The following is a 526,121-nucleotide window of genomic DNA, read 5'->3' as shown; positions in this document are numbered from 1 at the left end:
AGCTCTGACAGTGTTGGCGCCAATGAAGAGGTCCTTGATGTCACCGATGGGCTCTACCACCAAGAAAACTATAACTGTCTTGTGATTACGATGGTGACGATCACGAATTACCCTTTTTTTTTTTTTTTGGCTGCCTTGGGTCTTCGTGGCTGTGCGCGGGCTTTCTCTAGTTGCAGTGAGTGGGGTCTACTCTTCGTTGTGGTGCATGGGCTTCTTATTGTGGTGGCTCCTCTTGTTGCGGAGCACGGACTATAGGCACGTGGGCTTCAGTAGTTGCAGCACATGGGCTCAGTAGTTGTGGCGCACGGGCTTAGTTGCTCCGCGGCATGTAGGATCTTCCCAGACCAGGGATCAAACCTGTGTCCCCTGCATTGGCAGGCAGATTCTTAACCACTGAGCCACCAGGGAAGTCCCAATCACAAGTTAACTTTTATTTACTGAGCCCTTTTGATGTGCCAGGCACTGTGCTAAACGCTTGACCTACTAATATTAATACACACCCCCTAAGTAGGTGATGGTATTAAACCCGTTTTCAACAAGGAAACTGAGGCTCAGAGAGGTTTGGATGCTTGCCCGATGTTAAACAGCTAGGTTGGGACTTTAACCCAAGTTTGGGGGGGCTCTTCGATATACCTGGCCTCAGGTGCCCTGCAGTTCCTCTGGTTCTGGGCCTGAGAGGGTCTGGATATGCTGGAGGGAGGGGCTGAGCCCTGCTCTGTCACAGTCCTTGGGCACCACACCATGGAGCAGGCCCTGTCGCCTGCCCGTCTCCCAGGCTCCTTTCTTTAGAAATCTCCGTGACCCATGACCTCCTTCCTATCGGCAAGGGCAACCCTGTTTCCTCCATCTGCCTCCTATTAAGGCTCTGTCGCTCAGAGCCTCTCATTTCAGCTCTGAACCTTCTCTTTATTCCCTGCCACTGCCTCTCACTGCCCTGTCAGCCGAGCCGCTTCCTGATGCCCAACTCCAGGGTTCTTAGCAGGCTGGGGTGTGGGGGCTGGGGCCAAGCACCCAGTGCTCAGACCCTGGCAGCGTCTCTCCCTGCCTCCTTCTCCTGGGGCAGTTTGGGAGTCACTCTGACTATCCAATGCACAGAGGGGGATAACCTTCATATATAAAGAACTGTTAAAATCAACAAGAAGAAGGCAAAAACACTAAGAGAAAAATGGGCAAAGGACATACACAGGCAAGTCAGAAAGGATGAAAAACTACTGTCAACAAACATAAGGAGAGAAGTTTGGCCTCTCTAGCCCGACACCAACAGTGATAATAGCTGACATATAAGACTTACCATGTGCTTGACTCTTCCCTATAGCAGCTCAGCAAAGCAAGTTACAGAACAGTAGGTACTCTCTGATCCCACTTAGGAAAAAGTGGTGTGTGTGTGTGCGCGGGCATGTGTGTGTATGCATTCGCTCGTGGGCAGGAGTAATTCTTGACGACCCTGTGCTGAGATATGAGTGGTGGTTGTTTCTGGGTGCTGGGATCTGGAGAACTTTGATCTTCTTTGTGCTTCTCTGTGTCTTCTACCTTCTTACCAATGAATGTGTCTTACTTGAGACTGAATCAGCCAGAGGCAGGGGATCAGGCCCTGCACACTTTTACACCTGGGGTTGAAGGTAAGGCCGTGAACACCAGGCAAGGTCCATCCACAAAACCTTTTCTCCTCCCAACTCCACCTTCCCAGCACACAGGGCTTCCTGAATCCCCCACCCCTGGGCACCCCCCCACACTGCCCTCCCAAGTCCTTGGGTACCTCAGGGCCCAGTCTGATCGTATGAATGATACATTGATGACAGCAGCAGCCTTTGGTGGAGTGCGTCCTGTGCCTTGTGAATCAGATTAGAAGCTCAGCACGGATGTCTCATCAACTGGTCATAACGCTCCAGGAAGGAAGTGACAGCAGGATTCCCGTGTCATAGTCTGGGAGACCGAGGCTCAGAGAGAGAACTGACCAGCTCCAGGGCAGCTGGCTAGCGAGGGGCCTCCGGGACTCGATCCCGAGCCCTTAAGGGCTCCCTGGGCCCCGGCTCAGGACACCTGGCCCTGCCCGGCCACGGTCCCCTGCTTCCCTCCCTCACCGGTTCACACACTCACACAGATTCTCACACACCCACATGTGCTTGTGACACCGCATTCACACTCAGAAGACATTCTCACACGCAGACGCTCACTTGCTCACACAATTATGCACACTCATTCATACACACACACGCTCAGGGCAGGGGCTGCAGGAGGGGTGGTGTCACGGCCCCGGCCCGGCACCCCGCCTTCCTGGTGCCCCCTGTCCAGGAGGGGCAGCTGGCAGCAAGGTCTGTCCCTTATAAGGCCCTGGAGAGAGAAATTGAGTAAAAGGCCCCCCCTTTTATTTCTCTCTCTCTCTTTTTTTTTGATTTGGTAGAGTTTCCATAAAGTGAGATATTTGGAAAACGCAGCAATCTGCCGCAAGGAATATGCTTCCCCCGCTCCTCGGTGGAGCCTCCAGCTTCAGGCCTGGCAGCGGGAGCAGCAGGCGGCCTGGGCGGACTCCTCCAGTGCCGTCTTGGGGCCACCGCCCTGGGCTTCCTTCTGTCTGAGCCCCTCCTCCTCAGGCCGGCCTCCCTCCCTCTCCTTCCCCCTCCCCCACACCTGACCCCACCCTGGCCCCTGACCCTCAAGACCCCAGGAGGCCTGGCCTGCTTGGCCCTGTTTGGCCACCGTCCCCATGCTGAAGGGCCTGGCCCTCTGTGGGCTCAGGGAGGAGCTAAGGGACCAGGGGACCGGGATCCGGAGTGGGTGGCAGGGCCTCAGCTGGGCCAGGGAAAGACTTTCCTGTCCCCTCCCTCATTCCATTTGCTCTCCAGCACCCAGGAGCATTTTGGAGACCCTGACACCCAGGGACATCTCTGCTCCCAGTGGCCTGCCCTGCTCCTCCCCTGCCACCTGCGCCCTCCAGGAAACCTGGCCCTGCTGGCCAGAGTCCCCTGCTCCAAGGGCAGCCTCCTCCCTGACTTATCCCCCCACCCCATTCCACACCCAGACACTGCCAGGTGGTCCCGACGCTTGGCCAGGTGTGGGGCCTGTGAGAGCCAGTTATGGGCTGGGTCAGGCCCTGGTGAAGCCTCAGGTGGGCAGCCCAGAGCCTCAGAGGGGAAGATGAGGGATCCTCCCTTTCTCTGCCATCCTTGTGTGCCCACATCAGAGGCCCCACCTGACCCCCATCCTCTTCCAGATGAGGTGGGTCCTTAGGGATTCACCCAGGAGAACAGGGTGAGAAGGTGCTTACAGCCTGTCTTGGTCAGCTCGGGCTGCCGTACAAAGTACTGTAGGTTAGGTGGCTTCAACAACAGATATTTATTTCTCACAGTTCTGGAGGCTGGGAAATTCAAGATCAAGATGCCAGTAAGGTAGGTTTCATTCCAAAACCTCTTCTCTGGGCTTGCAGGTGGCCACCATCTCCCCATGCACTCACATGACCACATCCTGGTCTTATAAGGGCACTAATCCCATCACGGGTGCTCCACCCTCATGACCTCATCTAACCTAACTCCTTTCAGTGGGCCCACCTCCTAATACCATCACATTGGCGGTTAGGGCTTCAACATATGAATTTGCAGGTTGGGGAACACAAACATTCAATTCACACAGAGGCCCTCAGGCCCCTCGCCTCAAGACAGGAGGGAGTCTGGGGCCTGGGCTCTGGCCTGGCCCTCTCTCAGCCTCACTGCCTCACTGGCACAGGAAGGTGGTGATTGCAAGGCTCACCTAGATCCCTCCCCACTCCAGAAGTCAGGGAGGGGTCCTACTGAGAGTGACGCTTAGCTTCACGTGGGGGAACCATCCCAGGTCTCTCCCTGGCACAGCCTCTCCACCTAAATACTGATCAGCCTGCCTATGCCTTTCCCATCCCTGGCAAGCAGGTTTGTGTGATCTTGGACCCGGCCTTGCCCTCTCTGAGTCTTGGTCTATCTCACTGCCAGATGGGTTCGGAAGGGTGCCCAGGAGGTCCAAGCCTGCCCCATCTCTGGCTGGTCTGTGAGCCCAGAGTACTGATCCCAGACTCCCCATCTGACCCCTGCTGGCACCCACGTGGCATCAGTCCCCAGCAGGCCGGCCCAGAGGCAGAGCTCATGGGAGGGGACCACTGGGTCCCCTCCAGCCGCTGCAGCTTGGCCCAGGCAGGCTCTGCCAAGGATAGGCTCGGGGGTGGGGGTCGGGGGGGGGCAAGGCTCAGAGCCCTTGGGGATGGAGGGGGGCAGAGGTGGGCGCAGGACGGGTCCTTTGTGCTCTGGGGAAGCCCCCTATTCCACCCCCCCGGCCCTGCTTGGCAAAGCTGACGGCAGGAAGAATCCCGTCGGCCACCCGTCAGGGAGACAGAGTGGGCCCGTTCAAGGAGGGGAGCCGGGAAATTTGATCATTAAGAAACCCTCCTGGCTGTCTGGGGGAATTTAATTAAATTGCTGGAGAGGGCTGTGAGAGAGAGCCACATCTGGAACCAATATGTAGGCTTTGATTTTTTTTCCCTCCTCTCTCTCTCTCTCTTTCTCTCTCATTCCCTCCCTCCCTCTTCCCATCTCACCGCTGTAAAAGGGAACACAGGAGAGCCCTAGAGTACTGGTTCCTCTGGGACACGATTCCTGGCAGACAGAGACAGAGGGAAACCAGAGGCAATGAAACCATGGTGGAGGCCCAGACAGAGGCAGGAGAGGAGCTGGCTGAACGCTGAGACAGAGGCAGGGACGGGAGAGCCAGGAAAGAAGAGGTGGGGTGGGTGGCCGGGTGGTGCCCTGGGATTTGGCCTCAGAAGCGTCAGCAGTGACAGGAGGTAAAGGTCTACTTCACAGACCAAGACAGTAAGTCCCAGAAAATCCCAGAAAACAACATGCCAGGCCAAGGGTCCCTCAGGTAGCCAGCACTTATCAAGCCCCCGCCCTGCTTGAAACACATTGTGGCTGAATCCTCCCGACACCCCTGAGGTGTAGGTACAGATGAGAGGGAAGTGACTTCCCCAAGGTCACAGAGCACATGAGTGGCGGTGCCGTGGTTTGATCCCAGGCCTGTCTGATACTGTCTAGATGTGCTGCCTGGGTCACTGTGATGGTAATCGCTTCGCTGGGCAGTCAGTGCTGGGCCCAGGTCTAGGCTCTGGGGAGAAACAGTCAGTCTCTCCGGGCCTGAGTTGGCTAAGAGAGGAGGTATAGACAGAGGCCTTGGGGTCTCTCTCTTGCCCCTGTGGAACAGGACCCTCCAGAACCCAGGCTGCAGCCTGGAGCTGGGTCAGAGCGGGTGCTCATGGGCACGGGGACGGGTGGGCGGCTTCCCAGCCTTGAGCCCCATGGCTGAGCCATCTGACGCTGGCCTAGTCCCCTTTAAGCCAGACTCCTGCATGTTAGCAATCCTGCCCCTGGTCTCCAAGCTTACTGCCCCCCACCTCCCCCAGGTCCCAGAGTCCCCAGGCCCCAAAAGGCCCCCAAGGCTCTTGCCAGCCAGGGCTGTAGGGGAGGAAAAGGGTCTCCACTCTGGGGTGACCACTTCTGGGCTAATTCCCTTCCTCCCCTAAAACCCAACACCTGCCCTGCAGCCTGTGCAGCCTGGGGGCCCTTCTCTGATCCCTCTTCCCCCGCCCGCCCCCCCGCCCCCCCCAAGATGGCTGAAGTTTAGCCCCGAGTTCCATATCCATCTTCACTCTTCCTCTGTAGGGCAGGAGCCAGCTCCAACGTGGTCCGCAGCTTAACCCCAGGTCTAGCCCAGAGCAGGCAGAGGAAGGAGCATGGCGCCTATTTGTGGAATGGTTATCTCATGACCTTGGTACCTGCGGAGCAGTTGAAAAATGTAATTCAAGCTCTTGGCTTGGAGAGGAAAGTGAGACACAGCAGGATCAAAGAGGATGCTTGGAACAGGTAAGGTTGGAGGCTCTGGGCATCCTTTGCACATGCTGGGTCTCCTGCCTGGCCACCCCTAGACTCTGTCTCCTGTCACCTGCTAAATCCTGCTCAAGCTTGAAGAGTCAGCTTCCTTAGGGAAGCCCTCCCTGATGCCCCTCCCCCAGCCCTCTCCCCCGTGGAGCCCGGACCTGCTTACTTCTCTGTTGAGATTGGCTTACTGACTTCTCTGCAGGACTGGGCTGTCTGGGTCACCACTCTATCCCCAGTGCCCCAGCCGGCTCCCAGCACTGGAAGGCATTCAATTAAAAAAACGTGTTGATAGAGGTACTAAGCCCTGCGTTTGGGTGCACCAGCCTGTGAGCTGGGGTGGGCTGGGGGAGGGGGGACAGGCCAGCTCCTGCCCTCAGGCTCTGCTCTAGGTTTGGGGGAGCAGTAGTGGTGGTGACAGTGGCCGCTGCTCTAAGTGGATGCGCTCTGCGGGCTGGACACCGGGCAGATGCTAGGGAGACCCAGCAGCACCTTCTTGCAGCCGCCAGGTGTGCATGTAATTATCCTCCCATCGAACAGATAAGTAAATGAAGCCTTAGGGAAACTGGGGAGATGGGGGAGGTTGGAAAGTGACCAAGTTGGGACCGGAACTCGGTCCTGTCTGGGGCGGTCACGTCAGTTCTGTCACTGGCATAACCACAGAGCCATCTGTCCTCGTGGGGCAGGGAAAAAAGGACCCCAAGGGGCCAGCACTGAGCAGCAGAGGCAGCTGGGGTGGAGGCGGGACGGGAAAGCCGAGGACCGAGGACCAGAGGCCAAAGGGCTGTACTAAGATCTGGGTGATCAGACGGGGTGAGGGCGCGGGCACACAATGCAGCGATCAAGGCCCCGCTAAGCGGGGGCAGCGGGAAGAGACGGTGGCCGCCAAAGCAGCCGGACTGCAGGGCCATCCACAAGCCCTGCTAATCCGAAACAAACCAAGAGGGAGACTCGGCGTCCCACTTGGAGGCCCTGACAGGGTGATGATGTACAGAGTTTTAAATAAATGTATCTCATTAGGGACGCGTTGTCTGGCAAGAAAACAATGATGCTCTTCCCCCCTCCCTGCCTCCCGTCCCTCCCCCCATAAGAAAAAAAGGAGAAAAAGGAGGAAAAAAAAAATCCAACGCTATAGCTAAGAAGGAAATTGCATTAATACAGATTGTTTTATTTAAAAAACCTTGACCTCCACTTCAAAAAAAGTCATTAGACATTCTCCTTCTCAAAGGCCGCCGGAGCGATTACAGGGAGGCCTGTTCATTTCTCAATGACTTACTGTTCCTGGCTGCTTGGGGAAATGTGTGAGGAATGGGGAGTAATTTAAGGCTCCCTGCAGAAAGGTGTGTAAATCTTTGCATGTCTAAAGAAACTTTACCAGACCGCTAAGTCAGAGGAAAAGAAAACTGGAAGAGTCCCCCACCGCCCCTCCTTTTTTTCCGTTTCTTTCCTTTGGAACTCTGATCTCTTTGATCGTAAAAATGGTCATATTTCACCCCCAAAATATCAACAATCAACGAACTAAGGAAGTGGGGGCCCTTGGAGAGTTTCACCGCCGATTAGGCCCTTGGTTTAATTATTTAACGCCTGCCCGGATTGTGCAGGCTGTGAACACACTCTCCTGGCGAGGGTTCAAGCACGAGTTATAAATAATAATAACGATTAGATCCCCAATTAAGCCGGTGAGCGGAAAGCCTCAGCCCTGTCCTTCAGCCCCACCTTGTCCTCAGCCACCACGGGGGCCCCATCGTGCACAGGCCCTCACCCCCATGCTGAGTGCCAAGAAGAGCCTCGTGTAGTTCCACTCTGCTCTCTGCAGAATAATCACAGCAAGATGTTTCAGGGCCCGTGAGGGAGTGAGGGCAGGGCCCGAGGGCTCTGGAAGCCTTTGTGAAGGCTGGGGGCTGCCCTAGGCCTAGGCCTGTGCCCCTTGCCCTCGCATCCTTCCCTTGACTCCTGGGGAAGGCAGGGTGGGAGCGGGTAGGGGCAGTTCACCAAAAGAGAATTCTGGAGATCTGTGGGGTGGGGTGCGTCCCAAGTTTGGTCCTTTCCCCTCTGAGCCTCAGTTTGTCCACCTGTAACAGAAAAGAATTCTCCAACAAGGGCCAGCCTGGGAGTCACGTTGGTCCCAAGAGCCCAAAGCTCATGACTTGGAAGATGTCTTTGTTGGAACAGAGTGCCCGGCCCACCGGAGTTGAGCCTGTGGTGCTCCAGCTGCCGAGGTTGGACAGCAGCATGTCCTCGGAGAGTCCCACTAGGTCTATGGCCTGGTGCTCACCCAAAATGCCTCAGTATATAGTAGGTGCTCAATAAATCACTGTGGAATGAGTTGTTCAGGACTGTTTCCCATTGGTCCATCTCCCTGTGAAGCCTACAGCAACCCCCCACCCAGGGCAGCAGAGGGGTTGTCGTGGGTCCAGAGTGTAAGTCACATGGGCACCACGCCGTACCGTACACTGGGAGCCCTGCACACAGTAGGCCCTTAATAGGAGCTTGTCTTTGGCCCCAGACCCAGATCCAGGCCTGTCCCAGCCCTGGGGCATCCTCGGGCCCCCAGAACCATCTGAATGTCATTGTGGCACTGGCCCAGGCATAGTGCACCGTGCCAGCCAGGTGTGTCCTGGGCTGTAGGGAATCTGACCACCAGCCATTCAACCAGCCGTTCACTTTCGAAATAACCATATATGGAGCCCTACTGTGTGCTGGGTCAGGGCCTGCATCACTTCTCCTTTCTTCTCCTTTGCGGGCTCTGAGGACACAATGGTGAAAAGGATAAAGCAAGCAGTTTACAGACGGGAAGCTGAGGCTCAGAGAGGGAAGTACATGACCCAGAGTCACACAGCAGGTCCACAGCAGGCCGGCCTTGTATCCAGCCAAGTCTTCCCATTTAGGAGAGGTTCTCTCTGCTCTCTTGACTTTATCAAAGCCTTTTCTCACGCTCATAGGTGCTGTTTATTGAATATTTTCCACATGCCGGGCTCGTGCTGGGATTTTTATTTACACAGATCATTTCATTTGATTCTCACAACAGCCCTGTGAGATAGGTGTCGTTGTTACCTGCAATTTACAGATGAGGAAACTAAAACCCTGAGAGGTTAAGTGACCTGATCAATGTCACGCTGCTGGAAAATGTCCAACACAGGGCCACTGCATCAAAAAGATTTAAAATAAAACAGGAAAATGAAAAAGTCACGTGAAAGGAGAGGAAGCGAGGAGTTAATACACTGACTTGCCACCTGGACAGATAGAGTTCTTGTGATTATGTCTTAACGTTAGCCCTGGGGTTCCTGGTGGCCAAGGCAGAAAGGGAAATGCAATGGGCTGTCCAAGTCTCATTATTTGGTCTTTTTTTTTTTTTTTTTTTTTTTTTTTAGGAGAGACCATAATTCTTCAAGAGAAACAAATGACTTCCTAGCCCTAAATTCTCATGGGATAACTTGTTGTGATGGTTAGGAACCTGACGAACTTACCAGGAGACAGCTTAAGCTCTCTGAGTCTCGGTTTCCCCCTCCTCTCACGGTAGTTGTATGGATGCTACAAAACAATATGGTTCGGTACATCACCTGGTTTACCGTAAGCCTCATTGAATATTAGCCCCCGTCATTATGGAGCACATCTTTATCTTCGGATTTGCAGGTAGAGCAGAAACATTTTTCAAAGGGGTATAATATTTCAACCCTTGCCAAGAGCTGAGACCCAGTCACTTCAGCAGGATATCCTGGCTAGGAGGTCCTCAGGAAGGAAACTGAGGCTGGGAAAATTTTGGGCAGTGAGCTGAGGGAGAGAACCAGATGTTTTGCCCCGTTGGGCTTGACTCCACTTCCCACAGGGTGGACCGGGGTCTGGGGTGAGCAGGGAGCCCTGCTGTGATAGCAGCCTGACACAATATTTACAGAACCCTGTGATCTGTCACGGTCACGCCTGGTCACATCTGAGTCACATCGTCCTGCAGTGTTTATGATTCCGCAGACGTGCAGCAGTGAACAGAATTTGGCCTGTGAGCCTCTGTGTGCTGTCCCTGCTAAACCATCTCCTTCAGAAGAGACTCTTGGGTTTGGGGCTAAGGGGGCTGATCAGGTGAACAGAAAAGCTGCAGGATGCCATGTCATCCTTGGTCTTTGTTTTCCCATCCATGAAATGGGCTTGGTCCTTTAGTGACTGACAGTCAAGTGTCTTGCAGAGGTTGTTACAGCAAAAGAATGGCCTGATTATGACTCCATAAGAAACAGAACCATTCCACTAGAAAAATGGGTAGTGACTATAAACAGACATTTTGCAAATAAGAAATACTAGTAGCCCTCAAAGTAATAACCTATATGGGAAAAGAATCTGAAAAAGAATGGATATGTATATGTATAACTGAATCACTTTGCCGTACACCTGAAGCTAACATAACAGTGTAAATCAACTATGCTCCAATTTAAAATAAAAATTAAATTTTAAAAACTTAAAAATAAGTAAGCATTAAATATTCCCATTCAGTGATTAATTCAAGGTATGCAGATTAAAAGAAGGAAATTCCTTTAGAAATTGAAAATAAATTATTATTATTAACCCTCTTCCGCTGTCTGAGGGCAGTATGATGCTAAGGAGAAAATGGGCAGAAACCCAGAGACATTGACAACAGGATACAGAGAAGACTCAAGGGCCTGTTCTTGATGCCCAGCAGTGGTGATGGGAGCAGCAAGGAAATGAGTACATGCTACCCAGTGGCTTCCTGAAGTTCCCGGTCCAGGGCATCGAGGAGCTGGAAGTAACAGTGTTGCTGATGTGCGACAGATCGTACCGCGCTGAGAGTGTTCAGTGTTTCCTCCAACCACTACAGAGCTGTCCCGGAAGGGAAAGCCAGCTGGCCATCAGAGTCACCCATCCCAGCATGAGGCCGTGCAGCAAAGAAAGTGAAGAGACAGCTCACGTGCACATTTTATTCATGTTAAATCAAACCATAAAGACTGTGCCGTCAATAAAGAAAATCAATCAAATAGCTCATGCACTTCTGGGGTAGAAATTGATACAACTTTTTGGGAGGCTACATAGCAATATTATCAAAAGTCTTAAATCTTTCTCGGTATCTTTGACTCAGTCCGTTAGTTGTCTATTTGCTGCTGTAACAAATGATCACAAACGTAGTGTTTGTAACAGTACAAAGGCATCACCTTACCTTTGCGGAGAACAGAAGTCCCGGGCTAAAATCAAGATTCTGCAGGGCTGCATTTCTTTCTGGAGGCTCTAGGGAAGAATCTGTTTTCTTGCCTTTTCCAACGTCTAGAGGCTACACACATTCCTTAGTTCATGGCTGCTTTCCTCCACTTTCAAAGACAGCACTGCCCAGTCAAGTCTCTTATATTGCGTTACTCCAGCACTGACCTTCCCATCTCTCTTCCAATTTGAAGAACCCTTGTGATTACATTGGGTCACTCAGATAATCTAAAATGTTCTCCCCGGGACTTCCCTGGTGGTCCAGTGGTAAAGAATCCGCCTCCCAATGCAGGGGACTCAGGTTGGATCTCTGGTCGGGGAACTAAGATCCCACATGCCGTGGGGCAACTAAGCCCACGCGCCACAACTACTGAGCTCACGCGCCTAAACCAGAGAGCCCTAGCGCCGCAAACTACAGAGCCCACGCGCTCTGGAACCCTTGCGCCACAACTGGAGAAGAGAAAACCCACACGCCACAACTAGAGAGAAGCCCATGGGCAGCAGCGAAGTCCCGACGGAGCCAAAACTAATAAATAAAATAAATATCTAAAAAAATGTTCTCCCTATTTTAAGGTCACCTGATAGGTAACCTTATTCCATCTGCTACCTTAATTCCACTTTGCCATATCCACAAGTTCCAGGGATTATAATATGAACCTCTTTGGGAGGTTATTATCTGCCTACCACATCCAGATATACCTATTTCTAGGTATTTATTATCAAGAAAATAACTATGGGATGGGGCTTCCCTGGTGGCGCAGTGGTTGGGAGTCCGCCTGCCGATGCAGGGGACATGGGTTCGTGCCCCGGTCCGGGAAGATCCCACATGCCGCAGAGCAGCTAGGCCCGTGAGCCATGGCCGCTGAGCCTGCGCGTCCGGAGCCGCAACGGGAGGGGCCACAACAGTGAGAGGCCGGCGTACCGCAAAAAAAAAAAAAAAAAAAAGAAAGAAAGAAAAGAAAATGACTATGGATATATATTAATAGGGAATAATGTATCACTAGGCTTTCATTAAAAATAGTGGTGGACAAGGCTAATGACACAGTGTGCATGTTATTAAAAAGTTAGTACAACATAGTTTGACTTTTATAACACATATAACTATCTCTCTCTATCTAGAATATAGATAAAAGCTAGAGAGATATACTCTAAATTTATTTTTTGCTCACTCTTTTTTCTTGTCTTATTGCTTCTTCTAGGTCTTCAATTCAATATTGAATAAATAGGATGATTATCATCAATCTCTTTCATTAAACCAACATATATATATATAATACCTACTGTGTCTCAGAAATCTCTGGGAGTGGGATATATGTGTTTTTATTTTATTAATTTTATTTATGTTTTCTAAAATCTCCTAAGTATATTACTTCTGTAATAAGGGAAGTTAACTTTTTTTTTTTTTCCTTCAATCATGCAAGTTTTTGAGACTGGGGCAAATATGCAGTTTTACTCGTGGTCAGGCCCAGGATCCAACCTCCAACAGAGGCACCAATTAAGGATCAGCTACTTCCTCATGGACTCCTCTTTGGAGAGCAGGGGCCTTCTCTGTTCCCTTCCCCTCCTCCCCAGCCCCACTGCCTAGAGCAGGGCCTGGCTCAATAACCACTCATTGAACAGAGAAGTTCCAAGGGATCCTATGCTCCCTTCATTCCTTGCTCTGGGTTAGCATCGTAGGATTTATCTAAATCACCATGGAAGTTATTTATTGTTTAGCTGTATCCCTTTCAGGTAATGAGTTCCATCCTTCCCAGGTTAACTGGAGTTTCCTTGGGTGCGTTCCAGGCTGCGTCAGTCCTGGAGCCCTTGCTCAAGGGCTGAGCTTTGGAACAGCAGTCTACGCCTCTTGGCCCACCCTGCCATCCCCGTACCACCCCGGCCACCAGCCCCAGGACTGGCAAGGGTAGTAACAACCTGACAACAACAGAATTGATATTGCCGAGTTCACAAGGATCCTTTTGAATTGGCCCTTTTATTATACAGATGATGGATCAGACTCAGAGAGGACCAGCACGTGACCTCTTCAAGGCCACACAGCTAGTAAATGGCAGTGAACAGATTCAAATTCATGTGTCCCCCGCCCACTCCCCCAGCTCTAGAGTCTGAGTTTGCCATCACTGCCCTCCACTGCTTCTTGGAATAAATGTTTTAAAAATGGTAACTGTTAACACCAATTGAGTGCTCGCCAGGTATCAGGTGCCCCCCATATATCAACCTACGCAATCCTCCTAAGAGCCCATTTTACAGTTGAGGCAACTGAGAGGCAAGTAGATTGCTAAGGTCCACAGCTAGGAAGTGCAGGGTCTGCATTTGAACCCAGATGATGTCCAGGCCCTTCCCAGCTCTGCAAGCTGATGCCAACAGTGTTCTGTGTTCTAGGCCACAGGCCCAGGATTTCACCTGTGATGGAATCCCCATAGTGCCCAGGAGGTAGGTACTTCATTAGACCCCTTCTACAAGGGAGGAGCTGGGGCTCAGAAAGGGAAGGTGACAGGTTTGAGGTCACACAGCAGTGTATGGCAGACCAGACCTGGCACATGGTCCTCGACACCAATGCTGTTCTGAACGCTGGGCTGTGTTTTTCCTGGGATAAGTACCCCCACCCTTGGCTGGCTGGGTGCTCCAGCAGCGGGGAGGCCCTTCTAGACAGTTCCTAGAGCCCAGTCACTGCCCCACCCTGATCAGTCCCTTAGAAAGTCATTCAGCCACTATATTGTGGGCAGTGCTGGGAACCCCCTGGTGCCACCTCCTTTGCCAATCTTTCTCACTGGACACTCGTTGGGGCAACTTTCCGAAGAAGAAGGACCTCATCATCTCATCACCTCCAAATCCTCAACCTACCCACGCATGTGCCTCTCTGGATTGCTGTGGCTAATGCCACCTTGGGAGACACTCAGCCTCATCTTGGGGGTGATTCCTTTCTGGGAAGAACTCTCACTCACGCAGAACCTGGGCTGCTGGTCTGCAGGTTTTCAGGGGGGGTGTGCAGGGTGCGTTTGCTGTGCGTGAGAGGGGAACGGAGATTCTGAAGGCCTTCGTCCTGTGGGCTTATCTTTGTTGTTATAACATTATGGCTTTACAATGGTGGCAGGGACTTCAGAGGGCCAGGCCTCCAAGCAGCCTTCCTGGGGAAAGAACTGTAGCATCTGGAGGGCTTACAGTCTCAGCTTCACCACCGGGGGCATCTTTTCTGTGCTTTCCTTGCAAAACAAAAACAAGAGCAGAGACTCAGGCTGTCCTCTCTCTTTCCCTGTCACCCATCTGTCAGTCTGGCTGTCAGTCTGGCTGTCTATCTACACTCTGGGTGTAAACTAGGAATTCTGGGGGGAAACTCTTTCCTCCCGGTTTGGTTTTCCTTGGGGAGGGCCTGGGGCATTCTGGTGGTGGGCTCCGAGGTGTATGTGTTGGTGGGGGGAATGCATACACCCCAGAAGCTTGAGGACGTGCTGCTTTCTGGGGGAGAGTACCTGGGGCCAGGTGGAGTGAACAAGGCGGACCCAGGACTCTCCTCCGTTAAATCAGGGACGGCGTTGGGGTGCATGGGGGGTGAGAATGGAGTTGGGAGTTCCAGACCTTCCCTGGCAACTGTCTCAGAGTCGCTCCCCCATCCTCTGCGGAGGAATTTGTAAATGGAAGCGGGGCTGCTAATCCCTCCACTATCACCTCCCCAGAAACTTGTTGGGGGATTAAAAAAAAAGACACACACACCCAAACACTGAACTTTCCCATTCCTCAAAATATGGGTGGGGAGGGTGAAAGGAGGACACCCCTTGTTCTCCCCCTCCAGGCCGCCAGCCTCCAGCCTGGCTCAGGCGGGACCCCCTCCCTCCCCGCAGCCGGAGCGATGGGGGCGGGCGAGGCGAGGAGGAGGGAGGCAGGGGGCGAGGTCTGCTTCAAGAAGGGGCGTGTGGCCGGAGGAGCTCCCGTTTGAGCAACTTGGGAGCGCGAGGCGGCAGAGGAGGGGAGGGAAGAAAGTTGGTTTCCCCCGACGTCAGCGCCGGGCGGGCCGCGGCGGCCGCGGAGCCAGGAGGCGGCCGGGAGCGGGGCCGAGCGCGGGGCGGCCGGGGCGCGCTCGCTCCGACCCGCGCCTGCCACCCCCGCCTCGGACCCGCGCCCGCCACCGCCGCCGGCGACCCCGGGGCGGCCCGCGGGCATGGACAGCGCGGCCGGCGCCGCTTTCGCCCCGGACAAGCCGGCGCTGGGCCCGGGGCCGCCGCCGCCGCCGCCGCCGCCGCCGCCGCCAGCGCTGGGCCCCGGCGACTGCGCCCAGGCGCGCAAGAACTTCACGGTCAGCCACCTCCTGGACCTGGAAGAGGTGGCGGCGGCCGGGCGGCTAGCGCCGCGCCCCGCGGCCAGAGCAGAGGCGCGGGAGGGCGCGGCGCGCGAGCCGTCCGGGGGCAGCAGCGGCAGCGAAGCGGCGCCGCAGGACGGTGAGTGCGCGGGGCCGGGCCGGGGGTTCGGGCGGGGCTGCCAAGGGCCGTGGGAACTGAAATACGGGGGTGCGGGGGCTGGAGGGATGCGAGGCCAGAGGTTCGTGGGTCCAAAGGGGCGAGCACGGGGCAGGCGACGGATGCGGGGCGCTGGCTCAGCCGCACCCCAGCCTGGGAAGGAGGCGCCGCGGCAGGACCTCCGGGGGTGCGGGCGCCGGGCACTGCAGCCCGAGTGATGGCTTGGCCCGCCGCCGCCGCCGCAGCCCTCGTTGAGGCTGTATGTCGCGATGGGGCGGGCTGCGGGACGGGAACTCTCGACTGGCGGAGGGCACTGCCTTTTGGCCAGAGCCATCTCCAGTCGTTGGAAGCACGGGGAGCTGTGTGCCGTGTGTCCTACCCCGGAGGCAGCCCTGGAGGCCCCACTCCCAAAGAGCCTGAGACGCGGGTGCGATTACTGCTGGGGAAACCGAGGCTTCCGGGGGCAAAGTGACCTGGTCGCACAGCTGAGTTTCAAACTCTGCCCCCTTCTCTAGCTCCAGCATACCAATCCAGCGACTACTAGGCTTTTGTAAGATGGACTTCCTGGCTGGGGTACCGATGCCTGCCCCCCCTCTACCTCCAGTTTGCCCCACTAGCAGCTCCCTAGGGGGAATGCCCCAGCCCTGAAGAGCTAGCTAGGCCTCTCTTCCCCTGCCGAGGTTAAAGGTCATCAGGAAAGGGCTTTAAAAACAAACAACCCACCCAAGTGGCTTTTTTCAAAAAGTCACAGAGGATTGCTGGGCCCTGAGCCCTTGGTAGGAAGGGGGGTGTGGCTAGGGCAGGAGAAGATGAAGATAAAGCAAAGATCCCGGCCCTGGAGAGTTTCCTGGAGGGAGCGGAGGACGGGAGTCCCCATAGCTCACCCAAGCCCTGAAAAGGACGTGGGGTCGTCGGAGACCACTGCCGACTTGCTCCCCTAGCTCTGGGGAGCAGGCTGCCCTGCTGGAGGCTCTGGGCCCCTAAGAGTCACCCACCTGATTCCAGCAGCCTTCCCACCTGTCCCCAGGGACCCCGCCCCCCACTTCCCGCACCAGCCCCTGGGTCAGGGGAGCTCTGGATGGCTGCGTGCCCGGCTTTTCAGATGAGAGGAGGTGCAGGGAAAACGGAGGTGACGGCATCCTCATTGGAAAGCTTGTCCGGGAGCCTGTGCGGTCGTGTGGTACACCTGACACACACCTGACTTTCATAGTGCACCTCAGAGAGCGCCCAGCTGGTGCCATCTTTCCCAGTGGCATCCGCCTCCCTCCAGCCACAGCGGCTGGCATCTGTTCACCTGCCCAGGTGATCAGGAAGTGGGTAGACCCACTCCTGGGAGTTGGGGTTTCCCTAGTGGAAAAGTGGAAGGAAGGTGTCTGGTTTGGCCCAAGGGTAAAGTGGGGTGCCCTCTGGTGAGGGGGCGGGGCCGGCCAGCCTGGGTTCGTGTGAGCACCTCGGGTCTCTGCTGGCTCTGAGCTGGCCTCCCCACAGGGCAGAGGAGAGGTCTTTGGTTTTGCCTTGATGAATGAGGGGCCCTGAGGGTTGGGGAGAGAAGGAAGGAGGCAGGGCGTTTTGTACTCAAGTGCCGGCTGGGGTGGGTGCCCGCTCCGGTCCTAGCGCCTGGCCGTGGGGACGGACCGGGGGGAGGTCTTGCTTCTCCTGGACACAGCATAAAAGGGCTCTGAATGGCGGGTTCTCCTGGGGAGTCCCAGAACAGCGGGGGTCACAAGTACCTGGACAGGGCCACTGGCAGTCCCCAGACAGCTGAGTGGGCAGCAGGCCTCTGCAGCAGCCCCCTGGGGTCAGGCCACCCTCACTGAGAGCCCAGGAGCCCTTTCTCTGAGGAGGGGCTTCTGCACACGGGGAATTCCCAGGTACTGAGAACAGAGGACACCTTGGGTGTGGCATCAGGTGGGACGGGGTTGGGGGCCCCTGATGCCCTCAATTGGTCTGCTTCCAGAGGTGGGGATCGCCTTTCTCATCTGTGAGGGACAAGGGGCCGTAGGCAGAATTGGGGCCAGGCTCAAGGGACGCCCCCACCCCCAAGCTTCTGGCCCTGAGCCCTTTGGGCGATTTGCTCCAGGCCTCTGCAAATGGAAGGCAACGTGGACAATATGGAGAGTTCCTGAAGCTCTAAAATCCAGCTTAAAGGAGTCTCTTGTTTGGGTTTATATCTTTCCTACTCATTTTTGGTGTTAAAACACCCTTTCTTTTATGAAAAAGGGGTAATAGCTGGAGACTGTTTTATTTTAATGTCCTTACTTGGCAAAATTAAAAGGAGGTAACCCTATACTCATTCCTCAGACTGAAACAAATCACTAGGCCATGAAATCCAAATGTTTTATGTCGAGTCAAGCAGCTCCGCAAGGCCAACTGGGCTCATTCCAGGGGTGCCCGCTGCCAGGAGGTGGGGGGCAGGGGTGGGGGCACTCTGAGGCAGCCCCCGTGCCTGGGAGAATCCCTTGACTTGCTTGCTAGGTCTCGGCCTGCAGACAGAAAGTGGATGGAGGAGAGGACTGTGTCCCACTCTCCTTCCTTCCTTCCCTCCTCCCTCAAGCAGGTCCCCCCACCACTGCCGCTGGACTCCCAAGTCCTGAAGTCTCCAAAGCCGGGGGAGAGGGGACCTGTCGTCCCCACATCCTGGTGAGCCCCGCCTGCATCACTGGACCCCTTTACAAAGCCGGCAACCAAACCTCGGGGTGCTGGGACTCTGGACCCCAGGCTGGCAGGCTTGGGTCCTGGGCTGTGGCTTCGTCCTCCAGTCCTGGACCCACAGGGAACCCTGGCCCCTCAGTGAAGATTCGGACATACTCAGAAGTGGCTTTTCCTGTGGCTTCTGGAGCTATTTCCAGGTCCAAAGAAAGCGACTGACACCAAACAGAGATGGGGTGCGCCTTGTTAGAAAAATGAAGGTTAATGGGGAAACTGAGGAGTTGGAAAATTGATATATTTTCAACGTGCCCGGATAGCAGTCTCAAAGTTTTTTGAATATATTTTTCCATCTTTTGTTTTCACCAAGTCATCAGTAGATGTAGCCTATTTTTGCCAATGATTCCCCAGGACCAGACTCCCCCTGGAACTGACCGGGAAGACTGTGGCTTCGCCGGTGACTCAGAGCAAATCGGGGTCTCGGGTTCCTCCCAAATCAAACGCTGAGGTCTGGGCCGGGGCACTGAGCTATGCCAAGCACGTTAGGAAAATAAACTCTCATTTGCTGCCTTTGCACTGACTTACAACAAAAGAAACCGCATTAATAACTGAGATTTTCTTTAAAGCATTCCCTCCTGTGGGCAGGGTAGAAACAGGGATGTGGACACACTGAAAATAAACGAAACCCCTGGAGCCGGGCAGGGGTGAGGCCCCCAGCCTGGAGAGGCTGCCTGGCCCGGGTTCGGCTGGGACGTGTTACAGAAAATGCCAGGACCAAGTGGGTCCACTTCCCGGAGATTCAGGACAGTGGGGCGCTTGGAGCCTGAGGGCACAAGGCTGAGCCGGGGTGGGCTGGGACCCTGGCCAGGGGGCTTGCGCTCCCCTCGCGGAGCTGGTCCCTGAGCCACACCTGTTGATGGGTGACAGGAGGCCAAGGATGAGCCTGGTTTGGGTGGGGACCTCTACCTCCCCCTTGCCAGTGGTGGAAGGCAGGGCTGAGTGGGGGGCCTGAAGGGGCCACTGAGTCTGAGAGACGGGCCGAACGGCCTTCAATTTTTGGATTTTTCTTGTGGTCAAATACCCCTAACATATGATTTACCATTCTAACCATTTTGTAAGTGTACAGTTCAGTGGTGTTAAGTGCATCCACGTCACCGTATGACCATCCCCACCATCCATCTCCAAAATGATTTCATCTTCCCCAACTGAAACTTTGCCCCCATTAAACCCTAACTCCCTGTTTTCCCTCCCCCAGCCCTTGGCAATCACCATTCTGTTGTCTGTCTCTATGCATTTGACTCCTCTGGGGACCTCATATATGTGGAATCACACAGTACTTACCCTTCCGTGTCTGGCTTATTTCACGTAGCATATAATGTTCTCAAGATTCGTCCATGTCATAGAAGGTGTTAGAATGTCCTTCCTTTTTAAGGTTGAGTAATATTTACTGTGTTGAACAATGTCCCACATTCTGTTTACCCGTTCATCTGTCGGTGGACACTTGGGTTGCTTCTGCCATTTGGTGGTTGTGGGTAATACTGCTAGGGGCATGGGTGTGCAAAATATCTCTTCAGGTCCCTGCTTTCAGTTCTTTGGGGCATATATACAGGAGTGGAATTGCTGGGTCGCATGGTAATTCTATGTTGAATTTTTTGAGAACTGCCATACTGTTTTCCGTATCTGACTTTAAAAAAAAAATATATATATATATATATTATTTATTTATTTGGCTGCATCAGGTCTTAGCTGCTGCACACGAGATCTTTGCTGCAGCACGCGGGGTCTTTCGTTGCAGCGTGCAGGCTTCTCTCTAGTTGTGGTACGCGGGCTCCAGAGCGCGCGGCTCAGTAGTTGCAGTGCACGGGCTTAGTCGCCCCGCGTCATGTAGGATCTTAGGCCCCCGACCAGGGATTGAACCTGTATCCCCTGCATTGGAAGGCAGATTCTCAAACACTGGACCACCAGGGAGGTCCCCTATATCTGACTTTTTAACTGGCCTCCTTCTAACTGGCTCCGAAAGGTGGCAGCGGCAGCCTCGGGGGCCTTGGAGGAAGGAGACGGAGGGGGCCGGCCTGTGAAACAGGAGCAGGGCTGGTGAGGGATAAAGACAAAAGGGTTTCTTCAGAACCAGGCCTTTTAAAGATAAGCCTGCTTTCCTTCCCTCCTCCCTTCTCCCCTCCCCTCCTTTCCCTCCATCCATTTCCTTGGGGGAGGGGTGGCGAGGGGGGACAGAGCCATCTGCTGTGAATGAGCCTTGGATGGGGGGGTCAGGACACCCAGCATCGGGTCCTGGCTTTTGCTGCCATCTCCGTGTGTGACCTCGGGCCTGTCACATCCCTTCTCTGGGCCTCGGTTCCCCACCTGGACAATGGGAGGGGGCACACAGATGTCTGTGGGGCTGCCCCTGTCTCTCATCTTGATGTCATTCGGGCTGAGAAATTGCCCCGCGATGGGCCCGTCTCCCCAAGAAGGCGGAGTCTCTGAGGACTGGGTCCTGGCTGGGCCTGGACCCCCAGACAGGTGAGGGATCCCACAGCACATGCCCAGGAGCAGGGAGACAGGAGTGGTGAGAGCTGAGGAACCAGGCCTAGAAGCTGAGAGCCCAGGGGGTTCAGTCTGAGCATGGCTGGGTTTACCAGGGTAGCTGGTGGGAGTGGGGGCAACGGTCTACATCTCTGGCTTTTTGTCAGAGGGAGCGCTCTTGCTATTTCGTTCATTGTCTGTGGTTGCAGGGTGGTCTTGCTCCTCTATAGATCATCTAGGTGGCGCTTGGGGGCCTGGCACAGGGGCTTCAGACCAGCTGGCACCCCCATGAGGGCCCTTCCCTGTGAGCAGGAGCTCAACAGGGCAGGAGCTGTCACTGTTCCCTTCCAGAAGACTCCAGAAAAGTGACTTTGGAGCAGAAGTGATAATGCCTGCTGGCACGCCACCCTTGAGGCCTAGAAAGTACCCTGAGGCTCAGTGTTGCCATCTGTGAAATGGGAATGCTGGACAGCAATGTTCCTTACAGGGTGGACCCTCAGTGGCTGTGGGAGACCATGTCTGGCACATAGTAGGTGCTAAATAAAGGGCCTCCATGGAGATGCTCACAGCAGCCCTGTGAGTCAGGCAGGGCTAGTGATTGCCAGTCCTATTTTGGGGAGGCCCAGAGAGGCAAATCAACCTGCCTACCTGCCTAAGGTCTCCCACCTGGGACCGGAGGGGTGGGATTTGTTTTTGGATTGCAAGTCCAAGCTTCTGTCTCCTGCAGAGCTCAGCATTTGGGCTGGAGAAATGGGAGAGGGGCAGCCCCATCTAGTTGCTGGGGAGACGCAAGCTAAGGTTTGTTTGGGGATCTAACGGGGGCAGGGAGGCCTTGAGGGCTGGCACAGAGTGGGGCTATTGGGATGGACTCAGTGCCGTGTTAGGTTTCTAAGTGGATAGAGACAGGAAGGAAGGGTTTTCAGTGGCTTGTCCTGGGCAGGGATGCGAGGTCAACCTGGACGAGGCAAAACTTGGGAGGCCTTCCTGGTTTGCCAGACCCAAAGGACAGTGGCTAACCTCAAGTGGAAGAGAACCTTGGGAGTGATTTAAGGGGGAGCCAGTGCGTCCCTGAACACAGCCTCCAAATGGGGCATCAGTGTTGGAACCCAACCAGGGTACTGCCTACTGCCCTGGGGTTAGAGACCATGGGAGTGGAGTTGAAGGGATGAGCCATTGATGGGACGTGGTGAGAGTGACCAGTTGCTTCCTCTTTGCTGGCCGGGGCCCCATACCCCTTACACCACATCGTCTTCACACCAAATGTGGAAGTGGGTCCTTTTATTATCCCCATCTTTTTTTTTTTCCTTTTGCAGTACGCGGGCCTCTCACTGTTGTGGCCTCTCCTGTTGCGGAGCACAGACTCCGGATGCGCAGGCCCAGCAGCCATGGCTCACGGGCCCAGCCGCTCCGCGGCATGTGGGATCTTCCCAGACCGGGGCACGAACCTGCGTCCCCTGCATCGGCAGGCGGACCCTCAACCACTGCGCCACCAGGGAAGCCCTATTATCCCCATCCTATGGAGAGGGAAGGTGAGGCTCAGAGAAGCTGAGCAGTTGCCAAGTTCACACGAATGAATACGGGCTTCCAGCCCAGGCCTGTCCCGAAGCCCCCACCCTCTACCGCTGGCTGAAGCCATCCCCGGAGCCCCCAGAATGCTGGGTGGTCTGGCCAGGGATGCCCACTCCCAGGCTGGTGTGGGCTGCATTCAGGGGGCCGTGAGGCAGCCAAGGCAGCCACGTCCTCAGCAGCCTGGCCTGGGTCACAGGTGTATGGGAGACGGGTCAGGCCTGGCAGCGTGGGGACTGTCTGGCTTGGGAGGTTTGGGAAGGAGTGAGAACAAGTGGAGGTCTTCTACCCGCTCCTGCCTAGAAACGTCCAGAATGGCCTCCTGGACACGGGAGAGCTGCGGAGGGTCCCTGACTCTGAGGAACAGCCATAGGACAGGCCCCCTTTCCCAGTCCACCCCTGGCTTCCATATGCATTCATTCATTCATTTATTCACTCATTCATTCAACAGTCATTTTCTGAGCACCAAATATGTGTCAGGACTTGACCTCCAACCACCTGCCCAGACTTTCAGATTTCAAGCCCCAGTGAAAATTTCCAGGCACTTCGAAGAACTGGCATAGAGTGGGCAGTTTTAAAAGTTGCCAAGAAAAGCCGTTTACTCACAACAACTACCATCTTGTTGCCCCTATCCGTTTATCCAAGAAAGAACCTTTCAGCATCTTTGTTTTTCTTTCATCTTTTTTTAACAATACACTTGTTTATTTAATTTATGTATTATTTTTGGCTGCGTTGGATCTTTGTTGCTGTGCGCGGGCTTTCTCTAGTTGCAGCAAGCAGGGCTTCTCTAGTTGCGGAGCACGGGGTCTAGACGTGCAGGCTTCAGTAGTTGTGGCACGCGTGCTCAGTAGTTGTGGTGCACGGGCTTACTTGCTGCAAGGCATGTGGGATCTTCCCGGAGCAGGGCTCGAACCCGTGTCCCCTGCATTGGCAGGCGGATTCTTAACCACTGTGACACCAGAGAAGCCCAAAAGAACCTTTCAGCATCTTAATCTCGGAGTAAAGAATGTTCCTCAAAACGGACTTAATTTGGCTTAACAAAAAAACTTGCGAATTGCCCCTATTTTTCTCATTTTGCGGTAGGTCGGTGAAAACTCTGTCATGGGCTGGCATTTGGGAACCACATGGTGGACTGGCTTTCCCAGGCTCACAGACACGGAGACATGCACAGCCCACCCCTCCCCCCATCCCCCCCCCCCCCCCAATACACACGATCCCCGCCCCACCATACACAAAGCTGCTCACTCACACACAAACCTACCCTCACACCCCGGCCTGAGGGCTCCAGCCTGGCCCAAATGATCAGGTCCAGGCTGTTAATGGCCAGCATGGCCTCAGGCCGCCGGTGGTTAGATGAGAAGCCTGACCGCACCGGGATGGGCCAAGGGTTAAGTGCCTTTTGCGAGGTGGTGAGTAGGAAAGCGCCGTGGGAGCTTCCTGTTTAGACAGAGTTGGGGAAAGTTATCTCGGCAAACGCCCATGCTGAGCCGACACAGGGAGACAGGGTGCCGGGCAGCCCCCAGGGGCTGGAGGCATGTGGCAGGGCACTCTCCGCCCTCCCCGCCCGGAGGGAGCAGAGTGGCTGCCAGGAAGAGGCCGTGCCTCCCTGGGATTTGGGGCGTCTCCAGATGTCCTGGGAATGAAGGTCGCTACCTCAATGACCCTGATGCTCGCGCTGCCCCCGCCAGTCAGGCCCCCTCGCCCTGTGTCCCTTCCACATCTGGGAAGCTGCTTGCTCCCAGCCTGGCTCCAAGGGGCCACCGTGATGACAGGATGCTGTCCACATGGGGCCCTTTACGGCTAATGATATCTTTTATTGCGTCCTAAAAATGAAGCAGGTTCTGGAAGACATTACTTTCGGTCGTTCTTTGTGATCCCTTCTGCTTTCCTGTGTGTGGGAGGGGCAGCCGGGACCTTCTGGTTTGGGGGGCAGTGGAGACCTTAGAAGGACGCTGGGTGACGAGTTAGAGAGAAGCCAAGAAGCTGGGACCTGGTGGCCCGAGAGGTGGACAGGGACTGCTGGGGGGATTGTGGTCTTTGGAGAAGGTCCTGGGGTGGGGGGCAGTGAGATCAGGAGGCCCAGAGGCTGCAAGACCTGGAAGCTTCTACAGAGGCCTTTCCTCCCAGAGCTGAGCAAACACCTCTGTGCTTAAGAACTGACAAGGGAAGATGTGTCACCTCCTGTGACATCGCTGCCCAGAAGGCACTAGGGCCCTGGACAAGGAGTTAGGACACTGGGGCTTGCCCAGCCCTACAGCTCGGGACACGCCCTGACCCTGGTCTGTGCCTTAGCGTCCCCATCTGAGGGGGTCGGACCATCTGTTTGTCAACAAACAGTGGTCCCAGGAATCACTGCATTCGAATCACCGTGGGAGCTGGTTAAATGCATGTTCCCAGGACCCAGCCCATGGAATGACACCCTCTGGAGCCCGGGCCTGGACCTCTGCATTTAGCAGGGCCCCAAGCGATTTTTATGTGCATTAAAACGTGAGCACTGCCGTGCTCTCAGAGGCTCCTTCCAGGGCTAACGCTGCCCCTCTGTTGTCTTCCTCAGTTTGCCTGAGTGGAAAATGGTCCTCTTGTGGGAGGATGGAGAGGCCAGGTGGAGCTGCCAGGGAAGCCGGGAATCATTTGGAAGCACCTGGAAGGGTGCGGTATGTGGGGGGAGGGTGCTGTTCCCCAGAGCAGCGTCCCCAGAGACCAGATTACGCTGGAAGCCGCACTGCTGGGTCTAGGAGAGCACAGTCACTGTTGACGGTCTGCCAGCACTCATCGGGCACCTACTGGGTACCAGCCCAAGACCACCCAAAGAGCTGGCATTGCCACGGGGGAAGATCTGTCTCTCTCTCTCTCAAGCATCCTGACTCCCTCTAGCTGCCAGGGTGACAGGGTGAGGTGGGGTGGTCAGAAGCCTCACTGCTGAGCTGGGGGTCTCTGTCACTCATCACTGGAAAAGCCCCCTCCCATTGTCCTGCCTGCCTCCTACTCTTTCCTCCTCTCCACTCACCCTGCCTCTCACAACCCTGAAGGCTCCCCTAGCAGTGGTCCCCTGGGGTAGGACATCCACAGCCCCAGGAGGGCGGCCACCTTGCCCCAGGTTTTGTCCACAGTCCCCGATCCCGCCTCCTTGCCTGTCCTCCCCGACCAGTGGCCTCCCGCTCCTGGCCGCCCCTGTTGCCCCGGGTGCAGCCGTTTACACACCAGAGATGGCGTTATTAAAAATGACATTTAACCAGAGCTGGAATTACCACGCGGATGGCTGCAAACCTCGGAATCAAAGCCGGAGCCGCCAGGCGCGCCTGGCAGGGGCCTCGCGGCCTCCTTTCGCCGCCAGAGCTCTGCGCCGGCCTCCCATATAAAGCCCCTGCAGAATGCCAAGGTCTTGAAAGCCCGTGCACCTCCTTTCATTAGACTAACAAATAACACGTAACAGAAAACATCTGTGAACAGCAGCCCCTAATGCTCTCAAGATGGTGCCGCGGGCAGCCGGTCCAGCCAGTGGGCAGCCGGGCCGCCCGGGGTTCAGGTTCTGGCCGCCCCCACCCGAGACGGTGAGGACCCTCGGGAGAGCCTGGCACCCCTCCCCTTCTCTCCCGCACCTCCCCCTGGCACCCTGTGGACCTGGGGGCCTCCTTCTCCACCTCTCCATCTTCCTCCAGCTCAGTCTTCAGCCCTCTCTTCTTGCGGATGAGAACCAGTAATCCGAGGGTCTGTTTGCATGGAGATAGTGCCCTGGACAGGGCATCACAGCCGTCCACTCGACGGAGGGGGAGGGGGGGCCTTGACCAGTCGTGTGACCTTGGCAAGTGTCTTCTTTTTTCTGAGCACCTCGTTTGTCATATGAGGAGAAGAATCGTGCCTCCTTGCAGGGTGGTTTTAAGAATTTAGGGGAGGGACTTCCCTGGTGGCGCAGTGGTTAGGAGTCCCCCTGCCAATGCAGGGGACACGGGTTTGATCCATGGTCTGGGAGGATCCCACATGGGGCGGAGCAACTAGGCCCGTGCGCCACAACTACTGAGCCTGTGCTCTAGAGCCCACAAGCCACAGCTACTGAGCCCGCACACCTAGAGCCCGTGCTCCGCAACAAGAGAAGCCGCCGCAATGAGAAGCCCACGCACCAGCAACGAAGAGTAGCCCTGGCTTGCTGCAACTAGAGAAAGCCAGCGCGCAGCAACGAAGACCCAATGCAGCCAAAAAATAAATGAAAAACAAACAAACAAAAAAACCCAAAACAAACAAACAAACAGAATTTAGGGGAGTGATGGAAGCTGAGTAGCTAATCACATAAGAAGCTCAGAAAATGTGCCCGCTATCATGATTATAGTTGGGAAACTGAGGCTCAGAGCAGTTACGTGACCCGCCCATGGTTCCACAGTGGGTGGAGAAGCGAGGTTTGGAGCCTCGGAGTTTACACCCTTTACACGGCCCCGTGAAACACGGAGTGAGGAGCCAGTTGTCGTGCTGAGTGAGGCGGACGTTCAGAAATGCACCTGCCACGGCCCCTGCCCTCAGGGAATGTCCAGTCGGTAGCTGATGGCAGAGGATGAACTCACCTTTGAGAGAGAGCAGGTTGGCCCTGTCCTCACTGAGGCCAGGCGCCCCCGCCCCAGCACTCCCGCCACTAACCCCGTGGGCTAGGAAGCCACAGGGGCCTCCAGATGTGACATCCTCCCTGCGTGGCAGGAGACTGGATGCCTCCCCAGGATCTAAAGCACCATCCCCACAGCCCAAACCGGGAGGAGGAAGGACTGCATCCCAGACTAGGGAGGAAAGTCCAGGAAAACATCCCAGAAGTGGGAGAAAAGACAAACTGGCCCTTTGTTCCCTGTTTCCCTCATGAAGAAGCTAGAGAAAACAGGCCTTTTCCCCTTCCCCCAAGAGACTGTATGTGAAACACCATGCCTCCCTGTGCCCCTCCGAGAGATGCCTTGCTACTTGGTTCCATCCATTAATTCACCCGTTCACTCGTCCATTCATTCATTCCCCATTCACTCATTCCTTCATTTGGTGCACATGCGTGCTGTTTGAGGCATCAGTGGGCAGGCAAGACGTGGTCCTTAACCAGGGAGCAGAGCACGGAGGCAGCTCCCTGACGCCCAGCTCTTCACCTCTGTCTGGCCCCGAGCTCAGTGCTTCACAAGCAGCCTCACGCTGTGTCCTCTCAGCAGCCTTTTGAGGCAGGTGCAGTATCATCCCCATCTTACGGATGAGGAAACTGAGGCTCAGAAAGGCAAAGTGACTTGCCCAAGGTCACCCAGGAAATACACTATGATCCCCAGAGCCCAGGTACAGCGCTGGCCACCCCATGCTGGGCTCCCAGATGGCCAAGCAGCCGCAGTGTCCTCTTGCTGGAAGCATCCCAGGCCCTGCCAAGGAGGGACTGTGCCACCCATCTCCTTGGTTCTCACCCCAAACCTCCATAGTGCCTGAGCAAGGTGCCACTCTTCCAGGGACACCGCTGTGCAGAGCCTGACCCATAGCTGACCCAGGCGGGAGGGCTCTGGGCTGTGCTGTGACTCGGGGGCTGGGGCTGGGGAGGGACCCCAGCCTTTGGGAATCTCGTATTTCCGAGAGACATCATGTTCTTATTGGAAGGCCAGCCTCTCCTGCAGAGCTGGCTGCCCTGCCACCTCACCCCGAGGCGAGGAGAGTGTCAGGGCTCGAAGTGGGAAATTGCTGGAGACAAGAAGTAAAAACGAACTACTCTGGTTTCACTGGGTGGGAAAAAAGAAAAGGCAAAGATCTAAAGTGGCTGAAAGTGGGACCGTTATTTGAAGAAAATGGTTGCTGTTGCAGAGGATTCAAGGTGGGGGCAGATCAGAGCTCCAAGGGGGGAAAATGGGGAAGGCTTCCCTCCATCCTTCTTTCCACAAATATTTGTTGAGCATCTACTCCGTACCAGACCGAGGGCTGGATCTTGGGGTCCCATCAGGAAATAAGGGGGTGTGGTCTCCCTACCATGAAGGAGGTAGGAACAGATAATGGGGCCCCCTATCTGGCCTGGAGGTTCAGGGGAGGCTTCCTGGAGGAAGTGGATTTTCAGAAGGGACCCAAAGGGATGAGTGAAGTTAGCCAGAAGAAGAGGTTAGGAAGGATGCTCCAGGTGGAGGGAACAGCAGATGCAGAGGCTCAGAGGTGAGGAGATTGGCTGTTCCAGGAGCAGAGGGCAGGGGAGGGAGCCCGGTGGAGAAGACCAACGAGCAAGGCCTACTTCAAGATTTGCAATTTTGGGGCTTCCCTGGTGACGCAGTGGTTGAGAGTCCGCCTGCCGATGCAGGGGACACGGGTTCGTGCCCCGGTCCGGGAGGATCCCACATGCCGCGGAGCGGCTGCGCCCGTGAGCCATGGCCGCTGAGCCTGCGCGTCCGGAGCCTGTGCTCCGCAACGGGAGAGGCCACAACAGTGAGATGCCCGTGTACCGCAAAAAAAAAAAAAAAAAAAAGAAAGATTTGCAATTTTTGTGTTAGGCGGGGTGGGAATGCTTTCTGTGCGCCTGTGGGCGTTTGGAGTGCCCAGGGCACCCAGGCCCTCCCCGGTAGCACTCTTACTGAGTGGGTGTTCTGTGTCCTGTGGGAAGTGAATGGCTGACTTGGGAACAGCTCTTGTGTCCTGGCTGCTCAGAGCCTCCTGGGTGCCCCATCTCCAAAGGAGCAGATCAAAAGCCTGAACTGTCTGCTCCCGCCCAGCTGCTGTGAGATCTGACATCCCAAGTCAGAGAGGGGTGGGTCCAGGAGCCGTGCAGAACCCGACGCAGGGCGGGTCCCCATGCCCAACATGGGGCTCGCAGATCCGTCTGTGGGATGGCTCTACCCAAGACATGGACCCAACACTAGGGCTTTGTGCCATAGGTGCACAACGACTCTGACATGGCAGTTTCCTTAGCAGACCCATTAGCGAGATGAAGAAGGTCGCCCCGGCTGTCTGACGGCAAATCCTGCCTCCCAGGGGGAGTGGAGGGAGTTTGGGGTGCTTGTGGCTGAGTCGAGGGCTGGGTGACCGGGCTGTGCTGAGTGGCATTGGGGTGTGTTCATCTTCATCACTGTCGTCATCCCCGAGATCCCAACAGTCAGGACCATTTATTGTGCACCTACTACGTGCTCAACCCTCTGTGTAAATCGTCTCATTAATTCCTCCCAGATACTCTAGGAGGTAGGCAGTCTTACGGCCCCATTTTCCAGATGAGGAAGCTGAGGCCCAGAAGGGTGGGCTATATATGGAGGACACGGGGGCTCCAGGCCTTAGGCCCTTGTTTTTGGCGTGTTCCCCACCCCTGCTGGCCCGGAGCCCCTGGCTGTGCTCACTCTGACCTCGCCCAGCCTCTCCGGGTTTGTTTAGAAAGGGATGGGTGAGAGAGGTGATAACGTGGGGCACAGGGTTGCTGGACAGAAACCAGAGCTGCTCCTTGACCCAGGCAGGCAGGCCAGGACCCTGGGACAGGGACGGCCCCCATTTTTCCCATGCAGCTCGATGGTGACACAGGCATAGAAGTGGAGAGCTGGTTCCAGAGTCCCAGTGGGTCCCCCGCCTTCTCAGGGGCAGGATGTGCTGCTGGTGGGGACCCAGCTTAGCTGTGAGATTCCAGCTCCATCCACACCGCCACTTCCTGGATGATCTTGAGAAAGTGTCTTGTTTCTCTGAGCCTCAAATTTCTCATCTGCAAAATGGGCACATCGCTAGTACCTGAGGCCTGGGTCGTTCAGAAGAGTTGATAAAGTCAAGCAGGTAGGGCTCAGCTCTAGGCCCACCTGGCCTCAGGTAGGTACACAGTAAACACCAATCTGTTTTCTCTTTCACTCTCCCTGACACTTGGGAGGAGGAGGCAGATGCCCGGTTTGGACTGTCAAGCCCCTTTCACAGATGGAAAAACCGAGGAGGGAAAGGTTTCCCATGGTCCCACAGGAAGAGGAGCTGAGATTAGGAACAGAGTTCTTGGCCCCGGAAGCTGACCCCAGTGGCCTTTGCTTGTTCCTAACTATGCTTCCCAGAAAGGAGCCAAGCTATCCGACACACACACAGGACCAAGACCCCTCTGCCCCTGCCCAGCCCTGCCTGGTGACCAAGGGTGCCCTCTGTGGAAGGATGGTGAGTTTGCTGCAGCCCCAGCCTGGCTGGAACTGACCCCTGCTCCCGTGTGGCATGAGCATCTTGCTTTATTTTCCACGGCATAAATTTAACCATGTATAATTTCATGACAAATACCGTCTATAAAACACAACACAACTATTTTTATGATGTGGCGTTTGAGGTTAAAAATTCAAATTAGAGATTAATTGCAACTTCTAGAAGGTCTGTGGATAAGATGGCTTGGGGAAGAAGGCTGAGATATTCAGATATGCTCCCTCAGGCAGATGGGTTCTCATCACATGTCTAGAACACGCACACACACACACACACACACACACACACACGCACACACGCACGGTTGCACTCAACTGATCTCTGGCTTGAGCAAAGCTGGTTTAGACACGGTGTTTGCACTCGTAGGAAAGCTGGTCTCGATGCTGGCTCCTTTCTCGGCCCAGGACTCTGATGTCCCAAGTGTCCATCAGAAGCAGGTTACATGATAATCAAACAGCCCTGGGGTTTGTGGAGGCGGATGGCAGGGGGAAACTGACAGAACTTGGGGCGCCAAGAAAAGAAGCGAATGTATTGGGTTGACCTCCACTGGGTGCCAGCTCTCAGATTCTCCCTAAACCCTCCCCTTCCTCCACCCCGTAAAACCAAAACCAGATGGAAATCTCAGTGAATAGTGGGTCTGCGGACAGGGCAGACAGCGTGGGATGGAGCCCTGATCAGAGAGGAGGGAGGCAAGCTGGGTGAGCCCCATTCCAAGGAGGCCAGGGGCAGGGTGTGTCCCCTTTGGCACCCACAGGCCAGATCTCAGCCTGCACAGAAGAACGTCGGGGCTCTGGAGAGCTCCGAGGCAGCTTCTTGGGCTCCGTGGGGATGGTGGCAAATGTTCGCTGCTTTCTTAAAACCAGAACAGCAGAGGTTGGGAGAGTGGGGCTGCCCTCTGCACTGCAGATTTTCCTCCCCCCACCTTCCCATGGGTCCTGGCAGAGGGGCAGCAGCTCCAGGGAGTCGGTAGCCAAGGGTGGGAGTCCAGTGGCCCACTAATGCTCCCAAGGCCCCCAGGGAGAGGGGGGCCAGAGTGAGGCCAGCGAGTCCGACCGACCCCAGCTGGCTCCCTGGGGCCAGGGGCTTCCCCCTTCTGAGCCTCAGTTTCTTCATCTGTAAAGTGGGGATAATGGCGAGTGAACTGTGAGGGTGCAGACAGGCAGCAGTACTTTCACATAGTAGTGGCACAGGGCCAGCCGCTGCTGTTATCATTACTGCCATTGCTATTATTAGCAACTCACAGGTGGGTCCCTGCGAGAGGGCAGGCCGAGGACCCAGGCACACCTCTGGCAGCTGCTGGTCCCCAGGGTCCGTCATCTCCCCAGCATGAGGATGGGAACTGTCCCCACCCACACTAGCTCTCCTGCTGCCTCCACCCCCAGCCCCACCCTGGGGCGGGCAGTGTGAGTGGGGCTTGTTTATTCCCGTTGTCTGTTGGCATGTTCAGGGTGAGATGGAGGGGAGGGGTGCAGACAGTGTCTCCACCCCTCTCGCAGCAGCAGCTGTATCCATCCTGGAGGACTGCTCGGGTGTCTTCAGCGCTACCCAGTCTTGGGCACAGCAGACGAAGAGAAGGCTCTGTCACTAGAGCAGGGTCAGGAACAGCCCAGGGGAGGGGCTTCCAGCTCCGTCGTGGAGGCCTCAGACCATTGCCTCCCTCCCTCCCCACCGCTCCCCCCCGCTGTCCCGGTGCCTGCCTTGCCACCTTTATTGTCACTTCTTTGGTTGAAGTCACTGTCCACAGGGAGCCCTTGCCGGGACCCCCTTCATAGCAGTAGCACATCATTTCACTGAAGAGGCCCCCACTAATCCCAGGGTGTACATGCTAACCCCTCATCTTTACAAAAGGCTATCAAAATGTCCATTTTGGGGACTTCCCTGGCAGTCCAGTGGTTAAGACTCCCCGCTTCCCCTGCAGGGAGCACAGGTTTGATCCCTGGTCGGGGAACTAAGATCCTGCATGCCACGTGATGGGACCAAAAAAAAAAATCTTACGGGTGAGAAACAGAGGCTCCTCCACTCCACATGTATTTCCTGAGCTCATACTATGTGCGGGCACTGGGCAGACATCCACCCATCACCCCTTAGGAGCTTCCAAGTAACAGGAGACAGGCAATTAACTGATAATTGCAGTACTGGTAAATTCCAAGTTGAGAAGCACAGGGCCTCTGGGGCTCAGAGACACGAGTCACCATCCCAAGGCTGCACAGCCGTCAGCACCTGGCAGAGGTGGGATCAAACCCCAGAGCCCTTCCATCCTAACTGTCCCCACGACGACACAATGCTGTGGCTAATGGGAGCCCCTCTGAACAGGCTGCAAAGACCTTCATCCCAAATCATTTGGGAGAGGGACCCACGACCAGCCCAAGTGGCAGGGGCGAGGCTGGGAGCAGAGGAGAGATTATACACATCCCTCTGGTGCTGTATTCTCCGCAAACTTGGGGGTAGGGATTCCCCGAGTCGGGGGCACAGTACTCTAGTTCTGCCAGAGTCCGTGTATACGTGCGGCTTGGGCAGTGTTCTAGTCGGGCTTGTTACCTACGACGGATAGAAAACCGGCCCCAAGTGGCTTAAGCAGAACTAAGATAATGTGTGCGAAACTAAAACATCCAGGGTGGGACTTCAGGCGCCGCTCGATCCAGGGCTTAAACAATCGAGCAGCCCAAGTCTCTCTACCGGAATCTTGCCGTACCACATCGGGTCCCTGCCCACCTCTGAGCCAATCACAGCGGCCGCAGAGAAGCTCCGTGCTGATTGGCCAGAAGTGGACTGTGTGTTGGGGGGGGGGGGGCGGTGCTTCATTCGAATCCCCTTGGACCAGAAATGGAGGGAGGTTGCCTCCGAAGCGCTGCTTCTGGACACAGCAGAGCTCACATTTATAAGGAAGAGTTCCCTAAACAGGGCTAGCCCTGCTTTATGTCCTGCACATGTATTATCCACTGAATGTCTTGCTGCCCCCCATTAAGTAGCAGTGTCCCTCTCCCATTCCGTCAAACACTCCATGGCTGATACACTTTATCCACAGCCAAGAGCGTGGAGGACTTTAGGTGTCCAGTTGACGTGCCATCATGTGCGGTCAACATGTCGTTACCCTTCTGCTCGTAGTTTGGAGGCAATAAGAAATTGTATTTCAGGTGTCCCAAAGGTCAGCCTTTGAAAAGCTCCTGGGCCTTAGGCAATAGGGGCCTAGAGGCTAAACTGAGCTGGGCTGTGAGTCATTCATTCGTTCATCCAGTGCCGGGCACCACTATCAACACAGAGAACCCTGGAGAGGGATGGAGGGAAACAGGCTGGTGCAGTCCAAGTGAGTTTAGTTCATGACAGTGAAGCAGCTGGGGAGGCAGATGAGCCCCTGAGCCTTGCTGGGGCTGTGAGGGGAGAGTTCCTTACAGGGTGTGGTGCCTAAGGTGAGAGGTGAAGAGTAGGTTGGGCTTCGTGACAAGGTGGGAAAAGTATTCCAGCCAGAGGGAACAGCACGTGCAAAGACAGAAATGACAGAGTGCGGCTGGTGCGACATTTGTGGTGGGGTAGGGGACCCAGCTGAGCCCAGGGGAGGGGCAGTGGATCCTAAGTCTGGGATCTAGACTCCAGTCCAGCGTGTTGGCCCTTCTCTGGGTCAGGACTAGGGTGAAGGGGATGAGGCACTAAGGGTGCAAACCGTAAGGAAGTGCTCACTGCTGGGGCCGTGCAAGTGCTGGGGGGCATCTGAGACCGCGCCTCCCTCCCTTTGGCTCCCTCGATGGCAGGGCCACCTCAGAAAGCGGTGTCTACTCATCAGGAGCCTTGGAATTTGTCTTCACAATCAGCTGTCCCTCCTCCACCCTGGGCCCCCTCCCTTCCGAAAAAACTCCACCTTCCTGATTTTTTAAGTAGGGGGATTGGTGGGTCTGGTTGGGGGCCAGCGGTGGGGGGCCAGGGCAGAATACTAATGAAATCAGAGGCACCCAGGTGGGGGCCAGGCCCCGGGTAGAGGAGAATTAAGCGAATACACCCAGCCTGCTGCAGGCTTTTTACCATATTTGATTGGTGCCGGCTGAGGGACAGCCCCCTGCGGTGCAGCCCCCGCCCCCCGCAGAGGGGGATGGGAGGATGTAATGGGGAGTGGGAGAGGGGTTGCTCGTTCAGTCCTTGGAGCCTGAGACATGGGCTACATTTGGCCTTCAGGGATGCTTCATGGAAGGGAAGGGGCAAAGATGGCTGGCAGGAGCTTGGCCTGTACAGCCCGTCCCCTCCCGCTAGGCGAGGTGTACAGAGGCCGAACGAGTGCATGTCAGCCGCAGCGACGCTTGTGGGTTCTCTGCCTTGACCGCTTTCCAGGTATCACCCCGTGGAATCCCCACACAATCCATGAGTGAAGTGCTATACAGACAGGGAAACTGAGGCACGAAGCAGCACAGTGACTTGCCAGGGTCACAGAATCAGCAGCCTGACTCACAGCCCCTTTTGGTCACTGTACCTGAGTCCACGCAGTCATGATAAGAACCCGGTGGGGATGGCTACTCTCATTATGCGCACATGAGATTTGGGGAGCGGAAAGGTAGCATGGCCCAGGAACCAGGAAGTAAGAGCAGATAGTCACACTCTAGCTCAGATCCCAGCTGGGCAAAGCTTGGGCAAGGGCACCAAACCCTCTGCACCTGTTTCTCCTTCTGTAAAGCAAGTTAATGACAGAATCCCCTCTGCGTGGATGAGAAAGGCTTTGAGGACTGGAAGTGTCCCATGATGTGAAAGGGGGTTGTCTGAAGAGCCACCCTGTACCCAGACTTTGTGGTATCGGCACTGACCATGAGCTGCCCACCTCAGTGTCTGTCCCTGTCTCTGGAGCTTCCTCCCCCCTCCCCAAACACGTTTAATAGCACGTCCATCTCACATTTTCTCCAAGAAGCACCATCAATGTCAGGACAAGGTCTATTTGATTCTGAAGGGGAAAGGCCAGGAGGATTCCCTGGGTCCACATTTCTGTCACTCTTTCTACCTCTGTTCAGTTATACTACGTCCAAAGAGGCACCTGAGAGCTCATGGCCTAGTAGGGCTTGAGATAGAGGACCAAGCCCAGAAGCCAGTGTGAGGAGGTAGAATCAGACATGTGCACAAGGGGTTCTGGGCATCAGGGGAGGGCTTTTCAAGTGGGGTTTTGTAGGATGAGTAGGGGTCCATTGTTTACCAGCTCATGCCACCCCACCCCACTGCCTGTGTGACTTTGGGCCTAGCATCCCTACCTTCTCATTCATAGGATGGAATGGAGAGTGCCTACTGTGCTAAGACTTCCCATAAGTTACGGGTAAGTAGGGTTGCAGAGGAAAGAGGTGAAGGATGCATGAGGCCAGGAATGCTCCGTGTGTTGGTTTTTAAGATGCCCCTGGCTTAGGCGTGCTGGTCGCGTGGCACAAGGAGACACTCCTGTGCTCCTTAACACACTCCCATCTCCTTTCCAAAGCCCTCCTCTTTCCAGCTTTCCTGCCATCTCCGCCCCCGCCCTGCCACTCTTCTCTGAGCACCCAAGGCACTCACGTGCTGAGTAACGAGCCTGCCCCCCCAGCTTGCTGGAGGAGCTCGGGCAAGTCCTCCTCCCTGACGCTTGGCTCCATCTGTAAAAGAGGTGTAAACAGTAGTGCTTGTTGCCGGGGTGACGCATCTGGCTCAATGCCCTGCGCACAGGCATCACTCAGCACGTGCTTGCAGGATCCATCATTATTTCCCGTTCTCCCTCCTTGTACAATTCACTGTGCTTGGTTACCTGAGTTATCACCTGTGACAACCCTGGAGGTAGACCTCCATTTTGCAGATGAAGAAACTCCTTTTGGCTCATTTTGGCTAAGTGGCCTGTTGCTGGGACTTGACTCTAGGCCTGTCTAATAAGCAAATATCACGCACTCGGCATTGTCAGTGGTTCTCAACCCTGACTACAGGGCAGCATGACCTGGAGAGCAGTCAGTGAATGCGATGTCCAGGCCCCACCCAAAACCTGTTGAGTCAGACTCTGGAACATGGAAGGGTGGAGCTTGGCATTCTATTTTTAAAAGCTCCACCTACCCCCCCACCCCCACCCAGTGATTGCACTGAGCAGCTAGGGCTGAGGACCCAGGTTCCACCTTGCCACCTCCATCCCTCCCACCTTAGTCCCCATCCTCGGGGGGTGGGAGGTGAGGCGGGGTAGGGGGGCTGCTAATGACCATCACCACAATACTGGTTTCCAGATCCAAAACAGGCTGTACACCATGATGCCAGCTCTGACAAAAGACGCCTGCACATGGTTAAGGACGGGAGGAAATAGGCAAAACTGAGACCACTTCTGAGAATTTCCTGGTGGTCCAGTGGTTAGGACTCGGCACTTTCACGGAAGGGTCTTGGGTTCATTCCCTGGTTGGGGAACTAAGATCCCGCAAGCTGGGCTTCCCTGGTGTCGCAGTGGTTAAGAATCCGCCTGCCAATTCAGGGGACACGGGTTCGAGCCCTGGTCCGGGAAGAGCCCACGTGCTGCGGAGCAACTAAGCCCGTGCGCCACAAGTACTGAGGCTGCGTGCCACAACTACTGAAGCCCGCGCACCTAGAGCCCGCGCTCTGCAACAAGAGAAGGTGGAATGCTTCTCATTCCAACGCAATGAGAAGTCCACGCACCAATTAGAGAAAGCCCGCGTGCAGCAACGAAGACCCAACGCAGCCAAGAATAAATAAATAAATTTTAAAAAAAAGAAGAAGATCCTACAAGCTGTGTGGCACGGCCAAAACAAAAAAACAAAAACAAAAACAGACCATTTCCCTTAGATGGGCTAGAAATCATAGTAGTGTTCTAGCACCGGCTGGTGCTGGCTCATGAGAACCAACTGTTAAATTTCCAGAATTTTAAAAAAAAATTTATTTATTTTTGGCTGCGTTGTGTCTTCGTTGCTGCATGCGGGCTTTCTCTAGTTGCGGTGAGTGGGGCTACTCTTCGTTGCGGTGTGCGGGCTTCTCATTGCGGTGGCTTGTCTCATTGTGGAGCACGGGCTTCAATAGTTGTGGCACGAGGGCTTAGTTGCTCTGCGGCATGTGGAATCTTCCCGGACCAGGGCTCGAACCCATGTCCCCTGCGCTGGCAGGCGGATTCTTAACCACTGCGCCACTAGGGAAGCCCTCAATTTCCAGAATTTTGGAAGCTGGCTGTCAAATACAGATGCTAGCAAAGTTAAATTATATCAACTTACAATTACACAAATTATATTTAAAACAAAGGCAATATATACTCCAAACTTACCTCTCTCTAGTGATTTTACTACATTTTACTATTACTTATGTTCTTGGGATTATATGTATCTGGATAGTGGAAACACTATATACTGGTGTGCCTCTGCACACCCTAACTGATGTCACAGCGTAGCTAGAAATTGACCATGGTGGAAGTATCTATACCCCAGAAATTGGCAAACACTATAAATTAGGGTCCCCTTTCCCAGAGGTCCAGTTGTTAAAACATTTACTAGAACACCATAGGCTATATATTAATTTTTTATTTTCTCTTTTTCCCTTTTAAGTAGATTTTATTTTTAAGGGCAATTTCAAGTTCATACAATATTGAGCAGGAAGTACAGAGAGTTTCCACGTACCCCTTGCCCCCATCATACATACACACCCTCCCCACTATCAACATTCCCCCGCCAGAGTGGTCTGTTTGTTACAATCCATGAACCTAAATCGACACGTCATTATCACCCAAAATCCATAGGGTTTGGACAAATAGATAATGACAGATATTCACCATTATAGTATCACGCAGAAAAGTTTCACTGCCCTAATAATCTTCTGTGCTCTACCCATTCATCCCTCCCCACCCCCCATGCCCCCAACTCCTGGCAACCACTTATCTTTTCACTGTCTGCATAGTTTTGCCTTTTCCACAATCATACAGTACGGAGCCTTCGGAGACTGGCTTCTTTCACTTAGTAATATGCATTTAACCTTCCTTCATATCTTCTCATGGCTTTACAGTTCATTTCTTTTTATCGTTGAATAACATTCCATCGTCTGGATGTGCCACTGTTTACGTGCCCGTTCACCTACTGAAGGTGAATGGTTGCTTCCAAGTTTTGGCAATTATGAATAAAGCTGCTGTAAACATCTATGTGTAGCTTTTTGTGTGGACGTTAAGTTTTCAACTCCTTTAGGCAAATACCAAGAAGTATGCTTGCTGGATTGTATGGGAAGAGTTGGTTTCGTTTCGTAAGAAACCGCTGAACCGTTTTCTTACAGTGTACGTATCATTTTGCATTCCCACCAGCAACGAATAAGAGTTCCTGTTGCTCCACGTCCTTGCCAGAACTAGATATTGTCAGTCTTCTAGATTTTGGCTATTTTAGTAGGTGTGTAATGGTATCTCACTGTTGCTTTCATTTGCATTTTCCCTAATGACCTGTCATGTGGAGCATCTTTTCATATGCTTATTTGCCATCTGTATATCTTCTTTGGTGAGGTGTCTGTTAAGATCTCTAGCCAATTTTTTAATCGGGTTGTTTATAATTTAATTTTGCAAAAGAGCTTTGTCACGGTAGATAGTCTTTAAAAAAATGTCCCCTTGGGCTTCCCTGGTGGCGCAGTGGTTGAGAGTCCACCTGCCGATGCGGGGGGCGCGGGTTCGTGCCCCGATCCGGGAGGATCCCACATGCCATGCCGCGGAGCGGCTGGGCCCGTGAGCCATGGCCGCTGAGCCTGCGCGTCCGGAGCCTCTGTTCTGCAACGGGAGAGGCCGCAACGGTGAGAGGCCCGCGTACCGCAAAAAAAAAAAAAAAAAAAGTTCCCTTGTGGCAAAACCTAGCAATGTGGTATTTCCGTGCAGGAGGTAGAATATTGTCCCTATTTTTTCTTTCTAGTTTTATTGAGATATAATTGACATGCAGCACTGCATAAGTTTAAGGTGTACAGCATAATGGTTTGACTTACATACATCATGAAACGATTATCACAGTAAGTTTAATGAACATCCATCATCTCATATAGATGCAAAATTAAAGAAATGGAAGAATAATTTTTTCTTGTGATGAGAACTCTTAGAATTTACTCTCTCAACTTTCATATATAACATACAGCAGTGGGTTTTTTTTTGGGGGGGGTTATTTTTTTTTGCGGTACGCGGGCCTCTCACTGCTGTGGCCTCTCCCATTGCGGAGCACAGGCTCCGGACGCGCAGGCTCAGTGGCCATGGCTCACGGGCCCAGCTGCCCTGCGGCATGTGGGATCCTCCCAGACCGGGGCATGAACCCGTGTCCCCTGCATCGGCAGGCGGACTCTCAACCACTGAGCCACCAGGGAAGCCCCCAGCAGTGTTTTTAAATGTTGAAGGAGGCTGGATAATTCTTCCTGCACCACCAAGTCCCTGGACAAGGGTTTGCCTCTTGGCAACACCAGATTGCTACTCATTAATTTCCTTAAAGAGGCAGAACTAACTTAGGTCTCTTCAGATGTACTCTCGTGACCTATGTGGAGCTTCCCAAAATGAACATGTTGGGGACAAGGGGTGGTGAGATGGTGGCACATGTGACGCTGTTTGCTGTGTCCCTTAAGGTGGAAAGAGCCCTGATCAGTGAGTGAAGCCCACGTCCCCTACCTGGCTCTAGCCAGAACTCTCTCTGTGCCCTTGAACAAGTCACGCCTCCTCTCTGGGCTCCATCTTCCAGATGTGTAGAATGAGCACATCGGAACCAGGGGCAGGATTGGCAAATAGTTGCCTCCTTGTCAGAATCCCCTTCCTGAGCCCCTGGCAGACAATACTAATCAACCGGCGCCCCTCAGAATCCTCCTTAACACAGTGTTCCAAGCAGCTATTACCAGGCTATTATTCTGAGTGATGGGGGGGATGGAGCGGGGGGGGGGGGGGGGTAATGATGCTGTGAGCCAGCCGTGGTCTAAGCACTCTCTAAAGTCCCTCGCGACTCTGACCCTGTGCTGGGTGCTGCCTGGGAGGAGGTGAGCACAGACTTACCCATGCTTGGCAGAGAACTTCCCAACAGGAGGTAGTATGTTTCAGTAGTTAGGAGCTCAGGTGCTGCAATCTGGTGCATCCGGTTGTGGGTGAGTCCCAGTTCCTCCGCCAGTAGGATGTGTGACCTTAGAGAAGTTACTAGACCTCTCAGATCCTGTGTCTTCCTCTGTCTGGTGGGTTGATGATACCTGCTTCCTAAGGTTGCAGGTGTGAGGATTCCACAAAGTCACGCGTGTAAAGTGCCTGGCCCATAGGGGGCTCCGTGGAGGGCAGCTGCGGGAGCCCCTTTCAGATCTTGATAACCCTTGTGGTGTCTGCACGTGGCTGTGTGGTCAAGCAAAGCCCTCGGGGCTGGGCCAGGCCTTTGGCCTGGAAGCTTCAGTGTCTCATGGGCCTCATGGAGATCAGGGCTGCTCTAGAAGTTCCAGGATTCCCTCCCCCACCGCCAGCCCTGGAGTGTGGACAGAGTGCCTGCAATCAGCACTCCCTGCAGAAGTTTCTGACTCACGGGGAGCGAGGGGGAAGGAAAGACAAGGAGACTGAGTTGTGTGCCCAGAAATTGCCACAAGCCCTCTCTAGGAACTGAAGAAACTGTCTCTGTAGGGAGAAGGGATGCAGAAGTGACAGCTGCCTTGTAGAACCGGCTTCCCTTCAAATTCAGTCACTTGCTCCAGGCTCCGCTTGAGCAGTGTGCTTCTTTGGTTTAGTTTTCACACATCAGAGCCAGTGTCAGTCCTGGCCAGTGGCCTGGCCTTCACCCCCTCCCGAGCCCGCCGGGGGAAGGGGCCGGTCTCACCATGATCGGGGGCTGAGAGCTGGGAGCTGGGTCAGGAGCCCCCAGTTTGCTTGAGCCGCCCCTTCCTGCACCGTGCTGCTCTTCCCCAGACCCCCACCTCCCAGTCGGCAACCTTTACTGTGCGACTTGGCTGGTAAGTAAAAATACTCCTTTCCCCGTTGGTTTCCAGTGCCTGGGCATGTCCATAGAGGCCATTACAGAGCTTATTACCTTCGGCCTGGGAATTTTAAAAGTGTGGTTTTGTTCTAAAACCCAGGATTCCTGACAGCCCGAGTTAATAAGCCCCCCAGGTGAATTCAGAGGGTATGAATGGGAAGGTTCTGAACAGGACTCCTCCGCTGTAATATAAGCATCTCAGAAGAAGCCTCTTCTTTCGGTTTAAGGCTGAGTGTGGCACTTGTGATGTGGGCCCCTGTCCTTATGAAGTCCCCTCCGAGGAGGGGTAGGCTAAAACTTAACCCGGACCCGACACAGTCCTTGCAATTTGCAAGTATACATGCTTAGCCCTTAGGGGCTAAAGGCTGTGGTTAAAATAAACAAACAAAGAAAGTAACAAAGAAAGAAAGAAAGTAACAAGAAAGACAAAACCCACCTGGGCTCACCAACCCACTTTAGCTCCCTCAGACCAATAACCCTTCATTCTGGTATGCGGACTGTTCCTAAAGATCATAGCCCCCTTTAGAAGTAGAGCACGTCGTACAGCCTTGAATAATAAAAAGGAGTTTCTACCACAGAGCAGCTCTCTCTGGATCAAGAGTAAACCTGGGGCTTCCCTGGTGGCGCAGCGGTTGAGAGTCCGCCTGCCGATGCAGGGGACACGGGTTCGTGTCCCGGTCCGGGAAGATCCCACATGCCGCGGAGCGGCTGGGCCCGTGAGCCATGGCCGCTGAGCCTGCACGTCCGGAGCCTGTGCTCCGCAGCGGGAGAGGTCACAATACTGAGAGGCCCGCGTACCGCAAAAAAAAAAAAAAAAAAAAAAGAGTAGGCCTGGAGTTTACCCTCTAGATTCAGGGTTTGATGTGGGGTGCGACTGGGAATCAGCAGCCATCTTGGAACCTTTGGAAGGGAAAGCATCCGCCCAGATCCCTGGGAGTCCCTTGGAAGCCTCACTGCCCCCAAGTGCCTGGGTCGGAGGACCTCAGCTAAGGGGACCAGGGGTGCAGATGAGGAGAGGTTCTCCGAGAAAAGGAGGGGAGGGGCGCCCCAGACGAAGGCGTGTGTTGCTGTCAGCTTTGGGAGGCCTTGGGTCCCAGGTGTGTGGATCTGCCTGGGGGCTGGGGTCCAACAGTGCAGCTGAACGCCAGCTCTGCTGTTGCCTTCTCGCTGTGCGATCTTGGGCGAGGGACCTCTGCAGCCTCAGTTTCCCCGAGTGTGAAATGGGAACCGGAGTTGGTAGCAGCCATCGCATAGGGTACCTGTCGCATAGGGTTATTATGCGGAGACGCGCCGGGCAGTGCCCAGCCCAACCCTGAGCCAGTGGTACGCGCCGGGTAAACAGGAACTACCTCTGTTACTAACTGGCGTTGGATTTCCTAGAACTTGGCTTCCCAGTTTGGGAAAGGCCAGTGCTAGCTCCAGCGCGGGACCTAGCGGAGCCTGGGGGAGGGGTGGGCTGGGGAAGGAGGCAGCTGGAAGGCGGAATGGAGGGTGGGCACTGCGCCCCCGCCTCCACCCGCCGCGCGCCCACCCCTCCGACCGCGCCCACCCTCCCGCGCGGGCGGCCGCCTCTCACTCGCGCTGAGCGGCTTGGCGGCGGCGGGCGCGGGCCGCGCGGGGCTGGGCGCGCCGATCTATTAACGTCTGTGTGTCTGGGCCGCGGGTCTGCGGCGAGGCAGGCGCCAGAGGCTCGCCTGGAACCAGATGTGCCGCGGCGCCGCTCTGGCCGCCACCGGCGCGGCGCGCTCGCACGCACGGGCTGGAGCGCACATGGCCAGGCGGGGCGGGCGGCGGCTGGCGCGCCGCGCCGGGCACCCCCGGGGTTCCGGGGCCGACCCCAGACCCGCGGGTGCGGAAAAGCGCCCACCCCCGCCCACTAGCCAGCGCCGACAGTGCCCCGCCAGTATGGGAAAGTGGCCCCGGCACGCTGGGCTCCCGCGGGTGGGGTCCCCCGAGGGCAGGATCCCTCTCGGAAAGCCCAGCCCCTCCACGCCCCCTACAAGGGCCGGGGACTCTTCCAGCCTCGCCCCCGAGTTTGTTTTCTTAAGTTTGTGTGTAAGATTTTTTAAAGTTCTGAGTCAGAGCTTCCCCTAAGATGAGGAGCTCGGGCCATACCGAGAAATGCCAGAATGGGGGGAGGGGAGCAGGAAATAGGGCAAAGGAAAAGTAGGGGTTGGCCGCTTTTTAACGCCTGGGTTCGGAAGGGGGCTTTTCACCCACGGCGGGTGAAATACAAGGATTTCATTGAGGCTTGTCCCAGCCTGGCCCCAGATCTGCGTCAACCACGGGATGGTCCCCAGCCCTGGTTGTGGGGCAGCCGCTTGCCCCACCTCACGCCGCGGCAGCCTTGGGGTGCTCTGCTTTCCCCTCTGGGCCTCCCCCGGGGTCCTGTAAAGGGAGCAACGGGAGCTGGGCCCCCAGAGCTCCCCGGTCTCAGTGCCTGGACTCTCAGCAGGAGAGGTTAGGAAGAAGGGGGGTGGGGGCATGGAAAGGGGACGGTTTAGTACCACTAGATGGAGGCGGAATTGAGAGCAGAAGGAAGGCAGAGGGCAGGGCGGTGCTGTCGGGCTGGGCCAGCCCTTTCTGGCTGCAGCGGAGGGGGCCTCACGCAGGGCCTTTGCGTTGGGGGCGGTTCCCTGGGTTTGCAGCTCTGCCCCGTGTTTTCTAGAAGAGTGTCTCATAGAAAACCTCTGAAGATTTGTGGAAAGACTGGGTTTTCCCAGCCCTGCCAGCCTTCCTTGTTCTGGAAATGAGGAGCTGAGATGCTGAGTGGGGGGAGAGGAGGTCAGCCTCGTAAACATCAGACACTGAAAGACTAGTCTCCCCTAGACGCCTGCGCCGTCCCCAGGGGCTCAGGATGGAGAGGGCTCAGCCCTGGGCGGCCAGAGCTCTGGCCCTTTGTCAGTGCTGCGATGGATGCACCCTCTGACATCGCTGGCATCCTATGGGGACCATCACCCGCCCTCTTGAGGAGGAAACTGAGGCCCAGAGAGGAGCAGTGACAGGCTCGAGGTCACAGGGCTGGCAAGTGGAGGAGGTGGGATTCCAACCCAGGCTGTTGGGCTCTGGAGACAAAACTGGGCTTGGGATCAAATTCCCTCAGCGTTTGGGGGCTCAAGGAAGAGGGAGGGTGGTGGCCCCAGTTGGAGAGGGGATCAGGGTAGCCTGGCGCCTGCCCCTCCAGTCCAGTCCAGCCATCCATTTCCTTCCAAGCAGTCTCAGCGGTTGTGGCTCCAGCCCAGGCTCCCCCCCTCCCCTCCCCCTCCCCCACCCGCCTCTCCCCTTCCTCCCCCCCCAGGGGTAGAATGATGCCCCCATTCCTCTGGCCTTGAGCACCAGGCTGAAGCCTTTCCCTTCCAGAGGGGATTTCTCTGGCTCATGTTCTGACCCCTAAATTAAAAAAAAAAAAAAAAAAAAAGTAAGTAAATATATTTCTGCAGATAAGAGGGTCAGGGAAGTGGGAAAGCTTGTAACAGTTCACCCAGTCTATAGTGCATGGAGGTCTTCACATGTTTGGATGGACAGAGAATTGAAATTACCTCCCCATTGGGACCCAAGTTCCGTTCAGTCAACCATATATGTATTTGTTCAGTATTTATTGAACACCTACTATGTGCCAGGCACTGATACTAAAGAGGCGAGTTCAGTCTGTGACTGTGGCAGGGCTTCCTGCCTGATCCAGCCCAGCTTCTCCAGAAGCATCCGTGAAGGACGGATTCCTCGGGTACATTCGGGACAGCTCTGGGGAAAAAGTGTCCTACAAGCTGTTGTTTAGGAGCAAGGCTTCAGTGCATCCTTGATCCTCTTAATAGTCAGAGTGTCCGCTCAACAGATACAAACATGAGGTTTAGAGAGGTTAAGGAACTTGCCAGTAGGTGGCACAGCCACTATATGGCAAGTCTGGGACTCAAACCTAGACCCATCTGACTCCAAGTAAATGTACCAGTGGCTAAGGTGGTACAGCACTTACCGTGTCCCAGTCACTCTTTTAAGAACCTTACATATGGTAACTCATTTAATCCCCACAAAAACCCTATAAGGGAGATATCATGAGCTCCATTTTCTAGATGGGAAAACAGAAGCACAGAAAAGGAGTAACTTTCTCAGGATCACACAGCAGTGACGCTGGGCTATGAACCCGGGAAAGTTAACTCCGGAGTCTGGTGTGTAACACTGTGCTGGGTGAATCACCTCTTATGCTTTTGTTGGGGAGCCTGTTCTGACTGACCTGGTGCTGAGAAAGAACCCAGAACGTCCTGGCACGGGGGGGGGGTGTGTGTGGCTGTAAGACCTTCCACTGAAGCAGCTGGGGTTTGGGTGGAGGTTAAGTGAGCATCCACCACACGCTCAGCCCTGGTCCATGCCACCCACAGCAAGAAACACTTTATCTGAACTGTCACATTGAATCTGCTCCGTGAAGTGGTGAGATAATACCGGTCACCCACATAATAGCTAATGTTACTTGAGCACTTACTAGGTGCCAGACATTGCCTAAGCACTTTAGGTACTGCCAGCCCCATTTGCAGTGAGGAAACCCAGTCTCGGAAAGGTGAAGCCACTTGTCCAGAGAGCTCATGTAGCTGGTGTGTGGTGAAGCCAGGACTTGAATGCGGCTATTTCCAGGAAAGAGAGGTACAATTGAGCAGGTTATCCACTGCATAGCTATAGGGGGCACCAGTCACACTGTAGTCTATAGGGATGCCGCCATGGAATTGTGCAGTGCGCAACCTGCTCAACCAAACATGCTGTCCCTGGGTGTGTCTGATCTTAATGCCGCATCCAAAAAAGGAAATGATATTCGTGCACACTGCAAGTGGACTCATGTGTGAACTGCATACATGTGGACATGGGTCCAAAAGTCTGCCAAAAATTTAATAGATATGCTGGCATGGTGGGGTTTAGGGATGATTTTTCTCCTTTCAAATGTCCTTCAGTAAGTCAGACAGAGAAAAACAAATATCGTATATTTAACGCATATATGTGGAATCTAGAAAGATGGTACAGATGAACCGGTTTGCAAGGCAGAAATAGAGACGCAGTTGTAGAGGTCAAACGTATAGACACCAAGGGGGGAAAGAGGGGGGTGGTGGTGGTGGGATGAATTGGGCGATTGGGATGACATGTATCCACTAAATTGTATAAAATGGATAACTAATGAGAACCTGCTTCTTAAAAAAAATAATAAATAAAAATTTTAAAAAGTCCTTCAGTGCTGGGCTTTGTTGTTCTTCCCCGTCCTTTAAAAGGAAAAAGAAGAAGAAAAATTAGAATATCTAGAGCAGCTCTATCTGATACAACTTTCTGTAATGAGGAAGATACTCCCTATCTGTGCTTTTCGGTCTGGCAGCCACTGGCCACAGTGGCTATTACTGAGTCCTTGAAGTGTGCCTGGTGTGACCAAGGAACAGGATTTATGTTTTTGTTTCACTTTAATCTATGTAAATTTGACTTTAGATAGCTGCATGGACCAGTGTAGAGCTAGCTGGTGGATCGGCACTTTTCATGTCGAGTCATGACATCCTCTGTTTGCTGCACTGAAGCCTGTGGTTCCTAACCTTGCAGACTCTCAGCTGACCCTGGGCCTGCTGGATCGGAATCCCTGGAGATGGGATGGGAACGTCCCCTTTTTTTTTTTTTTTTTTTTAGTGGCCGCACTGCGTGGGATGTGGGATCTTAGCTCCTGACCGGGGATCGAACCCGCACCCCCTGCAGTGGAAGTACGGAGTACCAACCACCGGACCGCCAGGAAAGTCCCACAATGTCCCTTTTTAATGAGCTTCCTAGGGAGTCTTGAAGCAAAGGGCCAGTGGTCACCCTTTGAGAAATCTGGAAGATCTGGTATCAGCCCCTCCCCTGGAGGCCACTGGAGTGGTGAGGGGACAGGGCAGGCTCCCAAAATCATAGGAGAGGCATTGGAAAAGCTGCCTCCAAACATTAACAAGGTGGCCCTGGGGAAGAGTCCCCTGTGCTGTCCCTCGCTTGGAGCATAAACCGGGGGACCCACAGGGAAAGGGATTATGACTCGTTGCAATAGAGAATTTTCTGGAGTCAGGGTTGACTGTCGTCTGAGGGTGTGACTGGAACCAGTTAGAGATGTCACAGATGGCTCTGTGCCCAGGCTCTGGGTGCACCCTGCCGGTGAGGCTGGTGGGGGCCGGGAACACAGACAGGCGCCCACCCCGCTGACACACAGCAGGGGATAGTTCCTTCAGCCTTGAAGGCACCAGGGTCCATGAGCCTGTGGGGGTGGGTGGGCAGAACACTCAGATTTGCTCAAGTAGAACAGAGGGGCCAGCTAAGCCACAGGAAATTGGAGTGGTCTCTGCACCCAGTCACCAGCCCTCATCCTGACTCCCAGCAAGTGCTGGTTGTGGGCTGTGAGAGGTCCGGAGCTCTTAAATGGAAGAAAGAAAACCCACAGTGGGTCCTTAGCAGCAACTTCATCCTGGTCTGGAAATGATTAATGAGGGCAGCTTCCACTGCCAGATGCCAGCCTCTTAGGGGACAGACAGACTGGACATAAGCTCCCGCTTCATCACTGCCTGGCTGTGTGACCTGAGTCAGCTACTTCACCTCTCTGAACCTCACTGGCCCCGACTGAGAGCAAGGCTTACCAACAGCGCCTTCTGCATTGGAGAAGGCAGGGCTTTGTAACCCAGTGCCAGGCACACAATAAAAGTTCAGTAAATGGAAGCCAAAAAAAACGGTGGGAAGTGGGGGTCCTGTCCTCACCACATGCCCACACTGTGGTGAGCAGGGCAGCAGAAACACTAAGACAGCCTGGAGCTTCTCTGAGCTGAACCTCAAACTCACATCTTCCAGCGTGCCTGGAACTCAGATGGGTCATAAAAACCTGCGGTGATGCTTTAAAGGTCAGCCTCTCTGGGAGTTACAGCATCAACCCAGAGCTGGGGTCAGGGGAGGTCCCGCCAACCTCGGAAGAGGGGCCGATGGGCACTGCCTTTATCTCAGCTGCTATCTGTGGGGAGCTGTGCAAGGGACCCCAAGGTGAAACAGGGGCAAAGGGACAGGTTCTCCTGGGGCACAAAAGCTGACTCTCCATCAAACTGACTTTTTAGTGTGGCAGTCTGTGCACACGATTCAGAAAGTCTGTGAACCACCGCCCCCCCCCCCCCCCCCCCCCCCAGCCAACAAAGTTACATGCAGACTTCTGTGTGCACCTGTGTTTTTCTGGGGAAGGGTCCATAGCGTTCCTCAGATTCCTCAAGGGGTTCGTGACTGAAATGGAGGGAGAACCAATGAGTCACGGCCTAGGTTTCATTTTGGAAAAGTAATAGTGAGGGGACTTCCCTGGCGGTCCAGTGGTTAAGACTCCACACTTCCACTGCAAGGGGCACGGGCTTGATCCCTGGTCGGGGAACTAAGATCCCGCATGCCGTGCAGTGTGGCCACAAAAAAAAAGAAAGAAAAGTAATAGGGTAGTGGGCATCTGTGCGGCCCACCGCGTTTAACGTGTTCTTGGGAAAGCCCTGGACTGTTCCATCCTCTGTGTCAGCTTGAGAGGGAGGCATAGATACTGTACTTGCCCCAGTGCACAGATGGTGAGACCGAGGGCCCAAGAAGGGAACTCTCTTGACTGAGGACACACAGGGTAACGTTTTCCTCAAGCTCAGGTGCCCAGGAGAGGCAACCATTGGCTCTCTTGCTGGGCTGCTGGTTTGCCCCGCCCCCTGCCAACCGTGCCCAATTGCTGGGTCAGGGATGCGCTCCTGCACGCCCCTCCCCAGGGAACCCCGAAACAGAGAGAGAGCAGGAAGGAGAAAAATGTGTGTTCTCAGGGGGTTGGACGTCAGTGGACAGAACTTGGGGTCCCACTGCCTTGCTGGGAGCCCTTGGCTAAGCCGCTGCCGCTCCTCATGGCTCAGTTTCCCCATCGGCAAAAATGAGGGGCTTTGGGGACTTCCCTGGTGGTCCAGTGGTTAAGACTCTGCACTTCCACTGCAGGGGGCACGGCTCGATCCTTGGTTGGGGAAGTAAGATCCCCGCATGCCACGCAGCGCGGCCAAAAATAATAATAGTAATAAAAAAATTTTTTGTTTTTAAGTGAGGGTCTTTGACAGATAATCTGTAAGGATCCTTCAGGACTGAGTCCTGGGAAGACAAGCATAAGAGGCTTGAGATCCCCAGAGCCATCTGCAGCTTTGTTTCAGAACCAAGCCACACGAAATCGGACCTTCTCTGCGCCCGACCCCCAGCCCTCGCCCTGACTCCCAGCAGGTGCTGGCGGTGGGCTTGGAGAGGCCCAGGAGCTCAGAGCTGGGAGAGGAAACCCCACACTGAGCCCTGAGCAGCAACTTCACCCTGGTCTGGAAATGGTTAATGAACTTTCCTCCAGATACCAGCCCCTTATTAAAATGTAGGTTTTACAATAAATCTGGCATTTGGCCACCAACCTTAGATTAAAACCAGACGGGACAGACACTAGCCCCCTTCTTAGGCCAAATTTTAAGCAAAGGGCTGCTCTTCCTCCAGATTGGTTCCCGGGCTCCCAATCCCCTGTACCCCCATTCCAGCCCTGTGCCCCCACTTTCTGGAGCTCGGTTTGCGGGTGTCGGGAACAGAGAAGACAGGGCTGACCACAGATGTGAACTTCTGGGTCCTGGAATGCTGAGGTGGGAGGTGATCAGGCCCCGGACCCAGAGGTTTTGGGGGCAGCAGGGGAGGTTCCGGGGACTCCAGAGCCTTTGAGATGGTCAGGGGTATCTGGCTTTTGACCTCCCACCCTTCTCTGTGCCTAAGAATAGGACACACATGTTCTCTGCCTGGTAGCTTCATCCCTTTTTCCCTGCTTGGGCCCAATAATCACATTTTTCAAAGGCTCCTGGGTCTCTGAAGAAGTTTTGGCCTCATGCATCCCCTTGTGGTGGCCCCCACGTGGAGATATTCTGTCCGGAGAACCGCCCCCCCCTTGTGGCAGCTGTCTTACTGAGCATTTCCCCAAAGACCCTGACCCAGAGTGGCTTTGGGGCTTCCCAGGCAGCACTGAGCCACTATCTGGGCCTTAGAGACTCTATCCTCCCCACTCCCGGTCACATCCCCACCAAGCGTTCCGGGGATCTCCTTTCCTTGCTCTTCTCAGCCAATCCCAGTATTTCTCTCTACCCCCTCCCTTTTTTTCTGTGTTCTTCTTGTATGACGACTTTATTGAGATTTCATTCACATAACATACAATTCACCCATTTAAAGCATACAATCCAGTGATTTCTAGTGTGTTCCAGTTGTACGACCATCACCACAATCGATTTTAGAACATTTTCATCACCCCAGAAGTAAACCCTGCACCCTTTAGTCCTCACCCCCTCGCCCCACCCCCATCACCCTCCCCCGGTCCCTGGCAACCACTAATCTACTTTCTGTCTCTATAGATTTGCCTATTCCGGACAGTTCATATGAGTGGAATTGCACATCAGGTGCCCTTTTGTCAATGGCGCCGTCTTCTTTCACTCAGCGTAATGTTTTCAGGGGTCATCCATGGTGTGGCATGGATTAGGGCTTCGTTCCTGTTTGCAGTCGAATAATATTCCATTGTATGGATATTTGGGGTACCCACTCATCAGCTGACGGGCATTTGGGTTGTTTCGACTTCTGGGTTCTTATGAGTATTGCTGCTCTGAGCATTCATTCGTATCCAAGTTTTTGTGTGGACATATGTTTTCATTTCTCTTGAGTATACAACTGGGAGTGGAATTGCTGGGTCACATGCTAACTCTATTTTTAACATTTTGAGGAACTGCCAGGCTGTTTTCCAAAGTGGCTGCATCACTTTTCGTTCCTATCAGCAGTGCCTGGGGGTTCTGATCTCTCCACATTCTTTCCACCACTTGTTATTATTTGCCTTTTGATTCTAGACATCCTAGTAGGTGTGAAGTTGTATCTCGCAGTGATTTTGCTTTGCATCTCCCTGATGGCTAATAATGATTGAGCATCTTTTCATATGCTTGTTGGTCATTTGTATATCTTCTTTGGAGAAATGTCTATTCAGATCATTTGCTCATTTTTAAATTGGACTGTTTGTCTTTTTATTGTTGAGTTACAAGAGTTCTTGACATTTTCTAAATACAAGTCTCTTATCAAATATATGATTTGTAAATAGTTTTTCCCATTCTGTGGGCTGTCTTTTTACTTTCTTGATGGTGTTCACAAAAGTTTTAAATCTGAAGAAGTCCGATTTCTCTTTTTTTTGTTGTTTAATTGTTTGTGCTTTTTCTGTCATATCCAAGAAACCATTGTCTGGCCCTTTTGAGGGTAAAGGGAACTGGCTTTGGAAGTTGAGACTTTCATCCCTTTTTTGGAATGAGGGCTTCCTTCATCTATATAGTCATTCATTCAGAAATATTTCTGAAAACAAACTACTTGCCCAGTCCTGGGGATACAGCAGTGACAAGGCAAACCCAGCCCCCACCTTCCTAGAGCTTAGAATGGAATGGAAGAGACAAGCATGAAGCAGAAAACCAAAACAGAAGAAGGACTTAATTACAGATGTACTGGGGAGGGAGGAGGGCCCGGGAGCCTGTAACAAGGAGATCTGTCCTGGTCTGAGGGCTGGGAAAGACCCCTCCAGGACAGGGCATTTAGTCTTGAGATTAAAGGCCGGGAAACATTAGCCAGGCAAAAGGGGTGCAGTGCTCTAGGCCAGGAACAGCATGTGCAAAGGCCCTGAGGTGGCGGGAACTCTTGCTCTCCGGTAAGGCAAATCACCTTGGCACACTGGCCCCTCCACTGAGGTCTCTTGGGGGGGTCCAGTGGCCTGAGGGAAGTGTGTGCAGCATGCCACGTCCTTAGTGCGTGTACGGAAGAGGTTCTAGACCCCAGAGAGACCCAGATGCATTGCGGCTCCCTCCAGGACCCTGCTGAGGGTTCGAGAGGACATGCAGGGGCCTCCTCCGGCCTCCTCCAGACTCCAGGGTTAGCCCAAGCCTGCAGAGGCCTCCTCATAGCCATGCTGGTTACTGGCCTCGGGCTGGGAGGGGGTGGGGGACGCAGCAGTCCCGGGCTGAGGTGGCCCGTGACCCTGGGTTGTTACGTGCTGTCTGAGGCCTGTGAGATCATGGGGACATGGATAGGGCCCCAGGGGACCCTCTCTGACTCCCTGGGCCCCGCTGTGTCTTCCTTCCTCACCTTCCTTCCTGAGACATTTTCTCCTTCTCTAGACTGGTAGCTATGAAAATGTATCAGCACCTTGGGTTTTTGTTCAAAATGAGTGAGATGAAACATCCTTGGAGGGGCAGCTGGACAGTGGGTGCTGGTGGCTGACTCCCCTCCCGCACTGCCCCAAGCCCCTCCCTCCTACCCTGTGACACATGCTGTCATGACTCAGCCCTGGCCAGGTCGCTATGGCTCCATAAGGAAGAACCTGGACCCTGGAGACAGGCTGGGACCGGGGCAGACTCTGAAGTCTTCCCGCGCTCTTTCAGGGCCTCCTCATTTGTCTGGTCACCTCTTCATTTATTCACTCGCTCAACAAATATTTGTGGAGAGTTTACCCTGGGCCAGGCCCTGTGACAGGTCCCAGAGAGACAGAAAGCAGTGAGTTCCAGTCCCTGCCAGACAAATGACCCTACATATACGCTGCAACGTGACAGAGCTATGATGGGGGGTCTGGGATGGCTTCCTGGAGGAGGCGGCATTCTGCTGAGACCTGAAGGTGAGCTAGGGAGGCAGAGAGAAGTCGCAAGCCCACGAACGGAGCGGGCAGAGGTCCTCAGGGGAGAGGATGTGCATGTCCAATGTAAATCCTGACCTCAGGGAGGCTGCGAACCTGGGACAGCAGCTCTGAGACCACCCCAGCCCCCCTGACCTGCCACTGCCCACCCAGGGGGCCTGAGGGGCCCCATCCAGTGGACAGAGCCCCAAAACCCTCAAGACAAAGACCCCATCCTTCTGTCATGTTCACCATCAGTTTGTCCAGGGCTGGGCTGGAGGCTGGAGCTATCTCCTCCCTCGGTTCTCTCTGCCAAGTGGGGAGAGAAGAAAGGACCTGGGGTTGGCAGGGGGAGGATTCTCACTCGTTGTGTGACCCTGGGTAGGTCCTAGCCCCGCTCTGGGCCTCTCTCCCTCTTCTCCTCTGTGAGGCAGAGGCATCCCTGCCGCCCATCTTGAGGTTGCTGGGGCCTCCAGGGAGGTGATACTGGGAAGTCCACCTGTGTGATCTCACCCCACTTTGTGCCTTAGCCCTGGTCCCTGAGTGTCCTGGACTGAGGCCGGCCTGTCCAAACATGAAAGCAGCTCTTAGCTCCTTGTTTGAGTTTCCGGCTGGGGCAGAGCTGGCCTCCTGGGGAAGCTCCCCGGAAGCCCAGGCGCCCTTCTCCAGATGGCTGCAGGCTCCATGCTGCTTCTCCTTCCTCCTCCCTTCTGTCCAGCCTTCCTTTCTTCCTTACAATGTGGGTGACGCACTTGGTGCCAGGTGTGACCCTGGCTCTGCCCTCACGGGTCTCACATGCCCCACCCCCTCAACGCTACCCGACCCTGCATGCTGTTGACAGACCCCTGCCCTGTGTGCCGGGGACTCCAGCACAGATCCCAGCTCTAGAGACGCTCCTTAAGCCCCCCTCTTCTTGGCTGATCCATTCACCCTAAGCCCCTGGAGAGACCCCCAGAATCTCACTGCATGAAGACCTGGGGGTACTCTTAGGGCTGGCCGCCCATGCCAAACTGGTTAAAAGCCTGGGCTCCATGCCAATCCGCAGGTTTAAGTCCCAGCTCCAGCCTTGACTGGCCACGTGGATTTGGCAGGTTGCTTAACCCCGTGCCTCAGTTTCCTCGTCTGTAAAATCAGGCTAGGAGCACGCAGGTCTGACGGTTGTGAAGGTTCGATGAGGTGGTTCCTGTTACTTCCATTTCTCAGCGCAATTCCTGAGGCTGGGACAGAATAAAGCCTTCATCCACCGCCACGCTGCTGGTGCGCCAGGGCCAACCTAAGGTCCTAAACCAGGACCCCCGGCTCCTTTACCGCCTGTACTGCCTCTCACTTCCTATCTGAGGAGGTGAGATTCTCCCCCAAGTCTCTCCTGGTGGCATTTGAGCCAGGGATGCTGCCTCGCAGAAGCTAGGGACACCGTTTCCAGAATTCCTGTCGGAGCCCTTCTCTCAGGGGTCTTTCAAAGGAACCCAGGTCTCTACCAAGAGACCCGGGTGTTTGGGGAGGGGGGCAGCCTCTCTGTGCCCCCCACCTCCACTTCCTTCCTCAGACTTTTCTGGCTGTAAATACTTCTGCAGCTTCGAAGCTCCTTTGACCAAGGCCCAGTGTTAATTTGTTAAATCCACGTCAAGGTCCTGGGGACGCGTTGTTTATTTTTGTGAACGTGTTGGCAGAGATCACATTTGGGGTGGGGGGAGGCTGCTTATTCGGTCAGAATAAATGCTAATTAATAAAAGTTATTTATTTGGGTTGGAGCTTGCCGTGGCCCCAGGGTCAGGCACAAACTGACTATTTGAAGCAAAAACAAACAGAGAGTGTCTCTCAACAGCTTGAGAAAGGCAGAAACGAAGAGGCCGGATTTATTTGTCTTAGGAAGAATTTGCAGTTAATTCCCTCCAGACTATTTAGACCCTTAAATTACACGGAATAAGAAAAACCATGGGTGCAGGAGAGGGAGCCAGGAACACTTGATCATTTGGCCGAGAGCAGAGTTTTCAAATGTCTTTGGCCTGAAGTCAGCCAAGTAAATTGTATGTGTGAAATAATTTAATGGCAGAAAACTGTGCGCCAGTCACTTCTTTTTCACTGTAATGTAATACGGGAGAGAGCATGGCTGGCCTCCCCTACGTGAGGCTGTTTTGCTCTACCCTGATCCCCGCCCCTCACAATAGCCGCTAAACAGCCCACGTAAATGGAGGTGGTTTCAGGCTTTATTTTCAATCCCAGAGGAAAGCAGAACTTTTACGGAACAAAAGGAAACTTTGGGCACAGCCCTGACTTGGACGGAGCTGGTCCCAGTACTCGCTGGCCTGAGGCTTCAAGAGTATTTATTTTCCAAACGCTTTAAGCTCAAGCGTGGAACCCCCAGAGGACACACGCCTACCACAATCCACTTCTCAGGGGGTGATTCAGGAACTCATGGTAACGAGTATCCAGCACATCTGCTGGGAAGCAGAGTCCAGCCTGAGAGCCCTGGCTGAGTCCAAGCTGTGGGTTCGAGTCCTGGGTCACCTCCAAGACGCTGCGTGAATCTTCCTGAACCTCGGCTGCCTCTCCTCAGCCTCTGCCCACAGCAGGGACTGGAACCATCTTTCTACTGTGGGCGGGGCTGAGGGAGAAAGATCTTTGTCTTCAGGCGGGAAGAGGGTTGCACACAAGGAAGAATGCCAAGAGCAGCGAACATATATCAAGCGATTACTACGCTCTTGGCACTGAGTTAAATTCAGCTCCTCCAGGAACTTTGTGTGACCTTGGGCAAGCTGCTGTCCCTCAGGGCTCCCAGAGGTGAGGTCTTCCTCCCGGGGGCTATAGGGTGGAGACTCGGGGGCATTTCCGCACCAGTGAGATGACATGATCCATGGTGTCTCCCAGGGCTGGGGCGGAGAGTGTGACAGACCCCCGCATCACCTTCCCTGGGAACCGCGGGAGGCGGCCCCCTCGGAGGCTGGCTCACAACCCGGGCCACCTGAGCCTTCCCACAGACACGGACTCCAGTCCCCGCTGTGTGATCTTGGGTGAACCTCTCAGTTTCCCAGTGTGTGAAATGGGCCAGTGCCTCATAGGGCAGATGCCAGGATCCAGTGGATGGAAGCAGACAGAGCGCTTGGCATCCCTCCTGCCCAAACCAACTTCTTCTTTTTTTTTTTTTTGCGGCATGTGGGCCTCTCACTGTTGTGGCCTCTCCCGTTGCGGAGCACAGGCTCCGGACGCGCAGGCACAGCGGCCATGGCTCACGGGCCTAGCTGCTCTGCGGCATGTGGGATCTTCCTGGACTGGGGCACGAACCCGTGTTCCCTGCATCGGCAGGGGGACTCTCAACCACTGCGCCACCGGGGAAGCCCTTTTTTTTTTTTTTTAAAGATTTAATTTTAATTTTAATTTTTGGCTGCATTGGGTCTTCATTGCTGCGCATGGGCCTTCTTTGGTCGAGCAGGGGCTTCTGTTGCGGAGCAACAGGCTCCAGGCGTGTGGGCTCAGTAGTTGTGGCACGCAGGCTCAGCAGTTGTGGCATGCAGCCTATAGAGCGCAGGCTCAGGAGTTGTGGCGTGCGGTCCCAGTTTCTCCGTGGCACGTGGGATCTTCCCGGACCAGGGATCAAACCCGTGTCCCCTGCGTTGGCAGGCAGACTTCTATCCACTGCGCCACCAGGGAAGCCCCCAAACCAACTTTTGTTGAGCGCATCCCATCATAGCTGCCTTGATGGGAACCCCCAGGGAGATGTGACTCCAGACAAGTGGAGACTAGCTGGTATCAGGGGTGGCGAGAGTCTGGGATTGTTGGGAGGGGTGTTAAGCGCCCTTGTGTGAGGGTTTCAGCTCCAAGGCACCACGCAGTTTGGCCAAAGAGCAGAGTTGTTCCTTCCGGCGCCCGCTTGGAGGGGGCCGAGGCTGCAAAGTGATTTTCATTTCAACACCCTCAGTTTTGAATTGCTAAATTTCCTGAAAAATTCTCCTTTTTTGGCTGAAATGCCTCCTGCATTGGGTTTGTGCCCAAGAAGCGTTGCCTGAAGGGGGGCGGAAATCGGCTCGCAATGGCTGGTGTTCCAGAAGCTTCTGTCCGCTCTCAGGCTCTTGACCACACAGGTTTTCAGCGCTCAGCCCTTGTTATTTCAGTTTAAGGTTTCTTCCAGCTCAAGGGGGTGGGGAGCCGGGGGTGGAGAGACGTTCACCGGCACCAGACATTCTCATCCATCTTCACCTTTTCTTGGAGGAAAGGGGTGAGGAGTGAAGACTGAAGCGGGTCCAGGAGAAGAGGCCAGCTCGCCCGGGGCCGCTCCGTGTTCCCTGCCATTGCCTAGCCCACCCCCAGATGTGTCCCACGTTTGCAGTACTTCCCAAAGGGGAAACGTACTGGCCCTCCCTCCAAACCAGGGCCTCCCTCTCTCTCAGCACCATGGACACGGTGAACCAGAGAATTCCCTGACGCGGGGCCTTCCTTGTGCATCGAAGCGTACTCAGCAGCGTCCCCAGCCTCTGCCTCGATCCTAGGAGCACCCCCTCTCCCAGTCCATCAGAACCGTCTCCGGACATTGCCAGATGTCCCCTGGAGGCTACATTGCCCTCTGTTGAGAACCACTGGTCCAAACCAAGTAAGGTCATTTTTTTCCCGGCATCCTGCCTGATTCCTGCCTGACAACCCCCCACCCTACCCCCGATGCAATTACTTACCAGGCTCATGGAACAATTTAGCCTCCGATCAAATCAGCCGGTTGCTCAAGAGTCAATAAACCCTGCTAAGCTGGGAGCTCATTCAAAAGCCAGGATTGAGTGCTATCCGTGGCTGGGCCTGGAATGTGCTAGATGCTCAGCTGAACGACTCCTCAGCATCGTGTGAAGAACGTAGCACGTATAAAGGGAATGTGTAACTGGGGAAGCAAAAACACAAGGTGTGGCCCCAAATCCAAAAGGTTCACAATGCGTCCTGTTGGCCCAGCTGTGGGCAAAACTGACCTTCCTATCCACCGCTGCCGGGAAGCGTTATGGGGGATTTGGCCACTTCTAGCATTTTACTCACTGGCCAAGCAATCCCACTTCTAGGAATCTGTCCCAAATATTCACTGGCAAAAATAGAAAATCATGTTTGCACGAGGTTATTAATTGTGGCATTCTTTAATTGCAAAAGATTGGAAACACACTACGTGCCCATCCACAGGGCTCTGGTTTTAGTTGACTAAACCACGGTACATTCGCACAGCCGAGTGGTACAGAGCTGTGAGAAGGTGCATGCAGGACTTCTCTGCACTGGATGGAGGAATCCCTGGGATGTATTGCTCAGTGGGAAAAAAGGGAGATACACAACGGTACATGGTCTGCTATCTTTCAATAGAAGAGGGGGAGAAAATATTATACTTGAAAAAAATATTTGCAAAAAGCAATGCTGGGGACTTCCCTCGTGATCCAGTGAGTAAGACTCCACACTCCCAGTGCTGGGGGCCTGGGTTCGATCCCTGCTCTGGGAACTAGACCGCGCATGCATGCCACAGCTAAGAGTCCACACGCTGCAACCTAGAAGTCCACATGCCATAACCAAAGATCCCGCATGCAGCAGCTAAGACCCGGCACAGCCAATATAAATAATAAATAAATAAATAAAAAGTATATTTTTCTAAAAAGCAATGCTGGAAGGATAGAGCAAAGGCTAATTTAAAAATTGTTCTGGGGCTTCCCTGGTGGCGCAGTGGTTGCGAGTCCGCCTGCCGATGCAGGGGACGCGGGTTCGTGCCCCGGTCGGGGAGGATCCCACATGCCGCGGAGCGGCTGGGCCCGTGAGCCATGGCCGCTTAGCCTGCGCGTCCGGAGCCTGTGCTCCGCAACGGGAGAAGCCACAACAGTGAAAGGCCCGCGTACAGCATAAAAAAAAAAAAAAAAAAAAAAAAAAAAAAAAATTGTTCTGATATGCGGAGGGAGAGAACAAGAGGGAAAATATAATATGGAAATTAATGCAAATAAAGAGGGCTGGGTTTGTTGGGCCAGGTGGAGTGATCTCTGGAGCAAATTAAATAGGAAGAGGCAAGCTTCAGTTTGGGGACTTCCCTGGTGGTCCAGTGGGTAAGAATGCAAGCTCCCAATGCAGGGGGCTTGGGTTCAATCCCTGGTCGGGGAACTAGATCCCGCACGCACGCAGCAACTAAGACCTGGTGCGGCCTAAATAAATAAATAAATATTTTTAAAAAAGAGAGAGAGAGAGAGAGAGACAAGCTGCAGCACCAGTGTATTCAGCGTGGTCTCATGCTTGTAAATTTTTTTAAATACACATTTGTAACTTTGTAAATCTTGGGGAGCAGAGTCGGGAGAAGGGAGTAGTTTGTTTTACTTTGTGCTTGAATCTGTTACTGCGACAAGCAGTGACGTTATTTGGTTATTAAAATATACTTTTTTTTCCTTACATGAAATCTCCAGATTTTTAAAAAATTAAAATTAATATTTATTTATGTTTCTCTCTTACTTTTGAATTTTGAGGTAAAGTGTGCATACAATAGTGTAGAAATCTTAAGTGGACCCTTCACTGAGGGTTTTTTTCTTCTTCATTTTTTTTGTTTTCTTTTTTTTTTTATACAGCAGGTTCTTATTAGTTATCTATTTTATACATATTAGTGTATATATGTCAATCCCAATTTCCCAATTCATCCCGCCACCCCCCGCCCCACTTTCCCCCCTTGGTGTCCATACGTTTGTTCTCTACATCTGTGTCTCTGTTTCTGCCCTGCAAACCGGTTCATCTGTACCATTTTTCTAGGTTCCACATATATGTGTTAATATACAATACTTGTTTTTCTCTTTCTGACTTACTTTACTCTGTATGACAGTCTCTAGGTCCATCCACATCTCTACAAGTGACCCAACTTAGTTCCTTTTTATGGCCGAGTAGTATTCCATTGTATATATGTATCACATCTTTTTTATCCATTCGTCTGTCAGTGGACATTTAGGTTGCTTCCATCACCTGGATATTGTAAACAGTGCTGCAGTGAACATTGGGGTGCGTGTGTCTTTCTGAATTACGGTTTTCTCTGGGTATATGCCCAGTAGTGGGATTGCTGGGTCATATGGTAATTTTATTTTTAGTTTTTTAAGGAACCTCCATACTGTTCTCCATAGTGGCTGTATCAACTTACATTCCCACCAACAGTGCAAGAGGGCTCCCTTTTCTCCACACCCTCTCCAGCCATTGTTGTTTGTAGATTTTCTGATGATGCCCATTCTAACCCATGTGAGGTGACACCTCATTGATGTTTTGATTTGCATTTCTCTAATAATTAGTGATGTTGAGCAGCTTTTCATGTGCCTCTTGGTCATCTGTATGTCTTCTTTGGAGAGATGCCTATTTAGGTTTTCTGCCCATTGTTTGATTGTGTTGTTTGTTTTTATAATATTGAGCTGCATGAGCTGTTTATATATTTTGGAGATGAATCCTTTGTCCGTTGATTCATTTGCAAATATTTTCTCCCATTTGGAAACAACAAACAAGTCTTTTCGTCTTGTTTGTAGTTTCCTTTGCTTTGCAAAAGCTTTTAAGTTTCATTAGGTCCCATTTGTTTATTTTTGTTTTTATTTCCATTACTCTGGGAGGTGGATCAAAAAAGATCTTGCTGTGATTTATATCAAAGAGTGTTCTTCCTATGTTTTCCTCTAAGAGTTTTATAGTGTCTGGTCTTACATTTAGGTCTTTAATCCATTTTGAGTTTATTTTTGTGTGTGGTGTTAGGGAGTGTTCTAATTTCATTCTTTTACATGTAGCTGTCCAGTTTTCCCAGCACCACTTATTGAAGAGACTGTCTTGTCTTCATTGTATATCCTTGCCTCCTTTGTCATAGATTAGTCGACCATAGGTGCGTGGGTTTACCTCTGGGCTTTCGATCCTGTTCCATTGATCTATATTTCTGTTTTTGTGCCAGTACCATATTGTCTTGATTATTGTAGCTTTGTATTATAATCTGAAGTCAGGGAGTCTGATTCCTCCAGCTCCGTTTTTTTCCCTCAAGACTGCTTTGGCTATTCGGGGTCTATTGTGTCTCCGTACAAATTTTAAGGATCCAGATTTTTTAATGTTTGATTAAATATTCTTTTTTTTTTGAAGTATAGTTGATTTACAATGTTGTGTTAATTTCTGGTGCACAGCAAAGTGATTCAGTTAAATATATATATATTCTTTTTCATATTCTTTTCCATTATTGTTTATTACAAGATATTGAATATAGTTCCCTGTGCTATATAGTAAGACCTTGCTATTTATCCATAAAATATACATTTTTTATTAAGGTACACCAGACCCTGAACTGGACACGGTTGGTCCTAAGTGCTGGGTGAGTGCAGTGGAGGAGAGGGGATTCCATGTGGACTCAGGTGGTCAGGGAGGGCTCCCTGGAGGAGTGAACAATGAGCTAGACCCTGCAGGAGGAAGGGTCAGCAGTTCAGCCCTTGGGTAAAATTGAAATGTGGAAATAAATAGTAGCTGAACATCCCCCCTCCCTTCTCCCTCTGTAAATAGGGCATGAAGAGCACCTGTCTATAGGATTCCTGTGAGCATCCATTGACCTGTGGGTGCCTGCAGTGGACCCTTGGAACTGTGACTCTCACTGCTCATTTTTAATATATTAATATTAATATAATTCAACAACAAATACCCATGGAGGGTTTACCATGCCCCAGAGCCTGAGCTAGGAGCCGAGGACACGTAGATATCTCCAGCGGCCCCGCCCCGCCCCCCCCAACCAGGTCAGTTGTCCCTCATGGCGTGGGTGCTTGTCCCCGGGCTCCACAGGATGGGGACCTGGCTGCTTTTGTTCACCATTATGTCCCCAGGGCCCTAACCCTGTGCCTGCCACCCAGTAGGTACTCAGTAAATGTGTTGCAGAATGGATGGATGGATGGATGGATGGATGGATGAAGGAATGGATGAAGGAGTGAATTAAAGGGAGCTGCTCCTGTTCTCGGGCTGCACCATCCATCAGCAGAGGGAGACACAGGTAAAAGGTTCAGAGCACATCGCTGAGCTGGTGCCTGAGTCGTGATCATCACGGCAGCTCCGGGCTGGGGGCCCTGCGGGCACTCACTGCGCGCTGTCCGCCGCCCCGCTGACCCTCGGGCCCCTCCGCAGGTGAGTGTCCCAGCCCCGGGCGCGGCGGCGCCGCCAAGCGGAAGAAGAAGCAGCGGCGGAACCGCACCACGTTCAACAGCAGCCAGCTGCAGGCGCTGGAGCGCGTGTTCGAGCGCACGCACTACCCCGACGCCTTCGTGCGGGAGGAGCTAGCCCGGCGCGTCAACCTCAGCGAGGCGCGTGTCCAGGTGAGTGCTGCCCATCCGTGGGCCCCCCGGGGGAGCGTGCAGCCACCACTCACCCAGGGTTAAGGAGTTGCCAAGGTGAGGTGTTTCAGAGCAGGACCATCTGAGGCCAGGAGGGCTGAGGTTCAAATCCAAGCCCTGCCACTGACCAGCTGTGTGACCTTGAGCAAGTTACTCAGCCTCTCTGTGCCTTAGGTACCTCCCTGTAAAATGAGGATCACGTGGGTCTGTTTTATAGGGTTCTTACGAGAATGAAAGAAGTTGATATCTTTGTAGCTTAGAGCAGTGCCTGGCACATGGGGTTTGGATAAATAAAAGTCGTTTTAAAGTGTTCAGTGCTGGGCTTCCCTGGTGGCGCAGTGGTTGAGAGTCCGCCTGCCGATGCAGGGGACACGGGTTTGTGCCCCGGTCCGGGAAGATCCCACATGCCGCGGAGCAGCTGGGCCCGTGAGCCATGGCCGCTGAGCCTGCGCGTCCGGAGCCTGTGCTCCGCAACGGGAGAGGCCACAGCAGTGAGAGGCCCGCGTACGACAAAAAAAAAAAAAAAAAAGTGTTCAGTGCTTGTTCCGTGCCAGCCCTGAGCTGAGTGCCCAGCGTGCACCTCTCGCATTACAACCTCACAGCAGCTAAATGCTCATCTATTCATTCTTTCATTCATCCACTTGCACATTCTCCAACACATACTTACCCAGCGGCAGGCACCATTTATCACCCCCATTTTACAGATGAGAAAATTGAGGCTCAGAGGGGTGAAGCTGCCAGTGCAGGGTGGGTGGCAGAACAGGCACATACTAGGTGCAAAAGGACTTGGGTCCCCTCAGCAGCCCGCTCACCCCTCCTTCCTGCCCCCAGGTCTGGTTTCAGAACCGCCGGGCCAAGTTCCGCCGAAACGAGCGGGCCATGCTGGCCAACCGCTCAGCTTCGCTGCTCAAGTCCTACAGCCAGGAAGCCGCCATCGAGCAGCCTGTGGCTCCCCGGCCCACTGCCCTGAGCCCCGATTATCTCTCCTGGACGGCTTCATCCCCCTACAGGTGAGAGCGGGAACCCTTTTGGGTCGGGAGGGCGCGAGCAACCAGGGGACCCCGTGGGGTGTTTTAGGGCCCAGACTCCTTTGAGGATCTGAAGAGAGCTGGGAAAGTTGCCCAGGTGCCCCGTGGACCTGGGGGGCACCAAGGGGTATGTGGGCAAGCGTGTAAGCGTGTGGAGGGGCGAGAAAATGAGGCCTGTTTGGAAGAAGTGGAGAAGCCACGTCATCCTGAGGGAGCTGAAATCCTGCGGATTCCTAGGCTGGCACAAGCGCCCCAGCACCCTTCGCCAACCATCCCGGAGAGAGGCCGGGGGGCCGAGGGAGTGGTTCCCTGTCCCAGGGGCCTGGCTGGGCCCCAGAGTCAAAGTCTGGGGCAGTTTTGTCCCGGTCAAAGCTGGGGAAAGGTGGCAGGGCAGGAAGGGAGAGGAAGGAGGTGCTGGCAAGTTGGGTTTCTGCACCCCACAACTCCAGGGAGTGCCATCCACCCCTGAGTCTGTGCGAGCAGCTCTGCTGGAGCCGTGGTCTCATGAGAGGCAAGAGCCGGTGGGTCGTGGGATCTGAGTCCTAGCGATGCCCACGCTAGCCTCACAGCTCTCCCAGCTCCCCGCCTGCCATGCTCTTACCTGGGGCGGGCGAACCTCCAAGAGGCCTCCTTCCATAGAGGTGTGCGTTCATCCCAGCCTCATCCTGCTGTGTGCCAGGCCTAGGGCAGGCGCTAGGGGTGAACAGGAGCTTCCGCTCTCAGGAAGCTCCTGGTCCAGCGAGGAAGGACCACAAGCCTATGGGGGCAGCTCCATGTCCTTGGGCTGACTGTGGGCACTTCTGCCTCTTCCCCCCAGTCTTGTAACCCCAGGGGAAGGCTTCCCAGCCGAGTGAGCTGAGGAGGGGAGGCAGGAGGACCAGAGGCTGGGGTCCAAGACTGGCCGCCAGAGGTGGCCAGCCCCCGGCGGTCTTCCAGCCACAGCAATATGTCCTTGTGTCTTATGTCACCCCCAGCACGGTGCCGCCATACAGCCCAGGAGGCTCAGGCCCTGCGACCCCGGGGGTCAACATGGCCAACAGCATCGCCAGCCTCCGTCTCAAGGCCAAGGAGTTCAGCCTGCATCACAGCCAGGTGCCCACGGTGAACTGACAGCCAGCCCCACCCGGACCCCGCTGCCTCCCCGGCTGCCTCCCCGGCTGCCTCCCCGGGCAGGCTGGGTGGGCTCTCCTGGCCCCTCTTCAGCCCGGACTTCTGAGCCCAAGAGGCTGCTGAGATGCCCAGAGCCTGGCTCAGCCCTTCATCCACGGCCGCTGGAGACTGCGGCCCCTGACCCTGGAGGTGTTGGGCTGGAAGGTTGGAGCAGCGGCTCACCAAGGACCTCACTTACTTTGTGTATTAAAGCCAAAAAGCTGTTGTCTTTAAGAAATAAAAAAAAAAATTTTAAGCCCCAAAAGACTGCGGGAGGGCGGACAAGGGCAGCAAACCAATGAAGGGACGGCCTTTTGGGGCCAGCTGCCCTCGTCTGTGTGCCTCTTTCTGCAGGAAGTCCTCCATCACCCTGTAGAGCCCCAGGGGTGGGGAGCCGGGTAGGAAGACAGAGACCTGCCCTGGAACCCCTGACACCCGGGTGTTTGGGAGAAACCCTGATGTGTGACCCTGGCCAGGACCCGAACCCTCTCTGTGCAGGGAGTGTCTCCCCCGCCCGATGGCAGGAGCAGAGGGTGTGTGGAGGCAGACGCTAGAATTAAATCCCTTGCTGCTGGGCATGCAGAAGCTGGGGGTCCCCTGGGCATTTGACTGTGGGGGACCCGAGCAGATGGCCCAGAATGTCGGGGTGCAGAGTGGAGGACCCAGGTGGGCTCACAGGACAGGCGGGTGGTCCTAACAGACAGGGCCACCAGAGACCTTCTTCCAAGTCCTCCAACCTGCCGTTTCAGAGATGGTCACTGGGGGTGACAGAGGACACATGTGCCACCAGCACTGACATCACTTATGAGGAGTGTGCAGAAAACTGGGGGGTGAGGGGAATGGTCTGAAGCCAGCCCTCTCCACCTGGCCCCGTGCCGCGCCTGCTGATGGGCGCACCCTCCAGGGAAGTTAAGAGATAATTTCTGGGAATTCCCTGGTGATCCATCCGGTGGTTAGGACTCGCTGCTTTCACTGCCAGGGCCCGAATTCCATCCCTGGTTGGGGAACTAATATCCCAAAAGCCATGCGGCCGGAAAAAATAAAATATAATAAAGCGATCATTTCTGCAACCAGCCCCCAGGAAGTAAGACAACACTTCCTGACCCCCAGAGGGCGCAAAGATGCTAGGCCCCTCCGGCGGGGCGGCCCTCACAGTGACACAGCCATCACACCTCTGGACTCCATGGACGGACCCCGTTTCTCTAGTCTGCCCCACCCACACCACATCAAAGCCCCCCAAAGGGCCAGCGTCTCCCCCCCACCAGCCACAGGCTGCATCTTCTGGGTGACCTTGAATAGGTCAAAGCCACGTGACAATCCTAACATGAGGGATGGTCCCCATTTTTGTTTTAGAAGGTGTAACTAACCCCTGAGTGAGGTGAGGACCCTCCCCATCTGTCCCAATTGACCCCCAGAGATTCTTCCCCATCCTCCATCGGGAATTCCACCGTGAAAACACACTTCTGGGCTTCCCTGGTGGCGCAGTGGTTAAGAATCCACCCGCCAATGCAGGGGACACGGGTTCGAGCCCTGGTCCGGGAAGATCCCACATGCCGCGGAGCAACTAAGCCCGTGCGCCACAACTACTGAGCCTGAGCTCTAGAGCCCGCAAGCCACAACTACTGAGCCCGTGTGCTGCAACTTCTGAAGCCCGCGCACCTAGAGCCTGCGCCCCGCAACAAGAGAAGCCACCGCAATGAGAAGCCCACGCACCGCAACAAAGAGTAGCCCCGGCTCGCCGCAACTAGAGAAAGCCCGCGTGCAGCAACGAAGACCCAATGCAGCCAATAAACAAATAAATAAGAAAACAAAACAAACAAGAAAACACGGTTCTTGTGGGGTGAGCTTTGTCCCCTTCAGATGGGCCAACAGGCCCTGGGGACCATCGCCGTGTGACTTCCCTGTGGCTGGGCAGTTGGGACTCTGGTCCTTGGGGTGGGGGGGAATGATGAGGTGAGGCACAGGCTCCAGGTGAAGGCGTGGGGAGGCGGCATTCTGCTGATATGTGGAGCTGGCTCTGCCGGCCTGACTACAGCGGCCAGAGCAAAGGGTTGGCCTGTGCCCTGTACTGTGTGTGTGTATGGCGGGGGAAGGGGGAAGGGGTGGGTACAGCCAGAGCTGTGTTTTCTTGCTCAGTTTGGCCTCTGCCTTGGGTAAGTGATTTCTGGGCTTCTATTTGCCATTCATTCACTGAACAAATATTATGAAATACTATATGTGTGCAGGGCCCTACACTGGGCCCTGAGGAGAAAGCAGAGAATTGACACGGGGTCCCTGGATTCAGAGGCCACACCAAGCCCAAGGAGCCCCAAACCTAGTCTAAGGCATCCAGGCAGGCTTCCTGGAGGAAGTGTCCTGGAAGGATGAAGAGTCCACCAGACAAAGAGGGGAGCGAGAACAGTGTTTCTGGCTAAGGGAACAGCATGTGTAAAGGCCCTGGGGTAGGCCAGAAGCTGCCTCTTTGGGCCAGTGGGGACAGTTCTGGGCCTGGATCTCCTGCAGGATGAAGATGGAGAGAAGCAGGGACAGCTCACGTGGGGCTTGTGTGGCCAGATCTAAAGTCTGGATGTCGGGACTTCCCTGGCGGTCCAGTGGTTGGGACTCTATGCTTCCACTGCAGGGGACATGGGTTCTATCCCTGGTGGGGGAACTAAGATTCCACGTGCTGCATGGCACAGCCAAAAAAATTGTTTCTTAAATTAAAAAATAAAGTTTGGATGTCACCCTGGCAGTGAGGAGCCATGGAGGGGATTTGCTTGGTGGAGGGACCCGCCCCTTGGACCCTGTTGGAAGCAGAGAGACCCCTGCGGAGGCTGGGCTGGATGTCCAGGCAGGAGAAGTGGCAGCCTAGACCAGATGGGGACAGAGTGGGCAATCTGGGAGGTGTCCCAGACACAGCAGGGACAGGGGTTGATGACTAGGTGTTGGGCTGGGGAACAAGGGGTTGCCCAGGGGGCCAGGACTTGGCTTAAGCACGTGGATGCCTGGGAGGAAGAGACCCTGGCAATAGGACCCACCTGGTAGAGGGGTTGGGAAGATGCTGGCCTGCCCTTCCACCCAGACAAGCACTGGGGCCGTCCTGGTCTGAGCAGGGTCCTCCCTCACAAGGAGCTGACACGCACCCCAAGGATTTGCACCAGCGAAGGGCCAGCCCACAGGGCCCAGAGCTGTGCCCTCACGGGCAGCCGGGAAGAGCGGCCTTTTTGTGAGCACGTGGACAAGCCCAGCCAGGCCCTGGGCAGTACCCCAGAACCCAGATGGAGGTGCATCTGGTCTTTCTATTTTCAGTCCAGAGGGAGGGGCCATGAAGCATCGCCAGGTTGGGGCTGCCTGCAGCAGAGATGGGGTCACACTGGCCGGGGGCTCCCACTAGGGCCTGGAAGGTGGGTCCCAAGAACACCAGCTTCAGAAAAAGCCATGGGCCCGGTTCCCATAGAGGCGCTGGCCCCGCCATCGGGCCACAAGGATGTCAATGTCACTTCCTCTCAAGCGCTCAAGAAAAAACAGACTGGCCTAATCATTTACACATGCTGCTCTGGGGAGCTGAGGGAGGGGCCACAGCGGCCCTCCTTGTGAAAGAAAATATATTCCAACATTGCTGTCACGACTGTAGCCCTAATTGCAGGGCTGTGTAGGCAGCTTCCTGGGCACCCGTCCCGGGATATAATTTTCCATGAGGATAAGGTACCCGAGGCCCCGTCCCGAGCTGGGAGAACTTGGAATCCTTCTCCCTCTGATTCCCTTTCCCCTTTTGGCCAAGCAAGCATGGGACAGGGCACTGAATGTATCTGCTTCTGTTTTTTTGTTTGAAATAAAGAAACTTGAGTCAAGAGAAAGAGAGAGAAATTGAAGGAAAGGCAGTCTGGCTCTTGCAAAACCCAAAACCTGAGAAATTAAGACCAGAGTTTTACCTTGGGCAAGGTACTTCTCCGGGCCTCAGTTTTCTCCTCTGTAACATGGGGTGATAACAGAAGCCACCTCACAGGGTTGTTGGCAGAGTTACCCTCCGTAAATGAGCGCTGTGGTGTATACGGTGGAAAAACACAGAGCAAGCGGTGGAGTTTGGGGAATTCAAAATACTCCCTGTTCTGGGGTGAAATTGCACATCCCCTCCTCAGAGAACCTGGCTCCTCCCCTTGTCCCTTCCAAGCCCACACTCCTTGGGCACCAGCTGGGGACAAAAGCTCCTGCACCTCTGCTGCCTGCCACTGGAGGGCGCTGTGGGGCCCCCGCCAGACACAGAGCTGGGAGAACAAGGGCCCTCTCCCACACAGCTCGCCAGAGACGGCCGCAGGTTCCTGAGCCAAAGACAAAGAAACAAGCAAATCCCAAATCACCAGCAGGGGTCACAGCATAAAAATCAGCACAAGCCTTTTGGGAAATGTACCAACAGCCACGACAACGTTGCATGCTTTCACCCAGTAATTCTACCTCTAAGCCACACTTCAAAAAATAATCCACAGTGGGGTGGGGGGTGGAAACAACGTGTGCCAGGATGGATGTTTATCATATATTTTCATAGATGCAGTGTAAAAATTCTGGGAAGACCCAAAGCAAGTTGTAAATACTTTAAATTTAATAATGGCTCACAATCCGCTTGTCTCTATGTTTTCTGTAATGAGACTAATAACCTCCTAGGGAAGCAGAACAAGCAGGCCCATGTGATCATCTCAACTACAAGAGAAGCTCTTTGAAATGAAAAAAACGTGCTTTCTTCCCTTTTATGTCCCCCTTGGTGCCTCAGTGAGAGCTGGACTTGTCTTTTCCATACCTATTGGTAAGTGAGTCCCCCATCCAAAGCTCTCCTCTCTGCTCCTGTTATCCCACCATTAGTCCTTCAGGTCTTGAAGCTTTGTGGTCATCAGGAATTCCCTTCTCTATTGCAAGGGCTGGAAAGAGCATGTTTGAGAACTTCTTAAGCTCTTAGTTCACACCTTAGAAGAAGTGGGAATGGATCAAGCTTGGGATATGAGGAGTCAGGAGTGGGCACCTTGAAACTGGAAGGTGCACTTGATAAAGTGGTGTGGATGACGTAATTCTAAGATGGTCCCATGATTCCCCCCCCCAGGGAGACACGCACTTTGTAATCCCCTCTCCTTGGGTAGGGGTGGAACCTCTGACTTGCTTCTAACCAATAGCATATGGTGAGGATGAAGGGATTTAGCAGATGTGATTAAGGTCCCTAATCAGTGGACTTTGACTAATCCGAAGGGAGATTATCCTTGGTGGGCCTAACTTAACCAGGTGAAACCTTTAAAAGAGAGTCCAGGTCTTCCCTGAAAGAGATCCGGAGCAGAGAGATGCATTCCCACCAGCCTTGAGAAACAAACAGCTGTGCTGTGACCTGCCTGTGGAGGAGGTGGCCCCCAGCAGCCAAGGGCCTCATTCTTACCACCACCAAAAGGAACCCAATCCTGCCTGCAATCTGAATGAGCTCAGAATAGGATACTGAGCTCCAGATGAGACATCAGCTGAGGACTCCTTGACTGCAGCCTGTGAGACCCTTAGCAGAGAACCCAGTTAAGCTGTACCCAGACTCCTGACCTATAGAAACCGTAAGACCATAAATAGGTGTTGTTTTCTCTCTTCCTTTTTTTCTTTTTTGGCTGCACCGAGCAGCTTGCAGGATCTTAGTCCCCTGACCAGAAAACCAGGGATGGAACCCATGCCACCTGATGTAGAAGCACAGAGTCCTAACCACTGGACCGCCAGGGAATTCCCTGGGTGTTGTTTTCCGCTGCTACGTTCGTGGCAACTTGTTATCCAGTGTAGAAAACCAATGCAGATGGAGATGGAGCTTGGAAGTCCTCTTGAGCTTGGCCCCCCTCTTGCCCACAGCACACCCAAAGAACCTCGGGACCCATGACAGAGACTTGACGCCTCTGCTCAAACTATCTGCCATCTTATCACTTTCCAGGCCATTCTGCATAAGCCAACAGATTAGTTGCCCTAAAACGCAGCTTTGGGACTTCCATGGTGGCGCTGTGGTTAAGAATCTGCCTGTCAATGCAGGGGAGACAGGTTCGAGCCCTGGTCTGGGAAGATCCCACATGCTGCGGAGCAACTAAGCCAGTGCGCCACAACTACTGAGCCTGCGCTCTAGAGCCCACGAGCCACAACTACTGAGCCTGTGTGCCACAGCTACTGAAGCCCATGTGCCTAGAGCCCGTGCTCTGCAACAAGAAAAGCCACTGCAATGAGAAGCCCGCACACCGCAATGAAGAGCGGCCCCCTCTCGCCACAACTAGAGAAAGCCCGTGCGCAGCAACGAAGGCCCAAGGCAGCCAAAAATAAAAATAAATTAAAAAACAAACAAAAAAACACAGCCTTGATCATGTCCCTCTCCTGCCTAAAGCCTTCTGGGGCTCCCCAAGGCCCTCCCAACAAAGTACCATCACCCAGGCCAGGTGTTTGAGGTCCTAGCATCCACCCCTTAAACCCGCCTTGTCCCCGACTCCAGATTATTCAGACAATCCTGACAACTCAGTCCCCTCGTCCTACTGTCCCCCGGCAGCAACATCCTGCCCACCCAGTCCCGCTCTGCCAGTGAAAATGTATTCCCCAGAGGGTTACAATGTAGTGTCAACTTTTTTAAAAAAGCAAGTTAAATTCTAGACAGAAGATGCATTGGCATGTCTGGGGAGATGTGTGTTGCTTGAAAAAGCAACGTTGTAATTTTATATTTGGAAAATGAAAAGAAAAACCCTATTATTTTCATAATTCAAACTTTAAAAAGTGAAGCTACTCAACATGTTCTTGGCGGGCACACATGCCAAGAGAAGCAACCACTGTCTCATGAGTGGTCACACGGCAGGATCTCCAGGGAGGAGAGGTAATATATAAAATATAAATATTATATATTTAATATGCATAGATATATACATATTATGTATATTGCATATAATTTGTATGTGTATTTAATATGCATAGTTTAAAAATCTGGAAAGTCATAAACCATAGCGTGAACACTTGTTTTCTCAGGAACGTGGGATTGTGGGTGGTCTCGATTCTTTATATACACACTTGTAAATTTCCCTACTTGGGTTCTAAAAATTGACAAAACTTTTTAGAACTCTATCCAAATTGGAACCATCTTTTTGGAGAACAGTGTATACCACAAGTCTTAAAAACAGGCATGCCTTTTGGACCAGTAATTTTACTTCTAGTAACGTACCTGAAAATAATAGATCTGCACTGAGATTTATGTACAAAGGTGCCCATGAAAGCATTGCTTTTGCTGATGCAGACTGGAAAATTAATTATCCAACAATAAGGGCAGATTAAATAAATGATGAGGGTATCCGGGATGATGGAGTGCCAGGGAGCAGTTAAAATTCATGGTATTGACCATCAAAAGCCCTGGGAGGAAGTGCAGATGTATTATTAGGGAAAATCTCAAGTGATGATAAAAAGGCCAGGCTGTGAGACCCTGAGCACAGATGCCACCCACATCTGTGACACACCGACGACATCTCCCCAAAGACTCGATCCATATTTTTTGTTGTGGAATTCCATCCTGGATAGAAACAGTTCGGAATCCCTATCTCTACACTATGTGTACACACACACACACACACATACATTTTACACATCATTCATTCACTTAATAGAAACGCCTTAGAAGCCAGGTGCTCTTCCAAGACCTGGGGACACAGGCACAGCAAGAATAACACAGACCCAAATCCCTGTCCCCCTGGAGTGCACATTCTAGAGGGAGAGATGGAGAGTGAAGGAGGTGCGGGAAGATGGCACGGGGCCTTGCCAGCCAGGACTGGGTAGGGGGAAGCCACCGGAGGACTGGCACACAGAAGCCTCTGGCCCTGGGTGGGGAGTAGACGGTGGGGGCCAAGGGTGGATGGTGGATGCAGGTATCCAGTTGGGAGCTGTTGCAATGACCTGGAGCGTGACCAGGACAACTGCATGGTGAGGATACAGGAAGCTTTTATTTTCTTCTTTGAGCTTTTCTATAGTTTCTAAACCTCTGATAGTGACCATTACTTGTGGGTACCTGTAATTAACAGTTTAAAATCTCATCCACCTTTCAGCTTCCAATTCAAAGGATGCCTCTCCAGGGAATCCTGCCTGGGTTCCCAGCCACCCGGACACACACCCCTGTTCTGTGACTGCCCAAGGCCCAGCGCACCTGGAATAAGAAGGGGTCCATCTTTCCGCCCTAGCCAGCCTGGAAGCCCATTCCTGAGGCCAATGGCCTCCCAGGGACACACACAGAAACCCCAGGAGCCCTTAATTCTGTGGGAATTAAGGGGGTCCCCAGGTTCTGTCCCTGCCTCCAGGACTAAAACCAGGCCCCTTTGTCCTCTCATCTTTGCCTGTTCCTCCAAGTCTGTCACATACCAGGGAGGCTCTTGGAAGCCTGGAGACAAGGAATCCATTAAACGAGGGAGCCCCAGTGGTTCCCCAGAGGGGCCCTCATAGGAGACTGGGGAGCCCAGGTGGACAGGGCACACCAGCCATCACCTGTCTTGGCCTTCCTCCTTAGAAGTGTGTGTACTCAGGACTTCCCTGATGGTGCAGTGGTTAAGAATCCACCTGCCAATGCAGTGGACAGGGGTTCGAGCCCTGGTCCGGGAAGATCCCACGTGCTGTGGAGCAACTAACCCCGTGCGCCACAGCTACTGAGCCTGTGCTCTAGAGCCCACGCGCCACAACTACTGAGCCCGCGTGCCACAACTACTGAAGCCCGCGCACCTAGAGCCCGTGCTCCGCAAAAAGAGAAGCCACCGCAATGAGAAGCCCGCGCATCACAACAAAGAATAGCTCCCACTCGCCGCAACTAGAGAAAGCCCGCGTGTAGCAACGAAGACCCCACGCAGCCAAAAATAAAGTTTATTAAAAAAAAAAAAAAAAAAAAAAAAAGGGCTTCCCTGGTGGCGCAGTGGTTGAGAGTCCGCCTGCCGATGCAGGGGACACGGGTTCGTGCCCCGGTCCGGGAGGATCCCACATGCCGCGGAGCGGCTGGGCCCGTGAGCCATGGCCGCTGAGCTTGTGCGTCCGGAGCCTGTGCTCCACAACGGGAGAGGCCACAGCAGGGAGAGGCCAGCGCACAGCAAAAAAAAAAAAAAAAAGTGTGTGTACCCGGGTGGGGGTGAAAGGTTCTATAGCATTAGGACCAAACTGGCAACATTTCGAGGAGAGGGCCCCTAACTCACAGACCAGGGCCCTGACCCTGGGGTCTGTGTGATACCCCAGGCTGGCTCTGGGCTTTCCTGATCACTCAGAGCCCAGAAGAAGTTGCCCCCAGCCGCCAGGCTCCAGTCAGGGGCAGCTCCGGTTTCCCAAGCCTGGGCTGGGCCTCAAAGTCCTTGCCTGCCCCCAGGGCTGTGGTTCCGGAGCCCCCAGGCTGCTGCTCAGCACTGCCCTGCCCCCCAGCACTGCCCACACTTCGCACCACCCACAGCCCAGGGTCAGGAGGAGGCAGCCCAAGAGGGCGCCCCGCATCTGGGTGGGGTGCGATCGAGGCGAAGTCAGAGGAACTCACCGGCGCCCAGGATGGCCTGGGGCGGGGTGTGGGTGGGGCTTCTGGCCAGGCCAGCCCACCAGCATCGCCTCACCTGCTGTGCTCACTTTGCCGCTGCCCAAGAAAGGGGCGCTGTGGTTCAGCCCCAGGGGCAGCTGCTCCGGGAAGCCGCCCCCAGCCCTTCCCCATCCTGGAGGGTTCCGGGTCTACCCTGGAAACATCGCCCGGCCCCTGCCCGCTGCCCCTCCCTGCCGTCAGGCTGCGCCTGCGTCTTCCCGGCCCCTCCAGAAACTGGAGGGACGGCTGGGCACTGTCTGCGTCAGTTTGGGAACAAGAGCCAGTGCCCAGCTGTCAGCCTCACCATGCTGCCTTCCATGTGGCTTCTCGGAAGTCCTCTTGGGACACAGACCCACGTCACTAACCCCTCGCCCACTTCTCCTCACCCTGGCTCTGAACCCACCCCACAAGGCCCCGAGGCCTTGAATGAGCCCCTTTCCGCCCACCCCGCCTCCCACACGCCCCCCGCCACTTCCCAGGCACAAGACCCCAGGGGGCTGAGCTCTGCTCATCTTTCCTCAGCTGGATTGGACACGCCCCCAAAGCCGCTCTGACTTACGCCCATGGCAGGCGAGCTGTCACGTCGCCTAGGAAGCCCCGCCCCAGCAGGGGTTAGAGGCCCTCCTCGTGCTCCCATTGCCCACCCCCCTTTAGGGCACTGAGTACTTGGAGTTGTCACTGTCTGATGTCCTGCCGTCCCCCCACCCTGTTTGCGGCTCAGCGTCTGAGGGGTCCCGGGGGCCGGGGCAGGGAGTGAATGAGGGGCCAGTGCACAAGGGGCTGCTGTCTCTGCAGTTCCGAGGAGCTGCCCCCTCCCTCGGTCCCAGGGTCACATGGTCCCTGTGGGTATCGGATGCCCTCCTCACCCGGGTCTGAGCTGGGCACTTTGCCCTCTCGGTCCCTCTTTCCCTGGTCCAGGAAGAGCCCACAGTCCGGGAAGGGAAAGTATTAAAACACAAGCACACACCCTGGGTCTACTCCTCTTTTATCGCATCCCAGCTCAGGGATGTTGGGCAAGTTACAGCTCCTTCCTGAGCCTTACTTTCCTCATCAAAAAGCAGAAATACCTCCTTCCTGGGGTGGAGGATCAAGTGGAAAAAAAATTGTGAACACCGTACTCAGCCGATGCTTAGCAAACAGCGGACACTGAATACAGGGACATGCGCTTTCTGTTTCCAGATGTGCAGCTGCTGCCCCAGAACAGAGGCTCATCTCACCACCAGGAAGCAATGCTACCCATCCCACCTCCTAGCACAGCCGGGCAGGGGGGCCGACTCGGATTTCTAGTGAGGCCTGGGGAACCCTGGGTCCCCAGTGAGGCCCCCACTAGGCAGACCCATCAGTCCGCGGGGGCAGAAGCTCGGGGGCTGCAGGGCTGTGAGAGGAGGCCATGCCCTGGTGCGAGGGGGGCTTCCCTAGATCCTGGAGGAAAAGGGCAGCGCTGGGGAGGGGGTCTGGGGAAAGGCAGGACCGCACAATGGTTAGAGCAGTTTGGGGGAGCCAGACAGGCGGGGTTCAGAGCTGATCCCACACTGCAGGGAGTCCACCTTGAGCCTCGGTTTCCTCATGTGTAAAAATGGGCTTGACTGACCGTCTTACTGGCCCACGGCAGGAGGCGGGAGGGTGTCTCCCAGCAGCCTGCTTGCTTTCTGCATGATTCAGCACGCTCGTCTGGGTGGGTTTGTGTGTTTGCCAGAGACTGTGTCTTGTCAGTTTCGCCCCAGACACAGACCCGCAAGAGTGTCGGGCGAGCCGGGTCCCCAGCCAGCCTGGGCGGTGGTGGATGCCAGGAACCAGCCGCCAGGGGGCCAAGCTGGTCAGACACTTCATTAATGACTAAAGCTACATGCTCTTAACAGCAAGAGTCCAGGAGAGACACATGACTCCCGGCAGGGATGCACATTTGCGGTTTGCAAGCCTCGCAAATACCGAAGGAGTCAAAATTTCCTTTTAGCGGTTGGCCCTTCAAAGCCCGTTGTCCTTGAATGACAGCCCTTCGGAGCAACTAAAGCCTCGGGAAGAGAAGGCCGACCCTACTGTGGGCCCTTCCCATCGGCACCTGTGCCCAAGACAGAAGGATGCAGCAAAGGAATGTGTCACAGGGAAGCGTCAACAGGGCACTTCTCCCACCGGGAGAGAAACTCCCACCCTGCCGGTCCTGGGCCCTCCCCTAGAGGGAACTGGCAGTGGGCCCCAGGCCCGGCCATTGCTGGGACTCACAGAAACTTTCTAAAAACGCAGATGCCCAGGCTCCCCTCTAGACCAGCTAAATCAGCATCTCTGGGGTGGAGGTGAGAAGTCCTTATTTATTACAGCCCTGGATTCAGAGGGTCATCAGGTTCAGAAACCTGAAATGAGTCTCTGCTCACCCTTCCCAGACTTGGGGAGGAAGAGGGAGGGATACTTTTCATGCTCTGTTCTTTAAGTGGAAGGATCTTCTATCAGTCGTGACAACCGGTCTCTAAACAGTTCCACTCGGTGGCTTCACCCAGGAATCCAGCTGGTTGCCAGGATACCAGGCCCCGGGGCCTATCACAATCTCAGAGGGGCACCTGGTCTCCCGGTGGCTCGTGGCCAGGGGTCTGGCGGCCCAGGAAGTGTCAGCGGCTGGTCACAGGTGGCGAGCTGCTTCCCAGACGATCTGCAGGGCCATGGAGGCGCAGGGAAGCTGGGCCAGGGTGTAGGCCAGAGAGCGGGTGGGCGCCCGCAGCTTCCCCAGGTAGGCCACGGTGTGCACCATGCGGCCCAGGAAGACGACCAGGAAGTGCACCCAGGCAACGAAGGGGTCAGGCCCCAAGAAGGAGTAGACGAAGCCCAGGAACAGGAAGGGGTAGATGGTCTCCATGTCATTCCGGTGGGCTCTGGGAAGGCAAGGGGGTGCAGTCAGCCAGGAGTCGGCTTTGAGAATGTCCTGGAAGCTGAGACCCTCTGCCCCGAAAGGCCCCACACCCCTGGGGACCATCTCGGGGGTGCCAGACTCACGTCCGTCATGGCCAAGACAAGGAGATACCCCAGAGGCAGGGGCGACGGTGACTCCAAGCTTGTGCCGGTGAGCAGCTCAGAAAGTGAACCCTGTTAGCAGACTGGGAGCCACGAAGGGCTGCTGCCTGGTTTTCTTACCAACCCCAGGGCTCGCCAAGACGCAGCCCCTGCCATGGTCTCCCCTATGTTCCCCTCTGGCCTTGGACACCAGGCAGGAACAGTGGGGCTCAGTGGGGTTGAGTGAAAGCTGGGGTGGAGCCTAGGTCTGCCTCCAGCCCCTGCTCTTTTATTTATTCTTTTTAAATTTTGGCCACGCCGCGCAGCTTGCAGGATCTCAGTTCCCTGACCAGGAATTGAACCCGGGCCACAGTAGTGAAAGCACCAAGTCTTAACCACTAGACCGCCAGGAAGCTCCCCAGCCCGTGCTCTTTACCACCAAGGCAGGGCTTTTCTGAGGCCGTCCTCCTTCCAAATGCAGGTTCCTGGGCCCTCCCCAGCGGGATGGGCTGAGAACACGCATCTGAAATCCACGCCTGGCTCTGTCTTCTTCTGCCCCTAAATCTAAGCAAACCCTTCCTCCTCTCAGGGATAATAAGGACAACTTGCACTCACTGGAGCCAGCCAATCGCCGGACAGCGGCGAAGCTGTTTCATCCGCCCTATCCTGTTTCTTCCTTTGTTTAAAATATCAAGTGTGTGCGGGCTTCCCTGGTGGCGCAGTGGTTGAGAGTCCGCCTGCCGATGCAGGGGACACGGGTTCGTGCCCCGGTCTGGGAAGATCCCACATGCCGTGGAGCGGCTGGGCCCGTGAGCCATGGCCGCTGAGCCTGCGCGTCCGGAGCGTGTGCTCCGCAACGGGAGAGGCCACAACGGTGAGAGGCCCGCGTACCGCAAAAAAAAAAAAAAAAAAAAAAAATCAAGTGTGTGAGTATATGGGGGGGGGAGGGGCGGCTGTGTATAACCCTGCCATAAGGCCCTGAGGTGGGAATGAGCATTGCGTGTTCAAGCCTCAGAAAAGTGACCCAAGTGGCTGGAGTGTGGCACGTAAGAGGGAGGGGGACAGGATAAGAGGGGGAGAGGGGCCTCATGAAGCAGGGTAAGGGGTCTGGAATTCAATCTGAGTGTACAAAAGCTCCCATAAACCCAGCAGGGCCTGGATCTTAGGTCAAACTCAGGACACAGCAGTTGGTGTCTCTGTCCCCATATCCTGGAGCCAACATGAGTCTTCCTTCTCCTTTACTCCCAAAGCTTGACTTTGGGACACAGCCCCAGGGAAAGCAAGTCTACAGCAGGGCAGGTCTCACCAGCTGGGGGAAATACTGCTGGATGCCCACGTGAGAGAAGCAGGCCGTGGCCGGATCTTGGTTACAGCGATGAAGAGGGGTAAGCTGAGGACTGGGGCCATTTCAATTCCTCGATCGAGCAAGTCCCTTACCTTACTGGGGAAGAGGCAGCAACTGTTGCTCTTCTAAGTCATGCTATTCATCCCCATGCTATGGAGATACATCTGTGTACACCAACATCCCCTAACATGCTATGAGACAGACACCTCGGAAAACCTATTTTACGTTAAGTCAGGGTGTCCTAGAAGGTGGTCTTCCTCCCACAGGTTGACTCATGAGATGGTACCAGTTGGGAGTATTTTTGTCATGTTGTATATTTCTCGGCAAGTTTCAGGAAAAGCGTAACTAGCGCCTGAAGCCCATTCAATGAGACACTTCTCCTTAAAGTATGTATTTATATTCTAAGAGTGAGTCACTTTTTAGAAAGCTGTTAAGAGGATCGTCGGCCAAACCCCACAGCACGGGTGAGGGAAAGAAGTCGGGGGACACCAGGCAGAGAAGAGGAATAAAGATGGGAGGGGCAGCCCTCCCTCCAGGCTCCAGCAACTGGGACTAGAGGATTCAGAGGTCACCTTTGAGGGAGGAGAGGTGGCTGGGAGCTGAGAAAGCCCCTCAGCCCCTGGGGTGCCCAGTCCCCACGGAAACTGCCATGGGGCCCCCACAAAGCCACAAGTGGTGCCGAGGACAGGCGTGATGCCAAGAAAACTCATTCCTCTCCTCCCCGCCACCCCTACCCCAGCATCCGAATTGAGAGACATGGAGGGAGTCACGTACCAGAGAGATGCTTGGGCAAAATGTGTCATTCCACTAATGACCAGTTTTTTAAGGTAAAAACCACTCAGAGCAAATTCCCGCTAGACTGGACTTGCATGACTCCCTGCAGCATCAGGCCTGCCTCTCCCGTGAACAGACACTGCAACACCGGCTGCCTTTTATTGCATCAGATGACAGGACTGCGGAGAGAGCCCTACAGTTCCCCCCAGGCCTCCTGGGCAGGGACAGCTGCTGGCAGCCCCGCTAGCTCTCTCCTCTTCCCTCCCCAGGCTCTCCATCTGCACAGGTGATTTCCTTGAATTCAGGTTTGATATGAGGTGAAGCCTGCTTAGCTTTAAAGGCAGGTTATAAAATAGAGTTAAACCGCCTTCTTGAAAGGAGAGCAGAGCCCATATCGATGGCCTGGGCTCAGTGGCAGCTTACCCGTCACGAGCGATGCGGCCTTGGCAAACCCGCTTCTTCCTCTATAGATGCTAGTACCGCCCTTGGAAGCCTATTGGGAGGCAGAGCGGGTCGGTTCCTATAAAGTGCTTAGAACACTGCCTGGCACGGAGTAGTTTTGCCCCAACTTAGCTGCCATCTTCTTTGTCATTGTCACCATCACCACCAGCCCTGTCCCGGGCATGATTGCTAAAGTTAATTTCAGCTCTTGGTTTTGCCAGAATCCCAGCGCCCTCAGACGCCCAGACCAAATTAATAAACGTTTTACGGTGCGAGGCTAGCAGCCTCGCACCTCCCCAAGGGTGCTCGTTAGACCCCTGGCCTCGGGCAAGTCTCTGTCTCTGGACCTCTGTTCACCATCCACAAAATAATGTGTTTGGATGGGGTCTTAAAGGACTTCTAGGGCTGAGATTGTGTGACCCCATCTCCTGACAAACCAGTTCACTCAGATTAAGTCTCCACACCACACTCCAAATAATCAGAAATATCTCAGAGTTTGGGTCAAGTGTTCGTCTTCCTTCCTCGGGACCACGCAGAGACACACGTCCCCGCCGGCCCCAGTGAAGGTGCATGTTCCCATAAACTCAGAATCTGGCCCAAACCTACGTTGCCGGGAGACTTCGACAGGAATCACTAAAAGGACGTGGCTGGGTTTCATCATCTTCCTTGAGACCTGGTTCCTGACCCTCTCCCAGAGCTGGTCTCACATTTGGGCCCCAGCCTGTTCTAATCTGCAAGGCAGATCTGTGCTCCAAGAACTGAGACCAAAGTGCTTTCCTGTTTGTGCAGAAGGCGGCCCTGGTTGCACTAAAACCTCTGGTCTAATATTTAACTCACTTTTGCTTCCAGGGCGTCTCCTGTCAGGTTCCAGCCAGTTCTCCGGTAGCGGATGGCAGGATGTGTGATTCTCTGCACCCCCGAGGTTCCATGATGTTATGTAAAGTGAGCAGGAGCCCGGGGGCCCCAGGAACCCCCAGGTCCGGCATAGTAAGCCCCGGTAAATGACAGTACATGGAAGGTCATCAACAACACTCACCAAATGAATATGACATTATTAGCTAAGAGGTGCTCAAAGGGTGCTGAACTGGGCACTATTTACAATAGCCAGGTGATGGAAGCAACCTAAATGCCCATCGACAGACGAATGGATAAAGAAGATGTGGCACATATATACAATGGAATATTACTCAGCCATAAAAAGGAATGAAATTGGGTCATTTGTAGAGACGTGGATGGATCTAGAGACTGTCATACAGAGTGAAGTAAGTCAGAAAGAGAAAAACAAATATTGTGTATTAACGCATATAGGTGGAACCTAGAAAAATGGTACAGATGAACCGGTTGGCAAGGCAGAAATAGAGACACAGATGTAGAGAACAAACGTATGGGCACCAAGGTGGGGAAAGCGGCAGGGGGGTGGGGGTGGTGGATGAATTGGGTGATAGAGATTGACATGTATACACTAATATGTATAAAATGGATAACTAACAAGAACCTGCTGTATAAAAAATAAATAAAATAGGGCTTCCCTGGTGGCGCAGTGGTCGAGAGTCCGCCTGCCGATGCAGGGGACGCAGGTTCGTGCACTGGTCCGGGAGGATACCACATGCCGCGGAGCGGCTGGGCCCGTGAGCCATGGCTGCTGAGCCTGCGCATCCGGAGCCTGTGCTCCGCAACGGGAGAGGCCACAACAGTGAGAGGCCTGCATACCACAAAAATAAATAAATAAATAAAATTCAGGGACTTCCCTGGTGGCAGAGTGGTTAAGAATCTGCCTGCCAATGCGGGGACACGGGTTTGAGCCCTGGTCCGAGAAGATCCCACATGCTGCGGAGCAGCTAAGCCTGTGCGCCACAACTACTGAGCCCACGCGCCTAGAGCCCGTGCTCTGCAACAAGAGAAGCCACAGCAATGAGAAGCCCGCGCACCGCATCGAAGAGCAGCCCCCTCTCGCTGCAACTAGAGAAAGCCCGCGCGCAGCAATGAAGACCCAACGCAGCCGTAAATAAATAAATAGATAGATAGATAGAATCCGCCTGCCAATGCAGGGGACACAGGTTCGAGCCCTGGTCCAGGAAGATTCCACATGCCGCGGAGCAGCTAAGCCCGCGTGCCTAAAGCCCGTGCTCCGCCACAAGAGAAGCCACTGCGATGAGAAGCCCGCGCACCGCAAGGAAGAGTAGCGCCCGCTCACCGCAACTAGAGAAAGCCCGCGCGCAGCAACGAGGACCCAACACAGCCAAAAATAATAATAATAATAAATAAATTAATTTAAAAAATAAAAGAAAAGTGTTGAATTGGGGAATTCCCTGGTGCTCCCACCCATTTCTGCCGGTGATCCATGGGAATGTGACAAGAACTAGGTGAGGGCTTGTGTCTGTCTCACTCCTGTCCAGCTACCCATCCTCCCCACACCCATCCCACGCCTGCTGACAACCCCCATCCCCTGGGAGTGCTTCTTCCTGGCTCTCCAGCCCACTGGTGTAAAACTGCAGAGAGGAAACTGCTAAAATACCCACCACTGAGACTGGCTACGTGAAATTAACCTTTAGTCTCTGACGGAATCTTACACAGCCTTTATTTATTTATGTATTTATGGCCCCACATGTGGCTTGTGGATCTCAGTTCCCTGATGAGGGATTGAACCTGGGCCACGTCAGTGAAAGCGCTGAGTCCCAGGCACTGCACCGCCAGGGAACTCCCTCTGCATCCCTTTTGTAAGAATCACTTTTCGAGTAGTATTTACTGACATGGAAAGTGCTCATGAAATAATTAACTGAAAAAAAAATCAGAACGCCCAGCTGGGTGTACCATGCACACCTAGTGTTATGAAAAATATTTAGACGACAAAGAGGAGATAGATGAACATGTTAACAGTGACAAGAATTGTGAGTGGTTTTCCCCTTTTTGCTCTATGTATTTTCAGTATTAACCAAATTGTTTGCAATGAATAGTTCTGAGTTTCATAATAAGAAAAATTGCTTTAGATTGACTGGGGGATGCTAAGCATATGAAAAAATGTTCAACTTCACTCAGAAATGCGAAGTAGGGAATTCCCTGGCAGTCCAGTGGTTTGGACTCCGTGCTCTCACTGCTGAGGGCCTGAGTTCGATCCCCGGTCAGGGAACTAAAATCCCATAAGGCGCACAGCACAGCCAAAAAAAAAAAAAAAAAAATGCAAAGTAAAATTGAAATGTGATGTACATTTTCACCCCTCATGTTGGCAAGGATCCACCCAAAAGCGGATACAGAGTTAGCAGGGTCGGAGACGCATCTCACGCACCAGCTGCGGGACTAGATTTGTGCACCATTCGACGGTATTTCTTACCATTTGATTGCAGCCTGCAGTTTTGCTCACACTGACGCACAAAGGAAAATGAAAGAAGTTTTGATGCACTCTGTTTATAACACAGAAAGACTTAGAACAGCCTAAGTGCCATCGGAGGGAAAGTGGTTGGATCAGCTACGGACCATCTATTTAATAGAGAAATGGTGTAACTGCTACAGTACCGATGTAACGAACGAGGCCCCTCTGTGGGCTGATATGAAACAATTTCTGTTATGTGAAAAAAGGACAGTATAAATCAGTGGGTAAAGAGTGATCCTTTGGGGGGTAAAAGGGAAAAAGCATAGCGTGTGTGTAGTAAATGCAGGAAAAGTGTCTCGGAGAAGATGCGTGAGACATTGGTAACAGCACTGGCCCCTGGTGAGCAGATCTGGGCAGGACCTGCAGGTCAGAGCGGGGAGAGAGACTGAAATTGCACTGAATATCCTTTTCTAACTTTGTCGTCCTGAGCCACGAGCACATATTACTCTTCCACGAGTAACTAGAACTTAAATTAATGAATAAATGAAAACAGTCTAAGAGGATCTGGAAGGCAGAAGACCTAGGCCCCCTGGGCATCCTCCAAGCCCCCGTGTTCAGAAGAGGGCCCGAAAGGACAGGCCATGATCAGGCTGAGGGCCAGTGGTACTTGCCTGAGACAACGTTCCACATCTGGGTCGCTCCGGCAATACTGGAGGCCTCCGTGTCTCTGAGCATCCTCGGGGTTGGCAAAAGCCTGGAATACATCAGCAGAGAATTACTGTTCATGAGATGGACGGCCCAGTCGACTAGGTCCGCGGCGATGCAGGCAGGCACATACGTGTCCATTCACCAGCATCCATGAACTCTTACTGCGTGCGAAGTGCTGGAGACTCACCGTGAACAAGGCTGCTGTGGACTAAATGTTTCTGTCCCTGCAAATTTCCTATGTTGAAGCCTAACCCCCAGTGTGATGCCTTTAAGGAGGCAGTTAGGTCATAAGGGTGGGGCTCTCTTGAATGAGATTAGCACTCTTATAAGAGACCCCAGAGAGCTGCCTCACCCCTTTGCCAAGTGAGGACACAGCAAGAAGATAGCCATCTATGGACAAGAAAGTAGGCCCTCATCAGACACCACCTCTGCCGGTTCCTTGACCTCGGACTTCCCAGCTTCCAGAACCGTGAGAAATAAATTTTTGTGGCTGATAAGCCACCCAGTCTCTGGCATTTTGTTGTATAGCAGCCGGAAAAGACTAAGAAAAAGGCCCTCCTATCTCTGCTCTTGTGAAGCCCACAGTGTAATGAGGGAATTGCCAATGAACAGGGAAGACCAGGTGGTGAGTGCTGAGAAAACAGAAGACTGGGTTTGCTTTGAGAATGTTCACAGGAGACCCAACCAAGGCTTGGGGATCAGAGAAGGCTTCTCTGAGGCAGTGACAGTAAAGCTGAGGCTTGAAGGATGCATCAACCTTAACCAGAAGAAGGGAGGGTTATAGCAATAGCATACGGAACAGCATGTGCAAAGGCCCTGGGGTCAGAAGAAGAGCATGTATGAAGAATGAAAACCCAGCATGGCTGGAGCATAGACAGCAAGGGACAGAGTTCCAAGATAAAGTTGCAGGGGTCAGCAGGGGTCCTGGAGGCAGGAGCCTAAGAATTTAAACTTTGAACTAAGAGCAATGAGAGGGTCTTGACAGGTCCCGGTGAGAAACTCAGCTCCACACCGACTAACTGCAGGTTCTGAACTTCCCTGGGTCTCAGCTTCCTCATCTGTGAATTCCAGATCAAAGGAGCTTCATCTACCACAGGAAGAGCAAAGGAGAGAAGTGGAGACGCCCCAGCACAGCGCCAGGAGGGCGCTCGCTCGGTGAATTGTCAGTGCAAAAGAGGGACTTGAGGTCACACTCAGGTCATTGGAGGTCACACCCATGGCTCTTGCTGCACTGTCCCCTGCGGGCATCCAGCCAGCCAGCCCCACCAGCCCCACAGCAAACCTGAATCTCTGTAGCACATTTCCTAAATTGTCTATCCTGATGCTTCTGATTCATGAGCCCTTGAGATATCTGTTCCAAGTGCTGGGGTTTTTTTTTTGTCCTGCCTGGTGGGTCTGCCCCTGCTCCAGCCCAGAGGTGAATGCAGCGCTTGTCACCATCAGGATTCCCCAACGCCCAGAATTCTTCTCTGCTGGCCCTTAAGTCATGGAATCACCAATTCTGATGGCCCTGCAGAGTCCGTGGGCCCGTGACACCTTTCTCAGGGTCTCGGCATTCAGTGGGCAGCTGTCTTGGGTGTCCACAGTCCATGGGTTTGCTCACCCCGGAAGACAGCATGAATACAAGTTGGCCTGGCCAGGAGCCAGCGGCAGAGCAGACAGGGATAGAGCGCCAGCGTCAGAAGCGTAAGCACTGCCTCTAGCTGGGTCCAGGGTCGGGCCTCGGGATGCGCTCCCACCAAGAGATCTCTGGCCTGTCGTGTCAATTCCAACTGTTAATAAGTAATGAAGACTTAACACTGGTGGGGCATTTGCTCCGTGCCAGGAGCTGTATTCTCCTGGCACTGCTGTGACCATCCTCAGTTTACAAATGAGGAAATCAAGCTCTCAGACTTGCCCATGGTCCCGAGGCTAATGGGTGGAGGAGCCAGAGCCGGCATCCGTCACCTCCACAGGCATCCGTCACCTCCCCACGGTGTGGCTCCCCCAGCTCCTCCCTGACTGACTGAATGAGAGGGAAATTTGTAGTGTAGGGAGAACCGGAGACAGCCCAAGGGGAGGTTTCCTTCTGTCACTCCCTACTGACCCGGTAGACAGGCACCCCAACAGGTTTGCCTCTTCCTTCCCTAATTCACATTAAAAGAAAAGCTCTGGGCCCCGCACGGCCCTGGTGAGAACCCCATCCCCGCCATGGCAGGGAGTGGGCTCTGGAGCTGGGCACCTGGGCTCCAACCCCGCGTGTGGCCTTCACAAGAGGATGTCTCCTCTCTGAGTTCAGGGTCCTCACTGGATGACAAGCTGAATACGCCCCCACCCCGACTCCCCCTGCCCCCGGGCGGTGGTGGGGGATTAAACGCTCCACGGAAGGACTCAATGGGTGAACGCGGCTGTCCCACTTGGTGCCTGTATCTTGCAATCCCAGGATGGGCCGGGGCAGGGAGAAGTCAGCACGATCCGTGTGCCTCTGCTTTGGGAAGTTCGTTCACCCGGGGAGCTAGGCCTGCCTTCGGTCCTGCCCGTACCTGCTAAGCCCTGCTGCTGAGCAACCTTCCTCTCCCCCGTGTCCACCCCCGGCACGGCACGACGTGGGCGCCGGCCTTGCCTCGCCTCGGAACTGGACGAAGGGGCACGGTCGGAAACAGCTCCTCTCTGAAATACCTGGGGGGATGATCAGAGGTACCCCTGGGCTTCTCTTTGTCTAACAGGACGGCTGCTGCCACTTCCCTGGCCCTGGCTGCCCCGCGGGCTAGCGGCCGCCCTGGAACAGGTCCACCCGCCCCCTTGCTCCCCACCCCCCGCCCCGCCCGCCCCCACCGGCTCAGATCTTGGCGTCTTTATTGCTGTTTTGGCTCCAGGATTCGGATTGGCGGATCGGTGGGGGAAATTCCTCCCCGAGAACTTCAGCGCAGCCTGGCTGAGACCTGGCCTCTGGAGGGAGGCTGCGGTGGGTTTGGGAGCGACCTTGCCGGGCGAGTTGGGAATTTCCACTTAAAGGCTTCTCTGGCCTCCTGTTCTGCCGGTTCCCACCCCACCCAAACATCAGATCTCCGGTGCGGGAAGCCGCCAGGTCGGACGGAGGCTGAATGCTGCCTCACTCCACCCTCTGGGACCTGCTTCTCTCTGAGCCGCCGGCCTAGCTCAGTGGGACTCGTGGAGTCCTGCTGTGCCGAGAACTCACCTGGTGGCACAGCAAATGGTAAATGCTCTTAAAACAGAGGAAAAGGAGGTGCGGGCCCCGCTGAAACCAAGGGCCGCAGAGAAGCCATCCCAAAGGGCTGGGAGAGGTACCTGGTCCCGAGCCCGCTCGCTCAAACTCTGGCCCCGAAAACATCTGGGCCAAGGGTCCCGTCCCCAACCTTCCCGGCGGTGGGAGAAGGGAGCGCACGCGGGGCTGGGGTCCCCGAGGGCGGCACGTACCTTCTTCCGAAGCCTCACTTGGCCCGTGATGATGGCCACCACGTACATCTTGATGACCAGCAGCGTGCTGCAGAGCAGGAAGGCCGGGAGCACCCGGCCACTCATCAGCTCCAGGCCGGGGGGAGGCATCTCGGCGGTGGCAGCAGTGGCGGCGGCAGCTCCGGGAGAGACAGCGAGCGGCTGCGAGCTCGGGCGCGTGGCTCTGTCTCCGAGAGCAGGGAGGGGCGGGGAGAGCACGCGGGAGGCTTGTCTGCACTCGGCACCCGCCCACCTCCCAGCAGCCTGCGACTTCTGCCCCCAGATGCTGGGAGAAGCAGAGAGCCGGGGGGGCTCCCGATCGGGCCCCCGGCCCCGCCCCACCCCTCCCTGGCAAATCCTTAAACACTTTCTAATCCGTTTCCTCAATCTGTCAAGTAGGGGGTGGATGGCAGTGCCTGTCTTCAGGGCGTGCAGCAAAGCCAGGAGCCTGGCAGGACTTCCACAGGTGACAGAGTCACTGATCTGTGGCCACCGCCCTGAGGGTCAGGGTGTGAGAACCAAGCTATCTGTCCCCACGTTCAGCCTGGACGCTTGAGCCACAGCCAGACCTACAATGGCGTGACTTTGCTGAATTGTGCTCCTCCTACCCCCACCCTTAAAGATGTCCACATCCCGGTCTCCAGAGCCTGTGAATATGTTACAGAACGTGGCACAGGGCCTTTGCAAGGGCTGAGTAAATGTCTTAAAATGGAGAGATTATCCTGGATTCTCTGTGAATGCCGTTGAATCAGAAGGGTCCTCCTAAGAGAGAGGTGGTAGAATTAGGGGGAGAAAAGATGTGAAGACAGCAGAGGTCAGAGAGGAGAGAAGATGCTACACTGCTAGCCTTGAAGGTGAAAGGAAGGTGCACCATAAAACACAGGTGGCCTCTAGGAGCCGGACAAGACAAGGAGACAAATTCTCCTCCGGAACCAGCCTTGTGGACACCTCGACTTTAGCCACCGAAATCGATTTTGGACTTCTGGCCTCCAGAGCTGTGAGATGGCAGATGTGTGTTGTTTTATGCCACTAAAATTTGTGTTCATTTGTTACAGCAACTGTGGGAAACTAGCACGGTGGTCTACTGTCTTTTTCAAGGCAAATGGTTTCATTGTTCATCACAGGAACTTCCCAAAAGAACCAGTTCTTCGATAGAAAGCATCAACAGCTTGCGACCCCTGTGAATCCCCTGCTTCAAAATCCTCACCCTGTTGTGCCCTCCCCTCCCCTTGGCCCCCTTCCCCACGTTTGGGGTGGGACCTCGGTAGAGGCAGGGATCTTATCCCTTTCGTTTTGCCAACACGGCTTGCTCCTGCTTGTGGGGGCACCCTGGGGAAGCGGGGAAGAGGGAAAACTCGGCTTCCGGTGCCCACTCCAAACTTGGACCTGCCCGGAGGGACAGCAGTGTCAGTCTTGTTACCTGAAAACTGGGTTCGAGCCGAAAGACACACGAGCCAAAGATGGGGAGAAGGAAGGATTTATTACTCGCAGCAAGTAAGGCGGACACCGGGGAGCTTTCCCAAAGCAGTGTCTGTTAACAGCAAAAGCGGGGAAGTTTTAAGCTAAGGGTATATGCGTATTCACAGAGGGGCTTGAGCAGAGGAGAATTCAGCGCAGAATTGGGGCAGAAGTCAACCGCATCCAAGCTTTAGGTGATTGAAGTCAGGAGGGTCAGAAAATGTTAGAGTCACCGTCCCCTAGGTTTCAGTAGATCTGGTGGTCGGCGCCTGAGGGGGGTGTTTAAATTCTGCAAAACATCTCGGGAAAGTGCTTCAGGCTTTTGAAGCATCACTGAAACAGAACCAGGAGTTGTAACAACTGCTAAATTATCTTTGTTATTGTTATTCCTCCCGCCTGATAGCAGTTTGTTTTTTTGTTCCCTTAAGCTCCTTATTACTGAGATCTGTTCAAGGACTAGCATTGTGGCCACAGCTTAGATCACAAAATGGCTTAGGCCAAAACGGCTTCTCTTACGTCAAAAAACTATACCTGGTTCTTTTCCTCCGGGCACCCCCTACCTTAACTGCTTACAGCCTGGCTTGTGCCCCAAAGCAGCAGAGACCAAGGAAAGACCTGGCCAGAGGGCAAAGACACTTGCTGTGAACTCTAGAGCCAGACTCAGCTGGCGTCAAACCCAGAGCCAGCCCTCAGTGGCAGCTGTGTGGCTTTGGGCAAGCAACTTCCCTCTCTGAACCCACTTCTTCTACTGTCAAATGCAGCCGACAGTCAGTCACTCCCCACAGCAGCTGTGGGAACTAGGAAGAATCACATCTCATTATCAGGCACCTGGCACATAGTCGGCCCTTCATCTGCAGAAGGCTCTGAGCCTCAGTTTCCCCTTCCTCAAAACGGGAATAATGATGCCTACCTAGCAGGGTTGCCAGGAGGGAGACTCTTGGAAACCCTCCGCCGCTGAGGCTGGGGGCAGTAGGTTGGGTGTGGGGGACGTGAGGTGAAGGATGGCTTCTTGTCCATTTATATGTGCCAAGCCTTCCTTTATCTGGACAAAAGATGAGCTTGTAAACCGATACCCGTGTCTCTGTAGCATGGGGCTGCCGGGCTGGGTTGTCCCAGCCCCATGAGATAAATGGTAGGTCACGATCACGGACGAACATAGAAGGCATTGGATGTCCTGAAACGTGTTTTATCTCTGACACTAGATTGGGAGGGACTGTGCTGGCTTGCTCCTTGCCGATGTTTTTGTCTGAGAACAGAGGACTCCCGCTTCTCTTGCCCCCAACTCAGGGGAACCACTGCAGGGGGCTGTCTTCCTTGTCAAAAAGCTCAGTTGCGGGGCTGGGATCTCTGCACCACCCCCAGAATCGTGGACCAGAGACAACCGAGAGGGGACGCTTGTGTTCATCCCTCCTTGGACCAGGGGGCGTGCTCTGCTCTGTTTGGTCTTCTAAAACAGCAAGATAGAAACCTCACCAGCAGAGGCTGGGAAAACCAGTATGGGCAAGGAGCAGATGATTACCTACTGTTACCCACAGCGGAAAATAAGAGGGACTTTGTAGGGAGGCCCTTCTGACCCGTGTGTGTGACTTTGTGATAGGAATCTTTTCTTCATCGTCTGCTGAAATGAACCAGCTAAGCCAGGGCCCGGTAAGGATAACAAACCCTTCTCTGATCTTCCGCCAAGAATTTCCCTACAGCCTTCCTCAGTCAGTGGAGCGTCCCTTGTTGTTTTTGGTGGAGATGGTGACGGTGATGTTACCTTTCTCTGAGCTCCAGTAACGTTCTTTGCATGTAAAATGGGATCGGTGCCCCCACCCCTGCCCTGCCTTGCAGGGCAGGGGCGGGGACAGTGTCGGGGATGGGAGTGCTCACTGTGGGCCTGGCCCCAAGGCCCCCAGAAAATACACTGGTGCCTGCACAGAAATGACGGCAAGAGAGGGAATTCCCTGGTGGTCCAGTGGTTAGGACTCCGAGCTTTCACTACTTAGGGCTCCGGTTCAATCCCTGGTTAGGGAACTAAGATCCAGCAAGCCAAGAGGTGTGGCCAAATTAAAAAAAAAAAAATTTAAAAAAAGAAAGAGGACAAGAGAAGGCCCTGAGACCACCCCGGGAGGAGGCCTCCTGGACGTTGGAAATGTTTTATGTCTTGACCCGGGTGATAGTTACACAGGTGGATATATACATAAAAATTCACCGAGCTGTATAATCAAAATGTGTTACTATACTGTATTTAAAAAAAAACCCACAAATTTCTCCCGTCCCAATTCTACCACCCTGAGCAGAGAGCAGCAGCCATGTCTCAGCCTTCTTCCAGCTCACCCTCCTCTGCATTTCCTGAGGATCAGAGACCCGGCTCTGCATGCTGTTTAATTGTCTGTGACTTCAGAGGAGGCTTAGAGAGAGGAGGAAGTTGCTCCACCTCGCCACCACCGGTTTCCTGACCTCAGTGAATACTGCTGGGACGCTCTCCAGCCAGGGATGAGGAAAACGCGGTGATAAAATCACTGTCACTGAAGTGACCTTTTAGGTAGATTTGTGTTGTAGGCATCACCACGGATCAAGCCTCCTCAGAGAAGCAATGTTTGGAAATGTGGTATTTGGTTCTATGGGAGAGGCAATGGAGATGAGTGAGTGCTTTCTGATGGCTCTGCAGACCTCCTGGATCAGAGGTCCACCAGGGGGGGAACCCTGGGCTCCCCTTGGAATGAGCATTCAAGGAAGGAACTGTTGTTTTTGTCCCGCCACCTCAGCTCTCCTTTCTACCTTCCTGTGGGAAGTCACAAACTTCCTTTCCTTTCCTTGCCCCCCGATTGCCTGTAACCCTGGTGGGGCAGCCCAGACTACTGCCTCTTCTTAGTGTGGGGCAGCCATGTGACACAGACCAGCCAATCACAATGTTCCTGACATCTGGGCACTGCGATTGGTCCAAGCAGAGCCAATCAGAGAACTTCCCTGGGAGTTTATGTTCTGACAACTGATGGAGAAATCCCTCTAGGCTCCAGGACGGGGACCCTGGCCTCTGCTGTTTGCCTGAAGCAGTGTGCAAGCCATTTCCCTCTCCCCGCATAGAGGAGGCTGTATTCTCAAGGATAACAAAGAGGCCTGAATCTTGGACTCACCCAGGGCCCAGGAGTTCTAGGCATTTCCTTTTTAGCTTCAAACAAAACATCAGTCAAATCACATTCCTCCTCTGCTCCAAACTCTGCAGTGCTCCCATCTCACTCAGAGCAAAAGCCAGAGTTTGGCCCAACGGCCCATGGCCCTATCCCATCTGGTCCCCATCTGGTTTTCTTCGGAACTCCTCTTCTCCTTCCCTCCTCATTCATTCAGCCCAGTCACCACGCCCTCCTTGCTGGTCCTCAAACATGCCAGGACCAACTGTCCTTTCTCGGATCCCTCTGCCTGGAATTCTCTTCCCAGCCATCCACTGGGTTGACAACTCATCCTCAAGTCTTTACTCAAATCTCAGCTTCCTGATGCGGCCCAACCCTGATCACCTTAAATCAGTTCTGCATCCTGTCCCCAACCCCCAGCCTCCGATGCCGCTTTCCCTGCCTTCACTTTCTCTTTTCTTTCCATAGCACATATCACTCACTGAACACGTCATATAATTTATTTAGCATCCTTACTAATGCCTGGCTTTCCGGGGCCGGGGTCTCTTTTGTTTACCGATGGACCACAAGCACTGGTCCCATGCCTGACATAGAGACGCAAACTGTAATTTGTTGAATTGAACTGAATTAAGCTCATTTGACTTGGATTTCTTTTTTGTAACCCGAAGAGTCTAGCCCAAGATGAGTAAAAAGCTCCAGAGTTGGTTTTGTATTCTGACTGCCGCCTGCTTACGTCTTGGAATTCCCCTGGGGGACCCTTGGCTGTCTCTCCTGCTGACGAGCGGAGAGCCAGGGAAGAGGACTCTGTGTCTCTGAGTGGCACTGGCTTGCCAGGCAGGTTGGGACCAGAACAAGGTAACTGGGGCATTGCCCCAGGGTACCTGCCTTGATCACCATTCAGTTAGGGACTGGAAAAGAAAGGCATGATTTTAAATTTGGTTAGTTTACATGTTAAACAGCAACGGACACTCACCCAGCAGTGTAGAAAACACAGAAGCTGACATTTATTGACAAGGATAAATGGTTAAGACTGGAAGCTGCCCATCAGTGAACCAGGCTGATTTGAGGCTTCTTGCCAAAGCTGTCTGCCTGGGCTCCCAAGCCCAGCCTGACCCTGAAACCCATTCCTGAGGCAGCCAAGACTCCCTTCAGGGATGATGCCATCCCACTAAGGACAGTAGTCACGTGGGATGATGGCCCCAAGGTTCGTTGGGGCATTGCCCTCATACCCAACACTGGCCTAATCACAGACGCCATGGTATTCAGTCCTGAGGAGAGATGACTGTTAGACCCCATTTTAGAGATGCGGAGCCTGGTGGGGAAACTCCCTGGCGGTCCAGTGGTTAGGTCTCCGCGCCTCCATTGCAGGGGGGTGTGGGTTCGATCCCTGGTCGGGGGAACTACGAATTCCACGTGCTGTGTTGGCACGGGCCAAAAGAAAAAAAAACACAAACAAACAAAAAGGAATGACATACTGATACCGGCTACATGTGGATGAACCTGAAAAACATCAAGCTAAGAGAAAGAAGCCACTCACAAAAATCCATCTATCGTATGATTCTATTTATATGAAATGTCCGGAATAGGCAAATCCATAGACACAGAAAGCAGATTGACGGCGGCCAGGGTGTAGGCGGAGGGGGGAATGGCAGTGATGGCTTGAGGCATACAGGGTTTCCTTTGGGGAAGATGACAAAGTTTTAGAGAGGGTTGGTGGTGATGTTTGCACAACAGTATGAATGTACTTGATGCCACTGAACTGCACGTTTTAAGATGGCTAGTTTTACGTTAAAAAGAAAAAGAAAAGCCAGGGCAGCTGTCTCGTTCACGGCTATGTTTACACACCTAACGGGGTGTCTGCATAAAGCTGTGCTGGGTGAATATTTGTCAAAAGTTGGACCACCTGAATGTGCGTGTGAGATGCTGGTGAATTCTGGGGCTAGCTGTGGTGCCCGTCCTCTCCTCCCTTCTCAGGGGAAGAGAAACACCCTTCTGGCCATTCCAAGCTCTGACGAAGCGTGGCCCTTGATGGAACCCATCTGCTCGCCGCTCCTCGGCCTCTGGGTCTCAGATCCTGTTACTGGTGAGCGGAGCTGCGGTCAGGCAGGAGTATTTCCTGGATACAGTTTGGGGACATGACACAAACAACAGGAGAGGCAGATGGGGGAGGAGGGAGAGGAGGAACGTCTGTCTCAGCACAAATCCCTGCCAAGGCATTTCCAGGGAAGCAGCAGTCACCCCAAGTGTGACTCTAGGCAGAGGCTCCGGGATCAGCGAGGGCCAAGACCCTCCTTCCCCGGGCTGCCCGCACATCAAGCGGCACAAGCAACCTCGCTCTCACACGCACGCCACCCACTGACGCTGTTTCCGGTGTCTTGCTCTCAGACACATCAGGAACCCATTTCCTAGGAGGCCCTTGGAGGGGAGCTCTTGCATTCCTGGGATCGTGTTCAGCGTGGGATGGCTCCGGGGACAGCTGGCTGAGGTTTTCAAAGTCAAGTACAACGGGACCCCCTCCCACTTCTTCAGCAGCCTCCAGGACCCAAACCTTCCTCTGCTCCACAAAAAACACCACCCCCTTTCCCTCGCTGCCTTTGTCACCATGACAGTATTTTACGACTGCAGGTTTTTAAACTACTCATCCAAATACACCAGATGCCGAAAGGGGGCGAAGTGGGAACTTCTTCCTTTAGCTCTGATGCAAGGGTCGGCTCTGCAGCTCCCTGTAGATCCATCTCAGCTAGAACCCTGCCAGTCTGGGGAACTCACTACCTTCCAGTACTAATAACAATAGCAACAACAGCTGTACCTGTAAACTTGCCTTGTTTTATCTTTAGCATCTCACCCTGTATTAGGGAGCATTGCCAGCCCCGTTTCTTAGGTGGGAAAATTGGCTCAGGGCTACAAATGACCTTCTCTATGGTCACAGATGTGGGCAGAGGTGGAGCTGCCCGAAAACAGAGCCCATGCCTTAGCCCCCAGGCAGAGCTGAGGTTTGAACTGAAGCCAGCCATCCCCTTCTTGCACAACTCTCCTTGTTTAAAATTCCTACCTTATGCTAGATCTGCCCTCTGGGGCCACAGAGAATACTCGCGTTCCCTTCTTTTCCCCACTGCCTTTCAGAAATTGGAGGATACGCAGGGTCCACGCCAAATCCCCTCTTCCAGGTGAAACAACGGCTGCCCTGTCAGCTCATCCTTGGAGCCCATGTTTTCCAGCCGCCACGACCCAGTTCGGAAAGGTCCCTCTTAGAGGGGCCATCACCCCCTGTGCCGCTGAGCCAGCTCAGACCAGAGTGGGAAATTCACCCCTCACTGCTACAAACACGGGAAGCGCTGTGACTCCAAGTAGGTCTGGCTGCACAGTTTGCGGGGGCCCAGTGCAAAATGACAACGCAAAGCCCCTTGATCAGACGTTGTTACGCTTTTCAATACAGCCGTGAATGAGACAGCCACCCTTTTTAACGTAAATGAGACGGCTTTTCTTTTAACGTAAAACTAGCCATCTTAAGTGTACAATTCAGTGGCACCAAGTACATTCATATTGTCGTGCAACCGTCACCACCAACCCTCTCTAAAACTTTGTCATCTTCCCCAAAGGAAACGCTGTATGCATCAGACTTTAAGAGCATCAACCTGAGCCTGTGTGACTGCATGAAGCTGGCCCTGGTTCTGAGCTCAGGGTGACGTAGCTGAGGAAGAAGGCATGTCCTCATGAAAGCCAGAGAAAGGATAACATCAGAACTTGATAGGGCCTTTCAGGATGCCAACATCTCATGATAATTAAAATTCATAACAATAAATTCATAACAACCCGTTGAGGTAGGTACTGTGTATTCCCATTTTTACAGATGAGAAAAGTGAGGTATGGACCATCTGAGTAACTTACCCTAAGAGCTAATGAGAGGGACTTCTCTGGTGGTGCAGTGGATAAGACTCAGTGCTCCCAATGCAGGGGGCCCAGTTTCGATCCCTGGTCAGGGAACTAGATCCCACATGCATGCCGTAACTAAGAGTTCACAGGCCACAACTAAGGAGCCCTGGAGCCGCAACTAAGTAGCCCTCCTGTGGCAACTAAGACCTGGCACAACCAAAAATAAATAAATAAATAATGTAATTTTTTAAAAAGAGCTAATGAGAGGTCTCACAACACTCTTTTGGGGGTAATTACTCATAACACCATGACCTCCGATTATCATAGAGGATTCCTGAGGTTCAAGGGCCAAAAAACAACCATAGTAATGAGAACACAAGTGGAGGATTCAAATCCCGAACCACGCAGTTGCAGAGCTCCTGCTCTAATTCCCTTTGCAGTCCAGCCTCTAACAAAGACAGAGGTAACATGTCTGTAGTGTGTTGAATAGTGTCCCCACAAAAGATGTCCGAGTCCTAACCCACCTGTGAATGTGACCTTACTTGGAAATAGGGTCTGTATTAGCCAGGGTTTTCCAGAGAAAAACAAAATCAAAAACAGAATCAATCAAATCCTATTGATCTGATTGAGAGAGAGATTATATGACTATATAGATATAATCTATCTATATATAATCTATATAGAGAGAGATTGTCTATCTATCTATCCATCTAGAGGGATTTTTCTTTATGAGAAATTAGTTCATATGATTATAGAGGCTGAGAAGTCCCACGGCCTGCCATCTGCAAGATGGAGACTCGGGAAAGCGGGTGGTGTAGTTCAGTCCAAGCCCAAAGGCCTGAGAACCAGGGGAGTCAATGGTGAAAATCTCAGTCCAAGGGCTGGGGGAGATTAGTGAGGCAGTGAGGCAGGAAAAATGGGGTGAATTCCTCCTTCCTCTGTCTTTGATTCTATTCAAGCCCTGAGGACTGGATGAAGCCCACCTACGCAATTCAAATGCTAATCTCATTCGGAAACGGTGTCACAGATCCACTGAGAAATCATGTTTACTCTGGGCCCCCAGTGGCTAGCCAAGTTGACACATAAAATTAAGACATACAGGCTCTTTGCATATGTAATTAAGTCAAGGATCTTGAAATGAGATCAGCTTGGATTTAAGGTGGACTCTGAATCCAATGGCTGGTGTCCTTATAAGAAAACAGGGAGGGAGATTCAGACTCAGAGGGAAAGGCCAATCTCTGCGTCTCTGGTGGACGCAGAGATTGTAGTGGTGTGGCCACAAGCCAAGGAACGCCAAGGGCTGCCAGTGACACCAGAAGCTGGGAGAGAGGCCTGGAAGAGATTCCCCCAGAGGGAACCAACCCTGCCAACACCTGGATTTCAGACCTCTGGCTTCCAGAACTATGAGAGAATAAAATTCTCTTGTTTAAGCCACCCAGTTGGTGGTAATTTGTCACAGAAGCCCCAGGAAACTAATAAAATGCCTTTCTGTGTTTTAAAAAGTGTTTGCATGTCCACAGGACACGTGTAACTGCTGGTTGGATCTCCAGAGTGTGCTTACTTCATATAATCCAGCCCAAAACTAAAGATTTATTTAACTGGTACTGCCAACCTGAAAATAAATCTACAGACATCTTCCTGGACCCCCAAAGACCCAAGGACTGTGGATGAGAAGTGCTGTCCCTGTTCAACGCCTTGTTTACAGACAAGGAGCCAGAGACGGGAGGTGACTTCCTTCCCTTATGGTTAAAGAAGAGTGAGAAAGGTCCAAGGTCACCACAACTGCAAGCCACATATGTAATTTAAATTTTTCTAATAGCTGTGTTAAAAACAATAAAATGAAACAATGAAATTAATTTCAACAATTCTTTGAGTTCCCTGAGGACACTAACAAATCACCAGAAACTTGGTGACTTAACAGAAATTTATTCTCTTACGGTCCTGGAGGCAAGAAATCTGAAACCAAGGTGTCAGCAGGGCTGAGCTCCCCACCACACCCTCAAGGAGAGAATCTGCTCCTTGCGCCTTCCAGCTTCTGGTGTCTGCTGGCATTCCTTGGCTTGTGGCAGCATCACTCCGGTCTCTGTCTTCATGACCATGACCGACCTGCCTTCTCCTCCCCTTCTCTGTGTGTCTATGTCACACCTCCCTCTTTCTCCCACTTATGAGGATACATGTGATTACATTTAGGGTTTACCTAGATAATCCAGGATAATCTCCTCATCTCGAGATCTTTAACTGAATCAGAATTGCAAAGAAAGACACCTTTTCCATTACAGTAACATTTACAGGTTCCAGGGGTCAGGACTTGATATCTCTGGGGGGCATTGTTCAGTCTATGATAATAATGTATTTTACTTAACCCACTAGATCCAAAATATCATCATTTTAACATCATTAATATTTTAAAATTATTAATTAGATATTTAACTTTTTTTCATATTAGGTCTTCAAAATTAGCTATGAATTCTACACTCATGGCACATCTCAGTTTGGAGCTACACATTTCAGGAGCTCAAGGACTGTATCTGGCTTGAGACTTGCCATATGGACGGTGCATAAGGAGATTCACTTTATCTCTACATAAAGTGTTCTAGAACTTGTCTTTCTGGTTTTTTATTTCTTTAAGGCACGTGGTACAAAGGTCACAGATGTGATTAGAATCTCGGGTGAAACTTGAGCCTTTCAGTTCAGACCCGAAGACCTGTGAATCAAGCTGTCGAAGCTGCCTGTGAGGTATGTGCCCAAATCTGGGGATGATTTCAAGCAAGCTGGACTTAAAATTTAACTCTGAAAACCCCAATTTATTACCAAGAGAACAGCAAAAATCCACTTCCTATCTGTGATAATAATGCCAACCCACGGGTTGAGCTTTAGTTTGAAAAGTGCTGATTTTCTGTGACCACTTCATATGTTAAATCCTCTTATCCTACTTTGGAGAAAGTAAAACTGAGGCCTGGAGATGCCAAGTAACCTGCCACCAGGGCTCAGCGGCTGAGGATCAGGAAGGAGCACAGGTCTGAGCCAGTGCTGGTCACTGTTGGGCACTGCTGCTTCCTCTCTGAGCAACATACTTCCCCTCTCCAAGCCTCGCTTTCCCCATCTCTAAAATGGGCGTGAGAACAGACCTTCCTCTGAGGATTACTGAGGCAATCCAGGTAGCATGTAGCATTGTGACTGGCATTAAATATAAACTGTCACTGCTGCTGGTGGTGTTCATATTGGTTTATTCAACTGAGCCAGTCTAATTCCAGAGTCAGAGCCCAGGGGCCGGGGATGTGTGTGTGAAGGGCTACCTGCTCTCCAGTTGTCAGTCCAGTGGGGGTCGAGACTGGTGTTAAACTAATGACCTTACAACAGGATAAGAACCATGCATAATGATGTGTGTGTACCAGGTGAAGAAGAAAACAGGTGGTCGGGGTTGGGGAGCCTTGGGGGTTTGCTGGATTGCCCAGGAAACTGATTGACTGGTTGGAAGCCAGGGGGTGTACTTGACAAGCCCAGAATGCGGGCCTTCACTGAGCCCCTGCAAGGGGTCCTTCCCACCTCCCCTCCACACACACACACACACACACACACACACACACACACACACACACACACACACACACACACGTAGAGACATCTCCCCCAGGGAGGCAGTCCCAGGCAATTCCTGAGGTAGGGCCACCATGGCCATAGCTGATTGGACGGCAGAGAGCACCTGACCACCGGCAGCCAATGGGAAGCTAGCCAACAGCCAATGAAATCCGCTGCTGGGGTAGCTCCGCTCAAACAGGTGCTTCCCAGGTGTGAACAGAAGATACCGAGAGAGATGGAAAGGTGGGCATGGTGCAGGAGCCCAGACCACTGAGAGGAATCTGAACTCAGCGCCCGAGGAGTGGGACGCAAGCAGCAGGAACAGATCAAAGAACGTTGACAACCAGGCCCCTCCATGAATCTGCTTCGGGTCCTGTCCAGCCCTGGGATCCTGGGAAACCTGTGTTTCCGTGTCCCGCCTGAGAAGTTCCCCTTGTACCGCAGCATCCTCACCATAAGTCCCTCTATCCCAGAATCCTCAGTGCGGCTCTGCCCTAGCAACGAGAAAACAACCTACCACCAACCCAAGCTAGTTAGCACTGTTCGGCCACCTGCTCTACTGGGCGCCGGTGTCCACGGGAAGCCAAGGCCCCACAGAAGCCCATTTCAGATCCCGCTTGTCCTCTGGGTATAGTAGGGTAAGACGACATTTTCTACGTAAGCCTCTCACTGCTTCCCTGCCCACCACCCGACCCTAACTCCTCCACCGTGAAGGCCTCCCTGCTCTCACCTCGTCCCAAGAGTCAGATCCTCCCTAACACGGAAGAGCACAGAATTGACCCAGGCCAGCCTCTCGTAGCCAGCAGCCCCCTCCTCACTGCATTTTTCCTGCCAGGCCGTTCTCTGGGCAAGATTCTGGCCATGTGGACCCATCAAAGGCCACTAGGGCCACTAGGGTTCAACAGTGTGTCACTGTTAAGCATGCTGGCAGCAGCAGCTGAGAGATGAGACCGACCAGCAATGTGGGAGGGGGTGAGACCCCAGGGATAAACAGACACAATTTGGCTCCGAGACAAGAGTAAGACCTGGCAAAGAGAAAAGGCTCCTCCCTCCCGGACAGGGCAGCTGAGAGACAGAGCTTCAGCTTGGGCTGGGAACACAAGCAGGGCAGTAAACTAAGTGACAAAATAATAATCATTATATAACAAGATTAACAATAATAAGAGCTAACTTTATTTTTATTTATTTTTTTAATTTTAAATTTAATTTTATTTTTTTATACAGCAGGTTCTTATTAGTTATCCATTTTATACACATCAGTGTATACATGTCAATCCCAATCTCCCAATTCAGCACACCACCATCCCCCCACACACACCCCCGCGCTGCTTTCCCCCTTGGTTTCCATATGTTCGTTTGTTCCCTACATCTGTGTCTCAATTTCTGCCCTGCAAACCGGTTCATCTGTACCATTTTTCTAGGTTCCACATACATGCGTTAATATACGATATTTGTTTTTCTCTTTCTGACTTACTTTACTCTGTAGGACAGTTTCTAGATCCGTCCACGAATAAGAGCTAACTTTAGCTGCCAGATACTGTGCCCAGTATTAGTCCACTGTCTTCCTTGTCCCCATTTTAGAGATGAGGAAGTTGAGGTTCAGAGGAGTGAAGTGATTAGATCAATTTCCATGCTAAACCACAGTGATATATACACATCACTGCATTGGTGTATGTGAAAAAGACTCTTCAAGGAGCCCAGGGGGGAGCAAAGGACTTGGCTGAGAAGAGGCTGATACCCACACGAAGCTGATCTTCCACGGGCCCAGCTGGATCCTCTGACCTTCCCCCCAATCTCCAGTTTCCAATCTGGACTGTGTGTCTCAGAACTGCAGGCAGGTAGCACATGTGCTATTATCGACTGCTCAGCCCAGAGCACTGAGGGGTGGTGTTCCAGAAGCTTCTGAGTTTGGAGCCAGGAAAGGACCAGAAATGTCCCTTGCTGCCTCCACTCCCATTGTCCCCGCAGCCAGGGACCCAGGCTTTCTCCGTTTTAAACCACCTTGGGAGGCCTTGCCCCTCCTGTCTCATCATGAGCGATGCCCTCCAGCCCTGGGAATGACACAGTTTTGGCGCTAAGGGAAAAATTGCAGCTTCCTCCTGGCCAGAGGCCATTCTGCACCCAGTTGTCTGTCATTCCCCAGCTGTGTACGGAGCTGGTGAAAATGCTGGCCTGTGACCAGAATGCCAGACCAGCCATCATGGGAACCAGGGACACGTAAAGCGCAAGAACAGTGTTTTTTTTTTTTTTTTTTGGCTGTGCCACGTGGCTTATGAGATACTAGTTCCCCAACCCGAGATCGAACCTGGGCCCTCGGCAGTGAGAGCGTGGAGTCCTAACCACTGGAACCCCGGTGAATTCCCAAGAACAGTCATTTTTTTTTTTTTAATTTATATTTTTGGCCGTGCCACAAGGCTTGTGGGATCTAAGTTCCCCGAACAGGGATTGAACCCGTGTCCCCTGAATTGGAAGCACGGAGTCTTAACCACTGGGCCGCCAGGGAAGTACCCCCAAAAGCAGTCACTTCTGAAGTTTGCAGAATTAAAGTGGGAGACCGGGGTGCACAGCAGAGGTTCCTTGCTCCCTCATTCATTCATTGATTCGTCCATTCAGCCCCTGAACCCTGAGTGCTTAAGTGTGCCAGGAACTGTGCCGGGTGCAGGGGACACAGGGGTCATGTCAGAGGCGCCCCAACATTGGGAGGGGTTTGGGGCTCTCTCCAAGGCAGACGCTCGACCCAGTGACCTCTCTCCAACCCAGGCCTGGAGTTCCTCTGAGCCAGCCTCAGCCCTTCGTCCTGCCTCTCACCCTGGCCCCAGACCCCTCTGCCTGAGCTCCCAGGCGATGACTTGGGTGACATCACACCGGAGGCCCTGGCCGGCCTGCAATCCCAGGGGCTTCCAGCTCCGGCTTTCTGGCTTTATCCTCCCCCTCCTCAAGCATGGCTCAGGCAGGGACAGGACCTGGAATGTGGTAAGGCTCTCCATTTTTACACAATTGTTTTCTTCACTCAAACCACAGGCCTTGTAAGGGAGGCCCCCTCCCCTGCCTCGCAGCCCAGTGACTGTCAGGGTTCAGACATTGGGTAAATAAAGAGCCTCTCCTCTGCTGGGGGTCAAGGCCAGTCCTCAGGAAAGTGCCACAGTGGAGGAAAGCCTCCACTCCAGAGACGCGCTCTGCCCGGCACTGCAGGGACCTCCTCCCTCCCTCCGTCCTCCTCCTCCTCTCTTCTCCCCCTCCCTTCTCCTCCTTTTCCTGTTCCGCAGCCAGCAAAGTGATCTCAAATCCAACCCGTTAGCAGTGGGACATATGATTTTTCCTAAGGGTAGCTGTATTTCTGCAAAAGAAAACCTGAATAGATGAATAGATCATTCACTCATTCATTCTTCATTCATCCATGGAGTGGCAGTGGGACTATTAACACCGTGGGTTTGGGAGTCATCCTGCAGGTGTGTCCAGCTCCACTGCTTGCTACCTTTGCAATCGCGGACCAGTGGCATCCCCGTCGTGCCTCCATTCCCTTATCTGGGGTGTGGTGAGGACTCAGGGGATGGTGCAGGAAGGGTGCCCGGGGCAAGGTGATGATTCGTCTTGGTGCTGAGCACAGAGGGAGCTGTCACTTCCCTGAGGGCACTAGGAGCCTTTGGGAAGTCTCAGGCAGGTTGGCGACTGCTCAGGTCCCTGGCTGCTGGGAAGGAGGGGGTGCCAGAGGAGAGGGGACACGTGAGAAGGCAGGTGCTACTGCCCGGATGAGAGGTGACACGGCCTGAGAAAGATATGGCACAAGGACTGGCAGGCCTCAGCGACAGGCTGGCTGTTAGGTGTTAGAGAGAGAACGTCGGCAGAAGTCAGAAGGGTGGTTACCTCTGTGTGCAGGGGGTGTATTGACTGTGATGGGACACAAGGGAATTCCCTGGGTGCTGAGAAATTTCCATGTCTCCATCTGGGTGGCAGTTAAAAATTTTTTTAACTTAGGGATGTCTACATAGGTTAAATTTTTTTTTCTTTTTGAGCTGTCGCTTAAGATTTGTGTATTTTACTTAGGTAAATGGTACCTCAATAAAAAAAATCAAGGGAATTCCTTGGTGGTCCAGTGGTTAGGACTCAGCGCCTTCACTGCTGGGGCCCGGGTTCAATCCCTGGTTGGGGAACTAAGATCCCGCAAGCTGCGTGGCGTGACCAAAAAAAAAAAAAAATTTTTTTTTTTAAATAAAAAAACAGAATAAAATCCCAATGCCCAGGTCTCTGACTTGAATAGCTTGAATAGCTGGGTAGATGGGGATGTCATTTACTGACATGGGAAGCCTGGAAGAAATACTGACTTGAGAGAAAAGATCAAGAACTTGGTTTTGCATTTAAGTTGTTCTCAATGCTTTCCCTGGTATAAACAATGCCAAGATGAATGTCGGTGTCCATTCAGGTAAATTCCTACAAGTGGGATTTCTGGATCCAAGTGTACAAGCATGTCTTTAAGACTTTTGACTCTCATTGTCAATAAGGCTTTATCAATTTGCGTTCCCTCCCACATTCATTCATTCGTTCATTCATTCCATCGCTGAGCACCATCTCTGTGCCAGGCCCTGTCCTGGGTACTAGGGACACAGTGGCAAACCAGACAGGGAGATTGCTGCCACCCGCTTCCTGGAGCGCCCAGTCTGGGGTGGGGGGCAATGTAGGAAGAGGGACCCTCTTGTTCAGAGAGGTCTATTCAACCCTAAAGGGGTGAAACACTTGCCCAGAATGCTGGCCCGAAACCAGCTATTTTTAGTGACATTTTTTTCCCTCTGTAGTCAGAGAAAGATATATTAGACAGCCAGAGCGACCAGAGCTCTAGAGGAAAAGCGCTCCAGAGGGGGAAAAGCATTCCAGAAAAGGGCACAGAATGTGCGAAGGTCCTGCACTGAGGAGTGCAGGACAGGGCTGCAGGGCCAGGCAGGAGGTTAGAGCTTCATCCCAAGAGCGATGGGAACCACAGGAGGATTGCTTTTTTAAATAAATTTATTTATTTTATTTATTTACTTTTAGCTACGTTGGGTCTTCGTTGCTGTGTGCGGGCTTTCTCTGGTTGCAGCGAGTGGGGGCTACTCTACGTTGTGGTGTGCGGGCTTCTCGTTGCCGTGGCTTCTCTTGTTGCAGAGCACAGGCTCTAGGCACGCGGGCTTCAGTAGTTGTGGCATGCGGGCTCAGTAGTTGTGGCTCGCGGGCTCTAGAGCACAGGCTCAGCGGTTGTGGCGCACGGGCTTAGTTGCTTCGCGGCATGTGGGATCTTCCCGGACCAGAGATCGAACCCTTGTCCCCTGCATTGACAGGAGGATTCTTAACCACTGCGCCACCAGGGAAGCCCTGTTTCTGTAATTTTAAAATATATTAATATATCTAAATAATATATACTTAGATATATAATACATTATATAATATATATTTTAAAATATGTATTTAAATATACACACACATATTACAGAGGCTTTTTATTTTATTAAAAAAAAAAAACACCTCTCCAGTCCAAAAACTGCTGGGTGGCGGCCCAAGGCTCCCTACCCGCCTCGGTTAGACCCTTCACTCGGTTGCTCAGGGCCTTTCAAAGCCTATGCGAGGTCTGAGGTGGGGGAGAGGTGCCCACCAGAGAAATTAGAAACCCCGCAGGGAGGGGGCCCCGAGCTGTGCGCCCCCCTGGCCGTGAGCTCGGGTTTCGGCCCAGAGACCCGTCTGGCCGGTTGTGCGTGTCCTTTTCTCTCCACTTTGGCGTCCCACCTGCGCTGCCCTTGCGATGTCCCCGACTGGGACCCCCTGGCGCGGCCGGATGCCGCCCATCGCATAGGCGTTGATGTGCGCGCACACCCGGAGCCTCTGGCGGCTGGGGTGAGTTCCCCAACCCGGGGGCCTCCGGCTGCAGCCGAGCCGGCTCAGCGGGAACTCGGAGCACGATTTGGAGCAAGGTGGGCGCCAGCACAGGGCCCGGGATGGGACGGGAGGGAGGCGCGGGGTCAGCAAAGCCAGCCGGAGAGCAGGTGCTTCAGCGTCTAGGCGCTCAGAGTCGGTCAGACGTGGGTTCAAATTCTGACTCCTCCAGGCTCAAGTAGGTGGACGCGGGCGAGGTATGACATCACCTACCACCTCTCCTCTGGGAATGTGGGTAGTAGCCCCTGCCTGGCTGTTCTGAGGACCGGGTGATTGCTGTTGGCATATACTTCCCTCAGGAGCCTGGCCCGTTCAACGTCTCACATGGTTTAGCAATTTCCATTCATTTTGGTTCAATTCAAAGTCTGGCTTCCAATGACAACCAAAGGCAAGGCTTAATCCTTCATTAACTCTTGAATTAGAAACAACAAATGGACCAACAAAAAACCCTGAAGGACATTATTGAGACAATTGGGGCAATTTGAATGTGGAAGAAATGACCGATAGATAGATAACGCCGTGTTGAAATTAAATTGAGTAAGATGTGGTTTATTGTGGTTTTACAGGCATTGTCCTCAACCTTAGGAGACTGTTGATGAAGAGTTTAGGGCTGGAGTTCAATGATGGCTGCAAAGTGCTTTCAGATGGGTCAGGAAAAGAAAAGAAAGAGGAGGCCAATGGGCGAGTGTTCACACTTGCTGGATCCAGGTGAGCAAATGTGGGCTTTCATCGTAGCATTCTTTTTACTTATCTGAAAGTTTAAAACAGTTTTTTTTTCCAAACTGAAATGCTATCAACTTTCTAAGAAAGAGGGTCTTGCTTTCTTGTTGCATTAGGAGAAGTGTTGAGAACTTTCTCCCTCTCTCTTCCTCCGTATCGCTCCAAGGTCCCCGACTAAGGTGTGCTGTTGTGTGTCAAACAGATGTTTTGGGCCAGCCAGGGAGCCTCACCACTCTTCTTAATGCTGTTCCCAGGGAGAAGTGCTACTAGCACACTTTCAGAACCCCTGTCCCCATCCTCGCTGGGCTGGTACATCCTGGACATTAGTCCCGAATCGTGTCAGTTTGGCCATTGCAGCCACACCCCCAAGCAAAGGCCCTTTGACCAGAACAATAAATAACTCCACCTAATTTGGACTTCACCAAACCAACTTCGTTTAGTCTAGAGTCAAGCTTCTCAATATATGGGACAACGGTCACACACAACCTTTAAAAGAATGGCAGAGCCATAGGACATGACAAAAACTGGTTAGATCCCACATGCTGTGGAGCAACTAAGCCCGTGCGCCACAACTCCTGAGCCTGCACTCTAGAGCTCGCGAGCCACAACTACTGAGCCCGCGTGCCACAGCTACTGAAGCCCGTGCGCCTAAGAGCCTGTGCTCTGCAACAAGAGAAGCCATCGCAACGAAGAGTAGCCCCCGCTCAATGCAACTTAGAGAAAGCCCGTGCGCAACAACGAAGACCCAATGCACCCAGAACAAAACAAAACAAAACAAAACAAAACTGGTTAGAACCAGCTAGATCCAAGATGGTGGAAGATTTGACTTCCAGTGCCTTGAGCCTTGTTATATACTCATTGTAATACATTAGCATCTGCTAAGTGACACACCCACTAGCGCCATGACAGTTCCAAGGCCAACCATCAAAGATCAAAAGTGGGCGGTGGCCCATCCTGGAAATCTCCGCCCCCTTCCCCCAAATAATTGGAATAATCCTCCCACTCATTAGCCTATGAAATCACCCAGCTCATGAAAACTAACCACGCCATATTTCAGAGCCTCTCGCCTTCTGAGATGGCCCACACTCTGTCTGTGGAGAGTGTTTCTCTCTTAATAAGTCCACTTCTTACCTCTCACTTTGTCTCTCACTGAATTCTTTCTGTGAGGAGACATCAAGAACCTGAGCTTCATCAAGTCCTGAAACCAGGTGTGTGATCTCAATTTAGAGACTGTGGCTTCAAGTCCCAATCTGGGCTTAGGCACTTGGCTTCCAGTCCCTATCTGAGGCGCATGGTTTCACTTTGAGACTCTGAAAATGACAAAATTCCCCTGAAAACACACACATTTTAGACGTCTTGTCAAGGAGCTGACAGAAGCTGTGATGTCCATCCACTGGCCCTAGAATTAAAATTTGAATGGGCTAGACAGAAACAGGAAACGACCTAAATGTCCATCAACTGGCAAATGGAGAGACAAGATGCGACATATCCTTATAATGGAGCACTGCTCGGTAATAAAAATGAGGTAGCTACAGATACATGCTATGACATGGATGAACCTCAAAAGTATGCTCAGGAAGAGAACTCGGACACAAGAGGCCACATATTGTATGGTCTATTTATATGAAATGTCCAGAAAAGGCAAAGCTACGGACAGAAAGAAGATTAGTGGTTTCCTGGGGCAAGGACAGGCGCTGACGTTCAATGTGCACAAGGGTTCATAATGGGACGATGAAATGTTGGAAAACTGATTTATGGTGATGGTTGCCTACCTTGGTAAACGTACTAAAAACCACTCCATTGCATACATGAAAAGGGTGAACAATCCGGTATGCAAATATGCCTCAGTAATGCTGTTTTGGAATGTCACTGGGCTGGAACATACTGACAACGGTTTTGGGGTCTCAGACACACAGGGCCCCATCATTCTTACTTGTGTGATCTTATCCCTGCCTCCATCTCCTTTGCCCTCTAGTCCTTACCACATATTGTTCTGCCCCAGCTGGGCTGTTTATCCTCAGGGGAGGGAGGGGCAGTGTGTGTCTTGCGCACACCGCATCCCAGGGCCTGCTCTAGGAAGCTGCTCTCCAAATATTTGTCTAATGAGTGAAAGAAGGAAGGGATGGTGTCATCCTCTCCTTGGGAAAGTGGCAGGGTTCCTAGAAGCTCCTTTTTTTTTTTTAACTTTTAGGGTTTTTTAGTTTTTTTTTTTTAAACAATTCGGTCTTGTTTATTCTTCTTCTTCTTTTTTTTTTTTTAATTTTTAGTTTTTGACCACAGCATGCAACATGTGGGATCTTAGTTCCCTGACCAGGGATTGAACCTGCGCCCCCTGCATTGGAAGCAAGGAGTCTTAACCACTGGACCTCCAGGGAAGTCCCTCTAGCTGCTCCTTTTATAGGGTCATCAAATATCTCACCATTATCCTTTCCCGTGGCTGGGTACGTGGGAATATCTTTACCCCTCAGGAGAGCATTAAATTCTGTTCATCATGTTGCAGTTTTTTTTAATTTAATTTTATTTATTTATTTATTTATGGCTGTGTTGGGTCCTTGTTTCTGTGCGAGGGCTTTCTCTAGTTGCGGCAAGTGGGGGCCACTCTTCATCGCGGTGCGCGGGCCTCTCACTATCACGGCCTCTCTTGCTGCAGAGCACAGGCTCCAGACGCGCAGGTTCAGTAACTGTGGCTCACGGGCCTAGTTGCTCCGCGGCATGTGGGATCTTCCCAGACCAGGGCTCGAACCCGTGTCCCCTGCATGGGCAGGCAGACTCTCGACCACTGCGCCACCAGGAAAGCCCTCATGTTGCAGTTTGAAACCTTGTCCTTGTTCCCTGGAATTGCTTACTTTAGAGTGATTCGGGTGTTAGGGTCTAATGCTTCTACCATTTACCAAAGGCTTACTATGTGCCGGGGGCTTCACGTGTGTAATCGCATCCAACCCTTGCAATAGTCCTGTGGGCCAGGTGTTATTATTTCCCCTAGTTTGCAGATCAGAAAACTGAGGCCCAGAAAGGTTAAGGCAGTCACCCAAGGTTACACAGCTGGTCAGAAGCAGTGTCAGGATGTGAACTCAGGGCCTTCAAAGTCCAGGCACTTGAAACTAAACATACCTCTGGGTCGTTCAATGGAATGGTATCAGTCAGACCCGGGGGTGGGAACCGGAGTTTCCCTGAACCCCTTGTTGACATCTGTTTTAAGGCCTAAGAACTGCATCTTGGGTGATTTTAAGGACTAGAAAATAGATACTTTATTAACACCAGTGAATGGTTTGCTACTTCAAATAGGGGTCCTTTTGTTACTTGGATGCTGTTTTTTTTACCTCTACCCGTCTCTCATGGTCTCAAAGTCTCTGCCTCTGCTTCTCGCAAAATTTCTTCCTTGTTTCAAGTTGCTCGGGTGAGCCCGTTTCTCCCTTTCTAATCCTGCGTGCTCGCCCCATCTAGTGGTAATACTTGGGAATTACACTATCCTCCTCCTGAGAAGCCGCAGGGTGAGGCAAGGTTTGGGGGAAGGAATGCCTTGAGCCCTTCTGTCCAGGACAAAAATAGCAACAGTCTTCAGGTTACCAGAGGCCAGGTTCTCCAGATGCGTTCTAGCTACCTCTCTGGAGGCCACCTTAACTCTTTTATTTAATTATAAACTATTTAATCAAAAGAAACAATATAACATCCCAGATTGAATAGATGTTACATTTTGCTGTATTTCCTTCAGCTCTCTTTAATAAAAGTACCTTTAATAAAAGTAGAGCTCTAAGGCTTCCCTCGTGGCGCAGTGGTTGAGAGTCCGCCTGCCGATGCAGGGGACGCGGGTTCGTGACCCGGTCCGGGAAGATCCCACATGCCGTGGAGCGGCTAGGCCCGTGAGCCATGGCCGCTGAGCCTGCGCGTCTGGAGCCTGCGCTCCGCAACGGGAGAGGCCACAACAGTGAGAGGCCCGCGTACCGCAAAAAAAAAAAGTAGAGCTCTAATCCCATCCCTTTGGCCTTCCTCCCCAAAAGTCATCTCCATGCCAAAACTGAAGTGTATCAATTCCTTGTTATGTTTTGTTTTTTTTTTAACTACACATGTTATGTATCCGCATACAATGTGCATTTTTAAAAATATTTATTTATTTATTTTGGCTGCTCCAGGTCTTAGTTGTGGCACACGGGATCTTAGTTGTGGCATGCATGTGGGATCTAGTTCCCCGACCAGGGATCGAACCCAGGCCCCCTGCACTGGGAGCGAGGAGTCTTACCCACTGGACCACTAGGGAAGTCCCACAATGTGCATTTTAAATATGTGAACAGAAGGAATTCCCCGGCAGTCCAGTGGTTAGGACTCCATGCTTTCACTGCCAGGGCTCAGGTTCAGGGAACCAAGATCCTGCAAGCTGTGTGACATGGCCAAAAAGAAAACAAAACAAAAAAACAAATAATATGTAAACACATAAATGGTATACTGTACATCTCGTTTGGCTACTTTTTCTTTTTCACTCAATTCTGGTTCATGAGACTTATTGACATTGATACACATAGTTCTAGTGAATCCATTTTTATCTTCTGTATAATATTCCATTTTAGGACTAAACAGTGGTTTGTTTATCCATTCCTCTGGTGATGGAAAATTAGCTTTGATTCCAATTTTTAATACTACAAATAGCACCTCAACAAACATCCTTGAATGTGTCTCCTTGTATACATGGGTCCTTCTAGGAGTGGGCTTTGCCATGAATGGGTTACAGGTGGGCAGACGGAAAGGGCCCAAGGCAGCCAGGGCCCTGGGCTCAGTCACCTTGTCCAGTAGCCCCTCCACTAACACCAGTGGGCTGTACCCATACTTTCATTTTCTTCACGCATCATAATGTGATAAAGGCTTGAAGATGGAATTTCTGGGTCACAGGGCATGTACATCTTCAACTTTGCCAGGTATTGCCAAATTGGTCTTGTTTTCAATGTCACTTTAAGTGACATCAGGGGACCCTTGTTCACCCAAAAGATCTGGGTGATTGCCATTTCCTGGGTATGTAGCTTAGGACTGGAGCGCGTGCAGCCATCTGCTTACGTCACAGATATGTATTGACATCTGCTGTGCCACGAGTAATAACATCCCTGTCTCTGACCCAGGAAGCTCATGTCTTTGATAGCCTCTGTGAAACCGGCAGGCTAACTTGTGAACTTGCAAGCAGGGCAAAACCTGAGACACTTCACCATTCTTCACGAGACGATCCCCTTTCCACCATGTACAAAGCACTATCACAAACCTGAAGGGCTCAAAGAGAAGGGTCCCCTTGGCCTGTTTTGAAGGGTATGATGGTTAATTTTATCCACCAGCTTGACTGGGTCATGGGGTGTCCATACATTTGGTTAAATGTTATATCTGGGTGTGTCTTCGAGGGTGTTTCTGGATGAAATCAACATTTTTTTTTTTTTTTTTTTTTTTTTTGCGGTACGCGGGCCTCTCACTGCTGTGGCCTCTCCCGTTGCGGAGCACAGGCTCCGGATGCGCAGGCTCAGCGGCCATGGCTCACAGGCCCAGCCGCTCCACGGCATGTGGGATCCTCCCAGACCGGGGCACAAACCCGTGTCCCCTGCATCGGCAGGCGGACTCTCAACCACTGCACCACCAGGGGAGCCCTTTTTTACTTTTTTTTATTTAGCCACACTGTGAAGCTTCAGGGGTCTTAGTCCCATGACCAGGGATCAAACTTGGGCCCTGGCAGTGAAAGCGCTGAGTCCTAACCACTGGACCACCAGGGAATTCCCAAGATCAACATTTAAATTTGTAAACTGAGTAAAGCAGATTGCCCTTCCCAATATGGGTGGGCCTCATGCAGTCCATTGAAGGTCTGAATAGAATAAAAGGCTGAGTAGGAAAGAAATCTCTCTGCCTCACTGATTTCAAGGTGTGACACTGGACTTCTCCTGTCCTAGAACTCAGACTCAGACTGGAGCTATACCTTTAGTTCTTCTGACTTTAGATGTCTCAGCCTCCATAATCATGTGAGCCAATTCCTTATAATAAATCTCTCTCTCTCTCTCTCTCTCTCTCTCTCTCTATATATATATATATATATATATATATATATATATAGTACATCCTATTGGTCCATTTCTCCGGAGAACCCTGACTACTACAAGGGGCTCACAGTTAAGAAAGGAACTTCCCAACACACCGTTTTTTTTTCTTAATAGCATTTATTACCATCTGGTGATCACAGCAGTGTTTTTTGTTTTTTGTGGTTTTTTTGGCTGTGTTGGGTCTTCCTTGTTTCGTGCGGGCTTTCTCTAGTTGCAGTGAGCGGGGCTACTCTTTGTTGCGGCCCGTGGGCTTCTCATTGTGGTGGCTTTTCTTGTTGCGGAGCACAGGTTCTAGGCTCACGGGCTTCAGTAGTTGTGGCACGCGGGGCTCAGTAGTTGTGGTGCACGGGCTTAGTTGCTCCGCGGCACGTGGGATCTTCCCAGAACCAGGGATCGAACCTGTGTCCCCTGCATTGGCAGGCGGATTCTTAACCACCGTGCCACCGGGGAAGTCCCCACAGCAGAGCAGTGGTTTTGTTTCTTTGCTTATTATCCATCCACCACAGCCCCATGAGAAGAGGTCCCTGGTCTGTCTTGTTCACCCTTACACAGAGCCTGGCATATGGGTGATGCTCAAAGAATCCTGGTTGAGTGATTGAACAAATTTAGTTATTGGAACCAGGGCTGAGCAGGGTTGTTGGGCAGTGAGAATGGCGTAGCAGGCATGGAGACTTTGTGCTTTTTTGTTTGTTTCTGTTATTTTTGTTGTTTTTTGTTTGTTTTGTTTTGGCTGCACCGCATGGCATGTGGGTTCTTAGTTCCCCGACCAGGGATCGAACCCGTGCCCCTGCAGTGGGAGCACAGAGTCTTAACCACTGGACCACCAAGGGAGTCCCTGGAGACTTTGTACTTGGAGGAGGGTGGGAGATAAGATTGCCTACTCTGCAGATTCTGAGCATTTATGATGTCCCTACAAGTAGTCATCGCAGAGTTGCCCACACTAGTGGAGGGAGGGGAGTCGTGGTGCTCAAAAGCCAACACAGGGGAGGTGGATGTGTATTAAGTTCCCTTTGTGGGAGCGGCCCTTTCCTCATCCCATAGTTACAGTGGGGGCAGCCATGTTCATGCCAGGGGATGCTGCCCCCACTCCAGGCCACAGCTGATTGGCTCAAGGAGCTGATTGGCTCAAGGATTGGCCCAGGCTGGGCCAATCAAATCCCTTCCCTGGGAGTTTGGAATTGGGGCTGAGAGCCAGCAGGGAGAAAAAAAAGAGTGAGTACTTGGTCTCTGTGGGTGTCTGGACCCAGACACATAAAGCCAGGTGCTGTGTAGAGAAGAATGGAGCAGGTCCACACAGGGGAGGTGATGAGAGAGAAGGAGGGAGAGAGGCAGGCACTCTGGACCTGACTCAGGTCCTTCCTCAAGTGCCTGCGGGCACTTGCACGTGGGCCCTGTGAGACACCCCCCCCCATCCCCCCAGGCCTGATAACCCAGTTCCTTTTGCTGCTTAATCCAGTTCTGGTGTTTTCTTTTTCAACATTTATTTAAATTTTTTTCTTTTTTAATATTTATTTATTTGGCTGTGCCAGGTCTCGGTTGCAGCATGCAGGATCTTCTTTGCTTCACGCAGGATCTTTTAGTTGAGGTAGGCGGGAAGTTTTTAGTTGCGGCACATGGGATATAGTTCCCTGACCAGGGATCGAACCCGGGTCCCCTGCATTGGGAGCATGGAGACTTAGCCACCGGACCACCAGGGAAGTCCCTGGTGTTTTCTTTAGCTTGAAACCCACAGTCTCTATGGATGCAATGCGTTAACTGCCTTCTCCAACCTTGGGTGTATGATCCATCTGGGAGGCAGATTTCTTTCCCCTTTGTGTTTTGCCTATGAAGTGGGTTGGCAGCCCTGAGCCCACGCCCATCGAGAGGTCAAAGAGGGTGGCTAGGTCCCAGGGGGAAAAGAAGCCAGCTTTGGGTTAAACACGTTCCTCAGAGAAGCCAGTTCAGTCATTCCTGAGCCCAGCTCCTGGCCATCCATTTGTGATTGACTTGGGGACTGGAGGTGATATTTGTTTAAGGAACAACAGTGAGAGACCTGAGTGGTGTGTAAAAGCGCACAGAACAGGAAACCTTTTCAGGAGGTTTTTCAACAGCAACAGTAACAACACCTTGGGGTGTTTCCCAACAATAATGCATTTACAAAGAATTCTCCATGGGGCAGCTGGTCAGTCTCAGGTGATGTTGGTAGAACTTGGAGGGATTGTAAAAGTGAAATGGAAGAATATTAACACCCCCCCCGACAGCTCTGATGACATTGGATGGTAATTGCTGAAACCCCTTCCCAGGCGCCACCCCCGGCCAGATGGGCGCCCTGTTGGGCGGCACCAAGTCTCTCTTACTCATTGTAAATCCCCAGGTGGACAGATACAGTGCCTGACACAGAGGAAGCCTTGGACTGCTAGAAGATGGAAGAGTGCATTTCCAACACAAGTAGAACCGACAAAGGTCATCCAGGAGTTCAAGGAGAGAACTTTCCAGAAGTCTTGCATCCCATACCAACTGCCCCCTTCCTACCTCCTAGGTTCCCAACATGTCCTGAATGTCCGTCTCACTGCACTCACCTCCCACACTGTGACCACATGTCTACTCATTCGTCTTCCCTGAGCCCTCCGCTAAGGTGCCCCTACACTCATCTCGTCAAGTGACCCTCAGGGCAACCTTATAAGGCAGGGACTATCGTTAGGGCCAGTCTACAAATGAGGAACCAGGGCCTAGAGAGCGTGAGTAACCTGCCCAGGGTCATATGCGTGGTCACAGCAGAGGCAGAATTTGAACCCACGCAGTTTGTTTCCTGCCTGTTGGAGGAGAGAGGCAGGTCAGTGGGGGAAGAGCTCAGGTGGGGCCTCTGAAGGGCCCGAGTGCCCATCCTGACTCCACCACTTTCTACTCGTGTGACAAGTTCCCTGGGCACATTATTTAACCTCTCTGGATATTAACCTGTAAAATAAAGATCTGCCACTTCACTGGGTTGCCTTAGAATTAAATGAGATAATGACACTAGTCCACCCAGAACCTGATCCTTAGCAAGCACTTAATAAATAAAACAATACATAATAATGTGATTTTAAAAACATATGCTAGTCTATAAAAAGTGTCCGAATCTGCAGTGATAGAAAGCAAATCTGTGGTCGATGGACAGGGGAGGGGGCGTCAGGGGAGAGGTGAGGATTACAAGATGGCAAGAGGAATCTTCTGGGGGGTGATGGCTATGTTCACTACCCTGATTGTGAGGATACTTTTGTGAGTGTATAAATATGTCGAAACTTAACAAATTGTACACTTTTTTTATCAATTAATTACTTGATGGCTGGGTCGGGTCTTCGTTGCTGCACGCGGGCTTTCTCTAGTTGCGGTGAGCAGGGGCTACTCTTTGTTGCAGTGCGCGGGCTTCTCATTGTAGTGGCTTCTCTTTTTGCGGAGCACGGGCTCTAGGTGCACGGGCTTCAGTAGTTGTGGCACGTGGCCTCAGTAATTGTGGCTCGTGGGCTCAGTAGTTGTGGCACACGGGCTTAGGTGCTCCACGGTATGTGGGATCTTCCCGGACCAGGGCTCGAACCCGTGTGCCCTGCATTGGCAGGCAGATTCTTAACCACTGTGACACCAGGGAAGCCCTGTACACTTTAAATGTGTGCATTTTGTTGTATGTCAAACTTACCTCAATAAAGCTGTTTGAAGGCATATGTAATATTCTATAGCCATTAGGGTTTCATAGAAATAAAGTGTGTATCCCTGTATAAACGATAACAAGAAGAACACCAAATACCATGTGCCCCAGCAGAGCCCCTCTGTATAAAATAGACACTGATAAGACTTAGATGAGAACAGGTCTTCGGGCTGACAGTTGGCTTTTTATTTTTATTTATTTATTTTTGACTGTGTTGGGTCTTCATTGTTGTGCACAGGCTTTCTCTAGTTGCAGCGAGCAGGGGCTACTCTTTGTTGCGGTGTGCTGGCTTCTCAGTGCAGTGGCTTCTCTTGTTGCGGAGCACAGGCTCTAGGCGCATGGGCTTCAGTAGTTGCAGCACGTGGGCTCAGTAGTTGTGGTGCATGGGCTTAGTTGCTTCACGGCATATGGGATCTTCCCAGATCAGGGACTGAACCCCTGTCCCCTGCATTGGCAGGCGGATTCTTAACCACTGTGTCACCAGGGAAGTCCGACAGTTGGTTTTTTATATAATCTAGGGGTTTGAACTTCTGTTGTCATTTTTTTCTGGAGGTCACAGAGGTAGTGAGAGCAGGATATGAACCCATGTCTCTGAGTCCTCAGACCAGCAGCTCACCGGTACCCTCTAGTGCTTCGCTCGGTGAGAGTAGGTCTCTCCAGCCTTGAGCAGTTTCCCATTCTATCAGCGTGGTCACACCTCTAGTTACAGTCAACTCCGAAACTTCCCTGGAAACAGGTGTGGACCAGGGGGCGCTGTCTCTGGTCCTGAAAATCTCTGCCCACCTCGAACCAAAGGGCAGAGCCCTATCTGCAGCTCCCTTCCAAGACCTTCCTGGTTGGTCTTTCAAGTTATGACGGCCTTAAGGAGTCAAGTTGGTGGTTTTGAATGTTTTTTATTAACAATTTAAACACTGTAGGTGATGTTCCAAGAGAGAAATGATAGAAAGAGTAAAGGGGAAGGGGATAATGTAGGGACAAGAGGATGGGTGGGAGGTGAGGTGACCAGCCTCCCAGAGACAGTGATGCAAGACGGCAGCTACCAGGGGCTTTGGATAATTTTTTTTTTTGCGGTACGCGGGCCTCTCACTGTTGTGGCCTCTCCCATCGCGGAGCACAGGCTCCGGACGCGCAGGCTCAGCGGCCATGGCTCACGGGCCCAGCCGCTCCGCGGCATGTGGGATCCTCCCGGTCCGGGGCACGAACCCGTGTCCCCTGCATTGGCAGGCGGACTCTCAACCACTGCGCCACCAGGGAAGCCCGGGCTTTGGACAATTTTTGAAAACAAAATGTGGATATAAATACCCAGAAGCACTCCCTTTTGTAAGATTTATAACAAAAATTAATATGAATGGAGTTAATAGTACTAATGGAGTGGTCACCCAGTAGCTAAATCAGCAGAATTCATGTAGCATCAAACTTGTCCAAAGACAGCTTCCGCTCCTAACGTTGCCTAAAGAAAATATGAAACTCCCTCAGCTGCCGGAAGGACAGTATTACAGCAATTAATAAAAAAGATAAACCACAGGCTCTCCACCACCCGCCTCCCAATCCGATTTCTTCATTTTCCACAGCAGCAAATTTTCTAGGTACGTCTTGCAGATCTCAGAGTACTGGAAGTTCCCATTCAAAGGCAATTTCTCTTAAGATGTGCTAAATGAACTAGTTTTTATCTTAAGATACTCACTGGTACTGGAAATATATAAGTTGTTTTACACTTTTTAAAACTTTCTTAAAAGAGGGGAAATGGGGCACAATGCAGTGTCAGGATCATTATGTAGTTGGGGGGCACTTGCGGGGGCCCATTTATATCCATTCCTGGGGCTCAGATATGTTTGGGTTGTCCAGAGAGCTCTTTGTGAGGGGTTTTGAGGCCCTCTACTCTTGTGGTCATCTTCCCACCCTCCATAAATTCCAGTGGCCAACTTTAAGATAAGTGACCAAATGACAAATCAGGAAATAGTCACATTTTCAAGGAAACAAAATGTCATTTGAGTATGTACAACAGCGCAAACTGGGGGGGTTACCCAGGCACAACACCCTTGCCCATGGCTGGTTGATACAAGGTCAAGATACCAGACCCAGGTGGGGCCCATCAGCTTCTCTCTCCGAGGGCAGTGCCGGAGCAACAGGGCCCCAGAGCTCCTGCCATCGAGGCCTCCACACCCCACCTCTGGGATCCTCTCTCCCAAGTCGGGGTTGCTCAGCGTTTTTTACATTTCCATGGGCCACCCTGGGTTCTTCTAAGAAGCCCAAGCCAGCCAGTGTCAGTCTATTGTTTGGAAGCAAAGAACCTCATCTGATAAAACAGTTGGTAACAGAGAGGGGGAGACAGGCCGCAGAAGCTCAGGACTTGATTACTGAACCCACATGGCGGATGCTGCAGGAGGCACCTCCTTCCCCGATCTCCATCTTCCAGGAGAGGGGAGCCCCAGAGCCCGCAGTGACAAAACAGAGAAGCAAGTGTCACCCAGACTCCCCTCAGGACCACATGCCCACCGAGGGGAAGAGCTCCAGGACCCTGAGAAGCTGAGGCCAAGACCCCTTCCACCACCAGCACCAGGATAGGGCTGAGTCCTGACAAAACTGGAAAGTCGAAAGCAGTTGCAAATGTCAATATCTTGCCTCCGAGACTCCCAGGCCTTTCTGTGAAGCATCGTCCGGAAAAATCTCCTACAGCAACCAAAGGGCCAGGACCTCTGGAGAGTTGAGTTCAGACATGGAGTCTATGGACGCTAAACCACATCGTGGTTTGATCCCATTTTTCCCGGTCTTTGCTAGAGAAAAAGTGGGATGAGGACAGCTGAGCAGAGGGCACTGGGGGCATCCGGAGGACGTGGCAGCGCTGGAACTCCAGACCCTCAGAAATGGCTCCACAGCTGTGCCTGCCCCACAGAGCAAAGTTCTGCATCTCCCCCGTCCCCCAGCCTGAGGCTGCTCTCCCCATCCTCCCTTCAACCTCAGCACAGCCCTGCTGGATCTCAGTAGGAAAGAGGAGCCACCTCCAGAAGGTACTGTGGGAATCTGCTATTTTAGATAATCAGGCAATCTAGGGGGATGTAAGAGCTATAGATTTTGTGTGTGTGTGTGTGTGGTACGCGGGCCTCTCACTGCTGTGGCCTCTCCCGCTGCGGAGCACAGGCTCCGGACGCGCAGGTTCAGCGGCCATGGTTCACGGGCCCAGCCGCTCTGTGGCACGTGGGATCTTCCCGGACCGGGGCACGAACCCGTGTCCCCTGCATTGGCAGGCAGACTCTCAACCACTGCACCACCAGGGAAGCCCGAGAGCTACAGATTTTGAAGGTTATCTGACCAAGGAGGGCAGGCAGAACTGAGGACGGTGGGGACACGCTGGAGACTCTGCATTGGGGGGCCAGCTCGGGAGACCTGGCGGCCGGGGGTCAGGCAGCTTTGTGGGCTGATTAATGCAAACCTGGACCAAACACAGGCTCTGTCACATGACATCAAAGGGCATAAGTAGGGTAGGCGCCCCAGACTGCAGGATGCATACCCTGGGTACCACAGTCTTTCCAAGGAGTCCTAAGCATGAATAATGGCAAGGGAATCAATTTCTAGATCCTCAACTTCCACTGTACTCTCTCCTAAAATTGATTTGCCTCCGTTTCTCAACCTGCCCTTCCCTCATTGTACAGAAGGAAGAGCCAGCTTTCGGCCACCCCATCTCTGATACCAGACAAGAAATTGAAGCTGCAGGTATCAACGAAGGCTCCTTCAACCAAGGATGCCACCACTGACATACTGATTACTTATCAAAAAAATTAAAACATTCATATTCATGTTATGTTGGCAATTGTGGCTTAATGATTATTACAAGGATGACTCAAGCAAGAAGAAAAATTTCAATATTCAGAGGGTTAGAATCAGAGGAACTTAATTTTTTTTTTTTAATTTTTAGTTGTGTTGGGTCTTTGTTGCTGCGTGCAGGCTTTCTTTAGTTGTGGCGAGCAGGGGGCTACTCTTCATTGCGGTGTGTGGGTTTCTCATTGCGGTGGCTTCTCGTTGCGGAGCACGGGCTCTAGGTGCGCGGGTTTCAGTAGCTGCAGCATGCAGGCTCAGTAGTTGTAGCACGCGGGCCCTAGAGCGCACGGGCTTCAGTAGTTGCAGCGCGCGGGCTCTAGGGCGCCCAGGCTTCAGTAGTTGTGGCTCGCGGGCTTAGTTGCTCTGCGGCATGTGGGATCTTCCCGGACTAGGGATCAAACCCGTGTCCCCTGCATTGGCAGGTGGATTCTTAACCACTGTGCCACCAGTGAAGTCCCGGAACTTAACATTTTAAAAAAGGTTTTAGTTGTGGTAAAGTACACATAAAACTTGCCATCTTAACCGTGTTTAAATGTACAGTTCAGTAGTGTTAAGTACATTCGCATCGTTGTACCTCCAACATCCAAAACTCTTTTCAGCTTGCAAAATTGAAACTCTACACCCAGTAAACATGAACTCCCCACGGCCCCTCCCCCAGCCCCTGGCAACCAGCATTCTGCTGTCCGTCTCTGTGAATTCGCCTACTCTAGGGACCTCATATGAGTGGAGCCATACAGTATTTGTCTTATGGCTTATGTCACTCGGCATAATGTTCAGAGAAACCCTCATACACTTGAAAATTTCAGTGTGTATTTCTACTTTTGTTGCAGACACATATGATAGGTAATCAGTAAAAGCGTGTTTTAACACTTAATAATTGTTTTCATGGATACAGAATAATTTGCCCATTTCACATCCACTGCGTTCAACCATCTGAGCATTTCTGCCCATCAAGTGCAGTTTATACACTTCCACAAACCAACTTCAGTTTAGAGGAAGTAAAGTTTACGTGGCTATGGTTTTTACAGTATCGCCGAAGGTCAGATAGTAGCACATACAAAACCGCCTTTTTTTAACAAAAGAAACCTTTTATTTGAGAATGGTTTTAGATTTATAGAAAATTTGCAAAGATAGTACAGACAGTTTCCATATAGCCCACACTCAATTTTTCATGTTATTAACGTCTTGGCGTAAAGGGCTCAATTCCCTCACACCTAATCACCTCCCAGAGGCCCCACCTCCTAACACCATCACATCAGGAGTCAGGCTTCAGCATATGAATTTGGGGAGTGAGAACATACAGTCCATAGCAGCATTGCTGGCCCCCAGATCAAAGTCCATCCTCCTGGAGAACGTTCTATACTTGAACATTAAATGCATATTTATGGAGTGCCTGCTGTGTATGTGGCACAGTTCTAGGAATTAGAGATACTGAACACAGTAGACAAGGCCCCAGTCCTCCTGAAGCTCTCAGGCCGGCAGGAGAGATGGACAATAGACAGGGAAACCAACAGGGTGACAACAGAGTAGGTGACCGGGTGGGAGGAAGAAGGGCTACTTTAGATAGGTTGGGTGGGCTTCAAGCTGAGGCCTGAACATTCTTAGCAAGCGTTCAGGCAGAGATGGAAGCGATCTAAATGTCCATTGACAGATGAACGGATAAAGAAGATGTGGTATACACACACACACACACACACACACACACACACACACACACACACACACACTGGAATACTACGCAGCCATAAAAAAGAATGGAATAATGCCATTTGCAGCAACGTGGTTGGACCTAGAGATGATCATACTAAGTGAAGTAAGTCAAACAGAGAAAGACAAATGCCATATGACATCACGTATGCGTGGAATCTAAAAAAAAGGTTACAAAATGAACTTATTTACAAAATAGATTCACAGACATAGAAAGCAAACTTATGGTTACCAAAGGGGAAAGAAGGGGGAGGGAGGGGTACATTAGGAGTTTGGGATTAACATATACACACTACTATATATAAAATAAACGACGAGGACCTACTGTGTGGCACAGGGAACTGTATTCAGTATCTTGTAATAACCTATAATGGAAAAGAATCTGAAAATTTATATGTGTAACTGAATCACTTTGCTGTACACCTAAAAGCTAATGCAACATTGTAAATCAACTACACTTCAATTAAAAGGAAAAGGAGTCGAGGCAGGAGAATAGGATGGGAAAAGGTCCAAGAGGAAGGTAGGAGCACAGCACATAGGGCTTTGAGGTCAGAGTGAAAAGGGTAGATTTTTTCCTAAGGACTTTAGGAGCCATTGACAGGTTCAAAGCAAGACCAACGCGATCCAGTCTGCTGTGAAAAGACCACCTGTCTCTGTTGTGGGGAGAACGGATCAGGGAGGACCAGGGTGGATGCAGAGGACTCCCTGGGGGCTGCTGTGGTCATCCATGTGATAGGTGATGGTGGCTTGGATTAGGGGGTGGCCAAGGAGAGGAAGACAGCTGAAGAGTTCTTGAGTGTGTTTTGGAGATGGGGCCGGCAGCCTGTTGATGGGTCAGAAGTGGAGGCTGAGGGAAAAAGGAATACAGGACAAGCAGCTGATGGAGGATGGTTCCACTTCCTGAGATAGGGACCTTGGGGGAGGAACACATTTGGAGCAAACAGTCCAGACTTCGGCTTTGACCGTGTAGGTGCTGAGACGTCTGGTCAACAGCCAAGTGGAGATGTCCAATGTGGAGCCAGATGCAGGGGCTGGAGAGAGAAAGTCATCCGGGGCCCTCTCACTCAGGGAGAGAGGACAGAGAGCGAGGGGGTCTAGAACGGAGACTTGGGGTCAATCAGGGTTGCGGAGGGCGTGACAGGGAAGACGTGGCAACCAAAGAGGCTAACACTGGAGAGGTAGGAGGCCGTCTAGCCAGGGGACTGAGCTCCAGGTCAATACACGAGTCCTTCCCCGGCAGCTGAGAATCCAGAAGGGAGGCGTCAACTCCTTACAGTAAATTCAGAGTGTGGACACGAAGGCTGAAGAACAAATGCTTGCTGGGCGGGCTCTGCTTTGGGGTAAGGGGGCTCACACTTTTAAAAAAAATTTTTGCTCAAATAAATAAAAATTTTTGCTCACACATCCCTTTGCACGTTTTTAGATTAACATATATTAACATAGAAACTTCTCATTATAAGTTTAAGTGGTTGCAAAAGACGCAATTTCCTGTCTATTGTAAGCATGGACATTTTAGGGTAACATTGTTACGCTGTTCTTCTAGGTCTGCACAATGGAATCTGAACGCCATAGCAGCCTTACCTGCCATCATCCATTTATAAAATGCATGAACAAGTCAATGTTTACAATCAGTTTTCGGTACTTCAACTCACACTTCTCCCATCAGATGTCACCCTAATGAAGTGTACTTTCTGCCTAAAAGTCGCTTATCAATCATTCTACCTTATTTCTCTGCAACAAAGGTATGTATATAGTACAAATTAAAACTTCATATAAAAGTTTTTTCTGGTGACCACAAAGCTCTAAGTGTTCAAATATTTCTTTTGGATTGCTGTGTATTAGTACACGGTCAATCAAACCAACATAAATGGGTTACAATTTTTTTCATAAATAATTATTAAACCAAGAATTAAGATTTTATGGAAAATCTATTAATGAGATGGATGGGGTTCTCTCCCTTTTCTTTTTCCATTTACTTCGTGTATCCACTGGGGAAAATTACTGAGTGATTTTTCTTCTTTCCAGGGGGCCAGAGGTAAGACAGGGGAGGTGAGAAAGGAAACTGCAGGAAGCTGGGCCACTGGGGTCTTGCTCAGGGAGGAAAGAGGAAAGAGGCTACGTTTCCACTGTAGAGCACAGGGAACCATATTCAATATCTGGTAATAACCTATAATGAAAAGAATCTGAAAGACGGAATCACTTTGCTGTACACCTGAAACTAACAAAACCTTGTAAGTCAACTATACTTTAATTAAAAAGAAAGAAAGAAAGAAAGAAAGAGAAAGAAAGGAAGGAAGAAAGAAAGAAAGAAAGAAAGAAAGAAAGAAAAAGAAAGGAAGAAAGGAAGAAAGAAAGAAAGAAAGAAAGGAAGGAAGAAAGGAAGAAAGAAAGAAAGAAAGAAAGAAAGAAAGGAAGGAAGGAAGAAAGAAAGAGAAAGAAAGAAAAGAAAGAGGCTGAGTTTGTAGGATTGGCACCTTTACAGTGATCTATCCCACATGTCCTTGTGAAGTCTTCACCTATCTCCAGGTGTTCACATATCCCAGGGTGAAGGTGGCCGGCTTAAGACAGGGTAAGGCTCACCACAAGGGCTGCCACCCTACCTCCAGAAAGTTGGGGCTCAAAGCACCTCTCCAGGGATGCCTGACAAGCTTTCTCCACCAGGGCTGGTGTGAGCAGGTAGCCTGGCTGCCAGGCCCTCGTTATCTGTTGAACCTAATCGGGTTTCCTGCTGGCTCTGGGACAGAGGCCGCCTCGGGCATGCAGTTGGTCAAGTCCAGCGCGTCCCCTGGGGTGCAGCTGTGAGGGATGGAGGAGCACCTCTGTGGCCTCCAGGGGATTTGCAACACGGGCTGGGGCGGGTGTGCGGAGAGCTGGAGGTTGAGACCATCAAAGTTACAGAAACTGGTTCATTCCTTTTGTTCCTAGCGGAGTGGTTCTGGACATGTGACCTCACTTCTCTGGGTCTCAGTTTCCCTATCTGTAAAGTGGGGATCACAACAGTCTCTTCCTCTTGAAGCTGTTGGGCATACCAATGGGCTGATGCATATAGAGTCCTTACCGCTGCAGACAGTAAGAGGTCAGGAAGACCTCTTACTGTGACTGTCACCGCTTTTTTTTTTTTTTTTATTGCTGTACGCGGGCCTCTCACTGCTGTGGCCTCTCCCATTGTGGAGCTCAGGCTCCGGACGCGCAGGCTCAGCGGCCACGGCTCACAGGCCCAGCCGCTCCGCGGCATGTGGGATCTTCCCGGACCGGGGCACAAACCCGTGTCCCCTGCATCGGCAGGCGGACTCTCAACCACTGTGCCACCAGGGAAGCCCAACGTGGACCATTTTTAAAGTCTTTAATGAATTTGTTACAACATTGCTTCTGTTTTGCGTTTTGGTTTTTTGGCTGCAAGGCATGTGGGATCTTAGCTCCCCGACCAGGGATCAAACCCGCACTCCCTGCATTGGAAGGCAAAGTTTTTAACCACTGGACCACCAGGGAAGTACCAGGAGAGACTGTTTAGACCACTAGTGTTTGAAAGGAAACGTTTGTGTCTTTAAGGATTGTACATGGTGCTGGAAGGAATCGATGGCATTTGGATCTGGAATTACAAAAGCTCAGTAACTGGTATTTATGACTCTAAAGATAACACAGGGCTTCCCTGGCGGCGCAGTGGTTGAGAGCCCGCCTGCCGATACAGGGGACAGGGGTTCGTGCCCCGGTCCGGGAAGATCCCACGTGCCGCGGAGCGGCTGGGCCCGTGAGCCATGGCCGCTGAGCCTGCGAGTCCGGAGCCTGTGCTCCGCAGCCGGAGAGGCCACAACAGTGAGAGGCCCACATACCGCAGAAAAAAAAAAAAAGATAACACAAAATACAACGTCCTGCAATAAATGAGAAGGGTGGCACTGAACAATGGAAGTTCATCAGAGTCCTCACCATCCCCCATGCCCACCCTCCTCCTGTTCCTTCCCCAACAGGACCCTCGCCTCCCCAGCCACAGCGGCGCATCCCCCCACAACCCATTCTCAGATTCCTTTCCCTCCCTCCTGCTGCCCCTGCTCCAGTTCAGGCCACTGTCTTCTCTCCTGAAATACTGCCCAGCCTTGGACCCAGTCTCCCTGCCACAGTGCTGGCCTCTCCAACCCCAATACAGGGCCAGAGTGGTCTGAACCATCACTGCCCAAAGCCCCCCTGGGGCTCCCTTCTGGTCCCAGGATAAAGCATGGCGCAAAAGGCCTTGATGATTTGGCCCCTGGCTGCCATTCCAGTCTCTCCTGTCTTCACGATCCAGCTGCCTGAGCACCTGGGGCTCCCTGTGTGCCCAGCTCCCACTTACCACCAGCCACAGCGCGTACTACCCCCTGCCTGGAGCGTTCACGCAGACCACCTTCACCTCTCCCCTCCTCACTTGCCCCAATCCCCTTGGGTAATCTTTACCCATTCTTCAGGTCAAAACTGAGACATGGAGGAGGAGAGCCTTCCCCGACCCGCCCATTGGGTGAGGTGCCCCCCTCTGTGCATCTCACATCACAGCACTGACCGTGCTGGTCATAAACTGTCCGTTTGCCCATTTGCCTCCCTCACTAGACTGACAACTCTGTGAGGGCAGAGACGGTGCCTGTCCTATGCCCTGCTTTATTTATTTATTTATTTTAAAAATGTTTTTGGCTGTGCTGTGGCATGCAGGATCTTAGCTCCCTGACCAGGGACGGAACCCGTGCCCCTGCAGTGCAAGCGAGGAGTCCTAACCCTGGACCGCCAGGGAATTCCCCTGTGCCCTGCTTTATCCTCAGCATGCGGCACTGGATCGGACACAGCCAGTGTTTGTTAAACATTTGTTGATACACTGGCTGATGAGTGAACTCAACCAACTTTGGCAAAGCCTGGGCCAGCGTTACCTGGACAAACCCAGCAGCCATCGTGATCTTTGATCTGACCGTGTCATTCCCCGTGTGAAACCTTCTGTGGCTCCCTATTGCCCCCCAGGCAGAGGCCTTCCCCTCCCAGTCTCTGCCTAGCACTCCATCCTCGTTCTCACCAGCCTCCACCATGTGAAATACTTTCAATTCCCCAAACTGCACATCCTGCATACCCTGTTCTCTGCATAGAACACCCTACTACTCAATTTCTGCTTGTCTAACTCCTTTAATTCTCAGTTCAGACTGACAGCGTTACCTGCTCCATGGCCTCGGTGCTTCTCTGACCGCTCACTATTGGCCCTTGCCCACTGACTGCCTCCCCCAGAGCCTAGAAGCTCGAGGCGGGGGCGGGCAACCCCATCTCCTTCCCTGCTGTCTCCCAGCATCCAGCAAGGGGCCTGCCTTGTAGCATGCTCAGTGAAAGAATGCGCTTCTGGGTTTGACCACGTCTGCCTCGGTGTAGCCCCAGTGTTCAGCCTGGGGCCAGGCGCCCAGGGCACCCTGCAACTGTTTCAGGAAGGCAGGCAGGGTGGGGAGACTTGAGAAACGCTCACGATAGCTCCCGGGGAAGTGAAGGGAGGGATGACAAAGCAAAGTGTGAAGGATCTGATAAGCTCTTAAGAAAAAGAAACCGTAAAAGGTAGCCGTGCGTTTCACCTGAAGCTGAGCGTCACCGCCCCTTTCCGTGGCTCTCACAAAGATGGTGGCGCAGAGCCACGCCCCTCGCCAACAAGGCCTTCCCACGGTGGGGGGTGGGGGGCTGCGGGCGGAGGTGACGCATGGATCGGAAGTCCGTCCTCAAGCTCGGCCGCCCGGGCGGCCCTAGCAGCGTCTGTGGCTGGCCGCGAGCTGGGCGATGCATCCGGCTGGGCTGTTCTGGGTCGCCGCGGCGCTGCGGCTGCTGCTGGCGGCACACGTGGCGGCGGCGTTCGAGCCTATCAGCTTGGGCATCGCCGTCGGGGCCGCGTCGGCCCTCACCGGCTACCTGTCGTACAGGGACCTGTACTGCCGCTTCGCCGAGTGCTGCCGAGAGCAGCCGCTCAACGCGTCGGGTATGGCGGGTCTGCCCCGGAGGGGCTCGAGGGGCGCGGGGTCAGCCCCCGGCACCCCGCGCTTACCCTGAGGTGGGGTGGGAAGGAGGAGGGGTGGGGTCTCGGCCCGGACTCCAGCCTCGGAAGCCGTGTCTTCGGAGACAGATTCTCCGGATCGTGGGGCTCTGCCCAAGTTCCTTTCTAAAAGCTTGGATTCCTTGGGATGACAGTAAGAAGAAACCGAAAGCAGCAGCCCTTCGGCGCCATGTCACCCCTGTTAAGTAGTTTTCAGATGTGCAGCGTCTGCCCAGAAAGCCCACATTTGGCCCTCGGTTTTCTTACAAGCCGGAAGGGGTGGCTGGGGAAATAGCAAGCAGCTGAGTGAAGAGAGGGCCAATCCTTGGATGAACGAACACATTTAGTTTCCTTTTCTAGTCCATTTCCTTGGAAGTGGCGTCGTGTGACTGCAGCCCGTGTGGTTCTGCCTCAGCGCTAACCCTGGGGTTTGGCAGAGACCCTGCTGGACCGCTTGCTAACCTGTGCCTCTCGCTTTGGCCAGCTGGGGAGAGCGCTGCTTTTCTGGTGCACGTTTAATGTGTATTTTTCTCTCTTGTTCCCGGGCTGGCTTCTGCAGCCCTCAAGCTGAATTTGGAGGAGAAGCTCTTTGGGCAGCATCTGGCCACAGAGGTGATTCTCAAGGCGCTGACTGGCTTCAAGAACAACAAAAATCCCAAGAAACCACTGACTCTTTCCTTACACGGCTGGGCCGGCACGGGCAAGAATCTTGTCAGCCAAATTGCGGCTGAAAACCTTCACCCAAAAGGTCTCAAGAGCAACTTTGTCCACCTGTTTGTGTCGACCCTGCACTTCCCTCACGAGCAGCACATAAAACTGTACCAGGCAAGGAATTCTGTTATCCCATCCCCTGGCCTCTCGGACCCGTCAGGGCGACCTGCTCCCTGACTCCGGCCTCCGCTTCTTTCCTTTGCACTCCAGTAGCCCCAGGCCCCTGCACACTTCCCCCACCCTGGCAACCCTTTGCCATTTGCAGAACTCTCCTGCAACTTTTTTTTCTCGCTGATTCCAAAATAATACAGCTGGGTAGGTGATGTTATTTCCATTAAAAGATGGAGGCAAGAGCGGCAAGGCGACTCGCTCCTTAGAATTTTCGTGCAAATCAGAAACTGGGACCCAAATCTCCTGACCCGCAGTCCGCAGGGTAGCTGTGTTGCGCAGTGAGTATGTTCAGTATCCCCATCACAGCCCTTGGTTAAGTGGAGCAGGTCACACGATTTGCTTGGACACGACTTCATTTAAGGCTTTCTGTGATGCAGCTTCAGCTTGGCCCACATTCTTGGCGTTGCTACGTTAAGTGGTCCTGTAAGGCTCTCATTTAAATGGACGTCCTTGTGAAAGTTCGCGTTCCTACTGTTAGGTGAGGACTGAAATAAGGAACAGAAACTGAACAAGGAAGTTAAAGTGGATATTTGCCCCATAAACTGTAAGACAGGGAAGACTACCAAAAAGAGAGAATGATTTTCTTATTTACCAAATTCTATCATAAATCCCTAGAAATACAGGAACAAACGCTTTTCGTGAAATGTCATCTAGGTCAGCACCTTTGTTCACTGCACCAGTAAAAGGCACTGGTCTCGGGATGCTGTGCCGGTCTTAGCCTAGTTTCTTATTCCTCAGTATGTCTGGTAAAATTAACGTGAGATTCCCAGCCACAGGGAGATGAAAATTACGGGTTGGTTAACAGTGAAATGATCAATATTCACGTATCTTAGACCCCGATACCGTTAAAAAGTCACATTTGGCACGTCATTTGAGTTAGGAAAACACTTATTTGCATTCTAGCACCTATCTCTCTGCCAGTTTCCACTTCTTATAGATGAAGTTTTGGAAAAGCTCTCAGACAGTGAGTGGAGGCTAGGGTGCGATTTTTCTTTGTTAAACCCCAGAAAGCTCTGATTTTTCACCTTCCTGAGTATGAGGAACAGTGGAGCGCTTCTGCTCCCCTGGACATAGCTTTTGAGTCCCTGCATCCTATTTCTTCTCTTATGGTTGGTCTAGGACCAGTTACAGAGGTGGATTCGGGGTAACGTGAGTGCATGTGCGAGCTCCGTGTTCATATTTGACGAGATGGATAAACTGCACCCGGGGGTCATTGATGCAATCAAGCCATTCCTAGATTACTACGAGCAGATTGATGGTGTGTCTTACCGGAAGGCCATCTTCATCTTCCTCAGGTCAGTGGGAGGTGTTTCTCCGAGGGCACACAGCCCTTCATTCTGCCAGGGCTAGAAGGAGGTCCCAGCAACCTCAGCAGGTCCCAGGGACAAAAGTGCCAGCCTGGCAAAAGTGACTTACGGACTGCTTTTACTTTGGGGTTGCTAGTGTCAGCACGGCACAGGGCAGGGGAGGGGGGAAACGAATGAAGGAAATAGTAGATAACAGGTAATTTCATTACTTGCACATGTTGCCTCTGAGGGTTATAAAAAGTTGTAGCGGGCTTCCCTCGTGGCGCAGTGGTTAAGAACCCGCCTGCCAATGCAGGAGACACGGGTTCGAGCCCTGGTCCGGGAAGATCCCACATGCCACGGAGCAACTAAGCCCGTGCGCCACAACTACTGAGCCTGTGCCCTAGCGCCTTCGAGCCACAGCTTCTGAAGCCCACGCGCCTAGAGCCCATGCTCCGCAACAAGAGAAGCCACCGCAATGAGAAGCCCACGCACAGCAACAAAAACCCAACGCAACCAAAAATAAATATATATTAAAAAAAAAAAAGCTGTAGCATGACACAACAAGTTCTGAAAAAGATTTTCAGTTCCTGAGGGCAGGTGCTATTTTTTTTTGTCTAGTAGCACTTAGTAAATATTCCTTGGTTGAGAATAAACCTTAGAGAAATATCACAATCTGATTCCATATTAGAAAACTCATAGTGTTTTCTGATGATGTGTGACATTTGTAAGAAATCATTACAACCCTTTAATACATATAGACTGGCTTATATAGTTGACTTTTTTTTTTTTTTTGTCGTACGCGGGCCTCTCACTGTTGTGGTCTCTCCCGTTGCGGAGCACAGGCTCTGGACGCGCAGGCTCCGCGGTCGTGGCTCAGGGGCCCAGCCGCTCCGCGGCATGTGGGATCTTCCCGGACCGGGGCACGAACCCACATCCCCTGCGTTGGCAGGCGGACTCTCAACCACTGCACCACCAGGGAAGCCCTATATTTGACTTTGAAACAAGCTGTATAGGGACCTCCCTGGCGGTCCAGTGGTTAAGACTTCGCCTTCCACTGCACGGGGTGTGGGTTCGATCCCTGATTGGAGAGCTAAGATCCCACATGCCTCGCGGCCAAAAAACCAAAACATAAGAAAACAGAAGCAGTATTGTAACAAATTCAATAAAGACTTTAAAAATGGTCCACATTTAAAAAAAAAAAAGCTGCATAGAAACAAAAAAAAAAGAATAAACTTAGAGCAGGTACGTTTCCTGATTAGAGAGAGAAGTCTTTATTTTTAATTAATTTTTATTGGAGTATAGTTGATTTACAATGTTGTGTTTCTGCTGTACAGCAAAGTGAATCAGTTTTACGTATACATATATCTCCTCTTTTTTAGATTCTTTTCCCATATAGGTCATTACAGAGTATTGAGTGGAGTTCCCTGTGCCATACAGTAGGTTCTCATTAGTTATCTATTTTATGTATAGTCGTGTGTATACGTCATAGACAGAGAAGTCTTAACGTGTGACTTTAATCTTCGTTTCTTTGGCAAACTCAGCAATGCAGGCGGGGACCTCATAACTAAGACGGCCCTTGACTTCTGGCGGGCAGGGAGAAGGAGGGAAGGCATCCAGCTGAAGGACCTGGAGCCCGCGCTGTCTGTCGGAGTCTTCAATAACAAACACAGTGAGTGCCCCTGGCGAGGAGCCCTCACCCTGCCCGCAGTCACCGTGTCTCTCTCTAAGCCTTTCGCGAAACCACAGAATCCGCTCGCCTCCGCGCCTTGGTTGAAGTAGGGACTTTTTCGGAGGGCATTCTATTCTACAAGCTAGTTAGCAGGGGTAGCCAACCGATCCTTACATGAGGCTTGACCAAAAGAGAATCTTGAGGGCTACAGACGTGAAGAATGTGCTGGGCCCTGTTAGAGCAGCGAGGTTGGCCGGGTGACAGGGACAGTAACAGGCGAGAGACCCAGCTGTGCCTTGTTTCCCAGGTGGCCTGTGGCACAGCGGACTGATAGACAGAAACCTCATCGACTACTTCATCCCCTTCCTGCCCCTGGAGTATAGCCATGTGAAGATGTGCGTGCGGGCAGAAATGAAGGCCCGCGGCTCTGCCATCGACGAAGATGTCGTCACCAGAGTGGCAGAGGAAATGACGTTTTTCCCTAAAGACGAGAAAATCTACTCAGACAAAGGCTGCAAGACTGTGCAGTCACGGCTGGATTTTCACTGAATGCTTATCCAGATGGGGTGAGACGCGGCTGGGAGCCCAGGGAACTCGGGGCCTGGCCTTTCCAAGCACTTTGAAGACCTCTTCAGGGTTTGCACATTTGCACCTGTGGACTTGCGGGATCTGGAAGGTTCTAAGGGTTGATTTTTGAAATGCTCATCTGTTAAGGGTACTTGTCATTTTGCAACAGCACAGCAACCCAGCTGTTCATTGTGGTTGAAGATGAACTTTTGAAGTCCCTCCCCTCCCCTGCCACTACCACTTAACTGACCTTGACAGGAGTGCCTTGAAAACAGCTGTGTGAGTGAGACCAAGGACTCTTTCCGACCCAACGGTACCCACACCTCAGAAGCTGAACTGAAGGAGTTCGAGGGCCCCGCTGCAGTCCGGGGAGCACTGGGTCTTCACCTGCCAGAAACATTCTTCTGCTCTAGTTCTTTTTCTTTACAGAGCGCGTTCACCGGCTTGAAGTATTTTCAGGTAAAATCGGTGGCACCCTCAGGCACAGTGTAGTGTGGGAGGACCTGGGCCCACAGGCCGAGCACGCAGCTGGGGGAACTGCCTGTGTGTGGCATGGGGGCTCCACGCCAGGGCCCTGCAGCCAGGCGGGACGGGCAGGACCTCTCGTGTGTCCGTGGCTTTGCTGCTGACAGCCCTGGTCATGGAATTCCTTCTCCCAACTCTCACTTGGTACTTATCGCAGCCTTCCTTGTATCACCTCTACTCCTTACCTTCAGCCCCGGCTAGATGTCCCGCCAGCCATATCATCCCTAGAGTCCGATCAGAACGCAACTGTTGGCTTTGAGTCCTCGGTTCCCACGGTGAGATGTTTGTCTGTTACAGTTTACACGTGGGTCAGTCTCTCACTGGACTGCACAGAACCATTTGAAATCCGTAGGACAGAGTCATTCTCCATGGATGACACGTGCCGACTGAATGGTCAGCTTGCAGGTTCTCGTTGCCAAAGTGGAAGTATTGGACACCAGAAGTGCTCGAGTTTTCAAGGATATGTATATTTTTTATAATGTTCTTATTTCTGAATCTTAGATAATAGAAATATGGGACATTGCTCATTTTAAAACATGGGAAGGAATAATTGCCTATTCCTTTATCAGATACTCATAAGGTTGCGCCTGATCCTGGTGTCATCTGAGAATGATACCCTGTATGGCAGTGTCAGGCTGGGCTGCCCTGGCCACTGGGAAATACGACTTCCACTCCAGCCAGTGTGAATCGTTTTATCTTGTAGTTGCAATGCAGCTGCAGACATGTAATGAGAACATGCAGCTTTTTTCTATATAAGACATGGCAGAATGAATGTTCCTCCCATATGGCAATGCCTTATAGAGGATCACACTTAGTCTTTAAAAAATGCCAAGGTGGGGCTTCCCTGGTGGCACAGTGGTTGAGAGTCCGCCTGCCAACGCAGGGGACACGGGTTCGTGCCCTGGTCCGGGAGGATCCCACATGCCGCGGAGCGGCTGGGCCCGTGAGCCATGGCCGCTGAGACTGCGCGTCCGGAGCCTGTGCTCCGCAGCGGGAGAGGCCACAATGGTGAGAGGCCCGCGTACCACCAAAAAAAAAAAAAAAGCCAAGGTGAGGCTTAAAATTTTTAGTACATGTTCTCAAGTTGGAGCTAAGTTATGTTTCTTTTGTCACCTTTTGGGTGTCTGGTCAGGAGGAGATAAGATTTTTTGTTATGATGCAATAAACTCAACACATGTTGGTTACCTTTGGACTGCTGTTACTGATTTGTAACTTGAAAAGGCCACAGTTGCTCATGGCCCAGTCTCCCGACCCCACGTAAGATGTAGACGAACTTAAATTGACCTACTGAATGGCAAATAATAAAGCCTAAATTTTATCACATGAGATGCCACTTGCAGAATTTTTTTCTGGTTTATTTGGTAGCTCTGAAAAGTTTGAGCTTAGAATAAAGGCTCTTCGATAACTCAGGTGTCTTTAGGCTCACCGTACCTGGGACACGCTGGTTGGCATTCTTTACCTCATAAAGAATCAGTATTTACCTAGGAACTTCCCTGGTGGTCCAGTGGTGGAGAATCTGCCTTCTAGTGCAGGGGACGTGGGTTTGATCCTTAGTTGGGGAACTAAGATCCCACGTACCGCAGGACAACTAAGCCCACGTGCCACAATCAAAGAGAAGCCCGCACGCTGGAACTAAAGACCCGATGCAGCCAAAAATAAATAAAATAAATTAAAAAAAAAAAAGTATTAGACCTTAAAAAAAAATTTAACTTAAAGGCTGTTATCCCCAAACAAATACAAAGTTAAATTGGATTAGATGATGGGTTCTACTCCATCGAATTTTCATGGATGAAAATATCATCAGAAAGAGCTGGTCGTCTTCCTAACAAATATATTCTTCTAAAATTAACATAGGAAGGAAACTGAGGCACTCAAACGTGACTCACGGCTGCCATTCTGAACCTGAGCAAGGCCGAGCTCAGACCAGGAAACCTACTTGCCTGGTCTTGCCTGCCCTGAAGCGGTAAATAATGAAACCCTTGTTATGTTAACCAGATTTCAGCTTAATCCCTTAACCTGGGCTCTTATTTTTGACAGTGATTTCTCTTCCCAGGACTGAGGATGGAGCCCTTTCTAGAAAGCTGAGACCCTCTTCTCCATCACGTCACCCACTCCTATAATTTCCCAGTTGGAGGTGTTCATCCCGTGAGGCTGCCCTTCTCCGTCTGGGTCTCAGGCTAATGTCTCTTCTGCTTCACCCCATGCTGCCTCATCTCAAAGACTGAACTTTCCAAGGGGCGTCAGGGGACCCCTGTGTTCCCTAATTAGGGACTCCCATTTTCAGATGAATGGTTAGCCCTAATCCCGGGCCGTGACAACAGGCCAGCTTCAGGTCAACATCAAGCACCTTCCTACGTTCAGTGCTGCCTTAGGGGGCCTGGGCGGGTGGGTAGCCATGAGGCAGAGGGGTCCAACCCGTCTTCTGTGCCTGCTAATAACTGCCCCTGCAAGCACTGTGCAGACGCTCATATCCCACAGCAGCCCTCGTAGGCACATAGGTGTGTTGCACAAAACAAGGAGTGTTTACGTTCCGACACTGCTCTGTACTCCTGCCCGGCTTCTCAGCGGGAGGTATGTCTGTAGACTTGAATGAACTCCACAGCTGAGTGTCGGGAGCTCCAGGGCCCCCCTTGACGGAGTGTGACCCCACGGGCAGCTGAGCAAGGAGCCGGAGCTGCCAAGGTCCTCGGAGTCCATGTCACACTCCCCTCCATTCCAGCCTGGGCTGCACAGTTAGGTCTAAATTCACAGCTTAGGGACTTCCCTGGTGGTGCAGTGGTTAAGACTCCGCCTGCCAACGCAGGGGACACGGGTTTGAGCCCTGGTCCGGGAAGATCCCACATGCTACGGAGCAACTAAGCCCATACGCCACAGCTACTAAGCCTGTGCTCTAGAGCCTGCGAGCCACAACTACTGAGCCTGTGTGCCACAACTACTGAAGCCTGCACGCCTAGAGTCTGTGTTCCACAACAAGAAAAGCCACCGCAATGAGAAGCCCACGCACTGCAATGAAGACCCAATGCAGCCAAAAGTATAAAATTAAAAAAAATTTTTAATTAAAAACAAAAGCAAGTCACATGAACGTTTAAAAATAAATAAATGAATAAATAAATAAATATTAAAAAAAAAAAAAAGAATCTGCCTACCAACACAGGGGACGCAGGCTCGAGCCCTGGTCCGGGAAGATCCCACATGTTGCAGAGCAACTAAGCCCGTGTGCCACAACTACTGAGCCTGCGCTCTAGAGCCTGCGAGCCACAACTTCGGAGCCCGAGTGCCACAACTACTGAAGCCCACGTGCCTAGAGCCCGTGCTTCACAACAAAGAGAACCCACCACAATGAGAAGCCTGCACACCGCAACGACGAGTAGCCCCCGCTCGCTGCAACTAGAGAAAGCCTGCACACAGCAACGAAGACCCAATGTGGCCAAAAAAAATTTTTTTTAAATTAAAAAAAAATGTATTCACAAATCATACACAATTTTATTGTAAAATGGTAGCTGTTTGCATTAATAAATAAAAACACTGTTCTCAGCATCCCGGGGGGCAGCTGAGCTTTCCTCGAGGTTTGGGGAGTTCTGATGAAACAATGACAATTAGTAATCAGTGAGGAAGGCTTTAAGAAAATATGGCAAAACCTGGTACAGAGCGTGTGGCTCATTTAGGAATGGAAAGCAGAGAAGGGCCTTTGCAAAGCTGACTGACCGGCCAGTGACAAGCTGCTGATGCTTTTCTTTCGAGGAAATTCTGTTTCTAACAAATTGTTCACGACGTTACTAAGATCATTACCACAGTTCACAATGCTACTGTGATGACAATTCTTGGGGAGGACATTTAGGCCTTGTCTGTGATGGGCCTGAGTGTGTCCCCTTACACACCTGTCCTTCTATAAACACTTACTGCCCTTGCGATGGTCATCCTGGGACAGATCGGCTCGCTGCTAGAGCCTCCGTCCCCAGTACAGTGACACCATCCTACAGAAGACAGGCCGAGGACTCAGGCTTTTTAGAAGTAAAGACATCACAGTGTATGTTGTAATGACAGGAACTTAAAAACACACACAAAGCCAACAACTTAAGAGTCTGAAAAGTTTCTTCATAATGTTAAAAACCATTTTAAATAAAATTATCACATTTTCAGTAAAACGGATTCATCCTTCCTTGAAACAGAAACACCTGAAATTAAAACATGATTTTTTTACAAAACCATGAGGCCTGGCACAGGTGGGCTGGGGGCTGGCTGCTCCCGCTTCTGCAGGCTCTGGGGCTGTTTCCACCTGTGATGCGTCACCGACGGCCCGCAGGCCCTGCCCGATGAAAATAACGCCCAGGAAAATGCCTGTCCTGTCACACCAGAATAATTCATTTTACTCCTCTTCCGGGACCAGAGCGGGGATGCGGGAAGCGACATCTCTGGTGCCATCAGTCATCGTAGTAATAATCTAACTTGGTGAACACAGTTTTGCAGCCTTTGTCAGAGAAAACTCTCTCCTCTTTGGGGAAAAATGTCATCTCCTCGGCCACTCTGCTTACAATGTCCTCGTCAACTTTGTAGCCTCGGGACTGCATTTCGACTCGGATGCACATTTTTAGGTGCTTATATTCCAGGGGGAGGAAGGGAACAAAATAATCAATGAGATTTCGGTCAATTAAGCTGCTGTGCCAGAAGCCACCTGGGGAAAAGAAAAAGGTGCTGTTCATCCATTGTCCGCCCACCTGTCCACCTGTCCACACACATCTGCTGGGTGTCAGCCATGAGTGGAGCCCCGCACCTGCCCTCGTGGGGCTCACGGCCTAACGAGCAGACTAGCCAGTGAGCTCACCCAGGGCAACCGCGAGGGGTGACGCTCCTGTGAGAGCCAAGGGCAGGGTGATGCCGCAGTGGGCAGGGAGGCCTCTCGAGATGTGACCGCTAAGATCTCAGGCGGGTACCCTTCCTATGCATTTATTAAAATTTTTAGATATGAAAAAAAATAAAGGATCTGAAGTGGGAAAGGGGCTCACCACCCACTCCGGAACAAGCAAGCAGGCAGGCCGAGTAGGAAAGGGAGCAGGTTCACAGAAAGTGAAAGGTGAGAAGAAGAGTCCCCAGGGAAGGACCAGCACTCCGGAATCTTGGAAAGTTGCGACTGGCTGGGGTTCCGGCGGCTGGGATTGGAAACAGGGTAGAGACCCACTGCGGCTGCCGGCATGTCCCAACCCTCCAGAGCGTCTGCGGGACCAAAAGCTAGAATCCTCAGTAATGTGTGAAGACAGTGCTCTGTGACGGCCACAGGGCTCGCACTTTCCCTGGATGAGGCCTGCCTCTGCCCAGTCTCGGGTCCTCTGAGATTCCCGGCCTCTTGACCCTCCCACTTCCCCTTCGGAGACGACGCAGCACCCATTGGACCACACTCGGCGTTTCTTCATGAGGACGGTTTCCCTTCCGCCTTGCCGCTTCACCTCTGTGCCTTAACCCTGGTCTGCCTCTGACACCAAGTCCATCCTGTATTTTTCCCCCACACCACCAAGCGGTTCTCTGAGCCCACCTGCTTTCAGCTCAATTCTGACACTCTCTACCTGGAGACTCCGTCAGATCCCACAGGTTAAGGACGCAGCCCCACAAGACCGTCCCCTCCTTCAGCCACCAACCAAAAGTTCGGGTTGTCACCCGTGCTTCTGAGGTTCCAATGACCCCCTCCTTGGGTTCAATTAATTTGCTAGAGCAGCTCACAGAAACTCAGAGAAACATTTTCTTACTAGCTTACCGGTTGATTATAAAAGGATATAACTCAGAAACAGCCAACTGGAAGAGATGCACAGGGCAAAGTATGTGGGAAGGGGCGTGACCCATCCATGACCTCTGAGCACATCACTCGCCCCAGCTCTCCACGTGCTCACCAACCTGGAAGCTCTCCAAACCCTGTCCTTTAGGGGTTTTCTGGAAAATGCTTTACATAGGCACAGTTGATTAAATCACTGGCCATTGGCGACTGATTCAACCTTCAGCCCCTCTTCCCTCCTGGGAGGGCTACAAGGGCTGGAGACTGAAAGTTCCAACCCTCCAATCAAGGGTTGGTTCCCCTGGAAGCCACCCCCCAACCCTGGTATTTTCCAAAAGTCACCTCATTAACACAAACTCTGATGTGGTTGAAAGGGGTTTGTTAGGAATAGCAAAAACACCATTATGGCTCTCATCACTGTGAAACTCCAAGGATGTTAGGAGCTCTGTGCCAGAAAACGCGGATGAAGACCGAATATACTTTTCTTACCGTCAATCACATCTGGGGTTCATTCTTTTCTTGCCCAACGGTGCTTTGCACACAGCTGGTGCTCAATAAACATCTGACTGCCTGGAGGTGGTGGCGTCTGCGGCCGTGGGAAAGCCGCACACGGAGCGCCAAGCCGCAGCGGAGCAGCGGCGAGCCGGACAGCCCTGGCCGGCTCGTTTCCGGCAGGCCTGCCCTGTGCCGGGTGCGCCGGAGGCCCGAGGCAGGGGAGGGAGCAGACGTGGACTGGCCACCCAGTAAACAGCCGATCCCGGGTAGTGCCGGGGCCTGTGAGCACTGAGCTGGGGCCATCAGGCAAGGAGAGCAGAAAGCTCATCGGCCAGGGAGTCAGGACGACAAGGACCCGCCACACAGAGGCCCCGAAGGGTGCTCAGGTGGACCGAGTGACTTTACAAACCACCGACCGACCAGCGACCGACCACTCCGCCGTCTGCATCCTCAGCCTGACCCCCCGCCCCGGAACTGCGCTGGAACTCAGCCGCCTGCTCTGCATCTCTGCCTTCAGACGAGTCATCCTTTGCCGGACGCGCCCCTCTTCATCTCCCACCCTCTCTGCAAACCTCCTCCTCCTGCAGGCCGTCCCCTAAACGGCAGTGCCATCCTGCCAAGTGCTCAGGCCAGATTCTCGATTCGTCTCTCTCATTCCCACACACAGTCCCTTAGGAAATCTTATTGTTTCCATCTTCAAAATACATCCCAGTCAGACCCTGTCCCACCTCCCCCACGGCTGCCACGCTGGGCTGAGCCGCCAGCATCTCCCCCCCAGGTTGTTGCAGCCACTCCTTGCTGGCCTCCCCGTCCCTGCTGCCTTCAGTCTGTTCTCCACCCGGCAGCCAGGTGGTCCTGTTAAAATTAGGTCCAGTCAGGGAACTGTCTGCTCAAAACCCTCCAGGGGCTCCGTCTTCCACTTGGAGCCAAGCCCAAGGCCCTCCTGTGGTTCCCCAGGCCTTCCACAATCTGCACCCCACCCCAAGCTCCACCTCTCATCTGACTTCCTGTCCCCTGCGTTCATCCTGGCCCAGGCACACTCCTGCCTCAGGGCTCTCACGTGTGCTGTTCCCTCCCATGGAATGCTTTTCCCTCCCATGTCCACATGGCTCCCTCACTCCTCAGGTCAGCCCAGATGTCACCCTCACAGTAAGCCTTCCCTGACCACTGTATTTAAAACTGCAGGGACTTCCGTGGTGGCGCAGTGGTTAAGAATCCGCCTGCCAGTGCAGGGGACACAGGTTCGACCCCTGGTCTGGGAAGATCCCACATGCCGCAGAGCCACTAAGCCCATGCGCTACAACTACTGAGCCTGTGCTCTAGAGCCCGCGAGCCGCAACTACTGAAGCCCACACGCCACAACTTACTGAAGCCCATGCGCCTAGAGCCTGTGCTCTGCAACAAGAGAAGCCACCGCAGTGAGAAGCCCGTGCACCACAACGAAGAGTAGCCCCCGCTCACCGCAACTAGAGAAAGCCTGCGCATAGCAACGAGGACCCAACGCAGCCAAAGATTAATTAATTTAAAACATTTAAAAATAAATAAAACTGCAGCTCACCCCCGTCCCACACCCCCCAACCCCTATTTATTGGTTTACTTTTTCCCTATTGTGGGAAAAGGGGAAGATAAATCTCTACCTCTACGTAGACGTGGGTCCCAGCATCTGACACGTTTCCTCACTTGTTATCATTAGGATAGAGAGTAAGGATTTCTGTTTTGGCTCACTGCTGTGTCCCCAGTTCTTGGACCAGTGCCTGACACCTAGTAGGCGCTCAACAAATACGTTGAGTGAAAGAATGAAAGAGTTCAGCCACCTGCCTAAGGCCGGAGTCAGGACGTGGCTGTGCCAGGCCTGCCCAGATCCGAAGCTCATCCTCTGGAACCCTCTGGAACCTGCAGCGTGGGTTCTAGGCCAGAGCCACTTGCTGTGGTATTCCGGGGCTGAGACTTCTACTGCATGTGTTCATACTTCTGGCATGCCAAGAACCTACTCGACATACTACAAAATATTTTGTCTTTCACCGTTAACATTCCACTTGCATGAATTGACATAAAATACCCCATTACTGTTCATGTAACTCTGAAGTGCTATGAATTTCTCGGCGAGTCTGTTTCAGAGGAGACCTTCTGATTTACAATTTCAGGAACGAACCTGAGCAAATGGTAGCAATCGACCCACAGGGCTCACGGATCTGACCCAGTGAGTGAGCCTCCAACATGCTGTCTTTCCACATCCAAGGGTTCAAGGCCAAAAGGGAATGTGTCAGGTCACTGGCAAAGCAATGAGCTTGGTAGTAAAAGCTCACGCTCTGGAATAGAGACACCTAATAGGCTGTGTGTCCTTGGGCAAGGGGCTCCCTCTCTCTGAGCCTCAGTTTCCTCATCTATAAAATGAGGACAATAATAGTTTTTACCCCAGGAGGATATTATGGAGATTAAAGGAAACAGGCAGGTAGAGAGTTTCACACAGTGCACAGTACAGAACAGGGGCCCAACCACTGCCTGGCTGTCACTCTCGGGCACAGACCCTCAGGGTTCTAGGTTAATGTGCAGAAAGAAAGGGACCTAACGGGCCCATCTCCTCCATCAGAGGCTCCCCAGCAGCCTTCCTTGTTCCACCACCCGCTTTTACAAGGGAAAATGATTTGGCTGAAAAAACCAGGAAACGAATTTTCAAGATCTTGATGATCAACAATGTCCCTATTTCTTTAAAACAGCATCTCCCAAACTTGTGTATGTGTAAAAGTCACCTGGAGTTTGTTAACACAGATTCCCTCAGGAAGTTGGGCTCAGTAGGCCTGGGGAAAGGACTGAGAATTGGTATTTCTAACCAGCCCCCAGGTGATGGTGAGGTCGTCAATTTAAAACTTAGGGGCGCGGGATCATGAAGTAGGGGGATGTTGTGCTGGGAATGGATGGCCTCGCTTACTGTTGTTTTTTTTTTTTTGGCCACACTGCACTGCATGTGGGGTCTTAGTTCCCCAACCAGGGATCGAACCCACGGCCTCTGCATTGGAAGTACGGAGTCTTAACCACTGGACCACCAGGGAAGTCCCCCCACTTACTGTTCTTGTTATTGAAGGCCGACACAGACAAGGCATGCTCCATGTCTCTGAGCTTGATTTCTTCCCTCTGCTTTCCACTTCTCCAGAAATCTAAAGCCACGTCTGTGATCCTTTCTGCTCCAGCATTGCTGCAAAAGAATTCTAGTGAATAAGGACTGGTGTTTTTTCCCCGAAGCCCCCAGGCTGAGGCTCAGAGCTCTTCAAACCATGTCCCAGCCCCGACTTTACCTGAGAAATATGAAGACGGCTTTCTGATAGGAGACCCCATCCAAGTTGTCATAATAGTCTAGGTAAGGCTTGATGGCATCTATGAGGCCAGCATGCATCTTGTCCATCTCATCAAATATGAAGATGGACCTCGCACAGGCACTCACGTTGCCGCGAATCCACGACTGTAACTGATCCTGAGTGACAAGGGGGAAGAGCCGATACAGATGCTCAGAAGCGCGAGTGACACCACCAGAGTGAGCATTATTAACGCTACAAATGCCTCTACAAAGGCTGCATGTACGGACTGCTCACTGTGTGCTCCCCACTGTGCTGAGAACTTTATATAAGCTCTTTTGTTTCTCACCATAACGCCACATAGTGGGCATTATCACACCCATTGTACAGATGAGGAAACTGAAGCACAGAGAGCATAGTCAACTGAGATTACAAAATTAGTATGAGACAGAGCTAAGATCTGAATCCCACCCTGCCTGATTCCAAGGCCCCACACTCTGACTGTAATTCTTGTCCTGCAACGTGTCACGTCGATGCTGTGTCACTGAGTTGCTGGGCCTCTGTCATCAAAATGGCAATGTTAATACGTATCCTGTGTACACCAGCCTTCTTGGAAGAAGGCCGAGACCAAGTAACCTCTTTTCTCATTCAGTCCTTAGATCAGCCTGGAGAAGGGGCTCTAACTTTCCAATGGGGGAAGTGAGGAGAACTCCAGAGCACACACACTTGGGGATGACTGTGGTGAGGCAACACTCTTGAGTTTCTGGAACAATGCCTGGAGGTTGCTGAAATAAATTTGCTTAAGTGGAACATTCCCTAAGAACTTATTTAGGTACTTCTTATATTAAACAATCAAGATAAGAAGGAGAAAGGACTCTTTACATCAGAAATTTGAACTATGGTTCTATACAGTTCTTTCCTGGATGTAAGGAGAAAGAATTAGCTATCTGTTTCTGAGGAAAAATCTGTAAGTTACAATGACTTGACTTCTTATGATTTAACATTTTGCTTGGCTACTCGGACCATGGTTACAATGTCCCATGGGTACATATTTAACTTAAGCAGTAACTCTGCTCTGCAGGTATGGACTAACCTCTATTTACAGAATGAGAACCTTAGGGGAGCTGAAGTGACTTGCCCGAGTCCACAAAGCGAACCACCTTTTTTTTTTTTTCTTGCGGTACGCGGGCCTCTCACTGTTGTGGCCTCTCCCGTTGTGGAGCACAGGCTCTGGTCACGCAGGCTCAGCGGCCATGGCTCACGGGCCCAGCCGCTCTGCGGGATGTGGGATCCTCCCGGACCGGGGCACGAACCCATGTCCTCCGCATCGGCAGGCGGACTCCCAACCACTGCGCCACCAGGGAAGCCCCGCAAACCACCTTTTAAACAAGGATTCCTTCATGTCTGGCAGGCTCCAGCAACCAAGGTCTTCCCATTCTGCTTCTCCCACTTACAGACAACAACAGAGAACACATATCGAGCACTCACTACAGGTAAGATGCTGTTCTAAGCACTGTTCATACAGTGTTTTATTGTGACCTTCCAAAACACATCAAAGTAGTTGCTACTGTGTTCCCTATTTCACAGATGAGGAAACTGAGGTGTAGAGAGGTTAAGTAACTTGCTCAAAGTCACACAGCTATTAAACAGTGAAGACAGAATGCTAACTAGGATGACTAACTCATCTCTATTTGCCTGGAACTTTCTCAGTTGTAGCACTGAAAGTCCCACATCCCAGAAACTCCTGGACAGTCGGTGACCCTGATGCTCTCCCAAGCCAAAGGGAAAAATGTGTTCGCACAAGTGAGGATTAAAAAAGGCAATAGTTAACATTGATTTGAACGCTTATGTGCCAGGCATCACGTTACATACTTGACACACAGAGCTCAAGAAATCCTCACAACTGCCATTTGACAGATGAAGAACCTGAGTCTCAGGGAGGTCTTGTGACGTTCCCACAATTACACAGCTGTAAGGAGCCTTAGGGCTCAAATCCAGGTGTGCCTGCCAACAAAGCCAGACTGTTAAATAGGGAGTTAAACCGTAAAAGCAAACGTAGGCCTCCCTAGAAACATTTCCTCTTTTATAAAACATGTCGGATTTGACGATCTTTAAACTGGATTTGATTATGTCCATCTCTCAAATCCTATGACCCCACTTGCTATCACACTGAGCCTGTTTTCAGAAACCACCATGAGCTTTGATGGTATAATTGCTTCCTGCATCTCCAACCCTCTGTTAAGTTCCACACTTTTCAAAGGGGAACTGATGCATTTTCAGGGCTCACTCATTTCAACACGGAATTTCCAAATCCCGTTCCCCAACAAAGAAACCCCAAACCCAGCATCATCAGGAAGGATCCCGAAACTTGGCCCTTGCCTTATACAGGGTGATGTTGGAGATGTGAGGGAAGTGCAGTGTGGCCACAAACAGGTGGACGTAGTCACTGTTCAGACCACCCTCGTAAATATTCTCTGCGATGATCTTGCTGACAAAATTTTTGCCGGTGCCCGTCCACCCGTGTAGGGAAAGGGTTAGAGGTTTCTTGGGCTTCGGGTTGCTTATGAAGCCAGACACAGCATTTAAGATGACTTTCTTTGCAAGATGCTGTCCAAAGAGCTTGCTGTCCAGATCCTTCTGCAGCGCTGGGAAAAACAAAGCCAGTCAGGCGGGGTGGAGGGGGACACACGTGGCAAAATGCAGCCCAGTTTACAGGCTCATGTGAAAGCCAGCAAAGCCCGCTAAGCTCTTCAAGCGTCTAGTGAGACGCGGATGTACGTAAGCACTTGGCCCAGGTGACCGGCGGGTCCAGCAGGCCCTCTGTCTGCTAGTCCTGCCCGGTTCCCGAGCCCTCCTTCCTGAAGAGACCCTTGGCTCCAGTGCCTCCGACACCAGCGTGAGCCCCTCATCCCCGCTCGGTCCCTCCCAACCCACGCCCGGCAGGAAAAGGGCGGCGGTTCGGCCCCCACTGCTCCGCGCCGGAAGAGTCCCCACGAGCCTTTCCGTCTCCCGCGAGGAAGAAGGAAAAACTCTCTGGAGTTAGTTTCCAATCGTCCACACTCCCAGTTTCTGAGCGCAGGTGCCCAAACAGCAGCTGGCCTCCGCAGCTCTCCGACCAAAGTCCGGTCTGCCTGTGGCCGTGGCCCAGGAGCCAGGCCCCATCCCGCACTCCGGTTCCGGGTCCAGCCCCCGCCGGCCTCAGCGCTGCCCGGGCTTCCGGGCCTCCTGGACCCCAGCCTCTGACCCCAGCCCCAGCCCCAGCCCCAGCCCCCAGCCCCTTCCCCATCCTACCGTCCCGGCTGAGGCTCTGCTTCTGGCTGCAGCACTCGGCGAACAGGCAGTAGAGGCGCGGGTAGGACATGTAGCCAGTGAGGACGCCGGCCAGGGCCAGTCCCAGGCTGATGGGCTCCACCGCCCGCACCGCCAACGGCGCCAGCAGCACCAGGCCCAGTGCGGCCCGGCCCAGCTTCATGCCCGGACCCGCGCCGTCCCGCGCGCTCTCACGCCTACCGCAGACCGGCGCTACCGCCAGACTGCACTTCCGGTCCCTCCCGCCGGGGTCGCCATCTTTGTAGCGGGCGGACCTCCTCCGACGCCGGCGGCCGCCATCTTTGTGAAGGGCACGGCCCTTGCCTGCTTTGGGCGCTGGGGCCGCTGGAGGGGCCAATTTTGTTTTTAATAAAACTTTTTTGGGAACAGTTTTACATTTATAGAAAAGTTGACAGGACAGTACAGAGAGGTTCCATATTACCACACCTCCGCCCGCACAGTTTCCCCTATTATTAACATCTTACATTAGTATGTTACATTTGTTAAAATTAATGAACTTATATTGCTAGATTGTAACTAACTAAAGTTTCTTCATATTTCCTTAGGTTTTACCTAACGTCCTATTTGTGATCCGGGATCCCATCCAAGATACCACAATATATTTAGTTGTCATGTCTCTTTAGCTCCTCTTGGCTGTGGCTGTTTCTCAAACTTTCCTGGGTTTTGATGACCTTGAGAGTTTGGGGGGAGTACTGGCCAAATCTTCTGTAGGATCCCCAACTACCGGAATTTGTCTGATGCTTTCCTTATGATTAGACTGGAGTTACGGGTTTTGGGGAGGAATATACTTTACAGAGATAAAGTGCTATTTTTATAACCTCATATCAAAGGAACATACAGTCAACATGATTTATGACTGTTGATGCTGACCTTCATCACCTGGATAAGGTAGTGCTGGTCGGGTCTCTCCCAGGTAACGATACTTCCACTCATTCATTCATAATTTTGAGGATCGCCTATGGACTCGATCCTGGGGATTCAAGAAGAAAACGAGGCACACGTGATTCCTGCCTTCAGTGACCTTGCATTCATTCGAGTGAAGGGGAAAAAAAGCGAGAAGAAAATCTAGTTTACAGATGAGAAAACAGGTTCCGAGGCAAACGGATTTGTCCAACGATTTAAGGAAGCTGTGAGCAGGGCTCAGATCTGACTCCAAAGCCACACTTCTCTAATCACACAATACCTGCTTTAAATCAGCCCAGGAGTCAACCGACCTGTTCTTTCCTCGTCACAACCTGGGTAACTACCTCAGGAAAAATGGCACAGGTGGGCCATACCTGACAGCTCAGAGACTGGAGCCTGTCCACCTCTCTTTTTTTTTTTTGCAGTACGCGGGCCTCTCACTGTTGTGGCCTCTCCCGCTGCGGAGCACAGGCTGCGGACGTGCAGGCTCAGCAGCCATGGCTCACGGGCCCAGCCGCTCCGCAGCATGTGGGATCTTCCCCGACCGGGGCACGAACCCGTGTCCCCTGCACCGGCAGGCGGACTTTCAACCACTGTGCCACCAGGGAAGCCCCTGTCCACCTCTCTTAAACTAAATGAGAAAACCCCTCTCAGTGACTGAATTTTGCTTTTGAGCTGCCCAACCCCCAGACTCTGAACACATTACCTAGCGTTGGTACAAGAAGACACAATACCAACAATAAGGCTGGGTCCATTTCATATTTAATACTTAAGTGCTAAAAGTGATAGAACTTGCTTTTTCTTTCATAATGAAAAGAAACAGATAACTTTGTAAAAGTCAGAAAATACCAGTGTTCCTTTGACCTCAAGCTAGATTTTTCTGCTGTCAGCTGGATCCACTGTAAAGAGTGACGGATGCGTTTCTGAACCCCACTCCAGATACTTGAAAACAGGAGACATGATTGCATATATAATAATAATAAAACCACAATCTAAAGGGTATTATCTCACCCTGAAACACACAACTGTTTCCTCCTGACCCAGGGCAAATATTAGGAGAAAGTCAACATATTTACAAACGAGATTTAATAATGCTCTCAAGAATAGAGTTTGTCCCCAAATAGGAAAACTACACATTGTTTCAAAAGGTTACAAATTCAGTGCCTGAAAAATCCAGCAGGTAAGCAGCAGGACGGATAGAGTCTGTTTTGGGAACTGTCTGCTAGCCAATGAGCAGGCTTCTGTCCAGGAAGCCTTTTATCAGGGGGAATAAAGGGAGTGAACCGACACTGTTAATACCCCACTTTGCACCTCTCCCCTTTAGCCTCCCTCAGTACCGCCTGTTCATCTTCTTGAACTTCTCGTAGTGGTAGTCATCTGTGGCCTTCTCGTTGGCAGGACGCTTGCGGTTGGGAGGGGACCCTGAGAAGGAAAAGAGGAAAAGCTGTTTGCCATGCTGGAAGCCAACAACAGGCATAGCTCCACATAGGCAAGGACGACCATGCCTGTCTCACTCCCTACAGGAGCCCCAGTGCCTACTCTAGTGAACAGGAACATAGTAGGGCCTCAGTAAGTACCTGTTTTGGGGTGAATAGCAATAAACATGGTGGAGTCAGGGGCCAACCAAAATATGCTGACTTCAGTGTCAGACCAGGTGGGCAGCAGTAGCTACGCTTCATTGAGAGCTTGACAACGTACCAGGCATGGCACTAAATCTGTTTAGACAAGACTTCCTTCCACCCACCCAGCAATCCTAGCAGGGGCATGTTACCATCTCTGCTCAGAGAGGTTAGCTGATTTGCTCAAGGTCACTCAGGAAGTGAAGGTAGGCTGAGGTGAACCCTTTGGTGTCTCCAAAGTCCCTGCTTCCTAGGTATTAATAATAGGAAGCCCTTTGGGAATCAAAGACTACACAGCTAAGGTGTTACAGAAAATAATTTCTCCAGTAGGAAGGAAGAAACAGAGCAACAGGCTGGATTTTCAGAAGCCTCAGCAAATTTAGCACTTCCTTAGAATCCTCCCATTGTTGATGAGAAAGATGACACCGCCTGGTGCTGGTGAGCACGTGGGAAAGGGGCACTGCTGGATGTTGCTGGCGGGAGAACGAATTAGGATCATCTGGTGAGTTCTCACAAGGCAGCTTAAGGACATGACATAGGCAAGAATGATCATCATTAAATAGGGAAAACTGGGAAACAACCTAAGTGTCCCACCAGAGGGAAATGGTTAGACTATAGGACATCTAACTATACAGCAGAACGTGATATGGCCATTGAAGGGGAAAATGTATTTACTGTCACGGAGAGACAGGCAGAGCTCACTAAAAAGCTGTGAGATCCTATTAAGTATGTATACAGAGTATGTGTATTTTTTAAAAGTGGGCAAGGTTATACACAGTCAGCCCTTGGTATCCCTGGGCTCCGCATCCATGGATACGGAGGGCTGACTGTGGGACTTGAGCATCCACAGATTTTGGTGTCTGCAGCGGGTCCGGGAACCAGTCCCCCACGGATACTGAGGGATAACAATATATAAAAATGTTAACAGGGGCCGTCTTTGGGTGGTGAAATTATGATTAACTTTTAATTTACTTTTGCTTATTGAAATTTTCTAATTTTTTGAGTCTCTGTTATATTTGACAGCCCAGTGAATCCTTAGAGCAACCCCAAGTGGTAAGTTTTATTACTATCCCCATCTTAGAGGTAAAGAAACTGAGGCTTGGAAAGGGGAAGGCACATGACCATGGCACAGAAAATGGACTAGAACCCAGATGCCCTGACCCCAAAGCCCAAGCGCCGCCCCTGCCGAGTCCCTCCCCGCCTCCACGGGCCCTGGGCAACGGTCACGCCAGGCAGCCCGAGGCCTCTGCCGTACTCACGCTCAGGCTCCGGCTTCTCTGTGTCACCCACTCTCAACGGTCGGGCTTTGGGCTCTTCTTTGTTTCTCCGTATGGGAGCATTGAGCTCCTCGTGATAAACTGGACCAAAAGAGACCAGGGGATGGGTCAGACAGACTTCGGGAACCCAGGGACCTCGACCCAATGGCGTGGGCTGGAGCTGCTTCCCCGGAGACGCGACACTTACATCGGTTGTGCTGTACGTAATTCACAGCCATGTTGGTGGGCACAAAGGATGTCTCACTGTCCTTCTTCTTGTTCTGCTGCTCTGCCAGCAGACGGGCCTTGGCATCCTCCGTGGAAATGATATTTTTTATTTTAGCACTATGGGGAGAAAGGAGCCACACCACAGTGAGATCATCACACCTCTGGGCCTCAGGGGGAACTGACTAAAGGGGCTGGCAGCCCCCCCGCCACTGCATAAGGACGTCATCTTTCTTGGGGCACAGCTCTCTATAATTTACCAACTCCCCTGCGGCCAGACTGTCACGGAGCTCTCCCAGCATCGGAGATGCAGGAGTTCCTCTCTTCTGATCAAGAGGAAATTGAGCTGGAGGTCAGGTGAACTGACTAAGGCTCAAAGCTAGTAAGGCCAAAAAGGAAGCGAGAACCCAGAAGTCTCCCAACTTTCTACCACACCCGAAGACGATGACGACCACTGTATTTCCTCCATAAAAATCCCCTTTTGGAGCAGATGCTTTGTAGTAAAAATGAAAGAAGGATCACGGGGTGGCTGAGCCTTTATCATTGCTCCTGCTAGAATAAAGCAGCAGAATACACGGACCTGAAGAGAAGAGCTGAAGGGCTGTGAACTAAGGCTAAATAAAAACATTCTTGTTTGTTTTCAGCAGTCAGGAGTCCCTTGCCTCTTTAACTACTTCTGACCAACCCTTCAGAGAAACTCCTGGCGACAACCACGTCAGCCTGCCACAGAAGACAGTTTGTATCTGTGGGTTTCCAAGGAGACAGGTTAAGAAACAGTCCCTTAACTTTTAACTGGAAAGCAGAGAGCTCGTCTTTTCTGCCTAGGGGCGGGAGAGACGCACGACCGTGGGTCTGAAACGCACTCGATGCCGAGGTCCACCTCCGGGATGCCGCTCAGCATCTGGTTGGACAGCATCTCCTCAGTCTTCTTTGCTGAGGAAACCCGGATGTTTTCCGGCAGTTCGTAAAGGCAGTCCTCTGCATTCTTTGGCTTAACTTTCTGTTCCTCGTGTTCCACGATCCCTTTCCGCTTCTTCAGCTCCGTCTCAATGTACTTCATCCTGGAATGAGATACCCAAAGGCCTCAAAAAGGGGCAGGAAAGCTCACAACTGGTGTCTTTTAAGTGAGTGGTCCCCAACACTGGCTCACGGAGCCGTGATGGTTGATGATGAAGTTGCCATCGTTCCATGGAGGAGAAAAATAAAAATAACTTGAGTTTTTAAGTCAAGCTAAAAATTTTCAACTTAAAGCACCAACATATATTATGAGATTCTGTCCTACCACACCATGTGTAAGGTTCTTTGAAGACAAAAAGATAATGGTAGATGGTAGTTTGTTTAACAGCCTTGTTGGAAGAATGAAAAATAGGCAAGTCCATTGTTTATCCCTGCAATTTTGGGAGGATGGAACACTACTAGTCAAGGAATCTAAAATTCCAAGAACCACACTTTTGAAGAATTTTTGAGTTTTTCAAAGTTCTCAAGCCTCAGGCGGTGGGGAAAGGGGAGGCGGGGGCGCGAGAGGGGCCAATTTGCTGCCTTTGGATAAGTCTAGAAATGTCATCTGTGACAAAATATCTTGGACTCTGTCTGGCTGGAGCCCTCCCCCAATCTCTTACTGATGAACAGACTGACACCTACATGTCAGCATCCTCGTCCCTTCGGTTGGTTTCTGCAGAAAATGACGTCCCCAGATGGAGGTCTTCCTCTTCACTGATCCTAAAAAAGGAGAACAGTGAAGCAGAGCCTTAGAGTCACAGCTAAGTGAGGCTGAGTGTGATGTTACATGAATAAAACAAGTATGCAACGAAATGTACAACGTCCTGTTTATGGTCAAGAAATATATACATATATATGATACGTAAACAGAAGGAACTCTAGGAATATATGCAAGCACCCTGACGGCCTCTGGAGATATCTCGGGGGAATGAGTAGATTCGTTTATATTTCACTTTTGTATTGTGTGTATTATATTTGTAATTGTTTCTATGTTTTCCTCAAAAAAGAAAAACAACTTCCACATGGGTTTGAAAGACAATATATAGCGGCTTCCCAGGTGGTGCAGTGGTTGGGAGTCCGCCTGCCAGTGCAGGGGACATGGGTTCGAGGCCTGGTCCAGGAGGGTCCCACATACCGCAGAGCAACTAAGCCCGTGCGCCACAGCTGCTGAGCCTGCGCTCTAGAGCCCGTGCGCCACAACTACTGAAGCCCACGCGCCTGGAGCCTGTGCTCCGCAACGGGAGAGGCCACTGCAATGAGAAGCTTGCGCACCGCAACGAGGAGTGGCCCCCGCTCGCTGCAACTACAGAAAGCCCACGCGCAGCAGCGAAGGCCCAACGCAACCAAGGATTAAAAAAAAAAAAAGTTAATATACAAGGCACCTTTACAAGAGGTGCCTACCCGCATCACTCTAAGTTAACTTTTGAAGAGTTTTTGTTTTCTTTGTTTTTAAACAACATACCGTTTACAAAGCACAAAGGGTACTCCGAGATGTCTCATTAAAGCTGCGGCAGGACCCAGCTCCCTGGGGGAACACAGACCCAGGCAGGGGCTGCCGGTGAATTTGCCTCTCAGCCAGTTTCGCACTTACTTATCTTTGCCCCTTTCCTTTAGTTTCTTCATGTCCACCATCCCACCTGTCTTCATCTGAAAGGGATCATCCTGCAGAGAGCAAACACAGCCGAGAAGAAGCATTTATATAACTTGCAGTGGAATTTTTTTTGTCTTCTTTTGAGAAAACACAATCATCCACTGAAGAGCAGCCACATCTTCCCACTGCCCAGGGAGGACCCCACAACTCACCACTAGAGTGGTCTCTTCTTGTACCTTCTCTCCCACCAGCAGGGCTACAGCACTGAGAAAAGCCAAAAAGTGGGGGAGAGAGAGAGAGAAAGGGCACAATTCAGAGATAAGGAGAAACATTTAGGAAGTCTTTAGGTTGCAACATTAGGGCAAGGGTGAGATTTGCGGGGTGAACACTGAAGCTGGCTGGAAAAGCCTACAAGAATAACAGGGTCCAAGAAACACTCTAGATGCTGGAGGTGGGGGTAGTGGTGACGTCAGTGGAACATTTTCCTGCAAAGTCATTTAGCATTATCTTGGCTTAGAAATCTCATTTCTAAGATTATGCCTTCAGGGAAAATGAAGCTAAAGACAAATGCAGAGAAATACTATTGCAGCCTTATTTGACGGTGAAATTTAAAAAAATGATCTACAGGTCCCAAAATAAGGGGTAAGTTAAATTATGATATGTACATCTGATAGAATATTATGCAGATATCAAAAAGGTTTTTGGAAAAATTACCCACAATGTGGTTGAATGCCCACAATATCATAAGTTGAAAGTACAGTAGTCCCCCTTTATCTGTGGTTTCACTTTCCACAGTGTCAGTTATCTGTGGTCCAAAAATATTAAATGGAAATTTCCAGAAATAAAAAATTCGTAAGTTTTATATTACCAGCTGTTCTGAATGGTGTGATGAATCTCTGCCATCCTGCCCCGTCCCACAGAGGAGGTGAATCATCCCTTTGTCCTGAGTGTCCACACCGTATACACTACCCACCCATCAGTATAGGAAAAAATAATCTACATAAGGTTCAGTACTACCTAGTCTTCAGGTATCCACTGGGGGTCTCAGAACATAGCCCCCGTGGATAAGAGGGGACTACCGAAGAACAACAGAATAAAAGTAAAGCTGCTCATTGTCCTTACAGAAAAGAGAGAAAACAGACAGGAAAAGAACATTAAATGTTAACACTGATCACCTCTATATGGGAGAATTATGGTACTGTTTATTTTCATGATTATACTTTTCTAAATTTTCCCAAACTCTTAACAATCAGTGTGCATTTCACAGTTAATCACAGTGTGAATTTGACAATAAAAATACTGATCAATGACCTGTTTCTGTACCTCTGGAGCAAACTTCAAGATCACATGGCTCGGGGCATGTCCTGGTTAAACATCTGCAAAAAACGCTTGGACCCCTCCCCAGGCAGTACAAGGTGCAAAGTGTGTCAAGAGAAGGGGCTATGTCTGAGGAGACATTTGTGACAGCGACCGGGTGGGGATGGGGGAGTCGGGGTAGGTGGTGTCTCGGTCATGCCCTCCTCCTCCGGGTCCTCTCCCCCACGCAGTACCCACCTCACCCCGTTGGGCCTCTTCCTCAAGTTCTGCACCTCTCGGGTCTCTTCCAGTTTTAATCTAAAAAAAAAAAAAAAAAACAAAAGGCAATGCACAGGCTGAGAGACCCTCCACGGAACTCAGAGTCAAAAGGCAGCTTCGAGGGACACCCCTGCCTCGCTGCCTGCCCGCAGCGGTCCAGAGGGTGACTCTGCGTCTGGACCCACCAACGGGAGTCAGAACCGCTGCGCATGCCAGGGGCACCTCTCCCAACCATGAGACCTTGGGGCGGCGGTCTCATCCCTACGGGCCTCAATTTCTTCACAGAAGGGGATAACAACCCGGCTCATAATTAGCAATGTTGTCAACAAGATGCCTGGCCGGTGGTGAGTCCCCCTAGGCTGCCTCTCTCTTCCTGCCCCGTGGAAGCCCGCCCCAAACGCACCGAACTTCCTCTGAGTCCTGCTCATCTTCCTCCGACTCCGAGTCGGCCCGGCGCCGGCGGAAAGTCTTCCCGGTGACCGGCATAGTCGCGCCAGCCCCGCGGTCTAGCCGCCGAGCCCCTGCGCTGAGATCTAGGATACTTCCGGCGCTCAGCAGTGAGATCAGAGCGCCGGCCCCTACCCGGCCCGGCCCGGCTCGGTCCGGCCCCAAGCCCTCAGGCCCCGCCCTCGGCCCACACCGTTCATCTGACCACGCCCCTACCCCTGGCGTCGGCCTCTCCCGATTGGGCAGCCGAGGGGGAGGAGGCGGGGCGCGGCCGGCCGGGCCTCCTGACCCTGCGCTGCGCCGAGCCGCGGAAGGCGCGCTTGACTGACAGGCGGAGGTGGCGCGGTTGCTACGGCAGGTGAGTTCCGGGCAGCAGCCAGCTGCTTCAGGGGGCCGGGTCTCTCCGAGAAGGGGCGAGCCCAGTCCAGCTACGGGCCGGCGGGGCCTGGCCCTGCCTGGTACGCAGAACGCCGCGGCCAGGTGAGCTGAGCCTGGGACCACCCCCACACCCTGGCCGCCACCGCCCTGTCCCCTCCTCCAGCCGGCGCCCAGGGGATCCTCTCGGGCCCCAGCAGCCCACTTCGAGCCCCCAGGGGCTCGTTGCTTCTCCGGAACAGGAGCCGCTATCTCTTTTATTTCTGCCTGGGCCTGACCCAGCGTTTAAAGAACGTGTGTGGCGTCTGGGAGCGCTGACTTGTATTTCCCCGGGGTCTGGGCCCTGACGGGCACTTTTTTCTTTAGGGACAAAAGATCACCACTTCTTAGCGACGATGAATTAAAGTCCCAGTCCCGACCGCCCCGCTAATGATCACTTCCAGCCACTTCTCCCCGAGGAGAGTCGCGTCTGGTGTTTTGAACCCACCCGGGAGGGTTTGAGGGTAGAGGGTGCTTGCTGGCCGCTTCCCGGGACCTTCGGGGGCCTTGTTTTCGTCCTTTGTCACGAGGACTGTCTCTCCGGCCTCCGCCCCTTCTACCCGAGGATGCTGTGAGGATTAAGTTTGTTTGAAAAAACAAGCATCAACAAACGCTTAGGATATACCTAAATGCATAAATAACGGCTTACGGGACGTCTAGAAAGCCCTTATTAGTTTTTCTTTTCTCAATATACTGTCTGTCCTTTCCTTTACAAGAACTACCTCTTATTAAGCGCTTCTTATGTGGCAGGCACTGCAGCATTATTTCATTGAACTTACCCAGCAATCCTAGGAAGTAGATTCAGTTACTGTTTTTCATTTTGCAAACGAAGACACCAAGGCTCAGAGAGGCAGTATGTGCCTCAGGTAGCACAGCTGGAAGGCGGAGCAGGAATCAGTCACAGGTCTACCTCTGCTGCACCTTGTTCACTTAAGAGTTCAGTGAATGTTTACTGCAGGTTCCCTGTTCCGGAAGACCGTTCCGAAGCAGGGCAGCATTTCTGGAATGCCTTACTTTTCTCTGGAACACTCTCCTTGGAGGTTGTTTTGTTCTCTTCCTTGGACTGAGACAAATAGTAGACTCAGGACTTGTTGGAACAGCCTTTTGGCTTTGATAAAAAGCCATAGTTTAAAAGCCTCCAAGTCTTGCCCTCTGCAGCCTGGTTCAGCCAAACCCAGATGCACATGGAATCACTGGGCACCTTGTCCGTGGTGGCTGAAGGAGAGGCTCCTTGGGAATTGCTGCAGGAACCCAGGGAGTCGACGTCTGCAGCTCTCACGCTCTCAGAGTTGGCTCCAATTTTGCCCTCGCAGCAGCGCTCCCACCGGGGGTACCGGACAGCACTAAGGAGTGGGCCACAAGGCCAAGGACATTTCTGGATCCCCCTCATCTGACATCCCAGGGAGGACCATCTGGTACAGATGCACTGCCCCCGCTGGCCAAGACCAGAGTGCCCACTGATAACCTCCTGGGCTGTGGCAGATCTAATTGAGACTTGTTTAGCAAAAGTAATGCTGAAAAGTGGCAGCTGTGAATCTGGCAGCGTGTGGCTGGGCTGAGGGGCTGCAGATCCTCTGAGTTTTGCTGGGCCTTTTTGGGGATGGGATGAAACTGCTTCTCAGAGGGAGCCTGTGGGAAATCTGGGTTCTCTTCAGTTCAGAGATAGACCATGTCTTCGTTTGGTTTGAGAGCTTGGTTCCTGAGGAAATGTGCAGGTTTGGCTTGAGTTTGGGTTAGCGTGCCGGCTCCTTTGTGGAGCCAGGTGAAACGTGGGCTTGTGTCAGTGAGCATTCATGTCTTTGGGATCCAGCAAAATGATTGCAGTTCACAGCCTGGCCATAGCACGTATTCAGTGAATGTTTGTTAGACGGGTTTACTTATTCAGCAGCTATTTACTGAGCTTTCAGTATATGGAGCAGGCACTGTTTTAGGTGCTTGAAGAATATCAGGGAGCAAAGGAGACTAAAGACCCCTGAACTAGTGGACTTTATCTTCTGATAACATGATAAGTATGTAAGTATGTTAGAAGGTGATGCCATGGAAATAGAAAAAAATAGAGCAAGACAAGGGAATCAGGGGTGGGAGGGAGGGTTGACTTGCTAATTTCAGTTGGTGTTCTGGTTTGAGGTTTGGTGGGTAACATGACAAAGCAGCGGACTGAATTCTAGGCCCTGGGTTCAAGTCCCAGTTCTGCCAGCTTGCTGTGTGAGTCTGGCCAGGAAACTTCCCTTCTCTGAGCCAGTTTCCCCACCAGAGTCCCTGCTGTGACGTTTACTGGCTGTGTGACCTTGGCATGAACCTCTCTGATCCTTTCCTGCTTGGTGGTTTTAGGGGTCCTAGTCTGAGTTTCTGCTTAGACCTACTCCAGGGTTTACAGCTTCCCAGTGACTGTGGCCAGTCACTGCCTCCCGCCTGTTAAGCCCCAGGGGCTGCCAACCCCATTAACAGACTCTTTTGGACCCCGGAACAAAGTGCAACACCAGGTTTCGGGCCATGAAGAGATGTTATCCTAAACTTAAGGAATTTAAGTTGAGCAGAAAAATGCTGTGTGAAGAATGACTCAGAAGAGGTACTTGTGAGGGAGGCCAGGGGAAGCTACTCTGGGGGTGTGGGGGTGTGGGTTCAAGGATGTAAAGGTCATCCCCACTCCAGTCTGGCCAGGGCTATTTGGGAGCTGGTCGAGCCGACAGTTCAGAGCACTGACTTTGGGGCAGGCCGTCCTGGGTTTGAATCCTGGCTCAACTGCTCAGTAGCTGTGTGGCCCCCTGCCAGTCACTTTGCCTCTCTGAGCCTCCGTCTTTCCTCCTTTGGTGATGGAGGTGGAGATGGATTTAGTTCTCAATGTTGCCCGACCTCCAGAGTGGTTGTGAGGATTTAGTGAGGTCTAGTAGTACCCGTTCCAGTACACCGGGCCACTCCGGGCGGCGGCAGGCAGGGCTTGGCAGGGAAGGAGGTTTGAGGGTCCTGCTTTGAGAGTCGGAAAGATGGTTGACTCAGTGAATTAAGACTGGTTAAAGGAAGGGATGTATCTGGGATTTGGGGAAAATGGGGTTGCTTGGAAGTAGAATGGAGAGAAGGCACGAGGGAGGGAAGAGATATGTGTTCTGTGGGGCGGAGGGCAGCATGGAGGGGTGCGGGCACAGGTGTGTGGGGTGTGGGGTGGCCAGTGTGGTGGGGATCAGGGCAGGTGGGGTCCTTGTGTTGGGGGCGGGCTTGGTAGCATCACCTTCCCATCCTGAGGAACAGGGCTCTTAGGTGGCAGGAGGATGTAGCCAGAACCCCTAGGAAAGTGATGAGTAATGGTCACCTGAGGCCTGGTCGCAGCAGCTCTGCCAGGCCCAGATGTGCTGCCTCACTGCCTGTGCTCCTGCACGGGGTTGAGGTGGGTTACTTTCCCCGTCACTCCGAGCAGGCCCCGGGGAGGGGGAACGTGCCTGCCCTTATTCAGGATGAAGCATCTTGGAAGTCTCATCCGGGGCCTGCAACAGGTGGGCTCAGTGCCAGACCTACCGGCCTGCCTCCTTTCTTCCTGCTTTCTCGTCCCCGAGAGAGGAGGTGGGTCTGGTGGGTCAGGAGGGAGAGGTGCCCCGGGGTCGCTGTAGTGGAGGTGCAACCCCTCTGGCTGGCATCTCGGGCGCAGGCTGTGAGGCAGTGATTTCCAACAGCACAGCAGAGCCGCGGCTCTCAAGAGGGCCCATTCCCGCATCCAGGCCTCTCAGCAGCACAGGTATCTTTCCCTTTCAGTTTTTATTAAACACCTGCCGTGTGCACTCCATTTATTTGCACAGAGGGAAGGGTGGGAAGGGCTGTGAAGGCGGACCCCACCTGGCTCACTTCCCACTGCACCGCTTCCTTGCTCTGTGGTCTCAGGCAAGTGGCTTCCCATCTCGGAGCCTCCGTTCTTCCTCCATAAGATGAGAAACAGCGGTCCTTACCCAAGAGTGTGTAGTGAAGTGCCGGGCATCGTGCCTAGCTCAGAGTAGGCACTCGAGCTTCTGCTGTTGAGTTAGGGTTACCTTTTCCGAAAGACCCCTCCCTGCTCCCACCTTAAGTGAATTAAAGGGACTCTTTCAAAAGTGTCTGTTTTGAAAAACATCAAACTTATAGAAAAGCGAAAAGAATAATAAAATGAAATCCCATTTATACCCTTCACCTGTATTCACCGATTATTAATATGTTTGCCCTGTTTTACTGTCTGTATATTTATACACTCATTATCACCAGAATCATTATTGCCGATCTATTTAAGAGTAAGTTGCAGATATCATGACCCTTTGCCCCTAAATATTTCAGGAGGAATTATCTAAGAACAAGGACACTGTAATACATAACCAGAAAATGTTTTTCATCTTCAGAAGCTTTAACATTGATATAATACTATATCAGTTTCCCAGGGCTGCCAAAGTCCACAGACTGGATGGCTTAAACAACAGAAATTTATTTTCTCACAGTTCTGGAGGCTGGAGGTCCAAGATAAAGATGTCAGCAGATTCGGTTTCTTCTGAGGCCTCTCCTTGACTTGTAGACAGTGACCTCCTTGCTGTGTCCTCACATGGTCTTTTCTCTGGGTGCATCCTTGGTGCCTCCAACACCAGTCAGGTTGGATTAAGGCCCACCCTAAAGACCTCATAGAACTTAATTACCTCTTTAAAGACCTTATCTCCCAATAAGATTACATTCTGAGGTACTGGAGGTTAGGACTTCAACATATGAATTGGTGGGGGGGACTCAACTGGGTCCATAACAAATACTGTTATCTAATATGTAGTCCATATTCAAATGTGTCAGTTGTTCCACTAATGTCCTTTTCCCCGTTGATCCAGGATCCAATTTTGTCAAGTCTTTTTAATGCCTTTTCTCTGGAACAGTTTCTCAGCCTGTGTTGAGGAAGGGAATTGATTTGCCTAGAAGCAGAGGTGCTGGCTGCCTTGGGACAGGAGCCCTATTTAAGGATTTGCACCATTCCCTTGGGTCTCTTTTCAGGGCTTTACTTTGGTGTCAAAAGCACTAGGAGGTGAGCTTGGATCTTTAAAAGTGTCACCGAGAGCCAGAACTGCATTAGTCACCTGCTGTGTGTCATACTTGGTGGACATTATACATTTCTCGGCTGGGCTGCTTGGCCTGCACTGTTCTGGGCAGTGGAGCCCTGAGTGAAAAGCTGATGCAGGACATGCGACTTATGTTCCTACCAATCTCAGTTTCCAGATCTATAAAACATGGCCAGTAACACAATTTATAGTACTAAGCATTTTTTGAACTTTGTTGCTGTGCAGATAGATACAAACTCTGAGCCTCCCTGCAAGTCCAAGTGATCAGAAGTCATTAAATCCTTCCCGTGGGGCTTCCCTGGTGGCGCAGTGGTTGGGGGTTCGCCTGCCAATGCGGGGGACACGGGTTCGTGCCCCGGTCCAGGAGGATCCCACATGCCGCAGGGCGGCTGGGCCCGTGAGCCATGGCCGCTGAGCCTGCGCGTCCGGAGCCTGTGCGTCTGGAGCCTGTGCTCTGCAACGGGAGAGGCCACAACAGTGAGATGCCCTCATAGTGCAAAAAAAAAAAAAAAATCCCATGCATTGCCCCACTTCATCCTCTCAGTTACCCTAGTTGCTGTCTTTGTCCCCATTTTCCTGGTTGAGGAAACTGAGGGTTGGGTGATTTAGCTAAAGATACACAGCTTGCAAGTGACAAGAGCAAGGAGTCGAACTCAGGGCTAGCCGTCTCCATAATTGCCTTGTGTGATTACAGACAACTCCGGGGATGATGGGTGTGGAGCAACTGACATGTAGTAAGAGCGCAGTGGAAGGTGGCTCCCGTTAGTAATTATAGCATCCTTTGTGGCTGCACACAGGTGCCGTGGTGTTCAAACAGGGAACTCTGTGCCCCATGAGGGCAGGGCCCGGGCCTGGCTTCTTTCCCATCACCCTAAGGAGGTCAGTGTTGGTTGGGGACCAAGATAAAACAAAATGAAAAATTTTAGACGGCTGGGATCCGTAAAGTATGAGCCTTGCAGACTCGTGCACTTCAGATGTTTCAGGTCCTGCGTGGACTATTAAGCACCCAAAGTTTTTGGTACTACCACGTGACATTTCCCTGTATGTAAACTGATTTTTTAAAACTTGAAGTATAGTTGATTTACAATGTTGTGTTAGTTTCAGGTGTATAGCACAGTGATTCAATTATACATACATACATATATAGGTGTGCATAGGTATATATATGTGTGTATGTAGGTATATATAGGTGTATATATATATAGGTGTGTTTATATATATATATATATATGTATTTTTTCAGATTCTTTTCCTTTATAGGTTACTACAAAATATTGAGTATAGTTCCCTGTGCTATACAGTAGGTCCTTGTTGGTTATCTATTTTATATGGTAGGGTGTGTATGTTAATCCCAGACTCCTAATTTCCCCTTTGGTAACCACAAGTTTGTTTTCTATGTTTGTGGGTCTATTTGTACAAAATGATTTTTAACCATTAACTTTTTAACTAATGTTAGTAAACCTTAAACTTTCTATGTCGCTCATACACTGTTGGGAGGCAGATAAATTTGTATAATCTTTCTGGAGGAAAATTTGTCAATATATATCTAGTGCCTTCAAAACAAACATTTTGACCCAGTAATTTTTCCTGTGGTCAAAGATGTAGTCAAAGATTTATATTCTAAAATATTCCTCACTGCCATATATCTAATAACAAAACACATACACACACACACACACAGATATCCTAAGTGTCCAACAATAGGAGAATGGTTAAGTAAGGTATTGTAGAGCTTAAACTGTATGTGGTGTAATGTTATTCAGCCATTAGAAATGAAGTTGTTAAAAAGAAGTCTAGTGAAGTGGGAAATGTTTATAATATAAACCAAAAAAATCTGTATACAAACTATATCTGTCATAGTCTGGTTTAGTTTTAAAATTTATATATTCATACATATGAATAAGACTTACCAAAGCAGTAACCAAATTTTTTTCTGTGTAGAAGGATTACAGGTGATTTTTATTTCAGTTTATGTTTGTCTGTGTTTTCCAGCTTCTATGGAGGTGAATATTAATTTCATTAAAACCAAACAAAAACGCCATTTTCTCTTTGCAGGATAGGTAGGAGAAGATGAAAATTTTTAACCCAGCACAGAAGTTAATGAGGCAAAAACAAAGGTGTTAAGAGCAAATCTTCTTCAGAACGAGTCACAAGGTGAAGAGTTGTACTTTTCAAGCCATCCAGGTAGCGGCTGAGGCAGTTCTTGGGGCTTCCGGGACCACTCAGGTGCTGCTGCCCCTCTCTGAAATGGCCCTCAAGTGTCCTGTTCACACTCTGTGGGCCTGGAGAGCTCCAAGGGATGAGGTTCTCCTCCCCAGGGTGCTCTCAGGAGTCTGCAGAGAAGCACGGACAGACGCAAGAGGGGCAACCCCACATACCGAAGAGGCTGGACACGTGCTCCTCTTATTTTCGAAACTTTTTTTTTTTTTTTTTTGCAGTACGCAGGCCTCTCACTGTTGTGGCCTCTCCCGTTGCGGAGCACAGGCTCCGGATGCGCAGGCTCAGCAGCCATGGCTCACGGACCCAGCCGCTCCGCGGCATGTGGGATCTTCCCCGACCGGGGCACGAACCCGCGTCCCCTGCATCAGCAGGCAGACTCTCAACCACTGCGCCACCAGGGAAGCCCTTATTTTTGAAACTTTAAAAATTATACTTAAAAGTAACCAATTAGGGTCTATGTTACAAAAGCAACACAAATTTGTTGCAGAAAATGCAGACAAGCAAAAAAGGAGGAAAAGAAATCACTTGACTCTGTCCTCCCAGAGATGAGGAGGGCACCCTTTCTGTAGGTGCAAAAACAAAATTATTTTACCAAAATGGAATTTTACTATAACAGCGTTTTATAACTTTTTGACTTTTTTTCCTTTTCTATTATGGTTTATTACAGGATATTGAATATCGTTTCTGTGCTATACAGTAGGACCTTATTTATCCATTCTATGTATAATAGTTTACATCTGTATAGCTTTTTGACTTCCGATTCATTCAGCAAATATTTACTGAGAAGTTACTATGTTCCAGGTGCTGTTTTAGGTATTTGGGATACAACAGTGCATAAAACAGATCCCTGCCCTTAGGGGACTCACATTCTTGAGGAAAGATAGGAATTAGACAAACAAAAAATCCCGGCAGTCTAGTGGTTAGGACTCTGCGCTTCCACTGCAGGGGACCCAGGTTCGATCCCTGTTTGGGAACTAAGATCCTGCCTGCTGTACAGCATGGCCAAAAAAAAAAAAAAAGGATAAATGACCAAAATGATTATAGAGCATGCCAAGTATGGGCCAGGATGGAGAGAGGGCCTTTCTCGAAAGAGAGTAATGGGGTAGGGTGGGACTGCCTTCATCAGGGTGGCCAGGGGACCTGGTCAGGGGACAGTGAAACCGAGAACTGAAGGATGAGAGAGGGAGAGCTACATTGAGCAGCACGGCAGGGCACCAGTGGGGACCAGTGTCTTTCCTGGTCATTGAGCAGTTTACGTCATTATACCCCGTCCCAGCTTTTTCAGATTTGTTTTAATGGTGTCATACTATATGTATTCTTATGCAACTTATTTAAAAGTTATTGTATTTTATTGTAGTTTTAAAACGTCAGTAGAATACATATAACATGAAATGTACCATCTTAATCATCTTTTAGTGTACAGCTCGCTGGCATTAAGTATATTTACAATGTTAGGCAACCATCACCACCGTCCATCTCCAGAACTTTTCCGTCTCCCCAAGCGGAAACTCTGCACCCACAAGTCAACTCCCCATTCCCCCTACCCCTGACAGCCATCATGCTACTGTCTGTCTCTATGGATCTGACTCCTCTAGGGACCTCATATAGGTAGAATCGTACAGTATTTGTCCTTTAGTGTCCGGCTTATCTCATTTCGCATAATGTCGTCTAAAACATTCCAAGACCATAGAAAGTTCCCTCTTGCCTCTTTGCAGTGTAGCCTTACCTTCTGCCCCAGGCAGCTACTGATCCAGTTTCTATCACTGCAGATTAGTTTCGTCTGTTTTGAAGTTTCATAAAAGTAGAATCATATAATGTGTACTTCTTTGTTTCTTTGACTTCTTTTCCTCAGCTTAATGTTTCTGGAATTGATTCATGTTGCTGTGGGTATCAGTAGGTCTTTCTAATGCCATGTATTATTCTATATGAAAATACCAAGAGTTTGCTTCAGTCCCCTGTTTGTTGGACATTTAGGGTCTTTCCAGTTTTGGGCTATGATGTATAAAGCTATTATGAGTGTCTGTGTACAAGTCTTTGTGTAGATGCATGTTTTCATTTCTCCTGGGACGATATCTAAGAGAGGAATTGCAGGATCCTATGATAAGTATAAGCTTACCTTTGTAGGAAACTGCTAAACTATTTCCAAAGGTTTTTATACCACTTAACACTCCTATCAGAATATATGAGAATTCCTTTACAAATTCAGCAACAGCTGGTAACGTATGTTATTAGTTTTAGATATTCTTGGGTGTGTGAGATGTTATCTCATGGTTTTAACTTGCATGTCTCTGATGGCAGGTGATGTTGAGCGTGTTTTCATGGGCTCGTTGGCCGTTCTTACTTGGTGAAGTATCTGTTCAATCATTTGTCCATTTAACAAAATTAGACCATTTACCCTTTTGGGAGTTGTAAGAGTTCTTTATATATTTTGGGTATTTGTCAGATACAGGTTTCGTGAACATTTTCTCCCAGCCTGTAGCTTGTCTTTTCATTTTCTTAACAGCATCTTTTGAAAAGAAAAAGTTTTAATTTTGAAAAAGTCCAGTTCATCAATGTTTCCTTTTATGATTAATGCCTTTTGTGCCCTGAGACCTTCGCCAGCTTCAAAGTTGCCAAGATTTTCTCTGTTTTTTCCTCTAGAAGTTTCAGAGTTGTAATTTGTTTGTTTAAAGTCTGAGATCTGGAGAATTGGTGGGCTGTTCCATGCCCAGGCTGGTCCTGGAGGGGCTGTTGGTCAACGGGAGGGTCAGGGTGAGGTCCGGGGCTGCGGTCGTGGCTCAGCAGACGGACCTTGAGGGCTCCGTGGGGTTTGCAGATCTCCCACATCAAGTATACAGCAATCAGTGAAGACAGTGGTTGAATTCACACTTAGGGTTCTACAATAACCAACTCGTTATTCCTCACAGATTTGTATTCTCCAGAGCATCCAGGTCCTTCCATAGAATAAAAAAGACCGTATAGATGGAACAATCCAAAGTTTTCTTCAAAGAACACAATAGTTGATGCCCTGGGGTTTGGAGATGCAGTTGGTCATAGACAGCCTGTTACTGACTGCATTGATAGCACATGCGAGGACCACCTAAGTGCAGAATCTCGAGTGAACAGACGTTAGACGCTGGACAACAAGATGCAGAGTTGTTTACACTTCGTTGCTCCTTCAAGACATGGATACCATGGATATCCATAGTACCACTGGATATCGAGTTTATGAAGTGTTTGCATGAAAAAGTGAGTATTATCCCACTTATTGCCAAAGCTCACACCAGAGAAGTGCCAACAGTTTAGAAAACAGATGATGAAAGAAACCCAAAACTATAAAATTAAAATACGTGAATTTCCAGAAACAGATGATGATGAAAAATAAAAACTTGTTAAAAACATGGAGGACCGTTTCCCTCTTGCTGTGGAAGGTAGCAATACTGTCATCAAGGTTAATGGCAAAAGGGTCAGAGGAAGGCGGTATGCTTGGGGTATTGCTGAAGTTAAAAGTGGTGAACATTGGGATTTGACAATTCTAAGAGATATGTTGCTAAGAACACACATGCAGGACTTGAAAGATGTTATTGGTAACGTGCGCTATGAGAACTACAGAAGCAGAAAACCTGCAGCTGTGACTTACGATGCAGTTGACAACAACAAGAACAAAAGACAGCTTCCTAAGAGCCCCCTGGCACAAATGGAAGAAGAAAGAAGGGCGCGTGTAGCTAAGATGATGTTGGAGATGGAGCAGGTGTTGGAGATGAAGGCCAAAGAAAAAGTTCGAAAGCTGAAGGACTCTGAAGCTGAGCTCCAGCGGCGCCATGAGCAAATGAAAAAGAATTTGGAAGCACTGCACAAAGAATTGGAGGAAAAATGTCATCAATTTGAAGATGAGAAATCAAACTGGAAAAGCTCAATAGTGTACTTTCGAACAACCAAACTCTTTGAGAACCATGGAAAAAAAATGAGAAGAAAGGGAAGGTCTTTTAAACCCTCTACTGACCACCAATTACATAAAGTCTGTGATTCATTTCTAAATAATTTTTGTGTACGGTATGTAGGGTAGGGGTTAAAGTTCATTTTTTTTTACCATATGGATATCATCGTTCCAGTACCATTTGTTGAAAAGACCATCTTTTGCCCATTGAATTATATCAGTACCTTGGGATTTCCCTGGTGGTCCAGTGGGTAAGACTCCACGCTCCCAATGCAGGGGGAGCAGGTTCTATCCCTGGTCAGGGAACTACATCCCTCATGCCACAACTAAGAGTCAGTATGCCGCAGCTAAGAAGTCCGCACACCACAACTAAGAGTCTGCATGCCGCGGCTAGGAAGTCTGCACGCCACAGCTAAGACTTGGCACAGCCAAAATTAAAAATAATAATAATAATGAATTATATCAGTACCTTTGTTGGAAATCAATTGACAACAAATGTGTGGGTCTAGACTTTCTACTCTGTTCCCTTGAGCTGTATGTCTGTGTTTGAGCCCATGCCACACTGACTTGATTACTGTAGCTTTATAGAAAGTCTTAAGTCAAGTATAAGTCTTCCAACTTTGTTCTTTTCAAAAATTGTTTTGGCTATTTTAGGTCTTTTGCTTTTCCCTATAAATTTTATTTTATTTTTTTTAATGAAAAAAATTTATTATTTATTTAGACTGTGTTGGGTCTTCATTGCTGTGCACGGGCTTTCTCTTGTTGCGGTGAGCAGGGGCTACTCTTCATTGCAACGTGTGGGCTTCTCATTGCGGTGGCTTCTCATGTGGAGCACAGGCTCTAGGCGTGTGGGCTTCAGTAGTTGCGGCACGCGGACCCTAGGGTGCGGGGGCTTCAGTAGTGGTGGCACATGGGCTCAGTAGCTGTGGCTTGCGGGCTCTAGAGCGCAGGCTCAGTAGTTGGGGCGCACGGGCTTAGTTGCTTCGTGGCATGTGGGATCTTCCTGGACTAGGGATTGAACCTGTGTCCCCCGCATTGGCAGGAGGATTCTTAACCACTGCACCACCAAGGAAGTCCCCTTATAAATTTTAGAATCAGCTTGGCAATTTCTACAAACAAGGCTGCTGGGATTTTGATTGAGATTACATTGAATCTGTAGATCAATTTGGGGAGAACGGACATCTTAACCGTATTAAGTGTGCTAGTCCGTGGACGTGGTGTATCTCTCCATTTATTTAGATCTCATTTAATTTCATGGATAGGAAGATTTAACATTCATCATCATTTTCAATGGCAACGTAGTACAACAGTGTATGGTTGGGGTACCCTTTAACCAGTTCCCTGTTGTTGTTCACTTGGATTATGTCCAGTTTCCCCCCATTATAAACAGCGCTACAGTGGATGTCTTTGTCATTCTGTCTTTGCACACACCCTTGATGATTTACTTAGAGAAAATCTGGAGCCAAGTCAACCCTCTTGACTGTTCTTTGCTCTCTGCCTTACTTAAACTGGTGGGCATTCGTGTGCGGTGGAATGTGGAATGCCAGTGATCGGGCTTGCTTTTGGTGAGGCCCAGTGCACAGTGACTTAGAACAGGGGTTGGCTAACTGTGACAGCAGGCTGGGATTGTTTTGTCAGGCCCTCGAGTTAAGATTTTTTTTTTTTTTGCGGTATGCGGGCCTCTCACTGTTGTGGCCTCTCCCGTTGCGGAGCACAGGCTCCGGACGCGCAGGCTCAGTGGCCATGGCTCACAGGCCCAGCCGCTCGGCGGCATGTGGGATCTTCCTGGACCGGGGCATGAACCCGTGTCCCCTGCATCGGCAGACAGACTCTCAACCACTGCGCCACCAGGAAGCCCAAGAATCTTTTTTTTAATTAATTTATTTTTGGCTGCATTGGGTCTTAGTTGCTGCACGTAGGCATTCTCTAGTTGTGGTGAGCGGGGTCCACTCTTTGTTGCGATGTGCAGGCTTCTCAATGCCGTGGCTTCTCTTGTTGCAGAGCATGGGCTCCAGGCATGTGGGCTTAAGTAGTTGTGGCACGTGGGCTCAGTAGTTGTGGCTTGCGGGCTCTAGAGTGTAGTCTCAGTAGTTGTGGCGCACGGGCTTAGTTGCTCCGTGGCATGTGGGATCTTCCTGGACCAGGGCTCGAACCCATGCCCCCTGCACTGGCAGAAGGATTCTTTTTTGCAGTACGCGGGCCTCTCACTGTTGTGGCCTCTCCCGTTGTGGAACACAGGCTCCAGACGTGCAGGCTCAGCGGCCATGGCTCACGGGCGCAGCCGCTCCACAGCATGTGGGATCTTCCCGGACCAGGGCACGAACCCGTGTCCCCTGCATCGGCAGGCGGACTCTCAACCACCACGCCACCAGGGAAGTCCCGAGCTAAGAAGTTTTTTACAATATATTTTTAATGGATTATAAAACAAAACAGAAACAAAGAAGAATATGTGATGAAGATCACTGTGGGCAGCAAAGCCTAAATACTTACTACCTGGGCCTTTACAGAAAAATGTTGCTGACCCCTGACTTAGAGCAAGGCTCTGCACTGGACAGACCTGATCAGGTCTCCGCCCACCACGTACTAGCCCAGGATCGACCGTGGCCTAGTTCTAGCTCATTAGCTCCAGTTCTGTTTCTTCATCTGTAAACTGGGCAGTGAGAGTGCACAGAGGGTTGTCAGCCACAGGGCTTTTTTTTCTGTCTGAAGTTGCAGGAACGTAAGTAGTCTGATTGCACGTGTGAGTCAAGAGGGCGCCTGTCACTGTCATCCTTGTCTGGAGCGGTGTTCACGGCACTGGGCGTCAAGCTCATAACCTGGCTCAGCCATCCAGCTGGAGAGATGGGGCACATGCCAAAGATGCTCAAAAAACCCACATACTGCAGCTTAAAATAATGTGGAGCTGCCACTAACCCAGCGCACTTAGCCTCAGTGGAAACGAAAAACTAAAAATCTGGGTTCAAGGGAGGAGGACTGGAATTTAGAACCCTGAACCCCGTCATTGGCATGTGACCGTTTTAAATGATAGCTTCTAACTGCCTCTCCCTCTGTGAACTGCCCACACCTAGGAAACTGTGGCCCACCAAGGAAGGAGGAGCATTGGTGACATGCGGACGAACCTGATTGTGTCTATCGCCTAGGGTCGGGGGTTCTGAGTGGGAGGCTCAAAGGATGATCTGAGGGTCTCAGTGGCACTCCTGGAAGGGGCGGATCCTTCTGTCCATGGGGAGCAATAGTTGGAGAGGCCCCGTTGCCCTCTCCTGCAGATCCCTCTCTCGGGAATCACGAAGGTAACGCCCAGCAGTGACTAGTGAAGGGTCCAACACCCCCCAGGAGGGGCTGGCCCTGTTAGCCAGCTCCACCCAAGCCTTCTTCAACTGTCCCCTCAGTGGTGTGTTTTTATTGTCCCTGTGGATGGACTGGGGAGTGTGTCCAGCCTGTGGATACCCCAAATGTCCAGAAATTCACTTTCCTCTCCCAGGAGGAATTCTGGGCTGTTTTTAGCCCCTGGTTGGTGCTAAGAGTGATTTTAAGGTAACGGAGCTACATGAGGTGTGCTGGTTTGTCCCTCTAGGTTCCCTGCCAGAGGCCTGCACTCACCGCGGCCCACTGCAGCCCAGCAGTGTCGGCCGTCACCGGAGAATGCGGATGCTGGCGGCTTCCTGGGGCTGTCGCTTTGCACAAAGGTAGGCCCACAGCCTGCTCCACTCAGGTGTAGCCCTTATGCACAGATCAAGGAGGAAGTCTGGAGTTTTCTTTTTAGGTGAAATAATGGAATTGTGGTTATGTTTGTTTGTTTTTACTTTTTCTTTTTTTCAAGTCTCATAGAAAAACATACACGGATGAAATGACGTGATATCTGGGATTTGGTGCAAAAAAAGAGGAAGTGGGAGGTTGAGATGAAGCAAGGTTGGCCATGGATTAATTGTGAAGCCAGGTGATGGGTACATGGGGGTGTGTTACACACTTCCGTCTGCATCTGCCTATGTTTACATTTTCCTTAAGTTCCAAAGAGAGAGCCTTAGGAGTCTGACCAGCTTGGGTTTCGCCCTTAGCCCTGGTGCTCCTGTTTGCAAGACCTGAGACCAGAAGTGTCCCGTTTCTTCATCTACAAAATGGGGCAAAACACAGCTGCCTCAAAGATTGCCGGGGGAAGTTTTCAATGAAAGAATACACGGAAAGCACTTAGTCTGGGTCCTGGCCCCTAATCAGTCCCAGTCGCTCCTGTTCTGGCTGGGAGTCTGGGCCAGTTCACCTCCGGCTGACCATTTGGAGTGAGGAGGGAGCTTACAGGAGGGTGCCTGGGCGTGTCCACCTCCCCCTGGTGGATGCACAGCCTCTGCCTTTGATTAAAGCACTTTTGGCTCCACCTACATCTTTGATTGGTTGGACCTTTCTTGGTAATAGTTTGGAGCTAGAATCAAAAGCCAGGTTCCTGGGTACAATTTCTGCTAAAATATTGGGTTGTGGAAGCACTTACTTAGTTATTTCTTTTTAAACATTTTCTTTTGAAATAATTATAGATTCACAGTAAGTTGCCAGGAATGTGCTGGGAGGTTCCATGTACCTTTCACCAGTGTCCCCCAGTGGTCACACATCTCTGGTGTATCTGTAACACAGTGTCATGACCAGGAAAGTGACTGGTACAACCCAGGGAGCTTACTCAGATTTCACCAGTTTTACCTGCACCCATTTGTGTGCGTGTGTGTGTGTGTGTTCAGTTCTGAGCAGTTTTACACACACGTAGAGCCATGTAACTACCACCACAGTCAAAATACAGAACTACCTATCACCACCAAGGAGTTCCCTCAAAGGAAGCATTTGTTTTTCAAAACAGAAATAGCTTTTTTCCTTCTGATTTAAAAAAAGAGAGAAATTATACACAGAAGAGTGTCAGGAAGGAAGTTTGCCACAGTATCATCAGCAATTTTACTTTATACTTTGTACTTTTTTTTAAAACATCATCTGAGTTTTGTTTTTATAATAAGCATGTATCATTGTAAAAAAACAACAAAGCTGTTGTGAAATCTGTCACCCAGATACCCCACCACGTGGTTCTTTAGTGAACATCTCTCAGGCCTCTTCCTGGGTTGGTTTGCCCGCCCTTCTCTCTGTTTTGCTCCTTCTCAGGAAACATTTTCTGGAGGAGCTGCTGCTCTGATTGCCTCCTCTAGTATCGTGACGTTGAAGGATTCTTCTCTAAGTGGAGTTTCTCGTAGGAAGTGAGATAAGTGGCCTGTGGGGCACCTGGCTTCTCAGAAGCTCTTGAGAAGAGTGGTCTTGCTTGCTTAGAGAAGACTGAGGTCAACATCTGCTTCTTGCCTTTCCACTTGGTTTTGAGATCTAGCCTCTCCACCCAGCCCTCTGCTGCCCCCTTGGGTAGAGTAGTCTCCCGGTCATGGGTCTGGTCTCTTTTAATAAAAGTACCACGGTTTTAGATTCCTTGACATGCAGCTTCCCCAGCGTAGGCAGGACCCTTGCATCTTCCCTGTTGACACTTTTTGTGTGTGTGTGTGTGTGGTACGCGGGCCTCTCACCGTTGTGGCCTCTCCCGTTGCGGAGCACAGGCTCCAGACGCGCAGGCTCAGCGGCCATGGCTGACGGGCCCAGCCGCTCCACGGCACGTGGGATCTTCCCGGACCGGGGCACGAACCCGCGTCCCCTGCATCGGCAGACGGACTCTCAACCACTGCGCCACCAGGGAAGCCCCGGAAGACACTTTTAATCATCACAGCCAGCGCTTGAATCCAAATCATCATCCCAGCACCTGCTTTCCTGTGCCAGCCCTGTGCCAGCCCTGCGCCAGCCCTGTGCCAGGCGTTTGACGTATATTATCTTCATGAGTACTCTGAGCAACCCATCAGAGTGGGTGTTATCTCCCTCCCCAGTTCTCAGGCAAGGAGGGTGAGGCTCAGAGAAGTTAAGCAGCTTCCCTGGGTCACCAGCTGGTATACGGCAGAGCTGGGACTACAGACCAAAGTGTGCACTTCACCACAAGCCTCCCCTGCCTCTGGCCAGCAGCGGCTGCCATTAACCCAGGATTCCTTGTGTTTTCTTGTAGGTAAGCCCAGGCCAGCATGGGGGACTCCAGGGACCTTTGCCCTCATCTTGACTCTATAGGGGAGGTGACCAAAGAGGACTTGCTGCTCAAATCCAAGGTAAAGGGTCAGACCTTACGGGGCTGAGGCCCACAGCCAGGGCCACCACATTCCTGGGGTACAAACATTTCTGAAGCAGCGGAAGAACTGGCCCATGACAGTCTCTGTCTGGCCTTTTCTGTAAATGGAAAAGCTGGCGACTGTTTAGGAGGCCTTCCGGGGGCCGTGTCCTAACAGCCATTAGTTACCATGTAGACCAGTCCATGTGGGAACACTGATGCTCTGCCCATTAGTGGTTGGAGCAGGTGCAAGGCAGGGGGTGAGTCAGACTCTGAGAGTCCACGGGCATTTTTGCGCACGTGACCTGTGAAGGGCTCAGGGAGCCTCAAAGAGAGAAGGTGGGCCACTTTGAATAGGGAAGATGTGTTGTCTGTTTGTTAGGTTAAATTTTTTTAAATAGGTAACATGTGAAACAATGTAAGAAGAAAAGTGTCAAGAAGTACCCCCCCTCACCTGCCCTGTGCCCATCTTCTCCATTCCACCCTCATGTAACCAGGGACATTAGTTGCTTTTGTATCTTTTCAGAGTTTCTTTATGGGAATACTTCTTTTTCATTTTCCCCTTTATTACATAAAAGGTAGTGTACCGTAGCTATTTTTGTAACGTACCTTATTCACAGGGCAGTATATCTTGGAGCTCTTTGGCCTCGGCACATAGATCTCATGGTTTATCTTGAAGTTGCATCACATTCGTTGTGTGGACTCCGTAGCTGATCCTCTGTGGGTGGACATCTGGGCCCTTTGCGGCCTTCTGCCAATACAGTGTCGTTGTGTTCAGGGGAAGAGCCATGTGTAGGGGTCATTCCCAGAAGTGGGGGTGGGTCAGATTCCTAGACATATTTCCTTGCCTTCTTTCCAGACACCTAATGCTGGTCGTTCAGCCTCCCTGCACCAGCAGGTTCTGGGTGGCTTTTGGCCTGAGCTGGTTTAGTCTGGGCCCGCGTGAGGGCGAGATTCTTCAAAGTACTCATGGCTTCTTTCGAAGTAGTTTCACTGGCTGTTACTGAACCAAGTTTGTTTGCCCAGCATGCATCAGGCCAAACACTGAGACACCGAGGTTTGCAGCAGAGAAAGGATTTTTTTCACAAGGCAGCCAAGCGAGGACATGAGAGAACAAGTCTCAGGTCCACCTCCCCAAAGGCGAGGGGCTTGGGGTATTTATGGGTTAAAGAAGCAGGGTGGTCTTAGGCGTGGGGAAAGGTGAGGTAATCGGTGTTCTGCGCAGGTGTTATCTGAGTTACATCCTTCTTCCTGGGATGTGTGTTCAAAAATGGAGGCGCCTAGCATGATCTGAGGGTGGAGTTTTGGGCCCTCTGAGGTCAAAAGGTCATTCATCGGACACCTCTGTAGGCCCAGTTCTAGGGTCAGTGGTCCCAACCAGTCTAAGCCAGCTCAAACTGGACAAGAGCTGACATCAAGTTTCTGAAAAGCAGCTTAAGCCCCTATTCGTATAGTGACCCATACATCAGAGCTGTTAGAGCTGTTATCTATAGGGGTTGTTAAGGAGTCTTGTGATATATAGGCTACACGAAGCTTGGAGGGTATGCAATTTGAGAAAAATAATTAAGACAAGCTTGCTCAGTGAAGGCAGGCTCAAAGCAGAGGGGCTTTTTAAGGAGCTGTTTCCTTAGCTGCTATTCCTGTAAGACAAGTTCAATTTCTGTTAATCACCAATTTCTGTTAACCCTAAGGGGCACGGTTTCAGTGTGGTCAGGAGGAGGGGCAGAGCGAGGCTCTGGTGCATTTGCACGGTCTAATGCTGGGTGTCTTCCTGAGTCTGCACAAAGGAATAAGTGAGACAAACTGAGAGGATTTCTCAGGGAATCTGAGAGCAGGGAGGAGATAAGCGAGGTGGGAAGAAGGAGGCAGAACGTGGAAAGACTGGGCTGGGACGTGGCAGCCTTTTGGAAATCTACAAAATGAAACCAATATTGTTTTAAAATACGCAGAAGGGGCTCCCCTGGTGGCGCAGTGGTTAAGAATCCACCCGCCAATGCAGGGGACACGGGTTCGAGCCCTGGTCCGGGAAGATCCCACGTGCCGCAGAGCAACTAAGCCCATGTGCCACAACTACTGACCCTGTGCTCTAGAGCCCGCGAGCCACAACTAGTGAAGCCTGCATGCCCAACGCAGCCATAAATAAATAAATAATAGACAAACAAATAAATAAAATTTATAAAATAAAATACCCAGGAGGGGCAAGGATTGAACAGGTAGCTCAAAACGGAGGAAATGCAAATGGCCGAGAAACTCTTGAAAAAACATGCCTGACTTCCCTGATGGTTAAGGATTTTGCCAGAGAAAGCAGCATGACACCATTTTCAGATGGGCAAAGCAGAAGCTGCTCTCACTCAGAGCTGACAAAGCGAGGGAAGTAGACCAGGCGTGGTAGTGGGGTTAGGCATTACTGTGACTTTAGGGGTGCAATGCCACCTCTGGGAGTTTATCTAGTAGAAGTGTAGGAACAGTTACAAATACAGCACTATTTATTGAGCATTATTTGTAAAAGGAAAATACTGGTGGCAGTCTGCATATTCATCAAGAAGGGAATGGGGCTTCCCTGGTGGCGCAGCGGTTGGGAGTCCGCCTGCCGATGCAGGGGACACGGGTTCGTGCCCCGGTCCGGGAAGATCCCACATGCCACGGAGCGGCTGCGCCCGTGAGCCATGGCCGCTGACCCTGCGCGTCCAGAGCCTGTTGCTCCGCAACGGGAGAGGCCACGACAGTGAGAGGCCCGCGTACCGCAAAAAAAAAAAAAAAAAAAAAAAAAGAAGGGAATGAGCGAACAGATTGTGCTGTCTGTGCTGTGCCCACAGTGTGTGCCACCATGCACTTACTGCAAAGAATGAGACGTGGTCTCTGTGTACAGACTAGAAGGATGACCACAAATAGGTGACAAAAGCCTGTTACCGAAAAATTTGTATAGAGTATGATCTTATTTTTACTAGAAATCACCCCCCATCTATGCATATATGTTTATATAAGAAGATATGGAGGGATATACTTCAAATTATTGCAGCATATATGTATTGGATATAATAATCTACACATATACAGAATATATGTATTGCATATAATCTACACATTATATACAGAATATATGTATTGCATATAATATACTACTCATTATATACAGTGTATGTGTATCATTTAAATTGTTAAACATACAATACTTTTATCATTCAAATGACTGAAATGAAAAAAAAAAAAAACTTGGGAAGATGGGAGTGAACTGTGAAATCAGAAAATCACGAAAGAGATGACAGATTTGGAAAGGTCAAGAGCTGTGACTTTGAGTCCACTAAGCAGGCTGATCTCTAGCCAGCCGTAGCATCCTTAGCAAGAGACCCTAAATCACAGATTGCAAATCTCTGCCCTGTTGTATGGGATGAGCTGTGTCACCTCCACCCTAGTGAGAGTCCCACATTCAGGCTCTTTACAAACAGCCAAAATCTGGGCTTAGTGAGACGAAGAAGTTCCCCTGGAGGCCTGGGGGTCGACGTGGTCACCCTGGGAGGAAACTGGGAAGTTTGATGACCGCGGCTCCTCAGCTTCCCCTTCTGACTCTGCTCTGTAGGGTCATGACCTCTCTGAGCCTCAGTTTCTCATCTTATGAAGGGGATGTTGATGGGACCTGCTGCACAGACTGTGGTGGGGATTACATGAGCAAGGTGTAAAAAACTTAGCTGGTTGCTTGGACTGTTGTGATCCGTCACCAGAGGTCAGCTCTCACTCTGATTAAGTACTCTGTAACTGCTACCAGCGCTTAGAATTCATCTCACAACTGGCAGAGACACGTTGAGTATTGTGGAGGCTCAGTTGGGAATTGCTGTTCTAGACAGGCACAGACAAAATTACTTAGGACAGTTTAAATTATAACAAAGAGACCCTGAGATACGGTGGCTTAAATGAGATAGAAGTTTACTTTTCTCTCACTGAACAGTCCAGATGTAGGTAGCACTGATAGAGTGGCTCTGCCATTCTCAACACATGGCTTTCATCTCCAGGTCCAAAGTGGTTGCTTCACTTCCTGCCATCACATCTGCATTCCAGCCAATGGAAAAAGGAGAAAGAGCAAGGGTTATGCAAAACTCAGAAGTGGCACATGTCGCTTTTCGCTGTCATACTATTGACTAGAACGGAGCCCCATGATCACAGCGGGGGCTGGGACACATAGTCTGCAGCTGGCTGGCCATGTGCTCAGCCTAAATCCATGGATTCTTTTATTAAAGCAGGGAGGAGAGAGATTGGTAGACAAGAAGCAGGCTTTGTCATCCAGACCACCAGAAACCTGGGTGTTTTCTGTGGTCAACAAATATATTATCTCCTGATTTGTACCAGGCTCTCTGTGAAGTCGCAGGGGTAGGTAAAACAGACCATCCTTCTTTCATGGAGCCCATAGCCTGGGTGGGGAGAAAGGCTTAAATAAATAAATGCAACGAAGGAAGAGTAGAAGGTGTGTCGAGGGAGCATGGCATGGCGTCAGTTTATTTAGCGTTTAAATGATTGTGTTGAAAATGTTTTTACAGGCACATGATAAAACAAAATTCAAACATTAAAATTTAAAGTCCCCCTGTGGGCCAGCGAGGGCCTTTCTGAGGCAAAGCCTCTAAGCTGAGACCTTCAGGTGCGTCCGTCAGTGCACATCCAACAGGCGGCTCACACCCTTCTCTTCCTCTCTCTCCGCACCTCACACAGGGCACCTGTCAGTCATGCGGTGTTTCCGGACCCAACCTCTGGGCCTGTCTCCAGGTAAAGTATCCTTGCAGATGTCTGGGGTGGGGAGCTGGGTCCAGACGCTGGGGTGGGAACATCCGTCCCCCATGGGCACGGCTGGGAACCTTGGGCAGGGACACAGGGCATGGATGTCTCGGGTGTGGTTCCCAAGCCCAAGCCAAGAGGGCCCCAGAGTCTGCGAGCCCCCGGCCTGGCTGTGCTGGCAGCCATTAAAGATGCCAAGAGGAGAAAGCAAGTTGGAGAAGACTCTGGATTGAATGATCCCATCAGCATTAAAGGCAAAGTTCTGTCCTTGCGCGCGCACGTGTGCGTGAGAGAGAGAGAGAGAGAGGGAGAGAGGGAGAGAGGGAGAGAGGGAGAGAGGGAGAGAGGGAGGGAGAGAGAGATGCTGTAGCATCTTGGCTCTGCGCCTTGGCCCAGGCCTTTGTTTCCCCATCTATAAAGTAGAGGCCACAACACTGATAACTGCCCCCTCCTTGCAGACCCACCTTACGTTAGAGTTTGAAGAGATGATGCCTGTGATGGTCTTAACAGGGTGTGTGGCCGGTAGACAGTGTCCAGGAAAATCTGATCACGATTATTACTGCTTATCAAAAAGAGTAACAGTAGATGTATCAACACGTGACAGTTTTCTCTCGGGGGTAGAATTATGGGTAATTCATTTTTCTTTGTAACTTTGTAGTGTTTTCCAATTTTTCTACAAGTATGTATTGCATTTTATAGTCATACTGAAAATGGCTGTTACTTAAAATTTCTTTGAAAACAAATACAAGGAGAAACAAAAAAGCCCACAGGGGTGAAAATACCATAGTTCAAGTCTGTCTTTTCAGAAGACTTAGGACCCCCCACGGGGCTTTGGCCGCCTCCTTTGGGGCCTGTTGCTCAGTGTAAAATACGCTGCAAGACACCGTCTGGGCCCCCAGGGGACAGCAAGAAGTGCGAGGCGTGGTCTTACCTCCAGGGAGCCCACAGGCCCCCCACAGAGATAGAGACGGACCTGATGCAGAAATTGGCACATCCTTTATGACGCAGCCCAAAGGTCGTTTCTTTGAAAGGTCCTCACCAGCCTGTGCAGTGTTGACCACAGCTGGAAATGACACCAAAGCACTCCTACGGAGAAGCAGGCTGATCGCTGGGGTGGAGGCCCGCAGAGGAGAGACACTTGAGCTGGGCCTTGGGTGCTGGGTGGATTTGGAAGAGGAGAGCGCAAGGCCAGAGGCAGGTCACCGGGGACACTGAGGGGCATGGGGTCCGCACCAGGCCCCATCTGCCTCTGCCCGATTCAGTGTTCCCCATTAGAAAGTGGCCGTGAGGCCCAGTCTCCCCACCCAAAGTGTGAGTCCCGATAACTGGCCCCTCAGGAGGTGGGGTTTCGGTGAAAAAGGGACAAGTGGAGGGGGAGAGGGTCTGGGCGCCAAGCAGCCGGGCCTCAGCTTTGCCCAGATCTGGCTGCGACCCTGCCTGCCTTCTTGCAGGAGAGCAGCAGCTCACGGCACACTGCCCGTCTCGCTCAGAGGCGGGGGCGGCTGTGTGGTGGCCATCCCTGCCCAGCGCGGACCTTGGCTGTGCAAACCTGTGTTCCTGCAGGGTGGCAGGGCCTTGGTGCCTGTGGATCCTGCTGGGTGGAGACGGGCACTGGCTCGCTGTGCTGGCAGCGTCCTCTTAGCCGCCCCATCCTTCCGCTCTCCTTTCCTCTCCACCCCCCTCCCCAGGTCGCCTGCTCCTACGTTGGCTGCGGAGAATCCTTTGCTGACCACAGCACCATCCATGCGCAGGTGAGCGTGGTGGCCGGGAGCATGGGCGCTGCGGTCCGACAGCCCAGAGTTCAAATCCCAGCTTCGGCTGCCCCCAGCGCCATCTGCCGCTCTGGGCTTCAGTGGTTATATGTGTAAAATGGGAAGAATCACGGCGAAGAAGCAAGAGAGAATGCTGCTGCAGCCCCTGGCACTCCTGGCCTGTGGGGCGAGCGGATCCTGAGCTTCTAGGCCTCTGACCCGATGGGGCTTTTTCCTGAGGCCGGAGAGCTCACGCAGCCCTGAGGCAGGCCTGGGGCACCCATTAGGCCACTGTATCCTTCTGATTTTGCATCTTACCCTCTAGGCCAAAAAGCACAACCTGACAGTGAACCTGACCACGTTCCGGGTGTGGTGCTACGCCTGTGAGAAGGAGGTGTTCCTGGAGCCTCGGCTGGCGGCCCAGCCGCCAGGCCCCTCACCCAAGTTCTCAGAGCAGGTGAGCGGGTGCGGGCGCCAGCCGAGGAGACGCCCAGGAGGGCAGGGCGGTGGGTCCCCCACGGCGTCCGTTCCTGCTCAGCGTTGCCAGCTGGCTTTGAGGAGCTCATGTCAGCGAACGCCCGCTGAGCCCCAGCCCTGTGTCAGGGCCCAGCAACACGGAGGTGCCTGGAACGAGGGCGGCCCTCCCGCAGGGAGTTTGTAGGCCTCGGGTGAGTCCAGGGCCGTGGGGTGGGGCACACCCTCCCTGGCCTGTGGAAAGCCCCTGGTGATGGTCCTGCAGCCACCTCTCTGGGGGAAACGCCCGGAAATCTCCCGCCCCCCAACCAGGCAAGGCACACGCAGGGCGCCGAGCAGCCCTTAAAGGAGGCAGGCAGGTGAGCCCAGCCCAGAGCTGGCCTCGGGGAGCAGTCAGAGAGCCGGCCCTGGAGCCCCGGGAGGCCAGGCGCGTGTGCGTGCGTGTGTGCACGTGCGTGTGTAGACCAGGCGTGTCTGCGTGTGTGTGTGTGTAGGCCAGGCGTGTCTCTGTGTGTGTGTGTAGGCCAGGCATGTCTGCATGTGTGTGTGTGTGTGTGTGTGTAGGCCAGGCGTGTCTCTGTGTGTGTGTGTAGGCCAGGCATGTCTGCATGTGTGTGTGTGTGTGTGTGTGTAGGCCAGGCGTGTTTGTGTGTGTGTGTGTGTGTGTAGGCCAGGCGTGTGTGTGTGTGTGTGTGTGTGTAGGCCAGGCATGTCTGTGTGTGTGTGTGTAGACCAGGCGTGTCTGCGTGTGTGTGTGTGTTTAGGCCAGGCATGTCTGCATGCGTGTGTGTGTGTGTGTGTGTGTGTGTGTGTGTGTGTAGGCCAGGCATGTCTCTGTGCATGCGTGTGTGTATAGGCCAGGCGTGTCTCTGTGTGTGCATGCATGCGTGTGTGTGTGTGGAGGCCAGGCATGTTTGCTTGCGTGTGTGTGTGTGTGTGTGTGCAGTGCTGTCTTCTCCACGTTGGACAGCGACCATCACATAATGGGTGCTTGATAAGTGTATATAGAATACGTTTGTGGGGCTTCCCTGGTGGCGCAGTGGTTGAGAGTCCGCCTGCCGATGCAGGGGATACCGGTTCGTGCCCCGGTCCGGGAGGATCCCGCATGCCACGGAGTGGCTGGGCCTGTGAACCATGGCCGCTGGGCCTGCGCGTCCGGAGCCTGTGCTCCGCAATGGGAGAGGCCACAACAGTGAGAGGCCCGCATACCGCAAAAAAAAAAAAAAAAAAAAAAAATTGTAGAATACGTTTGTGGACATGGTAGATATTTATGATTTTTTACAAAAAAGGCTCTGAAGAAGTATATACAAATCCTGTTTCGAGGGTGTATGTGTATTAACAGTTAAAACGCTACATAGATAAGATAGACTATCAACAGTGGTTGTCTCAGCAAAGTTGGATTGCCTGTTGTTTTTTCTGTTCCTGTTTTTTCCCAAATTTATTATAAATAAATTAAATTATTACTACTCATTATTGTAAGTAAAATACAAGTCACGGAGTTCCCAGGGCAAGGCCACCAATGCCCTCTCTTTCCACGGTGTCCTCTGCTCAGATGGGCTGGCTCAGTGCAGGCTGGGGGCCTGGGCTTCTCCCCCTACCCTGAACGCCAGTGGGGGAGGCACACGGGCCCCTGACCCCAACCCCTCTCCCTCCTCACCCCCCTAGTTTTCCTCACTCTGGTTCTCGAACACAGGACTCTGCACCGCCCTCCCACCCTCTGAAAGCTGTCCCCATTGCTGTGGCTGACGAAGGAGAGTCCGAGTCGGAGGACGATGACCTCAAGCCGCGAGGTAACGGCGCCACGCGCTGCGCTGCCTGGGCAGCGGGGGGTGGCCTGTGGGGCACGAGGGCTTCCCTGGGGCGCCATCCGCCGCCCTCAGCCCTGTACAGCCACGTACCCCTGGGCGGGCCGGCCCCTCTGCTCCCAGGCCACTGCCCCTGCTCGGTGCTGACGGTGGGCTGGGCTGGGCGGACGGCGGAGGGGTCCGTAGGTTCCGTACACTGCGGTAACCAGAGCTGCTGGGAGTGGGACCACGTCAGCGGACTCAGCGGGTTTCCGGGGTGGGTCCTGGGGACTCAGAACCATCCTCTGTGGGTTCCTGCCGTGTCGAGATGCTCACCTTCCCCTTCCTCTGTGTGCGCTGGTCTCCCAGGCCTCACGGGCATGAAGAACCTTGGCAACTCCTGCTACATGAACGCGGCCCTGCAGGCCCTGTCCAATTGGTAGGTTGCACCTCATCTGGGAGTTGGGGCCCCCAAGCCGCGTTCTGTGTTGCCCACAGAAGCCTGTATGTGGATACACATCAAAATGCCCCAAAGCACACGTGCCCTGTGACCCGGCAATCCCTCCTGTTGGAATTTATCCTGAGGAGGTACCCTGAGATATTGAGAAAGCTGTCTGTGCAATGAGGTTCATCATTCTGCTGTTTACTGGAAACAACTTAAAGGTCGATAAAATCATAAATGTATTGTAGGGCAGCCTTACAGTGAGTTCAGGAAAAAATGGTGCAGGACAATATTTATTAAAAAGAGGAGGAGTTCAGGATATGATAAGTAGGAAAAAGGAGGTTATAAGCCTTTGTTTGGTGCAATCCCATTTTGGAGGGAAAATATTATTTTCCATCTAGGATAGTGTCCACTCCCTGAGGCTGGGACATCTCCTATTCCTGGCACTCAGGGTCTCCCACCTAGTAGGGGTTCAATATGTGTGTGTGTGTGTGTGTGTGTGTGTGTGTGTGTGTGTGAACGTGTGAGAGAGAAGGAGGGAGGGATGGGGGATACGCATACACAGAAAAGTCTAGAAGGACATGCCCCCAGATCTACAGAGTAGCTATCCTCACGTAGTAGGATTAAGGTCAGTTATTATTGTTTGCTTAGTATTTTTAAGTTTTTCTACAGTAAATGAGTATTTCTTATGTAATAAGATAACAAAAACAAAGAAAACGGGAGAGGGGGAGATGCTTTTGGGCTCAGGAAGGTTTCCAAGAAGGGGCTGACGGGAGGACAGGCAGTGGTTCCTCTCGTTCACACAGCAGTCTTTAAAGAAAGACCCTATTTCCAAACACAATCACATTCTAAGGTACAGGGGTTAGGACTTCAGTGTATGAATTTTTTTTTTGTTTTTAAATTTTTATTTATTTATTTTTGGCTGCTTTGGGGTCTTCGTGGCTGCATGCGGGCTTTCTCTAGTTGCAGTGAGCGGGGGCCGCTCTTGGTTGTGGTGCGCGGGCTCCTCATTGCGGTGGCCTCTCGTTATGGAGCACGGGCTCTAGGCGCGTGGGCTTCAGGAGTTGTGGCACGTGGGCTCTAGAGCGCAGGCTTGGTAGTTGTGGCACAGCATGTGGGCTCTTCCCTCACCAGGGCTCGAACCCATCTCCCCTGCATTGGCAGGCGGATTCTCAACCACTGCGCCATCAGGAAGCCCTCAGTGTATGAATTTGGGGGGATACAATTCAGCCCATAATAGGTGGTATCCTTCAATGCCTTCTGCAGGCATTTCTGGCTCCAGGGGGCCACAGTACCTCCCACATAAGATGCTTTTGCTTCTCCACCCGGCTCTTTGTAAACAATGCCACGCTCCCCTTCTTTTCTCTTCTGACCTGGCTCCCTGCCCCGTCCCCCAGCCCCCCACTGACCCAGTTCTTCTTGGAGTGTGGAGGCCTGGTGCGTACAGACAAGAAGCCAGCCCTGTGCAAAAGTTACCAGAAGCTGGTCTCTGAGGTCTGGCACAGGAAACGGTGAGTTGACCAAGTCCCTAACCTGGGGCACGGGTGTGGGGATGGGTTTTCTGTCGGCCCCTTGAGAGAGCACTTCCTGTGCCTTCAGCCTCTCACCATCACTTGCTGTGTTTTACCCTGTGCAATGCTTACATCAGCCCTTCGAGCTGTAGGTCATAGCCAACTCTGTTTCACAAATTGGGGAACTGAGGTTCAAAAGATTTAAGGATCTCGCTCAAGATAGCACGTCTTGTGAAAGGTGGAGCTAGAATTCGAGCCTGGTGCTGATTGAAGATGGCAGCATTTTGCAGCGTGTATGCTGAGGTCCAGAGTTGTGTGGTGACCACTCCTAGGTCTCAGCCACATCTGTGCATGTAGGAAGGGATTTCAGAAGTGGCTGGCACTGACGTTCAGGGGCTTTAGCTCAGTGAAAAAGAACTTTAAAGACCAGAAGCCTGGGTTAGATCTGTTTCTCCAGGAAAAGTTAAAATTGGGACTAATTTAAAGTGAGTGCTGGGAATTCCCTGGCAGTCCAGTGGTTAGGACTTTCACTGCTGTGATCTGGGTTCAATCCCTGGTCAGGGAACTAAGATCCTGCAAGCTGCGCGGTGCGGCCAAAAAACCCCAAAACAAAACAAAACAACAACAACAAAAACTGTGAGTGCATAGAAACATATTAAGTGTAAAAGCAGATGATTAAACAGCGTGATGCAATATAATTCCAATTTTAAGAAGCCACATTTAAGTGATTACCTGCATGTAATTTTGTATATGCATCTGTATTTTCGTGGAAAAATCTGGAAACCTTAATGGTAGTTATCGCTGGGTGGGGCTGTTAGTGTTGATGATTCTTTGTTATGCTTTTCTGAGATTTTCTGTTTTTCAATCATGAGCATGTATTTTTTTTAAAGCAGCTGTCATTTTTATTTATTTATATTTATTTATTTAGCCACGCCACGCCGCGTGCGGGATCTTAGTTCCCCGACCAGGGTTTAGACCCACGTGCCCTGCAGTGGAAGCGCACAGTCTTAACCACTGGACCACCAGGGAAGTCCCCATGTATTACTTTTGAAATTAGAAAACCACAATAAATATTTTATAATGAGAACAGTTTTAGGGTAGCTTGTCATGGGCTGGTGGGACACGATGCCATCCCAGGCAGGAGCGTTTTGCCTCACTGAACCATGACTTGACGTTTTCCTTCTTGACCTTAGAGATGTGCAAACCTGCTGGGGCTGCTGGCCGGGTTAGCACCTCCCAAAGTTGTAGTAAACGCATCACTGAGTCTGATCTGGCTGTACTGGCTGCCCGGCTGCCCTCATGGGCTTGAGCAGCTCAGAGCAGGCCACCTGTACTGACGGGTCTGGTCTTCCTACAGCCCCAGCTACGTGGTTCCCACCAGCCTGTCCCATGGGATCAAGTTGGTCAACCCGATGTTCCGAGGCTATGCCCAGCAGGTAGGCCGTCCGAGCTGCCCGGGGGACACACCCAGGGCTGTAACTTACCAGGCCTGGCTTTGAAGCCAAGACCAGTGTGGAGCTCGGCAGCAGCAGCTCTGCTTTGCCAGGCAGGGCTCCTGGATCAGACCTGCTGCCTGAGCCCTTCACCTGTGTGGGGACGTGGGGGCCTCCCGGCAACCTGGTGTTCTCCCCACTCAACAGCTGGGGAGACTGAGGCTCAGTGGCCAAGCCCTCACCCACTTACCACGTACCAGTTACACAGCTGGTACGTGGCAGAGGGGAGAGTTGACCTCAGGCAGCCTTACCTCCAGGCGTGTGCACCTCAGCACTCCCTCACATCGGCGTGTGGTTTCTTGTTCCCCAAGTCGCAGGCAGAATTTCACTTTTATTAAAGTAAACATTTTGATGACAAGTCTTTGTAAATCTAGAGAATCCCTCTGAAACCAGTGATATCTTTCTATGGTGTAAAATCACGGGCCCAAACTGAAGCAGAATGCAGCCACACACCTCCCCCTGCCCCAGGCTGACCGCTCAAGTGGTCCAAGTCCTGCCCCAGAGTGGGGTTTCGCTGCTGGCCTGAGCCTGTTTGCACTGCCGATGCTGCTGCCTGCGTGGGGGGCCCAGGAACAGAGCAGCGGTCACCAACGGATGCCCTTGGCCCCCCTCCTTCGGCCCCCACTCTCCCCAGGGTGAGGGCTGCTGGGCCTTTCTCTGCTCACACCCTCAGTTGCTTGAACACTTGGCCTCTGCCTGAGAAGCCCAGCGTTGCCTCCACACCGCCCTTTCTGGGGGGTGATAATACCCACGGTGATCAGAATCCACCGTGTACCGTTTATTAAGTGGTCAGTACCTGCCACATAAGGTCAGCCCTGTTTCTACTCACAGAACTCTCATGAAGTGGGCCCCGTCATCACCTTCACGTTATAGGTAAGGAGCTGAGGCTCAGAGAGGTTCTACGAGTGGCTCAGGTCACACAGTGCACAGCGGCAGGGACGGGATTTAGGCTTACCTGAGCCGTCCCTCACCGCAGCGCTGCCTTCCCTGTACAAGGACCCCTGCTGGCCCTCGGGCTCTCGGTGAGGACACCGGGGAGCAGGGCTGCTCGGCTGCTGCCCAACATGCACTCGACTCCAAAGCATCCCTTTCTGTGGATCTTGGACGTAGCACAGGGGACGTTTTTGAGTCTGAAACATACAGGTAGCTGTAGGCCTCTCTTAATGGCCAGAGGATGCTGTCATGCTTCCACATGGCTTGAGATTTTAGCAATGAACACAGGGTACTTTTGTTAAAAGGAAGAAGCAGAAAGAAAAGTAGATGACGTATTGAGGGTCTGTCTCTTAAAAGAACCTTTCAGTGTCCCTGACACACAGGACACACGTCTCCTACCCCCTCCCTGATGCTCGATGTAATCCAAGCAGAGCCCTCTCCTCCCTCTGCTAGAATTGAGAAAACGAGGCCCTTCTCTCAATATCGGTGCCCTGAGGCTGTGGGTGCTTGGCTGGGTCTGGCCACTGTGTGATCCCCGCCTCATTGGGCAGGAGTTGGGCTCGGGAGCTGCTTCTGACATCCAGGGCAGGTACTGTGAGGGACAGGACTGGACTTTGAACCCCGTGGCCCCACACAGCACCAAGTGTCCCCAGCTGTCAGAGGCCGGCCACCGTCATCTTCTGACCTTTTAAAGCGCCTCCTGTGTGCACTGCTCATGGCTGGGCCAGTGGGCAGGCTGTGCCGGAGGCCTCGCTGCCCTGGCTTCCTCTGGGTTATGACGTAGTCACAGTGTAGTCAGAATAACAACGTCACTGCTGGGATTTGAGACCCGGCCAACCCGAAGAGGCACCTTAGTCCGAGTCGTGCCCAGGCCTGCGGGAAGCCTGTTCTCCTGCACCAGTCACAATGGCAGGGGAAGGCGTGGGCACGGGGGCTGGCGAAGGACTGGAAGGGCAGAGAGAACCAGAGGCAGGTCAAGGATGCAGGCAGCCTGGCCTGCTGAGTGGCATCGCTCCCTCCCTGTGGAACTCAGCTGAGCGCTCGCCTGCAGACACACTCACAGTGTCACCTTTGTCCTACTCGAGCTCCCTGCCCACCATCACTGTCCCCTCCTTTAGGGAGCAAGGCGACTTTAATGGCTGAACGCGATATGTCCACTCTCTCCCATGCTGAGTTGGGAGCAGGGCCCCAGGTGATGGAGAGCAGGAGCTGGGAGTCAGGTGGACCTGGCTCACCACCTCTGCTCTGCCGCTTCACAGCGCGAGACCTGGGAGGGGTCGGCCAGCCTCTCGAGGCTCAACGTCCTCCTCAGTAGGAGGGGGCTTAGGACAGCCGTGTTGAGGAGGCCACTGTGAAGGGTGCCCGTATGGGCCCCCCAGCATCCGTGTCGACGCCGCCCCTGGTTCCAGGACACCCAAGAGTTCCTGCGCTGCCTGATGGACCAGCTGCACGAGGAGCTCAAGGAGCCTGTGGTGGCCGCGGCGGCAGCGCTGACCGAGGCTCGGGACTCAGACTCGAGCGACACGGATGAGAAGCGGGAGGGCGACCGGAGCCCATCAGAGGACGAGTTCCTGTCCTGCGACTCCAGCAGCGACCGCGGTGAGGGCGACGGGCAGGGGCGCGGCGGGGGCGGCCCCCAGGCTGAGACGGAGCTGCTGGTCGCGGACGAGGCGGGCCGCGCCATCTCCGAGAAGGAGCGCATGAAGGACCGCAAGTTCTCGTGGGGCCAGCAGCGCACCAACTCGGAGCAGGTGGACGAGGACGCCGACGTGGACACCGCCATGGCCGCCCTGAACCAGCAGCCCACGGACACGCAGCCGCCGTCACCGCGGTCCACCAGCCCCTGCCGGACACCAGGTACCAGCCAAGCCCCTCGGGGCATCGCGGCCCCGTTTGTCCAGCTCCTGCTGGGGGGGCAGAGCACCCACAGCCTGCTCAGCTCCGCCCCACCCTGGGGGGCTCTCCCACGAGACCCGACTTAACGGTGAGAAATCGGGTAAATGATGTGTCCAGACTCACTTGGACTCAGAGCCCGCCTGAGCCCTCCGCTGGGAACGGGAAGGGTGTGGACAGCGCGTTCTGCGTGGGGCTGGAGGGTTGGGGTGGGCCCAGGACAGAGGAGGTGTGGTGGGTTCAGGCCTCAGTCCCCTTAGGAGGCGCTGGCAGGTCTTCCTGACCAGGCCCGGGGCTGGCTCGGCTGCCCTGCTCCAGCACGGTCCCCCCTTTGCCCCCAGAGCCGGACAACGAGGCCCACATGCGCAGCGCCTCTCGCCCCTGCAGCCCTGTCCACCTCCACGAGGGCCACGCCAAGCTGGCCAGCAGCCCTCCTCGTGCGAGCCCCGTGAGGATGGGGCCGTCCTACGTGCTCAAGAAAGGTTCGGGGGAGCGGGCGGGCAGGGAAGGTGGGCAGGGCATCCCCGCATGGAGCTCGGGGCTGGGGTGGAAGCCGCACCTCTGGCTGCCGTTTTTGGGTTTGGAGCGCTCTTTACCTGGGGCTGGGCTGCCGAACTCCTCACGCAGTGTCTCTGAACCCTCTAACACGGCTGGGACACGAGTGGGGCCCCATCCCACAGACGATGAGTGAGGCACCGCAAGGTGAAGAGACAGCCAGTCACATGACTCATACAGATTTGACTCCAAGTCCTAGCACCCACCCCTTGCCCCAGACAGGCCAGTGGGGGCTGGGCCTAGCCCTGTGCTGTGCCCCCAGCCCAGGTACCGAGCTCCGGCAGCCGGCGGCGGAAGGAGCAGCGCTACCGCAGCGTCATCTCAGACATCTTCGACGGCTCCATCCTCAGCCTCGTGCAGTGTCTCACCTGTGACCGGGTGGGCGCCCTGGGGGAGGGGAGGGACGCACCGGGGTCCTCACGCAGCTTGGGGGTTGGGCGCTGGTTCTTTGCCTGGTGCCCCCTGCCTTTCTCTGGGGGTGGGCCCCGGTTGTGGGCCTCCCGTGTCCTGGGCTCGGGAGCAGGCTCTCTGCCCCACACCTGCCCCCTGGTGGCTGGGGTTTGGGGTGCAAACTCTGGTTGGTCTGGGCAGGGCGGAACCCTGGGAAGTGGAGACCCAGGCTGACCTTCGACCCCACAGGTGTCCACCACGGTGGAGACATTCCAGGACCTGTCGCTGCCCATTCCTGGCAAGGAGGACCTGGCCAAGCTCCACTCGGCCATCTACCAGAATGTGCCAGCCAAGCCGGGTTCCTGTGGGGACAGCTCCACCGCCCAGGGCTGGCTGGCCTTTATCGTGGAGTATATCCGACGGTACGCCACCTTCCCGCCTGCTGGAGACACAAGACCACCCAGGCCTGGCCTTTCTGGAACTCGCAGGCCGACAGGCGACAGACCTTTAACAGCAAAGTACAAGCTTTTGCAGTGTAGTTCGGAAGGGAGCTTGAGGCTGAAGGGGGCTCGAGGGTTTGCCAAGTGGGGTGGGAGTGCTCCTCAGCCGTCCTGGGGTGGCCTGGTTCGGGTGGGCCTCTGGATCGGAAGGCAGGTGACGATGGAGAGTGTGACCAAGGGGCAGCCGGAAAGGGGGGCGGCGGCTGGAGTGCAGGCCTGGCCCTGTAGGGAGCGCCGTGGTGGCCTTCCGGAGTCCCCACTGTGTGCCCCAAGGCCGGCTTTACCTGCCTGATGTCAGGAACCTGTACTCTGCCCAGAAGACAGGCCAGCGTGATTGGGGCCCCTTCACAGATAAGGAAGGCGAGACTCGGGGGGAAGTGATGTCGCCCTCCCAAGGACACGGAGCTGCTGGCTGGCGGTCCCAGGCTTCCGGCTCCAGACTTCCGCCCATTCCACCCACCGGGGCCAAGCTGCCCGTCTGGGCCCAAACGGACCCCAGCCCAAAGGCCCCCACGTCTTACTCTCGCCGAGGCCCCGGCAGCACCCCCGCCAACCCCTTTCTGTCTCTGTAGGTTCGTGGTATCCTGTACCCCCAGCTGGTTTTGGGGTCCAGTGGTCACCCTGGAAGACTGCCTCGCCGCCTTCTTCGCCGCTGATGAGCTGAAGGGTGAGTGGACCCGGCTGGCTGGGTCAGCACACCGTGCAGGGATTCTGGGACGCGCTGTCAGAGTCCCACCCCCGCCTGCCAGGCTGGGCCTGGGACCGCACACTCCCGCAGCCCCGCCGCCTGTAGCTCTTAGGGGTTCACCTGTTTTCCTTCCTTTACCTGCTCGGTGGACGAAAAGGAGAACAGTCTTTAATTTTCCTTGATTATTGATGAGCTTGAACTTTTTTTTTTTAAGTGTATTGGCTGTACTTCTTATTTTAAAATTTCCCATTCCTGTCCCTTTCCTGTTTTTCTGTTCAGTGATTGGCATCGCACTAACCTTTGGGAAAACTCTTTTTGTTTGATTTTTAATTGTGGTAAGATATACATAACATAAAATGAACCATCATAGCCGTTTTTAAGTGTTCAGTTCAGTTGTATTAACTATATTCATACTGTTGTGCAGCCAATCTCCAGAACGTTCTCATCTTGCAGAACTGAAACTATCCCTTAAATAGCAACTCCCTATTCCCCCTTCCACCCACCCCCGGGCACCCACCATCCTACTTTCTGTCTCTATGAATTTGACTATTCTAGGTTCCTCATCTAAGTCAAATCATACGGTGATTGTCCTTTTGTGACTAGTCTACATCTATTAGCGTAATGTCCTCAGGGCTCATCCATGTTGTAGCAAGTGAAGGATTTCCTTACTTTTTTTTTTTTTTAATAAATTTATTTATTTTTGGCTGCATTGGGGCTTGGTTGCTACGCATGGCCTTTCTCTAGTTGCGGCGAGCGGGGGCTACTCTTCGTCACGGTGCGCGGGCTTCTCATTGTGGTGGCTTCTCTTGTGGTGGAGCATGGGCTTTAGGCACGCGGGCTTCAGTAGTTGTGGCGCGCGGGCTCAGTAGTTGTGGTGCACAGGCTTAGTTGCTCCGCGGCATGTGGAAACTTCCCGGACCAGCGATCGAACCTGTGTCCCCTGCCTTGGCAGGTGGATTCCCAACCACTGCACCACCAGGGGAAGTCCCTCCTTTTTTAAGGCTGAATAATATTCCATTGTGTAAATGGGCCACATTTTGTTTATTCATCATCTGTCAATGGACACTTGGGCTGCTCCCACCTTTTGGCTCTTGTGAATAATGCTGTGATGAACCATGGATGCACAGATATCTCTTCAAGATAGTGATTTCATTTCCTTTGGTTATATACCCAGAAGTGGCATTGCTGGATTATATGATCGATCTATTTTTAATTTTTTGAGGAACCGCCATACCGTTTTCCTTGATAGTTGTACCAATTTACATTCCCACTAATAGTGCACAAGGGTTCCCTTTTCTCTACATCCTTGCCAACACTTGTACTCTCTTGTCTTTTAAAAAAATCTCTTTCTGGGAATTCCCTGGCGGTCCAGTGTTAGGACTCCGCACTTTCACTGCCAAGGGCCCGGCTTCAGTGCCTGGTAGGGGAACTAAGATCCCACAAGCCACGTGGCACAGCCAAAAATAAATAAACAAACAAATAAATAATTTTTTAAAAATCTCTTTCTTTTTGACAATAGCTATTCTGACAGGTGTGAGGTGGTGTCTCATTGTGGTTTTGATTTGCTTTTCCCTGATGATTAGTGATATGGAGCATCTTTTCATGTACCTGTTGGCCATCTGTACATCTTCTCTGGAGAAATGCCTATTTAGATTCTCGGCCCATTTTTAAATTGTACTATTTGTGTTTTGCTATTGGCTTGTATGAATTCTTTATATATTTTGGATGTTAACCCCTAATCTGATATATGGTTTCTAAACTATTTCCTATGTAGGTTGCCTCTTCATTTTGTTGATTGTTTCTTTTGCTGTGCAGAAGCTTTTTAGTTTGATGTAGTCCCACTTGTTTACTTTTGCTTTTGTTGCTTGTGCTTTTGGTGTCATATCCAAAGAATCATTGCCAAGACCAATGTCAAGGAGTTTTCCCCTATGTTTTCTTCTAAGTGTTATGGTGTCAGGTCTTACATTTAAGTCTTTAACTGATTTCAAGTCGATATTTGTGAGTGAGGTGAGATAGGGGTAAAATTTCATTCTTTTGCATGTGAACATCCAGTTTTCCCAACACTGTTTATTGAAAAGATTATCTTTTCCCTATTGAGGATTCTTGGCTCCCTTGCCAAATATTAGTGGACCATATATGCATGGGTTTATCTCTGGCCTCTCAATTCTGTTCATTGTTCTATGTGTCTGTTTTTATGCCAGTACCATACTGTTTTGTTTTGTTTTTAATTTGGTCACACCGCATGCAGAATCTTAGTTCCCCAACCAGGAATCAAACCTGTGTCCCCTGCAGTGGGAGGGCAGAGTCTTAACCACTGGACCGCCAGGGAAGTCCCAGTACCGTACTCTTCTGATAACTGTAGTTTTGTAGGAGAGTTTGAAATCAGGAAATGTGATGCCTCCAGCTTTGTTCTTCTTTCTCAAGATTGTTTTGGTTATTTGGGATCTTTTGTAGTTACATATGAATTTCAGGATTTTTTTTTCTATATCTATGAAAACATCATTGGATTGCTTTGAATCTATAGATGACTTTGGGTAAGATGGACATTTTAACAATATTTCTTCTGCTCCATGACCACAGGCTATCTCTTTATTTGTGTCATTGTGATAACAACTCAGTCTTCCTCCTGTGTGTCTCTCCTCTACTCTCACACTACTACCACACAGCACTTAGGACACCAGGTGTCTGGTGGTTTTCCCACGCCAAGCAATTATGCAACACCAGCCAGGGATCCTACAGTTTCACTTGATTCCGACACTATCTACCTGGAGATAGCATCAGATCCCACGGGTTAAGGACTCAGTCCTACAAGACCTCCCCCTCCCCAACTTCAGACGCCAGTGCAGGTTGTCACCTGGGCTTCTGACTGGCTGGCTATAGACGGGAGGTTCCAGCGGCCCCCTCCTTGGCTTCAATTAGAGCAGCTAGAGTGGCTCGGCTCGCAGAACTCAGAGAAACATTTTGTTACTAGGTGACTGGTTTACGATAAAAGGATATAACTCAGGAAGAGCCAGATGGAAGGGGCGCATCGGGCAAGGCATGTGGGAAGGGGCCTGGAGCTTTCATTTGCTCTGGGCATGACCCTTTCCCCAAACTTCCCCATGTTCACCAGCCCAGAAGCTTTCCAACGCCCATACTGTTGGTATTTAATGGAGGCTTCTTCATGTAGGTATGATCAATTATTAGCTCCATCTCTAGGCCCTCTCCCCTCTCTGAAGAATGCCAGGTGGTGCTGAAACTTCCAAACTTCCAGTTATGGCTTGGTCTTCTGGGTGGCCAGCCCCAATCCAGAAGCCCACCCAGAGTCACCTCGTCAGAACAAAAGACCCTGCCATCACTCAGGAAATTGCAAGGGATTTAGGAGCTCTGTATTAGAAACCCTGGTCAAAGACCAAATATTAGAACAAAAGATGCTCCCAGTGCTCTTATCACTTGGGAAATTACAAGGACTTTAAGAGCTCTGTGCCAGGAACCTCGGGGAGAGCCCACTATGTATATTTTCTATTATCTCACATCCACCTTCAATTCCTTTCATCAACGTCTCCTAGTTTTCAGTGTACAAATCTTTCACTTCCTTGGTTAAGTTTACTCCTATATGTTTTATTGTTTCCGATGCTTTTGTTAATGGGATTGTTTATTTCTCATTCAGACATTTTATCATTAGTGTATAGAAATGCAGCTGATTTTCGTATGTTGATTTTGTGTCTTGCAACTTTACCAAATTAGTTTGTCAGTTCTAACAGTTTTTGTGGCGTCTTAAGGTTTTTTATGTAAAAGATCGTGTCATCTACAGAGACAGTTTTACTTCCTCTTTTCCTATTTGGATGCCTTTTCTTTTTCTTGCCTTTCTCTGACTTCTAGTACTATGTTCAATAGAAGTGGTGAGATTGGGCATCTTTCCCTCGTTCCTGATTTTAGAGGAAAAGCTTTTATCTTTTCACTGTTGAGTGTGATATTAGCTATGGGTTTATCATATATGGCCTTGATGATGTTGAGTGCATTCCTTCTGCACCCAATTTGTTGAGACCTTTTATCATGAAAGGGTAATTGAAATTTGTCAGATGCTTTTTCTGTATCTATTGAGAGGATCATATGATTTTTATCCTTCATTCTATTAATGTAGTGTATCATGTTCATTGATTTGCGTATGATAAACCATCCTTACAACCCAGAGATAAATTCCACTTGATCATGGTGTATGATCCTTTTAATATGCTGTTGAAGTCAGTTTGCTAGTATTTTTTTTTTTTTTTTTTTTTGCGGTACGCGGGCCTCTCACTGCTGTGGCCTCTCCTGCTACAGAGCACAGGCTCCAGACACGCAGGCTCAGCGGCCATGGCTAACGGGCCCAGCCGCTCCGTGGCATGTGGGATCTTCCCGGACCGGGGCACGAACCCGTGTCCCCTGCATCGGCAGGTGGACTCTCAACCACTGTGCCACCAGGGAAGCCCAGTTTGCTAGTATTTGTTGAGAATTTTCCCGTCTATATTCATCAGGGATATTGGCCTGTAGTTTCCTTTTCTTGTAGTGTCCTTATCTGGCTTTGCCATCAGTATAAAATGAGTTTGGGAGTCCTCCTTCCTCTTCAATTTTTTGGAAGAGTTTGAGAAGAATTGTTAATTCTTCTTTAAATGTTTGGGAGAATTCACTGGTGAAACCATCTGGTCCTGGGCTTCTCTTTGTTAGGAGGTTTTTTTTTATTACTGCTTCAATCTCCTTAGTCATTGGTGTTTTCAGATTTTCCATATCTTCATAATTCAGTCTGGGTAGGTTGTATGTTTCTAAGTATTTATCCGTTTCTTCTAGGTTATCCAATTTGTTGTGTTGGTGTATAGTTGGTCATGGGAGTCTCCTTTGATCCTTTATACTTCTGTAGTGTCTGTTGTATGTCTCTTCTTTCACTTATAATTTTGTTTGAGTCCTCTTTTTTTCTTGGTTAATCTAGCTAAAGATTTGTTAATTTTTTTTCTCTTTTCAAAAAAACAACTCTTAGTTTCATTGATTTTTTTTTCCTGTGGTCTTTCTAGTCTCTGTTTTATTTCTGCTCTAATCTTTATTATCTCCTTCCTTCTGTTAACTTTGGATTTAGTTTGTTCTTCTTCTGATTCCTCGAGGTGTAAAATCAGATCGTTTGAGAGCTTTCTTTTTTCTAGATGTGGGCATTTATTGCTATAAAATTCCCTCTTAGAACTGCTTTTGCTGTGTCCCATAGGTGCTAGTGTGTTGTATTTTCAGTTTTGTCTCAAGATACTTTCTGATTTCCTTTTGATTCCTTCTTTGACCCATCAGTTGTTCGGGAATGTGTTGTTTAATTTCCACATATTTGTGAATTTTTTAGGTTTCCTCGTGTTCCTGGTTTCTAGTTTCATACCACTGTGTTTGGAAAAGATATGAGATACGATTTCAGTCTTCTTAAATTTGTTAAGGCTTGCTTGGTGGGCCAACATACCATCTGTTCTGGAGAACGTGTATTTTGGTGCTGTTGGATGGAATGTTCTGTTTATGTCTGTTGGGTTCATTGGGGCCACAGTGTTATTCAGGTCTGCTGTTCCCTTGTTAATTTTCTGTCTGGATGATCTATCCAGTATTGAGGCTGGACTATTGAAGTTTCCCACTATTACTGTACTGCTGTTCGTTTCTCCCTTCAGTCGTGCTTTAATTATTCAGGTGCTCCAATGTCGGCTGCCTGTATATTCACAATGGTTACATCCTCTTGATGAACTGATCCCTTTATCACTGTAGGGGACCCTCTTTGTCTCTTGTAACTGATCTTGGCTGACAGTGTACTTTATCTGATGTAAGTACAGCCACTCCTGCTCTCTTTTGGCCACCACTGCATGGAATATATTTTTCCATCCCTTCACTTTCAGCCTCTGTGTGTCCTTGAAGCTAAAGTGAGTCTCTTGTAGTCAGCACGTTGTGATTTTACTTCTAAAGCGTAAGTCACTATGTGCCGTTCCCCCCCATTTTCCATCCCTGCTAACCTACGTCTCTGTATTTTACTGCCCTAGGTGACAACATGTATAGCTGTGAACGGTGTAAAAAGTAAGTGTGTGCGTTCTAGAGGCTTCTCCCCGACTTCCTGTTTCCATCTGTGGTCCATCTGTGTTCCATGTACTTCCCCCGGGCTCCCCCAGATAGCTTGACCTCACAGAGTGAGCTGGGTGGGAGGGGTGCTCCCCAGCCTGCCGGCCCCCTCCCTGGGACGCTCACGTCCCCCACTCTCTGCTCCCAGGCTGCGCAACGGCGTGAAGTACTGTAAGGTCCTGCGGTTGCCAGAGGTGAGTGGGCAGCCTCCCGCCACTCTGCCTGCGGGCCTTCTCCACCCCGGGCGGTGCCGTGCAGGGCAGAGGCCGACCCCTCCTGGACTCAGGAGGCCCGTGGAGACTGCTGCTCTGGCTGGGCGACCCCCCGGAGGGTCTGGCCGGTGGGGAGGCTCGTTGCTCGGTGTGTAGCTTGGAGCCCGGCTCCTTCATCCCTCAGCACGTCTCGTGCGGGCGGGAGGCAGGTGTGGGGCGACGAGGGCACCGTCTGGAGTAAGGCATAGGCGGGGCTGTTGGGAATGCCTTTCCGAGGAAGTGGCATCTGAGTGGGGCCTGAGGACATAGGCGGGGGTCGGCCTGGTGGAAGGAGAGTGGGGAAAGAACAGGTGGGCAAAACCCCAAAGCAGAAGCGGGCTTGGCCGAGGGTTGTGGCTGTAACGAGAGGAGCATGGCCCGACGCGGGTGCCAGGCCGGGCTGAGCAGGTCTGGGGAGCCTTGGTGGAGAAGCCTTCTACAAGTCGGCGCCCACAGAACTGGTGGCCAGAGTTCTTTGGGTGGTCAACTCGATGGGCCAGTGACAGCTTCTTGTGCAGACCAGCCCAGTGCTCGGGGACAGCCCATCCTGACCACCAGTCCTGTTAGTGCAGCTCAGCTCTGCTGTCACATCTGCCTTTATCCCTGAAAGCTGGCCTGGCCCGGCTCCCACGCATGGTTCTTCAGAGTCAAGGGCGGGGCCATCAGTTCGCCTGGGTCTCTGGAAGGCTCTAGCCACTACGTTTCTTGTTTTCCCCTGGGTGACAGGGCCTGAGCGGGTCGAACAGCGGACTAGTGGGTGTCCCAGAGCCCTGCTCCGAGGCCCCCGTCGGGTTACCAGTGGTCCCAGGGCCCCGGCCAGCCCCGGAGTGACCGGCGCCTCCCCTCCTTCCCCCAGATCCTCTGCATTCACCTGAAGCGCTTTCGACACGAGGTCATGTACTCGTTCAAAATCAGCAGCCACGTCTCCTTCCCCCTGGAGGGACTTGACCTGCGCCCCTTCCTCGCCAAGGAGTGCACGTCCCAGATCACCACCTATGACCTCCTCTCGGTCATCTGCCACCACGGCACGGCAGGCAGTGAGTCCAGCCACCTGGCCCCACCCCGGCCCCACCCCGGCCCTAGGGTGTTTGTCACCCCTGCCTCTCCCGCCGCAGGTGGCCACTACATCGCCTACTGCCAGAACGTGATCAACGGGCAGTGGTATGAGTTCGACGACCAGTACGTCACCGAGGTTCACGAGACAGTGGTGCAGAACGCCGAGGCCTACGTGCTCTTCTACAGGTGGGGCCCGGGCAGCGCATGGGCCCCAGGACTTCAGCCGGTGCATGTCGGGGTGGTGGCGCCTGCGAGGGCTTTAGGCCAGGGAGGAGTAAGGATTTGGGTTTTTAAGAAAGAGCCCGCTGGCTGCTGGTGGGAAAGCTGGAAACCCAAGTAGTTGAGTTGGGTTTTCTCCGGTGGTCCCGGTGGGAGGTGATGGCGACCGCAACTCCGGCAGGGGCGGTGGAGGGATGCTGCGGGGTCCGGGAGGCGGGGCTTTCCTTCATGGGGCGTGGCTGCGGCTCCTGATCTGCCCCACCCCGCCGCCACCCCAGGAAGAGCAGCGAGGAGGCCGTGCGGCAGCGGCAGCAGGTGGTGTCCCTGGCCGCCATGCGGGAGCCCAGCCTGCTGCGGTTCTACGTGTCCCGGGAATGGCTCAACAAGTTCAACACCTTCGCCGAGCCGGGGCCCATCACCAACCATACCTTCCTCTGCTCCCACGGAGGTGAGGTTGCCTTCTCTGCGATGGGCCGCGGGGCGGGTGGGCCGAGCCCCGCTCTCCATCCTGTGCCTTCCTCCGCAGGCATCCCGCCCAACAAATACCACTACATCGACGACCTGGTGGTGATCCTGCCCCAGAACGTCTGGGAGCACCTCTACAACAGGTACCCGCGGCCGCGGCCGGCCTCTGCCGTCCAGGCCGGGCACTCAGCTGGGCGGGAGGCGGGGGCAGGCGGGGGCATGCCTCCGTGACCCCACGCCGCGCTCACTCAGACAGCAGGACAACACGCCACCAGTTGTGGGGCGCCCCTGGCAGCCTTGTCTGCATCGAAAAAGATGCCCGCCTTTGGGGGCATCCAGCCGGGCCCTCCCAGTCACAGGGGACGGAAAACTGGTCAAGCCAAAGTGTGGTATTGGCTCCTCTCGCAGACAGTCGTGGGGCTGCAGGCCGCCAGGCAGCCGGGCCGGTGTCTCCCCAGCCCCGTGCCTGGCTCAGGGGGCTGGGGGCGTGTGCTGCCTCGGGCCTTCCAGGTTCAAATCCGTCAAGACCCAGAGCGTGTGACTCTGTCGTTGACGGGAGAGCCCCTGGCCGGGCTCGGGTCACTCTGGATCCGGGAGGCCGGCTGTGCCGCGGCCGAGGGGGTGGTCAGACGGGCGGGGAAGGAGAGGCCGGGGAGACTCTCTGGACTGGCTTTGCTTCACCCACTCACAGCTCAGGCACGGCCCGTGTCCTGCGGTTGGTGGATGGGTCAGAACCCCACAGGGAGCGGCATCCCAGGTCCTGTGGGGGGATCGCCCCCGCCCCCCAGCAGAAGGATGTGCAGCCTCCCTTTGATGTCGTCCTTAGGGTCAGGCCAGGCGGGCTTTGGCTCCCATGGCTCCTGCCCAGTGGCCAGGAGAGGAAGCGAAAGCACTCAGCTGTCCTTCGGCCATTAGGCACGTATGTGTGAGGCACCTGCTCTGCGGCAGGCGCTCTCCTGGGTGCTGTGGGCTCTCAGGTGCGCAGGTAGCCGTGCCAGTCGAGTGGGGAAGACGAGACAAGTAAACAGGCCGCGCACAGGGCGCCCAGGGGCCCAGTGGCCGGGCCAGGGCGGCATCAGGAAGCCTCGCTCTCCAGCAGGTTCTCTGCTGCCTTCCCCATGGGGCTCTCCCCTCAGGGTTCATGACTCCCTCTCTCTCTGCACCTCCCGCCCTGGTGCAGGTTTGGGGGCGGCCCTGCCGTGAACCATCTGTACGTGTGCTCCATCTGCCAGGTGGAGATCGAGGCGCTGGCCAAGCGCAGGCGGATTGAGATCGACACCTTCATCAAGGTGCCTGGGGAAGGGGGTGGGGCGCGGGAGAGCCGGGCCCCTGAGTCGGGGGAGCTGAGTACAGTCAGGCTCTGTTTGGAAGACCTGTTCTGTGGGAGACCAGGGTGGCCAGAGGCCTGGCCTGACATTGAAGATTTTCATCGGCGGAAGGGGGATGGGTTTAGCGAGTTCAGGTCCCTCTGCCGGGAGGCTGCCAAGCAGCTGGTAAAGGAGTAAGGGGCCGGACGGTTCTCTATTGTGCGGGTTGTGGGATGTTTAGCAGCATCCCTGACCTCTACCCACTCGATGCCCGTGACAACAAAAAGTACCTCCAGACACGGGTGGGTGCCCCCTGGGGGCAGAGTCCCCCCGCCGCCACCCTTTGGGAACCACTGGGCTCTACAAACTGACACGGAAAGGTGCATTCAGTGAAAAAAGCAAGGTGCAAGGTAGGACCCAGCGTGATCCCATTTTAAGGAAGGGGACTTCTGCAGGGGACACGGGGGTGTATGAGGACTGAGGCCCCTCGTGCTGCTTAAAGCGGGGGGACTCGGGGACCCTCCATCGTTCAGCAGTCCAGGGTTGGACTGTTAGATACCCTGCTTTGTGGTCATTATATATGAGACATCAGACCGGTGAAGGAGTGAGCAGGGGACACGTTCTATTAAGTGGTGGGGGAACAGCATCTACCGTCTGATCTCAAGTGGCTTTTTGCAAAGTTATTAACAAGAGATTCACCCAAATGCTAGCGGCAGTCATCTGAGTGGTGGGATCGTGGGAGACGTTTCTTTTCTTTGAACTTGTCTGGGCATTCGAAACTTTCTCCGAGTGTCTAGTGTTTGGTAAGAGTCCGGGGTGGGGACTGACCGGTGGGGTGTTGGATATCCACACCGACCTTCCCCTCGGCCCCGCCCCACCCAGCTGAACAAGGCGTTCCAGGCCGAGGAGTCGCCCAGTGTCATCTACTGCATCAGTATGCAGTGGTTCCGGGAGTGGGAGGCCTTCGTCAAGGGCAAGGACAACGGTGAGTGAGTCAGAGGGCACGTGCCCGCTGCTCCCCACGCCGGGAGGGGCCTGGGGCTGCTGACCTGCTGGGAGTGTCCCGGGAGGCGGAGGGCGCCTGCCCAGAGGGCACGTGCCTGAAGGGGTAACACCAAAAACCTGCCGGGCAGGCACAGATCTTGGGTGCCCCCCTGCCCCGCCCCTCCCCACTGAGTGCTGGGATCGCCGTCCTCACCCTGGCCAGGCCTTCTCACTGCAGCAGGACAGAAGCCATCTGGCTCTGCCCCTTCCCTCCCTTACCCTCTGTGTGCAGGTGCCCGGGGGTGGCTGCTCTTCCCTCCTGCCAGGCCCTTTCCCTTGGGGACTCTGTTGGCCTAAATAATAGATTGTAGTTGACAGATGGCTTCGGACTCTTAGGAAAGGACTTGGACGCCATGTCCTCTGATCGCTCGATTTACAGAGGTGGAAACAGGCCCCAGCAGAGGGCCGCTCCCAGAGTCCCTCACGGTCCCCGGCAGGGAACAGCTGAGCCTGAGCCGTGGCCTGCACGCGGCCACCCTCACCGCCCCCGAGTCCCACACTCGGCTCCCAGGCCAGGCTTCAGAGCCTGGCGGGGTCAGCAGAGCCCGGAGCTTCCGCGCCCCGGACATCTGCCCTTTGCAGCATGAGCGCCAGGACGCGGGAAGGGGGAGGGGCCTCCCGAGTGGCTGCGCTCGGTCAAGAACCCGCCTCCAGAGTCGCAGCCCCACCTTGGGCCCTGGCTCTGCCTCCTGCCAGCACTGAGCTGGGCGGTCACGTCGCCTGCCTCACCTCACCCAGTTGTCGAGGGTTGAGCTAGTGGGCTGCATGGGAAGGGTGCTCAGCAAACACGGCCGCCATCAGATTAGGACAATGTCCACCCGGCACTGGACATCTACCCTACCCCCCCGCCCCCCCCCCACTCCATGCTAAGGTCTGAAACTAGGGTGCGAGTCCTCAAAACTCCCTCTGCTGGGTCCAGGGATGCCACAGTCCCTTCTGGCTCTCACACTTGTGGAGATGAGCATTTGGTGCCCTAAGCACCTCGGCCCGTAAGAGCTTCACGCTGACCCCTTGGGCCCGGGACAGCCTCTCCGGGATCACAGGTGTCGGTGGCGTACTTTGAGAATGGCTCGTATCTGTTGAGGGGTGGAAGGCTGTGGCGGAGGAGGGGACTGGGCTTTCTTCCCGTTGCTGCAGAGGACCAGAGGCACTGAGCCTGAGCCCTGTCTGTTCCAGAGCCCCCCGGGCCCATTGACAACAGCAGGATCGCACAAGTCAAAGGAAGCGGCCACATCCAACTGAAGCAGGGTGAGAGTCTCACCAGCCCCAGCCCGGCTCCCCTCTGCCCCTCCTGGCTTGCAGGTCTCACCAGGCACCCCCTTGCCACCTGTCTGAGTCGGGCTGTGACATCTGTCCGTGTCCAGGTCCAAGACTCGAGCGGATGGGCCAAGGTGCCTGGCCTCTGTGTGGTTCCCACGGCCCCTCTGCCCCTACCCACGCCCTCTCGCCACTCCGCCACCTCACCTGCCTGCCCTTTTGCGTGAACCCCACCCCCTGGGAAATGAGGGGCTGCAGCCATCGTAGTGCCCTCTCGGGTCCTCAGAGAATGGACATTCCCCTGGAAAATCCCAAGATTCCCATTTACAGCTGTGCACGGAAGCCCATGGTTGCCCTCCGTCCCCATTGGGGCCTGGCCCTCCCAGACCCCCCACTGCCAAGACGGTGGCTTCAGCGAGGGGGCGAGGGCGAGCCCAGCCTGACCGGTAGCCTCTCGGGCCCTGCAGGAGCTGACTACGGGCAGATCTCAGAGGAGACCTGGGTGTACCTGAATAACCTGTATGGCGGCGGCCCCGAGATCGCCCTCCGCCAGAATGTGGCTCAGCTCCAGGACCCGGAGAGCTTGCACGGGGAGCAGAAAATCGAAGCTGAGACCCGGGCCGTGTGACTCAGTGGGCCAGTCTGTAAGTCCTCTCCTCCCTCCACGGAGACCCTCTCGTGTCCCTCACGTGTTGGAAGAGTGCCCTGAGGCTGTTTGGAAGGACCTTCACGAGGCCCCCGCCGGCTGATGACCCGGGTGTCCCCACAGGCCCCCGCCTTTGCCCTCCTCCTTGCGGAGGGGGCGTCTGTACCCGGAAGAGAGGCCGGCGGCTCTGGAAACCCAGATGTGTTAAGAGGCAGAAAAGTTGTTTTGGTTCACAGTGAGTAATGCTGCAACTAGGAAATATATCCACTTCAGGCTTGTTAAACGACCAAGGCTCTGCGATGTTAACTTGGGTCTTTGTCTCGGCAGTGCCCTCGTGTCACTGGTGTCGTTGTGTCCCCAAACCTGCCCTCTCGCTAGCTCGGGCCCAGCTTTTGTCCCTGGACCCTCAGTCGGGCCATGGCCTTGGCACAGAGGGTCGGGGAGCGGCTGCCGCTCCGCAGTCGTTTCCCACTGGCTGCTGGTCCAGCGCCTGAGTCACGGGTGGACGGTCAGAGCCGCGAGCAGCTACCGAGCCCTCGGCAGTAAGGGCGCTGCCGCTGGTCCCTGGGCCAGGTCCTCCTGAGGCCCCGCTCCGCCCCCGCACCTCCCGGTCGTCACGGGAGTCTCCTGAATGCTGGGCGGCCCTCGATGTTTTTCATGCGGACTAATGACGCCCGACACGTTTGCGATTGGGACCCGAGGGCGGGGTTGGCTTTCTGTCAGTGGGGCTCATTTCTGGAGGCAGCTGGTCCCCCCGCACCCTGTGTTGCTCAGCTGGCCCTGTGGATTGGCTGTCATTAGCCCCTGCCAGGGACCCAGATGATGAAACAGAAACACCTCGCGTTGCTATGTTTGCTGCTGCTGCAGCTTCCCCGGGGGCCTGACATCTCTCCCCGACACCGAGCTGCACGGGGCCCCTGGGCCGGCTCGTACGCGCGGGTCCCGGAAGTGCGCCTTCTGGGTGCTGAGCGAGGCCACTGCTGGGGGGCTGGGACCTCCGAGCACAGCGAGGTGGCGCTGAAGCCCCTGGACGAAACGGCCGTGGCCAGTGCTCAGCCCGTCAGGGCCAAAGCGCATGGCGGGTGGGAAAGGGGTCCCGGGACCAAGCCCCCGAGATCCCGTGGCCCTCAGCCTCCATAGAAGCGGATGTGAGTGGAACTTGCAGCAGGCGGTCTGGCGGAGCCCCTGAAGCTCTCACGTGTCACTCACTTCTGTGATCTCGTTTCACCCGGATCTGTTTCCTTCTCCACCGAGGCAGCATAAGATCAAAGAACAAGCCACTGCTGGAATTTCTGGACATTTGCCACAGCCCTTTGGAAGTTGCTGCTGCCGCCTGCGGCGACCCCCCTGCAGAGCCCGGCGGTTGCATGTTGCACTGTTTGTGACGTAGACTCCGCTGTGCAGGTTGTAATCTCGCCCCACGTCTGCGCCGTCTAGTTTGTGCTCAGAATGTCATAATAAACATGTAACGTTCCCCACAGCCCGTGCTCTCGTCTCTGCACCTGCCGCGGTCAGAGGGAAGCTGGCTGCCGTGGGGGAGGGTCATGGGGGAGGGCGGTGGAGCCACGGTGATTAATGTTTGACCTTTCTAAGAGAAAAGGATTCTTATTCTAAGCTTTTGCTTTTCCGTTTTGTAACATACAAAAAGAATCTGCCAGGAAAACTTAACATGCGTTAGATTTTTAAAACTGTAGATAGAAACCATATTGCTAACGCTCAGATGAGCGGGCGCCCTTTTGGCTTTCAGAGTGATCGAGATCCTTACAAGTGTGCGGGCCCTGCAGTTGAAGGTGATTGGCTTCCTTTACAGACCCCTTATTCTAGAAGGGCTTTTTACTCGAATAAAACAATGCAACTTAGCAAACCAGTTCATGGCCTTAGAGAAACACGTTTGCATGAATTCTTGCAAACTGCTTCTTACATTTTTGGAATGAAAAGTGAGAATTTATTTTTAAAAGATGTGCTTTTTTATATATGTATATAAATTTTATTTATTTATCTTTGGCTGCATTGTGTCTTCGTTGCTGCACACGGACTTTCTCTAGTTGTGGCGAGTGGGGGCTACTCTTCATTGCAGTGCACAGGCTTCTCATTGCAGTGGCTTCTCTTGTTGCAGAGCACGGGCTCTAGGAGCGAGGGCTCAGTAGTTGTGGCTTGCTGGCTCTAGAGCGCAGGCTCAGTAGTTGTGGCACACGGGCTTGGTTGTTCCGCGGCATGTGGGATCTTCCCGGACCAGGGCTCGAACCTGTGTCCCCTGCACTGGCAGGCAGATTCTTTTCTTTTGTTTTTTTTATAAATTTATTTATGTATTTTTGGCTGTGTTGGGTCTTCGTTTCTGTGCGAGGGCTTTCTCTAGTTGTGGCAAGCGGGGGCCACTCTTCATCGCGATGTGCGGGCCTCTCACTGTCGCGGCCTCTCTTGCTGCGGAGCACAGGTTCCAGACGCGCAGGCTCAGTAGTTGTGGCGCACGGGCTTAGTTGCTCCGCGGCATGTGGGATCCTCCCAGACCAGGGCTCGAACCCGTGTCCCCTGCATTGGCAGGCAGATTCCCAACCACTGCGCCACCAGGGGAGCCCCAAAAGATGTGCTATTAAAAAAACCTGATAAAACAGCTTTTTGAGCCTATATGTTTAAAAAACAAAACAAGAGTGTGTACTGTAACTCCTTTGAATCCTGTGTGCAGCTTTCTTCACATGGAGCTTGTCTACTCCGTGCCTACGTTTCCCAGCGATTCACTCTACTGTGAGATGGAACACGTTTAGCTCAGAAACCACTTATTTCTCCCATTTCCTGTTTTGTCAAGATTTTGTTGTTGTCGTTCAGCTTGAATTATAACGCCATCGTTTGAATATACGTAATTCAGAAAAACTCCTTGACGTGTTCTAGCCTTAAAGGTCCTGCATACATTTTAAACACATCTTAACTATTAGCTAGGTTGCTGTACTGGAGACCGTTTAGTGCTTTGCTTTTAGGGAAACAGATGTTGAGTCTCACATTTTTATAAGGTAACAGTATAATTAAAAGGTGTAAATGTCTTCATCTCTTAGGCTTGCTTTCTCCTAAGGTTGCCCAAGCAGTGGTTGGATTTTATTCACATTACTACAGAAATAATACTGAAGTTGGATAAGACCTCTCTATGTTCATGTCTTTCTTGGGGCTAGCAGCCCTGATGCAGTATAAACCACTTGTGTTTAAGAGTAAAAACAGTATATACAGTTTTCACTGAACTTAAACATGAAAATCATGTCACCCTATTGTAATCTGCTGGTGCCTTTTTAGAATGTAGCTTAATCATGACAGACCTTGATGTTTATTTCTTATTTAAACCCTCCTCTTTACACTTAAGCATTTTTAGAAGGGTCAGATTTCTTGTTTAGCTTATATGGAACTATGTAGAGTACAACCCAGTGATATCAGACAAGAATTAATATTTTACTCTATTTCAAATGCTTATAAAGCTTTTATTGAGTTAGATTTTGCTGATGCAAAGTTTACAGCCTTCTGGTACTGAAAACTAGATACACAAAACAATGTTACAGACGATGAAGATAAAGAGTATGTTTTCTTTTCAGGGCTTTGAAAAAAAATCACTTAAACTCTTACTACTGAATAGAGTAAGCCTAGAATCCTGTTTATATTCCAGGGAAAAGAAAGTCTGCATTTGTTTCATGGCTTAAAGCATCTGGTTTATACATATTACATTGCAGTAGTGATATTGAAAAATTGTCTCTTGCCTAACGTTTTTACTGTCCTATGAACAGGACTTAAGTTTTAAAATACTGCTTGAAGATGGCTGTGCTAACTAATGTCAATGCAGGAGCAATATTTTTACCTGTTTCTAGATGACAGTGTTACTAAAATTTCTAAAATGAAGGCATTTGTTTAGTCTCAGTTACTTAAGAAAAATATAAATTGTAAAAAGGACTCAGATAAATCATGAACTCAGAGGAACTTTCAGATCGTCATTGTTCAGAAGCCAAATAAATAAAATGGACCAAAAAAAAAATTTAATGTGACAAATGACCAGACACCCCGGGGGCTCTGCATGGTTTCCCAAGAGCCAGCGCATCCAGAGGCTTCAGGAGGAAGTGGAGGCCGAGCTGCTTTAAACACCCATCGGCCTGTGTCTTTCCTTTCCTGGAACCAGCCCTGGCCCCAGAGAAGGGGGGCCAGATGTGCTCAGGGGATGAGGCCAGCACAGCCCACAGGCTGCTCCCCTCCTGGCATCACACCACGGACTTGGTGCCTCCCGGCTGCTCAGAGCAGCCTCAGAGCAGGTGTTCCCCTCCCTGGACCCTACGAGGGCTGCACTGGGGGTACCCTTTCCCTTTCCTCCCCAGACGGCTGATGTCGGCACCTCCGCCACAGCATCGTGGTTGCTGGTGTCTGGCATCGGGAGCGCCCTCACATTTAGTGATGCTATAGTGGTTTATAGTCTCTGTGGTTTTGGTTGGTTCTGTTTATGCTTTGGGGGTTTGGAGGGGAGAGGAGAACTTGAGATTTTATGTATGACTTTAAACATTCGCTTGTGAAATCCCATCAGACATGCATGTGCAGAAACAGGTTCAACACAGAGTGATAAAACAGGTGACAGATACCCGCCCCCAGGTAGGACTGCTAGCAGTTCCACTGAAGCCCCTTCGGGGCCTCCTGATCACTGACCCCCCGCCCACCCCAGAGGAAGCTCCTTCCCTTCACTTTTCTTTATAGTTTCACCACATACGTGTGTGTCTGAGCATCATTTTAGCTTTGCTCACATTCGAATGTTGGATTCCATGGTACAAATTTTGTGATTGGCTTTTCCTGTTAAACATGGAAGACGGGAATGGGAGAGTTTTGTCTGGAGGGTTGTTTGATCCGGAGGTTTGGAGACATTCATTTGTTGTATGTACTGCAGGAAGGTGAGAGAGAGAGGTAGGCACCAGTTGGCCTTAAGATGTTTCCTCTGTACTTTCCCTTGAAATACCAGGCTTTTCAGTGGCTCGGCCGAGATGCTGGCATGTGAAGACAGGACAGGAGCGTGTGGTGGTCCACCTCCACGCACAGACGAGCAGAGACAGGCAGTGCTGGGCGGCAGGGGAGGCCGTCTCTGTGTCCTCTCTCCCACGTGCCGTCCCGTGGCCGGGCTTCTCCTGCAGGCTGGCCCGGGCCTCGCTCCAGCGACACCTTTTAGAGTCACAAGCCAGCCGGCAGACTGGGGAGTTTGTAGGCCAACTGCCACCTGTGTCTGCAGGCCTTTCCACCTGTCTCTGCTTCTGCTGACAAAGCTGCATCAGAAGGTACATTCCCTGGTGGTCCAGTGGATAAGACTCCGCGCTTCCAAGGCAGGGGGCACGGGTTCAGTCCCTGGTGGGGGAACTAGGATCCCACGTGCTGCGTGGTGCGGCGGGGAGAAAACAAAACAAAACAAAAAACATTTGCAAGGTGCAGCCACCCCAGAAGTATAGCTTCCTACCTTTGTTCTAGTTGGAATTACGTGCAAACGTAAATTATCCTGCGAGTCCTTCACGACCTGAGTTTGAGCCCCAGAGAGCCTCTGGGGAAGCAAATGGTGTTTTGGAATCATACCTCCCTCTGGCTCTCTTCCCTACGACACCTTTACCTACAGCAGAGAGAGGCCCCGTTGGTTGTAGCAAAGGCACAGGGTGCAGAAGCAACTGATGGCCTTGGGAAGAGCTGTGAGAAAGCGCCGTCCTCATTTTGGACAAAGTGTGTCCTGGAAGGCTGCCCTCGGGACGTGCTGGGATGCAGCCTCCAGGCGTTGCTTGGACCTGACACCAGCGAGCAGCGCAGCTGAGGGCTGTTTGGAGAGCCCCAACTGCGGGCAGGGCTCTTGGCCTGGCGTGTGGGAGGATGTGCACCCCGTGAGGGGCACGAGGCTCCCGGGGCAGAATGCCGCAGCACCCAAGGGAATCCTCCCCGCCCCAGCTGCTTCCGGGGGCCAACAGAGGAAAATGAGGAAATCCCCGTTTCCTCCCGCGGCTTCTGGTCCCTTAGCTCTGAGGACAGAGCCACGTTGGGGGCTGTTCTCAGTTTATGCTGTACCTTCTGTGGCCCAGCGGCGTCTCCAGCTAATGGGAGGTCATTTAAGTAAATGGCACTCACTGTACCGTCTGGACAGAGAGAGCGTTTAAGTCAGGGCCTAATGCACGCAGCTCCGGAGAAACGGCCCCTGGCACTCTGAAAGAGGCTGCGAAGTGCCATTTGCAGCGTTTGCGCGTTAATCTCCGGTCTCAGAGGGCGCTGGCAACAAGGCTTATGCCTCCCCTTCTCAGAAAAGGCCGGCAGAGGCCAGGGAAGAGGAAGAGAGGCGCCCTCCAGGCCAGGTGGGCCCTCACTCAGACCCGCACCATCCATCTCTTGCTGTCCCGTGGATCGCACAATTCCAGAGATCTCTTTTGCTTTAGTTAAAAAAGTGACGGCATACTCGAATCCCCCTGCTTCTGCCCACTTCCATTTCCTACCTGGTCACCCTGCTGGGGACCCTCGTCCTTCCCTCCTCGCCCGCCAGCTTCTCTCCCACTAGGGGGCGCCGGCGCCTGTGCGCGGCGGCGGCGGCGGCGGCGGGGTGGGGGGGCGTGGCCTGGGCGTGGCCGGCAGGTGGGGAGCGGGGAGAGGCGGGGAGAGGCGGGGCCGAGCAGGGCGGATGCTGAGATTCCCAGACCCACCGGAGGAGCCAGACCGACGGGTCTGAGTCAGGGGTTTCTGCGCTTGCAGAGGCTGCCTTCGGGAGCACACCGGGAAACCAACTAACTGCCCGCAGCACGTACTGCGCTGCCGCCGCTGGTTTCCGTGTGCGATGGGGTGAGGCGTCACCTCCCCAAACGCTTGAACCAAGTAGGTACGTAAAGACGGGCCAAGCTGGGAGGCGGTTCAGTGTTTCAGACCCGCGAGCGCAGTGTAAGGTCACAGAGCTGCCAGCCGTGAACTCTGTCGCCGAATCAGAATAACACAGGCTCCATCACGGAGCCGGGACGGAGCTCGGAATCGGAGCTGACAGCTAAGAACGGCTGTGGAGGTGGCGTCCACCAAGTGTTTTCCCCACTACCGGGGAAACTGAGGCCCAGGGAGGTGGGGACACGCGTCCCATTCAGACCCGGCTCCCAGCCCCTCACGATGGTGGGGTCCTGCAGGGGAGAAGGTTCTACGTGAGACAGAGGGAGACATTCTGTCTCTCACCGACTGTTAGAGACTAGTCCCCAAATATGATAAAAGCCCAGAAAGAACATGCTGGAGACATTCTTCCCAGATTAACCTTTTGCTGACAACCTGGACGAGGGGGCCTCAGTAGGACAGTCGTAGAGCCACCTAGTTCCCTTGACCATCCCGTCTCTTGCTGAGAACCCCGACTTGATTGTTCGGAGGCCTTGGCTCCGGACACCATCCTCCCCAGGACCGACGGCAGCAGACTTGGCTGAGAACTTGGCGGCGAAGCTCTTGCTTGAAAGGCCAGTCACACGCGTCTGTGGGAGGAGGCCGCGGCCGCAGCGAGGCCTGGCCTCGTACGGGTGGCCTCACCTCCCACCCCTCAGCAAGCGAGTGGCACTTGGCATTAGGCCGCCCTGCTCACTTAATATTTCACTCCCTCAACAACTGTCTTCCTAAATCGGCTCTAAAGAGCCTTAGGAAACAAAGAGGTGTGGGCACGAACCAGTCTTCCCCCCAAAGCCCGGGGTGAGATTTTCAACGCAGGGTATGGAAAGGGCCTCCCTCCGGCTGCACGTGCAGCCGCTTGGTGCAGGCACGAGGCCCTCACCCTTAAACGCTGCACACTGTCCGCGGCGTCACAGAAACCAGTGATTATTCCAGCCAAGCTGCCAAGGAGAGGGTGGGCTTGAGCACTCGTGACGCCAGACCGCCAATGAAACGCAAACCCGCTGCGACTTCCCGGCCCCTCAGTCCCCACAGTAGGGTCCCCGAAACCCCAGAGTAGCTGCCAGATGAATTTGCATAAAATGGGCTGGACCTAAGGAGCCTCCCCAAATCCCTGCACTGAACCAACGGGATCCCACATCACTGAGGCCTCTGAGGGCTTCCCCCAGTGGGCGGGGCTGGAATTTGGAGCTCCCTGGGTCTCAGGCCCCTCCCCAAGCAGATGGCACCGGGACTGGTGTTGGGTTGACACCAGTAAATCAGTGACATGTAGCTCGGAGCCCAGCCTCCAGCCCAGGGGACTCTGACTGCTTCTGTGACCAGGGTCTCCTCTTTGCGCAACAAACAGCCCCGCGATACCGTGCCAGAAGTTACACTTTTATTTAACATTTAGAGGATTAACATAGTTACAAGGTCAATATAAGCCTTCCAGTGGAAGCACTTTATTTGGTTTAATTCCATCTCCAGAGACAAATGGGCAATTCCATAACCTTTACAATGGCAACGGGCATTTACAACACTGAAATGCCTCCAGAGTTTAGAATTAGTGCAACACACACAGATAAACCAAGAAGTTTAAAGGTGCTCGACACCAGGTTAAAATAAAATTTTGGATCACTTTTTAAAGTTTTTTTGATATAAGCACAGGAGGCAGAGCCATTAGGAAGTATGAAATCGACATTTCTGCAAAAATACTTAGCATCAACATAACTTTTTCATGTTCAGTAAACTTTTCCCCAGTAATTACAGATGTTACCAAAAGGCATTAGAGGCCTCTGCGCTACTGCTGGAGAGACAGGCTGCTGGCACCCAAAAGCTTCAGGAAGATCGTGATATAAACCCAAAGGGCAATCCCATTACAGCTTTCCATGCCTTTATATTCTTTCCTATCCTGCAAAGGAAAAATTGGGTAAACGACAGGTTCCTCTCTTTCATTTTAAGTTATTTTCAGGGTAGCTTCTTTAAAAATGAGTTATTCTTACAGCACAGTGATATCCTAGCATTGGTGGAGAAGTGACGGGCAGTGGATACGAGGGAAGGCTGAGAAAGAAGCACATGGGAAATTCCACGTTTCTACTCTACGTGAACTGCTCTATAGTAATATATAGATGATTTCACAGTAGGACTCCCAGAGTAAGTGATATACCTCAACTATCCTATAATAACTTGCTTCCTTTACTAAGCCCAGCTGGGACAGCTTTGCCCTTTCCCCATAGCCACACAGACTGTCAGAGAAGCAAACACCAAGGTTAACATTGAAAAGCACTCATTTATCCATTCTTTTTTGGACACAGGTGGTACAGAGGAAAAAAAAGGCACAGGGGATACAAGAGAATACCAGCATATTCTATTTTGGGTTTAACAGACATTAAAAGAACAAATTACTGCACTTTATGCCTTTTCCCCTAGGTTGTAAGAAATTAATCTATCCTGACCCCTAATATGAAAGATGCAATGCACATGCATTCCCAAGGCTCTAAAGTCAGATTTTTAAAAACTGTGTAGCATCCTTGTAGAGTGAAGAGTGGGCAGCTGGACTTGGTGAGATTCAGAAGTTGCTGGAGACACCCGGTCACCCTGCCACTGGGACTACTGTCCATAGGAACCACGCACCTGCTGGTTTGCAGGGACACGGGTGAGGCCCTGACTCTTCTCGCCCTTTGGCATCCTGGCTTCACCGTCATCTGCCAAGACAGTCCTCCCATGAGACTGAGGAGTGTGTGACAGTGGGGCCGCCCCTTGGGTGTTAACGGAGCGGCCCCCAGATGCCCGCAGCTGCAGAGGCTCCCTCTGGGGAAGAAAGAGCGAGGGAGTGGCTCACGCTTGCTCAAACCTGAAGCCACTTCCTCTTCCCCTGCTTTTTGTCCTTGGTATTTGCTCCCTCTTGGTTTCTTGTCACCAAGGGTTGCCTGAGCCACTCTCAGAGGCTGGTGTGTGGTCAACCCTGGTTTGCCGAGAGGAACCGTTTTCCTACCACTGAACAAAGGTCCAACCCTCAGGACCTGTCCTTTCTGTCCTTGTCCCTTCGGCTCCTGTAAGAGTTCCTTGTCTTGATTCATAAGGGTTGAGAAGCAGTGAGGATGCTCAAGGTGACCTCCTGGTTACCAAAAGCCAAACAAAAGAGGAAAGATGCCTGGTGGCATCATGCCTTGGGCTTCTGACGGCATCCTCGCTCACAGAAACTCACAGCCAATGATTTCTCTGGGCTTTTTCTGCACCGAATAAGTAGAGAAGCTATGCTGCTCTAAGGCATGAGTGACCACACGGTACATGACCTCATGTCTTCCTCAAAGACCCATAAGAGGAAGGAAATTTAGCTCAAAAAACAAACTTGATTAATTCCACTTGGCCTGGAGAGCAGGTGGGAAAATGTGGCAGCTGTAGCCACAGGATCACTTGATGAAGCACAGGGTCTTTGGTGACGAAAGCGCTAGAATCCTAAGATGTGGAGCTCGGACTTCACGGAAAGGGGAGCGTCTTCCCATGGCAATGAGCTAACGCAGAGGTGAGACCCTCGTTCACGGTCTGCAGTTCTCATTAATAGGCGGCCAACGGGGAGAAGGTGGGCTGGGGCCTTCCTTGACCCCATGAAAGGTGGACACAGGCAGGACAGCAGGGCTGGCCCAAGAGCTGGAATTTGACTTTCGCTGTGGACTTTTCCAGGCCACTGAAGACAGGGCCCCAAACAAAAACGTGTGTACGTGAGTGTGCGTGTACATGCCCCAGTGCCCGCCACGGACACTCTGAGGCCGTGAAACGTTTCAAGGGCCAATTGTTTAGTATGAGGTGAGGACGCACAGTCAGGAAAGGACCACCGAATACCCAATGGACTGGGGAAAAGATGAGTATTTTCTAACGTAAAGGACACAGGGACACATGAGTGACATTCGGGCGCCCAGTCCACCTGGTGCAGGCCTGACCCTCCTGGTTCAGATGCGGTTCGTCTCCCCGGGAGACCAGTGGCAAAGTTTTCACGAAAGGCACAGTGTGAATTGTGGACAGGCCGGGATGCGCCAGGTGGACTGAGGGCCGAGGCCCGGGAAGGAGGGACCACGCGTCAAGCCGCCTTCTGTGGCCCCGAGTTGGACGGGGACCAAGACAGGGACAGACCTCCCCGCAAGAGGCAGCCAGGCTGGGCCAGGGGAGGAACCAGGCTACGAGGAACATGCTGTAAAAAGAAAAGAAAGAAAAAGGCAAGCCGCTGCACGTGGGGATGGATGTAGCTTCAGGCTTAGGTTCCGAGGGCCACACACCAGCAGAGCCCCAAGGCGCTGGCGGGCACCCAGGCCTGTGGAGACAAGCAGACCGAAGGGTTTCTCCTGGGAAGGCTCTCCCGAGGCTCTGGCTCCCGGAACCATCTTTAGGAATCTACAACACAAAAGACAGAGAAAGGAAAAGGCTGTTAGAGTGGCGGGCAGCAGGTCAGGGGCGGGCGCTCTGCAGCTCTGTGCAAACTGCACCGCCCTGGGGAGGGGGGGAGGGGAGGGAGCACATTTAGAGCAACGGGTTACCTACCACAGGGCGAGTCTGAGATAAGGAACTTTCACGGTTTTATCTGCAATCAGAGCAGCTAGTCTTTCCTTCAGGGGTAAGAGAAGCCGCCCAGGAGATGATGCACCCATGCACCCGCACTCATCTTTCTCATAAATTGAGTTCTGAGACGGAGAAAGAAACCAGCTTCCCAGAGTGATGCCGGGAGCCCAAAGGCCTGGTTCTCTCTCCGACTGACACTCTCAGTTCCTTGGCAGTAAAAGGCAACATCTTGGGTGAACAGGAAAACCTGTCACTCAGCGTTTACTCAGCAGTAAACCGTGAAAGTTCTTCATCTTGAGGGGACAGAAGAGAAACAGGAGACAGACTCCTCAAGCCCGGAGGTGAACACAGGGTGAGAAACAGAGAAGGTGTCATCATATAAAAGGGGGAAAGGGCAGGAATTTTTTTTTTTTTTTGAAAAGCATTTGGCTAGAAAATTCCCCATTATTGAAGACGAAAGAGTTAAATACTCGGATTACACAGAATAATTTTCTCGGAGAGGGGAAAAATCATTTAAAATACACAACACTGAGAAAAATATAACGTTTATTAGAGAGGCAGATACGAGGGTACAACTAAAAGGAGCCAGACAGATTCTTTTCTTGTAAGATAAGGAGAGAGAGAAACAGTCATGTTGGCCATATTCAAACAGAACTTACTCAGAACCCAAGTGTCTACAATAAACTCAAGTGTGGATCAGCTGGCAGGGGACCTAGCTACCACTGTAACCGTCCTTCCGGCTCCCCCAGCGGTTACAAAAACAAAAAGGTCATTAGGCATCAGAATCACCAATAAAACAAACACAAAGAAGAGTAAAACATTAAAACAACGAATTCAAGTAATCGTTTTAGTTTTTCTATTGCAGTATATACAAATCTATTGGGGCAGAGGGCGGTTATGGTTATATTTCACAGAGAGCAATTTAAAAAAACAAAAACAAAACCATAAAAGAGGACAGTCACAATTCAGTTGACCAGTTGGAACTTACTCTAGTCTAACTATTTTGGCAATTATTAAATAGTCACATGGTAGACACCACACACACACAAAAGTGCTCTGGCATTACTGACAATAAGAAACTCCTTTTGAGTTACGGGCATCGGAAAGCAGCAGCCCCGCCCACCTGGGACGGGCTTAAGGAGAGGGCAGTGTTTATGGAGCAGGCGGAACGGATTTATAAACAAGGCAGGGAAGGAAGGCTTCGACATACATTATTAACCTCTAAGTGTACCTCTAAACAAAAGGAGAAAACTTTATACACAAGCTGAGACTTTGCTACTTTCATTTTAACAGATAACTGTTGGAAGAACACAAAGTATAGTTCGGGTGGAAATGGAAATTTGTGATTCTCTGGGAATCAAGACTTCTGCTAATCCTCTGCACATTGACTAGATGGACCTGAAACTACAAGATATCTTTCACCGTTGAGTCGCTAGTACATAGCTGGTAAAGCTACTGAGGCATACAGCCTAAAATAATGATCATCATTTATGAGCCCAAATCGCCCCTCCCACCCCCGAAAGCCAGCTGAGCTCTTTCCTGAATCAGATTTGCACAACTCTAAAGAGGAGGAGGGGAAGACAAAAGAAACACCACCAACCAACTTGGTGGAATGCCGGCCGTACTTTTCAAGTCAGGCTTTTAAAAGACTCATGTTATCCTGCCTCATTTTAAGACGTTTTCAGTGCTTGGTTTGCTGTCTCCAATAATTCACAGTCTGGAAATGAGTTCATCGCAGGATAGAAAGGTTAGGTTTTAATATCTTAGGGATTCACTTGGTTACCTGCCCAAAGCTGTGACCACCTACTGCCCATCAAATCCCCACGGTCAGCTGGTTTTCTTGCTGCAGTAGTTAAAAGGAAGAACTGAAATGACTCTCCTGAGAGGTCTGGGGTCAGGGTCAGTGGCTTTATCAATATTACGGCAGCAAAGGTATAATAAAGCAAAAGAAATCTGAATTACAAAATTATATTTAAAATAAAATCAGGCTGGCCAGGGTCGGTTTCCCGCTTTTGATATTGGACCACAGTTGTGTCAGATGCAACCACTGGGGGAAGCTGGATGTAGGGGAATCTCTCTGCTTTATCTTTGCAACTTCCTGAGAATCTATAATTATTTCAAAATAAATAATGTTTTAAAAATCAGACAGTCACAGCTTCCCTGGTGGCGCAGTGGTTGGGAGTCCGCCTGCCGATGCAGCGGACGCGGGTTCGTGCCGCGGTCCGGGAAGATCCCACACGCCACGGAGCGGCTGGGCCCGTGAGCCAAGGCCACTGAACCTGCGCGTCCGGAGCCTGTGCTCCGCAACGGGAGAGGCCACAGCAGTGAGAGGCCCGCGTACCTCAAAAAAACAAAACAAAACAAAAATCAGACAGTCATTAAGTAAAGGTTACTAAATTCCATCTTGGCGGCCGTCGGGAAATGTAAGAGAGCTCTCTGCTAGACTCTGCAGCAGTCGCCCATAGCTCCTGCCAGCTCCTAGACCCCTGATATGCTGCTGTCAGTCTTAAAATCAGCTTTAAGTTGATCTGACGTTCGAAAAGGAGCCCACAGTGTAGAAGCAAGGAGCTAATATCCTGTTTGAGTAGGAAGGACATGAATAAATAATTTTCAAAGCCAAATAAAAAGAGAATCTCAACCCCATACCTTTATTTTAGTTGGTTCTCTGTGATCTCAGGGAAGATTCTAGAAATGAGCACAGCCATTGGGCATGTCACCAATTTCACTACCTATCCTGCCAATTTAAAAATGCAAATCCCCATGTGACCCAGATTCTTTGAAGATGGTGAACCATAAAACGAGCTAGAAATTCTAAAACAGTTTTCAGTAAATTCACACTTTGGGTCTTAAAGATGCCAATGATTAAAAAACAAACCAAAAAACCCTTGAAAAGTGACGTGCTGGGGTCTGTGTGTAGAAGCAGTTGCTTACAAGGGTCTATTCACAGCCCCACCTGGGCAAGTATGAACGGAATACAGCTCCACCTCCCACAAAACCTCCAACAGAACAGAATGAAGTGAGCTGTTTTTATGTAAGTTTATCTAAACAGCACCAGCACATCTGATCAGCTCTTTCAACTGGCAGAAGGAAGGAAGATCAGTAGTCATATGTAAAAATCAACTGGTTGATCGACCAAAGTTTTCCATATTTCAATTGGTTGCTTAGGATCATGTAGACATAACCTGAAAACACGGTGATCTAACAATTATCTTAAACATGTTTAAGGAAATATACACACTTTTGGTACCAATCTTATTCTTTACTTATTCTATACTTCCTTGATGACTTCCTTCAAAGTGAATGACTGTAAAATTGAACAAACTAGCGTAGTTCAGTTTATGAAGTTACAAAATGTAACATTCTAGGTAGCTCAATTTCTGGCAGGTACTACATATAAATAAGAGAACTGAAGTCTTCTGCACCCCTAGGACGTGCATGGACATTTAGATTCAGAAATACGGATTAGAAGCTAGAAGGCAACTTTTTGGTTATCTACCGATGCTGCCCAAGAAGAAATGTTTATCAGATTTCAAAGGACACAGTTGTACATTGGCAGCTGGCAGCTTTCCAAGTAAAATGTCATTAGCAAGTGAAACTTGATTATCGTCAAAACCAGCCCAGGAAATTCAGGTGTAAGATGCCTGAAAGTCCACCTCGTCCCTAAAAGAAACTGCGACGCTCCCCATCCAGTCTTTTGAAGAACTGCCTGTAACAGTCATAGTTGTGGGGAGAAACAACTCCAATGTTTTAAAGTTTTTTGTGTTTTTGGTTTTTTTTTAAGTTGTATTAAATATAAGTCTTAGCACCTTTGGCATTTTTGTCCAAATAGACTTCGACGTATGAAGTGGGGACATAACCCTCTTCGTCTTCACTTCTCCGGATGCGGGTCCACCCGTCACCTTTGTCTTCCTCTATAACGTACAGTGTTTCTCCTTCAACTACTGAAATGGTTCCTTCGTTCTGACCTGAAAAAGCGATATCAGAGTACTTTAGGTTTCTTGTCAAATCCGGGTTGAGAGCACAGCTTTGCAACGACGAAGCAAGTGTAGGGAAAGATGGACGCACTGACCCTTCTGCTCTCCTCCCACACAGAAGCTTCCAGGTCCTCACCTTGCGTCTCTCTAGGACCCTCTTCTAACTCCTCCTGGGAGCCCTCTCGTTCCTCCCTCCCAGAACAGGAGGTAATTTCCGCAGAGGAAACCTTGGGACTGCTTCTCTACTCTTCCCTGAAGGTACTCCTATGGCGTCAATTACATCTCTTTACACAGCACCCCGACTTTTCTTTTTCCTGTTCTGGTTCTCGTCTGAGGCAAGGTTCCACTTCGCCTTCTGCCTGAAGCCCGTTTCCACCTTGATGGTACCCGGGCACCTGGAACGCGATAGGGGTGAACCCGGACTCACTGTTTTTCCTCCCACTTTCCCATTTCAGTGGACATCTCCATCATCCCAGGAATGCAACTTCAGGGATCATCTGTGATTTCCTCCCCTCTTTGTATACTGGCTGCAGCATCTCTGCGTCCATTCCTTAATCAAGGCCCCGAACACCATTTGCTAAGATAATTTCAAAAGACTAGCCGCCATCGCCCAAGCAGTGTCCTGAAAGGCAGACTGTTTAGGGGGCTGTTAATAGCGGTACTGTGGGCGCGGGGTGGGGAGAGGGATGGTGTGGCCGTGAAGTAAAACCGGGAACATTTAACCTGGTACTTCCCTTTCTTATTTTGCCATAATGAATATTTAGTTTATTAAAGACTCTAAAAGTCCTAGAGTAAAGGGAATTCCCTGGTGGTCCAGTGGTTAGGACTCCGTACTTCCACTGCAGGGGGCCCAGGTTCAATCCCTAGTCAGAGAACTAAGATCCTGCAAGCTGTGAGGTGTGGCCAAAAGAAAAAAAAAAAAAAAAAGTCCTACAGTAAAGAAATTCATTTGTCCCAGGGCTTCTGAAAATGATCTGAGCTCTGACTGCTTCTTTCACATCGTCCTTATCAGCAGCCTGCGAGATGCCGTTTCAAGGCTCACAGTTTGGGAAACACCAGGCTAGTCTTTCTAACCAACTTCCCTGTCTTCTAACCGACCCGACACATAGAGTAAATGTCTCAAGGTACAGCTCTGCTCGTGTCAGCAACCTGCTCAAATACTTTCAGTAGCTTCTCGACGTTTGCCAAATAAAATCCAGATGTTTCTGTTACCCATACCGCCCCATTGGCACCGCCTACCCCCTCATCTTACCACCTAAGACATCTGAGCGCCAGCCATACGAACCCCATACCTTCCTCGCTCCACGCTTGGCAGTGCCCGTGCCTCTGACACACTTCAGCACGGAGAGTCCTCCAAACCCCCTTAAGGAAGTGATCTCATCCTCGCGTGAATCCCCCGTCACTCTGTACCCCTCCTCTGGTGAATATTGCAGGCGGCCCTCTCTCTACGTGTGTCTGCCTTATTTCCTCCAAAGGTGGATGCCAGAACATACCATCTGCCTGCCACCCTTTCAGGGGTCTTTACAAGACAGAAGTTCTATAAGTATTGAATGAATGGATGAAATAATCATTATTCCACACTGTCTGCTTCAGTTAAGCTCACTGAAAGTTGCTCGAATGTACAGCCATCGACCAGATCATAATCATAAACACAAATACCACGAGCAGAGCAAAAGAGCGATGAGGGAAAGCTCTGGATGACTTCAAAAGAAAGCCTGATCACAGAAAGAGAAGAGTGACTCAGACAGTTCACGAGAAGTGGGGGGAATTAGGTGAGACGTGGTGTTACCTTCGAACGTGTAGAGAGCTTTACACGTCCCTATGGCGGGGAGGGATTCCTCATCATCAAACTCATCATCGAAATCCGTGGCCAGCACCTTGACCTCACTCTCCTGACTCCGCTCCTCTGTGTAACTGCCATCCGGGCTGCTCAAGAAAGCAAAACACACAGCAACTATAGCCACTGACCCCAGCGAGGGCTTGAATTCAGCCCCCGGCGAGAGCAAACTGCTTGCAACCCGCCCCCGTCCCCATCCCCCGATTGCTGTAACTAGGACCATCTTCAATCACCCCACGGGCTCGGGCACCATCCACGGGGACTTACGACACCTGCACCGTGGGAAATATCAGAGGCCAATCATCCCAGACGCTTGGGATCTAACAAGTACCTTGTGCTCGTCTCCGATTCCAGAATTGACCAAAAAATACAAAGTCAAAAGAAAGCAGGCGCCGTACAGATACTGTACCTCTCCCGATCCTGTGCACAGCTGTTGACGGCTGGGGGGTTCTGCACATCGTACATGCCGCTCTGCCGACGGGCCTGTTCGCTGCGTGCTGGGAGTCTGCCTTCAACCTCGGCCAGCCAGGCCTGCAAACAGAAGGCACGAAAGCATGGTCTGAGCTCAGCTGAGGGCCTGACCGTGCAGGCTTCAGGCCCCAAATCGGGGCTGCTCGCTGGTCATTGAAGCAGACTGGAGAAGGACCCCGTGGGGGCAGAGTCTCCAGTTTGTGTGCCTTGACTGTATAAATGTACTCAAAGGCAAAGTTGGAGAAGTACAGGCAAACATATTTGGCCACTGCTCATAATGTGGCAGAAAGACACTGGCCTCCGTTATACTCCTGGGCTTTTTCAGCAGCTGTGTGATTTTGGTTAAGTCATTTCTAGTTCCTTCTGGTTCCAGAAATTCTGTGACCATGAGGTCACACTGGGAAACATGAGGGTTCCTGCCACACTTAAGCCATGACTCAGTTTGAAAGCCACACTTCCCATTTTTGTTAAGGAGTGTAACTTTTTTTTTTTAAATAGTGAAGAAAACTCATACATAGGAAATCAAAGTAGATCAGAGTATCTTCAGCAACATTGGAAATAGTGTAAAAGAGGCAAAGAATCAAAATGATCCGAAAAGGACATTTCTAGGTTCTAAAACCTCAAATGCTAATACCTTATTGACAGATTCTAGAAAGAATGAAAAAAGCCATATTTGACCTTTTATTGCTAGAAATAATCTATTCTAGTTGGAACACTCAGTTACTAATTTATTTTTCCAGGCTTTGTAGTCTTTACATTTCGAGGGGAAAAAGAAGCCTTCTGACCACAGCTTTTTTTTTTTTTTTTGCGGTACGTGGGCCTCTCACTGTTGCGGCCTCTCTCGTTGCGGAGCACAGGCTCCGGACGTGCAGGCTCAGCGGCCATGGCTCACGGGCCCAGCCACTCCATGGCATGTGGGATCTTCCCAGACCGGGGCACGAACCCGTGTCCCCTGCATCAGCAGGCGGACTCTCAACCACTGCACCACCAGGGAAGCCCTGCCCACAGCTTTTGAGTGCCCTACTCCCTCCGTAAAAGATTTATTATTTGTGTTTCTTTCTCATTTCTTATGTGTGTTTCCTATTGTTTTTCACATATATCATCTTTTAATAATGGATCCTTTGAAAGAACAGTAACATATTTCAATGGTTCCCCCCCCTCAGAATTAAACCCTTGTATTTATGATCAATTGATGTGCGACAAAGGGGCCAAGACAGCCTTTTCAACAAATGGTGCTGGGACAACATAAAAAAGAATGAAGGTGGACCTCTACCTTTAACCATATACAAAAATTAACTCAAAACGAACCGTAGACCTAAATGTAAAAGCTAAAACTATAAAACTTAGAAGAAAACATAAGCATAAATGTTTGTGATCTTGGATTAGGCACTGGTAACTTAGCTATGACACCAAAAGCACAAGTGACAGAAGAAAAAAAAAATTGATTCCATCAAAATTAAGACTTTTGGGGACTTCCCTGGCAGTCCAGTGTTTAGGACTCGGTGCTTTAACTGTCGTGGCCCGGGTTCAATCCCTGGTCGGGGAACCAAGATCCTGCAAGCCGTGTGGCATGGCCAAAAAAACAAAAACATAAATAAAACTTTTGTGTTTCAAAGGACACCTTGAAGAGAGTAAAATAACAATCCACCGAATGGGAGAAAATATTTGTAAATCCTAGATCTGACAAGGAATTTGCATCCAGAGTATATTTTGAAAACTTTTACAGCGATACCAAAGCCAGGCAAGGACATTACAAGAAAATTACAAATATCAATGGCTTTTTAAAAATTGTCTTTTGGATTCACTGAGATGATGGACGACCGTATATTCCCAATTATACCCACTGTCAACAGGAGATGAAGTAGAACAACTTAAGTGAAACACTTAGATGAAAAAAAAAACAACGAACACTGTATACAAATATAACCTTAAATAGTGTCCCTTTTAAGGGACACCAATAAAATAGGATATGCTGAAAAGCTGAACACCCAGTGGATGACAGTGTCTTTTTCCTTTTATCGTAACTCGTGAGACACCTGATTTTTCCAGCTGCATCTCTCGCGGGGAAAGAAACAATGGCGATTTACAACCATGTGCGTCTCGTGACCCCCTACACCCACTTCTATTTCTTTTTTTTCCAACAAAGCTTTTCCACAACAGCTTCTTCCTACCTCAAATTTCTGGGCCTCCAGTCGCAGCTTTTCTATATTTTGGCTGACTTCTGCTAATTTGTGATCCAAACTGGCGGGGTCTCCCATTTGCGGATTCTTTAGGTAGACATCTTTCATTTTTGTGATGGCATCTCTAAAAAGAAGGGGCAGAACGTGGTAAAGGTTAATGCTGTCGTCAGCCAGTCATATTCTCCCACCACCATGAAAACTACGGCAATGAGGGCGTGGCGAGACTGCACCGCGGTGTGGATTGGAGGGGGATACTAGGTCAGCCTCCCTTCTAAAACGTCTCTATAAGGATTCTGCTACCAAGGTCTGTATGATCCAGAGACCCATATTTAAATTCCAGTTGCCTTTTCTGAACGAAATCTCCCTCGTCTTTAGCGATTGAGAAACGTAAGTTAATCCTGCACATCACTTTGCCCTACATAGCAAGAGACAAAACCCCAGTATTTCCATGTACATGTTTTGCATGCAAACCCTGGGTCTCGTGGGCTGCAATGTTTACCTCATGAAGAAGCGCAGGTCATTGCTTTGGGAATTCTAAAGATTAAGTTAAACAGTTCGATTTCAACGATTTCAACTATTAAGAAACGGAACCCACAGTCGGGATCCGTGACAGGTGGGCAACAGAGCCTTAAAGCTATACACTGCATGATCCCACACCCCTCCTGCAATCCTGTCTGGAAGGCCGCCCATAGCAGCCCTCTGAAGGTTGTTTCTAGGACCAGAGAGCTCTGCTAACTGGAACCCTGGCTTCAAGGCACTTCAGGAGCATTCGAGTTAAATTTAGAGCAAATGGCTCCCTGCCGAGGGTGAGGGGCTAACTTTAATGAGCTTCAGCAAAGGAAACTCTACACCAATCACCCAGCATAAGACCAACAACACAAACTGTATTTTGAGTCACGGGAAATAGTTTAATCAAAAATACAGAAATAAGTGGAAGAGAATTTCCACAAGTCCTCACCACCCCTCCACCTGCCCCCCTGCCTCTGAGCCCGTATTGCCCCTTGGTGGGCACAATGAACCCTCTGTTCTTCCCTAAGACCAGGTCTCCACGGGAGCCCTCCACCCACTTGCCCTCCCAGCCCACTTACCTCGCTCTACTTTCTTTTATTTCCACTGCATGTATCTCTTCCCAACATTATATGACTTGTTATTATGCTTGTTTATTGTCTGTCTCTCCCACCTAGAACAGCAGCTCTCCGAGGAGCTCTCTGGGCTCAAGCCCTTTATGACCATGATAAACCCCCAGTGACCGGACCACGCCTGGTGCACTATAGATCTCACTAAGTATTTGTTACATGAGTAAACGTCCCTACAACAAACAAACTGCAAGGTCATCCACATGTACACAAGTCTTCTCTCGACTTCATGGCCTATACCTCTGGTACCCTATTTCTCAGCAAAACTTCTCAAAAGAGTTGTTTAAAATCACTGTCTCGCATTCCTCTCATCCAGGTCTCTCCTAATGAATCTCTGCAGGTTTTTCAATTTTGTTAATCATTTCAAGGAAGCAGCTTTTGGCTCTGTTCATCCTCTCTGTTGAATGTGTGATTCTATGTCATTAATTGATAGTTTCCTTTATCGTTCCCTTTCTTCTATTTTCTTTGGTTCAATTTGCTACTCTTTCTAACTTCTTAAGAGGGGTGCTTAGCTCATTGATTTGCAGCCTTCTTTGTTTCTAATATGTATTGGAAGCTTTAAATTTCCTTTTATAAGCATGGCTTTAGTGACATCCCCAAAACGGAGATGGAGAATGTACGTTAAGGTTAAGGCTCAGTTCTATTTCATATATTTTCTAGTATCTATGATGACTTCTTCCTTAATCTATGTGTTACTTAGAGCCACATTTCTTTCTTTTTTTTTTTTAAGCAGTAAAAACAGATTTTCTTTTAAAAAAACAAAAAACAATTGCAATCGGGGAAAAGACACCTCAGTTTAGAGCTGGGCTCAATTCCTAATATAGTAAAGACAGCTGGGGATTTTTAGCCAATAAGCAGAATGAGGGACTCGGTGGATGGAAAATCAAAGGTGAATGGAATGATTCCTGCTAAACCAACTTAACAGGATCCTTCCTGACTTCATGCCAGAGTGATAAGAAGGGTGGGAGCCTTTCTAACTTGACTGAGCAGGCTTCTTGCCGTAACTGAGCCCTGCGGAGAGCCACATTTTATTTTATTTTTTAAGGGGGTATAGTTGTTTTACAATGTTGTTAGTTGAGAGCCACATATCTTTCTTTTTTTTTTTTTTTTTTTTTTGGTATGCGGGCCTCTCACTGTTGTGGCCTCTCCGGCTGTGGAGCACAGGCTCCGGACACGCAGGCTCAGCGGCCATGGCTCACGGGCCCAGCCGCTCCGCGGCATGTGGGATCTTCCCGGACTGGGGCACGAACCCGTGTCCCCTGCATTGGCAGGCAGACTCTCAACCACTGCGCCACCAGGGAAGCCCCACATTTCTTAATTTCTAAATTTTTGTTACTGATATCCAGCTTAATTGCAACCTTCAGAGAACGTACTTTGAATGATGTCTATCCTTTGATGTTTGTTGAGATTCATTTTATAAAACCAGGATATGCCCAATTTTTGGAAATGTTCTATGTGTGCTTGCAAAGAATGTGTAGCATGCAGCTATTGGATATCTATCTGTGTATTAGGTCAATTTTGTTAATTATTTTGTTCAAATCCTCTATCCTGACTCTCTGCTAATCTATTCTATCAATTACCGAGAAAAGTGCGTGAAGAATCTCCCACTATAATGATGTATTCGTATTTCTTGTACTTATGTCGGAAGGTTAATAGCATAACCTTTTCTATATTTTGAGGTGATGCTAGTATGGTTCTACAGATTTAAAATTGTATCTCTTCTTGGTAAATTGAGCCATTTGTTATTTGAATCGTTTATTTTATGAAGTTGATCCTTTTGAGCTGAATAGTTTGGGGTGTTTTTTGGCCTGAAAGTCAGTCTTCTCACACCAGTTTTCCTTCTGGTCGGTACCTGCATGGTCTGTCGTTTTCCATTCTTTTTTAAAAATAATTAATTAATTAAATTTTGGCTGCATTGGGTCTTCGTCATTGCGCGCACGCTTCTCATTGCAGTGGCTTCTCTTGTTGCGGAGCACGGACTATAGGCATGCGGGCTTCAGTAGTTGTGGCACGTGGGCTCAGTAGTTGCGGCTCACGGGCTTAGTTGCTCTGTGGCATGTGGGACCTTCCCAGACCAGGGCTCGAACCCCTGACCCCTGCATTGGCAGGCAGATTCTTTTTTTCTTTTTTTAAAATTAATTAATTTATTTATTTATTTTTGGCTGTGTTGGGTCTTCGTTTCTGTGCGAGGGCTTTCTCTAGTTGCTGCGAGCAGGGGCCACTCTTCATCACGGTGCGTGGGCCTCTCAATGTCGCAGCCTCTCTTGTCGTGGAGCACAAGCTCCAGACACGCATGCTCAGTAGCTGTGGCTCACAGGCCTAGTTGCTCCGTGGCATGTGGGATCTTCCCAGACCAGGGCTCGAACCCGTGTCCCCTGCATTGGCAGGCAGATTCTCAACCACTGCACCACCAGGGAAGCCCTGGCAGGCGGATTCTTAACCACTGTGCCACCAGGGAAGCCCCATCTTTTTCCAGTCTTTGCTTTCAACCTTTCTGCACTTTATGAGTTGGACGTGTCTTTTGTAACTAGCATACGTGTGGGTTTTAGTTTTTTGTCCAGTCTGAAAATCTCTTAGTTGGAACATGTAGTCTATTCACATTTACCATACTGATTCATTTTATTTTACAAACACGATATGCCAGGCAGTGTCCTCAGCACTTGACATACCCTGACACACTTAATCCTCATAGACAGGCATATTAACTCCCTTTTCAAGGTGAAGAAACCGAGGTGCTAAGAGGTTAAGAATCTTGTCCAAAGTTTGCAAAAGAAACAGGTGGAACCAGATTGGAATCCGGGGTGTCTAGTGTGCTTGGTATTTTAAATCTTCCACTCTATTTTGTGCTTTTGATTTGTCCTGCCTATTCTATATATTAATATTTTTTCTCTCCTTTCTTGCCTTTTTGGATTATTAAAAAAAAACAAAACCGAAAACAAACAAAAATCCAGGCTTTTCCAGATCGTGCCACCTCTGCTCAAAACCTTTTATTTTCTGTTCCTCCTGCACAGAATGTAAGTTGCATGAGAACAGATGTTTTTGATGTTTTGTTCATCGCTTTATCCTCATTGCTATAGCTAGAATATTTCCTTGTACACAGTAAATGCTCGACAAACAGAGGTGAAGTGAATGGTTGAACGTGATTTGCCTTATTACCAGCAAGCGCTGCTCTGGGGTTTCAAACGTTAACCAAGTTCCGCGGCCACAACCCAAGTGACAGAGAAACTTTTCTGCATGATATCAAACAATTACAGAGAGTCTGTCAATAACCTATAAAATGTCATTTCAGATATTTGAGTCATAACTTGTTACTCCTGTACAAAATATAAGTGCTCACTTAGTAAACAGCAGGAGGTTTATAATACCTTTATAAACCCTTTTATATTTGGTCCCAGATGTTATAAAAACATACAAAGACTTTTATTTATAAAAAGTACAAAAAATTTTTATTTCATAAAGTATATTTTTAATATAAAACTAGAACAAAGTTCATCATATGTGTTCCTCTTTTTAACATACTGCAACAATGTTTATAAAACGATCTATTTTTCAGGAGTTGCTCTCCCAGAGATTAAAAAAAAAATCAAAACCCACTTTTCTTTTGCATGTACTTAAACTGACTGCCTTACCAAGTTTGTTTATTTTTTGCACAACCAAGTTTTAACCCCAGCTTCGATATAACTAAATTTACGTAGGACTACAATTTGGCCTACTTACGGAGCACAAAACCTCAAGTTATCTTTTAAGTTCAAATCGCCATTAATGATGATTCACTTAATTCCGTCAGTGAGAATATAGAAGGTGAGAGAATAAAAAGTGGCTTTTCTTTTCCTTTTTCTTTTTTTTAACTGGAGTACCGTTGATTTCCAATGTTGTGTTAGTTTCAGGTGTACAGCAAAGTGATTCAGTTATACATACACATATCTTTTTCTTTCCAGATTCTTTTCCCTTATAGGTTATTATAAAATATTGAGTATAGTTCCCTAAAGTGGCTTTTCAATCAGGATTATTAGCAAGTATCCCCTAAATGATGTGAAGGTATTATTCGTTATAAATGTGGGAAGGAAGTGCAAATGGGAAGAGATATTGAATCTTTTCCTAATTTTTTCTTTTCTTTTTTTGCATATGTACCAACCTACCATCCCTAGGATCAAACTTATAGAACAGCTCAGGAACCAGGGGACTCTCACAGTGGGAGCCTGGGCAGATGGGCAGGTGCTTGTCAAGAACAAGCAAATATTTACACCTCTAATGGCTGGTGGTGTGTATAAGACATACTGTGACTTGTTTTCTAGATACCATCAACACACTCTATAAAAAGACAAGAAGACATGAGAATCTATAGGAAGGCTGATTTTTACTTACCCTCAAATAGAAAGACAAGTACATTTTGTATCCAAAGCTCCGACGTGGGGCAAGGGATAGGGTGGGGGTCATGCCACTTTGCTCTTCCTCATTTGTACAAAAACTTCACCTCTACACTCATGATAGAGAGAAAACAGGAGTTCCCTGGTGGCCTAGTGGTTAGGATTCCGGGCTTTCACTGCCACAACCCAGGTTCAATCCCTGGTCGGGGAACTAAGATCCTACAAGCCACGTGGTATGGCCAAACTAAACAAAAAGAAACAAACAAAAACCACCAGAAAATCTTTTTGAAGCCAGTTGGAGCCTGAGATGTCTTGTCATTGTCTGAAGATTCTTCAATCACTACATGTGCCTCTCTATCCAGAAAGCTAGAGAGGCACCATTTGTCCCCATTGGAATGGCAGGTTTTTGCAGCAATCGTTGCATATGGATTATATAGATTGAAGAGCAGGGGAAATACTAAAATGTCTGTTTATTTGATCCACATGCGCGTGGCAGCCCAAGGCTTTGTTATGGGAGCAATGACTCTTGGTGTGGGCTATTCCACGTACCGAGAATTCTGGGCAAAACCTAAACCTTGGAACAGGAGATGCTGTCTTGGTCTTGTTGGCGGTGCTTGCTTTAGTTAGACATCTCATATTGAGATTGTATGTTTATGTTGAAAATAAACTGGGTCAGACAATAACATGGTAATTTGAACACTGGCGTCCTTTCTTGCAGGTTTGGTTTGCCTGGTGACCAAGCTACCGTGACTAGTTCACTAGCTAGGTCATTCAGGGGTGTCAAATTAGCACAGAAGAAACATGTCACTTTTAAATGCACTTGGTAGTGGTACAACGTCCACCTTATTTTTTTTTTTTAAGATTTATTTATCATTAATTTATTTTATTTATTTTTGACTGTGTCAGGTCTTAGTTGCAGCATGGGGGATCTTCGTTGTGACGCGCGGGCTTCTCTCTAGTTGTGGCGCGTGGGTTTTCTCTTCTCTAGTTGTGGAGTGCGGGTTTTCTCTTCGCTAGTTGTGGTGCACAGTCTCCAGGGTGCGTGGGCTCTGTAGTTTGTGGCACACAGGCTCTCTCACTGAGGCGTGCAAGCTCAGTAGTTGTGGCGCGTAGGCTTAGTTGCCCCGCGGCATGTGGGATCTTAGTTCCCCGACCAGGGATCGAACCCGCGGTCCCCTGCATTGTCAGGCGGATTCTTTACCACTGGACCACCAGGGAAGCCCCCAATGTCCACCTTCTTAAACTCTTCTGATGAAATTAGTTCTAAAGAGGACAACACGCCAATCAATCCTGAAATGCTCCCAGTTAGTTGCTGCAGAATATCATATGCTTTTGGTGTACTGTAGGACTCTGATTTACCCCAGTTAATTTAACTCTGACTGCCTTGTGGACTGAGTACTGTTTTGAGGGCTGGTTGGCTTTTGAGGAACGCTTTCAGGAACAGAATACAACATTATAAACCTCCTGGCAATTATATGTATGTTTTTAAACCAAACCTAAAAAGCTGATAACAGAGCTGCTTAGAAGTAGTATTTATTTCAGAATCATAGTTGTAAATATGAAAATAACTTAAGGGACTTCCCTGGTGGTGCAGTGGTTAAGAATCTACCTGCCAATGCAGGGGACATGGGTTCGATCCCCGATCTGGGAAGATCCCACATGCCGCAGAGCAACTAAGCCCGCGTGCCTAGAGCCCGTGCTCCACAACAAAGAGAAGCTACCACAATGAGAAGCCCGCGCACAGCAACGAAGAGTAGCCCCTGCTCGCCGCAACTAGAGAAAAACCACACGCAGCAATGAAGACCCAACGCAGCCATAAAGAAATTAATTAATTTAAACAAAAGAAAATAATTGTAGATCCCCGTTTAGCACTTTTGTAATTGCAGAGCTATATTTTGCTGCTGTTATATTAGAATATTTTTTTTATTAGAGTAAAATTGCCAAACACATGGCTGAAATAATCACTTGGATTAAAATCTGATGCAGGGCCTCCCATCTTTCCAAACCGAACTCAAATGTCTTAATAAGTCGTATTGATCCACTCTACCTTTGATCCATCTCCTTTTGAATTTCTTTATTTAATTCATCGACTTTCTGTTGTAGCTTTTTCCTTCTCTGTTCAGGTGGGAGGTTGCTGAAATCTTCTGGAGTCGCACCCTGCAGATGCAAAAAGAAATAGAAACCTCACGGCACTCCTTGACAAAAAGACATGGAGGGAAGCCTGCGGGAAAGAGTCCCCAGACAACAGGGCAATGCAGACGTCTGCATGTGTTTTCATGAACTAAATTAAGCTCTTTCCCACGACACCCAGCTGAGATGCAAAAATCAGTGCATGCAAACTGCAAAAGGCCCGCAAACCGTTTTCATGCCGGCCCAGACACCTCTGACAAGGCAGGGAGCACCGAGACAGGAAGATATACTTTTGACTCCAGAGAGGATCAATGAAAAACAAATTTGGAGACTGATTCTGCACTTTAGTGTCAGTGTCGGTGGCAACACTGAAGCTTTAGGTTTGTTTCTTCACATAAAACAGTGATAAGTGCCCCAGCCAACTGTTTCATTTCGATGGCACTGCTTCCCCCCATCCCACCCAGTCTGAGTATTCCTTCCCGTCTCTTCACACGGGCTGAGGCCGAAAGTTTCCATCCCCGTGAAGTGACAGATGGGACGTCTAGTTCCTCAGAGAATGTGGGTAAAAGGGACATTAAAAAAAAAAATCCCCCCCCCTCCCTCCCATGCACTCTTCTTGCCTCTGCTGCCTCTAAAAATCTGGTCGGTTCTTTTCCATCATCTTGAGGGTCATCTCAGAGAATTCATAGAGAACACCGCCCCCAGCCCCAAATTCAAACCCAACTTCCCAGAGCGTATGAAGTCAGCCTCAGCTGTTTCTAATTCATCAGAAGAAGTGTACCTTGATATCCTGATTCCCTTTCAAAAAAATTGCTCTCTCTCCTCTGTGCATTTGACTTAAGTAGAAAATATCAACCGTGAGTTTCTAGACTCCTACCTACGCTTACACGTCAGAAGCTGTACCTAAGTTGTGGCCATCAAGTGCTTTTCCTTAAATGAGGCTATTTTCATAAAGAAAGAGAAATTTATCAATAGCCAGGGATAAGCCAGGGAATTTAGAAAAGGGATTTTGCTTTAGAACCAATTAAACAAAGGCAAGACAGGCTTGCCTGGGAGTGGGTGGAAAAGAAGGGACCCGGATAATGTAATTGCAAAATTAGCTTGAGTTTGCCAAGCAGCTTACACGGGGGCTTGTGACTGAAGTTCCTAGGCTGCTTATGAGAAAACGCCAGGCTGCTGGGCCGGAAGTTTGTGATTCAGCAAATAGTTCACCACTAAGGCCACCAAAGACCTTTCAGCTAATAGTCTCAAAGACGTGTGTGTGCGTGTGTGTGTGTGTGTGTGTGTGTGTGTGAGTGAGTGAAAAGCAAAACAGAAGCGATTATTCCCTAATGCCAAACCAAGGAAGTTCAACTTGCTTCTAAAACTAAGATGAAGCCAAGTAATCTTCAATATAAAAATAAAGCAGACTTGTTTTCCCTTTTCCACATACTATTGTGCTATAACACTTGAAACCTTAATTAAGTTATTTAATTTAATTTTCTCAACTCAATCACTGAGCCTGAAAGCTCAGTACTTTGTTCTCATGCTGAATTGACTTAAAACAGATCAGCATGTTTTCTAGAACAGAGATTTTGGTTTTGTTTTCATTTTTGTTTTAATGCTAGAATGCGACAAAACACAGCGTGAGATACACTGCTGCAGAGGTCAGCAAACCTAGTAAGCAGTCAGTGTTCATTCATACATATTTATTGAGCCTCGCTATGTGCTATGAGACCCAAAAGAACTTTCTCAGTGATGGAAATGTTCTCACATCTGCACCGTCCAATATAGTAGCCACATATGGCTGTTGAGCCCTTGAAGTGTGCCCAGTACAACTGTGGAACTGAATTTTAAAACTTTAGTTACTTTTCATTTAAATTAAGTTAAATTTAATTAAGTTACCTGTGGTGAGTGGATACCACATTGTACAACATAGGTCTAGACTGTGAACAGGTATAAGGTTTGCACTGGATAAACAGGTGCAAAAAAAACTGTAGTATACAACACTCTAACTTATGACTTATAAATAGATGGCCCAAACAACAACAACAAACGCAACCCTGATTATCTACAAAAACGAAAGCAATTAAATAATAAATGATCCCCTTCACTTGATCAGGAGTTAGTCTAACTGACCAGTTAGGTCCCTTTCAATAGATATTCTATATTTCTGTGTTGTTATTCAAAAACTCATCCCAGTAACTATGCCTCAAACAAACTTCATGTTACCATTGGAGATTCAGGTCAACAGCTTCTTCTAGATCCAAAGAAACTCAAGGTTTCTGGAAAGTACCTTCAAAGGTTCATTTTGTCCTATTCACCTTTTGAAGCTTGAATTCTTTCGAACAGTACTCTCACCTATGATTCATTTTGCCACAAAGGAATTTTTATTTCTACCTTCGAGGCAGAATAGATTTTCTGAACTCTTTGGAGGGGCCCCTAGGATACTGGCAGTACCAGGGTTTGGAAAAGGGGCCAAAATACGTATATTTTCAATGGCTGTGGCTCTAAGAGGATCTCGTTTTACACGCTACTGGAATCAAACACTTGCTCCTGGGCGATGGCACGAGCTGCTTCTTGAGTTTTATTATTTTTACACCCGAGCCATCTGTGTGTAACTTCTCTATTAGCTTCAAAGTAAGGGCATCGAGCAGCAGTTCAATACAAGGTTGGTAAAATGATTTATCTCAAACAGAAAGACTGCCCGATAATGTTATCTTTAGCTGCTAGCACGTGAGCAAAAGAACAAATAAAGGGCAAAAAAGAAACACTGGCATCTGAGAGGCTCCCAGTTAATGGATCCAATTTCTCCCAAATTCATACTGCTGCTAATGACTGATGTTCACTTAAGATCTTTCCTTCTTGTAGAACTCTTCTCGGGATTTTATTTTGCCGTCTAAGAAATGTTGAATTTAATAAAATATTCCTTTTCCTGAGGGCTGGAACAGTCGCCAAATACTGAGTCAGGTCGAAAAATTATGTATATATATGTTTATGTATGTACTGAAACACATATAAAAGTATGTATAAGGATAACCATAAAATATTGTCATACTTTCTCAACAGCAGCGCATAAAATGCTGGTCTTATCCCTGGTTGAAGTGTCACAGTTCATCACTGTCCGTAATTTTAGGATATTCTCAGCTGTGGTGTTGGAGACTATTACGTAACTTACACATATTTGAAGTACAGTAATGGGTTATGTGGTTAAGAGTTTCTTTTAATAGATTTAATGATTAGTTTGACTATTTACTAGGGCTATGGAATTAAAAGTAGAAACAACACCGAACACTAAAGAAATCGTTTTAGAAAGGCTTAGGAGGCTCTTTTCATTGTCCATAAAATCGTCTTTGATTTCTTAAATCAGCTATGCACAAGGCACCAATGTATTCATGTAGCAACTTAAAGATTTCGTGACCTCCAATTCTCGAAGGTGCCTGAGACCTGAGTTGGAGCCTGGCATCATTCCTGCATGTCTCCCTCAGGTCCCCAGCATTTGTCATCTGCTTCTGTGGCTCCCGGGGAGGAGCAATTTTCAACGATTATATTTGCTTTTATTCCGAATGATCCAATACATAAACTCCCTCATATCTAATATTCATGTTTATGTTCATATTTAAATAAAGTTTATCAACACCTGTCATCCTCTTAAGACTCCAGTGGTAAAGAAAACCAAATCATGAGTTAAGCGTTAATTTTCTTAGCAACTTGAAAAGATTACAGTCACCTCTGTTAGACTCTGGACCTTTGTATTCCAGAGGTCTAATAAAGAAACACCAACAAAAGCACACACAAGAGAAACACAAATCAACAGTTGACTCTGAAGATTTGTTGTACAATGGCACAGCACCCACAAAACATACACCAAAAAACCTGATTAGATTCAGGACATGCATGGAGGAATTGTGCTTACCAGCTTGAGAGAAAGCTTCGTGTAAAAATTGAAGGGGTAACAGGGAAAAAAAAAGAGAGCGAGAGAGAGAGAGAGAGAGAGAGAGAGAGAGAAACAACAACACATGAGAAGAAGAGGAACTTGGTCCATTACACTGAATTAACATAACACATCAATTCACCTAGCGCTTTGTGAAAATGATTTGTAGCGGTTCTGTGCCAAAGTTCCCAAGAGGGGTTGATCGACCAAAACCTTTCTTTAGCTGCCACGTTGCCACAGCAAAGTATAAAGATAGAAAAGGAGAGTTTCCATTTACATTGGATTGGTCACATCAGCCTGAGTATAAACCAATATAAGTTTGCAGTCGGTGAAATAGCATGATTATAAAAGATGGAAATAATCACATAGCCTTTTGTTCACCAAATTTCCCATGGAAAGTTTCACACAGACTAAAAGCGCTGGGAAAGCAATTAGTTCCACAACATCCCAGTAATATTTTTATCTTAAGGAGATCTAATAAATACGAACAGTGGCATTTCCTAAAGGTATTAAGGCAAAGTCTCAAACTGGTAAATGGGAACAAAGGACTGGAAGATGCTCTAAGAACCAACCTCCAGGGAGCCTTTCAGTGCCTGGCTGGAGGTGGAAGAATGACGCTCTCTCCCACCTGTGGACTGCATGCACCTTTTGCTCTGCAGAAGGTGTCTTCTGGGGCTTTCTATCGAACTCAGAGCCCTACCCACAGGGGTTCTATAGAGCATCTGGGGAGTTAACAGAAGCTGCTGCTCTTACAAGTTACCTTTAGGAAATAGATAGCCAACTGTCTCACCTACTGACGTGTACTTGCTCCTTGCTATGGATTTCCTGTTAATTATCAGGACACAGCAGCTGCAATTCTGCTAGGCCCGGAGACTGGCAAAACTGTACGAATTACTGGATCCAAAGCCAGATTAAAAGGCATCTCAAAATTAGGAAAAGAAACATTGGTTCTTCAGAAACAGGTGAAACATGCTTTTTGGCTATAGAGCAGTATTTTGAGAGCTCGGTGCACACTTACTTAGCTGTTATCAACCCTAAAGTTTAGGCAATTGGTAGTAGGATCCAAAAATATGTCAGAGACAAAGTACCAAAGAAAGTGTCCTTTGATTTTAAATTGGGAGGGGAGTTAAAAATTCCTTAACTAGATTTTTAAAATCTTATTCTTCAGATTAACTCAAAGTTGATACTTCTTTGTGGACAAGCATTAAGCTTTTAAAGAAATTGTCCCTATGGGGAAAAGGACTTTTAGGGAAAGAAGTAGCAAGACAGAACTCCGGGGGAAACAGGTACAGTCATATTCATGACCGCTCTCACGTAGGCAACCTACATGAATGCCTTGAGCCCCTCCTGTAAACTTTAGCACAGATCTGTTCATCACAATTTGAGTTCTTTACAGACAACACTTAATGGTGCACAGCAGAAAACTTTGCAAATATCTTCCCTGCGAAGCATACGACCATATACAAATGTTTCTCAGACGTTACTGTGTAAATGTCGCTAATTTGAACTCGGCACTCTATCTGCTTTCTATTTGCTACTTCCATTGCTTAAAGTAATATATTCTTTCTTAAGCATTCCAAAAACAGAATTCTAACATCAAAACTAAGCATAGGAATATAACCACTTCATAATAAAAGCAAGTCATTAGGATTGAGAACAAATCCCAATAGAGATAGGCAATATCGAATTCTCAGACAAATTCACTTTTCTGAAGTGAACAGTGATGGATAATCTACAAGAAGTGCCATCATAGTATATGGTATCCTTTTTAACAATTATAAACTGGTGTTTGGTCTTAAGCTGTAAGCCAGCCAGTTAGATCATTTCAAATTAGAAACTGAATCATCTGCCGAGAGAATACTTTTAAAGGTTGCATTAAGTGCATTGCAAGACACCTGAAGAACTAAAAAGCTGTCAGTTTTCCAGGCAACAATTACGGAGCCTGGGGAGCCACGAGTGTCAATAACACATGAGGGGACACAGAGCTGGCGGATCCATGTGTTATTGGGCCGTCACAGGTACTAACCTCAAGTACAAAGAAAGGGGACAGTGAACACGAATATATAAGTATCTGGTTTAAGGCCCACGGAAAGTCATTTCACTGCTCTATGACCTTGCTCAGGCTTCGCTGATTTTTTTGGTTGTCCCTTACGGGTCCACGGATCCATCTGTTTCAGACGTGGGTGTGGGTAAGCGTGCTACACGCTGCCGTCTGCGAGAGTGTCATTCTCCCGTGACCAGCTGCCTTTTAGGGGTGAAATTCTGCCGTAAAATCATACCCAGTGACAACAGCTCAGACGGCAATCCCAATCAATGAAAAGGGGAAAAACACAAGATCAGCTCACTGACATTTTTAGGAAGTTTGATAGTTTGGTTCCTTTTTCCACGTAACTTTTCCGGAAGAAGAAGCCTGTGTGGTTGGATCGATACAGTGAGGCTTTTCCCAGTGTCCGGGTCAGAGAGCATCTGGGTCCCCAGTCTTGGTGCTGTCACAGGGGTTAGTGCCTGTGCCGTGACCGTATGACCTAGTCGTCACAGGTTAACTTACAACATAATCCCTAGCTTCAAAAGCATACGTGGGTTTCCCTATCGTCCTCTTCATGAGTTCTTTGTGAAAACAGAGAGACTGAGTCTGCCAATAATCAGCAAGAGAACAAGGTAAAATAAATAAAATGAAAGTAACCAGAAGATAGTTACATCTGACAAACAATTGGTAGGGATTTTCAAAATCTTTTGATCAACGATGATGGTATTTTTCCGTACAATTAACTCTAAAACGTGGGGAAAATATGTCCATATTGTAGATTTAGAAGCCCCTTGCTCACACCAGAAAAAGAAATGTTAAGACAATAAAGTTACTTTGTAGACTGCAAATTGAGAACACACAATCTAGCTTCATTTTTCTTTGACTTCAGTAAAGGTGAAATAACGGTTAATAATGGTGGCATGCCAATCTTTAAAGATGTTCAATGAGACATTTGCTTACAAATGTGAATGATTTACAACAAAAAAGATTTATCCTACTTAGCTCTTCAGAAACGAAATTATTTATGCGAAGAAACGTTTGCATAGGATTTAAGCATTCTGATAATAGAAACAAATGATTAAAATCTGGATCTGAAACAGATGTTATTCTCCTAGAATCCTTTTCCTATCTTTGGTGCAACAGTTTTAAAGTTAAAAAGTAGAATAAATGAGATAGCAAGGACTGCAGCATTTGAGTCACGGATCCTGTACCTTCAGTTTTGAAATTGCTTTAAAATCAAATTTATTTCCCCAAACCAGATTTTTTTAAACTTCCTGATTTACTTCGATGATGTATTTCCTTTCCTTTTTTTTTTTTCTGCACTGCTACTTCCTGAAGAAAAGTACATCAAATCTGATCCTAAAAACAGATCAATGAAAAATGAGGGAAGCAAAAATATGTTTCTATTTATTTACTGATGCTTCTAGTGTGTGTGTGTGTGTGTGTGTGTGTGTGTTTATTCTTGAAAACACACTCACCGTTTAGGAAATTTTTTAAAAAAAATAGAAGTTTGCTGAGCACAGATTTGAGGTGTTAGAAATAAAATTTATTTTTGCTAATTATTTTTTTTAAATGGGATAGGGTTCCCTTAATTAATCAGAATAACCTGTTTCTCAGTTCACTGTTTTTGTTTTCAAGTGTTAATTTTTTCCTAGCCATCTTTTCTTACACTTATTGATTACTGACGTTCTTGGTCTCTTCCTAAACATTTAGAGAACACCATGAAACATGATTCAGAAACCATTTGCAACCAACAGACTGTGATGTTGAGAGAAGAGTGGAATAGATACATACACAAATGGTAAACGATCACGAATACTCAACATCCTTCATTATGAGATTCCAAAAGACAATGCAGAGATATTTTTATAAATATAATAAATGAGTGCTGTGTGAAGGTTTTGGAAGCAGCAGAGATGGGGTAACTGATTTACAGTTAATGTAAAATTTTATAGTCTATAGTCTAGTATAGCGACACATAGTCATATGTTGAAAATTCTTCGATGAACAAGGAGCAGAGATGGATGGAGAAATCTAAAAGCCAGCATAATGGAGACCTAATTATAGAACTCAATACCATTCATGATCCACTTTTGAAGCTATATTCTGCCTTCCAACAAGGCCTCTCTTGAAATCTTTAGGAAATTAAATTCGAATTCTTAACCTGGATATGCTGGGTAACCTTAAAACAGGATAATTCCACCAACTGCATTCTTTGCATAAAACTTTGAGATTCCATTATTAAAGGAACTCTGCATATAAAGAAATGAGGTTTTTGTCCCTTATTTTAAAAGGTAACAATGTAGCTATCTACTCTATTTACAACTTTTTTACACAGAGGAAGGGAAAAGTAAAAATTATATTTGTACAAGAACACATCCCACTACAACTATATTTCAGCTCCCACAGGACAGGACAAAAGAAAACCTTACTGGATATGTTAATGCACTTAATGTTTGTTTACTCATTATTCATTATAAAGAATATCTGGGGATGGCTTAGACTAGACTGACCATTTAGGTTTATTCAGGAGGCTAGGAATGACCTTGTTCCAATCTTTTTCTAAAAAACCGAACTGGTATCTACTTTGGATTGCTGATCAATTCCATAAAACCCTGTGACTTAAGCACATGCTTTCTTAGGATGGCAAACCTGAGTCTAAATAACAACCACTTATGAGTCAATCATGATATAAGAGATTCTCCCTGAGTATGGACTCATAGAATCTCAGATCATAAGCAGGCTCCCTGGCTTTAAATCCTGGCTCTGTATCTCCCTAACTTCATCTTTGTATGCACCAATTTTCTTATCAGTAAAATAAAGAACTCTTAGTACCTAGGTTCATAGGGTGGTTGAAAAAAGTAAATGAGGGCATAGAACAGAGTCTGGCAAACGACAAGCACTCAGTAAATGTGAGAGGCTAGTACTTCCCCCTTTAAGATAAATACTGCATTAGGCCTTTTTGCAGTCAGTCTGCTATCAGATATTTAATCAACACCTTGTACATCACCAAAATAGCTAAAGAAACTGCTGTAACCCAGACCATTTCGCCTCAAACCCTGAGGCATAGCTCAGAGAAAAGGACCCTCACTACACATTGTTTCAGTAATTATTAAGCAAATATTTTCTGACTATACAGTGATTTCCAACGCCTCAAATGTTGCTAGCTTTAGAAACGAAATCTAAGTTTCCTTTTTTGGTAAAATCAAGGTAAAATATTAATGGCTTAGATGTTTCAAAAGGGAAACGGAGAAAGATCCATCCAAACTGTGCTACAGACAAAAAGAACTCTGGGGTGGCTGGCTCCCCACCCCTCCCCCACCCATCCTGCTTCCTTCCTTCTTTCCTCTCTCTGGCGCTTCTTCTTTCCGGCTATAATGAATCATAGGTTCTTATTGTTTTACTTACGTTATGGGAAAACACAATGGAGTCATTCACAAACAAAATAAGTTATGCAGAACAAAACATGCAACCAAAGCGCACAAGAGAGACAGGATTCCAGAGCAGAACTTACCCCACGCTTTAGACTCCTGAAGCAGTGGATTTTGGGTTTGGAGGTCATGAACTCGTTGAAGCGATGGGAGAGGGGTTCCTTTTGCTGCTTGGGAGACTGGGGGCCGTTGGGAACAGCAGAGGGTGAGGCAGAGGCAGGGGGAGGTGGGGGAGGCTGATGGGGGGATGTTAAAAGGGACATAAGCTACGTGTAAGAGACGGAGCAGTGACAGAGTAAAAAATCAGAAACAAGAAGATAAGACACAAAACAAAAATAAGCATCAAATAATATTTGAAAACCCAAAGCAAGTCAAACACAAACAATTAAATATTTAGGCCATGGTCCAAAAGAAAATGTGTAAGGATATGTTAAATGGGAATATGATGAAAGTGGGAGTTTTAGTAAGTAAAGCAACAGAAGAATAGCAAGAAATGTCTGACAAGAAGCTCATGCAGACTTTCACATGCAAACTACCGTTCTAATTAGTTACTCTAAACCAGTGTAAGCCAGAAGGGTAAATATTTCTAAACCACCTAAACTAACACAGCTTGATGGGAGAAAATGAAAGTCCTTAAATGCTAAGATTGTGAAAACAGCAAAGACAGTCTTGAAATATTAAATTATTCTAAGGTTACAGGAGTCACGTCGCCTTGATCATACTTTATGCCTATGTTAATGCTGTCATGCACTTACGTATCACACTATAAAAAGAAAATGAAAAATGTTCATGGATACATATGTTAACATGAGTTGGAAACCAAGTTATTAACCCATGGAAACAATTTCAGTTAGATATGCTGATACATGGTTATAGAAATGTTGTACAATTTCCCTTCTCCCAGCCCAGGTAACCAGCAATCTAGGAGACTTAGGAGTGAAAGGCATGATGCAAAAGCCAGAGGTCAGTAATCTGTTAGTGTGGGTGACACGGAGCAGGTGATAACGCGTCTGAAATAAGACACATGGCCATGGCCAAGGTACCATCACCAAAGAGAGATACTGTCTTAAAATAAAATAGCACACTAGCTTTTTTTTTTGCATTCTGAAACAAGCTTAAAATCTTTGTTCCTTTAAGACTAAAAGATAAAGTGAACGTCTCCACACTTTGTAACACTCATTTCACACTGGGTCCAGCCATCAGTACCTTATTTTTTTTGATGAACGGCCATAACTTTCCTTTGGATTTGCCACCAAATTTGAGCTCTGATTTGCCTTCTCCTCTGGAATTCGAAAGGCTGTTATCTGACACAGTGCGCTTCATCGGCTGAGTGTAATCCTCAAATTCAATGTCTCCAGGCGGCTCAAAACCGGACTTATAAGCTTCTATGGCCAGCTGTGAATCCTGAAATTACACCCATCACACACAAATACGTTCAAATGCATGCAAATACCTTATACACAATGAACTATGATGACCTCATACAGGTGATATTCTAAATAAGTTATATTGATTAATAATAGATTTTCTAGTAATATTTTTATCATTAGAAAGAATAATTTGTAAAGCTACATGTCTAGCTGAGATTTGAAGATACTTTTAATAATAACCATTTTTCTCCATCTACAGAAACAAATATTAATTAAGAATGACTTTGCTAAAAGCAGAAAAATTGGGCCATTTATTATGCGATTCCCTTGAAAAATACAGTAGTACAAAAACTGGTTCTCATCAGAAGGTCTTAAAGCAATTTGGCATACACAAAGTCAAAGCAAAGAGTAGATAATCTCTCTGATTTCTTTGGTTAATTGTGGTTCAAAGATATGAATTTATTGAATAATTTTTCGTTATGTATATATTTGTTCACAGTCTCTCCTCTACTAGAATGTAAGCTCCCTTCTGTTTTTCCTCCACTGTGTCCCTAGGACGTAGCTGGTGTCCGGTGATAATGGTGCAATAAATGTTTGCTGAATAAATCAGTGAACTGATTGCCTACTCTGTGGTGTGCACCCTGCTAGGAACTTTGAGTTCAGAATCTTCTTGGGGTCAGGTGGTGAAGACCAATGTGTAAGGAAATGGCAACTATCGTGCCAAAGATAGATAGATAGATGTATAGTTAAACTGTTACAAAAGCACATATGTTTTGTAATAACTTTCTAACTCAATGATCATCTGATTTAAAAAATCTACTAGATGGGACTTCCCTTGTGGTGCAGTGGCTAAGAATCTGCCTGCCAAGGCAGGGGACATGGGTTCGAGCCTTGGTCCGGGAAGATCCCACATGCCGTGAAACAACTAAGCCCGTGCACCACAACTACTGAGCCTGCACTCTAGAGCCTGCGCTCTAGAGCCTGCGAGCCACAACTACTGAGCCCACGTGCCTAGAGCCCGTGTTCTGCAACAAGAAAAGCCGCCATGATGAGAAGCCCACGCACTGCAATAAAGAGTAGCCCCCGCTTGCCGCAACTAGAGAAAGCCCACGTGCAGCAACAAAGACCCAATGCAGCCAAAAATAAATACAAAATAAATAACTAAATAAATCTTAAAGAAAAAAAAACTACTAGAGAAGACAATTTGGAAAAATCTCAACTTCCTACAGTGAGCCCACATTTTAATTTGCCGTAGCTATTTCAGTTGACACCGATTTTGTAGGTGTGCCATAGGCGTCGATTGTCTTGCAATAGCCAATCACCCTTCCTTCTTAGTAACAAGAACCCTGATTTTAAGTCAGGCACATGGCCACCCAGCAAAAAGGCTTCACTCCCCAGTCTTCTGTACAGCAGGAGGTGGCCCCTAAGTTTTGACCTCTGAGATCTCTTGAGATGTAGGCAGAAGTACAGGGAGCAATTTTAGGAAGCCTCTTTAAAGAGATGGCATGGGCCCTTCTCTATATAACATTTTCTGGAATTTGGATGTGATGGTTGGAGCTACAGAAGCCATATTGAGTTTGAAAGTCATATCATCAAGAGCTGTGAACTAGGAGAAGCCTGGGTCGCTGAGAAGTTGCAGACCATCTGCCCATACCATGGTTGGACTCTTACCTCTAGACATTTTTACATGGAAGGAAAAACAAACCACCTTAAGACACTATTGCCATTGTCATATGAACCTAAACCTATACTAGCAGATTCAGCTGTTCAGTCCTAAGTGTGCCAGTGACTATACTAATCCAAAACACAGAAGGCTGAATTAAAAAACTCTAAAGTGGTGCTGCTACTGTTGAAAAGTATTTGTGACCACTGAAAGCAACTACTTTCAGGTGATTAAATATGGTCACTGTGGAAAGGGGCAGGGAAATAATGGGACCGCAAACTCTTAGTTATAAATTAAGTCCAAACTACAGTACTTACATTTTTCGGATCAATTGACTCGGCTGCCTTTACTATTCCATCCAAGCACTTCCCGATGATTGGAATCACCTGCCGATCCAGCTCTGCATACGTCTTCACTGATTCTCCAATTCTCACTATCCTCCTCTCCTCCATCTCTTGTATTTTCTGAAACATTAGAATTTGCATAAAATTAATTTGGTCCACTGTTTTCTGGGTTTTTAAAAAATTAATTAATTAATTAAATTTTGGCTGCGTTGGGTCCTTGTTGCTGCGCGCGGGCTTTCTCTAGTTGTGGCGAGTGGGGGCTACTCTTCGTTGTGATGCACGGGCTTCTCATTGCAGTGGCTTCTCTGCTTGCGGAGCATAGGCTGTAGGTGCACGGGCTCAGTAGTTGTGGCTCGTGGGCTCTAGAGTGCAGGCTCAGTAGTTGTGGCACTTGGGCTTAGTTGCTCTGCGACATGTGGGATCTTCCCAGAGCAGGGCTTGAACCCGTGTCCCCTGCATTGGCAGGCAGATTCTTAACCACTACGCCACCAAGGAAGCCCCAATTTGGTCCACTGTTACTTAAGGAAGTTGTTTTTTGGCAGCACTGTTACCTCTAAAAAATTCTCTAGGCGGGAAATAGGCCTATAAAAAGGTTAGAGTTACAGCAACCGTAAACTTCTTGTGCCTCTACCTTAGCCAGCTGGACGCCTATTTTATGAATTGCTGGGCTGCCTAAATGTACACTTTACCCAATTCCATTCCAATTTCAGTAAGAACCCGAAACTCAAGTAGTTTTACTATTAACACCATTTGGTATTAGATTTTAAACATCTCCTCCATCTTTGAGGCACTGCTTTGTCCTTTACCAAAAGTATGGTATTTGGTTAACTGCCTTGACCCAACACAGACTTACATTAACTAGTATACCTGCCTTCTACAAGCTGGAGGTTCTTGTCTGCCATGTAGACACTGTGACACAAATATTTATTATTTTTTCTACAGTTGGACTTTAATTTGTAAAAAATTCCCAGAGTGGGATGTATGTATCTTTTCTCATACGATTTTTGACAACCTAAAGTAGCCAAAAGAAAAACAATCCAAAGGAAAGAACTGTCATCTATTCAAATCCTACACCTGTCTCAATGCTGCTTAGATTCCTAAAGGTTAAGTTGGAATTTTTGTAACCAGAATGGTCCTTTTAGCAAAAAGAGTGTTCATCTGAGAATCACAGTTCTAAGACTGACCAAGAATGGCTGCAGGGGCAAGCCAAGGAAGTTTGCAAAGGCTACCGATTAATCTTGAGATTCATGTTATATTTCATCTTAATGTCAGTCAGTGCTTGATCTGAATGTTTTAAAAAATGACTTGAATTAGAGGAAACTTAGAATTATATAAATACTTAGAATATAAGCCCAGAAATCATGATTCCAAGGCTACGTTTTTCTAAGCAAAGCAAATCTGAGCGATCTGAACTCCTTACCTGAAAGATATTGGGAATGTGAGTATGGTAATATTCATGCTGCTCGTGGTTGAATTTCTGAAGAATTGATGAGTAATCTGCTTTGCTGTCCTCTGCCATTTGGTGACGCATTTGAGCTTGTTGTCGTGCCTTAGGGCAAAAAATGAGAATACCCCCATGTTTACACATAATAAGTAAAAGCCTAGGATTGCAAACTGGAGGAACTGGGGGATCAAATTTACCTCCCATTTGTTGTATTTAGCAGGTGCTGTTTTAAAAAAAAAAAGTTTAAACAATCCAATCCAAAAATGGGCAGAAGACCTGAAAAAACATTACTCCAAAGAAGACACATAGATGGCCAACAGGCACATCAAAAGATGCTCGACATCACTAATTATTACAGAAATGCAAGTCAGAACAACAGTGAAATATCACCTCGCATCTGTCAAAATGGCTATCAGGAAAAAGTCTACAAATAACAAATGTTGGTTAGGATGTAGAGAAAAGTGAACCCTTGTACACTATTGGTGCAGCCCCTACGGAAAACAATATAGAGGTTCCTCAAAAAACTAAAAATAAAACTACCATATGATCCAGCAATTCCACTCTTGGGTATATATCCAGAAAAAAAATGAAAACATTAATTCGAAAAGATACATGCACCCCAATGTTCATAGCAGCACTATTTACAATAGCCAAGACATGGAAACAACCCAGGTGTCTATCAACAGATGACTGGATTAGGAAGATGTGACATACACACACACATGCACACACACACACACACACATATATACACACACAATGGAATATTACTAAGATATAAAAAAGAATGAAATACTGACATTTGTGGCAACATGGATGACCCTAGAAAATATTATGCTTAGTGAAATAAGTCAGACGGAGAAAGACAAATACTGTATGAGATCACTTACACGTGGAATCTAAAAAAAATAGTACAAATGAATATCAGACTCACAGCTGGAAAACAAACTTGTGGTTACCAAAGGGGAAAGGGACAAATCAGGGGTATGGGATTAACGATACAAGCTACTATATTTATAATAGATAAGCAACAAGGATATACTGTGTAGCACAGGGAATTATGGCCATTATCTTGTAATAACCTATAGTGGAGTATAGTCTGCAAAAATACTGAATCACTATGCTGTACACCTGAAACTAACATAATATTATAAATCAACTGCAATTCAATTTTAAAAAAAAAGAAAAAGGAGAAAGAAATTATTTAGAATTTGAATTTACTTTAGGCAAGGGTGTACACCCTAATTTTTCACAAACATCAACATTCTCTATTGTCTTAACTTGCCATTACTTTCTAGTTTGACACATATGCCAACATTCTTTATTGTCTGCACTTGGCCCAATTCGCACATTTATGTTACCTAGATTTAGGTTCCCTTATGGGAACCGCTGATCATATTTTTTATATCCTGAGGAGGGGACAGGCGATCTATAAATTTTTTAATCCAATTCTCAACGGAGTTCATGAATTAAAAAGGCATATCGGGGGCTTCCCTGGTGGTGCAGTGGTTGAGAATCCACCTGCCAATGCAGGGGACACGAGTGTGATCCCTGGTCCAGGAAGATCCCACATATCGCGGAGCAACTAAGCCCATGAGCCACAACTACTGAAGCCCGCGCGCCTAGAGCCCGTGCTCTGCAACAAGAGAAGCCCGCGCACCGCAACGAAGAGTAGCCCCCGCTCGCCGCAACTAGAGAAAGCCTGTGCACAGCAGTGAAGACCCAAAGCAGCTAAAAATAAATAAATAAATATTTTTTAAAAGGTACATGATCCACTGATCTAAAGGGACCTTTCTAAAACTCTCCACTCTGTTTATTATCAGAATATACTTTAAAGAAGCAGTAAGTACGGTGCTCTCTTTGTGCTTTTTATGTGTGTGTGTGTGTGTGTGTGTGTGTGCGCGCGCGCGTGCTATTTTGTGTTTTACTGAATTGCTTTTCTCCTAAATAATAATAGAATTCATACATTTGTCTCTCTCTTATTCATTTTTTGGCTAATTACACACAGGCAAGAAAGGGGCTCTTAGTGACAAGTTGCAGAATCGATTTGAAAGTTCAAACAAGAATGTCTGTAACGTCGAAAGTCCTCCACAAATAGCAGAGATTGTTATGCTGGTAAGAGCTCCTCAGATTCCTCCAGCACCTTGGAGGCGCCTTGATAAATACAATCTCATGAATCTCTAAGACAATCTGAGGTCCGTGCAGGGCAACAACTACCCCCTGCCAGATGAAGAGATGGCTTGGCCTGTATACTGGGCAAACTTACTGCACTGAACCAAGAACACAACAGGAAAAGGGCCTTGTTCCAACATACCCAAGGCAACTTTTGTTTGTTGTTTTGTCTTGTTTTACTGAACCTAACTGCTTAAAAAAAGAAAAAGAAAAAACAAAGAACCGTTCAAATGCCAACACGAAGAAGAAAGGCTGGAGTCGTTTGTCCCACTCTCTGTCTGATCACTGGTACCAGATCGGTTTCTTCGCACCTCCATGTCCTTCGTTGGTTTCCTGCCTCTGTGACTTGAAGGCTTAACCTGATTTCACTTCCTTGATGTGCTTCGCTCATCTGTGTATCCGTGAAAGCCCGAGTTGGTCATTCAGAGCTCTTCCTTTATTTTCTTCTCTGTTCATACGTAAACACTTCCCAAATGCAGGGAACAATATTAATATTTCCAAACTGATTTCCTTATTACCTGAGGCTTCTTAGTTTCTTAAGACCTTTAGGTACCTCAAGACCAATTGACCAACTTCTCACCTCCCCTCAGTTAGTTCAGCTGCCGCATTCTTCCTCTTTGTCAGCGGACTGTTAACTCCCTTCCTGACCATGCGCTTTGGCTTCCGCTTTACTGTGTTCACTAGCAAATACATAAGCTAGTCCCCAGCTACCCCGCAAAATCCATGCCTTTCCAACACACAGTAACCCTCCTCCACTTGAATAGTAGCCTTCCCACCTACGTGCACTCCATCTGTTCCCCTGATGCAACCAACTCAAAAATCCTTTTAACTCTTTCAATTACCTAGAATTTTATCATTTCTCATTCTATTATGACGATGGGGGAAAAAAAAAACATACAAGGAAATTCCCAGGTGACCTCCCACTTCTAAAAAATTCTCTCTCTCATTTACAAAGCTTCCTCAGAAAACAAGTCTCAGAAAAATCCCGGGGAGGGAGGTTCCGTCATCTCTTTTCTAAGGAGAGTAGCAAGATGGACAGTCTCCTTATTTATTTTGCAGAAATGATTCTAATTTGGTGAAAACTTAAAATAGCTTAGTTCTGAAACAGAGATCAGAATGTCATCATTAAATATGCACTTATGTGTGTATACACACACACACACACACACACAGCCCACATAAGCAGATTAATGTTTCCTGACAATCAAGCCATCATAACGACCATGGAATATTTTACTCATGAGAACTGGAGGTGAGCCTGCCAGAGGTACCCCAGCACCATCTGATTGGAAGTGGTCGTCATCCTCTAACCTCTGAACTCCCCAGAATCTCTAATCATGTTTTTGCTTTGGCTATATAATTGCTCTTATTAATATAAATTCATAATAGTTTAATATTAATTAGACTATTAATAATTATTAATTCATAATAGTTTCACAGTGCCCTGCACAATGCATTCCTGAAATGTAACTAGGTGACCAGTAAACTATGGAAGAAACTGAGATAAGGAAGAACATGGATAAAATCCAGCCTGGAAAGTGAGCTGAGTAGAAGAAAACAAACAGACTCCAGAGGGAATGGGTCTACCTTTTGTAAAGGAAGCATGATCTCTCTGGGAGTTTTCTTGAAAGGAAAAGTTTGGACCTGAGGTTGCAAAAGCCTCTGTACCTCTGCAGATTCTCTCTGACTCACTAAAAGGATAAAGCAACGTTTAAAAGCAGCAAAATATTGTCGCACATCAGATTCTGCAAGGCCACCGCAGGAAGACGGGACTATCTTACTCTCAATCCCAGCATCCAGCTGCTTTGAATTAATACCCACTGTTGAATCCAGGCCCAGGAATGTGCCATTGTTCTGACCAAGATTTACTATGGAAATCTATTTTTGTTTCGTAAGCTGCTGTGTTTATTTTGCGATGGAACTTCAAGAGTCTCTCTCTAAAACTAGCGCTGAGTCAGTTTACTCGTTGCTACAAATACGTTTTTAAAAATATCTTTAAAAATGTTTTCAAAAACTTATTTGGAGTAACCGCTAAGTAACTAGATATTTTCGAGAGTGTATCTCCTGATGACTAAGGCTACATGAAGGTTAGAAACATCACTTCTCCTCCCTTTTTAAGTCCATCTGAAAATAGCAACTATTATCTTAAAGAGGTATAGTATTTCTATTCTCAGCCAGACCATTAGCTATTTCTTTTCATTCATGTTCTCACTCTAAGAATAAAAGATACTGCATCTTATAGCAATATTACTGTAGGGCAGAGAGAAGGTCAGAGGATTTTTTTTTTTAATGACTCAGAGTTACAGAATTTAGAGATAACATTCTAAAAAAGTCCAGAATGACCACAACTGCCTGAGGCTGTAATCCACAGACATCTCTAAATAAGAACTACACCAGTTTCACTGTCAATCAGAAAGACTGAATTTAAATTTTAGAATTTCTTTGACAAATCCTTGGGAATCTCCCCAAATAAATCCAAATAGGCCTAAGTATGTATTGCTTAAGCGCTACTTCACTGCTTGGTAATTCTTAACACCTCTAACTCAACATCCTATGGAAATAAAGTTGTGCTGCCCAAAAGGCCAGAGTTACAGTTTCTAAATAAAGAAAACAAGATTTTAGAAACTGAGCTGCAGCCCAATGCTTCTAAATCCTCACAGGTTTAAAGACAAAAATACTAAAATCCATTTAGTTAGTTAAATTTAGATGATTAGCATGGCCAAAATGTGTAGCTATTTCCTGTTCAATTCGCTATTACTTTTTCCTTAATATTTCAAATATTAAGAAGAAAACACCGCTGGCTGAGTCTCAATTGTCATAAACAGAGAAAATGAGCTATACTAAGGAATGTGTTTACTTTCACACAGGGAATGGGGTTATACTTACTAGGTTATACCCTCACATCTTTTATCAGGGTTGCTTATAGCTTTTGACCTTTTAACAAAATGAGCAAACATGGACTGGTTCTATTTATATATTTATTGTTAAATACATAATGAGATGTATTATTATTATTATTTTTTTTTTATTGCTGTACGCGGGCCTCTCACTGCTATGGCCTCTCCCATTGTGGAGCTTAGGCTCCGGACGCGCAGGCTCAGCGGCCATGGCTCACGGGCCCAGCCGCTCCACGGCATGTGGGATCCTCCCGGACTGGGGCACGAACCCGCGTCCCTTGCATCGGCAGGCAGACTCTAAACCACTGCGCCACCTGGGAAGCCCGAGATGTATTAATTTTTGAACGTGACCTCAGGCTTCTCAGGACTGTATACACTGCTGTTCCTTAAATAATAAACTATTTATTGCAGCAGCATTCCTAGCTTTTGGAAAGTCAAATTTTTCCTTGATTAGAAGTATGTGAATATAACAACTTAGAAAGGCCCCACTTGATTACCAAAAATTGGGGGAGCACAATGAAAAATGTTTCATCACTGGTAGTTCCAACAGCAGTAAATGTTCTCTGGAGCAGCTGGACTTTCAATATTTTATTTCATCATTATCATAAGAAGAGATCAATTGTATTTTAGGCCAGAGGGGAAAGGAGGGCTAAATTGAGATTTTATTCTGAATTTACTATTCTGAACCACAGCTAGGCTGTCCATATTTATTATCCAATAGCCCGTGACCTGCAACAGCTCCACTTAGGGGGCAGATGGCCTGACCACCAGCCCCGAAACCCAGCCAAAAGGGCACAGAGCCTGGGCTGGAGACACAGCAAGAATCCAGCAGGGCACCTGGTTCTCGATTCACCCCTCTGCAACTACCTGAGCTGCAGACTTAATATGGTGCATAAAATCAAACTTACGAATTTAATAACCTGGGTTATCTGGCCTCTCTCCATCTTAGTTCTTTTTTCACCCAATTACAAAAATATGCTTGCTGTAAATAATTCAAATTTACAGAATTGTAAGGTTAAAAAGTAAAAGTCCCTGCACATTCCACCCTCTGGTAAACACTGGTAATAGTGACAACCTAGTGTCCTTCCCTGGTGGAATGGGATCTGAGATAACACTGAGAGGAGGTAGAGCAGCCTTGGGAAATTCACTGGAAAGTTCCAAGAACACAGCTGCAAGGACATCATTAAATGACACCACCACATTACAATGATCCCCAATCAACAGCTGGCAAAGATGGTGAGTCTCAGAGTCACCAGTAGCTCCAACGATTGGAGCACCTTTCCTTTTGGACGTGGCCAGGTTAAAGAGAAGAAATGCACACATTTTCACAGCATACAAGAGAGGTAGGGGCCACTGGATATTGTGACCTATTCTCTAGGTGTGTCATCCTCCCCCCACCCCCCATGCAGCAGCACACAGCATGTGGGATCTTAGTTCCCCGACCAGGGATCAAACCCACACCCCCTGCAGTAGAAGCATGAAATCTTAACCACTGGACCACCAGGGAAGTCCCTCTAGGTTTGTTTGTTTTTTTTTTTAAATAAAGGATGTACTTTTTTTTTTTTTTAAGTAATTTATTTATTTATTTATTTATGGCTGCGTTGGGTCTTCATTGCTGTGCGCGGGCTTTCTCCAGTTGCGGTGAGCGGGGGCTACTCTTCGTTGCTGCACACAGGTTTCTCATTGTGGTGGCTTCTCTTGTTGCGGATCACGGGCTCTAGGTGCGCAGCCTCAGTAGTTGTGGTGCGCGGGTTAAGTTGCTCTGCGGCATGTGGGATCTTCCTGGACCAGGGATTGAACCCGTGTCCCTACATTGGCAGGTGGATTCTTAACCACTACGCCACCAAGTCCTCCTCTACGTATTTTTTTTTTTTTTTGCGGTACGCGGGCCTCTCACTGTTGTGGCCTCTCCCGTTGCGGAGCACAGGCTCCGGACGCGCAGGCTCAGCGGCCATGGCTCACAGGCCCAGCCGCTCCGCGGCATGTGGGATCTTCCCAGACCGGGGCACAAACCCGCGTCCCCTGCATCGGCAGGCGGACTCTCAACCACTGCGCCACCAGGGAAGCCCCTCCTCTACGTATTTTTGAGACCAGAAAAACAGCAATCTATTGAGAATCCCTGAATTTCTAACTGGTAAACTGAATTTCTCTATGATTTGTCAATGATTAGGAGTAAAACTGATTTCACCCTAGTCTTTGACCCAGCAATTCTACTTCTGGGAATTTATCCTAATGAAATAATTTTCAGTGTTCACAAAAGATATCCACACAATATTGTTTATAATAGCTAATAATTTGAGACAGTGTCCAGTAATGTGATTGGTTAATTATATGTCATACCCTTGATGGACTATTGTGTAGCCTGGAAGAAAAATAATGTGAAAGAGTATTTAATAAGGGAAAGTGAAAGCTATATATAATTTAATTTTTTTCAAGTTTCTAAAACAGTATTTACAGTATAATCTCATTATTATAAAAATAAAACATTAATAATGATCACTTCTGAAAAGAGTGATGAAGTTAGTTTATTTTGCCAAAAAGCTTAGTGAAAGAGACAAATTCTAATGTAGAATTCCAGAAACAACAGTGAAAGATTGAAGAGGTATGGCTTGCCTTTGAGGTACACACACACACACACACACACACACACACAGCTCTGAAAGATATAGTAGGAGGGATATTAACAAAGGAAGAGATGGAAAAGCGCTCTGTCTGGAGTAATGTTGTTGTATGATAAATGGCATTGTTTCAATTTCCCAGCAAACTGTTGCATCTAGAATACATTTTCAAGTTCAAGACTAAAATGCATCTAAAAATTCCTATTCAGACAGAGCACCGTGAGTTTTTGTTGGAGACTTCCAGGCCGGGACTTGCCAAAACAATGAGTCTGTCTTTGATAAATTATAAGGGCAGCTAAAATACAGAACACAGAAAAACTTCAAAATAAGTTAACCAAAGAAATATGCTTGAAATATTCCAGCAATTTCCTGATTTCTTTTTTTTTTTGAAACAGGCTTACAACTTCTAGCCCCAGCATTGTAGGTTACTTTAGTGCTGAAATAGAAGGAGAGAATATGGAAAGATAGCAAATGCGACCAGCATCTCAATCCCTCAGGGGCCATTCACTTGCTAAACAGTTTTAAGAAAAGGCCCTCTGTTTCCCTATACCCCAGTTGCCTTATTTAAAAAGTAGAATTAGAAGGTGAGTGACAATTTCTGCTGAAACAGAAGCCACTGCTGATATGGCTGCTCTTAATGCTGGCATACCTCCAAGTTAAGCTGGTGAAAACGAACTTGGTATGAGCTCAGAGATCTTGGTAAAATATAAATCATGGTCTCCAAGACTTGCCCCCTCCTCCTCCCTGGCTTCTAACACATTATTCTTGGCGAGGGTCTTGAGTTTTTAGTTATAGTAGGTTGAGATTGATGATCTCTTTCTCTTCCCTTTCTCCCCTGAATAAGTAACGTCACCCCAAAATATGACATGCACAAGGTTAATACCACAAGGTTCCATATATGCACAGTTGAAGAGAACAGCCTGGATTCTGGAAAGTTGATGCCTGTATGATCACCATTCTCTACCGCTGTGGCATTATTGTGAAGAGCAAAAATACTGAAAGCACTCTGGAATGCAGTTCTACAAAACATATATATTCCTTAGAAGAGTAAAAAAAATTAATCATGTTATATACCCCAGAGAAAGAAATGAAATACCATGAAATCTGAGGTATATATATGTACACACACACACACACACACACACACACACACACACACACACACAGGAATATTACTCAGCCGTTAAAAATAATGAAATAATGCCGTTTGCAGCAACATGGATGGACCTAGATATTATCACATTAAATGAAGTAAGTCAGAGAAAGACAAATACCATATGATATCACTTATATGTGGAATCTAAAATAAAATGAGACATGTGAACTTATCTACAAAATAGAAATAGACTCACAAAACAAACTTATGGTTACAAAAGGGGAAAGGGGAGGGGGATAAATTAGGAATTTGGGGTTAACAGATACACACTACTATATATAAAATAAACAACAAGTACCTACTAGATAGCACAGGGAACTATATTCAATATCTTGTAATAACCTATAATGGAAAAGAATCTGAAAAAGTATATATATATATATATATATATATTTATAGCTGACTCACTTTGCTGTACACATGAAATATTATTAAAAAAACTACACTTCAGTTTAAAAAAAAAAGAGAAATCTGAGGTGTTTGGTGAGCAGCTGTTCATCCTTAGTACCAAGTCACAATAGATGTTTAATCAGGAATGTTTAATACTAAAAATCTTACAGATGTTATTTTCAGTAATATATTCTTAATAGGTCAAGATAAAAGATTACAGGCCCTTCCTGAATTTTGACCACAGTACTACTTTTCTCTGCATTCTTTAAGCTGGGCAACACCTAGCAAAACTTCTAGTGGTCAAAGAAGACAGCAAAGAAGTTTGATTAGGTATCAGGCTATGGGATGAAGTGGGGTAAGAGTGTCCTCTGAGAAACAAAACCTTAAGCCTGTGTATACCATAAAGGTGTTGCAAGAAATCTCCACCACAAGAAATTAACATAAAAATCGGCCCCAGGTTGTCTGGCCAAAATAAATACAAAACCCTAATGGTGGTGGGGATACACCCACAATCCTGCTTTTAAGGGATTCCCAGAGGAAAAACCCATCCCTGTTGAAGGTATGCTCATACAAAAAATAATAATATTAACAATCATAAATGCACAAGGAAATAAACTACTGTGAGAGCTGACACAGTAGAGAGAAAAACTATCACCATAAAAACTTGAGCTAGGGACTTCCCTGGTGGTACAGTGGTTAAGAATCTGCCTGCCAATGCAGGCGACGTGGGTTCAAGCCCTGGTCTGGGAAGATCCCACATGCTGCAGAGCAACTAAGCCCGTGCACCACAACTACTGAAGGCCGCGTGCCTAGAGCCCGCGAGCCACAACTAATGAAGCCCGCGTGCCTAGAGCCCATGCTCCCCAACAAGAGAAACCACTGCAATGAGAAGCACGCACACCGCAATGAGGAGTAGCCCCCCTCGCCACAACTAGAGAAAGCCCGTGTGCAACAAAGAAGACCCAACGCAGCCATAAACAAACAAACTAATTAATTAATTTTTTAAAAACCTGAGCTAAAAGAAAAATTTAAAGAACATATAAAACAAGAACATTTAAAAGGGTTAAAGAAATAAAAGAAGCAACAGAAATCACAAGAAAATGAAAGACATTGTAAAGATGAAGTATATCTGAGAAAGAAGCAAATGGAACTTCCAGAAATAAAAAATGCACTCATTGAAATTTAAAAACTTAATAAATCAGTTAAATAATAGAATAACTGAAGAGGACTCATGAAGTAGCTGAGAAAGTTACACAAAGTGTAATATATAGAGATAAAGAAATGAAATGAAGGAAAAAGAAGTTAAGAAGCATGGGGAATAGAATGAGAAGTTTCATACATATCTGAGCCCCAGAACCAACAATTCAAGAGAATGAAAGAAAGGCATATTTGAAGAGTTAACACCTGAGAGTTTTCCTACATTTATGAAAGGAACAAATCCCCAGTGAACCCCAAGCAGAGTAAATAAGAAACAAAAAGTCTGTACTTGGAAATATCACAGTGATGCCACGGAACACCAAAGGCAATGATAAGGTCTTAAGAGCTAGGGAGGACAGTCAAATACCCACAAAAGGAACACAGTTAAGTAGTTAGCCAACTTCCCAAAGGAACAATCAATGATAAAAGACAATGGAATGAGGTTTTCAAAATGTTTAGAGAAAATCATTGTCAGCTTAGAATTCTATACCTAACTAAACCATCACATTCGAGTGAGGACAAAATAAAAACATTTCAGACAAATAAAGAACTTACTACTCACAAACCCTTATGGAAGAAAATAAAAACAACCTATCATTCAGAAAGGAGGGAATTTAACCCAGAAAGGAGGAATATGCAAGAAGTAACAACACTTGGCCTGCCTTAGTACATGTCTCTGGCTGTGTGGATAGATGGTGAAGACATGGCTGCCCCCTTGAGATGGTCCCTGGGTCCACCTCTCCTTATTGGGCCCCTAGTATATACTGAGGCTTCATGTCAATTGCTATTTATCACCTTATCCCAACCCATTACCACCAGCCTAGTTCTGCAGGCAAGAGCAGTGGCTAACAATTAAGAGCTCGTTTAATATAAACCAGGAGTGAAATCATACGGTACACTGGCAAGGACACTGAATTCACAAAGAATTCATAGAAATGTGCTTCAGTCTTAGCTCTCCCACATCCAGCATGGCCATTTTAGGTTAATGGTAATTAAAAAAATTTTTTTTAATTTTATTTTTATGGCTGTGTCAAGTCTTATTTGTGGCACGTGGGATTTTCTTTCAGGTGTGCAAGCTCTTCGTTGTGGCATGCAGGCTTCTCTCTAGTTGTGAAGTGCAGGCTTTTCTCTAGTTGTGGTGTGTGGGTTTTCTCTTCTCTAGTTGTGGCACACAGGCTCCAGAGAGCGTGGGCTCCGCAGTTTGGGGCACGCGGGCTCTCTAGTTGCGGTGCGCGAGCTCAGTAGTTGCGGTGCACGGGCTTAGTTGCCCCGCGGCACGTGGGACCTTAGTTCCCGGACCAGGGGTGGAACCCGCATCCCCTGCAGTGGAAAGTGGATTCTTTACCACTGAACCACCAGGGAAGTCCCAGGTTAATGGAAATTTAACACTGTATAGCCTTACCTTTTTTTATCTATAAAGGGATAAAAGAATTATGGCAAGGACTGAAACCCTCTTCGAAAAAAATAAAACATGTTCCCAGTGTAAGTTTTTTGAGAAGTAGGTTCAATACCATTTCATGCGGATCACATTCATTCTCCCATTTCACTCTTAGTATCCTTCACAATCCGTTCTCATGTCACCTCTCTGGGAGATCCTACTCAACTCCCCGTTCTGTCAACATCAGCAGCACGCTTCCCGCAATGCCTGGGACGAAGTTCTCTCCATCTCAGATGCTCCCTCTCTGCTCTATCCATTCAATTTCTACCCATCCATCATACTCAAGTCCTGATTCTTCCTTCAGCCCTATCCCAACAACCTGTAATCCACATGGAGCTTTTTCAGCTGCAGAATCTATGAGCAACTCTTAAGCTCCTAGTATTTGCTGGTCATAAGACCAGGTGATTTCACATATGATGTACCTCATTAATCATTTTTAAACTACTGCTGCTCTGAATATCTTCACCCCGCAGCTTAGCATGTTATACACATTATCTGATACTGCAATTGACTCGAGTTTTCCTTGTCTCTCTGTCTCTTTGTTATCTGCTAACCAAGGCCCTCGAGAAAGGTATTCATTATAATCTTACTGATGCTCTGAACTATTTGCTCAATAAATACTCTAATAGAATGTCTAGGATGTTTAAAATATACCTAATTGGGGACTTCCCTGGCGGTCCAGTGGTTAAGACTCTGGGCTTCCACTGCAGGGGGCACGCAATTCTAGCCTCCGCACCTAGAGCCCGTGCTCCGCAACAAGAGAAGCCACCGCAATGAGAAGCCCGTGCACTGCAACAAAGAGTAGCCCCTGCTCGCTGCAACTAGAGAAAGCCCACGCGTAGCAACGAAGACCCACTGCAGCCAAAAACTAAAACGAATTAATTAAAAAAATATATTAAGAACCAGCTCCTGGCCAAGATAGACCATTTACTATCAGTAAAAATTTAAATATTTTATTAAATGAGTTGCCGTACAAAAGCCTTTAGAACAATGAGGGGCACAAAGGAAATGCCAAGTATTGAAGCCACACACACACACACAAACACAAACACAAACACACACACTCAAATAAGTAAATATCATTTATTTAGTTTATTTTATATTCAAGTTCATATATTCATATAATATGAATATTTGTATTCATGTTTTATTCAGTTCACTTTTATTTTCAGATCTAGGGTATGGGAATGACCTATCATCTTATTTCATTCTGTTGCTATCTTGAACATTCACTTAGAGGCTTGTTGTAGGAGTACTAAAGCAAAGCTAAGATAGATTCTCGCGTTAGCATTTTCATGTAAGTAACATAATGCGTACCGGAAATAGTTCACTGAAGAGGCTTTTAAAAGTATTTGGTCTTTATATACATTCACTTTGGGGAGCACCCCACCCCCCAACATTTCTGATGCTCTGAGATTTTGACATTCCTGTTACTTTTTTTTGTGGTACGCGGGCCTCTCACCGTTGCGGCCTCTACCGCTGTGGAGCACAGGCTCTGGACGCGCAGGCTCAGCGGCCATGGCTCATGGGCCCAGCCTCTCCGCGGCATGTGGGATCCTCCCGGATCGGGGCACGAACCCGCGTCCCCTGCATCGGCAGACGGATTCTCAACCACTGCCCCACCAGGTAAGCCCCCTTGTTACTTTTTAAATGTTTGTTTACCCAAACTCCATTTGCTGTGTAAAAACCACTTATTTCCAAAGCAAAGAAGCGAAAATTAAGGTCAACAACATAGAGGCTGTAGTAATTGCTAGCAAATGAACTAAAACTGGGAGCTGAATGCAACGTTAAGAATACGTGTATGTGAAACATCTAACCAGAGTAAACAATTTTATGTTTCAACATTCCTATCACAAATTCATTGTTTAAATATCGAGTGGCACAGCCTTAAAAAAGAAAATCCTACTAATATTCAAAGTTGTGTCCTGTTTCCAAATATAAATACATTTATTCCACATTTGATAATTGGGAAAAATTTCCATTAAGTTCCATTTCCCATACGAAGCATCAAAAAAGAAGAAAACATATCCGTATTACTCAGGACAAACATTAAGCATCAAAACAACTGAAACCATTCATGACGTTCATTTAATATAGGCACGCTGAGGAGCAAAATAAACAGAACATAAAGTCTACAGATATGACTGCTTACAGGACAGATATAAACAAGAGGATAACAAAGATGACTTTTCTAGAATCTTTGACTTGAACACCGATCCACTTTTAAAGAGTAGGTCGCAGCAACGATATCCATTATTCTATACATTTTTCTCTTGTTGCAAACAAAAGCAATTTTACACTAAAAGATCAAGCTGCCGTTGAGAAATTTACTTCCTGCATTCATACAAACCACTTCCTCTTTTGAAAAAAAAAATTGTTTTCTAAATTGTTACAGCGAACAATTCCTTCAGATAACCAGTCAGACATTTGATATGAATCAAATTTGGGGAAAGCCCCAAAAATATTAACATGTTTAATAAAGATGTCAACCTCGTGGTTACAGCAAGGGCAGAGAAAAAAACTTAATAGTACAATTCCTTATACGTACAATAACTAAAGTAGTCATCTTGCTAGAGAATGTTTCCCCAAATGGTAAAAAAATTTAACACTCTGCTACTCAGCTGGCTTCAGTTAGAACAGAACCAACTTTGTCCTGCCTGTGCTTCACAGAGCAGGCATCCCTGATTCCAACTGAGGACAACCTCCTAAACTAGTAAATTTCATTTGTTTTATCAAGATAATTATCAAACTGATAATCGTTCAAAGTAAATTCCTTCATTCTTACTTAACACTGACATAGATTCTTTACTAAAATTGTATTTTTCTCTTTAAAAGATTCTATTATGTAATATATGACACATAAAAAGAGTGCATGCATATTTTATTGCCATTAGAAACGTGAAGTTTCATCACATACTTCTTAGAATTCTACCTTAATTCATAAATGACTCAGAATGTCCTATTCTACTTCACGATAGGGGCATCTATGTGGAATTTAAAAGCTAATAATGCTCAAAGCCAAATATGTTTGGAAGCCGTAATATCACACAAAAATGGAATGCAAACTCCCTAAGAAATGGATACACAGTTCTAAGGGCTCATGGTCAGCATTTTAAATTAATTTAACTTTTAAAACATTTCCTTAAGTCGGGTTGTACAGTAAAACTCATGATTAGGCCAAATAGGGCAACTTCTCACAGTGTACAGAGAATTCTTCTGGTCAGTCAACACTCAGAACGGCACTGAATTTGAATTAAGAATCCAAGTTAACCGTTTGATGGCAAACAACTGCCCAGAAAATGAAGACGTCAGCAGTCAAAGAATCACACAAGTTAAATGAAACTAGACGTGTAAGAAAAGGAGAAATGAATGCCAGAGTTCAAAAACCATAACTTGAGCTCACTAACAATTTCTGCGGCCACTTGTAACCATGAACTGCAGTTTCCGTTAAACAATACCCTATTTTGCATTTAGAAATTATGTAAGAGCCAACAGTCACGAGGCAAGGGCGAATTCGAGAAAGGGAATTATTCATTGCCTGACATGGATGAACTCAGTTTAATGCATGCATTTAGAAAACACTGTTCTCTCTGTTCGGAAATATTAGTTCACATTCCATTCATTTTGATAACCTTTTCCTTTTTCATCCCAGCACCGCACTAGCCAGCTGCACCATTATCAGAAAAAGCAGAGATTAGGCGCTGCCTCTCACCCATTTGTCTAGCATGTTATTATTCCAAAGCACAGCGACAGATCAAACCCCACTTTAAAGTGTTTGTCACCAGAATGGCATTCAAGAAGTATGTAGGGAGCACGTGGGAAAATTCACCATACAGTCACTAAGTATTAGGAAGAAAATGAAAGGCAAATTCCTTAAAGTCAAGGATTGTGTGATTCCACGACGGTATCTATGCCACCACCACACCTCACCGGCACACAGGCAACAAATAATGGGTGAGGGAATGAATGGATGGGAACACTTCACAACTCAGGAATTCTGTCAACAAGTTAGATGCTTTTGAAAAATGACAATAAGGCCATGAAATCATGATTCCATTAGAATTCCCTTAAATTAAAAAATATATATCTACGGTAACTCATTTGGGGGCCCATGTTTAAATAGAAAAAGACAAATTTGGAATTCAGTTGGATGAAAAGCTATACCAAGCAGCAGCAAACTGCAAGAAAAAAATTACTAGAAACATTTTAATAAAATAAATTAATGGCTACTTAGCATTCTGATTCTCCACAAGTAATCTCCAAACTCTATAAAGCTTGAAATACTGACTCCATTAAAAAGTAGTCTCTGGCTCACCTCTTTACACACTATACTCTACCCCCGGCCCCCCAAATCGAGAATACGTCAAGAGTTTAAATGGTCCTTTGGCACCACGTCCAATCTGATGGCACTGGTCTTCTGAGAGATGGGGCCACGGAGAGCTGGGTTCTCTGTATTTCTAAGCCTGATCCTTAAAAATGTGTAACTTGGAAATGATAATATCCTGGTTGTCTAGGCTTTTTCCATCACACAACAATATTTTAATAGCAATGATGAAATTTTTTAAATAAAAGATGACCCACATATCGATTAAAGGCATGGAGAAGGCTTTACTGGGGGTAAGTAAAGATAACTGTATTAGTATATACATACATACATATGTATATATGTACACACACACTCACACACACACACACACACACACACACACACACACACACACACATATACATACACACTCATATACGAAGTGTATAAAGAGCACCTGTATACCAAAAAGAAGAAAATCTATTTTTAAAATGAGCTAAAGGACTTTCCTGGAGGTCCAGCAGTTAAGACTCCACATTCCCAATGCAAGGGGCCCGGGTTCGATACCTGGGCAGGGAACTAGATCCCGCATGCCACAACTAAAGATCCCCTGTGCCACAACTAAAAATCACACATACCGCAACTAAGACCTGGCACAGCCAAATAAATAAATTTTAATGTTGACCTTGAATGCAGTTAAATCACTGCACTTTATTTTTTCTTTTTTTAAAATGTTTTATTTTTTAATTTTTGGCTGCATTGCTGTACACGGGCTTTCTTCTACTTGCCACGAGCGGGAGCTGCTATTCGATGTGGTGCGTGGGCTTCTCATTGCGGCGTCTTCTCGGCTAAAATAAAAGGACTGAGAATACCAACCGTCCATGAGGGCGAGGAGCAGCTGCCGCTGTGTGTCAGTTGGTACAGCCACTTTGTCAAAGCTCTGACAGTGCACTGCGCCAAATTCGCACCTGTGACCCAGGGTTCCACCTCACCTCAGGTACACGCCCATGGCGGAGAGACCATGGCCACCAACTGACATGTATAAAAATGTTCACAGGAGTTTTATTCTTTTTTAGGAGCTTTATTCTTAATTTAGTCTCAATATGGAAACAGTCCAAACATCTACCAACCTGAGAATGGCTAAATTGTGGTACATCCACACAATGGGTACCACACGGCAACACAAACCACCCCCGCATGACAAAAATATGAATCTCACAGACATCATATTGAGTTAGAGAAGTCAAACAGAAGAATACGTATTATATAATTTGTATGAAGTACAGAAATAGGCTAAACGAATATATGTCAGAGGTCAGAATAACAGTTATTATTATTATTACAATAAATTTGGGGTGGGGGGAGGGTTCCAGGGAGCCTGCTGGGGTCCTAGAAATGTCCCTTATCTGGGGTGGTGGCACACAATTTCATATATATGTAAAAACTCATTGAGCTGTCCACGTAACATGTGGCCACGTTACGGTATGTAAATTACACCTCAATAAAAACCTATTTTAAAAGGTCTATAAGGACACATACCAATGGCGAGAGTGACCACCTCTGAGGAGGGTCTGGGAGGTGGAGGGCTGGACAGCAGAGAATACTTCCACCTTATCCTCAGTGCTTTAATTTTTTTTACAAGAGACTCCTATATTTGAGTAAGACATTATATGGTTTGATTTTTCCATGTTCCCTTGCAGTCCTTCGACTGCTCAATATTACAAGACAGATAGTAAGGACTATCTTTTCCATCTCCTTAAAAAGGAGGAAAAAAGTCTGGTTTACCTTCAACTTGAGCGTATGGGTCACGAGCCATGAGATGACCTATTCCAACCTCTATTGGTTCTTTGACATAGCCAGCTTCACTAATTTCAAGTCACTACAACTCATTCCAAGTCTTCAAATCCAAAGCTTTCTGACAGTGGCATAAAAACCATTCCATTGAACTTATTTTCTTTCTCCATCGTTCTTCTAAGGCACATGGCATCCTCACAACATCCAAATATGTTCACTGGCCCAGAGGTAAAACTGTCAGTTTTTTTTCTTATGCCTACTTTCAACGTATAAATTTACATTTACTTAAACTGGGTGCCTCAAGGCTAACAAATACCCTCTTGTAAGCAAATGACTAAACATCTGGCCACACACTGATGCTGAACACAAAGCAAAAACGTGGACTCGAGCAGATTTAGGCAATTTGAACACACAGAGCCAATCCCTCTGCAGAACATTTAACTTCCCAAAAGGAGAAGAAGAAAATCAGGCTCCTACCCAGATCCTACGCAGCTTAGAAGATGCATGCACATATAGTTCCCATGAGCTGTGTCATCAAACACAAGCGTAGTTTAGGAAAGTCCATCCTACTCATGGTGGGAGCAGCTACAATGTCTTTATAAACACAGGCATGGCATTCCAAGTGTCGTGGGGCTGACTGCTGGAAAAAGGAGGGGGAGTGATCTTGAATACAATTGGATAATTTAATCATGGGCAGAAACTGGAGGAAAAGACATTTATATTAGATCTGAAGGCTATTAGAAGTCAAAATGGGAAATTACATTAAGTATCCATAAGAACTGAAACACTGCATCCTTTCAGCTTGTTACTGACAAGAGGCTTCACTGCTGATAATGTAAAAACTGATATAACAATCAAATCACAGTTTGTTTTGGGGAAATTACAAATTTGGGGAAATTGCTTCAAGTGATACTCATAAGCAAAATAACTTAAGAATAACTTAGAATTCCAATGTTTAGACATTGCTCTATGAGCTTCAACATTTGTGATGCTAAAATCCAGTAATTTATCACATCTTTAGGGAGGAGATAAATAGTACTTCCATAAAAATAACAAAATGACTCTCTATGTATAAGAAATAATAATACATCCTTGGAAATATTAAAATAGTTGAGGAGAGCAGTTCAATTTGGTAGTACCTTCCAAAAGTCCTAAAGCTGCAACTGGACCCAGCAACTGCACATTTGTTAAGTTAACTACCTTGGATCTGACCTGAGGGAGGAAAATTAAAAAGTCATCCTGGAAGTTTTTCAATCACAAAGGACTAGAACTCACACAGCATGTGTGGATCCCCAACCCCAAGTTGGAAATTCAGACTGATGCAGTCCTGGCCTGGTAGTGACCCCAGGTAATGCCAGCTCCCTGGAGAACCCACTTTAAATGTAGGCCAGAGATGAAATTCCAAGAAACGCACATTTATGATCACACACACTCTGTTTTGAATCTCACATGTTTTTCTGCTGTGACATACTTTCTTCTGTGACTGAAATATAAGGCAATGATGTTGGTACAACATAGAAGCCTTGCCAGTCTATATGCAATTTTTCACAGTAAATTAATGCTTGGAAGCAATCACAGGTAAGCCTTAGCGACGTCATGCAGATTTTAAGAAAAAGGCTAAGTACGCCTGAAACTAATATAATATTGTACATCAATTATACTTCAATTAAAAAAGAAAAGAAAGAAAAAAGGCTAAAAATCTACAGAATTGCAACTAGTGGCTGCTTCAGTGGCTTCAAGAACTGCTACAATACTCATTCTGTTGAACTACCTGGTAAAGCTACGTATGCACAATCTGGAAAGATATTTCCACCTGTGGCAGAACAACAAATAAGTGCAGGAAGTATTTATCCAGGATCAGATTTTTCATTTTGCTGAAAGTGAATGCTTCCAAGGACCTACGTGTCTTAAGGCCCGAATACTCAGAAGGACCTACATCTTAAAGGACAAGGGCTGTGATACTCAATTCAAATGCTAGTTGTTTTACTAGGATTGTTGTTTTGTTGGTTCTCTGGTTACAAAGTTCTGTAAGTACTGAGTGATCTATTTCTAAGCCTATTTTCCCCTAAGTCCTGTTCATTATTTTTAGCACCTTTTTTTTTTTGCAGAACATAAAGTTTTTCAGCAACACATTTATGGCATTATAGAAGAAAGGACAAAAATATAGGAGGAAACAAGTCAGCAGACACAACAAACTGAAGAAACAGGCCCACATAAATTGTAGATACTGAAATTAATCAAATAGAGAATATAAAGTCAGTGTGTTTAGTATGTTTAAAGAAGTAAAATATGGTACAAGGGTGTGACAAAGCAACAAGAAAATAACTCTATAGATTTTAAAGAGAACTATAAAGAACTTCTAGAAATGAAAATGTAACAACTGAAATTAGAAACTCAATGGACATGTTAAACCACAGATCAGACACAGCTTAAGAGAGAATTACTGAAATGAAAGTTATATCTAAAGGAATTACATGGAACACAGCAGAGAAAGAGAGAGACAAACAGATGAAAAATACAAATATAGCTTAATAGGCATGGAGGATAGAGTAGATATTTTAACTAATGCCTTATAATCAGAGTTCCAATGGAAACAATAGAATGAGGAATAGGCAAGCATCAGAAAATTCCAATCTGGAGGCAATAAGCCCAATGAATCAAAAGAAAGATAAAGAAAGTCACCCCTATTTTAAAGACAAAAAGACAAGAAAATAGATCTTTATAGTTATTAAAAAGAAGAGACATTATCTTCAAAGGATTAACAATTATACTGGCTTCTCACACACTGTGACTTCTCAACTACAAACGGGAGTCAAAAGATGGCAGCGTAAGACCCTCCAGGTGCAATACAATCACCCTAGGGCTGTACACATGGAGAAATCATGCTTCAAGAATGAAAGTGAAAAAAAGACAGTTCCAATCAAACAAAAACTGAGATTTTACTGTAATAAATCTCTGCTAAGGGAACTTCTAAAGGTGTCCTTTGGGAAGAAGGAATAAGACCCCAGGTACAAAAAGAAATGGTGAACAAAGAAAATAGAAAGTATAGGGGCTTCCCTGGTGGCACAGTGGTTGAGAGTCCGCCTGCTGATGCAGGGGACACGGGTTCGCGCCCCGGTCCGGGAAGATCCCACATGCCACGGAGTGGCTGGGCCTGTGAGCCATGGCCGCTGAGCCTGCACGTCCGGAACCTGTGCTCTGCAACGGGAGAGGCCACAACATTGAGAGGCCCGCGTATCGCAAAAAAAAAAAAAAAAAAAGAAAATAGAAAGTATACTTACAGAACTATAAAAAAATAAATAAATAATGCAGTTGAACCAAAAATATTCACAAATACATTGCAATGTTAAGAGGGAGCTGGTTTTAGTTAAAGTTGTTTGGGTGGACATTAGTAAAGACCCTAATTTACTTTATAGTTAGGCTGAACATATATGTTAAAATGTCTAGGACTTCTCTGGTGGCGCAGTGGTTAAGAATCCGCCTGCCAATGCAGGAGACACGGGTTCGAGCCCTGCTCCAGGAAGATCCCACATGCCGTGGAGCAACTAAGCCCGTGCGCCACAACTACTGAGCCTGCGTTCTAGAGCCCATGAGACACAACTACTGAGCCCACTTGCCACAGCTACTGAAACCCGCGTGCCTAGAGCCCGCACACTGCAACAAAGAGTAGCCCCCACTTGCCACAACTAGAGAAAGCCCACGCACAGCAACAAAGACCCAATGCAGACAAAAAAAAAACAGTCTAGGTTTACCAAATAAAGCACAGAAATAGAATACATAATGTCCAAAGCAGTAGAGGAGTAAACGGAATGAGGAAAACAAAACACAATTTTCAAAAATCCAAGAAGGCAAGAAACAGAGAGTATCAGGGAAAGGGGGAAGGAAACAGAAAAAGTGAAACAGATAGAAATAAAATGAGATGGTAAACATCCATCCAAACTCTCCAGGTGAAAGGTAAAGGCCATCAGACTGTATTAAAAAGAAATCCAGCTATATGCCATTTACAAAAGACACATCTAAATATGGGAACAAAGAAACATGTAGACTAAAACTATGGGAAAGACTTGCCAGGCAAATGCTGACGCAAAGAAAAGGCTGGTTTATGTTGGGTAAAATAGACTTCAAGGCATAAAGCATGACTGTGGAAATCAGTGAAAAATTAAATCACATTGAAGACATTACAATTCTAAACTTTATTCTTTAATAAAACAGCTTTACAATGGAAGAGCAAAATGGACAGAAAATGACAAATCTTCCATCGTTACCATCGCAATAGTTAATGTAATGATCACTGGCCACTGCCATAGATGGCTTCGAGTATCTTGTACATATTATGTCAACCAACACTCGCATCAATCGTTTCCTTCTGTGTTCCCATTTTACAGACAAGGAAAGTGAGGCACAAAGGAGTGACATGTCTCTATCAAAATACATTACAACAAGCAGACAAAAAATCCTTAATGATGGGAAGATGTGGGTAATCAGCAAGTTTGCTCTAATGAAAAAATGTAGAACTCTGCAACCAAGAAATGGAAAATACACATTCTTTTCAATTACTTAGAGAACACTTATAAAAACTGACCCTGTACTAGGCTATAAGACAAGTCTCAACAAACGTAGAAGTCTCAGACTCAGACTTTCTATAACCACAATGCAATTAAATTAGAAATCATTAACAAAAAGATAAGTTTAAAAACGTCATACAATTGGAAATTTAAAAATATGCTTCCAAATAAATTACTGGAGAGACTAAATAGTAAAAGAAATGAAAAATATCAGGAAATGAACAATAATACTACTGCATACCAAAATCCGTGGGTTGCAAATAAAACAGTAATTAAATGGGAACTCTGTTCATTAAATGCTTATATTAGAAAAGAAGAAAAGTTGAAATGAGGAAAGCATCTGAAGAAAGAAATTTTTAAAAGGGCAATAAAATAAATCCAAAGATATTGATGGAAGAGGAAGAGGAGGAAGAAGAAAAAGAAAATAAATAAAATAGAAAGTAAAAAGAAGTTCCATAAAGATAACTTTTGGTTTTTGTAAAATACTAATAAAAAATGATTTTAAAAAACAGACCCTCGAGACTTCCCCGGCGGTCCAATGGTTAAGACTCTGCGCTTCCACTGAAGGGACCACGGTTTGATACCTGGTCGGGGAACTAAGATCCCACATGTTGCACGGCATGGCCAAAAACAAACAAACAAATAAATAAAAGATGAAGACAATTAATGTCCTTTAAAAAAAAAACAAACAGACCCTCGGACTTCCCTGGTGGCACAGTGTTCGGGAGTCTGCCTGCTGGTGCAGGGGACACGGGTTCGAGCCCTGGGCGGGGAAGATCCCACATGCCGTGGAGCGACTAGGCCCGTGCACCACAGCTGCTGAGCCTGTGCTCTGGAGCCCGTGAGCCACAGCTACTGAGCCTGTGCTCTGGAGCCCGTGAGCCACAGCTACTGAGCCCATGTGCTGCAACTACTGAAGCCCGTGTGCCTAGAGCCTGTGCTCTGCAACAAAGAGAAGCCACCGCACCACAGAGGAGTATCCCTCACTCACCACAGCTAGAGAAGGACCGTGCGCAGCAGCAAATACCCAACACAGCCAAAAATAAATAAGTAAATAAAAATTAAAATATATATACATTATTAAAACAAAACAAAACAAAACAGACCCTTCCCAGTACTTCGCTGGTGGTTCAGTGGTTAAGAATCGCCTTCCAATTCAGGGGATGTGGGTTCGATCCCTGGTCGGGGAATTAAGATCCCACATGCCGTGGGGCAACTAATCCTGCACGCCACAACTACTGAGCCTGTGCACTCTGGAGCCCACGTGCCACAACTAGAGAGAAGCCCACGCCGCATTGAAAGATCCCGTATGCCACAACGATGATGACAGATGCCACATTTAAGACCAAATGCAGCCAAGTAAATCAATCAATAAATAAGAATTGATTAAAAAAAAAGGCCCTCCCCAAAAAGTATAAATAAATAATATTAGGAATAAATAAGGGGGACACACAATATATGCAGCAAAAAATTAAGGTGAGAGAATATTATGGGCAACTTTTGGCCACTAAATTTGAAAACCTGGGATGAGATGGATATATTTCTAGAAAAATATAACATACCAGGATCAACCAAAGAAAAAGACAATAAAGGAATTGGATCAGTAGTTAGAAACTCTCCCACAATAAAGGATTACAAAATATTTAAGGAACAGTTAATTTCATCTCACATATATTATCCAGAGAATAAAGAGCAACACTCCACAACTAAAAAGATGTAAAGCAGGGCTTCCCCGGTGGCGCAGTGGTTGAGAGTCCGTCTGCCGATGCAGGGGACGTGGGTTCGTGCCCCGGTCCGGGAAGATCCCACATGCTGTGGAGCGGCTGGGGCCGGCAGCCGTGAGCTGTGGCCGCTGAGCCTGCACGTCCGGAGCCTGTGCTCCGCAACGGGAGAGGCCACAACAGTGAGAGGCCCGCGTACCGCAAAAAAAAAAAAAAAAAAAAAAAAAAAAAAAGTAAAGCAAACTAGAACAGCCAAGAAAGAAAAATTACAGATCAATTTCAATGACTATAGATGCAAAATCTTAAAATGTTAACAAAATAAATTCAGCTCTGTATAAAAAGAAATACATCATAACCTAGTTATATTCATCCGAGGAACGCTAATTTGGTTCAATACAAGAAAATTTAATAATGTAATCTACCCGTTAATGGATTAAAGGAAGCAGAAAAGGTATTTGATGATGTTCAATATTAAGCCAAGCTTTAAAAAAAAACTTGCTGGGGCTTCCCTGGTGGCGCAGTGGTTGAGAGTCCGCCTGCCGATGCAGGGGACGCGGGTTCGTGCCCTGGTCTGGGAAGATCCCACATGCCGCGGAGCGGCTGGGCCCGTGAGCCATGGCCGCTGAGCCTGCGCGTCCGGAGCCTGTGCTCCACAACGGGAGAGGCCACAACAGTGAGAGGCCCGCGTACCGCAAAAAAAAAAAAACAAAAAAAACAAAAAAAACAAAAAAAAAACTTGTTGGCAAAATAGAAAAAGAAGGGAAATCCCTTAGCCCAATAAAGGGTATATTATAATCATGCTTAATGGGGAAACATTTGAAGCACCCTGTTTATAATCTAGAACGAGATAAGGAAGTCCACAATAACTGCTACTGCCAGCATAATAGAGGTCGTAACCAGCAGAGCAAGATAAGAGAAATAAATAAAAGACATAAAGATTGAAACAGAAGATATAAGACTGTCATTATTTGCTGCTGTTATGACTGTCTCTACGGAAAACCCCAAAAGAGAAATCAAAAGAGAGTTTAGCAAGCATCTGGCTCTAAAATTAATATATAAAAGTTATGTGTTCTATAGTCCACATGAATTAAGTGAAAAACATAATATCAAATGAAAAACAGTCAAGTCACAAGAAAAGAAATGAAAGTATGATTTTCTTTCTTTTTTTGGATTTTTTTTTTTTGTGGTATGCGGGCCTCTCACTGTTGTGGCCCCTCCCCGTTGCGGAGCACAGGCTCCGGATGTGCAGGCTCAGCGGCCATGACTCACGGGCCCAGCCGCTCCGCGGCATGTGGGATCTTCCCGGACCGGGGCACGAACCCGTGTCCCCTGCATCGGCAGGCGGACTCTCAACCACTGCGCCACCAGGGAAGCCCTGATTTTCTTTCTATAAAGGTGAAAAGCGCGCAAAATTATGAAATAAACTCTTTGGAGATACAGACACCTACGGTAAAGCTATGAAGAAGCGAGGAGATGATTAACACCAAATTAAGGATAAAGTTTACCTCTAGAGCGAAGAGAAGGATGAAGTTAGGAAGGGAGACTTGAAAGGCAACAATAAGATTTTTATTTCTTAAGATAGGTTGTGGATTAGCAGCTGTTCCCTTTGTTACTATTCTTTACACTGTACATGTGTAGTATACATAATCTTTTTTAAAGAAAAGGCTCTGAGGGAATTCTCTGGTGGTCTAGTGGTTAGGACTCTGTGCTTCCACTTCAGGGGACACGGGTTCGATCCCTGGTCAGGGAACTAAGATCTTGCAAGCCATGCGGCGCGGCCAAAAAAAAAAAGTAAAGTACCTTTGTTTAGAGACCAGGAAGGAATGGTGGAGGCTCTGAAAGGTATTTTATCAACCATAGTTGGATGTTTTAATTTTTTTCTCCCACTTCATTTGATTGTATTTTCAGGTATTTCTACAATGAGCAAGGATAGATAGCTGTTTTTCTAAGACAAGGTCATAATAGTAATGGCTTTTAAAAAGTCTTTCAATAAATAAAAATCACTCCAATTTTACATTTAGGGTAATAAAATATTTGCTACAGAATGCATACCTTTGTGCCAGGCATGTTTCTGGGACACATATACTGATTTTACCTCCTTTAACCACAAATGTTTCTTTGATAAACTTTGGGTCAATCTATTTTAATGGAATAACATATTAAATACTTCAGGGAATTAATATTTTATGAGAACTTATAACAAATTTATGGTAATTTATGGGTAACTTTACCAGCAAATTAATATATCTTTTGGTAAAGTAAATGTCTCCACTCAAGATCAAATATAGACATTAAGAATGTGTTTTCTAATATATTAGATAATTTTAGAGGAAGGCATGCTAATATATACCTAGGCTTTAAGCAAGGAATCTGGCAGAATTGGGCAATGAATAACTAATTCACACTATTTTCTGAGCAAATTCAACTCCAAATAATCTGGCAAAAGTGAAAGAAATCTGCAAAAAAGCAGGGTTTTACCCCACTTAAAGCATGAGTCTGTGAATGCCAAAGTAGCCCTGGGCAGTCACGAATGAATACTGTTATTTAATAGCCCAGTTTTGTTTACACTAACATTGATGACTTTTATAAAAAGAAACTTTAACTTCCAGGGAAGAAACACAGAGGGAACCACAGGAAGACACAGTACAAGCTTTATAATAATATTCCTAATTGCCAGTACAAGTCCATTTCGGGAAAAGCTTTTGGGAGGACTTTCCAATGCAAGCCTTCAAGTACAACCTGTTATCAACCTGAATGAGTCCGTTAGAACACAGGCCACTCGTGTGAATCTCTTTACCTTTTTAACAGAAGCACTGTAGGCAGCCGAGCTCTTCCAGATGGCACTGGACAGTCTGCTCCAGCTTTTAAGAGGTTGACTTTTTCTTTGAAAAGCCATTAAGAGAGAACCACGGTCTGCGGAAACCACCCCCTAAGGTATGTTCATGGTCTAAGTCTCCGTGTTATCATCCTGATGACTAAATAAATCAACAAACTGCTCAAATCATAACACCAAAGACTCCCCAAATTTTAGATTCTCCCCCTGCCACCCCACCGCCAACAACCCTCCGTTGACACAAAACGAAAATGATCCCAAGTAAAGTGGCCTTTTGTGGTTGCAGCAGAAAGGAGAACTTGGGGACCAGCAGTCTGGGAGGATACGTGATGAACGTTAAAAAGGGAAATGAAAGAAAGACCCTCACTTTCACCTTACCTTTTCAACATCTGCTTTTGTAACATTTATGTCAGCATCCATTTTCTCAAAGTACTGCTGGGCTCGGTCAGCCTCTTTGCAATCCCGCTCAAAACGTCTTTTACTCTAAAAGCAGAGGAAGATGGTTGCGGGGAAAGTAATTTTTAATGAAACCATGAGATTCTTATGAGAAGATGTAATTTTATCGACATCCGCCCCCCCCCCCCCCCCCCACCGAAAGCTTTCTTCTCCAAACTGATTTGTTCCGTGTCATCATTTCAGGAAGTTATTTTAAAATCCACATTTATTTCCATCCAAACTGTCTAATCTTTGTTCTTTCCGTATGATTTTTAGAAAAAGACTCTGCTTGAACTCCTTTGGGCTTAACATTTTACTTTCAGTAATGATTTCTAGAAACCAGTTAAATTCAAATTATAAAAATCTCTCGAGACAATAAATAGTGTCTCTGTTTGTTTTGTACTACTGGTTGCTTCAAGCTTAAGTTAAATTCAAACGAGAAAATCTATAAAGACATTTCTTGAGAGGTTGGGTTTTCACTTACTGATTCTAGTTGCTTCCAGCAAGTCTCTATGTGCTGCTGTGCCTTCCGTCCATCATGAAAGTGCTGGAGGGGGGAACACACCCATAATTAGTACCCCCTCTTTCTCATATTAACACTTGAGAAAAGAAAAATTCATCCACTTCAATGATATTTATTTATTTATTTTTATTTTTATTTTTTTTGCGGTACGCGGGCCTCTCATTGCTGTGGCCTCTCCCGCTGCAGAGCACAGGCTCCGGACGCACAGGCTCAGCGGCCATGGCTCACGGGCCCAGCTGCTCCGCGGCATGTGGGATCTTCCCGGACCGGGGCACGGACCCGTGTCCCCTGCATCGGCAGGCGGACTCTCAACCACTGCGCCACCAGGGAAGCCCAACTTCAATGATATTTAAATATTGAATATCTAGCATGTGCATGCCAGAGAAATTGGAGAGTTAAAAAATAAACGGGAAATGAAAACAGTAATAGTCAAGAGTTGAATTTCAAACTTTAGCTATAATAATACTGAATGCTAAGACTTACATACACCACTTGTAAAAATGACAGGAATGCTTTATTAAGACGGCAATCACTTTGATCTTTATTTTTAATTGCTTTGAGATGTAATTCATATACCAAAAGATTCACCCATTGACATTGTTCAATTCAATGGATTTTAGTATAGTCACAAAATAGGCAACCCTCACCAGTCAATTTTAGAACATTTTTATCACCCACCAAAAAGAAACGTCATACCTCTTAGCTGTCACCCGCCATCCTCCCCAGCCCTAGGCAACCACCACACCACTTCCTGTCTGTATAGATTCGCTTATTCTGGAAGTTTCATATGAATGGAATTGTACAATATGATGTCTTTTGTGACTGACATCATGCCTTCATTATTTCATAATGTTCACTTAGCCTAATGTTTTCAAGGTTTATCCACGTGATCACACGCATCAGTACTTTATCCCTTTTTATTGCGGCGTGATATTTCTTTGGGTGACTATACCACATTTTGTTGGTCCATTCACCAGCTAATGGGCATTTGGTTGTTCCCAGTTTGGGGCTCTTATGAATAATGCAGCTGCAAACATTTGTATAAGTTTTGTGTGGATAGATGTTTCCATTACTTAGATTTTCTTAAAGCTTAAAATTCATCTCCCTGCCATCTGCAAAGGCCCTGAGGCAGGTATGCGCTTGGTGTTGACCATCAGGGACACCAGAGGGCCAGACCAAAGTGAGCCTCAAGAATGAGGAGATGGGGTCAGAGAAGAAAGGGGCAGCCTGTGCAGGGTCTCGTAGGGTTTTTGTATGAATGAGCGGGGGATCCGTAAATGCCGTAAAGGAAGGTTCCAGGTGGGAGTCTCTCTCCAACCCTGGAAATGATGGAGATTTGGACCATGGGGTAGCAGTGCAGGTGGTGACAGAGGCTCAGATTCTGGCTGTCCTTTGATCAGGAGAACGACTAGGATTTGCTGGCGAATCAGATCAGAGGTGGGCTGTGAGATACGGAGGGGTCCGAGTGATTCCAAGGTTGTTCAGACTTGCACAGACTACGTGGGCAGAAGCCCTTGCCCTCTGGTTCTGTTAGATTTGCCACGGAGAGGGTTCTGGCATATCAGAGGGCGTGAATTTCTATCTGCAGCTTTCCCTTGCTAGGATGCCAGGGGCTGGCCAGGTCCTTTGACCAAAGGCCACAGCTCCAGTCAGGCAGCACCTCTGCAGCTGATCTCTGAAGTTCCTTCAAGGCTGCCTTGCCCTTTGAGACCCAGGGCCACGGCAGCTGCCCACCAATGATTAGCCTGGGGATACCGCTCCATCCCTCACTGCTTTTCCTGAGCCCTTTCCACAAGTGGTAAATGCTCCTTTTAATAAATGGCCTTCCCTCAATGACTAGGCTTGAATGTGCTGTCTGTTTTCTGGCCGCCGAGGTAAGCACGGCTGGGAAGGGTGTGCTGTAGAGAAGGCACGGTGAAAGGGGGACAGGCACAGACAGGTCCCCTCGGTACAGCCTCAGAGCCTTCTCTCTCAATCGTCAGCGCCTATGGCTTAGCCGAGTCACAAAAGGTAGCTGACTCCTGGGAGGCCAGGGAGGAGGAGACAAAATCAGATTTTTTTTTTTTTTTTTAAGAACAGTGCTCCTTTATAAGGGAATGTTTTCTTGTCTCTCTTCTGAGGTCATGTTTCACCATTTTAAGCACCTCTTGACAGCAAGGTTTATCCATCTAGCAATTTTTTGGTCTAGAGGAGCCCCATGGGGCTTCATTTTTCAAGTCTCATAATAGACACAGGGATAGGACCGAAAAGAAATGGAGTCGAAGGTAGGAATAAACAAACAAGAAAGGATTGGGCTTCGGGAGGAGTAAGGTAAGCTGAGAGCAGAGTTAGGGAGCTTTGGAGGAAGTACAGGTTTTCTGAAAGCCACATGTATCGTTTTAAAGAAGGATGGAAGGAAGGAGGGAGGGAGGGCCTGGGGAGGTAGGGGGGCAGGAGGCTCCGGAGGGAGACCAAGGCTCAGCTGTGCCCCTCGGCCCTGAGAGTCTCTCGTCATTGTCCCAAACAGTCCAGAGGACCAGCCCCATTTCCTAAGCAGGTCCCCTGTGTTCTGCAGTTTGCAGAAAAGATACCTCCATTCCCCCAAATCTTACTTCGAGATTCAAAGACAGACACAAAAAGAAAAAGAAAAGCTCGGCACCCAATTCAGAGCTGGGCTCTAAGCTTCCGCTCCAACTCGACAGCAACTCTGAAATGCATGTTTTCACAAAACGAAAGCTCCCTCACAGCCAGGGCCGTCCTGATGGAGAGGAAACGCACACAAAGAACATGGAGAAGTGACGGACACGGCACAGGAAAGGTGGACTGGGCTTTACTAGCAAAGGAATCTTCTCTGAAGACAATAGTGTTCCAAAAAAGGTCATGTTTTTGGAAGCATGAAGGATGATTTTTACTGAAAATCTACTGCATAGTAAACTCTCTTGTCACTTCTTCATTCCAAGGTTCAAAAATAAATATGAATTTATTTTTCAAGCATGGTGTGGACCTTGCTTGATGTTCCTGGTGAGCTTTTTGCCAGGACGGACTCCTGTCACAACACACCCCATGACACCACAATTCAGTGGGACCAAAACAATTACCTGAGAACTACACCTGTGATTGCATTTCATGTAGTTTAAGAAAAAAAATCTAGATGTCACTGATTTTCCTTCCAGTCTTTCTTGCCTAGTATGTGTTCCTCCAAAATGGATTTGCCTACAACACACAAAAACAACCTTGTACTGCCTGATCCCCTAGGAAACTAATGGATGGAACAAAAGCCCTTCTGACAGTTCTGAGCATCCCGCGACCTAAATAGCAGCGGCCCTTTGTAACCAGCTCCATCTTCCCTCCTTTAATCGGAAAAGCTATCGTAACAGTTAAAAAGTTAAACAAACCAACCAGCTTGCCAGATGTGTTTGTTGTTTATTAACAAACAATGGTCAAACATTTCTTCGCTGGGCAGATAGCAAGTGTGGATCTAAAAAGTGTGTCTCCAAGCTCTAAATAAAGAGGAATTGTTCTCTAGAAAAAGATAATAAGCACTTCTTTCGGAGGCACGGAGTGAAGTCATCACAGCTCTTTTCTCCTATCAGAGGAGAGACAGGAAATGCCATCTCTAGAGACCCAGAAAAATGCTCTTTGCTTTCTCCTGTAATAAGATACTTTAGCTTCTCTTCAAACATAATAATAGACCTTTTAAAAATGCCTGATGATATCTGGGGTGACAGCTAAACTTACTTTCATTTCAACTTTTTGGTTGAACCTTAAAAATATACAGGTAAAATCTGTACAAATAAAATCAGCCTTGAAAAATTCTTTAGAAATTTCCTGGGGACCAGGGGTAGCTGAGATAAAAAATCACAGGGAACCTAAAATAGGCAAGCATTAACTTAAAGTAAAATGACAATGACAAAGCTTCCAAGGAGATTTTTCTGCACTGCAAGAAATCATATTTAGGCTGAACAGACAAACGGTGAGAATGCTTATTATTCACATGTTACAATTAGGTACAACAGCTGCTCATTTTACTATATAATATATCATTAATTTTTAAAACTACATTTAAAAAAGCAAACTATGGCGTTGATGTTGAGAACAGCCACTTCAGAAAAAAAAAGTGGAAAAAAAAAAAGAAGAAACACTCAACTAAGGACAGTCAGCCATCTGGAATTTTAAATAAAACTCAGATTCCACAGATGAAAACAAAGGAACACAAAAACTTGAAAAGGCCAAGAGAAAAGGAGCTTCCAGAAAATATGTCTGTGACAAATATTAGAATTTCCTCAAAACCTACAATGTGGTGAGTTTGAGTACGAGCAGCTTCTAAGCCTGACTCAGGATTAATTAACGTAGCGATAAATCTGTGTGTGTAGATCTTCATGTGGACCGTGTAGGAAAGCTGTGAAGCATCTTCAGACCTCCTCAAGGGAGCATTCTGTCACCTCACTGAAGTCCCAAACCATAAACGTTCCTGACAGGAGTTGCGTTCTGCTTTTCTTCAGTAAGGCCTGTTTCCCCCAAATTCATTTATAATAAAAATATCTTCTCCATGAACTTGTTTAAAGTTCCTAAAACTGCCTGTCTCCCCGTGCCATGTTTTCAGTTATTTAACTTCCCCCCGTAACACTGACCATCCAGGCACTGGGCAACCCCCCCCCACCCCCCCGCCACCCCCCGCCGAGTCCAGGTCCAGGTCCAGCAGCCCTGGCCAAGTTTCCTTCATCCCCTCTCCTGCTGTGCCCTTACCCCACCGACCCTCTTATTCTCATGCTGGCTTTTACTCCCCAGCACTCTCCCCATATCCACACTTTTTTTTTTCTTGGCTTTGCCGTGCAGCTTGTGGGATCTTAGTTCCCCGACCAGGGACAGAACCCCAGGCCTCGGCAGTGAGAGCACTGAGTCCTAACCACTGGACCGCCAGGGAATTCCCCACATCCACACTTTTTACCTAGACTCCAGTCGTCTTTTTTAAACTGTTCTTCAAAAGGATCCCTTCTTTCACATCCCTTAAAATTCTAATTCCTCTGAAGAATCCCGGTTAACTCGGGATGAAAGGATCTTCAGATGATCAGTATTAAGCAGCAAATGACTCAGACTCCTCACTTGACCTCTTGCAAGGGTATGAAACTGTTCTTCCAAACCAAAACAAGGAAAATCACCCTTAATAAGGATTTTAGGTAGAGTGCGAGGCTGATGGGTGAAACTTTCGGGACAGTAATCCTTCCTTGGGCTGAAAGATCTTAAAATCTAACTCAAATCGTTCAATGGCAGGTGTTAATTCCACACCCACATGTGCAGGGTGTTGCTTTACTTGTGAATAAAACAAAGCCCCTTTCCTAGTGAAATAGTGGACACAGCAGTAAGAGAAAGAGGGTAAGGAACTAAAGAGGAATGGGTGTGGGTGCAGGCAGCATTTAGATAGGGCGGTCTGGGAGGATGCTTGAGCAGAGACTTGAATAAAGCGTAGGAGTGAAATTGCAAAGTTCTCGGAAACACCCTTCCAAGCAGCAGGAACAGCTAATGCAGATGCTTTGAAGTGGGAAAGGGCTTGGTGTATCCAAGGAACAGCTAGAAGCCAGTGCAATTAGACTGAGAGGAAGGATAAGGCAGAAGAAGGCAAGGGCTAGACCGTGGACAGCCTCCCAAGCCACGTGAGCACAATGGAAAGCTACTGGAAATTTTAAGGGAAGGGACATGGTCTGATTTGCACGATCACAAGGTTGCGCTGGCTGCTGTATGGAGAATGGACTGAATGGGGGCAGGAGGTGCAGGGGGACCAGGCAGGAGGATGGGGACCACCTGCCTAAGGATGAGCTGGTGGTGGAGATGGAGATGGGGGGCTGGATCATGGACCATGGGGCAAGCCTGGAAGCAGAGATGAGTTAAAAATAAAAGGCTTAGGACAGTCCTCCAGATGAGAGATGATGAGAGACTAGATGTGGTGAGAAGTGTTTGGATTCAGAACAATTACTGAAGGGGGAGCCGACAGGACTTGACATTAGACAGAAGATGGGGCATAAGGGAAAAGTAAGTCCTGGGTGCCCCACGTTTTTGGCCAGACCAACTGGGTTAAAAAGGACTGCCATTCACAGATGTCAGGAATTGCAGTTCGGAATGGGGCATGATAAAGGATAAACTTTGGGGAATCCAAAGTTTGTTTTGGACAGGTTGACAGGGCCACCGCATTGCACAACTCTGGGGCATCTTTCACACTATTGCCGGGCTCCAGGGCCTCTGCTGACAGCGGTGTAGACATGGGTGATGGGTGATGCTATATCGGACATTTAAGGGGAGATGACTGGATATAGGAGAGTCAGGTGAGATACACCACAGTAGTCAAGAAATTCTCATACTTTTTAGAAGAAAAAGAAGGTCTCATTCTAACTTACAAGGGGGAAATACAAAACCCAAAGTCACATTTCAAATCCAGGAAATCAAGGACAGAATTTAAGGATCCTGATAATTAAGTATGTTACCCCATAAATGAGAAAATAAAATTTCTTTGGTTCACCAGGCCAATGGTTTTGCAGTGACAGAACCACAGTGGGGACAGGGTGTTAATTAATTGATTGCCGCTATCACATGTTCTTTGAAAACAAAGAGAACAGAACAAAACAAAATACACCTTCTAGACATACGTTAAACCAGGGGATATTAGTGGGTGCTGTATAAGCGTGACACGCAGAAGACCAACAACTTTTATAGGGTTTCCCACTTTTTGATTTATTTAAATAAATGCTGTAACACCAGTAAGGAAGAACAGCTCTTTAGACCCGCTGCTTCTTTTCCAGATCATGAAATCTAAGATCTGCCTTGCTTTCCTGTGTTTTCTTCCTACAGGTTCTGGCTTTATAACAGAGTATCCACAGTTGAATCTCAATAGGACTGAATAAATCAAAAACAGATTTGTAATTAGCTTGGTCATATAGATAAGCTCCTTTTACTTTTTGCTTTCCTTCATGCTAAGTTTTGTCCCTTTGCTATCATCTCTTATAAAAACATGTTCTAGGGAGTGCCCTGGTGGTCCAGTGGTTAGGATTCAGCACTTTCACTGCCGTGGCCCAGGTCAGGAAACTGAGATCCCACAAGCTGCATGGCACAGTGCAGCCAAAAAACAAACAAACCAACAAAGACCAACCAAAAAACCAAAACATGTTCTAAACATATTAGAGTCAGTCTGGGCGCAGAACTGCCTCGTAGGAAATTAAGCCTCTTCGTAAGTTTCATAAATAGGATATAGCCAATACCTAAACTTTTAAATGTGTGGCTTTTATTTTATTTATTTATTTTAAAATTTTATTTATTTATTTATTTATTTATTTGTGGCTGGGTTGGGTCTTTGTTGCTGCACATGGGCCTTCTCTAGTTGCAGCAAGGGGGGGCTACTCTTCGTTGCGGTGCGCGGGCTTCTCATTGCAGTGGCTTCTCTTGTTGTGGAGCACGGGCTCTAGGCACACGGGCTTCAGTAGTCGTGGCACGTGGGCTTCAGTAGTTGTGGCTCGCGGGCTCAGTAGCTGTGGCGCACGGGCTTAGTTGCTCCGCGGCACGTGGGATCTTCCCGGACCAGGGCTCGAACTCGTATCCCCTGCATTGGCAGGCAGATTCTTAACCACTGTGTAAATGTGTGGCTTTTAGTATCCACTTTTAAACATTTCCAAAACCTTGGGGGAAATTTTCATATTGTCAATTCTCAGTAATGTGGGGTCTTGCAAGCATTATCTGAGATTTATAAAAATTTTTAGTGAGTCACTGAAGGTATAATTATTTCCTCCAGAACTCTTCAGATAACCATTGCCAAAAAGTGATTCTGCTCCTGGCCAACATTTCGTAATCAAGCGTTCCTTCCACGTGCCAGGAGAAATGTAGTTGGAGGTTCCAGTAAATGTTGGCTGGAACCTCCGCATTCCCCTCCTGGAGCTATAAATCCCCATAAATCCCTCATATGTAGTTAGTGGTGACCACTGCAGATAACCCTACACAGACTCAAAGGTTGGAGCTGAACCTCTCTCTCTAAAATTCTTTAATAACTTGATTCAGAGTGCAAAAATTGCTAGTAAGAGCATATTTATAATAGTTCTTTCAGAGGAATCTATCTGATAGCAGCTCTGAATTACCCACATCTCAGATAAGCCAATTCACACCCACGTTGATCCTTTCAGCAATTTGGGAATCTCATCTTTTCTTCTTTTAAAGACCATCAATCTCACAAATGGCCAAAGTTTAACCAAGGACCATGAATCTGGTCTGCTTTGACCTCATAGTCTCATTTCTGGGAATTTAGCTTGGAGAAATAATCCCCACCCCACACACAAAGAAAACAGCTACAGAAGTAAAGAATTCACGGCAGTATGATTTATATAACCAACTAAATAACTAAATAAATAATCAGAAACCACTAATAGCCTATGATCAAACAATAATTAGTTAAGTGAATTATGTGTTAGAATAATACATAGCCACTAAAATTCTAATTATGAAAACTATATATTTTCATGTAGAAACATATAAAGTGTTTATGATATTGAATGGGGAATAAAGAAAAACAAATTATACCTATACTAGGACTAATACTCTTAAATATTATATGTGTATTATATCCATATATAGAGGATATCAGTACTTCTCTATATAAATAACTATCTATATATCTATAAATGACATCCAGAAGGAAACTTGGAAAAATGATGCTTTTGACTGATAAGGATTGTGAGTTTTTGTTCTTTAATTCAGAGTTTTAGTAACATTCTTTAAAAACTTTGGTAACTAATCAATGAATCACAGCAACTCCCCTTAAAAAGGGAAAGTAAACAAAAGAAACAGACGTTCTTATTGTATGTGGTCAGCTTAAAGAGATGAGGAATCTTGTACTTCCTGTAAGAACGGTCACTGTGTACTTTGACTTATATTCACCCCAAGGACTGGCCACTGAGTCCATTACCTCTAAAGAGAAGGTGAGCATCTTGCCAAAAATACAGTTGCCTTAAGTGGAGCCCATGAGGTGAAGAAATTAAGAGCCCCCCTCCTCTCAGGCTTCCAGGAGTGTTGGTGTTTCCTAATGAGAACTGCTGGTGGCTTGAACACCAGGCTTTGGAAAGAACCTCAACGGCTGTGCTCTTGCAAATGGCAAGTCAGAGCTCTCTTTTAAAGAATTTCCTTTTACAAAACCAACATATTCTCATCAAAACGAGCAAATGGATTTTTGTGTGTCAGGAGCAACACTGGTTATTTATAATATTATGTGAGTGAGCTGCACTGTAATAGGAGAACATAGCATATGTGGAAACTGCTGCATAAAAATCATATTTTCTCAAGTCTACAAATAACAAACGCTGGAGAGGGTGTGGAGAAAAGGGAGCCCTCCTACTCTGCTGGTGGGAATGTAAGCTGGTGCAGCCATTATGGAAGACAGTATGGACGTTCCTCAGAAAACTAAAAATAGAACTACCATATGATCCAGCAATTCCACTCCTGGGCATATACCGGGACAAAACTGTAATTCAAAAAGATACACGCACCCCTATGTTCACAGCAGCACTATTCACAATAGCCAAAACATGGAAACAACCTAAATGTCCAACAGCAGATGAATGGATAAAGAAGAGGTGATACATATATACAATGGAATACTACTCAGCCATAAAAAAAGAACGAAATAATGCCATCTGCAGCAGCATGGATGGACCTAGAGATTATCGTACTATGTGAAGTAAGTCAGAAAGAGAAAGACAAATACCATATGATATCACTTTTATGTAGAATCTAAAATACGGCACAAGTGAACCTATCTACAAAACAGAAACAGACTCACAGACATAGAGAATGAAGCCAGGGATGGGGGGGCAGGGGTGGTGTGGTGGGGAGGGAGAGGGATGGACTGGGAGTTTGGGGTTTAGTGGATGCAAACTATTACATTTAGAATGGATGAACAACAAGGTCCTACTGTATAGCACAGGGAACTATATCCAATCTCCTGGGATAAACCATAATGGGAAAGAATTTTTTTTTTATGTTGACAAAGTCTTTTCACGCTTTTTTTTTTTTTTTGGCCTCACCGCGTGGCATGTGGGATCTTAGTTCCCCGACCAGGGGTCAAACCTGTGCCCCCTGCTGCAGAAGCGCAGAGCCTTAACCACTGGACCGCCAGGGAAGTCCCAAAAGCAATGTATATATACGTGTGTGTAACTGAGTCACTTTGTTGTACAGCAGAGACTGGCATAACATTGTAAATCAACTACACTTCAATAAAAAATAAAATAAATTTAAAAAATCATCCTTTCTCCCAAAAACATGAACAACAAGTACTACCCTACTTTACTTTTAAGACTTCAAGAGTTTTTAAAATTAATTTTTATTGGAGTACAGTTGATTTACAATCTTGTGTTAGCTTCTGCTGTACAGGAAAGTGAATCAGTTACACCTTTAAGACTTTAAGCTTTTGTTTACGATCAAACAGCTGGCCCAGGAGCATGATATGGCCTCAGAGGCAAGGAGAATATCCATCTCTCCCACTATGTTACTGTCTTCTACTTCCTTTCAAATCCATTCAAAAAAGGAAGGAAACCTCATCTTTTGCATGGTGAGCTATTTCTCACCAGGCACTCTTGTTAGAGATTCATCTAACGAAATATCGCAAAATCTATATGAAAAGTAATTTTCTACTAGTATTCTGAACTGAACTTGGAAATCCTCTCTATATGCAGTAACGAGATCCAGCAGTAATCCTGTAAATTCTAAATCATCCCTTTGGGCAGGGAGGATTTCGCCACTGTATCAAATGGCCCAAAATATATTAGGCTGATGGTTAAGAATGGTACTTAAACAAGACACTATTTCTAGTCAGCCATGAGAAACAGTAACTCGACCTAAAATTTTAAAAGCGGCTTGTTTTCAATGCCGTCAGCCAATTCAACATTTTTTAGACTGGTCCTGTTATGGACAATATTGTTATGACATATGGTCACAAGGAGACCTGTATCTGCTCCTGTTTTCTGTAATAAACCCTGATCAAACCCTTTCTGGAGTAGAAAGGAGATTCTGTATTGAGAAACAGAATGACCTGATGGAAGGTACCAGATATGCAGTGCCTATACATCAATACACAGAATGTGGTGCTGGGCGGTTTGCACCTGGCTTCTTGCGATCCTCCCCTGAACTCGGGAAGGTGGTTTATTATAATCAGCCTCAGTTACAGATGCAGAACTGGCTGCTCAGAGAGTTATATAACCTGCCTAAGGTTTCCTAGCTGGTGGGGCTGCCGGAGTCCTGAGTGGGTTTGTTGACTGCAGAGCCTGGGTCCCTTCCTCTCCTCCCTGACGGCCGGGAGCTGCGGCTCTCTGGACATACTGCTGATTGAGGCTCTCCTCTCCTCTAAAGAAGATCTGAAGTTCACTGTCAGCCCTTCATGGTCCCGCATCGAAGCAGCAACTGGATTTGACCCCAGAAGAGCTGGATTTGGGCTCTCGCTCTGTTGTGGCACTTCTGCTGATAAGTACCATCACCAGAAAGTGGAAGCCATCACATTCTACTGTGGTTTTGACAGTCATCCTTATGAAAATTAGATCACTTACTAAGAAAAGTCAGGGTAGCCAAAGGTGAAAGGTTGCAAGGAGAAACACTGCATAGTATGAGATGATCTCAAGGAGCCCTTTCTACAGCTGACTGCTGATGGAGACCTTCACACCAGTCAGCCCAGCATCCTGGGGTGTAAGATCCAGAAAATAACTCAGTGGGAACCAGAGCATGTGTGTGAATGCACGCTGCCCTGAGACGTGGGCTGCCTGCTAGCAAAATGTAAGATAATGAGCACAATGTATAAGATAACGGCCCTCCCCCTACCCCAGGGATGCTGTGAGGATAGAAGTCAGTTATTATAACCTGTAAAAACGAACACTTGAGGGGCTTCTCTGTGGCGCAGTGGTTGAGAGTCCGCCTGCCGATGCAGGGGACGCGGGTTCGTGCCCCGGTCTGGGAAGATCCCACATGCCGCGGAGCGGCTGGGCCCGTGAGCCATGGCCGCTGAGCCTGCACGTCCGGAGCCTGTGCTCCGCAACGGGAAAGGCCACAACAGTGAGAGGCCCGCGTACCACACAAAAAAAACAAAAAACAAAAACAAACACTTGAGGCCAAACAGTTAAATATCCAATATTATGAGAGTAATTTTAGAAATCAGAGAACATCAACACAATGCCACATCATGCAGTCATTCAAAATAACGGTAGCTATTACCCACATAATAAGCAAAGCAGAAATGTTCATGATGCGTGATATTAAAACACCACAAATGTACTTACTGATATTCTTTCTAGAATTTTAAAAGGTTTCACAATTTCTTAAATTTTCATCTCAATAGAATTACAAAAGGCTTTAAGACAGCATACTGTTTACAGCTCCTCTCAACAGAACATCTGACTCAGAGAAGTGTACGTGTAATTCCCCTTAAAATAAAAGGAACACTATGCATGGCAAGATATTATTTAACCTGTGTCTGCACCACCTATAATTTACTCATTAAATTCCTATAATTTTTAATTAAAAAAGAAAAAGAATTCAAAATACAGACATGACAGACTGTAAAAAAGACATGATTACCAGTGAGTAAATAAAACAGAAGGACACAATCATAACACAGCAAAGAAATACAAGGCTCTGCAACTAGTAAGACAAAGTCTAACTGAGAACTAAGCTATGTCGAAGAAGGCTGCTTCTACTTCTCAATTCTTTCTTTCACTCCAAGAGTATTGATCGAGAGCCTGCTTTGTGCCACACTGGGCACCGTTCCAGGGACTGAGAATACAACAGTGGACAAGAAAATTCTTGCCCTAGTGGAGCTTACAGCGTGGGGTGAAAGTAAAACAAACAAGTAAATACATAAAATGTTAGGTGCTGGTTAAGTACTAAAGAAAAATAAAGCAGGGGGACGTGGTAGAAATGGGGTGGAGAAGGTGGGGGGACTTTGTAATTTTAAATAAGGTAAACAAGATAGACCTCCACGAGATGATACTCCTGAGAAAGAAGTCAGGAAGTGAGTTCTGCAGATACCTGGGGGAAAAGCTTACCAAGGCGAGAAAGGCCAGTGCAAAGGCCCTGGGGCTGGATCGCACAGGGTAAGAAGGCCACGTGGTTGGAGGGGGAGAATTCAAAAAAAGTAGGAGGAGGCCAAGTTATATGGGCTTCACATTTCATGATTCACTCCAGAAATACAATTAATGATTGCTACTAAGGTAAATACACAGAGTTTTTGTTTAGGGTGTTGGCTAAAATGTTAAACTATATGAGTGAAGGAAGGTCAGCAAGAGACACAAGCCACTGACCAAAGTAACAAATAAGAAGAAGGTATAAACTTTGCAAGGTCAAGGGAAAGTCAGGAACCAGGGAAGTAGTCCAGCATCGTGTTCAGATTTACTGTGTTTACTTAATGATTATATTAGGTATTTTGCTTAATTCCAAACCTTAATATTCTGTTTCACTTCTTCCTTTCCATCATGTAAAAGAAAAGCTCTCCTTTTCTTATAAAAGACCAGTCTCCATGGTCTATAGATACTGTCACCGAATTGGAGCTCTGGTGCAGGGTTTCTCAGCCCCTATGGACATTTTGGACCAGGCAATTCTTTGTCGTGGAGGCTGTTCTTTGTGTTATAGGATGTTTAGCAGCACCTTTGGGTTCTACCCACTAGATGCCAGTAGCAACCCCCCAGCTATAATGCCCCTAACAACCAAAAATGTCTCCAGACATTGACAAATGTTTGCTGGGGCGGGGAGCAAAATTGTGCCTGCATGGTAATCACTGCTTTAATGTGAATAGATAAAAACATCAGCTCAGTGTATTAACTCTTTTTGTAATTCAATGGGTTGATCCTAAGGCATATATCTCTTCCTAACTTCTAAACATACCCAAAGCTATTTGCTACATATTTATAGTTCAGAAAGAACTAAACTCCTCAGATGTTCCAAACACCTTCCTGTCTCAGGGCCTTTGCACAGCTGCTCCCTCTATTGAATGTTTGTCCCATGCAACTCCTACTTGTCCCTCAAGTCCTGTTAAAGCCTTAACTGTCAAGCCCCCCAGGAAGCTTTCCCATGATCCAGAGCATAAGCATGTTAGGTGTTCCCATTTTTTATATGTTCTCACATATGTACTCGTACTTTGTTGAAACTATCACAACTGCAATTAAATAATTATTTTGGTCATTATTATTTAATATCTCCACCATTTCAGCAAGAAACCTATCGATCTTGTTGTCTCACGTATCTCCAGAGCACTAAAAGAATTACTGTGGGCTCAAATTTATATAGAAAAGCATATCACTGGCCAACTTTGGTACTTTATTACTAACAAATTATTATGCACCTCACAGGCGATCAAAGTACAATGATACAGACCACCATGGCTTAATGATAAATCTCTTAGGGCAAAATCTTGACTATGAATATATTTTACTTGAGGGTACATTTTTCCCTTTTGTTAACAACAAAAGCTATGAAAAGACTGTAATGATGACAAGAGGAACAAAAAGGCCCTGTTCATTAGATGACAATGAATGAGCCACGGAACGGAGTGGCTGTAACTGAGGTCATCCTTCTGGCTCTTTTGAACTCCTTATAACATTTATTTTAACACAGTTTATTCCACACAGCATACATCATATTGTGTTGCTTACTCTTGTATATCTGATAGCCGCAAATATATTTAAATTCCTCAAAGGGGTTCGTATTCTGGGATCCACAAATGAGTTTCAGAAAGTCTGAGCGATGCTTGAAATTGGATGTAAGACTAGTAATTTACTCATTAAATTACTATATAATTTACTCATTAAATTACTCCAGTGTTCATAGAAACACTTTCTACGAACAGGGTCAGGAATGTTTATACGTGTCTCAAAGGTGGCAATTTAAGACCCACCATCTCATATGATTCCATTTATTGATAATTTTAAAACTTGTAGGGATATTCCCATCATCTTTGGTCCATCTCATAGGAAGAAAAAACAAATTTTAGTTACCGATTTCCTCTCCTGCTTCAATTCCTGGACGTAGCGTGCTAACTCCATGGTGATCTGGGAGGTCATGTTCTCGGAGATGACTTCATGTTGTCCAGCATAATCGTTCATCTCATTCAGGGTAGAAAGGAAGGCTTTGCATGCTGTATACCTACAGAACAGAATGCACACCACTCCTTTTCAAACGAGGCACATCCTCTCTCATGTTGCTTCCCACCAGCGAAAGAGTAATTAAAATCAGGTTAATCTGCATACAGCTCCCATAGGGTCTTGACAATTCATTACACATAAGAGGGTTCTCATCAAAATGGCGCAGGATAAATTACAACTGAAACATTTTTCATTGTGTAAAGCCGAATTGCCCTACATAAGGCAATATTTGGCTTTGGTAATAGCCCACATATAACCCAAAATACATATATGTACTATAGGTACTAATATCAGGGATATTTAGATCTAAATTATAGATAATACTTTTGGACTTTTCATGTTAAGATGTCTTAATTGCTGTCCGAAACAGACATACTTCTTGGATGAATGAGACGCCTGATATTACAAAACCAAATCAAGATGTAGAGTGCATAATCCACACTTCCTGTATTTGCTTAGATTATATTCTAAGCTTTTCCTAATTACCTTAACTGAAACAATCTGGAATGGGTCTAGGGACTCAGTATAAGTTATTTGAGTAGGTTTTTATTGTCTTTCCCCCAATTTAAAAACTGGCACAGATATGAATGAGGAAGGCAACTTGTTTTTGTAGATATATTATATCTACAAAATATATGTAGATTTCCTTTATAATCATCGCCAATGCCATATAGATATTACCACATAACAATCAATGATAAACACACCTGTATTCTTCTTCCTCCTTCGAGTTCTTTTTAGGTTGGTATTTCTTCGAAAGATTCCTAAAACAAAAAGGCAGACATGTCACCTTACACGGAAAGATAACTGAGAAATCAGGAATGAAAGAAGTCAGTGCTTTTGTTTACAAGTTACAAAAAGAAAAGTCACAAAACGTCCACAGCTGAAATCCATTTGTTTCCTTCCATCTTTCAGCGTGAAAGACTTGCATAGCTTTGACTCTTTTACCTAAAGGTAGAGCAAATAAGAACAGAAATGGTCGCCAACTGGTCGTTTACCTGGATGTGAAGACCTGACATTATTTAACCGGAGAGGGCAGACCATGTGTTTCTATGCAACCATTATTGCTCTAAATCCAAGGCAAGCATATGGACTGAGTCCAGATGTTTGAATGAAAAATCAAAGTGTCAAGGGCAGGTTTTCAAGGCTGTGTGCCGCTCTCCCAAAACCTAATGAAAACTACTTGTGAATAAGTCTTCTTGAAGGAGGTAGAGACAATATTTGGGGGGATGTTTATGCTAAGACATTTAGCAAGGAGAACTTTTAACCTGCCTAGCAGGCTTGCACTGAACACACTCAGATTAGTCAAAATTGCTCTAATCTATCTTCCTAATCCCATCTCCAGGTCAAGAATCCAGATACTCCCCTCTACATTCTGCATGCTTCAAGTTACACAAAAACTAAGAGGTAATCTTGAAAAAAGAAAACTCACTAACATTTGTCCCACTGATTGATTTCTTTTGGGTCCTGATTTTGGCTTCTGTAGTTAGAAGAACAGCCATAAAGGGACTTCCCTGGTGGTCCAGTGGTTAAGAATCCATCTTGCAATGCAGGGGACACCAGTTCGCACCCTGGTCGGGGAACTAAGATCCCACATGCGGGAGGGCAACTAAGCCCATGCGCCACAACTAGAGAGAAGCCTGCACGATGCAACGAAAGATCCCATGTGCTGCAACTAAGACCTGATGCAGCCAATAAATAAATAAATAAATAAATATTGAAAAAGAAAAAAGGAAGAAGAACAGCCATAGATAAAGAGGATGCAGTACATATATACAATGGAATACTACTCAGCCATTAAAAAGAATGAAATAATGCCATTTGCAGCAACATGGATGGACCTGGAGTAAGGATGAACCTTACTAAGTGAAGTAAGTCAGAAAGAGAAGACAAATAGCATATGATATCACTTATATGTGGAATCTAAAATATGGCACAAATAAACCTATCTACAAAACAGAAAGAGACTCACAGACATAGAGAACAGACTTGTGGTTGCCAAGGGGGAGAGGGCTGGAGGAGGGATGGACTGAGAGTTTGGGGTTAGTAGATGCAAACTATTACATATAGAATGGATGGACAACAAGGTCCTACTATATAGCACAGGGAACTATATTCAATGTCCTGGGATAAACCATAATCGAAAAGAATATGAAAAAGAATGTGTGTGTGTGTGTGTGTGTGTGTGTGTGTGTGTGTGTGTGTCTGTGTCTGTGTGTGTATATATATATATATATATATATATATAGAGAGAGAGAGAGAGAGAGAGAGAGAGAGGGAGAGAGCTGACTCACTTTGCTGTACAGCAGAAGTTAACATCAACTATACTTCAATTTTTAAAAAAAAGAGGGCTTCCCTGGTGGCGCAGTGGTTGAGAGTCCGCCTGCCGATGCAGGGGACGCGGGTTCGTGCCCCGGTCTGGGAAGATCCCACATGCCGCGGAGCGGCTGGGCCCGTGAGCCATGGCCGCTGAGCCTGTGCTCCGCAGCGGGAGAGGCCACAACCGTGAGAGGCCCGCGTACAGGAAAAAAAAAAAAAAAAAAAAAAAAAAGCAGAACAACAGCCCTAGGAGTGGACTAGTGGTCCACAGTGGGACTCCATATGACAGCATCTCAGTATTCACTTCCCTGTTTATTCCATGTTGCTATTCCTCTTTCATAGTAGCTACTTTCATTATTTCACATTCTATTTCTTTCATTTCCCCTGAATCTACAGATATGCCTAGAAAAGTGTGCAATAATAAGTTTACAGTTTTGATCATGGTACGTTTTACAGACAAAGCAAAATGTGAGTTCACCTCTAACAGGTGTTACTAGGTGACATGAGAGGCAGAGGACTTTAGTAAAAAGGATGTTGCTCTGGGAACCCAGAGGCCATGTGACTAGATGGTGTAACCTCAGACAAAGCAATGGGCAAGCCTGTGCTTCCAGTTCCTCATCTATAAGCCTGAATCAGGTGGGTGAAATGACCTCTATTGTCCCTTAAAGTTTGGAAATTCCCAGGGAATATATATCACCCAATAGAATAGTGATTGTTACAATTACTTTAAAAAGAAGTCATGGGGTTTCCCTGGTGGCACAGTGGTTGAGAGTCTGCCTGCCGATGCAGGGGACGTGGGTTCGTGCCCCAGTCCAGGAAGATCCCATGTGCCGTGGAGTGGCTGGGCCCGTGAGCCATGGCCGCTGAGCCTGCGCGTCCAGAGCCTGTGCTCCACAACGGGAGAGGCCACAACAGAGAGAGGGCCGCGTACCACAAAAAAAAAAAAAAAAGAAGTCATGGGTATATAACAATTTAAAAACTATAATTAGACAAACTGATGAAAGAAAAATCTACTGACTTGGAGGTTGCTATCACGTGAGTTATGCTTAAACAAACTACGTTGTGTTTTCTCTACTGATACTCTGGATACACAGTAAAGATTATCTAATAGATTTAGATTTGAAAGAATGTGAAAAAGCAGTATTTCCTTGAAGCAGGTGCCTTAGAGAAAAATTAATGCAAAAGAGAGAAATTTTTGTTTTTAATTTAATTTTTTTAACATCTTTATTGGAGTATAATTGCTTTACAATGGTGTGTTAGTGTCTGCTTTATAACAAAGTGAATCAGCTATACATAGCTGATTCACTTTGTTAAAAGAGATAAATCTTATATATTGAAAGCATGGTAGAATTCTTTGAGTTGCCTACCACATTTAGTCCTTAAAAAGGTAGATTTAATAAAAACAATAGCTCCGACTTACATGTACCAGGAATAAAAGGGGAGCCACGGAAAGCAGATGACTAATCAACAGGTTATTTTCCAAATATATTTAAAGCAGCATATGTGGGACCTGCAGTATTGAAAAGCCTAGAGGTTGCCTGTGAGATATTTTTAGTGCATGGTTTTAAATACTGACCATTTCTTCTGCTAACTATAAATTACAAATGGAAAATGTCACTTCTAAATTCACATCTTATATAAAAACTCATTCAAAACTGTTATTTTAGAGGTTGATTTAAATCTACATGTTCTTTTTAGCTTTCAGTCATTAGCAGATGTAAAAATAACTTAAACTTTATATCTAGGTGAAGGGACCATAGCTTGAAGAGATCCAGGTGAAACCAGTACTTTTTATAGTTCCGTTTTACCAGTCAAATCCTAACCAGGATTAAAGACCTGTTGTGGGTGATCTCCAGTAAAGACGCTCCAGTACTGAAGAATGATTATCACTTTGACGATGTTAGCATATATAGCATTCAAAATGCTTCTTAAAAGCATCAATGGGGCTTCCCTGGTGGAGCAGTGGTTGAGAGTCCGCCTGCCGATGCAGGGGACGCGGGTTCGTGCCCCGGAGCGGCTGGGCCCGTGGGCCGTGGCCGCTGAGCCTGCGCATCCGGAGCCTGTGCTCCGCAACGGGAGAGGCCACGGCAGTGAGAGGCCCGCGTACGGCAAAAAAAAAACAAAAAAAAACAAAAAAAAACAAAACCCATCAATGAATAATTCACTCTATAGACACCAGCAGAAAACTAAAAGCTTAAGAGGTCTAGAAGGGATAAGGGTATTTCTCTCAGGGACCACTACAAAAAAAAGAGCAACTTGCATTTCCATTCTCTGGAGGTGGGCTTTCTCGCCCTATTTGTATGAGGTTACTTTAAAAATGAGCAAGCAAATAAACACCAAAAGCACCTTTAAATTTATGGCGTCTTTCTGAGAAATTTAAATTGTTTTATACACTTGCTCTTCAGATAGGCTAATTAAAAGGTAAAAGGAAAATATACATCTTTTAATAAAGATACTGGATTTAAATTTGGTTGGTCCTAAGAACTGCGGTGAGGCTTCTAAAAAGGAAAAACTTGGGCCTCATTCCAGACCCTCTGAAATGGAAGGTCCAAGGCTGGACACAGGAATGGTTTTGTGTTGTTGTTTTTTTTTAATCTGTCTTTTATATTTTAAAAGCTCACCACAGACTGCTAAATAAAGATGGCACAATAAAATCTGATCAGAGAATTGTGCTTTTCCAACAAGAGGCGAAATAAAAGCCAGGAAATTTTCAACAGCAGAAAATAAACCAATGAAGAAAGGCACGTCACCTCAGTCTACACACTCTGAGGAGTGGTGACCAGCGTGAGGGACAGAAAATTCTAGAACAGTGTAGAACAGATGCTTGACCCCACCCTCACAGTCACAGGGAGGGAAACAAGTCCACAGAACCCTGAAAACCGATTCAGACAGGAGTAAACTGAGGGGTGAGTAAGCACTCAGGGAACAGTGACAGAAAAGATCTGAGAGGAAGACATGCAGGCTGACCACCCAGATGCCAGGACTTGGCAGGAGCTGGGGCTGGCCACCTGGGTCACTACTTCCCAGGGCTGCAGGCTGAATGCCTGGGGAAGATTACCACAAAACCTAGGGATTCCCAAGGAATAGGGGTGAACGCCTTTGACCTAATGGAGTGAATGCTAAAACAGAACCTCTAACAAAGTTTCAGAACAGACAACAAAACTCAGAGCCTCAAAGACAAGATGTACAAAAACAAGTGCTTTTGAGACCATGCCCCATGGGGTTAATAAAAACTGGTGACTAACAGAAATTCTTGAGCTTGCCTTCCAGTTTATTAAAAACCCCTTCACGTGTAACCTGCCTTCACCGATCAAGCCGATGCTGTAACTGTTGCTACAAAAGGCTTAGCTGTCCTCCAAGCATCACACAGCCGACACAATAAGATGTTTGCCTGGGTTGTTTTCCAGGAACTTAGAGCTAGCTGTGTCTAGCTCAAGCTCAAGCCAGCTAAGACTGGTCGGGACTACCTAAAACAGGGCCTGCACGGGTGTCTGGTAAATGACATTTTGACACCAGGAGGGCCAAAAACCCCACCCTCAGTTCATGCTAAGTGCCTCCATTTTTGAACATGCATCCCATGAAGAAGCAAGTAACTCAGATACGCCGCACAGAACACTCATTACCTCACCTTTTCCCTACCTGCAATCACCTTTCCCCACGCCTAAGACTACCCTGCTTCTTTATCCCATAAATATCCCAAGTCTCTCACCTTCAGGGAGGTGGATCTGAGACTTGTTCTCCTATCTCCTCGCTTGGCTGCCTTGTGAATAAACCCTTTCCCTCCTGCAAACCTCGGCGTCTCAGTGTTTGGCTTGTTGCATGTTGGCAAACGAACCTGGTTTGGTAACACTTTCCTCCACGCTGACCCTATAAGGGAGCTCAGAGGGAAAGACCAATGGCACCGGAAGCACAGCAGTGATCATTCACATTCTATCAGATCAAACAGGGGCACTGGTGTTGCTTGTGTTAATAACAAAAACATGCTTAGGCATCAACCTAAGACGTTTACATGTTTTATCTCATTAAGTCCCCTCAAGAGCCTTATAAGGTGAGAATTATCATCATTATTATTATTCACATATTACAGATGAAAAAGACAAAGCACAGAGAGTAATTTGTCCCAAATCATATTACAATTAAGTGGAAGAACATCCCAGGCATTGGGACTCTTAGAGTCTGTTACTTGTAACCACTTCACTAAACTGCCTGTATTAAATATAAGCAAGGTGAAGGGATGTAGTATGTAATACAGAAGAAAAGGAAGGGACTTCCCCGGTGGCGCAGTGCTTAAGAATCCGCCTGTCAATGCAGGGGACGCAGGTTCGATCCCTGGTCCGAGAAGATCCCACATGCCGTGGAGCAACAAAACCCGTGCGCCACAACTACTGAGCCCGCGCTCTGCAACAAGAGAAGCCACCGCAATGAGAAGCCTACGCACCGCAACGAAGAGTAGCCCGCACTCACTGCAACTAGAGAAAGCCTGCGCACGGCAACGAAGACCCAATGTGGCCAAAAATTTTTAAAAATAAAAATAAAAAAGAAGAAGAAAAGGAAGGAAGAAAATGACAGAGAAAAATCCGAAATCTGGAAGAAAACATACAAGGAAATGATGCAAATCCTAACTCCTCCAGAATATCTTACACTATAAACAAATTTAATAAAAACACAAAGCCAATAAAGCAAGAATCCCCAGCCTACAGGATAAAACAGAATGGGATGAAACTGGGAGGCTGCAAAGCTAAGGAAATGAACTAGGAACTAAAACACACAACTCCAGAGCTAATAAATAAATTAGGCTGGATATCAAATTTAAGAGAGGAAAGTTTTAAGACAATCATAACGTGGAAAGCAACTCTCATAATCAGAAAAAGAAAAAAGATCTGAAGAACAAGATGCTGTAACGTAAGGAAAATGGATCTCTGAAGCATATGACCCAATAAGTAGAACAGAAAAAAATTCAGATATAATTGAAGAAAGTTCCCCTGAAATAAATTATTGACTTTTCATATGAAAGGGAAATTGACAAAGAGTGATCAACCACAAGGCATTGCTTGGTAAGGTTATCAAACTGCTAAAGTGGAACAAAACATTCTTCACATACAGAGTCAAAAAAGCAAGTCACCTACAAAGAATAAAAATTTGGCTGGCCCCAGACTTTTCAACCAGAAGACAATGCAGCAACAAAGTTTGGAGAGAAAAGTATGACCAGAGAATAATCAAGTCAAATTGTTGTTAAGTGCAGTCTACCTTCCACATCTGTGGGGTCTACATCCACAGAGTCAACGAACTGTGATCAAAAATATTGGGGGGAAAATTCCAGAAAGTTCCAAAAGCAACACGTGAATTACTTCATGATGGCAACTGTTTACACAGCATTTACATTGTATTAGGTATTATAAGTAATCAAGAGATGATTTAAAGTATACAGAAGGATGTGTGTAGATTATACACAAATACTATGCCATGTTATATAAGGGACTTGAGCATCTTCAGATTTTGGTATCCGAGGCGGGCGGGGGCAGGGGGTGGTGTTCCTGGAACCAATACCCCACGGATTCTGAGGGATGACTGGATAGTGGCATTCTCAAACAAGAAAGAACTGGAGGATTATGCCACAGGCTCCTACAGGGGGAAAATAACCCTATTTTTCTTGAGGCCAACAAACAAGTAGAGAGGCTGTGGTAGAAGGAATGGTGATGAGCATAAATCTATAATTAAGACAAATTAACTGTGAGACTCATGTTACAGACTAAATTATATAACTCAATCAGGAGAGGAAGTAAAACAGGTAAATACTATTTTCTTTATCTTTCCTAGCAGTGAGTCAATTGAGCCTGTTTAAAATTACAACATGAGTTAAAGCAAAAACAAAAACAAACAAAAAACAGGAATGACACCCTATACATTTTTCATAATCTTTTTGCTAAATCTTATAAGAATTTAATATTTCAAGTTTGCTAAATCCTTCAGTTTCACTTTAATAAAATCTTTTTAATTGTACAAGTAAATTTAAATTTAATACCTTGCACATACAATATGCAACATATTTTATAAAATGACTTTTACACAGTTACCTTTCATTTACAATGAGATCCAATTAAAAAAATAAAATTGACCAGGACAAGAATGGTTCATCAAGAAGAAAGTACAAACGGCTCAAATGTATAAAAACATACTCAACCTCATTCATGCTAAGAGACAAATTACCTTTCAGACTTAGCAATTTTTACTTATCAAATCGGCAAAGATAAAAAAGATGGGTAACAAGAAGCATTGAGGGTCAAGATGAGTAGCACCGCCACGAACTCTTAAGTGGTGATGAGGGTCACAGCCTCCGAGAAGGGCAACTTGGCAAATTCTACCAGAACCAAAGTGCTGCTTTTAGGAACTTACTCTCTAGATAAGCTTGCCCAAGTGTATCATGCAAGGTTATCCAGTGCAACTTTGTTCAGAGTTGCAAACAACTGGAAACAACATATCCACCAATTCAATGCAACACTGTATAGCTATAAAAAGTAAAAATAAACTCTCGGAATAATTTCCAGGATGCAGAAAGGCAAGGGCACACTGAACTGCTGGGGAAGCAAGGAAGAAAACACACTTCCTTGCCTGTGTATCCATAATATCTCTCTGGAAGGATACGTAAGAGACAGATAACATTTATTGTCCCTGGGAACAGGGGTAAGAGAAGGGACACTCCACTGTAAACCATTTTGTACCTTTAAAAGTTTTAATCATATGAATTCATTACCTGGTCATACAAATAATTTAGTTTGTTTTGTTTTTGTTTGTTTTGGCTGCGTTGGGTCTTCATTGCTGAGGGCAGGCTTTCTGTAATTGCAGTGAGCGGGGGCTACTGTTCCTTGCGGTGTGCGGGCTTCTCATTGCGGTGGCTTCTCTTGTTGCAGAGCACAGGCTCTAGGGTGCATGGCCTTCAGCAGTTGTGGTGAGTGGGCTCAGTAGTTGTGGTGCACGGGCTTAGCTGCTCTGAGGCATGTGGGATCTTCCTGGACCAGGGATCGAACTCATGTCCCCTGCATTGGCAGGCATATTTTTAGCCACTGCGCCACTAGGGAAGTCCTTTTTGTTTATTTTTAAAGAAACAGTTGCTAAGGGGCAATCAATAGTTGGTTCTCTTATATAGGTCATGTAAGATGTTTTAAGATTATATTAAGGGGACTTCCCTAGTGGCACAGTGGTTAAGAAGCCACCTGCCAATGTAGGGGACATGGGTTCAAGCCCTGGTCCGGGAAGATCCCACATGCCACGGAGCAATTAAGCCCGTGCGCCACAACTACTGAGCCTGCGCTCTAGAGCCCGTGAGCCACAACTACTGAAGCCCGCGAACCTAGAGCCCATGCTCCACAAGAGAAGCCACCGCAATGAGAAGCCCATGCACCGCAATGAAGAGTAGCCCCCACTCGCCACAACTAGAGAAAGCCCGCACGCAGCAACGAAGACCCAATGCAGCCATAAATAGAAAATAAAAATTTTTTAAAAGATTATATTAAGAATTTGGGACTTTCCTGGTGGTCCAGTGGTAAAGAATCCGCCTTCCAATGCAGGGAACGTGGGTTCAATCCCTGGTCAGGGAACTAAGATCCCACAGGCCATGGGGCAACTAGGCTCCGGTGCCACAACTACTGAGCTCATGCACCTCAACTAGAGCCCGTGAGCCCAAACTACAGAGCCCACGTGCTCTAGAACCTGCGCACCACAACTACAGATTACACGCGCCCTGGAGCCTGAGCGCCACAACTAGAGAAGAGAAAACCCACACGTCACAACTAGAGAGAAGCCCACACACCACAATGAAAGATCCCGCGTGCTTCAACGAAGAGCCTGTGTGCTGCAACTAAGACCCGATGCAGCCAAAAATAAATAATAAATAAATCTTTTTATTAAAAAAAAAAGATTATATTAAGAATTTGACCCTCCCTATGCTGCCTTGAATGGATAATAACTATAGCAGGGGTCAGCAAACTTATATATAAGCACATATATATGTATATGCTTATAACAAAAGCAAATTTATAAAGGGCCAGACAGTAAGTATTTTAGACTTGCAGCCCCATGGTCACAGGGCTGCAAAAGCAGCCATGGACAATACATAAATGAATGGATCCACCTGTATTCCAGTAAAGCTTTGTTTACAAAACCAGGCAGTGATGGGTTTGGCCATGGCCATGGCCAGTAGTTTGTTAACCACTGACCTACAGAAATCAAAGCCCTAATTATCATCTTCCACGTCTAAAATAAGTTAGAGTCTTTTTTCCTCTAATGCAGAAAAGAAATTATTTAACGACAGACAACTCCCCAAAGAGACCATGACGGTTTTTCAATATCATATTGATGTTTTAAGCAAGTCTTTGTTGAATATGCTCCAGTCACACTGGTCTTTCCATTCTTTGAACATGTCCCCACCTCAGGACCTTTGCACTCGTTGATTCCTAGGCCTGGAAGAACTGCTCTCAGATCTTTGCATGCCTGCTTTCTCCTTGTCTGTCAGTTCTCAAGCAATGGATTTCCCTGGCCAGTCAGGCTAAGTAAGCCTTGCCCCCCATCATGCTCTAATGCATCACTGGTTTTACTTATTCGGGGTGATAAATGCTATCTGTAAATGATTTACTGCCTTGCTTATTTGCATGCAGTCTTTTTTCCATAGTGAGAAGGTGAGTCCCTCAGGCTCAGGCACTTCCTGTGTCTCATTCACTAGAGTCCCCCCGCCCCCAACTCTGTTGACACATTATTAGTTGTTCTGTTTGTTTTTAAACCTTCATCAGCTCCCATAGGCCTGTGCAGACACATAATTCTCCCTGAAGCAGTGCTGACCAAATATTGTAGACCTGTTCCCTGTTGATTCACTCTTTCTACAGCTATTTACTAAGCACCTATTTTATGCACTGCTCCATACTACGGGGATTCATTAGTGAACACAACGCAAAGAGCCCTCTGCCCTTGAGAGGCTTATATTCTAGCAGGGAGGGAGCAGAAGACAACGAACAACACAATATGTAAGAAAATTACATAATGTTAGAAAGTTATCAGCGCTTTGGAAAAACTGAAAAGTCCAGCAGGGAGGCAGGGAGGCCCTTACTGAGGAGGTGACATCTGAGCAAAGACTTGAAGGAGGTGAGGGAGTTGGCCACGTGGATCCTGGGGGATGGACCTCTAGGTGACATCTATATGAAAGGCCAATGCAGCATCCCTGGGGTGAGCATGCCTGGCACGTACAAGATACAGCACGGAGGCCAATTCTGTTAGAGCAGAGATACGAAGGGAGAGAGAGAAAGATATAACGTCTGATAGATAGAGAGACCCGTTCATGTAGGGCTTTGTAGGACATCCACTGTAAGGATATTCGATTTACTTCAAGGGAAATGGGGAGACGTTGGTGTTTTGAATGAGGAGTACTGTGATCTGGCTGTCTTGTGGAAAAGACGGACAGTAGGAAATAAGGGAGGAATAAGAAACCAGTTAGAAGACTCATAGTAAGCCAGGTAAGAGGTGATGGGGGCTTGGACCACAGTGCCAGCAGTGGAGGTGCTGAGAAGGGCAGGGATCCTGGATCAATCTGGAAAGCAGAGGTACCAGGACTTCCCGATGGGGGCGGGGGAGTGTGGGAGAAAGATAAAAGCCAAAGATGACTCTGGAGTTTTTGACCCAAGCAAGGAAGGATGCAGCTGCCCTCGAGCCGAGCCGGGGAGCTGCGGGGAGCCGGGCTGCGGAGATGCAGATTTTGTTGGGATTTTTTTGTTTGTTTTTTGGCTGCGTTGGGTCTTCGTTGCTGCATGCAGGCTTTCTCTAGCTGCGGCGAGTGGGGGCTACTCTTCGTTGCCGTGCACGGGCTTCTCATTGTGGTGGCTTCTCTTGTTGTGGAGCACGGGCTCTAGGCGCACAGGCTTCAGTAATTGTAGGACGCAGGCTCAGTAGTTGTGGCACACAGGCTCAACTGCTCCACGGCATGTGGGATCTTCCTGGACCAGGGCTCGAACCCATGTCCCTAGCATTGGCAGGTGGACTCACAACCACTGCGCCACCAGGGAAGCCCTGGAAATGCAGATTTTGAGTGGATATTCTGTTTCAGACATCCAAATGGAGATTCTGAGTAACCTGTTTCTGGAGTTCAGGACAGAGATCAAGCTTGGAGACATCTGTTGCCGTAGAGATCGTACTTAAAGCCATCACCAGGAGAGTATAAATAGAGAAGGGAGGGAAGATGACGGAGGACTGGGCACCAGGGCACATTGGGGTGAAGTGGCAGAAGGAGAGGAGGAACTGCGAAGGGGGTTGAGCAGAGCTTCTGAAGAGCTTCTGGTGAGATAGGAATGAAGCCAAGAGACTGGGGTTTCAGAGGCCAAGCGAGGAAAGTGTTTCGAGGAGGGAGCACTCACCCCTTCAAAGATGCTGAGGGGTCAAGGGTGGTGAGGACTGAGGACAGGCGACTGGGTGGGACAGGATGAAGGTCACTGGTGCCCCGAGGAGCTGTTCTGGTGCACAGGTGCAGGTGAGCTAAATAGGGAGAGGAGGGGAACTGGAGAGACATTGTTGGGAAGGTTTGCTGCAAAGGAAGGCAAAGAAATGGTGGCAGCTGGTGGGGGAAGTGAGCTCAAGAGAAGTTTTGTTTTCTTGTTTGTTTTTTAATGATGGGAGACAGTGGTACATTTTTGTGACCATGGGAATAATCCAGTAGAAAGTAAAGCCTTGATAGCATAGGAGACAGAGGAAAACTAGTGGGGACAGAGCTCCAGAGTCGGAGAGATGGGGGAAGATCTAGTGTGCAAGAGGAGGGCTTGGATTCAGCCAGGAGCATCAGAGGGAGGGGGCATCAGGTGTGGGAACAGATGCTGACAGATGGGTTACAGGGCCTGAGAGCCTGAGGGTGTCTTCCTCTATCTGCTTCAATTTTCTCAGTGAAGTAGGAAGCAAGTGGTGAGGATGGGAAGGGAGGTGTTGGGGTTTGTGGAAAGAGAAGCTATGAGAGACGCAGGCAGGCGGGAAAGCAAACCAACAAAGGGTAGGTAGTATAATTACGCATCAGCCTCACGGGCCCGGCCCAGATCTCAGTCCAGAGGCTTAGAAAACACCTCCAGAGGATTAGCAACTGTCTTGAATTGTCTTCAATTACTCATAATCTTTTTTTATCAACTTCTCCCAATAAGCACAAATTTAGATACTTTGCAGGTATGTGATGAAACAAACGTTAACATTTAAATCTCAGGAAAAGGACTTCCTAAGAGATCACCATCATAGCAGTAATACCGCTACTCTATTTCAAGTCATGAAACATGATCCAGAACAGGGTAAAATGGTCGATGGAGAGCTATTAAATGTTACCCCAAACCTATTATTGGGATTTGGAGTCTTTTCCAATAGCCTCCAATTTTGTTACCTAAATCAGCACTTCCCTCATAGAGGGGGATGAGAAAGGGCAGGGAGCCAGGTGCTTCCCAGAGGGAAAAAGAAAGCACCTTCCCTTCATGACATAGAACTGATGGAGAAATTTGCTGAGAACTGACTTAATGACATCCCATGACAAACCTCCAAAGCAAAACAAGACAGTGGATAAGGCACCAGGAAAGAAGAGAATAGGCTAAGAGAAAAAGAATACAACAAATGTAGGGAAATCCATTAGATGAGACCTTACTTCGCCTAAAGCTGTTAGGTAACCCATTTCCACATGAGAGACAACATTTTATGACAGTGCAATGTTTAAATAATCAACACAAAGCAGCTCATTCTCCATTCACACTTTCAGTTTTAAGAGCCTTAAAGTGCTAATGAGGCTGATACACATACAGGGCACCAGAAATTCATCTGGAATAAAATTTATTTATAAAATTAATTTACTTATTAAATTCTTATTAAGTAAATTTAAGAATAATTTATTTATTAAATTATTCTTAAATAAATTTATTTATTATTAAATACATTAAATAAATTATTTCATTGAGCAATCTGTTTTACATTTTATTTACTCAATGGAAACAAAACTTATCATCCATAAAAGTATACCACATGTACTACCACTTAGGTGCTTATTTACAAACAACAACAACAGCCCTCTGAGAAGCCACGTTCTTTCAAAGATACATGACATACACCTTATCCAGATGCTCTTTGGATTAAAATGAAATATTTCTAAACCAAAAGTCATCTAGACATTTCACAATCTGTGCAAACCAGCCAAACAAGAAATCATTAAAGGGACTTCCCTGGTGGTACAGTGGCTAAGAATCCTCCTGCCAATGCAGGGGACACATGTTCGAGCCCTGGTCTGGGAAGATCCCACATGCCGCAGAGCAACTGCGCTCTAGAGCCCGCGTGCCTATAGCCTGTGCTCCTCAACAAGAGAAGACACTACAATGAGAAGCCCACGCACTGCAACGAAGACCCAATGCAGCCAAAAATGAATACATACACAAATAAATAAATTAATTTAAAAAAAAAGAAATCATTAAAGATTTTGCCACTTCAAGTTCAAGCTTAGTTTTACCAGTCACTTTTAAACATTTTACATAAAAACACAACTTTCTTGGATAATTTCATCATTGTTAAATTGTTACAAGAAGGGCCTCCACAGGACCTCTCACGTGCTGCTGGAGGGATCGTGAATCAGACAAACTGTCTGGAAAATTGTTTGACTCCATCTACTAAAGCTAAACATACACAAAGCCTATGACCCAGGAATTCCACTCCTGGGTATATACTTTATATCCCCGAATTGGAAACAAGCAATAGCCTAGTGACAGTAGACTGGACAAACTATGATACATCCATATACCAAAATACTAAACACCAATCAAAAGAAAAGCACCACCACATGCAACAACACAAATGAATCTCATAGACATAATGAGGAACAAAGGAAGCCAAATATAAACAGTGCATAATAAATTATTACATTTGCATAAGGTTCAAAAATAAGCAAGACTAATCCAAGCTGTCAGAGATCAGGAAGGTGGTCAACTATGGGGGGGAGGGGGATGAACCAGAAAGGGCTGGGGCGATGGGGGGCCTCTGAGGCTGGGAATTTCCTGTTTCTTGACCTGGGTGTGGTCACATAGTGGTATTCATTCTGAAATTTTCCGGGGCTATACATTTATGATCTGTGCACTTTTCTGTATATATATTATATTTCAAAAATGTTTTCTGGGGAAAAAAAAATGGTGCTCCAAAATTCAGCAGAATCCTTTTAAGAAACAAAGCCTAGAGGGCAGACAGCAGAAGCAAGAAGAACTACATCCTGCAGCCTGTGGAACAAAAACCACATTCACAGAAAGACAAGATGAAAAGGCAGAGGGCTATGTACCAGATGAAGGAACAAGATAAAACCTCAGAAAAACAACTAAATGAAGTGGAGATAGGCAACCTTCCAGAAAAAGAATTCAGAATAATGATAGTGAAGATGATGCAGGACCTCCGAAAAGGAATGAAGGCAAAGATTGAGAAGATGTAAGAAATGTTTAACAAAGACCTAGAAGAATTGAAGAACAAACAAACAGAGATGAGCAATACAATAACTGAAATGAAAACTACACTAGAAGGAATCAATAGCAGAATAACTGAGGCAGAAGAATGGATAAGTGACCTGGAAGACAGAATGGTGGAATTCACTGCTGTGGAACAGAATAAAGAACCAAGAATGAAAAGAAATGAAGACAGCCTAAGAGACCTCTGGGACAACATTAAACGCAACAACATTCGCATTACAGGGGTCCCAGATGAAGAGAGACAGAAAGGACCAGAGAAAATATTTGAAGAGATTATAGTTGAAATCTTCCCTAACATCGGAAAGGAAATAGCCACCCAAGTCCAGGAAACACAGCGAGTCCCATACAGGATAAACCCAAGGAGAAACACACCAAGACACATAGTAATCAAATTGGAAAAAATTAAAGACAAAGAAAAATTATTGAAAGCAGCAAGGGAAAAATGACAAATAACATACAAGGGAACTCCCATAAGGTTAACAGCTGATTTCTCAGCAGAAACTCTACAAGCCAGAAGGGAGTTGCATGATATACTTCAAGTGATGAAAGGGAAAAACCTACAACCAAGATTACTCTACCCAGCAAGGATCTCATTCAGATTCAATGGAGAAATCAAAAGCTTTACAGACAAGCAAAAGCTAAGAGAATTCAGCACCACCAAACCAGCTCTACAAATGCTAAGGGAACTTCTCTAAGTGGGAAACACAAGAGAAGAAAAGCACCTATAAAAACAAACCCAAAACAATTAAGAAAATGGTCATAGGAACATACATATCGATAATTACCTTAAATGTGAATGGATTAAATGCTCCAGCCAAAAGACACAGGCTTGCTGAATGGATACGAAAACAAGACCCATATATATGCTGTCTACAACAGACCCACTTCAGACCTAGGGACACATACAGACTGAAAGTGAGGGGATGGAAAAAGGTATTCCATGCAAATGGAAATCAAAAGAAAGCTGGAGTAGCAATACTCATATCAGATAAAATAGACTTTAAAATAAAGAATGTTACAAGAGACAAGGAAGGACACTACATAATGATCAAGGGATCAATCCAAGAAGAAGATATAACAATTATAAATATATATGCACCCAACATAGGAGCACCTCAATACATAAGGCAACTGCTAACAGCTATAAAAGAGGAAATCGACAGAAACACAATAATAGTGGGGGACTTTAACACCTCACTTACACCAATGGACAGATCATCCAAACAGAAAATTAATAAGGAAACAGAAGCTTTAAATGACACAACAGACCAGATAGATTTAATTGATATTTATAGGACATTCCATCCAAAAACAGCAGATTACACTTTCTTCTCAAGTGCACATGGAACATTCTCCAGGATAGATCACACCTTGGGTCACAAATCAAGCCTCGGTAAATTTAAGAAAATTGAAATCATATCAAGCATCTTTTCTGACCACAATGCTATGAGATTAGAAATGAATTGCAGGGAAAAAAACATAAAAAACACAAACACATGGAGGCTAAACAATACGTTACTAAATAACCAAGAGATCATTGAAGAAATCAAAGAGGAAATCAAAAAATACCTAGAGACAAATGACAGTGAAAACACTACGATCCAAAACCCATGGGATGCAGCAAAAGCAGTTCTAAGAGGGAAGTTTATAGCTATACAAGCCTACCTCAAGAAACAAGAAAAATCTCAAATAAACAATCTAACCTTACACCTAAAGGAACTAGAGAAAGAAGAACAAACAAAACCCAAAGTTAGCAGAAGAAAAGAAATCATAAAGATCAGAGCAGAAATAAATGAAATAGAAACAAAGAAAACAACAGCAAAGATCAATAAAACTAAAAACTGGTTCTTTAAGAAGATAAACAAAATTGATACACCATTAGCCAGACTCATCAAGAAAAAGAGGGAGAGGACTCAAATCAATACAATTAGAAATGAAAAAGGAGAAGTTTACAACAGACACCGCAGAAATACAAAGCATCCTAAGAGACTACTACAAGCAACTCTATGTCAACAAAACAGAAAACCTGGAAGAAATGGACAAATTCTTAGAAATGCACAACCTTCCGAGATTGAACCAGGAAGAAATAGAAAATATAAACAGACCTATCACAAGCACTGAAATTGAGACTGTGATTAAAAATTTTCCAACAAACAAAAGTCCAGGACCAGATGGCTTCACAGGTGAATTCTACCAAACATTTAGAGAAGAGCTAACACCTATCCTTCTCAAGCTCTTCCAAAAAATTGCAGAGGAAGAACACTCCCAAACTCATTCTATGAGGCCACCATCACCCTGATACCAAAACCAGAAAAAGATACTACAAAACAAGAAAATTACAGACCAATATCACTTATGAATATAGATGCAAAAATCCTCAACAAAATACTAGCAAACAGAATCCAACAACACATTAAAAGGATCATACACCATGATCAAGTGGGATTTATCCCAGGGATGCAAGGATTTTTCAATATAGGCAAATCAATCAATGTGATAAACCATATTAACAAATTGAAGGAGAAAAACCATATGATCATCTCAATAGAATGATCATCTCATTCTCAATAGATGAAGAAAAAGCTTCTGACAAAATTCAACACCCATTTATGATAAAAACTCTCAAGACAGTGGTCATAGAGGGAACCTACCTCAACATAATAAAGGCCATATACGACAAACCCACAGTAAACATCATTCTCAATGGTGAAAAACTGAAAGCATTTCCTCTAAGATCGGGAACGAGACAAGGATGTCCACTCTTACCACTCTTACTCAACATAGCTTTGGAAGTCCTAGTCATGGCAATCAGAGAAGAAAAAGAAATAAAAGGAATACAAATTGGAAAAGAAGAAGTAAAACTGTCACTGTTTGCAGATGACATGATACTATACATAGAGAATCCTAAAGATGCCACCAGAAAATTACTAGAGCTAATCAATGAATTTGGTAAAGTTGTAGGATACAAAATTAATGCACAGAAATCTCTTGCATTCCTACACACTAATGATGAAAAATCTGCAAGAGAAATTAAGGAAACACTCCCGTTTACCACTGCAACAAAAAGAATAAAATACCTAGGAATAAACCTACCTAGGGAGACAAAAGACCTGTATGCAGAAAACTATAAGACACTGATGAAAGAAATTAAAGATGATACCAACAGATGGAGAGATATACCATGTTCTTAGCTTGGAAGAATCAATATTGTGAAAATGACTATACTACCCAAAGCAATCTACAGATTCAATTCAATCTCTATCAAATTACCAATGGCATTTTTTATGGAACTAGAACAAAAAATCTTAAAATTTGTATGGAGACACAAAAGATTCCAAATAGCCAAAGTAGTCTTGAGGGAAAAAAACAGAGCTGGAGGAATCAGACTCCCTGACTTCAGACTATACTACAAAGCTACATTAATCAAGACAACATGGTACTGGCACAAAAACAGAAACACAGATCAATGGAACAAGATAGAAAGCCCAGAGATAAACCCACACACCTGTGGTCAACTAATCTATGACAAAGGAGGCAAGGATATACAATGGAGACAAGACAGTCTCTTCAATAAGTGGTGCTGGGAAAACTGGACAGCTACATGTAAAAGAATGGAATTAGAACACTCCCTAACACCACACACAAAAATAAACTCAAAATGGATTAGAGACCTAAATGTAAGACCAGACACTATAAAACTCTTAGAGGAAAAGATAGGAGGAACACTCTTTGACATAAATCACAGCAAGATCTTTTTTGATCCACCTCTTAGAATAATGGAAATAGAAACAAAAATAAACAAATGAGACCTAATGAAACTTAAAAGCTTTTGCACAGCAAAGGAAACCATAAACAAGATGGAAAGACAACCCTCAGAATGGGAGAAAATATTTGCAAACGAATCAACGGACAAAGGATTAATCTCCAAAATATATAAACAGCTCATGCAGCTCAATATTAAAAAAACAAACAACCCAATCCAAAAATGGGCAGAAGACCTAAACAGACATTTCTCCAAAGAAGACATAGAGATGGCCAAGAAGCACATGAAAAGCTGCTCAACATCCCTAATTATTAGAGAAATGCAAATCAAAACTACAATGAGGTATCACCTCACACCAGTTAGAATGGGCATCATCAGAAAATCTACAAACAACAAATGCTGGAGAGGGTGTGGAGAAAAGGGAACCCTCTTGCACTGTTGGTGGGAATGTAGATTGGTACAGCCACTATGGAGAATAGTATGGAGGTTCCTTAAAAAACTAAAATTGAATTACCATATGATCCAGCAATCCCACTACTGGGCATATACCCTGAGAAAACCATAATTCAAAAAGACACACGCACCCCAATGTTCATTGCAGCACTATTTACAATAGCCAGGTCATGGAAGCAACCTAAATGCCCATTGACAGACGAATGGATAAAGAAGTTGTGGTACATATATACAATGGACTATTACTCAGCCATAAAAAGGAATGAAATTGAGTCATTTGTTGAGATGTGGATGGATCTAGAGACTGTCATACAGAGTGAAGTAAGTCAGAAAGAGAAAAACAAATATCGTATAATAACGCATGTATGTGGAACCTAGAAAAATGGTACAGATAAACCGGTCTGCAGGGTAGAAGTTGAGACACAGATGTACAGAACAAATGTATGGACACCAAGGGGGGAAAGCCACGGGGGGGTGGGGATGGTGGTGTGCTGAATTGGACGACTGGGATTGACATGTATACACTGATGTGTATAAAATTGATGACCAATAAGAACCTACTGTAGGGGCTTCCCTGGTGGCGCAGTGTCTTGAGAGTCCGCCTGCTGATGCAGGGGACACGGGTTCGTGCCCTGGTCCGGGAAGATCCCACATGCCATGGAGCGGCTGGGCCCGTGAGCCATGGCTGCTGAGCCTGCGCGTCCGGAGCCTGTGCTCCGCAACAGGAGAGGCCACAACAGTGAGAGGCCCGTATACCGCAAAAAAAAAAAAAAAAAAAAAAAAAAAAAAGAACCTACTGTATAAAAAAATAAATAAAATTAAATTTAAAAATTTTAAAGAAAAGAAACAGAGCCTAAAAGCAATAACTTGGCTTTTATGTTTACTGTCCTCTAAAAAATAATTTTCAATATTAAAAAAAACAACTGCTTCTACTGAAATATAAGCTTACATGAAAAGGGAAAATAAATATTTAAAGGATTATACATTTATAGTATAAAATGAGGATATAAATTATCTTTACATCCATTCTGCAGTTAACAAACAACATTTCTCAATATCAACTTACCTGAGTTGCTTTGCATAGCTGAGTTCAATCTCTGTCCTTTCCTTTACAAATTTGATGTATTTCTCAAGAGTATCAATTCCCCCCTGTGTGTGTTTTTCTAAGTTGTCAAATTGATCCTGTTAATAAAAAACAAAGGGAGAGCTTGTAATCTTTCTCTGTGATTAACGTAACTTCAGTGAACAATTCTCTCAACAATAAATCAGTACGTAGAAAGCAGTTCTAACATTTTCCATGATTGTACTTGGGTGCTTTTTCGCTGAGCAAATTTTAAATCAACATTACCAAATTTGGTTTGAAAACTGCCTGCGATGTTGAACTCTGACCCCTCTGTTCACGTCCCCTATTCCTGTTAGAAACATGGTGTTTGGATGTATTTAATGTCCTAGCGCAAAGCAAAGTGTCTTCTGCAGATACCAAAAACTGAGAGATGAAACACACTCCCGTGTCAACTCAGTCACACTATTAGCACCTTAACTGTTATCTCTGAGTTAGCATTCAGGATAAGCTCACTGAAATTTGGGGCAAGGAAATGGCAGGGAGAAGAGTTACAAAATACTTGCTTTCTTCAAACAAATGACTCATGTGGACTTCATTCCAACATTCAACCATGCATCAAGTCTACACTATTTGCCAGGAATGGTGCTTGGGGCTGGGGAACAAGAAAGAAGAGAATTATAGCCACGATGTACAGGCTGCCTCAAGATTCCTAGTCTGGAAGGGAGCGGGTAGGTATTCCAGCCACCCCTAATGCAAAGGCAGGGAGAGGCCCAGGAATCAGGGGGACCGGTCCTGCTGGAGCTCAAGGTGGGGGTAGGGCACAAGGGAATGAGTGGTGGTGGGTGACAGAACTAGAGGGTCTGGGCCTGATCACCCAGGGCCTTGAATGCCGAGTTAAGGTGTCTAGACTCTCTGGTGGGCACAAGTGAGCCACTGAAGGGTTCACAAAGGGAGTGGCACACCAGAGACATGTTTAGCATCACCAGGAGCTGGATGTTAGGGGACATCAATATCCAAAGCAGAGAAACTGGGAGCAGAGGAGAGGATTTTATAGACCATGAACAAAGAATCAGCTAGTCTTAGTGACTGGATGGGGAGGCTGGAAGGGATATGCAGGAGAGGAGAGGATTCTAAGGCGACTCCTTGGTTCTGTTTGCTGTGAGTACACAGGCGGAGGGGCAGCAGTTTGGGGTGAAGTGACATGTGGAGTCAGGGACTGACATGTCCAGAAGAGAGTTGGAAACGCAGATGTATTCAGGGCTCAAGGACAGAGGCCAGGGAGCTGGTAGATCTGAAACAATAGCCAAGGATCAGAACCCCAGAGTCGGCTGCAGCTCTGCACTGAATTCATAAAGAGGGCCAAATCCAGGGAGGAGAGCCCAGAAAGACCTACGAAGGTGGGGTGTTAGCACAACATTGGGGAAGAGAGAATTTGCAAAGGTGAAAGTCTGCTCATGAGAGGTAACAGTAATAGAGGATGAGGTTCTAGCCCAGGCTCTGGGACTTCGCAGAGAAAGGCCATGGAATATCTTAAGGTTTTAGTCATCCACCTACAAGGTGAAGATAGAATCCCTGCATAATTTGAGAAATCGGTCGTGAGGATCATGTAAGATGGAAAAATGCCAAGTCAAATACAAAAACACAAAGCCACCATGTAACCCTATCCCAGGCGTGTGCAATCTTACAATATACATTCGGCATCGTCCTTCAGCTTATTTTTTAGATCCAGCATCTTCAATTTTAAATCTATCATTGTGCTTTGATTCTATTTTCCATTCAAAGCAGTGCAAACTGTAACATGAGAAAACGTTCCATATACTTGACTTACAGCAGGAGCGTGACAGAGTCAGGACACTTTTTTTCTCAAACTTGAGAAACCCTGGGAATTCCCTGGCGGTCCACTGCTTAGGATTCTGCGCTTCCACTGCAGGGGGCATGGGTTCCATCCCTGGTCGGGGAACTAAGATCCCGCAAGCTACACAAGAGAAACCCTCTTCTGAAGAAAAATAATTTCCTCAACCTTACTCCCGCCCAGGCCCACAGAACAGTTTGATAAACCTCAATTTAAAAAATTCAGGGGCTTCCCTGGTGGCTCAGTGGTTGAGAGTCCACCTGCCGATGCAGGGGACACGGGTTCGTGCCCCCATCCGGGAAGATCCCACATGCCGCGGAGCGGCTGGGCCCGTGAGCCATGGCCGCTGAGCCTGTGCTCCGCAACGGGAGAGGCCACAGCAGTGAGAGGCCCGTGTACCGCAAAAAAAAAAAAAAAAAAAAAAAAAGAAAAGAAATTCAGGCTTTCTTTTACAAGAATATTTTCTAATTGAAAGTAATCACTGTACAATGTTTACCTTTATACCTAATAAGTTCTAATATTATCATAAAAAATCAGAGACCATTTAAGATTTCCATTGATTCTTGGTCCTCAATAACATATTCCACAAACTCTGAGATTTCATTTCAAGAAACGCTGCTCAAGAATGTTATTTATTTATGTTACCTATAAGGTCAAGGGTTGTCAGGCAAATTTATAGTGTAAACAAGACTGTAGATCTCTTTAAACTACTTGAGAGAGCAAATATACAAACAGTTCAAGTAATGATTACAATCATTCCTAGTTAATTAGAGCAAGTCTTTAAAGCTCTCTGCTAATCAGTAACCCTTTGTTAATATAGTTTCATATTGACCTTATTTATTTAAAATTCCTTTTAACACACTTCCCTCCATTTGAGAGCCCTCTCTCTGTATAATTTCCTATCTCCAGAGCCTTACTATTTTTAGCAGTTATAGATGTTTATAGATGTTATAGACATCTATAGATGTTTATAGATGTTTCCTTGAAGACTTACTAAGATAGTCTGCTCTTAGATTTCACCCTTGTCCTGCTAACAACCTAAGTTCATATTTTTCCTTATTATATTACTTTGCAATTCTTTTTAGCCCTAATATGTATAATATAAAGCAACAGCTTTTGAGATCAAAACACTTTTTAAAAAAAATCTACATTTGAATTGAGTCCACCTTAAAAATTACAGGCCTCAAACCAACAATATGTTTCCAATAAAGTTATCTGTATTCAAGAACATTCTGCAAGCTATAATAAAGCACTTACTAAAATAACAGGGTCCAAGTGAGATAGAAGATATTAATAATAAAAAACCTGACTCAGTAACAAATAAACTAGTACTTGCTTGTGAATATAGCATAGTTCTTTTTTATGCTACATTAAAACATCTCCAATGACACCAGACTCTACTGCTGCTGTCACATGGATGGCCACAACATGGACTTTCTTGACAGCAGCTACGAGAAAATTCAAAACAGATGAAAAACTAATCATCAACCCACTTACATTCTTCACTAAAATGTGGAAAACTTAATGGAAAAAAACCTCCAAATCTTAAAAAGACTCTTTTGTAAGCAAATATTTTAAGTGGTGTTTTTAAAAATAGCCTTTGCTACTTTGGGGATGGTACCATTATCAAAAATGTGTCCTATCCATTATCTGTGAATTATACCTCAATTAAAGACAGGGAGGGAGGGAGGAATGGAGAGGGAGAGGAAGAGAGAGAGAAATGCATCCCTTCCTGTTTAATGTCACAAGATGACACTTTTGAAGACTCTTTTGCCCTCTTAAAAATCGTTGAGGAGGGCTTCCCTGGTGGCGCAGTGGTTAAGAATTCGCCTGCCAATGCAGGGGACACGGGTTCGAGCCCTGGTCCGGGAAGATCCCACATGCCGTGGAGCAACTAAGCCCGTGTGCCACAACTACTGAGCCTGTGCTCTAGCGCCCACGCGCCACAACTCCTGAGCCCACAAGCCACAACTACTGAAGCCCGCGTGCCTAGAGCCCGTGCTCCGCAACAAAAAAAGCCACCACAATGAGAAGCCCGCGCAACACAACAAAGAGTAGCCCTCACTCGCCGCAACTAGACTGCGCACAGCAACGAAGACCCAACGCATCCATAAATAAATAAATAAATAAATAAATAAATAAATCTTTTTTAAAGATCGTTGAGGACCCCAAAGAGCTTTTGTTTACATGGTTTATAGCTATCAATATTTACTCTATCAGAAATTAAAAACTAAAAGATTTTTAAAATACCTATCAATTCATTTAAAAAGACAATAATAAATCCATTATATATTAATGTAACTAGCATATATTTTTTTAATTTTTTGTTTATTTTTAGGAACTTTACTTTCCAAAACAAAACAAAAAGAAAATGAAAAGAATGGCACTGTTTTACATTTCTGTAAATCTCTTTAATGTCTGGTTTAATAGAAGACAGCTGGATTCTCATATTCTTTTACATTTAGTCTGTTATGAGTCTTTACTTTGGTGGAAGTACATCAAAAAAATACAACTTCACACAGATATGTAGTTAGAAAATGGAGGAGTATTTCAATGCCTTTTCTAGGTAATTGCAGATGTTCTTATTTGACACCACACCCAAACTTAACAAATTCTTAGAGGTTAGCTGCAATGTGAAATCTGAAACCATGGCAATGAATTTTTCATACTGGTTACAATAAAATGCACTAGTCTGTCTTGCACTTTGAATGGATCTTTCACCTATGCATGAATGCACTATGCATTGGTCATTTGGAAAATATTATTTCTCTGATATGTGCAGATCTTCCAAGTGTTGACACATTTCCATATAAAATATTTTAAAATTCCATGTTTATTTCACTACCTATCTTATCTGATGAGTCTTTAAATATCTGGAAACTGTCAAGCTCACAGTGCCATGTACACATTTTCCAAAATTCTAATTTCCACTTAAAAGCTGGAATTTTATCGTTGGCAACAAATGTTGTCAGTTGTTTCCTTGAGGTGACAGGCTCACTTCTTTCATTTTTGAGAAAATGTTTGACAAATGCTCAAGTGTTTGTCTGTCGATCGTTCTTTGAAGTAAAAATGGTGTCCTATGATAAAAGCAGCTAGACCAGCTCAAAACAATCACTTAAGTATTTTGGTTTAAGCATACTTCCCGTCTGTCTTGTCACACACACTATTAAAAAGATGTATGATGTATATTCAAAGGTTGAGATTTAATAAAATTAATAATCTTTACTGTTTCATCAAGGACATTTAAAAATAAAACTGATTTTTTTTTTAAACAACTAACGGTGAAGAATTCAGTAACTTCTACTACAGTTTGGAGCCACCACCCTGATTCCTGCTAAGGCACCAGCCATCTTACCCACCACTGCTTTTGCACCATCGGTAAAAATGCCAACACAGTGAAAAAGACAATGTCTTACTATCATTATGAAAATAGTTTTGACCTCAGGGACTCCATGAGAGGGTTTCTGGAACCTCCAGAGGTCCGGGGACCACACTTTAGGAACCGCTGTCATATGACACATACTCTAAAATTTCTACTTGAAAGCTTCATATTGCCAAAGATGAAGAAAGTCAGATAATGTATGACCTAATGGAAAATGTTTAATTTATAAGAGCATACTATATATATACTCAACAAGTAACTCCAAAATTGCCAAAAGGACTGCAAATGGATGTGTCCAAGTAGCTCGTTACAACCTGACAGGTACCTTTCCAGAATCTCCCCCCTCCCTCAGAGCCTCCTCTTGAATTCTCATTGCTCTCTGAATTCCAACCAACCAAAGTCTCCTGCCAGGAGCTTTCAGCTGTAAGGGGCTGAGTAAGCTGAAGAGACAAATGAGTTGCAATTGTATTAATCAGCATACAATTGCTGTATTATTTTTCAGGTGTGGTTTTCTGTCCTAGACTGTGACTAAGCTCCTTTATACACTGAAGATTGAACCGAAATAAGCATGAACGCTGGCATTTGTTTGGCTCATTATATCTTCATCAGTTTCTAAAAAATCATGAAGCTAGGACTTCCCTGGTGGCACAGTGGTTAAGAATCTGCCTGCCAGTGCAGGGGACACCGGTTAGATCCCTGGTCCACGAAGATCCCACATGCCACGGAGCAACTAAGCCCGTGCACCACAACTACTGAGCCCGCGTGCCACAACTACTGAAGCCCACGTGCCTAGAGCCCGCACTCAGCAACAAGAGAAGCCACCGCAAAGAGAAGCCCTTGCACTGCAATGAAGAGTAGCCCCTGCTCACTGCAGCTAGAGAAAGCCCACGCGCAGCAACGAAGACCCAATGAAGCCAAAATAAACTAATAAATAAATTTATTTTTTAAAAAAATCATGAAGCTGAATACAAACAAATTTTGCCTTCCTATATATCTACAATATAAACCCATCAGTCAGGGTTGAGACTGGTCTCTGTAGGTCAGCATACAATGATTATTCTTGCTTATTTAGGAAGACTTCTGAAATCTTATTTTTTTTTTCAAATGATGCAAAAGAACTAACACAGGAACTACATGCACAAAAGCTATTTACTTTAAGATGAGGAGACCAAATCAGCCACAAGGAAGTTTTCTCCAAAGTGTAGGTCAATTTTTAACACAATACTTCCTGTAATCAAAAAGTATTCTAGGGACTTCCCTGGTGGCGCAGTGGTTAATACTCTGTGCTCCCAATGCAGGGGGCTTGGGTTCGATCCCTGGTCAGGGAACTAGATCCCACATGCATGCCAAAACTGAGGAGCCCGCCTGCCACAACTAAGGAGCCCGCCTGCTGCAACTAAGACCCAGCACAACCAAATAAATAAAGTATGCTAAACAGATACATTCAAAATCCCTGGAAAAAGCCAATCTAGTAAGAAGCTAAGTTGCTAAAGTTACCTCTGTGTAAATGGCTCCGACTCAGAGGAAGGGTATACTGAAGGTAGCTCTTCTCCACTTAAATCCGTCCCTCTGCAGCAAGTTACTCAGGGAAGGCAATTATCCCCACCGTATCACGGGGGCACTTCCATCTGTGCTATCAAACCACCATGTTAGGATACTCTAATTCTGTAAAAATCCACTTTCCTAAGGACTTGGGCACTTTATAAAGTGGCAGACCTTAAATGGCTCCATTTCAACAGAATCACTTGGAATGCAATTACCGGTGTTGGCTTCCTCTTCTCTTTGAGGGAAGAGTGTCAGAAGGAATTTGAAAAAGAATAGATACAGGTATATGTATAACTGAATCACTTTGCTGTACACCGGAAACTAACACAACATTGTTAATCAACTATACTTCAATGTAAAATAAAAATTAAAAAATTAGAGTGTCAGAAGGCATAGATTTATCCTCAGTAAATGTAACAAGACCTCCATTTAAAGTGTTTTTAGGGACGTCCCTGGTGGTGCAGTCAGTGGATAAGACTCCACACTCCCAATGCAGGGGCCTCAGGTTCAATCCCTGGTCAGGGAACGAGATCCCATATGCATGCCGCAACTAAGAGTTCGCATGCCACAACTAAGGAGCCCACGTGCTGCAACTAAGACCCGGTGCAACCAAATAAATTTTTAAAAAATGTTTTAAGGGCTTCCCTCGTGGTTGAGAGTCCTCCTGCCGAGGAGGGGAGGATCCCATATTCCTGAGGAGCAGCTGGGCCCATGAGCCATGGCCGCTGAGCCTGCGCGTCCGGAGCCTGTGCTCCGCAACGGGAGAGGCCGCAACAGTGAGAGGCCCGCGTACCGCAAAAAAAAAAAAAGTTTTAAAAAATCCATTTGAGTCTGAATAGTCAAGTGGCTGCATCTACAGGAACAAAAAAAGTTTTATACAACTTTATAAACAAGGGACCTCCCTGGTGGTCCAGTGGTTAAGAATCCACCTTCCGATGAAGGGGACACGGTCCGATCCCTGGTCAGGGAACGAAGATCCCACATGCCACAGGGCAACTAAGCCCTCGCACCGCAACTACTGAGCCCGCGCACCACAACTAGCAAGACGCCCGTGCGCCACAGTGAAGATCCCATGTGCTGCAACTAAGACCCGACACAGCCAAATTAATTAATTTTTAAAAACTTAATAAACAAAAATGTGTCATCCCAAATAGCACCTGCAATTCTATTTCTTGAATGTTTAACAAAGACTTCAGTTCATTTTCATGGACAAAAGAAGACTTGTCCTCATACATTACATTAAAAGCAGAAATACCCCCAAATATAGGTTCGACGTAAAAGTTGTCAAACCTTAAAAGTGATGAAAAACCATTACCCAAAGTGACTTCAATGTTTGACCAAAGTAGATAAAATGTGAAAGGCAGCATTAGAGTGTTTTTCTTTCAAGCAGCCAGAAATCCTTGTGTTTTGGCAATACAAGTAGAGGCAGATTCTGTCAAACCATATACACAATACATCTACTGATTCTGAAACGGGTCCTGTGAATTAGTGCGGTGTGCTCCTTGGGTTGAAAATGCCTACTCAAGCAAGAGCCTGTGACATAATTGACAAAATAGGGGCTCTGATATCATAGGGTCATGGCTGGACAGTCAAGTTAGTATAATGGATTTTAATTTAGGAAGGGAATGCACGCAAAATGAATGGTTTTCCTGAACTCAGAATCTCTTTAAAAAGCAAGTCTGCAACATGTCATAAAAATAGGTATACAAATTCAGGTATATTTGCTGTAACCAGTCACCATCGAACACTCTTTTCTGTTGTGAAAATGAAAATACTAAAGACTTAGTCCATGTTCATGGTTCTTTCCAGCCATTGCATTGGAAACATGAGAGGTAAGAACATATACAAACACAAGATGAAAATACATGTATGAGTCAAAAAAAAAAAAAAGCTTTCACTGAAGTTTGAGGCAACAGCATATGGATGAAGTTAGCGACGTGAAGAATGTGGAAAGGCGCACAGAACACGAAAAGCTGCATTTTGGAATTTTTCTAACGATAATTATATTGTGTAAAAAGGGCAAAAAAGAGGTTGATGTTGGATGTACAACAAATGAGAGGCCCCAAAAAGCAGAAGACTTGGGGCTAATGAATGTGGGGTGCCCTCAGCCAAATGTGATGTGATTTTACATTGCATCCTGAAGTGAAAAGAGAAGGTAACAACTATAACATGGAGAAAAAGCACCAGAATTTTGACTCTACCAGAGTCCAAGCAGATGAGATTTGGAGGGGAAATTGCTATGGAATGTATTCCTTTAAGAAGCCACAATGGGGACTTCCCTGGTGGCGCAGTGGTTAAGAATCTGCCTGTCAATACAGGGGACACGGGTTTGAGCCCCGGTCCAGGAAGATCCCACATGCCGCGGAGCAACTAAGCCCGTGTGTCACAACTACTGAGCCTGCGCTCTTAGAGTCCGTGAGCCACAACTACGGAGCCCGAGTGCCACAACTACTGAAGCCCACGTGCCTAGAGCCCGTGCTCCACAACAAGAGAAGCCACCACAATGAGAAGCCCACACACTGCAACGAAGAGTAGCCCCCGCTTGCTGCAACTAGAGAAAGCCTGCGCACAGCAACGAAGACCCAACGCAGCCAAAAATCGATAAAGTAAAATTAAAAGAAAAAAAAAAAGAAGCCACAATGAGCTTCTGGTCTATTTCAATGTTCTTAGAACATCTTAGTCACTTTCCACCCCCATCTCTGCTCCTTTGGATACAGTAAAAGCAACAAACAAACATCTGTAACTGTCCCAAACAGACTGAGTGAAAGAGACTGCAAAGCCCTCTTTCTGCAAAGAGCGCTTACTTTCTTTCATTAAAACAAACAAACAAACCCACTAACTTAGTAAATGATATTTTTAACAGTATTTTTCCAGATAGGCAGTATCAAATACCTTAAGCAGAGGAGGTGAAGAATTAAGGATGATGGGGTCAGGGGGGAGGGATAAATTAGGGAGTTTTGGATTAACAGATACACACTACTGTATATAAAGTAGATAAACAACAAGGACCTACTGTATAGCACAGGGAACTCTACTCAGTACTCCATCATGATGTATATGGGAAAAGAATCTAAAAACGAGTGGATATATGTACACGTACAACTGATTCACTTTGCTGTACACCTGAAACACAACATTGTAAATCAGCTATACTTCAAAGAAAGAAAGAAAGGAAGGAAGGAAGAAAGAAGAAAGAAAAAGGATGATGAAGCTATAAAAACTAGTTTCAGAAAGCTGGGTCTAGCTTGTAAGTAGTGGGCTGAATCAATGCTAATTGAAGATAGAAACTAGTCAGAGAACAAAATCTTGCCCTTTATGAGAAAAAACGCTCTGTCTCATTGTGACGGCACACAAGAGGGGCTTTGCTTAGTCAACTCATGACTGTAAGATGAACATCTGTAACACAAACACCCAGAATCGTTACTGTCTGGCTTCGACCTGGCACGGAATCTCCTCATTCATTTCCTGGTTTCTGTGCAGCAGCTTGGAACATTGAAGGTTGTCTACATATGAACTGGTTCCTTTCCCGGGCCTGCTCCATCAGCAGGTGCAAGAGTGGAGTCCCCTTCCCCTCCTCCAGCTGTCCAGCATTCCTCTGAGCCCTGGAGAACTCACTGTACCTTTCAAACAGCCCACACTGCCCTCCATGGGTGATTCTCTCCTCCAGGAAGCATGTTCAAACCAACCCAAGGGCAGAAGAAAAGAAGGAGAGGAAGAGGAGGAAACCACACTCTAAATACCAGGAAGAACTTTGAAGGCAGTCCAAAGACTAATGAAGAGCAAAGTATATAAGTAAATTTTTAATGAAAAGGAAAAGCCAGATTTTAGAAGTCTGACTTATTTCTAAACTCTATAAAAATATGTCCAGGTGTGTGTGGGGCATTGGGCAAAATATTATAGAAATATCACAGGGAAACATTTTTTTAAGCCCTGGCACCTGAAACTTAGTTAACGTCGATGAAAAAGATTATCTAAACACTTAACAATTTACTCACTTCCAATTTTAAGTAAAGAAGGTCAAGCAAATACAGGCTGTCCCTTTCCAAGACAGGGGATACCAAGTCTCAATCCCGCTGCCACAACCCAGTATCTGACCCAAAGAACCCACATGACAGGCTAGATTGGACCCATCAGAAAGTCTCCGGAAATAGGTGCTGGAGGTAAGAGGTGAAAATTGTTCCTGTGAGAAGTTAGAGAAAAAAACGTGAGTCTGCAGAGATGGAGAATAAAGCAGAGATGCCAGACAACATTACTCTGGGCATTCAAAATGGGTGTATGGCGAGCTTTCCACTGGCTGACTCAAGTCCTTTGGGAGGCTGGCCTGTTCTTCCAGTCCCTGGTTCTGTAAGATATCCCTTGGAACAGACCCTCTTGGCTGGCAACGAAGCAGTTGCCTGCCTCCCACTCTGTGGGTCGAGCAGCTCTCCTGATACAAGATCACTTTTCCCATCTCCCTTGCAGCTAGGACATGAACATGTGACATCACCCTGGCTAGTGAGGTGTATGGGATATCTACAGGTGGCTTCTGAAAAAGACTATCCTCCCTATTAAACTCCTCCCCTTCTTAACTTGACTTGGTCATAGCTGCCTGTGGTGCTTGGAACTGCACCCTCTCTCCCCGATTTGCCCAGCTGCCTTTTACTGATCCTTCTTGTTTCAGTTTAAACATCACTTCCTCTGAAAGGCTTTCTCTAATCCCACATCTAGATTGAGTCCCATACTTCCAGTCTCCCACTGCCTTTTTATTTTAACCCCCACTACAACTCTAGTGTTTCCACTATAATTCCAGTGCCTATGGTCAGCGCTCAGTAAGAAATGGTTGAATGTTTGCAATTTTGGAAAAGAAACAAGGGGTGTGGGTTAGATTGAAAGTAACAAAAGACATAAAGCAAAGAGGCTTAGATGATAGGACACATACTATCTCACATTACAAAGAGTCCAGAGGCAGGGATGTTCCAGGATTGGTGTTGATGGTCAGTAATTTCATTAAAGAGCCAGATGTTTTTCATCTCTTGTTTCTGCCATTCCCAGCACATCAGTGATGCTTCCTCCTCCTGGTTACAGGAAGTCCCCTTTCTAAATTCTAAAAAATCTGAAATTCCAAACACATCTGGCTCCAAAGGTTTTGGATAATATCAATAGATGTTGAATGTAATTTGGGGAAATCAGTTGCTCAATAAGACAAGGTAGGAAAAATAAAAGGTACAAGGATTGGAAAGGAAGAAATATGTCATTCACAGATTATATGATTAACTATGTAGCACAGACAAAAGAATCCAGTGATAATTTTTTAGAATTAAGAGTTTAACATGATTGCTGGATATAAAATCAACGTACAGGACACAATTGCTTTTCTATAAACCAGCAACAAACAGAACATGAAATTTTAGAAACAATTTCATTTACAATAGCATGAAAAGTTGCAAGTAGATAGAAATGAACTTAATAGAAAATGTGTGAGATCGTCATGGAGAAAATGATAAAACTTTCTTAAGAGACATTAAAGAAAACCAGAATAAGTGGAGAGATACAAGCCATGTTCATGGATTGGAAGGCTCTATACTGTAAATGTATCAAATCTCCCCCAAACTATCTATAGATTCAATGCAGTTTCAATTAAAATCTCAACACGTTTTTGGAGAATATAATTCAAAGATTAAAAGGAGTTGAGGGACTTCCCTGGTGGTGCAGTGGTTAAGAATCCTCCTGCCAATGCAGGGGACACGCATTCGAGCCCTGGTCTGGGAAGAGCCCACATGCCACGGAGCAACTAAGCCCGTGTGCCACAACTACTGAGCCTGCGCTCTAGAGCCCACAAGCCACAACTACGGAGCCCGAGTGCCACAACTACTGAAGCCTGCGCGCCTAGAGCCTGTGTTCCACAACAAAGAGAAGCTACTGCAGTGAGAAGCCCGCGCACCGCAACATAGACCCCGCTTGCCCGCAACTAGAGAAAGCCCACGTGCAGCAACGAAGACCCAATGCAGCCAAAGGTAAAAAATAAATAAATTTTTAAAAAAGGAGTTGAAAAGGTAAATCAATAGCCAAAAACACTCTTGAAGAACAAGGCAGGGGTGGGTACTAGCCACACCGGATATTGACTTATTATGAAGTTAATTAAGAGGCTGTGTGGTATTGGCCAGGGACAGAAAAATAGGTGAATGCAAAGAACAGAAAGGCCAGGAACAGACCCATGCCAAAAAAGACTTTGTATAGAAAACAGGTAGCCGTATAGAAAAGACAGAGAACCTGATGGCAGGACCTGGGGTCTGGAGCTAGAATGAATTGGTTTGAACTCTGGCTCTTTGACATACCAGCTATGTCACATGGAGCAAGTTACTTAACTTCTCTGTGTTTCTGCTTCTTGTCTAAAAAAGTGGGCATAATAGCAGGATCTATTTGTAGGGTTACTGTAAGGTTTAAATAAGTTATCTCATGCTTAGAACACCGCTTGGTACATGGTAAGCCCTCAGTAAGTGTGAATACTGGCATCATCATCACCACCACCACCATCATCATCATCAAAGGCCAATGGGGAAAAAACAAGCTGTTCAATAAAAGGTGCTGGAAGCGGCGGGGGGTGGGTGGTGGTGGTGGGATGAACTGGGAGATTGGGATTGACATATATACACTGATATATATAAAATGGATAACTAATAAGAACCTGCTGTATAAAAAAATAAATAAAATTCAAAACTTCAAATAAAATAAAAGGTGCTGGGATAATTGTACATCTATTGAAAAAAATGAAATCAAAACTCTATCTCTTACAATACATACACAAACTAATTCCAGGTAGATTAAGGACCTAAATGGAAAGGGCAAGGCTGTAACATTCTCAGGAGACAATATAGGAGAATGCTTTTCTGACCTTGTAGGAAAGGATTTTTAAACAAGATATAAAAAGGCATTCACTGTAAAGAAAAATAGATTGATAAACCTGACTGTATAAAAACTAAAAACTGGGGCTTCCCTGGTGGCGCAGTGGTTGAGAGTCCGCCTGCCGATGCAGGGGACACGGGTTCGTGCCCCGATCCGTGAAGATCCCACATGCCGCGGAGCGGCTAGGCCCGTGAGCCATGGCCGCTGAGCCTGCGCGTCTGGAGCCTGTGCTCCGCAACGGGAGAGGCCACAACAGTGAGAGGCCCGCGTACCGCAAAAAAAAAAAAAAAAAAACTAAAAACTTCTAGGGGACTTCCCTGGTGGCGCAGTGGTTGAGAATCTTCCTGCCAATGCAGGGGACACAGGTTCGAGCCCTGGTCCGGGAAGATCCCACGTGCCGCGGAGCAACTGAGCCCATGCGCCACAACTACTGAGCCTGCGCTCTAGAGCCCGCGAGCCACGACTGCTGAAGCCCGCGTGCCTGGAGCCCGTGTTCCGCAACAAAGAGAGGCCACTGCAATGAAAAGCCCGCTCACCGCAGTGAAGACCCAACACAGCCAAAAATAAATAAATAAATAACGACACAAATAAATAAATAAATTTAAAAAAACAAAACTAAACTAAAAACTTCTGTTCATGAAAAAGATACCACGAGGAAAGTGAAACGATACAGGACAAACTGGGAGAAGATATTTGTAACACATGATCAACAAAGGGTTAGTAAGTATCTAGAATATAGAAGGAACTACTTTAAATCAATTTTCTTTTTTTAACTGAGGTATAACTGACAGATAACATTATATTAGTTTCAGGTGTACAAAATAATTATTTGATATTTATATTGTGAAATGATTGCCACAGTAAGTCTATTTAACATCAGTCACCATACACAGTTACAAAAAAATGTTTTTCTTGTGATGAGAACTAAATCATTTCTCAAAAAGAGGAAATAACCCAATAGGAAAGGGGGCAAAAATCATAATTATTTTAAGAATGAAATGATATTTAGCTTTATAAGTAATCAAGAAAACACATATTAAAATTATACCCACCTGCCTGGCAAAATTTGAACTCAGAAAACACCAAGCGTTAACAAGGATGTGTTGCTAGGTGAATGCTCATATACCGCTGGGGACCTTGGCACACAGATTGGTTTACCTAGTAAAGGTGAGCATTTGCCCCTGTATGACCCAGCAATTCTTCTGCTGGAGACGTATCTTAAGGTCTAGGACCAAAACAATAAACTCTTGCTCATGTGCACCAAGGGACATGCAAGGGAATGTTTATAGCAGCATAATTCACAGCAGCAAAATACAAACAACCCAACTGTCCATCTGATTCCATTTATATAAAGTCTATATAAAAAGAGACAAAACTAAACAATGTATTGTTCATCGATATATTCATAAGTGACGAAAAACTACAAAGAAAAACAAAATAATATTTTTAATACAAAGTTTTGAATAATACTCAATTAGGGCAGGAGAGTATGAAGGTGGAGATGTGATCAGGCTCATAGGGGGCTTCTGGAGTGGAGTAAGTTCTATTTCTTTCCCTGGGTGAAATGCACATGGATGTTCATCTCACTGCTATTTCTGTACACATCATTCTATCTATACAGTTTCATACATTCATTTGTAATATACCATAATTAATATTTAACTGCTAGTTTACAGTTGGATTGATAGGGAAATCTTCAGTATAAGAGGGACTTAAGATCACTTGAACCTCTGCCAACTGGAGATCAAAAATAAAGATACATTTATGAAAGAAAAAAATGAAGTCAATAGAAACATTACATAAAGTATTGAACTATTACTTTTTCCCTTGATTGATGTGCTTATTTTGTTCCCATAAAAAATATAAAACGTTCTTCAGAAGATGGGCATCATTTAGTACCCAAGTATGGACTGATTATTGATTGCAAAAAAAGACTTCACGCTTAGAAAGAAAAAACTTTTAAAAAATCCAAGACTATTGAATATTACCATTTGTAAAACAAAGAACAAATGAACAAAAACGAAACCAAAAAACCCATTTTGCTTATTTGGTAAGGAAAGTGCTTTATTATTAATTTCTTTGATTATTCGTGGAATTAACCTTTTTTAGACATGTTCATTAGCATTTGGAATTTCCTCTTATAATGGTTCTCTTCTTAATCCTTATTCACTTCTCTGTTAGAAATTTTGAAATTATCTTATTTTTCTGCATAAGCTCATCATATCTTAGAGTGTCATATTTGGTATAAATGTTGGATTTAAAATGTGATATGTATTTTTGACACAGAGATATATAAATGTACGTTTATCTAGGGGGTTAGAACTGTGACTATTTTCCACTTCTCTGTGCGTTCCAAATTTTCTCCAATGAGCATTTTTCCTGATTATCAATATAGTACAATGCTAATTTAGTTAACAAGTTATTATTTTAAAGACACCCAAGGAAATAACATAAGGAAGTATCTATTCTGGAAGTAACTTTTACCTTCACTTTATTGTATTACCACTTCCTTCCAGGTAGTAATTCATGATAAAATAACATAAATGTTGCCATTTTACTCAAGTCTGATGCTTTTACTAAAAGGAAAAACATCTCTACTGACATATCATATAACATTAAATAGAAATCCAGGGTTCACTTTCAAATGTCTTTTCCTCTAAATTTCTAAATCTACTGCCAAGTGCTGCCACCTTCATACTATTCAGTTTACCGAAGGTGCACCAGGCACTCTTACCTGTAATCCCAACACTAGTTACCTCTTTCACTGAGCACGACCTCATCTGAGCCTGACTCACTACATCTTGCACCATCAGTCAAGACTAACATGGCACATACCACCTGGGGGCCCTTGTTAAATATTTGTGGAATGAATGAATGAGTCAATGGAAACTCCTTCAGCCATCACTGTAATTCTTCCGCTATTTGATTCCTTCAAGCCCATTATCAGAGTCAGTTTAGTTCACATATGTCGTTTCTTTTCCCGGATTTCAGGATAATGTGAGCCAGCCTCTGCCAAGAGCTAGGGATGCAACTGTGAACAGAAAAGTACCCTGCTCTCATGAAGCTATTAAAAACGTTACTTTTGAAGAGCCTGCAGTAACATGAGATTTTACATATATAGGGTTGCTTTCTCTTTTTTTGCCTTGTTTCTTAAACCTCCAATCATACCATTAGGAGCACTTAAGTCCCTGAGCTCGGGTGCAAAAAAAAAGCTTAAAAAAAAAATTCTAGGACATGGCTGCTTTCCCTAAGCTGTTGCCAAAGAATGTGAGACAGCTAAATGTTTAGATACCTATAATCCTGGCACAAGTGTTTTCTTTTCATTAATTATACACGGATAGTCAGTTTTCTTAATAACTAAAAGCTATTCAAGTTTTAAAAATAAACATGAATAGATAGTTCAAAGAAAACCCGCATGTTTGGCTCTGTTTTTGAGTGGTTGTAAATTATTTCTAGCTGCATCTTATTTCATTCTTTTGAGCTATTTCTGTGTTACAGATTTCTTTTGGGCAAATGCTAATATAACGAATACACTATAGTAATGCTTTAAAAACAAACTAAAATGAGTAAACTAAAAACATACAGCGCTGTTGGTCAGGCTAAGTGTTTCAGTTTTTGTTTTGTTTTGTTTTTTTGAGGTACGCGGGCCTCTCACTGTTGTGGCCTCTCCCGTTGCGGAGCACAGGCTCCGGACGTGCAGGCTCAGCGGCCATGGCTCACGGGCCCAGCTGCTCCACGGCATGTGGGATCTTCCCGGACCGGGGCACGAACCCGTGTCCCCTGCATCGGCAGGCGGACTCTCAACCACTGCGCCACCAGGGAAGCCCAGGCTAAGTGTTTTATTGCAGGACAGGGGGAAGGTTTGTGTACTCTGCGGCATGAGACTCCAGCCTCGGCGCCTCACTGCACTAGCAGTATGAAGTTGCATAATTTCTGTGTTACAGTTTCCTCATCTGTAAGTGAAAATAATAATACCACACTTAAAGCCACTGAACTGTATACTTAAAAGTGTCTAAAATGGCAAATTTTATATTATGTATATTTTACAATAAAAAAAAGTTTATGAAAAAGACTATTAAGAGAAGTCAGAAAGATCACATTAGACTAGACAACATAGGGCCACACTGGCCATTCGAAGGAATTTTAGAGTAGGTTGGGGAGTCACTGAAATACTTTGAGAATAGTGAATTTGTTCTGATATTGCTTATTGACTTTCAGTATTCATTTTTCACCCCTTCGAAGTTTCTACTTTACCATAAAGACTAGAAGGCTAAAAACTACATTTCTCAGACTCTCTTGTACGTAGGGATCTGTGTTTAGGTTTCACAAGCGAGATAATGCTCATGAGATCTGAAAAGCGAAAATGAGGCAGTGTGGGAAAAAAGTACCAACCTGGTAAAGTGGTTGGGACATAAAATGAGTGAATATGGAGTAAAGTGCTGAGAATTGGCACCAAGTAATTACGTAGCTAAATAATAGCTTACTGACAAATTAAACATCATAACGATATAATAACACAGGTCAAATGGTTAAATTCTGTGCCCTAAAAGACAGGTAAGGGACTTCCCTGGCCATCCAGTGGTTAAGAATCCATGCTTCCATGGCAGGGGGTACGGGATGGATCCCCGGTCAGGGAACTAAGATACCGCATGCCAAGTAGTGTGGCCAAAAAATAAAAAATTAAAATAAAAAATTAAAAGACTAGGTAAAACTATCTTTAACACTAGATTCCATTCCCACTTTCTGCACATGGGTTACTCACAGTGTGACCTAGTAAGGAATCCAACATTGCTAGTGGTTATGACCGTAATCCTGAGTCTAAGAGCAGAAATCCCAGTGTTCCAGGGATTTGGGGAGGACCACAGGAAACCTCTAATTCAGTGGGAAGTGCCCATATTTCAGGAATTCTTCAAAGAATTATGCAAACACAAAGGTGCAGAAGATGTTAACAACTCAAGTTAATCTGCATGGTCATCCATCTACCGATGAATGGATAAAGAAGATATGATACATATATACAATGGAATACCATTCAGCCATAAAAAAGAACGAAATAATGCCATTTGCAGCAACGTGGATGGACCTAGAGATTATCACACTAACTGAAGTAAGTCAGAAAGAGAAAGACAAATACCATATAATATCACTTATGTGTGGAATCTAAAATATGACGCAACTGAACTTATCTACGAAATAGAAACAGACTCACAGACATAGAGAACAGACTTGTGGTTGCCAAGGGGTAGGGAGGTGGGGGAGGGGTGGATTGGGAGTTGGGACTAGCAGCTGCAAACTACTATATGTAAGATGCATAAACAACAAGATCCTACTGCATAGCACAGGGAACTATATTCAGTATACCGTGATAAACCATAAAGGAAAAGAGTATGAAAAAGAATATATGTATGTATATATGTACATATACATGTATGTATATATATGTACGTATATACGTATATATATGTACATACATATATAAAACTGAATCACTTTTCTGTACAGCAGAAATTAACACAACATTGTAAATCAACTATACTTCAATAAAATAATTTTTTTAAAAAATGGAATCTTCGGAAACATCTTATTCTATGAAATCATACATCAATAAAACATCAGGGGACTTCCCTGGTGGTGCAGTGGTTAAGAATCTGCCTGCCAATGCAGGGGACACAGGTTTGATCCGTGGTCTGGGAAGATCCCACATGCCATGGAGCAACTAAGCCCATGAGCCACAACAACTAAACCCGTGTGCCACAACTACTGAGCCCGCATGCCACAACTACTGAAGCCTGTGCTCCTAGAGCCTGTGCTCCCCAACAAGAGAAGTCTCCACAATGAGAAGCCAGCGCACCACAACGAAGAGTAGCCCCCTCTCGCTGCAACTGGAGAGAAAGCCCGCGCGCAGCAACAAAGACCCAACATAGCCGAAAATAAATAAATAAATTTATTATTTTTTTAATTAAAACATTAGCCTCTGGGGGCGGAAAATGTCTTTTTAAAAGAAAGGAACAACATTGTAAAGCAACCATACTCCAATAAAAATTAATTTAAAGAAAAGGAAAGGAAAGAACCAATGCAGATACTTTTAAGTTTAAAATAAAAATTGACAATTTTTTTCCTTCACAAGAGCTAATAGGTTAATAGGTTATTTAATGATCTTGGTTTACTGCACTGATTTTTTTTTTTACTTTTTAATTAATAGACTTTTTTTCCCCAGCAGTTTCAGGTTTACAGGAAAGTTGAGCAGAATGTACAGAGTTCCCATATACTGCTCTCCCCATCCCAGTTTCTGCTATCATTAACATCTTGCATCAGTGTGGTACACTTGCTATGAATCATTAGCCAATACTGACACGTTATTAACTAAAGTCCATAGTTTACATTAGGGTTCACTCTTGGTATTGTACATTTTATGGGTTTCGCCAAATGAATAATGGCACGTATCCACCATTACAGTATCATACAGAATCGTTTCACTGTCCAAAGAACCCCCTATGCTCCACCTATTCATCCCTCCCTCCATCCTAAACCCTGGCAACCTGTGATTTTTTTACTATCTGCATAGTTTTGCCTTTTCCAGAATGTAATACAGTTGGAATCAGACAGTGGGTAGCTTTTTCAGACCGGCTCTTTCACTTAGCAATGTGCATTTAAAGTTTCTCCATGTCTTACAAGGACCTACTGTATAGCACAGGGAACTATACTCAATATTATATAATAACCTAAAAGAGAACAGAATCTGAAAAAGGATATATATATATATATATATATATATATATATATATATATATGGGATATGTATAACTGAATCCCTGTGCTGTACACCTGAAACTTACACAATTTTGTAAATCAACTATACGTCAATTAAAAGATTTTTTTAAAAAAGTTCCTCCATGTCTTTCTGTGACTTGATAGTTCATTTCTCTTTATTGCTGAATAATATTCCATTGTCTGGATGTACCAGTTTGCTTTACCATTCACCTACTGAAAGACATCACAGTTGTTTCTGAGTTCTGGCAATTATGAAAAAAGCTATAAACATCAGTGTGCCCGTCTGACTGATATTTTCCCTTCCAAAAACATTCTTTTTTGTTCTGGAGTTGTTCTCTTTATTTCTTTATTTTAAAAAGCAACATGGATAACAAAAGAATGACAGTATTATTTAAAAAGCCCACTGCACAGAAAAGTCAGGATTTCCTCAAATTAAGAAAACTTTCTCTTGGATGGTTCTCTCAGCACTATTAGGCATTTATAAGAAATTCTAAAAAAAATAATAAATAAAATAAAATAAAAAAGAAATTCTAATGAACAAAAATGGACATGGCGCCTTTAAGAATTATGAATAATTTAAGGTGGGGCAAACTGTAAGAATGCTGTGCAATTTCTTTTTTCAGGCAGTATTTGTAAAGATAGCATAAACTAGCAAGACGATATTTACTTATCCAGGGAAGCCTCTTGAAATTACCTGGACTTAGCTGGCTCCCCAATCATAGTCTCATAATATTATGTACCTTTCTCTTGCGACATTGATCAGAGTATAAATCCACATCTACCTGGGAAGTTATTTAATTAGTAAGCTCTATGAGGGCAGACACCCTCTGGGTGCTCACCCCTGTATTCCCGCAGGACATAACAGAATGAATATCTTGGCAAAAGTACTTTTTGTTGTTGTTGTTGTTGGTACGCGGGCCTCTCACTGTTGTGGCCTCTCCCGTTGCGGAGCACAGGCTCCGGACGCGCAGGCTCAGCGGCCATGGCTCACGGGCCCAGCCGCTCCGCCGCATGTGGGATCTTCCCGGGCTGGGGCACGAACCCGTGTCCCCTGCATCAGCAGGCGGACTCTCAACCACTGCACCACCAGGGAAGCCCCAAAAGTACTATTTTAATAATATCAAAAGAGCCAGTGTTAGTGAGAAATTTCTTAAACTTAAAAAACATATTTCTGGTTTTGAGAAGATTTAAATGGCATCACATTCATGGCTAATTAAAAATTATTGTAGAAAGAAAAAACAAAAGAATTACTAAGGTTCACTGCAATTTTCACTATCTCAAAATTTTGTTTTTAGACCTGCCATATAGCATATAGAGAATACCTGGATTATTTCAAATGCAGTCAAAAGAGTCCACTTTTATATACAGTTACTGCTTAGTAAAATAAGAATATATGAATAAAGAAATGTGGTCTGCATAAACAATGGAATACTATTCATCAAGAGAAAGAAGGAAACACCACCATTTGTGACACATGGATAGACTTGGAGGGTATTATGCTAAGTGAAAGAAGTCAGACAGAGAAAGACAAATTCTGTATGGTATCACTTATATGTGGAATCTAAAAAAGCCAAACCCAGAGAAACAGAGAGTAGAATGGTGGTTAACAAGCACCAGGGGAGAATATGGAAATGGGAAGATGTTGGTGAAAGGGTACAACCTTCCAGTTAGAAGATGAACAAGTTCTAATGTACAGCATGGTGATTATAGTTAATAATGCTATATTATATACTTAAAAGTCGCTAAGAGAGTAGATCTTAAATGTTCTCACCACAAAAAAAGAGATGGTAATTATGTGACAGGATGGAGGTGTTAGGTAACACTAAGGTGGTAATCACTCTGTAATATATGTGTATCAAATCAACAAGTTGTACATCTTAAACATATACAATATTATATGTCAATTATATTTCAATAAAGCTCAGGTAAAGAAGAATATAACGTAGCTGAATTGTACCAGAAGAATTTCTACTAACTCTGAAAATTCTGCCCCCTGAAAATCTGAAGTACGGACTTTATTTCAAGCAAGTAAGAATCATCTTTTGCTAGCTAGAAATAGTAAAATAATACATTAAAAAAGACAATCAAATCATCCTATTTTTCCCCAGACAAAAGCCAACATACACCAGCCAAGCTGATTTTTTGGATTGAACTGACAATCAGATTGCATTGGTTTCATAAAAAGTCTTTATGAGTTTAATAGTGATTTTGGATGAAAGATACACCCATGGAGTGATTTAAGAAAATATTTTGGAATACCAGTTTTGTAATTTGCTCTGATGTTTACTAAAATCAATGAGTAAAGTTCCAAAAGAGATCATTATGACTGCGCCATCTGGAGCCCAAACTGCCACACAAATTTAAATCTGACAGTAATTAACCGGAAAGAAATAAACAATACCACCCCTGCTTGTTTTGTTGTTTGTTTTGGTTTTCTGAATGATGGCTGGCCAGGAAGGAACCTCAAATTTTTCAAGCGGTCAAATGCACAATGCTGATTTTATCTCTATAAACACTGCACTATTTTAACAGGACCCCACTAGATTAAAAACAAAACAAAAAAGGCTACAGAACTTGAAAGTAACCACTACAAGTCCCTTATAAAGCTGTTCTGATGATTTGCCATTTAGGCAACAGAACTATGTTTTAATCATATTTCTCCATGTGGATACTAAAGGGGAAATTCCCGTTGGCTGTCAAAACCCTAGCATGACAGGGCTTCCCTGGTGGTGCAGTGGCTGAGAGTCCGCCTGCCGATGCAGGCGACACGGGTTCGTGCCCCGGTCCGGGAGGATCCCACATGCCGCGGAGCGGCTGGGCCCGTGAACCATGGCCGCTGAGCCTGCGCGTCTGGAGCCTGTGCTCCGCAACGGGAGAGGCCACGACAGTGAGAGGCCCGCATACCGCAAAAAAAAAAAAAAAAAAAACCCTAGCATGACACACATGCCACGAACAGCAGTGATTCTGCCTAGGAGACAATGTCACATGTGCTTATTTTCACATCAGCAATATACATGAACACAGATTTTCTCATTTAATCGGGGGTACTTTAGAAATGCCCTCTAACTTTTCTTGTGTTAGGCATTTTTCCCCCTTTTTGGTTTACTAGGTGTTGTCTATTTGAGACTATTAGTGCAATAATAACTTTAAAACGACTGTTTCTGTAACAAACTACCTCACGTCAACATAAAACCAAAGGGTACTAAGAATTTAGTAACAACACCAAAAATTACCAATAGGAAGAGATCATTACTATGCTATGCCAACTCAGCAGAGATAGAGTCCAATTCAAACCTTAAGTTTCTTGTACTCTGCTCTGAATGCCTTAACAGATTCAAGGGAGGTTAGCACTCCAGAACTTTGAAAAGCTGCCATTTTCTCAAGTGGCAGGCAGCCTTCAGCCCTTCATTCCCACTGCAGGAACAACAGAGAATATAAAACCCACTGGCCCCTGTAGATCATGGGTGTCAGCATACAGCCAGAGTTAGTTCTAACATCCTCTATTACTGAGATGAATTAAAATCACTGTTAAATAGATACCCATAGATTCCCACCTCTGTTTAAAAAAAAAGACTTCTCCAAAATAATCTCAAATTGCTGGCTACTTTTCCAAAGTGCTTCTGACCTAACATAAAACTGGTCATTCAGAACAGATGGGTTTTTAGGTGTTGAAAAATTATGATAGCAATTTCTAGAAATCTCATACCTATTCAACTTAAGGACAGCTGTCAGGTCTTTTCATACCCACCCCCTCGGCACCTCGCTCGGTGCCTTGCACCATGCATGCTTGTGGAAGTGAGTTATAACACAGGTAAACTGAATGATGTTTACAGTCAATCTAGCTATAGTGGCTTTAGAAAAAGAGAGAACCAAATAGTTATTTTCGGTCCCATGCTGCAATTACAGTAAGGTGTAAAAAAGTCAGCCTTGACAGCTCACTCTCAGTTCTATTCTCTTCTACTTCAGAACACTATCATTAGCCAATTTAACTGAAAGCCACTAAATACTGGTTTGGGTAGATAGCTTAACAACTGATTTGGTGAAAAATTAATTTTGCAGAGAGAACAGTTACCAATTAATTTTTTGAGTTCAGTCTGATGTTGTGGGTGTATTTTTAAATAGCACCTAATATACCCTTAGAACCTTTTTTGCAACAAGAGTTCTTAGTCACTAAGGAGACTTCAAACACGACACAGCAATCCTTTAATTATTTGGAAAAAATTTCTAGAACCCTTCCGAGAAGCCTAAACTCAATTGTTTTATACGGTGTTTACAATGGATTTTAAAGACCAAGGAGCTTCCCAGATGAGCTGTTTGCCATCTTAGAGATAACAAATATGCCCAGTACCAGTCTGTTTTTTTATCTTTTTTTCTTTTAAATTGAGGTGAAATTCACATAACATAAAATTAACAGCACTCGATTGTTGAGTGGATATCAAAACGTTTGATTACACACAGTTAGGGAAAACACTAATACATGGCTGGTGAGAGCACAATTGTTAGACCCTCTTTGGAGGGTGGTTTGGTGATACTTATCTAAGTTCTTGGTATTTATCCTCCAAATATACTTACACGGATGTAAATTACACATATAAAACTATTAATCTGTACTATGTTTAATAGGAAAATATATTGAAGACAATTTAGTGACCGTAGCAAATTTCAATATATCCATAGGATAGAATTTTATTTATTAAATAAGAATTAAGTTACATTAAGAAGAATGAGGCATGTATAGCACGGGAAATTATACTCAATATTTTGTAATAACCTATAAGGGAAAAGAATCTGAAAAAATATATATTATATACATATATGTATAGCTACATCACTTTGCTGTACACCTGAAACTAACACAACATTGTAAATCAAGTATACTTGAATTTTTTTAAAAAAAGGGGAAAAGGGGAAAAAAAGAAGAAGAATGAGGCAGCTAAGGAAAACAAAACAAAACAAAACAAAACAAAACAAAACACCAAGATACTATAAGCGATAAACGTAAGGTTAAAAAAACGTGCTAATAGTATACTAACATTTGTGTGGGGGGAGGGGCATCTGTTTATAAATGCCTGATAGCTCTCTGGAAGAATTCACAAAAAACTGGTAGCAGTGGTTGCCCCCAGGGAGGAAAAGAGGTATATCGTCTATTCAAATACATAAATAAATTCAAGACGTAAATAAGAAAGAAATCGTGCTTTTGAAATCATGACTTCTCCCCAGTTTGGCTGCTTTAACAGAGTCTTCTCTCATGGCTGAGCTCTCAGAGTTTATTTAAGTGTGGAAATGCGTGAAGTATATTACGGGGACAAAACGACACACAAGTAGGGTTGGCGGGAGGAGGTGAAGGGGCACGAAGCTACCCCGGGCAAGGGTATTCCTGGTGGAGGGCAAAGCTGGGACAAAGCAGTACAGAGCCCTGGGGGAGAAGCAGGCTGGTGCGCAGGATGGACTGAAAAGGCAGATGTGGCTGGAAGAGAGTGTCTAGGGGCACCGGGTAGGCAGACAAGGTAAAGGACTGTCTAAATTCAGCTTTTACTCTGAGATGGTAGAGGCCTCCTTAGGTTTGGGCTCAGGTCCGCCCTTCACCCACTGCATAGGAGGTAACCCAGGTTCCTACATGTTCTCCCCACAGTACCCCTTGGAGTTGCCTACAGGATCCAAAGGATGGGTCATCTTTTTAAATCTGGGCATTTAGCATTTACTCAGTTTCTCTGAGCTCAACCTTCTATTGACATCAGCAAATCTTACATTCCCCCTAGCTAGTCTCTCTTTTCTCCCTTTCTTTCTTTACTTTCATCCCATATGAGATTGCCTGGTCCCTAGGACGGGCCCACAATTCAAAGATGACCAAGCAAATAGTGTAGAAAATCTTTTAATCTCCCTTTGAGATACCCTAGTCTCTACCACATTGAAAAACCAAGTTAAGTATAATCTTCAGCTTGGCCTACATTTGCAATAATGTAACAGCCAGCCCCACACTCCAAGCATGTGACCTGTGTGGTCTATACCTCAAACAAACACACAGATCTTTTTACAGACTACCGGACATGGGTAACACCTAACTGAGCACTGCTGATAGAGGTAATCCTTTGCCCAATTCTGCAACTGACCCTGAAATCGATTAAAGTTTTTAATCTTCTTCTTCTTCTGCTTCTTTGGTCATAATCAAAGAATGTATAGATCTGCTTGAAATTATCAGAAACATTCTTTATCCCAGCCAACTGTTTCCAATGTCTTTCATCTAACTGAGGGTTTCCTTCTCATCTAACTAGCTTTTCCTTCCACTTTCTCAATTACCAGCACTTCATAATCCAAAAATAATCCAGAAAGTAAAGAAAGAAGTCATCAACCTGCATTTCATTTCCGTCAGGGCCTTGAATATTTTTATCTAGAAATGAAGCACGTGACTAAAGTTTTTCTGGAATGGTCTTATTTATCTACCTTATTTACCTACGGATCTACCAAAGTGACAAAATAAATTAAACATCAAGCCTTTCAGGTTTCTCAGCCAAAGAGCTTTTGTTCAGCAAAACAGTCCCTGATATTTCTGCTTATAGTGTCATACCCAAGACATTCAGTCCACATACAGAGTGCCTCACAACTTAAAGAATGCGCCTAATGATTCTATTTCTGTGTCACTTCTTGAATTGTTGAAACTTTTACAAACCTCCTATGAACATTATTGGCATTGCTTTGGGCTACAGTGTGGGAACTATACATAAAATTTCTAGATAGAGTTTCTAGCCTTGGAAGTAGTTACTCTACCATAATTGACCTTGATGTATTCTCCGTGTATTATGAATCCGTACTCCCGGGACAACCACTTCCAGTGTCAGTTGATCCTGGAACTCGGATTACCCTAGGACACTTGAGTTGAAGAGACTTGAGGTCATGCAGTCTAATTTACACCCAATTCACTGGTCATGTCTACAAAACCCCCAACAAAGAAGTATTCATTCAGTTTCTTCTCAACATGGAACCCAAGACGTGAACCCAAATGTCACCGCAACCAGCAACATACGAAGGTGGATAACAATAGCCAATGCTCATAAAGCTTATTGTGCCGGACATTTAGAGCTCTAAGTATTCATTAACTCATTTAATGTTCTCAATAATCCCGTAAAGCAGGCACTATTATTATCCCCATTTTACAGATGAAGGAACTGAGGTTAGATGACTTGTCCCAAATTACTCAGCTAGGTTCATCAGACTATGAACCAAGCAGTCGGCATCCAAACCCATGCTCTTGAACAATATGGCACTGACTAAACTGTAGAAATCTTCTAAGAATAAAACAAAAGAATTTAAAAATAAGCAGCCACTAGAGACTAGAAGCCCAAGTGTTCCACTCAGAGAGTGAAGACAGGGTGAGTAGCAGAGAGACAACGAGATCCATATGCTTAGCTTTAGTCTGACAGATTCACTGCCTCCAGAATATTGATTCTGTTTCACAACTAAAGCTACAGAAATTATTGTGTTTTCTTTGATATTTCTTAAAAAACACTTCTTTAGTGGATCAGCATGGCTTACATTTCAAAGGAGAGAAGATGAATTTTAGGGGGAAAAAACTAGAAAAACCATTTCTTACAAAAAGGATGGGCAATGAAATGTCCTCTTCTGTGGGTCAATGGCTATGACAATAATGTAGAAATTCTTGAGATTTTGTAAAGAATGACACAGCATCGTCATAGTCAAAGTGTACAATCTTGTGACAAGGAGCTTAGGACAAACTTAGTTTGAGGAGTTTACTTTCTCCTATAAGTCTTCATGTCAGAGCTTCTCACTTTCCTACTCTATTATCTTCAGAGAAAGTAAATATAGATACTTCTTGAATGTTCCCCAACTTTTCAATTTCTTATTTGAAGGGATTTCTTCAGAGAGAAAGTGATTTTATTTTATTTTTAAGAAAAGGACACATGGTAGCCCTATTCTTAAATAAATAAACAAGGATAGTAGTAGTATTATCTAGCCTGACATCCAAAGATATTATTCTAGTTGTTATTGTATAAGAAATCAGCCCCAAAACTTAGCTGGAGAGAACCATTTAATTATAGGTCAGCGATTTGACAGGGACAATTTGTCTCTGCTCCTCCGTGGCTGGGGCCCCAGCTGGAAAGGCTTGAAGGCTGTGGGGACTTGATTGCGAGCGGGTACAATCATCTGGACACCCTTCACTCAGGCTGGCCGCTGATTACATCTGTTTGCCGAAACCTCAATTGGGTTGTCAGCTGGAACCCCTACAGTTGACTTCTCCATATGGATTCTCTATGTGGGCTGCTTGGGCTTCCTAACAATATGGTGCTTGAGTTCTAAGCGGACGCATCCCAAAAGAGCAAGGCAAAAGTGCATGGCATATTTATGATCCTGCTTCAGAAAGGATCACATGGCATCATATGGCACCATTTCACCATATTCTACCCGTCAAGGAAGTCACAAAGATCTGCCTAGGTTCAAGGGGAAGGGATGTAAGCCCTCCCCTTCCCCTCAGTAGGAGGAGTCTCAATGTCACACTAGAAGAGCACATGGAATTGGAGATACTGCTGTGGCCATCCTTGCAAAACAGAATCTGTTACACATATGAAGTAGAGCTCCCCGCAAAATCAGATCAATTTGGTGATCTAGTATTGCCGATTTTAAACCATCTCCGAGAAATGTAAAGAGGAAAAGTAAGCAATATATCAGGTACGACAGAGATCTAAGTCAATGCAGTGTAAGCTGAATAATTCTAAACATTTGCTAATCATCTCCAAAGCAGATAGGCAGCTTTCAAAGTAAAATTGAAAATCTTAGACCGTCTGCAAAAACCTATTAAAATGATGCATGTGTGACATTAATTTCTGATTATTACCCCAAACTCACTACCCATCAGTGGCCATTTATTTTTATTTTTTCATTTACAAGTTGGTACATTAGTGTTATTTCTACACCTATCGAAGCTTCAAGATCTGTAGATTATGCTCATATCACAATTTACAAAACCAATCAACTCTTAACAGTCTATGCCCCTCCTAACCTAAACCAAGTTTCCCACCATGATTCTCAGTAAGGCAAACAGTTCGGCAAACAGGGAGCACAGCCACTGTCCAAAAGGGCAACATATTATGACAGTTTTTCCAAGTGACAGAGTTCTAAGGTTAAATAAGAGTGCTTGCAGGAATATAACTATGGCAAGAGCTTAGAACTTTACCATTACAATTCTAGCTTTTCCTACTTACATTGGGTAATCAGATCCAAACAGACCCAAACAGCTTGGATCTGTTCCCGGAGCTCCAGATGCATACATTTAACCAGCTACTAGATACAAGATACTTAGATAGCTAATAGGCATCTTGCAAAATGTCCAGCACTAAAATTCTGTTCTTTTCCCCATCAACCCTAATCCTACTGTTTTCAGTCTCTCAAAGCCTTATTTTTCTCCATAGCATTTATCATTATTGGATACATTAGCTATACCCTTATACTTGCCTTTAGATCACATATATTAAGGCAAAAATTTTTTTTCTGTGGTTTACTGCCATTTTCCCTTCGCCTAGAGCAAAGGGAAATTTGCCTGGCATATAGCAGGTGGTCAATAATATTGTTGAATGAATTATGACTTATCTGGGTCCCTGAGTAAATCACAAGGAGAGAACCAAGGAATGAAGGGATAAAGGAATAAAGGGTACCTTAGAACGATTATGCTTGTAAGTGGTTGACAGGGTAAGAAAGTAGCTCCAAAATATTGCTAGATTTTAAATTTTTTGTAAAGAATAAAAATGAACAAAAGCTGAGAATGTATGCTTAGGAATCTTAGTGTTAAATCATGCTACCTAAGCCACATCAGAATTACCGAGGAGAGCTTTTAAATTTATAGATGCTCATTCTTGCCAGTTTGGGAAATGTTGGATGGAATCTCAGGGATGCAAGATGGAATAGAGATTAGAATTTAGAAGGTCTAAACATAAGCAAAGGGACCTCCCTGGTGGCGCAGTGGTTAAGAATCCACCTGCAGGGGACACGGGTTTGATCCCTGGTCTGGGAAGATCCCACATGCCAGCAGAGCAACGAAGTCCGTGCACCACAACTACTGAGCCTGCACTCTAGAGCCTGCGAGCCACAACTACAGAGCCCGTGTGCCGCAACTACTGAAGCCTGTGCACCTAGAGCCCATGCTCCACAACAAGAGAAGCCACCACAGTGAGAAGCTCCGCACCGCAAGGAGAGTAGCCCCCACTCGCCTCAACTAGAGAAAGCCTGTTCGCAGCAACGAAGACCCAATGCAGCCAAACTATCTGTCTGTCTGTCTATCTATCTATCTAGCTGTATAACCGAATACCCTGTAGTCTGTCTAAAGAAAGGATAGATTAAAAGGAAAGGGAGGGCTTCCCTGGTGGCGCAGTGGTTGAGGGTCCGCCTGCCAATGCAGGGGACATGGGTTCGTGCTCCGTTCCGGGAGGATCCCACATGCCGCGGAGCAGCTGGGTCCGTGAGCCACGGCCGCTGAGCCTGCGTGTCCGGAGCCTGTGCTCCGCAACGGGAGAGGCCACAACAGTGAGAGGCCCGCGTACAGCAAAAAAAAAAAAAAAAAAAAGGAAAGGGAATCACTACATAGCATCTGTAAAAACAGACTCTATTCTATCCTTAATGTAGATCTATCCCTCTAGAAGAGATAGATGCCTCAGGCTTCCATAGCTTGGTGTCACAATCCATTAAATTCCTCCAACTCGATTTTCATTTTATGCTCTCCAAGTAACTGTGTATAGAATTTAGCCTTCAGGGAAAAAATGTGCACTTCAGCAAATATGAATAGCTAGTCTCCTTATGGATATACTTCTCATTATAAATTTGAAACTTGCATTCTGGTTTGCGCATCAGTCTTGGGAGTTCGGTTAATGTGAGTCACCTCCAAGGCATACTGAAAATACCAACTCTGTTAGCTTAAAAGAGCTGAGGAACAGACACTGGTAGCCCTATCAAGGTTGTACTGAGCAGAAACAAAGAGAGGGCAAGAAAGAAAGAAGTGACTGTAGGTTTTGGTTTTGTATCCAACTGGAGAACAAAAAAACCCGAGGCTGATATACTTACTACTTAACCCACTAGCCAGAGCAGTGAATTGACCTCATCCTGCCAATGCCCTGGCTCACCACTCACGATGTACACTGCCAGGTCTTCTCTCGGCATCCAAGACTCCTTAGCAATTCATTTTCATCAATTCTACCCTTATAAAAATGTGGAGGGGTACTCTCTGCTCTAACTCACAGGATTAATCCAATCAGCCAATTAGCCTAGTCTAGCCCGAAGCTATCTCCCTCCTTTCCAGTCCTCTCCACACGGCAGTAAGGAGACTGACAATCTAGCCCCATAGCAACTGCTTCCAGCAGTTCAAGCGTGGGTGCCTTGTATGCCCTCAAGGTAAAGCCATAGTCACCTGGTTTCAGCTACAGTCTACCTTTCCAGGCTCCTCTTCACGTGCTCAGCTCATTCTGGAGCTCTGTGTCCTGTTACACTTATAAGCCTTTGGACATGGCATCTACTCCCTCCTCCAGAAAGACTGTCTAGACCACCCTCCCAACCTGACCGCCTCCCTTCACCTGTGTAACTTATCAGTCCTTCAGGACACCATAGAGATGTCATTTCTTCCCCAACTGAGTTATACTCCTGTGTACAAGTTTCCATGTAGTTACCCTACCTTAGTCCTTGTCACACTGTACTGCAATTTCCTATCTATGTTTCTGCCCCCCCCCCCACTAGACTATAAGCTACTTGTAGGCAAGAACCATGTCTGGGCACTTAGTAGACGCTCAAAGAATAAATAGATACTTTGGACAAAAATATGGACATCTCAATCATTCTCATCTCTCTTGTCTGATATAATTTTTATCATTTTGGTCTCTTCTTTTATGTACTAAAGTCACATTACTTGCCACCAACATCACCTATCCCTCTGCCAAAAACGGTAATGGCAATTAAGAATTACATGTATCCTGGGAATTCCCTGCAGTCCAGTGGTTAGGACTCTATGCTTTCACTGCCATGGCTGGGGTTCAGTTCCTGGTCGGGGAACTAATAAGATCCCACAAGCTGAGCAGAGCAGCCAAAAAACAAAACAAAACAAAAAATTACATCTATCCTAAGATGATAGGGAGACTTTTCATGTACACTCTATTATTGTTTGAAAATTGAACAATGCAGATTGCTTTGCTAGTTTTAAAAATAAGTAAATTTTATTTTATTTTTTAAAATTTATTTATTTATTAATTTATTATGGGCTGCACTGGGTCTTTGCTGCTGTGCCTGGGCTTTTCTCTAGTTGTGGCGAGCTAGGGCTACTCTTCGTTGTGGTGTGTGGGCTTCTCATTACGGTAGCTTCTCTTTGTTGCGGAGCACAGGCTCTAGGCGCATGGGCTCAGTAGTTGTGGCTCACAGGCTCTGGAGCGCAGTCTCAGTAGTTGTGGCACACGGGCTTAGTTGCTCCACGGCATGTGGGATCTTCCCGGACCAGGGCTCGAACCCATGTCTCCTGCATTGGCAGGCGGATTCTTAACCACTGCACCACCAAAGATAAGTAAATTTTAAATTTAAAAATTCAGTCATGCTGGGCTTCCCTGGTGGCTCAGTGGTTCGAGCCCTGGTCCGGGAGGATCCCACATGCCACGGAGCAAATAGCCCCGTGAGCCACAACTACGGAGCCCGTGTGCCACAACTACTGAAGCCCACGTGCCTAGAGGCCGTGCTCCACAAGAGAAGCCACCGCAATGAGAAGCCCGCGCACCTCAATGAAGAGTAGCCCCCACTCACCGCAACTAGAGGAAGCCCACGTGCAGCAATGAAGACCCAACGCAGCCAAAAATAAAATAAATAAAATAAAAATTTAAAAAAAATTCAGTCATGCTGAAAAATACAGTTTACATACATATACACACTCATGAAATACAAATGTCTTTGCCCAAACAACCATTGCCAGGCATTTCCATATATATCTGTCCTAACACAAATATTTTAAAACTTCTTGGTTCTCTTTGCTAAGAAGAAAACAATCTCAAACTAAGCTGATATGTAGAATAATTCATTAGCTGTCTCAAGCAGCAAATATCCAGCTTTTGGGGGGAAATAATGTGACTTCGGTAAATTTTTTTTTTTTTAATGGTATTAATAGCCAAAGAGAACTATCTCCCTCTGAGGGATAACATTTAAATTATCCCTTAAGTAGACCCAAGTATATTGCTAAAAAATTAGTATGGTTAGAGTTTTGCAGTGCATTTTATATGTTTTAAAAAGGAAAAAGAAAAGAGATAAACATGCATAGTCTCCTATAATCCAGATTTCCTTTCCAAAGCACTGATTTCCAGGCACTTTCCTACTATTAAGTTATTTTATTTTATGGTTAACATGAAAACAGAATTTTAAATCAAAGGACAGACTGCACTGTGCAAACTAGAATTGCTCATTTTTCACAAGTCCCAATTCCAGCAGGAGAGCTCTGCAATTTGTTCTCAAGGAACAGGATTTTTTTTTTTTCCTTTAACCCTCCCCTAGACTCTCCTAAGTACTTCCCCATCACCTCTCATCCAACAGTCTCAAAGCACTTCACAAACAAGCACTGATCTTTATGCTTTCTGTGGAGCCGAAGGCAAGCATCACCACACCACTTTATAGATTGGGAAAAAGGAGGAGCAGAAATGAAGACTTGCAGGACACTAATAAATGCTGGATGAGGCAAGCCATATGGCCCCGGCTTAGCCCTTCCAGGCTGTCTCATCCACCTGCGTGGGCCCACGCGATTTCTCCCAAGGACCGGTCGGGTATTTTAATGTATTTCAGGAACCCACTCTCAGTTTTGGTTGTGCAAATAGAAGTACAAGGGGAATAGCTTCCTGTAAAGGTGCCAAGTTTTCTTTTGCTATTGATATGAAAGGAAATATTTAGTTTCCTGTTTCTCAAGAACTAAAACTTTGAAGCCCTGCATGGGACAGCCAGAGCACCCCCAAAGAGGTCAATACCTAATTCTCTTTTGTTTCGTCTCAATTTCATTAAAAATACTTTTCACCAAGACATAATTTTGTTAGACCCCCAAATCAGAAAATTGATATTACTCCTACTATTTAATACCTTTACAAATTAATTTATTTAAATTAAAAAGAAAAAAAAACTCCGGACTTAAAGGAATGGGGGGGAAATCACTAGACATATATGAAACACCTGCTAGAACAGACGCTTCATTCATAATAGTTTCTGTTGCGTTTACAGCACGGTACTGTGAGTCATTGGTTCTTTTTTTTTTTTTTTTGAGTCATTGGTTCTTAATGATTCTCAGTGTGAGTAAGATGAAATGTTTTAGAAAGCAAAACCTCCATCAGTGATAGGGGAAATATGAGTAATGGGGAAAAGAGGGATTGTGAGCTACTAATACAGAAGACGAATTTTTTTAAAACAACATTTGTTTAGTGTTGGGAAAAAAATATTTAAATTCTAGCACTAGCATTCATTGTTTGGGTGGGTCTGGTCTATAAAATGGAAATAAACTCACAGGGTCCTTGTTAGGTTATGAAAGGATGCATTTAAATACCATAATCAAGGTGTGTCAAGCACTTAACAAGTTGGTTCTCTTCCGTTTTCATACTTTACAAGATGGAGGGAGAATTTGGGTTCTATGCATGATTCCTCAGAAAGGGAGGGAGCAGAATAGTATTTATTACAGTGTGTGGCGGGGGAGACTGAGGGCTCTAAAAAACCATGTGGCGGCAAAAAGATGAAACAAGAACGCCAAACATATTGATAATATTGAAGTTGGGTGATGAGTACGTAGGGGTTCATCATATTCTAAGTATGTGTGAAAATTCCTATAATAAAAACTACAAACAATAAAAATACATTTTGATGGTATTAACTTAAAAAAAAAGGACGAGAAGGAGAGCTCTAGAGTCCCAGACATGGGATTGAATCTCTGCTTTCTACTCTGTCAACTTGATAAGTTATTTTACCGTTCTGTGCTTTGATTTCCTCTCTTGTAAAAGGGGATAATGAGGATGTGGCCAGTGCAGAGATGTGCCGCTCAGATCCTTCTTCCAGAAAGGACTCCCTGCCCAGCTGGTTAGCGGACAGCCTCCTTTAGGGTACGGTCTGCTTTTTATTTATTTATTTTTGGCTGCAGTGGGTTTTCATTGCTGCGCGCGGGCTTTCTCTAGTTGCGGCGAGCAGGGGCTACTCTTCATTGTGGTGCGTGGGCTTCTCACTGCAGTGACTTCTCTTGTTGCGGAGCACGGGTTCTAGGGTGCGCGGGCTTCATAGTTGTGTCACGCAGACTCAGTAGTTGTGGTGCACAGGCTCAGTTGCTCCACGGCATGTGGGATCTTCCCAGACCAGGGATCGAACCCATGTCCCCTGCACTGGAGGGCAGATTCTTAATCACTGTGCCACCAGGGAAGTCCTAAGAAATAATTCTTATTAAAAACTTCATGCCGATGATTAGAATGGTGTGTTCAAAGTTTTAAAAAGAAACCACAATATAGCTAATGTGATATTATAGTTTAAATGTGAACGGGTCTTAATAACTTTTGCAGGAAGAAATTGGAAGTTTCATCTATTTTGCTGTTGGCAGTGGTGGTATGAATACAGTACTAGTATTAAACAATTGAAGTTGTTAAGATTTACATAGCCCATCAACAGACGAATGGATAAAGAAGATGTGGTACATATATACAATGGAATATTACTCAGCCATAAAAAGGAATGAAATTGGGTCATTGGCAGAGACAGTGGATGGACCTAGAGACTGTCATACAGAATGAAGTAAGTCAGAAAGAGAAAAACAAATATTGTATATTAACGCATATATGTGGAATCTAGAAAAATGGTACAGACGAACCGGTTTGCAAGGCAGAAATAGAGACACAGATGTAGAGAACAAATGTATAGACACCAAGGGGGGGAAGGCGGAGGGCTGGTGGTGGGATGAATTGGGAGATTGGGATTGACCTATATACACTAATATGTATAAAATAGATAACTAATAAGAACCTGTTGCATAAAAATAAATTAATTTAAAAAATTCAAATTAAAAAAAGAATTACATAAATTTTTTTTTCTTTTTTTTATGGCTGTGTTGGGTCTTCATTGCTGTGCGTGGGTTTCCCATTGCAGTGGCTTCTCTTGTTGTGGAGCACGGGCTCTAGGCACAAGGGTTTCAGTAGTTGTGGCACACAGGCTCTAGAGCACAGGCTCAGTAGTTTTGGCACACAGGCTTAGCTGCTCCACGGCATGTGGGATCTTCCCAGACCAGGGCTCAAACCCGTGTCTCCTGCATTGATAAGCAGATTCTTAACCACTGCGCCACCACGGAAGTCCTGAGTTACATAAATTTAGCATAAACTTTACAGATGAGGCTTATGAGTTAAAAGAATCAATATTAAAAAAAAAAGAATCAATATTAAAAACTTTTATATTCCCAACTAACTCTTTAATACAATATACATATTTGGCCCTTTATGACTTTTTAATTTTTTTTACCTAGACACATCACCAGGCTCAAGCTAGTATGACTATGTATTACTAAATCAGGAAACAAATATTGCATTACAAACACTAATTCCAGAAGACTTCACACCCACATTCCAAAATCTAATTAGATTAATTTCCCAGGGCATACGTGTATTCTTGGTAGCTTGCAATTTTTAAGCGTCAAAATAAAGCCTTATTTTTAAATGTGGGTGGTGTTGATGAAACAAGTATGAGTAATACTTGCAGGAAACACAATATTAGCTTTAGCAAGGAAGTGGGTGATATTTGAATAGTCCTTCAAAGAGGCGCTTTCCACGTCACACCAATGTAAAGCAAGGGTTCTAATGTGGTCACATGGTAAGCACAGACAGAACCCCTTACGGTGCTTGAAACACAGTTTTACCTACCAAAAATGCAATGTTCAGGATGATATCTAATGTATAAAGTGAAGGCAACAAGCTGATGGGTAAATTTCCAACCATAGAATCACCTGACCACCCCTGTTTTGTTTAATATCTACTAACCAGAGAGACAAATATCATATCGCTTACATGTGGAATCTAAAAAAATGATACAGATGAACTTATTTACAAAACAGAAATAGACTGGGGATTCCCTGGTGGTCCAGTGGTTAGGACTTGGTGCTTTCAATACTGTGGGCCCGGGTTCAATCCCTGGTCGGGGAACGAAGATCATGCATGTCCCGAGCTTCACGGCGCAATAAATAAATAAAGACAAACGAAAACAGACTCACAGACATAGAAGACAAACTTCCGGTTACCAAAAGGTAAGGGGGGGCGGGGAGGGATAAATTAGGAGTTTGGGATTAGCAGATACAAACTACTATATATCAGCAAAAAAGATAAACAAGAAGGACCTACTGTATAGCACAGGGAACTATATTCAATATCTTGTAATAACTTATAATGAAAAAAATGTGAAAAACAATATATATATATGTCTGAATCATTTTGCTGTACACCTGAAACATTATTTTTTGTTTGTTTGTTTTTGGGTTTTTTTTTTTTTTTGTCGGTACGCGGGCCTCTCACTGTTGTGGCCTCTCCCGCTGCGGAGCACAGGCTCCGGACGCGCAGGCTCAGCGGCCATGGCTCACGGGCCCAGCCGCTCCGCGGCATGTGGGATCCTCCCAGACTGGGGCACGAACCCGCGTCCCCTGCATCGGCAGGCGGACCCTCAACCACTGCGCCACCAGGGAAGCCCCTGAAACATTATAAATCAGCTACACTTCGATTACAGAAAATAAAGATAAAAAATAAACTAATTAAAAAAAAATCTGCTAACCATAAAAGACTGTGCAAACCCTGTTTTAATAGAGAGGTAGGGATGACAGAATTAAACTTGATTTGGTCTATTTTTTGAGGCAGTTCTGCTCTGCTCACCAAAGTTCCAAGAGTGATGTCTCCCCTGTTGGTCTTGCCATGTTTATCCCAAACAGAAATCTCTAAAGGATTAAAGAAGAAAGAGCAGAAGAAGAGCTATGAACTGTTGTTAGTACTCTACTCCATTTAGTACTGGGCAGTAAGAAGAGGTACTAATTCTCCAAATCCTGCAACTATTAACAGTCCATTAGGGCTTCCCCGGTGGCACACTGGTTAAGAATCCGCCTGCCAATGCAGGGGACACAGGCTCGAGCCCTGGTCCAGGAAGATCCCACATGCTGCGGAGCAACTAAGCCCGTGTGCCACAACTACTGAGCCTGTGCTCTAGAGCCCACGGGACACAACTACTGAAGCCTGAGATCCACAACTAGTGAAGCCTGCACGCCTAGAGCCCGCGCTCCGCAACAAGAGAAGCCACCGCAATAAGAAACCCGCACACCGCAACTGGGCAACGAAGACCCAACACAGCCAAAAATAAACAGATTAATTAATTTTTAAAATTATTTTTAAAAAAGGTCTAGAGGAACTTCCCTGGCGGTCCAGTGGTTACGACTCCTCACTTCCGAACTAAGATCCCACAGGCCGTGCAGTGTGCCCCCCTGTCCCCCAAACAGAGATCTAGACAGTGTATTTGTGAGGAAGCAGTATAAATCTCTGGACCTTCTGCTCAAGTTTGCTGTGAAACTATAACTGCTCTAAAAAATAGTCTATTTTAAAAAAAACGGTGCCTAGAATTATTTTTTAAAAAATGTTTACAACTGCCAAAGTGCAAGAAAGGCATTAAAACTACGCTCCCATTACTTTAAAACAGCAAATGTTAAAACAAAATGAAAAAAAGGATTCATTCATTTATTCAATAAATATTTCTTTCTTTCTTTTTTCTTAATATATATTTTTATTTTTGGCTGTGCTGGGTCTTCGTTGCTGCCCGCGGGCTTTCTCTAGCTGCAGTGAGCGGGGGCTACTCTGTGTTGTGGTGCGCAGGCTTCTCATTATGGTGGCTTTTCTTATTGCGGAGCATGGGCTCTAAGCGCATAGGCTTCAGTAGTTGTGGCAGGCGGGCTTCAGTAGTTGTGGCTTGCAGGCTCAGTAGTTGTGGCGCATGGGCTTAGTTGCTCCAGTCCCTCAATTGGTCCAGTCCCTTAGTTGCTCCAGTCCCTCAATAAATATTTCTTGAACTCCCGACTGTGAGGCAGGCATTGTTCCTGGTCCAGTTGGTAGACAACTCTTTCACTGCTGCCTCTTAAAGGTGCACACCACAATCAATGTCATTATATTCAACAAATTGTGGAATGCACATTATATGCCTGACACTGTCCTAAAAACATAGGTTTAAGGAAAAAAATTAAGTACAATCAACACAGGTGGCTTAACACAGTTATATGTTAACCAATATGTATTATTAGGGTCTCTCTGTTTGCTTTCTTGCTGTTATTATTTTGGGCTACTCCATTTCTTATTAGCACCAAAAGAAAGATGGCAGAGAGGACACTAGGAGATAAAGGTAGATTCTATCACTGAGTAAATTTTTAGCCACAAAGAGTAGAACAGTTATAAGGAAAGCTAAAATTTCCAATGGACTTTTTCTTACTTCACATTAATGCAAGCTTACAAAAAGTTGAGCTGACACTTCAGTAACTTCTCACTTCTTTCTAACAGGTAGGTACAAAACCAAAAAAAAAAAAAAAATTCAAATGTAAGAAATTCTTGCTTTGCCATTTCTCCAATGACCAGTCACAATTTCAACAAGTCAGTGAAAACTATTCAGCCTATTAACATGACTTTTTAAACAAAGTCTTGAGTAAATGCATTTTGGTTAATTTTGGTACAGAAACAATTTTTCCCTAATCACTTTAAATCAGCCGTTTATACTTTGTTATAACTTCTGATATAAAATAGAAAGCCCCAATTTTAATACAATCTAATCCAATAAAGTTATTACAAATTATGGGTTTTGAGTCATTTTTATGATTGCCTGATAACTTCCTGACATTTCATGATTTCTCAAAAACGTCCTAGGATTTGCCTATGGAGAGGTTAAAAAAAAAAAGAGAAAAGAGAACGGTTTTACTCTGTCTACAAAGCAGGATGTGGCTAAGAACAGGCCTTTAATGTAAAGTGCATGTTAGAAACCTGTCGTTTTGGAAAGCCTGCATGCACATTGGCTGGCATCCTAAAATGTGTGTGAAACTTGATGGCATTTGTGAAGGTCTATGAAAGCTGCAAACACCTATTACAAAGAACTCGTGGCTACCCGAACCAGAGCTCCTTCTCTCTCCATGTGGAAGCATCGTTCTGCCAAGTTAGGCCTGAGCGCCCCATCATTATCTCATTACCTATGTGCATGATCCCCACAGCCACCATTCAAGGAAAACCATCAATCACAGCCCTGCCAGGCTGCCCACTGCTGCCCAACACACCACACAACACTGAGTCTCTCACCACCAGAGAACTGGAGGTTTATTTTTCAGAATCCTTCATTATTCTAATTTTTTAAAAAACTCAAATATTAATAAAACAAGGCAACTGGAAACAGACATTTCGTTCCCCTTTACTTCTTGGAATTTAAACTCAGATTTTGCACTTCTCTTAGCACAAATTATGTGATCATTCTTTTCCCTCTATTAACCTCCAAGCCACTCAAGGGCAAAGGGCAATACTCTACTGGAATGCCTTTTTCTTTTTTTTAACTCTTCGCTGACATATACTTGTATAGAGACAACGGATGAGTCATTCTTCCTCATAAACTTAAAAACAAGTGAAAAAAATTCTCAATTAGTTTACACACCTTCTCCCTTAAAAGTCTTTTCCAATTATTTTCACTGTAGGAAATTTCAAGCATAGACAGTAGAAAGCATAGTATCACAAGTCCTCCTGTACCCATCACCCAGCTTCAACAATGACCAACTCCCAAGCACGTTCCCTTCATCGACGTCCCCATCCACTACCACCCCAAATTCTTTTGAAGCAAATCCAAGATTTCCTTTCATTCATATATATTCCAGTTCCCACTGATTTTCAACAACTCCCTGTCTTTGCCTTCCTTCCCACCCTCTACCTCCAAAAAGAAGTGTACAGAATACAGGTGATTGTAGCTATTTAACTGGTTTTCTTCTCTTAGCTACCCGCCCCCTCTGGATCACCTTCTATAACGTTCACCAACATCACCGTGAAGTGCCCACCATTGTGTTCAGCTCCTTTAACTACAGCCTATTTCACTCAGAAATATATTGTATTCCCCCCACCCCAATAATCCCTTTCTCTAGTTTGAACAAGTGAAAAAAAATCGTGCCAAATTTTCTATTCTCTTGATGAAAAATTACTTCTGATTTGTTCCCCTCATCCCAGAAAAGGTAAAAAGAGCCAAAGGGAGTGGAGAAGGAATAGAAGAAGAAAGAAATTCAACACTTAAAATGGTAGATTCCGCCTAATTGGCCGTGTGTAAATACTTAAAACCATCTGTTACTTTATTTTTAAAATGAATATTTGTAAAGATCAGTCGAAAATTGGAGTCCCTTTTGATAGAGGATGTTTATAAAATGAGTTATCTTCATGTAAGGGAGCTATTGCCTTCAGGATTTTGGTTTTAATACCAGTGGCTGCTTCTGAGCCTAAGAAATGGTTATGTAAAAACAATTAAAGCAAAAAAAAAAAAAAATTAAGGGAGGATGCGCTGTTTCTATAGCTGCTCTAACCTTGTTTTATTTTGACGTGAGATTTCCTCGCCTCAGCTCAGAGAGCAGCCACCACCCCACGCTTTCTCCTCCACGCCCTTTACAAATGGGATTCCGATGGGAGGCACTTTCGAGTTCATCATGGGAAACGTCTCATCTTGAGAATACTTCAGGGCGATAATTGAGATTTCATCTACTCCTCCCTCTGGACTCTGCTCTGCCCATCCCTTGCCTAGTGATTGCCTCAGGAATCCAGAGGAAGGCAGGGAAACAAGCTCCAGTCCACAAGCCTCTGCCTCTCCTCCCCGAGGACGGCCTGTGCACCGCCTTGGCATCCTCCTGTCGCCTTGGTCCGGGGAGAGGAGCTTCCAGACGGCACGCTACTTGTTTATCCATCCGCGCCCCAGGTTAAGAATCCCGGCGGGGCGCTCCCTACCCCAGTTTAGACTCTCTCCTCTGAGCAGTTAAAAAATATAAAATCTACCCCGCGAATGCCTCTTCCTGAAGGTGATAACACCAGATCTCCCTCTAACTCCGACTACTTTCCTCTCCAGGCCAAACGCCGCAGTCCCCACATCAAATCGAGGAACTGAGCTGCCCCTCAAAAAATCACAAGTGCACCCCTAGACCACCACAGGGCAAACGTCCTCGCCACTAGGAGGAAGACACCAGTTCTCGCCCCTGCGCTCCAAAACCCAAGACCCGGGACCGGCCCGGCCTGGGCCGCCCCGCCCCCCGGAGGAGCGCCCGACCCTCCCGCACCTCCACGAAGAGAAAGCAGCCTAAGACCTCAGGTCTGGGCGCCGAACACCGAACGCAGCCCTGAAAATCCCCGGGCCTCCACGCCCCCATTGGGTCGGCCCGCGACGCATCGGTTACTCGCTCCGGGGGATTAAGGCTCTTCCTAACACACACCGCTGGCCTCGGGGCGCCGAGGAGAGGGAGTCCCGACCGCACCTCCGGCTCAGGCCGCGGGGGGACCCAGATCCGAACCCCCTGATCGGGCCGCCGGAGACCCACCCCAGCGCCCCTCACCTCCGAAGGGCGAATCTGGCTCGCACCTCCTGCTCAAGCCAAGGCCGACGAGAGGCTCCCGGACCAGCGCCTACCCCCAGGCCGCCGGGACCCCGACCAGCGCGCGGTCGCCTCCACCCGGGCAGCCCGGCCCGCGCCCCGCGCCCAGGCGCGCCAGGCACCTTCCCCAGCATCCCGGCGGGCCCAGCCCCTCACTCACCCAGAGCTCGGTGCCCCAGCTCATGGTGCAGGGGGCGGGAAGGGGCGCGCCGCGCGGCAGGCGCGGCTCTCCGGTCCCCCTCTCAAGCGATCCCTTCGCCCCTCGAGATCCCCGCGATCGAGGAAAGCCCGTGCCCGCGCGGTCGCCGCCTCCTCCGGCTCGCCGCTCCTCGCCTTGAGTCTCCTCGGCGGCTCCTCCTCCCCTTCGCTCCTCAGCAAAATGGCCCGAGGAAGCAGCAGCCGCGGTCGCCGCAGCGCCCGCCAGCCCGCCCGCCCCACAGCCGGAGAGCAAGGGGAGGGGGAGGGGCGGGAGGGGGCGGGACTGCACGCCGGGGGCGGGGTCGGCCTGACAGCTCGCGCACGCGCGCGCCCCGCCCCCGGCCCCGGCCCCACCTCCCCCTAGGCGCCCTCCGCCCCGCCCACGTGGCCCGGGGGTCCGGAAGGACCCGGGGGGAGGAGGGGGGTCCGCCGGGACTTGGAGGCCCGGACCTTCCCCCCCCAGCACCCCCCGATTTTTTTTATTACTTATTAGCAACCACACTCTCTGCTCTTAGGACAACCACTCGCCTTTGAACATAGCCGGCCCCTGTTATTACGGGTGCTCTGCAGAGGCCTGAGGTTGCTCCCCTGCGCCGACCGCCGCTTTGAATTTCAGTACCGTACTTTTCCCTGGCAGCCATTCACACCGACAGGAGTTCGCTCGCATGGTGTTTCCCCACCGCTCGGGAACCGTGGAGGCCCGAGGAGCCTTGCAGCCTTGCGCGGTGGGAGTGGGGCCTGGTACGGTGCTGTGTGTGTACTGCACACAGAGGGACGTCGAGGCAAAGGGCGGCCAAACAGCTTAGAGTTTGATTCCTGGGGAAGGAATCCAGGGGCGCACAACCAGTGATTTCTAATCTCTGAAATTTCCAACTTGTTCGGCCAAGAAACTCTCAGACGTGAAATCACGTTGCCGCTTAGTGGGTAAAAGGAAAGTCGCTGGGTCCACAGATAACGCGTTTGGTTCCAGTCCAGCCTCCCGCACTTACTACCTGGGTGGCCTCCGACAATGCCTCCACCTCTAGAAGCTCAGAGCCCTCGCCTGACAAATGGAGTTATTTAATAACGTAGCCATCTTGCCATGTGCTGGCGAGGATCAAGGAAATGAGCACCTGTTACCTGGCCTGTTGTTGGTAAACTGAGCTCATTTTTCAGTAGATACGGACTCCTTTTTCTCTGTATTTGGAGGGTCTACACAAATAACATTCCAGGAATGGAGAACTGCTTAAGTTCCAACTCCTTCCTCTGAATCACTAGGCCTTTTCTCCCCCAACCTTTCTTTCTTCCTCAGCTAATGTTACTGACTTTTCTGAATAACTGTGGACTCCTAAAATGGGCTCCATTTTAGAAATATTTCACAGTGGTGCATCTCTCCAGTCCCACTACACCCAGCCTCAACCAGCTTATCATTCTCCACGAGAGGGTGGAGCAAGGGTGGTGTTTTACTCTTGCAGATAAACCAAGTTCTACTTGCTTTGTTGGACAGAATTACAATAAATTTAAACTGTCAAAACTGTTTTGGTCTGTCTTTCTTCAGTTACAAGTTCCCTCCATCCCCTTGTTTTTAGTGTGTGTATTTAAATATTTTGTTCTCAGTTACCAGGTCTGGGAACTCTTTACCCAAGCCTGCCAGATGTGTAACAATCAGAACTGCCATCCACTTATCTCCCAAGGTAGATTAATAGCCAGAGTGAGTTGGAGGGGTTAGAAATGCAAATACTGCACAGTTTAGTTGGCTATTTGGAAATGGCAAGTGAAATGCAGATCATCTAACAAGACCCTGCCTCAGTATTCACCTCAATTTCCCTTCCTGCCAAGGTTTAATATTTTTTCAAGTACACTTGACTCCCTTCTAGAAGACTTCTCAAAACCAGAGTGACCACTTGTGAAAAGATGCTAATCAGGAGGAAAAGCAACCTGCTGCTCTAAAGAAGTGAAAGAAGAGGGACAAAGAGGAAGGGACGGCAGAAAAAAAAAGAGAGAGACCATATTAAAAGGAAACCTTTTGGGCTTCCCTGGTGGCCCAGTGGTTGAGAGTCTGCCTGCCGATGCAGGGGACACGTGTTCATGCACGGGAGGATCCCACATGCCGCGGAGCGTCTGGGCCCGTGAGCCATGGCCGCTGAGCCTGTGCTCCGCAACGGGAGGGGCCACAGCAGTGAGAAGACCGCGTACCGCAAAAAAAAAAAAAAAAAAAAAAAAAGAATACATGTAAAATGCTTAGCACGTGAGGGCACAAGTATTGGTTCCCTTTCCTTTCCTCTTGTTTTCTGGAGGATTTTTACTTCCTCTATCAAGTAAAGCAATCCTTTAAAGCACTTCTGATGCAGCAAGACAGACTGCCTGAACTACAATTGATTGGCGGTTGTCTATTGGTGAAGTACTCTTCCTAATGAAATTCTGAAGATTTTTTTTTTTCCGTTAAAATAGCTCCCATCAGTTTCTAGCTTTAAATTCTCCATTTGCTTATCATTCAAACTCTAGTGGAAAAAGCTAAAGTGGGATAAAAGTAGGAACTCTGTGGTGAGTAGAATCTTAAAACTGAAACCAATTTTTGTACCTGATAGTGGAATTCCCCTGAAGTTCTATAAAGATGTGCATAAAATCAGGAAAAACCAGCTGTATGTGGCTGAGCAAATTACACACTGTGCCACCAAACTGAGGAGTAGTGAATTGGAAATTTTTCTGCAGCCTGCAGGATTCAAGATGGATCAGGGCCTAGCTTTTCCAAGATCACTCTCTGCAAGGAGAGGCCGTGGGCTTCCCCCATGCCCCAAGAAATGACATTTCAAGCTGAAGAACGAAAGTGACATTTGACTTCTGAATGTGTTGCCAGACCCCAATTTGACTTTTGGTTCGCTATACTGTGTTTATAGAGGGTTTTGGTCTGAAACGTCATCTCTTTTGATAAGAAAGACAAATGGCAATCATAACTGGAGAATATTAACCCAATAATTACATTAAACATCTCTGGAAATTTCTAAACTGATGCTAAACATTATGAATCACACTAGGTTCAAACTACCGATTCTGCTACTAGTGGCAAACTTCAGTGGATCTTGCAAGGTTAGAGGAAATAGGAAAATAAAATCCACTTGACTAAGAGGGTAAGGCTGAAAGTCAGGTTTAGGAGATAGTATTTCCAGCCCCTCCAGGCCTTTTCAGTCAGTACCTCAAAGTTTAATGCCCCTTTGAGAACGTTGCCAGGGAGAGGCAGGCCTAACTTGTTCTGTTACTCAACAGGTCTGTTCCCAGTTACAGTACCATGATTATGCAAATAATCTGTTCTTGAAACTCTGAAATCATGTGTTTAAATATAAAAATATATAAATAGGGGCTTCCCTGGTGGCGCTCGTGGTTGAGAACCTGCCTGCCAATGCAGGGAACACGGGTTCGAGCCCTGGTCTGGGAGGGTCCCACATGCCGCGGAGCGGCTGGGCCCGTGGGCCACGACTGCCGGGCCTGCGCGTCTGGAGCCTGTGCTCCGCAACGGGAGAGGCCGAGACAGTGAAAGGCCCGCGCACCGCGATGAAAGAGTGGACCCCGCTCGCCGCAACTGGAGGGGGCCCTCGCACAGAAACGACGACCCAACACTGCCAAAAATAAATAAATAAATTTAAAAAAAACAAAAACAAACAAAAAAATTAAAAATATATAAATAAATATAAAATTGCCAAGATAGCAGTTTTCACAGAATTTGAGAAGTAACTGTCTAATCAATACTTCACTTAAGTCTTTGTAATTTGTGTTCCCTTTCTTACTTCTCTCAATTCCAAGCTAATGACTGGCACAATATAGTTCTCAAATACCTGAAGAAACTATTCCTCATAAACGTCTGGACAGATGCCATTGGTATGTGACCCTGTGAAGGTCACATAATAATTCCCAAGTGAAAAGGAGCAAGGAATAAGAACCCAGTTTTGAGCCCTCGTAAAACTGTTTTCCAGAGACTAAAAGACAAACGTCTTCTACTTTATAAACTAGCTATTATAATATTAAATAAATATTCTTCCTGATCAATCCGTTTTTAGAAGCCTATTATATTCAAACTTAAAACCAGAGATTCTCAAACATGGTACCTCACTTTAAAAAGTATAATAATACTCCAACACTGTAAATTGCCCTTAAAAATGAAACTGCACTTGAAAATCCCCATTTCTTTTAACAATTAGTTTCATACTGAAGTGAGAATCAGCTAACTGCCTTTGGTATTTCCTCTAGATACCTAAAAGAAAGTATCAACTATTGTACATTTCTTCTATGTTCTTTCATACAGGTGATTGTTAAAATACTTTCTGAAAATTTCTCTTGCATTTCACTTGATAACACACTGGTTACTCAGATTCTGGGATTTTATTTTTTGAAAATTTAAAATTATAAGAATTGAAAAGAATAATAATAAAATTATAAGAATTAGAAAGCCATGTACGGTATAGTGCAAGAAGCGCAGACCCTGTTCTGAAGCAGATGAGGCTCCAGTCCTGGTTCTAAAGATGCTTGCCAAAAACTACCCAACTCATTGTGTGATCTTGAGCAAATCACTTGAGTTCCTTGGATTTGTTTTCACATCTGTTACGTAAGGTGAAAGGATCTGTTGATTATCTAAGGACCCTTCCAGCCTCATATGAAATGAAATTTTTGAAACAATTGCAGGACAGGGATTAAGTGCTGGGCTTTATGGGAGAGGCCTGAGAGTCATTTATAAATGATCAGACCACCCTGAATAAATTAATTTATCTAACCAAGTCTTATCTTTAAAAAAGGAACAAAAATATAGATCTTATAAAGATTTTGGTCTTAAATTATAAAATGTACATATGAAGTACTTAGCAGAATATTTGGCAAACTTAATTGCTCAATAAATAGATTAACTATTATCTCCTTTGTGGAATTCCAAAACAATAAAGTTTCTTCTTCTCAGTTTCCTGTAAGATGGGGTAGTAAGATCAGGTGAGAATTCTGTTCAAAGAAGTAAGGTTGCATATTCACAATAGATGGCTAAGGATATGAGGTTGGAGAAAGAAGTTAAACCACCAAATAGTAAACATTGCCTTTCTAGCTTCTCGGCTACACCTCAGTACCCTGTTTTTGTTCTTGCAGAGGGTGTGACAGACCCTGTACTGGTTTTTGACTCAAGGGAAGAATTCATAGATTCATGACTTTTACTACTATGATTGCACAGCTAAAAGATCTAGGACTCTCCCTCCTCTATTCTGTACTTTCCCAACTGATTCTTTCTAACCTGAGCGCAGCACTTTAGCTCCATTTAAATACATCGTGTTAATTTCAGTTTCTAGGTCCAGTTAAAAACGAAGAATCTGATTCTGTCATAAAACACATTGGTACACTGATAGTCACTCAGTATTGCGATTCCTGGTGGTTTTTATTTTCTCCTCTTTTGCTTAAATGATTGCACACAGAGAGCATGCATTATTTGTGTGGCAAGAAAAACAAAACAAAACAAAAACAACCAAAAAAACCTCAAAAAACTAAAAACTAAATAAACCTAGCTAGTCTGTTGGCAATTTTAATAAGCACGTTCCTCTACAACTCCTTGATAACAAATAGTGAGTTGAAGGCAACGAGCTACTGAATCCTTCCCTTAAAGATCTCCTTACATAAATTAAAAAAATAATAATAATAAAGAAAAAAGGTCTCCCTACAAATTCCAAAGATAAGAGGCAAAGGAAGTTTCCACACAGAATTAAAAGATTCATACTCTAGTGGTCGGATAAACTAGCATGAAGCAATATAACACAGTATTTAGTAGTTTCCACGTAATTCCCAGTTCAACCTGGAACAAATGACTTAATTTCTTAGAGCTTCAGTTTGCTTACCGGTAAAGGGGGATAATGCTTATACCTACCTCCTATCTCATCAGATTGTTCCAAGGATTAAATGCAAAAATGCACACAAAAGGTCTAATGAAGTGCCTAATAAGGGCTCAATAAATTCCTATCACTACAACCACTTCGTCAAAAATTTCAGTGTGAAGAGCCTCAAAAAAACCAAAGGACTAAAGACAAGCCACGAACTTGGCATTTTCCACCGAGTCAACGCTGCTCGGGAAATCACCCTGGCGGTACCCCCACCCTTTGGAAAGCGGGGTGACTCGGTGGGCCGGGTCGCGCAGGCCCAAGGTCGCTTTCCAAGCTCCGCCGGGCTGAGGCGACGACCGGGCTGGTCCTGCCCAGCGACTGCTGCCATGGCAACCGCCACAGGGTCCCCACTGGAGGCGCCACCTCTTCTGGCTAAACCTAAAGTCCTGACAGCGGAAGCCAACTGAACGGCCTCGAAGTGGCCAGCTTAGGCCTCTCGGCGACTTCCCGGGCCCCACACTACAGGAAAAATGCCGCTGGCCGCGGAGCCCTGACCCCCCCCTTCCAGGCCCTTCCGGCGGCCGCCGCCCTTTAACCCCCGGAAGTGGGCGGGAGAGGAAGCGGCTGGTGATGCTGGAACCAACATGGCCGCCCCGGCGCCCGTCGGCTCTTCGGGCTCCCGCAGTCCTCGGCTGGCCGCCGGCCTTCGGCTGTTCCCACTACTGGGGCTGCTGCAGCTGCTGGTCGAGCCTGGCCTGGGCCGCGTCCACCACCTGGCGCTCAAGGTAAGGCCGACCGGGGCCGGGTAGGAGCAGGCCGGGGGCCGGAGGCCGCGGCCGCTCCCGGGAGCTGGGGGCAACTTTGGCCCAGTGGAGGGGGGTTGTCTGTGAGCGTTTGGGTTCCCGCCCTTTTTCCCGGGCGCGGCCTCTCTCCGAGAGGGGTCTGTTGGGCGCTGTGGGGATGGCGGGAGTCCCCGGTCTGTCTGGAAAGGGCAGGAAGATTCGAACTGAGAGAGGGGAAGGGGCTGAACTGCGGCGTAACCCCGAAGGACTCTGGAGGCCGCGCTTGCAGTTCCTGCTGGTTTCCCTAGCTTCCTTGCCGACAGCAACCTGCTTTTCCTCCTCTATTCTCACCTCCAACTTTTATGCCCCACTTCGCTTGTCCGCGGTCTCCACTTGTCCATGCCCTTGTACTTGGCAGAACCTTTGCCTCAATTTCCCGGTTCGGCTTCGGGCGCACTTTGGACTGATCAAAGCGGGAATCTCCAGGAGGAATTTCAAATCTCGCTTGAAATACGGGACCGGAAATTTAGACCCAACATTTAAAATATGTTTCTAATTAGAGGGCTTGCCTTTTTATTTCTCGCTCCTGTCATTGTCTGTCTAGGGAAGGGATTTATGATAGGCCTAGAATGATCCCTTGGATCTTGCTTTATAACTCAAAACATGCCTCCAGGCGATTCAGCAGGTTAATATATCTGGAAAGTAGAAAACTAAATCGTTATGACTCAAAGCCTTGTGCATTGTTTTCATAATATACAATTTTCTTAGAAGTGTGGGATTGTAGAAAGTTTGCCTTATTAAAACAGTACTTTAACAAAGCATTGTATTTTGTGAATGTACAGTTTAAAGAATACAGAATCTGGATTAAAAAACCTGGCCAGACCCATACTCCATACCTTGGCTACCAGTTGTTTGTAAATAAAATGTATCCTGATTAAAATGGTTCTCAACCGCAGGAAGCCAAGTGAGTCTTGGCTGCTTTTGAGAATCTGCTGAAAGGTATTGAATCTCTCCCCAGAAAATGCAGGTAGAAATGTAGGCAAAACTTTCTTGGAATTTCTAGGGCTTTATAATCCTGCAGAAGCTTATCCATAGGCCCTAGTCCCCAGGTTTACGACTCCAAGAGATGAACTCCTAAAATTCTTTCACTTTATAGTTTGGGATCATGAGTCTTAGATGAAGTCATGCAATTGAGCTTATGTAGTTTATAAATTAGAGACAAAGCTAATACTAGGACACACTGGATCATGTTTCTTGGTTTTGGGCATTTCTAAAATTAAAGTGTCGGATGGCCAGCATCAGTAGGTAAATAGATACTGACCATATTGGTATAGAGGAAAAAGTATACTATCCTCAGTGGTAGAAGCAACCCGAGTTGGTGTAATTCTGGTGATTGATTTCTCCATACTGTGCTAAATTAATTAATATTTTTCATCTTTGTAATTGTTTCTCAAGTACTGTGGTGCCCTTTCCATAGTCAGTACTGTAGTTGCTCCTTTTCCTTAAAGTAAACAGTATGGCGTTTTGCCCAAGGAAATGGAAATCACCTGAAGAGAGCCTGTCAGAGCAGCATTAGATTATCTTCTTTTGCTTGAGACTGAAACAAATAGGAGAATTTCAGCCATACACCAAATAGACAGAATAGTATAGTGAACTCCCATGTAGCTGTCACCCAGCCTCAGTAACCATTAACCAGTGGCTAATTCTGCCCCTTCCCCACACAAATCACGTCTCACTTGCATTCCTTATTTTTTAATTAGAAACAAGTCTTTTCATTTTTTATTCAGTTTTCTCATCACATGCTACATTTTCCATCATTCTTCTGGTTTTCTCAGTCTTCTCAAATTTCTTCTCTTTTGTTCTTTCTTTAGATTCCTTAACTTTTTGAAACAACTTTATTGAGGCATAGTTTATATACATTAAAATTCACCCATTTTAAGTGTACAATTCAGTGATTTGTTAGTAAATGTACTGAGTTGTGCATCTATCACCACTGTTCAGCCATAGAACATTTCCATCACCTCTGTAAGATCCCTGGTGTTGGTTTACAGTTAACTCCTATTCCCACCTCCAGCCCCAGACAACCACTAATCTACTTTCTGTCTCCGTAGATTTGCCCTTTCTGGATATTTCATGTAAATGGAATCACACAGTATGTGATCTTTTGTGTGTGGCTTCTTTTATTTATGTTGTTGAGGTTCATACATGTTGTACTGTGTATCAGTAATTCATTCCTTTCAATGGCTGACTACTATTCCATTGTATGCATATACCACCTTATGCTCAGCCATTCACCAGTGATGGACATTTGGGTTTCCTTTTTTGGCTATTGTGAATAATATTGCTGCAGACATTCACATGCAGGTCTTTGTGGGGACATATGTTTTCATTTTGCGGGGTGATAGCTAGGAGTGGAGTAGAATTGCTGGGTCATATGGAAGATATGTATTTAACTTCTAAAGAAACTGCCAAAGCACTTTCACAGTGACTGTACCATTTTCCAGTCCCACCAGAAACTGTGAGGGTCTCCTTTCTACATATTGTGCCAACATTAGTACTTCTTATGTTATTTTAGAGGGAATCAAAGTCATCATGTTGTTTGATCCATAAATATTTCAGTATGTACCTATAAGAAACAGGGACTCTTTCAAAAACATAACTACAATGCCATTATAACAAAGAAAAAAGTTAATCTTTAATATCATGAAATACCAAATCAGGTTCAAATTTCCATTAGTCATAAATGGATTTAAACTTTTTAAAAATCAGAATCTAAATATTGTCCTTACATTATGATTGGTTAATATGTCTCTTACTTTTTTTTTTTTTTTTTTTTGCGGTACACGGGCCCCTCACTGTTGTGGCCTCTCCCGTTGTGGAGCACAGGCTCCGGACGCGCAGGCTCAGCGGCCATGGCTCCCCGGCCCAGCCGCTCCGTGGCATGTGGGATCTTCCCGGGCTGGGGCACAAACCCGTGTCCCCTGCATCAGCAGGCGGACTCTCAACCACTGTGCCACCAGGGAAGCCCAGTATGTCTCTTAAGTCTCTCTTGATCTAGGGGATCTCATTCCTCCAAGCACCCCCGTACTGGATTTTGCTGATTATTTCCTTGTGGTGTAATTTAGTATGTTCATCTATCCTTCATCCTATGTGGCCTGGATATGCTGGATCATATGTGTGTGTGTGTGTGTGTGTGTGTGTGTGTGTGTGTGTGTGTTTAAGAAAAGCTAGAAATTCAGGCTCTTATGTGAAATTAGCTAGCAACTAACTCAAATTTAAAAATGAAAACAAAACACGGTGTTGGCCAAGTGTAACACATTTGTGGGCCAGTCTAGTCAGTGGACTACCAGTTGGAGAGCTGTTTAAAATATAGAAGTGGCTAGGTAGGTGACCATCAGCTAGCTCAGTTAAATGTTACTGTATTTATTTTCTAAATTCAGTTTGTGAGAAAAACTAAATTGAAGTATCATTACTCCACTTGCTTTATATTTGAAAACAGTTTAGAATATGAAGTTATTGAGGAACATAAAACACTTGTGTTCTAATATTTAGTGAAAAGAGCAGAATTGTATACTAGTATTTAGTGAAAAGTTTAAAACAACTTTTTTAAAAAAGGAGAAAATACACTGAAATGGTAGTTGTCTTTAGGAATTATGGGAATTTTTTTTCTTATTTCATCTCCAGACCTGACCTTTCTTCTGAGCTCTGGACAAGTATATCGGATTTCTTAACCCCTGTTTCCACTCAGATGGCTCATAGGCACCTCTGTATGTTAGAAACCAACCTGTCCTCCCACTCCCTTCACCCTCAACCTGTATGTACTCCTTCTCTAGTTTTTCTTTTCTTAGTATCTGGGACCACCAGCTGCTCATTTTCTCAAGTCAGAAATCTTTTATTCTTATCTTCTCATCATCAAGTTCCATAGATGTGTGTTCTAAATAAATAGATCTCCAATCCATTCACTGCACTCTGTCATCACCACTGTGACTGTTGGGTCTAGGCCATCCTTCTATCTCTTGGACCAGGGCGGTCTCCTCATACCTGGTGTCCTAGCATTACTCCAATTTGTATTTTGTTTTGTAGCTGGAATGATCTTCCTAAAAGCCAAAGCCAGTCATGTCACTCCCCTTTTAAGCCCATCAGTGGCACCCTGTTCCCCTTAGGGGGAACTCACAACTCTTAGACTGCCAGTCTTTCTGTTAGCCAGCGTCCTCTCTAGTCTCATTGCCCTTCCTTTCTTTAGTTTCTTAGTTCATGTGTGTGAAGCTTGGTGATTTTTTTTTTCCCCCCGGTACGCGGGCCTATCACTGTTGTTATTTTAGAATGAATCAAAGTCATCATGTTGTTTGATCCATAAATATTTCAGTATGTACCTTTAAGAAACAGGGACTCTTTCAAAAACATAACTGCAATGCTATTATAACAAAGAAAAAAGTTAATCTTTAATATCATGAAATACCAAATCAGGTTCAAATTTCCATTGGTCATAAATGGATTTAAACTTTTGAAAAATCAGAGTGGGGGCTACTCTTCATTGTGGTGCACGGGCTTCTCATTGCGGTGGCTCCTCTTGTTGCAGAGCACAGGCTCTAGGCGCGCGGGCTTCAGTAGTTGTGGCTTGCGGGCTCTAGAGCGCAGGCTCAGTAGTTGTGGCACATGGGCTTAGTTGCATGTGGGATTTCCCTGGACCAGGGCTCGAACCCTTGTCCCCTGCATTGGCAGGCGGATTCTTAACCACTGTGCCACCAGGGAAGCCTGGACATGTGATATTTTTAAAAAAGCATTTCACAGAGGAAAAACCCAAATGGCTGATAAACCTAGATGAGGTGCTCAAACTCATGAAGTACCAGGAAATGCAAATTCAGTCAACATCAGCCTTGATTTTCCCCCAAACTGGGAAAAATGAAATGTTTGATGACATCAAGTTTCATTAAGGATGTAAGGAAACTTTCATATACTTTGGGGATCCATTTGGCAATTTCTAGTAAAATTGAAAATGTGCCATCTAGATATATATATACCCTCAATCCCCCCACACATAATGCATAAGATATGTACAGGGAATGTTCATAACAGCATTGTCACAGCAGAAGATTGGGAATTAACCTGAATGCACAAGTAATGCTTTGGGGAAATGGATATACTGTGATGTACATAATGATGGAACACAAGCAGACAAAGTGAGGAACTAGAGCATATTCAATGAATGTATCAACACAGTTAGGTGCTCAAAGAATACAGTGTTGTCTGAAAATGCAAGTTGCCAGACATACACATACATCGTGACACAGTTTATCCAAATTTTAGAAACATAGCAATGCTATATGATGTTTATGGTTATGGATACGTCCAGTGAAAAATAGACGCGCACTTAACCAATTCATGAGCTTGGGAAGCGATGGTGGAGGGGAATAGGATTCAGCAGAGGTACAAAGGCGCTTAACTTTGTCAATGAAGTTCTGTTCTTTTCCTCCTTCCCGCCCTCCCTTCCTGTGGCTCTGAAGCAACTACAATACAGACATTTGGTAATTGTGGGGAGTGGGGAGTTGACTATTTGTCGCTATTCCTTTTACTGTTCTACAGCGAGGGGTATTGTGAGTCTTCTGAGGGCAAGGGCTCACTTGTCTCGCTGACCATTGATTGCACAGGGCCTGACACACATGAGGATTCAGGAAGAGTATGTTGAATGAGGAAATGAATGTGTGTCTGTGTTCCAGATTTTCTAGAATGAGCGCTTACTACTGGAAAATGTATGGTTGCCAGTGTTTATAAAAATAGAAATTCTTTGCACCTGGGTGGTGGGCTTGTCAGTGCTTAGTACGTGGCTGATCTTGTTATAGATGCCACCAAACAGCAAGATTATAAATTATGGCTCTGTACCTTTCTGTTTTGTTTGGTTAGTACCACTGAAAAGCTACAATGACTGAAAAATGTGTTTTAAATATTCTTAGATGTAAAAGGAAAACACCAACCTATTATTATTAGTTTATACCTGAGTGGTAAGGTTGCAGCTACTTTTCTGTACTTTTTCAATTACATTTTCTGTGAGCATGTGCAAGTTTTATAATTGAAAATAAATGATATTAAAATAAAACAGAGATTAGAGGGAAATCTCCAAATTCTGAATAGTTTTCACAAGGTGGTGAAATAGTAGTGACTCGGGGGCAGGGGAGAGCTTTGATTCTTTTTTCCCTAATATAGTTGTCTTTTTTTTTTTTTTTTTTTTTTTTTTTTGGCCACAGCATGTGGAATCTTAGTTCCCTGACCAGGGATCTAACCCGTGCCCCTTATGGTGGAAGCACGGAGTCCTATCCACTGGACCGCCAGGAAATTCCCCATTTGTGATTTTTAAGAATTAAATTTGATTACAAAAACTATCCTATTCACTCTTAAAGTCAAATAAAAATGACTTTTTTGAATACAATACTTCATTTTGAGAAGCGTAGTTTGCAGACAACCAAAAATGTTTTTACTTGGATAGAGTGTAGATTAGAACAGCAGAAGTTATAATTACCTTTCGTAAAACATTTGAAGGAGTCAAGTAGTATTTGTTATATGACAAGTAAGCTTGCTTTTTGGTGACCTAAGAGCTTTTCTATTGTGAGTCCAGTCCTTCCTGTTGCCCATCCCCTTAGTTGGATTCTTCCGAGTTGACCACTGGTACCATTTGGTGTGTCCCTTCCACGTTTAAGGTCTTCGTATACACATTCCCCACACGTATGTTTCTTTCTTTCCTTTTTTTGGTGTAGTCACTTTATAACATGTAAGTCAGGTCAGGGTGTGTGCAGAGCTCTTCGATGACTTCTAAGCCAATGTCCAGCCATCCTGGCCTCTTGCAGTCCTCCGTCCACAAAGCAGAGGTTCACCTGAGGGTGGCACTCCTGGATGCCGAGGCCCAAGTGCCCTTCCTCTTTACGCCTGCAGGCTGATGTCCAGCTCCTCTCAGTCCCTGCTCAAAGATGCCTTCCCAGTGAAGCTTTCTCTGACCAGCCTCGCTTAGCTGGCAGTGCTGCACGCCCTCCTCCTCTCCCTTCCCTGCTGTGTTTCTCTGTCGTGCTCATCACCGTTGAGCAGACGATGGCTCATACTGTTTATTTGTTCTTACCTGTCTGTCTCTACTAGAACGTAAGCTCAGTGAGAGAGGCCTTTTTGTTCATTTTTTCAGTGTTTTGTTCTCAAAACCTAGAGCAGTGCCCGTAGGTACGCAATAAATACTTGTCAAATGAATGAACTTTTTCACTTAGTTGTGGACATTTAAAAAATGTTAGTGTATATATGGGTCTACTTCCTTCTATTTAACTACTGCAATAATACTTCATTGTAAGAGGGACTCACCATTTCTAAAAATCATTCTTTTGTTGATGGAAATTTTTTTTTTTTTAACATCTTTATTGGGGTATAATTGCTTTACAATGGTGTGTTGGTTTCTGCTTTATAACAAAGCGAATCAGCTATACATATACATATGCTCCCATGTGTCTTCCCTCTTGCGTCTCCCTCCCTCCCACTCTCCCCATCACACCCCTCCAGGCTGTCAAAAAGCCCCGAGCTAATATCCCTGTGCCTTGCGGCTGCTTCCCCCCAGCTATCTACCTTACTACGTTTGTTAGTGTGTATATGTCCATGACTCTCTCTCGCCCTGTCAAAACTCACCCTTCCCCCTCCCAATATCCTCAAGTCCTTTCTCCAGTAGGTCTGCGCCTCTATTCCTGTCTTATCTCTAGGTTCTTCATGACATTTTTTTTCCTTAAATTCCATATATATGTGTTAGCATACGGTATTTGTCTTTTTCTTTCTGACTTACTTCACTCTGTATGACAGACTCTAGGTCTATCCTGTTCATGGAAATTTATAGTGTATTTTTATTGCTTGATTTTAGCTATTATAAACAAAGCTGCTATGAATATTCTTGTCATATATCTTGGTGTATTTCTGTGGAGTAGATTCCTAGGAAAGGTACCAAATAGCCCTCTATAAAGGTTTTATCAGTTGGCACTCCACCAGTAGAGTATGAGCAGGTTCAGGGTGTTCACTTACCCACATACTCCACGACACATTATGTCTCAGCTTATGCCAGCCTGACAGGGAAAAGGTGACATCTTATTTTAAGTTGACTGTTGGTGAGGTTCAGGATCTCAGCATGTTTATTAGCCCCCTGCTGGCCTCTAATTTCAGATCTTCTCTGTAGACCAGAAAATTTAGGAAAACTTATTTCAGTAAGAGTATACTTTTCAGTGTATATATGTTCTTAAATGCTGGTAAAGCATTTGTGGTGGGAAAAATAAAGTTGCATGCAAACAGAAAACATGAAAAAGAGAAAAAAAATTGCACCCATAATTAAGAACCAAAACTTCACTTTTTAAAAAATAAATTTATTAATTTAATTTATTTTTGGCTGTGTTGTGTCTTCATTACTGCCGTTGCGGCGAGCGGGAGCTACTCTTAGTTGCAGTGCGCGGGCTTCTCGTTGCGGTGGCTTCTCTTGTTGCAGAGCACGGGCTCTAGGCGCATGGACTTCAATAGTTGTGGCATGCGGGCTCAGTAGTTGTGGCTTGCGGGCTCTAGAGCGCAGGCTCAGTAGTTGTGGCACACGGGCTTAGTTGCTCCGCAGCATGTGGGATCTTCCCAGACCAGGGCTCAAACCCATGTCCCCTGCATTGGTAGGTGGATTCTTAACCACTGCGCCACTAGGGAAGCCCCAAAACTTCACATTTTAAATAAACTTTTTGGGTAAAATTTTGGCTTAGAATTTCAATAATATTAAAGTTTTAATTTTACAAAGTAGTTTATTGCAAATAAGAACAAACCTTTCAGGGGACTTCCTTGGTGGTCCAGTGGGTAAGACTCTGCACTCCCAATGCAAGGGGCCCAGGTTGGATCCCTGGTCAGGGAACTAAATCCTGCATGCATGCTGCAACTAGGATCTGGCGTGCTGCAACTAAGACCCGGCACGGCACGCATGCATAAATGAATAAATAAATTTATTTATCTGTTTACCAGAAAACCTTTCAGAATAGTCTGAAATAATCCAGAATAATCTGATGCTGCATTTTTTCTGAGATCCTCTATGATAAATTAAGTATACATTAATTCAGATGGCTTCATCACCATCATCAAACTAATGCTTATGTCTTTGTTTGAACTAGTACTTTTGAGATTATAACTGTGGGTCAGTTATGTTTCCACCAACTTCAGATAATATAAATCTACTCAGGAAGGCCACGAAAAAATATAAGTTTTTACAATCAACCATATAAATATGTACCTGGGAACAGTCCTGTATTTTGTTTATGTTCTGGTAGCCTTGACTTCTCATGAGTGAACAAATTCATTTAATTAACTTGATGAGCAGTTTACTGGGATTAGGAATATAACTTGTTTTTATAGTTATTTTTTTATTCCTCCCCTATATGGGGAGGAATGTAAGGGAACAAAATTGATCACAAGTTGATGGCTTGAAATTTTCTATAATAAAAAAATTTTAAAACAAGCAAAACATATACCATTTATTTGGTTGTAAAAAGTATTAATTTTCTTTTTTGGCTGCACCATGTGGCATGTGGGATCTTAGTTCCCCGACTAGGGATTGAACCTGCATCTCCTGCGTTGGCAGACAGATTCTTTACCACTGGACCACCAGGGGAGTCCCTGTAAAAAGTATGAGATGGATAAGAGCACAGGTTTGGGTTTTAAACAAACCTGAGTTAGAATACTGGCTTTGCCACCTACTAACATTACGATTTTAAGCAAGTTTTACCACTCTGAGCCTCATCTGTAAAGTGGGCATAACAACACCTGTCTCACAGTGTTGTAATAAGAGTGAATGGTGATAGAGTTCTTCCTAGCACAGTATTGGGTACAAGGTCAAATGTTTGCGATCTCTGTGATCCTTGGAGAAACAGGCAAACCTTACTGCTGGTTCAGTGCTAATGGAAATGATTTGAGTGGGCTTTGAAAATGTAATTAAATCTTCATGGCTTGTGTCAGATATTGTCATCTTCACCCCACTTTGGCAACTCCTTGCCTTGCCTCCTTTTACTCTGTCACTCTGCCAAGACACTGACATTGCTGCCTCTTACCTGGGAGAGTATCTGGAGGGACAGATGTGAGTGCTGAGGCTTCTCTCTTCCCCTCTCACACCCCATCCCCAGATGTTGCCTGTAGCACTCTGGCTGTAGCACTTACAGTGGGCGGGATGTTCATCCCAGGGCCCCCAGATCTCTGGCTTCCTTGTGGTAGAAGGAGAGGTTTCCTTGTTCCTGGACAGTTAGGCCTGGCTGTTGGAGGATTTTTTTTGAGACTGAGTGTTTATCACTTCTTGGGCCTCAGCCCTTAGGGGTGTTTTGTAAATATTGGTTTATTTACATTGAATTAAATCAAAGTTGAATGAGTGGCTAGAATGTTTGACCTTCCTGTTTACTTTCAATCTCAAAGTTTGTGTCTCTATGATTTGTATAGTGAAATACAGTTTACAGAGTCACTTCCATACGTATCTTATTTGATATGGTGACATAATATCTTAAAATGGAGTGTCAGAGGTTAGGTTAGGCGAGGGTCCTGCAGTTATTACTGGCAAATGGTAATACTTAGAAATAACGATTTTTTTTTGTAATTACAGATTAACACACGGTCTTTGTTAGAAATTTAGAAAATATAGAAAAGTATAAAGAAAAAATTGCTACCCACCATCCCACTGGTACTAACCTTTTCATGGTTTGATGAATTTCTTTCAAATCCTTTATAAATAATTGTAAATATGTATACCTTTTAATTTTTAAAAACAAATTTAGCTCTTAACTGTATATAGTTTGTTTCTGTTCTTTGCATTTAATATTTTTTCTAGCTTTATTGAGATATAATTGACAAATAAAAATTGTATGTATGTGGGCTTCCCTGGTGGCACAGTGGTTAAGAGTCCGCCTGCCGATGCAGGGGACACGGGTTCATGCCCCGGTCCAGGAAGATCCCACATGGCGCGGAGCAGCTAGGCCCGTGAGCCATGGCCGCTGAGCCTGCGCGTCTGGAGCCTGTGCTCCGCAACGGGAGAGGCCACAACAGTGAGAGGCCCGCGTAAGGCAAAAAAAAAAAAAAAAAATTGATTGTATGTTTGTGAATAGTTAAGATTTACTCTCTTAGCAGATTTCAAGTATAGGTTTTTTTTAATAAATAAATTTATTTATTTATTTTGGCTGTGTTGGGTCTTTGTTGCTTTGCGCGGGCTTTCTCTAGTTGCGGTGAGCGGGGCCTACTCTTCGTCGTGGTGCATGGGCCTCTCATTGCAGTGGCTTTTCTTGTTGTGGAGCACAGGCCCTAGAGTGTGCGGACTTCAGTAATTGTGGCACACGGGCTCAGTAGTTGTGGCTCGCGGGCTTAGTTCCTCCGTGGCACGTGGGATCTTCCCGGACCAGGGCTTGAACCCGTGTCCTCTAAATTGGCAGGAGGATTCTTAACCACTGTGTCACCAGGGAAGCCCCAGGTATACAGTACTGTTAACTGTAGTCACCACGTTGTACATTAAATCTGCAGAATTTACTCATCCTGCGTATCTGAAACTTTGTACCCTTTGACCAACATCTTTCCATTTCCCTCTACCCCCAGCCTTGGTAACCACCATTCTGCTCTTTGCTTCTTAGAATTCAACTTTTTTAGGTTCCACGTATAAGTGAGACTGTGCACTATTTGTCTTTATGTGTCTGGCTTATTTAACTTAGCGTAATATCTTCCAGGTTCATCTGTGTTGTTGCAGATGACAAGGTTTCCTTCTTTTTTAAGGCCGAAAAATAGTCCATACATAAACACATATTTTCTTTATCCATTTATCTGCTGACAGCTACTCAGATTGTTTCCATATCTTGGCTATTGTGATTAATGTTACAGCTATCTCTTCAAGATAGTGATTTTACTTCCTTTGGATTTATTCCCAGAAGTGGGATTGCTGCATCATATAGAGGGTTTTTTTTGGCCGCGCCCGCATCTTATGGGATCTTAGTTCCCTGACCAGGGATTGAACCCGGGCCATGGCATTGAAAGCAGTGAGTCCTAACCACTGGACTGCCAGGGAATTCCCTAGAGTTCTAATTTTAATTTTTTGAGGAACCTTCATACTGTTTTCCATGATGACTCTTCTAATTTACATTCCCACCAACAGTGTACAAGAGTTCCCTTGTCTCCGCTCCCTCATCAACACTTGTTGTCCTTTGACTTTTTGATAATAGCCATTCTAACATGTGTGAGGTGATATTTCATTGTGGCTTTAATTTACATTTCCCTGATGATTAGTGATATTGAGCACCTTTTATGTCTTCTTTTGAGAAATATCTATTCAGATCCTTTATCCTTTTTTTAAAATTTTATTTATTTATTTATTTTTGGCTGTGTTGTGTCTTGTTACTGCGCGCAGGCTTTCTCTAGTTGCAGTGAGCGGGCTTCTCATTGTCGTGGCTTCTCTCGTTGCGGAGCACAGGCTCTAGGCGCACAGGCTTCAATGGTTGTGGCACGCGGGCTTCAGTAGTTGTGGCTCACAGGCTCTAGAGCTCAGGCTCAGTAGTTGGGGAGCATGGGCTTAGTTGCTCCACGGCATATGGGATCTTCCCGGGCCAGGGCTTGAACACGTGTTCCCTGCATTGGCAGGCAGATTCTTAAGCACTGTGCCACCAGGGAAGCCCCTTTATCCATTTTTAAATCAGGATATTTGTTTTCTTGCTATTGAGTTGTTTTAGTTCCCTGTATATTTTGGATATTAACTAACCCCTTATCAGATACATGGTTTGCAAATACTTTTCTTAATTCTGTAGGTTGTCTCTTCACTCTGTTGATTGTTTTCTTTGCTGTGCAGAAGCTTTTTTGTTTGATGCAGTCACATTTGTCTATTTTTCTTTTGTTGCCTGTGCTTTTGGTTACTATCCAAAAAGTTATTGCCCAGACCATTGTTAAGAAGCTGTTTTCCTATGTTTTCTTGTAGTAGTTTTACAGTTTCAGGTCTCACATTTAAGTCATTAATCCATTTTGAGCTGATTTTTGTGTATGGTGTGAGAAAAGGGTCCAGTTTCATTCTTCTGCACGTGGATATACAGTTTTCCCAACACCGTTTATTGAAGAGACTATCCTTTCCCCACTGTGTGTTCTTGGCACCTTTGTCAAAGATCAGTTGAACATAAATCAGTGGATTTATTTCTGGGCTCTATATTCTGTTCCATTGGTCTATATATCTTTATGCTAGTACCATACTATTTTGATTACTATAACTTTGTAATACATTTTGAAATCAGTCAGTGTGATGCCTTCAGCATTGTTCTTGTTACTCAAGATTGCTTTAAGGTCTTTGTGGTACCATGTGAATTTAGGATTGTTCTAGTTCTGTGAAAAATGCCACTGGAATTTTGATAGGAATTACACTGAATGATATGGATAGAATGGACATTTTAACAATGTTAATTCTTCCAATCCATGAATACAGCTTATCTCTCCATTTATTTGTGTCTTCTTTAATTTCTTTCATCAGTGTTTTTGTCGTTTTCATTGTATAGTTCTTCCTTCTCCTTGGTAAAATTTATTCCAAAGTTTAAAAAATATTTATTTATTTATTTATTTATTTATTTTGGCTGCACTGGGTCTTAGTTGCAGCATGCGGGATCTTCATTGCGGCATGCAGGATCTTTAGTTGTGGCGTGTGGACTTCTTAGTTGCAGCATGTGAACTTTTAGTTGCAGCATGCATGCGGGATCTAGTTCCCTGACCAGGGGTCAGACCTGGGCCCCCTGCATTGGGAGTGCAGAGTCTTATCTGCTGGACTACCAGGGAGGTTCCTGTTGTTTTTTTTCTGCTATTGAAAATAGAATTGTTTTCTTTATTTCTCTTTCAGATATTTTGTTATTGTATAAGAAATGCCACTAATTTTTGTATGTTGATTTTGTCTTGCAACTTTACTGAATTTATTAGGTTTTAAAAAATATTTAATTTATTTATTTGGTTGTGCCAGGTCTTAGTTGCGGCTGGTGGGCTCCTTAGTTGTGGCATGGGAACTCTTAGTTGCGGCATGCTTGTGGGGTCTAGTTCCCTGACCACGGTTTGAACCCGGGCCTCCTGCATTGGAAGTGCGGAGTCTTAACCACTGCACCACCAGGGAAGTCCCATGAATTTATTAGTTTTAATAGTTTCTTGGAGGGGTCTTTAGTGTTTTCTATAACATCATGTCATCTCTGAACAGAGACAGTTTTACTTTTCCCTTTCCAATTTGGATACCTGTTATTTCTTTTTCTTGTCTGATTGCTCTGGCTAGAACTTCTAGTACTGTGTTGAACAGTGAGAGTAGGCATCCTTGCCTTGTTCCTGATCTTAGGGGGAAAGTTTACACCTTTTCACTGTTGAGTATGATGTTAGCTGTGGACTTGTCATATTACAGTCTGTATCATGCTGAGGTACATTCCTTCCATACCTGATCTGTTGAGCGTCTTTATCATGAAAGGATGTTGTATTTGTCAAATGCCTTTTCTGCATTTACCGAGATAATCATAGGATTTTTTCCTTCACTTTGTTAATGTGGTGTATCACATTTATTGATTTACGTATGTTGAACCATCCTTGCATCCCAGGGATAAATTTTACTTGATCATGGTGTATGAGGCTTTTAATGTGCTGTTGAATTTGGTTTGCTAGTATTTTGTTGAGGATTTTTGCATCTTTGTTCATCAGGGATATTGGCTTGTAATTTTCTTTTCTTGTAGTGTCCTTATAGGCTTGGTATCAGGATGATTCTGGCCATGTAGAATAAGTTTGGAAGTGTTCCCTCCTCTTCAATTTTTTGGAAGAGTTTGAGAAACACTGGTGTTAATTTTTCCTTAACTGTTTGAATACTGATTCAGTCTCCTTATTCAGATTTTCTGTTTCTTCAGATTGAGTCTTGGTAAGTTATATGTTTCTAGGAATTTGTCCATTTCTTCTAGGTACTCCAACCTGCATTTAATATTATATTGTTATTACTTTGCAATATTAGGGGATAGTGGTGTGAAAATGGCTTTCACATCAGATCTGTGTTGAAATCCCAGCTTTACCACTTAGAGTGTCCATAGTCTTGGGTAGCGTTTCATCTCTGAACTTGTGTCTTCATCCCTGTCATGGGGATACTGCTTTTAACCACACTGGGCTGAGTGAGGATTAGACATCATAGGAAAGCCCTTGGCACATAACCCAGTTCTTGGTAAGTGCTGAAAACAGGGAGTTGTGATGCTGTTGTGATTGTTTAAAATATTCAAAAACATGTTTTTAATGGCATTGTATTATCAAGTGAAATGCTATACAAAAGTGAAAAAAAAAAACAGTAAAGGAATAGAGTTTGTATGGAAAAAAAATCACTGTTATAAGGTTACAATTGAAACATTTTCCCCCCAAAACCTAGAAAATAGACACTGTGGTGGACTATGTGAATATAAAAATCGATTAACAGGCTTCCATTTTTGCTACACAGCATCTAAATGCGTGATAAATTAGAACAAACATACTTTTCAAAATGTAAACTTATTGAAGTATAATATACATGCTAAAGAAAATACTCATTGTAAGCATACAACTCAATGAATTTCCACTGTGTAAGAATACTTGTGCAACCAGCAACAATGTTACCAAGCATTTCCAGAAGCTCCTAAAGGCCGCATCCCCCAAGTGACTGGAAAGTCTCTCCCTACCAAGAATAACCAACCACCATCCTGAGCTCTATTGCCTTTAGCGTATTTCCCCCAACGTTTGAATTTGAATTTGTTATACCTATGGGGAATATGGCTTGTTCTGCTTAGTGTTATGTCTGTGAGATCCATCCACGTTGCATGGGGCAGGAATTTTTTCATTTTCCTTCATTGTCCCTCTGTAGCCCTTCTCATCTATGGATTTTGCCGGAGTATTAAGCCCTAAAGTCCAAAGTGATCCATCATATGTAGCTGAATTAATTTCTGTTCTGTGAGTCTAGGATGGTAGTAGCCTTGTAATACCTTCGGGAGAACTGAGAAGATGCCCACTCAAATCATGTTCCGTGGAGGTTCATCTCTCTTAGAGTCCCAGGAAAGACTGGGAGCTTTAGCTTTTCGGTTTTTTGTCCCCCTGCACCCCCCCCCCCACCCCGGTACAGTGAGGTCGGGCCTCTCACTGTTGTGGCCTCTCCTGTTGCGGACGCGCAGGCTCAGCGGCCATGGCTCACGGGCCCAGCCGCTCCGTGGCCTGTGGGATCTTCCCAGACCCGGGCAGGAACCGGCGGACTCTCAACCACTGCACCACCAGGGAAGCCCAGCTTTTCTGGTTTTTGTGGTCTAGCAGCTCTCCAGTGTCTTCTAGTGGATGACTTCTGGAAGATAACAGTTAAGTTATCTTATCTGGCTTTTTTTTTTTTTTTTCTCCCGGGGAGTGCTGGTTAGCTGCAAGCTCCTCCATCCCACCTGGAGGTGGAAGGAAGTCTATCTAGCAAATGCATAGCTGGGCTCCTAGAAAGAGGAGGGAAAGTCCCAGGGCCAGATAAAGGGGAGAGGGAGAGAAGGAGCTGAAACCCCAGAGGCAAAATAACACAAGCCAGGGCTGCCCCAAGGCGTAGAAATCTGGACCCAGAGCCTTGGATTTTGAGCAGCCGGTGAGGGAGAGCAGGAGCCAAAGCCCTAGACCCAGGCCGGGAGGGCCGCCGGGACTGTGTTCCTCTGCTCGGCTGGTAACAGCAGCCTCTCCAGAGCTCTGTTCCTCGAGTGAAAGAGTGGGCTAGGAGATAGAGCCCTCCTAACGGCAGTAAAACATGTCTTAGCTATGGGAGGAGTCAGTTTGATTTTTCTGCTGAAGATCTGATCCTTAGCCTCTCATCACAGGCGTTTGGTGTTTGCAATTAGACTACCTCTGAAGTCCAGAAGCTCCAAGTCTAGAAATAAAAAGTTACCCCTCACACAAAGAAACAAACTGCTAGGAAAGTCAGCAGAGATGACCAAGAACAGAATTAGGGGTTTCAGAGCTCCTCAGTATGTTGTAAGAGAGCTATATTTAAAATGAAAGAAACAGCGGATAGAGTTCTAAAACATGAGCAAGAAACAAACACTACCATTAATGGCTCTGCGGATTTGAGGAAGAACCAAATCCGAGCTTTAGAAAAGTGCTTAGCGTAATGCCTTGCATTCAGGAGCTACTTAATAACTGTGCACATTTGGGCAAATAATTCTCAGTATAAAACTCATGACTGCACAATGTGAAGCGTCTTTGTGGAACCTCAACTTAGAAGTACTCACTAATATCATTGCTCCGTTGGCCCTAAAATTTGTTGACTGAGTTGACATTGGAATCACCATTTTGAGATAGGTTCAAGTAACGTTCAGATATTCCTGTTGTCCTGCAGTGGGAGGAGCCGGTTACACTAAAACGCCTAAGAAGGTTTATATAAATGAGTGTATTCTTGGAGCAGCTTTGGCCTCTTCTCCCCCGCCTCCATGTTTTGAGTGCCTACTGGATGCCAGGCCTTGTACTTGAAGGAAGCATGGGAGGATGACTAAAACATTGTTCCTCCTTTCCTGGAATCCACATTCCACAGGCCATCGAGTCTGCCCCCGGGACCCTTACAAATACACTGGAATGAATCGAATCTATTGTGCATTTCCTTCTGCAAAATTGTTGCTATATTATGCGTATCTGGTGAGTCTTCTTCAGCTTTTGGAGCAAGAACACAGCTGTCTGTATTACTGAATATATAGAAACGTTGGTTAGGTAGCAGGGAACTAGGTAACCATAGTTTTCCAAGCAAATGAATAGGTTAGCTAATCAAGTTAACTTCTCCGTGTTACTAATTCCACCACTGCAAATCCTTTTAGGATGATGTGAGGCATAAGGTTCATCTGAACACCTTTGGATTCTTCAAGAATGGGTACATGATGGTGAATGTCAGTAGCCTTTCAGTGAAGGAGCCTGAAGGAGCCACAGACAAGGACGCAACTGTAAGTGCCTTTCCAGGACATCTTTTCTGTTGCTTAGGTGAAAGCTCCACCCCATACGTAAATATGAAGTATCAGAATGTAGAGAAAATTAAACTTGTGAGCGGGCATCAGATAGTTTTATTCTTAACAGTTAAGTTGTAATTCTTGAATAATTTTAGTAACAACTGATCCTTCTTACAAAATGAATGCTGAGGAAACCAAGAGGTGGCCAGGCCAAAAGAGTCACCTTTCTGCTCTTGGAGTAATGAAGGTAAGGGCGCCCGGGCATCGTGTGGTTCTTTACTTCCGTTGTTTTTACCCCCTCTTAGATTGGATTCAGCCTAGACCGCACAAAGAATGACGGATTTTCTTCTTATCTGGTGAGCATCAAGTGCATGACCTGATCACTCCCTTCACTCGAACCCAAGACGCTGGGTGGAAACACCCTGCTTCCGTCAGTGCTGTTTTCTTGAGGTGGTAGCAGCTTTGACTTGCAAGCATCTCTGAGCACCCACAGTTGTGCTGTTTGAATGGAGTCTGGGCCACTTATTTGCTTAGTTCCTGAAAACGTTTTGTTCTTACTCCAGTGTGAATGAATAAGGTGGTGTGTAATTGGGTCTTCCTTTCTCAGGATGAAGATGTGAATTACTGTATTTTAAAGAAACAGTCTGCCTCTGTCACCCTTCTAATCCTAGACATCTCCAGAAGTGAGTAAGTAATTCTACTAATCCTTCAGTTCAACCCTAGAGTAAAGTTAGGGGGAGTTTGGTAGTTAAGTTACCATTTATTGTCTGCCGCATGCCAAATATTTTGCTGAGTGCTGGAGATTAAAAACAAGATGAGGAAGACAGAGGTCCAGTCCTGGAGGAACTTCTTGATGGATGAGGGAGACAGAAGAGCAATACAAATATCACAGCAAACTAGAGAAGTAGTAGAGCAGAGAGACTGAGGATTGCAGAAGAGAAGGGAAAGCTTCAGAGAAGTGTTGGTGCGACCACCCTTCTCATGAATAGACTTTACAGATGAGTAAGAAAGGGAAGAGCATTTTAGGCAAAGGGAACGTGATATACAAGCGCAGAGTGGCGTGCAATAGCGTGGTGTGTTCAGTGAAGTGAGTGCGTTGTCTGCATCCAGCTGAGGGGAAGAGAGGAAGGCTCCTCCCCGTTCAGTGCTAGACATGTGCCCCTTGGTACGAGTGATGGTGCCAGCTGAGGTTGCGTGTCCACTCAGGCATGGAAACTTGCTGGTTCCTCCTCAGGCGGGATGGGGCAAACAAAATTGCGGTCTGGTAAGCAGGGAGAAGGGAGGAAATGCATATTAGGCGGGCTACTAATGATGCTCACTGCCCCTTGCGTGCTCCCCACGGCTTCACTTTAACATCTTACTGGGGTTTTTTACCTCTTGTTCCTTTTCCCTTGTACACCAATTTGTTGAACACAGCACATACTTAGGGGGGAATGTGTACCTCAGAATTGTATGGTTGCTACGAACTTAAGCTTTAGAGTGAGACTGCCCAGGTCCTCGCCCAGCTGCTCACTGGCTTACTACTCTTGGGCAGGTTCTTTAACCTTTCTGAGCTTTCATTTCAACATCTGTAAAATGCGGATAATAGAATCTGCATCATAGGACATCAAGGGACTGCATGAGATGATGGATTTAGAGCTGGAAACAACACCTAACTTATAACACTTACTGGCCATAAGCATTACTTTGAACTCTTTTTCTTCTGTCTTGTTTGAATATAGAGTGCGAATAAGATCTCCACCAGAAGCTGGTACCCAGTTACCAAAGATCATCTTCAGCAAGGATGAGAAAGTCCTTGGTCAGAGCCAGGAGCCTGGTGTTAACGCTGTTTCAGCAGGGAGCCAGACTCAGAAAAAACAAGGTAAACTGTGAGGTAGAAGCGAGCATTTTCTTCACTACCCTGATGTGTAGATTCTGTTTTGTTCCTGAGTAAAAACACATACAATCTTAGCATTATTTTATTTTTGAGGTGATATAAAAATATGTAACAAAGAAAAATGTGGAAAATATGGGAGGAGAAATGTCATTTCTCCTTACTCCCTGTGTTAGAATTTTAGTAATTTATATTTCCTTCTAAACTTGTTTCCTAAGTCTAGAATATTTGATTTTTAAAACTCATACACGTTTATAATTTTATAAGCATCCTTGTTCACTCAACTTTTAAGTTATTTCATACTTATCAGATATCCCATTAAATGGATACTGTAATTTGCTCAGCCTTTCCCCTTAAAGAGACATATTTCAACCTTGATGCTATTATATTAAAACATTGCTACATCAGACATTGTTATTTGTAGATTTTTTTTCATATGTAGAACTTTCTTTAGGATGGGTTCCCAGAATTGGAATTTCTGGTTCAAAGGATATGGATACTTTTGAGAATATTGGTACATATTTTCATTCCTCTCCACATGAGTGGTGTGAATTTATACTCCTATTGGGAAATATATAAGAATAGTGCCCACGTCACCATGTCCTAGACAATACTGGGTTTTTGGTTTTGTTTTGTTTTTTAAATTCTAAAGTGAAAGGCAAAAAGGTATTCTTGATTTTGAAGTCACTTTTTTTTTTTTTAATTAATTTATTTCTGGCTGTGTTGGGTCTTCGTTTCTGTGCGAGGGCTTTCTCTAGTTGTGGCAAGCGGGGGCCATTCTTCATCGCGGTGCACAGGCCTCTCACTGTCGCGGCCTCTCTTGTTGCAGAGCACAGGCCCCAGATGCGCAGGCTCAGTGGTTGTGGCTCACGGGCCTAGTTGCTCCGCGGCGTGTGGGATCCTCCCAGACCAGGGCTCGAACCCGTGTCCCCTGCATTGGCAGGCAGATTCTCAACCACTGCGCCACCAGGGAAGCCCTGAAGTCACTCTTGTTACTGAGGCTGCTCTTTTCCTCCATGTGTTGATTAACCAATTTATATTTGTCATGTCTTTCATTAACCGTTAGGTTTATCTAATAATTTATCTGAGTGCTTTAAAGATAACTATTGATTGTATTATTTATGTGTCTTTTTCTCGGTTTGTCAAAATTCTAACCCAGATTAAAAGATGTGCAGGAATGTTACATTTGTGTGATGATGTAGTTTCACGTATGTATGTGCACCATCTCCTCCTCGTCCAGGTTCCTCAGGCTCACATAACCATTCCCTGGGCAGAAAATCTTCTTTTCCTTCTATTTTTTCTGAAACTCTCTCCCTTCCTGCAGGGAATTTGAGATGCTGTCTTCCTCACGAAGAGGGTCTTAAGTAAAAATAAGACACAGCTGCCTTCTCTGTTCATTGAAAGAAGTCATTAGCAATTTCTACACTCCTTGCTGTGGAAATAAAAATAATATGCTTTATGCTAATATTATTTCCTATTTTTCCATGTATATAAATAAATTTTATATATTATATATATATGTATTTTAAACAATGATCTGTTTTCAAATGTAATTACTTAGAAGATAAGGAAGTCATTCCACGTGGTATCTCTGACAGTAACATGCACTAGGTTATTTAGAGATGATTTCCCTCGTCTGTACTGAATATTATCATTTATTAGATTGCATTTATAATAGAACAGGTTGCCATTTGCGGCTTCTACAGCTCAGGAGTGTTTGGGGTTCTAAGCAGATGACATTTCACAAGATGGCACGTGGCCTCACCGTTTTGATTATTTCAATTATTTGATATTAGACGAGCTAGAGTCTCATAAAATGGTACTGTAATATACATATGAGCTGAATCATGCAATAATAACTCTTAAATGGTTCTGCTTCTAGACAGTGGAAAGTCTGAAAGAAGTACAGTGGATTCAAAGGTAAGAAATAACCTGACTTAAGCTCTCGGCTTTCCTGGGTGTAATATGTATGTCTGTGTATGTGTGTGCGTATAGGAATGTATATACATATGTATATATGTACACACACAGGTGCGCACACATACATCTGCATGCCTGATCTACAGGGGGTTGCTTTCTGTTTGGGGAGATAACTTAGGCACTCGGAAACAGTTTCAAAGTAAGACTGAGTGCTGAGCTATACAGCACTTACACGATAGAGGCTCAGATAGTGAGAGGAGAGGGAAGTGGGCTCGGCTCTCGGAGAGCCCTCTGGAGGGAGGCGTCACCAGGGCTTGAAGTTTGGTAGATTGTTTGGGGAAGAAGAGAGCGAAGGAGGTGAAGGCCATCATGAGCAAAGACCGGAAGTGGAGGTGAGCATGGCAGGTGCTGGGCACTGGCCTATTGGAAGTAAAAGCTACCTATTTGGGAGCAGAGAGAAGTGTCTTAGTTAACAGAGGGCTGGAAAGTTGAAGGCATCGATGCACAGAAAACAGGAAGTCATCGTGTGTTCTTGACAAGGATGGAATGTGATGCAGAAGGTGTTAAGGGAAGGTCATAGTTCTGAAGGAATGTGCAGGGTAGCCTTGGAGAGGGAGACAGTGAAACTAGAGGGACCAGGAGGAATGCTGTTGTGATAATACAGGTTTAGGGTGATGAGGATCTGAACTAGAGCAGAGCTTTGCAATCAGTCTGGGAGGTCATTTGGGGCTGGTGGGAGGGTAGGAGAAGAGGTAGATTTCTTTTTCCCTCCCCAGAAGTGTAGGAAGTAGAAATAGCAGAAGGAAAAACAGGAAAGTTTCGGTTTGGGATATCTTGATTTTTCAGTGATGGGACATCCAAATGGCGGTATTTTATTTTGTTTTATTTTAACAGCTTTATTGAAGTATAATTGATATATAATAAACTGCATATATTTAAAGTGACAATTGGATAAGTTTTGGCTTGTGTGTACACCTATGAAACCACCACCACAGCAAGAGAGTGAACATGTCCATCACCCCAAAGGTTTCTCCTGTCCCTTTGTCACCTTCCTGTCCCTAAGTAACAACTGATCTGTAACTATAGATTAGTTTTACAGAAGCTGCTATAAATGAATTATGCAATACCTACTCTTTTTTGTCTTCTCTCATTTAGCATAATTATTTTAGGTTCGCCCATGCTGTTCCATGGATCAGTAGTTCCTTCTTTTTGTTACTTACCTTCAGTCTGTCGTACTGGTGGCAGTTTGTAGATCATTTGAAGTCGGGGATGGAGCCCTGGTGCTGTGTCAGGGTGTGACCTGGGTTGGCATCCGTTGTCTAGCGGAAGCTTTAAGACTAGAGAGGTGTTCAGTAGTGAATAGGGGGTATTGAAGAGACAAGAGGTAGATGAGAAAAGGAAATGGGTAAAGGATTACCATTCTCTGTGAAAGGTAATTTCATACATCTTGAAAAAATGGTGAATTTCTTTTTCAGTGAGCTTTTGAAGAAAGCTTGGGTTTAAGAAAAGCATGTTTTGGAGTTTTAAAATTTTTATTTTTATTAGCATGCTTTTTCCACCAGTCTCATTCTAAAATAGGTCGTTAATGTCTTTTTTAGGCAACAGGAGAGAAATCCTTTTCTGTTCATAATAATGATGGGGCAGTTTCATTTCAGGTATGTATTCTCTTTCAGTCAAGCTTCGTAGAATTTCTCTCTACCATGTAAAAGGGTGAATTTTTATAGAAATTTTGAATTTAGGAGTAGTAATTTAGGTATGTGTCAGTCACTTGAATACAGTAGCTCTCTCCATAACAAACCTACAAGGTGGGTATTGTTACCCACCACTTATCAAATCATAAATCTCTGAGAGAGAATAACTCAGAGTGTTATGTTCAGTGTGAGTGAGAAGGCCCGGATTCCAACCCAGTTCTCCCTGGCTGTCCCCACACCTCTGCCTCTCCAATCCCATGCTGCCTCCCATTCAGAGTGTGTCAGAAACACAAACTTCTGTACCTGAAAGGACCATTGTGATCTTTTAGGGTGATGTTGTCATTTCAGAGATGAGTTCACTGAGCCTTAGAGGCCTGAGTGAGCTGCTCAGCTGTCACCATTGTTAACAGCACATGAGTGTTTATGGCAGCATCACAGCCCGTGTGTGGGGTCCGGGGGAGGACACTGGACTGGATTTCAGAGCACATGTGCTAGCTGGTGACCTTGGACAGCTCACTCAACTTCTGAACCTCGCTCTTGAATGATCTGAAAATGGAAAATGAGGGCGCGTGTCTCATAGGGTTGTTAGGTGTATCATTCTTCAAAAATAAAAGTGCTTTGTAAAGCACTATACAAATAATCTTTTATCATTAATTTGTAAGGATCACTGTCTCTTTCCTAACCAGTTTTCATTAATTGAGGTATAATTTGCTTAGAGGGAAATGCCCAGGTCTTACGTGTATGGTTCAATCAATTCTGACAACTGCATGCACCCACATAACCCACTCTCAAGATTCTCTGTATTTTTACCATCTCCGAAAGTCCCCCACCCCTGCCTCTGCTATTCTGATTTCTTTCACCATAGATTCTTTTGCCTATCTAACAATTTTTATATGTTCTTTTAAGTTTAGTGACCGTCGGTATTAACAGCTAACTGAGAGCTTTTGGGGCGCTCATCTGCTCTGAATCCTCAACAGCTTCCCTTCTGTCTCAGAGTAAAAGCCCAAGTCCTTCCACGTGGTCTGCAAACCTACATGGTCCAGCTGCTGTCAACTTTTTCGCCTCAGCTCCTGTTTCCTCCCCACCCCCTGCTTATTACTCTCTTCCAGCTACACAGGCCACCTTGCTGCTCCTAGAAAAGATCAGGCCTTGGGCTTCGCTCTAGCTGTACCTGCTGGAGGGACATTCATCCCTCAGAATCTGTGTGATCAATTTCTTCCTCCTTCAAGTCTCTGCTCAAATGTCACCTTTTCAACAAAGCTTCCTCCAATCGCCCTGTTTTAAATGCAGCACCCCCCGCCCCAACCCTGGCTCTGTTTTTTCCCTTAGTGCTTCTTTCCAACATACGGTATACTTGTACTTATTTACTGTATTTATTATCTGTCTCTCCCTTTAGAAGGTAGCCATAAGGGCAGGGATTTCTATCTGCTTTTTTTTTGCGTTATGCGGGCCTCTCACTGTTGTGGCCTCTCCCATTGCGGAGCACAGGCCCCGGACGTGCAGGCTCAGCGGCCGTGGCTCACGGGCCCAGCCGCTCTGCAGCATGCGGGATCCTCCCGGACCGGGGCACGAACCCACGTCCCCTGCATCGGCAGGCGGACTCTCAACCACTGTGCCACCAGGGGAGCCCTCTATCTGCTTTATTGCTGCTGTATATGAAATTCCTCATCTTGGGCCTGGCCCATAACAGGCTGCCCGTCAGTCATTATGGAGATGAATGAGTGAGTCAAACATCGTGCTAAGTACTTACATGTCATCATTATCTCAGTTCATCCTCCCAGCAGTCTGTGAATTAGGTACTGTTATTATTCTCCTTTTACAGATGAGGAAACTGAGGCTCAGAGAGGTTAAGTAACTTGCCCAATGGGAGGGTTCAAACCCAGGTTTGTCTGACTCCAAGGCCCATGTGTTTAATCACTTTGCTTTACTACCTTCTTAAGAAAATACAAAAGGTACTTTTCTGTCTTCTTTCCCTCACTTTAAAATGTTTGTTAATAAAATAAGTATTTTGAATGTTTCTTTTTTAAGTCACAAAAGGAAAGCGTCTATAGGATACACATTTGTCAGTTACTAGTGCTTTGTGTCAAGGTGAGTGCTGAGGGGAAAGCAGCATTTGTGGTGATTCAGAACAGTTGCTTCAAACAGCCAGTTCATAGGGTTCTTGGGATGCGTAGAACAGGCAGCACCCAGAATGGGCAGCTCGCTTTCTCCCTGGCTTCCCCTCTCCTTGTAAAGAAGCCGGCAGGTGGCTCCTTAGTGTTCTGCTACCCAGTGTCCTCCCAGTTTTGGACAGTACAGTCATTCTGAGCTTTTCTGCTCCATCCACAGAGGAGGTCTGATAGTTTATCGCTGGAAAGGGACTGTCAGGGCTTACCCCAACCCTAAAATTTTCATTTTTGCTTTATTTGTTTTGTTTTTTTCCCTTCAAGTGTCAGGTGTCTACTCTGATCCACCATGATGGTTCTATTGATTTTTTGTGTGTGTGTGTTCCGTGGGCCTTTCTCTGTTGTGGCCTCTCCCGTCGCGGAGCACAGGCTCTGGACGCGCAGGTTCAGCGGCCATGGCTCACGGGCCCAGCTGCTCTGCGGCATGTGGGATCTTCCCGGACCTGGGCACGAACTTGTGTTCCCTGCATCGGCAGGTGGACTCTCAACCACTGCACCACCAGGGAAGCCCCCTATTGATTTTTTTAAAAAATATTTTTTAGAAATTTCATGAGAGTCTTACTTTTGTAATTAAAATTACATGTTTAGAAAAGTTTTCTTTTTGTGGCTACCTTGGGTGGACGGGAATACATGCTCTCACTTTACAGTGAAGAGTTTGGGACATGGTTTAATGCTAATAATTTCAGCTTGAATAATTCTTGGTCTTTTCTTTTCATCTTCTTGTCAGATGTCTCTTTTTTCCCCCATTCTTTTAAATTTTGAGGTATAGTACCTATAGAACAGTGTATAGTACTTATGTTGAGTACAAGTAATTATAAATAATCACCTTTGTAACCATCACTTGGGACGAGAACTAGAACAGTGCCAACACCCCAGAGCCCCCTTGTGGCCCTCGTGCTCCTCTCAACTCTAGAGTAGCCCCTATCGTGAAAGATGTTATCATAACCATTTCCTCACTTTTCTTCATAGTTTACCACCTATATATGTAACCCTAATCAGTATATTTTAGGCTTTTAGTAAAATGTTCTCTGGAATTGATTAAAGTGTCACATTCTGTGATCTTTTTATATATATACATTTTTAAATTTACATTAAACTTCATTTGAATACATGAAATAATGTTGAAAGCAAAGAAAAATGTCTAAATGTAGAAAATGTAGCCTCTGTTACTGTTGTTTAAAATCATAGGGGTAAATTTTGATGAGGGAATACTGGTCCTTTACCTTTTCAAGTATCAGATGAACCTCCTTTCTTTCTCAGAAGTATTTTTTACCAAAGAGCAAAACAACAGTATGTTGGCTTGAAAACTAGAAAACTGTATCTTAGGTTAGCTCTGCAGACTTCTGCAAAAACCCATCACTGATGGATAGGTATGTGATAAAGCAAGTGTAGTAAACTGTTAATTGTAGGATCGAGGTAGTGGGTACATAGGTATTCACTGTATAATTCTGGTAACCTTTCTGTTAGCTTGAAAATTGTTATAACAAAATATTAGGAGGGTATCACAGAATAAGAAAATGTCTGTTTAGACTCTGCTCTGGGAGGGTTTGATTATCTAAGTAAGCAGTCTGCTTTCTTCTGTTCATGGTATTCACGATTTATTTCTAAGATTTAAAAATTTAGCTGAGGATTTGGGTACCCTTAAATTTTTTTCTTCTTCACTTTCAGTTTTTCTTTAACATCAGCACTGAAGACCAAGAAGGCCTCTACAGTCTTTATTTTCATAAATGCCCTGGAAGTGAAGTACGGTCTAACGACAAGTTTTCATTCAGCCTCGATGTGAGTACCATACAGAAACTCACATGTGGGTGTTGTCAGCCGTGTAAAATGGGAGACAGTTATTTCTTTAGGAGAGTAGTTTTAAGAACACTTAAGCCAGAGTAAGAGAAACAGGTGGCCAAAATAACATTCCTGCCAGTGGGCAGGATACTTCAGCAGAGGGTTCATAAAAAAGAAAATATAAAGCAATTTAGGGTGTGTTTACGCTTTCAGCCTTTGCATTAAGAATGTGGTTGTTATCTGCTGGTACTCACTTTCTGGAACTTCCATGAAACAGCTAAGATTCCAGATTGCTGAATATGGGATGATCTGTTTCTGAAAAGTAAAAATTAATGTCATGTTGGTTTCAGATCGAGATCACAGAGAAGAATCCTGACAGCTACCTCTCAGCGGGAGAAATTCCTCTCCCCAAATTATACATTTCTATGGCCTTTTTCTTTTTGCTGTCTGGGACCATCTGGATTCACATCCTTCGAAAACGACGGTAAATTATCACCTCCTTGAGCCCTTCATCCAAGAGCGTTCGGGGATTTATATAATTTCACCTTTTGCTGTCTTCTGAACCTGGAGGACTTGGCACTAGCGATCCTGTTCTCTCCAAAGGGCATGTTCCCCGAAACAAAGGGAGACCGTGCAGGAGCCTTGCCGCCTGGGAGGCCTTTGCATGCCTTGGTGTTTGTTCACTTCCCATTGCTTTGTTTAAAAAGCAAATCCAAATATTTCAGTAATACACAAGCAAACTAAAATGTATAAGCAAAACATTTCCATAGCGAGGACACTGGAGTCCAGGACTCAGAGTGAACACATTGGTCCCATTCAGGGGCTCTTTGTTCTTAAGAGATGAGTGACGACAGCCCAGTGCCTGGTGGGAGCATGGAGTTGCTGCTGAGCGCTGAAGGCCCCAGCGCAGAGCCTGGGCGGGGTAGATACTGACCTCCAGGGGATCATCACTCGAGAAAAGCTCTTCAGAGCCCACCTGCCTGACTCTTGGCCTTTCTTCTGAAATCCCTGAGGCTTTAACTTCCTGTTCTTGGTACTTGAGGGGAGCAGCAGCGTATGTATGCAGCTAGTGTTTGTGTCCCTCCCCCTACATGGAAAACAATACTAATTTTCAGTTAAAAAATAGTGTGAAGTGTTTGTTATAGTGTAAGGCCCATGAACTGTGTAAATGATGGTATGTGAATATGGTATTATAATATGGATTTAAATTCAGACAATAATTAAGCACCCCCAAGTACCAGATACCTCTTTCTCTGGAGCAGTGGGACAGATTGAGATCTCTTTAACCTCTGGTGGCCAGATTGTCTTCTAGTGGACATGTTCAGCTTGGGTACTGGGCCCTGCTGGATGTGGTTGCTGGTTCCTGTTTGTTATAAATCTTTTACATCTGCTGGATGGAACTGTGTCTTGTTTACTTGTGAAGAACCCGACATAATCATGTTTGGACTGGAGGTCAGGCAGCCATTAATAAGAAAAAAAGAATCCTACAAATTCAGGCTATAAAAGGTGGTTGGGGGGCGGCGTTTGGTTTGTTTTTTTTGTTGGTTTGTTTTTTTTGTTTGTTTTTTTTTGCGGTACACGGGCCTCTCACTGTTGTGGCCTCTCCCGTTGCGGAGCACAGGCTCCGGAGGTGCCGGCTCAGCGGCCATGGCTCACGGGCCCAGCCGCTCCGCGACATGTGGGATCTTCCCGGACCGGAGCACGAACCCGCGTCCCCTGCATCGGCAGGCGGACTCTCAACCGCTGCGCCACCAGGGAAGCCCTGCTTTGTTTTTTTTAAAGAAACTTTTGCTTTTGCCGTTATTAGAAAAGTAAGAACTAGGAGTCGGAGACCTGATTTCAGGTGTAAATGCTGTGACTCTTACTGCCTGTGTGCCTTCCTTCACTCTAAGCCTCTTTCTCCTCAGCTACAGAACTGGGACAGTCATAACTGCCCTGCCTTCCCCTCAAAGTCTTAGATCCTTAGTTTTCTTATGTGATTCCCCCTGAAATGATGTGTACGAGAGTGTTTTGCAGATCAGGGTGCTATGCAAAGATGAGGGACATACAAAATAGTTTAGCCAGACGTTCAGTGGTATTTTAATTTCCTTTTAGTTAGCGATGCAGCAGTCATTGTCACTGGTTCACTTATAAAATCATGGCAGCAGCTTAAAATCTGTGATTAAACGAGGCTGACCTACTTTGTACAACGTATTTTAAACTTCTTGTTGAAGTATAGCGTATATACAGAAACGTATCATTTCAGCCCTCTGCCCCATCCCTGTGTTTTTTTTGTTTTTTTTTTTTTTTGCGGTACGCAGGCCTCCCACTGCCGTGGCCTCTTCCTTTGCGGAGCACAGGCTCCGGACGCACAGGCCCAGCGGCCATGGCCCACGGGCCCAGCCGCTCCGCGGCACGTGGGATCCTCCCAGACTGGGGCACGAACCTGTGTCCCCTGCACCAGCAGGCAGACTCCCAACCACTGTGCCACCAGGGAAGCCCCCATCCCCGTGTTTTTCCAGGAGTCTCACAGACAGCCATGTGAGGCACGTCACACATGTGACTCCAGGGCTGCCAGCACATTTCAGAGACTTGTAGCCCCTTAGTACTGGAGGGAACTGAGAGCTTTTTTTGCCTCGTCTTATTGAGGCCTTGAGCGGGGAAGTGAGAGGCATGGCTAGCATCCCCCGACAGAGCTGGCCCTGGGACCCAGAGTGGCTTGCTGTGCCTTTGTGGTTCTGTTGTGGGCCCCAGAGCACGGGGAAGTGGGAAGGGAACGTGGGCAGCTGATCGGTTTGGTACCTGCCCTCTGCCCAGCCAGGCACTGAATGTCATAGCTCCTTGAGGCCATTGTTGGCCCATTTTCAGCAGAGGTTTCTGAGGCCTAGAGAGATGAAGGTCGTCAGGGTGGAACCCGCATGTGAGCCAGGTCGATGTGGCTCCCGAGATCTTTCCTTCATTCACATAACGGCCCAGCCATCAATGCTGTAACTTGGACTGCGAGTCTTGGTGGCCAGGGTGTGTGGTGAGCACAGCCCTTGACGGTTCTGCACTCTGGGTAAATCTCATTACTATTCAGGAGGGACAGACTACTCTGGCCTTGACTTCCCTTTCGACCTTCAAGTAGGTAGGCACTGGAGCAGGAAAGTACCAGGGAGGAAACCAGTCCGGAAACTGGGTATGCGTCAGCTCACGACACACCCTCCTTATCGTTCTGTGCAAGGCCCTCTCCTGTTTTATTTCCTGTCCCCTCTCCTGTTCCTTCCCCGCACGGCCAGCCACTCAGATGCGTTTAGTATGTGTTTTGGGGATATTTGTGTATTCTTGTAAACAAATAATGTTTATTGGTATTGCATGTATTTTTTTATATAAATTTATTTATTTAATTTATTTATTATTTTTGGCTGTGTTGGGTCTTTGTTGCAGCACGTGGGCTTTCTCTAGTTGCACCGAGCAGGGGCTCCTCTTTGTTGCAGTGCGCGGGCTTCTCGTTGCGGTAGCTTCTCTCGTTGCAGAGCATAGGCTCTAGGCGCACAGGCTTCAGTAGTTGTGGCACGCGGGCTTCAGTAGTTATGGCGTGCAGGCTCTAGAGCGCAGGCTCAGTAGTTGTGGCACACGGGCTTAGTTGCTCCATGGCATGTGGGATCTTCCCGGACCAGGGCTCGAACCCGTGTCCCCTGCATTGGCAGGCGGATTCTTAACCACTGTGCCACCAGGGAAGCCCTGCATGTATTTTTAATTTATATAAACTGTTCCATCTGTAGGTATTGTTTTTGTACATTTTTCACTCAGAATATCCTCTTTAAGATCTAGTCACAAGGCTGCGTGCACATCCAGTTCATTACTGTCCAGCTACTCCACGTCATCCACAGTGAGCGGCCCATTCCACTCACCCACCCCCTTAATGGTGGACCCCTAGGTTGTCTTCATTTCCCTGCTTCCCCATACTGTCATGATCCACCCTCCTTCCTGTCCCCGGAGGGGTCTGCAGCCTCTGAAGTACATTCTCGGAAGGAGGTGCCCTGGGTGTCGGGGAGCTCTCCTTTAATTTCGCTAAGTGCCACTGGTTGCCCGCCAGGATGCGTGCCTGTGCCGGCTTATGCTCCTACTACACGTGTGCCAACACTGACACCTTATGTTTTGCCAGTGTGACGGGTATAAACTGGTACCTCATTTTCTTCTGCATTTCTCTGAATATCAGTGATATGAATTATCTTAGCAGAGACATGTTAACCTTCTGGGTTTTCCCTCTGTGACTGCCTGTATTTGCATATTTTTCTGTGGGATTTTCTGTGTTTTTCTTGTTGCTTTGCATAAGTTCCTCACACATTCGGATCTCAATCCCTTGCATGTCTTAGGCATTGCAAATTTCTTCTCCCAGTTGAATTGTTGAGTAAGAATCTTTCATACTAATGGAGTCACAGCGCTCGAATTTTAGTCTTTGGGGCAGTGCTCCTTGGATCTTAAGAGGCCCATTCCTACTCCAAGATTACAAAATGTGTGTTTTATGCTTAGCAGACTCCACCTGGGCTGTAAGTAAGTGTGAAGCAGAGATCCAGCTTTCCTTATTTCTTATACAGGTTTGAGCTAATTTTTTCCCAATGTCAGTCATTAAGCAGGCTGTTCCTTTCCCACTGACTTGGTATCACCTTAACTATCAAGCTTCTGTACACACACGAATCTATTTATAAGCCTTCTAGTCTGTTATGTTGGTTTACTTGTCTGATGCGACACCCATTTCCCATTTTTCACTGCTGTGGCTTTGCAGAATGTCTTGATGTCCGAGAGTGGGAGTCCCCACTGTAGCTCTTACTCAAGTCTTTGTTTGCTTTCTTTAATAGAGTTTAAGACTTTTCTCCCTCATGGTTTTGTTTGTCTTATTAGGTTAATTCCTAGGTTGAGGAGGGAAGGGGTAGAGAGGAGTTGAATGCCTGGCAGCCCGAAGGTGGACTCGTGCCCGTAGGGGGAGGTGGGGCAGTGGGTGCTTTGCGCCACTGTCCTGGTATGTTTGGCAGGTTCCAGCTGTGAGGGGGAGAGAGGGGCGCAACCCCAGCGCTTTCTCTTTGACCAGCCCTGCTGCCTGGCTCCAAATCCTCCTCCCCGGGCTACAGATTTCCCCTGTAGCTGTACCTAATCACCTCTGCCTTCTTGGGGATTTCACGCCATTTTCATAGATCCATCTGCCTCATTCTTGCCTCTGCGGGCTTTCCAAGGTGGTTCCTGGAGAAGCAGCTGGCAGCCTGTTTAGATTTCCATCTTATCAGGCCTGGAAACCCATTGTGCATAACTCAGCTCCATTCACAGCATTGAATTATATAGTAGAGGTGACTTGGGACTCCATTCCAGGCCTTTTCTGCTGGCAGCAACCGCTTGTTTAAAAAGCTTCGTGTTTGTGGTTTGCTTAGATTATATTTACTGCCTCCTTATATGATGCCTGGAGCTTCACCTGTTCTTTGGGAGTATGAAATATTCCTTTAATTCTTTTCTCTCTGTTTTTACATAGGAATGATGTATTTAAAATTCACTGGTTGATGGCCGCCCTTCCTTTCACCAAGTCTCTTTCCTTGGTGTTCCACGCAGTACGTATTAGTATTTTGGGGTCATTTATGAAATGATGTACAATGCCTATACTGTCTGGAAAAATAAAGTAGAAGACAGGACACATCAAATAAGAGATGAAAGAATACCTTTGTCATGAAGCCTCCTTTGGTCTGGTAGGGACTGGTCATGGAGATAAATCATCACAATCTCCCTAATACTAGACTTGAGATCTTCAGACGTTACCTTCAGACTCAGAGTTTTCTCAGAACACTTGTTGGTGGGTTTTTTTTTTTTTTTTTTTTCCCAGTCATTTCTTGAGATTAGTGTGCCACCTGCTGAATTGTTTCCATGACTTCCTTTATTTTTCCAAATATTCCCTCCAGTTCCCGTTTGATATGAAGTTCAGTGTTAGGATACTTATTTGAGAGAAAACTGATGCTCTAAAGATTGAGGCATAAGAATTGAGCTTAAGCTTTGAATATTTAGTACTGATGCAGATTGAAATGAGCCTGCCCATGGGAGTAAGATCACAGCTTCCCTGATTTGTAGGCCTACGAGGTATCCATGGGTTATGCGTGAGGGTGACAGTCTCCAGACATGTGCACAAGATCCTACTGCACTTAGAAATATTGTCACAGAAAAAAAAAAAAAATATTGTCACAGAAAAAGTAATAATATAGCCAGTTACAATCTCAAGAAATGACAATTATTTGGATAATTTCCCATTTGGGTGTAAGGTAAAAGATTCTTTCTGGAACCATGTAGATAACGAATGATAAGATTCTCGAGTCACTTTCACATCTAGACAGCCACGTGCGGGAGAATGAAAGATGTATAAAGAAACTGATGTCAGCTTTGGGAGTCCTGCCTGGAAGCATTTGGGCCACTACTGAAGCTGGTCACTTTAGTTAAAATGCACTGGTGATTTCAGGTAGCTCTAAATTTACAGATTTTTTCCCAAAGATAACATAGTTGAAGCTAGGTGATCCCACGTAGATTTTTTTTACTGACTTTACTGACTGATTTATTATGTAAGCAGCAAGGCTATGAAAGGTAAAGCTCTTGACTGGGGCATTGAAAAGACCTGTGGCATTTGGAGGTCTTTTTTTTTTATTTGTTTTTTGGTGGTTTTATACGTCATTTTATCTTATTTTATTTTACCTGGGCTACGGCAGCGAAAACCTGGAATCCTAACCACCAGGGAACTCCCTTGGAGATTTTAAAGAAAAGAATAGGCATCCATTTGCCAGAGTGAATCACCTGCCTCAAGAGAGGGGCCCTGGGACTTCCCTGGTGGCCCAGTGCTTAAGACTCTGAGCTTCAAGTCGTGGGGGTGCAGGTTCGATCCCTGGTCGGGGACTAAGATCCCACATGCTGCGTGGCGCGGCCAGAAGGAGAGGGACCCGGACTAGGTGTTAGTGACGTGGAACCCTTGCGTCAAGTTCCTTGTCAGGACGCAGGCTTCCTGACATTTGTAGTGCGCTTACAGGCGTCACTGTGCGCCAGCAAGCTCAGTGTTACGGATTGGGAGCGGGTGTCCCCCATCATGGGGGCCTCTGGTGGCATTTCCTGTTCTGCTGTGTGTAAGGCTTGTAGTAGATGATCTTCCTGAAATGCACTTGTTTGATTGCAGATCGACTACCACTATATCTCCTCCCAGGGCTTCCCGATCGAAGGGTGGGCTGTGGTGTACTACATCACTCACCTGTAAGTATGCAGAGTGACACAGGAAGCACCCATCCTGCCAAGTGACTTGCCAGACAAGTTGGGGCAGCCGTGGTAGGACGAGACCTGCCCCACGTTGACTGGCCCTGCCCTCCCAGGGCAGCCTGCCGGATTCCTGCCAGGCCTGAGGCGTGTGGCGTGCAGTGGCTGTCCCGACCTGAGAGCTCGGGGCTGTCGACGTGCTCCTGCCGATCAGATAGTGGGGCGCGTAGCTAGCTAGCGTGTGCCTGAAAGCGCTCCTCACTTACGGTGAATTGCCTGAGTCTGGCCGCCTGTCTTTTGCCGGCAGTGCGTGAAATCATAGAACGAGCTGTACACTCCAACTCTCAGAGTGAGACGCTAAAGAGACCCGTTGGTGTCTGTTCATTTTTTCCCCTTGCAGCTTGAAAGGGGCCCTGCTGTTCATCACCATCGCACTCATTGGCACCGGCTGGGCTTTCATTAAGCACATCCTTTCTGACAAAGACAAAAAGATCTTCATGATCGTCATCCCGCTTCAGGTAAAGGAGCCCTAGTTCTGCTTGTCCTCGTTCTCTCTTGACACTTAGCTGGTCTCAGCTCCAGGCCTGCCTGGGAAGAGGGAGTCACTTCTGGAAACCCCCGCTTCTGCCTCTGGGGTTGGAGGCTGGGCCTCTCTTTCTGAATTCTGACAGACCTGGACCTCAGGTCATTGCACGGGGGGTTGCTCCCCCATCTGCCGTCTTTAAGCCAGCATGTGAATAGGGAGCTGCTGAGAAATTAGGGAATCTGTTTGCCTTGTAACAAGATGGTCCTGTTAGCAAAGAAGCTTGGGTACACGGTGACTTGACCAACAAATTTTTTTCCCCCCGGCATGCCGCATGGCTTGCAGGATCTTAGTTCCCCACCCATGGCAGTGAAAGCGCAAAGTCCTAACCACTGGACCGCCAGGGAATTCCCAACAAATTATTTTAAAACTGAATGACATCAGTGAGTTTCCACACGGTAGACTATGAGACATTGGGGCAAACATTTATTAAATGCTTTATATGTTTGGGGCCCCGGACTGAGGCCAACTTTATAAAATTGTGAGCCCCTCAGGAGAGGAACCTTGTCTTATGTATAACAGTCTTATTGGATATAGAACCTGGACGTAAGGGACGCGTAATAAACAGAGAGGTCCTAGCAGAGATGCACAGCTCCTCAGCTCTGCTTGACCAGGGAGCTTCTATCTGATAAAGTTGTTCTCGTCAGCCAATCATTTTGGAGCACAGTGTAAGTGTGGCAGGTGAGGGTGGGAGAGGGACAACTTTCTGGGCACCCAGGTCGGCCTGCTCCACTCTGGTGATCAGCGGTTTGGCAATGCTTGCGGCAAAACCATCTTCACGGTCAATAATAAGGGGCACACACTAGTGCCAAGTGAATGGTACAGACCGGTTGCTGTAGGTTTCCAACAAGAGAGTATTCACCCCAGTTCGAATGATCTGGAAGAGCTCTATGGTGGGAATGAGCCTTGCCTAGGTTTTACGGTAAGACACATGACGGAGGCAAACATGACACGACTGTCTGGTGTACAGGAGGTGCTGAGGCGCTGGGCGGGTCTTGGCTGTTGAGCCACTGGGGCCACTTCTCTGCCGGGCTGAGTTCTCCAGCCTGCCAAGGTCTCAGAGCTCGGAGGCTGTGAGCCGGGGTGCTCCTCCCCTGCCGTCCTGCCCCACCTCGCCTTCCCTCTAGGAGCCGCTGCCTTCCCCTCCAGTTTGACTCTTTCTCACATAGCCTAAACTGTGATATAAGGGACACATCTTCCCAGCTTCCCCCCTTTTGTTCCCCACAAGGTTACGTGGCAGGTCACTCGGAGGAAAGGTGGCCATTTAAAAAACTAAATGTAAGGAAGTTATGAGTATTTAAATGTAAGGACTCGTCTGGGAAGTCCTTGAGCATCAGCCTTGGAAAGTTGAAACTGTTTCCTTTTGGTCACGGGGAGCCACTGTGCATTTCTGAGTAGGGAGTGATGATGTAAAAATGGAGTTTCGAGAACATTATTGGCGCTTGGTTCCACACCAGCACCTCTGGGAACATTTTGTGTCTGGTGTCAAGAGTGTGAACTAAGGACAAAACGGGATTAAGCATTTAAGCTGTCAGTTTCCCACTTTGTCTTCATGGACAGAGCCACAAATGCAGATGTTTAGGATGGACTGGGCTGCAGGAGGAACTCAGAGGCTGGGTGTCGGTGGGAGACTGAAATTTCAAGCTAATTTTTGCATTTGTATTCAGTGAATTATGGCTTCAGTAATGATTTAACTGATAAGTCCTAGATGGAAAGAGAAACTACCCTTCCCAAGTCATTGCACGACAGGTTTCACATTTTTGTAGAAGTGTGGAGAATTCCCTTTAGAGCAGTGAAGCAGAGTATATTGGACCATGGACTTCGCGTGGAGTACAGAGGTGGGATTCTGATCTCTGCTTTCATACCTAGTGATAATCTTCAAAAGACTATCTCATAAATTATGTCTCCCTTATGCTCAGTAGTGTCACAGTTTGTAAAATATTGCTCTCTCTGTTTAGCCAGCTGAGGGACTTTTCATAACATGCTAAGAGCTTAATGACAGGACCGAATGTACAAGGCACGTCCTTCACTTTGGAGATTGAAGCAGGCCGTGGACGCAGACGCACCTCTGTGGAGAACCAAGCCGCGTCCGCTGTGGGGACTCCTCGGGCATCTTCTCTCTCTCTGCCTGGGTTCTCCGGCAGGGCCGCTTCAGGGTAGCCAGACTTCTTATAAGACCGGGGCTCCAAAGGTGTGTGAGAGCCAGGCAGGGGCAGTGTCCTTTGTGTGACCTGCCTTGGAAGTGACATGTGTCAGTCACGGCCACCCTCTATTGGTCAGAGCAGTCGCAAGCTCGAGGAGGCACGGAGACTGCTTCTTGATTGGAGGGAAGCAATTATCTGCAAGAGCACATGGACCTGGAAACCGCGCTGTGGTCCCAGGTTGGGGTCTCTAGGTCCCGGTGCATCGGGGCTGCTCTTGTAAAGATCTGTCCATGCTTTGGGGCCTCAGCAACTTCTGTGTCCTGCAGGTCCTGGCAAACGTGGCCTATATCATCATAGAGTCCACCGAGGAGGGGACGACTGAGTATGGCTTGTGGAAGGATTCTCTGTTTCTGGTGGACCTGCTGTGCTGTGGAGCCATCCTCTTCCCGGTGGTATGGTGAGTGCCTGCGGGGAGGGAGGCCGCGTGTGCACCGTGGGCTTGTCTGTCCAGCCCGATGGCTGAACCCGCCGTTGCCAAACTGGTCAGAATCACACGGGGCATCTGTTTAAAAATGACAACTTCCTGGGCCCCAGACTCACCTGAATTAGTCTCCAGGGGCAGGACCTTGGAATTTGTGTCTCTTCCAGGTTCCCGGGTAGATCGTGATAGCGCTCATCTGGCACAGGCTTTTAGCAGTTCAGACACTAGAGAAGATTCTTGAGATGAGAACTTAGTAGCAACATAAAATAGCAGAATGAATTTAAAGGGAAGGGAGTTGAAGAAAGCCCATACACAGCCTCATCTTGCCAGATTGGGTAGAAAGTGCAGAAGTTTACTAACATAAAACCAGTGATAGTTCTCAGCTCATAAGCATTGCAGGTACCTTCAGGATGGTTTGCTTCACTCCTGGAAGTGGCAGGCTTTAGATGCGTATATGTGTCGTGCTTTGGTTGTGTGTGAAGACACGTTAGTGCCAAGTCAGTGGTTGATGAGAAAGAATGTCCTCCTGAGATCTTATCAAAGTGAAGGAAATTCTTGCTTCAGTAGGAAGCACTTAGAGGAAGAAGGGCTAACAAAAGTCAAACACTCGCCTTCATAATGACCTAGTTCTGTGGCCACTTGAAAGCAATCAGTTCTTTTAGAATAAAGTTTAAAAGTACAGATTTACCTACCTTTTATTAGAAGTGAGGTGTTCCACTCTGCAGTGCCCCATGCAGTGACTTAATATTTTTAGACTCCTGGGGTCGATCGGGTCATTCAGTTATTCTGATTATTTAGAACATGGTGCCAGTGGAGTGTAATCCTCATTCGGGCCAGTTATTTAGATTCCCTCTTAGCCCTAACTCTGTCATGCATCACATGTGTAGACGCATCAGTTTGGTAAATTGAGCTGCCAGCTGCCAGCATAGGAGAGAGAGCAGAGTGAGTTTCGTAATCTCCACAACCTCCCCGCATCCTGCGCAGGCTTCTGTAACAGGATGGCCAGCATTGTCTTCAGGTAGAAAGAGCATCTCATTAGGGAGCAGAGCCTCAGCCCCCACTGCCACATTTGCACAGTAACATAGAAAGGACCTGGGGGACTGGGGAAGCCCCAGATGCACTCGAGCTACAAGGGGCCATCTCCTGCCCTTTGTTAATTACAGCACTAAGGAGCAGATGCCAGATGGCAAGATTCTTCAAGGTAGACACTCTGAAAATTGCTGTAAAATGAAAAACTCAGGTGCTAGAGAGGTAATTGAAGAAACAGTATCAAAGTTTTTGTTAAACATTCAGATTCAGCCAGCTTTGGTTCAGTGTCAGCTTTGTGCCACTTAACTTCACATGTTGCGCCATTCAGTTCTCACAGGTGGGCAAACTGCAGAGGTTTTAGGAGAAATGACTTACTTACAGTTGAGTAGAGAGTGGGCAGCTGTGCCAGGACTGCAGCCTGGGTCTGTGAGACCCCAGCCCTCCTCCCCCTGTGCCATGTCTGCTTGTGCTGTGCCCTTCCTCCCACACAGTCCTTCCCTCGGTGCCTGAGAACTCTGCCTAGACTGCTGGCCTACAGCTTCTTTAAGAACGTTCACGTTCCCCTGTCTGACTGGTAATTAGTTACCAGCACCTCACAGCCAGAAAAGATTCCCTGGAGGTTGGCATTTTTTCAGCAAAGTTAGAAATCTCAGGTCGATGAAGTATCGAGTTTGCATGAAGCCTTGTGCTCGCAGCTCCTAGACCTAGACTTCAGAAGTCGGCCTGTGACCTTCTTATAGGGTCCATTCTCTCCAGGTAGCAGGTGAACTCACGGAGGCTCCGTTGTCCTAGCTGTGTTGCGGCGGGGGCGTAGCTGTGGGACTGAGAGATTAGGTAGGAGAAGATGAGGAGTGTTATTGTGTTTTGATCTTTCCCCTCACAGCCAGGTCTCTGCCAGGCGTTTTTGAGCCAGCAGAGGGCATCTTTAACCCTCAGGCTTGGGCGCCATAGATGCTGAAGGGTTGATTATCAACAATCATGTTGTCTAGGGAGAGTGCTCTAAAATCATCTAGTCCAGCCTTTTAAGTTTATAATCGAGAAATTCAAGGCCTCAAGTTACTAGTGCTGAAAATAGAGAGGAATGCAAATTTGTTAGCTAACTTTTTTGTTCTCCAAATGTTTATTTTTAGGTCAATCAGACATTTACAAGAAGCATCAGCAACAGATGGAAAAGGCAAGTTCCTTTTGGTGCTGGACAGCGTTCCCTAAAGCCACATGCCTGGGCACTGCTGAGCGTGGGGCAGGAAGGCCGGAGCTCAAGGGAGAGCCCCAGGGGCTTTGGAAGAGCAGCCCCGGGTTGTTTGCCGGTGAGGCAGGTGGGGAGCATTACTGAGAGCGGTTGTGTGAGGCCTGGAGGTGACTGCTTATCACCACTCGTGAGTGTGATCTTCACCTTCTCAGAGCTGAGTCAGGAGGAGAAAATGTTGTCTTGGAAGGACCAGATAACACTTCACTGTGAGAACAGGGGCTGTTATGGATTGGGAATGGCTATGTGTAAAGCATCCCTTCCTGCTGATTTAACACGCTTTCAAAATAGCTGTGTCAGTATTAATTCAAAGAGAGACTCATGCCAGAAAGAACCTCTGAAACTCTGATTTTTAAATGGTTGTGCCATTACAACCCTTTTGCATCTTCTTGATTTTCAAACCATGCCTCCTGAGTCTGAAAAGAAACCACATAGAAAATGTTTTGCATTTCTGGGCTTATTTGAATAATGTCCATGACGACAGGCTGCCTTGGGCCACGCGGGGATTTCAGGCCACAGCTGGTTGAGGAGGCACGCTCTCTCAGAGGTCCCGTCTGCCTCTGGATCCATGAAATCCCACACCCAGTGCTGGTAGTAATGTCCTTTAAGGCAGATTATTCATTTGTTCTTGTTAAATAAAATTTTGTTGCTGACCTGTTTTCTGATTGTAAAAGTAATGTAGGTTCGTTTTGGAAAATAGATAGTAGGTACAAATCTTCCTTCACCTTTGCTATACAGTTAATATCACATGATTTTCTTTAAATTGAATTAACCTGACTTCAAGGCTTCATACCAGTGTCAGGCACTATCCCGGCGTTCTTATTGAGAGCACAGTACTCGCTGGGGTATCTCCAGTTTGGGGTCCACAGTAGTTGCTGTCGGGATTCCTGCTGTCTGGGTCCGTGAAGTGCTCTTGCTGTGAGAAGCCTGGTGTGTGAGGGTCGTGCCAGGCTGGGAGCCCCGGTACTCAGATTCCAGGCTCCCAAGGTGCCCCCAGCTTCCCAGGTGGCCATAAGGCCACACTTGCAGAATGTGCCAACTCTCTTTCTAGTCCCAGGAAATAGCTTTTTTTTCCTCTCTCTCTCTCTTCCTTCAAAGGCCCTGGATTCCCTTCTCCCTCTGGAATGCCCTCTGGGATAGATTCTTTTTTACTTTTTTAAAAAATTTATTTATTATTTATTTTTGGCTGCGTTGGGTCTTCATCGCTGCACGCAGGCTTTCTCTAGTTGGCGAGCAGGGGCTACTCTTCGTTGCGGTGTGCGGGCTCTGTATTGCTGTGGCTTCTCTTATTGCGGAGCACGGGCTCCAGGCGCTGCGCCTTCAGTAGTTGTGGCTTATGGGCCCTAGAGCACAGGCTCAGTAGTTGTGGCACACGGGCTTAGTTGCTCCGCGGCATGTGGGATCTTCCCGGACCAGGGCTCAAACCCATGTCCCCTGCATTGGCAGGCGGATTCTTAACCACTGTGCCACCAGGGAACTCCTGGGATAGATTCTTTTCAGTGAGTTTAAGCTGGAACGTGGTCTGCAGAAATCTTTTGCTTTTAGCCTGGCTTTCTGAGTCACGGATCTCAGAGAGCCGTTCTGCCTTGGAGTGTGGGATAAAGGAAAGCTGCAAAAAATAAACTATGAATTCGAATCTTGATAAAGCACGACGCTGCCACAAACAGAAAGTAAAAACCCACCTTCTGGGAACTTATTGTTTGGGCATGTTCTTGCCTTTTTTTTTTTTTTCCTTCTTCTGTGCATGTTATATAAAAAGTTGGTTTTATTATTTCTGTAACTTAATGAATAGGTCTTTCTCTTATTTTAATATATTGAAATGAAACATTTTAACTTTTTCATCTTTTTACACTTCAGTAGTTCTGGGTTTCATTTTACTGACTGTTTGACTGAAAATGTTCAAAAATCCCAAGGGTAACGTTTTCCAGTTGATAAGTTTTATCTGTACTTTTCTTTTTTTTATTAATTAGTTTATTTGGCTGCGTCAGGTCTTTGTTGCGGCGCATGGGTTTCTCTCTAGCTGTGGTGCGTGGGCTCCAGAGCACGCAGGCTCAGTAGTTGTGGTGTGCGGGCTTAGTTGTCCCACGGTAGTTGAGGCACATGGGCTCTCTAGTTGTGTCATGTGGGCTCAGTAGTTGCAGTGTGCGGGCTTAGTTGCCCTGCAGCACATGAGATCTTAGTTTCCCGACCAGGGATCGAACCCGCGTACGCTGCGTTGAAAGGTAGATTCTTAACCGCTGGACCGCCAGAGAAGTCCTATCTGTACTTTTCTTCTTGGCTTCATCCTTACCCCTTTGTGAATTCCTCTGTTCCTTCCTCACCACTCCCTTCTCCCCTTCTCCATTGTTCTGATCCTCTGACACCTCTCTGCCTTCTCCACTTTGCTTTTAGAGGGCTTGGGGGCGACTGTGGTAATTAACTGTCTCTGTGACCATTTATTCCATGAGACATTGATTGTTGTTTAGTAAAGTGTCCGGCCTGTGGTGGACAGCACAGCAAGTGAAGCCCAAGATGGGGGGGTCACAGTTGTCCCCCAGCATCTGTAGTAAAGAGAAGCTTTATGGAACAGGAACGCTTTTGTCATCCCCTGGGGCATACAAGGCAGTTTCTTGTTTTTTCCACCAGGTGACAGCATGGGACCTCTTCAGCAGAGAGCGAATATGAAAACCGGAAGTCCTGCAGGCACACCGGGGCTTTCGTTCCACCGTTCTCGGGGACATACCATTAAGAAAGCACCCATGTGTCGTCAGCAGATATCACAAGCCCCTGAAAGAGGGACAGAGTTGATTAGAATAGGGTGTCTTCTCGATTCGTGCTCTTTCACTGAACTGGTTTAGGCGGTGGGGTGCTTTGGAGCCCATCCACGAACGCATATTTCACTCTGAACTTTGAAGAGTGGTTATGCTTGTGACCCTTCCAGAACCAGGGCAGCCACGTCCCCGCGGTTGGAGTCTCCCCTGCAGAGAACTCAGGGGCAGCACGCTGTGCTGGCACACCGTCCTCGGGCACGGCTGCTGAGCGGCTACGCCCTGCTCGGCTACCCCAGGACAGAGGTGAGGCAGCACGGGAGAGCTTGAGTGAGTGCACTGCCCACTGCCTGCTGGTCCTGGAATGTTGCGGGTGACCCTCTCTGCTCCTCAGTTCTCCCGGCCTGAGATCTAGCCCATCCTGGAGGCAGCTGACAGAGCAAAGGCCGTGGGCAGTAAAGCCTCCTGCGGGATTTGGAAGCTTTTGGCTGGATGGTTTTTCTTCTTAGTCTCATTATTCCACTGACTCATTACATGACCTTGACCGCGGCTTGGGCTTGAGAATGTCAGTTTAAGTGCAGTCGAGGCTGACTGATTGCAGGTGGGGAAAGGCTGTTTGCAGTTGTTCTCCCTGCACTTGGGATTCATATTGCTTTCTTTTCTTTTCTTTTTTCTTTTTTGATAGGTAAAAAGTGGATTTATTTAGAGAGAAACACACTCCACAGAGTGTGGGCCATCTCAGGAGGCGAGAGTGGCACCAGGGTACGGGGTTGTCAGTTTTTATAGGAGCGGATAATTTCATAGGTAATGAGTGGGAGGTGTGTTCCAGCTATTTGGGGGCAGGTAGCTTTCAAAGAATGTGGGTTTGGATTTGTTTACTTCTTTGTGTCTAGATTCCTTTTGACAGAAGCTGAGAAAGTATAAAGGAAAACATTAAGGGCGAAGCTGCCCACTGTCCTTAAGTCGTGTCTTTGTTTCTCCTGTCACACGTGGTGGCTTCTCTCAGGTGCCCTGTCATTTAGCGTCACTGCCGTGCCACTTCCTCTGAGAGGAGGCTTCGTTGAGTCTTCACAGGCACGCCCAGCTCTGCTGCGCTGTGTTTTGCCTTCCAGGAGTCACTGGCTGTTTCTTCCTTTGAGCCTGCACCCTTGTTCCCTTCTCTTCCTCCAGTGTCATTACCTCAGAGGACTGGATTGGGGAGACACACCATACATCCAACTAACAATCTCTGCTTCTGAGCATCTTCTTTTTTCCCCTTTTGTTTCTGAGGAAATTTCAGCGGAAGCCTTCTTCGGAATCTTAGCTTTCATGTGAGCTTCAAAAGCACTTAAACAAATGGTGATTGGCTCGTTGAAGAGGTTATGGAGGAAGGGCTTCATTCCCAGCTGCCGCTATGTTCTGAAAGTAGCTGTGGCCTTGAGACGGCAGCCGTTCTCAAGAGGGTCCTCAGGATCAGAACTTCTTTCATAATAAGACTTTAGCAGCCTTCTTTGCTGTTGATGTTTGCACTGATGGTGCGAAAGCAGAGGTGGGTAAAACAGCTGGCGCCTTAGCATGGTTCGGGACGGTGGCACCACACTGTTAGTGGCCGCTGCATTCTTCACTACCATCTACTTCCTGGGGGTGAAAAAGGCTCACTTCACTTAAGAATGACCTTGATGAATTAGGAGAAAGTACTAATGTTATTCAGTCTCGACCCTTGAATATTTGTCTTTACCATCCTGTGTGGGATGGGACGTACCCAGGAAGCACTTGTGCATTGTACCGGGCTGTGGTGGTCATCTTGAGGAAAAGTGTGTGTGCAGTTGTTTGAGTTGTGAGGCGAACTCTCTGCTTTCTCTCGGGACACTGTTTTTATTTGAAAGAATGATGACAGTCGAACTGTGTTTACTCAGACCCGGGCTTTTGACAAACATTTTCCTGAAAATGAACGAAGTGAATGTGTCACTTCATGAAAACAATTAAAAATATTTGCTGTCAGTGATCTAATTTTCACTTGAAAGCACAGATTTTAATTTGGGAAAACTTATAATCTACCACTGTAAGCTTGACGGCTTCCCAGTTCTTAACAGACACCTGGTGTGAGCAGGGGTGATATTAAACAAATGTGACTTTAAAAATATTTTATGATACAAGTTTCAGTATTTCAGAGATCTGCTTAACTCAATGAAACAATATTTTCTACCTGATCAGTGCATGTTACACAGTCATGCGTGAATAAAAGATCCATTCAGAGTCTAAGATGGACCAGTGGATTTTACTGTGACAGAGTGCGAAAGTTCATTGCTACAGGGACTTACCTGGTGGTGGAGTGGTTAAGAATCTGCCTGCCAATGCAGGGGACATGGGTCCGATCCCTGGTCCACGAAGATCTCACGTGCCACAGAGCAACTAAGCCCGTGTACCACAACTACCAAGCCTGCGCTCTGGAGCCGGCAAGCCACAACTGCTGAAGCCCACGCGCCACAACTACTGAGCCCATGTGCCGCAACTACTGAGCCCGTGTGCTGCAGCTGCTGAAGCCTGTGCACCTAGAGCCCATGCTCCACAGCAGGAGAGGCCACTGCAATGAGAAGCCCGCGACCCTGCTCACCACAGCTAGAGAAAGCCCGTCTGCAGCAACAAAGACCCAACACAGCCAAAAATTTAAAAAGAAAATTTTTTTAATTAAAAAAACCCAGTAATCTAAAAAAGAAAAGAAAGTTCATTGCTACAGTTTCAGATTCCCTACCTCACCTATCTTTAAGAAGCTACCATTTGTCAAGCTTTAATGCAGAATCAAAGACGACTGTTCACAGTTCTCTGAGAAGGCCGACATCTGATTAGGCCCTATTTTCTTTAGAGACTTCAACCAAAACACTCCCTCACTCCAGATTTGAAGGCAGAAGCAGATACAAGAATCCAGTTGTGTTCTATTAAGCCAGACGTTACAGGAATTTACAAAAATGGAAAACAGTTTCACTCTTCTCATGAAATTTTTTTGAAAGTTATTTTTTAATAAGGAAAACATTGTTTATATTAACATGTAATGGATTATTTGTTTTTGTTACTTTTAAATGAATTATTAAATGTTTTTGAAATTTTTTTCGATTTCTAATATGGTAAGTATTGGTAGGCTCTACCCACATCAACAAAAGCTCTTTGTGGTCCTCAGTAATTTTTTTAAAGTGTGAAGGGGTCCTGGGCTTCCCTGGTGGCGCAGTGGTTGAGAGTCCGCCTGCTGATGCAGGGGACGCGGCTTCGTGCCCCGGTCTGGGAGGATCCCACATGCCGTGGAGCGGCTGGGCCTGTGAGCCATGGCCGCTGAGCCTGCACGTCCAGAGCCTGTGCTCCACAACGGGAGAGGCCACAACAGTGAGAGGCCTGCGTACCGCAAAAAAAAAAAAAAGTGTGAAGGGGTCCTGACATTGAAAGTTTGAGAAACGTGTGTTAGGGACAAGGCTTCTTGAGTCTGGTGGTCACGATGACCGTGAAGGGGAGTGAAAAGCCTGCCTGGTTCTCTTCTCCTGTGCCTACTTGAGCCCGTTTCAGACTTACTTGGCCATATTCTATGACTATTTAAGATGTCTGTTCATTCTGGGCAACTCACAGGGGGGAAAAATGTTTCATTTGGATGTATTCATATAAACAGGCCTAATGAAAAACCCACTGATGAGAAAGGAAGAGAAATACCCCTGTCTGTTTTTATAGATAAAGCCTTATTGGAACACAGCTGTGCAGTGTGTATGCCTGTGGTTTGTGGCTGCTTTTGCGCTGAGGTGGCAGAGATTCCCCGGCCCGCAAGGCCAGACGCCTACTCTCCAGGCCTGCATAGAAACAGTTTGCCGGCTCCTGGCTGTTGTACTGTTGTAGACATTTAAGAGATACCATTTTAAAAACCGTACTTACAGTGTAGTGCTGTTGACTGACTTCATTTATACTGAGCACTTTGAAAACTATTAAGCTCACATAGATGTAAGAAATCACTGCTTTTACGTATTTGCCGAACTCCAACTTTTGTATCCAGCACTGTGTTCTTTGTTGTTTGATTGGAAAAATAGCTTTTGCATCTTCATCTGCTCTGGTGTTTACCTGACCTGTTTACTCTAATGGGAATTGGTACTTTTCTTTAACTAGCAAGATGGCTTTTCGCATGGATCTCCTCTGTTTACCAGCAGGGCTTTGGGTTGTACCCTTCCGCCTGGCCCATGTGAGTAAGCACCTTTTCCTGATTTCAGTTCCTGGTTATAATTCCAGGTTTGTCCAAGTGGAAACTAAGGTAGCCCCAGATGCACTGATGCTCTAGGCACTGAGGACTGTGATTAGGTTAAACTTGGAGACTCTGGGTCAAAAGCCTGGAGGGGAAGAAGGAGGGCAGGAGAAGGGGGAGCCTCCCGGCTGCACATCTGGCGTGATTCCATCTCTCGGCATGGGGCTGGGGCGGGAGGTGAGGGTTGGGGGCGGTGCTCTAGGACGGGGTGCGGCCTGGGCAAGGCTGATTTCCTCCAGAACTGCCTGCCGTCTGCTAGTGTCTGCCCCACTGTGGAGTGTAGTCTGTTGGGCTCCTGGCTGTGGAGCGCTGTTTCCTGATGATAGGAGAGAAGAGGCAGAAAAAATGAGATTCCCTTTATCCGGTCCCTCAGAAGATGTTCATGCTTCCTTTTGTCCGTATGTAGCTAGAGCATGTACTTGTAAATCCACCTCTGTGCCAGCAGTCTGACGCATACCACGGGAACACTGTAACAGTCCTCGGCTCCAGAAGGGTGGAGTGTTAGGCAGACCACTTTCTCTCCGGCAGTGTGATAGAAGTACTCATAAAACCTCCTACCTCTCTTAAGGCTTGAGGTGAGGGGGCATATGTCGAACTCTCAAAAGGATTCTGTCCTGTGCTCAGGGCCACTTCACTGAAGTGTGTGGCGACCCTCTGACTCTGATGTTCTTCCCATGGCATCCGGGAGTGCCTTACCCTGGCGTGTGCCACCAGGCACTTCAGGTGCAGGTAGGGGGTGCATGGCCTTCAGCAAATTTTCAAACAAATCTGTGACCCTAGGAGGGGTGAAAACCATAGCGAAGTAGACTGTCATGAAGAGAGAATGAGAGAAAAAAGTGTATTTTATGAGACTGGCTTAATACAGTGATTTTTAATTTTTTTTTAAATTTTATTTATTTGTTTATTTTTGGCTGCGTTGGGTCTTCATTGCTGCGCGCGGGCTTTCTCTAGTTGCAGCAAGCAGGGACTACTCTTCATTGCGGTGCGCAGGCTTCTCACTGCGCTGTCTTCTCTTGCTGCAGAGCACGGGCTCTAGGCGCGTGGGCTTCAGTAGTTGTGGCACGTGGGCTCAGTAGTTGTGGCTTGCGGGCTTAATTGCTCTGTGGCATGTGGGATCTTCCTGGACCAGGGCTCGAACCCATGTCCCCTGCATTGGCAGGCGGATTCTTAAGCACTGCGCCACCAGGGAAGCCCAGTGATTTTTAATTTCTTTAAACACCAAAACCTTCTCATTACTTGCCCTCCGCAGATCACACAAAATTCCTTCAATGTCGTGAACCTAATCACAGCTTCTAATCAACATTTTGAAATAATCATTTAGCCAGTGATACCTCCCTGAGTTCGTATAATCTACAACCAAAAGCAAAGGGGCCCCTCGTGTCCTGAGGCTGAGAACCACCCTTATCATGGTCACATTACCAGTTTTTTATTAGGCCTTTAAAACATTGGGAGCCTAACTGCCTGAGGAGTCCCTCCCTTGGCCACCCAGCGGGCCTGGTCAGTAATCTGGGTTGGCGGCCCACCTTGGCTCCGGGCGTGGTTCTCTGTCTAGGGTTGTCAGCATGCATTTGACCCTGAGAGTCTCGAGACAGACACAGTTGAAAGCAGCTCTTCTCCATCACTGCAGTACTCAGGGAGGTCCGGTTCTCTTATTGAGAAGGTGCTGTCCGCTGTTAACCAGCTGTGTCTTTAAGCAGTGGGATGTCTGACTTCCTCACAGCCACGGACTGAATCTGTGCAGTGGGCGGCCCTGGGGCTGAGGGAGTCCCAGGCACTCTACTCAGCTCAGCTCATTGCGGACTTCCAGAGACGGGACGTGATGGGAGGGGCTGACAGGAGCCGAGTCTGAGATCAGCTTGGCCCTGAGGACCCCTCCTCTAGCGGGGCCTTTGGTGTGGTTCTGGAGTATAAGGGAAGCAAAAGGCAGAAATTTGCTTGACTTGACAGTGCACGTCTTCATAGAATTACTTTCCTCGTGTGGGATGGCCATCAGCCGCTCTCTTGGGCCATTCTTGTTTCTTTCTTTTTATTAGTCATTTAAGATAAAAATTTGCTTACAGTAAGATGCACAGTCATTAACTGTTCAGTTCATGACTTTTGACCACTCCTGGGTCATTGATTTAAGTATATATTGGAAATGTATTTTGAACCACCTTTCACACAACCCTCAACAGTTTGAAGGTCAAAGAGTTTCCTTCTCTAAGTAGTTCTTCTTGTATTAGCGCACCCTTCCTTGTACTTGCTGATACCTTCTCTGCGAGATGCGTTAGTGGAATCTCTTCTTAGTGGAGGCCATAGGGCACCCCATGAGCTGATCACTCCCCAGAAAGGACCCTTTCAGAACAGTGGGGTCCCAGGTCAGTGTGTGGCCTGGCTTTCAGGTCTGTGCTTGACCGTGAACAGGGGAAGCAGCCCTGTCCCCCGTACAGAGTGGGCCTGAGCCCGATGCTGAAGCAGGTTGTGGAAATGGTACTACTGAGAGTGAGTCAGAGTGAGTCTCCTGCCGTCCAGGCTTTGCCATCACACTCATTTCTTTAATTTTTGTGCTTGACTCAAAATTCCCTCTGAAGCGTGGCAGGGAGGAAGCAGGAGAAAAAGGTGATGGGTAGGTGAGGATGTTTTTAAGCCCTAAGGCTTTCCTTACTCCCGGGGAAGGATTTTCACCCTTTAAGTGGCTGTCGTGGGCCTTTGCCTCTGTGTCCCATGGATCATCCAGTATTGACGCCTCAATACTGGATTGCTGGCAGCTCCTGGGCATTGCCCACACTCTGAGCCACCATCACATCCCTGAGCTGCCAGTGGATTACAAAGCTATGGATTGCCTTTCTCTTAGCACAAAGTGTAGGTGTTAAGAGCTTGGTCCTTGGAGGGAGGGACTTGGGTTTGAGCACTGGCCTCCCCACTTACAAGCTATGTGACCTTGGTAATTTACTAAACAACTTCAGGCCTGAGTCCTTCATCTGTGAGGCAGTGGTAACAATGCCTCTTCCCTCATAGAGGATGTGGTGAGGATTACATGAGATGAAGCATGAGGGGTGCCCAGGCAGATGTCTGGTGCGTGGTTACTACTCAATAGATGTGACCACCAGCACTATTGTTCTTTTCATTGTCACAGTTCCGAGACCACCCAGGGAAGACCACTGGGGAGGAAGGGACGACCTGCCTTCTTGCCAGCCTGTTTAGTTACCCATTGGTGTAAAGAGGAAAGGTGAAAGTCTAGGGAGGGTGTGGTGTTTCCTCTAGGTCGGGCGCATTTGCTCTTTTGCTACTGCATCAGAGAACTGACTTGTTAAGTATATGAGAACCTGGGTTCTTCCTGCCTCGTGGGCACTTGTTCTGTGCTCATCAGTAAAAAGCACTTGCCAAAACCCAGAGTCATGGCTGTTTTCCTGAGAGTGAGTGGGAGGAAGAGGAATCCATGAGAGGTCAGCCTTGTAGGAGCTCCTGAAGCAGGTGGACCTGCTCCCTCCCTGCCCCCAATCCCTGCCCTTCCCCGTTCCCTGGGAGGCTTTTCAAAATCCTTATAGCCAGGCCCAATTGCAGAAGAATCAGGGGCAAGCTGGGCATCTGTCCTTAAATAAAGCTCTCCAGATGATTCTGGTGCTCACCGGTTAAGAGCCATTGCCATAAAGAAATTCTAACCCACCACTAAGACATTCTCCTCTAAAGGAGACTGATGCCCAGAGAAGGAAGTGGCAGGCCAGGCTAGGGCACACTGAGCTACGATGGTGCAGCGACCAGAATTCGGGTCTCCTGGCTCCTTCCGAGGTATTTTTCCTCTCATCTTGCTCATTCTTTTACCATATTTGCTGTTCCTCGTGGTGGGATCAAAAATAGCCAGCCCAGACGTGGTGAGCCTCACTCCCTTGGGAGACCAGCCCTGCCGTGGTCCAGTAAGCCGCAGGCCTTCGGCGCTCTTAGCTGCAGGGAAAGCTTTTTTGGAAGAAAAGCAAGGGGAGGCTTGGGCTTCCAGGCTGCGACGTGCTGCATCACTGCCCATTGCAGGACACTGGTGAGGTTGCACCCTCGGAGCTGGTTCCTCCTCTGCTCAGCGTGCTGACTCCGCATGTGCACAGGGCAGCCCTGCTTCCAGGAGAGCCCAGGGCCACCACTTGTTCCCGTTTCACTTACTAGAGCCTGGACTCCTGCCAGATGTGGCAGCCACCACAACACATCTGGTATTGGAAAACAATAAACAGTTGACCCTTGAACAGCGCGGGGCTTGGGGCAGTCGAACCCTCTGCGCAGTCGAAAATCGGTGAGTATAACAGTCACCGCTGTTCTTCCGTATCTGCATTCCACAAACCACGGGTCCCCTAGTACTGTAGTATTTACAGCTGGGGGAGAAAATCCACGTCAGGGTGGACCTGAGCAGTTCAAATCCGTGTTGTTCAAGGATCAGCTGTAATCCTAATACAGTCCTAATGCTGTAACATCAGACGTTCATCTGGTGCTTACTGTGTGCTGTTTGTCTTCCACGTACCGTGTCAATCAATTCCTCCAACCAACCCTAGTGGTAGGTGGTGTTATTCTTGTTTTACAGATGAAGGAACTGAGGCTCAGAGAAGTTAGGTGAATTATCTGAGGTCACACAGCCAGTAAACAGCACAGTTGGAATTAGAACCCAAAATGTTCAGATGTGCAGGGCCTACGCTGTTACTCACAACAATAAGTGAGCTTGCTTCTTGCCTTCACAGCCGTGGCTGTGACTGGAACACCCATGTGGGACCCGGGAGCCTGATCCCACGAGCAGCAGACTTGCAAACGGATGTCTTTCTTGTGACTGGAAATGATGTCTGTCGTGACTGTTGGGTTTCGGGATCAACCCTGAGCCCTGCGTGTTGTGGCTACATTTCTTAAGAGTCAACACCGGTTGTTCCCGAGGTCCGTTTATCTGTTCTAGCACGTGTCCTGGGATGGCGCAGCATCGGTGCCTGTGCTGACGTTTCCTCGTGTTGCCTGGACGTCATGTGCAGGCTTATTTTTTGAGTGCTTCCTGGCCTGCCTGACTTCTCGGAGTGTCTGACAGGCAGCCGTGGTGGTGCAGATCGCAGGGGGATGGGAGAGGCCTCCCCACCTTCCTCTGATCCCATGGAGACCTGCGGTGACCTGACCCCTCTGCTTCCTCTCAGTCAGCCCTCCCTCTGCCCCTGATTTGCTTTCCTGTGATGGCGGGGGGCTCAGACTTCACCTGAAGAATTCTCTCTGGTACTCTCAACTTCATCCCACCCCTCCCCCAGCCACTAAGACAGGATCCACCTTGTTCCCTGGCCCGCCACTGCTCTGCCCTGTCAGACAGATCCCTTGCCACTTCGAGGAACCTCTACAAATTCAAGGTTTTTTTTTTTTTTTTTAATCTTTATTGGAGTATAATTGCTTTACAATGTTGTGTTAGTTTCTGCTTTATAACAAAGTGAATCAGTTATACATATGTTCCCATATCTCTTCCCTCTTGCGTCTCCCTCCCTCCCACCCTCCCTATTCCACCCCTCCAGGCGGTCACAAAGCACCAAGCTGATCTCCCTGTGCTATGCGGCTGCTTCCCACTAGCTATCCATCTTACGTTTGGTAGTGTATATATGTCCATGCCTCTCTCTCGCTTTGTCACAACTTACCCTTCCCCCTCCCCATATCCTCAAGTCCATTCTCTAGTAGGTCTGTGTCTTTATTCCTGTCTTACCCCTAGGTTCTTCATGACATTTTTTTTTTCTTAAATTCCATATATACGTGTTAGCATATGGTATTTGTCTTTCTCTTTCTGACTTACTTCACTCTTTATGACAGACTCTAGGTCTATCCACCTCATTACAAATAGCTCAGTTTCGTTTCTTTTTATGGCTGAGTAATATTCCATTGTATATATGTGCCACATCTTCTTTATCCATTCATCCGATGATGGACACTTAGGTTTTTTCCATCTCCGGGCTATTGTAAATAGAGCTGCAATGAACATTTTGGTTCATGACTCTTCTTTTTTTTTTTTTTTTTTGCGGTACGCGGGCCTCTCACTGTTGTGGCCTCTCCCGTTGCGGAGCACAGGCTCCGGACACGCAGGCTCAGCAGCCGTGGCTCACGGGCGCAGCTGCTCCACGGCATGTGGGATCTTCCCGGACCAGGGCACGAACCCGTGTCCCCTGCATCGGCAGGCAGACTCAACCACTGTGCCATCAGGGAAGCCCCATGACTCTTCTTGAATTATGGTTTTCTCAGGGTATATGCCCAGTAGTGGGATTGCTGGGTCATATGGTAGTTCTATTTGTAGTTTTTTAAGGAACCTCCATACTGTTCTCCATAGTGGCTGAACCAATTCACATTCCCACCAGCAGTGCAAGAGTGTTCCCTTTTCTCCACACCCTCTCCAGCGTTTATTGTTTCTGGATTTTTTGATGATGGCCATTCAGGCAGGAATGTACCGTGGAGAAAGGACAGCGTCTTCAGTAAGTGGTGCTGGGAAAACTGGACAGGTACGTGTAAAAGAATGAGATTAGATCACTCCCTAACACCATACACAAAAATAAGCTCAAAATGGATTAAAGACCTAAATGTAAGGCCAGACACTATCAAACTCTTAGAGGAAAACATAGGCAGAACACTCTATGACATACATCACAGCAAGATCCTTTTTGACCCACCTCCTAGAGAAATGGAAATAAAAACAAATAAACAAATGGGACCTAATGAAACTTAAAAGCTTTTGCACAGCAAAGGAAACCATAAACAACATGAAAAGACAACCCTCAGAATGGGAGAAAATATGTGCAAATGAAGCAACTGACAAAGGATTAATCTCCAAAATTTACAAGCAGCTCAATAACAAAAAAACAAACAACCCGATCCAGAAATGGGCAGAAGACCTAAATAGACATTTCTCCAAAGAAGATACACTGCCAACAAACACATGAAAGGATGCTCAACATCACTAATCATTAGAGAAATGCAAATCAAAACTATAATGAGGTGTCAAATTCAAGGTTTTTGACCTTAGTGGGGCTCTCCTTCTTCTTCTTCTTTTTTTTTTTTTTTTTGTGGCTGCACTGCACAGCTTGTGGGATCTTAGTTCCGCGACCAGGGATTGAGCCCCGGCCCTCGGCAGTGGAAGTGCCGAGTCCTAACCACTGGACCGCCAGGGAAGTCCCTGGACTCTTATTCTTGACTCTTCCATCTTTTCTCCAGAGAGATTATTCCAAAATGTAGATGTGATTCAGGCTTTGCCCTGCTTGAGATGCTTCAGAGGCTCCCTGGGGCCTTGGCATCAACGAGGAGAGCAGCTCGAGGTCTGCGTCTGACTGCGTTTTGGGCTTTGTCCTCAGCCCAGCCGTGTCCCTAGCCTCTCCGCAGTCCACCTGCGCTGAGCTGCTTTCTCTGCACCGAGACGTGATACCGGCATCTCCAAACCTTGGTATATGCTCTTCCCCAACGTTCTCTCTGCTCGGCCTCTCCACTCTCGCTCCCTCCTGAGCCCCCGTCAGGCCTCTGCTTGGACACCACCTCCTTTGGGAATCCTGTCTTTCCTCCCTATCCCCTTAGTCTGAGTTGGGAGCCCTTCGGTTGGGCGTGGCCATGGCAACCATGCATATCCCAGCACAGCACTGTGAAATCCAGGAATAGAAACATGCTGCTTCTCTCTGCTGGGCTGATGTTCCTTGTTGAAGCAAAGGCAGGGAGATTCATTTGCCAGGATTTATTTCAGCAAGCAAAATTCAGAAGAGACTTGGAAAGCATTTTTATTGTCTAAATGGTCTGGTTGTTGGTGCTGTTTTTTGTCAGTTATTCACAAAGAAGAGGATTGAACGTCCAAATCCAAGACCGATTTGCTTGTTGGGAAGGGGCCCAGTTCTCGTAGGCCACCTGGTTTTATGGGGCAGAGTGCAGGAGCAACTGGCCATGTCGCTGACTGCCGCCAGTGTGAGCAGAGACTCAGACGCAGAGAGGAACACAGAAGGAACCCTGGTTCATGCAAACGTGCAGAGTTTGAAATCTGGTGACGTAGTTATCCGACACTTCTCAGTTTTAACATCTTGACCTCGTGAAGCCTCTCCTGTCCCCCAGGCGGGGAGGAGAACCTGACCCCACACCCGCACCGCCCAGTACTCTGTGCGCTTAGCATTGTGAGTGGATGGCCAGTGATCCAGTGCCTCTCCTTCCCTAAGGGATGGCAGCCACCCCTGGGGCAGGCGCCGTGGTCACTGCTGCATCCAGGGACCTGGCCCAGAGTCAGAGTAGATGAAGAAGGACGGAGAACCAGAGAGATTTAATTTAAAAAATAGCAAGACTGCCAGAGGGGTTGCTAGATAAGAAAGCTTTTGCTGATCTGCCTGCTTCATTTAGCTTCTTCAGGTGTTACCTGAGTGCATGAGTCCATCACAGCTCTATATGTGGGTATTATAGCCTCTCGATTTGGGGAGTTAGAATTTCTCAGATTTTCTGAACCTTCTCTCATTGACACACTCAGTTTCTCAGAGCGGATTCTTGCAGATACTGTTAGTTGATAATCACCTTGAAGATTAGTTCAGGATTCCAGGAATCCTAAGCTTGACTGCCCCCCGACTAATCGTGAGCCAGAGGAGGGAGACGGAAGGAAGTCGCTCCTTCACCACCCACAGTTCCATTCCTAAAGGGAACCAGGAATTAAACGTTACTGAGCAAAATTAATTTGCCTCCTGCAGGGAGGTTTATGATGAATGAAAGGATTGCTGATCGGGGAGGGAGCCAGGCTACCCTCTGTGGTCATCAGTATTTCATGGCCATTGGAGGTGGCAGGAAGTTAGCTGTCCTGGCTCCCTGACCTTGAGCAATCTTGAAGGTAGGGCAAAGCTGGGGAGGTTGTATTTAAAGGGCTCTGTTACAAGACACTTAGTGAAAACCTAAGTGAAATTTGCAAGACGCACCCATGGGTTAATTGAATTTATACCCTCAGTTAGCTGGAGGCTCCCCTGGATGGGGCTCAGGGACCCATCTGGGACTGGTCCTATTGGGGGGTGCAGCCCTGTAACCACAGTGGCAGAGCTGAAATGTTTAATGATGGCTTTGGGGGTGGCGGGGGAAGAGTCCTGATTGGTAGTGTCTGCCGATTTCTGTGGTGTCGCTGTATTCTCAGCATGGCTGTTTAAAGCTTCTGAACGTGGAGTGGAGAGGTGCACTGGTTTACTGGAGCTGGGAGTCCCAGCATGTTGCCGCCACAGCTCCCAGATTCTTCCTGGTGACTGGGGGAGACCCTGCCAAACTGCATTTCCAGAAATACAGATGTGCCCCCGACCCCTTGGGCGGTACCCATGTGCATTAGACTTGGCCTCTTGACTGAGAGGGTACCTGAATATGATGGGCTTTAAGAATGAGGAAAGAAGTAGCCTCTCATTTTGTTCTTTTCTTCTCCCCAGCTGCCATTAACTTGGCAAAGCTGAAACTTTTCAGACATTACTACGTCTTGGTGAGTAAAAAATTCCTAAATTTGTAAATAAGGTCAATTCATGGAGTAGAGCTAATGAACTTCCAAAACATTGGTAGAAGCACAGGAAGTGTGCTACCTGGAGCTGTGTGTGGGCTTCGTTTTACAAAACCAGATGGGGGCCGTGGACATGGGAAATTAAATATCTGAGTTACTTCTTTTTAAATTTTAGTTTTAAATTTGGCTTTAAATACTCAGAAAAGTAATACATGCTTGATATTTTTAAAATGCAGGATTATAGGAACACAGCAAAAGCCCCTTATGACCCCGACCTTCTATACCCCTTCCCCTTTTCTTCCTCCTCCCCCCAGGTATTATGGTTAACAGTTCAATGGTTATTTCGCTAGATTCCTTTCTAGGCATATGCCACGCACAGCTGTTCCTTTGACTTGCTTTTTAAAGAATTCATTTACAAAAATGGGATCATATCTACAAACAGGACTGGAATGAACATGAAAAGTCCATATAAACGTAGCACCAAAGGCAGGACTTACTATAAGTTATTAGAGTCATAATTTCCTGGACTATATAAGGTATAGATTTCTTCTAGAATTTGCTTCCGTACTACTAAACGAAAGCTTCTGAGTCATCTTCATCTGTGGTTTTGGCATTGACTGTCATTTTGCACAGTCCCCTGCAAGCCTGTCTGCCCTGGGTGCGGTCCCAGTGAGCCGTCCACTCTCGAGGGGTCATCATGTTGAATCCTTTTCACGTCCTCTCTTACTGGAATGCTTAGGATTATCGGTGCTTCCCCTGAGCGTGGACCTCAAACATTTGCAGCATCTGCTCAAGAGACTAAAAATCAGTATTTTCCCTGTGTGGCTTTATTTCGCTATTACTGCTGGAAAATATTTCTCAAATCCTGGGAATTAAAAACTATTACCCTTTGGGGCTTGAAATCAGTGGATTATGTATGAGAATTAGGCGACGAAGGGGTTACTCAGGAATTAAGAGCAACTACAGCAAAGTGTCCTCCCAGTGGGTGTGACTGTGATCAGTCAATATCTTGGTCACCTAGAGAAAAAGAAGAAATCCTTTCTAGTGTAACTAGCAGAGCATCTGTCTCTCTGCCATGTTTATTAATTAGCACTATAAGTGTCAAATAATCTTCAGGTAATTCTGTTTTCTCTTTTATAGTTAATTTGTGAAAGCAGGTCATTGGAAGAAAGGGGTGCCATAATTTCTATGTTGATTTTATTTCTTGTTTTCTTTGCCCCTCATATAGATCGTATGTTATATATACTTCACCAGGATTATTGCATTTCTCCTCAAACTTGCTGTTCCGTTCCAGTGGAAGTGGCTCTACCAGGTATGCTGCTCACAGGGGACAGTGCCAGAGAATTTGTGTCTGAGGATGAAGTCTTAGGGTGTAACTTAAGATCGTTACTAATTTATTTGGCAGTGGCCACTAAGACCTTTTGTCTCTTCCGGTCTGCAATTAAGACGATATGTTTGTCCCGGAAAGCTGCTGGATTACATGAGAAATCTGGAAGTAATTGCATTATTGATTTTAATTTTCAATTTTAAAATTTTTTGCAGAGAAAAGCCTCAGGCCGAGAAAGACTTGCCCTGTATAATTAAAATCTAGATGAAGTCAGTTATAGGGCTTAGAATAGCTTGGAATCCAGACCTCCCTTTTTCTTGCCCATTATTACTATTTCAATAACAAAGTATCTTTGCAATATACTAGAACTAGGGTAGCCACCATATGATTTCGAGACTTTTTTCTGGAGGCTCTCACTTGGTGCTTTAGACACTGTAGGAAAATGTATGTATGTAATGAGCTCTTAAAAGATGCCAATGAAGACACTTAAAGCAAGGAGTCTCAAATGTCATCTCTGGGCAGAATGCTCCTAGCTAAGGCTTCAGCAAATCCTCTAAGGAAAATGCTCCCCAGCGGTCAGCTCTGGCATTTGAGTGACTGATCTCCGAGTGGTCGGGGGGGAGGGGGTCAGTTTGTTTAGTTCCACTGCTTTCTGAAGAACAGTATTCTAATCCCTTTATTTGGGGGTGGTTTTAAAATTTGCAGCTCCTGGATGAAATGGCCACGCTGGTGTTCTTTGTTCTAACGGGGTATAAGTTCCGTCCAGCTTCAGATAACCCCTACCTACAACTTTCTCAGGAAGAAGATGACTTGGAAATGGAATCTGTGTAAGAATCTCCTTTCTTCCCTTCCCTCCCTTGCCCCTCACGTAACTAAGAGCAGCGTGGTATGAGCTGGAGCAGCTGCTCTCCGCAGTTTGTTGCTCCAGAGGTTGTCCCTCTTATTTATTTATTTATTTTTTTTGCGGTACGTGGGCCTCTCACTGTTGCAGCCTCTCCCGTAGCGGAGCACACGCTCCGGACGCGCAGGCTCAGCGGCCATGGCTCACGGGCCCAGCCGCTCCATGGCATGTGGGATCTTCCCGGACCGGGGCACGAACCCGTGTCCCCTGCATCGACAGGCGGACTCTCAACCACTGCGCCCACCAGGGAAGCCCCTCATTGTAGTTTTGATTTGCATTTCTCTAGTGATTAGTGATGTTGAGCATCCTTTCATGTGTTTGTTGGCAGTCTGTATATCATCTTTGGAGAAATGTCTATTTAGGTCTTCTGCCCAGTTTTGGATTGGGCTGTTTGTTTTCTTGATATTGAGCTGCTTGTAAATTTTGGAGATTAATCCTTTGACAGTTGCTTCATTTGCACATATTTTCTCTCATTCTGAGGGTTGTCTTTTCATGTTGTTTATGGTTTCCTTTGCTGTGCAAAAGCTTTTAAGTTTCATTAGGTCCCATTTGTTTATTTTTGTTTTTATTTCCATTTCTCTAGGAGGTGGGTCAAAAAGGATCTTGCTGTGATGTATGTCATGGAGTGTTCTCCCTATATTTCCCTCTAAGAGTTTGATAGTGTCTGGCCTTACATTTAGGTCTTTAATCCATTTTGAGTTTATTTTTGTGTATGGTGTTAGAGAGTGCTCCAATTTCATTCTTTTACATGTAGCTGTCCAGTTTTCCCAGCACCACTTATTGAAAAGGCTGTCTTTTCTCCATTGTATATTTTTGCCTCCTTTATCAAAAATAAGATGACCATATGTGCATGGGTTTATCTCTGGGCTTTCTATCCTGTTTGATTGATCTATATTTCTGTTTTTGTGCCAGTACCATACTGTCTTGATTACTGTAGCTTTGTAGTGTAGTCTGAAGTCAGGGAGCCTGATTCCTCCTGCTCCGTTTTTCTTTCTCAAGATTGCTTTGGCTATTTGGGCTCTTTTGTGTTTCCATACAAATTGTGAAACTTTTTGTTCTATTTCTGTGAAAAATGCCATTGGTAGTTTGATAGGGATTGCATTGAATCTGTAGATTGCTTTGGGTAATATAGTCATTTTCACAATGTAGATTCTTCCGGTCCAAGAACATGGTATATCTCTCCATCTGTTTGTATAATCTTTCATTTCTTTTTTTTTTTTTACATATGGTGTTTTTTTTGAATTTTTTTATACAGCAGGTTCTTACTAGTTATCCATTTTACAACTTTTTTTTTTTTTTTTTTTTTTTTGCGGTACGCGGGCCTCTCACTGTTGCGGAGCACAGGCTCCGGACACTCAGGCTCAGCCGCTCCGCGACATGTGGGCTCTTCCCAGACCGGGGCACGAACCCGTGTCCCCTGCATCGGCAGGCAGGCTCTCAACCACTGCGCCACCAGGGAAGCCCTAGTTATCCATTTTATACATATTAGTGTATATATATATCAATCCCAATCTCCCAATATAATTTCTTTCATCAGTGTCTTACAGTTTTCTGCATACAGGTCTTTTGTCTCCTTAGGTAGGTTTATTCCTAGGTATTTTATTCTTTTTGTTGCAGTGGTAAACAGAAGTGTTTTCTTAATTTCTCTTTCAGATTTTTCATCATTAGTGGATAGGAATGTAAGAGATTTTCTGTGCATTAATTTTGTATCCTGCTACTTTACCAAATTCGTTGATTAGCTCTAGTAGTTTTCTGGTAGCATCTTTAGGATGCTCTATGTATAGTATCATGTCATCTACAAACAGTGACAGTTTTACTTCTTCTTTTCCGATTTGGATTCCTTTTACTTCTTTTTATTTTCTGATTGCTGTGACTAAAACTTCCAAAACTATGTTGAGTAATAGTGGTGAGAGTGGACAACCTTGTCTTGTTTCCTGATCTTAGTGGAAATGGTTTCAGTTTTTCACCATCGAGACCAATGTTGGCTGTGGGTTTGTCATATATGGCCTTTATTATGTTGAGGTAAGTTCCCTCTATGCCTACTTTCTGGAGGGTTTTTATCATAAATGGGTGTTGAATTTTGTTGAAAGCTTTTTCTGCATCTATTGAGATGATCATATGGTTTTTCTCCTTCAGTTTGTTAATATGGTGTATCACGTTGATTGACTTGCATATATTGAAGAATCCTTGCATTCCTGGGATAAACCCCACTTGATCATGGTGTGTGATCCTTTTAATGTGCTGTTGGATTCTGTTTCCTAGTATTTTGTTGAGTATTTCTGCATCTATGTTCATCAGTGATATTGGCCTGTAGTTTTCTTTCTTTGTGACATCCTTGTCTGGTTTTGGTATCAGGGTGATGGTGGCCTCAAGAATGAGTTTGGGAGTGTTCCTCCCTCTGCTATATTTTGGAAGAGTTTGAGAAGGATAGGTGTTAGCTCTTGTCTAAATGTTTGATAGAATTCGCCTGTGAAGCCTTCTGGTCCTGGACTTTTGTTTGTTGGAAGATTTTTAATCACAGTCTCAATTTCATTACTTGTGATAGGTCTGTTTATATTTTCTATTTCTTCCTGGTTCAGTCTCGGAAGGTTGTGCATTTCTAAGAATTTGTCCATTTCTTCCAGGTTGTCCATTTTATTGACATATAGTTGCTTGTAGAATCTCTCATGATCATCTGTATTTCTGCAGTGTCAGTTGTTACTTCTTTTTCATTTCTATTTCTGTTGATTTGAGTCTTCTCTCTTTTTTTCTTGATGAGTCTGGCTAATGGTTTATCAATTTTGTTTATCTTCTCAAAGAACCAGCTTTTAGTTTTATTGATCTTTGCTATTGTTTCCTTCATTTCTTTTTCATTTATTTCTGATCTGATCTTTATGATTTCTCTCCTTCTGCTTACTTTGGGGTTTTTTGGTTCTTCTTTCTCTGATTGCTTTAGGTGTAAGGTTTGGTTGTGTATTTGAGATGTTTCTTGTTTCTTGAGGTAGGATTGTATTGCTAACTTCCCTCTTGGAACTGCTTTTGCTGCATCCCATAGGTTTTGGGTTGTCGTGTTTTCATTGTCATTTGTTTCTAGGTATTTTTTCATTACCTCTTTGATTTCTTCAGTGATCTCTTGTTTATTTAACCTCCATGTGTTTCTGTTTTTTACAGATCTTTTCCTGTAATTGATATCTTGTCTCATAGCGTTGTGGTTGGAAAAGCTGCTTGATAAGATTTCAGTTTTCTTAAATTTACCAAGGCTTGATTTGTGACCCAGGATATGATCTGTCCTGGAGAATGTTCCATGAGCACTTGGGAAGAAAGTATATTCTGTTGTTTTTCGTTGGAATGTCCTATAAATATCAATTATGTCTATCTTGTTTAATGTATCATTTAAAGCTTGTGTTCCCTTATTTTCATTTTGGATGATCTGTCCCTTGGTGAAAGTGGGGTGTTAAAGTCCCCTACTATTGTGTTACTGTTAATTTCCCCTTTTATGGCTGTTAGCATTTGCCTTATGTGTTGCGGTGCTCCATTGTTAGGTGCATAAATATTTACAGTTGTTACATCTTTTTCTTGGTTTGATCCCTTGATCATTATGTAGTGTCCTTCTTTGTCTCTTGTAGTAGTCTTTATTTTATTTTTATTTTTTTGCGGTATGCGGGCCTCTCACTGTTGTGGCCTCTCCCGTTGCGGAGCACAGGCTCCAGACACGCAGGCTCAGCGGCCATGGCTCACGGGCCCAGCCGCTCCGCGGCAGGTGGGATCTTCCCAGACCAGGGCACAAACCTGTGTCCCCTGCATCGGCAGGCGGACTCTCAACCACTGCGCCACCAGGAAGCCCATAGTCTTTATTTTAAAGTCTATTTTGTCTGATGTAAGAATTGCTACTCTAGCTTTCTTTTGATTTCCATTTGCATGGAATATCTTTTTCCGTCCCCTCGCTTTCAGTGTGTATGTGTCCCTAGGTCTGAAGTGGGTCTCTTGTAGACAGCACATATACGGGTCTTGTTTTTGTCTCCATTCAGCCAGTCTGTGTCTTTTGGTTGGAGCGATTAATCCACTTACATTTAAGGTAATTATCGATATGTATGTTCCTATTACCATTTTCTTAATTGTTTTGGGTTTGTTATTGTAGGTCTTTTCCTTCTCTTGTGTTTCCTGCCTAGAGAAGTTCCTTTAGCATTCATTGTAAAGCTTGTTTGGGGGTGCTGAATTCTCTTAGCTTTTGCTTGTCTGTATAGGTTTTAATTTCTCCATTGAATCTGAATGAGATCCTTGCTTGGTAGAGTAATCTTGGTTGTAGGTTTTTCCCTTTCATCACTTTAGATATGTCCTGCCACTCCCTTCTGGCTTGCAGAGTTTCTGCTGAAAGATCAGCTGTTAACTTTATGGGGATTCCCTTGTATATTATTTGTTGTTTTTCCCTTGCTGCTTTTAATATTTTTTCTTTGTATTTAATTTTTGATAGTTTGATTAATATGTGTCTTGGCATGTTTCTCCTTGGATTTATCCTGTATGGGACTCTCTGTGCTTCCTGGACTTGATTGACTATTTCCTTTCCCATATTAGGGAAGTTTTCAACTATAGTCTCTTCAAATATTTTCTCAGTCCCTTTTTTTTTTCTTTTCTTCTGCAACCCCTGTAATTGGAATGTTGGTGCGTTTAGTGTTGTCCCAGAGGTCTCTGAGATAATCCTCAATTCTCTTCATTCCTTTTTCTTTATTCTACTCTGCGGTAGTTATTTCCACTATTTTATCTTCCAGGTCACTTATCCGTTCTTCTGTCTCTGTTATTCTGCTATTGATTCCTTCTAGAGAATTTTTAATTTCATTTATTGTGTTATTCATCGTTGTTTGTTTGCTCTTTAGTTCTTCTAGGTCATTGTTAAACATTTCTTGTATTTTCTGCATTCTGTTTCCAAGATTTTGGATCATCTTTACTATCATTACTCTGAATTCTTTTTCAGGTAGACTGCCTACTTCTTCATTTGTTAGGTCTAGTGGGTTTTTGCCTTGCTCCTTCATCTGCTGTGTGTTTCTCTGTCTTCTCATTTTGCTTAACTTACTGTGTTTGGGGTCTCTTTTTCGCAGGCTGCAGGTTCGTAGTTCCTGTTGTTTTTGGTGTCTCCTCCCAATGGCTAAGGGGTTGGTTCAGGGGTTTGTGTAGGCTTCATGGTAGAGGGGACTGGTGCCTGTGTTCTGGTGGATGAGGCTGGATCTTGTCTTTCTGGTGTGTAGGTCTGCATCCAGTGGTGTGTTTTGGGGTGTCTGTGACCTTATTATGATTTTAGGCAGCCTCTCTGCTAACGGGTGGGGTTGTGTTCCTGTCTTGCTAGTTGTTTGGCATAGGGTGTCCAGCACTGTAGCTTGCTGGTCGTTGAGTGGAGCTTGGTCTTAGCATTGAGATGGAGATCTCTGGGAGAGCTTCTCCTGTTTGATATTACATGGAGCCAGGAGGTCTCTGGTGGATCAATGTCTTGAACTCGGCTCTCCCACCTCAGAGGCACAGGCCTGACACCCAGCTGGAGCACCGAGACCCTGTCAGCCACGTGGCCTCTTACTAAACGTTTAAGTGTATCATAGTGTTGCTAATTATAGCCACAGTGTTTTACAGCGTATATATGGAACTTAATCATCTTGCAACTGCTTTTTAAGACATGCTCCCAGGCTGCCTTAAATCAAGATGGCCATTCCTTCTGTTAGGTCTCATTTGTGTAAATTTGTTTTCATGCTTCTCGTTCATATACAAGTTGTTTAAACTAGTCATTTTAGTTTTCAGAAAAGCTTTCTAGTCAATTCTCCATTTCATTAGGGGCTTTTTCTGAGGTTCTAGCTTTTCTTTTGTTTGGAACATAGTCTTCGATTTCTTCATTTTGCTCGACTCTGTGTTGGTGTCTATGCATTAGATAAACAGCCCCCTCTCCCAATCTTGAAGGAGGGGCCTCATGGAGGAGATGAGCCTCCTCCTTCAACCCTGCCCTGACTCTTGGTTGTCTCTCAAACCTTTGTGATCATCCAAGTGGCCTATTTTATTTTTAGTGGCTCCTGGTAGTTGAGGGTTTTCCTAGAACTATCAGTGTCCCGAAGGGAAGGATCTCAGGCAGCACCGAGATTCAGGCAGATTGGAAGCCAGACCCTCAGGCCAGAATAGTTTTTTTAAATTAAGGTTTATTTTGAAGAAGTCTGAGTTCAATTTAAATGTCCGCCAATACCTTCCAAAGTAAGGTAATACTCAGAGACAATTTCCTCATCAGATGGCTTAGAGAAATTTCTGGAATATTCACATCCGAAGATTCCTTATTGATGAATGCCTTTGACTTAAATCTAACCAAAAAGTGCAACGTTATTCTTTGTACATTTTTATTATATATTTATAATGAACAAGCTTAGTTGGAAACAATTAAAATACTTAAGCTGTTGGTAAAAAAATAGAGTCCATCTGGTAAGCAGCAGCTTTGGGAAGTAACCTGAGACGTGGTGTATTTTTCCTTTCCCCTGCGGAGAGCCCTGTAGCTCAGCATTCCGTAACCGTTCGAGGCAGGGTTGCTCTGGGGTCATAGCGAGAAGCTGAATGGCTGGGTCCTAGCATCTTCCGCTTGACTGAAGTGTGGTCAGTTGATGTTCTCCCCAGCAAGGCAGGCGTTCCTGTTCCCCACATCCTTTCCATCAGCCATTGCATCTAGAATCGCAGATGCTTTGTTAAGGTATGTTTGTCTCATTGACAAAATTTTTTAAATTTGTTTTGGTTTTTATTTCTCTCTGACAGTATTTGGTGGTAGTGGTAACGAAAACGCAAGAGGGCCTGTGTGTGTGTTAAAATCAGGGGAGGAAAAGGGAAGAAGACAGACCAGCAGTCCGCTGGAGAGTAGGGGGAGTGTGTTTCTTTCTTCTGGCAAGATTTGGGGAGGGTGGGCAGTTTGAGCCAAGGTTGACCCTTGGGTTGCCTCAGCTTCTACTCCAGTTACCGGGGAAGAGCGCTCTGTGCTCTGTTCTCCGGGGTTGGCTGAATGTGGGCCCTCCCGTAATGGTGAAGTGAGCGTCTCTTCCGTGACGGGAGGGCTGCACATGTACCAGCCTAGAGAGGGAGTCGGCCCAAATGAAGGTTTGCTTACAGGAGTGGTGGTGGTGTTCCCGGGAGCACCAGCCCCGATGAGCCTGTGAAAGCCAAGTTGAGGAGCCAGCTGAGGCCAGGTGCCTTTTAGTCAGCAAGGCAGTTGTGCTGGGATTCCTCTTTAGCTGAGAACTCGACTGTTGGGAAAGTTCTGTGAAGTTATAAGATGTGACAGCAGAAAAGGCCTGAGGGGGAGGCTTCAGCCGCAGGTGAGGGTCAAGGCTCAGCAGCTTCTGGGACCGCCGAGCCCGGACTGTCATCTCCCTCTTCTGCTCGGAAGTTCTATTCCTGGAGGGCCCTTCTTAAATCCTCCAGAAATAACCCAAACCAGAGACCAGCACAGCCTTGCCTGTATTTTCTAGAAGGTCTTGAGTGCTCTGTCATGCACACTGGAGGGTGTTTCCTGAAAGAGGGCACTAGGTCTGATCCCCACCCAGGACATTAAGCACCTCTTTGTGCAAAGTATCAGTAATCATGTTTATGCCTCGCACACCTAAGACGAATTCACACCCTTCCTAATATGCCCTCTGCACCAGGACTCTGACCTGGGCCGCGCCGTGACCTTGCCGACTGAGGTTCTGGGTAGCTTCTCATTCACCTCTTCTTACCTCCTGTCTGAAGCTGAGCTGCGGGAGGGCGGTGCATTGGGAAGTGAGTCTGGCCCAGGGTAGTGCGTCCTCCCCGCCTCCAGCCTAGGCCTGCATGCAGTCCGGGCAGCTGCGCCCCCTGGGCCTGGGGGGGTGAGGGCGCCTTCAGAAGTAATGCTGACTTTCCATCTTTTTCTCCTTCTGTTCCTTTTGACATCTCTCTTTGGGCTCAAGCTCAGAGTGGCTTACTGATTTTGGTAACAGAATTTATCATAGCAAAATCAGCAAGTTAAGTATTGGATGTAATTTCAGTTATCAGACTTTTAGCCACCGCACGTGCTATGCGTTTCCTCGATGGTCTGAATTATTTCTGCCATCTTGAGAAGCGGGAGCGGGAAGAGATCTGGTTTGGGTTCCAGAAGCTGTGTCTCTGGAGTTCCCCTTCCCAAGTGCCGGCTTCAGGGTCTCCGGCAACCTTTTACTACTTCCTGCATTCGTGCAAGTGGGTAACCAGGAAATGTAGAAACAGAGGTTGGAGACTAATAGAACTGTCTCTTAACCAAACCTCTCCACATTTCAAGTCCAGAAATGGTTAGCATTTAGATTTAGTTTGGTTACAGAAACAGACGCATCCGTGTGCCACTTCGGCCCAAGCCACAGTTGACGGCAGTCTCGTGTGGCAGAAGGAGCAGTGGGGACCCGAAGCCCCCTTTCTCGTCTTTCCCGTATTCATTAGGGCCCTGTTGGTTGCAAACACGAGACTCAGGCCTCTACAAGGAAAAGAGACGTCACCACATAGGGGTAGAAGGAAAGCGAGAGGCAGCTGGGTCCGTCTGCTCCCCCCGTCTCCGCTGGAGCTCCCCTCCTCTGGGCACCTCTCTGCTCCACTGTCTTCTCTATCCTCCACGCTCCCCTGGACCCATCCCCCGGGAGCACCTCCGTCGCCTTAGCACTGTTGCCCCTTGCCTCAGACCGGCTCAGGAGCTGCTGACCCTTGGGCCAGTGTCCTCTTGAAGTCAGGAGTGGCCACCTCGGCTCAAAAAAGTTGAGCAGGCCCTGGGGGCAGGACAGCTTCTGCTGGAAGCAGCGTGGGACTTGGCAGCCAGAGAGGCTGGCTTGGCCCGGGCACCGAGTCTACCTGTGGTGGTATGAGCGCTCTGTCAGCCCTACAGGTGGTTCCGGACACCAGCCGGTGCCCCAGTCTCCTACGGGAACAGCATGACAGAGTGTAGACAGCGCTGCGATAGAGGTGTGTGTCTGGAGCCACAGAAAGGCATCTCAGCAGTGGGGGCGAGAGGTCAGGCAGGGCTGGGATGGGCAGAGGCAGGAAGGGCAGGCCTTGCCCTCTGGGGACCGGGCTGTCCCCGCCTGGGCGGCTCCGGGGGCTGCACCTGCATTCGCATCCCTGGGGCTTGAGTTTAGACTGAAAATCACCGCTGCTCGGTGCTCGGCCTGAGCTTTGACCGGTGTCGGAGGGCCTGTGCGCAGGTTGTGTGTAGTGCGGGGCGCTGCTCCGAGGACGGCTCTTCGGCTGTGGTCCCCATTCAGTGTTTGTACTGAAACCAGGGCATGCAGGGGGGTGTGCGTGGAGCTGTGAAGTTGCCAAAGCGCCGCCTCCTGCCCGGGAGGCTCCCGGGCGTCAGTCTGACCACGGTCTCCTCCTCTGTCTCCTCCACCTGGCACCCCTCTCACTTCCCAGAAGTTTCACTGGGGAGCCAGGGCACAGCGCCCGTCCAGCCTCACACCACATCCCATCATCGCTGGCTCCGCCCGTGCCGCCCTTCTGTGCCCACGCACCCCTCACCCCGCAGCCGGGGCGCCTCCACGCCGCTCACTCACCGCTCCCCAGTCTCCAGCTCCCTTGCCTGTCCTGAGCTTCGGGTCCCTCTGTCCACCTGTCCACTGTCACCCCAAGCTTGCCTCTCTCCTGCATACCCTGTGGGCTTCGGCATCCACCCAGTCGCTGTCAGCAGAATATGGGTCTTGGCCTAAATGCCTCCCTCTCCCTCGGCCTGTGTGGGGTGAGTGACCGCTTCTTGGAGGCTTAACGTCGTGTCTCCCGCCCTCTCCCCACTTTATCCTGGTGCCCTACCCTCGTGTGGCCGATGTCCTCACCTCCCATCTTCTTCCCTTCCCGTCCATTCTCCTCAGCTACCCGAATCACCTGTAGACTGTTTTTTAAGAGGATACCCTGGCTCCTCCCCAGAGACTAGATTCTGAATGTTGGGGGTTCAGGTGTCTCTGTGCTTTTTTGACTCCCCTGGATCCTGCTGGAGCCAGGCCCGAGAACCCAGGTGTAAGAGTCACTCCCACCCCAGTGACACAGCACGGAAGGCTGTCCACAGCCCCGCGTGCCCACCCTCGACTCACCTGCCACATTCCTTCACCAGCAGCTTCTTAGCACTCCCTGACTGTCGGGGAGCTTTCTTGTGTTTCCTCCAAGCCTTTTCTTGTTAGATTTCTTTTCAGAAACTCCCCTGCCCTCCCCCCTCTCCTCCACCTCGCTGCTGCTCCTGTCTTTCAACACAGGAGGTGACTCTTCTCACCCCAAGCCGTCGTCACACCTGCACCCTGGCACGCCCATCCTGTCTGTGTGAAGTGGCTCTGCGTGTCCGTCGGGAAGACCGTCCCTTCTGCTGGGCAGTGGGCTCCCTGGGAGCACCAGTTCCAGCTCTCTGTCCTTGCCCCAGGCCTGGCCTGACAGAGTGAATGTTGTTTTCTCAGTTGGGCCACCATCTGGCAAGGAGTATTTCCTTAGGGAAGGAAAGGGAGCAAAGGTTTTCCCAGGCCCGCTCTCCGAGCCGTCCTCGGGTCACGGCGCCTGTGCTCTGCCCTCTGCGTCCGCGCGGGTTGGCCTCCTCCTTGTCCTTTTCAACCTGGGGCAGTAGCCACACGATCTGCTGGCTGTTGCCAGGAGTGTTGCTGGAAGACTCAAGGTTGTACTTCTTCCCTTACATCAACAGGTTTGGAGGCGCATAGGGGTTGCTCTGCTGGGGCTGGAAAGGCTTGTGGTGCCCGTGTCCTAGTCTGGAGGAGGTCCTTTTAGAAGCTGCCCTGGGTGCATGGATTTCTCCTGGGAGAAGTGTGAGCGCTTCCCGGTGAGGTCAGGCCCGAGACGGGCACCGGCTGGCAGGAAGTGATGCTAGATTCTCTCAGTTGGTGTTCCCTTTGCCTGGGGGCTGCATTTATACTCACCCACAGCCTCTGCAGGGATCCCTCAGTTCCCACAAGAACCACCTACCTGCAGCATACTTTGTCCTGGCTTTACCAGAAGTACAGATAACGCATGAGTCCAAAGGACTCTTGTTTGAGAAAAGCCCCAACTCTGGGGAGGACTGGATGGCTTTGGGGCTTGGTCACAGCAGCAGCTGGTGGCAGGAAAGAAGGGAGAAAAAATTTTCTTTCCTTACTCAAATAAAATAATTTATCTACTGTTAGGTCCAGCTGGACAAACTCTAGATGTCACATGTAGGGCCACTGAGTTGCCATTTGTAAGTAACAGGATTTGGGAGTTGGTGCGGGGGATAGGTAGGGTCCTTGGAGAGAGTCTGTTGGAATGATTGATTGAATTTATTTTACTGATTAGGAAATTCCTCTTGGTCCGCGATGGAGGAACATAGGTGCCTCCTTGCTTCCTAGAGGCCTTAAGGAGATGCTGGGCCAGGGGTGTTTGTTTCTAACACTTTATTTTGTAGAACAGTTTTAGGTTCATAACATTGAACAAAATTGAACAGAGGGTACAGATACTTCGCATATGCCCCCGCCCCACACACGCATAGCTTCCTCCATTATCAGCATCCCCTGTCCACAGTAGTACGTTCCTTACAATTGATGAGCCTGTATGGGCGTGTTATCATCCAGAGCCCGTAGTTTACAGTAGGGCTCACTCCTGGTGCTGTACACTGTGTGGGTTTGGACAGATGTGTGCCCACCATTATATAACAGAATCATACAGAGTCATTTTGCTGCCCTGAAAATCCCCTGTGCTCCGCCTACCAGGTGGAGTTCAGGATCGGCTTGGTGTTTCCTGCTACGGAGCTGCTCAGTTGCGTCATGGATACCCAGATCCTTAGAATCTGTCTAGCTCACATTTTGTGAGGCAAGAGGCTGTCTTCTCATAGACCCCCACCTTCTCAGGAGATGTGTGAGTCACTCTCTGTCTCTAACGGTCAAAGAATCTTTGGGCCCAGAAAGTTCCTCCAAACCTGTGGTTCTGTCCCAGGACTCAGAAATGATCCACTGGGGCTGGTTAGTGTAAACGTCTACAGCTGATTAGCTTTTTTTCAGAATGTTAATTATGATACAGATGCTGGTGTCATAATTGTGACTAGTGTTTATACGTAACATAAAAATTTGTGACAAAAAGAGATGAATGCTGGTTGTGATAACAGCTGGTATGTAGTGACTGGGCAGGACAGAGAATCTCGTTTTTCCCTCACGACAGTTCTGGAAAGTGGGGACTGTGTTTCTCCTGCAGCACAGGGAGGTCACGTGACTTGGGCAAGCTTACACAGCCAGCAAAGGGCGGGTCAGGATTTGAACCCGCGTGTGTCTGATTCCAGAGCCAACACCCTTTACCCCTGGCTGCCACTGTGCTGTGGTGAAGACGGCCTTTTACTTTAAGACTGAGGTTTTCCTCGTTTTTTCCCTCATTCAGAGTGACCACGTCAGGGGTGATGGAGAATATGAAGAAAGTCAAGAAGGTGACCAACGGCTCGGTGGAGCCGCCGGGTGAGTGGGAAGGCAGCGCGTGATGGAGGAGCTCCGAGGCGGCACTGTCAAAGGAAACGGTTTATTTGTAGTCCTGTTGGTCGGCGAGAGAGGTCGGCCCTCCCGACGGTGACACCGCAGAGCCTGTGGCTGGGAGCAATTGCCACGGAAGCCTAACTTTTCACTCTTTTCTGGAAGCCGGATCTGTGGCTGGTGATAGGCAGCTAGAATTCTCCTTCAGGTGGGAGTGCTGGGTAGGGGGTGTAAGAGGAGGAGGGTAAAAGGAAGACTTTGTTTTTAATCTCTATTATTTTAAATTGGGAACTCTTCAGGTAGGTGCAGTTGTGACCCAGTGTGTAGCAGTGGAATGTTGGTGGATGGGGCATGGCGGGTGGTGGTGTGTCTGCAGCCGTTCAGGGCACGGGAAGGGGCTTTAGGAAACGAGCAGATGTCGAGTGGGGCACGGGGGCTCACAAAGAAGGGAGAGGTGAGCATCGCTGCATCTTGGGGACAAAAAACGATTGAGATCAGGTTATTTTAGAAAGCAAAGTCAAAACCCAATTTAGTATTAAGAGAGTGCCCCAGGATTTCCGGCCCTGAATGTCGCCCCAGACCTTCATCCCGGATTCTGAAAGTGACCAGGAACGACAGTCGTCCGAGGGCTACGGTGTCAGAGTCAAGGCCCTGGTGGTGGCAAATGGTTCTCTTGACTGAAGTGTGTTGTGTGTTACCTAATGGATGGACGGAAGTGTGTTTTTAAGCTCGAAAAGCCGCCTCCTGTAGGATTTCCCTGAACATCTGGCCCCCTGACGGCGCGGAGCAGCACCGTCTCTGGCGGCCCTCTCGTCCCTCTCTTCTCGCAGCTGCATCTATTTTGTGTGATCAGAATACGGGGAAACGGGAAGGACTTTTCCTTAAGGAGCAGCTGGGGGCATAAAGGATCATGTCGAAGCAGATCCTTAAGGCACATCATCATCATGACAAAGCTTTCCCTGTAGCCAGGTAGGACTTCTAAAGGGAGGAATGCAGCAGACCTTGTCCCTGTATTCCAAGAGTAAGTATGCAAAGAAAATGAGGGTGATTAGCAGGTTTACTCTGGGGTGTGGGGATGATGAGATATTTCACAGAAGCTCAGTGAGGTTCCCTTCCAAACTTTCAGAGCTTGGAGAGGAGCACGGATAGATTGCCTGAGGTGAGCAGTACTGCAGCTCGTAGCCAAGTCATCTGAGTATTGGGACAAGCTCAGAAGGTTCCCTGTGACGGAGGGCATAGCAGGGCTTTCCGCTCATTTCCTACTAAGGCTTTGGCGGCTGGAGCCTGAGATGGGGACTGAAACACTGCATCAGGCAAGCTCCCTGGAGCGTGGGGTCCCGGCCGGGCGGGGTAGCTCCCAGTGCCCACATGCGTCAGGAGCCCGAGCCCCGCCCCCCCACCCCCACCCCCTGGCCTGCCTCCTGGGTGCTGGATGGTGACGGTGGCTGGTGGTTATTCTCTTACCTCTGGCTTGGAAGGGTCGATCAGAAACCACAAGATTTAGGGGTGCCGCTCAGTATGCCCAGTTTGGGAACCTGAAGTGTCTTTACTCAGAAAACAGTTATTTTCCCTCTCCTGTACCATTGTCACTTCCTAAATGACCAGTGAGGAAGCAAGTGTCCTTTCTATGTGCTTCGATGAGCCCTCTGTGCTCTGCCCAGTGCCACCTCCACAGGGGCTCGGTCCTGGCTGAGTGAGGAGGAAGACCAGCGTCTTCCAAGGCTGCTGCTGCCCACCTCTCCGCAGATATTTTAGGGAAGGGTTTGTGTGTCTTCCCATCTTCAGGAGCGAGGAAATAGGCCCCAAGTATTCATCTAAGGGCCTTTTTTTGTCTTTTAAGTAAGCTGGGAGCTGTGTGACAGGAGAAGGAAGTGGCAGGGAGGACGGGAGTATTTTTCAGACTTTGTTTACCTGACGTGAACACCATCCCAGTGATTAAGAAATGTGTCGCATACTGTGGCCAAAACTTCCTTTGGTGCTTCCCTCCGAGGGACGTGTTTGCTGTTCGTCCTGCAGGCAGATGTTCTCGACTAGGCCGTAGACCTCTTGGCAAGAACCAAAGGTTTGAGGAAACACACACACACACACACACACACACACCCCACGAAAGGGTCTCCACGGAGGTGTCCTCACTTCATGTGCTGGAAGCGGGGAAGCGAGTAAATGAAGATGAGGGTGTGCATGTGGGCTGGCACCGGCCCCTGCTCAGCCTTCCTACTCTGAGGTCCCCGGGCCCCAGCGGTCACAGGAGGGCATGAGCCAGAGGGCTGGGCTTCTCTGTGGTACCGGCTGGTCTTCAAATCCCACGCGGCCCCTCTAGGCTCGCAGAATGGCTGAGAGGCTGCAGTTTTACAGTACTGACCCTTCTGGAGCCGGAAGGTACAGATGAGATAAGGTAGTGGATTAGAAATAAAGGCAGGCCGCAGGCTTCCTAGCAAACGGGTCGTCTGCCCACGTCCTATATTTTAACTGGCAGAAGATTTAAAGGCAGGCCGCTGATCAAGAGAAATCAAACCCCCAGCCCAAGATTGGGAAAATAGGTGGTAGTTCAAGTTTTTACAAAACTATTTAAGCTCTTCATCCTGTTCTGCAAAAATTTGTCCTCTTTCTCTATGACTTGATGGCAGTAAGCAGCATTCAGCTCTACTCTTGAGTAGAGATGACGGATTGGGGTCTAAAGCCAAGGTGCTTCCCCAGCTGACAGCCCGCTTCCTGCAGCCTGATTTTCACAGTCCCCTTGGGCTCACGGTGATGCAGTGTTTGAATGGTTAAGCCCTCTCAGTATTTCAGGGATTGGGCAGAAAGGATCGGTGCACATCATAGAACGATCGGTGGTATTTATAGCTTCGCTTTGCGCTGCTCCCCGTTTCTGCCTACGCGAAATATACGTACTTCCTCTGAGAATCCGGCCGTGGACTGGAGGTGCCGCTGGCTGTGAAACTTTAGCAAGTAAAGGATCTGTTTTCCTTTGATAGAGTGTGTGTTTTGCTAGAAAATTACTTCTGGGACCACAAGAACAATCACTGATCTCTTAATCCTGGCTCTTAACAGTGGCCGAAGACTCCATCAGCCTGTGTCCTGGTCCCGCAATACTTTAACATTTTAGCGGCAGTGCCTCCGCTGAATACTCCTGCTGGCTCCTCTTGTAAAGAGAAGCTTGCTCTGGTGTAAAAGATGGCTTCTCAGATCATCGCCTGAGTCTGTTCAGTTTTCTTTCAAGAAACCACTTTAGAGTAAAATTTCCCGTTTTTTTTTCCCCTGGACATGTCCAGCCAGCCAAGGCGGCACCCAATCTCTTCATAAGTCCACTCCACGGGGCTGCCTCGGCAAGGCGTCCACTCCCTCATTGTGATCTCACCACAGGATGCTCTCCCCCACTCCCTCTTCCCCCCCTTCCTCCCCCTCCTCCCCCCCTCATCTCCTTCTCTTTCCTCGCCTTGGCCCTCGCCCATCAGTTCCACATGGGCTCAGTCTGGGAATACGGGCTGAAGCCTGTGGTGCATTGCAGCATTTTCTCCCAGCAGCTGTGTGAAGGATGTATTTTCCAAGCTAAGAATTTTATCCCAAGAGCACATATTACTGCTTTGGACCGTATATGATCTCCTGCCCCTGCACGGAGATGTATGTCTTATTTTAGTCTGTACCGACCAAGGAACAGTGTCAAAGATGCCAGTTTTAATTGTGAGGGGCTCTGACCATCTCCGCCATCCTGGAGCATTTCCTTCGAGGGAGGCTTCTAGGACCTGAGACAGTCTCATGGGTTACTTGCCCTGCTCTGTGCACCCCGTAGAGCAGTGGGACTGTTGGTGCTTCCTGCTGCTTGCTCAGAGGACACGGGTCCTCGCCCCCTCCTCCGCCTGCTCTGCACTCCACACCTCACCCTTGCTTCCCTGACCCACGCCTGACCTTCAGCAGATTCCCCACACGCTGAGCCCAGGACGCCTGTGGCCTGCTGCTTTCTTTTCTCTTCAGAATTCCCCACGGAAGAAGTTAAGTTAGACTTTAACTTGATACCTCTTGGTGTATCAAAAACCATACCAGACGTTCTAGAAGATCTGCCCTTTACTCCAGTTTTCTCTAGGGTGTTTCTGGCAGGAAGTCGTACAAGAGCTCCACCTGAGTTGATGCTAATACTTGTCACTACCACCTGGAATGTAGTTACTGATTGGCAAGCCGGACATTCCCCCCCGGGCCCTTCTGTCGCCTGGCGATGCATCTGCCCTCTCTGCACGGCTTATGCTTGAAATATAATGTTTTTCAGTGGCTCGTTGCTAGGACATGGACACGCACATCCTCCGAGAGACTGTGTGCAGAAAGCACTCGGTGGGGCGGGGCGGGGAGGTGCAGGAGCAAGGATTTGGTTGTGTCGTGTCAAGGACCTTTGGGACCTACTGGCAGGAAGTCTGCAGGCGGGCCGTTTGGGAAGGAGTGCGGATAAAGTCAGTAAAGGTCAAGGTGACACAGAAGAGCTAGCTCGCCCCCAGACAGCAAGCTTATCTTGGGGCGGGGTTTGAGGCTTTGGGGTGGGCAGCCAAACCAGTCAGGGAGCCAGGCGGTCAGCCTTCTTAGCGTTTAAGACACTTATTACAAAAGGATCCAAAAATCCTGTCCACACAAGGGGGTTTCTTGATGCCTTAAGCAGCTTTTGCAGATGATAAATTGGATTTGCCTAGTCATGTGACCTCAGAAGAACTCAGACACATCCAATCCAGAAATAAGTTTCATTTGGGGGAGAAAATGTCTGTAAATATTCTTTGCTTTCCAGGTTAGATTGGGATGCAGCAGGAGTTTTCAGTACTTTTTTTTTAAACACTGATGGCCACTGAAGAGTGTTTATGTGAACATCTGCCGGGTGGAGGTTCCGATCTGGATGATGTAGGGGATGGGTTCTCCTGCTGTGATGCAAACATGTAAAATAAAGATTCTGTGACAGGAACGTATGTTTGTAATCCGAGGGAGTTGCCAACTCCTGCCTGCTGTCTCTCCGCCCCCCTCCCCCCTTACAATTCTTTCCTTTGTGATTTTTGTTCATTAAATTAGTTAATTGCCTCCCACTCGCTCCCACTGGCAAGAGTGACACCTACTAGAGAAGCTCCCTGTGTCTCAGCTGCCATTGAAACTCAGACGTGACTTCAACTCCAGAGGCTTTGTTTTGGAACAAACTGAAGATCAGTTGTAGTTGACTGGTGTCCTGCCTCCAGTGGGGACAGGGGTTGCTCTCTGAGTCAGGGCCTGGGCACTGCTGCCATTTGAGGGGAGATGATGGTGGAGGCTTGGGGTAAAGCCCACCCTGCGACAGGCTCGGGTTCACCCTCTTGTGATGTTGGTCATCAGATAACCCTGCTGGTGTTCCCACATCAGAATCAGAGAAACCCAAGATTTCAGACTCAAAGCATTTTTGGAAGTCATCCAATCCCAAACTCCTTATTTTACTAGGAATGTTTTAAATTGAGGTGTAACTCACATACAGTAAAATTTACCCTTTAAGCGTATAGTTGGATGAGTTTTGACAAGTGTATATACAGTTCTGTAGCCTCTGCCATAAGTGAGATGGAACATTTCCATCACCCCATAAAGTCCCCTGTGCCCCTTCTCAGTCAAAACCACCCCCTGTCCAGAACTACCACAGCCGCTGCTCTGATTTCTACGCTGTAGGTTAGTTTATTCTAGAACTTCACGTGAGTGGAATCACACTTCCTTGTATGGCTTCTTCCACTCAGGAGACTGTCTGTGATTTGTCCATCCAAAGCCCTGGCTTTAAAGCTGCAAAAAAATGGGGGCGTAGAGAGGGTTGTGCCCCCCTCCCCCTCCCCCAGCCAGTAAGTATCGGAGCTGAGGTGAGAACCCAGGTCTCCTGACTCCAGCCTTGGTGTGGTGATGAGGATTAAGTTAGGGGCCTGGCCTGGAGCTCTTCGGGTACTGTTGCTGTGTTTACAGTAACGTTGGAATGATCCTCAGTTCACAGCATCCCAGAAGCTCGGAATGAAGGGCCTCAGAGTCCATGTCGTTTCCCCTGGGCTTTCCAGTTACCGGCCATGCCTCACCCGCAGCTCTTTCCTGACTCTGCAGAGGCCTTGGGTTACCCAGAGTGTCCATGGAGAGAAGCCTCAGGAGCGGGGACAGGGCATTCCAAGAGTAGAGCCCAGGAATAGGGTGAGACTCTCAAGGGTGAGAGATGCTGAGGCCACCCAGGAAGGGGACAGCTGAGGAAAGGTGTGGGAAGGACCTGGGGACCGTCTAATCCAGTACTTCACAAACTGGAGCAAGCATCAGAGTCCCCGGAGGGTCCAGGGCTTCTGATTCAGTAGGTCTCTTGCGGGGCCTGAGACGTTGCATTGCTAACAAGCTCCCAGGTGACGCCACCTCGGCTGGTCCCAGGGGTGGTTCTTTACATCTTGAGAACCGCTGGTGTAACCCAGCTCCCTTCTTGAGACTTGCCCCAGTCATTCAGGGGGTGCGTCGAGCACCCACCCGTGCAGACTCCTGCTGGTCACACAGCAGCGAGACGGCGTCCTGACTCCGGGCCTGCCTGGCAGGGTTGCAGTGGTAATCCGGTGAGGGGTGCCAGCGGGCCAGCTGAGCTGCTCCCCTCCATCAGCCTTGGCTTCCTCCTCCCCCGTTAGAAATGCAGCCGTCCGGGCTGACAACCTGTGAACTTCGCGGGCCGAGGACCCTGCACCTCCAGTGCCGCTCAGGGTCAGGAAGGCCTGTGCCAGTGGGTCCGACCACAGCTCACTCGCCTTCTGGTTTCTCTAATGAGCCGGAAGAGCAGACCAAGTGGGCAGCAGACAGCTGACCCAGATCTACCTGCTGAGAGCGGCCGACGGCCCTTGGGACCCTGTGGAGTCCTCCCGACGCCCACGTGGGCTCCTTCCCTGTGGCAGCCGCCTTCGGGCGCCCTGCCCTTCCCCAGGGATCTGTCAGGTCGGCAGGTTGAGAGCTGCGCGGTCCCTCAGGCTACTCGACAGTGAGGCTGGTAAGTGGGGTGAGAAAGTGCTGGACTTTCTTCCCGCAGGTCTGCGCCCGAGCTGCGTGCACAACAGGCGTTTCCGAGCATCCATCCGGCCCTAGAGCTGGCCTGGCCCCCACCACGTGGGGAGAAGCTGCCTCAGCGGTTTGGGGGCTGGATTTTAAGGGGTCATTGTGCCCCTTGCAGGAGCTGCACCCTGCACTGCTCCTTCCCAGTTTGCCAGGGTTGCTGACTTTCATAAAAAACAAGGAATCTGCTCATGGAAACCTCCTCAGAACCAACCGAGCTTAAGTCTTGTTTATGCGCTTAGCACGTGTCTCATTCAGGGCCCGGGGCTCTAGGCTGCAAGCCTCGCTGAGGGCTGAAAGCACTCCTCAATGCACTAGTATTTGCAGGACCACAGCGTAAAATGATGCGAGCCTGGTTTCCACCGCATGATGGGAGAGCAATAAGGGGGGTGTGTTGGGGTGGGTTAAGCGCATGACTGCTGCCCCCGCTTCCTCCCCTCCTTCCTCCCACCCTTTCCATTTTAACTGGCCCCTTCGCATCAGCAGTACTGCTTGGTCAAGTTTTCTTCCCATTAAAAAAAACAAATCTCCCTAGGCCAAGCTGCAGCCCCCGCCCCCTACTTACAGGGCGAACTTCTCTGGTCTGCCTCTTTCCCCTCCAGTACCCGCAACTCACTGCGGTCTGGGTTCCACCGGCCAAAGTCTCCTGCAGCCTCTGGGGCTTGGTTATTACCTGTCGTGACTGTAGCAGCCTGTGGCACAGTGGGACCCCTCCCCTTTCACCCTTGGCCACATCACCTTGCACCCACTGCCTCCCTCCTCGGAATTCCACGCCAGCCAGGTTAGACTTCCGGTAGTTTTCCTTCTCTCTCCAGCTGCTTGGCCACAGTCGGCTTCCTGCGCCCAGCCCTTCGGTGTTGGGCTCCTCGGCACTGCCCCAGCTCTCTTCTGCTCTCTGACACCCAGGATCGTATTCCCAGCCTAGAACTGTCCTGAGCTACTTACGGTTTATCCAGCTGCCTCCTGGACTGTTTGGTTTTTGTTTTTTTGGCCGCGCCACGTGACACGCGGGATCTTAATTCCCTGACCAGGGATCGAACCCGTGCCCCCTGCAGTGGAAGCATGGAGTCTTAACCACTGGCCCGCCAGGGAAGTCCCTGGACTGTTTTAAAGGCACTTCAAAGCTACAATTTCAAAATGAAATGACCACGTCCCCTCCCCAATCCTAGTAAATGTGATCCAGGCCAAAAACTTGGGCCTTATCCTTGACACTCCCTTTCCCTCACCCCATCCCAGTCCTGTGGCTCAAGCCTACCCACTTCTCTCTCCCCACTGCCACTAGCCAGGCCAGCCGCACTCACCCGTAACCCGGATTACAACATCAGCTGCCGCCTTGCAGCTGGTGGCCTGACCTCCAGTCTTGCCCCACTCCCAGCCTTTGCCATGCCTTGGCCGAGTGCCTGCCTGCTGTGTTAAGCATAGAGGTGCAAAAGCAAGCAAGGAGGATGCGTGGTCAATACACAGAAGTCAGCTCTTTCTATGTACTTGCAACGAACAGTCCAAAAAATGGAATTAAAGCATTTCCACTTACAGTAGCATCAAAAAGAATAAAACATTTAACAGAAGAAGTGTAAAATTAATACTCTGAAAACAAAAACACTGAAAGACCATCTAAATAAATAGAAAGCCATCTCATATTCATGGATCAGGAAACAGTATTGTTAGAGATGACAGTACTCCCCAAATTGATCTCCAAATTCAGTGTAATCCCTACCCAAATCCCAGCTGGTTTCTTTGCAGAAATTCACAAGCTGATCTTAAAATCCGTATGCAAGGGCTTCCCTGGTGGCGCAGCAGTTGAGAGTCCGCCTGCCGATGCAGGGGACGGGGGTTCGTGCCCTGGTCCGGGAGGATCCCACATGCCGCGGAGCGGCTGGGCCCGTGAGCCATGGCCGCTGAACCTGTGCGTCCGCAGCCTCTGCTCCGCAACGGGAGAGGCCACAACAGTGAGAGGCCGGTGTACAGCAAAAAAAAAAAAAAAAATCCGTATGCAAATGCAAGGGATCCAGAGTAGCCAGAACAATCTTGAAAAAGAGGGACAAAGCTGATGGATTCCCCCTTCTCAGTTTCAGAACTTACTAAAAAACTGTAGTGATGGAGAGAATGTGGTAGTGATAGAAGCATAAATGTAGAGCTCAATGAGATAAAATAGAAAGTCCTGAAATAAACCCATACATCTATGGTCAACTGATATTCGGCAAGTGTTCCAAAGCCATGCAATCTGGAAAGAATTTTTTTCCCCAACCAACGCTGCTAAGGACAACTGGACATCCACATGCAAAAAGTAAGTTTGTAGCCCTACCTCACACCATATACCAAAACTACCTCAAAATGAACCAGACACTTAAAGCTATAAAACTCTTAGAAGAAAACACAGGAGTAAATCTTTGTGACCTTGTATTATTAGGCAGTGGTTTCTTAGATGAGACACCAAAGGCAAGCAATAAAGAAAAAAGATAAACTGGAGTTGATGAAAATTAAAACTTCCGTGCTTCAAAGGACATCATCAGGAAAGTGAAAAGACAACCCAAATACTTGCAAACTGTATATCCGAGAATGGTCTTGTCTCCAGGATATATGAAGAACTCTTACAACTCAATCAAAAGATAATCCATTTTTTAAATGGGCAAAGGATCTGAATAGGTGTTCTTAGCATAATAATTTCAAGGTTCATCTGTGATATGTATCAGAATTTCATTCCTTTCTAAGGCTGAACAATATTCCATTTCCTGTATATATAGACATACCATGTTTTGTTTATCCATTCATCCATTGATGAATACTTGGATTGCTTCCACTTTTTGGTTATTGTGAGTAGTGCTGCTGTGAACGTGGGTGTACAAATATCTATTCAAGTCTCTGTTTTCAACTCTTTTGAGTACATACCCAGAAGTGGATTGCTGGATCATATGGTAGTTTTGTATTTAAATTTCGGAGGAACTGCCGTACCATTTTCCACAGCAGGTGTACCATTTTACATTCCCACTAGCAGTGCCCAAGGATTCCAGTTTCTCCACAAGTGTTCTTTGCCAACACTTGTTATTTTATAGGTTATTTTGTTTTTATCATAGCCATCGTAGTGGCTGTGATTTGGTATCTCATTGTGGTCTTGATTTCCTTGTCCCTCATGAATAGTGATGTTGAGCATCTTTTCTGTGCTTGGCCATTCGTTTATCTTCTTCAGAGAAATGTCCATTCAAGTCCTTAGCTCATTTCAGTTTTAGTTTAGTTTTAATTATGGTAAAATATACATAAATTTATCATCTTAACTGTTTTTAAGTGTACGGTTCAGTCGCGTTAAATTCACGTTGTTCTGCAACCAATCTCCAGAACTCTTTTCATCTTGCAAAGCTGAAACTCTACACCCACTAAACCACAACTCCTTATTCTCCCCTACCCCACAAATCCCTGGCACTGCCCCCATTCTACTTTGTCTATGAATCTGACTACTCTAGACACCTCGTATAAATGGAATCACACAATATTTGTCTATTGTGACTGGCCTATTTCACTTAGCGTCGTGTCCTCAAAGTTCTCTTTGCCCATTTTTGGATTGGGTTTTTTTGTTGTTGAGTTGTAGGAGTTCTTTATATACCCTGGATACTAATCTTTTATCAGATATATGGTTTGCAGTATTTTCTCCCACTCTGTGGGTTGAATTTTCACTCTTTTTTTTTTTTTATTCAGCAAACATTTATTAAATACCTAGTAAATATTAGCCACTATGTCAGGCACAGGAATAATACAATAAAGTGTGGTCCCTGCTCTGAAGTTGCTGACAATCTAGGAGACTGACAAGTAAACTGGTGATTACATACACAGTAACAAAGGTTATGATACTAGAATACACATGGGACTATGTGATGGGAGTATGGCTTTCACCAGTTCCTCTTGGATTTATCTCTTCTTCTTTGGCTCCAGAACCAAGGAATTAGCCCTATCTTTGTCTTTTTTTTTTTTTTTTAACATCTTTATTGGGGTATAATTGCTTTACAATGGTGTGTTAGTTTCTGCTTTATAACATGAATTTTCACTCTTGATAGTGTCCTTTGCTGCACAAAATTTTTAAATTTTGATTAAGTCCAATGTATTTATTTTGTTGTTGCCAAGAAATCACTGCCAAATCCAATGCCATGAAGCTTTTATTTTTTTTTCTAAGAGTTTTAGGTCTTAGGTTTAGTTTGATCCATTTTGAGTTCATTTTTGTGTATAGTGTAAGGATGAGGGTCCAGCTTCATTCTCTTGCGTGTGGATACCCAGTTTTCCCAGTACCGTTAGTTGATAAGACTGTCCTTACCCCCATTGAAATGGTCTTGGCATCTGAATAGCCATTTCTATAAAGAAGATAGACAGATGGCCAGCAAGCACCTGAAAAGACTCTCAACATCCAGAGAAAAGTGAATCAAAATTAGTGAAATACTACTTCACACTACTAGGGTGGCTATAATAAAAAATATATAATAACAAGTGTTGGTGAGGTTGTGGAGAAATTGAAATCCTTACACACTTGCTGATGGGAATGTATAAAATGCTGCAGCTGCTTTGGAAAAGTTTGGCGGTTCCTCCAAAGACGACGTGTAGAGTTACCATGTGACTCAGCAATTCCGCTCTTAGGTACACAGCCAAGAGGAATGAAGACACAGGTCCACATAAAAACTTGGATACGAATATCCGTAGAAACATTACTCCTGATAGCCTAAAATTGGAAATAACCCAAATGTCCATCACTGATGAATGGATAAATAAAAGTGGTCTATCTATATACAAAGGAATATTATTCAGCAATTAAAAAAAGCGTGAAGTACTGATACATGTTACGACATGGATGAAACTTGACAACATTTTGCTAGATGAAAGAAAACACAAAGGCCGCATATTGTACGATTCCATGTATATAATATGTCCAGAATAGGTAAGTCTGAAGAGACTGAAAGTAGATTAGTGGTTGCCAGGGGCAGGGGGAGGGGGCTCGCAAGGGGTGACTGCTAAAGAGTGAGTTTTGCTGCTGTTTTTAATTTTTATTGGGGTACAGTTGATTTGCAGTGTTGTGTTAGTTTCAGGTGTACAACAAAGTGAATCAGTTATACATATATCCACTTTTTTTTTTTTTTAGAAGAGGTGTTTTTTGTTTGAACTGATGAAAATGTTCTAAAATTTTGGTGATGGTTGTACAACACTATGAATATACTAAAAACTATTAAATGTACAGTTTACATGTGTGAATTGTATGGTATGTGAATCATAGCTGACAAAAGCTGTTAAAAAAATAGTGATCCAAACTGAGAGGTGTCTGTGGGAACACAGAGCCTGTGCACCCAACCCTGGGTAGGTCAAGGAGGGCTTCATGGAGGAAGTACCATTTTGTATGGATTAGCTCAATGAAGCAGGCAGCGATGGAAAGGTGTTTGGGTGGGGGGAATGGCATGTGCTAAGGCCAGTGATGAGATCCTGGCACATTGGGATGGATCCAGTAGAGCTGGAATCATGAGTGGGAAGTCGGGAGCAGAGAGGGATGAGACTAGAAAAGCAGATGTGGGCTGTGTCAAGAGGCCCTCTGCTAAGGAGGCTGGCCTTTACCATGAAGGCAGTGGGAAGGCACTGGCAAGTTTTAACAGGGAAGTGATGTGGTCAGACTGCACCCTGAGCATCCAGCACGCTGGTAATTACAGCACAAAGGAGTGATGTGGGGGACATGGCCTGGCTGCCTCTCGCACTTTTATCTCTTCTTCTCTATCCCAAACTGGACCTCAGATTTCTCAGGCTTGTGTTTTGGAGGAGACTGACCCCATACTCCTAGCTCTAGGATTGAACCTCAAGGGATTGAAACTGATCGGCACATCCCTTGTCTCCCCACCCCACTACATTGATTGGTTGGCAGGATGAGGGTGGGGAGGAAGTGGGTCACTTTCAGCAAGATGTGAACACCAGGTGGGACACCTAAACTGCCGCCTGCAGCAAGTTGGAGAGCCTTCCTGAGAATGGCCCTAATGCTGAGGATGCAGAGCCAGAAATGGAGAGAGGAAACCCAGATCCTCTCATAACCTATAAGCCGGGATCAAGCCTTGCCTGAAGGCAGGTACTGCTGGACTCCTGAGTTACATGCGTCAAATTTCCCTTTATGCTCTAGCCAGTTTAGGTCAGGTTTTCTGTTATTCTGCAGTGTTCCAGCAGGTAGACACTCTGACAGAAGGGATCAGGAAGCCCTGAGGAACCTTTGCAGTCTCCTTGGAGGGCTCTGGAAGGCTCCCTGGAAAATGTTGGGGCAGAATTCTGAGACAAGAAGGGGATAGTTAGCAGAGGTGGAAGGGCTGTCATGGGAAGGGAGGGGATGGTTTATACAGTGTCCTTCCTGAGAATCTGCTACTGACATTCATTCATCACCGGTGCCCTGAGGGCAGGCAGCCAGGTGGGATTTCAGCAACCCTGACCCCAGACCCAACACTGAGCACGAAAGGGGGCCCGCCCAGTTCCATAGACCAGGCAGCCAAGGTGAAGTCCCAGGGGGCAACTGACCTGCGCACCTGTGCACGGCCACACAGCAAGTGCCGGACTTGGAGCCCAGCTGTGCTGTATCCTGGGGCGAGTCCTTCCTACCCACCACTCTGCGTTTTGACTGGAAGCAACAAGACTTCCAGGGCTGAGCCTGGGATAAAAGCTGATTTTGTTGGTTTTGAGAGAAAACTTGTTTACCCCTTCTGGAGTTCGCATGCGGGCTCCTTTGCCCGCCCTGCATATTGGTGGCCCCGACTATTGTGGCTCCTGCCTTTTCCTGGTCCAGGCCTCATAAAACCCATTAGAGGGTGGCCTCATTGATTTTCAGTCGTGTTTAACCTCCCCGTTATGAGTCTCTCCAGGCCCCTATGAACCACTCTTAGCACAGAGCAGCCAGAGGCCGGGTGATTCAGACAGAATTATTAACAAGGCTGTATTTACTTCTCCGGAGGGAACTGCCGGGAAACCTGGCCATGCAGCAGAACAGGGGAGAACCTAGGGTCACACGGGCAATAAGGGGCCAAGTCATCACAGGGCCTCCCCCACCCCACAGCCTGCACTGGCTGCCACGGCCTTCCAGGCTCAGAGCCCATCCTCACCCCTGGAGACAAGCTGGCCCTTAAATCACCCCTGAACCACCAGCCTGTTTGGAAGGAGCCAAAAGCTATGCCTGTCTCTCCCTCTGGTTTGTTGGTTTCAGTCTGGCCCCAGGCCCCAAGGGGCACTCTGTCACCTGCAGGACCCTGTTGTCAGCTTGCTGTTGGCAGGTGTCCTTCAGATGGAGTGGGGCAGAGAGCCACGAGGAGCAGGAACTGGTGGGCTGGGCAGGAAGGCGAGAGAGGCCGAGTTCCACGGACCGTCAGGTCCTATCTGCCCTTCCCACCCCCAGCCTGGGAGCGACTTGGGACTTGGGTCAAGTGTGCTGCTGGATGGGCTCTCAGAGTGGGAGCGAGGGGGGAAGGACGTCCCTTCTCCAGTCCCCAGCCCATACTTAACCTGTTGTGGGGCGAGAGGGGGCGTGTGGCCGTGCTAGCTCTAGAAGCATTTCACAGTCACGAGGAGCAGAGGCCATTCTTTTATAAATGAAGGGGCAGAGAGATGGGGGCTGGGGACTCCAGGAAAGACACTTCTAGAACTCCTCCTCCAAACTCTCAGCCCTGTGCCCTCACCCACCAGAGGAGCTTTTCCTACATCCTACTTTGCAGCATTCTGCCTCATTATTCCCAGAATCTACACGAAGACACCGTCTGAGTCCCCTGCAGTGGGTTGGGCTTCGTAGGGCGGGCAGGGATCCCACACTGGGCATGGAGCCCTGGGTCAGGCATCCTTGGCCAGCAGTCAGTGAGGGAGCGTGAATTTCCCTGGGCTGGGGGATTGAGTGTGAGGTCTGCACATCAGTATGTTAGTGATGGCCCAGCGGCCGTTGAGAATGAGGGCTTTATTTTATTTTTTAATATTTATTTATTTATTTGGCTGCGCCGGGTCTTCGTTGCGGCATGTGGGATCTTTAGTTGCAGCATGTGGGATCTAGTTCCCTGACCGGGGGTCGAACCCGGGCCCCCTGCGTTGGGAGTTCGGAGTCTTAACCACTGGACCACCAGGGAAGTCCTGACAGTGAGGGCTTTAAAGATGCACAGTTGATGGCTGTCCACTGTTTGCTGGACCCAGGGGGTGCTGTCAGGCTCCCTCCGCAAAACTTCAGAGGCCAAGCAGGTGCAGCCCTTCAGGCTCCCCAGAGCTGTTAGGAGGAAGGGGCTTTGCAGACTTATCCATGCAGCAGTAAGTAGCCCCAAATCATGTGGATACCCTGCCTTCTGCCAGCGTTGGTGAGCTGTGAAACCAAGCGGTTACATGAAGATGGGTCTCAGCAGACCACACATCTCTTTGTACTCAGATTTCAGGATGCTTTTGCACCATATAGTGAACTCACAGGCTGGGGATCAGGCAAGCCTGACTTGAATCCCTATGGCTGGTCAGCAGCTGTGTGACCCAGGCCCAGCTCCTCAACCTCTCTGGGCCTGGCTGCCTAATTCATAGCATCCTGCAAAGGCTCAGTGAGCTGGTGCTCAGGAAGCACTTGGCGCACTGCCTGGCACACAGCAAGGGCGCAGAGAGTGGTAGCTGCTGCTGTTACTGTGGACTTGCTCTTTACTAAGTTCAAGTCTGAAAGCAAGAGAAGCTGAAGGACTCCAAGAGCAGGCAAGGCGTCCCACCTGAATGCTGGCCAGCTCTGACTGCTTCAAGACTGAACCCCAGCTTGGAACTGTTACAGCATACAATGTCCGAACTGGAAGGAACATTGAAGCCCCTCATTGTACAAATGGCAAAACTGAGGTCCAGAGGGTGAGAGCAGTTGTCCAAGTCTGTACCAGAAGGAGGTTAGTGGGCCTGGAGCCCAGGACAGTGGCCTGGGCGTTATTGTATTCACTGCATGGCTGACCTCAAGGAGACAGATAGACTTAAGGTCATGGTCAGAGAGGAGTCAAGGGGCTGAAGGGTCACCACCCATATTCATCAGTGTTGTCTGAGCTTCCACTCTGGGTTGGGCCCTGGCCAGGCAGCAGTGACAAGACACATGGAGTCCTGCCCTCATGGGGCTGCTGGGTTGGCTCAGAGATAACAGACATATGGGGCCCGGGAGCCTGGGAGAGCTGATCTGGGCCCCAGCAGCCGTCAAGGCCTCTCCTAGGAGCCAGCCCTTGCATCTGCCCGGAAGAGACTGTATTCTGGCCCCTAACTCTGGTTCTGGCACTCCCTGGGATGAGGAGGGGCTGGGCCTGGCTTGGAAACCAACAGACATCTCTGTGATGAGCTGGGGGGCGGGTGGTGTGCAGCTCCCCAGCACCCAGGGTGGTCATGGGCTCCAGGGCTTGGGCCTCCAAGAAAGCTGCTCCTTTTCCCCACTCCTGAGCATGTCTGAGCTTGACCCTGGGAGAGCCCACTAGTCCCTAGGGAGGGGGTCCAGCACCCGCCCCTCAGAGAGAAGCAAGCCTCTGTCTTCCTTTCTCCTGTCTGCAAGTCGGGCACGTTGGACTTGGGGCCTTCAAATACTGGCTACCAGCTTTGAGGATTCTCAAATTCTGTGGTCATTGGTATTCAGGGTGTCTGTCCAGCTCCCGTTTCCAGAGGGTGGACCTCTGAAGCTGGCATTGTGTGACCTAACCTCATTGGCCAGGGCTGATTGGACCAGGCAAACACCTGACTCATGTGAGCCAATCAGATCCTCTTCCCCAGGATTGGGCTTTGTGACTCACTGGCGGGTCTGGTGGGCAGGTGACCTGGAGGGACTGTAAGGCCGAGCTGGGGCAGGAGGCACAGGGGAAGCTGTCTGCAAAGGCAGAAACTGCCCCCAAGAAGCAGGGTCCTGGGCATCATGTACTAGATTTTGCCCCGCTGCACCCCGTTCCTCCCCAACATTCATTCCCCATTCTTCTGGAAAAGAACACCCAGTTTACTTTGGAGGGAGACTCCCCCGACTCCTCCACTGGGATCAACCTTGGGGAAGCTGTCCACCGAGCTGCCCTGTCCACCCCCATCCAGTGTAGTCCCCAGACCCCAGTGTGGCGTGGACCATCACACAGTCTCTCTCGGGACTGGATTTTGGGCAAAGGGCTGCAGAGGAGGAGGAAGAGGCCAGAGCCCATCTCATCCTGAAGACACTGTCTCCTTGCCTCTGCCAGTAGATTCCACATTCCAGAGATTCCTGGGTCCTGCCCCTCCTCAGCCCGTCCTCCGGCTGTTCCATCAGTCCCCTGAGCAGTTCTGTGCGTACAAACGTTGCCAGTTCTGCTACCGTTAGCCAGCTTTGGTCTCTCTTTTGCGGGCCACCGGGAGCCGGGATATCGGGGAGGAACAGGCACTGTCCCAGGGCTGCCCCCTGGCTCCTCCTGACCTTCTAATAAATCCCCCTTTCGCTTCCGCTGGGCCAGGGGCAAGCATGGTTCCCTGACCCCTCCCCAGACCCAGAGAATAACCCTTAGTGGGGTTGGCAAGGACAGGGGAACACTAGCCGACAGCCCGTTCCCCTTTGCTTCTGTGCGGGGCTTGGGGCAGCAGGAGTGTGTGTGTGTGTGTGTGTGTGTGGCCAGCTCCAGCTCACTCGAGACCCTCGTGAAAGGCTTCCTGGGAAGGTGAGGTTCAGAGAAGGTACATCTCGCAAGCATACCGGGCAGAGAGACTTTGAGGACCAGAACACTGCCTGTTAATGGTGGGTGGCCGTGATGGTCATGGACTCAGGAGCAAAGAGATCCCTTCTCACTTCCCCAGGTGCCCGAGAGAACGGAGGAGGGAAGCGTGTGTCCCCACGCCAATGGGGTTTGCACCTGCTTCTCATTCACAAACCCACTCGCTCAGCGGCTCCCTGGGATATCTGCTCCTTCTGCCATGGGGAAGCCCCACTGTCAAGGCCCATAAGCAGCCCTGTGAGGCAGCAGGCTCCCCAGGGCACCATGATCCCAACTTACAAGTGAGGAGACCGAGGCTCAGGAGGCCCCATGCCTGACCCTAGGACCAGCCCTCACAATATTGGTTCAGGATCCTTTCCACAGATGATGTCATTTTTTTTTTTTTTTTTTTTTTTTTAGAGTATAATTGCTTTACAATGGTGTGTTAGTTTCTGCTGTATAAAAAAGTGAATCAGGGCTTCCCTGGTGGCGCAGTGATTGAGAGTCCGCCTGCCGATGCAGGGGACACGGGTTTGTGCCCCGGTCCGGAAAGATCCCACATGCCGCGGAGCGCCTGGGCCCGTGAGCCATGGCCGCTGAGCCTGCGCTCCACAACGGGAGAGGCCACAACAGTGAGAGACCTGCGTACCGCAAAAAAAAAAAAAAAAAGAATCAGCTATACATGTACATATATCCCCAGATCTCCTCCCTCTTGCATCTCCCTCCCACCCTCCCTATCCCACCCCTCTAGGTGGTCACAAAGCACCGAGCTGATCTCCCTGTGCTATGCAGCTGCTTCCCACTAGCTGTCTGTTTTACATTTGGTAGTGTATATATGTCCATGCCACTCTCTCGCTTCGTCCCAGCTTACCCTTCCCCCTCTCTGTGTCCTCAAGTCCATTCTCTATGTCTGAATCTTTATTCCTGTCCTGCCCCTATCTTCTTCCATGTATATGTGTTAGTGTACGGTATTTGTTTTTCTCCTTCTGACTTACGTCACTCTGTATGACAGAGTCTAGGTCCATCCACCTCACTACAAATAACTCAATTTCGTTTCTTTTTATGGCTAGGTAATATTCCATTGTATATATGTGCCACATCTTCTTTGTCCATTCATCTGTTGATGGACACTTAGGTTGCTTCCATGTCCTGGTTATTGTAAATAGAGCTGCAGTGAACATTGTGGTACATGGCTCTTTTTGAATTATGGTTTTCTCAGGGTATATGCCCAGTAGTGGGGTTGCTAGGTCGTATGGTAGTTCTATTTTTAGTTTTTTAAGGAACCTCTGTACTGTTCTCCATAGTGGCTGTATCAATTTACATTCCCACCAACAGTGCAAGAGGGTTCTTTTCTCCACACCCTCTCCAGCATTTATTGTTTGTAGATTTTTTGATGATGGCCATTCTGACTGGTGTGAGGTGACACCTCATTGTAGTTTTGATTTGCATTTCTCTAGTGATTAGTGATGTTGAGCATCCTTTCATGTGTTTGTTGGCAGTCTGTGTATCTTCTTTGGAGAAATGTCTATTTAGGTCTTCTGCCCAGTTTTGGATTGTGTTGTTTTTTTTTTTTGTTTTGTTTTTTTGTTTTTTTTGATATTGAGCTGCATGAGCTGCTTGTATATTTTGGAGATTAATCCTTTGTCAGTTGCTTCGTTTGCAAATATTTTCTCTCATTCTGAGGGTTGTCTTTTCATCTTGTTTATGGTTTCCTTTGCGCTGCAAAAGCTTTTAAGTTTCATTAGGTCCCATTTGTTTATTTTTGTTTTTATTTCCATTTCTCTAGGAGGTGGGTCGAAAAGGATCTTGCTGTGATTTATGTCATGGAGTGTTCTCCCTATGTTTCCCTCTAAGAGTTTGATAGTGTCTGGCCTTACATTTAGGTCTTTAATCCATTTTGAGTTTATTTTTGTGTATGGTGTTAGAGAGTGCTCCAATTTCATTCTTTTACATGTAGCTGTCCAGTTTTCCCATCACCATTTATTGAAGAGGCTGTCTTTTCTCCATTGTATATTCTTGCCTCCTTTATCAAAGGTAAGTTGACCATATGTGCGTGGGTTTATCTCTGGGCTTTCTATCCTGTTCCATTGATCTGTATTTCTGTTTTTGTACCAGTACCATACTGTCTTGATGGTAGCTTTGTAGTATAGTCTGAAGTCAGGGAGCCTGAAAAACAGGGGCTCTGTTTTTCTTTCTCAAGATTGCTTTGGCTATTTGGGATCTTTTGTGTTTCCATACAAATTGTGAAACTTTTTGTTCTAGTTCTGTGAAAAATGGCATTGGTAGTTTGATAGGGATCGCATTGAATCTGTAGATTGCTTTGGGTAGTATAGTCATTTTCACAATGTTGATTCTTCCAAGCCAGGAACATGGTATATCTCTCCATCTGTTTGTATCATCTTTAATTTCTTTCATCAGTCTTATAGTTTTCGGCATACAGGTCTTTTGTCTCCTTAGGTAGGTTTATTCCTAGGTATTTTATTCTTTTTGTTGCAGTGGTAAATGTGAATGTTTCCTTAATTTCTCTTTCAGGTTTTTCATCATTAGTGGATAGGAATGCAAGAGATTTTCTGTGCATTAATGTTGTATCCTGCTACTTTACCAAATTCATTGATTAGCTCTAGTAGTTTTCTGGTAGCATCTTTAGGATTCTCTATGTATCATGTCATCTGCAAACAGTGACAGTTTTACTTCTTCTTTTCTGATTTGGATTCTTTTTATTTCTTTTCCTTTTCTGATTGCTGTGACTAAAAGTTCCAAAACTATATTGAATAATAGTGGTGAGAGTGGTGAGAGTCTTGTTCCTGATCTTAGAGGAAATGGTTTCAGTTTTTCACCATTGAGAACGATGTTGGCCGTGGGTTTGTCATATATGACCTTTATTATGTTGAGGTAAGTTCCCTCTATGCCTACTTTCTGGAGGGTTTTTATCATAAATGGGTGTTGAATTTTGTCGGAAACTTTTTCTGCATCTATTGAGATGATCATATGGTTTTTCTCCTCCAATTTGTTAATATGGTTTATCACATTGATTGATTTGCATATATTGAAGAATCCTTGCATTCCTGGGATAAACCCGACTTGTTCATGGTGTATGATGCTTTTAATGTGCTGTTGGATTCTGTTTGCTAGTATTCTTCCCTCTTAGAACTGCTTTTGCTGCATCCCATAGGTTTTGGGTTGTCGTGTTTACATTGTCATTTGTTTCTAGGTATTTTTTGATTTCCTCTTTGATTTTTTCAGTGATCTCTTGGTTATTTAGTAGTGTTTTGTTTAGCCTCCGTGTGTTTGTAGTTTTTACAGATTTTGTTCTGTAATTGATATCTAGTCTCATAGCATTGTAGTCGGAAAAGATACTTGATACGATTTCAATTTTCTTAAATTTACCAAGGCTTGACTTATGACCCAAGATATGATCTATCCTGGAGAATGTTCCATGAGCACTTGAGAAGAAAGTGTATTCTGTAGTTTTTCGTTGGAATGTCCTATAAATATCAATTAAGTCCATCTTGTTTAATGTATCATTTAAAGCTTGTGTTTCCTTATTTATTTTCATTTTGGATGATCTGTCCATTGGTGAAAGTGGGGTGTTAAAGTCCCCTACTATGATTGTGTTACTGTCGATTTCCCCTTTTATGGCTGTTAGCATTTGCCTTATGTACTGAGGTGCTCCTATGTTGGGTGCATAAATATTCACAATTGTTATATCTTCTTCTTGGATTGATTCCTTGATCATTATGTAGTGTGCTTCTTTGTCTCTTGTAATAGTCTTTATTTTAAAGTCTATTTCGTCTGATATAAGAATTGCTACTCCAGCTTTCTTTTGATTTCCATTGCATGGAATATCTTTTTCCATCCCCTCACTTTTGGCCTGTATGTGTCCCTAGGTCTGAAGTGGGTCTCTTGTAGACAGCATATATACAGGTCTTGTTTTGGTATCCATTCAGCCAGTGTTTGTGTTTTGGTTGGAGCATTTAATCCATTTACATTTAAGGTTGTTATCGATATGTATGTTCCTATTACCATTTTCTTAATTGCTTGGGATTTGTTATTGTATGTCTTTTCCTTCTCTTGTGTTCCCTGCCTACAGAAGTTCCTTTAGCATTTGTTGTAAAGCTGGTTTGGTGGTATTGAATTCCCTTAGCTTTTGCTTGTCTGTATAGGTTTTAATTTCTCCCTCGAATCTGAATGAGATCCTTCCTCGGTAGAGTAATCTTGGTTGCAGGTTTTTCTCCTTCATCACTTTCAGTATGTCCTGCCACTCCCTTCTGGCTTGCAGAGTTTCTGCTGAGAGATCAGCTGTTAACCTTATGGGGATTCCCTTGTGTGTTAATTGTTGCTTTTCCCTTGCTGCTTTTAATATTTTTTCTTTGTATTTAATTTTTGATAGTTTGATTAACATGTGTCTTGGCGTGTTTCTCCTTGGATTTATCCTGTATGGGACTCTCTGTGCTTCCTGGACTTGATTGACTATTTCCTTTCCCATATTAGGGAAGTTTTCAACTATAATCTCTTCAAATATTTTCTCAGTCCCTTTTTTTTCTCTTCTTCTTCTGCGACCCCTATAATTCGAATGTTGGTGCGTTTAGTGTTGTCCCAGAGGTCTCTGAGACAGTCCTCAATTCTTTCATTCTTTTTTCTGCTCTGCGGTAGTTATTTCCACTATTTTATCTTCCAGGTCACTCATCCGTTCTTCTGCCTCAGTTATTCTGCTATTGATTCCTTCTAGAGAATTTTTAATTTCATTTATTGTGTTGTTCATCATTGTTTGTTTGCTCTTTAGTTCTCCTAGGTCATTGTTAAACGTTTCTTGTATTTTCTGCATTCTGTTTCCAAGATTTTGGATCATCTTTACTATCATTACTCTGAATTCTTTTTCAGGTAAACTGCCTATTTCCTCTGCATTTGTTTGGTCTGGTGGGTTTTTACCTCCTTCATCTGCTGTGTATTTCTCTGTCTTCTCATTTTGCTTAACTTACTGTGTTTGGGGTCTCCTTTTCACAGGCTACAGGTTCGTAGTTCCCATTGTTTTTGGTGTCTGCTCCCAATGGGTAAGTTTGGTTCAGTGGGTTGTGTAGGATTCCTGGTGGAGGGGACTGCTGTTCTGGTGGATGAGGCTGGATCTTGTCTTTCTGGTTTGCAGGACCACGTCTGGCGGTGTGCTTTGGGGTGTCTGTGATCTTATTATGATTTTAGGCAGCCTCTCTGCTAATGGGTGGGGTTGTGTTCCTGTCTTGCTAGTTGTTTGGCATAGGGTGTCCTGCACTGTAGTTTGCTGGTCGTTGAGTGGAGCTGGGTCTTAGCGTTGAGATGGAGATCTCTGGGAGAGCTTTTGCTGTTTGATATTATGTGGGGCCGGGAGGTCTCTGGTGGACCAGTGTCCTGAACTTGGCTCTCCCACCTCAGAGGCTCAGGTCTGACAACTGGCCAGAGCACCAAGACCCTGTCTTCCACACAGCTCAGAAGAAAAGGGAATGAAAGAAAGAGAGAGAGAGAAAGAGAGAGAGAGAGAGGGAGGGAGAGAAGGAGAGAGAGAGAGAGAGAGAGAGAGAGAGAGAGAGAGAGAAAGAAAAAAATAAAGTTATTCAAATAGGCAAAAATTATGAAAAATAAAAAAATTAAAAAGTAATAAAGAAAAAAGAAAGAGAGAAAGAAAGAAGAGAGCAACCAAACCAAACAACAAATCCACTAATGATAACCAGCACTAAAAACTATACTTACAGAAAAAAAAAAAAACCACAGAAAAAACAGAAACGGACAGTCAGAACCCTAGAGCAAATGGCAAAAGCCAAGCTATACAGACAAAATCACACAAAGAAGCATACATATACACACTCCCAAAAAGAAAAGGAAAAAAAAACACCACATACACACACATATATATAAAAGGAAGAGAGCAACCAAATCGATAAATGAATCTACCAATGATAATAAGCTCTAAATACTAAACTAAGATAAACATTGAGCCAGAAACAAATTCGATGCAGAAAGCAAACCCGAAGTCTCTAGTTGCTCCCAAAGTCCACCACCTCAATTTTGTGATGATTTGTTGTCTATTCAGGTATTCCACAGGTGCAGGGTACATCAAGTTGATTGTGGAGATTTAATCCGCTGCTCCTGAGGCTGCTGGGAGAGGTTTCCCTTTCCCTTCTTTGTTCGCACAGCTTCTGGGTTTCAGCTTCGGATTTGGCCCCGCCTCTGCGTGTAGGTCACCTGAAGGCCTCTTTTGGGAAGTCTGAGGTCTTCTGCCAGTGTTCAGTAGGTGTTCTGTAGGAGTTGTTCCACATGTAGATGTAGTTTTGATGTATTTGTGGGGAGGAAGGTGATCTCCACGTCTTACTCCTCCGCCGTCTTGAAGACCTGCCCAGCTGTTTTTCTTTTTGTTCTTCTTTTCTCCCGTGAGGATCTCGGCGCTGACCACATCACGTGCTCGGGTCGTCACATGCCTGGGCGCCCCCCAGATGATGTCATTAAATGATCTCTTTTCCTTTGTCAATAACAATAATATTATTAAAACCTATGTTATTATTCATCAATAATAATAATAGCCAGTCTTTACTAAGGAGTGCTAAGTATTTCCATACATCACTTAATTCTCATAACGATTCTGTGGGGAGGTAGTATTTTTATTATGTCCACTTTCCAGATATGGAAACTGAGGCTTAAGGAGTTTAAGTAACTTACCTAAGGCCACACAACCAGTAAGCACAGTCTGGCTCCAGGGCCTGTGCTAACCACTGTCCCACTGGCCACTTCCACAGGCCCCTATAACTGCTGCTGGCCAGAGGGCCTAGTGAGGATGTGACTGTGGTGGGCAGTTCTGACATCATGGATGGAGGACCAGCCCCTGGTGCTCTCTGACCCCAGAGCCCCTGGTCCTCTCCAATCGCCATTTGCCCTGACGGGGTGGTAATTCACTCGGGCTGAATGATGTAGCCTGCCCCGCAGGAAAGAAGGATGGGAAAGACCACAGAATTCTTCCCAAGGGAGCACGGAGATACACAGTGCTGCCTCTTCCTCCGTGATGACCATGACCCACAGCGCAGTGGTTCATGCCGCTCTCTCCAGCCAAGCCCCGGCCCAACACAGCGCTACAGCAGCCACTGCCCACGGGCTGGAGCCGGGCATGTTTTGGGGACAGGGTGAATCAGCTCAGCTGGACCCAGCCTGTGGCCATGCAGCTCCCACTTTGGGCCAGGTACCCGCAGGACATCCGAGATGGGGAGGCAGCTGGCCGCCGGGTGGGCTCTCTCTAGCAGTGCCGACCCTGTGAATATGACAACTCAAGACTCAGTGCTTCGCCGCCATCCATTTCACCGCTTCATTACATCATTTCTCCCACGGGAGAACCCGTAAAACAGTGGGTTCCTCACGTCTGTGTATTCCACAGGACATCAATTCTTCAAATGCTATCTGGAGCTAAGGAAAAAATAAGAGTACAAATACTGAAATAAAACAAATTTCTTTCCCGCAGGATTTCTCAGAGCCTTTAGTATGCGAACGTGCCTGACTCTTAGATGGGATATCTCCCCAAAGCATTTGACCAGGGAACCCTTTTCCCCACAGGACATGTGTACCACTGAGGCTGGTTTTTCTTCAGGAGATACTGGATTATATACTTTTGATAATCTTTTTATAACTTGGAGAAAAAATATGATTAAAAACTACTTAATTAAAAAACACAGGGACTTCCCTGGCGGTCCAGTGGTTAAGACTCTGCGCCTCCACTGCAGGGGGCATGGGTTCCATCCCTGGTCTGGGAACTAAGATCCTGCATGCCGCCTGGTGTGGCCAAAAAAACCCCACACACACTCACAATGAAGAGCACAGATTTCTTTTTCATCCCACAGTTGGCATCATCCTAGGATTTTTGAAACTTTTTTGTGCTGTTAACGGATCTGTCTCACGTAAGTAGATTTCTGTCCATGCTGTAATTTAATACTGTTGGACAGCATTCCATGGTATGGATAATGGAATCCCTCGGTTTTGGATATGTAGGCTGTTTCCATTTTTGTTGTTGTTGTTATAAGTGCCGCTACAGTAACATCCTTGAAGCTAAACACTTGTATAGAGCTCCAATGGTTGGCTTCGGATAATTTCCTAGAAGTGGAATTGCTGAGTCAGAGAATATGGGTATTTACTGCCAAAATGTTCTTCAGAAAGGTTGTACCAACTCAACCTGCCTGGCAGTGGCTGGTTGCCCGTTTTCTCACTTCTTTGCCAACACTGGGTTATGGTCACTGACTCTTTTTCTTTCCAGTTTGTTTTGTGCTCCTCTGATGAGTTGTCAGGGACAGCTTTTGTGCCGACGGGAGGCTTGCATTTGCTCCAGTATCACCTCCTCGAGTCCTTTCCCCATTTCTATTGAGGGCTCACCGTTTGCTTCTTAGCTTTGAAAGTTCTTAATAGGTTAAAGATGTTAACAGTCTGTCGTGCGTTTGTGCCCAGCCTCTTTGACGCTTATAAACCCGCCCCTCATGAGAAGATCAGATTCGTCCATGAGCTGGGAAATGATTTGCCCAAAGCCACACGGTGCAAGAGGAACAGAACCAGGCCTGAACCTGGGCCTCAGTATGCATGCTCCACGCTGGGGATTCAGTGGGTCCCCTCCTCCCCCTCCCACCACTGGGCCAAATTCCAGCACACCCCTCCCCCCACTCCTAGCAGCTGGCTGTACCTGGGCAGCCCCCATTCGCACCCACCTGACCGATGGAAGGACGGCACGGAAAGGTCTTCCTCGGGACACACCTCCTTAAATCACATAAAGTGCTGCAAAGCCCAGGACCAGGTGCCGTTGGGCGTAGGTGCACACTACGGGGGCATGAGGTCACCTGTGGGACCCCGGGAAGGCTCTGTGGAGGCGATGCTTAAATGGAGACTAGAAGGGACGTCCAAGACAGCACTGTCTGTTAGGAATAGAGTGTGGCCACCGGTGGAAGTTTATATTTTCTAGTAGGTTCATTTAAAAAAAAAGGAACAGATGGAATTAATTTTAATAATACATTTCACCCGTTATAGCCAAAATATTATCGGTTCAATGTGTAATCAAATTTTTAAAATATATGAATGAGATAGTTTTCATTATTTTTATTTTGTATGACCCTTCGAAATCCAATGTGTACTTTGTGCAGAGAGCACGTCTCCATTGGATCGGCCACGTCTCAGGTGCTCCGTGACTGTGGGAGGGGTTTCCATGTTGGAGCTTGAAGGTCTAGGCAGTCACTGCAATATGGGAGGGGGCGGGAGGGCAGCCCCGGCGGGGTAACAACTTGTTAGGGGGACCAAGAGATGAGGCAGGAGACGGTGTCTTTGAGAAAGGGCAGTGGCTGGCTTAGACCGGTTGTGGGCTGGGGAGGAGTGGAGAAAAGCCTTATGCCTTGAGGGCTCTTTAAGCAGTGAAATCCCATGGACCAGGTTGATGGATCTAGAGAGGGGGTTCCTGGGGAGAGGGAGGAGCCTAAGATGTTTCAGATTTCTGGATGGAGCCACTGCGTATGGGGGGCGCCATGTGCCCAAGGGGAGAAGATTCTTTTTGGGAGGGAGGAGATAAGTTATATTTCTGTCGTGATGAGTCTGAGATGCTAGCGAGACGTCCAAAGGACACACCCCGTAAGGCACTGGATGTGTGGACTGAGACCTGGAAGAGATCAGGATGGAGCTGTTGATCAGGCAGAAGAGGTAACCGACACCCAGGATGCAGTGACCTGGGGGAATCTTTAATCCTGACTCTGCCCACCACATGTGTGTCATTTCTCCCTCCCCCCCACAAAGCTTTCTGAAAGAACTACCAAGCAGGCATCTGGGGTCACTCTCCCAGGTGAGCTTATAACACAAGGGATGGGACTCTCAGCTGAAAGGCGAGAGAGGGAGACCAGAGGCTGGGTTAAAATGCAGATTCCCAGGACTGATGCCACCTCCTTCAGATTCACCACTTCTGGAAGGGGGCTGGGCATCCAGGTCATCCACAGGCCCTAGCAGCTGACTCAGGAAGGCGTATTCCTGGGGCTACCGGCAGCTGAGCAAAATGATTTGTCAAATACTTTTCTTATTCAAAAGCAATGCATTTAGTTGTAGAAAACAGTCTATATAAGACACAGAGGAGATTCTCGAGTTAGGTAGTGAGAATGGCTGAAGAACCTAGTGAATATACTAAAACTACTGAATTATATACTTTAAAATGGTAAATTTATATTATGTGAATTACATCCCTTTTTTTTTTTTTCCGCTGAGTGGCTTGCTGGATCTTAGTTCTCCGACCAGGGATTGAACCCGGGGCCACGGCAGTGAAAGCACTGACTCCTAACCATAGGACCACCAAGGAAGTCCCATCCCAATTTTTTAAAACACAAGGAAAAATACAGATGAGAGAAGAAAATAAAATGACCTATAATCCCACATATACTGGTAGCGATTGCTGTAACACCCTGGAGGTGTACCCTTCAGACTGCTTTCCACATAGGTATATGGAGCTAATTCGATTATTCTGTGCGCACTGGTTTATGACCTGCTCCTTGCCGGGCTCTCCCTCCCCCTCCACCCCCTCCACCAGGGATCCATTCGGTCCCTTCCTCTCTCTCATCCCCCCAACCCCCATCTAATCAGTTGTCACTCAAACTCCCTGGCTCTTCACCGGCCTCTGGGCTTTGACTCTGTCCCCTCCAATCCACAGCAGCCAGAAGGAACCTCTGAAAGTGGGAATCTGGTCGTGAAACCCTGGCTTGAAGCCTGGCTGCACATTTTTCTTCACCTTAAAACACCAAATTCTTGTGGCAGAAAGACCCAGAACCAGTGCTCTCAGAACGACGCGGGTATCAGAGAGTGGATCTGAGCACTTAGTCCGGGGTGGCTCGGGATAAGGTATTTGGATGTTGGCAGGGACCCTTTGGGCTGAAATCCAGGTCAGGAAAGAGGGTAAGGCTGGCCCCAAGTCCCAGCACCTTCCCACATGCTCTCCCCACGTCATGGGGGCCCGGAACACTCTGCCCAGCCTTGCCCGACCAGCTCCTATATATCTATACGCTCCCTTAGTGACCTTATCTCGTCGCAGGGCTTTCAATTCCATCTCTGCCAGGATGACCCCCCAGCTGATCCCTGCAGCCTGGACCTGTCCATGAACTCCAGGCGCCTGTGTCACCTGCCTCTTCGGCATCTCCACTTGGATGTCTAATAAGCCTCCCATACCTCACACATCCAGAGCTGGACTCCTGCTCTTTCCGTCTGCAAACCTGGCCATTCCCCACGGTAGCAAATGGAAACCATTCTCCCAGTGGCTCAGGTCAAAATCCTTGGCCTTGATTCCCTTCTTTCTTTGTCTCACACCCCTACCCAATCCATTCAGGTATCCTGCCATCTCTGCCTTCAAAATATAACCGAGTCTAACCAGTTCTCTCTACGTCCTCGCTGCCACGCTGGACCCGGCCACCACCGTCCCAGCCGATGATGCTGTGACCTCCCAAGGGTCCCTGTTTCCACCGCACCTGCCTGGAGTCAGTGTGCAGCAGCCCAGGGATCCAGCTGAGTACCAACAGATCCCCGAGTCTGACCTCATCTCCCATCTCTGCCTCACTCTCTAAGCCCCACCTTGCTGCGCCCCTTCCAGGCCACACACAGGCCACCAGGCTCCACTGCAGGGCATCCCCCTCCTTCAGGTCCTTGTTCAAATAGCACCTCTTCAGTGAGGGCTCCCTGCCAGTAAACATCTCACAGCTCCCACCCCAGCACTTGCCATCCACCTTCCCTGCCTTATTGTTATATTTCACCTCTGACATTATATATTTTCCTCATGAATTTTGTTTATGTTTATATCACTCTGCCCTCATTAACTGTACACTCCACAACAGCAGGAGTTTTGTCTCTATCCTGCAGGCCCGGCACATAGTAGGTGCTCAGTAAATACTTGCTGAATGACAGAGTGAATCTGTGAGGCCCGCAGGAAGCTCCCTGCCCCCACAGGAGTTTCTGTGTATGGTTCACATCTTTTCGTGGAGTTTGTCACCAGTGTGATTTGGGGACCAATGTGGGGCAGACAGGGGAGGGGGAGGTCCCTGAGGAAATGGACCACGTTGGTCACGGTGGTGTCCCCAGTACTTAGCACAGTGCCTGGCATGTAGACAGTGGGCAAGAAATACAGGAGGAGCACGTGGATTTAGGGCTTTAATTGCTACCGCTGTCACTGTCGTCCCAACTAGGCCTTGGTCCCCTTGCTGGCTCCCCCTCCTCAGGACACTCAGGCTGGGCTGGCCAGCTCTAAACCCCTCACCGCGGGTCCCTCCCTACTGTCCATTCCTAGTCAGTCCTCATGGTTGGGACATCCTGTTCCCAAGTTTAAACCAGGTCCCTCCAACTGTGGGCCCAGCTTTTGGGGTCTGTACCCTCCTCACTTCGTTGACAGAATGAGCTCTAGCAGGCCAGCAAGTGTACGCCTCTCTGAAGGCTTCCTGGGGCCGGGGCCTCGACCAGGCAAGGCCTTCAGGAGAAAGGCTGGAATGGGGCGTGTCTAGAGGAGGAGGCATCTGGGGTTGAGAGGCAGGGTTTCTGTCTCCCCCGTTCCTTCGGGCTTCCCGGATCCCCTGAGGTCTAAACACTGTGCCAAAGTGGGGACAAAAAGACACCCTGCCCACCACCTCATCCCTGCAGCCCTGAGGAGGGTGGCCTCTTCCTGCCATGCTCTGTCCACCCTCAGGCCCCCAGCACCAGTGTCCTTCCGCCCTCAGCCCTTCACTCATCTACAGAGGTTTGCTGAGTGGCCACTGCAAGTCAAGTGCCTTCTAGGTGCTGGAAATACAACTACAAATAAGAAAGAATCCCTGCCCCCGGGAGGCTCATACTCTAGCTGAGGAGACAGCAAAACACAATGAAAAAACCTGCTAATGAAATCTGTGATATTGTTTGTTCCTCTTTCTCTAGTTCATTTAGGTGTAAGGATAGATTGTTTATTTGAGATTTTTCTTGTTTCTTGAGGTAGGCTTGTATAGCTATAAACTTCCCTCTTAGAACTGCTTTTGCTGCATCCCATGGGTTTTGGATCGTAGTGTTTTCACTGTCATTTGTCTCTAGGTATTTTTTGATTTCCTCTTTGATTTCTTCAGTGATCTCTTGGTTATTTAGTAGTGTTTTGTTTAGCCTCCATGTGTTTGTGTTTTTTACGTTTTTTCCCTGCAATTCATTTCTAATCTCATAGCATTGTGGTCTGAAGAGATGCTTGGTATGATTTCAATTTTCTTAAATTTACCGAGGCTTGATTTGTGACCCAAGATGTGATCTATCCTGGAGAATGTTCCGTGCGCACTTGAGAAGAAAGTGTAATCTGCTGTTTTTGGATGGAATGTCCTATAAATATCAATTAAATCTATCTGGTCTGTTGTGTCATTTAAAGCTTGTGTTTCCTTTTTAATATTCTGTCTGGATGATCTGTCCATTGGTGTAAGTGAGGTGTTAGAGTCTCCCACTATTATTGTGTTACTGTCGATTTCCTCTTTTATAGCTGTTAGCAGTTGCCTTATGTATTGAGGTGCTCCTATGTTGGGTGCATATATATTTATAATTGTTATATCTTCTTTTTGGATTGATCCCTAGATCATTATGTAGTGTCCTTCCTTGTCTCTTGTAACATTCTTATTTTAAAGTCTATTTTATCTGATATGAGTATTGCTACTCCAGCTTCCTTTTGATTTCCATTTGCATGGAATACCTTTTTCCATCCCCTCACTTTCAGTCTGTATGTGTCCCTAGGTCTGAAGTGGGTGAAAACCGTAATTCAAAAAGACACATGCACCCCAGTGTTCATTGCAGCACTATTTACAATAGCCAGGTCATGGAAGCAACCTAAATGCCCATCGACAGATGAATGGATAAAGAAGTTGTGGTACATATATACAATGGAATATTACTCAGCCATAAAAAGGAACGAAATTGGGTCATTTGTTGAGACGTGGTTGGATCTAGAGACTGTCATACAGAGTGAAGTAAGTCAGAAAGAGAAAAACAAATATCGTTTATTAACGCATGTATGTGGAACCTAGAAAAATGGTACAGATGAACCCGTTTGCAGGGCACAAGTTGAGACACAGATGTAGAGAACAAACATATGGACACCAAGGGGGGAAAGCCGCAGGGGGGTGGGGATGGTGCTGTGATGAATTGGGCGATTGGGATTGACATGTATACACTGATGTGTATAAAATTGATGACTAATAAGAACCTGCTGTATAAAAAAAAAATAAAATTAAATTAAAAAAAAAAGAGATCTGTGATAGTTGCTAAAGAGAAAAAAGATAAAGCTGGGGAAGGGGACAGAAGAGGTCCCAACATGTTCACATTGTAGATGGGGTGGCCCTGGAAGCCCACGTAGACTCTCTCCCTCACCATAAACTTACCCCACCCCCCATCCCTTGCCTCTGTCCATCCAGGTGGAGCCCTGGCCACTGGTCTGGGCCGCAGCTCCTGACCAGAGCGCCCCTCCACACTGAGGCCAGGGAAGCAGAGAAAGCATATCTGACCCTGTTACCTCCTTGCTTAAATCGCAGAGGCCCAGCTCCTTGGGGCGAGCGCAGGCCTGTCCCCACTGGTCCTTGCCCTTCTCTCTGGCCTCACATCATACCCCGGACTGTGCGTGGAGTCCCGTGCACGGAGAGGAGCTCTCCCTGGCGTTCAGGCCTCCTTCCCTCCTCCAGGTTTTCTGGGTCTTGAACACGTTCCCAACCACCCTCCCTCCCTCCCCCGGGCTTGGAGGTCACCTTCCCCAGGCCGCGGTAGGTGCCCCCCCCCTCCCGCCACCACATGTGACATCCTGCAGAGACGTGTCCTCCCCTCCCGCCCCCGCCTCGTCAGGGCTGGGACCGCGCCTGGCCTGCTCCCAGGCTTCCCCAGCGCCCAACAAATCAGTGTCGAATGAATGAATTTCGCCAAGCCGAGCCTCAGCCTCATTCACGTCAGATCTTCCGGGCCCTCCCCCGCCCGGCTCCGCCCTAGGGGGGGGGCCAGATCGCCGCGAGGGAGGTGGCGGGGGTGACCTCGCCCTCCCGCCCGGGGGCCGATGAGGCCAGGGGCGCCACTCTGCGAGCTTGGCTTGGCGCTCGCGGGGTCGTCGTTCCGCGGGCGCAGGCCCGGCCGCGCGGGTGCGGGGCGGGAGGTGGCGCCTGGCGCTGAGTGGCGGCTCCGGATCCACCCCTGGCGCGCCGGTGCGGGCGGGAGGCGGGAGGCGGGGAGCGCAGGGGCGGCGGCGAGAGGGAGCGCAGCAGCGAGCATGTGCCGCGGAGCTCAGTAACCAGGGACGACCGCGGCCACACCGCGGCCGCGTCGGCGCCCAGCCCAGCGCAGCTCCGCGCCGCGGCGCCCGGAGAGGGCGGCGGCCGGACGGCCCGGGCCTGCCGAGCGGCTGCCCCGCGCCCCGGGCACCGCGCCGCGAGCCGCAAACAAAGGCGCGGCCCCGGCCCGCCGGCCCCCCGCGCACCCCGCCCCGGCCCAGCCACTCCCGCTGGGCGCCCCGACGGGGTCCGGCCCGGGGCGCGGGGGCCGCGGCCGCCGAGGATGGGGAAATCCAACAGCAAGTTGAAGCCTGAAGTCGTGGAGGAGCTGACCAGGAAAACCTACTGTGAGTGCGCGCGCCGGGACCCCCGCCCTGCGCTGCCTGGCGCTGCCTCCGCCCCCTCGCGCCCCTCCCCCCACGCGCGGTCACCACCCCCACCCCCCGCCCAGCGTCCGCTCCGGGCCCGTTCTCCGCTCCCCACGACGCCGCCACCCTGCCTTGGCCATCCCCTGCTCTGCACCCGCCCCGGGCCCCTCGGAAGCTCCCGGCCGCGCCCCCAGCCCCACACCTGGCCCTATTGTTCTAGGACACCCCCCAACCACGCGCTCCCGGGACGTGTGCCTCCTGTCCGCGGGCGCGGCGCCACCCCCGGGCTCGGAGGGAAGCCCCCAGCCCCCCCGCGGCCCCCCCCCCGACCAGAACTGTCCAAAAGGACAGGGGTGTGCAAGGGCGAGGGGCGGAAAGTGGGCGCCTGCTTGCGAGGTGGCTCCGGCTGCGCGGAGCCGACTGGCACGAGCGCAGCGGGGCGGGTGATTCATGCATCACGGTGCCGCCGCTACTGCTGCTGCCGCTGCCGCCGCCGCTGCTGCCGCCGCTACCGCTGCTGCTGCTGCGAGGTTGGCCTGTCGCCGCCTCCCTGGCCCTGATCGTGTGTGGTGGGGTGGCGAGACTTGTCAGAGAGCTCATGGCAGCGGCAGCGGTGAAGGGTCCTGGGCATCCTCTTGGCTGCACGGTTTATAGGCTGAATTCTCCTCTGGCCCAGATTGCACCTTCCCAGCTTCTATCTGTATCTGCCAAGCTGGGAAATGGGTTTCTACAGCCCTGGGTGATCTGGTCCATCTCATCTTTTAACCGTCTGGGGCACCCCTGAGAGGAGGGTCTGTCAATTTCAGATTTCTCTAGATCTGTCCCAGTGTGTCTCTCTCCACGTGCCCAACTTCGCAACTCTCCGGTCGCCTCACCTCTCCAGTTTCTCTGTACCAGACTTCTCCCTTCCCTGCAAGCCTCTTGGAGATGTCCCAGCGTGCCAAGGGTTAATGGCACTGGGTCCTGACCACACGGTCTTTCTTTTAGGGTCTTTCTTTTGGGGCATCGGAGGAGGACTGCTGAGTGGTCTGGAAGGGCTTCTGCCTGGGGATCTGACTTGGAACGGGGCAGGGGCTCTGGGCTTGGGTTGGGATTCTGAGCCCGTACCTGGGCAGCTGCGTGGGTCCAGCAGCTCTGTGCCCTCCCTAGACGGAGGCAGATTGACCGCCACCTCCACGCGTTGATGGAAGCTTGGGAGGTAGCTTGTGATGGTGCATTGCACAACCTCTGCTCGCCCCTCCCCCCACTCCATTGGTCTTCTGGGCACGTTTGCAGGTCTGTCCAAGCCCACACTTCAGCTCCATGCCCCTCACCCCCATGTGCTTGGATTGAAGGGGTCTTTCCTGAGTGGGTGCTAGGCCACTGGGAGGTACTGGCCCCTCTCCAGTGGAATTCTGCAGCAAGGCGCTCACATTCCAGTAGCTGCTCCTTGAAGGGCTGAGGCTCTGAGGACCAGGGACTCCGTCCTTTCTGCTCTTACCTTCTTTCCAAGGTGGGTAGGTGGCCCTTCCCAGTTTGGCTGCTGTTTTGTGAGATTTGCTGGGCCTTCCTTCAGGCTCTGTCCAGCTGCGGCCTGTAGCTGTTAGCAGGCAGGCTGCACACGGGGCTTCCCGGGCCCCTGGGCTTGGGGAGGCAGAGGCTCCAGTGAGTTTCAAAGGAGGAGTGAGCTTGGGCTGCACCAGGGTGTCTCCATCACCTGCGAGCTGAGTGGAGCCAGGTTTCCTGCTTCTGGAGCACATCATGCACCAAGCTCCCTGCCTCCCTAACGCGTTCAATCCTCACAGTAGTTCCGGGACCCAAGATCCCAGGGCCCATCAGCAGGCAGTACCAGGACTCGAACTCAGGCCTGTCTGGCCCCCAAGTTAATCCCCTTGAGAGACCTCAGAGCTCACGCTGAGAAATCTGGAGGGGCTTTTTTTCTGTGTGTCCCTTTCCGATTTCTAAGCCTGTGATGGTGGCGTCTGGGTTGGGAAGGCACCTGGGGCGGTCATTTTGTCCATCACCCTCTCTCTGGGCAGATCTGTCAACTTTGGGAGAAGATGAGTCAACAAGGCCTTGTTAGGAATCAGGCCCATGGTGCTGGGCTGGGCCGGGCTATTTTAAAAGGCCTTTGGAGAGCTGGAACAGTTTCGATGAGGGAGAGAGTGAGCCGGGTACTTTTCCTCTAGGGCTCTTATTGGGTTTGGGCTGATGGAGGTCGTGGTGGGCTCGTGGGACTCCTGTCTATCTCCCTTGCTGATGTCGGCTCCCTCAGGGCAGGCCCTTCCCTGTCGGGTTGCATTGGCACTTAGTAGGGCCACAGGTATCTGTTGAATGAAAAGTCTCCCGGCAGGAACAGCAGGAAAAGCCTCCAGCCTGTTCTAAGGCCCCAGATGGGCCTCCTTTGGCCGGGGCGTGAAGCCGTCTGCTCTTTGTTCAAGGGGTTCTGTGTGTTATACGGGGTCAAGAGAGGAGCGCTTAGGAAGGACTCTCAAATGTCAGAATCTCCTGGAGGGTCCGTTAAACACCAAGGTGCCTGGGTCTGGTCGCCCTCCCAGATTTCCGATTCTTAGAGTCTGGGCCGGGCCCAGGAATTTGTACCCTTAACGAGTGTTTGTCATGCAGACCTTGGTTCTGAGAAGTCCCAGTTGAAGAGCCACAACTGGTTCTGGGAGTCTTGGCATGTGTAAGCCTCACCTGGTGTCCTAGGCCACCTCGGCATCCCACAGCCAGCCACAACGCCGAGGGGGGCCCAGAGGGGAGCCCCAGATGTTCATGCCCAAGTCAATCCTGGCTGCCATCCTTGGTGTTGAGTCTCCTGCTCTCTGGAAAAGACTGTCTTGGTGATCTGTGTGTGTGAGGACGCAGGAGGAGTTCTGAGAGCTCCAACCGTGTGGCCCTCCCTTGGCACATCTGGATTCAGCCTAGCTAAACCTCTCTGTCATTCAGCTTTAACACTGCAGAACAGATTTTTTTTCCCTCCGCTGCGGAAAAGATTTTGTAAGTCATCAGCGCCCCGTAACCCAATCCTCACCCTCCCCGGCACAGTTCACATCCAGGGGCAGCAGGAGGTTTGCGAGAGACGGAGGTCCCACCCAGCCGGGACTCATCAAACAGCGCTCGGTGGGCTTCCCTGGTGGCGCAGTGGCTGGGAGTCCGCCTGACGATGCAGGGAACGCGGGTTCGTGTCCCGGTCTGGGAAGATTCCACATACCGCGGAGCGGCTGGGCCCGTGAGCCATGGCCACTGAGCCTGTGCATCCGGAGCCTGTGCTCCGCGATGGGAGAGGCCACAACAGTGAGAGGCCTGCGTACAGCAAAAAAAAACCCAAAAAACAAACAAACAAAAAAAAAAAACAGCGCTCGGTGTGGCCAGCAGCCCGGTTTCTGTGAGGTCTGGCCCACTTTTGTGCAGTTTGTTGGTAAGGATATTGTCATCCCTGTGTGCCCAGGCTGTGGGACAGGCCAGCCCTTCACCTAACTGAGCCTCAGTTTCCTCATCTGCAAAGTGGGTGTGCTCATGGTCCCTGACTCCAAGGGCATGTAAGGAGGCAACAAGATGATTCACACGCAGCAGAGCATAAGGCGTATGGTAAGAGGTCCCTGACGCGTGACACACACTTGTCAGGGATGCAGGGATGCATGTTAGTGATCGTTACTAACACGTTGTTTTGACTACACAACTCGGCTTCATCCCGAACCGGTCGTAAATATATCTTGTGAGCAAAGTCAATCTCTCCATGAAGGAACCTCCCTACGGCCCTGGTCTTTGTGCCTGGCACTCAGGAGGCGTGGAAAGATGGGACTTTTGGTTTGCCCCGAACCTTAGCAGGTTCTTGTTTTACCTGCTGCAGTCTCTCCCCCACCCCCATCCCACTTGTTAATTTTGAGGCTGCCCTGACCTGCCCTTCACTGTGTGCTCACTCTGTCCTGGGCACAGAGATGGAGATGTGAACGAGAGAGATGTAATTCCTGCCCTCGGGTGGAAACTAGCCAGGTCGTCCGGAAAACCGAGCTTGTGGGGCTCAAGCCGTCTGTCGTGGTCTGAGCTGCATCCGTTTAAAGACTTCTGGGCCAAGCCAGCCAGCCCCAGGAGGCAGAAACCTCCACCCTCTCTCCCCCTTATTCTCTCCCCGTGGTGCTCGCGGCTCTCCCCACGGAGCCTCCTTCCAAAACTCAGAGGAGGTCCCCTCCTCCCTCTGCTCTTGTTGCCAATCTTGGGTCTCTTCGGCCTTTCCCCTGATGCCAGAATGGTGGAGGGAGGGGCATCTGGATTAGGGGGTGGTCAGCAGCTAAAGTGTCTGCAGCCCAGAGCACAGAAGGGGACCCCCAGGAGTCTGGTTGGGAGATGCTGGATGTCACCAGCCTCTCTGGCTTTGGGAAGGGTCCCATGAGGGTCCCTTCCTGTAGAATAAGGAATAACTCTGATTGGTGCTTCCCCCCACCCAACTCTGCTCGACCATGGAGGGCAAGACCTTGACTTGGGGGGAGGCAGTATCTGGCACCCATCTTAAGTTAAATGAGCGAGTTGGGGCGTGGAGGGCCCCACAGCCGAGAAAGGGATAAGCCACCCAGGAGAGGGAAGGCCCTGAGGGAGGGAGGCGGCTTCTGCGATCCCTCTGCCCCCTGTGTGTATGCAGGTAAGACCAAGGAGGCTGCTCCCCGACTCCACTGGAGGCTAAACGGCAGCAGCAGGAGGAATCGAGGTCAGACTCTGACAGCTGGGCTGGGCAAGAAATATCAAGCCTGTTGTAAACTCAGTATCCTGGAGAATGGGCTGGGTCCTCACTCGGGCTCTGTGACCTTGGGCAAGCTGCTTACCCTCTCTGAGCACCAGTTTGCTCATCTGCGGTACCTGCCCACGTGACTCTGTGGATCTAAAGGGGAGAGGGCTTGGAGGTCTGAGCGTGAGCCAGAAGGGGAGGGGGCGCTGTTTAGCCACAGAGTCTCAGGGAGGGAAGTAGACCCCGGGGACCAGATGCGCCGGGGTTCTGGCCCTTTCCTTGGGCAAGCCCTGTCTCACGGAGCTTCACTTTCCTCCTCTGGAAAACAGGCATCAGGGGGGCCCCAGAGGTGGGAGGAATCTGCGCACTTGAAGGGTTTAGCGTGGTGCCTGGTTCTGGGGGGACCCTTTAAACCTCTCCTGGTGGCAACTGAACCTCAGAGGCAAGTCCTCTGTCCTCCAGCGCGGGATGGGCCCACTGGCTTACAGCCACCCCTTGCCGAGAGAAGCAGAGGTCAGAGGGGGGCAGGGACTCCCCCGGGGCCCAGAGCCCAGGCCTCCTCCAAACACCTCTTCCGGCTCTTTCTGCATCCCCCAGCTCCATCCACCCCCATCCCCACCCTAGAGAGTTCTGGCATGTCATATCTCACAGTGTCAGGTGAGAGCCCTTCCTCCTGGCCGTGGCCTTGGGATTGGGCCCAGATTCCTCTGCTCCCAAGGCCAGGCCTGAGCCCCTCTGGGGCAGATGCAGCCGGCCAGTGCACTGGGCTCACGCCATCCCTCACCAAGGGCCCCAAAGGCCGTAGGAAAGGTTTTGGACGTTTTCCCAGATGGGTGGGGCCGGGGGTGGCTGTCTATGGATGGAGGTGGTGGAGACGTTAGATTTGGGTTTGGATATCCTTTTAGCACGTAGTCCCTAGTATGGAGGGGGTTGGAATCAAGGCCGGGTGATCATGGTGATAAATTGGGGGTATCACTGGGGGTGATGTCAAGGACAGATCCTACATATATTTAGGAGGAACACTCAATAGGACTTGGTACATAGGTTTCATTACCTTGTAAATTCGGGATTATATACTTTTTAACTTCTCAAAATCTGACAACTGTGAATGTTTGCCCATGATTTTTTAACAATACGTCATATGAATGCAACATATTTTATTTAATCCCTGGCCATTGGACATTTAGGTTGTTTTTTTTTCTCTCTGATATGAGCAGTGCTTGAGAATCATCTCTGTACTAAATCTCGGCATGAACATCTTTGTAGTAAATCTTTGCACATGTCTCTTCTTGAAGATAAATTTCCCCGGCTGAAGCTGTCATATTAAAGGCTGGGAACATCTTAAAAGGCTTTTGATTGAAAAATTGTTCAATTGCTCTCCACAAAGTATGTTCCCATTTATATTTTCAGCAAAAGTGGATGGGAGAGTGCCTGTTTCCCTGCATCCTTGCCAGCACTGAGTGTTATTGTTTTTCTGAATAATTGCCAACTTGATGAGGAAGAAAAGAGTAGCTCACTGTTTCAATATTCATTTCTTTGATTAGTATAAAATAAAATCCTGGAATCTCTGAGCTAGAGGAGACTTTGGGGTCATGTAGTCCAAAGTCCTCATTTTACTAATGGACCAGTCTAGTACCAGAGAGGTGAAGTATCTCTCGCAGGGTCACGTGGCAAATACCCGGGGCAGGTTGACTCCTGTCGGGTGCCTCCCATGGCGCCGTGATGGGTTGCCTGCTGGGGTGGAGATGAAGATGTCTTGCTTTCTTCATTGAAGCTGGTGGGATTCATCTTGTCCTAAATCTCTCTTGCTCTCCAGTAAGGAAAAGAAAAACCAGTATAAATTAGAAAGAGGTTCCTCCTTACTGTCATTATGAGATGAAACACTTTGCACAAGTGGTCTATCTACCACGGCAGAGATCGTCATAAATTAACACGCCAGGTTTCCAGGTAATGTGAAATTGGGGTCAGGTTCCCGGCTGGGGGTGGGACAGCAGAGTGGTGAGGGCTCAAGGGCCAGCTTGCCGGCCATGTGACCCTGGGGAGCCCCTCACCCTGCTGAGCTCTGGGTGCCAGGTGTGTGCCGTTGGCAGGCACAGGGACCTGCACCTAGTAAGTGCTCAGTAAATGTCCTCGCAGGAATGGGGCTGCTTGGCCGTCGGAGGCAGGGGACGGTTCGCGGCCACCCCCCTGGGAGGTAACAGGGTGAGCTGTCACAGGCCCTCGGCTGAATTGGGAGTGAATGGTAAACGCACACGGCTTCTGTGTTTGGCCTGGCTGGTAGCTGGATTGTTCTGGGAGTTGGGGAGGGCGGGCCGGCTCCAGAGTGCTGGGTTTTAGGATCCTGCGTGGACGCGGGCCTGGAGGACTGGAGACACACCTGTTTGGGGTTCTGTCCCAGAAGCACTGCAGCCTGGACAGTGACTTTCGAATCACTAGCCCCCCCCGGGCCTCGGTTTCCCGCTCTGTACAGTATTCAGATTGCCAGATGGTGAGACTTCCGTGGGGCAGCTCCTCCGGGGCCCCAGGGACGGGATGTGCTTGGGCTCCGGTGTCTCATGACATGGACTCTGGCTGGCTCAGCGACAGGCAAGTCTTTCACCTCCTGATGCCTCAGTGTTCTCATCTGTGAGTTGGAGATTATAATGCCCTCATAACACAGGGCTGTTGCGTGCGGGGTTAGAAACAGCAAAGGCACTGAATTTGGTGGCTTGGGTGCTCCCCGTAGCTCATCAGTGGTGATGGAGACCCCGTAACCAGCAACGAGTAAGGATCAGAGGCTGTCGCCTCGGCCGGAGTCTGGCATTAAGCATGCCAGCCCAGCTCAGTGTTGATGTGTTCGTCACCCACTCCTCCCAGGAGCCGTGCATGGTCCCCACTCTACAGGTGGGGAAACTGAGTCTCAGAGGGGACCGGCGCTGGCCCAGGGCCACACATCTGGTGAGTGGTGCGGGGGAAATTGACCCTGGGCTGTGATGAGGGGCCCCGTGCGGTTGGTGCAGGTGTGCGGGTGAGCGTGAGTGAGTGTGGGCGTGCGGCCCTGGCTCACGTGGGCCTGCTCCGAGCGTGAGTGACGGGGTCGTGGCACGTGTCAGGAGTGAGTGAGCGGCACGTTGGTGTGTGTGACGGCAGGTTGTAATGTAGGTGTGCAAGGGGGGTGGGGGCCCTCAGGTGGGAGGCACAGACAGGCCGGGCCCTGGATCAGAAGCTGATTGCTCAGCTGCCCGCCCTGGGGCCAGGTGGCGTGGCTGCCGCGTCTCTCCCCTTCTGCCCTGGCCTCGGTGGTCTCTGGGGGCCCTCTGCCCTCGAGCAGTGGGGAAATGTCATTGGCAGGGGTGACAGTGATGATGACTCTTGTTTACCAAGTGGGCACTTGGTGCCAGGAGTGTTGAGTACAGATTTTCCCTCCTGTGTTCTCCCCACAGCCCTTGGAGGAGGAACTATTATGCCCATTTTACAGATGAAGAAAAGGAGGCCTGGGCAGGTTCAGGGACATGCCCAAGGCCTCCCAGCCAGTCAGTGGCCAAGCTGGGGCTCAGGCTTAGACCTTTGTCTTGCCAAAGCCATGCCCTTCCCACCCCGTGCCCGCCTCCCATGACCTCTGTGAGCCTTGTAACCTTAGAGCTGCTACCCAGAGTAGTGAGTGTCCCATCACTGGAGGCATTCAAGCAACTGCTGGAGTGTCAGACACTGCCAGGCATCCTGGATTCCTGGGCCGGATGTGAGGTTGGGTGGTGGGGTGGTAGGATCCTTCCAGCTGGGAACACACAGCCCTATTGGTCTTTTTTTTTTTTTTTTTTTTCTCTTTTTTTGGCCACACCGTGCAGCTTGCAGGATCTTAGTTCCCCGACCAGGGATTGAACCCGAGTCCTCGGCAGTGAAAGCGCGGAGTCCTAGCCACTGGACCGCCAGGGAATCCGCCTGGTCTTGCCGTTCTGATTCCTGCAGGGGACTGGGGACAGCCTCACTTGGCTTCCTGTGGGATGGAGGCAGAGTCGAGGCCTTCAGTACAGTGACAGGAGGAGGGTCGTGACAAGTCCAGGGAGCATCACTAAGCGTGTACAGCGGGCTGGGCCGCACCCAGGCCTCTGAGGCTTTCTTAGCCTTTGCCCCATCCGGGGGGGTCCTTGGGTGCTAAGGCACAGCCCGAGGATGAAGCCGTGGAGGCCCAGAGTGCCCCGGCCATCCTGCCCTGCCCGTGCCTGGCGTGGCCTGGGGGCCTCAGGAAGTGTCTGTTGGTCAAGGGAGAGACCAAGTCCTCACGGGTGCCATGCGGGGCTCAGAGGCACGGTGACAGAGAGGACCTTGGGCTCTGGAGGTCTGGTAGCAGTATCCTGGGGGATTGTAAGCACCTTGAGGGGAGGGATGCATCTGGTGGGTTTGGGCGTTTGCTCAGTGCCCAGCCGGGAGCTGTGCACAGAGCAGGCCTGTGAATGCCTCTGGGTAAGGCTTGGGCTTTCCAAAGTGCTCGCCATGTGTTGCTTCATTCTGCTTCTCTGCTGACCGGGGCGGGGCCCACCTGTGTCCCTGACCTGCAATCTGATGGGGGTGGGGAATTGCCAGGGAGCTAAGAGTCTGGGGTCCTGGTTCCAGCCCAATTTGCTGTGGCTGCGCCTCTCAGGGTCTCAGTGTCCCCATCTGTCCCACTCTCAGTGATATGGATGTCACCTTTTCTCAGCCCCAGGGAACCCTGACGGTGCCATCTAGGAGGCCGTGCTCCCCACCGAGGGAGTCTGGGTTGGGGTTGCCCAGGATGGGTTCAGGGCAGCTGTTGGCCCTGGCACTCCTGGTCTCATGAGGTGGCCCCAGGAAGCTGGCGGCGCATCCAGGCCACCGTGCTCTGGATTCCCTGGCAGGGGAGAAGGAGGAGAGCGGAGGAATGTGGCTTTGAGGAATGTTTAACCCAAGGCAGAAATAGCACTCTGCAGTTTTTATTTCAGGCTTGGGTTTTCAGCTAGGAAGTGGGCTCAGAGCGCCATTCTATCTTTCTCCAGGCTCCACCAGCTCCCCCACTGCTCTGGCCTTTTGGGGACAGGAAGTGGCCTCTTTTTTTTTTTTTTTTTTTAGAAGTAAGAAACTGCTGTGGGAACCAGAAAGGGCCCTGGATTTGGAGGCAGACAGATCTAGGTTCAAATCCCCTGTTCTCCACTTCCCAGCCCTGTGATCACTTCCTACCATGAACCCCTGCTTTCTCTTCTAGGGAACTGCGGGGAGGGGGACGGCAGCTGAGATGGCTTGTCGGTAGTGTCAGGAATTCCTCCTCAGGGACCAGCCGGGCCTGGGTACAGAGCCCAGCTCCTCTCATCAGCTCTGGGATCTTGGCCAAGCCCTTTCCTATTGAGCTTCCTCACTTCATCTGTAAAATGGGCAGATGACGCTAACCCCGCCTCCCAGTATGGTGGATGGAGTGAGTGTGAAACTATTGGCAAAAGGGCCTGGCACACGCTAGGCTCTTGAAATCCCTCCTCTGAGTCCTGGTGGCCTCATACATAAAATGGGAAAATGCCTCCTGCGGACCTGCTGCGGGAGAAATGAGGGTCCTCACCTGGGCGAGGGGCAGCTGAGACCGCCTTCCATCTGACCTTCTGTTTGCCTCGTTCCTCTGAGCCTGAGCAGGACCCACCCCCGCCCACACTCAGCTTGCATCAGCGCCCAACGTCCCCTTGCATGGAGGTGCCCTGGGCCCAGCCAGTGCCCGCCCCAGACCTGGTGGTGAGGACCTGTTTAACCCACCTTCTTGCCATTCGGCTGTGAGCGCCGTGAGGGTCGGACGCGTCTGGTTTCACAGTTCACTGCTGCATCCCTGCTCCTAGGACAGAGCCTGGAGCACATTTGTTGGAATGAAGGAAAAAACAATTCCATAAACAGACGAGCTAATGAATGAACGACATTTCTTTTCTTTTCTTTTTTTTTTTTTTGGCCACGTGACATGTGGGGTCTTAGTTCCCCGACCAGGGATCGGACCTGGGTCCCTGGCAGTGGAAGCGCGGAGTCTTAACAGCTGGACCACCAGGGAAGTCCCTCAACGACGTTTCTTCTCATCCATCTCAGGTCTTTGCTTTCCATTTGTCTGGCCTCCTCCTACCTCCTGGCCTGGGTGACGAGGGGCTTAACACATCTCGGGGGGGTGGGGCGGTCCTCAGAAGTCAGGTGCTGGGAGGCTGGGCCTCAGCAGGTGAGGCTTAGCAAAGACCCCAGCCCCTCTCACCGTCTGGGGCTGGGGAGCCGGGGAGGGGAGACAGCCAGCTTGGCCCCTCCTCCAGGGCCCCTCCTTCTCCTTTCTCTTTGTATGAACCAAAAGATTCCTGTTCCAAGGCAGGAGATGGGGCTATTTTTGGCACTGTGGGGGAAAAAGCCAACGCTTCCCTTCTGTTCAAAAATATATGGTGTATGTGCTGGGCAGGCAAGGAGCTAGACGAGCTCAAAGCCTGTGCTGGTGGGGCTCCTGTCTCCCGGCACCCGTCGCCCTGCCACCGTCCGTGGCTCGGTAGCCTACACGGTCACGTTGGATGATTATTGTTTCCAGACTGCCTATGATGGGGCCCTTGCTGGGCCTGAGCAGGACAGGATCTTAATTAAAACCAACAGTGGCCGTCAAAATACAGGAGAGGAGCCTGCTAGCTGCTCTCACCTTCATTCGTGTTTCCTCTGCTCTGGCTCCGTGGAGGGGGTGAGTGGTCCTGAGAAGCATTCTGGACGCAGCTTGGGGAAGGAGGCCCATTCTCTCACAGCTGGAGGCCCTGTGTACCCGTGTGGGCAAGTCTGGCCGAGGGCATCCCCGGGCCGCTCTGCCACCCCTCACTGCCTGATGCAGAAACTGTTTGTGGAACAGCTGTCTCCTGCCAGGTCCCGTGGGTGCCAGGACACGAGACACATTGGATGGATGGATTTCTGGCCCTCGTGGCATTCACAGCTTGGTGAGGAAACGAGACAGAGCGTTGCACAACGCTATGGGAGCCCACCGGTTCTGTGGTGCACCTGGGAGGGCTTCTTGGAAGAGGCAGCGTTTCAGCGGAGACTCAAGGGTAGGGCTGCCAGGTATACTAAACAGTTATTCATTGTTTATGTGAAATTCGAATTTCACTGGGCATCCTGTATTTTTATTTGCTAAATTTGGCAGCCCTACCTGAGGGAGAAGTAGGAGTTGAGAAGGCACAGAGAGGTTTTGGGGCGGGGGAGGGTTTATGCGAGATGTTGAGAGCGTTTCAGACAGAAGGAACAGTGTGTTCCGGGTCTGGAGGCCTCGAGGTTGCAACTCTGAGGCCCTGGAAACCCGGAGCGGGGGCGGGAGTGTAGAGGGGATGCACGGTGAGCCAGAGGCCTAGCGGGGTAGCCCCTCAGAGGGGCTGGCTGACCAGCAGGGAGGGCCCCACCCGGAGGGCACACTGATGGAGCTAGTCTTGGGAAACAGGCAAGGACACAGGGCACACTAGGGGAGACAGGGCCCTCCTTGGGCGAAGGAGGCACCAGTGGGCGTTTTGGGTCAGGGTCAGGGTCCAGCCTCTGGGGGGCTCTGGCCAGGCTGGTGGGTGTGCGGCACTCTAGTGGTTGTGACCTTAAGGACGGTGGCCGATCCGGCTCGTGTCTGAGCTGTGATGAAGACCAGCCCAGCGTGTCCCACCCCCTCCCAGGGCTGGGGATGAAGCAAGGAAGTGGGGGCTATGGCTGGGGGGATGGGGTGGATAGGAGGAGTGGCAACTGTCCACGGCTTCCTGTAGCCCCCTCCCCTCCCAGCTGCTCATGTTATTGGCCCTGGTCATCCTGCCTCGTCTTTGGGTGCTGTGACACCTTTGTTAATAATAGTAGCAGTTGTTAGTATCTTGGAGCCCTTTGCTGTGCTCTGTGCCCGTAGCCAGAGGAAGCTCCACACGGCGCTTCCTCTGGCTAGTGCTTTGTTCTAGAGAGATGTGGCTTCTGGTGGTCCCCTGGCCTCACTATTCTCTGTATCGTCTCTGGGTTTTGGACATCGCACCCCACCCCCCTTGCTGGAAAGCCCTTTCTCTTTGCCTGCTGAAGTCTGATCGCCCTTTATGTGTCAGCCTAAGCGCCCTGTCCCCAGGGAGCACGCCCTGACCCCCCCCGCTTGGGTCGGGTTCCAGCTTTACACTTTCCCTTCTTATCACGGCAGATAATTAGACAGCTGTGTGGTCGTGTGCTGTAGGTCCGCATCTACTGTTCCATCAGGGCCTCGGAGGATGGGGTCGGGGTCTGGGTCACTGCTGTGTTCCCTGGCCCATTTGAGTGCTCAGAAATTAATTGTTGGATGAATGAAGGGGTGAAAAATCCCATTTGTTCCTTCTAACCACCCTGCAAGGAAGGTATTTGTCACCACCACCATCCCCATTTTACAGGTGATGAAACTGAGGCTCAGAGAGGTGAACTCAGTTTCTCCAGGTCACACAGGGGCTAAAGAATGACTCAATTCAGAAAAAGACCTTTCCTGTTGACCAGGTGCCTCAGGGCCTCCCACAGCCTCTGACCTTGGCAGGTGCTTGGAAAATGTTCATGAAATTGGGCTGAACCAAACCCCTGAGCCCTCGGCTCGGCTCGGCTCTGAAATGTTTGAGAGGTTCTCCACCAGGAGTCCTGAGAAAATCCCACATGCCGACCGTTTCCCACGGTCTCAAAGGAAGCAGAAGGTGTGGTTCACTTCCTTCAGGACTTACCACTCTTCTGGAAGATTCAGAGTCTGGCAGTAGAGATGGCTTGAACCAGGGAGTAGTTGGAGTCTTACCTTGGGGGTTGTGTGTGTGTGTGTGTGTGTGTGTGTGTGTGTGTGTGTGAGAGAGAGAGAGAGAGAGAGAGAGAGAGAGAGAGAGAGAGAGAGCCCATGTGTAGCCACCAGGGCAAGTCCATTTATTAGCCAGGAATAACTGAGTTTTAGAAAACTAAAGTTGGCATGTCTACTTTCCAACTTACCCACCTAAATCAAGCATAACACGTGCATTCTACAAGAACGAGTACACACTGAGTGCCTACTGTGTACCAGACGCTGTTCTGTGGCTGTGATGTAGGCAGACCCAGATCCTGCCCACGGAGCCCCCAATGATTGGGGAAGGACAGAATTGGAAAATACGGGCCATCACAAAGATGAGAACAAAACCACTCCTTGTACTGTCTCTCTGACATCACTGTCGTTAACATTTTCACCTGTTCCTTCTAGTCTTTTCTCTGTGTACACAGCTATGGTAGGCTTTATTATCCTCAGTTTCCTGACGAGGTTCAGAGAGGTTAACTGATTTGTCCAAGGTCACACAGCCAGGACATGGGAGAGCTGGAATTTGAACCCCCACTTAGTCAAAGCAAGTTGTTAATAGATCAGCAAATAATGAGGACCTTTGCTTCGGAGCCCCGGTGGCCCTTTGTTGGGGATTCAGAGAAACCAAAGATTCAGTGGGACCAAGACAGCGAAGTTCAGGAAGCAGTCAGGACGTTAAAGAAGGTTATTCTCAGAATGTTTTCGTGTGACGTTTTAAATACTGCACTTCTGCACAAGCTCTGAAGTCACCCAGACCCTGGTTCTGGTCCCAGCTCCACTGCAGACTGACTTTGGTCCTTGGGCAAGTGGCTTCAGCTCTAAGGGCCTCAGTTTCCTGATCTGTATAATGGGGATAATCAAAACCATGCTGAACCACAGCATGGTTCGGGCACTGAATGAGATTCAGGCTTGTGAAGTGCCTAGTCTGGGACACAAACAGTCATGCCTAGTAAATGGCAGCTCTTTCGTCTTGCTATTCCTGGAAACCACAAGACGAATGACATCTTCCTGCAGTTTTACTTGAGAACATTTTGGCAAAAGTTATTTAACTTCCATAGAAATGAAAATCAATGCACTTTGTAACTTTAAAGTAAAACAAACATCTATAAATGATGGAATAGAATGCAAAATCTGCAGAAATATTTGAGCTAAAACACAAGATTTGAACTACACCTTGTTTCGGTGGTTGCCTAGACTCTGCCTCTCACTCCTGGGGGCAGGGGCACTGGCCTTCTCCCTTCAGGGGGTCTGGGGAGGGCACCTTTGGGGAGCCCTTGGACTCTTCTACCACATGGCCCTGCTCCAGGGACCAAGCAACAATTTCACCTACCTGTGAACTTGTCAGAGTGAACATTCTTTTTTTTTTTTTTTTTTGCGGTACGCGGGCCTCTCATTGCTGTGGCCTCTCCCGTTGCGGAGCACAGGCTCCGGACGCGCAGGCTCAGCGGCCATGGCTCTCGGGCCCAGCCGCTCTGCGGCATGTGGGATCCTCCCAGGCTGGGGCACGAACCCGTGTCCCCTGCATTGGCAGGCGGACTCTCAACCACTGCGCCACCAGGGAAGCCCCTTTTTTTAAAATTTATTTTTGGCCACATTGGTCTTCGTTGCTGTGCGCAGGTTTTCTCTAGTTGCGGCGAGCGGGGGCTATTCTTCATTGCGGTGCACGGGCTTCTCATTGCAGTGGCTTCTCTTGTTGTGGAGCATGGGCTCTAGGCGCATGGGCTTCGGTAGTTGCAGCACGTGGACTCAGTAGTTGTGGCTCGTGGGCTCTGGAGCGCAGGCTCAGTAGTTGTGACACACAGGCTTAGTTGTTCCGTGGCATGTGGGATCTTCCCAGACCAGGGCTTGAAAATGTGTCCCCTGCATTGGCAGGTGGATTCTTAACCACTGTGCCACCGGGGAAGCCCCAAAGTGAACATTGTTACCCCGTTTGTCAGATGAGAAAACTGAGGCTTGGAGTGGGAAATGAATCACAAAGATTCAAGCTCTGTTTGGTAAATCTGAAAGCGAGAAGGGTCACAGCATCCAGGAGAAAAATGGAGCTCAGGGGCCTGGCTCTCCAGTGGAGGTACCGCCAAGGGGCACTTGGATGGGCAGGAGCCGCTGCTCCCCAAGTCTCATGCACCCCAGTGCCTGGCCCGCAGCAGGTGCTTGGCGAGGGCTTGCCATGGCTTAGGGGTGCTTGGTGTGCGGCCCCCTTCTTGGGGATGACCATCGCCGGGCTAAAGCCTTCTTGAGTTTGGGCTCCAGAGTCAGATGGACCTGAGCTCCCACCTCCAATCCTCTGCCACTGACCCTGTGACCTGGGACGAGTGCCTTTGCCTCTCAGTGAAGCCTCAGTTTCTTCATCAGTGAAGTGGGCTGTTGGGGACCCCCTACCTCTCAGCAGAAGGGCTGATGCAGCCCAAAAGCTCAGCCAATGGAGTCGTCTGGGGCTCAGGGAGGATCCTGAGGGGCCAAGTGGGATACAGGAGATTTGAGCTGGGGATTGAGTGGCTCTGAGCAGCTTCTCACATCCGTGTTCCCTTGAGGGCTTGGCTCCTTTCTGTGTCCTGGAAAGTTTCCTAACTTAGCACGGGTCCCACAGCCTGATGCCACCAGCCACTTGTCCCGCTGCTGCCCCAGTGGCGGTGAGACCCCTGCCGTTTAATTCTAATGCCGTAACTGTCATCGTGATGGCCCATCTCTCCATGTGGAGCACTTGTCACATGCTGGGCTCAACGCTTTCAACCTCCTCTTGTTGGCTCTGACGGCAGCCCTGTGATGGAGGAGGAAACCATGGCTCAGAGAGGGGAGTGCATTGACCGGGGTCACACAGCGACCACGTGGTGGGTGGACCCTTCTCTGCAAAGGCCAATGGCGGGAGAGAGCCCGGGTTCTTTGGGCCACGGTCAGGTCCACCAGGCCTGAGCTCAGGGTGGCGAAGAGCAAGCCCCAGGAGCGGGGGGCTCAGCTGGCCGAGTCCCAGCCCGAACCCACCCTCTGTGGTCAGGGATCCACCATCCACTCCAGGTTCCTGAAGTCAGGCCTTACGGGCCTGAAGCTCCCCCCAGACCCCCAGGGGGCTCTTCTGCAGATGAAATAGCCCCAGAACTGCTCAGCCATCCTCCTGCCACCCCAGCACCCTGGCCCCTCTTAGTGCGGGGGCTGGGGGCACCGGGAGGGTGTAAGGAGCGAGGCCCGGGAGGCGGTCAGAGCCTGGTCAGCTGGGTGATCGTGGACACGGTTCCCTCTGTACCCTGGGACACTGGGTGCTTTGCGAGGGTCTCCGGAATCTTGTGTATGAAGGGCTGGGTGCAGGGCTGGCAGCTGTAGTGGTGGCTCACAGGTCCGGTCCTTACCTACCTGTGGATGGCAGTCTGGTGTCCTGGGTCCTGGCGGGCAAGCCTGCACAGAAGGGTGCAGGGTGAGCGAGGCAGGCGGGGCCTCTACCAGCCGGTGCTCAGCCAACGAGGGTGGAAATAGTGAGCCAGGGAGGCTGGGCCACTGCCACCCCAAGGGGAGGGCTGTAGGGTTTGGGGCTCTGGGCACCTCGTTTCTTCTGGGTCAGGGCGAGGGGCTCCTGCAGCGCCCAGCACAGCCCAGACTGCCCGGGATTCTGGGCAGGAGGCCAGGCCTCCTTTCTGATGAAACTCAGGCCGGTCCTGGGGCCCAGCTCCCCTGCAGCTGGGCATTTATGGAGAGCAGGCATGGGGCGGGGTGGAGGGCGCTGGGTCCGCTCTCTTCCCTCCCCGGCAGAGGCGTGGGACTCTCATCACAGCGACAGTGACCGTGGCACTCGGGCTCCCGTGCGTGTTACCACGTTACACCTGGTCTGCGGCAGCTCTGCTGGAGGACTCCGCTTTACACATGAGCCTGCCAGCCCCCCATCCAAGGTCACCTGTCGCGTTAGTGTATCTGGGACCTGGCCCAGGGCGGGTGCCCACCCTCCAGTCTCCATACCGCCCCTCATGGTGTCCATGGGCTGCTCCCTGGGCTCGGGGCCTGTGGGTCTCCATCGTCATTGACTTGCTGCCTGCAGGTCACTTCGTGGGAGCCTGGAAGTCTCAGGAGCCTCCAGAGAGGGGAAGCAGCATGGCCACGGCAGGCAGCCCGAAGTCCCCCTGCCCCTCCCAGGGGCACCAGTGCATTTCCACAGGCTGCTGGAAGCTGCTCCAACAGTGCTGGCTGACCTCAGGGGCTGTGGTCCACGGGTCTGTTACAGGTCGGGGTGGGGAGTGATTTGGGGCTGGGGAGCTTGTGGCTCCCGGGGGATTAGAGAGGGCAGCTCTCCTCTTACCCAGCCCTCGGTGCGGCAGGCCCCTGTGGGTGGGAAACCCCACGGGCATTCAGTGCTCTTTTCTGCCCTCCCCGGTGCAGCCCTTCGCACTGGCACAGCCGGGTAGCGTCGCTGAGAGCGGTGGGAGGAGCCCTCTCCCCCTTCGGGGACAGGGCTGCTGAGGCCCAGACCAGGGAAGTGAGGGGTCACGCAGGAGGGGGGCGGCAGACCCCTGGAATCCATGCCCCACAAGACCACCATGCTCTGCCATCTTTGCTACAGACAGCTGCCCCTCCTTGGGGATGCTGGGGTCACTGCCCCTGGAGTGAGGGAGTCAGGCTGCTGTGGGGCAGGGGGCCGCATCCTGGCCCACCAGCATGTTCTCTCCCTTCTCTGAAGAAGCTTTGCTGGGGGGGAGGGACATGACCAAATTAGGGATGCTGGCGGCTGCTGGGTGGGGACCAGAAGGGAGGGAGGAATGGAGGTGGGAGGCTGAGAAGAGGCTGGCACAGCCCTGGGCTGGGGTGGGGGACTCTGGGCCGGCCCTGGACAGTGTTCTCGTGCTCTCCAGGGAGCCTGGATGGGTGGGACTGCCGGTAGGGCACAGAATGGGGATCCAGGAGGGGAGTTCCGGTCTGGGATGGGGGTCCCTTTGGGCCACTTGGAGCATGAGGGGTCCCTGGGCTGTCAAGAGGAGCCAGAAGCCTGGAGGGAGGGGTGCAGGGTGCACATGCCGCCCCCCAGAGAGCACGTGAGGAGGCCACGGAGGCAGGGACTTGGAGAACCCCAATATTTGGAAGCTGAGCAAAGACGGAGAGGCCTAGGGCCTGGGGAGGAGCTGTCTGAGGGGGGCTGCACTTCTGGAAGGTGTACAGTCAGTGATGTCAGGACTGATGGGAGGGTGGGATTCAGTGACAAGGGGATGCTGGCGGCCAGGTCCCAACAGCCCCCAGTTCTCTTTTTGTGTGAATCAAACCGGAGGCCCCTTTGCTGATGGTTTTCCTGCAGTGGGGGTGGCGGAGGCACGGCCGACACGCAGCCTTTGCCCCTGGAGATGGAAAGGGCCCGCAGGACAGCGGCTGGGGAGGGGGGCAAGGGCTCGCACGCAGGGTGCCCTCCACCCCTCCTGCTGCCGCCAGCGCCTCTGTGGGCCGCAGCCCCTGCTTTCTGTGCCCACCGTGTTTGAGCTGAGCTTCAATCAGGAGAGAGGTATTTTGCTTTAGGGAAATCAAAATCAGACTCAACATTTATCCTGGGCTCCAGGGACCGGCTCTCGTGTTCGCTCCTGGCAGACAAGAGCTGCGGGGAAAGGAGGGCGGCCCGGGAACGCGGCTCTGTGGGTGGAGGGGAGCAGGGGGCCCTGGGGGCACCCCTGCCACAGCGGGGGGGGTGAAGGCTGGGCCGGGGGCAGGGGCTGGGCCCCTCTCTCCACGCTGAGCCCCCAGAAGGCTCCCTCCCGCTCTGCTGCCCCCAGCTCTCTGGGGAAGTCAGCAGGAGGGGAGTAGAGCTCAGCCCCCTGCTAAGCTGGGAATTTTCTATCCACCTCTCAAGAAACCCTCCCGGTGACTCTGCCAGGTCGGAGCTTGTACCCCATCCTTCAGATGAGGACTCTGAGGTTCAGAGAGGTTAAGTAACTTGTTTGGAGCAACCCAGTCTACAAGTGATCAAGACAGGTCTTAAATACTGATTTCCTAATGAGCCTGGGCACCCCGGTCCTGGAGGCGAGCTGGAGAGAGGCAGCTTGTTTTAAAATTGGCCGAAGCCAGTTGTAATTATGAAGGTAAACATGTTGTGAGAAACATGTTTCAGGATGTGTTCCCAATCCAGCCAAGTGGCTTGGTGTTGATGTGGGAATCAACAGGACACTGGGCTGGGCTCTGAGGGTGATGCCAGGAGAAGCGCCTTGACCCCTGGGGGCTTAGCGTCCAGCTGGGAAGGTGAGGGGGAAAAAAGGGCTTCTACTGAGCGCTCGCTGGGTGCCAGACCTCACGCCAAGCGCTTCAAGTCCATCCTCCTCCTCTAAGAGAGTCTGTTTGTCCCATTTTACACATGAACAAACCGAGGCTCAGAGGTGTGGGGTCATTCACCCAAGACCGCACAACCAGAGCCCTCCCTGTGGCCCACCCTACTTTACCGATGTCCTGTTACCCCCTTTCCCCGGCTTGGCCCTGGCAGGCAGTGCCCCGTCTGATCCTCTGTTGTACACTTGATGAGAAGACAGACTACATGTAAAACAGTGGGTCCCACGTATGAGAGGAGTTCCCAAACGGGGCTTGGGAGGGCTTCCTAGAAAAGGGACATCCCAGCTGGGACTTGAAATGTGTGTAGGGCTTACAGGTAGCAGAGGTGAGGGCGTGTGTTCTGGGCAGAAGGAACAGAGGTACAAAGGCCTGGAGGTGGGACCAGTTAGAGGAGCTTGACGGGGTCACAGGGTTGGGGGAGGGCAGCAGAGCAGGGGCCAGTAGCACTGAAAATGACCTTCATTCGTGCTGGGCCTGGACCCACCGAGTGCTTGGTGGATGCTTGTTAACTGCATACTTGCATGTCGGCTCTGGGAGGTGGGGCGATGGGACCAAGCTGGGAGCCTGAGCCTGTCGCTCTAGTATCTGGGTGGAGGGCGGAAGCAGAGGGACCCCAGAACGGTCCCTCAGCCCCCTCCTCCCTCCTAGTGCCTGTGGTGGTCGGAGCCGCTAGGGGTGTGCTCCTGGGCAGGACCCTTGGCCCTTCCGGTGCTGTGAGGGGGGCACACAGGTGGTGGGCTGATGAGGACAAACATTTCCCCCCAACTTTTTATTTTGAAAGATCAAGAGCAACACAAGTGCTGTGAGCACCTGTGTGTCCACATCTAGATTCACCAACTGTCAGCATTTTGCCACATTTGCTTCCTGTCTCTTTCTAACTATGTGTGTGTGTATTTCTGAACCTTCCCCGAGAGGCTGCAGGCATCCTGGTCGTCGCCCCTAAGTGCTTCAGGGCACATCCCAAGGAAAAGGACATTCTCCCACATAACCTCCCTACCGTTCCTGCTCCTAAATAAACCAACAGTGAGTCCATCAGGGCATCCAACTGCCCGCCTGTAGGCAGCTTCCGCCAGCAGCCCCGTCGTAGCTGGTCTTTAACTCCAGATCCAGGACCCAGTCCAGGCATTGCGAGTTGCATTTGATGGCCTTGTCTCTTCAGGTCTTTTTTCTGGAACAATCCCCTGCCTTTTTTACCTTTCGCACCCTGACTTATAAAAGTATCCTGGCCACTTGTCTTATGGAACGTCCCCCGTTCTGCATTTGCCTGGTTATATCCTCACGATTAGACTCGGGGGGCTGGGGTTTGGATGCAGGACTGCCTGACCCTTGGGGAGGGGCTGGGGGCAGGTGACCAGCCCCCCTGAGACCTGCCTGCTGCCTGCCCCCCCTCCAAGACCCTCCCAGATCCTCCAGGGCTCCAGGCAGTCAAGCAGTGGCAGCTGCTGGGCCTGGGACGGTGCCAGGGGATACCAGTTTCCTAAAGGTTAATTCGCTTAAAGCACGGGGCAGGGCCTGTCTGCCCCTCCCCAGCTCACAGCTTGGCTGCCTGCTGACCACACAGTGTTCTGTGATGGGACCATTCTAATGGGGCAGGGGACAGCCAAACATGTCTGCATCCTAGGAGCTTGTTGGGTGCAGGGGCTGGTGAGGGGCACAGGGGAGCCTGGAGGCTGAGAGGCCCTGGGGGGAGGCTGCTGGGGGACGGGGCGTGGGTGTGTGGTCAGGAGAGGGTTGGGACTTCTGAGCTGGGGGATTCCAGGGCAGCCTTCTCTGACCCTGGGAGGCCTCCCCTAAAGTCAGCAGTGGACCAGCCGCCTGAGCCCTTGCTACCCAGCTCCTGCCGTTTATATCACATGACGCCAAGGTCATACAAGGTCATGCAGCTCATTGGCTTACTCAAGGTGGGCGGGGCGGGGCATCCACTTGGACATCCATCCTGGGTTCTGGAGGCACAGTCCTGGCCCCTGGCCCCACCCAGTCACCTTGGGTGACTTCTGGCAAGTAAGCAGACCTGCCTGAGCCTCAGTCTCCTCATTGGGAAAATGGGGTCACACCTACCTGTGGGAGTCTTATGCCCGTGAAGAGCACCAAGCACTTTAATCTTCACAGCAAGCCCATTTGACAGATGAGGAAACTGAGGCTCAGAGAAGGGAAGTACTTAGCCCAAGGACACACAGCTAGGAAGCTGTGGTGCTAGGTTTAAACTCAGGCCGTCCGGTCTGGCTGCAGAGTATAAGCCTCTAAGCTCCCAGCTGTGCTATGGTGGGACTCCTGTGTCTCCAGCTTGGGTTTTTAAGCATCAGCCCCTCAGCCCCTGCTGCCCTTCACTGCCAGGTGTGGGTGGCAGGTGTAGGGCAGCCCACCCTGAGTTAGACCACGGACACTTCCCTCTCCACCCCGCTGCTGGACTCCCTTCCCACCCGCTACCCTCTGCCAAAACTCTCTTGGAAAATTGCATTTTTTTACACGAGGTCTGGCTGTTCCCAGTAACCTCCAGCTCTCACTGTTGCCTCGCTCTTTTTGTCAGCATCCTGCTTATGGACGGGGCTCTTCCTTAGCCTCTGATTGGGCTCGTGGGAGGAGAGCGCCGACGAGCTTGCAGATGGCTGAGCCACAGACCTGAGCTCAGACCCTCGCACTACCACTTCACGTCCTGCCCACTTTGTAACTCAGTTTCCCCATTTGCAGCCAGGGCAGAGTCACAGCTTCCGTGGGAGCACTGTCAGGGCAGCTGAGTCGAAGCACAGAGGCCCGCCCTGGTACAGATCGAGGCTCGCAGTGGGCACTCAGGACTTGGCAGCTGTTACGAGCTTGCTTTGAACAGTTTTTGAAAAGTGGCCTCAAGTGTGACCAGGCACAAATGGTGAGGTGGACCCCCTTGGGCCTCCCTCCTCACTTCTCTGGGAAGGGATGCCAGTTCCTTTATTCACCTGACCTGCACCCAACACCCACCTTCCTGTCCATTCGTTCTTTCATTCATTCATTCATTCTACAGGCCTGTATTGAGCACATCCGAGTGCCAGGCCCTGTGCTGGGGATTCAGGAGTTTTCACACCTGTTCTGATTGAATTCCCAGGACAGCTCGTGTGGCAGGTACTATAACTATCATTCCCACTTTACAAACGAGGAAACTGAGGCATGGGGAGCTGGAGGTGCTCTCTCAGTCACTCCCCGCCTCCTCTGCCCCGAGAATGAGTGAGGCCTTAGAGGTGGTTAGATATTCTTGTTCAGTGATTTGAGCGAAATGACTGGTTTTGTTCCAACCTGAACCGATTCAGTACTTTTCATAAAAAAACATTTTGTCGTTTGTTTCCTGATTCAATAAAGAATGACTGTTTGGGCTTGGCTGGAGGTTCAACTACTTTATACGGCTCATTCTAGCTTTTGGTGCACCGTTCTGTTCTCGTCTTGCCTATAAAAAGAACCCGGGACTGATGGCTCTGAGGGGCTGGAGGGATGGGTGGAGGAGGGGAGGGTGCTGGGTGCCGCCAGGGCCGAGGAGGGGGCTCAGCTTTTCTGCCCTGGCCCCCCGTGTGCAGGCAGGGCAGCTGAGAGCCTGGGGAAGCCAGTGACTTCTGTGACCATCCTGTCCCCAGGGATGCGAGACGGGGAAGAATTATGTCCTGCCTGCCCAGCCCAGGACTGCAGGGAGAGGCCAGCCTCTGCCCGCAAGAGGCTGATCTCGGCCGTCCTCCAGGCAGTGCGGTGGGCATCTGGAGGGGATGGGCCAGTGTTGTCTGCTGGGGGGTTAGACACAGAGCTCCTGACTGGGACTATTCACCGGGTGGGGTGGGAGTTGCAGACGCCTTCTTGTTCAGAGCTGGCTGGTGTCCAGACTTGGGCAGACTGGCTGTGGGCCGGGGTGGGGAGGGCAGGAAGGAGGCTCCCCTGTGTCTGTCTGTCCCCTAGGACACCTTCCTGAGCTAAAAGGCCACTTTTCTGTTTTCTTTTGCAGTTACCGAGAAGGAGGTCCAGCAGTGGTGAGTTTCCCCAAACTGTTGGGTGGGAGAGGGTGTGTTGGCTTTGTGTTGATGAGACGGCGGTCCAGCTGCCCAGGACAGCGGCACGTGGAGGACCCTCTGAGAGCGGCTTATCTACAAACCAGTCCAGGCAGCCTTTGTTCAGATTCCTTTGTTCACAGGAGATGACATAGATCCAGTTGAACTGGGATGGGGGTGGGGTGGTGGTGACTCCTTGCCTTGTGTGGCATCTCTAAGGACCACCAGTGTTAATTTCAGACTCTGCTCATCCAAGGGAGGGTTTTGGACCAGAAACAAGTCAGGAGACTGGATCCCAGGCCCAGCTTTGTCCCTAAATTGTCCCATGGCCTTGAGAAGTCTCTTCTCTAGAGTTCAGCCACCCTGTCTATAAAGTGATTGATTAGAGTGGATCAAGGATGGCAGATAGGTTTCTTTTTGGATGCCAGCTCTAATCAATCCATAGTAGCTGCCTGGAGTGCTGTGTTAAGAAGGATTCTGAGGCTGTATATCATGGAGCAAACGGAAAGTATAGCATCATTAATGCCTGGAAGGTCTGGAATGGATTAGTTATGCCTGCCCTGGGGCAGAGACGGGAGAGTGGTATACTGTCTGTCATTGTGGAATGTGGAGCAGACAGGGGAGACTCACACATGGTAAGGTGAACCTGAGTTGAGAGTAGGTGAGCGAGGAGGCAAGCTTGGAGACCTTCCAGAAAGTTTGGTGGCTTAGAAATGGACTCTGCTCCTACCTCTTCCTATCCAAGTGACCTCAAGTGATCCAACCCCCCTCAGCCTCCGTTTCCCCACGTGTGTGACAGGAATGATGGGGCATCAGGGCGACATTCCCTGTAAAGGTCCCAAGAGATGACAGCCCTGGCAGTGGTCTTCCGTCGACTGTTCAGATGGGGAGCTGAGGCCTACAGATGTGCCCTCCCTCACAGCAGGCCGCAGCAGGGCCCAGGCCACGAGACGCCTGGTGGAGCCCTGCTGGGGGCAGGGCCAGGCTCCCCAGGGGCCACTGCTTACACCTTCCTGTCCTTGAGTCCAGGTGGCAGAGGGGGAGAGTTGTGGCTGCCCTGCTTGGCTCTGCTGACCCCTTGCTGGAGACCCCGGCTAGGTGGGCAGGACCTGGGTGGTGAGCTGGCTGTGCCCCACGGCGGGAGTGGATGCAAAGGGAGCAGCTGCCACTCCCTTCTTCCTCCCCCACATCCTGGGACCCAACAGGTGGGCCTGACCTGCCTCTGACCTCATTTTCCACTTCCGCACTTCCCCAGGTGAGCGTTCCAGAAATACTGCTGCTTCTAGGTTTTTTTTTTTGGCTGCGTTGGGTCGTCGTTGCTGTGCGCAGGCTTTCTCTAGTTGCGGCGAGTGGGGGCTAATCTTTGTTGCCGTGCACGGGCTTCTCATTGTGGTGGCTTCTCTTTGTTGTGGAGCACAGGCGCTAGGCGCGCGGGTTTCAGTCATTGCAGCACGCGGGCTCAGTAGTTGTGGCTCACGGGCTCTAGAGCGCAGGCTCAGTAGTTGTGGCATACGGACTTGGTTGTTCCGTGGCATGTGGGATCTTCCTGGACCAGGGATCAGACCCGTGTCCCCTGTGTTGGCAGGCAGATTCTTAACCACTGTGCCACCAAGGAAGTCCTTCTTTCTAGGTCTTTATCTGTGAGGCTCTCCCTCCTGGATTGCCCTACCCGGCCTTCCCGAGCCTTTGTCACTCACTTTTCCCACCCTTCCTTTCGGGGCCATCTGAACTCCACTCTCCCAAGGCTTACCTAAGTCACCTCCTCCAGGAAGCCTTCCTGGATTCCTCATCTGTACATAATCCCCCTCCTTCCTACATGGCAGCCAGAGGGGTCTTTGTTGAGCAAATATTTAACAATGCCAGGCTTCTGCTTAAACTCTCCCTGGACTCAGGTGAAGTCTGCACCTCTGGCATGGTCACGTGGTTACGAGGCCCGGCTCAGGCCAGCCTTGCTGTGCCGACCCCTCTGGCTGCCGTTTCCTCCTCTCCTCTGCCCTCTGCCCTCTGGCCTGCCCAAATTGCTATCTGTTCCCGAATTCACCTTACTTTCTGGGGCTTCCTGACCTTTGCCTGGGCTGTTCCCCCTTCTGGGAACACCCCTCCTCCTCTTTGCTTGGCCACCACCTCCTCACCCTCAGGCCTCCTTCCCTGAAACCTCCTGAGCCCCCAGCTTGAGTCAGGGGCCTCCTCTGACCTCCCACAGCCCAGTGTCACAGCTGGGGACACACCAGGCACAAACAGGGCACACCTGGGACAAACAGCAGTTACAGGTCTGCGTCCCCCTCCGCCTCCCCTCCTGGCCTTGAGGCCGGCTCTGCCCTGTTCACTGCTGTGTCCCCAGGGCCTGGCCACAGCAGGTGCTCAGCACCCATCCGTCGCCCCGAGGTGCTTCACGTACACATTGTCATCGACTTCTGGGCGCTGTCCCGGGGGCTGCCATGGTTTATCATCTCCATGGCGATGGGAGAACTAAGCTGAGGCTCAGAGAAGGTCGGAGCAGGGATGAGGACGAGGTCTGTCCTTGCAAGGCGGCAGATGCCTCCCCAGTGCTGCTGGGTGCTGGGTGCGCTCTCAGATGTGGCCTTGTTCATTTTGTCCTCGTAGTCACCCAGAGCGGGGTCCCACCATGGCATTCCCTAGACGAGGCTCCCGAGCCCCAGGAGGTGCAGGGCACACCTGAGCCCTGGCATCCTCCCCCGCTCCCCTGAGTCGTCCCCAGGAGAGACAGGAGGCAAAGTGGCCAGAAGGGATCCGGAACCAGGGCTTGAGCTGAGCAACCTTGGACAAGTTACTGGACTGCTCGGTGCCTCAGTTTCCCCATCTGGAAAGTGAGGGTGGTAATCGTCAAGCTTTATAGGAATACTGTGAAGAATAAATGAGCTCATTCCTACACAGCGTCTGGAACAGAGCCTAGTAATAAGTTCTCTGTTTTGTTAATAATGCTATAATAATACTAATAACGCTGATCAGTGTAGCCATGGAGGGATCCTGAGATTGAGGGTCCTCTCCTCACTGTGTAGATGGGGAAACTGAGTCCCAAACAGGTGGAGGGATTTTTGTTCCTTCATCAAGCTGACATCTGAGCTATGACCTGGACAACAGGACTCAACCGCAGAACAGCGTTCCAGGTGCAGGGAACGGCAAGGACAGAGGCTCAGCAGTGGGAAGGGGCTTGGTGTGTTTGAAGAACAGCAGGGAGGCCAAGGAGGCCGGCCTGGAGGGGACAGTTGAAGCTTCTACAACACAACCAGGGCCCTTGTGATGCCCAGTCCTTGCTGTAGGGGAACTCTCTCTAAAGAGCTTATAAAGAAAAAAGTAGATCTTTTCTCTGCCACAAAGTTCCATGGACCTCAAGTAAATGCCCTTTGATTCATTTTGGTGGTGCCTTCCTCTAACCCTCCTGGGTCAGCCCACCACCCACCTCACTGTTGTATCCTAGAATGGTTATACCCCACAGGGTGAAGGCAGACTAGGGATGGCTAAACAGCGACACTCATACCACCACTCTCCCCACCTGTGTCCACAGCAGACATCAGTAATGGATCACAGATTATGGCACTCTGGATCAGTCTCCTGCAGTGCTGTGGGCAGACCGTGTAATTATTCTTAGCACACGAAATGAACCAATTTGTAATCCCATGATGGGCCTACACCTCCCTTGTTCACTGGGACCGTAACACAAGACTGCTGGATCAGAGGCCAGATCCATGCAGCCCGCTATCCCCTCTGTCCTTTGCACAGGAAACAAACGGGACAATCACCTGCATCCCAAGTGCCCGGGCCCATTTCAGAGGATCCTTTCTCACCACGGCCTCCAGCCATGCCCTTTCATGTCCTAAACCGCCCTCTGGCACCTGATAGCTGGGGAATGCCTGCCCTTCCTTGGGAAGACTGAGGTTCCTGAGCCCAGACTACCAGGGCAGCAAACAATTTAGCACCAAACCATCTGGGGTGGGATTGGGAAATGGGAGGGAGGGGCACGCGGAGAGCAGCGGGGTCGCAATGGACAGAGTTTTCCTATCCCACCTGTGACATGTGTGGGTGGATTCAGCCAGGGCGGCTTCAGTTTCCTCCTGTGTTTCTCTCTCTCTCTTGCTTAAAGCCCTTCGTGGCTTTTTACTGCACTTAGAATAAAGACCCAGCCCCTTTGCCTGGTCCTCGGGGCTCCCCAAGGTCTCTGGCCTCACCCTCTCCCCGGCTTACCAGGCACCAGCCACACTTACTGTCCCTCAGCCATGCCACGCTCCTTCCTACCTCAGGGCCTCCATCCTTGCTGTTCCCTCTGCTGTTCCCTCTGCCCCAGATCTTGGCATCTTCGCTGCAATGTCACCTCCTGGGAGAGGTCTGCACTGACCACCCTGCCCCTGTTCCTCCAGCCTGGTACAGGATCATCTTGTTTGGTGCTGACTTTCAGTAGCTGCTCCCCAGAATAGGAACCAGACCCAGGGGTCTTCTGTGACTCTGTGACTTGTCCTGGGCCACCCAGTGAGCAGAAGCAGAGCTGGGCATGTCCCAGGTCCTCCAGGAGAGCTGAGGCCCCGGGTGGTCAGGAGCGCAGACCAGGCAACAGGGATGTGATGCCTGAGCCGGGCCAGCTGGGTGCTCACCTCACACCCGGCTTCGTGCTGGACACCCATGGTGTCATCTCTGCTGCTCCTAGCTCTGTATTTGGCAGAGACGGGAGGAGGCTGGGGCGTCGGGAGGTGGGGCCAGTGTCAGGTCCACAGCCAGCCCGAGGCCCCTGCCCACCGGATCCCTTGTTCTTGACCAAGCTCCATTCACCACAATGGAAGATCGGGAACCTCGGTGGGGACTGACTAGGAAACTGTAGCAGGTCCCAGGCCCTTAAAGGCGACCGGGAAATTGTGATCACCTGGAGGGTGAAGGGAACGCCATCCCAAGGGGGAACAGCAGGGCACAAATAGTGTCCCAACACAGTTCCATGATGAAGAAAGTGGAGGGAAAAGAAGATGGAAAGGAGACTGGCCAGAGGCTAGAAGTGGGTGTGCGGGGGGGGGGGGGTGTGTGTGTGGCATCATGGGTATTCTTTTTTCTCTTATATTTTCTATTTTCCAAGTTGTCTGTAATGCTTTTGTTACATTTATAATAACCAAATAACCCGATGGTATTGTAACAAAAATAGTGGGCGGAAGCAGGAGGAATTCTGCAGCCGCCTCCCACAGGGCCAGCTGTCAATCCTGGACCCTCCTCCGCAGTCACAGCTGTGGGTAAGGAGGCCGCCGCCAATGCCGTGGGGTCAGTCCAGGAACAGCCCGTTTTACAGATGAAGAAACTGAGGCTCCGAGGGGCAGAGACGCTTGCCTGGGTCTCACAGCTGTGTGTGTGTGTGGAGTCTGGGTCCAGCTTGCTGGCCTCCATGGCCTGGGCTACGGAGGCTCAGCTCTGCTGGCTCTGGCTTTGGGAAACCCCACAGAGCTGAAGGCAGTGGAGGATGGGGGAGGGGAGAGGAGCAGGGAAGAGGCCTCATCCTCATGGATGTGTTCGAGCCCCTCCTCCAGGATCGTCTGAAGGCAGGTCTCCAGGGAGCTGGGAGGGGAATGCCAGGGGAAGGGAGGTGTTTGAAAAGATAATGGGAGAACAGTTTCCCAGGGCCGCTGTGGCAGTCCCTGATTGCAGCTGGGGGTTATGCTTTATTATTTATCCATCTATTTACTTCCCACTTTCCACACTGCAGCGAGCAGCATCTGCCGTACTTAACCCTGGCGGGGAGGGAGGTGGGCATGGAGGGCTATGCGAGGCTTGCTTCAAGCTGGGTCCCAGAGGGAACTGCAAGCAGTGAATTCCAGAAAGTCCTAGCAGGCTGGTGCCTTTGGGGACCCAAGGCCCTGGCGGCGCTGGGGATGCTGGGGGCCACAGAGAACGGGATGCTGAGCTGGAGTTGGACCCGTGCCTCACGGCCAGCGTGCATTCATGCATTCACGCATTCATTCATTAATTCACTCCCTCATTCATTCAGTCACTCATCTGCTCCCCATTCATTCATTCAGTCACCCCCTCATTCATTCACTCCCTCATTCACTCCCTTACTCCCTCATTCATTCTCTCACTCTTTCACTAATTCATTCATCCGCTCACTCATTCCTTCATTCATTCGTTGGTTCATTCATTCCGTAAATCTTTACTGAGCACCTATTATGTGCCAGGCCCATGGCCAGCACTGGGGGCAGCAGGGACTGGGGGAGACGAGGTGCTGGAGTCCCCTGGGGGACACAGGCTGGCGCAGTGGCGGTTAGAGGCGGGGTGGGAAGCTTACAGGGAAGAAGCCCAGCGTTGAGTCGGGAGTGTTTTATAAGTGGCACTCAGCCTTCAGTGTTTTTATGAAGTGACAGATTTCTTTTTTTTTCCCCTTTCCCTTTTAAAGAGGCTTAAGAATGCAGTTGTCAAATCTGGGACTTTTTTCTCTCGTCTCCACCCCGTCGTGGAGAGCTGGTTCCCAAGCACAGTCAACCGTGCCGAAAACCTGTGCTCTGGTGGCTGGAAACTGGGTGTGTGGAGCTCAGGAGCCGTGCCACGTCCCAGGCTCGGTTCCACAGCTTCTCCTCCCATCCGCAAAGAGAGTTGAGACCCCTGCTCTTGAACACGGTTGTGGGAGGGGTGGTCTCCATATAAATTCCTCAGAACGCTGTTTGTGCCTCACTCCCCCTCCCCGGCCTAACCTGCACCAGCGACAGTGCCAGGACTGCTGCTGCTTCCACCCTTGGTCTGGAGTCAGGCAGAAGGCACTGAGGAAAGCAGGCCACGGAGGCTTCGGGCCTCGCTGGTGACTGGCCGCACACAGAGGCGGTGGCAGGGGTCCAGCTGTGGCTTCCCATTTGCTAACTGTGCAGCTCCAGTAGGTATTTACTGAGCACCTGCGGTGGGCCCTGCAGCTTTGGGGTGAGCTAGAAGACGGGGTCCCTGCCCTGACGGACCCTGTGGTGCACTCACTGGCCCAGGCATCATACAGGCTACAGGCACAGCTGCGAGGCCCAGGCCAGGGACAGGGTGCTGTGAGTGTATCAACCGGTGTGTGGACTGGGGTCTTGGGTGGCCAGAGCGGGCTTCTCTAGGGGAGATGCACTGAAGCCAAGAAAAAAGGTGGGAAGGAGGAGGGGAAGGAGTGGGCCGGGCAAAAGAAATGCCGTGTGAAGGCCCTGAGCCAGGAGACTTAACAGCCCCCAGCCTCAGTTTCCCCATCTGTACAATGGGCATAATAATCCTCCCCTCCTGGGCCTGTTGGGACGATTTGGTGAAATGGTGCCTGGAAATCACATAGCTCCGTGCCCGGCTCTCAGTAGGTCCCTGTTATTCAGAATTGCAGATCAGTGGAAGGCAGACACTGGGGAAGACCCTTTCCCCCGCTTTGTGGGGGTCCCCAGAGACCATCTAGCCCCGTGGTTCTCCACTGGAGTGATTCTGCTCTGGGGGGATATTTGGCACTGTCTGGAGACACTTTGGGTTGTCATAACCTGGGGCGGGGGTGCTCCTGGCATCTAGCAGGTGGAGGCCAGGGATGCCGCTAAACCACCGGACAGACCCCCATGACCAAGAATCATCTGACCCCAAATGTCAGTGGCGTGGGTGGAAAAACCCTGATCGAGTCTAAGTCACTTATTTACCAGCAGGGAAACTGGGGGGCATTGCAGGGAAGGGGTTTTCTCGGGCCCCTCTCACAGTGAGACAGGATGGGCCAGGTCTGGAGCGCAGGGCAGGCCCCAGAGTAGGTTTCCAGGTAGCAGCGTGTCTGAAGGAGAGACGGGGTGAGGGCGGGGAGAGGGAGAGGCCCAGGCCTGTTGGAACCTGAGCCTGGGTCAGGGATGGGGCTGCAGTCACGTACCTCTCTCAGTCATCCTGGGATAGAATTCTTGGGCAGGAACTCGGTTATTTTTAAAATTTTCATTTATTTTCTTTTAACGTTGAGGCAGCTACTATATTTTGAGCAAGAAAGTGGCATAAGCAAGTGTGTGTCCCCCTAACGTGCCAGCTCGTCCCCCACGGCGCCCCACCGCCCCCCAGCTTCCCCCGTGTTTGGGAGAAAAGCATCTTTTCTCTGCCCAATCCTGTCATCCACTGTCACCCCTCTGCACAAGGCAGGCATGGCCTCGCCTGGTATCTGCTTAAAGTCCAAAACTTGTCCAGATGGCGCAGCTAAATGGCTGCATCTGGGGAGATGAAATTCGTTCGGTCAGAGCTGAAGGCACCAGCTGACACAGGGCCACTGACCACTGATCCTGAATCAGAGAAAATGAACGGATTTGCCCAGATTTCCACAGGTGCTTCCATGTACGAACAAGTTCTGTAGCCACTTCCATTAAAATGTATTCTGATCCAACAGTCTTGCAGACGAAAGCTCACCTAGCCTCAAGTCTACAACACAAAAGCAAGGAGAAAATGACAGATTTTCTGCTGCCATCACATCTGGAACCTTCACAAGGGGGGCCGGGGTGCACGAGGCCCCAGGGCACCGCTAGGCTGTCTGCTCCAGCAATTCCAGGTTCTGCCTCTGGGCCTCGAAGTTTGTCAGCCGGCCGGTTGTATGCCGTCCACACCGGGTCTCCCACAGACAGCCGCATGGCCTTCTCGTATTTCTTCCCGTCCGGTGTGAAACGGTGGTAAATCCCGGCAGGGAGAATGATCGTGTCTCTTTTCTCCATGATGGTTCGGATCCACCTGTCCTCTTTATCTCTCACGTCAAAGTACCCACTGCCATCCAAGATGACGCGAATCTTGTCATCCAGGTGTAAATGCTCCTTGTAAATCATCTTGATCTTTTCTTCGTAATTTTGTAGTCTGTCTCCGCCTATGGTTATTATGTCCATCCAGGAGTAGATTCTCTCTTTTCGGATCTTTTCTAATTCTGGATCAGAATTGTAAAGGACCGCGAGCCTGCGCAGCTGCTCCAGGCCGACCGGGCGCACAGGCTCCGCGTGGTGGAGCCACGGCGAGTTGTCAGCCGAGTCGTCCATGTACCAGGCCTGCGCCGTGGCGGGGCCGGGGTCACCGCCGCCTGGCCCCAGACCTGCTCTGCGACCTGCTCAGGCTGGTCGCAAGAGCTCTGTTATTAAGCCGCAGCTCCCTTGGGTGCCTGCCGTGGGGTGTGGGTGGGGGTGTGTGCCTGGGTGAGTGTCCTGGCTCGGCCCACCACGGGGGCTGGGCTGCACCTCGGAATCGGACCATGGCAGGAAGTCCTGGCCTCAGAGCTGTGAGGACCTGAAGGGCAAATTTGGGGCCTGGGGCAAGTGGGGCATCTGGGACAGACCTCCTCCTCTCTGCTTCAGCGAGACAGGGTGCCCCCCATCTTCTGATGACGAACGATGGATGCGGTTATGCATTGTTTGGGGAGCAGGCTCTTGGCTTTCCATGGGGCTGGGGCCAGTGCAGCCTGGCGAAGAGGGAGCCTGGGAGGCAGGAGTCCCGGGTGTGAGTCCTGTTTCTGCTGCTAACTTGCTGTGTGACCTTGGGCCGGTCTCTCTCCCTCTCTGGGCCTCAGTTCCCCATCAGTCCACAGAGGGGTGGGCATATATCTGTGGTGCTCTGACCATCTGCACGGAGTTCTCAGGTTCTGACCACGGTGCCTGGGGCTTAGGAAGAAGACGCCTGACACCTGGCCTCTCCCTCTCTCTGTGTGTTCATTAGTTCATTCAGCTCATTCATTGAGTTCACTGGACGTTTACTGAGCCCCTGTTACGTGCCAGGTGTCAGGGCACCGGGGGGTGGAGGACACAGCCTGGTGGCAAACATGACACAGCGTGGTTCACGCTGCGCTGGGGTCGTTCAAGGGGTGGGGGAGCAGGTGAACGGGCACAGGGACCTGCAGGCCCAAAGGCCTGGCGGCTGGATGGCATGGCAAGCTCTAGAAAGTGCGGCAGGGTGTGGAATATGGGCGGCGGCGTGGGGCGGTGAGGGTGTGTGGCCAGAGGAGGCGGGGCCGTCAGGCTGGAGCAAACCCTCATCCATTGGGCCCCCGACGGGGTGGGCCTGCTGCTAATGGCACCAAGGGAGCTGGGGCCCCACAGTGACAGTGACAGTCTCTGCAGGGGAAACCAGATAGTCCCCCGGAGGCTCCCCACCGAGGCCAGCCTGCCTGTACCCACCTGCACTGTCTTCCCTCCTAGGAGCCGGGCGCCCGCGGGGGCCGGGCCTCGAGACGTCCCTGGGCGCCTTTTGTTCTCCCTTTATTGTTTTTAATAATCTTTTCAAATTACTCAGGTGACACACAGCCATTGTGGGGAAATGGGAGGCTCTGGGGGACACGAGGGGAAGCGATGGCCCCCCCTCTGGCCTCCAGAGCCGGCTGTGCCCCCCTGTGGTCATCACGGTCTGGCGCCGGGCCTGTTCCCTCCTCCTGCCCAGGGACCCGTCCTGCCCAGGGGCCTGGGGTTACGGACCAGATCTTGGCTCTGAAACGCTCCTCTCTGGCTCTGCGTCCTGGCCCAGATGTGAAGGTTTGAGTCTGGAACACCCAGCTGGGAAGGAGGCTTCAAGGGGAGGGACCCGGAGGGGCCGAGTCCCTTTCTGGTACCTGCTGTGAGAGGGGCCCTGACCTCTGTGCCTCAGTGCCTTCATCTGGGAAATGGGGATCACTGAACCCACTGAGCAGGGCTGAGTGGCGACTGCAGGAGGAACCGCCCACGAAGGCTTAGGCCAGTGCCGGGCACGGGGCTGTTGTCAGAGGTGCAGGTGGTGCAAGATGGGGCAGCGATCCTGGTTACTGGGCCGGGCCCGCCTCCCTGGGCCTCTGGCCCCTCGAGGTGCCCCAGGGGGTGGGTGGGGAGGCACGCACAGGCCCAGCCAGTTTTTACAGCCATGCTTGCTGGGGGCACTGCGGGAGGGTGGGTGCCTACGGCAGCGCAACGCCACGCCCCTCTCCATCTCCCAGCCTCGCCCTCGCCCTCGCCCCCAAGGAACCGCTGACATGTTAGCAAGAGTCTTGTCTTGCTTTCTTTCTGACATCTGACCTTGATCACTTAGGCCTCAGAATTCCCAAGGCTCCCTACTTCCGGTGCCCTGCGTGTCCCTTCACCCAGCCTGGGCCCCTTAGCTTGTTCTCTGATGGGTGGAGGGACAGTGGCTTCTCCACCTGCTCTCTGTGTATACGGCCCTCAGTCACGGCGCCACCAGCAACTTTCCCGGGATGTGACGGGAGAATGGCCCTGGGTAGACCAGAGAACAGTGGGGCTGGTGGGGGAGGGGACGTCTTCAGTGAGCCCGTGTCTCTGAGCATCTGGCCCCATCAGTGGTTACTCTGAACCCCACCTCGGCTCCAGTCTGGGCTGCAAGGACTTGCAGATCTCCCCGTCTCAAAGCCTCAGCCTCCTCATCTTTAAAATGGGCTTGGGACTTCCCTGGCGGTCCAGTGGTTAGGACTCCGCACTTTCACTGCTGGGGCCCAGGTTCCATCCCTGGTCGGGGAGCTAAGATCCCACAAGCCACGTGGCCAAAAAGGGCTTCATCATAGTACATTGCTCATAGGGCTGTTATGGGCGTTCCAGGAGAATCAGGTTTGCAAAGTTCCCAGCAGACAGTGGTCCAGCAGAGGTAGCAGCTGGTACCTGATAATAGCTGACCCCTCTCTCTAGCCCCCCTTTGTGCTGGGAATCCTCAGGGGAATGTGTGTCCTGGTTGGAGTTGCCAAGCTACACGCGGGAGCCAACTTACGAATTGATTTAAAAGAACACATTGAGGCTTCCCTGGTGGCGCAGTGGTTGAGAGTCCGCCTGCGGATGCAGGGGACACGGGTTTGTGCCCCGGTCCGGGAAGATCCCACATGCCATGGAGCGGCTGGGCCCGTGAGCCATGGCTGCTGAACCTGCGTGTCCGGAGCCTGTGCTCCGCAACGGGAGAGGCCACAACAGTGAGAAGCCCGTGTACAGAAAAGAAAATAAAAAATAAAAAAATAAAAGAACACATTGAGGTCATGATACTAAAGATCATGCCGTTGCTTATTTTTTACGTCCAGCCCTGTGCCAAGTATGCTACGTCATCACCTCACGCAGTCCCCACAAGATGGGTGTGATAGCTGTCCCTGTTGACAGATGAGGAGAGTCAGGCTCAGAGAGGTGAAGGCACCTGCCTGAGGATGCAGCTAGCAAATGGCAGGACTGGGATTTGGGCTGCAAAGCCATGTTGCCATCAGCTGGCCGGGTATCTGGAGGGTCCCTGGGCACTGGGAATGCAGGGTGGACAGGTCCAGTTGGAAACCACCAGGATTCCCTCCGAGCTTGCTGGGCGGCTCCTGTGTCGTTTACACAGTTCTCTGGGAACAGAGGCAGGGGAGCGGGTGTGTGCACACTGTGGGGTGCAGGCATGTGGGAGGAGCCAGCTGCCGGCCCCATATGGTGGCTCTGCCCACCAGCGCCACCAGCACCACCAGCCTGCCTGGCTCCGGGAGGGGCTCAGTGGAGAGGGTCGGGGAGCGGGGAGTACTTTGTGCGAGAGCGGGACTTCCGGGAGGTCGTTCATGCAAGTTTTGTTTTAATCACCTGTGTGGAGCAGGGGGCCGAGTGGCCAAGTGACTCTTATCCCTTTGGGACAGATGAGGCTAAGAGAGGTGTGGCCACCTGTCCCAGGTCACACAGCTAGCGAGAGGCAGAGGTGGGATGAGCCCATGCCTGTGGAGTCCAGGTCTGTGCTCACAACCCCGTGTGGCACTGTCTCCCTGGACAGGGACTCACAGGCTTCCAGGGCGCTGGGCAGGAGCTCCCAGCAGGTGGGTGATGCTGGAGTCTCCTTCACCCTCTCTCACCTGGCCTCTACCTCCAGGTACAAAGGCTTCATCAAGGACTGCCCCAGTGGGCAGCTGGACGCAGCGGGCTTCCAGAAGATCTACAAGCAGTTCTTCCCGTTTGGAGACCCCACCAAGTTCGCCACATTTGTTTTCAACGTCTTTGATGAAAACAAGGTGAGCTGGGAATTGACAGGGCCTGTGCCAGCCTGGAGTCCCCTCCCTCCTGCGGCAGCCTGCGCAGCTCCACACCCACGCTGTCCTGCTGATGTTGCATTCCAGAGAAGGAACACAGACGTGTGCGCTCACACACACACACACACATATACACACGAACGCACGCACATGCGTGCACACCCACACGTGCTTACACACAGATGCACACACAAACATACATGCACTCCTTGTACACAAATGCATGCACGTATATACATTGCAGGAGCTCACCCACGCACAAGGAACCCACAGAGATCCATGTATGCACACACATACCATGCACACAGACATACACGTATACACACGTGCACACGTATGTATACCGTGACCCTTTTCTTACAAGCACAAAATGTAGATGCCGCCAGGGATAATAACAGGATTTATAATCACAACTGACATTTACTGAACGTTTACTACGTTCTTTATGTGGATTTTATTTTTTAAATAGGTTTATTTATTTATTTATTTTATTCTTGGCTGCGTCGGGTCTTCGTTGCTGCAAGCGGGCTTTGTCTAGTTGCGGCGAGTGGGGGCTACTCTTCGTTGCTGTGCGCGGGCTTCTCATTGCGGTGGCTTCTCTTGTTGCGCAGCACGGGCTCTAGGCGTGTGGGCTTCAGTAGTTGTGTCACACTGGCTCGGTAGTTGTGGCTCCCGGGCTCTGGGGAGCAGACTCAGTCGTTGTGGTGCACGGGCTTAGTTGCTATGTGGATTATTTTTAGTGAGACCTTACAACCTGTAGGGATGCCTTTTAATTGCCCCCATTTTGCAGATGAGGAAACTGAGAATCATATAATATGGGATCTTTTGTGCCTGGCTTCTTTCACTGAGCATCGTGTTTTCAAGGCTTATCCGTGTTGCAGCGTGTCCCTTCCTGGTGACGGCCACCCTGACAGTTGGCGTATCCACCACTGGGGCATCTGCAGTCCTCCAGACTCTGTGCCATGCTGGCATATTTCCTGGCTCACTTGTATTCAAGGTGGACGTACTGTAACTTGTTTCCACGCTCCATGCTGTAGGGCACTCGGATTTTTTCTGCTCTGTCACGCCCTGGCTTTCTCCGCAGGTGGCCTCAGCTGACGATCACACTGCCTGGCCCTGGGAAGAGCTCTGGCCTCTCCGGACCTCAGTTTCCTTATTTGCAAAATAAATAGGATTGAACAGTCCAGAGCCCCACCTTTTTCTAAAGCCCCTGAGCCTGTGGTTCAAGGCCGAGGAGAAAGGGGTTTCGGGGTGACTCCTGCCCAGAGGGTCTTGTGTGCTGGTGGGCCCTCTTCCTCCCACCAGATGTGGAGTGTCAGGCTCCCCCTTTGGCCTCACCCTTTTCCCTGTCCCTCCTGCCTGGATTTTCCCTCTTTTTTTTTTGGCCACACCACGCAGCACGTGAGATCTTTGTTCCCCAACCGGGGATCAAACCCGTGCCCCCTGCATTGGGAGCGCAGAGTCTTAACCACTGGACTGCCAGGGAAGTCCTCTTTTCCCATTTCTAATCCTCCCCTCTCCCCATCCCCTTCCTTCTTGTCACCCTCATTCCTTCACTCCCGCACTCTCCATTTGGGTGTCTGGTACCTGCTGCCGCCCATCACCACCTGCCCAAGGTGCAGCCTGACCAGGTGACTCAGCGCTAACTGAGGCCCACCCCCACTCCCCTCTCTCCTGCAGGATGGGCGGATTGAGTTCTCTGAGTTCATCCAGGCGCTGTCGGTGACCTCGAGGGGAACCCTGGATGAGAAGCTGCGGTGTAAGTCCTGCCCCCTGGGCTCTATGGGGCGGCCACTGGGCGGTCCCAGGCGGGAGGGAGGCCAACTACCTGGGCGAGGTCATCTGTCTGGGGCTGAGAGTGGCACAGATGTCCTGCCCTTCCAGGTCAGAGGCAGTTTCTTGGAGGAGGCCAGGCAGGAGGAACGTGTCTTCCTTAGACGTGTGGACAGATGGGGCGGGAGCAAAGGGGCATCTGAGCAGGTGCAGACATGGGACCTCGGACAGGACAGCGTGGAGTTAAAAGACCTGGTTCCAGGGCTGGATCCACTACTTAGGAGGCTGTTTTGATGACTGATCTCATTCATTCACTTATTTACTGATTCACCCAACAGATGTTGACCAAACATGGCCACGTGTCAGTGCTGAGCAGAGGCCAGGACCCACGGGTGCATCAGATAGACGGGCACCTGCCCTCGCGGCTGTCAGTCTAGCTCAGGGACCTTATCCAAAAGATCCCAGAAAGCTGCAGGCGAGGCAGGAAGAGGGAAGAGAGGAACTGACCCTGTTCTGAGACGGGAGCTGAGCTGGGAAGGGTGAAGGTGCCAGGGAGGGAGGAGGGAAGAGGGTTCCAGGCAAGGGAAACAGCATGTGCGAGGCCCTGAGGAGGGATGAGAGAAGGATTCAGAGGGGAGAGTGCACAGGCTCCTGCTGCTGCGAGAGGGGATCTGGAGAGAAGATGAAAACAGCTGGGCCAGAGCTCACTTCCCACTGAGACACTTTCACTGCTTTGCATCAGCACCGAGAAAGCGCGGCAGTTTCTTTTTCTTTCTCTTTTTAGGAATAAAAGAGGATTTTATTTATGCAGAAGCTCCTGCCCTCCCCCCAAGGGCATATTATTTTATTTTCTAAGTTGATCCCAGCAGGATACAGTGTAATTGTGGAAAGGAAGTGGGCCGAAAGGAGGCAGAGGTGGGGGCATGGGGAAGGACAGGGGGGCCTTTAGGGCTCCTCCTGGGGTCCCCTCCCTCCCACAGCTCCAGCTCCAGCCTCAGCTTTCGCAGATTCAGTGCCCCCTCCATTTTTTTTTTTTTTTTTTTTTTTACGGTACGCGGGCCCCTCACCGCCGTGGCCTCTCCCGTTACGGAGCACAGGCTCCGGACGCGCAGGCTCAGCGGCCATGGCTCACGGGCCCAGCCGCTCCATGGCATGTGGGATCCACCCGGACGGGGGCACGAACCCGCATCCCTTGCATTGGCAGGAGGACTCTCAACCACTGCGCCACCGGGGAAGCCCCCCCACCCCGCTCCTTTTTTTTTTTTTTTTTTTGCGGTACGCGGGCCTCTCACTGTTGTGGCCTCTCCCGTTGTGGAGCACAGGCTCCGGACGCTCAGGCTCAGCGGCCATGGCTCACGGGCCCAGCCGCTCCGCGGCATGTGGGATCCTCCCGGACCGGGGCACGAACCCGTGTCCCCTGCATCGGCAGGCGGACTCTCAACCACTGCGCCACCAGGGAAGCCCCCCCCGCTCCTTTTTATATTTAGTTTTTTTTTTAATAACCCTAGTTGAAACGGCGCATGTGTTTCTGTCGTGCGTGCGCGTGCGCGTGTCCCGTCTGTTTTGATGTAAATATTCATTGATTGGATGAGTAATGGGGCTGTGGTGCAGCGCGGGGGGGCGGGGAGCTGCACCCCCTTCCCCGGGCCGGGGGTCACTCTGCCCTGGCTGGTTGACCGCAGGGGCCTTCAAGCTCTACGACTTGGATAACGATGGCTACATCACCAGGAACGAGATGCTGGATATAGTGGATGCCATTTACCAGATGGTGGTGAGAGGCCCGGGTCCTATGGGGTAGGGGGAGGCAGTAGGGGCATCAAATTTAGTGACTGGGACTGTCCCAGAGGAGGCACCCCCGTGGGACTGCTCTCCTGACCGGGGCAAGCGTTGGTCAGGTAAGGGTCACTGCCTGGGGCCGCTTAGCACATCTCCAGCTGGGCTGGCAGATGGGGGCTCGGGTGGGTGCGAGGTTCTGGAGCAGAATTACAGATGGCGGGGGACATTGCAGGGAGTGGGAGGCAGAGGGGGTCCTCATCTGGAACCTGCCCAGGTCTGGGGGCATATTTTTGGGAAAAGGGCCCAAAGCCCAGAGTGCCAGGAGCCAGCCCCCACCTTGTCTGTCCCTGGCAGGGGAACACCGTGGAACTCCCCGAGGAGGAGAACACCCCCGAGAAGCGGGTGGACCGAATCTTCGCCATGATGGACAAGGTGAGACCCCTCCCGTAGGTGCCACTGACCACCTACGGGCCTGGCTCGAGGCAGGCAGCACACCTGGTGTGACGTCCACTGGTCCGGTTGGCAGCCGTCCCCTTCAGACATCCAGGGTTTTAAGTAAATTTGTCCAACACTTTCTCTTTGATCAACTAAGATTCTTTATTTATTTTTAAAAATTAATTAATTAATCTATTTTTGGCTGCGTTGGGTCTTTGTTGCTGTGCGCGGGCTTTTCTCTAGTTGTGGCGAGAGCGGAGGCTGCTCTTCGTTGTGGTGTGTGGGCTTCTCATTGCAGTGGCTTCTCTTGTTGCGGAGCATGGGCTCTAGGCGCGCAGGCTTCAGTAGTTGTGGCACGCGGGCTCAGTAGTTGTGGCTCGCGGGCTCTAGAGCGCAGGCTCAGTCGTTGTGGCGCACGGGCTTAGTTGCTCCGCGGCATGTGGGATCTTCCCAGACCAGGGATCGAACCCATGTCCCCAGCATTGGCAGGCGGATTCTTTTTTTTGCGGTACGTGGGCCTCTCACTGTTGCGGCCTCTCCCGTTGCGGGGCACAGGCTCCGGACGCGCAGTCTCAGTGGCCATGGCTCACGGGCCCAGCCGCTCCGCGGCATGTGGGATCTTCCCAGACTGGGGCACGAACCCGTGTCCCCTGCATCGGCAGGCGGACTCTCAACCACTGTGCCACCAGGGAAGCCCTGGCAGGCGGATTCTTAACCACTGCGCCACCAGGGAAGTCCCAAGATTCTTAACCTTTTAAATTTTTTGCCATGGACAAGAAATGTGGGCATTCTGGAGAAGTTGTCTGTGGACTTCTCAGAGTAATGGTTTTAAGTGCATCAGATAAAATCCACAGGATTAAGAAGGAAGCTATTTTGGAATGCAGCTATCAAAAGTTTTTTTAAAAGAATATGTGATGTGGTATATGAGCTTCTTTATGAACACATCGGATGATGAGTTACAGTGGTTTAACCACCCCACAATTTCAAACCGATGATATGTACAGGTGATGCCTACAGCAACCGTGGAGTGTTATAAAAATGCCTCGATCCCCACAGTTGACAAAGCCACAGGTACTGCTGGTTCTGTGGGAGATCGTTACCTAGATTCATTATGGAAGGAAGAGCTAAATTTCAGTTATAAGTTAGTGAAAAGAAAGACCTCATTTTTTCCCATTTTAGTTCACAGGCCTGCTGAATTCTGTTCTCAGACCCCAGGTTAAGAAACCCTTCTTTAGGGCTTCCCTGGTGGCACAGTGGTTGAGAGTCCGCCTGCCGCTCAGGGGACATGGGTTCGTGCCCCGGTCCGGGAAGATCCCACATGCCGCGGAGCAGCTGGGCCCGTGAGCCATGGCTGCTGGGCCTGCGCATCCGGAGCCTGTGCTCCGCAACGGGAGAGGCCACAACGGTGAGAGGCCTGCGTACCGAAAAAAAAAAAAAAAGAAACCCTTCTTTATACCAAACTTTTTTTTAAACTGGAAATAACTTTGTTTTAAACTGGAATTTGATATCAGGGTGGTAAGGAAACCCACTATTGCTTGCCTTCAATAAAAGAATTCAAATGAACAGTGACCTTGGGCTTATTATTACATTCTGGCTAGGTACAGGTGCCTGCCCTGAAAGCTTTGAGCCTGAGGCCTTACTGCCTTAATTTAAAAAAGTGAGATCGTATGTCAGAGAGGCAGTAAAGACAGAGGCTCAGACCACGCTGGGCAGACCACGCTGGGCTGCTGATAATAATCTGATGTGTCCATAGAGTAAGGCAGAGAATACTAACTTCTCGCAGGGTGGTTCAGTGTTATTTAACACCAAGGTGTTAAATCCCCCCCACCCCCAATTCAGACATCCCTTATTTTGGGAAGCGAAGTCCACGCTGTAGTCAGACTGGGTGTAAATCTGGCTTCCCCAGTTAGCAGCCAGGGGGCCCTGGATAGCTGACTGAGCCTCGGCATCCTCACCGGTGAAATGGTGATAAGAGCAGCCCCTCTTTGGCTAAACAATACGCTGCTAAATAACCAAGAGATCCCTGAAGAAATCAACGAGGGAATAAAAAAATACCTAGAGACAAATGGCAATGAAAACACAACGACCCAAAACCTATGGGATGCAGCAAAAGCACTTCTAAGAGGGAAGTTTATAGCAATATAATCCTACCTCAAGAAACAAGAAAAATCTCAGATAAACAATCTAACCTTACACCTAAAGGAGCCAGAGAAAGCAGAGCAGCCCCTCTTCTTAGAGCGGCTGTGAGGACCCCATGAGACCAAGCGCACGCGTAACATGAACGGGGCCCACAGTAGACGACCCTCAAGGTCTGCCTGCGGAGCTTGTGGAAACCTCGTCACCATCTCTCTCTCTGGGTGCAGGCTGTGGGTGGCTTCCAAGGCCTTTTTCTTTTGCTCTCACGGGTTTCCTTGCAAGATGCTCCAGGGGAAGGGATTCTGGCCCAAACCATTTGCTTCTGCAAGAGACCCACTAAAGCCCCTTTACGTGGGCTCCGTCCAGCCTCCTTGTAGGTCTCCCGGGGGATGGCTTAAATGCCCTCCCAAGAGCGACCCCAGAGAAATGCATCAGGCTCTCAGCCCTGTGGGATTAACACCCTCTGTGGGGATGAACAGCAGTGAGGATGATAACTGTGGAGTTATCGGGTGCTTCCGGTCTGCCGAACACTTTACACAGCTTGAGCTCAAGGAGTGCTCACCTCAGTGCCCTGAAGAAGCCGTTCAATTCTTTCCAGTATCCAGATGAGGAAACAAGGGCCCAGAGAGGTGGGTCGTGTGCCCAAGGTCACCCAGCCAGGAAGTGCCTGCGTCTGTCTATGCCTGACCCCTCCCACCTAATGAGCTGCTTTGCCTTCCTCCTGACTTAACTGTGGAAGCTCTTTTGGAAGCAGCCCTGGGCTGGGCTTGGGGAGGGAGTGTCCAGGGCCCAGGGCAGAGGCCCCTGTCCTGGGAGGTTGGTTGTCCCCTCACCTTCACCCTCCTCTCTCTGCTTGCAGAATGCCGACGGGAAGCTGACGCTGCAGGAGTTCCAGGAAGGATCCAAGGCTGACCCATCCATCGTGCAGGCGCTGTCCCTCTACGACGGGCTGGTATAGTCCAAGGCCCAGAGCTGAGGTTAGTGGAGGGGGACTTGGGGCCTGGGGTGGGGGAAAGGGGGCAAACCCAGCCTCAGGACACTTGGGGTTGGCAGATAAGTACCTGAGTTTCCCGGGGGGGAATCAGGGTCTGCCCAGTTGGAGCATAGCTAGTAAGGGAGGCCTAGGAGGCAGGGCCTTCACGTCAGCCAGGGCTCCTCTATTTTTGTCATTTGTATATACCCACATTCAGCCTGAGAGTTGACTTGAATAGAAGTTTCCCTGGGTTGAAAACACTTTGAAAATACCAGTTCTCAGCCAGGGCCAGGGGCCTGGGAGAACAGGAGTCTCTCATCTTTTCTCCGTTGGGGTGGCTGAAGACCTCAGCTTCTGCTCTCTTGATCAATAGCTCCAACGTGGTTTCTTTTTTTGCCCAGATTTCCGTTAAGTGCAGGATGATGGCCCACAGAGGCCTCTGTTGCTGGCAGAGAACTGATTCCCATGGTCCTGTCCAGCTACGAACACTTTTTTTTTTTTAACATCTTTATTAGAGTATAATTGCTTTACAATGGTGTGTTAGTTTCTGCTGTATAACAAAGTGAATCAGCTATACATATACATATGTCCCCATATCTCCTCCCTCTTGCATCTCCCTCCCTCCCACCCTCCCTATCCCATCCCTCTAGGTGGTCACAAAGCACCGAGCTGATCTCCCTGTGCTATGCGGCTGCTTCCCACTAGCTATCTGTTTTACATTTGGTAGTGTATATATGTCCATGCCGCTCTCTCACTCTGTCACAGCTTACCCTTCCCCCTCCCCATATCCTCAAGTCCATTCTCTAGTAGGTCTGCATCTTTATTCCTGTCTTGCCCCTAGGTTCTTCTGACCATTGTTTTACAAACACTCTTGTATGTGTCTCCTGGTGGACGGATGATGCATCCTCTTGATACAGATCTAAGAGAATTGCTGGGACATAGAATGTGTGTATATTTAGCTTTAGTAGATACTTCCAGAAGTTTTCCAACACGGCTGTACCATCCCCGACTCCCACATCCTTGCCAGCACTGGGTGTTCTCTGTCTTTTAAAATTTCAGCCGTTTTGGTGGGCGTGTCGTGATAGCTTGCTGTAATCTGAATTTGCCTCTCACTGATGAGCCCTGAAGTAGGGCACCTTGTCGTATGTGCATCCTCCGTTTTACCATCACATTTTGTGCTGTGCTGTCTTAGTTATCTTGCTGCACACTGCAGTCCCGCAAAACAGCTGAAAAGAACAAACATCAGGAATTTGGGGACAGCTTTGTTGGGTGCCTTCGGCCCAAGGTCTCTCACGAGGATGCAGCCAAGCTGTCAGGAGGGTGGCCAACCATCCCAGTTTGCCCGGGACTGTCCCGGATTTAGTGCCAAAAGTCCCATGTCCTGGGAAACCCCTCTGTAGTAGGTAAACTGGAATGATCATCAGCTGTTGGCCAGGACTGTGATCTCATCTGAAGGCTTGGCCAGGGGTGACCCATTTCTAAGCTCACTCATTTGGTTTGGCGGTCTCAACATGGGGCCCTCTGCACAGGGCTGCCTAAAAACATGGTGGCTGGCTTCCCCCAGGGTAAGCTTTCTGGGAGGGAGGGAGAGGGAGAACCCAAGGTGAAAGCACACACGCTGGGATTTTGAATGGGATTGAGTTGAGTCTACTGTTCAGTTTGGGGGAGAATTGGCATCTTTATAATGTTGTCTTCCAGTCCATGAAGATGGTATATCTCTCTCTGTGTTTAGGTCTTTAATTTTTTTTCTCTATAACATTTTGCTGTTTTTAGCTAAAAGGTCTTTCACATCTTTTAGTAGATTTATTCCTAAGTTTTTGATGGTGTTTCAAACAGTAATTTTAAAATTGTATTTTCTGTTTGTTTCTGATTTATAGAAATTCAGTTGATTTTTGTTCATTGATCATATATCCATGGTCCTGCTAACTTAATTTATTAAATCTAGGAGTCTGCCTTAGATTCTTTTGGATTGCCTACATTCTATTTCTTCCTTTCCTATCCCTCTGCCTTTTGTTCCTTTTTCCTGCTTCCTTGCACTGGTTGGGCCCTCCAGTCACATAGGAGTAGTGATGGTGAACATTCTTGTCTCATTCTCAGTCTTGGGAGAAAGCTTTCAATAATTCACCATTAGTTACGATGCTTGTTACAGGTCCTTTGTAGATAGATTTTAGCAGATTTAGAAAGTTTCCCTCTTTTCTAGTTTGGTAGGAGTTATTTGTTTTTTTTAAAAATCATGAGTGATATTGAACTTTATCAAAATTTTCTGTGTTTATCAAGATGCTCATATGACTTTTCTCTCTTTTTTGTTGTCAATATGATGAATTACACTGATTGATTGTGTGTGTGTGTATGTGTGTGTGTGTGTGTGTGAATACATTTTATGGATCATCAGTGGATTCCTGTCCACTTAAATACACTACCTTTTTCAAATTAGTTTTCCCATTTAGGTTGTTACATAATATTGAGCAGAGTTCCCTGTGCTATACAGTAGGTCCTTGTTGCTTATTCATTTTTTAAAAAAAATTTTAATAGATCCTTATTGGAGTATAATTGCTTCACAATACTGTGTTAGTTTCTATTGTACAACAAAGCGAATCAGCCATATGAATACACATGTCCCCATATCCCCTCCCTCTTGAGCCTCCCTCTCATCCTCCCTATCCCACCCCTCTAGGTCATCGCAAAGCACCCAGCCGATCTCCCTGTGCTATGCTGCTGCTTCCCACCAGCCAGCGGTTTTACATTGTGTAGTATATATATGTTGATGGTACCCTCACTTCACCCCAGCTTCGCCCTCCAATCCCATGTCCTCACGTCCATTTTCTATGTCTACCTCTTTATTCCTGCCCTGCAACTAGGTTCATCAGTACCATTTTTTTTTTTTTTTTTTAGATTTCATATATATATGTTAGCATACGGTATTTGTTTTTCTCCTTCTCACTTACTTCACTCTGTATGACAGACTCTAGATCCATCCACCTCACTATAACTCAATTTCGTTTCTTTTTATGGCTGAGTAATAGTCCATTGTATATATGTGCCACGTCTTCTTATCCATTCATCTGTCAGTGGACATTTAGGTTGGTTCCATGTCCTGGCTATTGTAAATAGTGCTGCAATGAACATTGTGGTACATGTCTCTTTTTGAATTATGGTTTTCTCAGGGTATATGCCCAGTAGTGGGATTGCTGGGTCGTATGGTAGTTCTATTTTAGTTTTTTAAGGAACCTCCATACTGTTTTCCATAGTGGTTGTATCAGTTTGCATTCCCACCAACAGTGCAGGAGGGTTCCCTTTCACCACACCCTTTCCAGCATTTATTTGTTTCTAGATTTTTTGAAAATGGCCATTCTGACCAGTGTGAGGTGATACCTCATTGTAGTTTTGATTTTCATTTCTCTAATAATTAGTGATGTTGAGCATCTTTTCATGTGCCTCTTGGCCATCTGTATGTCTTCCTTGGTGAAATGTCTATTTAGGTCTTCTGCCCATTTTTTAACTGGATTGTTTGTTTTTTGATATTGAGCTCCATGAGCTGTTTGTATATTTTGTCTGTTCTTTCATTTGCAAATATTTTCTCCCATTCTCAGGGTTATATTTTTGTCTTATTTATGGTTTCCTTTGCTGTGCAAAAGCTTTTAAGTTTAATTAAGTCCCATTTGTTTATTTTTGTTTTTATTTCCGCTACTCTAGGAGGTGGGTCATAAAAAGATCTTGTTGTGGTTTATGTCAGAGTGTTTTTTCCTATGTTTTCCTCTAAGAGTTTTATAGTGTCTCGTCTTACATTTAAGTCTTTAATACATTTGGAGTTTATTTTTGTGTATGGTGTTAGGTAGTGTTCTAATTTCATTCTTTTACATGTAACTGTCCAGTTTTCCCAGCACCACTTATTGAAGAGGCTGTCTTTTTCCCACTGAATGTTCTTGCCTCCTTTGTCATAAATTAGGTGCCCATATGTGCAGGGCATATCTCTGGGCATTCTATCCTCTACCATTGATCTATATTTCTGTTTTTGTGCCAGTACCATACTATCTTGATTACTGTAGCTTTGTGGTATAGTTTGAAGTCAGGGAGCTTGATTCCTCCAACTCCATTTTTCTTTCTCAAGATTGCTTTGGCTATTTGGGATCTTTTGTGTTTCCATACGAATTGTAAAATTTTTTGTTCTAATTCTGTGAAGAATGCCATTGGTAGTTTGATAGGGATTTCATTGAATCTGTAGATTGCTTTGGGTAGTAAAGTCGTTTTCACAATATTGATTCTTCCAATCCAAGAACATGGTGTATTTCTCCATCTGTTTATGTCACCTTTGATTTCTTTCATCAGTGTTTTATAGTTTTCTGAGTACAAGTCTTTCGCCTCCTTAGGCAGGTTTATTCCTAGGTATTTTATTGTTTTTGTTGCAATGGTAAATGGGAGTGTTTCCTTAATTTCTCTTTCTGATTTTTCGTTGTTGGTGTATACGAATGCCAGAGATTTCTGCACATTAATTTTGTATCCTGCAGCCTTACCAAATTCATTGATTAGCTCTAGTAGTTTTCTGGTGGCATCTTTAGGATTTTCTATGTATAGTATCATGTCATTGGCAAACAGTGACAGTTTTACTTCTTCTTTTCCAACTTGTATTCCTTTTATTTCTTTTTCTTCTCTGATTGCTGTGGCTAGGACTTCCAAAACTACGTTGAATAAGAGTGGTGAGAGTGGACATCCTTGTCTTGTTCCTGATCTTAGAGGAAATGCTTTCAGTTTTTCACCATTGAGTATGATGCTTGCTGTGGGTTTGTCATATATGGCCTTTGTTGTGTTGAGGTAGGTTCCCTCTATTCCCATTTTCTGGAGAGTTTTTATCATAAATGGGTGTTGAATTTTGATAAAAACTTTTTCTGCATCTATTGAGATGATCACATGGTTTTTATTCCTTAATTTGTTAATGTGGTGTATCACATTGATTGATTTGCATATATTGAAGAATCCTTGCATCCTGGGATAAATCCCACTTGATCATGGTGTATGATCCTTTTAATTTGCTATTGGATTCTGTTTGCTAGTATTTTGTTCAGGAATTTTGCATCTAGGTTCATCAGTGATCTTGGTCTATAATTTTCTTTTTTTATGATATCTTTTTCTGGTTTTGGTATCAGGGTGATGGTGGCTTCATAGAATGAATTTGGGAGTGTTTCTCCCTCTGCCATTTTTTGGAAGAGTTTGAGAAGGATGGGTGTTAGCTCTTCTCTAAATGTTTGATAGAATTCACCTGTGAAGCCATCTGGTCTTGGACTTTTGTTTGTTGGAAGATTTTTAATTATGGTTTCAGTTTCATTACTTGTGATAGGTCTGTTTATATTTTCTAATTCTTCCTGGTTCAGTGTTGGAAAGTTGTACCTTCCCAAGAATTTGTCCATTTCTTCGTGGTTGTCCATTTTATTGGCATATAGTTGTTTGTAGTAGTCTCTTATAATCCTTTGTATTTCTGCGGTGTCAGTTGTGATTTCTCCCTTTTCATTTCTAATTTTATTGATTTGCATCTTCTCTCTTTTTTTCTTGATGAGTCTGGCTAAGGGTTTATCAATTTTTTTTTTTTTTTTGGCTGCATTGAGTCTTCATAGCTGTGTGTGGGCTTTCTCTAGTTGCGGCGAGCGGGGGCTACTCTTTGTTGTGGTGTGCGGGCTTCTCATTGCAGTGGCTTCTCTTGTTGTGGAGCACAGGCTCTAGGCACATGGGCTAGAGTAGTTATGGCTCACTGGCTTCCATAGTTGTGGCTCGTGGGCTCTAAAGTGCAGGCTCAGTAGTTGTGGTGCACGGGCTTAGTTGTTCCGTGGCATGTGGGATTTTCCCGGACCAGGGCTTGAACCCGTGTCCCCTGCATTGGCAGGCGGATTCTTAACCAGTGCGCCACCAGGGAAGCCCCTCTAGCTTTCGTTTGATTTCCATTTGCATGGAATATCTTTTTCCATCCCTTCACTTTCAGTCTGTATGTGTTCCTAGGTCTGAAGTGGGTCTCTTGTAGACAGCATATATACGGGTCTTGTTTTTGTATCCATTCAGCGAGCCTGTGTCTTTTGGTTATGGCATTTAATCCATTTACATTCAAGGTTATTATCGATATGTATGTTCCTATTACCATTTTCTTAATTGTTTTGGGTCTGTTTTTGTGGGTCTTTTTCTTCTCTTGTGTTTCCCGCTTAGAGAAGTTTCTTCAGCATTTGTTGTAAAGCTGGTTTGGTGGTGCTGAATTCTCTTAGCTTTTGCTTGTCTGAAAAGCTTTTGACTTCTCCATCGAATCTGAATTAGATCCTTGCTGGGTAGAGTAATCTTGGTTGTATTGTAGGTTTTTATCTTTCATCACTTTAAGTATAACCTGCCACTCCTTTCTGGCCTGCAGAGTTTCTCCTGAAAAATCAGCTGATAACCTTATGGGGATTCCTTTGTATGTTATTGTTTTGTTTTTCCCTTGCTGCTTTTAATAATTTTTCTTTGAATTTAATTTTTGTTAGTTTGATTAATATGTGTCTTGATGTGTTTTTCCTAGGTTTTATCCTGTATGGGACTCTCTGTGTTTCCTGGACTTGGGTGACTGTTTCCTTTCCCATCTTAGGGAATTTTTCAACTATAATCTCTTCAAATGTTTTCTCAGACCCTTTCTTTTTCTCTTCTTCTTCTGGGACCCCTGTAATTCGAATGTTGGTGTGTTTAATGTTGTCCCAGAGGTCTCTGAGATTGTCTTCCATTCTTTTCATTCTTTTTTCTGTATTCTGCTCCTCAGCAGTTATTTCCACCATTTTGTCTTCCAACTCACTTATTCGTTCTTCTGCCTCCATTATTCTGTAATTGATTCCTTCTAGTGTATTTTTCATTTCAGTTATTGTGTTGTTCATCTCTGTTTGTTTGTTCTTTAGTTCTTCTAGATGCTGTTAAACATTTCTTGTATTTTCTCAATCTGTGCCTCCATTCTATTTCTGAGATTCTGGATCATCTTTACTATCATTACTCTAATTCTTTTTCAGGTAGATTGCCTATTTCCTCTTCATTTATTTGGTCTTGTAGGTTTTTACCTTGCTCCTTCATCTGTGACATATTTTTTTGCCATCTTTTTTTTTTTTTTTTTTTTTAATGAGTGGGATTGTGTTCCTGTCTTACTGATTGTTTGGCCTGAGGCTTTTAACACTGGGGTTTGTGGCTGTTGGGTAGAGCTGGGTCTTGGTGCTGAGATGAGGTACTCCGTGAGATCTCACTCCGATGATTAGTCCCTGGGGTCTGAGGTTCTCTGTTAGTCTAGTGGTTTGGACTTGGAGCTCCTACCGCAGGAGCTTCAGCTGACCTGGGCTTGTGAACCAAGGTTCTGCAAGCTTCCTGGGGCGGCAAAAAACCCCCACAACAATAACAAAGTAAAAAATAAAATTAGACTAGGAAACTAACAGATATGTTAGGAAGAATATGAAAATAAAAATATAGATGAATCAACAACTGGAAGGTACATCAGTACCACAATAGTAAAAAAGAGGAGGAGGGAAAAGAAAAAAGAAAAAGAAAAAAGGGGGGGGAAGGCCTTAGCTGTGGAGGGCGGGGACTAAGCAAGGGTGAGGTTTGGGTGGTGGGCGGGGCCAATGCTCAGGATCTGGAAAAGGCCCTGGGGGCTGTAGGGGGGTGGAACTTAGGCTCAAGGAACAGAAGGGGCCCAGGCGTTCCCCCCACCCCTGGTCTCAGAGGGCAGGGGACCTCACCTGGGAGCCCAGCAGGCTTCCTGGGCTTGAGTGGGTGGGGCAATCACCATCTGCTCCTCTCCCTCTCCTCCTGGAAGGCCCCTCCAACGTGCCTCTCCTATTCTCCCCCCGGCCTCCTTCCTATGCCCCCAAGGACCCACGTGGCCTGGAGGGGGCCTTGGAGGGCAGGGGACGGGCCTGGGAGCTCAGCAACCTCCTCGGCCTGAGTGGGCAGGGCAGTCGCCCTCTGCTCCTCTCCCACTCCTCCTGGATGGCCCTTCCCACCTGCCTCTCCTGATCTCCCCAGCCTCCCTCCTATGGCTATTTCATTCTTGTTAAAGGCTGAGTAATATTCCATTGTCTATATGTACCACATCCTCTTTACCCATTCTCTGTCGATGGACATTTAGGTTGCTTCCATGTCTTGGCTATCGTAAACAAAGCTGCAATGGACACTGGGGTGCGTGATCTTTTCGAACCATGTTTTTCTCTGGATATATGCCCAGGAATGGGATTGCAGCATCAGATGGTAGCTCTATTTTTAGTTTTTTTTTTTTTTTTTTTTTTTTTGATGTTGGGGGTAGGAGTTTATTAATTAATTTATTTTTGCTGTGTTGTGTCTTTGTTTCTGTGCGAGGGCTTTCTCTAGTTGCGGCGAGTGGGGGCCACTCTTCATCACGGTGCACGGGCCTCTCACTATCGCGGCCTCTCTTGTTGCGGAGCCCAGGCTCCAGACGTGCAGGCTCAGTACTTGTGGCTCACGGGCCCAGTTGCTCCGCGGCATGTGGGATCCTCCCAGACCAGGGCTCGAACCCGTGTCCCCTGCATTAGCAGGCGGATTCTCAACCACTGCGCCACCAGGGAAGCCCTAGCTCTATTTTTAGTTTTTTAAAGGAACCTTCATACTGTTCTCCATAGTGGCTGCACCCATTTACATTCCCACCAACAGTGTAGGAGGGTTCTCATCTCTTCACACCCTCTCCAGCGTTCACTGTTTGTGGAGTTTTTGATGATGGCCACTCTGACTTACACCGAGTGATTTTTGAACGCTAACCACCCATTATGTGCTTTGATGTATCATCAGATTTGAGTTGCTGACATTTTGTTTAGGAAGCCTGTTTTGAAGCTTCTCATATTCTTACGTTTTTGCACAAGAAATCCTTTTTCATTGAAGAGACATTAGAAAATACGTTTAAAAAGAAAACCTCCATAAAAAAGTTTATTGAAAAAAACCCTTCACGTATAACCCAGAAATAACCACTGTGAACATTTTGTGTCCAGAATGATTCAGAAAGAAAGAATGATTCAGAAAGAATTGAACACTTACAAAAACTTAATACTCAGTAACTAGGTCGCATAGGAACATATAATCAAACCAATTTATAAAGGAACTGTGACAGTTATTTCTATAATCTTCAAAATGTTCAGTATGCAGCTCTGGGTCCCACAGTGCATACTGATCTGTTGTCTGATTTTTCAGGGTCCCTCTTTTGTGAGTTACCACCAGTGGCCTCATTGGCATATATATATATATATATATATATATATATATATAAAACAGCTGCATATTTCCTCCAGGCCGTGGAAGAATGGTGCAAACATAAGTTCTTGCTGTATCCCCCCAAGGAAAAGTTGTACAGTGTAATTAATTTCTTTAAAGTGTGTGATTCTTTCTGAATTACCCTATTTGTTTTTGTCTTACAGTTTTCTATGAATATATATGTATATATATTTCCTCAACAACGAGTTCATAACCATACGCTCTTGGCTGTGTTTTTTGGTTTTTGGTTTGTTTGTTTTTTAAAGGAACAACTTGTAGGAGCCATTTTTTTCTTTTGGAGACCCAACACTAAGAAAAGAGATTTTGAATGTGTTTTACCCAACTTGGCTTCACATCCTGTTGTGTCTACACTGGCTTTCCATAACGCAATTTATGTAGGCATATATCTTACCCTCACCAGCAACGTGTCGGCCAACACGATGTAACTTTATTTCCATGACAAGTTTTTCGGGGTGACAAGATCCACTTTTCTATAGCTCCTCCCGAAAATTGCCGTACCATTTTTCTCAGGCCTTCCTAGATCCTGCCTGAGAGTAATTATATCCAATTTGTGTTCCATCGTTTTTGCGATTTATGTGCCTCCTCAGATTCCTGATGGATCATAATTCTTAGATAAATTACGGTTATATAATTCACTGAATTATTCAGGAACTGAGACCGTGCATATTTTTTGCGTCACTAAATGTTGTTTGAGATCATCATTTTTATTTTTATTTTATTTTTTTTTTGGCGGTACGCGGGCCTCTCACTGCTGTGGCCTCGCCCGTTGCGGAGCACAGGCTCCGGAAGCGCAGGCTCAGCGGCCATGGCTCACGGGCCCAGGCGCTCCTCGGCATGTGGGATCCTCCTGAACGGGGGCGCGAACCCGTGTCCCCTGCATCGGCAGGCGGACTCTCAACCACTGCGCCACCAGGGAAGCCGAGATCATCATTTTTAATAGCTGCATAGCAGACCGTTTATGGTCGGACCAGACCTTAACCAGTCTTATGGTGTGGGGCACTTAGGTTGTTGGAAATTTGAGAGTAGCTGAAAACAATTTTTATTATGGGAACAGTCGCATGCAATAGTAGAGAGGATATGTAACTCCGTGTACCCATCTCCCAGCTTCAGAATCACCGCCGCCTATACCCTCCCCCACACCCCCCCGACACTGGCTTGTTTTGAAGCAAATTCGAGACATCGTATCATTTCATACATAAATATTTCAAAATGTATTTCTAAAAGATAACGATTCTTTTAAAAAAATCCATAATACCCAAAACATCAATAATTCCTTAATACGCTCTCATCAGCACTTACATTCCACTTTCCTGTTGTCTCACAATTTTTTTCACTTTGTTTATTGGAATCTGAATCTGAATGAAGTCCATAGCTAGCAAGCGGTTGATAGGTTTACGTTTATTTTAGTCTCTAAGTTTTCCCCCTTCCCTTTTCCTTCTTGCTATTTGCTGAGGAGAGCATTGTGTACAGCGCCCCGTGGTGCTGTTAACAGGCTCTCCTCTTTCTTGTTCTTCCTGGAAATGGCAGTTAGATCTGCAGGCTGGCTTGGCATTGGGTTTGGTCCACTTTGGGTGAGAACACCTCATGAGCGGGGTTGTGTGTGTCTAGCAGGTGCACGTGACCTCGGTGACATTAGCAGCTGTTTCTGATCGCCACCTCTGTCCATTCATTCATTGCATGGTGCAAGATGGTGACGTCCTAAAGTTGTCTTTCCTTCTTCGTCATTGGCTAGATTACTTTTACAAAGGGAAACCTCCCCTCATCCACTTGGTGGTTACCCTGAGGCTTGGTTTTCATAGGGAAGGCATGAAGGATACTTGATTCTTTATCAGTTTTCAAAACGAGTTGGATTTCTAAAATCCTTAGAGGTGACCAGTGACGTTTTTACAAAATATATGTGTAACTGTGAATTTAGGGATTTAAATGCATTTGGTGAGTTTCATCATGTTTGCAGTTCTTTTTTTTTTCTTGTTTTTACATTTTTTTTGGCCACGCCACACAGCTGATGGGATTTTAGTTCTCCAACCATGGATCGAACCCCAGGCCTTGGCAGTGAGAGCTTGGAGTCCTAACCACTGGACCGCCGCCAGGGAATTCCCTTAACTTGCAGATACAATAATGCAAGTCACAGGGGTTCACAGATCACCGCGGAAGGCAAAGCATGTGATTGGAGACCCAGCTGAACCTCCAGGGTCTGGCAGGGGACCTGGAAGGCTGAGAGGACCCAGGCCTCTCTCTTGGGTGCTCTGGCCTTCCTCTGGGTGGTTGCTCCATACTCTCTCTCCCTCGGCACCTGCACCATAATGGCCCCCCCAATTCTGGTCCTGCAGGGCCTTCCTACTCCCCCAGGGCCACCTCCACATAGATTCGGATTGGCGCAGATAATGTTTTTAAGTCGTCTCCCCAAATCAGGAAAATGACCCCTTTGTATCAGACACCTACACCTGTCCAGTGGGGAGTGGGGACGTGAGATTTAAACACAGGGTTGGAGCAGGTTATGGGAAGGGTCTTTGGATGGCACAGACAGTAACAGACATAACTGTCCCCCAGGCTGCTGCTTTTTTAAAAAAATGTATTGAGGTGAAATTCACATAACATAAGATTAACTATCTTAAAGTGAACAATTCAGTGGCATTTAGTACATTCTAGAACCTTTGCCTCATTCCAAGATAAAACTCCATATCCCTTAAGCAGTTTCTCCCCCACCCCCACCCCTCAGTGAGCCTCTGGCAACCATACTTTGCTTTCTGTCTCTATTCTGGGTGTTTCATATAAATGGAATCATTTACTCTGTGACTTTTATCTTTTTATTTATCTTTTATTTTTTTAAATTAAATTAATTAATTAATTAATTTATTTTTGGCTGTGTTGGGTCTTCGTTGCTGCACGCAGGCTTTCTCTAGTTGCGGCGAGCAGGGGCTACTCTTCGTTGCGGTGCGCGGGCTTCTCATTGCGGTGGCTTCTGTTTTTGCAGAGCGTGGGCTTCAGTAGTTGTGGCTCACGGGCTCTAGAGCGCAGGCTCAGTAGTTGTGGCGCACGGGCTTAGTTGCTCCGCGGCATGTGGGATCTTCCCAGACCAGGGCTCGAACCCGTGTCCCCTGCATTGGCAGGCGGGTTCTTAAGCACTGTGCCACCAGGGAAGCCCTATGTGACCTTTTATGTCTGGTTCTTTCACTTAGCATCACGTGGTCAAGTTTCCTCTGTGTTGGGGCACGTACCAGTACTTCATTCGTTTGTATGGCTGAATAGTATTCCATTGTGTGGTGAGATCACATTTGTTTATCCATTCATCCATTGATGGACATCTGGGTCATTTCCACCTTTTGGCAATTGGGAATCACGGTGCTATGAACATTGGTGTACATGGATTTGAGTACCTATTTTCCAGCTTTTAGACTCCATCCCTGGGGTGTAATTGCTGGGTCATATAGTAACTATGTTTAATTTTCTGAGGAACTGCCAAACTTTTCCACAGTAGCGGTGTCATTTTATATTCCTCCCAGCCGTGGTCGAGGGTTCCAATTTCTTCACACCCTCACCAGCACTCGTTAGTTTCGGGTTTGATCCTAGTGGGTGCGAAGTGGCGTCTCATTGTGGTTTTGATTTGTGTTTCCCTGATGACTAATTCTGCTGAGCATCTTTTCATGTGATTATTGGCCATTGCACACATTGTTCTTAATGGTTGCAAACTTTTTTATCCTATGGTTCTGTCCTTATTTATCCAACCTGTCCCCTGATAGTGGACACTGAGTTTGCTCCCTCCCTTTTGATTTTGCTATTACAGATGATACTGTCATAAACATTTATTTCTGTCTCTTTAACTTATTTTTTACTGAAGTACAGTTGATTTACAATGTCATGTTAATTTCTGCTGTACAGCAGAGTGATTCAGATACATATTTCTTTTTATATCCATTCTTTTTCATATTCTTTTTCATTATGGTTTATCCCAGGAGATTGGATATAGTTCCCTGGGCTATACAGTAGGACCTTGTTGTTTATCCATTCTATATGTAATAATTTGCATCTACTAACCCCAAACTCCCAGTCCATCCCTCCCCCACCCCCCATAACCATTTATTTCTTTTTTTTTTTGTTTGTTTGTTTGTTTGTTTTTTTGCGGTACGCGGGCCTCTCACTGTTGTGGCCTCTCCCGTTGCGGAGCACAGGCTCCGGACGCGCAGGCTCAGCGGCCATGGCTCACGGGCCCAGCCGCTCCGCGGCATGTGGGATCTTCCCGGACCGGGGCACGAACCCGTGTCCCCTGCATCGGCAGGTGGACTCTCAACCACTGCGCCACCAGGGAAGCCCTAAACATTTATTTCTTAAGGATAAATAGTAAGCACCAAATGTGTGGACCGGAGGGCATGCACATTTTTAGGACTTGTGACATATAATGCCACCTGGTCCTCTAGTTGACTGTCGCCTGCTCTGTGTCCCTGGCAGCCAGCTCTGAACCCGCCCCGCCTCCCTGTGTCTTCCAGATGCCTGGGAGCCACTCACCTCCTCCCGTGCCCTGAGGCCACCTCCGCCCCGACACTACCACCCTCGTGTGTCCACCCAGCCTTTCTCCGCATCCACGCCCCACCGGGCTGCCCGGCTGCCCTGGAACCGTGAGGCCGGGCTCTCCTCCACCCACCCCTGCACCCACCCGTCGCCTGAAGCCACCGGCTCCAATTGCCACCAACTTCTGCTTGTCCAGAAAACGACAGTACGGATGGGAAAAGGCTCCAGCCCTCTGCAAAACCAAGGACTCGGCTGCTTCGCAGGCGGCCTCTCGGTCCCTCCTGCTCTCCTGCGTGTGTGCTTTCGTTCTTTATTTCAAACAGACATTGAAAAAGAAAAAAAAAACAAAACTACCTTCTGTCCTAGAAGATTCAGACTGACAGATGGGGAGAAGGCCTCGGGGATGTCAAAGAACTCTGCCTCCTGCCTTGACCTTGGCAGCGGGGGAGGCCACGGGAGTCACGGCCTCGGCCACGGGGGGTCGGGGCGTGGGGGGCCTACCTGCCCGTCGTGATTTGGCGCCCCATCCTCGAGCAGCAAGACCACCTGCGCGGCTAGGATGATTAATTACAATGTTGATGATTTTTTTTTGTGATAACAATATTGTGCTTTTTGTGGGGAAAGTGAGGTTTTTTTTTTTTTTCTATACATATATAATTGATACCTTTTATTTATTGGTTGGTAACTGTTGCTGCTGCCTCGTGTGTCTGATGCTCCCAGGGATGTGGGGCCCACCGTTTACACGTGCACGCCCTCGCCCACCTGCCCAGGCGCTTGGGAGGATGGTGGCCTGCAGCGGCCAAGAAGCCAAAAATCTTTTTTTTTTTTTTCCAGATACTGTGCTCGATGTTTGGAGAGGGGAAAGGTGGGCTTCTTAAATGGCTAATGCACTGTTCCCTCCAGCTCGAATGCCTCCCTCCTGGATCTCTTTTCTCTGCTCCCGGTTCACACACCTCTCGGTCCTGTGTCCTCCTCTGGGTCCATAACCTCTTTTCTGAGGACAAACAGGGGACATCTTCCGGTTTCTCAGTTCTTGCTTTGGTGTTCGCAGCGCCATGGGGAGTGGCGAGGCTTGTGCTGAGACTGGGATCCAGGAAGGGGTGGGGGTGGACCGAGAATCTAAGGAGAGAAGGAGGAGGGAGTGAGCAGATGTAAAGTCTGCCTCTCCCTCCTTGGTGGGTTTTGAGAATAGCCGCTCACCCTGCTTTCCTGCCTCGTCCAGCGGACCACAGTATCTTTCCCTCTTTTAGCTGAAAGGCCGGAAGGGAGCGGGGGAGAGAGAAGGGCCGCAGGCAATCCCATTCAGGTGGCTTCTTGGGCTGTGGCCCACATGTGCTCACAGGAAGCTTCTAGCTCTGCCTGCCACTGAGACAGGGCAGGCCCACAACTGTCACCAGGAAAGTCAGATGACCTTGGACCAGAAGGCAAGATCCTGAGGCTGTGGCCCTTGCTCCGTGACTGTGGTCCCCCCACCCTCTGGCCCCAGCTCCCCCTGCTGCGGGTCTGGGAGGCCTGGGCTGGGGGATCCGGAGGCTTCCCTTCGTGCTGATGCTGTCTAATTCTAAGCTTGGGTTTCCTGCAGTTGGTGATTCTGCGGTCTGTGTCTAAGTTTACAGACCCCAGCAGACACGGGCACTGCCTGAGTCACTCTCTGTCTCTTAGCACAGTCTTCAGGGACACAGCAGCCACTGTTCGTGGTGTGTGTGCTCGGATGACACACCCTGTCCCTCCCCACAGAGCTTCCTGGTCCCTCCTGGACTCTTGAGCTATCTTTCAGGCCCAGAACTAGTCCTCGCCCAGGGAAGGCTTCCGGGTGAGAGGCAGCCTCCCAGACTGTTTAGGGCCAGGCCGGAATCGAGAATCCCTGCTTCTTCTTTGCGAAGCCAGCAGCCTATCACCTCCTGACTTATCCCGGCCAGCGGAGGGGAGGAGCTGACCCTCGGCCCCCGCTTTAAATTGCCCTTGGCGCCCACTTTGCACTTTCCCAGGAGGCCAGAGCTTCTCCTGCTCTTTAACTCTCACAGCAGACCCCCCCCGCCAGAGAGCGGCTCCGCCGGCGTGGGACTTGCGTGTCCGCTCCCGCAGGCTGGACCGCTTGGCCAGCCCCTGTCTCTCCTTTCTTGCATCTGCCAGCCCTCTGGCTGCCCTCTCTCTCCGCTGGAAGCCCCCCAGATCCTGCGGGCATAGGAGCAGTAGTTCCATTTTCACGGGTGACTTTGAAGCTTGGGCTCTTTGAGGCCCCTGCGGTCACCTTCCTGCTCAGGCCACTGGCCTAGGAGGCCCAGTACTCGCCACCAAATCCTGCAGTTCCTCAGCCTGGCTCTGACCTAGGACCCTAGGGCAGCAGGTGAACTTGGTGGCTTGGGGCTGGAGATGGGGAGAGCGGGGCCTTTCCCCAGGTCAAATGATTTCTCTGGCCTCCACCTAAGCCTCGACTTACACGTCTGGTCCAGTGGGCCAGAGCTTTTGTGCAGCCTGTCCTGGAGCATCACGGGAAAGGGCTTGTGGCTAAGAATTATCCAAGGTTAAGCATGTGGGTCCCGCCCGCTGAGACATTGACTCCTAGGAGTCTAGGGAGATCTGTGTACAAGGCTTTCCTCCCACCTCCTCACCGTTAGGCCTTTTGGTTTGGAGCTACGCGTGTGGCTTTTGACCTTAGCAGGTGGTACTGTGGACCCATGGGCCAAGGCACACCTTGGGTCCTTGCCCAGAGAAGTCCAGAGCTGCTGGAAGGGCCACGCCTCTTCCTGGCAGGGTGCTGGACACTGGCCATTTTTGCCCGAGGTTGCGGGCAGGGACAATTCCGTCCCCTCCTCTCACCAGGCCTCTAGCTGCAGCACCCTTGGAACCCTGAGCAGCCCATGGGCCTCTCTCCCCAGCACCGTTTCCCACCCGAGGCCTAGCCCCATCGGCTGCTGCTCTGGGGCTTCCAGACCAGCCAGAAGCCAGGCTCTTAGCCCTCGCTCCCCAGCCCAGGAGCAGGGGCCAGCCTCGGGCAGTCCGTCTGCAGCAGCCCTGGCCTCTTCCTCATAGAATCCGCTCCCCACTCTGCATTGGTGGTACTTAGGAGAACGTCATGAGTTTCCAGTATTTAACCAGGCAACGTTTAGAATAACGTCGTTTAGAATAACGTCAAGGCAGATGTGTGTCCTCCTCTTCCCCTGAAATGCTTTTCATTTTGACAGCCAACTTCCTAGATGACAGATGCATCTGGGCTTTCGGGGACCCTGTCCCTTCTCTAGAGGGTTGGGGTGTGGGGTTCCTGGGCCCCCTGGGAAGACGCAGCCTCTCCCTGGGGAAAGCCCCACTGCTCACCTAGTGGAAAAGCTACCGGGTTCCCAGTGGTTTCAGCTTCTAAGGGATTGAGGGGACGCGGGAGCGCCCCCTCGTGGCGATGATCAGTAAAGGCATTTGGGGGACCTGACCAGACAAATAGGTGATTTGAGAGGGAGGCCGCAGATGGGGAGGCGAGGCGGGGGGGGGGGGGGGGGGGGGGGGGGGGGGCAGCGCTATGATCTCACCCAGACCCTGAGCTTCCAGCCCCACCTTATTGGCAGCATGTCTCCCAGACGCCCTTCTTCTAGGTCTACCCCAGAGATAGCAAGTGAATCAGCATAAGGGCAGTGTAATGGGAAGCCTTGCCCCCCGACCTTTTTTAATATCTGCGGAATAAACCCAATGGTTGATTTTTGGATGAATAAAAGGCTTTTGTCGAATACACTGCTGGTCCCATCTTCTGTCTTGGCATCTAGGCCTCTCAGCCTTTGTCTGCTCCCCTGTGTCCCCGTTGGGACAAACGCAGAATCCCCTCCACCTCCATCCCGACTGCCCCCTGCCCAGGCTGTACATTTCTGTTCCCCGTGTGTCTTTGCCTTGACCCATGGCCCCAGGGAGGGCCACAGGCTCCCAGTCTGACTCAGTGACCAGCTTTCTCCGGGACTCTGGGCGAGTCACTTCTCACTGGGACTCAGTTTCTCCGTCCGTCAGATGGGAGTGAGTCTCTGCTCAGCCCATGTCCCAGGGCCATTGTGGGGAGCAGCCGTGAGCGGAATCATCAGAGCCTTGGCCGAGGTGAAAGGCCAGTGGGAGTCTGAATCGTCATGGTGCCCCCCGCCCAGAGCCTGCAGCTTAGGAAAGGAATTTGGGCAACTCTTACCAAAAAAAAAAAAAGCAATGTTTCCTGGGTGGTGATTTTCTGTTTGCCTTCCCGGTCCCTCTGAGCCTCTTTTGGGGTGGTGTTCTGTCTGAATCTGCTGGTGTGTGTGTCTCTGGGGGAGGGGCAGGCCCCGGGGTGGACAGGGGCCACGTAGCACGCCCAGGCCTCCTCCCGTGCTCTCGTTGTATGTCGTCCTTGTCACGCCAATTAAACACGCTTCCTCACTTGTCTTTGCCTTCCTTGTGTGGACCTGTTGCTTTGTCTGTTTCTTTTTTGTTTCATTTTAGGTTTCTTCTTCCTCCTGTGACACCATTTCTCTTGCTTTGGGTGTTGTCTGCCCAGTTTCCCCAAGAGAAAGAATGTGCAGAGTGAGAACCTTGGGTGTAATGATTAAACCAGAACATTTTCAGGAGTGTTTCTGGGAAGCCAAGAGTTCAGCAGAGTGAATCCCCACGCCACCCCGTGTATCACTCCCAGCATTTCCATTCCTTCCTGTTTCATCTCTTGGGGGTTCTCTAAAGGTTTAATAATGTTTGAAAACATGGGCCTAGACTAGTGCTTCTCAGAACTGAGCATTGTAGAATCACCTGGGGGCTTGTTAAAACCCAGACTGCCACCTGCAGAGTTTCTGATTAGCTAGGTTTGGGCCGGGGCCTAGGAATGTTCATTTCTAACAAGTTACCAGGCCATGCCGATGCTGCTGGTCTGGGACCACACTTTGGAAGGCCTGGGGAGCTGCTGACACTGAGGGACATCCAGCCGGGTTCTAATTTGTTTGGTTTGGTTTGGTTTTGCCACAGCACGTGGCTTCCAGGATCTTAGTTCCAGGGATCGAACCTGGGCCCTGGCAGTGAAAGAGCAGAGTCCTAACCACTGGACCGCCAGGGAATTCCCCAGCTGGGTTCTAAAGAGGAGTCCGCCCTCCACTTGCCGGGGACTCAGGCTAATCATTCACCTGCGCGTAACTTTTGCACCTGCCACGTGTCAGGCACTGAGGGCCCAGAGACTTGTCACTTACTGAGTGGAGGGGTGTTTCGGGAGGGGAGGTGGGTAGGTGAGTAGCTCCGATGGGGGCTCTCAGGAAGGCACCCCATGGTTTGGCTGTTGGAGTGGCTGCCCTCTGCCATGGTTCCCCTCGGCCTGGAACCTGGGATCTTGGAGGGACCTCCTCTTTCCCCTCTAGTTAAGTGACCAAATGTTTGCTCAACGTGCATGGCGTGGGCCCCCCACGTGCCAGGTGTTTGGGGGAGGGGGATCAAAGGAGGTGACAGTCTTTGCCTTCTAGGAGCTTTTGCTGAGGAAACGTTAATTAGGAGAACAATAAAAGGCCATGTCGCGTCAAGAGCGTAACTGCTGGCTAGAAATCTGTTACGGCTCTGGGCCAAGGGCCCTTGAAAGACACGTGAATGTGTCGGTTGATGAGATCAAGCAGCCAACATTAGAATGAGCCACCACCTGCAAAAACAGGTTGTGTTTCACAGTTGGTTTTGTGAAAGGGAGCGTCTGACCGACGCCACCTGGGAGACAAAGCTGGAGGACCCACTTCAGGGCTGATGCAGCCACAGAGAAGGGGGTGCAAAGATGGCACCTTCCGTGGCCACGCCGGGCACCCAGCCTCCTGCCTCGCTCTGGCAGGGTCTGGAGCGAAGACGCTAGAACTCTGCCAGACACACGGGAGCGAATCAAAGGCAATGTGGGAAGGCAGTGTGGGACAGTGGTTACGGCTATAGGTTCTGGAATTAGACCTGGTTCTCAGCAGCCTCCACCACTTGACATTGGGCACGAGTTGTAACTGACAGGGTTTTCTGGTAAAAACGTGGACTCCAGTTAGAGGCAGGTGATGACTCCACAGCCCTCCCCAACAACCTTACCACCAGATGGAAAGTTACAACAAAAGCAGCTCTTAGGTCAAATTCTGCCAAATGTCCAAATATTTACTAGGAAGCAAGTGCAAAGGTACAAAAGACTTGTCTGTCCAGCGAGTGGGGAGATCCAGGACCCCAGGGACCCCAGAGCACAGCCTCTGGCTGTGGGCTCTCTTCCCAGTTGGTACAAAGATGCAAGTTCCCGGGAATCTTTCTAGCTATCATTTATCTCCATCACCTCACACTTCTCCTATGAAAAATGACTTCTACCATCCTTTTGTAAATGAATCAACTCTGTGGTATAGGTTTTCATAACAATACATATTAAAAATGCTAATGTGACCCCTTCCGGAGAGCGGATTCCTGACCAGGGTATTTCATATATTAAGGGAGGTGGGGACCGGAGGTAATTGACACGCACACGTGTCAATTCCACGATTCCCCCGAAGCACTGAAAGTCAGTGTGTGCTCGCCGGCACACCCTTTCTGGGAAGCCTAGGATCTGGCTCAAAGGGCTGATGTGAAGGTAGCTGGGGCAATGATTCCAGAGTATGGTGAGCTCTCAGTGGGTGTTAACTCTCACTGGAGGTGGCTCTGGTCTTTCCCAGGCAGTCTTGGGAGGTGTCTACAAGGACGTGGTTCGGAGCCCCTGCTTCTGTGGGCACGTGATGGGTCATAGTCTCTTGTTCTGGGTAAGGTTGCAGTCCGCACTGACCTCTCCCTGGCCCAGCCTACCTTGGGCAGCTTACTGTGGGATGAGGCCCTAACGAAGGCACAGATCCGGCCACTTCCTTCCTATCTGGGCCTCCTGACTTACCAGGATGGCTCAGACTGGCTGCCGTTCTCTGGGTGTGTTATTAGCATGGCTGAACCCCCCAAGATGGGCCCATCTTTTCCCCACTGCGAGCCTGCCACCCTGTCCCCCCTGCCCCCCCTGCCCTCCCAAAACCCCAAACTCATGTCTGCATGATAGAAAGCCTCTCCCTAAATCACACTCCCCGGTGCCCGGATCAGGGCATCACCAGGCATGGAGAGGAGAGAAGAGAGGGTGGTGGGAGGGAGGGTGGGGAATGCAGTGGGGGGACCCCTGCCCTGATGTGGCTGCCCCCTCCCTGCCACCTTCCTGGTGGGCCCCCTGTAGCCTGCCCTGCCACTGGGGCACATCCCACTGTGACAGTGCCTGCCTCACATCCAGGGACAGAAACGTTATATCCTCTGGTCCCCTGAGCTGGGGGAGCCTGGCCAGGGCAGTGGCAGGAAAAGGGCTTTGAAGGTCTCCTGAGTTTAGGAAAAGTGAGCTCGCATAGGTATGGTAGACTCCTCTGCTTATCCCATACCCTTTACCCCGCTTTAGCTGTGCACCGGGCTGCGTGGACAAAAGGACTACATTTCCCAGCCTCCCTTGGAGCTGAGTGTGGCCACATGACTCAGTTCCTACCAATGGGATGAGAGTGATGAACACAACTTCTCTTCCACTTCCCCCTTCCGGCTGGCTGGACCTTGGATTCCAAAACAGCTTCCCGGGAACCTGGGCCCCCGCCCCCACAAAGCGCGACACCAGTCCTGGACCGTTTACACTGGGATTGTCAGGAGGGAGTCAGATACCCTCCTAACACGGTTAGGCCATCTGGGCTCTCTGTGTCAACAGCCACATTTTTATTCCACCTAATATACTGAGTGATCCCACTGGGTCATTTTAAATGAGCTGATGTCACCTACAAATGTTTGCATCGGAACTCTCAATGTTTGCCAAAGTGATT

At 48.2% G+C, this 526,121-nt stretch overlaps 10 protein-coding genes and 1 pseudogene across 30 annotated transcripts; 6 read left to right on the top strand and 5 right to left on the bottom strand.

Annotated features, from left to right (window-relative positions):
- The first annotated feature begins 15,225 nt into the window (after positions 1 to 15,225).
- On the top strand, positions 15,226 to 66,012 carry PRRX2 (paired related homeobox 2). The gene is made up of 4 exons (XM_032636121.1): positions 15,226 to 15,517; positions 62,048 to 62,235; positions 63,085 to 63,263; positions 64,256 to 66,012. Exons 1-4 carry the CDS (start codon positions 15,241 to 15,243, stop codon positions 64,389 to 64,391), a joined length of 780 nt encoding a protein of 259 aa, XP_032492012.1. The 5' UTR covers positions 15,226 to 15,240; the 3' UTR covers positions 64,392 to 66,012.
- Positions 66,013 to 74,933: 8,921 nt separating this feature from the next.
- Positions 74,934 to 87,507, bottom strand: PTGES (prostaglandin E synthase). The gene is made up of 3 exons (XM_032635893.1): positions 86,937 to 87,507; positions 83,483 to 83,565; positions 74,934 to 76,826 (listed from the first exon to the last, which is right to left on the bottom strand). The coding sequence occupies exons 1-3, from the start codon at positions 87,063 to 87,065 to the stop codon at positions 76,577 to 76,579; spliced, it is 462 nt and encodes a 153-aa protein (XP_032491784.1). The 5' UTR covers positions 87,066 to 87,507; the 3' UTR covers positions 74,934 to 76,576.
- A 39,022-nt stretch (positions 87,508 to 126,529) lies between these two features.
- TOR1B (torsin family 1 member B) lies at positions 126,530 to 133,109 on the top strand. Of its 4 annotated transcripts, none has more exons than XR_004350306.1 (6): positions 126,530 to 126,797; positions 127,411 to 127,676; positions 128,853 to 129,028; positions 130,564 to 130,691; positions 130,999 to 131,717; positions 132,081 to 133,109. XR_004350306.1 is itself a non-coding variant. In XM_032634418.1 (6 exons), the coding sequence occupies exons 1-6, from the start codon at positions 126,602 to 126,604 to the stop codon at positions 131,238 to 131,240; spliced, it is 1,065 nt and encodes a 354-aa protein (XP_032490309.1). In that variant the 5' UTR covers positions 126,540 to 126,601; the 3' UTR covers positions 131,241 to 133,109. The 4 variants fall into 4 exon arrangements, 2 of the variants coding, with proteins under 2 accessions (XP_032490309.1, XP_032490310.1); XM_032634418.1 differs by adding an exon at positions 130,402 to 130,458 and having other exon boundaries at positions 126,540 to 126,797; positions 130,999 to 133,109; XR_004350307.1 differs by having other exon boundaries at positions 126,532 to 126,797; positions 127,411 to 128,011; positions 130,999 to 133,109.
- A 2,137-nt stretch (positions 133,110 to 135,246) lies between these two features.
- Positions 135,247 to 146,268, bottom strand: TOR1A (torsin family 1 member A). 3 transcript variants are annotated; one of them, XM_032634415.1, is made up of 7 exons: positions 146,184 to 146,268; positions 145,530 to 145,966; positions 144,621 to 144,983; positions 143,709 to 143,974; positions 141,333 to 141,508; positions 141,105 to 141,232; positions 135,247 to 136,455 (listed from the first exon to the last, which is right to left on the bottom strand). In XM_032634415.1, the coding sequence occupies exons 2-7, from the start codon at positions 145,594 to 145,596 to the stop codon at positions 136,205 to 136,207; spliced, it is 1,251 nt and encodes a 416-aa protein (XP_032490306.1). In that variant the 5' UTR covers positions 145,597 to 145,966; positions 146,184 to 146,268; the 3' UTR covers positions 135,247 to 136,204. The 3 variants fall into 3 exon arrangements, with proteins under 3 accessions (XP_032490306.1, XP_032490307.1, XP_032490308.1); XM_032634417.1 differs by lacking the exon at positions 135,247 to 136,455 and adding an exon at positions 139,602 to 140,038; XM_032634416.1 differs by lacking the exon at positions 146,184 to 146,268 and having other exon boundaries at positions 145,530 to 146,024.
- Positions 146,269 to 146,308: 40 nt separating this feature from the next.
- Positions 146,309 to 153,458, bottom strand: C6H9orf78 (chromosome 6 C9orf78 homolog). Its single transcript, XM_032634420.1, has 9 exons — positions 153,231 to 153,458; positions 152,807 to 152,866; positions 151,465 to 151,516; positions 151,253 to 151,323; positions 150,304 to 150,381; positions 149,526 to 149,723; positions 148,646 to 148,782; positions 148,441 to 148,539; positions 146,309 to 146,984 (listed from the first exon to the last, which is right to left on the bottom strand). The coding sequence occupies exons 1-9, from the start codon at positions 153,311 to 153,313 to the stop codon at positions 146,893 to 146,895; spliced, it is 870 nt and encodes a 289-aa protein (XP_032490311.1). The 5' UTR covers positions 153,314 to 153,458; the 3' UTR covers positions 146,309 to 146,892.
- A 73-nt stretch (positions 153,459 to 153,531) lies between these two features.
- Positions 153,532 to 202,016, top strand: USP20 (ubiquitin specific peptidase 20). 8 transcript variants are annotated; one of them, XR_004350341.1, is made up of 26 exons: positions 153,532 to 153,632; positions 168,447 to 168,558; positions 170,934 to 171,030; positions 175,728 to 175,781; positions 177,479 to 177,541; positions 177,867 to 177,998; positions 179,709 to 179,805; positions 180,169 to 180,238; positions 181,639 to 181,752; positions 183,110 to 183,188; positions 185,588 to 186,035; positions 186,413 to 186,553; positions 186,889 to 187,004; positions 187,266 to 187,438; positions 188,089 to 188,183; positions 194,216 to 194,249; positions 194,440 to 194,485; positions 195,399 to 195,579; positions 195,658 to 195,784; positions 196,096 to 196,265; positions 196,344 to 196,425; positions 197,515 to 197,571; positions 198,472 to 198,574; positions 199,810 to 199,881; positions 200,358 to 200,534; positions 200,660 to 202,016. XR_004350341.1 is itself a non-coding variant. In XM_032634738.1 (26 exons), the coding sequence occupies exons 3-25, from the start codon at positions 170,950 to 170,952 to the stop codon at positions 200,516 to 200,518; spliced, it is 2,748 nt and encodes a 915-aa protein (XP_032490629.1). In that variant the 5' UTR covers positions 153,532 to 153,632; positions 168,447 to 168,558; positions 170,934 to 170,949; the 3' UTR covers positions 200,519 to 200,534; positions 200,660 to 202,016. The 8 variants fall into 8 exon arrangements, 7 of the variants coding, with proteins under 7 accessions (XP_032490629.1, XP_032490628.1, XP_032490633.1 ...); XM_032634738.1 differs by having other exon boundaries at positions 197,463 to 197,571; XM_032634737.1 differs by having other exon boundaries at positions 197,463 to 197,571; positions 200,358 to 202,016.
- LOC116755600 lies at positions 154,867 to 164,925 on the top strand (annotated as a pseudogene).
- A 6,749-nt stretch (positions 202,017 to 208,765) lies between the features above and the next one.
- FNBP1 (formin binding protein 1) lies at positions 208,766 to 349,997 on the bottom strand. 8 transcript variants are annotated; one of them, XM_032634747.1, is made up of 16 exons: positions 349,709 to 349,989; positions 306,493 to 306,608; positions 286,106 to 286,162; positions 285,252 to 285,399; positions 270,235 to 270,297; positions 269,694 to 269,798; positions 242,205 to 242,333; positions 240,758 to 240,904; positions 238,614 to 238,811; positions 237,491 to 237,673; positions 227,955 to 228,064; positions 220,396 to 220,528; positions 218,163 to 218,284; positions 217,706 to 217,845; positions 215,749 to 215,907; positions 208,766 to 211,777 (listed from the first exon to the last, which is right to left on the bottom strand). In XM_032634747.1, the coding sequence occupies exons 1-16, from the start codon at positions 349,730 to 349,732 to the stop codon at positions 211,770 to 211,772; spliced, it is 1,842 nt and encodes a 613-aa protein (XP_032490638.1). In that variant the 5' UTR covers positions 349,733 to 349,989; the 3' UTR covers positions 208,766 to 211,769. The 8 variants fall into 8 exon arrangements, with proteins under 8 accessions (XP_032490638.1, XP_032490636.1, XP_032490641.1 ...); XM_032634750.1 differs by having other exon boundaries at positions 208,774 to 211,777; positions 217,706 to 217,842; positions 237,491 to 237,643; positions 349,709 to 349,997; XM_032634748.1 differs by having other exon boundaries at positions 208,774 to 211,777; positions 217,706 to 217,842; positions 349,709 to 349,976.
- A 6,169-nt stretch (positions 349,998 to 356,166) lies between these two features.
- GPR107 (G protein-coupled receptor 107) lies at positions 356,167 to 432,457 on the top strand. 2 transcript variants are annotated; one of them, XM_032634100.1, is made up of 19 exons: positions 356,167 to 356,350; positions 374,170 to 374,292; positions 374,601 to 374,651; positions 374,903 to 374,982; positions 376,017 to 376,156; positions 378,051 to 378,088; positions 379,687 to 379,743; positions 383,613 to 383,723; positions 384,074 to 384,207; positions 389,206 to 389,281; positions 390,877 to 390,950; positions 391,351 to 391,468; positions 394,004 to 394,134; positions 396,318 to 396,361; positions 399,059 to 399,115; positions 412,807 to 412,856; positions 414,100 to 414,183; positions 414,904 to 415,025; positions 427,436 to 432,457. In XM_032634100.1, exons 1-19 carry the CDS (start codon positions 356,210 to 356,212, stop codon positions 427,530 to 427,532), a joined length of 1,728 nt encoding a protein of 575 aa, XP_032489991.1. In that variant the 5' UTR covers positions 356,167 to 356,209; the 3' UTR covers positions 427,533 to 432,457. The 2 variants fall into 2 exon arrangements, with proteins under 2 accessions (XP_032489991.1, XP_032489990.1); XM_032634099.1 differs by lacking the exon at positions 399,059 to 399,115 and having other exon boundaries at positions 356,168 to 356,350.
- A 28,184-nt stretch (positions 432,458 to 460,641) lies between these two features.
- Positions 460,642 to 522,058, top strand: NCS1 (neuronal calcium sensor 1). Its single transcript, XM_032635892.1, has 8 exons — positions 460,642 to 460,806; positions 484,519 to 484,543; positions 497,324 to 497,462; positions 499,161 to 499,239; positions 500,936 to 501,024; positions 501,384 to 501,461; positions 504,460 to 504,577; positions 518,319 to 522,058. Exons 1-7 carry the CDS (start codon positions 460,743 to 460,745, stop codon positions 504,556 to 504,558), a joined length of 573 nt encoding a protein of 190 aa, XP_032491783.1. The 5' UTR covers positions 460,642 to 460,742; the 3' UTR covers positions 504,559 to 504,577; positions 518,319 to 522,058.
- On the bottom strand, positions 493,029 to 493,893 carry LOC116755203 (1,2-dihydroxy-3-keto-5-methylthiopentene dioxygenase-like). Its single transcript, XM_032634251.1, is given in 3 exon segments — positions 493,029 to 493,079; positions 493,081 to 493,592; positions 493,821 to 493,893. Coding segments are annotated over 3 exon segments (636 nt in total).
- Positions 522,059 to 526,121: the final 4,063 nt, after the last annotated feature.

This window comes from Phocoena sinus, chromosome 6 (assembly GCF_008692025.1).
Source record: "Phocoena sinus isolate mPhoSin1 chromosome 6, mPhoSin1.pri, whole genome shotgun sequence".
NCBI classification, from domain to species: domain Eukaryota; kingdom Metazoa; phylum Chordata; class Mammalia; order Artiodactyla; family Phocoenidae; genus Phocoena; species Phocoena sinus.
Note: the sequence above shows the minus strand (reverse complement) of the source record. Positions and strands in the feature narration are given on the sequence as shown.

Coding starts and splice junctions, on each gene's coding strand:
- PRRX2 (XM_032636121.1), top strand. CDS start 15,241: ATGGACAGCGCGGCCGGCGCCGCTTTCGCCCCGGACAAGCCGGCGCTG. Junction 15,518..62,047: donor CGAAGCGGCGCCGCAGGACG/GTGAGTGCGCGG, acceptor GCCCCTCCGCAG/GTGAGTGTCCCAGCCCCGGG. Junction 63,264..64,255: donor ACGGCTTCATCCCCCTACAG/GTGAGAGCGGGA, acceptor TGTCACCCCCAG/CACGGTGCCGCCATACAGCC.
- PTGES (XM_032635893.1), bottom strand. CDS start 87,065: ATGCCTCCCCCCGGCCTGGAGCTGATGAGTGGCCGGGTGCTCCCGGCC. Junction 83,566..86,936: donor AAGTGAGGCTTCGGAAGAAG/GTACGTGCCGCC, acceptor GATGTATTCCAG/GCTTTTGCCAACCCCGAGGA. Junction 76,827..83,482: donor GATGTGGAACGTTGTCTCAG/GCAAGTACCACT, acceptor TTGCCTTCCCAG/AGCCCACCGGAATGACATGG.
- TOR1B (XM_032634418.1), top strand. CDS start 126,602: ATGCATCCGGCTGGGCTGTTCTGGGTCGCCGCGGCGCTGCGGCTGCTG. Junction 126,798..127,410: donor GCAGCCGCTCAACGCGTCGG/GTATGGCGGGTC, acceptor TGGCTTCTGCAG/CCCTCAAGCTGAATTTGGAG. Junction 130,459..130,563: donor GGAGTTCCCTGTGCCATACA/GTAGGTTCTCAT, acceptor TGGCAAACTCAG/CAATGCAGGCGGGGACCTCA.
- TOR1A (XM_032634415.1), bottom strand. CDS start 145,596: ATGAATGAGTGGAAGTATCGTTACCTGGGAGAGACCCGACCAGCACTA. Junction 143,975..144,620: donor GCAGAGCCTCAGCCGGGACG/GTAGGATGGGGA, acceptor TGTTTTTCCCAG/CGCTGCAGAAGGATCTGGAC. Junction 141,509..143,708: donor CCAACATCACCCTGTATAAG/GCAAGGGCCAAG, acceptor CTTGTCACTCAG/GATCAGTTACAGTCGTGGAT.
- C6H9orf78 (XM_032634420.1), bottom strand. CDS start 153,313: ATGCCGGTCACCGGGAAGACTTTCCGCCGGCGCCGGGCCGACTCGGAG. Junction 151,324..151,464: donor AAGAAGAGACCACTCTAGTG/GTGAGTTGTGGG, acceptor TGCTCTCTGCAG/GATGATCCCTTTCAGATGAA. Junction 149,724..150,303: donor AGGGACGAGGATGCTGACAT/GTAGGTGTCAGT, acceptor ATCTCATTCCAG/GATGAAGTACATTGAGACGG.
- USP20 (XM_032634738.1), top strand. CDS start 170,950: ATGGGGGACTCCAGGGACCTTTGCCCTCATCTTGACTCTATAGGGGAG. Junction 179,806..180,168: donor CGATGACCTCAAGCCGCGAG/GTAACGGCGCCA, acceptor CTGGTCTCCCAG/GCCTCACGGGCATGAAGAAC. Junction 187,005..187,265: donor AGTGTCTCACCTGTGACCGG/GTGGGCGCCCTG, acceptor TCGACCCCACAG/GTGTCCACCACGGTGGAGAC.
- FNBP1 (XM_032634745.1), bottom strand. CDS start 349,732: ATGAGCTGGGGCACCGAGCTCTGG. Junction 286,163..306,492: donor AGCTATGCAAAGCAACTCAG/GTAAGTTGATAT, acceptor TTTTTGTTTTAG/GAATCTTTCGAAGAAATACC. Junction 220,529..227,954: donor CAAAAGGAGATGGATCAAAG/GTAGAGTGGATC, acceptor CCTTCTTTTTAG/AGATGCCATCACAAAAATGA.
- GPR107 (XM_032634100.1), top strand. CDS start 356,210: ATGGCCGCCCCGGCGCCCGTCGGCTCTTCGGGCTCCCGCAGTCCTCGG. Junction 374,983..376,016: donor CTAGACATCTCCAGAAGTGA/GTAAGTAATTCT, acceptor GTTTGAATATAG/AGTGCGAATAAGATCTCCAC. Junction 391,469..394,003: donor TGATCGTCATCCCGCTTCAG/GTAAAGGAGCCC, acceptor TGTGTCCTGCAG/GTCCTGGCAAACGTGGCCTA.
- NCS1 (XM_032635892.1), top strand. CDS start 460,743: ATGGGGAAATCCAACAGCAAGTTGAAGCCTGAAGTCGTGGAGGAGCTG. Junction 499,240..500,935: donor CCTGGATGAGAAGCTGCGGT/GTAAGTCCTGCC, acceptor GGTTGACCGCAG/GGGCCTTCAAGCTCTACGAC. Junction 501,025..501,383: donor ATGCCATTTACCAGATGGTG/GTGAGAGGCCCG, acceptor TGTCCCTGGCAG/GGGAACACCGTGGAACTCCC.